This window comes from Pseudophryne corroboree, chromosome 5, assembly GCF_028390025.1.
Source record: "Pseudophryne corroboree isolate aPseCor3 chromosome 5, aPseCor3.hap2, whole genome shotgun sequence".
Lineage (NCBI taxonomy): Eukaryota > Metazoa > Chordata > Amphibia > Anura > Myobatrachidae > Pseudophryne > Pseudophryne corroboree.
This window is the reverse complement of record NC_086448.1, coordinates 531,068,731-531,547,824: the sequence shown is the minus strand read 5'-3', so window position 1 is coordinate 531,547,824 and position 479,094 is coordinate 531,068,731. Positions and strand designations below refer to the sequence as shown.

The 479,094-nt window shown below is 46.8% G+C and overlaps 2 protein-coding genes and 1 pseudogene across 2 annotated transcripts in view; 2 read left to right on the top strand and 1 right to left on the bottom strand.

The window, feature by feature from the left end:
• The window catches only part of SMIM13 (small integral membrane protein 13), a 4,943-nt gene extending 4,455 nt beyond the window's left edge, over positions 1 to 488 (bottom strand). Inside the window, exon 1 of the mRNA XM_063923161.1 lies at positions 352 to 488. The gene's annotated coding sequence lies outside the window, so the exon portion shown is untranslated. The remainder of the gene's footprint in view (positions 1 to 351) is intronic.
• A 160,283-nt stretch (positions 489 to 160,771) lies between these two features.
• ELOVL2 (ELOVL fatty acid elongase 2) lies at positions 160,772 to 478,430 on the top strand. The gene is made up of 8 exons (XM_063923159.1): positions 160,772 to 160,978; positions 375,767 to 375,830; positions 383,713 to 383,900; positions 416,945 to 417,022; positions 417,685 to 417,856; positions 419,329 to 419,453; positions 433,401 to 433,535; positions 477,102 to 478,430. Exons 1-8 carry the CDS (start codon positions 160,976 to 160,978, stop codon positions 477,225 to 477,227), a joined length of 891 nt encoding a protein of 296 aa, XP_063779229.1. The 5' UTR covers positions 160,772 to 160,975; the 3' UTR covers positions 477,228 to 478,430.
• On the top strand, positions 381,664 to 381,782 carry LOC134930148 (5S ribosomal RNA; annotated as a pseudogene).
• Positions 478,431 to 479,094: the final 664 nt, after the last annotated feature.

Here is a 479,094-nt window from a genome sequence, read left to right as displayed (position 1 = left end):
TGATTACTGAGTCTCATTGTTTACTGCAGACTGAATCATACAGCAGCTGGGGGAAGCAGGATGTGTTTATACTAATTCCAGCTACTCAGGAAGCAGAATGACCTTATCCCTGCACTGTGTGCTGCTTTATAGCATAATCTGACGGCACCACTATCACTGAGAGTGACATAACTAGCCCAGACATCTGTGCAGCCCACATACACCGGCATGCAGTCTATAGCAATGCCCTTGGAAGTCAATCTGTTCCAGTCACTGACACGGGTCTCTGTATAGCAGCAGCTGCACACTGCCAGCAGCTGAGGCCCCAGTGAGCGCCTGGTGCGGCGGTGCCCGGTAGAACGTGCGAGTTACCTGTGCTCCTGCTGTCCCAGGTAGAGTAGCAGCAGACAATGCAAATAGACCTGTCCAGGGCCGCTCACTGCACGGTCACCGCATAGCCCCTCCTCCACACGCACACATTGGTGCCGAAGTCAACGCTGGCCAATCAGGCATCCCTGACGCTATAAGACACGCCCACTGTTCGTATTCTCACGGCAGAAGTGAGTGTAGCAGTTAAGTACTGCGGCAGCTGCACTGGGAAGCGCCTGCGTGCTGTACGTACAGCAAGTGGCCAGCTGGTGGCGCTGTGTAGTGTGTGGCAGGCTGGGTGCTGGTACACTATGTACCACTCTCTACAGTACTGTACATACACGGACAGCAGCAGAGGCAGGCACAGAGCGGTGTCTGTTTTGTCAGTGTGGTGATAGGCAGAAGTTCTCAGCGCTACGGAAACACAAATAGGACATATTAGACTCTGCCACTTAGCTATTTCTTTCTCCACTCTTGGCAGCCATGCTTGATAAACCCAAGCATCTTATCCCCTAGAGAACTAATGTCTTGGCAAAATCTAAGTACTATTGGGAAGCGTGCTAATCTGGGGCTATAATAATTTCTTGCAGATATCCTGCTTTTCAGGGGAAAGTACATTTTCTCTTACGTCCTAGAGGATGCTGTGGTCCACATTAGTACCATGGGGTATAGACGGGTCCACCCGAAGCCATTGGCACTTTAAGAGTTTAATAGTGTGGGCTGGCTCCTCCCACTATGCCCCTCCCACCAGACTCTGTTTAGAAAATGTGCCCGGAGGAGCAGGTCACAGCTAGGGGAGCTCCATAGGTGTTTTTCTAGTTTTATTATTTTTCTTAGAGTTAGGCACAGGGAGGCTGCTGGTAACAACCTCCCTGCTTCGTGGGACTTAGGGGGGGAGTAGTATCCAACCCTCTGAGGTTAATGGCCACTATCTCCGCTGACAGGACACTGAGCTCCTGAGGGTGATGATCGTTAGCTGCCCGAGGCTACTGCTCACTCCCGCAGCATGCCGCCACCCCCTAACAGAGCCAGAAGATTCCAGTGGTGAGTGAGTCACCGGCGACCCGACAAGCGGGGAGCTGGTGCGAATGGCGGCAACAGGGTAGGAGCGCAGTACTAACTGCACTCCGGAGAGCTCAGCGGTACACAGTGCGGCGCTATGAGGGGCGCCCTGAGCCAGCGCAAATACCCTACACTGGTCACTCAAGGCTATCAGGGACCTCGGTAACACTGCTAGCAAAATCCTCAGGCCAGTATAAAAATTTGAAAGTGCGAGAAGACGCGCCATGCCCAGGGGGCGGAGCTTCTCCTCAGAGTGGACCCAGCAGCGTTCAGCACCATTTTCTCCCTGCAGATACAGCTACAGAGACGATGAAAGGGAGTGCTGTCCCTCCACACGACTCCAGCTATCCTGTACGGTACCAGGGGATTGTAGAAGGGGGGGAGGCTGTGTAATACTGTGTAGTCTATTAAGTATATCTACTCAAATGTATTCCTATGAGTAGCAAAAAAAAGGAATAAAAATCATAAACCGATGTGGCTTAACAAAAAGATTAAGGAACTTATGGGCAAGAAAAGGCGAGCATTTAAAAAATACAAATCTGACGGGGAAGCAGAGTCATTTCAGCACTATAAGGAATGTAACAAAATTTGCAAAAAGGAAATAAGAGCGGCTAAAGTAGAAACTGAAAAACTAGTAGCAAAGGAAAGCAAAGCGAATCCAAAAAAATTATTTAAATACATTAATAGCAAGAGATTAAAGAAGGAGAGTATAGGCCCTTTAAAAGACAAGTTGGGAGTCTTAAGCAAAAATGATAATGACATAGCGGACACACTAAATGAGTTTTTTTCAACAGTATTCACTCGTGAGGACCCAATTCAGGGACTAACGCACAATCTCAATAATGAGAATATCACACTGATAGGTACTTATTTAAGCGAGGTAGTAGTCTGTGACCGATTAAAACATTTAAAGATTAATAAATCTCCAGGGCCCGATGGTATTCATCCAAGGGTTCTAATGGAGCATCACTCTGAACTGGCAAAACCGCTATCTTTGATCTTTAAGGATTCAGTTATATCAGGTATGGTTCCCAAAGACTGGCGTATAGCGGAAATAGTGCCTATATTCAAAAAGGGAAGTAAAGCTGAACCAGGTAATTATAGACCAGTTAGTCTTACATCTATAGTGGGGAAAGTATTGGAAGGTATTCTAAGAGATAGTATTCAGAAGTTCCTTGAAACCAATAAGGTCATTAAAAGGAATCAACATGGGTTTATGAAGGACAGATCCTGTCAAACCAACTTACTTGGCTTTTATGAAACAGTAAGCGCAAACCTAGATCAGGGTAAAGACGTGGATGTAATCTTTTTAGACTTTGCCAAAGCGTTCGATACTGTACCACACATGAGACTTATCTACAAGCTACAAGAATCAGGGCTAGGAATCACAATATGCACTTGGGTCAAAAACTGGTTAGATAATAGGAAGCAGCGCGTTGTGGTTAATGGAACTTTTTCAACTTGGACTGAAGTGCTAAGTGGTGTGCCGCAAGGCTCAGTATTAGGACAGCTATTGTTCAATATTTTCATTAACGACCTAACAGAAGGTCTAGAGAGCATGGTGCCAATTTTTGCAGATGATACCAAATTGTGTAAGGCTATAAATACAGAGGAGGATGCCGAGTATCTTCAGAACGACTTAGTTAAATTAGAAGCATGGGCAGCCAAATGGAGAATGTGCTTCAACACAGACAAGTGTAAGGTAATGCACTGTGGTAACAAGAACATAAATTACGCCTACCTACTAAATGGGGTAAAATTAGGGGATTCTGTACTGGAAAAGGACTTAGGTGTCCTCATAGATAGCAAGCTAAGCAGTAGTACCCAAAGTAGGACTGCAGCAAAGAAGGCTAATAAGATATTAGCATGCATAAAACGGGGTATTGATGCTAGGGACGAGAGTATTATACTCCCGTTATATAAATTACTAGTGAGGCCACACCTTGAATACTGTGTACAATTCTGGGCACCGTACTACAAAAAGGATATCCTGGAGCTTGAAAAGGTACAGAGGAGGGCGACCAAACTAATTAAGGGCATGGAGACGATGGAATACAAGGAAAGGCTTGAAAGACTAGGCATGTTTACATTGGAAAAGCGGAGACTAAGAGGGGATATGATCAACATCTACAAATATATAAGGGGACAATACACAGAGCTTGCGTGGGACCTGTTTTTGGTTAGATCAACACAGAGGACTCGTGGACACTCGCTCAGGTTAGAGGAGAGGAGATTCCGCACAATACGGCGTAAATGCTTTTTCACGGTAAGGACAATACATGTTTGGAATTCCCTGCCCGAGGGAGTTGTAATGGCGGAATCTGTCAACACCTTTAAGAATGGGTTAGATAAATTCCTAATGGATAAGGATATCCAGGGGTATGGTGCATAGTCATGCATTATAGTTACTATAAATAGGGATAAAATGCAACGGCTGACAGCAGCATCAGTCAGAAATTTTAGTCAAATCATCATGCATAGGAGACCACAAATAGGTTGAACTTGATGGACAATTGTCTTTTTTCAACCTCAGATACTATGTTACTATGTTACTATGTAAGGGTACACAGTCAGCGACAGGTTGGTTATACCTACCTAATTGAGCGCTGTGTGTGTGTGCTGGCTCCAAGCTCTGTGTTTCTCTGAAGGTACTTGGGGGGGAAACTGTGTCTGACATTTCCTGTGTGTATGTGGGTGTATGTTTTCTCACATAGCCATGTCCAGGGACTCTGGCCCTCATTCCGAGTTGATCGCTCGCTAGCTGCTTTTAGCAGCAATGCAAACGCTAAGCCGCCGCCCTCTGGGAGTGTATCTTAGCTTAGCAGAAGTGCGAACAAAAGATTAGCAGAACTGCACAGGAAAAATTTCATTCCGTTTCTGAGTAGCTCCAGACCTACTCCTATCTTGCGATGACTGCAGTCTGTTTAGTTCCTGGTTTGACATCACAAGCACGCCCTGCGTTCGGCCAGCCCTTTCCCCCGTTTCTCCAGCCACTCCTGCGTTTTTGCCTGGCACGTCTGTGTTTTTTAGCACACTCCCTGAAAATGCTGAGTTGCCGCCCAGAAACACCCACTTCCTGTCAATCATACTACGAACACTCGAGCGACTGAAAAACATTGTTCGAGCTTGGGTAAAACTGCAAACTTTTGTGTGAAATTACTTAGCGCATGCGCGCTGCGTACCATGCGCATGCGCAGATTTGCCATTTTTTCACTTGATCGCTGCGCTGCGAAAAGCGGCAGCGAGCGAACAACTCGGAATGACCACCTCTGTGTCTTATGCTGCAGAGGACGTTTCTTCGCCAGAGGAATCCATTCCATGTACCCAGGAATGTAATGTCTTATCTCAGATTCCTATTACTGAGCCAGAATGGCTGACTTCTATTAAGGGAATGATCTCTCAGTCTCAGATCTCTACTAGGGTAGCGCATACTGAGACTGAAACTCAGGTTTTAAAGAATCCTATGGCAGTTTGGTCAGGTTCTGTTCCTATTCCTTCTAAATCCCCTAGCATATACCCAAAGAAATGTGCACTTGCCCAGATTATGCAGGCCGACACGGATACCGACTCTGACATGGCAGACGGTGATGGGGATGTGCTGAGGGGGGCGGCATCACTTGCAAAGGGGGTGCAGCTCATGATTGAGGCCATTAGAGATGTGTTAAACATTATTGACACACCACCTGAGCAGGTTGAGGAGGCTTACTTCACAGACAATAAGAAAGCCTCGCTAACCTTTCCTGCGTCTAAGAATTAAACGCTCTATTTGAAAAATCCTGGGAAAACCCGGAGAAAAAATTCCAGATCCCAAAAAGGGTTCTGGTTGCTTTTCCCTTCCATGAGGAGGATAGGAAAAAAATGGGATAAACGCACCCATAGTTGACGCCTCTGTCTCCATAGTTGACGCCTCTGTCTCCAGACTGTCTAAAAAGGTGGTTTTACCTGTCCCTGGATCTACCGCGTTAAAGGAAGCGGCTGATCGTAAAATTGACACTACGCTCAAATCCATATACACTGCTTCAGGAGTGGCATTAAGGCCCACTATTGCTTGTGCATGGATTTCTAAAGCTATAGTAAAGTGGTCAGGCATGTTACTAGAAGACTTAGATACAATGGATAGAAGTGACATTGAACTGTTTTTACGTAACATACAGGATTCTGCGGGTTTCATGGTGGAGTCCATGAAGGACCTGGGTACGCTGAATGCAAGGATATCTTCCATGGCTGTTTCAGCTCGCAGGGGACTGTGGCTACACCAATGGTCTGCAGACGCGGAATCCAGGAGAAGTGTGGAGAACCTACCCTTCACAGGTCAGGCTCTATTTGGGGAAGCGTTGGATGCGTGGATTTCCACGGCAACCGTGGGTGAGTCACCCTTTCTTCCCTCAGCTACTCCTTCTATGAAGAAACCTTTAACTTCACCTACATCGCAGTCCTTTCGGACCGCTAAGACAAAAAAGTCCAAGCCTCTTACCACCTTCTTTAGAGGTGGTCGGGCAAAATCCGAAAAGCCTGCAGCTGCAGGTTCCCAGGACCAGAAGCCTGCTTCTGGTTCCTCAAAATCCTCAGCATGACGGTGGACCGCACAGCCTGGAGAACGGGCTGGTGGGAGCGAGACTCAGACGTTTCAACCACATCTGGGTGTCGTCCGGCCTGGATCCCTGGACACAGGATATTGTGTTCCAGGGGTACAGACTGGAGTTTCAATCGCCTCACCGATTGTTCAAATCAGGCTTGACAGCTTTACTGACAGACAGGGCTATCCTACAGGAAGCCATCCAAAAATTGGAACAGTCAGAGGTCATTGTTCCAGTTCCACCTCATATGCAACACATGGGTTACTATTCAAATCTTTTCGTGGTACCGAAACCGGATGGTTCGGTCAGACCGATTTTGAACTTGAAATCGCTAAACCCTTATCTGAGGGAGTTCAAGTTCAAAATGGAGTCTCTGAGAGGGAGAGTTTCTGGTATCCCTGGATATCAAGGATGCGTACCTCCACATTCCGATTTGGCCACCGCATCAGGCTTATCTCAGATTTGCACTGTTAGACAGTCACTATCAGTTCCAGGCACTGCCATTCGGTCTCTCCACAGCACCGAAGGTGTTCACCAAGGTGATGGCAGAGATGATGGTTCTCCTCCGCAGACGGGGAGTGAACATAAAGGCATTGTGTAGGGAGAAGTTGTTGCAGTCCATTGCTCTCGCGACTCGTCTGCTCAAGGAACATGGTTGGATCCTTAACCTTCCAAGGTCACATTTGGAGCCGACAAGGAGATTGTCTTTCCTGGGGATGATCCTCGACACGGAAGTGCAGAGGGTGTTTCTACCGGTGGAGAAAGCGTTGGTGATACAATCAATGGACTGGTATATCTTGAAGCCTGCCCAGGTATCGGTTCATCAGTGCATTCGCCTTCTGGGGAAGATGATTGCCTCCTACGAGGCTCTACAGTATGGAAGATTTCATGCTCAGCCCTTCCAACTGGATCTTTTAGACAAGTGGTCGGGATCTCATCTACACACCAGAGGATACGTCTGTCGCCGAAAGCAAGGATTTCACTCCTCTGGTGGCTACAAATGCCTCACCTTCTGGAGGGCCACAGGTTCGGGGTTCAGAACTGGATCCTTCTAACCACGGATGCAAGTCTCCAGGGTTGGGGCGCAGTCACTCAAGGGGAAACCTTCCAAGGAAGGTGGTCAAGTCTGGAATCCATTCTTCCAATAAACATTCTGGAACTAAGAGCCGTGTACAACAGCCTTCTCCAAGCGGCACATCTTCTGCGAGATCGGGCCATTCAAGTACAGTCGGACAATGTAACAACGGTGGCCTACATAAACCGACAGGGCGGAACGAAGAGCAGAGCTGCTATGTCGGAGGTAACAAGAATCATCCTCTGGGCAGAAAGGTACGCGTTGGCGCTGTCAGCAATCTTTATTCCGGGAGTGGACAACTGGGAAGCGGACTTCCTCAGCAGACACGATCTCCATCCAGGAGAGTCGGGCCTCCATCCGGAGGTGTTTACGGAGGTGACAAATTTTTGGGGTGTACCTCAAATAGACATGATGGCCTCCCATCTCAGCAAGAAGCTTCGGAGGTACTGTTCTAGGTCAAGAGACTCGCAAGCAGTGGCGGTGGATGCCCTGGTGACTCCGTGGGTGTTCCAGTCAGTGTACGTGTTTCCTCCACTTCCACTCATTCTAAGGATTTTAAAGCTCATAAGGAGAACAAGAGTTCAGGCAATCCTCATTGCTCTGGACTGGCCAAGAAGGGCTTGGTACGCGAATCTTCTGGATCTACTGCTGGAAGATCCGTGGCCTCTTCCTCTTCGGGAGGACCTGTTGCAACAGGGGCTGTTCGCTTATCAAGACTTACCGCAGCTACGTTTGACGGCATGGAGGTTGAACGCCAGATATTAGCTCGGAAGGACATTCCGAACAAGGTTATTCCTACCCTGATACAGGCTAGGAAAGGAGTAACGTCTAAACATTACCATCACATATGTCTTGGTGTGAATCCAAGAAGTTTCCTACGGTAGAGTTTCAACTTGGGCGGTTTCTCCTCTTCCTGCAAGCAGGTGTTGATATGGGCTCCCAGTAGCTCCCGGCCAGCTCGCAAAAGCTGCGCTGGCCGGGAGTTACTCCTGAAGTACAAAGGCATCGCCGCTGTGCGATGCCTTTGCACTTCTGCGAGGGGGGGCCGGACTGACATGCGGGGCGGACTAGCCCCGTGCTGGGCGTCCCCCCGCATGTCAGGAAAGTTGATCGTAGCTGTGCAAAATTTTGCACAGCTACGATCAACTCGGAATGACCCCCATTGGCCCTCGTTCTGAGTTGTTCGTTCACTAGCTGCTTTTAGCAGCATTGCAAACGCTAGGCCGCCGCCCTCTGGGAGTGTATCTTAGCTTAGCAGAATAGCGAACGAAAGGTTAGCAAACTGCTACTAAATAATTCCTTGCAGTTTCTGAGTAGCTCCAGACCTACTCCTAGATTGCGATCAACTCAGTCCGTTTAATTCCTGGTTTGACGTCACAAACACGCCCTGCGTTCGACCAGTCACTCCCCTGTTTCTCCAGCCACTCCTGCGTTTTTACCTGGCACGCCTGCATTTTTTAGCACACTCCCTGAAAACGGCCAGTTTCCGCCCAGAAACACCCACTCCCTGTCAATCACACTATGATCACTCGAGCAATGAAAAAACGTCGCTCGAGCTTGTGCAAATCTCCAAAGTTTTGTGTTAAATTACTGGACGCATGCGCGCTGCGTACCATGTGCATGCGCATTTTCCACCTAATCGCTCCGTTGCGAAAAACAGCAACGAGCGAACAACTCGGAATGACCACCATTGTTCAGCCGTTGCTGAGTTTTCAAGCTGGTTAGCTTGTTTTGCCTTGTGTGTGTGAGCTGGTGTGACTCTCGCCACTATCTGTGTAAAATCCTTCTCTCGAAGTTGTCCGTCTCCTCGGGCACAGTTTCTAGACTGAGTCTGGTGGGAGGGGCATAGAGGGAGGAGCCAGCCCACACTATTAAACTCTTAAAATGCCCATGGCTCCTAGTGGACCCGTCTATACCCCATGGTACTAATGTGGACCCCAGCATCCTCTACGGACTACGAGAAAAGGATTTACCAGTAGGTAATTAAAATCCTATTGTTTCTTCACTTATGAGGCCATTGAAGCTTCATTTCAGAATAAGGGGTACTCAGGAATATATGAGGAGCTGATTTTGAGGGGATGCGGTCATGTGCCCGCCACTCAGGATTCCGGCAGTCACCATGCTGACGTCAGAATCCCGAGCAATCACAGTGCTGACAGTCGACAGGGACTATTCCCACTCCTGGGTATCCACGACACCCATAGAGTGGGAATAGATCCTGTGGCGAGCGCAGTGAGCCCACTGCGTGGCGAGCGAAGTGAGCCCACTGCGTGGCGAGCGAAGTGAGCCCACTGCGTGGCGAGCGCAGCGAGCCCACAAGGTGGCTCTGTGCGCTCACTCCCCCGACAGCATTTTGCTGTTGGGATGGTGACCGCCAGGATCTCCAGCACAGGCATCCCGTTACCAACCCGATTTTGAGTTAGGAGCAGAGGAAAAAAGCAAGTAACTGCACCCTGGCAAAATTGTGGGTAGGTAAAACTAGGGATGGATATTTAATGGTTAACCTTGATGGTGTGAAACCATTTGCAAGGAAATCATTGATGGTCACCCCAGCTTTAGAGTTTAGTGAGTTGCAGACCAATCGGGGCATAGGGATGACCATCGATGGTATCATCGGTGATAACCATCAATGGTATCATCGTTGATAACCATTGATGGTACGTAAGCCGTCTATGGTGAACCATCGATGGTTTTCACCACTCGATTACCACCACTGAAAGATGCTCTCTGGGCCGTGGGCCAATTAAAAAATGGGTGTGGGGATTAGCGGGTGTCGGAGGGGGAAACTATGCTCCATGTCCTGGCACCTTGCAATAAAAAAAAATAATAATATTCATTTAAGCTGTGCCATCGATGGAGGGAAACCATGTGGTTCTCTCCCATCGATGGCAAAAGCATTCAACATTGGTCATAAACCAACAATGATTTGGAATCATCGATGGTCGATGGCCATCCCTACTGGGGCATGGCTTTGCTGGAGTCTGTGTAGCTGGCACTGCTGGGGGGCATGTCATGTGTAGCTGGCACTGCTGCGGGGCATGTCATGTGTAGCTGGCACTGCTGCGGGCATGTCATGTGTAGCTGGCACTATACTGGAGACATTGTGTGTAAGGAACACTACTGTGGCTGTTATGTGTAAGGCTGCTAATTGTGTGCGTAGAGGGGGGGTGAAAATATATTTATAGTTTGATGATATAAAGTTACGAGACCAAGCCCACTTTTCCAGGAGGCCATGCCCACTTTTCCAGGAGCTGGGGGGGGGCATATCACAGTGCAGACATGCCCCCACAGTGCCAGATACATAAATGCCCCCACAGTGCCAGATACATAAATGCCCCCAGTGCCAGATACATAAATGCCCCCACAGTGCCAAATACATAAATGCCCCCACAGTGCCAGATACATAAATGCCCCCACAGTGCAGATATGCCCCCATAGTGCCAGATACATAAATGCCCCCACAGTGCAGATATGCCCCCACAGTGCCAGATACATAAATGCCTCCACAGTGCCAGATACATAAATGCCCCCAGTGCCAGATACATAAATGCCCCCACAGTGCCAAATACATAAATGCCCCCCCAGTGCCAGATACATAAATGCCCCCACAGTGCCAAATACATAAATGCCCCCACAGTGCCAGATACATAAATGCCCCCACAGTGCATATATGCCCCCACAGTGCCAGATAAATAAATGCACCCACATTGTAGATATGCCTCCACAGTGCCAGATACATAAATGCCTCCACAGTGTCAGATACATTAATGCCCCCACAGTGCCAGATACATAAATGCCCCCACAGTGCCAGATACATAAATGTCATGTCATGTGTAGCTGGCACTATACTGGAGACATTGTGTGTAAGGAACACTACTGTGGCTGTTATGTGTAAGGCTGCTAATTGTGTGCGTAGAGGGGGGGTGAAAATATATTTATAGTTTGATGATATAAAGTTACGAGACCAAGCCCACTTTTCCAGGAGGCCATGCCCACTTTTCCAGGAGCTGGGGGGGGGCATATCACAGTGCAGACATGCCCCCACAGTGCCAGATACATAAATGCCCCCACAGTGCCAGATACATAAATGCCCCCAGTGCCAGATACATAAATGCCCCCACAGTGCCAAATACATAAATGCCCCCACAGTGCCAGATACATAAATGCCCCCACAGTGCAGATATGCCCCCATAGTGCCAGATACATAAATGCCCCCACAGTGCAGATATGCCCCCACAGTGCCAGATACATAAATGCCTCCACAGTGCCAGATACATAAATGCCCCCAGTGCCAGATACATAAATGCCCCCACAGTGCCAAATACATAAATGCCCCCCCAGTGCCAGATACATAAATGCCCCCACAGTGCCAAATACATAAATGCCCCCACAGTGCCAGATACATAAATGCCCCCACAGTGCATATATGCCCCCACAGTGCCAGATAAATAAATGCACCCACATTGTAGATATGCCTCCACAGTGCCAGATACATAAATGCCTCCACAGTGTCAGATACATTAATGCCCCCACAGTGCCAGATACATAAATGCCCCCACAGTGCCAGATACATAAATGCCCCCAGTACCAGATACATAAATGCCCCCACAGTGCCAGATACATATATGCCCCACAGTGTCAGATACATAAATGCCTCCACAGTGTCAGATACATAAATGCCATCACAGTGCCAGATACATAAATGCCCACACAGTGCCAGATATGTCCCCACAGTGCCAGATACATAAATGCCCCCACAGTGCCAGATACATAAATGCCCCACACAGTGCCAGATACACATATGCCCCACACAGTGCCAGATATGCCCCTAATGCCAGATACTTTTGTCCCCACAGTGACAGATATGCCCCCAATACCAGATACACATGTCCCATGCCCCCAGTGCCAGATACACATGTCCCATGCCCCCAGTGCCAGATACACATGTCCCATGCCCCCAATGCCAGATACACATGTCCCATGCCCCCAATGCCAGATACACATGTCCCATGCCCCCAGTGCCAGACATGTCCCAGTGCTGCTCACCGCGAGTCTGCTCATGAGGTTGAGGCTGCTGGCCGTGCTGCTTTGTAGCTGAGGGCGGGAGGAGAGCGCAGCTTTCTCCTCTCCTAGCCCTCAATATCCGGCGTCCGCTTCAACTAGGCGCTGGCCCGCAAGCCAATCAAAGCTCATGGTCCGGCAGCCAATCAGCCTCAGCTCCCGGACCGCGAGCTCTGGTTGGCTCACGGGCCGGCGCCGGTTAGCGGGGGCGGGGGAAACAGACAGTGCAGTGCTGCAGGGACGGCTCCAGGCTCCAATATGGCGGCCAGAGCTATCGGCGCCCATAAAGTGCGGCGCCCTGTTCGGCTGCTCTATTGGAACATGCCTGGAGCCGGCCCTGGTCCTGATGCAAAGTTACTTTCTATTTTTTGCCTTGCTCCCAATTCAGAATAAGACCCAAAATAATGTTCTCCAATATCAATACTATTTTGCGCATGCATGGTTAGGGAGTCCGGTTAAATTGTGCTTACACGGTAAAATAAAAATAAAGTTAAAATCTGCAGCATGGCAGTGGACAAGATGCTGTGGATCAGGTAAAAAAATATTGGTGCTGTAGCATTGTGATTTATGGATCAATTCTGTTAATACATCATGGCCCTCATTCCGAGTTGATCGGTCGGTATTTTTCATCGCATCGCAATGAAAATCTGCTTAGTACGCATGCGCAATATTCGCACTGCGACTGCGCCAAGTAATTTAACAATGAAGATAGTATTTTTACTCACGGCTTTTTCATCGCTCCGGCGATCGTAATGTGATTGACAGGAAATGGGTGTTACTGGGCGGAAACACGGCGTTTTAGGGGCGTGTGGATGAAAACGCTACCATTTCCGGAAAAAACGCAGGAGTGGCTGGAGAAACGGAGGAGTGTCTGGGCGAACGCTGGGTGTGTTTGTGACGTCAAACCAGGAACGACAAGCACTGAACTGATCGCACAGGCAGAGTAAGTCTGAAGCTACTCTGAAACTGCTAAGTAGTTTGTAATCGCAATATTGCGAATACATCGGTCGCAATTTTAAGAAGCTAAGATACACTCCCAGTAGGCGTAGGCTTAGCGTGTGTAACTCTGCTAAATTCGCCTTGCGACCGATCAACTCGGAATGAGGGCCCATGTCTCTAGAATCGATCCAAATATCATGAAATATTAGGGAGGAATCCAATTAGGAGCGAGGTTTAGCGAGGTAAAAACCATGCCCACTTCGCGCCCAATTTTGGATTACTGCAGGTTGCGCGCTCCAGATACCCGTGGTATCCAGTAAAAAAATAGTTGCTGGGTTTTCAGAGCTGAAAACCCCAAGACTAAAAAAAACCACCTGTCTGGTGGTCTCCCCTCCATATTCCAACTGGGGAGGGGGCTTCTGGGAGTCGCGAGCATTGTTGGGAGGCACAAGTGCTGCAGCCCCAGAGCCTCCCATACTGGTCTCTACGTTTGACATGATGGAGTTTGCACAGTTCCACTCCAGGACCTTCCAGTTGGAGCTCCTTTCCAAGTGGAACTAGTCACACTCTCAAATTTGGTCCCAGTTCCATTATCTCAGAAGGTACATCACCCCCTACCTGGTAACAAGAGGCTGCAGGCCTCTTATTTGGACAAGGAGGGTCCATTTTTGATTCAGGATTGGACTCTGCTTATAACAGACACAAGCCTCAGCGGCTTCCAAGGATCATGGACAATGCAGGAATCCCTCCTTCCCATAAACATCCTGTAGCCCTGAGCAATTACAGGGCTTGTGCCAGAGCCATCTGGTAAAGGTCCAGTCAGACAACTCAATGACGGTCGCTTACATAAACCATCAAGGCAGCCCAAGGTGCCTTTGGGCAATGTGCAGTGTGCTCAATCCTTCCAAGAGTGGAACGGTTCTTCCCAGCTCTGTTGGCAGTCTACATCCTGGCAGACGAAAACTGGGAGGCAGACTACCTCAATCATCAGGATATCCACCTAGGAGAATGGTCTCTTCATCCCAAGATCTTCCAACAACTAGTGGACCACCGGGGTTGCCGGTCCATACCCATGATGGCATCTCGACAGAACCAGAAGCTGACCAAATACTGCTCCAGGACACAAGATCTAAGTGCTCTGTTGTCTATCCCCTGGATGTTTCCTCTAATATATCTCTTCCCTCCAGTGTCCCTGCTGCCTATGGTCCTGGAGCAAGAAAGGAGAGCCATCCTGGCCAGTACAGATAAGCTGCGCAGAGCATGGTATGTGGATCTCGAAGGGATGTCTATTGCTCCTTCTTAGCATCTTCCACTCAGACCAGACCTTCTCTCTTAGGGTCTGTTCCTGCACTTGGAGCTTTCACGTCTGGCTTTGACAGTCCAGGGGTTTCTGTGATGCCATTATGCATACTCCTGGTGTGATCTCCAGAACGTAGAGCTTAAGGATTTCCACATTTCCAGGATTCTGTCCTTCCTGAAGGTGGGGATGGACACGGGCCTTCGTCTGTCTTCCATTAAGGTACAGGTCTCTACCGTCTTGGTCTATTACCAGTAAAGGATTGCGGTCCTTCCTGCAGTGCAGAACTTCCTCCTGGAGGTGCTCCATGTCCAGCCTCACTCTGTGTCTCCACCTCCCCCAGTTGCCCCCTAACCCGTAGGACCAGAATCAGCATCCTCCTTTAGAGCATTTAGAACTTATGGTCCCAAAATGGCTTACATGGAAAAATGTCTTCCTCCTGTCCTTGCTATATTTCTGCTTGGAGGGATTCAGAACTGAGTGCCTTATCTCACAGGTCACATTTTCTAGTTTTCACTATGACAGATTGGTCCTACAGACCACTCTGGCAGTTCTATCAAATATTGTGTCTCAGTTTCATAGTAACCAGAAAATTGTGGTCCCTCTTCTTCCTGTTGGGGATCAGTGGGATCCTCATTGATCTTTCAGTTCTTTGTACGTCATGCAAGCTCTACATATTTACGTTGACAACGAGGACCAAAGATTTCTGGTACATGAACTCTTTGTTTGAGCTCTGTGACATCAACAAATGGAGTTGGTCCTCCAAGTAGATGATAGACCATTAGATTAAGGTGGTCATCTGTTAGGCCTATATTTTGGTGAACATGCCTTTTCCGGAATAGGTGACGGCCCACTCAACCTGGTCACTTGGTACCTTCTGAGCGGCTCGGTTTGGTGCTTCAAACTTATTAAATTCTACCAATTTGATGCCTTCACCTCCTGGGATGCTAGTTTCTGGCAGAGGGTCCCATGCACACTTCAGCAGTATTACCTCACTGATACCCCTTTCAGACATCCTCCCAAATCCCTGGTTTTTGGTGCATCATCCTGGGATTTTGGCATGTCTGAAAGTTCCCAATCCTGCGTTGCCGACCCTGCAATGACCAGGGTTTTTCCAGGGACTTAAGTACCGGGTAGATGACCCAGCTTAGGTCTGAAAGGTGCGACCCGGGAATTTGCTCTCGACTTGCACCTACGGTACTTGCCTCTGATTGGCGCTGGACCACTGGAAGGGGCAGCTGCTGCAGTCCGTGCTGCAGTGAGTAGTAGAAGCAGGATTAAGCCCTCAACCGGAGACAGGAGGGCCCCCCCGCCAACCACCAGCACACCCCCCCCCCCAGCTGCACGCGCTGCTCGCCTCCCCCGGTCACAGGCAGGGGGAGAAGAGAAGACACCAGGCTGCTGGGGCAGGAGGGATCCACGCTGCGGCTGTGCATGCGGCTTCCTTCCCCCTCCTCTCGGGCAGCACAGTCGGGACTGAGTCAAGCAATCTCCAGCCTCCGCCACCAACAGCATCTCTCCTTGGCAGCAGCGAAGGCTGGAGATTGCTTGACTCAGTCCCTGACCGTGCTGCCTGAGAAGGGGTTCCGACCTATTCAAAGAGGGCAGTTTTTTTCCAACAAGTCGGGAATTCCCGACTTGTTGGAAAACGCGTGGATCGGCAGAATAGGCGCCATTTCACGTGCTTCTGTTGGAATCGGGGCCAAATCCGACAGGTTATGGCCCCCTTTCTGACAATCTCAAACCGACTTTAAAAAAAGTCGGATTGAGCAGGTGTCCCCCCAGCCAGGCTTCTTACTCCCGGCAGCACCTCCCACCTCTGCCTTCGCAGACATTTCCCCCTGCCACCAGCTCCGCCCGCTGATGTCAGCTTCTCCCGCCACCCGCTGCTGTCAGCTCCAGGCAGCCGCTGACAGCAGTAGGGCAGGACACCGGGAACGGCCAAATACGACAGTCGGATTTGGCCGTTCATTGAATAGCCCTTGTCGGATCCATTCCGACAAATGCAAATGCTTGTCGGAATGGATCCAACACTTATTGAATATACCCCTTAAGGGGGGTACACACGGAGAGATCCGTGCTTAAAATCTAAGCAATCTGACAAGATTGCTTAGATTTTAAGCACGGATCTGTTGTGTGTATGTCCACCAGCGATAGCGCATCGCTATCGCTGGTGTTAGATTGTATGCAGGCTCAATCTAGCGGGTCGCTCACTTCAGCGCTGTGTGAAGTGAGCAGACCCCCATCGTCGCCCCCCACCCCTCGCTCAGCACATCGCGCTGTGCTGAGCGGGGGGAGAGATGTGTGCTGAGCGGTCTGTGTTAAGATCGCTCAGCACACATCTCTCTCGTCAGTACTGGCCTTTAGTGTAAAAGGAGTCTCCAACAAAATCCCAGGATTTTTCAGAGATGAAAAACCCGGGACTGAGCAGGGAAATTCCCAGGTCGTACGTCTGAAAGGGTATTACTGTAGTGGACAGCTTTGAAATGTTCCCAGTGTCTCTCCAGTCTCCCTCATGGATAACAGAGAAAATGGGATTTAGGTTCTTTCCTGATAAATCGTTTTCTCTGATTCCGTGGGAGCCAATGGATACCAGCTCCTGGTTTTTGCTTGGATTGTGACATTCTAGGCCCACTGACCCCCTTTCATTGTGTGTGTTGTGTATGCTATGTGTGTTGTCTGTGCTTGGTTCTCATCTTGCTATCCTGCTCTCTGTCATTTGTCTCTGGCCAGGCAGTGGGCTATAAGGAAGGTGGACATGGCTTCTGAGATGGGGGGACGGGGGGAGGATACTTCTTACCCGTGTCCTGGTAGTAGCAACTTTTTGTTCTGAGTACCACCACCTTTTATCAGAGCAAAAAAACAATGGATTTATCTGAACTATAATATACATTTAAATTATTACAAATTATTTAAATCATTAACTGATACATGCCTACTTAATCAACAATTTTAATTTACCATGCATTGTGTCTCTGCACAGAAACCTGATAGCTATCTGCAGGGGATCAATATGCGTGACTGGCGGACGGGATGTTGGTGGTCACAGTGCCTTTCCCAGCATCCCGAAGGTCACGATCCCGACAGGGGCGAAGTAAGTAATCTAACAAATAACCCCCCCCCCCACCACCACCACCACCCACCTAAACCTAACCTTCCCATACCGCCTCCTGACTTTAACCTTCCCCCTTAGGGCCTAACCCTAACTCACCCTTTCTGCAGTCTAACCCTAACCCTCTCCCTTTAGTACCTAAACCTACCCCCCTCGCTGGTGCCTAACGCTAACACCCCCCCCACACACACACACACACACACACACACAGCCTAACCTTAACCACCATTAAAATTATTGAAAGCATTAACTGATATGTGCCTACTTAATAGACAATTTTTATTTAACATGCCACTGCACAGAAGTCTGAGAGCTATCTGCAGACAGGGGCTGTATTGGTACGGTCATTTGTGTGAACACAGATGTGTTACCTTTCTGACTACACATTGACATCTAGTGCAGTTTGGTACAATTGCCTTTATAGCTTGTAACTTCATCCACCAGTTAGTTATCAGTTTAAGAAACTAATCTATTAATATATACATCTTCCTTGTGCAAATATCCGGATAGTGGTGGTGGTAGCTTTTTATTAAAATTGAAAGTTGAATAACTTACAATACATGCTGAGTCTGCCATATCCAAAATACTTAGGGCCAGAATTATTTTGGATTACAGACTTTTACATATTTTGGAATATTTTAATACCATTATGAGATATCTTGGGGATAGGAACCAAGTCTTAGGGGGAAAATTACTGTACTAAACAGAGTTGGAGTGGACCCCATAAATGTATATGACTTGTTACATTATATTGCACAGGACTAAGGTGTATTTTGTATGCATGCACTTGCAGTGTCTACTATATATATTTATCGGGATGCAGTCAATTTACCTACAAACAAAATCCCGATGGTCAAAATACCGTCAACCATTGATCGACGGTCAAAATCCCCGGCAAGGTCAACATCCCGACATGGTCAAAATACCGACATTTAAAATACAGACAAGGTCAAAATACCGACATTTAAAATGTCGACAGGTCAAAAAGTCGACATGAGTTTTTCATGATTTTTTCATTGAAACCGATTTGTTCATACTTTACCATCCAGGTGTCCCGTGCCCGAAGCATGGCAAATGCAGCGAGTCATACGAGGGGATGCGGTACACTTATACAGTGTCCATGTCAACCTATGTCGACATACACAACAAAAACCAATGAAAAACTTGTATTTACTTTTTGACCTGTCAACATTTTAAATGTAGGTATTTTGACCTTGTCGGGATTTTGACCGTCGGTCAATTGTTGTCTGTATTTTGACCGTGGGGATGTGATGGTTAGCCAAGTGTTTAAGAAGGGGCCCCTACCACTGCATCCCCCCCCCCCCCCCCCCCCCGGTGGGCCTTTCATGCCCGTGTCCGACAATGGTACTAAATGTCGGTTTTGTAGTAAATTTCAAATTCAATTTAAATCGACTCATATCAACTTTCTAGTTCACTGTCCAAATCAATTATTTACCAACATTTGATTTTAAAGTCAATTTCAAAAACAAATTTGATGTGAATCGATGTGACTAGTGGGTTTTTTCCGGTTTTGTATGTCCACTTCAAATTCGAACATAAAATCACTTATAAAATGAACTACAAAAGTCAATCAAATCAAATAAAAATCGACAAGCACTTCCTTATCTATTTCCATTGGCCCAAACATACCACATGCACTGTAAGCATCATAAACTCTCCTATTGTTAAAAAAACCTACCCTTGATCCTAAAACTCTCTTCAACTGTCGACCTATCTCTCTCCTACCTTTTGCCTCTAAAGTCCTTGAGCCTATTGTCTACAACCGCCTATCTGCTTTTCTTTCCTCCCACTCCCTGCTTAACCCATTTCAGTCTGGCTTCTGTCCTCTTAACGCTACTGAAACTGCCCTTACAAAAGTCTGCAATGACCTCTATGCTGCCAAATCCAAGGGTCACTACTCTCTCTGTTCTCTATTATTCTTGACCTCTCTGCTGCTTTTGACACTGTGGACCACCCTCTTCTCCTGCAAATCCTTCACTTCATTGGTTTGCATGATACTGCCCTCTCCTGGCTGATCTCCTTCCTCTCTGACCGCTCCTTCTCTGTCTTTTCTCATGACTCCATTATCCCCGCACTTCCCCTAACAGTAGGTGTCCCCCAAGGTTCTGTTCTTGGATCTCTCCCTTTCTCTCTGTATATGTCCTCTTTAGGTGGGCTCATTCATTCTTTTGACTTTCAATATCATCTCTATGCTGATGATTCTCAAATCTACCTTTCCTCCCCTGACCTCTCTCCTCACTCATATCTCCAACTGTTTCTCTTCTATCTCTTCTTGGATGTTGCAGCACTATCTTAAACTTAACATGTCTAAGACTGAGCTGATCATCTTCCCACCATCCTGCGTAACCTCAGTTCCCACAATTTAATTATCTATTGATGGCACACCTATCTCCTGTAGCCCCCAAGTGTGCTGTCTTAGAGTTATCTTTGATGCTTCCCTCTCCTTCAAACCACATTCAGTACCTCTCGCAGTCCTGCCGTTTTTTGTCCCAAAAATATTTCCAAGATCAGACCCTTTCTCACACTAGAGGCCGGATGTAATTTGTACTTTTTTTGAAGGGTCAATCATTTACTAGGCAAAACCATGCCTTGTACATGCTTGCCCCTTTAACACAACATCTGAATTTGGCCAGCAAGGGTCACTACTCTCTCTGTTCTCTATTCTTCTTGACCTCTCTGCTGCTTTTGACACTGTGGACCACGTGCACGTGCAGCTAACTCGGATGCTATTACATCCAGCCCCAGATACTACTAAGACCCTCATCCACTCACTGGACTATTGTGATCTCCTATCTGACCTCCTCTCTCAGCACCAATCTATCCTCAATGATGCAGCCCGGCTCATCTTCCTCTCCAAACGGTCTATATCCAACTCCCATCTCTTACAAGCCCTACACTTGCTCCCATTCCCCTTCCAAATCCAATTCAAGCTTCTTACACTCACAAAGCCCTCACCAATGTACATATCTTATCTCCTTTTACACTCCCACCTACCCTCTTCGCTCCACAAATACATGCATCCTTTCCTGTCTGCTAATTACTTCCTCCCATTCCTGCCTCCAAAGATTTTGTCCGTGGTACCCCCTACCTCTGGAATTCTCTACCTCTCCCTATCAGACTCTCCACCTTTCTATAAAGCTTCAAACATGCTCTCAAGACCCACTTCTTCATCAAAATCAGCCATCTCTTATCCTGACCCACTGCTCCATGGTCACTTGTACCCCATCTGTGTCACCCCTGTCTGTCTGTCTGCCTGTCCCCTTTAGTATGGGGCCTCTCCCCTCATGTGCTTTCCCCTCTCTTACAACAACAGCACTCAACCCTCAAATTCTGCCAACAAGAGGATTATTCCAGTGTCATGTACTCTGACGCAACAATGTTTATATACCATGTACTTGTCCTAGATTAATTTATACTGCAAGTCACTATTTTCCTGTTTAACTCATTTATTTATATACTTTGTTTCAGCATCAGTTGCGGTTTTGCTAAACAAAGCAAAACTGCTATAACATTTTACCTTTTATTATTTACTAAATAAATACTGTATTCTTCATACGTTGGCTCTCTCTTCACAATATTTCTGACATACAGCGCAGCCGTCTCTTCTTTGTTTTATCTCTTTGTTACATCACTACACATAGTTTTTCGGCGAGCGCAGTTTTTCAGAAACCTGTTCTCTAGGAATTACCATTTGTATATTTCAATTCATTATTTTGGTGAGGCGCTTTTTCAGCAGTAATTTTAGTTTTGTTCTGTTAAAGCAAAACTGCACTTGCTATCACTCGCATGGGGGCCGCCCAGCACAGAGCAAGGTTGCCAAGCATGCTAATGGTGTCCTGTGATGCGATCACAATTAAGTGAAGCCCCCCTGCCTCCACAGCTTGGCTGAGAAGGCAGTCAGGCTGCCTTCTGATAGTCGGCCACCCTGAAATTGGCGCTGCCTCTCCCCTGTTTTAGCCGTCCCACCCCCGCAATGCCACATTGCCGCCCCGTGAACGACTCTACCTGTTAAACAGGCAGAGGCGTTCGCATCACTGCAATCACATTGGCCGGCCCACGCTCGAACCTGTGCATAACCATTGGGCATAAAAACGGCAATATGCGATCATATCGCTGAAGCGTCGCATGCTGAATTAGGTACCATGGGTGTCATTCCAAGTTGATCGCTCGCTAGCAATTTTTTGCAGCGCTGCAATCAGATAGTCGCCGCCTATGGGGGAGTGTATTTTCGCTTTGCAAGTGTGCGAACGCTTGTGCAGCCGAGCAGTACAAAAATGTTTTGTGCAGTTTCTGAGTAGGTTTGAACTTACTCAGCCGTTGCGATCACTTCAGCCTGTTCGTGGCCGGAATTGACGTCCATGCACACGCTTGGACACGCCTGCGTTTTTCCAAACACTCCCTGAAAACGGTCAGTTGCCACCCACAAATGCCCTCTTCCTGTCAATCTCCTTGCGATCAGCTGTGCGAATGGATTCTTCATAAAACCCATTGATCAGCAATGATCCGCTTTGTACCCGTACGATGTGCCTGCGCATTGCGGTGCATATGCATGCGCAGCTTTGCCGAGTTTTGACCTGATCGCACCACAGCGAAAAAATCTAGCGTGCGATCAGGTCGGAATGACCCCCTTGTTTAATTTCAAACAGACTGTTTGTTAATCCGGGGATCCTGTAGTCATCTATGTAAAAGTACCGATGTTTGGTTAATATTCGGTTTTGGTCAGGATTCGGTTTTATAGTTGATTTTACAGTCGGTTTTGCCTTTAGTAAATCTTCAATTTACAAAATCAATGAAAATCGACTACAAATGTGAAAACTAGCTGAAAACCCGTGCTTTGCTACGGATTTTCAAGTATTTCCATGTGTATAACTTTAATATTGAAGGACTTTCTGGTAAACTAATAAGACTTACAACAGGACATGCTCCGCCCACTGCTGCCAATCTTTGTCAGTCCGCACCTCCGGGCGGGCTTTCTCCAAATTGATGCTATCAAAGCCTGGCTGCGAGGAGAAAAATCCGCCTCCTTCTCTGCCCCGTCCCGCCTCTGATGCTGCCCTGTCAGTGCTGTAAATGCTGGGATGACAGGCCAAGCTCCGCCCACTGTATGTATAAATATATAAGGTTTGCAGGGATAGGCTGACTCTATTCCAAAGGGCCCTAGGTCTCCTTGCTTAGCTTCTCACTCTCCTTAGGGCTTCTCCTTTGAGGTAAAAAGGTAAAGCTTTTCGCACAACACTTAAGATCACTGGGAGAGCTGTCGGTACCCTTTACACAGCAGAAAAGCAGTTGCTGACTATCAAGCTTTCCTTTAATGCATTTAGGAATCAAAATATCTATCCTTTCCTCCTACTGCTCTCTGAGAGGTTCGGCAATGTTTAATTCAAGTGACAGGTTAACCTCTGATAATTGAGACCCTATCATCTGAATGTAAATAGATTGGTTAAGTACTTATATCTGAAATCTATATATACTGTATAAAAGGCAAATACCACTGACTCATCACAAAATCTCCTGAACCATAAGGCTGCACTTCCTTGCCAGTGGCAGTTTTAGATGCCACGCTTAGTGATGTTTGACAGTGTTTATGGGTGACAATTGATGTAGCTCCCCTATTTGAATAATGGAGTGCTCTGCAACTGCCACTGCAAAGAAGTCCAGGAACAGAGCATTGTGCCCTTGGGTATGGGTCGTTGGGTCGACACAACTTAGGTCGACAGTCATTAGGTCGACCACTGAAGGTCGACATGGGCATTAGGTCGACATGCACTAGGTCGATGTGGGCATTAGGTCGACATGTACTTGGTCGACAGATGAAAAGGCTTCATGAGTTTTTGGACTTTTTTTTGTCGTTTTCTTCATAAAGTCACGGGGAACCCCAATTAGTGCACCGTTCCCCTCCGGCATGGTGCCTTGCTCCGCTACCGCTGTGCTCGGCACAGGTTACCATTCCCAATTGTAGTCCACGTGGCTTGTTAGGCTGTTTTAACTCTCCTCTGTGAGGGGGGATTATCTCACCCCTTTTAACCCCTTTGTGGGTGGAATTTAAAAAAATCCTTTCTTAGTGGGTGCCTACGTCACAAAAGCAAGCTACAGTACTGTCCTATTTTCAAGTTCCTAGTCCTTACGGTTCAGGAGAAATATATATAGACATATATCATTTTATACAATATTTTGAATAATAATTATTGTGGATGACACAAAGTTTGTGTACATTGAACCATCAGAATTCTTAATCTTGCACTGGGCTCCGATAACCCTAGTTACGCCTCTGATCTCAGTTGTGCTCAACAAAGTTTGGATATCAAATGTTTGGATATGGGAGAATCGACTTTTACTAAGAAGCTTTTACCATTTTGTTGCTGGTTGTAAACTACATAAAGTGCCTCGAATCATAAATAGAGCAGGTAATTAAACCAATGTAATTGAGTACTATATATCAAAACAGTATATCACACCTTTTTGCTAATAGAGTGTAAACTGTTCAGGTAAGCTTATTGTTATTACAAAATCAAAGCATATTTGTCACTGGGCGGGTGGGGTTTTTTTTTCACTCCTCCCAAACAGGCAATGCAGCTTTCATTGCCAAATTAGTGATTAAATTATGGGAATTGATCATGTATGTTTATACTATATTGCATATATAAATGGCTTTTTCTAATATAAAACAAGCCTAATAGTTGATTGTAATGACAATTTCTATATAAATGTTACATCCCTTGGTGTATGAAGCACATTTCATTAGTGTGTGCACCCAGGAAAATTTAAAGAGGTACACTGTACCAAGGCTAGGGACGGATTATCCAATATCCACAAGGTGGTAGATGCTGCCGTTTGCACCCTGTGGGCCCTAAGGGACCCGCATGTCAACTAAGGGCAGAATGTGTTAAAAACTATTTTTTTATTTTTCTGTAAATGAACAACTAAATTCTCCTGATGGACAGGCATAGGGGTGGGGGGTGAGATCACTAAAGCACATTATCACGGCAAATAGTGTTTTTTGGGCAGGGCAGGTCCGATGCATATGTGCGGTATGCAGTTGCGTTGAGCGCCGGACTGATGAGGGCCGCTGCTCAGACAGTGACTATCAGTGATACCCCTTTCAGACCGCCTGAGGTGCCCTACTACCACTTGCTGCAACCGGGCATATTGCCAGGTTGGTGACATCAGCGGTGACGCGGCTGAGGTGTCGCTTGGAGATCACATGATCTCCAAGCGTCGCCCTACACAGAGGGTGAACGGGAAACGGGTCGCATCAACCCGGCTCCGTTCACACCGCACGGTGAGCCGGGTTAAAGACGTGTTCAACCCTGCTCATGACCAGGGTTGAAATACTGGTTCACTCGATCCGGTATTTCAACTCTTGCACCTTTCAGACTGCACCTGAACACGGGTTATGCGCGCTCATGTGCCAATAACCTGTGTTCAGAGGTGGTGGTCTGAAAGGGGTATTACTGTCACTCTGTACCCGCCTATTGCAGCCACGCTAGAGCTAGCCTAGGTGCGGCTCTCCTTCCTGGCATTTACCTGCTCTCCCAGTCCCACTGGCAGCAACTCTGTGAAGGTGAGGGTGTCCACAGTGCTCGATCACTGCTGCAGCTTACGAGCAGTTCCCCCTGGAGCAGAGAAAGGCTTCACTTGACCACCCTCTCTGAGCTGCATAGTGTCTTCTTGGTGCTCTAGCACCCTGTATGCTGACACCAAGCACAGCACCACAGAGGCGGCCACAGCTGGTTGCTTTCACCGTGACTCATGATAGTCATGTGTCAGCCATGTCCTGCTGTGGTGGTTGGGTGAGTTGTAGTGTTGTTTCTGACAGATATAATTTGGTACCATAGGTGTATATATCTTTATTTGAGGGAAAGGGTGAGACAGAGGGATGTATATATGCATACTGTATGTGTGGCGGGATGTGCATGTACAGAAGGGTGTATATATGTACAGGTATATTCGGGGTATGTTACAGTATATATAGGAGGCAAGGTGTATCTTGTACAGGAGGCTGTATATTGGGGAGGGGTATGTGTGCATATAGGAGGTATGTGCATGTACAGTAGGGGTGTATCTAAGTTTGGTTCTCCTATGGCGTAACATGTATAAGGGGCTCTACCGCAGCATAATGTGTATGAGGGGCTCTACTGTGGCGTAACATGTATAAGCGGCTCTACTGTGGTTGTATAAGAGGTACTACTGTGCGGTGTAACGTGAATAGTGGACACCACTGTGCAGTGTTATGTGAATAGTGGAAACCACTGTGTGCAGTAATGTGAATAGCGGACACTACTGTGCGGTGTAATGTGAATAACGAACACTACTGCGTAGTGTAATGAGAATCGCGGACACTACTGTGCGGTATAATGGGAATAATGGACACTGCTGTGCGATGTAATGAGAATAGCGGACACTACTGTGCGGTATAATGTGAATAACGGACACTGCTGTGTGGTGTAATGTGAATAACGAACACTACTGTGTAGTGTAATGAGAATCGCGGACACTACTGTGCGGTGTAATGTGAATAACGAACACTACTGTGTAGTGTAATGAGAATCGCGGACACTACTGTGCGGTATAATGTGAATAACGGACACTGCTGTGCGATGTAATGAGAATAGCGGACACTACTGTGTGGTATAATGTGAATAACGGATACTACTGTGCGGTATAATGTGAATAACGGACACTGCTGTGCATGTGCAGTAGACTCTGGCACAGCACCAAAGTGTACTAGAGCACTGCTCACTAATGCTCTGTTGGCTAAAGAGGACACTGCACATGGGTCCCCTCCTCTTTTGCTATGCCCCTGGCTCAGACTGTTGTGTTCATTGACCATCAGAAAGCAAAATACATCCCATGTACTATTACCTTAGTGCTGGAGAAGGTTGCATTTGTAAAAGTGAGTGGCAATATTTTGGCTCCCCCCATAGGTGTGCGCAGCACATTTTATTAGGGGGTGCACCGTTGGAGGGGCGTGTCTAGCACCATCTATTGACGGTCAACGCAATATAAAATATCCACCCTTGTACTAATCCTAATAAAGCAGATACGTTGTCAGATGTTGTGGTGTGCACCAAATAAACACCCCTGATGGCACTCGCTGCAAGTACACTGCTCCTCTTCAGCCTGGTCTGGCTCCCCCTCTCTTTCCCCTGCAAGCTGCAGCAGCTTACTTACAAGGCAGTCACTCACTGACACTGACAGTCGCAGACTAGTACTGCCACTGCTGGAAAAACAAGTGACGTGTCAATGTTGCTCCCGACCGCCTGCCAGTATTGAATTTGTCTTCCTAAGAGGAACGCTGGCTGCATGCTGATCCTCATCAGTAACTGTCGTTGGCATAGCATAGAAGGAGAGAGGTGGGCGTGTGACGGGTGGGCGTGCGAGCAGCATGATGTAATCACGTCACATCACGCTGTTTTTGTAAATGGAGGTGGAGCCGGGAGTTTGAAAGCCGGTGGCAGTGGCACCCTTGATTAACCCAGGCGTCCGGTGAGTAATGCAGTCCTGACAGGGTGCAGCGCAAAGGGGACAGTAATCAGCCTGCTCGGCGATCGCTGCATCAGGCATGTGAGATCGGGGTGTCAGACATTAGGGGGTGCCTGTGCGCACCAGGCACCCACCCTGCGCACACCTATGGCTCCCCCTATTCAACTCTGCATGAACAATGCCGGCAGTCAGAATGCCAACCCACAGGCTCAAAATGCTGGCAGTCGGAATGCCGACCCACAGGCACTAATCCCAGTTGTGGGCATTCATTGTTCTCCCCACCCCCACCCCCCATGCCGGCATTCGGCTGCTGGGATCCCGGGGTTTGTATGCTGACCTCTGGAATCGCAAACGCTGGTCTCCCAGCCCCTTAATAGGCCTCTATGCTGCATGCATGTTGATCTTGTCACTTTGTATTTATAGTGGGGTGGTTAAGTTTTAAAAAGTTAAATATTGTGCACTTTTTAATAAAAGAATGGAATTTGGCAAAGAGCTTCCTTAGTGTTACATACAATTACAAAGATATTGGTGTATGGCTGATTGGACAAGAACATAAATGGTGGCTATTTTTCAAAATGGCACTCATATAGACTGCACAGGTTCAGCATGGCTTACCGGCGGCCGGGATCCCAGTGGTCTGCATCCCGACGCAGTTATCCTGGCCGCAGAATGCCGGAGTGTGAGTGCGCCGAAGCCCCTTTGCAGGCTCGGTGGCGAGCTGTGCTCACCACAGGTTCTGTTCCCACTCTATGGGTTGTGGACACCCACGAGTAGGAATAGTCCCTGCTTGTCGGCATGCCGACTGTCAGGATTCAGAGCAGGCGAAATGTAGGGTCGGTATTGTGACCCGGTCACATAACTACATCCCAACTGCACAATCCAAATATACAGAGTTCTAACATAATGACCCCCTTCAGAAGGCAGATTCCAGATGCCTTATGACCCACCACCTCTTTAACTAGATACACACTATAAGACTATCTGTCCAGTGTTTCTAGTTGGAGCGAAAATCTGGTAATGACAATCAACCATTTGTTCCCAAAAGCTGAAAAATGGACAAACATGGTCATTCAGATAAATTGATTACATCAAATGGATTAAAACCAATTTGTGTGAATGTCCATTTTTGTTTGTTTTACAGTGTTTGAGAGCAAATGGTCACTTGTCATTTGATCCCATGCATTACCAGATTTTGGTTCCAACCAGAAACATTGGACAGATAATGCTATAGTGTATATCCAGCCAGAGGCGTCACCGAGTGTTGTGACACCCGGTGCGCATCCCTGATCTCCTGCCGGATTGGGGAGGAAACCGGAGTACCCGGAGGAAACCCACGCAAGTACGGGGAGGAAATACAAACTCCACACAGTTAGGGCCACGGTGGAAATCGAACCCATGACCTCAGTGCTGTGGGGCAGTAATGCTAACCATTACACCATCCGTACTGCCCTTTGAGTGTCCACTGTGGTGTATGAAAACAATAGGAAACTAGGGGGTTTATTTACTAAAATTCGTATTTTTCAGAATGAGCTTAAAGTTCAAACATGAATGACATCGAATGTGTAAAAGTGCAACTTTTTGAATGGATTCCGACTCATTTACTAAGCTGTCGTATTTGAAATTTTCGTGTTTTCCGATGTCGATGTCATTCGTGTTTTTCAAAGGTAGAATGCGGCCGATTTTGTAGATTTGCGGTCGTGTTATGCGTTTTTTTTACCGACTGCGTCATTTTTCGCTTACGGCAGTGTTTATCCGTTCCCGGCCGCGTTTTTTTTCTAAGTTTTGTTTTTGTGACTAGTCCGTGATTGGTTTGTTTCGTGATGGAGGAGTGTCTGTGCTCATTACTATAAATCCGCCCCAAACCGGCCGCACCTTGTGGGTTTAGTTAGTGGAGAGGTGAGAGGAAGGTGTGTTAGGAGTTGGTGAGTTGTTTGGAGTTTTTGGCGGTTTGGAGGAGGTTGTTTGCGATTGTTGAGTGCTGTACTGTGTGTGTAAGTAGTCTTGTCATACTTGTTGTGTAGTTATTTAAAAGTCTGTCTAGTTTTTTGTCTTTGTTTTTTTTTTTACGTCTATTGTCATTGTTTGTGAGTTAGTGAGTGAGTGAGTGAGTGAGTGAGTGTGTGTGTGTGTGTGTGTGTGTGTGTGTGTGTGTGTGTGTGTGTGTGTGTGTGTGTGTTTGGTGTGTAGTGGTAGTGGAGCAGTGTGTTTACTGTTTTTTTTTCTCAGTGTTATTTGTTGTTTGTCCTGATTATGTCCCAGTCAGAGGTGAGTGTGGTGGAGGAGGTGAGTGAGAGGGAGGAGGTGAGTGAGAGGGAGGAGGTGAGTGAGGTGGAGGAGGTGAGTGAGGTGGAGGAGGTGAGTGAGAGGGAGGAGGTTAGTGAGGCAGAGGAGGAGGGTGAGGTTGCTGCTGCGGCCTCCAGTGAGAGTGAGAATGATGCTGATGGCGCTCCGCAGCCACGCACCACTACGAAGACAGGCAGAAATGTAAAATTTAGTCACGCAGAAAATGTGGCATTGGTGAATGAGTTAATGCGTCATCATCGGCACCTGTTTGGCCCTCAGGCCTCCAAGGTGACATCTCGCAGAAAGGCTGTGCTGTGGGGTCAAGTAGTTTCGGCAGTGAACTGCGAGGGTGTGGTGAGGCGGACTGAGGACACTTGCCGAAAGCGATTTTATGACATAAAGCGCAGGGTAAAGGCAAAGATGGCCAAGGAGGCAAAGTCAGCCCGACAAACTGGGGGTGGCCATCCTTTCATTGCCACATATGCTGAGCCCGTGCGTCGCATTATTCCACACGAAGTTGTCCGTGCCACTCATGTCAGAGATTCTGATCGGCCCAGGCAGGATGGTGAGTATTGTTTTGTTTCTTCTTATCAGTATAATTGTTTTAAAAATGTGTTTTAATGTGGGCAAAACTGTTTTTAGTGTTTGGCATATTTGTTGCATTGAGGATGTGTTGTTTTAATGTGTTTGTGTGTGAGGGATATGTATTATGACATATGAAATGTTTGTGTTTTTTGTATTTTTTGGGATTTTCACCATCATTTACGTTATGTAAAAGGAACGAATATGTGTGCCATATGGGGCTCAGACCATACTGTTTTTTTTTTGCAATTTGTATGTTCCCAGTTTGATAGTTTAATGTTTAAACCTATTAATATTGGCTTACGTTGTCTGGTACAAATTGTTGAAGCAGTGATGTGTGTAAAACGTTGTGTTCCTAGTTGTATCCATTACCTTTATCCATTTATGTTGAATGTGCTTAGCATGGTTTTTTGTTTTCAGTATCAGATGGTATATTTGCTGCAGATGATTTTTGTCAGTTCTACTGTATGTATAAGTTGTAAGCATATGTGGTATCTGAATATAGCATTTGTTATGTAGTGTTTTACTGCACATTCCTTGTTTGTGGAAAACATCTATGTTGTAGTAAGCATAGGTGTTTTTGGTAAAGTAAGCAGGTGTGGTCATGTTGTTGTATTTTTAGATGTATATTATATCTTTACTTGCTGACGACAATATATGGCTGACTATTTTTAATATCAATTTTCAAAACACAGGTATGGTTTTGTTTTTCCTAATGGCTACATGGCTAATGTTGTTTATCATGTTGTAAATGTTTTGGTAAAAATACATACCATAATACTAAATATTTTTCAGTGTCACAAAGAAGAGCAGCCCGTAGTAGCAGGACAAATGTTGCACAGGAGGATGCTGCTGCTACTACAGGTAAAGTATCCTTTATGGGTTTTTTTAGCCAAAATATATTTTAGAAAATACACTAATGTATTGCGTTTTTCCATAGTCCCATCCAGGCCACACCTTAGTCCGCAAATGCGCACAGGACAACCAACATCCAGCCGCAAACACGTGGCGTTGAAAAGACCACGCCCAGATCTCCCGAGGGCCACATCTGCATCTCCCCCTCACAGACGCATCTCTACTGTGTCCTCAAGGCCACCATCACAATTACTGGCACCTTCCCCAACACGGGAAGCAGAATCCCCTCATCTGGCTGGTGAGTCCATAAAATAACACATCTGAACACTTACAAACACAGTGTACTTCTGATAATTATGTCAACGAAACAAACACACAGTAATGCAGCGTCAGTATAATTTTTTTTTCAACTAAAACAAACATTAATGTAAAGGGCTGAACACCTCCTCACTAAAGCAACCAAACTACATGAGTGCACACTTGAGGTATACAGTAATATAATGCTTATTAAAGTGCACACCATATTGGCGTATTTTTTTACGATTCTATCTTGAACACGAACGTAATGGACCTTTCACGGTGAAAAATACAAATACGAATTCTTGGTAAATTACAGAGTTCTACCAAATAACAGGCGTATTTGACCGATGGTGTATTCATTCGTATTTTTTCCCGTTGACTTCTAAAAAAATACGAATGCCCTCATCACTGCCGAGATTTCTGTTTAGTAAATGACCGAGATGACACTTTGAAGAAAAAACACCATCTCGGTCAAAATCGGGAGCTTAGTAAATTTCCCCCTAGGTCTAACATAAATACATTATCTAAAGGTTAAAAGATAACATAACACAATTGCATTAACAAGCAATGGGGACATGTTATGGAGAATGAACAGATGAATTGAATGTATAGGGATATGGGGATAAAAAGTATATATTTGACATGGGAAATGAGGCATAGCTATATTAATTGTCACAAACCTCTCATTTCCTCACACACAGTAATGCCCATTATAACACATTATGCCACACACAATAATGCCCATTATAACACATTTTGTATGCACTGTAATGCCCTTTACACATTATGCCACACACCATAATGCCCCTTACACATTATACCACACACCATAATGCCCCTTACACCTTATGCCTCACAGTAATACCCCTTACTCATTATACCACGCACCATAATTCCACTTACACATTATGCCTCATGTTATATCTCAGTAATGCCCCTTACACATGGCATCCTCATACTTACCAGGATGGAAGGCTGCTTCCTATCCAGGTGCTCTTGGCTGCAGCCACTGCGCTTCCTTGAACTGCTCGCTGTCAGGAGTTTTATATACCCATGACCCTTCTCTTACTGGCACCAATGGCAAAGTAGATACTAGATCCAAGTGGTACCCTTTAAATCTAACCCTTGATCTTTAGTAAATAAACCCAGTGTATTCATACTTTTTAGTGTTTGGATCTGATTAAGTGGACACAGTGGCGATGGCATATGCAAACGGCACAGTCGTTTCCAGGGGCAGATTTCCTGCAAGGCAACACAGGCGCCCGCTTATGGCCCGACGGGTCCCACGAAATCCACCCCATCCATTCTGTAGACAGGAGATTATTTTTCCTGTTACAGCACTCAGCAGCCGTCCCACTGAAGCCCTGCCCACTCCCCCTCCCCTCAAACATGTGGGGCATACAATGTGACACACGCCCACTGGTCATCCAGGACCCGCTTTACCGGTTGGTTCTAAAACGGAGTGGGAAAAGGGACCTTCTGATGTCACTAGGGGAGAAGATACATCACCAGGGGGAGGAGCTACGGCCAAACTGGGTACCCGAAAAGTACGCTCGCCACGCTTCGGGCTCGTTGGCTCGCTTCGCTCATCACCTGATTACTAAAGGTAATAGTTGGTGGTGTGGATAGTAGAGGAACTATCCCGCTGGCCTAGCTCCTCCCCCTTGTGTTGTGTCTCCTCCCCCTGACGTAAAAAGGTCCCTTAGGCCACTTGAATCTAGCATCAACCCCGCTTACCCCTGCACTCAGGTTCAGGTAGCTCCCGCTCCCTCTGTTACCCACCTCTCCCACCAGCATCATCCATTGAGCCCCCCCTTCATTCTCTGTGTCTCCCCTCAGGGCTCCATATGCCCCTCCCCCCATCGCGGTACCACCCGACCCCCCCATCACGGAAACCCTGACTCCCCTTGATCTCGGAAAGCCCTGGCTTCCCCCATCACAGACACCCCCCCCCCCCCCCTCCCATCGTGGGACCCGCGGCCCCCCTCATCATTGGAAACTCCAACACCCTCCATCGCAGGAACCCACGACTCTCCCATCGCAGGAACCCCTGAACTCATCATTGCAGCAAGGTGAAGCCAGGAAGCACTGTGGGCTGCTGAAGAAGAAGTGGGGTGTTCATACAATGGTTGGGACCTGAGCAAAGATGCAGGACACACAGTGCTTTTTTTGGTAGGTGATGGCTTTTGATAATCAAATTACAGTAGAGTGATAGGCTCTTCCCTGGTGGCTGGCTCCTTTATTCATGAAGTGGGATGGGCTGGTGGATCCAGCAGCGGATTTACCGCTATCTCTTAGGGATTTACTGTGGTTGCATAGGGCCCAGCAGGTCCCAGGGGCCCGCTAATAGGGCTTAATCTGTAAGGGGGCACTGCACCATACTACACTGTTCATTCAATCTCAAAATAAACTAAAGCTCCCGACAGCAAGGGCTTATTATGTTTATACGTTAAATAAGGGACTTTGAAATAAATCTTTATGAACATAATTAAAGTTTTATAGATATTTCTGCTGCGGGGTACACTGGGCTCCACAAGGATAGACATAGGGAGTGTAGAGTAGGATCTTGATCTGAGGCACCAACAGGCTCAAAAGCTTTGACTGTTCACAAGATGCATAGCGCCGCCTCCTCTAAAACCCCGCCTCCCTGCACAGGAGCTCAGTTTTGTAGTTGGTGCCGCAGATAGCAGGCACATAACAGAGGGGCTGCTCTGGGCAGCCCTAAGAAGAGCTTTTTTAGAAGAAAGGTGAAGACTTCAAGGGCTGCAGCAGTGTGTATATGTCTGGAGACATTCACTGCTGCAGCTCCAGCTCTCCCCAGCGGCGCGGTACACTCCCGCGCCCTGGTTGCCAGGTAACTACAGCTGGAGGCTCCGGTTTTCTTCTGGTCAGGCACTCACGACTGGGGCTCTCCGGGATCGCGTGGCCACGCTTCGGGAGGTGGTGAGTGGGTCCCGCTCGCGGGACCCGTGCTGTATCGCGATCCGGCGCGGCCGGTGGACACTGTGGCAGTACAGGTGATCCCACTAGATCACCAGGGCATGGGTGCAGGTCAGGTTTTCTCTTAAAACCTTTTTATGTGTAGCCCGTAGTACCAGGTGGTTTTGCCAGCAGAGGGGATAAGGCTTAGACCTGGAGCCCCTCCTCCAGCCCCAGGGCGCCATTTCCAGTAAATGTTCCCGCCCTGGAGCTGCATATCTGTCTCTCCCTCACTCCCTGTCAGTGTTTGGGCACCATTTCTCTCAGCTACACTGTTCCTGGGACTGCTTGGGCAAATCCTCCTTTGTAAAGCCGCCTGGTTGTCAGCGCTGTGACTTTACATGACACTTAAGTATTCTACATGTCAATTAGACAGTGTTAGTTAAGAAAGAGTGCAATTAGTCAGGGTTCTCTGGTACAAGTACCCTGTGATATACATCCAGTTCTTACTGTGCAGTGTTATATCTATTGATTACCGAGCTATATATATCTGAGCTGGTCCAGTGCAGTATTATTGTTGGTAATAACCTCTGCAAAGTATAACTGTGTCTCTCACTCAACTTGCTATCCCTATATTCTATAACCTGAGGGGGCTTGGTGCGTCAGGTTTATAATACTGTAATATAGGATATTCACAAGATATACTCTAATTGTATTTTTCTCTGTGATTTTAGTCACCATATCTCTCCTGTATCCCTGTTTGTGCTGACTACACTGTGCAGGAGTTTGGGCAAGAGATATTGTGCTGCTGACAATTGTACTGTGTTACCTGATATTGCAAGTTATATCATGTCTGCTTCTGAAGGTAACGGTTCTGGGGCTGAACACACTGCCGGTGTTGCTGAAGCCACAGATCCCTATGAGGAGAATATAGCAGCTGCGGGTTCTGGTTCTGGGGGCTCCAGTGGGACTGTAGCAATGGGGGTCCATAATGACCCACCGTGGGCTACTTTCTCCATGCTTCTACACACGCTAGTTACTAAACTAACACCCCTATGGGACCTCCTATGCCGGATGAACCGTATGTGGTCCCCGCGGCTAACCCGCCGTGGGCAGATAACTTGTCTGCTCAATTGAAAAAAATTGAACCAGTCCTTGACTACTAAAAAGTCTGACACTCGCTCGCCTAAGACCACGGGGTCCTCTAAGCGAGCTCTTACCTCCTCACAATCCACTGCTGTCACTGACACCTCGTCTGATGAATATGGCGCTTACACTGACCCCACAGATTCTGACACAGATACTGCTGATGGGGAGGGTAGTTCACATGTGGATGTTCCTGATCTTTTGGAAGGCTATTAAGCTGATTTTACAGATTACGGATGATCCCGAGCCTTCCGTCCCTCCTAAGAAACCAGATAGGTTCAAGCGTCAGAAGGTGGTTAAACAAGTTTTACCTCACTCTGACCACCTATTGGATATACGTCAGGAACCCTGGGTAAACCCAGGAAAGAAGTGTGTGCCTTAAAAGAAGATGCTGGCTCGCTATCCCCTCGCGCCAGAGCTGTCTAAAAATTGGGAAACGCCTCCTCCATCCAGTAGACTTGCATGTGGCTAGGATGGTGGTTTCCTCAGCTCTACCTGTCACTACCGTCACGTCTCTAAAAGAGCCTACGGCTAAACGTGTAGAGGGTTGTCTGAAAGCGATTTACACCCTCACGGGTGCTGCACAAAGGCCCACTATTGCAGCAACATGGGCTGCAGAGGCTATTGAAGCATAGGCCTTAGAGTTGGAAGCTGAAATCTCTTCTGACCATGCTAGACAATGCTTGTCATATATTGTCACAGCTTCTCACTTCCCTCTACTACGTCAGTCCTGGCTCACCAGATATTGTGGCTGAGATCCTGGTCTGTGGATCTGGACTCTAGAAAAACCCTGGAGGTTCTCCCTTTCAAGGGAGATATTCTGTTTGGGGAGGACTTAAATAAGATAGTGGCTGACTTGGCTACTGCCAAAACTGCCTGTCTGCCAAGTACCGCTCCTTCTGTGTCGAAGGCTAAGGGTACTTCCTTTCGCCCCTTTTGTCCTTCAGGTAAAGCAAAAGGTCAGGCGTACCACAAGCAGGCCCGCACTTCCAAACCTGGGAAGCCAAAGCCCAAAAGAGCCTGGGCTGCCCGTCAGCCAGCTTCCAAGACCGATAAGCCTGCCGCATGACGGGGCGGGCCTCCCCCTGGGGGACCCCAGGGTGGGAGGCTGGCTTCTAGGATATACCCAGGAATGGTTGAAGACCACTTCCGATGCCTGGGTACGGGAAGTCGTCACTCGGGGTTATGCCATAGCCTTCAAAAACCGTCCTCCTCATCGATTTTGCCTGACAGACGTCCCTTTGGACCAGACGAAGGCAAAAACTCTACATTCGGTGGTACAGACCCTCCTGGACACAGGAGTGGTAGTACAGGTGCCTCTTGCTCAGAGAGGCTGGGGGTACTATTCTCCGCTGTTTCTAGTCCCGAAACCGAATGGGTCCTCCCGGCCCATTCTCATCCTCAAGGCATTGAACAAGTTTGTGAAAGTCTCCAAGTTCCGTATGGAAACCCTTCGCTCTATAGTTCTGGCCTTGGAACCTGGGTATTATATGGTCTTCCTGGATATACAGGATGCTTACCTGCATATTCCTATAGCAGTGTCGCATCAGCAATACCTGAGGTTTGCGATTGGCAACCTCCATTACCAGTTTTGGGCGTTACCTTTTGGTTTAACTATGGCTCCACGAGTCTTTACCAAAGTTATGGTGGTGATGACGGTGGTACTCCGCCGTCAAGGGGTCAGGATCCTACCGTATCTGGACGACTTGTTGATCCTGGCAAATTCCCCAGAACTTCTCCTGCGTCATCTGGATATGACTGTCCGGTTTCTGCAAGCCCACGGGTGGCTGATCAACTGGAAGAAATCCTCCCTGGACCCTGCTCAGAGCATCGTGCACCTGGGAGTGCTATTGGACACTCACAACCAGCGGTTGTTCTTGTCTCAGGAGAAAGTCCTGAAGCTTCAGGACAGGATTCGTTGCTTCCTTTCTCGTCCGCAAGTGTCGATACAATCGGCGATGCAGGTGCTGGGCCTCATGGTGTCAGCATTCGACATGGTGGAGTATGCTCAGTTCCATTCTCGCCCCCTCCAGAGGCTGATTCTGGCCAAGTGGAACGGCCTGCCTCACCGGATCAGGTCTCACATGATCTCATTGACTCCGGAGGTCCGTCTGTCGCTGCACTGGTGGCTCCAGGGCCAACGATTGTGCAGGTGCCGTCCCTTCTGGATATCCGGCTGGCTCCTGTTGACGACACATGCCAGTCTAAGGGGTTGGGGCGCGGTGCTGGAGCAACACTCCCTTCGGGGTCGGTGGACCAAGAAGGAGTCTCTCCTCTCGATCAACATTCTGGAATTGCGGGCAGTCTTCAACTCGTTGAGCCTGGCCCAGCATTTAATTCAGAACCGTCCTGTTCAAGTACAGTCGGACAACGCCACAACAGTGGCTTACATAAACCATCAAGGCGGCACTCGAAGCCGTTTGGCAATGAAGGAAGTCTCACGGATTCTGCAATGAGCGGAACGCCATCTACCGGCCATATCGGCAATATTCATTCCGGGAGTCCTGAATTGGGAAGCGGACTTTCTCAGTCGTCAGGACGTACACGCCGGAGAGGGACTCTTAGTGGAAAAATGGGGCCTTCCAGACGTGGATCTGATGGCGTCTCGACACAACCACAAGGTTCCGGTCTTCGGAGCAAGGACAAGGGATCCTCAAGTAGCATTCGTGGATGCGCTGGCGGTGCCGTGGAGGTTTCGGCTGCCGTACGTGTTCCCTCCGGTGTCACTTCTGCCCAGGGTAAATCGGAAGTTCAAGCAAGAAAGAGGAATTCTGCTTCTCATAGCTCCAGCGTGGCCCAGACGGCACTGGTTCTCAGACCTGCAGGGCCTATCGTCAGAGCGTCCAATTCTACTTCCACAATGCCCAGACCTCCTCGTTCAGGGCCCCTGTGTCTACCAGGACCTAGCCCGGCTGTCTTTGACGGCGCGGCTCTTGAAGCTTCCGTCTTAAGGGCTAAAGGGTTTTCTGAGGCGGTCATTCAAACTATGTTGCGGGTCCGGAAACCGGCTTCTGCTCGGATTTACCATAGGGTCTATCATTCTTACTTTGTTTGGTGCGCATCTAACCATTATGACGCTTCCAAGTTCAGTACAGCCAAGTTGTTGGCTTTTCTTCTGCAGGGCCTGGACTTAGGCCTGCGTCTGGCCTCCCTCAAGGATCAAATTTCTGCCTTGTCGGTGTGGTTTCAGAGAAAAATTGTGACCTTACCTGATGTGCATACCTTTACTCAGGGTGTGTTGCGTATCCAACCTCCCTATGTCCCGCCTGTGGCTCCTTGGGACTTGTCGGTGGTTTTGGAGGCATTACAAGAGCCTCCGTTTGAACCTCTTGGTTCAGCTGATCTTAAGTGGCTTTCCCTTAAGGTGGTGTTTCTGCTGGCTATTGCCTCAGCTAGAAGAGTGTTGGATTTGGATGCCTTGTCTTGTAGTTCCCCATATCTGATATTTCACCGTGACCAGGCGGTTCTTAGGACTCGTCCCGGATATTTGTTTAATATGGTTTCTTCGTTCCACCTTAATCAGGAGATTGTGGTACCGGCCTTTGTCTCTGCTGATCAGTCTCCCAAAGAGCGGTCTTTGGATGTGGTACGGGCTCTCCGTATCTATGTGAAGAGAACTGCTTCTGTTAGGAAATCTGATTCTCTCTTTATTCTGTTTGGGTTTCACAAACGGGGCTGGCCTGCTCACAAGCAAACTTTGGCCAGATGGATTAGAATGGTGATTGCACATGCTTATGTGAGGGCTGGTCTGTCAGCTCCTGCTTACATTACGGCCCATTCTACTCGGTCTGTTGGACCTTCTTGGGCGACCCTTGAACAGTTGTGCAAGGCGGCTACGTGGTCCTCCGTGAACACGTTCATAAGGTTCTATGCCTTCGATACTGCCGCTTCCCAGGATGCTTCCTTTGGACACCCGATTCTTGTGCCCGCTACAGTGCATCCCCTCCCATAAGGAACTGCTTTAGGACATCCCCTATGTCTATCCTTGTGGAGCCCAGTGTACCCCGCAGCAGAAAATGAGTTTTATGGTAAGAACTTACCTTTGTTAAAACTCTTTCTGAGAGGTACACTGGGCTCCACAAGGCGCCCACCCTGACGCACTTAGCTTCTTTGGGTTGGTATGGCACTAGCCGCTGACACTTCTCCTTTCGTGAGAGTGTGGTGTATGTGGCTACTAACCGTTGTCGTCTCTTTTTCTACTACTGCATTGGGCTGGTTAACTAAAAACTGAGCTCCTGTGCAGGGAGGCGGGGTTATAGTGGAGGCGGCGCTATGCATCTTGGGAACAGTCAAAGCTTTTGAGCCTGTTGGTGCCTCGGATCAAGATCCTACTCTACACCCCCTATGTCTATCCTTGTGGAGCCGGGTGTACCTCGCAGAAAGAGTTTTAATAAAGGTAAGTTCTTACCATAAAACTCGTTATTTGGAAAACCGATTTTTTGGTCCCCTTTCCTCCTGTATATACCATGGGCTTCATAAGAATAAAGAACAATCAAGAGATAAATGTTTAAACCGGAGACTTTTCCTGTAACGTATGCGATAGTTTGCAGCTATTTATTTTAACTATGTTAAGAAAACCTCTATCAAACATTATTTATTATTTTTAAAGACTAATATGTTATAATAAATGACATGCTACCACTTGTTTTTCTGACTGCACCATTCACTGCCCGCTGCAGTGAAGGCTTTTTGTTACACACATGACTTTTAGTGGCATGTGAACTCCGGTAACTCTTCGATACTCTCAGACACAGAGCCGTAGAAGGGCGATAATGCACCCTGGGCAGGCCCCTGCACATGTGAAGTCATGATGTCATGAAAAGATGCCAAGCCACCATCAAGCAGCAAGACAGCGTGGAGAATCAGGAGGATGCCGGGCATTCACATCGCTACAGATTTACCTGATCAGCGCGCATAGGTGGTCATTCCGAGTTGTTTGCTCGCTACCTGCTTTTAGGAGCATTGCACACGCTAGGCCGCCGCCCTCTGGGAGTGTATCTTAGCTTAGCAGAATAGCGAACGAAAGATTAGCAGAACTGCTACTAAATAATTTCCTGCAGTTTCTGAGTAGAATCAGAAAACAAATGGAAAAGCGCTAGAAATCTGTAGTAGATTTATTTTGTTTTTTATTTAAAAATATATTATATCACATATAACAAACTTTTGATACTGGCCAGCACCATTCACACATAAAATATGCTCCATAATCTAAAAATTATTGGATATATAAACGACAAAATTTACCACCACAGGGCAAAATACTGCAAGACTGATCTGCAACAAAGTCTCTTTATCTTGTACTTCTGTGGGACTATGTATCACCTGGAATAAGCTGCAGAATTTATTGTAACAAAGTCTCCTTTGCATAAGTCTCAATAACACTAGGTAGCACCTAAAATGTTTAGTATCGAACACCTGAGAGTTATTAGCAGTTAGAGATGTTAATTATCCTTTAAACGTCCTTCAGCTTTATAATGGTGTTTATGCTTCGCTGATAACTCTCGCTGAGTTAGTACACACAGTTCATGCGTATTCATGCAGTATTAGTAGACATCATGCAAATGTTCATAACAGGTTAGTTTACCATATATGCCAATATGGAAATTGGAATAACCTCAGTTAATCAACGGAGTTGATGGTATCACTCCCGGCTGGAGCTACTCCCGGCAGCCTTATCTGGAGTCCATATGCATTAACTTCGTAGCACTCTGTCCCCCTTCTATTAACTTTATGGGGTCTGCAACACGCTGGCCAGCAGATGTAGTATTTAGAAGCTGTATCCCGTGTGTTTGGGAGACATACAGACGCGTTTCCCTGCCTTCAATAGCTCGGCGGCTTCATCAGTGTGAGTAGCTCCAGACCTACTCCTAGATTGCTATCAGCTCAGTCCGTTTAGTTCCTGGTTTGACGTCACAAACACGCCCTGCGTTCGGCCAGCCACTCCCCCGTTTCCTCAGCCACTCCTGCGTTTTAGCCTGACACGCCGTTTTTTAGCACAGTCCCGGAAAACGCTCAGTTACCACCCAGAAACGCCCCTTTCCTGTCAATCACTCACCGATCAGCAGTGCGACTGAAAAGCGCCGCACGAACAACATCAAAACTGCTAAGTTTTTAGTTAAATAACTAAGCGCATGCGCGCTGTGTCCCATGCGCATGCGCATTTAGCAGCAAATCGCAGCATAGCGAAAATCGGCAACGACCGAACAACTCGGAATGACCACCATACATGCGGGATTGGTAACTTTCACCCCCCCACTCTCTCCTACACATATGGGAATATAACAAGGGATTTACACTCTTTTAACAGTGAAACCACTTGTGCATACTTTGTTGCCTTTGCTGTTTATTCTGACCCAAATCAGTGTTAATCCCTTTCCCTATATTCACATATATTTTTACTTCGGCACATATACCTTTCATATACCTTTCAGGTTGCTTATATATTTATCAAATTTAAACACAAATTATCAGCTGTCTGTTTGATAATTCAATGACATTGTGCATCCAAAAAATATAAAAAACTTTTGTTGCTTTAATACACAAAGGGGCAGATGTATTAACCTGGAGAAGGCATAAGGAAGTGATAAACCAGTGATATGTGCAAGGTGATAAAGGCACCAGCCAATCAGCTCCAATATGTAAATTAACAGTTAGGATCAGATTGGCTGGTGCCTTTATCACCTTGCACATATCACTGGTTTATCACTTCCTTATGCCTTCTCCAGGTTAATACATCTGCCCCAAAATTTCTTAGATGGGATATGCAGAGAATCTCACAAAAGTGCAACAGTAAAACCTCCAGCTCTTGGTGGTCCTCATTTAATATCTTCTATTTCAGGTTAACACGTAATTAACCATCACTGTGCACTAGATGAGATAGGCATAGAATCCCTCTATCTTTTATATGCTGACCTTAATATAGGAATTAATTACAGACAGTGCAACAACAGGTAATTTATGCCATGCCTGTCTGAAACCAGCATATAATATGTTAATTTATATTTTTGATAATTGTTTCTTGAACATAAATTAGATACAGTGACACAGCGGTGGGATATCTGTTATTCTGTTGTTATAGATGCCTTTTTCTAGGTGTGACGCGACATTGATACAGTAGTGAAATATCCATCAATTCAGCAGTGGGATATCTGTCACTTATTGGTATAGATGTTTTTTTTCTCTAGGTGTTATGCAACTTTGATACAGCAGTGAGATATCCATTAATATAATGGTATAGATTTCTCCCTGCTCAACAATTTATTTTAGGATGCAACATTGATACAGCTGTGAGAGATTCATTGATGTTTCGATATGGATGCCTCTTTGCTCAATAATTTACTCTAGGAGTGATACAATACACGTGATTATTTGGATGTTTGTGATACTGGATTAATAGTCTAAATACGGATCTCAGTGTTTTGGCTGAGAGTTTTCTCTTATATATCTGACCAGTATCTGTCATTATTCACTGTTCATATCCATAAATTGTGTCTTGGTCAAATGCATCTAGAGTTTGGCTTTACTCCTGCCAGGTGAGAATATGGATATTGGGATCCTACATTTTATATGTTATATTTTATATTTTGAGATCTGGCAGAACTTGATTCTAATAGTTTGTATTTACAAACAATAACCAATCTGTGGCATTCTATTAATTTAATAGTACCCCCTTTATGCCAGTGTTAGATTATACACCCATGCATAAACAATTTTGGGACCTTGCTTGCACATATCGGAGCATGCGGATTATCCGTACCTGAGCATTTCAGCACAATTATGAATACACGATTTAACTAGAGATGTGCACCGGACATTTTTCGGGTTTTGTGTTTTGGTTTTGGATTCGGTTCCGCGGCCGTGTTTTGGATTCGGGCGCGTTTTGGCAAAACTTCCCTGAAATTTTTTGTCGCATTCGGGTGTGTTTTGGATTCGGGTGTTTTTTTTTTCAAAAACCCCTCAAAAACAGCTTAAATCATAGAATTTGGGGGTAATTTTGATCCTATAGTATTATTAACCTCAATAACCACAATTTCCACTCATTTCCAGTCTATTCTGAACACCTCACAATACTATTTTTAGTCCTAAAATTTGCACCGAGGTCGCTGGATGACTAAGCAAAGCGACCCAAGAGGGCGGCACAAACACCTGGCCCATCTAGGTGTGGTACTGCAGTGTCAGACAGGATGGCACTTAAAAAAATTGGCCCCAAACAGCACATGATGCAAAGAAAAGAGAAAAAATAAGAATTTAATCACCGGTAATTCTATTTCTCGTAGTCCGTAGTGGATGCTGGGAACTCCGTAAGGACCATGGGGAATAGCGGGCTCCGAAGGAGGCTGGGCACTCTAGAAAGATTTAGGACTACCTGTGTGCACTGGCTCCTCCCACTATGACCCTCCTCCAAGCCTCAGTTAGGACACCGTGCCCGGACGAGCAGACATAATAAGGAAGGATTTAGAATCCCGGGTAAGACTCTTACCAGCCACACCAATCACACCGTACAACTCGTGATACAATATCCAGTTTGACAGTATGAAAACAACTGAGCCTCTCAACGGATGGCTCAACAATAACCCTTTTGTTAACAATAACTATTTACAAGTATTGCAGACAATCCGCACTTGGGATGGGCGCCCAGCATCCACTACGGACTACGAGAAATAGAATTACTGGTGAGTAAATTCTTATTTTCTCTAACGTCCTAGTGGATGCTGGGAACTCCGTAAGGACCATGGGGATTATACCAAAGCTCCCAAACGGGCGGGAGAGTGCGGATGACTCTGTAGCACCTAATGACAGAACTCCAGGTCCTCCTCAGCCAGGGTATCAAATTTGTAGAATTTTGCAAACGTATTTGCCCCTGACCAAGTAGCTGCTCGGCAAAGTTGTAAAGCCGAGACCCCTCGGGCAGCCGCCCAAGATGAGCCCACCTTCCTTGTGGAATGGGCCTTTACAGATTTTGGCTGTGGCATGCCTGCCATAGAATGTGCAAGCTGAATTGTACTACAAATCCAGCGAGCAATAGACTGCTTAGAAGCAGGAGCACCCAACTTGTTGGGTGCATACAGGATAAACAGCGAGTCAGATTTTCTGACTCCAGCCGTCCTGGAAACATATATTTTCAAGGCCCTGACAACGTCTAGCAACTTGGAGTCCTCCAATTCACTAGTAGCCGCCGGCACCACAATAGGCTGGTTCAGGTGAAACGCTGACACCACCTTAGGGAGAAATTGGGGACGAGTCCTCAACTCTGCCCTATCCATATGGAAAATCAGATAAGGGCTTTTACATGATAAAGCCGCCAATTCTGACACTCGCCTGGCTGAAGCCAAGGCTAATAACATGACCACTTTCCACGTGAGATATTTCAGATCCACGGTTTTTAGTGGCTCAAACCAATGTGATTTTAAGAAACTCAACATCATGTTGAGATCCCAAGGTGCCACTGGAGGCACAAACGGGGGCTGAATATGCAGCACTCATTTTACAAAAGTCTGAACTTCAGGTACTGAAGCTAGTTCTTTTTGAAAGAAAATCGACAGAGCCGAGATCTGTACTTTAATGGAGCCTAGTTTTAGGCCCATATCCACTCCTGCTTGCAGGAAATGCAGAAATCGACCTAGTTGAAATTCCTCTGTTGGGGCCTTATTGGCCTCGCACCATGCAACATATTTTCGCCATATGCGGTGATAATGCGTTGCCGTAACATCTTTCCTGGCCTTAATAAGCGTAGGAATGACTTCTTCCGGAATACCCTTTTCCTTTAGGATCCGGTGTTCAACCGCCATGCCGTCAAACGCAGCCACGGTAAGTCTTGGAACAGACAGGGCCCCTGCTGTAGCAGGTCCTGTCTGAGCGGTAGAGGCCACGGGTCCTCTGAGAGCATCTCTTGAAGTTCCGGGTACCACGCTCGTCTTGGCCAATCCGGAACCACGAGAATTGTGTTTACTCCTCGCTTTCTTATTATTCTCAATACCTTTGGAATGAGAGGCAGAGGAGGGAACACATAAACCGACTGGTACACCCACGGTGTTACTAGAGCGTCCACAGCTATCGCCTGAGGGTCCCTTGACCTGGCGCAATATTTTTTTAACTTTTTGTTGAGACGGGACGCCATCATGTCCACCTGTGGTTTTTCCCAACGGTTTACCAGCATCTGGAAGACTTCTGGGTGAAGTCCCCACTCCCCCGGGTGGAGGTCGTGTCTGCTGAGGAAGTCTGCTTCCCAGTTGTCCACTCCCGGAATGAACACTGCTGACAGTGCTAGTACATGATTCTCCGCCCATCGGAGAATTTTTGTGGCTTCTGCCATCGCCATCCTGCTTCTTGTGCCGCCCTGTCGATTTACATGGGCGACTGCCGTGATGTTGTCTGACTGGATCAGCACCGGCTGGTGTAGGAGCAGGGATTTTGCTTGACTTAGGGCATTGTAGATGGCCCTTAGTTCCAGAATATTTATGTGAAGGGAAGTCTCCTGACTCGACCATAGTCCTTGGAAGTTTCTTCCCTGTGTGACTGCCCCCCAGCCTCGAAGGCTGGCATCCGTGGTCACCAGGACCCAGTCCTGTATGCCGAACCTGCGGCCCTCTAGAAGATGAGCACTCTGCAGCCACCACAGTAGAGACACCCTGGTTCTTGGAGACAGGGTTATTAAGAGATGCATCTGAAGATGCGATCCGGACCACTGGTCCAACAGGTCCCACTGAAAGATTCTGGCATGGAACCTGCCGAAGGGAATTGCTTCGTAAGAAGCCACCATCTTTCCCAGGACCCGCGTGCAGTGATGCACTGATACCTGTTTTGGTTTCAGGAGGTCTCTGACTAGAGATGACAACTCCCTGGCTTTCTCCTCCGGGAGAAACACTTTTCTCTGGACTGTATCCAGAATCATACCCAGGAACAGTAGCCGTGTCGTCGGAACCAGCTGTGACTTTGGGATATTCAGAATCCAGCCGTGCTGGTGCAGCACTTCCTGAGATAGTGCTACTCCCACCAACAACTGTTCCTTGGACCTCGCTTTTATTAGGAGATCGTCCAAGTACGGGATAATTAAAACTCCCTTTCTTCGAAGGAGTATCATCATTTCCGCCATAACCTTGGTAAATACCCTCGGTGCCGTGGACAGTCCAAACGGCAGCGTCTGAAATTGGTAATGGCAATCCTGTACCACAAATCTGAGGTACTCCTGGTGAGGATGGTAAATGGGGACATGCAAGTAAGCATCCTTGATGTCCAGGGATACCATGTAATCCCCCTCGTCCAGGCTTGCAATAACCGCCCTGAGCGATTCCATCTTGAACTTGAATTTCTTTATGTATGTGTTCAAGGATTTCAAATTTAGAATGGGTCTCACCGAACCGTCCGGTTTCGGTACCACAAATAGTGTGGAATAATAACCCCGGCCTTGTTGAAGTAGGGGTACCTTGATTATCACCTGCTGGGAATACAGCTTGTAAATTGCCGCTAGCACCGCCTCCCTGTCTGAGGGAGCAATCGGCAAGGCAGATTTTAGGAACCGGTGGGGTGGGGACGCCTCGAATTCCAGCTTGTACCCCTGAGATACTATTTGCAGGATCCAGGGATCCACCTGTGAGCGAACCCACTGATCGCTGAAATTTTTGAGGCGACCCCCCACCGTACCTGGCTCCGCCTGTGGAGCCCCACCGTCATGCGGCGGACTTGGAAGAGGAAGCGGGGGAGGACTTTTGCTCCTGGGAACCTGCTGTTTGTTGCAGCCTTTTTCCCCTACCTCTGCCTCTGGACAGAAAAGACCCGCCTTTTCCACGCCTGTTTTTCTGGGTCCGAAAGGACTGAACCTGATAAAACGGCGCCTTCTTAGGCTGTGAGGGGACATGGGGTAAAAATGCTGACTTCCCAGACGTTGCTGTGGAAACTAGGTCCGAGAGACCATCCCCAAATAATTCCTCACCCTTATATGGCAACATTTCCATGTGCTTTTTAGAATCTGCATCTCCTGTCCACTGGCGAGTCCATAAGCCTCTCCTAGCAGAAATGGACAATGCACTTACTTTAGATGCCAGTCGGCAGATTTCCCTCTGTGCATCTCTCATATATAAGACTGAGTCTTTTATATGGTCTATGGTTAACAGGATCGTGTCTCTGTCTAATGTGTCAATATTTTCTGACAGTTTATCTGACCAAGCAGCGGCAGCACTGCACATCCAAGCTGACGCAATAGCTGGCCTAAGTATAATGCCTGTGTGTGTATATACAGACTTCAGGATCGCCTCCTGCTTTCTATCAGCAGGTTCCTTGAGGGCATAGGTGTGTGCAGGGGGGGTGCCTGGTGCGCACAGGCACCCCCTAATGTCTGGCACCCCGATTTCACATGCCTGATGCAGCGATTTTCGAGCAGGCTGATTACTGTCCACTCTGCGCTGCACCCTGTCAGGACTGCATTACTGAGCGGACGCCTGGGTTAATCAAGGGTGCCACTGCCACTGGCTTTCAAACTCCTGCCTCCACTTCCATGTACAAAAACAGCGTGATGTGATTACGTCATGCTGCTCACACACCCACCTCTCTCCTTCTATGCTATGCCAACGCCAGCCACTGATGAGGAGCAGCATGCAGCCAGTGTTCCTCTTAGGAAAACAAATTCAATACTGGCAGGCGGTCGGCAGCAGCATTGACACGTTGCTCGTTTTTCCGGCAGCAGCAGTCACTAGTCTGCGACTGTCAGTGTCAGTGAGTGACTTACTTGTAAGTAAGCTGCTGCAGCTTGCAGGGGAAAGAGAGGAGGAGCCAGGCCAGGCTGAGGAGGAGCAGTGTAATTGCAGTGAGTGCCATCAGGGGTGTTTGTTTGGTGCACACCACAACATCTGACAATGTATCTGCTTTATTAGGATTGGTACAAGGGTGGATATTTTATATTGCGTTGACCATCAATAGATGGTGCTAAACACGCCCAAAAGGTGGTGCTAGACACACCCCTCTGATGGTGCACCCCCTAATAAAATGTGCTGTGCACGCCTATGCTTGAGGGCGGCCGTATCCGGAGACGGTAGTGCCACCTTTTTAGACAAACGTGTGAGCGCTTTATCCACTCTAGGGGGTGTTTCCCAACGTGACCTATCCTCTGGCGGGAAAGGGAACGCCATTAGTACCTTCTTAGGAATTACCAATTTTTTATCAGGGAAAGCCCACGCTTCTTCACACACTTCATTTAATTCATCTGATGGGGGAAAAACTATGGGTAGTTTTTTCTCTCCAAACATAATACCCTTTTTAGTGGTACCAGTAGTTATATCAGAAATGTTTAACACCTCTTTCATTGCCTCAATCATACAGTGAATGGCCTTAGTGGGCATCAGGTTTGACTCATCGTCGTCGACACTGGTGTCAGTATCAGTGTCGACATCTGGGTCTGCTTGAGGTAGCGGGCGTTTTAGAGCCCCTGACGACCCATGCGATGCCTGGGCAGGCACGAGCTGAGAAGTCGGCTGTCCCACATTTGGCATGTCGTCGATTTTCTTATATAAGGAGTCTATACGTGCACTCATTACTTTCCATAAGCCCATCCACTCAGGTGTCTGCACCGCAGGGGGTGACATCCCTTCTAAAGGCATCTGCTCCGCCTCCACATCATTATCCTCATCAAACATGTCGACACAGCCGTACCGACACACCGCACACACACAAGGAATGCTCCGAATGAGGACAGGACCCACAAAAGCCCTTTGGGGGGACAGAGTGAGAGTATGCCAGCACACACCAGAGCGCTATATAATGCAGGGACTAACTGAGTTATGTCCCCTATAGCTGCTTTTTATATTATATATGTATGGCGCCCAAATTTAGTGCCCCCCCTCTCTGTTTTTACCCTGTTCTGAAGTGTAGACTGCAGGGGAGAGCCAGGGAGCTTCCTTCCAGCGGATCTGTGAAGGAGAAATGGCGCCAGTGTGTCTGAGGGAGATAGCTCCGCCCCTTTTCCGCGGCCTATTGTCCCGCTTTTTTCTGGATTCTGGCAGGGGAATTTACCACATATATAGCCTCTAGGGCTATATATTGTGGTATTTTTGCCAGCCAAGGTGTTTTTATTGCAGCTCAGGGCGCCCCCCCCCCCAAGCGCCCTGCACCCTCAGTGACCGGAGTGTGAAGTGTGCATGAGGAGCAATGGCGCACAGCTGCAGTGCTGTGCGCTACCTTGGTGAAGACTGATGTCTTCTGCCGCCGTTTTTCCGGACCTCTTCTTGCTTCTGGCTCTGTAAGGGGGACGGCGGCGCGGCTCCGGGACCGAACACCAAGGACTGGGCCTGCGGTCGATCCCTCTGGAGCTAATGGTGTCCAGTAGCCTAAGAAGCCCAATCCGGCTGCAAGCAGGCGAGTTCGCTTCTTCTCCCCTTAGTCCCTCGCTGCAGTGAGCCTGTTGCCAGCAGGTCTCACTGAAAATAAAAAACCTAAAACTATACTTTCTTTCTAAGGGCTCAGGAGAGCCCCTAGTGTGCATCCAACCTCGGCCGGGCACGAAATCTAACTGAGGCTTGGAGGAGGGTCATAGTGGGAGGAGCCAGTGCACACCAGGTAGTCCTAAATCTTTCTAGAGTGCCCAGCCTCCTTCGGAGCCCGCTATTCCCCATGGTCCTTACGGAGTTCCCAGCATCCACTAGGACGTTAGAGAAAGAGGTGCACTGTGGTCGCTGGACGGCTAAGCTAAGCGACACAAACACCTCAATATCACAGGAATTATTTGTTCTAATCAATGGTATTATTGGTCCAAATCACTGGAAGAAAATGACAAAATCACTGGAATTATTCGTTCTAATCAATGGTATTATTGGTCCAAATCACTGAGAGAAAATGACAAAATCACTGGAATTATTCGTAAACATTTGTAGAAAGTCGCTGCTTTCTGATTACAGAAATGCTCAGATATTCCAGCAAATCCACAATCCCTTCCCAGAGGAAAAAGAAATTGAGAAACCGTTGTTTGAGAACGTTTGTTCTCTTTCCCTTACAAAGGAACAAACCACTTTCCAAGAAGACTGACGTTTTTGGGATTATGGAGACATAATGTTTTTGAATATAAATCCTAAAGCAGGTGGTGTATTAGAGCAAAAGAGTGCAAGAGACCAGCCATGCAGTTTCTGAAATATTATGACAAAATGTTACTGTATTTCATAAGCACTCATTCCTAACTCTGCTAAGTACTGTTTGGTATACTGTGTCTGGCTTCCATGAGGTAGTTGTCCATTATTTCAGCTTCCACTGACCTTTTTGAAAGCGGTAGAAGTTATCGATTCTTTTTTTTTATTTTTTTTCCCCCTATTTTTAATTTTCTCCTGCATAGTCCAGTAAAATGTTGCAATGTTAAGTATTGACTTGTGCCTTCTGGGGGTCCACTTCTTCACCAAACCCAGCCAAATTTCATCCTAACCCTCTGTTCCACGTTCTCTATGTACCCCATCTGTGTCAACCATGTCTGTCTACCCCTCCCCTTTAGATTGTAAGCTCTCACGAGCAGGGCCCTCTTCCCTCATGTGCTTATCCTTTGTCTTACTTTAATAATCTTCAACTGTACCACATCCAGCAGTCTTCTGCCACCTGATACTTATTCCAGTGTCATCTGCTGATGTAACTATGTGTATTTACCCTGTACTTGTCCTATACTGTCATCAACTGTAAGTTGCTGTTTTCCTGTTTGATTATTTATGTACTCTGTAATTGGGCGCTGCAGAACCATTGTGGCACCATATAAATAAAGGATAATAATAATAATAATAATAATAATAATAATAATATAGGGTGTATAATCCCCAGGTGTATCTCACACATCACACAGTACAGTATATAGGGTGTGTAACCCCCAGGTGTATCTCACACATCGCTCAGTACAGATTACAGGATGTATAATCACCAGGTGTATAACACACGTTGCACAGTACAGTATACATACTGGTCACAACAATGCAGCAGATATTGAGCACTGATCAAGATACTAGAAGTGACACAGAGCTGCAAGATACAGCAATGGCCTACTGTACTGTAACTGTACTATATATTTATACTGCTGGTCACCAAAATGCTGCACTGTCCTACTATATACTGCTCACAATAATGCAGCACAGCTATGGAATGGATACTAGCAGTGACACAGAGCTGCAAGATACAGCAATGGCCTACTGTACTGTACAACTATATACTGTTGGTCACCAAAATGCTGCACTGTAATACTATATATACTGCTCACAAAAATGCAGCACAGATATGGAATGGATACTTGCAGTGACACAGAGCTGCAAGATACAGCAATGGCCTACTGTACAACTATATACTGTTGGTCACCAAAATGCTGCACTGTAATACTATATATACTGCCCACAATGATGCAGCACAGATATGGAATGGATACTTGAAGTGACACGGAGCTGCAAGATACAGCAATGGCCTACTGTACTGTACAACTATATACTGTTGGTCACCAAAATGCTGCACTGTAATACTATATATACTGCTCACAAAAATGCAGCACAGATATGGAATGGATACTTGCAGTGACACAGAGCTGCAAGATACAGCAATGGCCTACTGTACTGTACTATATATGTATACTGCTGGTCACCAAAATGCTGCACTGTCCTACTATATACTGCTCACAATAATGCAGCACAGATATGGAATGGATACTTGCAGTGACACAGAGCCGCAAGATACTACAGCAATGGCCTAATGTACTGTACAACTATATACTGTTGGTCACCAAAATGCTGCACTGTCCTACTATATACTGCTCACAATAATGCAGCACAGATATGGAATTGATACTTGCAGTGACACAGAGCTGCAAGATACAGCAATGGCCTACTGTACAACTATATACTGTTGGTCACCAAAATGCTGCACTGTAATACTATATACATATAATCTGAATAAAAAAATGGGTGTGTATGTGTGTATATATATATTTCTCTAACGTCCTAAGTGGATGCTGGGGACTCCGTAAGGACCATGGGAAATAGCAGCTCCGCAGGAGACTGGGCACATCTAAAGAAAGCTTTAGGATTAACTGGTGTGCACTGGCTCCTCCCCCTATGACCCTCCTCCAAGCCTCAGTTAGATTTCTGTGCCCGACGAGAAGGGTGCACACTAGGGGCTCTCCTGAGCTTCTTAGTGAAAGTTTTAGTTTAGGTTTGTTATTTTCAGTGAGACCTGCTGGCAACAGGCTCACTGCATCGAGGGACTAAGGGGAGAAGAAGCGAACTCACCTGCGTGCAGAGTGGATTGGGCTTCTTGGCTACTGGACATTAGCTCCAGAGGGACGATCACAGGTCCAGCCTGGATGGGTCCCGGAGCCGCGCCGCCGGCCCCCTTACAGAGCCAGAAGAGCGAAGAGGTCCGGAAAAATCGGCGGCAGAAGACGTTCCTGTCTTCAATAAGGTAGCGCACAGCACTGCAGCTGTGCGCCATTGCTCTCAGCACACTTCATACTCCGGTCACTGAGGGTGCAGGGCGCTGGGGGGGGGCGCCCTGAGACGCAATAAAACATGACAGAAATACCTTACATGGCAAAAAATACATCACATATAGCTCCTGGGCTATATGGATGCATTTAACCCCTGCCAGAATATACAAAAAACCGGGAGATAAGGCCGCCGAAATGGGGGCGGAGCCTATCTCCTCAGCACACTGGCGCCATTTTCCCTCACAGCTCAGTTGGAGGGAAGCTCCCTGGCTCTTCCCTGCAGTCACTACACTACAGAAAGGGTTAAAAGAAGAGAGGGGGGCACTAATTAGGCGCAGTATTAAAACATACAGCAGCTATAAGGGGAAAAACACTTATATAAGGTTATCCCTGTATATATATAGCGCTCTGGTGTGTGCTGGCATACTCTCCCTCTGTCTCCCCAAAGGGCTAGTGGGGTCCTGTCCTCTATCAGAGCATTCCCTGTGCGTGTGCTGTGTGTCGGTACGTTTGTGTCGACATGTATGAGGAGAAAAATGATGTGGAGACGGAGCAGAGTGTCTGTAACAGTGATGTCACCCCCTAGGGGGTCGACACCTGAGTGGATGTACTGTTGAAAATTACGTGACAGTGTCAGCTCTATATAAAAAAACAGTGGTTGACATGAGACAGCCGGCTACTCAGCTTGTGCCTGTCCAGACGTCTCATAGGCCGTCAGGGGCTCTAAAGCGGCCGTTACCTCAGATGGCAGATACAGACGCCGACACGGATACTGACTCCTGTGTCGACGGTGAAGAGACAACCGTGATTTCCAGTAGGGCCACACGTTACATGATTGAGTCAATGGAAAAATGTTTTTATACATTTCTGATAATACGAGTACCACCAAAAAGGGGTATTATGTTCGGTGAGGGAAAAACTACCTGTAGTTTTCCTGAATCTGAGAAATAAAATGAGGTGTGTGATGATGCGTGGGTTTCCCCCCGATAACAATTGATAATTTCTTAAAAAGTATTGGCTGCATACCCTTTCCCACCAGAGGTTAGGGTGCGTTGGGAAACACCCCCTAGGGGGGATAAGGCGCTCACACGCTTGTAAGAACAAGGGCTCTACCCTCTCATGAGATGGCCGCCCTTAAGGATCCTGCTGATAGAAAGCAGGAGGGTATCCAAAAAGGTATTTACACACATACTGGTGTTATACTGCGACCAGCTATCGCCTCTGCCTGGAGGTGCAGTGCTGGGTTGGCATGGTCGGATTCCCTGACTGGAAATATTGATAGTATATTATTGTCTATAGAGCATTTAAAAGATGCATTTCTATATATGCATGATGCACAGCGGAATAATTGCCGACTGGCATCAAGTATAAGTGCGTTGTCCAATTCTACCAGTAAAATGGTCAGGTGATGCGGATTCCAAACGGCATTTGGAAGTATTGCCTTTGAAAGGGTGGCCACGGCAACAGCTGGGAAATCCACGTTTGTACCCCAGGTCGCTTCTCAAAATAAGACGCCGTATTATCAGGCGCAGTCCTTTGTTGGCAAGCGGACAAAAGATTCCTCTTTTCTGCTCGTGACAGAGGGAGAGGAAAAAGGCTGCAGAGATCAGCCAGTTCCCAGGCAGAAACCCTTTCCCGCCTCTGCCAAGCCCTCAGTATGACGCTAGGGCTTTACAAGCTCAGGCACGGTGGGGGCCCGTTCTCAATGAATTTCAGTGCGCAGTGGGCTCACTCGCAAGTAGACCCCTGGATCCTTCAGGTAATATCTCAGGGGTACATATTGGAATTCGAGACGTCTCCCCCTCGCCGTTTCCAAAAGTCGGCTTTACCGACGTCTCCCTCTGACAGGGAGGCAGTTTTGGAAGCCATTCACAAGCTGTATTCCCAGCAGGTGATAATCAAGGTACCCCTCGTGCAACAGGGAACGGGGTATTATTCCACACTATTGTGGTACCGAAGCCAGACGGCTCGGTGAGACCGATTCTAAATCTAAAATCTTTGAACACTTACATACAGAGGTTCATATTCAAGATTGAGTCACTCAGAGCAGTGATTGCGAACCTGGAAGAAGGGGACTACATGATGTCTCGGGACATCAAGGATGCTTACCTTCATGTCAAAATTTACCCTTCTCACCAAGGGTACCTCAGGTTATGGTACAGAACTGTCACTATCAGTTCAGACGCTGCCGTAGGGATGGTCCACGGCACCCCGGGTCTTTACCAAGGTAATGGACGAAATGATATCCCTTCGAAGGAAGGGAATTTTAGTTATCCCTTACTTGGACGATTCCCTGATAAGGGTAAGATCCAGGGAACAGTTGGAGGTCGGTGTAGCACTATCTCAGGTAGTGTTGCGGCAGCACGATTGGATTCTCAATATTCCAAAATCGCAGCTGGTTCCGACGACTTGTCTTCTGTTTCCTAGGGATGATCCTGGACACAGTCCAGAAAAAAAAAAAAAAAAAGGTGTTTCTCCCGGAAGAGAAAGCCAGGGAGTTATCCGAGCTAATCAGGAACCTCCTAAAACCGAACCAAGTCTCAGTGCATCAATGCACAAGGGTTCTGGGTAAAAATGGTGGCTTCCTACGAAGCAATCCCATTCGTTAGATTCCACGCAAGAACTTTCCAGTGGAACCTACTGGACAAATGGTCCGGGTCGCATTTTCAGATGCATCAGCGGATAACCCTGTCACCAAGGACAAGGGTATCCATCCTGTGGTGGTTGCAGAGTGCTCATCTTCTAGAGGGCCGCAGATTCGGCATTCAGGACTGGGTCCTGGTGACCACGGATGCCAGCCTGCGAGGCTGGGGAGCAGTCACACAGGGAAGGAATATCCAGGGCTTAGGGTCAAGCCTGGATACATCACTTCACATAAATATCCTGAAGCTAAGGGCCATTTACAATGCTCTAAGCTTAGCGAGACCTCTGCTTCAAGGTCAGCCGGTGTTGATCCAGTCGGACAACATCATGGCAGTCACCCACGTAAACAGACAGGGTGGCACAAGAAGCAGGAGGGCAATGGCAGAAGCTGCAAGGATTCTTCGCTGGGCGGAAAATCATGTGATAGCACTGTCAACAGTATTCATTCCGGGAGTGGACAACTGGGAAGCAGACTTCCTCAGCACGACCTCCACCCGGGAGAGTGGGGACTTCACCCAGAAGTCGTCCACATGATTAAAAAACTCGACAGGTATTGCGCCAGGTCAAGAGACCCTCAGGCAATAGTTGTAGATGCTCTGGTAACACCGTGGGTGTACCAGTCAGTGTATGTGTTCCCTCCTCTGCCTCTCATACCCAAGGTACTGAGATTGATAAGATGGAGAGGAGAAAGCACTATATTCGTGGCTCTGGATTGGCCAAGAAGGACTTGGTAACCGGAACTTCAAGAGAGGCTCACGGAGGATCCGTGGCCTCTACCTCTAAGAAGGGACCTGCTCCAGCAAGGACCCTGTCTGTTCCAAGACTTACCGCGGCTGCGTTTGACGGCATGGCGGTTGAACACCGGATCCTGAAGGAAAAAAGGCATTCCGGATGAAGTCATCCCTATCCTGATCAAAAGCCAGGAAGGATGTAACCGCAAAAACATTATCACCGCAATTGGCGAAAATATGTTGCGTAGTGCGAGGCCAGTAAGGCCCGACGGAGGAAATTCAACTGGGTCGATTCCTACATTTCCTGCAAACAGGAGTGTCTATGGGCCTGAAATTGGGGTCCATTAAGGTTCAGATTTCGGCCCTGTCAATTTTCTTCCAAAAAAGAACTAGCTTCAGTCCCTGAAGTTTAGACGTTTGTAAAAGGGGTACTGCATATACAGCCTCCTTTTGTGCCTCCAGTGGCAATTTGGGATCTCAATGTAGTTTGGGTTCCAAAAGTCACATTGGTTTGAACCACTTAAATCTGTGGAGTTAAAATATCTCACATGGAAAGTGGTCATGCTGTTGGCCCTGGCCTGAGCCAGGCGCGTGTCAGAATTGGCGGCTTTATCCTGTAAAAGCCCTTATCTGATTTTCCATTCGGACAGGGCGGAATTGAGGACTCGTCCTCAGTTTCTCCCTAAGGTGGTTCCAGCGTTTTCACCTGAACCAACCTATTGTGGTGCCTGCGGCTACTAGGGACTTGGAGGAATCCAAGTTGCTGGATGTTGTCAGGGCCCTGAAAATATTTCCAGGACGGCTGGAGTCAGGATATCTGACTCGCTGTTTATCCTGTATGCACCCAACAAGCTGGGTGCTCCTGCTTCTAAGCAGACTATTGCTCGTTGGAATTGTAGTACAATTCAGCTTGCACATTCTGTGGCAGGCCTGCCACAGCTAAAATCTGTAAAAGCCCGTTCCACAAGGAAAGTGGGCTCATCTTGGGCGGCTGCCCGAGGGGTCTCGGCTTTACAACTTTGCCGAGCAGCTACTTGGTCAGGGGCAAACACGTTTGCTAAATTCTACAAATTTGATACCCTGGCTGAGGAGGACCTGGAGTTCTCTCATTCGGTGCTGCAGAGTCATCCGCACTCTCCCGCCCGTTTGGGAGCTTTGGTATAATCCCCATGGTCCTAACGGAGTCCCCAGCATCCACTTAGGACGTTAGAGAAAATAAGAATTTACTTACCGATAATTCTATTTCTCATAGTCCGTAGTGGATGCTGGGCGCCCATCCCAAGTGCGGATTGTCTGCAATACTTGTACATAGTTATTGTTACAAAAATCGGGTTATTATTGTTGGGAGCCATCTTTTCAGAGGCTCCTCTGTTATCATACTGTTAACTGGGTTCAGATCACAAGTTATACGGTGTGATTGGTGTGGCTGGTATGAGTCTTACCCGGGATTCAAAATCCTTCCTTATTGTGTACGCTCGTCCGGGCACAGTATCCTAACTGAGGCTTGGAGGAGGGTCATAGGGGGCGGAGCCAGTGCACACCCGTTAATCCTAAAGCTTTCTTTAGATGTGCCCAGTCTCCTGCGGAGCCGCTATTCCCCATGGTCCTTACGGAGTCCCCAGCATCCACTACGGACTATGAGAAATAGAATTATCGGTAAGTAAATTCTTATTATATATATATATATATATATATATATATATATATACACTGCTCAATAAAATAAAGGGAACACTAAAATAACACATCCTAAATCTGAATGAATGAAATATTCTTATTACATACTTTGTTCTTTACATAGTTGAATGTGCTGACAACAAAATCACACAAAAAATATCAATGGAAATAAAATGTATTAATCCATGGAGGTCTGGATTTGGAGTCACACTCAAAATTAAAGTGGAAAAACACACTACAGGCTGATCCAACTTTGATGTAATGTCCTTAAAACAAGGCAAAATGAGGCTCAGTAGTGTGTGTGTGGCCTCCATGTGCCTGTATGACCTCCCTACAAAGCCTGGGCATGCTCCTGATGAGGTGGCGGATGGTCTCCTGAGGGATCTCCTCCCAGACCTGGACTAAAGCATCCGCCAACTCCTGGACAGTCTGTGGTGCAACGTGGCGTTGGTGGATGGAGCGAGACATGATGTCCCAGATGTGCTCAATTGGATTCAGGTCTGGGGAACGGGCGGGCCAGTCCATAGCATCAATGCCTTTGTCTTGCAGGAACTGCTGACACACTCCAGCCACATGAGGTCTAGCATTGTCTTGCATTAGGAGGAACCCAGGGCCAACCGCACCAGCATATGGTCTCACAAGGGGTCTGAGGATCTCATCTCGGTACCTAATGGCAGTCAGGCTACCTCTGGCGAGCACATGAAGGGCTGTGCGGTCCCCCAAAGAAATACCACCCCACACCATTACTGACCCACTGCCAAACCGGTCATGCTGGAGGATGTTGCAGGCAGCAGAACGTTCTCCTTGGCGTCTCCAGACTCTGTCACGTCTGTCACATGTGCTCAGTGAGAACCTGCTTTCATCTGTGAAGAGCACAGGGCGCCAGTGGCGAATTTGCCAATCTTGGTGTTCTCTGGCAAAGCCAAACGTCCTGCACGGTGTTGGGCTGTAAGCACAACCCCCACCTGTGGACGTCGGGCCCTCATACCACCCTCATGGAGTCTGTTTCTGATCGTTTGAGTAGACACATGCACATTTGTGGCTTGCTGGAGGTCATTTTGCAGGGCTCTGGCAGTGCTCCTACTGTTCCTCCTTGCACAAAGGCGAAGGTAGCGGTCCTGCTGCTGGGTTGTTGCCCTCCTACGGCCTCCTCCACGTCTCCTGATGTACTGGCCTGTCTCCTGGTAGCGTCTCCATGCTTTGGACACTACGCTGACAGACACAGCAAACCTTCTTGCCACAGCTCGCATTGATGTGCCATCCTGGATGAGCTGCACTACCTGAGCCATATGTGTGGGTTGTAGGGAGGTCATACAGGCACGTGGAGGCCACACACACTACTGAGCCTCATTTTTACTTGTTTTAAGGACATTACATCAAAGTTGGATCAGCCTGTAGTGTGTTTTTCCTCTTTCATTTTGAGTGTGACTCCAAATCCAGACCTCCATGGGTTAATAAATTTGATTTCCATTGATAATTTTTGTGTGATTTTCTTGTCAGTACTTTAAACTATGTAAAGAACAAAGTATATAATAAGAATATTTCATTCATTCAGATCTAGGATGTGTTATTTTAGTGTTCCCTTAATTTCTCTGACGTCCTAGTGGATGCTGGGTACTCCGTAAGGACCATGGGGAATAGACGGGCTCCGCAGGAGACTGGGCACTCTAAAGAAAGATTTAGGTCTACCTGGTGTGCACTGGCTCCTCCCCCTATGACCCTCCTCCAAGCCTCAGTTAGATTTCTGTGCCCGGCTGAGCTGGATGCACACTAGGGGCTCTCCTGAGCTCCTAGGAAGAAAGTAAATGTTAGGTTTTTCATTTCCAGTGAGACCTGCTGGCAACAGGCTCACTGCACCGAGGGACTAAGGGGAGAAGAAGCGAACCTACCTAAGTGGTGGTAGCTTGGGCTTCTTAGGCTACTGGACACCATTAGCTCCAGAGGGATCGAACACAGGACCCGACCTCGTCGTCCGTTCCCGGAGCCGCGCCGCCGTCCCCCTTACAGAGCCAGAAGCAAGAAGGTGGTCCGGAAAATCGGCGGCTGAAGACTTCTGTCTTCTCCAAGGTAGCGCACAGCACTGCAGCTGTGCGCCATTGCTCCTCATGCACACCACACACTGCGGTCACTGATGGGTGCAGGGCGCTGGGGGGGGGCGCCCTGAGCAGCAATATTAACACCTTGGCTGGCGAACTGACACCATATATAGCCCCAGGGGCTATATAGGTGTTTATTAACCCCTGCCAGAACTTTTACAATAGCGGGAGAAAGCCCGCCGAAAAAGGGGCGGAGCCATCTCCCTCAGCACACTGGCGCCATTTTCCCTCACAGCTCTGCTGGAGGGATCGCTCCCTGGCTCTCCCATGCAGTCCTGCACTACAGAAAAGGGTTAAAAAGAGAGGGGGGGCACAAATTAGGCGCAGTATATATGTATTATGCAGCTATAAGGGAAAACACTCTCTATAGGTGATATCCCTGTGATATATAGCGCTCTGGTGTGTGCTGGCATACTCTCCCTCTGTCTCCCCAAAGGGCTTTGTGGGGTCCTGTCCTCTGTCAGAGCATTCCCTGTGTGTGTGCTGTGTGTCGGTACTGCTGTGTCGACATGTATGATGAGGATAATGATGTGGAGGCGGAGCAAATGCCTGAGAATGGGATGTCACCCCCTGCGGGGTCGACACCGGTGTGGATGGACTTATGGAAGGAATTACGTGACAGTGTCAACTCCTTACATAAAAGGTTTGACGACATAGGACAGCCGGCTGCTCAGCTTGTGCCTGTCCAAGCGTCTCACATGTCATCAGGGGCTCTAAAATGCCCGCTACCTCAGATGGCAGACACAGATGTTGACACGGATACCGACTCCAGTGTCGACGACGATGAGACTAGTGTACCTTCCAATAGGGCCACCCGTTACATGATTGAGGCAATGAAAAATGTATTACACATTTCTCATAATACCCCAGATACCACAAAAAAGGGTATTATGTTTGGTGACAGAAAACTACCAGTAGTTTTCCTGCATCTGAGGAATTGATATGAGGTGTGTGAGGAAGCGTGGACTTCCCCCGATAAGAAATTGATAATTTCTAAGCAGCGTACCCTTTTCCGCCAGAGGATAGGTCACGTTGGAAAATAACCCCTAGGGTAGATAAAGCGGTTACACGCTTATTAAAAAAGGTGGCACTACCGTCACGGATACGGCCGCCCTGAAGGACCTGCTGATAGAAAGCAGAAAACTACCCTTAAAAGCTATATACACACACACGGGAATTATATTGAGACCTGCTATTGCCTCGGCATGGATGTGCAGTGCGGCAGCTGCGTGGTCAGATTCCCTGTCGGATAATATTTATACTATAGATAGGGACAATATTTTGCTGAAAATAGAGCATATAAAAGACGCTGTCTTATACATGCGTGATGCACAGAGGGATATTTGCCGACTGGCATCACTAATAAGCGCTATGTAAAACCATTGCCGCCAGACGGGGGTTATGGACTCGGCAATGGTCGGGCGATGCCGATTCAAAAGCTACCCCACAGCAAAAGTAAGCACTGTATTATCAGGTACAGTCCCTTCGGCCCCAGAAAAGTAGAGGGCTAGAGGCTCATCTTTTCTGCCAAGAGGAAAAGGTAGAGGGAAAAAGCTGCAGCACACAGCTAGTTTCCCGGGAACAGAAGTCCTCCCCTGCGTCCGGTAAGTCCACAGCATGACACTGGGGCTGCTCAGGCGGACCCGGGTACGGTGGGGGCCCGTCTCAGAAATTTCAGCGCACAGTGGGCTCTCTCACAGGTGGATCCCTGGGTTCTTCAAACAGTATCTCAGAGGTACAGGCTGGAATTCGAGACGTCTCCCCCCCCGCCGTTTCCTAAAATCTGCCTTACCGGCAACTCCCTCTGCCAGGGAGGCAGTGTTGGTGGCTGTCTAAAAAAAACTGTATTCACAGCAAGTGATTATCAAGGTACCCCTCCTTCAACAGGAAAAGGGTTACTTTTCCACAATGTTTGTGGTACCGAAACCGGACGGCTCGGTGAGACCCATCTTAAATTTAAAATCCTTGAACACATATAACAAAAGATTCAAGTTCAAGATGGAATCGCTCAGGGCGATTATTGCGATCCTGGACAAGGGGGATTACAGGGTCTCTCTGGACATCAAGGATACTTACCTGCATGTCCCCATTTACCCTCCTCACCAGGAGTACCTCAAGATTGTGGTACCGGACTGTCACTATCAGTTCCAGACGCTGCCGTTTGGATTATCCACGGCACCGAGGGTCTTTACCATGGGTAATGACCGAAATGATGATACTCCTTCGCAAGAAGGGAGTTTTAATTATCCCGTACTTGGACGATCTCCTGATACAGGCGAGGTCCAAGGAACAGTTGGTAAGGGGGTAGCACTTTCTCCGGAAGTGCTGCAACAGCAGGACTGGATTCTCAATTCCAAAGTCACAGCTGGTCCCGACGACACGTCTTCTGTTCCTGGGAATGATTCTGGAAACAGACCAGAAAAAAGTGTTTCTTCCAATGGAAAAAGCCGAGGAGTTGTCATCTCTAGTCAGAGACATCCTAAAACCGGGACAGGTGTCGGTACATCAATGCACACGAGTCCTGGGAAAAATGGTAGCTTCGTACGAGGCGATTCCATTCGGAAGGTTCCAGGCAAGGACTTTCCAGTGGGACCTGTTGGACAAATGGTCCGGGTCCCATCTCCAGATGCAACAGCGAATAACCCTGTCGGCAAGGACCAGGGTGTCGCTGCTGTGGTGGCTGCAGAGGGCTCATCTACTAGAGGGCCGCAGATTCGGAATACAGGACTGGGTCCTGGTGACCACGGATGCCAGCCTTCGGGGCTGGGGTGCAGTCACACAGGGAGGAAATTTCCAAGGACTGTGGTCAAATCAGGAGATTTCGCTTCACATAAATATTCTGGAGCTAAGGGCCATTTACAATGCCCTAAGCCAAGCAAGACCCCTGCTTCAGAACCGGCCAGTACTGATCCAATCAGACAACATCACGGCGGTCGCCCATGTAAACAGACAGGGCGGCACAAGAAGCAGGAGGGCAATGGCAGAAGTCACAAGGATTCTCCGATGGGCAGAGAATCATGTGTTAGCACTGACAGCAGTGTTCATTCCGGGAGTGGACAACTGGGAAGCAGACTTCCTCAGCAGGCACAACCTCCACCCGGGAGAATGGGGACTTCATCCAGAAGTCTTCCAGATGCTGGTAAACCGTTGGGAAAAACCACAGGTGGACATGATGGCGTCCCGCCTCAACAAAAAGCTAAAAAGATATTGCGCCAGGTCAAGGGACCCTCAGGCGATCGCTGTGGACGCTCTAGTGACACCGTGGGTGTACCAGTTGGTTTATGTATTTCCTCCTCTACCTCTCATACCCAAAGTACTGAGAATAATAAGAAAGCGAGGAGTGAGAACTATTCTCGTGGCTCCGGATTGGCCAAGAAGGGCTTGGTACCCGGAGCTTCAAGAGATGCTTGCAGAGGACCCTTGGCCTCTGCCGCTCAGACAAGACCTGCTGCAGCAGGGACCCTGTCTGTTCCAAGACTTACCGCGGCTGCGTTTGACGGCATGGCGGTTGAACGCCGGATCCTAAAGGAAAAAGGCATTCCGGAGGAAGTCATCCCTACCCTGATCAAGGCCAGGAAGGATGTCACCGCAAAACATTATCACCGCATTTGGCGAAAATATGTTGCTTGGTGTGAGGCCAAGAAGGCCCCAACGGAGGAATTTCAACTGGGTCGATTCCTGCATTTCCTGCAAGCAGGTGTGACGTTGGGCCTCAAATTGGGGTCCATTAAGGTCCAGATCTCGGCCCTGTCGATTTTCTTCCAGAAAAAACTGGCTTCACTGCCTGAAGTTCAGACTTTTGTCAAGGGAGTTCTGCATATTCAGCCTCCTTTTGTGCCCCCAGTGGCACCTTGGGATCTCAATGTGGTTTTGGGAGTTTCTGAAATCACATTGGTTTGAGCCACTTAAGATTGTGGATTTAAAATATCTCACGTGGAAAGTGGTTATGTTGTTGGCTCTGGCTTCGGCCAGACGTGTGTCAGAATTGGCGGTTTTGTCCTGTAAAAGCCCCTATCTGATTTTCCATATGGATAGGGCAGAGTTGAGGACTCGTCCTCAGTTTCTCCCGAAGGTGGTATCAGCTTTTCACTTGAACCAACCTATTGTGGTGCCTGCGGCTACTAGGGACTTGGAGGATTCCAAGTTTCTGGACGTAGTCAGGGCCCTGAAATTTTATATTTCCAGGACGGCTGGAGTCAGGAAAACTGACTCGCTGTTTATTTTATATGCACCCAACAAGCTGGGTGCACCTGCTTCTAAGCAGACTATTGCGCGCTGGTTTTGTAGCACTATTCAGCTGGCGCATTCTGCGGTGGGACTACCGCAGCCTAAATCTGTAAAAGCCCATTCCACGAGGAAGGTGGGCTCATCTTGGGCGGCTGCCCGAGAGGTCTCGGCTTTACAACTTTGCCGAGCTGCTACTTGGTCAGGGGCAAACACGTTTGCAAAATTTGGTAAATTTGATACCCTGGCTGAGGAGGACCTGGAGTTCTCTCATTCGGTGCTGCAGAGTCATCCGCACTCTCCCGCCCGTTTGGGAGCTTTGGTATAATCCCCATGGTCCTTACGGAGTACCCAGCATCCACTAGGACGTCAGAGAAAATAAGATTTTACTCACCGGTAAATCTATTTCTCGTAGTCCGTAGTGGATGCTGGGCGCCCATCCCAAGTGCGGATTGTCTGCAATACTTGTAAATAGTTATTGTTACAAAAATCGGGTTGTTATTGCGAGCCATCTGTTCAGAGGCTCCATTGTTATCATACTGTTAACCGGGGTTCCTATCACGAGTTATATGGTGTGATTGGTGTGGCTGGTATGAGTCTTACCCGGGATTCAAAATCCTTCCTTATTGTGTCAGCTCTTCCGGGCACAGTGTCCTAACTGAGGCTTGGAGGAGGGTCATAGGGGGAGGAGCCAGTGCACACCAGGTAGACCTAAATCTTTCTTTAGAGTGCCCAGTCTCCTGCGGAGCCCGTCTATTCCCCATGGTCCTTACGGAGTACCCAGCATCCACTACGGACTACGAGAAATAGATTTACCGGTGAGTAAAATCTTATTTTTTTTGAGCAGTGTATATATATATATATATATATATATATATTGTAACACTGTAGGGGTGCAAGGTGCCTTTTCCTGGGGAATATGGCAGTACGCAGCAGCTGAGGAACAACACAAGTCCAGTTTCTGGTACAACTGACCCCGGCCAGTTTTATTGAAACAGAAAATAAAACAAACCCCAAAATAAAAATACCTTGCCTGTCCGGCACTAACTAAACATAAGATGTTCCTAACTGTCACTAAACAAAACACAGAGTTCTTCAGTACATACTGTATAGCTTACTTGCATCAGAAAGCGTGTCTCTCACACACAGATCCTGCAGCCTTCCCAGGCAGTCTGCCCATACTAATCAGGTTAGAAGCACTATATCACTCTTACACAGCTGAAACCCTGATTAGCCCTCTGTGAGGCCAAAGACCCGAACTGGGCCCAATGTCTAGAACTCGCCTTATCTCTCTCTCAGAGCCTTTACCCAGCTTTTACAGCAAACTGAAAAGGTTCAGACAAAACAAAAAGCATTTTTCCTAGAAGTTAACATTTTCTAAAACATGTAAGACAAGAACCTGGGACAAATATACCTGCCCTCAAACACTATCCCAGTGTTCTTGTCACATATCCCCCTCCCCTGTTTCGACCTAGGGGCCGGAACACTTGTAGCCCCCAAACAGAAGATGCGAGACAATGCATCTGCGTTGGCCAATTGTGTTCCCGGTCTATGTTCGACAGTAAACTTAAAGTCCTGCAACGCTAGAAACCATCTAGTTACACGAGCATTCTTGCCTCTATTTACATACATCCATTTTAAAGGGGCATGGTCTGTCACTAGTCTGAATTGTCTACCCAAGAGGTAATATCTCAAGGTATCTAGTGCCCACTTAATGGCCAAAGCCTCCTTTTCCACAATGGCATACCTTTTTTCATGCTCATTGAGTTTCCTACTCAAATAAATGATAGGGTGTTCGTCCCCATCTCTGGTTTGGGACAGCACAGCACCTATCCCTACCTCTGAGGCATCTGTCTGTACCACAAATTCTTTTGAAAAATCTGGTGTTATCAACACCGGTTGTGAACACAAAGCCACTTTTAACGCTTGGAACGCCTTTTCTGCATCAGGGTTCCATTTCACCACATTTGACTGCTTCCCTTTGGTAAGGTCTGACAACGGCACCGCTGTGGTCGCAAAATTAGGAATAAACCGTCTATAGTACCCAGTAATTCCCAAAAAAGCCCTTACCTGTTTTTTATTCACTGGACGAGGCCAGTTTTGAATAGCATCAACTTTATTCAATTGGGGCCTAATCAGACCTCTGCCTATGGTGAAGCCCAAGTATTTGACCTCCTCCATTGCGAGGCAGCACTTCTTTGGGTTAGCAGTTAACCCTGCCTCTCTGATTGAGTCCAGTACTGCTTGTACTTTAACCAAATGTGACCCCCAGTCTGTACTGTGAATTACCACATCATCCAAATAGGCAGCTGCATATTTTCTATGGGGCCTCAAAATTTTATCCATCGCCCGTTGAAAGGTTGCTGGAGCCCCATGCAACCCAAAGGGTAACATCTTATACTGGTACAGCCCCTCCGGAACCGAAAAGGCTGTTTTTTCTTTGGCGCTATCAGATAAAGGTATTTGCCAGTAACCTTTGGTCAGGTCCAATGTGGTGAGAAACCTGGCTGTTCCCAGCCTTTCCACAAGCTCATCCACACGGGGCATGGGGTATGCGTCAAACTTGGACACCTCATTTAACTTACGAAAGTCATTACAGAAGCGTATGCTACCGTCGGGCTTCGGGATGAGCACTATGGGACTGGACCACTCACTGTTAGACTCCTCTATGACTCCAAGTTCTAACATGGTTTTAACTTCCTTAGAAATAGCTTCTCGCTGAGCTTCAGGAATCCTATATGGCTTTAAATGAACCCTGACCCCTGGTTCTGTGACAATGTCATGTTTTATTATGGTCGTTCGGCCAGGCAGCTCTGAAAATACCTCCCTATTTTGGATGAGAAATTCTTTAACCTGATTGTTCTGATCAGCTGATAATGTCTCTGACACCTTCACTGCGGGAAGCAACCGGGGTGAAGACACCGAAGGGCAAGGCTCCGCTGACAGAGACAACCTATCTTTCCAGGGTTTGATTAAGTTAACATGGTAGATCTGTTCGGGTTTTCTCTTTCCCGGCTGGTATACTTTGTAATTAACCTCATTCACTTTTTCCCTAATCTCAAATGGACCCTGCCATTTAGCTAGGAATTTGCTTTCCACAGTGGGTACCAAAACAAGAACTCTATCTCCAGGAGCAAATTCCCGTATCTTGGCACTCCGGTTATAGACCCTCTGTTGAGCACTTTGGGCCTGTTCCATGTGCTCTCTGACAACAGGTACCACGGCTGCAATCCTATCCTGCATTTGTGTTACATGCTCAATAACGCTTCTATAAGGAGTGGGCTGTCCTTCCCACGTCTCTTTGGCAACATCCAACAGCCCTCTGGGGTGTCTACCATACAACAAATCAAATGGAGAAAACCCCGTAGAGGACTGAGGAACTTCTCTGATGGCCATTAACAAGTAGGGCAACAAACAATCCCAGTTTTTCCCATCTCTCTCAACAACCTTTTTTAACATACTTTTTAATGTTTTATTAAACCTTTCCACCAACCCATCAGTTTGGGGATGGTAGATGGACGTCCTGAGGTGAGTGACCTTAAATAACTTGCACAATTCTTTCATGATCCTTGACATAAATGGAGTACCTTGGTCAGTCAAAATTTCTTTTGGTATTCCCACTCTACTAAATACCTGCACCAGCTCCCTAGCTATCGCCTTGGTTGTGATAGTGCGTAAAGGGACAGCCTCAGGATATCGAGTGGCATAGTCCATAATTACCAGGATATACTGATGGCCCCGAGCAGACTTTAACAAGGGCCCCACGAGATCCATGGCTATTCTGTCAAACGGGACCTCTATAATAGGCATGGGAACTAGTGGGCTCCTGAAATGGGGTCTAGGGGCATGATACTGGCATTCAGGACAGGAAGAACAATATTCAGACACTTCTTTATAAACCCCTGGCCAAAAGAACCTTTGTAAAACTCTTTCAGTGGTTTTTTCTGCCCCTAAATGTCCTGCGGTAACGTGACTATGAGCTAAATCTAGTACCGTTCTCCGATAAGGCTGGGGAACTACCAGCTGTTCCACCACATCCTCACCCCTTTTGACAATGTGGTACAAGAGCTCATTACAGATGGCCATGTGGGGATACGTAACCCTGTCACCTGGTACCACAGGTTCCCCATTAACAATCTTAACATTCTCTCTAGCCTTTATTAAGGTAGGATCCTTTAACTGTTCAGACGCAAACAGATCCTTCTTTACCTCCAGGTCAGGCACGCTTTCAGTTCTAACTACTATGTCTCTGTTCCCGGCAAGAGGGTCCTCACTGGACTCCCCATCTGTCACTTCCCCAGCCAAACTAGCAAAAGGCAAAGGGCCAGAAAGTTCCGAAGACCCACGTACATCCAAAAAATCACCGGTATTATCAACTGGCTTTTTACTTCTCACATCTGTTGATAACCGTGATTCCCACAGTTTCCAAAAATGAGGAAAATCCCTCCCTATTATGGCCTCATGCACCAAGGTAGGGACCAGTCCCACTTTAACCATTGCTGACCCACAACAAGTTTCTATATTCACCTCAGCAGTGGCATAATATTGGGTATCCCCATGTATGCAAGTTACCCCAATAGGTATTTGCTGGACCTTTAAGGGGTTCACTAACCCAGCTTTCACGAGGGTAACTAAACTTCCTGAATCTAGCAAGGCCTCTACCCGGTTACCTTCTAAGAACACATCACACATTTGTTTTTCCAGCTCAGGTGAAGGTACCACAGTACAGGCTAACCTAGCAAAGAAAGACATTCTGCGACATTCAAAGGCAGCATCACATTGCATGGGTTCTTGCGTGACTGGGCAATTGGCAATAACATGACCTGGCATACCACACCTAAAACATTTAACCACACGATTATCAACCCATTTGGGCAGCATAGACCGTTCTAGCCCCATTGGCCTGTTTCCAGGGCCAGTGTTTACAGTCTCTCCAGCCTTGCGTTCTCTTAACCGCCCAGCAACGTTTTCCCACGGAACAGTCTTACCAGTCTTTACTGAAGGGCGCTGTCGAGGATCTATGGGTTGCTGGGTGGTCATCAGTAGTTCCTCTGCTGCCAAATACCTCTCTACCATGTCCACTAATTGGTCAGCAGTACCCGGGTTTCCATGGCTCACCCACTTGCGCAGGACCATGGGCAAAGATCTCAAGTAGCGGTCCATGACGACTCTTTCCACCATCTGGGGACCAGTTAATGTCTCTGGCTGCAGCCATTTTTTTGTTAGCTGAATAAGGTCGTGCATCTGGGAGCGCGGAGGCTTCTCCATGGCGTACAGCCAACGGTGCACCCGTTGCGCTCGTACTGACAGCGTGACTCCCAGGCGGGTCAGGATCTCAGTCTTTAGTTTATCATAGTCCCGAGCCTCAGCAGGGCTTAAATCAAAGTAAGCTTTTTGGGGCTCACCTGACAGGAAAGGTGCCAGCAGACTGGCCCACTGTGCTTTCGGACAGTTCTCACGCTCGGCAGTCCTTTCAAACGTGGTCAGATAGGCCTCCACATCATCAGCCTCTGTCATTTTCTGCAGGAAGTGACTGGCTCGTATAGAACTAGAGCTGGTTGGAGCACTGACGGCCACATCTCCAACCCGAGCTGCAAGTCTCTGCACCACTTCTGCTAAGGCCTCTCTATCCTGACGCTGTAGTCTCCAATTTTCCTCCATTGCCACCTGCTGCTGTCGGTTGGCCTCCTGCTGAGCCGCTGTAGCTTGCAGCAAGGCTTTAAGCAGATCCTCCATGTCAACAGATTTTTCAGGTGGCTTTGCAGCTGCTTTCACCCAGGACATATATCAAACCCTCAGGGGTGAGTCTCAGTAACTTCACACTGGGCTGTATCTGCATAAACCACCGTTTTCTGCAGGCCTCACAAAGCTGCTGCTTTCACTTATGCGCAGAACGGCCTGCTCGCATTCTCCACCAAGTTGTAACACTGTAGGGGTGCAAGGTGCCTTTTCCTGGGGAATATGGCAGTACGCAGCAGCTGAGGAACAACACAAGTCCAGTTTCTGGTACAACTGACCCCGGCCAGTTTTATTGAAACAGAAAATAAAACAAACCCCAAAATAAAAATACCTTGCCTGTCCGGCACTAACTAAACATAAGATGTTCCTAACTGTCACTAAACAAAACACAGAGTTCTTCAGTACATACTGTATAGCTTACTTGCATCAGAAAGCGTGTCTCTCACACACAGATCCTGCAGCCTTCCCAGGCAGTCTGCCCATACTAATCAGGTTAGAAGCACTATATCACTCTTACACAGCTGAAACCCTGATTAGCCCTCTGTGAGGCCAAAGACCCGAACTGGGCCCAATGTCTAGAACTCGCCTTATCTCTCTCTCAGAGCCTTTACCCAGCTTTTACAGCAAACTGAAAAGGTTCAGACAAAACAAAAAGCATTTTTCCTAGAAGTTAACATTTTCTAAAACATGTAAGACAAGAACCTGGGACAAATATACCTGCCCTCAAACACTATCCCAGTGTTCTTGTCACAATATATATATATATTTCTTTGTCACTTATTTTGAATTGCACCTTACTTAGCAGTCGTAACCAGGATTAGAGCCCATGACCTGTTGCACTGAAGGTAGACACCTTACTGATAAAGCTATTTGCTCCTGCATAGCAAGACTGCAGATTCTAACTATATGAAGCTAGAATTTTCCGTTCAAAACCATTGCATCTGTGCAGCCACACACTACATAGATCTGCTCAGTCCCTCTCAGTGCTGATTATTTCTCTAACAATTATTTTAGTCATACCCAGGATGACTGAACCCACAACCTATTACACAGGAAACAGCCCCCCTACAGAGCAGGAGCCCGGTGGCAGCCGACTCCATTGCCTCCCACAGTTACGCCTCTGAAACCATCAGTATTCCATCACTCATCTGGCTGACAGCAGTGCTGATAAGAGTTCAGCTTCTTTCAGCGTACATTTTGCTGTTACAACAGAAAGCAGAAGTGTCTATCTTCCTTCACAAATCTGAGAAAGGACCAGTACCTGTACTATCATAACTCTCAGTGGTCAATTTCCTATTATCTTGCCTCTCTTTTCCAACACTCTCTCATCTGGAAGAGCCCAGGGACCAACAATCTACCCCTTGGTCCCAGGCCCAGTACAGACAGCAGAAGTGGGTTCTCTCTTCCTTCTTGCATCATCTTCAATAACTGCCCACGGTTACATTATCCTTAACCTGCCTGATCCTGATCAATTTCGGAAGCTGATAGGATAGACCTGGTCAGTACTTGGATGGGAGACCACCTAGGAATACTGGGTACTGTGGGCATCACTTGGATGATCACTTTATTCACTCTTACTTGGATCACAGATTGAACATAGAGCGCTCTTGATATAGCATCCTGACACTTAACCCTATATTTTCACCACCTTTCATCTTGAACCCATAAATACTGGTAAATTCAAGATTTTTAAACTTGGACTATATAGTCTTTATTTTAGTATACAGACAGAATAAATGTTATTAAAAAGAAAAGAATATCTCCCAGCGCTAGTGTTGTTAGGTATATAATGATTACTTAGTGGCAATATCAGCTCAAGAAATTGAAAACACTCAAAAATCGATGTTAGTTAAAATATATAAATGTTTTATTAACACAAGAAAAATATCTCTTATATATGGTGGACCCTAATATAGAGACCTGCACTTCTTTCCAAGAATATCTTTTTTCCTAAAGTGATCCTAATACCGGTACACACAAGACAATGACACACTACAATTAACATATAAACATTCCAGTGATACGCTGAGTAGCGGTTTATTCACTAGGTAGGAGTTTATATTCCTCAGATAAGTAAAGGCATATATGAAGTCACCTGGCCGCGGTACATGGGCCCGCATATTTGCGCAAATGTGTGCTAAGAACTTCAATTATACTCCATGTTAATTGTGAGGGTTTATTTAAATTATTTTTATTATCAGTGTTCTTAGTGCTAAGAGTGTGCATCTGCATCTCTCTTCCCCCAGCGTAGTATTAGAAGCCTCAGCATGATAGCACCTCTTGATATCTTTAGTAATAGGATGTGCAATCCAGGTTCCCCCCTTTTTCCACTATATTTGTGTATATATTGTACACTGGAAGGCAAGGCTTCCTTCCTCTGGATTGGCACTCCTCCCATTCACCCTCAGGTGTTTTAATTAGCTGGGTTCCTGCATTTCAGATCACACATTGATAAGGCCCTATTTAGAGGTAAGTCCTGTATAAATTTATACAATGTGATAGTATTAGGGATGTTAGGGACCCATGTGATGAAGTCACCTGGCCGCGGTACATGGGCCCGCATATTTGCGCAAATGTGTGCTAAGAACTTCAATTATACTCCATGTTAATTGTGAGGGTTTATTTAAATTATTTTTATTATCAGTGTTCTTAGTGCTAAGAGTGTGCATCTGCATCTCTCTTCCCCCAGCGTAGTATTAGAAGCCTCAGCATGATAGCACCTCTTGATATCTTTAGTAATAGGATGTGCAATCCAGGTTCCCCCCTTTTTACACTTATGAATTACACAGGTTCTGTGGCTGCCTGACTACAAGCCTGCATTTCACCTGTTTTTAAGCAGCCACAGAACCTGTGTAATTCATGAGTGTCCCAGGTTAAAGGGATAATATGGTCAGCGTACTTTAGTTACAAGTTAACCCTGCTCAGACGATCAGAAGCTGTTGCTATACTGTTAGCTTGATTGATGTGGTCTTTATCTCTCGATTACGGCCATCAGAGTATGGTGTACCAAACCATTGACAAGATGCAGACCCCTGGAAAAAGTATTAACATAAAACATATAAACAGAACATCAATAGTAGGGTGTTAATGAAATATTTATCTAGACAGGATGTCACTATTTAAACGATTAGTCAGTGATTTGTGCAGATTAATGGAATTCCACAAGAGGGTGATAGAGTACAACATAAATGCCTATTTAAACCATTGCAACTGAGTTTATTACTTATTGAGCTGATACAGACTTGCACACAAGTTTGAAATTAGACGGATTCTTGAGTAAGCACATAGCATAGCATAGCAAATCTGTTTCCACACCCCCCAACACAGACTCATTCAAATAGTCTTATGTACAAATGCTCCACTACCACTCAGTTACACTTATTCAGCCGCAAGTACTTGCAATTGGGGTTTAGTATGAAATACCTACAATCAAAATCCCAACGGTCAAAATACTGACAACCATTGGCCTACTGTCAAAATCCCGACAAGGTCAAAGTCCCGACAAGGTCAACATACCAACATTTAAAATACCGACAAGGTCAAAATATCGACATTTACATGTCAACAGGTCAAAAAGTCGACACCTGTCTTAATTATTTTTTGGGGGGTGTCGACATAGGTTGTCATGGACACCGTATACGTGTACTGCGTCCCCTAGAATGGTTTACTGTGCTCATCATGCTTCGGTGCCTCACTGCGCTCAGCACACTATTATATTCCCCTTCTTTCCCCCTCCAGGTCCACTGGGATGGTAAAGTATGAACAAGTCTGTTTCAATGAAAAAATCATGAAAAACTCACTCAAATTTTAAATGTCAGTAATTTGACTTTGTCGGTATTTTAAATGTCGGTATTTTTTACCTTGTCTGGATTTTGATTGTAGGTAAATTGATCATATCCCTGCAATTGATATGCGTACACACAACTCACACACCTGTACATGTGTGGACTCAAAGCATGCGCAGTGTGAAGTGTCACAAGGTCTATACACAAAACACACATGAGAGCTTCAGCCCCCTATGAGCAATCAAGGACAACAAATTACAAGCAAAGCACATTCCTCCCCCCATTCTCTTTAACCATTGTGGATTACTTATTCTTAGGACTGAATTTCCTCTTAGTCCTAATAAGTCTGCAGGCTACTCTCCATTACAGACATTATGATGTTGACACACTTGCATTGCTATTATTATGACCACTTCCTACATTTGACGTTGGCAGCACGTAGCCCATGAAGTACATCACGTGTTGTTCGCTGGTTTGGTGGGTATATAAGGTGTGCGATAGGCTGTCTGCACACATATCACTCGTTGCTGTCATGGGTAAAAGGGACGATTTTATTTTGCCTTTGATGTGAGAGGTGAATGTCGGCTACGTTGGTGCGTTTGGTCCGACCGACACGTTACAGTGGAGCAGCTCACCATCAAAATAGTGTTAATGAAAACTTTAGGCCTGATTCAGAGTTGAAATATTTCATAGATTGGCCGGGGATCTGGGGTTCACCTAGAACTTTAGGAATTTTGATAACATAACATCAATTTTTAAAACTATATATTACATGATATCATGGGCTCTATTTTAAAAGTAAGATCTGGATAAATGTAAATAATATGTTAGTATTAGAGATGTTAGGAACCCATTTAATGAAGTTCACCTGGACGCGGTGGATGGGCCCACATATTTGGCCAAACATGTGCTAAGAACTTCACTTGTACTCCATGTTAATTGAAAGAGAAAATCTAGTGTGCATCAGCATTTTTAATTTTATTTTATATGATATTATGTTATCCAAACTGTGTTCCCTACCTCCCCTGTGTCCATCATCCTCTTCCCAGTGTTGGTGCTAACACTAGGCAGCTTTAGGCAACTGCCTAAGGGTTCCGGTCCCTGGGGGGCGCTTCTAAGTCCTCCTAAAACAAAAATGAAGACTCATCTACATGATGTTGGTGGCTGTGGCAGGGCCTTATGGCCCGGCAGTTCCCAGGGGGCCGTGGTCTCCAGAAATCTGGCCATGACGGGCATCACTTCTTCAGTCACAACCGCAGCTTCACCCTTCTTGAGTTTAGGTAGCAGTGCCTGGTGTCACACTGCATGGAGACCCAGGCTCCTCTCACTCACAGTGCCACTGAGGGTAAGAGCTCTTCCGGCTGCAGCACAACATCTATAGGAGCACCAGGACACCAGGCAAACGGAGGACCAGATACATTGTGGCAAAACATCTCAGCAAACAGTGCAGCTCCATACTCTGGTTGACACCTCTACAGACCCCTCACCAAGCAGCGGCTTTGGAAGAAACACTGGGAGCCTGAAAGAGAGACTCCCCACAAAGGCACACTAATTTTTAGTGATGAGCGGGTTCGGTTCCTCGGAATCCGAACCCGCCCGAACTTCACCCTTTTTTGCACGGGTCCGAGCAGACTCGGATCCTCCCGCTTTGCTCGGTTAACCCGAGTGCGCCCGAACGTCATCATCCCGCTGTCGGATTCTCGCGAGACTCGGATTCTATATAAGGAGCCGCGCGTCGCCGCCATTTTCACACGTGCATTGAGATTGATAGGGAGAGGACGTGGCTGGCGTCCTCTCCGTTATAGTAGAACTTAGTTAGTTATAAATTGTGGGGAGGATTGGGGACGGGGAGCAGCTGTTAGGGAGTACAGTGCAGGGTTTTGAGTTTAATCCGTTGTTTCTCTGCCTGAAAAAAAACGCTCCACCAATCCATATCTGTGCTCACTCAGTGTGCTGCACTGCTGCATGATATATCCGTGCTGAGTGCACTGCTCACACTGCCTAATTGTGGGGACTGGGGAGCAGTTATAGAAGGAGTATAGTCAGTGCACACTGCACAGTTTTGCTGACAGTGACCACCAGTCCAGTATACGTTTGTCTGCCTGAAAAACACTGTGGTGTTTTTTTTTTTTCTTTCTTCATACTAGTTTACCAGTCTGCTGACACTGTCCACCAGGTCCGTTATACAGTATATTATATTTATATATAAGCACTAAGCAGCAGTACAGTAGGCCACGGCTGTACCTACCTCTGTGTCGACTCGTCACTCGTCGTCCATAAGTATAAGTAATACTATCCATCCATCTACATTGTATACCTGTGGTGTTTTTTTTTTTTCTTTCTTCATACTAGTTTAGCAGTCTGCTGCTGACACTGTCCACCAGGTCCGTTATACAGTATATTATATTTATATATAAGCACTTAAGCAGCAGTACGGTAGGCCACGGCTGTACCTACCTCTGTGTCGACTCGTCACTCGTCGTCCATAAGTATAAGTAATACTATCCATCCATCTACATTGTATACCTGTGGTGTTTTTTTTTTCTTTCTTCATACTAGTTTAGCAGTCTGCTGCTGACACTGTCCACCAGGTCCGTTATACAGTATATTATATTTATATATAAGCACTAAGCAGCAGTACGGTAGGCCACGGCTGTACCTACCTCTGTGTCGACTCGTCACTCGTCGTCCATAAGTATAAGTAATACTATCCATCCATCTACATTGTATACCTGTGGTGTTTTTCTTTTCTTTCTTCATACTAGTTTAGCAGTCTGCTGCTGACACTGTCCACCAGGTCCGTTATACAGTATATTATATTTATATATAAGCACTTAAGCAGCAGTACGGTAGGCCACGGCTGTACCTACCTCTGTGTCGACTCATCACTCGTCGTCCATAAGTATAAGTAATACTATCCATCCATCTACATTGTATACCTGTGGTGTTTTTTTTTTCTTTCTTCATACTAGTTTAGCAGTCTGCTGCTGACACTGTCCACCAGGTCCGTTATACAGTATATTATATTTATATATAAGCACTTAAGCAGCAGTACGGTAGGCCACGGCTGTACCTACCTCTGTGTCGACTCGTCACTCGTCGTCCATAAGTATAAGTAATACTATCCATCCATCTACATTGTATACCTGTGGTGTTTTTTTTTTCTTTCTTCATACTAGTTTAGCAGTCTGCTACTGACACTGTCCACCAGGTCCGTTATACAGTATATTATATTTATATATAAGCACTTAAGCAGCAGTACGGTAGGCCACGGCTGTACCTACCTCTGTGTCGACTCGTCACTCGTCGTCCATAAGTATAAGTAATACTATCCATCCATCTACATTGTATACCTGTGGTGTTTTTTTTTTCTTTCTTCATACTAGTTTAGCAGTCTGCTGCTGACACTGTCCACTAGGTCCGTTATACAGTATATTATATTTATATATAAGCACTAAGCAGCAGTACGGTAGGCCACGGCTGTACCTACCTCTGTGTCGTCACTCGTCGTCCATAAGTATAAGTAATACTATACTATCCATCCATCTACATTGTATACCTGTGGTGGCTTTTAGTTGTGCGCAAAATATGGAGAACAAAAATGTGGAGGTTAAAAAAATAGGGAAAGATCAAGATCCACTTCCACCTCGTGCTGAAGCTGCTGCCACTAGTCATGGCTGAGACGATGAAATGCCATCAACGTCGTCTGCCAAGGCCGATGCCCAATGTCATAGTACAGAGCATGTAAAATCCAAAACACAAAAGATAAGTAAAAAAATGACCCAAAAATCAAAATTAAAAGCGTCTGAGGAGAAGCGTAAACTTGCCAATATGCCATTTACGACACGGAGTGGCAAGGAACGGCTGAGGGCCTGGCCTATGTTCATGGCTAGTGGTTCAGCTTCACATGAGGATGGAAGCACTCATCCTCTCGCTAGAAAAAAGAAAAGACTTGCGGCAAAAGCACAGCAAAGAACTGTGCGTTCTTCGAAATCACAAATCCCAAAGGAGAGTCCAATTGTGTCGGTTGCGATGCCTGACCTTCCCAACACTGGGCGGGAAGAGCTTGCGCCTTCCACCATTTGCACGCCCCCTGCAAGTGTTGAAAGGAGCACCCGCAGTCCAGTTCCTGATAGTGAAATTGAAGATGTCAGTGTTGAAGTACACCAGGATGAGGATATGGGTGTTGCTTGGGCTGGGGAGGAAATTGACAAGGAGGATTCTGATGGTGAGGTGGTTTGTTTAAGTCAGGCACCCGGGGAGACACCTGTTGTCCGTGGGAGGAATATGGCCATTGACATGCCTGGTGAAAATACCAAAAAAATCAGCTCTTCAGTGTGGAAGTATTTCAACAGAAATGCGGACAACAGGTGTCAAGCCGTGTGTTGCCTTTGTCAAGCTGTAATAAGTAGGGGTAAGGACGTTAACCACCTCAGAACATCCTCCCTTATACGTCACCTGCAGCGCATTCATAATAAGTCAGTGACAAGTTCAAAAACTTTGGGCGACAGCGGAAGCAGTCCACTGACCAGTAAATCCCTTCCTCTTGTAACCAAGCTCGCGCAAACCACACCACCAACTCCCTCAGTGTCAATTTCCTCCTTACCCAGGAAAGCCAATAGTCCTGCAGGCCATGTCACTGGCAAGTCTGACGAGTCCTCTCCTGCCTGGGATTCCTCCGATGCATCCTTGAGTGTAACGCCTACTGCTGCTGGCGCTGCTGTTGTTGCTGCTGGGAGTCGATCGTCATCCCAGAGGGGAAGTCGGAAAACCACTTGTACTACTTCCAGTAAGCAATTGACTGTCCAACAGTCCTTTGCGAGGAAGATGAAATATCACAGCAGTCATCCTGCTGCAAAGCGGATAACTGAGGCCTTGACAACTATGTTGGTGTTAGACGTGCGTCCGGTATCCGCCGTTAGTTTACAGGGAACTAGACAATTTATTGAGGCAGTGTGCCCCCGTTACCAAATACCATCTAGGTTCCACTTCTCTAGGCAGGCAATACCGAGAATGTACACGGACGTCAGAAAAAGACTCACCAGTGTCCTAAAAAATGCAGTTGTACCCAATGTCCACTTAACCACGGACATGTGGACAAGTGGAGCAGGGCAGACTCAGGACTACATGACTGTGACAGCCCACTGGGTAGATGTATTGCCTCCCGCTGCAAGAACAGCAGCGGCGGCACCAGTAGCAGGATCTCGCAAACGCCAACTCGTTCCTAGGCAGGCTACGCTTTGTATCACCGCTTTCCAGAATACGCACACAGCTGAAAACCTCTTACGGCAACTGAGGAAGATCATCGCAGAATGGCTTACCCCAATTGGACTCTCCTGGGGATTTGTGGCATCGGACAACGCCAGCAATATTGTGCGCGCATTAAATCTGGGCAAATTCCAGCACGTCCCATGTTTTGCACATACCTTGAATTTGGTGGTGCAGAATTATTTAAAAAACGAAAGGGGCATGCAAGAGATGCTGTCGGTGGCCAGAAGAATTGCGGGCCACTTTCGGCGTGCAGGCACCGCGTACAGAAGACTGGAGCACCACCGAAAAAACCTGAACCTGCCCTGCCATCATCTGAAGCAAGAGGTGGTAACGAGGTGGAATTCAACCCTCTATATGCTTCAGAGGATGGAGGAGCAGCAAAAGGCCATTCAAGCCTATACATCTGCCCACGATATAGGCAAAGGAGGGGGAATGCACCTGACTCAAGCGCAGTGGAGTATGATTTCAACGTTGTGCAAGGTTCTGCTGCCCTTTGAACTTGCCACACGTGAAGTCAGTTCAGACACTGCCAGCCTGAGTCAGGTCATTCCCCTCATCAGGCTTTTGCAGAAGAAGCTGGAGGCATTGAAGGAGGAGCTAAAACAGAGCGATTCCGCTAGGCATGTGGGACTTGTGGATGGAGCCCTTCATTTGCTTAACCAGGATTCACGTGTGGTCAATCTGTTGAAATCAGAGCACTACATTTTGGCCATCGTGCTCGATCCTAGATTTAAAACCTACGTTGGATCTCTCTTTCCGGCAGACACAAGTCTGCAGTGGTTCAAAGAACTGCTGGTGAGAAAATTGTCAAGTCAAGCGGAACGCGACCTGTCAACATCTCCTCCTTCACATTCTCCCGCAACTGGGGGTGCGAGGAAAAGGCTACGAATTCTGAGCCCACCCGCTGGCGGTGATGCAGGGCAGTCTGGAGCGACTGCTGATGCTGACATCTGGTCCGGACTGAAGGACCTGCCAACGATTACTGACATGTCGTCTACTGTCACTGCATATGATTCTCTCACCATTGAAATAATGGTGGAGGATTATATGAGTGACCGCATCCAAGTAGGCACGTCAGACAGTCCGTACGTATACTGGCAGGGAAAAGAGGCAATTTGGAGGCCCTTGCACAAACTGGCTTTATTCTACCTAAGTTGCCCTCCCTCCAGTGTGTACTCCGAAAGAGTGTTTAGTGCCGCCGCTCACCTTGTCAGCAATCGGCGTACGAGGTTACTTCCAGAAAATGTGGAGAAGATGATGTTCATTAAAATGAATTATAATCAATTACTCCATGGAGACATTCACCAGCAGCAATTGCCTCCAGAAAGTACACAGGGATCTGAGATGGTGGATTCCAGTGGGGACGAATTAATAATCTGTGAGGAGGGGTTGTACACAGTGAAAGGGGTGATGAATCGGACGATGATGATGAGGTGGACATCTTGCCTCTGTAGAGCCAGTTTGTGCAAGGAGAGATTGCTTCTTTTTTGGTGGGGGCCCAAACCAACCAGTCATTTCAGTCACAGTCGTGTGGCAGACCCTGTCGCTGAAATGATGGGTTGGTTAAAGTGTGCATGTCCTGTTTATACAACATAAGGGTGAGTGGGAGGGCCCAAGGACAATTCCATCTTGCACCTCTTTTTTCTTTTTTTCTTCTTTGCGTCATGTGCTGTTTGGAGAGTATTTTTTGGAAGGGCCATCCTGCCTGACACTGCAGTGCCACTCCTAGATGGGCCAGGTGTTTGTGTCGGCCACTAGGGTCGCTTAGCTTACTCACACAGCTACCTCATTGCGCCTCTTTTTTTCTTTGCGTCATGTGCTGTTTGGGGAGTATTTTTTGGAAGGGCCATCCTGCCTGACACTGCAGTGCCACTCCTAGATGGGCCAGGTGTTTGTGTCGGCCACTAGGGTCGCTTAGCTTACTCACACAGCTACCTCATTGCGCCTCTTTTTTTCTTTGCGTCATGTGCTGTTTGGGGAGTATTTTTTGGAAGGGCCATCCTGCCTGACACTGCAGTGCCACTCCTAGATGGGCCAGGTGTTTGTGTCGGCCACTAGGGTCGCTTAGCTTACTCACACAGCTACCTCATTGCGCCTCTTTTTTTCTTTGCGTCATGTGCTGTTTGGGGAGTATTTTTTGGAAGGGCCATCCTGCCTGACACTGCAGTGCCACTCCTAGATGGGCCAGGTGTTTGTGTCGGCCACTAGGGTCGCTTAGCTTACTCACACAGCTACCTCATTGCGCCTCTTTTTTTCTTTGCGTCATGTGCTGTTTGGGGAGTATTTTTTGGAAGGGACATCCTGCCTGACACTGCAGTGCCACTCCTAGATGGGCCAGGTGTTTGTGTCGGCCACTAGGGTCGCTTAGCTTACTCACACAGCTAACTCATTGCGCCTTTTTTTTTCTTTACGTCATGTGCTGTTTGGGGAGTATTTTTTGGAAGGGCCATCCTGCCTGACACTGCAGTGCCACTCCTAGATGGGCCAGGTGTTTGTGTCGGCCACTTGGGTCGCTTAGCTTAGCCATACAGCGACCTCGGTGCAAATTTTAGGACTAAAAATAATATTGTGAGGTGTGAGGTGTTCAGAATAGACTGAAAATGAGTGGAAATTATGGTTATTGAGGTTAATAATACTATGGGATCAAAATGACCCCCAAATTCTATGATTTAAGCTGTTTTTTAGGGTTTTTTGAAAAAAACACCCGAATCCAAAACACACCCGAATCCGACAAAAAACAATCGGTGAGGTTTTGCCAAAACGCGTTCGAACCCAAAACACGGCCACGGAACCGAACCCAAAACCAAAACACAAAACCCGAAAAATTTCAAGTGCACATCCCTACTAATTATATGGAGTAAGCACTGGAACTTTTTGAAAACATCCAAACCAGACTGCACTATACATGATGTGTGGGGGGTTATGTTGTATAGCGATTTACTGTAATATCTACTCTCCTATATACCTATACACTATAATACCTATACTACTATAAACCTATATACTATATACCTACACTGCTATAAACCTATGTACTGTAATGTAATATATACACTGGTATATGCTTATATATTGTAATACCTACACTGCTATATACCTATGTTGTAATACCTACACTGCTATATGCCTATATACTGTAATATCTATACTGCTATATACCTACAGTATGTACTGTAATACCTACACTGCTATATGCCTATATACTGTAATACCTACACTGCTATATACCTATGTACTGTAATACCTACACTGCTGTATGCCTATATACTGTAATACCTACACTGCTATATACCTATGTACTGTAATACCTACACTGCTGTATGCCTATATACTGTAATACCTACACTGCTATATACCTATGTACTGTAATACCTACACTGCTATATGCCTATATACTGTAATACCTACACTACTATATGCCTATATACTGTAATACCTACACTGCTATATGCCTATATACTGTAATACCTACACTGCTATATACCTATGTACTGTAATACCTACACTGCTATATGCCTATATACTGTAATACCTACTCTGCTATATGCCTATATACTGTAATACCTACACTGCTATATACCTATGTACTGTAATACCTACACTGCTATATGCCTATATACTGTAATACCTACACTGCTATATACCTATGTACTGTAATACCTACACTGCTATATGCCTATATACTGTAACAACTACACTGCTGTATATGGGTTGGGTACAAAATCCAGGCAGTTGAAATCCTGACCGTCAGAATGCCATCACATCCCAGTAACTATACTATTTTTAAGTTCCATCGCACATGCGTCTTGATGATCGGATGATCTGCACCTAGCTTAGGGCTGGAGAAAATTTAAATGGTACGACCAATGGTGGCATCTGAAGATGCACATGGCATAATTGCAGCATCTGTAGACAGTAAAAGTGGGTGTCTGTCCTTGCATATTTGGATGCATAAATGTACACCAGGGAAGTGCATTGTAGCAGCATTAGCATTCACTGCAGCAAAAGACACAAGAAAGGGTGCAACTGCATTTAACTCAGAAACAGGCCCTATGAAGAGTGCTCCCACCCTCTTGGCAGACCACACCCCCTCAACAGACCTAGCCTTATTGGAGCTGCTTTCATAAATTTCCCTAGCTGGTTTTCCATCCCGATCCTACCCCATCTGGTGTTCACTTAAATGCTCTCCATATTGCCTGTTGGTCACAAAAATGCTCTTAGTATTGTGGGGCAGTTACTAAAATGCTGACAGTATTTTATGGAGGTCACAGTAATGCTCTCTGCATTGTCTGGTGTTCACTTAAATGCTATCCGTATTATCCAGCAGTCACCATTATGCTCTCTGAATTGTCTGGTGGTCACTAAAATGCTCTTAGTATTACATGGTGGTCCTGAAGACGGTGTTAATGTTATGGTTATTATTTTTATAGTGTTGCACCTCACACCCTCCTTCCATCTCTTACCCCTGCTCCTCACTCCCTCCATCTGTCACCCCAGCACCTCACTCCCTCTTTCCATCTCTCATTACTGCACCTCACTCAATCCTTCCATCTCTCAACCCTACATCTGACTCCCTCCTTCCATCCCTCACATCTGCTCCTCTCACTCCCTCCTTTCTTCTCTCACCTCACCCCCTCTTTTCTTCTCTCACCTCTGCACCTCACTCCCTCCTTCCATCACTCACCTCTGCACTTCACTCCCTCCTTCCATTTCTCACCGCTGCAGCTCACTCCCTCCTTTCATCTCTCACCTCTGCACACCAATCCCTGCTTTCGTCTCTCACCTCTACACCTCACCCCACCCCCCCTTTTCATCTCTTATCCCTGCACCTCGCTCCCTCCATCTGTCACCCCAGCACCTCACTCCCTCCTTCCTTATCTTTCAAATGCACCACATTCCTTCCTTCCATCTCTCAGCCCTGCTCTTCACTCTCTCCTTCCATCTCTCACCTCTGCACCTCTCACTCACTCATTCCTTCTCTCACCTCGGCACCTCTCACTACCTCATTCCTTATCTCACAAATGCACCTCACTTCCTCATTTCTTCTCTCACCTCTTCACCTCATTCTCTCCTTCCATCTCTCAACCCTGCACCTCACTACCTCTTTCAGGGGCAGATTTATTAAGCTCGGTGAAGTGACAAAGTAGAAGGTGATAAAGGACCAGCCAATCAGATCCTAACTGCCATGTCACAGGCTGGGTTTGAAAAATGTCAGTTAGGAGCTGACTGGCTGGTACTTTATCACCTTCCAATTTACCACTTCACCGAGCTTAATAAATCTGCCCCTCAGTCTCTAACCTCTGCACGTCACTCTCTCCTTCCATCCATCACCCACCTCTGCACCTCACTGTCTCCTTCCATCCTTCACCTCTGCACCTCTCACTCCCTCCTTCCTTCTCTCACTTCTGCACCTCTCACTACCTCCTTCCTTATCTCACAAATGCACCTCACTTCCTCATTTCTTCTCTCACCTCTGCATCTCACTCCCTCCTTCCATCTCTCAACCCTGCACCTCACTGCCTCTTTCAGTCTTTAACCCCTGCACCTCACTTTCTCCCTCCATCCATCACTCACCTCTGCACCTCACTCCCTCCTTCCATCTCTCACCAATGCATCCTCACTTCCACCTTCCATCTTTCACCTCTGCACCTCCCTCCTCCATCTGTCAGCCCTGCACCTCACTCCCTCCATCGGTCACCACTGTACTGCACCCCCAATTTATCTGGGGCTACTTTCTGCAACCAGCACAGGATCATGGCGCATGGCTGAGTCATGGATGCAACATCAAGGGTGCACACTATAAGGGTGCTTGATTTTCTGGAGATCAGGGGAAAGTCATCCATCGTTGCATAAAAATCAAATGTGGGAAACTGAGCAGTACAAAAAACCACACACACAGGATGGCAGCGATTGTACCAGAGGACAAAGCCTAGATCTCCCCCAGGAAAGAAAGTTTAAAACAACAACAGACCACCAGGCGGAAAACTTTGGCGACATATAATAAGACCACTGTCTGTGTTTAAGGCAACAGCCCCCCTCCCCCTGCAAAACTGACCATGTTTTCTGGACACAGACTGGACATGGCCCCAGGCAGGTCCTGGCGGTGATATATATAGTGGTGTGGGGTACTGAATAAATGTTCCCTCAGCCTCATTTTATTGCTAATTGATGTGGTGGGCGTTGAACTTAATAAGATGCATCAGGATATTGCGAATTTAACACAGTTTGGCTACCCAAAAAAATGAGAATTGGATGGATAAACTGAAGGAACAATGGGGGTAATTGCAAGTTGATCGCAGCAGGAAATTTTTTAGCAGTTGGGCAAAACCATGTGCACTGCAGGGGAGGCAGATATAACATTTGCAGAGAGAGTTAGATTTGGGTGGGTTATTTTGTTTCTGTGCAGAGTAAATACTGGCTGCTTTATTTTTACACTGCAAATTAGATTGCAGATTGAACACACCACGCCCAAATCTATCTCTCTCTGCACATGTTATATCTGCCTCCCCTGCAGTGCACATGGGGGGTAATTCCAAGTTGATCGCAGCAGGATTTTTTTTTAGCAGTTGGGCAAAACCATGTGCACTGCAGGGGAGGCAGATATAACATGTGCAGATAGAGTTAGATTTGGGTGGGTTATTTTATTTCTGTGCAGGGTAAATACTGGCTGCTTTATTTTTACACTGCAAATTAGATTGCAGATTGAACACACCACACCCAAATCTAACTCTCTCTGCACATGTTATATCTGCCTCCCCTGCAGTGCACATGGTTTTGCCCAACTGCTAAAAAAAATCCTGCTGCGATCAACTTGGAATTACCCCCATGGTTTTGCCCAATTGCTAACAAACTTGCTGCTGCGATCAACTCAGAATTACCCCCAATAGCTGTATACTGGCGTGATTTGATTGCCTTAAAAAAAAAGTTCTGACTTCAAACAACCAGGTATATAGGTGAAGGAGGACTTTTATGTTAAACATAATCAACCATACACAAAATTTAGAACCCTGCATAACTTTAATATATCTTCTTCCCAATACAATTCCAAAAGTGAGTTTTTTGAAGATAGACCACCTTTTTTAAGGCCAGGTCATGAAGACCACACAGGACCCCTCAAAAAGCTGTGAACCAGATACCCAACAAGGAGGGGCGGTTACAAGAAAAAGAGGCAAGGGAAAGTGGTTTTTAGAGTCACTGTTCAATTTGTCTAGTGCCTCTCTAACTGAATCGGAAATGGAAATACTATCTTCAGTCTCTCTTTTGTCCTAACTGTTAAACATGATCAGTTTGATTGGTCAGAAGACCGTTACAAATTTGGCAGAAAGCTGAGATTTTTGCTGGTGATAATGCCATTTCAGGTGCTACTGTTGATTTTATTATTACTTAGCGCCAGTTCTTTCTCTTACGTCCTAGAGGATGCTGGGGTCCACATTAGTACCATGGGGTATAGACGGGTCCACTAGGAGCCACTGGCACTTTAAGAGTTTGAGAGTGTGAACTGGCTCCTCCCTCTATGCCCCTCCTACCAGACTCAGTTTAGAAAATGTGCCCGGAGGAGCCGGTCACAGCTAGTGGAGCTCCATAGGAGCTCCTCCTGGCAAGCGGGGAGCCGGTGTGAAGATGGCGGCAACAGGGTATGGAGCGCAGTACTAACTGCGCTCCGGGGCTCAGCGGTACATGGTGCAGCGCTGTGAGGGACGCCCTGAGCCAGCGCCTACACCCTACACTGACCAAGGAGCCTGTCAGGGTCCCAGCATCGCTGCCAGCACTTTTCCTCAGGCCAGTATAATCTTCAGAAGAGCGGGAAGCAGCGCCATGAAAGGGGGCGGAGCTTCTCCTCAGAGCGGACTCAGCAGCATTCAGCGCCATTTTCCTGCCTCCAGAAGCGCTGTCAGAGTGAGCTGTCCCTCCATATCATCTCCAGCTATCTTATACGGTACCAGGGGGTTGTAGAAGGGGGGAGGCTGTATATCTTTACTGTTCAACCTATTAAGGTATACAGTAAGCACTGGGTAGGGGTTTCCCTAGGAAACTCTGCGTGTGTGTGTGTGTGTGTGTGTGTGTGTGTGTGTGTGTGTGTGTGTGTGTGTGTGTGTGTGTGTGTGTGTGTGTGTGTGTGGAGTGTTTGTGGGCTCCATTAAGCTATGTCCAGGGACTCTGTGTCATATGCTGCAGAGGATAATTCCTCTCAGTAGAATCCCATTCCATGTAATCAGGATTGCACTGTGTTAGCGCAGGTCCCTGCATGGTTAGCCTCTCTTAAAAGTATGATTTCTCAGATTTCTGCTAGGGTTGCACAAAATGAGTCTGCAACTCAGGTTTTACAGAACTCTATGGCAGTTTGGTCCGGTTCTGTTACCTCAGGGCCCCCTAACGTACGCTCTCAAAAACCTGCTCTTGCCCAGATTATGCAAGATGACACGGATACCGATTCTGACAACGCAGACGGTGATGGGGATGCGCTGCGGGGGGCGGCGTCTCTTGCAAAAGGGGTGCAGTTGATGATAGAGGCCATTAGAGATGTGTTGAATATTGCTGATACCACACCTGAGCAGGTTGAGGAGGGTTACTTCACTGACAATAAGAAAGCCTCGCTAACCTTCCCTGCGTCTAAGGAATTAAATGCTATTTGAGAAATCCGGGGAAAACCCGGAGAAAAAAATTCCAATCCCTAGAAAGGTTCTGGTTGCTTTCCCCTACCCTGAGGAGGATAGGAAAAAATGGGAAAACCCACCCATAGTTGACGCATCTGTATCCAGACTCTCAAAAAAGGTGGTTTTACCTGTTCCAGGATCTACTGCATTAAAAGAACCGGCTGATCGGAAAACTGACACTACGCTCAAATCCATATACACGGCTTCAGGGGCAATACTACGTCCTACTATTGCCTGTGCATGGATTTCCAAAGCTATAGTAAAGTGGTCAGACACGTTACTTGAAGATTTAGATACAATGGATAAAAGTGAATTGTTTTCACGTAACATTCAGGATTCTGCAGGATTTATGGTGGAATCCATGAAAGACCTGGGTACGATGGCTGCAGCGATTTCTTCCATGTCTGTCTCAGCTCGTAGAGGACTTTGGCTGCACCAGTGGTCTACCGATGCGGAATCCAGGAGAGGTGTGGAGAACCTACCCTACACAGGTCAGGCTCTCTTTGGGGAAGCGTTGGATGTGTGTATTTCCACGGCTACCGCAGGTAAGTCACCTTTTCTTCCCTCAGCTGCGCCTGCTACAAAGAAACCTTTTTCTTCAGCTGCATCATAGTCCTTTCGGACTGATAAATCAAGAAAGGCCAAGCCGTCCAACACCTTCTTTAAGGGAGGTCGTCCAAAATCCAAGAAACCTGCTGCTGCGGGTTCCCAGGAACAGAAGCCTGCTTCAGGTAAGTCAAAGTCCTCAGCATGACGGTGGACCGCACGGCCTGGAGGTAGGGCCGGTGGGAAAGAGGCTCAGGCATTTCAGCCACGTCTGGGTGTCACCCTGCCTGGATCCCTGGGTGCAGGATATTGTGTCCCAGGGGTACAGGATGGAGTTTCAAGATCTCCCACCTCACCGATTCTTCAAATCAGGCTTGCCAGCTTTGCTGGCGGACAGGGCTATCCTACAGGAAGCCATCCAAAAGTTGGTGGAGTCACAGGTCATTGTACCAATTCCACCTCATTTGCAAAACAAAGGTTACTATTCGAACCTTTTCGTGGTACCGAAACTGGATGGTTCGGTCAGGACCATTTTGAACTTGAAATCGCTAAACCCCTTTCTGAGGGAGTTCAAGTTCAAAATGGAGTCTCTGAGGCCAGTGATATCAGGTCTGGAGGAGGGGGAATTTCTGGTATCCCTGGATATCAAGGATGCGTACCTCCACATTCCGATTTGGACGACGTATCAGGCTTTTCTCCGATTCGCACTATTAGACAGTCATTTTCAGTTCCAGGCCCTGCCATTCGGCTTCTCCACAGCATCGAGGGTATTCACCAAGGTGATGGCGGAGATGATGGTTCGCCGCAGACAGGGGGTGAACATAATTCCATATCCGGACGATCTGCTGATAAAGGCATCGTCCAAGGAGAAGCTGTTGCAGTCCATTGTTCTCACGACTCATCTACTCAGGGAACACGGTTGAATCCTGAATCTTCCAAAATCACATTTGGAGCCGACCAGGAGGTTGTCCTTTCTGGGAATGATCCTCGATACGGAAGTGCAGAGGGTGTTTCTTCCGGAGGAGAAAGCGTTGGTGATACAAACAATGGTCCGGGATGTCCTGAAGACAGCCCAGGTGTCGGTTCATCAGTGCATTCGCCTTCTGGGGAAGATGGTGGCCTCTTACGAGGCTCTGCAATATGGGAGGTTTCATGCTCGGCCCTTCCAACTGGATCTCCTGGACAAGTGGTCGGGATCTCATCTACACATGTACCAGAGAATACGCCAAAGGCCAGGATTTCACTCCTCTGGTGGCTACAATTACCTCACCTTCTGGAGGGCCGCAGGTTCAGGATTCAGAACTGTATCCTTCTAACCACGGATGCGAGTCTCTGGGGCTGGGGCGCAGTCACTCAGAGGGAAACCTTCCAAGGAAGGTGGTCAAGTCTGGAAGCCAGCCTACCAATAAACATTCTGGAACTAAGAGCCATCTACAACGGTCTTCTCCAAGCAGCCCACATTCTGCGAGATCGGGCCATTCAAGTGCAGTCGGACAATATAACGACAGTAGCTTACATACACCGACAAGGCGGAACGAAGAGCATAGCTGCAATGTCAGAGGTAACAAGAATCATCCTCTGGGCAAAAAGACACGCGTTGGCGTTGTCAGCAATCTTCATTTCGGGAGTAGACAACCAGGAAGCAGACTTCCTCAGCAGACACGATCTCCATCCAGGGGAGTGGGGACTCCATTCGGAGGTGTTCACGGAGGTAACAGACCTTTGGGGAGTACCTCAAATAGTCTCAACAAGAAGCTTCGGCGGTTTTATTCCAAGTCGAGGGACCCGCAAGCAGTGGCGGTGGACGCCCTAGTAACTCCGTGGGTGTTCCAGTCAGTGTACATGTTTCCTCGTCCACTTCCACTCATTCCAAGAGTTCTAAAGCTCATAAGTAGTGATGAGCGGGTTCGGTTTCTCGGAAACCGAACCCCCCCGAACTTCACGCTTTTTACACGGGTCCGAGGCAGACTCGGATCTTCCCGCCTTGCTCGGTTAACCCGAGCGCGCCCGAACGTCATCATCCCGCTGTCGGATTCTCGCGAGGCTCGGATTCTATCGCGAGACTCGGATTCTATATAAGGAGCCGCGCGTCGCCGCCATTTTCACACGTGCATTGAGATTGATAGGGAGAGGACGTGGCTGGCGTCCTCTCCGTTTATAGAGAAGAGAGTAGAGAGTTAGAGACACTATTTACTAATTTTGGGGAGCATATTAGGACTGGAGTACTACTACTTGCTGATAGTGTGACCAGTGACCATTGACCACCAGTTTAAATAATCCGTTCTCTGCCTGAAAAAAAACGATACACAGTGTGACACAGTCACATACCATATCTGTGCTCAGCCTCAGTGTGCTGCATCATCATATGTAATACTGTATATCTGACTGTGCTGAGTGCTCACTGCTCACACAGCTTAATTGTGGGGGAGACTGGGGAGCAGTTAGAGCAGGAGTACATAAATAATATATTTTAAGTACAGTGCACACTTTTGCTGCCAGAGTGCCACACTGCCAGTGTGACTGACCAGTGACCACACTGACCACCAGTATATTGTGATTGTCTGCTTAGGACGGAGTACTACTTGCTGATAGTGTGACCAGTGACCAGTGACCACCACCAGTTTAATTAATCCGTTCTCTGCCTGAAAAAAAACGATACACAGTGTGACACAGTCACATACCATATCTGTGCTCAGCCCAGTGTGCTGCATCATATGTAATACTGTATATCATTATCTGACTGTGCTGAGTGCTCACTGCTCACACAGCTTAATTGTGGGGGAGACTGGGGAGCAGTTTTAGCAGGAGTACATATTTTAAGTACAGTGCACACTTTTGCTGCCAGAGTGCCACTGCCAGTGTGACTGACCAGTGACCACTGACCACCAGTATATTGTGATTGTCTGCTGACCACCAGTATATTGTGATTGTCTGCCTGAAAAAGTTAAACACTCGTCGTGTGGTGTTTTTATAAACGCATTCTGCAGACAGTGTCCAGCAGGTCCGTCATTACATAATATATACCTGTCCGGCTGCAGTACTAGTGTGATATATGTATATATTTTAATTTTATCTCATTATCATCCAGTCTATATTAGCAGCAGCCACAGTACGGTAGTCCACGGCTGTAGCTACCTCTGTGTCGGCAGTCGCTCGTCCATCCATAATTGTATACCACCTACCCGTGGTTTTTTTTTTTTTTTCTATCTTCTTGATACTAGTAGCTTACTTTAGGAGTCTGCAGTGCTGACAGACAGTGTCCAGCAGGTCCGTCATTACATAATATATACCTGTCCGGCTGCAGTACTAGTGTGATATATATATATATTATTTAATTTTATCTCATTATCATCCAGTCTATATTAGCAGCAGACACAGTACGGTAGTCCACGGCAGTAGCTACCTCTGTGTCGGCAGTCGCTCGTCCATCCATAATTGTATACCACCTACCCGTGGTTTTTTTTTTTCTATCTTCTTGATACTAGTAGCTTACTTTAGGAGTCTGCAGTGCTGACAGACAGTGTCCAGCAGGTCCGTCATTACATAATATATACCTGTCCGGCTGCAGTACTAGTGTGATATATATATATATTTTAATTTTATCTCATTATCATCCAGTCTATATTAGCAGCAGACACAGTACGGTAGTCCACGGCTGTAGCTACCTCTGTGTCGGCAGTCGCTCGTCATCCATAAGTATACTAGTATCCATCCATCTCCATTGTTTACCTGAGGTGCCTTTTAGTTGTGCCTATTAAAATATGGAGAACAAAAATGTTGAGGTTCCAAAAATAGGGAAAGATCAAGATCCACTTCCACCTCGTGCTGAAACTGCTGCCACTAGTCGTGGCCGAGACGATGAAATTCTATCAACGTCGTCTGCCAAGGCCGATGCCCAATGTCATAGTACAGAGCATGTAAAATCCAAAACACCAAATATCAGTAAAAAAAGGACTCAAAAATCTAAAATAAAATTGTCGGAGAAGAAGCGTAAACTTGCCAATATGCCATTTACCACATGGAGTGGCAAGGAACGGCTGAGGCCCTGGCCTATGTTCATGGCTAGTGGTTCAGCTTCACATGAGGATGGAAGCACTCAGCCTCTCGCTAGAAAAATGAAAAGACTCAAGCTGGCAAAAGCACAGCAAAGAACTGTGCGTTCTTCGAAATCCCAAATCCACAAGGAGAGTCCAATTGTGTCGGTTGCGATGCCTGACCTTCCCAACACTGGACGTGAAGAGCATGCGCCTTCCACCATTTGCACGCCCCCTGCAAGTGCTGGAAGGAGCACCCGCAGTCCAGTTCTTGATAGTCAGATTGAAGATGTCAGTGTTGAAGTACACCAGGATGAGGAGGATATGGGTGTTGCTGGCGCTGGGGAGGAAATTGACAAGGAGGATTCTGATGGTGAGGTGGTTTGTTTAAGTCAGGCACCCGGGGAGACACCTGTTGTCCGTGGGAGGAATATGGCCATTGACATGCCTGGTGAAAATACCAAAAAAATCAGCTCTTCGGTGTGGAAGTATTTCAACAGAAATGCGGACAACATTTGTCAAGCCGTGTGTTGCCTTTGTCAAGCTGTAATAAGTAGGGGTAAGGACGTTAACCACCTCGGAACATCCTCCCTTATACGTCACCTGCAGCGCATTCATAATAAGTCAGTGACAAGTTCAAAAACTTTGGGCGACAGCGGAAGCAGTCCACTGACCAGTAAATCCCTTCCTCTTGTAACCAAGCTCACGCAAACCACCCCACCAACTCCCTCAGTGTCAATTTCCTCCTTCCCCAGGAATGCCAATAGTCCTGCAGGCCATGTCACTGGCAATTCTGACGAGTCCTCTCCTGCCTGGGATTCCTCCGATGCATCCTTGCGTGTAACGCCTACTGCTGCTGGCGCTGCTGTTGTTGCTGCTGGGAGTCGATGGTCATCCCAGAGGGGAAGTCGTAAGACGACTTTTACTACTTCCACCAAGCAATTGACTGTCCAACAGTCCTTTGCGAGGAAGATGAAATATCACAGCAGTCATCCTGCTGCAAAGCGGATAACTGAGGCCTTGGCATCCTGGGTGGTGAGAAACGTGGTTCCGGTATCCATCATTACTGCAGAGCCAACTAGAGACTTGTTGGAGGTACTGTGTCCCCGGTACCAAATACCATCTAGGTTCCATTTCTCTAGGCAGGCGATACCGAAAATGTACACAGACCTCAGAAAAAGAGTCACCAGTGTCCTAAAAAATGCAGCTGTACCCAATGTCCACTTAACCACGGACATGTGGACAAGTGGAGCAGGGCAGGGTCAGGACTATATGACTGTGACAGCCTACTGGGTAGATGTATGGACTCCCGCCGCAAGAACAGCAGCGGCGGCACCAGTAGCAGCATCTCGCAAACGCCAACTCTTTCCTAGGCAGGCTACGCTTTGTATCACCGGTTTCCAGAATACGCACACAGCTGAAAACCTCTTACGGCAACTGAGGAAGATCATCGCGGAATGGCTTACCCCAATTGGACTCTCCTGTGGATTTGTGGCATCGGACAACGCCAGCAATATTGTGTGTGCATTAAATCTGGGCAAATTCCAGCACGTCCCATGTTTTGCACATACCTTGAATTTGGTGGTGCAGAATTATTTAAAAAACGAGAGGGGCGTGCAAGAGATGCTGTCGGTGGCCAGAAGAATTGCGGGACACTTTCAGCGTACAGGCACCACGTACAGAAGACTGGAGCAACACCAAAAACGCCTGAACCTGCCCTGCCATCATCTGAAGCAAGAAGTGGTAACGAGGTGGAATTCAACCCTCTATATGCTTCAGAGGTTGGAGGAGCAGCAAAAGGCCATTCAAGCCTATACAACTGAGCACGATATAGGAGGTGGAATGCACCTGTCTCAAGCGCAGTGGAGAATGATTTCAACGTTGTGCAAGGTTCTGCAACCTTTTGAACTTGCCACACGTGAAGTCAGTTCAGACACTGCCAGCCTGAGTCAGGTCATTCCCCTCATCAGGCTTTTGCAGAAGAAGCTGGAGACATTGAAGGAGGAGCTAACACAGAGCGATTCCGCTAGGCATGTGGGACTTGTGGATGGAGCCCTTAATTCGCTTAACAAGGATTCACGGGTGGTCAATCTGTTGAAATCAGAGCACTACATTTTGGCCACCGTGCTCGATCCTAGATTTAAAACCTACCTTGGATCTCTCTTTCCGGCAGACACAAGTCTGCTGGGGTTCAAAGACCTGCTGGTGAGAAAATTGTCAAGTCAAGCGGAACGCGACCTGTCAACATCTCCTCCTTCACATTCTCCCGCAACTGGGGGTGCGAGGAAAAGGCTAAGAATTCCGAGCCCACCCGCTGGCAGTGATGCAGGGCAGTCTGGAGCGACTGCTGATGCTGACATCTGGTCCGGACTGAAGGACCTGCCAACGATTACGGACATGTCGTCTACTGGCACTGCATATGATTCTCTCCCCATTGAAAGAATGGTGGAGGATTATATGAGTGACCGCATCCAAGTAGGCACGTAAGACAGTCCGTACTTATACTGGCAGGAAAAAGAGGCAATTTGGAGGCCCTTGCACAAACTGGCTTTATTCTACCTAAGTTGCCCTCCCACAAGTGTGTACTCCGAAAGAGTGTTTAGTGCCGCCGCTCACCTTGTCAGCAATCGGCGTACGAGGTTACTTCCAGAAAATGTGGAGAAGATGATGTTCATTAAAATGAATTATAATCAATTCCTCCGTGGAGACATTGACCAGCAGCAATTGCCTCCACAAAGTACACAGGGAGCTGAGATGGTGGATTCCAGTGGGGACGAATTGATAATCTGTGAGGAGGGGGATGTACACGGTGATATATCGGAGGATGATGATGAGGTGGACATCTTGCCTCTGTAGAGCCAGTTTGTGCAAGGAGAGATTAATTGCTTCTTTTTTGGTGGGGGTCCAAACTAACCCGTCATTTCAGTCACAGTCGTGTGGCAGACCCTGTCACTGAAATGATGGGTTGGTTAAAGTGTGCATGTCCTGTTTATACAACATAAGGGTGGGTGGGAGGGCCCAAGGACAATTCCATCTTGCACCTCTTTTTTCTTTAATTTTTCTTTGCGTCATGTGCTGTTTGGGGAGTATTTTTTTGAAGGGCCATCCTGCGTGACACTGCAGTGCCACTCCTAGATGGGCCAGGTGTTTGTGTCGGCCACTAGGGTCGCTTAGCTTACTCACACAGCTACCTCATTGCGCCTCTTTTTTTCTTTGCGTCATGTGCTGTTTGGGGAGTAGTTTTTTGAAGGGCCAGCCTGCGTGACACTGCAGTGCCACTCCTAGATGGGCCAGGTGTTTGTGTCGGCCACTAGGGTCGCTTAGCTTACTCACACAGCTACCTCATTGCGCCTCTTTTTTTCTTTGCGTCATGTGCTGTTTGGGTGGTGTTTTTTGGAAGGGCCATCCTGCGTGACACTGCAGTGCCACTCCTAGATGGGCCAGGTGTTTGTGTCGGCCACTTGGGTCGTTGAGCTTAGTCACACAGCTACCTCATTGCGCCTCTTTTTTTCTTTGCATCATGTGCTGTTTGGGGAGTGTTTTTTGGAAGGGCCATCCTGCGTGACACTGCAGTGCCACTCCTAGATTGGCCAGGTGTTTGTGTCGGCCACTTGGGTCACTGAGCTTAGTCACACAGCTACCTCATTGCGCCTCTTTTTTTCTTTGCGTCATGTGCTGTTTGGGGAGTGTTTTTTGGAAGGGCCATCCTGCGTGACACTGCAGTGCCACTCCTAGATGGGCCAGGTGTTTGTGTCGGCCACTTGGGTCGTTGAGCTTAGTCACACAGCTACCTCATTGCGCCTCTTTTTTTCTTTGCATCATGTGCTGTTTGGGGAGTGTTTTTTGGAAGGGCCATCCTGCGTGACACTGCAGTGCCACTCCTAGATGGGCCAGGTGTTTGAGTCGGCCACTTGGGTCGCTTAGCTTAGTCATCCAGCGACCTCGGTGCAAATTTTAGGACTAAAAATAATATTGTGAGGTGTGAGGTGTTCAGAATAGACTGAAAATGAGTGTAAATTATGGTTTTTGAGGTTAATAATACTTTGGGATCAAAATGACCCCCAAATTCTATGATTTAAGCTGTTTTTTAGGGTTTTTTGAAAAAAACACCCGAATCCAAAACACACCCGAATCCGACAAAAAAAATTCGGTGAGGTTTTGCCAAAACGCGTTCGAACCCAAAACACGGCCGCGGAACCGAACCCAAAACCAAAACACAAAACCCGAAAAATTTCAAGTGCACATCCCTACTCATAAGGAGAAAAAGAGTTCAAGCATTCCGAACAAGGTTATTCCTACCCTGATACAGGCTATGAAATGTCACAACTGAGGGCTGGTGCTGACTGCGGGAAGCCTCAGTTGTAGGGGCTGAGGAATACTTAAACTTGGGAGGCAAGATAGGATTCCTGAACATGCGTGGAAACTTGCAGTACCAGTGCCCAAAGGCGTGACCATGACAAACAGGGAGTGAGTTCAAGGGTTTTATTAAACACACAGCTCACAGGTATATTGGCAGTTGCAGTATGGAATTCAACAGACAATAAGTCACAGTCCCTTAAAGTGCAGTAGGAAGTCTCTAGGTGTGGTATAAACAGAGAACAGTCTTAAAGGACCTGGAGGTGGTATGTCCTCTACCAACACCAATGCACTGAGTGGTGACTTGGGAACAGAAGCTGGTGACTGTGTGAACTGCCGGGTTTTACCAGATGGGACTAGACCAATGGATGAGCTGTATTAGTAGTGCTGGTGAGCACTATTGTAGCTAGGGAGCAAAGATATATACAGGTGATGCTTGGGAGCATATACAGGTGATGCTTGGGAGTGCAGATTACCAGAGAACAGAGACAGAGCACCACTGGGAGCTGGAATGCTGGAAGCCGGTGTTGGGTAATCTGTCCAACGCAGGATGCAACGCCAGATCTTAGCTCAGAAGGGCATTCCGAACAAAGTTATTCCTACCCTGATACAGGCTAGGAAAGGAGTAAAATCTAAACATTACCATCGCATTTTGAAAAAGTATGTATCTTGGTGTGAATCCAAGAAGTTTCCTACGGTGGAGTTTCAACTGGGACGTTTTCTCCTCTTCCTGCAAGCAGGTGTGGATATGGGCCTGAGGTTGGGATCCGTAAAGGTCCAGATTTCGGCCCTATCCATTTTCTTCCAGAAACAGTTGGCTTCCCTCCCGGAGGTTCAGACTTTTCTGAAAGGGGTTCTGCACAGCCAGCCTCCCTTTGTGCCGCCTACGGCGCCCTGGGATCTTAACGTGGTGTTACAGTTCCTCCAGTCGGATTGGTTCAAACCTCTAACGGAGGTTGAGGTCAAATTTCTCACATGGAAAGCTGTCACTTTGTTGGCCTTAGCTTTTGCTAGACGTGTGTTGGAGTTGGGGGCTTTGTCTTGTAAGAGCCCCTACTTAATATTCCATGAGGATAGAGCTGAGCTCCGGACACGTCAGCAGTTCCTTCCGAAGGTTGTGTCGGCATTTCATATTAACCAACCTATTGTGGTGCCAGTGGCTACTGACTCCTAAATTTCATCAAAGTCTTTGGATGTTGTAAGGGCTCTGAAAATCTATGTGAAGAGGACTGCTTGTCACAGATAATTGAACTCTCTGTTTGTCTTGTATGATCCCAAGAAGCTTGGGTGTCCTGCTTCTAAGCAAACGATATCTCGCTGGATCAGGTTCACTATCGAGCATGCGTATTCTACGGCAGGATTGCCGTGTCCTACGTCTGTTAAGGCCCACTCTACTCGTAAGGTGGGTTCTTCCTGGGTGGCTGCCCGGGGTGTCTCGGCTTTACAGCTTTGCCGAGCGGCTACTTGGTCTGGGTCGAACACGTTTGCGAAGTTTTACAGTTTTGATACTTTGGCCTCTGAGGACCTGAAATTTGGTCAATCAGTTCTGCAGGAGCCTCCACGCTCTCCCTCCCGTTCTGGGAGCTTTGATACATCCCCATGGTACTAATGTGGAACCCAGCATCCTCTAGGACGTAAGAGAAAATAGGATTTTAATTACCTACCGGTAAATCCTTTTATCGTAGTCCGTAGAGGATGCTGGGCACCCGCCCAGTGCTTCGTGATCCTGCAAATGGTTACTTTGTTCAAGACTGCTTAGTTCTTGGTTTAGTACTGCTTTGTTGCTTGGTTAAGTAATATTACTCAGCCGTTGCTGAGGTTTCAAGCTAGTTAGCTTGTTTTGCCTTATGTGTGTGAGCTGGTGTGAATCTCGCCACTATCTGTGTAAAATCCTTCTCTCAAAGTTGTCCGTCTCCTCGGGCACAGTTTCTACACTGAGTCTGTTAGGAGGGGCATAGATGGAGGAGCCAGCCCACACTGTTAAACTCTTAAAGTGCCAATGGTACTAATGTGGACCCCAGCATCCTCTACGGACTATGAGAAAAAGGATTTACCAGTAGGTAATTAAAATCCTATTTTGTTTTCTATGTTTTGTAGCATTAAAATAATAATAATAATAATAATAATAAAATGATTAAATAACTGCTAGGTAATTAAAATCCTATTTTTGTTCCTCAGTCATCAATCACCAGCATTAAAACTTTCATGAGACTCATGGAACAGGAGATGTCTTTATATCATGATACACACTACTCTGATAATTTGACTTGCACACTTCCCCCATTATGAAAACTGACATGGCAGGACGACAAGGGCGTCACTGTAGTTGTCCAGGATTTCCATGCTTAAGACCGTGAAATTCACAGGCAGTTGCCTGATACTGCAACATATATTAGATTATCTTCCAACCCAATGTAGGCTTGTGGATTGTACTATTGACCAGGTGGTTCAACATGGTTGGTTGGACGCTAAATTAGCTTCTTCTTTTTTTTCAAATTGGACTATCCAATTTGTCCAATAATTTACTCACTTTCAAAATATACATAAATCATTGATTTACCTGCCTAGTCGTTCAATCATATCTGCCAAGGGTTCAGTTCTCCAGCCACTATAGTAGCTGTCATTATTGACAGTTTTTTATATAACCATATGTATGTAAGGTGGAGTATTATATCCATAACACCACTGACTTTTTGGATAAGCTTTATGCCCTTGGTGAGATTCCAGAGAATATGTGTCTAGCCTCTGTGGCTGTTAACTCCTTATATACTGTAATTCCGCATGAAGGTTGATTGGATATGTTAAGTCAGGCTCTGATCAGTAGCCCACGTGATGGCCATCCTACAGAATTATTGCTTTATTTGTCTACATTCGTGTTAAGTAAGAATAATTTATCTTATGGCAAAGATTTCTTTATGCAGAACACGGGGATGGCCGTGGGTTCAAACTTTGCACCGTCCTATGCTAATTTGTACATGTACCAGTATGAGAACACCTATTTATTGCTAATGTTTGGGTATAAGATCCTGTACTATAGACGCTTTATTGACGATTTGTTCTTTATTGGCAGTGGCACAGAGGCCGAGTTTGTTGAGATGGTTCAGTAGTATCTCAACACTTTGAATAGCTCAATATGTTTTACATATCAAATTGATCATAATTTAATTTTTTTGGGATGTGAACACCACCAGTTTTCAGAAAGAAACAGAATGCAATATTAGATTGCACACAACAAGTCATCTTCCCAGTATCTTAAAGGAGAGTTTGCAGATCTCCCAATTTCTACAAAAAAATAACACTTCTATTGAGACTACTGAAAGGCAAATTGAGGAGATGCAACACAGATATTCAATTAAGACCATCCAAAGATGTCTTAATAAAGCCAGGCAAAGGTACTCACAGGTATCCAAGGGAAGTGAACAGTCGTTGGCTGATGCCTTGGAAAAATGGCTGCTACAGATGTACTGATTGTACTACCTGCAGATCGATGCTAGTGGGTGTGAGTTTTGCACACCCACATACTGGGAAGAAATTAAATTCCAGCATAAATTGCATTGTACCTTGGATCATGTGGTGTATATACTTATCTGCCTATGTGGTCTTTACTACATGGGCATGACTACATGCAATTTTAGTGACAGGATGGTGAATCATTGTTCCGCAATACATTTTGCTCTCCACATGAAAAGTTCAGATAAACTGGTGGTGAAATATTTTACCCTATTTGGACATTCAGTTTCCAGTCTAAACTGTATGCTTATCAATCATATTCCAAAATCAACACATAAAGGCGATAGGGAAATGTCTACACCAGCGGGAAGCAAAGTGGATTTATGAATTGGGTGGCATGGTTCCATGCAGACTCAACTAGTCAAATCCATACAACCTTTTTCTTTCTTGAAGGCTTTTTGGAGCTATTGGCAGAATCACATTATAACAATTCCTATATATATATAGCATTTTCAATATTTTCTTTCTATGGTTAAATATTTTTTTTTTTTAGATAACACATTTTCTTCCTTTTTAGGTAGATGATTGCATAATAATTTTTTTTTATTTTTTTTAAAGAGTATTTTATTAGGTAATGCAAAATAAGGTTACACCAAGTGGGATAAACAACATAAATAACAGAGAACCTCAAGCAAATCATCGTTGGCAATTGTAAACTGGATATGAGGTCTGGTAGATATCGTCAAAAATCAGTAATGGCGTAACATATCAAAGTATTGAAATAAAGTATAACATTTTGTCTTTTTGAAGAAGAGTACACTGGTTAACAATCTGAACAATGTGTAACAGAATACGAAAGAAAATATAACAGAACTTTAAGGAATATGTAAAGAGAGAAACAAGAGAGTATAAAGAGTATAAAGAGGGAAAGAAAGAGGGGAAGAAAGGGGGGGAGGAAATTATGGAGTCAGAAAGATAGAGATAAGACAGAAGTAGGGGAGGGTAACCAGTCGTCCACAAAGTGAGATCAGATGGTTAACAAGGGAGGTTCGGCGTCATTGTAAGCGGTCCAAGGTGACCAGACGCGAACAAATTGAGTCGGGGTATCATGGATAACTGAGAAGATTCGCTCCAATCTGTATGTTGACCTTATGGCATTAATGGTAGCAGGGAGGGGAGGAGGGGCGGTAGATTTCCAATGTGCTGCAATTTGACATTTAGCGGTATTAAGTATATGATTAATCAGTTTATGTGTGGGTCGTGAAAGATTGAGGATCGGTCTAGCTAAAAGAGAGTAAAAAGGTGAAGAGGGCATTTCAAAGTCAGTGACATTTTTTATTAATTTGTGTATTTCCTTCCAATATTGGTTTATACTAGGGCATGTCCACCAAATGTGTACTAAAGACCCCTCCTGTCCACATTGTCACCAACAGAGATCCGAAGCATTAGGGTAAATGACACGGAGTCGGGTCGGAACTAGGTACCAGCGAGCGTAGAGCTTATAATCATTTTCTTCAATACGCACTGAAATCAAACATTTCGAAATTGCTAGCTTAATTTTGAGACCATTTGTTAGGAGTAAGAACCTCCCCTGTGTCATTTTCCCAGGCCAGTTCATGAGTTTCTTTAGAGGGTTGATTGTAGTATAGTAGAATTTGATAAATTGATGAAATAAGGTCTTTAGATCATAGGTTCTCAAACTCGGTCCTCAGGACCCCACACAGTGCATGTTTTGCAGGTAACCCAGCAGGTGCACAGGTGTATTAATTACTCACTGACACATTTTAAAAGGTCCACTGGTGGAGCTAATTATTTCACTTGTGATTCTGTGAGGAGACCTGCAAAACATGCACTGTGTGGGGTCCTGAGGACCGAGTTTGAGAACCTGTGCTTTAGATAATTGGTGTGAACGACAAAGGGATTCAATAGCTGAAATAGGTGAAAAGGGTGTGTCCGGAATGGGACGGTTAAGTGGTAAAAATGTAGGATTTGTAAAAACCGGTAGAAGACTCTGTGGGGAAGATTAAAGCGAGATTGTATGTTAGCAAAGTCTGGAAAGGTGTGTAGGGGAGCTATGTCCATAGGGAATAAGATATTATGGGCAGTCCACAGTGGGAATTGACAGTGGTCCATACCAGGAATGAAAGCGGGATTGTTCCATAATGGGACCAGAAGGGGGTGAAGCGAGCGAAGCTTATAGGAATGTGTACAGAAATCCCAGGTGGATAGTGTGAACCGTATCGTATGAAGAAGGGATGAAGTCGGTGGACGATGTGTGCGGGAGCACCATAAGAGGGTAGAAGGGGAATAAACCGACAATGCGTGGGCTTCAATATGCATCCAAATATTGTGGTTTGGAGGGGCATGCCAACGAATACAAGGGGCCAGATTGACAGCTTGATAGTATTTAATAAGATCAGGGATGCCCATCCCCCCTGAAGCCTGATATTTTTGCAATATTTGCATCTTAACTCTTGGTTTCTTGGTTGCCCATATAAACTTTGAGATGTCCCACTGTAAGTTCTTAAGAATGGAGGTGGGAATATGAATTGGGAGTGTCTGCCATAGGTATAATAAGCGGGGTAAAACGTTCATTTTAACCGCTGCCGTGCGACCGAACCATGATATATATTGTTTATCCCAAGTTGAGAGATCCGATTTGATATAGGCCAGTAACCTCGGGAAGTTAGCGTATAACCGGGGATATGATTTGGTTAGATACACCCCTAAATATTTGAGTTTTTCGGGGTTGCCGCCGAAAAGGAAATTCAGTTTGAAGCTGTGTCAGATCTGAGTGTGGAACATTGATATCTAAAAATTCAGTTTTATCTGTGTTGATGTTATAGTTTGAGTGGCAGCCGTAAGTGCGAGCTTCAGCAAACAGGGTTGGAAGGGAGATAGTAGGATTGGTTAATGTCAGTATTACATTGTCCGCATATGGGGGGTAATTCCAAGTTGATCGCAGCAGGAAATTTTTTAGCAGTTGGCCAAAACCATGTGCACTGCAGGGGGGGCAGATTTAATATGTGCAGAGAGAGTTAGATTTGGGTGTGGTGTGTTCATTCTGCAATCTAATTTGAAGTGTAAAAATAAAGCAGCCAGTATTTACCCTGCACAGAAATAAAATAACCCACCCAAATCTAACTCTTTCTGCACATGTTAAATCTGCCTCCCCTGCAGTGCACATTGTTTTGCCCAACTGCTAAAAAATTTCCTGCTGCGATCAACTTGGAATTACCCCCATAGTGCTATCTTATGGTCCGAGTGTCCCACCTTGATGCCCGTGATACTGTCATTAAGTCTAATCCGCGCGGCAAGAGGCTCCATAAACGAGAGCAAACAAAAGGGGAGAAAGGGGACAACCTTGTTGGGTACCGTTCTTAATTTGAAAGAGTTTGGTGGCCATTTACCAGTATGGAGGCTGAGGGGTTATGATAGAGAGAGTTAATCCCATTGAGAAAAGCTCCTCGAAATCCCATATGAAATAGGGTTTGAGTTAAAAACGGCCAGGCGACCCTGTCGAAGGCTTTTCAGCATCAAGCGCCACCACCAGGGTCGATAGCAAGCGGGTTGTCACTATATGAATAAGATTGATCAGTCACCTCGTATTGTCGGAAGCTTGCCTGTTGGGGATGAAGCCCACCTGATCCGGATGGAGCAAGGACGTCAGTATAGGGGTTACTCGCATGGCAAGAATCTTAGCGAAGAGTTTTAAATCAACATTTAGGAGAGAGATAGGCCTGTAATTGCCCATCTCTAGAGGGTCTCTCTGTGGTTTAGGGATAATTATAATGTTGGCCCTGGTGGTGGCAATATCAAGCGAACCGCCCTCCAGTAACGAATTGAAAAGGGGGCGAAGCATAGGCAGCAGCAAATCAATAAAAAAAATTATAGTAAAGGGCGGCGAAGCCATCAGGGCCTGGTGCTGCAGAGCGGCATAACGATTTAATAGCTATTCTAATTTCCTCATCAGTGATCGCTGCATTAAGGGTTTGAAGTTGAGTCGCGGATAACGTGGGCAAAGAGCAGGAATCTAGGTAGTGGGTAAGAGAGGTGGAATCTGGGAGCGAGGTGGCGGGGCTATGCGAGAGATTGTAAAGTGATTCAAAGAACTGACGGAATTGCCTAGTCATTACTTGAGGATCGTGAGTGGTAGTGCCGTCGAGACATTTCAGTGTAAGGATACGGTTACAAGTGCGTTTAGCGCGAAGCTTACGAGCTAAGATGGTGTCAGCTTTGTCAGATTTTTAAAAAAAAGTTTGTGGAACCCACAATAGAGTCTGCGCTGCCTTTTTTTTTTTTTTTATTCAATATGTTTTTATTGAGTTATTGATTATTCAGACAAACAGACATAACATAACATACAATAACAACGTATGCAATATGTTTACACATTAATGACTACGACTGTTGTATGCATAAACAGTCAATACTAAATAAATTTGGAAACAGCTACATAGTATACAAAAGGAGTGTTGTGATTTCTTATCATTAATCTATAAGATAGTACTACATGAGGTGACCAGATGTCAGTGCGATGCAGAAACACGAGTACACTGATTGAGTGGAGACGATAACCACTGATAAGGGGTAATGATGAGGGATATACTTTTCCTCTCTTCTATTCCCTCCTTTTCTCTGTCTGATTCTATTGCTTGTATTATATTACTATATTTCATATCTTTGAAGCAAATGTATAATTTTAACCCTTTTAGTGATTTATAATAATCATCACTAATTGTGTACCTTTTAATAACAAACCCGCAGAGGTTGCATCTAGACATATATATCTTTAAATCATTAGGAATATTCTGTTCATGGAAAAATGCACGCCAGTCATATAGAATGTAAATCATAAGAATGTATTTCAACAAACAATTGCTACTCATAGAATTCACTTTTATCATTAAACAGTATTGGTCAAATACAATGCAAGTCACCATATAATAGTTTTACAGGTTCAAACTATATAAGAAACAGGATGAAATAAGTGTGAGAATGTATGTATGTGTATATATATATATATATATATATATACACTGCTCAAAAAAATAAAGGGAACACTAAAATAACATCCTAGATCTGAATGAATGAAATATTCTTATTAAATACTTTGTTCTTTACATAGTTGAATATGCTGACAACAAAATCACACAAAAATTATCAATGGAAATCAAATTTATTAACCCATGGAGGTCTGGATTTGGAGTCACCCTCAAAATTAAAGTGGAAAAACACACTACAGGCTGATCCAACTTTGATGTAATGTCCTTAAAACAAGTCAAAATGAGGCTCAGTAGTGTCTGTGGCCTCCTCGTGCCTGTATGACCTCCCTACAACACCTGGGCATGCATCTGATGAGGTGGCGGATGGTCTCCTGAGGGATCTCCTCCCAGACCTGGACTAAAGCATCCGCCAACTCCTGGACAGTCTGTGGTGCAATGTGGCATTGGTGGATGGAGCGAGACATGATGTCCCAGATGTGCTCAATTGGATTCAGGTCTGGGGAACGGGCGGGCCAGTCCATAGCATCAATGCCTTCGTCTTGCAGGAACTGCTGACACACTCCAGCCACATGAGGTCTAGAATTGTCTTGCATTAGGAGGAACCCAGGGCCAACCGCACCAGCATATGGTCTCACAAGGGGTCTGAGGATCTCATCTCAGTACCTAATGGCAGTCAGGCTACGCCTGGCGAGCACATAGAGGGCTGTGTGGCCCCCCAAAGAAATGCCACCCCACACCATTACTGACCCACTGCCAAACCGGTCATGCTGGAGGATGTTGCAGGCAGCAGAACATTCTCCTTGGTGTCTCCAGACTCTGTGACGTCTGTCACATGTGCTCAGTGAGAACCTGCTTTCATCTGTGAAGAGCACAGGGCGCCAGTGGCGAATTTGCCAATCTTGGTGTTCTCTGGAAAATGCTAAACGTCCTGCACGGTGTTGGGATGTAAGCACAACCCCCACCTGTGGGCGTCGGGCCCTCATAGCACCCTCATGGAGTCTGTTTCTGATCGTTTGAGTAGACACATGCACATTTGTGGCTTGCTGGAGGTCATTTTGCAGGGCTCTGGCAGTGCTCCTCCTGTTCCTCCTTGCACAAAGGCGGAGGTAGCGGTCCTGCTGCTGGGTTGTTGCCCTCCTACGGCCTCCTCCACGTCTCCTGATGTACTGGCCTGTCACCTGGTAGCGCCTTCATGCCCTGGACACTACGCTGACAGACACAGCAAACCTTCTTGCCACAGCTCGCATTGATGTGCCATCCTGGATGAGCTGCACTACCTGAGCCACTTGTGTGGGTTGTAGGGAGGTCATACAGGCACGTGGAGGCCACACACACTACTGAGTCTCATTTTGACTTGTTTTAAGGACATTACATCAAAGTTGGATCAGCCTGTAGTGTGTTTTTCCACTTTAATTTTGAGGGAATCTCCAAATCCAGACCTCCATGGGTTAATAAATTTGATTTCCATTGATAATTTTTGTGTGATTTTGTTGTCAGCACATTCAACTATGTAAAGAACAAAGTATTTAATAAGAATATTTCATTCATTCAGATCTAGTATGTGTTATTTTAGTGTTCCCTTTATTTTTTTGAGCAGTGTATTTATTACTGGGGAGATATCTCTCAAAGCACTCGGCTAAATCCTAGATTTATTGATATATATTGGAAGGATATATATCTTAAAGAAATACTTTAGGGGATTGGGTTTTGGTTTATGTATGTGTGTGTTTGTGTGTGTGGGGGGGGAGAGCAGCATGTGGCTGCATTGTCCACAGACCGCATGGGACAGAAGCTAGACTCCATTTTGGGAAAACTCCAATGATTCCAAAGTCTGTAACATATGGTTCAAAAGGGAATGCCAGCAGCCATTTTAGGTTTGCAAGTCCAAACACATGGCATTCTTTGCTAGACCATAAAGTTACATAGCAGAAGCCATATATAAAAACTACATATCTCTGAAAGACTCCACTATATTCCAGAATGTACAAGCTTCAACATAATGCATATGTGCTGATTTTACAATTCCAAGCCATCTAATTACATTTCACAATTCCAAGCCAACACAGTATCTCAATAACCAGAGCATATTGTTTGCTGGCTATGCTATATAATGTAGCCTGTAATTATATGCCAATCCCAGTCTGTACCACATTATGCTAACTGTTCAGGCCTAAAACCAACTAATTCCAGCCTTCCAATATCATCACCACATATCTCATGCTGTCCATATGAGCCATCACAAGACCAGATCACCAGGTAACCACAAGTATCAGCATGCCATTGCTACAAGCACATGACTACAGTAACAAAAGGAAGTATGTGTTGACTTCTATATTTCAGCAAGATGCACTATATAAAACCACTACAATCTGTTATAAATTGCCATCCACAAATGTATACCAGGAATGCTATGCTACAGATTGTCTAATGTTCCAACTACCACCACAGACCTCACAGAGTATTATCACAATTACATAATTGCACAAGTACCATTAACCTTAAAGTCAAATGTATTTCCAAATTAACTATTCTATGCCAATCGTTTCACAACTACTTTACCACAAACACATATTTAACTATTCTATGCCAATCGTTTCACAACTACTTTACCACAAACACATATTTAACTATTCTATGCCAATCGTTTCACAACTACTTTACCACAAACACATTTAACTATTCTATGTTATTTATCTATGAGATATTGAGAGTATGATACTTAGCCATCCAGGGGAATAACTCCCAAGCTTCCCAGGCGTATCAAGGTCCATGCTTCTGGAGGCTTTGTAGCTGTGTGCAGCTACTGTACATCTGCCTCAGTGGTTTTGGGAGAGTGGGCTCTGATTTCAAGTGTTCAGGTATATTCAACCTGTGGGTGTGTCTTTCACAGCATGTGGGCTAGCTGTTTCAGTGATGAGGCCATGTGAGCTTGGTTATTCAAATGCTAACTACACTGTAGGCCAAGGCTACAGTGTAGAGATGTTAATTACTCTGTAACAACCACCTATCCCATACCTTGTAAAATTTATCCGGGGCTTTCCTGGAAATATAAACAAACTTTTCATGGGACACAACCGAATTCACTAGCGGGATCCATTGATTAATATCAGGGCCCGTAGTTGCCATCCATGAGCATGCTATCAACACTTTGGCCAAAGCGCATAAATTAAGAACATATCTTCTAGAATGTGCATCCAATATCTCCTCATCTATGACTCCAAGGATACATACAAGGGGGGTGAACACGTCAAAGGGGATTCCCATAGAGGTTATTATCCGAATCACCGTTTGCTAGAAGGCCTGTACCATCTGACAAGCCCACAACAGATGCCAGAAGGTACCATCCAGAGAGGCACACTTCGGGCACCTAGAGTCACCCCGTCCTCCTATGCTAGCGAGACGGATGGGGGTAATGTAGACTCGATGAAGTATAAATAAGTGTATCTGTTGAAAGCGAGCCGAGGTGGTAGCTGTACGTAAGGTCCCCAAGGCCTCCTCCCATATGTCTAAGGAAACAGGTTCTAAATCAACTTCCCATTTAGATTTAAGGTGGGAGAGACTGTCAGAGTGATGGGCACCGAGCAGAGCGGAATAGAGAGAAGAGACAGTCCCAGAGCCTAAAGTATCAGCCAAAAGCAGGTGGACCAGTGACTTCCGAAGGAGAGGTGGAGCAGCATTAAACTGAGATGCGCATGCGTGACAAAGCTGGAATTATCTATAATAGTAGGGCGTGGGTATATTAAATTCAATTTGTAGTTGTCCAAAAGATTTAAGTGTACCCGAGGAGTACAAATGATTAAGGGAACAAATATCCCAGCGTCCCCATACTGATCCCATTTGTAAGGGAGTGAAATGAGGAAGAGCACGAGTGTATGTCAGTGGGGTGTCAGGGTCAACAAAGAATGTACCTGCCTCCATACCATAATCACTTGTTTAACAAGCAAGGAGAGTAACATTATCACTTAGTAAGAGCTGCAGAGGTGACAGATTGATTCTAGATACTAATAATACACTGGAGATTAATGAATCCCCAGAGGAGTCGGTGACCCAAGGAATTAGATGGAATAGCTGAGCCGCTAAGTAATAAAATCTAATTTTAGGAACGGCCAGACCACCCAAGTCACGGTGACTAGTTAGAGTATCTAATTTAATCCGAGCTCTACGGTTGAACCAAACCAGTGAGGACAAGAGACCATCTACGATACCAAATAATTTCTGGGGGAGATAGACAGGGAATGTTGGAGGACATACAGCATTTTAGGTAATACAACCATTTTAATGAGGTTGATCCTACCTGTAACAGTAAGTGGCAATTTACTCCACACCCTAATACGAGACCGTAGATAGTCCAGTTATGGACGTATATTCAGTTCGATAAATTGTGAGGACCGGTTGATAATCCATACACCCAGGTATTTAAAAGAGTCCACCCAGTGAAGCGGCAGGTCCCTGGGGGGGGGCAAACAGGACAGGGGCCTCTAAGCGGAAGGACACAGGCTTTGTCCCAGTTAATGGACAAACCAGAGAATCCCCCAAAAGTGTCAATTATTTCCAAGATATGAGGCATAGTGGTAAAATAGTCAGATACAAATAACAGAATATCATCTGCATAAAGAGCAATTTTGTCTGTCCTGCCACCCAATCGGAAGCCCGCCACCCGCGAGGAGGATCTAACAATACAGGCCAAAGGCTCTATGGCCAGAGCAAAAAGGATCGGGGACAATGGACACCCCTGTCTTGTCCCTCTCTGTAGAGAAAAACTGGAGGATATGTGGCCGTAAAAAGAAACCCTAGCCGTGGGAGCAGAATAAAGCAGCTGGACCCACTTTTTAAAATTGGGTCCAATACCAAATCGGTCCAAGGTCCCCCACAAGAAGCCCCACTCCACTGAATCAAATGCCTTAGCAGCATCCAAAGATACCATAACCGAGGAGCAGGAACTCTCGTGAGGGGCCTGGAGGTGCGTATAAAGTCTACGTAGATTAGGTAGAGTGGACCGGCCCGGCATGAACCCTGATTGATCGTCATGAATCAACTGCAGAATCACAGAGCTTAGCCTTGTCGCCAGTATTTTAGCCAGAATTTTAACATCAGTCGTTAATAAGGAAATTGGGCGATAAGATTCAACCCGTGTTGGGTCTTTATCCGGCTTCAGGAGAACTATAATTAGGGCCTCCGCCATAGAGTCAGGCAAATAAACTATTATATATATCAAATAAACTATTATATATATCAAGAAGTTTAGGGCCATAAAAGGGTAAGTGTTTTTTGTAAAGTTCCAGCGGTATCCCATCAAGACCTGTGGTCTTCCCTCCAGGAAAAGAATTGACAGCTGACTCCAACTCAGTCAACGTTAAGGGGGAGTCTAAAAATTCTATAGCGTCCAGGGACAACGTGGGTAGCGGGATATCAGCCAAATACATCTCTATTTCCGTCACAGTGTGGGTTAGCCTAGAACTATACAACCGTCTATAGTAATCTACAAAGTCCCCTACAATATCGGGAGTTTTAAAATGAGTCACATTGTCACTAGTACAGACAGCAGGCACCGTAATGGATGCCCTGTCCGCACCCGCCAATGTTGCCATAAAGCTACCAGGTCTGTCACCCGTTGCATAATACGTGTGTTGGTTGTAAAGTAGACGGTACTTAACTTTATCAGCTAAGTAATCGCGCCATTCAGCCTGCGCAAACAACCACCCCTCCCTCGTGGTGTCAAGACCATTAGCAATATACTGAAGCTCCAGTCTCCTACAGCCTGACTCAAGGTCACGCTCCCCCTGTGCATAACCAGACTTCAAAACAGCTACCGAATTAATCAGGGTACCACGGACATACGCCTTAAAGGCATCCCATAAAACTGTGTCAGATACCGAGCCCTGATTTTCCAGTAAAAAGGCCCTCCACATCTCCACCAACTCCACTCCGGTGCCCATCTGAGTCAGCCAAAAGGAATTAAACCTCCAAAACTGTGCCCCCCTAACGTCTCCCATGTCCAAACATAGAATTATCGGGGAATGATCCGAGATGCCCCTGGTAGCATACTGAACATCAACCAGCCTCGGCAGCAAACCTTTAGAGGTGAGGGCCAGGTTTATTCTGGAAAAGGATAAGTACGAAGGAGAAAAGCAAGAATATTGTCATACGCCAGGGTGGCAGACCCTCCACGCATCGACTAGACCCAGACTTTCCACCAGTATCGCAAAGTCCCTCTTGCGCACCACAGGAGCATCAAGTGATATTCTAGTTTTATCTAAAGCATGGTCAATGACGTTATTAAAGTCGCCAAGACAAACAATAGCAACACTAGGATGTAGTGTGATAAACTCAGCTGCCTTCTTGACAACCTCCGGAGAGTAAGGGGGCGGTATATAGACAGCAAGGACAAGCAAAGACATGGAATATACTTGACATTTTAGCAAAACATACCGGCCCCACTGGTCCAATTGGACCTGATCAAGGACAAACAGGACCGATCTTCGAACTAAAATTGATACACCCCGCGAATGAGATGTATGAGTGGAGTGGTAGGCCCAGCCCACCCATGGTTTCTTAAGAGCTAGGACTTTTGCCCCCACCAGATGGGTCTCCATGAGGCAAATAATGTCCGCACCATATTGTTTAAAGTGACGGAGCACAAGCGAACGTTTAACCTTGTCGTTCAGTCCCCGGACATTCCAGGATAGAATTTTAAGTTGATTAGAGGCCATAAGTCAAGATAAAACAAAATATATGATCAGTCCCGTGTATCCCCGACAGGCCACCAACACTAGCACTAAACATAATTGTAAAAAATTGAAATAACCACAGCGTTTGCAACACAAACAAGAAAAAAAAATTAAAACAAACAACAAAGTACAATCCCTCCCGTCTGTCCCCCCTCCCTGTATACCCACCCAAACTGAGGCATATCTTGTCCCAATAAACTGTTCCTCCTAACAAAGAAAACGAAAACTATACCAACATAAAAAGGCAATGAATAAAATGACCTAAAGACAAAGGCGTAGGTCTCCCACCCACCCATGAGAAAAGTGTGGAGACACCACCCAGAGCCCTATATATAGAAAACAACAAAAATACTGAAACATCAGTGGAGTGAGATGATAAACAGTAACAGAATTAATGTAGCGTCATACGGGTGACATACTGCAACATGGATATCAGTAAGAAACATTAGCATATGTATAAAGAAAAAACAGACATTATGGATCGGCTGCAAGTGCCCATCTAGCCGGGCCCAGCGGTCTATAAACAAAGGCAGAATCATCGTAGCATCCACCGGGTAACATACTGCAACATGAATATCAGCAATAAACATTAGCTTGAGAGAATATAAAGAAATAAACTAACAGACATTATGGATCAGCTGCAAGTGCCCATCTAGCCGGGGCCCAGCGGTCAAGCCACAGGGCAGCGTCCCGAGGCGTAGCAAAGAATTTTATTTCACCGTCTGCTACAACCCTAAGCCTAGAGAGAAAAAGCATTGCATACTGTAGATTAAGTTCCCTGAGACGTCTCTTAATCGGAATAAATTGTGCACGGTCCTTTTGCACCTCCAGCGCAAAGTCAGGAAACACAGAGATCTTGGAACCGTTCCATAGCAAGGGACCCTTGGTGCGCACCAAAGATAGAACAGCGTCCCGGTCTCGGTAATGGAGAAATTTCGCTATCAGTGTACACGGCAGTGCGCCCGGCGGCAGCGGCCTGAAAGGAATCCTGTGGGCCCGCTCAAGCGTGTAGAATGGTGTAAAGGAATCAGCACCAAACAAATTTTTCAGCCAAGTTTCAATAAACTTCTCCGGGTCAGTACCCTCCTCTTTTTCCGGAAGCCCCACAAATCGGACATTATTCCTCCTTAGTCTGCCTTCCATATCCAGCATCTTGCCTTTAATATCGGAGAGCTGACCATCAATGGCGGTGACACGAGAACTAAGCGGTGAGATCTTATCCTCCAACGTAGAGGTGCGGGTTTCGACCTCACCAACCCGTTCTCTGACCTTCTGAATATCGTGATGAATTATAGTCAAGTCAGCCTGTACCTGACTTATCTTGCCAGAGAGACGGGATACGCTAGCTGCCAGGGCTTCCAACACTTTCTGCAGTACATCATCAGAAGCTTCGACAGAAGAGGACGACTGACTAGGGGAGGCCGGAGGAGGGGTATCCCCACTTTCATCCGGCGTCGCCGCATTCCTTCCAGGAGTATGCGAGTATCGCTTGAGCCGGGCCGCAGCAGATTTGTGATAATTCCTCACCATTGTTGGAAGTAGTAAGACAAATCAAGTTGTGTAGCTCAAAGAAGACACGGTAGTAGCAGAATATTGAATATGGGGTAGACAGGGTTTTTAGCTCCAGTAGCAAACACAGTTACATGAGGCAGTGGCTGGTTTTCCCTATAGGTGAGAGAACGGGGCCAGCAATGCAGAAACAGCAGGAATTGTAGGGCATGTAGCAGGGCCCAGTATATTATAATATATTAAATGATCAGGTTGATCAGGATCAGATAAGTCCCTGAATAAAGTGCAAGGCAGCCCACTTTAGTCACTCCCAGCATAGGGAGAATAGAGTCAGTGTCCAGAATTACCCAGGCAGCCCCCTGGCTCCGTTGTACACAGCCAGCCCAGGGGGGGTGAGGATCACACTCACCGCTGCCTGCAGCGGCAATGCTCAGTGCTATGCGGCCACAGGATAAGTACTGGAGAGGCAGGAGCACGTCCCCTCACTCACTCACAGCCCCCGCGCGATGTACTCTGCAGAGAAGCGCCACCGAGCCGGGACCGGAAGTCACCGCGCCATTTTGAGAGAACTGGAGCCAGCAGGGAAAATGTCCAGCAGCCACACAAGCACCACTCCTCAGGCGACCAGCAGCAGTCTTCCGGAGTCACAGCAGCTTCCCCCTCCAGGTGCGTGAAAATGGGCTCGGGGGACCCCTCAGGGTGTTTAATACAGATACCGTAGGTGGAGAGCTCGTGCACTGGGCAGCTACTTCATGTCCCGCTAGGCCACGCCCCATCTGCGCTGCCTTTTTAGACAAAATTTGTGACAATTGTCCCTTAACAGCGAGTATTTTTAAGTAAGTGCGTCTGGTAGGGTGCGTATGGTGAAGATCTGTTAGGAAGGCTAGTGACTTTTCAAGCTCTAATATTCGTGCCATCTCTGCTTTTTTAGATGCAGCTGCTAAACTGATAAGGGTACCCGAAGAGTAGCCTTATAAGCTTCCCATAAGGTGGGTGGGGGGATACCAGGGGTGGCGTTGAAGGTAAAGAAATCCGTGAGGGCTGTGGTAATAGCCTCAATATTGGCTTGTTTCAAGAGGAGGGATTCGTTAAGCTGCCAGTGGCCAGTAGGGCGAGGACCTATATGAGTAGAGATTTCCAGTTCTACAGCTAAATGATCTGACCATGGGATAGGGAGGACCTGAGCGCCGAGAAGAGTTTTGGAAGTAGCACGATCAATAAAAAAATAATCTATGCGAGTGTGCAGGTCATGGGGAGGAGAGTAATGTGTTAATCCTCTCACAGTGGGGTATTGTATTCTCCATGCATCATATAGATCGTGGAGAGCTAGACGTGAAAGAAGCGTCTTGGATGATTTGTCGTGTTTGGGGGAGTATCAGAGGAGCTAGATCTGTCGAGTTTGGAGTCTATGATACTATTGAAATCCCCTGCTATGATGGTAAGTCCCCGGGGTAGCTGGGCAAGTTGATCGAAAAAGGTAGCGTAGAGAGATCCCTGTTGGCCGTTAGGGGCATAACCTGAGGCTAATATGATTGGGGCTTGTTTGTACGTTCCCGTGAGGATAAGAAAGCGGCCCTGTGGATCAGAAACTGAATCGTGTATAGTGATAGGCGTGTTATGATGGATCAGTATCGCAGTGCCTTGGCGTTTAGCGTTCATGGAGGAGTGAAAGACCGTGGGATATTGTTTGGATGTGAGGGAAGGATGGGGAGTTTTAAGATGGGTCTCTTGCAGCATAACAATATTAGATTTACGTCTATGGAAATATTGAATGGCCATAGCTCTTTTGGTGGGGGAGTTGAGGCCGTTTACATTAAGAGTCAGAACAGTCATCTTCATGGTGGATCAGAATAAAATGGGCTTAGCAGTAAACAAGGCCTATACCTCGACTGGCAGGAAGAGCAGGGGAGGAGACCAAGAAGGGGGTTAAAGATAAAGAGAAAGGAAGTAAGAATTAGAGAAGAGAGAAGGCGACCTACTCCTATAGCGGAGACAGGTCCGGGGTGGAAAGAAAGAGTGTCGCTAAGACACATCCATCTTCTGGAGACATGGGTGAATAAGAACAACAAAATTTGCAGCAGATGAAGTATAGTGAACATACTAGGTAATAACAAGAACGAGATGATCTAAGGGAGAAAAAGAGCATGCATTGACACAATAACACATGAAATAAGAACGGGTGAAAACATAAAAAATGTGAATCCAATGTATATATTGACTGGACTGAAAATAATAGACAATATTGAAATAGAGAAGAGCAAGTGTGACAGGTGCAGTTGAGCAGATACTTCCCTATAACAAATAGTAATTAAAGAGAGAATAAGAGCAGGGAGCTGGCGCAGCTTGAATCAATAGAAGAAAAAGAATTACCATTTAGTGTGTGGGTAATAGTGCTCCAGTAGTGGTGCCTAACTTGTATTAAAAAAGCGTCAAAGTTGTCTAAAGAGCTAATATTAAGGAAACATTAAACACAACCTTTCGTAAAAACTGAAAAAGAAGAGCTAATATTCATTGTAGGGTGAAAAGAAAAAATATATAGATTAGAACAGTGCTTCCTATAGAGCAGAAAGATAAGAGTGCTCCAGTAGGGGAGCCAAACATGTGACTACAGAGCGTCAAAAGTGTCTAGAGAGTCAACATTAAGAAAATGTAAAGCATAACTTCCATAACAACAGAACAAGTACAATTAAGCCGTGGACCAATCCCGGGATGGCGCCACAGGTCTATGTGGTGAAACAGACTGTTGTCGGCGTATTTTTGGAACATCATCTAGGAGACCAAACAACTTCAGCAGGTCATAACCTTGGGCTGGAGTCTTAACAGCGTGAGTCGTACCATTTCTGGTAACCAATAATTGAAAGGGGAAGCCCCACTTGTATTTGATAGAGTGGGTTCTCAAAGTCTTGGTGACATTCAGTAGATCTTTCCATTTCTTAAGTGTCGACGGGGCCAAATCCTGAAAAAGTTGGAGTTGAGACCCAGAGTAGGAGACCGTTGAGAGCCCTCTAACAGCGGTAATGATCTGCTCTTTCGCTTTAAAGTAATGAAAGCGGAGGATAACGTCCCGTGGTGGTTGAGTCGAGGGCGGTTTGGGGCGGAGAGCCCCATGGGCCCGGTCAAGATGGAGAAGATCTACAGAAATGTCAGGGACTAGTTGAAGAAAAAGGCCCTCTAAGTAGGCAGGGAGTGAATCGCCAGTTTCCGTTTCCGGGATGTTGCGTATGCGGATATTGTTCCGCCTATTTCGATTTTCAATGTCCTAGAGATGATCTTTGTATGATTCCAAGTCAGCCCGGAGATCCGTAAATTCTTGGTCCATCACGCTCTGATATTGACAGATTTCATCTACCTTCTGTTCGAGAGTGTCCGTTCTGGAACCAAGATCAGCAAGTTCCGATTTAAAATCTGCAAGGGCTGACCTCATCTCTGATTGTATCGTTTTGGTAACTATAGATATCACATCATTAGCCGATAGAGGGGGGTCAGCAGAAGATACGCTGGCCATGGTCAGGGTACTTTCTTCCACAGGCAGTTGTTTTAGGGAGAGAACCGGATTTTCCCACGCCCTAATGATACTGGGTTTGGATGGAGCAGGGGCCTTCCGGCGCTTCTGTGGCATACCGTGCAAAAGACCATACACCAGAGCAAAAAGTCAAAAAATTTGCAGGGTGAGTCAGATATTATGGGGCTTCCCTTAAAAGAATGGTAGGTACGGTCACATGAAAACAATTACAATGGAAGCAGTAGGCATCAGTAACAGAGACGTGCAGTTAGGCCCTTGCTCGGGTCAGGTCATCTTGTGAGTTAAAGGAGAAACATCATCATGCGAGTTGAAGAGAGCACATGAAATGAGGAACTAGCTACTGAAGTATAGGAATGGAGGACATAGGTAAGCAGCACTACACGGAGAAGCACATGGCAGTACCCCTAATCAGCTGCGTCGAATATCTATCGGTAGGTCAGCCAGGGCCTTGATAGCTATTCGATCAGGTGAGACGTCTTCTGCGTGCGCTCCTAATAATATACTGTGGGTGGATTAGGAGCAGGAGCGAGTCTTCAGCCACAAAGGGTGACACAGTAGACCTGGCAGACAGTAGTGGTGCCCTATTGTATAGGCCTGGTGCCACCGGGCAACAGAGCGGTCCTCAGGTGATGTGCCACAGGGTGTATCAGGGGGTATGTGCCAGGCCAGTGTGGGGGAGAGTAGGGAATTGTTGAGGGAGAGAGCGGAGCACAGGGCTCAGGAACAGTCAGCAGTGAGAGGATGGGAGCAAGTCACAACTCACGCTCACTCACCAGCCCAGTGGAGGTTTGTAGTACCCAGGATGCGTCTTGCAGGGTCCACTGAAGGGGAATGCGGCCCTGGGGATGCAGGCAGAGCGGGTACCGCAGTGTGGAGAGGTGAGCCGGGTCAGCCGTCCCCTCCGCGCAGGCAGCGGCGTGTAGCGTGTAGTGAGCACCCGGCACTCTCCAAGATGGCCGCTGGATGAGCCGTACTGTGGATGGTGCGTCCAGCGCCGGCAGGGCGGGTGAGCGGAGGCAGCGGTGGGGGCCGGTGTAACAAGTCCAGCGGGTCCGGCGGTGGTTAGAGCGCACAGTGGCTGGCCAGGTCATTTTACCCGCTGCGTGCAGGGCGCAAGGGAGTCACGCCGGATCCGGCTCAAAATCGAGGCCCCGGTCTGGAGGGAGCGGACAGGCCGCAGTCCGCAGGAGCTCCAATAAGTTGCTCCCCGACTCCGCAGCTGCTGTGCGGGCACCCCACTGGATGGTACAGGGGCGAGACTGTAAGTAGGGGTATTTTATGGGCTGAGGTAGGGAGAATAAGGGTATTTAGTCCTCTGAGAAATGGAGCACAGGACAAACATGTCCTTTCCTCTTAGCAGCCATGCCACGCCCCCTGCATAATAGTTTTTATATAATTTTTATTAGTGATGAGCGGGTTCGGTTCCTCGGAAACCGAACCCCCCCGAACTTCACCCATTTTACACGGGTCCGAGGTATACTCGGATTCTCCCGTATGGCTCGGTTAACCCGAGCGCGCCCGAACGTCATCATCCCGCTGTCGGATTCTCGCGAGATTTGGATTCTATATAAGCAGCCGCGCGTCGCCGCCATTTTCACTCGTGCATTGGAAATGTTAGGGAGAGGACGTGGCTGGCGTCCTCTCCGTTATTGTTGAACTTGATTGTGCATTATTGCTTAATTGTGGGGAGGGCTGGGGAGCAGCTGTATAATATAGGAGGAGTACAGTGCAGAGTTTTGCTGATCAGTGACCACCAGTTATCCGTTCTCTGCCTGAAAAAAACGCTCCATATCTGTGCTCAGTGTGCTGCATATATCTGTGCTCACACTGTTTAATTGTGGGGACTGGGGAGCAGCTGTATTATATAGCAGGAGTACAGTGCAGAGTTTTGCTGACAGTGACCACCAGTATACGTTGTCTGCCTGAAAAACACTCCATATCTGTGCTCAGTGTGCTGCTTTATTGTGGGGACTGGGGACCACCAGTATAATATTATATAGGAGGAGTACAGTGCAGAGTTTTGCTGACCAGTGACCACCAGTATATAATATATAGCATTACGGTACAGTAGGCCACTGCTGTACCTACCTCTGTGTCGTCATTAAGTATACTATCCATCTAGATTCTATACCTGTGGTGCATTTCAGTTGTGCAGTTTGCTGACACAGTGACCACCAGTATATATAGCAGAACGGTACGGAAGGCCACTGCTGTACCTACCTCTGTGTCGTCATTATGTATACTATCCATCTACATTCTATACCTGTGGTGCATTTTAGTTTTGCAGTTTGCTGACACAGTGACCACCAGTATACTATATATAGCAGTACGGTACGGAAGGCCACTGCTGTACCTACCTCTGTGTCGTCATTAAGTATACTATCCATCTACATTCTATACCTGTGGTGCATTTTAGTTTTGCAGTTTGCTGACACAGTGACCACCAGTATACTATATATAGCAGTACGGTACGGAAGGCCACTGCTGTACCTACCTCTGTGTCGTCATTAAGTATACTATCCATCTACATTCTATACCTGTGGTGCATTTTAGTTTTGCAGTTTGCTGACACAGTGACCACCAGTATATATAGCAGTACGGTACGGAAGGCCACTGCTCTACCTACCTCTGTGTCGTCAAGTATACTATCCATCCATACCTGTGGTGCATTTCAGTTGTGCGCAGTATATATAGTAGTAGGCCATTGCTATTGATACTGGCATATAATTCCACACATTAAAAAATGGAGAACAAAAATGTGGAGGTTAAAATAGGGAAAGATCAAGATTCACTTCCACCTCGTGCTGAAGCTGCTGCCACTAGTCATTGCCGAGACGATGAAATGCCATCAACGTCATCTGTCAAGGCCGATGCCCAATGTCATAGTAGAGAGCATGTAAAATCCAAAAAACAAAAGTTCAGTAAAATGACCCAAAAATCAAAATTGAAAGCATCTGATGAGAAGCGTAAACTTGCCAATATGCCATTTACGACACGGAGTGGCAAGGAACGGCTGAGGCCCTGGCCTATGTTCATGGCTAGTGGTTCAGATTCACATGAGGATGGAAGCACTCATCCTCTCGCTAGAAAAATGAAAAGACTTAAGCTGGCAAAAGCACAGCAAAGAACTGTGCGTTCTTCTAAATCACAAATCCCCAAGGAGAGTCCAATTGTGTCGGTTGCGATGCCTGACCTTCCCAACACTGGACGGGAAGAGCTTGCGCCTTCCACCATTTGCACGCCCCCTGCAAGTGCTGGAAGGAGCACCCGCAGTCCAGTTCCTGATAGTCAAATTGAAGATGTCACTGTTGAAGTACACCAGGATGAGGATATGGGTGTTGCTGGCGCTGGGGAGGAAATTGACAAGGAGGATTCTGATGGTGAGGTGGTTTGTTTAAGTCAGGCACCCGGGGAGACACCTGTTGTCCGTGGGACGAATATGGCCATTGACATGCCTGGTCAAAATACAAAAAAAATCAGCTCTTCGGTGTGGAATTATTTCAACACAAATGCGGACAACAGGTGTCAAGCCGTGTGTTGCCTTTGTCAAGCTGTAATAAGTAGGGGTAAGGACGTTAACCACCTCGGAACATCCTCCCTTATACGTCACCTGCAGCGCATTCATCATAAGTCAGTGACAAGTTCAAAAACTTTGGGTGACAGCGGAAGCAGTCCACTGACCACTAAATCCCTTCCTCTTGTAACCAAGCTCCTGCAAACCACACCACCAACTCCCTCAGTGTCAATTTCCTCCTTACCCAGGAAAGCCAATAGTCCTGCAGGCCATGTCACTGTCAAGTCTGACGAGTCCTCTCCTGCCTGGGATTCCTCCGATGCATCCTTGAGTGTAACGCCTACTGCTGCTGGCGCTGCTGTTGTAGCTGCTGGGAGTCGATCGTCATCCCAGAGGGGAAGTCGGAAGACCACTTGTACTACTTCCAGTAAGCAATTGACTGTCCAACAGTCCTTTGCGAGGAAGATGAAATATCACAGCAGTCATCCTGCTGCAAAGCAGATAACTCAGGCCTTGGCAGCCTGGGCGGTGAGAAACGTGGTTCCGGTATCCACCGTTAATTCAGAGGCAACTAGAGACTTGATTGAGGTACTGTGTCCCCAGTATCAAATACCATCTAGGTTCCATTTCTCTAGGCAGGCGATACCGAAAATGTACACAGACCTCAGAAAAAGAGTCACCAGTGTCCTAAAAAATGCAGTTGTACCCAATGTCCACTTAACCACGGACATGTGGACAAGTGGAGCAGGGCAGACTCAGGACTATATGACTGTGACAGCCCACTGGGTAGATGTATTGCCTCCCGCAGCAAGAACAGCAGCGGCGGCACCAGTAGCAGCATCTCGCAAACGCCAACTCGTTCCTAGGCAGGCTACGCTTTGTATCACCGCTTTCCAGAAGAGGCACACAGCTGACAACCTCTTAAGGAAACTGAGGAAGATCATCGCAGAATGGCTTACCCCAATTGGACTCTCCTGGGGATTTGTGACATCGGACAACGCCAGCAATATTGTGCGTGCATTACATCTGGGCAAATTCAAGCACGTCCCATGTTTTGCACATACATTGAATTTGGTGGTGCAGAATTATTTAAAAAACGACAGGGGCGTGCAAGAGATGCTGTCGGTGGCCCGAAGAATTGCGGGCCACTTTCGGCATTCAGCCACCGCGTACAGAAGACTGGAGCACCACCAAACAGTCCTGAACCTGCCCTGCCATCATCTGAAGCAAGAGGTGGTAACGAGGTGGAATTCAACCCTCTATATGCTTCAGAGGATGGAGGAGCAGCAAAAGGCCATTCAAGCCTATACATCTGGCCACGATATAGGCAAAGGAGGGGGAATGCACCTGACTCAAGCGCAGTGGAGAATGATTTCAACATTGTGCAAGTGTTAGGTGCCGCGGTCCATGGCGCCGCTCACGGCCGCCGCACCTCCCTTCCTGCCCGCCCGGCGCCTAGCAACGCCAGGACGCCGTGCGCGCTGAGCCGCCGGGTCCCTGGCAACACCAGGACGCCGTGCGCGCTGAGCCACCGGGTCCTTGGCAACGCTGGGACGCCGTGCGCGCGTAGCCGCCGGACCCTTAGCATCGGGGACGCCACAGACGAACCGCGTTCCCCGTTGCTTCCTATCAATCAGTACACCTGTTGGCTCTGGTCGTGCAGCAGGGCAGCTGTACGACATTACTAATTAAGCTTCGCTGCAGCTATTGGAGGGCTCCCTGTTATATTCTCCCTCACTACCTGGCACAGACGCCGGTGATAGCTTCCTGTATGCTGTTCCTGCCTTGTAACGTCTGTTCCTGGTCAGCTGTATCTGGTCGATCCTGCTCTCTGTGCTCCTGAGTCCTGGAGTTCTGAAGCCGGTCCTGGGAATCCTTCCTGTTCAAGTGAACCTGTTGCAGTCATCTGGGGGTTCTCGTTTGTTAGGGTTCTCTCACGGTTTCGTGAGTAGCGGCTTCTGCTGTTGGTACTTTTTGTATTGGTGGTTTTAGCGGAGGTTTCCGCTTTTCACTGTCCTCCCCGGAACTCGGCGGTGCCGTGTGGGGGAGTGGACAGTGATATCTTTTGTTGTTCTTTTCCTTTGGCGGTGTACCGCACATAAATTTAGTTTTAGGGTAGTTAGTAGCCCCTAGCTTCTGTTTGCTTTAGTTAGAGGTCCCCTTGTTATTATCCTGTCTCGGTTCACGCTTTGTCTCACGCTAAGACCTGGGGGCATCGGAGTTGGGCAGACCTAATCCGCCCTTCAAACGCGGCTGCCGTGGGCCCAAGAAACCATAGTCACTCAGGCGTGAACTGACCACACGGGTAAAACAACGGAGGTAGGGTGCTAGGGGCTATTCCCGTTCCCTCCCTATTTCAGCGTCACGTCCTGGTGCTCTGGACTCACTTCGCAACATCTTTCCAGTTCTGAGCATCAGGAACGTAACATTATCACCGGCCCAAAAACATACAAAAAAAAAAAGTTATTTGTATTTGGTGGGCTTTGAAATTCGGCCTCATGAATACGGTAGTATTAGGACCGAATCCCAGCCAGCTTTTGGCCAACCAGATTCAGGAACTAACTCAGATGGTTCAGGATCTTACTCTTCGGGTGAGATCGCAGGAAGATCTTTTGCGAGCCTCCCCGAGTATGATTCCAGAACCAAAGATGCATCTACCTGACCGTTTTTCGGGTAACCGAAAGGATTTTTTTAATTTCAAGGAAGCTTGTAAGCTTTATTTTCGTTTAAGGCCCCGATCCTCTGGTACTGAGTCTCAACGGGTCGGGATTGTGATGTCATTACTACAAGGCGATCCACAAACCTGGGCTTTTGGGCTAAAAGCCGATGATGTTGCCTTGCTATCTGTAGATGCCTTTTTTAAGTCCTTAGGCCTTTTGTATGATGACCCTGATAGAGAAGCGTCGGCTGAGAGCCGCCTGCGTGCACTTAAGCAAGGGAAAAATCCAGCAGAGGCGTATTGTACAGAGTTTCGCCGTTGGTCGAACGACTGTCGCCTCGGTTTGTCTGAAGTTATTAAAGACAGTCTCCTTCAGTACCCCGCTCCAGAGACTCTAGACAAACTCATGGAGCTTGCTATTAAAATTGATCGTCGTCTCCGGGAGCGGAGGGCTGAAAGAGGAGCTAGTTTCAGGCCTAGTCCATGTGTGTATACTTTCCCTGAGGACGTCGAGGAGCCCATGCAAATGGGTCTCTCCCGGCTGTCCCCAGAGGAAAGAACCAGAAGGCTAAATTCTGGTCTTTGCTTGTATTGTGGTGGCAAGGGACATATCGCACGTAATTGCCCGAATAAGCAGGGAAACGCTCTGACCAAGTGAATAGTGAGGGGGTTCACTTGGGTCTGCAGTTAATCTCCTCTAATGATTCCTTATTAGTTCCTGTAAAAATTTCCTTTGGTAGCCTCAGTTCGTTGGTGTCGGCCTTCGTCGACAGTGGAGCTGCGGGAAATTTCATGGATCTTGGTTGGGCTCAGGCTTTGGGCGTTCCACAGATACCTATGGATAAACGTATCACCATGCACGGCTTAGATGGTGGTCCGCTTTCTAACGGGGTAATCACTCACCGCACACCTCCAGTACAACTGACAGTGGGGGCCCTACATTGAGAGAAAATTGAATTTTACCTTACCCATTGTCCGGCTGTCCCCGTAGTTCTGGGTCACCCCTGGCTTGCCTTTCATAATCCCACTATAGATTGGCAGTCTGGGGAGATTTCCCGATGGGGTCCCTTTTGTGTTAAGGAATGTATTTCCTGTCCAGTCCGGGTTGCGGCAGTCACCCCGGAACTTATTCCTTTGGAATATCAGGACTTTGCCGACGTTTTCTCCAAGGGTAATGCGGATATTCTGCCTCCTCATCGGTCCTATGACTGCGCTATTGACTTAGTTCCCGGTGCCTCTTTACCTAAGGGGAGACTATATGCCCTGTCTGGGCCGGAAACTACGGCAATGAATGATTATGTACAGGAGAGCCTAAAAAAAGGCTTCATTAGGCCCTCGAAATCTCCATTGAGTGCAGGGTTCTTTTTTGTTGAGAAAAAGATGGGTCGCTCAGACCATGTATTGATTTTCGGGCTTTGAATAAAATCTCTGTTAAAAACACCTACCCCTTGCCACTGATTTCAGTACTATTTGATCAGCTCCGGACTGCCGTTATCTTTTCCAAGATCGTTTTCTCCAAGGGTAATGCGGATATTCTGCCTCCTCATCGGTCCTATGACTGCGCTATTGACTTAGTTCCCGGTGCCTCTTTACCTAAGGGGAGACTATATGCCCTGTCTGGGCCGGAAACTACGGCAATGAATGATTATGTACAGGAGAGCCTAAAAAAAGGCTTCATTAGGCCCTCGAAATCTCCATTGAGTGCAGGGTTCTTTTTTGTTGAGAAAAAGATGGGTCGCTCAGACCATGTATTGATTTTCGGGCTTTGAATAAAATCTCTGTTAAAAACACCTACCCCTTGCCACTGATTTCAGTACTATTTGATCAGCTCCGGACTGCCGTTATCTTTTCCAAGATCGATCTTAGAGGGGCTTACAATCTCATCCGAATTAAATCTGGGGATGAGTGGAAGACGGCTTTCAGCACACAGTCGGGACATTATGAATACCTGGTGATGCCGTTTGGGCTGTCAAATGCTCCTACTGTATTTCAAGATCTCATTAACGACGTCCTTCGCGACTTTCTAGGAAAGTTCGTGGTCGTTTATTTAGACGACATTTTGATTTACTCCGAGTCTTTAGAACAACATATTACCCATGTGCGACTGGTCCTTCAGAAGTTACGGGAAAATCATTTATACGCCAAACTGGAGAAATGTGATTTCCACATCACAGAAGTGTCCTTCCTGGGGTATATTATTTCTCCTAAGGGGTTTTTCATGGAACCAAAAAAACTCCAGGCCATCCTAAATTGGGCACAACCCACGAACTTAAAAGCAATTTAGCGCTTTTTAGGGTTTGCAAATTACTATAGGCGTTTTATTCATACCTTCTCTGATTTGGTTGCTCCTATAGTAGCATTGACTAAAAAAGGAGCGGACCCTTCCAATTGGTCGCCTGAAGCCAAGTCTGCCTTTCTGGCCTTAAAGCAGGCCTTTGTCTCAGCTCCAGTGCTCAGACACCCTAACCCGGAGCTCCCCTTTATTGTCGAGGTAGATGCCTCAGAGGTTGGAGTGGGGGCTATCCTTTCTCAGGAAGACCCGGAGTCTCAGGAATTACACCCATGTGCCTTCATGTCCAGGAAATTCTCCTCCGCAGAATCCAACTATGATGTTGGTAATCGAGAATTGTTGGCAGTTAAATGGGCTTTCGAGGAGTGGAGGCATTGGCTGGAAGGAGCTAGGCATACCATTACGGTGTTTACTGACCACAAGAACCTGCAGTATATTGAGTCAGCTAAACGGCTTAATGCTCGACAGGCACGTTGGGCGTTGTTTTTTACTCGTTTCAGGTTTATTATCACCTTCAGGCCCGGTTCCAAGAATACAAAAGCCGATGCCCTGTCACGTTGTTTTCTTCCGGTTCACAACAACCACCCGGCTACTACCCCCATAGTTCCATCGTCTGTCATCCGGGCTGGCCTCACACAGGATTTATTTACACAGCTAGTCCAGCTTCAGCAGCAGGCTCCCAAAGTCACTCCTGCAGATCGTCTCTTCGTCCCTGAATTTCTGAGAGGCACTGTTCTAGCTGAGTTTCATGATAATAAGGTTTCTGGTCATCCGGGTATCACTAAGACCTTGGAGTTAATCTCTCGCTCAGTGTGATGGCCTAATCTTTCTAAAGATGTAAGGGAATTTGTCCGTTCCTGTCAGGTTTGTGCTCAGTACAAGGTATCTCGATCGTTGCCGGTCGGGCAACTCATACCTTTAGCCATTCCTCTCAGGCCGTGGTCACATATATCCATGGATTTCGTGGTGGACCTTCCTCTTTCAGCTGGATTTCGAGTCATTTGGGTGGTAGTAGACCGTTTTAGTAAGATGGCCCACTTCATTGCTCTCCCCCGATTACCCTCTGCTCAAGGGTTGGCAGTTTTATTTCTCCGCCATGTGTTCAGGCTCCATGGTTTACCCAGGGATATTGTCTCTGATCGGGGACCGCAATTCATCGCCCGTTTCTGGAAACGTTTTTGTGCCTCATTAAATATGAAACCCTCTTTAACATCTGGGTACCATCCACAGTCTAACGGACAAACTGAACGTGTTAATCAGTCGTTAAAACAGTATTTACGGCTATATTCGGCCAAACTTCAGAATGATTGGTCTGAATTTCTTCCTTTGGCCGAGTTTGCCTATAATAACTCTTGTCATTCTTCCACCAAGGAGTCCCCATTCTTTTCGGTCTTGGGCTTTCATCCTAGAGCCAATTCTTTTTACCCTCATTTTCCAGTCTCCTCGTTGACCTTAACTTCCCGTCTCAGAATGATTTGGAAAAAGGTGCACCTTGCCCTTAAGAAGGCTGCCTTCCGAGAGAAAAAAATTTCTGATAGGTTCCGACACCCATGCACTTTTAAGGTGGGAGATAAGGTGTGGTTGTCAACCCGCAACATCAAGCTCCGACAACCCTCGGCTAGATTGGGACCCAAATTTATTGGACCGTTCCTTATCATTAAGAAGGTCAACCCAGTTGCTTTTCGGCTATGCTTGCCTAAATCACTCAAAATTGGCAATACTTTTCACTGTTCCCTTCTGAAGCAGTATTTTTCTTCCAGGAGATTCCCTCAGAAGACTTCCCAGGGTAGAACTCCGGTGGATGTTCAGGGGCAACAAGAGTTCTTGGTGGAGAAGGTTTTAGATTCCAAAGTTTCTCGGGGCCGGCTTTATTTTTTGGTTCATTGGAAAGGCTATGGCCCGGAAGAAAGGTCTTGGGTCCTGGATAAGGATCTACATGCCCCTAAATTTAAGAGATTATTCTTTCAGGAATTTCCTCAGAAACCCGGCTTTAGGGGTTCTTTAACACCTCTTCAAGGGGGGGGTACTGTTAGGTGCCGCGGTCCGCGGCGCCGCTCGGTCTGCTGCCGAGCGACGCTCACGGCCGCCGCACCTCCCTTCCTGCCCGCCCGGCACCTAGCAACGCCAGGACGCTGTGCGCACTGAGCCGCCGGGTCCCTGGCAACGCCAGGACTCCGTGCGCGCGTAGCCGCCAAACCCTTAGCAACGGGGACGCCACAGACAAACCGCGTTCCCCGTTGCTTCCTATCAATCAATACACCTGTTGGCTCTGGTCGTGCAGCAGGGCAGCTGCACGACATTACTAATTAAGCTTCGCTGCAGCTATTGGAGGGCTCCCTGTTATATTCTCCCTCACTACCTGGCACAGACGCCGGTGATAGCTTCCTGTATGCTGTTCCTGCCTTGTAACGTCTGTTCCTGGTCAGCTGTATCTGGTCGATCCTGCTCCCTGTGCTCCTGAGTCCTGGAGTTCTGAAGCCGGTCCTGGGAATCCTTCCTGTTCAAGTGAACCTGTTGCAGTCATCTGGGGGTTCTCGTTTGTTGGGGTTCTCTCCCGGTTTCGTGAGTAGCGGCTTCTGCCGCGTGTTGCGGCCTAGGCCGCTTAGTCCTGTTGGTACTTTTTGTATTGGTGGTTTTTGCGGAGGTTTCCGCTTTTCACTGTCCTCCCCGGAACTCGGCGGTGCCGTGTGGGGGAGTGGACAGTGATATCTTTTGTTGTTCTTTTCCTTTGGCGGCGTGCCGCACATAAATTTAGTTTTAGGGTAGTTAGTAGCCCCTAGCTTCTGTTTGCTTTAGTTAGAGGTCCCCTTGTTATTATCCTGTCTCGGTTCACGCTTTGTCTCACGCTAAGACCTGGGGGCATCGGAGTTGGGCAGACCTAATCCGCCCTTCAAACGCGGCTGCCGTGGGCCCAAGAAACCATAGTCACTCAGGCGTGAACTGACCACACGGGTAAAACAACGGAGGTAGGGTGCTAGGGGCTATTCCCGTTCCCTCCCTATTTCAGCGTCACGTCCTGGTGCTCTGGACTCACTTCGCAACATCTTTCCAGTTCTGAGCATCAGGAACGTAACAGCAAGGTTCTGCAACCCTTTGAACTTGCCACACGTGAAGTCAGTTCAGACACTGCCAGCCTGAGTCAGGTCATTCCCCTCATCAGGCTTTTGCAGAAGAAGCTGGAGACATTGAAGGAGGAGCTAAAACAGAGCGATTCCGCTAGGCATGTGGGACTTGTGGATGGAGCCCTTAATTCGCTTAACCAGGATTCACGGGTTGTCAATCTGTTGAAATCAGAGCACTACATTTTGGCCACCGTGCTCGATCCTAGATTTAAAACCTTCGTTGTATCTCTCTTTCTGGCAGACACAAGTCTGCAGAGGTTCAAAGACCTGCTGGTGAGAAAATTGTCAAGTCAAGCGGAACGTGACCCGTCAACATCTCCTCCTTCACATTTTCCCGCAACTGGGGGTGCGAGGAAAAGGCTAAGAATTCCGAGCCCACCCGCTGGCGGTGATGCAGGGCAGTCTGGAGCGAGTGCTGACATCTGGTCCGGACTGAAGGACCTGCCAACGATTACTGACATGTCGTCTACTGTCACTTCATATGATTCTCTCACCATTGAAAGAATGGTGGAGGATTATATGAGTGACCGCATCCAAGTAGGCACGTCAGACAGTCCGTACGTATACTGGCAGGAAAAAGAGGCAATTTGGAGGCCCTTGCACAAACTGGCTTTATTCTACCTAAATTGCCCTCCCTCCAGTGTGTACTCCGAAAGAGTGTTTAGTGCAGCCGCTCACCTTGTCAGCAATCGGCGTACGAGGTTACTTCCAGAAAATGTGGAGAAGATGATGTTCATCAAAATGAATTATAATCAATTCCTCCGTGGAGACATTCACCAGCAGCAATTGCCTCCACAAAGTACACAGGGACCTGAGATGGTGGATTCCAGTGGGGACGAATTAATAATCTGTGAGGAGGGGGATGTACACAGTGAAAGGGGTGAGGAATCGGAGGATGATGATGAGGTGGACATCTTGCCTCTGTAGAGCCAGTTTGTGCAAGGAGAGATTGATTGCTTCTTTTTTTGGTGGGGGCCCAAACCAACCAGTCATTTCAGTCACAGTTGTGTGGCAGACCCTGTCACTGAAATGATGGGTACGTTAAAGTGTGCATGTCCTGTTTATACAACATAAGGGTGGGTGGGAGGGCCCAAGGACAATTCCATCTTGCACCTCTTTTTTCTTTAATTTTTCTTTGCATCATGTGCTGTTTGGGGACAATTTTTTTGAAGTGCCATCCTGCCTGACACTGCAGTGCCACTCCTAGATGGGCCAGGTGTTTGTGTCGGCCACTTGTGTCGCTTAGCTTAGTCACACAGCGACCTTGGTGCGCCTCTTTTTTTCTTTGCATCGTGTGCTGTTTGGGGACAATTTTTTTGAAGTGCCATCCTGCCTGACACTGCAGTGCCACTCCTAGATGGGCCAGGTGTTTGTGTCGGCCACTTGTGTCGCTTAGCTTAGTCACACAGCGACCTTGGTGCGCCTCTTTTTTTCTTTGCATCATGTGCTGTTTGGGGACAATTTTTTTGAAGTGCCATCCTGCCTGACACTGCAGTGCCACTCCTAGATGGGCCAGGTGTTTGTGTCGGCCACTTGTGTCGCTTAGCTTAGTCACACAGCGACCTTGGTGCGCCTCTTTTTTTCTTTGCATCATGTGCTGTTTGGGGACAATTTTTTTGAAGTGCCATCCTGCCTGACACTGCAGTGCCACTCCTAGATGGGCCAGGTGTTTGTGTCGGCCACTTGTGTCGCTTAGCTTAACCATCCAGCGACCTCGGTACAAATTTTAGGACTAAAAATAATATTGTGAGGTGTTCAGAATAGACTGGAAATGAGTGGAAATTATGGTTATTGAGGTTAATAATACTATGGGATCAAAATGACCCCCAAATTCTATGATTTCATCTGTTTTTTAGGTTTTTTTGTAAAAAACACCCGAATCCAAAACACACTCGAATCCGACAAAAAAATTTCGGTGAGGTTTTGCCAAAACGCGTCCGAATCCAAAACACGGCCGCGGAACCGAATCCAAAACCAAAACACAAAACCCGAAAAATGTCCGGTGCACATCACTAATTATGTGATCTTCTGTATGTTATTTTGTTATTTTTATTGCTACATTTTTTGTCATATTTCATTATTGATGTATGTATTATTGTGGTGGAACACCCTTGAGCTGTATAGTTAGTTCTATATCTTATTACATTGGACAGTAGAAGTACTTATATGGAACCGTTATTGGGAGCCTTTGTTGATAGCCACACTATAACCTATTTACCAGTCCGAGGCTGTAGTTCTGGTCTCAAACTGTCAGCCAGGTGATGCTCTCCATTGAGGGGTGTATCATTTCCGTTTCCAGACCTTGGTATTTTGCCCAGGCAGGCAGTTCAGCCTGTTTGCATTATATTATTATTGATTACATACCATGGAACATCCGTGGGGGTGACAAAGCCTTGTGCCTATTACAATGCGTGTCTAATTGGATATTTTGATTGGGGATTCTGGCTCCACACGGTCTCATTGTTTCCTTTAGTAATTTTAATAGTTTTCTGCATATGTGGTGATTGCATCTGTGCTGTACCTGATAGCTTTGATAGGTGTTTAGCTTTCATGACTTCATGATCTCATTAAGATCTGAAACTGTGTTATACCTTCTATGTTCTTAATTAGTGCTGTTCATTAATGTATATTGTATTATTCTATATTAATTATCAAGACATTTATACGTGTATTTTTGTCAGAACTATGAGCCATATGTAATGTTAAATCATTTCTCTGACGTCCTAGTGGATGCTGGGAACTCCGTAAGGACCATGGGGAATAGCGGCTCCGCAGGAGACTGGGCACAAAAGTAAAGCTTTAGGACTACCTGGTGTGCACTGGCTCCTCCCCCCATGACCCTCCTCCAAACCTCAGTTAGATTTTTGTGCCCGGCCGAGAAGGGTGCACACTAGGGGCTCTCCTGAGCTTCTTAGTGAAAGTTTAGTTTTAGGTTTTTTATTTTCAGTGAGACCTGCTGGCAACAGGCTCACTGCATCGAGGGACTAAGGGGAGAAGAAGCGAACTCACCTGCGTGCAGAGTGGATTGGGCTTCTTAGGCTACTGGACACCATTAGCTCCAGAGGGACCGAACACAGGCCCAGCCTCGGAGCTCGGTCCCAGAGCCGCGCCGCCGGCCCCCTTACAGAGCCAGAAGCAAGAAGAGGTCCGGAAAATCGGCGGCAGAAGACATCCTGTCTTCACCAAGGTAGCGCACAGCACTGCAGCTGTGCGCCATTGCTCCTCAGCACACATCACACTTCGGTCACTGAGGGTGCAGGGCGCTAGGGGGGGGCGCCCTGAGCAGCAATAAAAACACCTTGGCTGGCGAAAATACATCACATATAGCCCCCAGGGCTATATGGATGAATTTTAACCCCTGCCAGATTCCACAGAAAAACGGGAGAAAAGGCCGCCGAGAAGGGGGCGGAGCCTATCTCCTCAGCACACTGGCGCCATTTTCTCTCACAGCTCCGTTGGAGGGAAGCTCCCTGGCTCTCCCCTGCAGTTACTACACTACAGAAAGGGGTTAAAAAAGAGAGGGGGGCACTATTTAGGCACAGTATAACAATACAGCAGCTATAAGGGGAAAAACACTTATATAAGGTTATCCCTGTATATATATATAGCGCTCTGGTGTGTGCTGGCATACTCTCCCTCTGTCTCCCCAAAGGGCTAGTGGGGTCCTGTCCTCTATCAGAGCATTCCCTGTGTGTGTGCTGTGTGTCGGTACGTTGTGTCGACATGTATGAGGAGGAAAATGAGGTGGAGGCGGAGCAATTGCCTGTAACAGAGATGTCACCCCCTAGGGAGTCGACATCTGAGTGGATGAGCTTATGGAAGGAATTATGTGAGTCAGCTCTTTACAAAAGATTGATGACATGAGACAGCCGGCGACTCAGCCTGTGCCTGTCCAGGTGTCTCAAAAGCCATCAGGGGCTCTAAAACGCCCGTTACCGCAGATGGCAGATGCAGACGCCGACACGGATACTGACTCCAGTGTCGACGATTAAGAGACGAATGTGACTTCCAGTAGGGCCACACGTTACATGATTGAGGCTATGGAAAATGTTTTTTACACATTTCTGATAATACCAGTACCACTAAAAAGGGTATTATGTTGGGTGAGAAAAAACTGCCTGTAGTTTTTCCTGCATCTGAGAAATTAAATGAAGTGTGTGATGATGCGTGGGTTTCCCCCGATAAAAACTGTTAATTCCTGATAAGTTATTAGCATCATACCCCTTCCCGCCAGAGGATAGGGCACGTTGGGAAACACCCCCTAGGGTGAATAAAGCGCTCACACGCTTGTCTAAACAGGTGGCACTACCGTCCCCGGATACGGCCACCCTTAAGGAACCTGCTGACAGAAAGCAGTAAAATATCCTAAAATGTATATACACTCACACGGGTGTGATACTGCGACCAGCAATCGCCTCAGCCTGGATGTGCAGTGCTGGGGTGGCTTGGTCGGATTCCCTGACTGACAATATTGATACCCTAGATAGGGACAGTATATTACTGACTATAGAGCATTTAAAAGATGCATTTCTATATATGCGTGATGCACAGAGGGATATTTGCCGACTGGCATCAAGAGTAAGTGCGCTGTCCATTTCTGCCAGAAGAGGGTTATGGACAAGACAGTGGTCAGGTGATGCTGATTCCAAAAGGCATATGGAAGTATCGCCTTATAAAAGGGAGAAGTTATTTGGGGTAGGTCTAACAGACCTGGTGGCCACGGCAACGGCTGGAAAATCCACATTTTTACCCCAGGTAGCCTCTCAACATAAGAAGACGCCGTATTATCAGGCGCAGTCCTTTGGGCCCCATAAGGGCAAGCGGGCAAAAGGCTCCTCATTTCTGCCCCGTGGCAGAGGGAGAGGAAAAAGGCTGCAGCAAACAGCCAGTTCCCAGGAACAGAAGCCCTCTCCCGTTTTCTGCCAAGTCCTCAGCATGATGCTGGGGCTTTACAAGCGGACTCAGGCACGGTGGGGGCCCGTCTCAAAAATTTCAGCGTGCAGTGGGCTCACTCACAGGGGACCCCTGGATCCTTCAGGTGGTATCTCAGGGGTACAAATTGGAATTCGAGACGTCTCCCCTTCGCCGTTTTCCTAAAGTCTGCTTTACCGACGTCTCCCTCCGACAGGGAGGCGGTATGGGAAGCCATTCACAAGCTGTATTCCCAGCAGGTGATAATCAAGGTACCCCTCCTACAACAGGGAAAGGGGTATTATTCCACGCTGTTTGTGGTACCGAAGCCGGACGGCTCGGTGAGACCTAATTTAAATCTGAAATCCTTGAACACTTACATACAAAGGTTCAAATTCAAGATGGAGTCACTCAGAGCGGTGATGGCAAACCTGGAAGAAGGGGATTATATGGTGTCTCTGGACATCAAGGATGCTTATCTCCATGTCCCAATTGACCCTTCTCACCAAGGGTACCTCAGGTTTGTGGTACAGAACTGTCACTATCAGTTTCAGACGCTGCCGTTTGGTTTGTCCACGGCACCCCGGGCCTTTACCAAAGTAATGGCCGAAATGATGATACTCCTTCGAAGGAAGGGAGTTTTAATTATCCCTTACTTGGACGATCTCCGGATAAGGGCAAGATCCAGGGAACGGTTGGTAGTCGGGATAGCACTATCTCAAGTAGTGTTTCGGCAGCACGGTTGGATTCTTAATATTCCAAAATCGCAGCTGATCCCGACGACACGTCTTCTATTCCTAAGGATGATCCTGGACACAGTCCAGAAAAAGGTGTTTCTCCAGGAGGAGAAAGCCAGGGAGTTATCCGAACTAGTCAGAAACCTCCTAAAACCAGGCCAAGTGTCAGTGCAGCAGTGCACAAGGGTCCTGGGAAAAATGGTGGCTTCCTACGAAGCAATTCCATTCGGCAGATTCCACGCAAGAACTTTCCAGTGGGACCTGCTGGAAAAGTGGTCCGGATCGCATCTTCAGATGCATCAGCGGATAACCCTGTCACCATATACTCGTGGCTCCAGATTGGCCAAGAAGGACTTGGTACCCGGAACTTCAAGAGATGCTCACGGAGGACCCGTGGCCTCTACCTCTAAGAAGGGACCTGCTCCATCAAGGACCCTATCTATTCCAAGACTTACCGCGGCTGCGTTTGACGACAGGACGGTTGAACGCCGGATCCTGAAGGAAAAAGGCATTCCGGATGAAGTCATCCCTACCCTGATCAAAGCCAGGAAGGATGTAACCGCAAAGCATTATCACCGCATTAGGCGAAAATATGTTGCGTGGTGCAAGGCCAGTAAGGCCCCGATGGAGGAATTTCAACTAGGTCGATTCCTGCATTTCCTGCAAACAGGAGTGTCTATGGGCCTAAAATTGGGGTCCATTAAGGTTCAAATTTCGGCCCTGTCAATTTTCTTCCAGAAAGAACTAGCTTCAGTTCCTGAAGTTCAGACGTTTGTAAAAGGGGTACTGCATATACAGCCTCCTTTTGTGCCTCCAGTGGCACCTTGGGATCTCAATGTAGTTTTGGGGTTCCTAAAGTCACAATGGTTTGAACCACTTGAATCTGTGGAGTTAAAATATCTCACATAAAAAAAGTGGTCATGCTGTTGGCCCTGGTCTAGGCCAGGCGCGTGTCAGAATTGGCGGCTTTATCCTGTAAAAGCCCTTATCTGATCTTCCATTTAGACAGGGCGGAATTGAGGACTCGTCCTCATTTTCTCCCTAAGGTGGTTTCAGCGTTTCATCTGGACCAACCTATTGTGGTACCTGCGGCTACTAGTGACTTGGAGGACTCCAAGTTGTTGGACATAGTCAGGGCCCTGAAAATATATGTTTCCAGGACGGATGGAGTCAGAAAATCTGACTCGCTGTTTATCCTGTATGCACCCAACAAGCTGGGTGCTCCTGCTTCTAAGCAGACTATTGCTCGTTGGATTTGTAATACAATTCAGCTTGCACATTCTGTGGCAGGCCTGCCACAGCCAAAGTCTGTTAAAGCCCATTCCACAAGGAAGGTGGGCTCATCTTGGGCGGCTGCCCGAGGGGTCTCGGCTTTACAACTTTGCCGAGCAGCTATTTAGTCAGGGGCAAATACGTTTGCTAAATTCTACAAATTTGATACCCTGGCTGAGGAGGACCTGGAGTTCTCTCATTCGGTGCTGCAGAGTCATCCGCACTCTCCCGCCCGTTTGGGAGCTTTGGTATAATCCCCATGGTCCTTACGGAGTTCCCAGCATCCACTAGGACGTCAGAGAAAATAAGAATTTACTTACCGATAATTCTATTTCTCGTAGTCCGTAGTGGATGCTGGGCACCCATCCCAAGTGCGGATTGTCTGCAATACTTGTACATAGTTATTGTTAACTAAATCGGGTTATTGTTGTTGTGAGCCATCTATCCAGAGGCTCCTCTGTTATCATGCTGTTAACTGGGTTCAGATCACAGGTTGTACGGTGTGATTGGTGTGGCTGGTATGAGTCTTACCCGGGATTCATAAATCCTTCCTTATTGTGTACGCTCGTCCGGGCACAGTATCCTAACTGAGGCTTGGAGGAGGGTCATGGGGGGAGGAGCCAGTGCACACCAGGTAGTCCTAAAGCTTTACTTTTGTGCCCAGTCTCCTGCGGAGCCGCTATTCCCCATGGTCCTTACGGAGTTCCCAGCATCCACTACGGACTACGAGAAATAGAATTATCGGTAAGTAAATTTTTATTTTTATATACAATGTACCATGCATTTTGATATTATGTATACTTTGATGGTTCTCTGCTGGCCGCAGCGTCACTATGTTGTTGTTGTTTTCTTGTCGCTATGGCACCAGGTACTGGATGACAACATCATCAGTAGGCGTCTTCATACCGGATCCATGCGCCGCAGCACTTGCACGTGGTGATGGTGATGCTTTATAAGGTATGTCTGTTTTGATTATTTGTATCCTGATGATGAAGTGTTATTAAACTTTGAAACGTTGATTAATACACCTGCTGTGTTGAATATGTATCCGTGTGCCGCCATCTCTACATTTGATATATTGGAGCTCTGCATGGGTTTCTTATGAAAGGCACCGGAAAAGGTATGTTATACTGGGAGTGCAGAGAGGGAGGGGGCAGATACTCTTTACCCGGGTCTGCTGGTTCAGGAACCGCCACCCCCTCCCCGTTGCATGCAGCGGCACTTTGGCAGGGACAGAGAAGAAACTACTGCAACAAAAGCCTCACCCCCCCACCAGATCTGCCACCAGCGGCCCCTTGTGCGACAACACATAAACTACAATTTCTTTATCTTTTCTAAGGAGGGGCCCTGGCTACACCTCCCCAAGCTGGCCACACACCATCTCAGTACCTGGGCTCGGTGGAGCTGATGAAAGTGGCTATGTCCACTGAAACAGCTTGAGAACTAATGCTGGGCTAGGATTAAAGATGCCTGTGCCATTGTGCAAGTTGATAAGTACAGTACCATGCTCCTAAGTACTGCTGCTTGTTTCTACACAGTGTTTGCTGCTATGAAATATATTGACGGATGGTGTAATGGTTAGCATTACTGCCTCACAGCACTGAGGTTATGGGGTCAATTCCCACCATGGCCCTAACTGTGTGGAGTTTGTATATTCTCCCCGTACTTGCGTGGGTTTCCTCCGGGTACTCCGGTTTCCTCCCACAATCCAAAAATATACTGGTAGGTTAATTGGATCCCAACAAAATTAACCCTAGTATGAATGTAGACACATACAACAATAACCAGAAACCAGCGCTATTAGGGAGAGAGCAATTTCCCGTTGTTCAAAGGTTCTTTCCTTTATCTCTCATATCAGAAAAACACTTACAGGACAATTCTGTCTCGCTTGCCCGTAAAGGTATCTTTTCCTCATGTAAGGCTTTAACTCAAAGGTATTCCCCAAACAAAAGCTTTAACAGGCTGTTTTCCACAAATATGGTAATTTAATAAAAAGTATTAAAAAATAGTACAAAAAAGCAAGGCTCCATATACTTCACAGAAAACTGGATCTCGATGGCTGATGGAATTGCACACATATCATAACCGGCTGCAGTCAGGTAAGTGTATGGTATTCGAGCATTCGAATCACCGATTATCCAGATCCTGGAACCAGAGTAAATTGTCCTGTAAGTGTTTTTCTGATACGAGAGATAAAGCAAAGACCCTTTGAACAACGGGAAATTGCTATCTCCCTAATAGCGCTGGTTTCTGGTTATTGTTGTATGTGTCTGTATCTATATTTGGAGACCCTGGGTGTTCTCCTTTACCGAGTAACCAGCAGCAGTAATTAGCGCAGGGCTGCTATCAGTTTTCTTTTAGGCCTAGTATGAATGTGTGTGCGTGTACATGTGATAGGGAATATAGATTGTAAGCTCCACTGGGGCAGGGAATTATGTGAATGACCAAACATTCTTTGTAAAGCGCTGCGGAATATGTGTGCACTATATAAATAACTGGTAATAAATAAATAAATAATATTGATCTTTTTTTGCAATGTAACTGCTGGTGTGCTGGTCTCTATGTGGCTGTTCCTAGCTATGCATATGCAATAAACATATGCAATATTTATTTATTTATTATTATTTATTTATTAACAGTTTCTTATATAGCGCAGCATATTCCGTTGCGCTTTACAATTAGAACAACAGTAATAGAACAAAACTGGGTAAAAACAGACAGACATAGAGGTAGGAAGAAAGGAATATTTATGTGATTGCAGCATCCATGCCATGATGCAGTGGTGGATTGGCCATAAGGCTCATAGGGAAGTTTCCTGGTGGGTCGATGTGCATGCGGGGCCTGTTTTGTTTGTTGGGGTGGTGCTGCTGCCGTGGTTACACGGTATACCACTGGTGCTGCCTGTTTTGAGGCCACTTCTACAAAATTTTCCAGGGCCCTTTCAGTTCCCAATCTGCCCCGTCCAACTTTTTGCCTTTATTCAAGTTTGTTAGTAAACCAAACAAGCACACTAATGGGAAAAACCATGTTGCAGTGCAGGTGGGGCAGATGTAACAATTGCAAATGAGATATTTAGATTTGGCTGGGGTGTGTTCAAACTGAAATCTAAATTGCAGTGTAAAAATAAAGCAGCCAGTATGTATTTACCCTGCACAGAAACAATATAACCCACCCAAATCTAACTCTCTCTGCACATGTTATATCTGCCACACCTGCAGTGCACATGGTTTTGCCCACGTTTACTCAAGCATTTCCATAGTGTCCCTTTAGTATCTACATGCTTCTGTAATTTATGAAAAGCTGTACTGTACTTCATTGTTTCTGTACTATATTATGCTATGTATCTGTTAAGCGCATTGAGCCCTATTGGAGAAAGAGCGCTATGTAAATAAAAATAAGAATTTACTTACCGATAATTCAATTTCTCGTAACCCGTAGTGGATGCTGGGGACTCCGTAAGGACCATGGGGAATAGCGGCTCCGCAGGAGACTGGGCACATCTAAAGAAAGCTTTAGGACTATCTGGTGTGCACTGGCTCCTCCCCCTATGACCCTCCTCCAAGCCTCAGTTAGGATACTGTGCCCGGACGAGCGTACACAATAAGGAAGGATTTTGAATCCCGGGTAAGACTCATACCAGCCACACCAATCACACCGTACAACTTGTGATCTGAACCCAGTTAACAGCATGATAACAGAGGAGCCTCTAGAAAAGATGGCTCACTACAGCAATAACCCGATTTTTTGGTAACAATAACTATGTATCAGTATTGCAGACAATCCGCACTTGGGATGGGCGCCCAGCATCCACTACGGACTACGAGAAATAGAATTATCGGTAAGTAAATTCTTATTTTCTCTAACGTCCTAAGTGGATGCTGGGGACTCCGTAAGGACCATGGGGATTATACCAAAGCTCCCAAACGGGCGGGAGAGTGCGGATGACTCTGCAGCACCAATTGAGAGAACTCCAGGTCCTCCTCAGCCAGGGTATCAATTTTGTAGAATTTTACAAACGTATTTGCTCCTGACCAAGTAGCTGCTCGGCAAAGTTGTAAAGCCGAGACCCCTCGGGCAGCCGCCCAAGATGAGCCCACCTTCCTTGTGGAGTGGGCATTTACAGATTTTTGGCTGTGGCAGGCCTGCCACAGAATGTGCAAGCTGAATTGTACTACAAATCCAACGAGCAATAGTCTGCTTAGAAGCAGGAGCACCCAGCTTGTTGGGTGCATACAGGATAAACAGCGAGTCAGATTTTCTGACTCCAGCCGTCCTGGAAACATATATTTTCAGGGCCCTGACAACGTCTAGCAACTTGGAGTCCTCCAAGTCCCTAGTAGCCGCAGGCACCACAATAGGTTGGTTCAGGTGAAACGCTGAAACCACCTTAGTGAGAAACTGAGGACGAGTCCTCAATTCCGCCCTGTCCGAATGGAAAATCAGATAAAGGCTTTTACAGGATAAAGCCGCCAATTCTGATACGCGCCTGGCCCAGGCCAGGGCCAACAGCATGACCACTTTCCATGTGAGATATTTTAACTCCACAGATTTAAGTGGTTCAAACCAATGTGACTTTTGGAACCCAAAAAACTACATTGAGATCCCAAAGTGCCACTGGAGGCACAAAAGGAGGCTGTATATGCAGTACCCCTTTTACAAACGTCTGAACTTCAGGGACTGAAGCTAGTTCTTTTTGGAAGAAAATTGACAGGGCCGAAATTTGAACCTTAATGGACCCCAATTTCAGGCCCATAGACACTCCTGTTTGCAGGAAATGTAGGAATCGACCCAGTTGAATTTCCTCCGTCGGGCCTTACTGGCCTCGCACCACGCAACATATTTTCGCCTAATGCGGTGATAATGTTTTGCGGTTACATCCTTCCTGGCTTTGATCAGGATAGGGATGACTTCATCCGGAATGCCTTTTTTCCTTCAGGATCCGGCGTTCAACCGCCATGCCGTCAAACGCAGCCGCGGTAAGTCTTGGAACAGACAGGGTCCTTGTTGGAGCAGGTCCCTTCTTAGAGGTAGAGGCCACGGATCCTCCGTGAGCATCTCTTGAAGTTCCGGTTACCAAGTCCTTCTTGGCCAATCCGGAGCCACGAATATAGTGCTTACTCCTCTCCATCTTATCAATCTCAGTACCTTGGGTATGAGAGGCAGAGGAGGGAACACATACACTGACTGGTACACCCACGGTGTTACCAGAGCGTCTACAGCTATTGCCTGAGGGTCCCTTGACCTGGCGCAATACCTGTCGAGTTTTTCCCAACGGTTTATAATCATGTGGAAGACTTCTGGGTGAAGTCCCCACTCTCCCGGGTGGAGGTCGTGCTGAGGAAGTCTGCTTCCCAGTTGTCCACTCCCGGAATGAATACTGCTGACAGTGCTATCACATGATTTTCCGCCCAGCGAAGAATCCTTGCAGCTTCTGCCATTGCCCTCCTGCTTCTTGTGCCACCCTGTCTGTTTACGTGGGTGACTGCCGTGATGTTGTCCGACTGGATCAACACCGGCTGACCTTGAAGCAGAGGTCTTGCTAAGCTTAGAGCATTGTAAATGGCCCTTAGCTTCAGGATATTTATGTGAAGTGATGTCTCCAGGCTTGACCATAAGCCCTGGATATTCCTTCCCTGTGTGACTGCTCCCCAGCCTCGCAGGCTGGCATCCGTGGTCACCAGGACCCAGTCCTGAATGCCGAATCTGCGGCCCTCTAGAAGATGAGCACTCTGCAACCACCACAGGAGGGACACCCTTGTCCTTGGTGACAGGGTTATCCGCTGATGCATCTGAAGATGCGACCCGGACCATTTGTCCAGCAGGTCCCACTGGAAAGTTCTTGCGTGGAATCTGCCGAATGGGATTGCTTCGTAGGAAGCCACCATTTTACCCAGAACCCTTGTGCATTGATGCACTGAGACTTGGCTCGGTTTTAGGAGGTTCCTGACTAGCTCGGATAACTCCCTGGCTTTCCCCTCCGGGAGAAACACCTTTTTCTGGACTGTGTCCAGGATCATCCCTAGGAACAGAAGACAAGTCGTCGGAACCAGCTGCGATTTTGGAATATTGAGAATCCAATCGTGCTGCCGCAACACTACCTGAGATAGTGCTACACCGACCTCCAACTGTTCCCTGGATCTTACATTTATCAGGGAATCGTCCAAGTAAGGGATAACTAAAATTCCCTTCCTTCGAAGGAATATCATAATTTCGGCCATTACCTTGGTAAAGACCCGGGGTGCCGTGGACCATCCATACGGCAGCGTCTGAACTGATAGTGACAGTTCTGTACCATAAACCTGAGGTACCCTTGGTGAGAAGGGTAAATTTTGACATGAAGGTAAGCATCCTTGATGTCCCGAGACATCATGTAGTCCCCTTCTTCCAGGTTCGCAATCACTGCTCTGAGTGACTCAATCTTGAATTTGAACCTCTGTATGTAAGTGTTCAAAGATTTTAGATTTAGAATCGGTCTCACCGAGCCGTCCGGCTTCGGTACCACAACAGTGTGGAATAATACCCCGTTCCCTGTTGCAGGAGGGGTACCTTGATTATCACCTGCTGGGAATACAGCTTGTGAATGGCTTCCAAAACTGTCTCCCTGTCAGAAGGAGACATCGGTAAAGCCGACTTTAGGAAAACGGCGAGGGGGAGACGTCTCGAATTCTAATTTGTACCCCTGAGATATCACCTGAAGGATCCAGGGGTCTACTTGCGAGTGAGCCCACTGCGCGCTGAAATTCATTGAGACGGGCCCCCTACCGTGCCTGATTCTGCTTGTAAAGCCCCAGCGTCATACTGAGGGCTTGGCAGAGGCGGGAGAGGGTTTCTGTTCCTGGGAACTTGCTGATTTCTGCAGCCTTTTTCCTCTCCCTCTGTCACGGGGCAGAAATGAGGAACATTTTGCCCGCTTGTCCACGAAAAGACTGCGCCTGATAATATGGCGTCTTCTCATGTTGAGAGGCGATCTGGGGTACAAACGTGGATTTCCCAGCTGTTGCCGTGGCCACCAGGTCTGAAAGACCGACCCCAAATAACTCCTCCCCTTATTAAGGCAATACTTCCAAATGCCGTTTGGAATACGCATCACCTGACCACTGACGTGTCCATAACCCTCTACTGGTAGAAATGGACAACGCACTTAGACTTGATGCCAGTCGGCAAATATTCCGCTGTGCATCACGCATATATAGAAATGCATCTTTTAAATGCTCTATAGGCAAAAATATACTGTCCCTATCTAGGGTATCAATATTTTCAGTCAGGGAATCCGACCACGCCAACCCAGCACTGCACATCCAGGCTGAGGCGATTGCTGGTCGCAGTATAACACCAGTATGTGTGTAAATACATTTTAGGATACCCTCCTGCTTTCTATCAGCAGGATCCTTAAGGGCGGCCATCTCAGGAGAGGGTAGAGCCCTTACAAGCGTGTGAGCGCTTTATCCACCCTAGGGGGTGTTTCCCAACGCACCCTAACCTCTGGCGGGAAAGGATATAATGCCAATAACATTTTAGAAATTATCAGTTGTTATCGGGGGAAAACCACGCATCATCACACACCTCATTTAATTTCTCAGATTCAGGAAAACTACAGGTAGTTTTTCCTCACCGAACATAATACCCCTTTTTGGTGGTACTCGTATTATCAGAAATGTGTAAAACATTTTTTATTGCCTCAATCATGTAACGTGTGGCCCTACTGGAAGTCACATTTGTCTCTTCACCGTCGACACTGGAGTCAGTATCCGTGTCGGCGTCTATATCTGCCATCTGAGGTAACGGGCGCTTTAGAGCCCCTGACGGCCTATGAGACGTCTGGACAGGCACAAGCTGAGTAGCCGGCTGTCTCATGTCAACCACTGTCTTTTATACAGAGCTGACACTGTCACGTAATTCCTTCCAACAGTTCATCCACTCAGGTGTCGACCCCCTAGGGGGTGACATCACTATTACAGGCAATCTGCTCCGTCTCCACATCATTTTTCTCCTCATACATGTCGACACAAACGTACCGACATACAGCACACACACAGGGAATGCTCTGATAGAGGATAGGACCCCACTAGCCCTTTGGGGAGACAGAGGGAGAGTTTGCCAGCACACACCAAAGCGCTATATATATACAGGGATAACCTTATATAAGTGTTTTTCCCCTTATAGCTGCTGTATTGTTAATACTGCGCCTAATTAGTGCCCCCCTCTCTTTTTTAACCCTTTCTGTAGTGTAGTGACTGCAGGGGAGAGCCAGGGGAGCTTCCCTCCAACGGAGCTGTGAGGGAAAATGGCGCCAGTGTGCTGAGGAGATAGGCTCCGCCCCTTTTTCGCGGACTTTTCTCCTGCTTTTTTATGGATTCTGGCAGGGGTTAAAATTCATCCATATAGCCCTGGGGGCTATATGTGATGTATTTTCGCCAGCCAAGGTGTTTTTATTGCTGCTCAGGGCGCCCCCCCCCTAGCGCCCTGCACCCTCAGTGACCGAAGTGTGAAGTGTGCTGAGGAGCAATGGCGCACAGCTGCAGTGCTGTGCGCTACCTTGGTGAAGACAGGATGTCTTCTGCCGACGATTTTCCGGACCTCTTCTGTCTTCTGGCTCTGTAAGGGGGCCGGCGGCGCGGCTCTGGGACCCATCCATGGCTGGGCCTGTGATCGTCCCTCTAGATCTAATGTCCAGTAGCCTAAGAAGCCCAATCCACTCTGCACGCAGGTGAGTTCGCTTCTTCTCCCCTTAGTCCCTCGATGCAGTGAGCCTGTTGCCAGCAGGTCTCACTGAAAATAAAAAACCTAAACTAAAACTTTCACTAAGAAGCTCAGGAGAGCCCCTAGTGTGCACCCTTCTCGTTCGGGCACAAAGATCTAACTGAGGCTTGGAGGAGGGTCATAGGGGGAGGAGCCAGTGCACACCAGATAGTCCTAAAGCTTTCTTTAGATGTGCCCAGTCTCCTGCGGAGCCGCTATTCCCCATGGTCCTTACAGAGTCCCCAGCATCCACTTAGGACGTTAGAGAAATTATTATTATTATTTTTGGTTTGCTAACAAACCTGAATAACCTCCTTTGAAAGAAAATGCAATGGAATATGCTAGTGCGCATGCATGTACCGCAATGGTGCTTGCAGGGCCGTATTATGCCTTTTGGGGGTTTGGGGCACCTAAGACAAGGAGACCCCCCTCCCTCGTGCCAGCACTGCTTCGCTTGCTGTGCCCGCTGTGTGTGTGCCTCCTCAACCTGCACCTTTATGAGTCAGCAGCGCAGGTCCTACTCAGGGCAGACGAGAGCCGGGATGGGCCCAGGTTCTTTTCATGGGGCGTGGCCTAATCAAAGGAGGTGTGATCATGTACTCTTTTAAAAAAAATACTGGAAAAAATTGTATTTTAAGAATTTAAGCACCCCCATGGCCACACTGCAGCCCAGTACACAGCAGCATGTGCTGGGCTGAGGAAAAGAGCTGCAGCTGCTGCTGCTAGGTAAGAAGGAGGGGACCTGGGCCCCTACCGACCCTCACCGGGCCCCTCCATCAGACCTGGGCCCAGGTGATGTGTACCCCCCCTCTTGGCACAACTGTTCCTACTGTACCTGCTCACCCTGATGAGAGTGCTCGGGGTCAATGAATCACAATGGGGGCATGGGGGGGGGGGGGGGGGCGGTGTTGTTTGCCAGAATAGCATTACAAGAGACCTGGCTATGCAGCTGCAGTGTGCCTTCCCTGGTGACGGCAGTGCCACAGACAGCCCACATGGAGCCTGCGCATAGGGCAGCTGACAAGAGTGGGAGATGGGACCTGGGGGCCGCTTGATGCCGGGGCTGCCGCTGCGGTAGCGTGCCGGATAATCAGCAGCCAGAGGAGCAGTACTGCAGGGGGGCTTTGCCAGGTTGCAGCCGTGGTGCTGCCGGTGGTCGGTGCGGTGCGGGGGCCTCTTGCCTGGGTGCTGCTGGGTTTAGGAAGTGATAGCCCCAATCCGTGCAGCCAGGTGCGGGCCGTGGTGGTCGGTGCGGGGGCCTCTCTCCTGGTAGTGAATTGAAGGCTAGACCCCAGGAGAGCCCCAGGCATGTCTGCCCATGTCAGTATCCAATCTGTGGCAGGTGGCCATTTTAGAACGGGGGTCCCAGGGTACTTACCCCCAAGGACCCCCCCCCCCCCCTTACTTAATCTGGCTCTGGATGTTCATACAGTGCTGCGGTACAAAGTCAGATACACGCACCAAGAATTGTATTAGAAATGTGTTGGGCATTCCTATGTGGTTACAGAAGGTTGGCTAATCAGACGCAGAAGTAACGTAGAGTGGGCGTGTTGCTGATAGTGGTTGCATATAGAGATGTTGAATTGCTCTAGAATAGGGCAGGCAAAAGTTTCAATGGTGCGACAAATGGTGGCATCTAAAGATGAACAAAGCATGATTGGAGCATCTGTAGACACTGAAAGTGAGCATCTCAGTCCTTGCGTATTTGGAAGCCTGGGTGTTCACCAGAGTAGGGCATTGTAGCGTCATTAGCATAAAGTCACAGATGCACCTGCAGCAAAAGACGCAAGGAAGACAACAACTGCATAGAACTCAGGATCAGACCCTGTGAGGATAAATCCAGCCCCCTCAACAGACCCCACTACCACAACAGAACCCGTCCTCATTAGAACTGCTTCCATAAATCTCCCAATCTGCCCCTGCCATGATGCACCTATAAATGTGTGCAGTTCTTCTAGTTTATATTGTTTGTTTATATATACAGGGCCGGCTCTAGGCATGTTCGAATAGAGCGGCCGCGCAGGGCGCCACCCTTAATGGGCGCCGCGCGCTGGCACCGCCATATTCGATGCTGGAGCCGGCCCTGTGTGTGCAGCATTGGCCCGTCCCGCCCGTGTGTGCGCTATGCGTGCTGCGCGGCGCCGGTGTCTAACGTCAGACGCCGGCGCCGCGCAACGCGCATAGCGCACACAAGTGGCCGCCCGCCCGCACCCGGACCCAGGCTCACTTTCACTCGCCCGGCCGCCCGCCCGCCAGCACTCCCGCACTCGGACAGGCGGACAGCAGTACTCCTCCCCAGCGCCGCAGGTATTTGGGGGGGATCCGCACTGTGGGGGCATTTATCTGGCACTGTGGGGGCATTTCTGGCACACTGGGGGCATTTTTGGCTCTGTGGGGGGCATTTCTGGCACTGTGGGGGCATTAATCTGGCACTGTGGGGGCATTTCTGGCACACTGGGGGCATTTTTGGCTCTGTGGGGGGCATTTCTGGCACTGTGGGGGCATTTATCTGGCACTGTGGGGGCATTTCTGGCACACTGGGGGCATTTTTGGCTCTGTGGGGGGCATTTCTGGCACTGTGGGGGCATTTATCTGGCATTGTGGGGGCATTTCTGGCACACTGGGGGCATTTTTGGCTCTGTGGGGGGCATTTCTGGCACTGTGGGGGCATTTATCTGGCACTGTGGGGGTATTTCTGGCACACTGGGGGCATTTTTGGCTCTGTGGGGGGCATTTCTGGCACTGTGGGGGCATTTATCTGGCACTGTGGGGGCGTTTCTGGCACACTGGGGGCATTTTTGGCTCTGTGGGGGGCATTTCTGGCACTGTGGGGGCATTTATCTGGCACTGTGGGGGCATTTCTGGCACACTGGGGGCATTTTTGGCTCTGTGGGGGGCATTTCTGGCACACTGGGGGCATTTCTGGCTCTGTGGGGGGCATTTCTGGCACTGTGGGAGCATATATTGCACTATGGGGGCATATATTGCACTGTGGGGGCATATATTGCACTGTGGGGGCATTTATCTTGCACTGTGGGGGCATTTATCTTGCACTGTGGGGGCATTTATCTTGCACTGTGGGGGCATTTCTGGCACACTGGAGGCATTTTTGGCTCTGTGGGGGGCATTTCTGGCACTGTGGGGGCATTTCTGGCACACTGGGGGCATTTCTGGCACTGTGGGTGACATTTCTGGCACTGTGGGGGCATATCTGGCACTGTGGGGGCATATATTGCACTGTGGGGGCATATATTGCACTGTGGGGGCATTTATCTTGCACTGTGAGGGCATTTATCTGGCACTGTGGGGGCATTTATCTGGCTCTGTGGGGGCATTTCTGGCTCTGTGGGGGCATTTCTTCTATGGGGGCATATCTGGCTCTGTGGGGGCATATCTGGCTCTGTGGGGGCATTTCTGGCACCGTGGGGGCATTTCTGGCTCTGTGGGGGGCATTTCTGGCACTGTGGGGGGCATTTCTGGCACTGTGGGGGCATATCTGGCACTGTGGGGACATATCTGGCACCGTGGGGGCATTTATGTATCAGGCACTGTGGGGGCATTTATGTATCAGGCACTGTGGGGGCATTTATGTATCAGGCACTGTGGGGGCATTTATGTATCTGGCACTGTGGGGGCATTTATGTATCAGGCACCGTGGGGGCATTTATGTATCTGGCACCGTGGGGGCATTTATGTATCTGGCACCGCGGGGGGGGGGGGGGGGGGGGCATTTATGTATCTGGCACCGTAGGGGCATTTATGTATCTGGCACTGTGGGGGCATTTATGTATCTGGCACTGTGGTGGGGGCATTTATGTATCTGGCACCGTGGGGGCATTTATGTATCTGGCACTGTGGGGGCATTTATGTATCTGGCACTGTGGGGGCATTTATGTATCTGGCACTATGGGGGCATTTATGTAGCTGGCACTGTGGGGGCATTTCTTGCACTGTGGGGGCATATCTTGCACTGTGAGGGCATTAATGTATCTGGCACTGTGGGGGCATATCTGCGCTGTGGGGGCATTTATCCATCTGGAACTGTGTGGCCATTTATGTAGCTGGCACTGCTGGGGGGCATGTCACGTGTAGCTGGCACTGCTGGGGGGCATGTCATGTGTAGCTGGCACTGCTGGGAGGCATGTCATGTGTAGCTGGCACTGCTGGGGGGCATATCATGTAGTGTTCCCGCTAGGCGTCTGTGGCTGGGCAGTGTGTCTCAGTGCTCTACCTGGCGCAATGTGTCTAACGTGCTCTTATAGGAGGTTCTACCTGGTGCAATATGTATTAGCTGCACTACTGTGTGGTGTAATGTGAATTGCCACTATAATGTGGCTACGCACCTTCCCCACGAAGTAACTCCCCTAAATTTTTGCTGCGTGCCTTCGGCGCGCACTGTCCATGCTTTAGCGTGTCGAAATGGGAACAACAAGCATTACAATATGTACATCATTTTGCCCACCTAACTTAAAAATGTGCCCTCCCTGTGATCAGCAACCTGCCCTAAAAAGTGAACACTATTATGTGTAGCTGGCACTGCTGGGAGTCATGTCACGTGTAGCTGGCACTGCTGGAGGGCATGTCATGTGTAGCTGGCACTGCTGGGGGGCGAGACCACGCCCACTTTTCAGGAGGCCACGCCCACTTTTACAGGAGCGCGAGCGCCTTCGGCGCGGCATGGGGAGGGGCACTTTTAAATTTTCTCGCTCAGGGTGCTAGTAGGCCTGGAGCCGGCCCTGTATATATATATATATATATATATATACACACTATAGAGAGAGAGAGAGAGAGAGAGAGACCCACCCATAAAGATCTTGCATTTGCCACTGCAGGGGGCCTATTAACTAAAGTAAATTTGCAGGATATTCCCCAAAAACACCCATTTTGGGGGGATGTGTGCGAATTGTCAGTATTCCCTGAAAGTATCTAGGAGAGGGAATACAGTGGCTATGAGAGATAGCTGCTGTGCCCCTTGTTTTTGCTGACAGTTTGGTAATTTCATTTTCTGTAGTAAATAATTAAGTATTTCAGCCTGAATTGTAATTAGCATAAGGGATACATTATTCCTCTTCTTGAGTACATAAGCTTTAGGCATTCTCCACTGTGATTGCTCCATTAATAGGCAAGCAGCTAATATGTAGGTACGGAACTGATAAGTTGGGTCTCTGATTCCCATCCTTCCCCCGCCACCCCTCCTAATGGTCCGGCTCCTGTATCCAGCCACTCCTCCTCATAACCAGCTCAGATGTCACAGGCATCAGGGGGTAAAGCACCACATTTATATAGCTGCAGTAGGGATGGCCATCTGTGTATTTGCAATTGATGGTTGACATTGATGGTGATACTGTGAGTGGCCATCAATGGTCACAAACTATGCTATGGGAGACCATCGATGGTTTCACTCATCAATGGTCATCCCTATTATTTCAGTGGATGACCCACGGGCTAATCACAGTTGGGGGGTGGGGTTTCACATGTGTCAAGGGTGGAGCTATGCTCTGAGTCCTGGCACCTTGCAAAAAAAAAACCAATATATATACATTTGTTTGTTTATGATGTGCCATCGATGGAGGGAAACCATCTGGTTCTCTCCCATCAATGGCAAAAGCATTCAACATCGGCCATAAACCATTGATGATTAAGAATCATTGGTAGTCGATAGCCATCCCTAAGTTGCAGTAGGCCCCTACTCCCTAAGGTAGGTGGCATGTCTCTCAGGTACCAGGATCCACCATGGATAAACCCAACAACCTGTGTGGCCAGTCCGACCCTGTGCACATCAAGAATTGATTTTAATGCATTTGCCCCATGAGTATCACATTTTGGAAACCTGTTCTCTTTATTTCTAATTTTAAATGTTAATTTATACCAGTGCGCACTGCTGTAATAAAAACCTATAAGGAATAACTTTCTCCTCTAAACATTGGTAATCATTTTGGAAGAGCACTAGATTATTTAGCTCAAAATGGGAGAGACGTAGCAAACCTCAGAGAGTGATAAAGTTGAGAGGGATAAAGAACCAACCAATCAGCTTATGTCATTCTACAGGCTGTGCTATAAAATGACAGAAGCTACTGTATATACCCTTATTTATCAATGAGTCAGAAATGTCACTGTGAGTGATAAATTGCACCATCCAATCACCTCCTGTCATTTTTCAAACCCAGCTTGGGACATGGAAGTTAGGAGCTGATTGGCTGGTGTAATGTATCACTCACAGTGAAATTTATCACTCATTGAGAAATAAGGGCATCAATGTGAGGATATATATTTCCTCTGGGTATAGAAGGACCCAGTCACAGATCAGTTTTCATCTCTACAACAAATGGATAAAAAAAAAAAAAGCTCCACTTGGATTTCATACATCATGCTCCATTAAACAAAAATGTAGAAAAATTAAAATACGCTGCTCAAAGAAATAAAGGGAACACTAAAATAACACATCCTAGATCTGAATGAATGAAATATTCTTATTAAATACTTTGCTCTTTACATAGTTGAATGTGCTGACAACAAAATCACACAAAAATGATCAATGGAAATCAAATTTATTAACCCATGGAGGTCTGGATTTGGAGTCACACTCAAAATTAAAGTGGAAAAACACACTACAGGCTGATCCAACTTTGATGTAATGTCCTTAAAACAAGTCAAAATGAGGCTCAGTAGTGTGTGTGGCCTCCACGTGCCTGTATGACCTCCCTACAACGCCTGGGCATGCTCCTGATGAGGTGGCGGATGGTCTCCTGAGGGATCTCCTCCCAGACCTGGACTAAAGCATCCGCCAACTCCTGGACAGTCTGTGGTGCAACGTGGCGTTGGTGGATGGAGCGAGACATGATGTCCCAGATGTGCTCAATTGGATTCAGGTCTGCGAAACGGGCGGGCCAGTCCATAGCATCAATGCCTTCGTCTCGCAGGAACTACTGACACACTCCAGCCACATGAGGTCTAGCATTGTCTTGCATTAGGAGGAACCCAGGGCTAACCGCACCAGCATATGGTCTCACAAGGGGTCTGAGGATCTCATCTTGGTACCTAATGGCAGTCAGGCTACCTCTGGCGAGCACATGGAGGGCTGTGCGGCCCCCCAAAGAAATGCCACCCCACACCATTACTGACCCACTGCCAAACCGGTCATGCTGGAGGATGTTGCAGGCAGCACAACGTTCTCCTTGGTGTCTCCAGACTCTGTCACGTCTGTCACATGTGCTCAGTGAGAACCTGCTTTCATCTGTGAAGAGCACAGGGCGCCAGTGGCGAATTTGTCAATCTTGGTGTTCTCTGGCAAATGCCAAACGTCCTGCACAGTGTTGGGCTGTAAGCACAACCCCCACCTGTGGACGTCGGGCCCTCATACCACCCTCATGGAGTCTGTTTCTGATCGTTTGAGTAGACACATGCACATTTGTGGCTTGCTGAAGGTCATTTTGCAGTCATCTGGCAGTGCTCCTCCTGTTCCTCCTTGCACAAAGGCGGAGGTTGCAGTCCTGCTGCTGGGTTGTTGCCCTCCTATGGCCTCCTCCACGTCTCCTGATGTACTGGCCTGTCTCCTGGTAGCGCCTCCATGCTCTGGACACTACGCTGACAGACACAGCAAACCTTCTTGCCACAGCTCGCATTGATGTGCCATCCTGGATGAGCTGCACTACCTGAGCCACTTGTGTGGGTTGTAGACTCCGTCTCATGCTACCACTAGAGTGAAAGCACCGCCAGCTTTCAAAAGTGACCAAAACATTAGCCGGAAAGCATAGGAGCTGAGAAGTGGTCTGTGGTCACCACCTGCAGAACAACTCATTTATCGGGGGTGCCTTGCTAATTGCCTATTTCTCTTACATCCTAGAGGATGCTGGGGACTCCAAAAGGACCATGGGCTATAGACGGATCCGCAGGAGACATGGGCACACTAAAAATACTTTGACTGGGTGTGAACTGGCTCCTCCCTCTATGCCCCTCCCCCAGACCTCAGTTAGACTTTGTGCCCAGGAGTGACTGGACACACACTAGGGGAGCTCTACTGAGTTTCTCTAGAAAGACTTTTGTTAGGTTTTTTATTTTCAGGGAGACCTGCTGGCTACAGGCTCCCTGCATCGTGGGACTGAGGGGAGAGAAGTCAGATCTACTTCTTCTTAGTTAAATGCTCTGCTTCTTAGGCTACTGGACACCATTAGCTCCAGAGGGTTCGATCACTTGGTTCACCTAGCTGCTTGTTCCCGGAGCCGCGCCGTCACCACCCTCACAGAAGCCAGAAGAAAGAAGCCGGGGGAGTATTAGAAGATCCGAAGACTTCAGACGGCAGAAGACTTCAGTAACGGAGGTACAGCGCGGCGGTAGCGCTGCGCTCCATGCTCCCACACACTTCACCAACGGCACTCGCAGGGTGCAGGGCACTGGGGGGGAGCGCCCTGGGCAGCAGTTACTGAGGGTCACTGGACTGGCAGAACGTAGATTCGGTGCCCGGGCACCGAATCCCATACCCCCGCCAGTATAATTTTTTCTTAAATTGAGCGGGACTACAGCGTGCCGGGAAGGGGCGGGGCTTAACTGCACAGCTCACCAGCGCCATTTTCTCTCTCTCCACAGCCGCATGCAGAGACGCTGGCCTGGACCTCCAATCTCCTTCAAGTAACAGGGGTGCAAAACGGGGGGGGGGGGGGGGGGGGCACATGAATTTTGGTGCTTGTTTATAATATATTGCAGCGCTAGACACATATATTATTTTCTTGTAGTATATGGGCGCTGGGGTGTGAGCTGGCATACTCCCTCTGTGTTTCTCTCTACAGGCTTCCCTGTGGGTCTGTCCCCTTGTTTTTGGCCGGTGTGAGTGTGGGTGTGTCGGTACTACGTGTCGACATGTCTGAGGCTGAGTGTTCCTCCCCGGAGGTTGTTACTGGGGGCGTAGAGAGGGATTTGGGAATGACTATGTCGGCACAGCCGACTGCTGATTGGGTAAATATGCTGAGCACACTGAATGCAAATGTGGCTTTATTGTCTAAGAGGCTGGATAAATCTGATTCTCAGACACAAACATGGAGGAAATCCATGGAGGACGCTTTATCTCAGGTACAGACCACCTCAGGGTCACAAAAGCGTTCATTTACCCAGATGGCAGATACAGATACCGACACGGACTCTGATTCCGATGTCGATTTCAATGAGGCTTCCTTACATCCGAGGGTTGTTAGGAGTATTCAGTACATGATTGTAGCTATCAAAGATGTTTTACATATCTCTGAGGAACCGGCTGTTCCTGACACAAGGGTTTGCTTGTTTAAAGGGAAAAGGCCTGAGGTGAAGTTTCCCCCCTCTCATGAAATGAATGTGCTTTGTGAAAAGGCTTAGGAGTCGCCTGACAAAAGGTGGCAGATTCACAAGAGAATTTTGATGGCATATCCTTTCCCCTCTGACGACAGGGACAAATGGGAGTCGTCTCCCAATGTGGACAAGGCTCTCTCACGATTGTCCAAGAAGGTGGCGCTTCCGTCTCCTGACTCGGCTGCTTCCAAGGATCCAGCAGATTGCAAGCTGGAGACGACATTGAAGTCCATTTTCGTTAATACTGGTGCATTGCTCAGACCTGCTGTGGCGTCGGTATGGGTGAGTAGTGCTATTGCTAAGTGGGCTGATAATTTGGCTTCTGATATGGATACCCTTGATAAGGATAACATTCCTTTGACTCTTGGTTATATCAAGGACGCTGCAGATTACCTAAAGGATGCGGCGAGGGATGTTGGCCTCTTGGGATCTAGAGCTAATGCCATGGTGGTCTCGTCCAGGAGGGCGCTGTGGATTCATCAATGGAATGTTGATGCCGACTCCAAGAAGAATATGGAAGCTCTCCCTTTTAAAGGTAGTGTCTTGTTTGGTGACAGCCTTGCTGACCTGGTGTCTACCGCTACTGCGGGTAAGTCATCTTTTCTTCCTTATGTTCCCACACAACAGAAAAAGGCACCCCATCATCAGATGCAGTCCTTGCGGCCTAATAAATACAAAAAAGGAAAGGGCTCGTCCTTCCTCGCTTCAAAGGGTAGAGGAAGGGGAAAGAAGTCACCCGCCGTGTCAGGCTCCCAGGACCAAAAGTCCTCGCCTGCCTCTACCAAGTCTACCGCATGACGCTGGGGCTCCCCTGCGGGAGTCCATGCCGGTGGGGGGCAGTGGCGGATCTAGACTTAACTTTTAGGGGGGGGCGGTTTAAGAATGATGACTCCTCCCCCTAATCATAGCCCCTCCCACTTAGTAATGCCCTTCCCGTTCGCTTCTAAAATTTCCTATTGTTGCCATTACTAATAAAATGTTGCCAGTTAGTGGAGAGAACCCTGCGCACTGGTGATACAGACTGACGAATCGCCATTCCTTCCATCAGGGGTGGTAGAGGATAAGACAGTAGGGCAATTTAAACATGCATGGGATAGACATAAGGATATTCTTACAAAGAAATAAGGATCAGATAAGGTTAGAGATAAAAATAATGTAAAAAAAAAAAAAAAATGGGGCAGACTAGATGGGCCAAGTGGTTCTTATCTGCCGACAAATTCTGTTTCTACAGCACACAGAATGAGCCGAAATTCACATTATAGCACACTGAATGAGCCGACATTCACAGTATAGCACACTGTATGAGCTGAAATTCACATCATAGAACACTGAATGAGCCGAAATTCACATTATAGCACACTGAATGAGCCGAAATTCACATCATAGCACACTGAATGAGCCGAAATTTACATTGTAGCACACTGAATGAGCCGAAATTCACATCATAGCACACTGAATGAGCCGAAATTCACATTATAGCACACTGAATGAGACGAAATTCACATTGTAGCACACTGAATGAGCCGAAATTCACATTATAGCACACTGAATGAGCCGAAATTCACATTGTAGCACACTGAATGAGCCGAAATTCACATGATAGCACGCAGAATGAGGGAAAATTCACGATAGCACGCAGAATGAGGGAAAAATCACATTATAGCACACTGTATGAGGCAAAAATGACGTTATAGCACGCAGAATGAGACGAAATTGACATTATAGCACGCAGAATGAGGCAAAATTCACATGATAGCACGCAGAATGAGGGAAAAATCACATTATAGCACACTGTATGAGGCAAAAATTACATGATAGCACGCAGAATGAGGCAAAATTCACATGATAGCACGCAGAATGAGGGAAAAATCACATTATAGCACACTGTATGAGACAAAAATGACGTTATAGCACGCAGAATGAGCCGAAATTGACATTATAGCACGCAGAATGAGGCAAAATTCACATGATAGCACGCAGAATGAGGGAAAAATCACATTATAGCACACTGTATGAGGCAAAAATTACATGATAGCACGCAGAATGAGGCAAAATTCACATGATAGCATGCAGAATGAGGGAAAAATCACATTATAGCACACTGTATGAGACAAAAATGACGTTATAGCACGCAGAATGAGCCGAAATTGACATTATAGCACGCAGAATGAGGCAAAATTCACATGATAGCACGCAGAATGAGGGAAAAATCACATTATAGCACACTGTATGAGGCAAAAATTACATGATAGCACGCAGAATGAGGCAAAATTCACATGATAGCACGCAGAATGAGGCAAAATTCACATGATAGCACGCAGAATGAGGGAAAAATCACATTATAGCACACTGTGGGCCATATTCAATTAGCAGTGATAACGGACTTTTCACGTGAAAAGTCCGGTTTTCGGGTGAAAAACCGGACTTTTCACGTGAAATGCAATTACAGCCTATTCAATTATCCTGGAAAATTTATCGGTGATCATGTTTTCACTAATTTCACTTCACCTTCTCTGAAGCAGGTGAAAAGTTGGGAAAAGTCACTATTTTAAGGTAAAAATGTTTGGATATGGTACAGAACTCCTGGGACACCCCCCTTTATGACTAATTAGGCACGTTGAAGTTTTTAATTATTTTTAATTGGCCAATAATGACATGTCATTTTTGGGGTGAAAAAGTAAAAAGTGATGGAAATTGGGGTTCAAGGTATGGGACAGGTATATTGGGGTGCTTTATGAGTGGGACAGGTGTTTTTTAGGCTTGCAGATGGGAGTAATCGGTCTGTTTCCACTTTTTTTTAAAGTACCCTAAAATGACCCAAATATATACTTATACCCATTTTCATGTACCCCAAATTTAGTGAGAGCATTTATTTTGCTCAAAAAAACTTGCTTTCTATCATTTTTTTGCATTTTTTTAAAAAATGCATATAACCGCCATTTCACACAATTTAAGTCCCCAAAAACTCTCTAATGTGATCTCTAACACACTTCTCTTCTGTTTTCCTATGTTAGTTTAGCATTTTTTGGGGTACAGGCTGATTTCCCCATTTTCACCTGCACTTTTCACTGCAAGAATTTTCACGTGAAACCCGGTCGGAATTGAATAGGTCGAAAAATGGAGCGTTTTCGCGGCAATTTTCGGCCAATTGCCGCGAAAAATTTTCGGGCGAAAAATTGCCGCGAATTTGCGGATAATTGAATACCCTAGTGTATGAGGCAAAAATGACATAGCACACAGAATCTAGGCAAAATTCAGCCAAATAATGCAGGGAGAAGAGGGGGGGGGAGAGAAATGGGAGACACACACACACACACACACACACACTCACTCACACACACTCACTCACACACACTCACTCACTCACTCACACACACACTCACACACACTCCCACCTCATAGATGGAGGCCGGGCCCGCCAGGATATTGGGAACGGGGTGCAGAGCGGTGCAGCGCTGCGGAGGACGAAGACAGAGAGAGAGCGTCCTGACGCGCGTACAGGAAGGAGGGGGCGTGGTCAGAACAGAGGTCGCTGTACGCGAGTCAGGACGCTCCTCTCTCTCCTCGCCCCCCGCCGCGCTGCACCGCTGTCCACCCCGTTCCCAATACCGCGCCGGGACCCGGCCTCCATCCCGGTGCCGGTATATGTAGGGGGGGCGTTCGCCCTAATCGCCCCCCGCTAAATCCGCCACTGGTGGGGGGCCGTCTCCGATTCTTCAGTCAGGTCTGGTTTCAATCGGCCCTGGATCCTTGGGTCTTAGACATAGTGTCCCAAGGGTACAAACTGGAGTTTCAGGAGATGCTCCCCCCCCCCCCCCCCCCCCCGCCGCTTTTTCGTGTCGGCCTTGCCAGTTTCTCTTCTAGAGAGAGAAGTGGTAAATGCTGCGATACAAAAGCTGTGTCAACAGAGGGTCGTTGTGCCGGTTCCCCCGTCCTAACGGGGGGAAGGGTTCTATTCGAGCCTCTTTGTCGTACCGAAGCCGGACGGCTCGGTCAGACCGATTCTGAACCTGAAATCCCTCAATCCATACTTAAAAGTTTTCAAGTTCAAGATGGAGTCTCTTCGAGCTGTGATCTCCAGCCTCGATGGGGGGGGGGGGATTTTATGGCGTCAGTCGACATAAAGGATGCTTACTTACACGTCCCGATATACCCTCCTCATCAGGCCTTCCTGAAGTTTGCGGTGCAGGACTGTCATTACCAATTTCAGGCGTTGCCGTTTGGGCTTTCCACGGCCCCGAGGGTGTTCACCAAGGTAATGGCGGAAATGATGGTTCTCCTTCGCAAGCAAGGGGTTACAATTATTCTGTACTTGGACGATCTCCTGATAAAGGCGAGGTCAAAGGAACAGTTGTTAAGAAGTGTGGATCTCTCCCTGTCGGTTCTGCGACATCACGGTTGGATCCTAAATTTGCCAAAGTCTCAGTTGATCCCGTCCACTCAGCTGCCCTTCCTGGGCATGATCCTAGACACGGAGCTACAGAGAGTGTTTCTTCCGGAGGACAAAGCTCTGGAAATCCAGACCATGGTCAGGGAGCTTCTGAGGCTGACAAGTGTGTCAATTCATCAATGCACTCGAGTGCTAGGGAAGATGGTTGCGTCTTACGAAGCCATTCCGTTTGGCAGGTTTCATGCCCGGGTGTTTCAGTGGGATCTGCTGAACAAATGGTCCGGGTCTCACCTGCACTGGAAAATAAGTCTATCTTCCAGGGCCAGGATTTCTCTCCTGTGATGGCTGCAAGGTTCTCACCTTCTAGAGTGGCGCCGATTCGGAATCCAGAACTGGGTCCTGCTGACCACAGATGCAAGTCTCCGAGGATGGGGCGCAGTCACGCAAGGAGGAAGTTTCCAGGAAAAGTGGTCAAGCCAGGAATCTTGTCTCCACATAAATGTTCTCGAGTTAAGAGCCATTTACAATGGCCTCCTGCAAGCGAAGAACCTTCTTCAGGGTCTCCCTGTCCTGATCCAGTAGGACAACATAACTGCGGTGGCGTACGTAAACCGCCAAGGCGGAACAAGGAGCAGGGCGGCAATGGCGGAGGCCACAAGAATTCTTCGCTGGGCGGAACAGCACGTGAGCGCTCTGTTAGCAGTCTTCCTCCCGGGCGTGGACAACTGGGAAGCAGACTTCCTCAGCAGACACGATCTCCATCCGGGAGAGTGGGCTCTTCATCAAGAGGTATTTGCAGAAGTGACAAGGCGTTGGGGAATTCCTCTGATAGACATGATGGCGTCTCGCCTCAACAAGAAGCTTCTGAGGTATTTGCCCAGGTCACGGGACCCCCAAGCCAGTGCAGTGGACGCCCTGGTAACTCCGTGGGTGTTTCAGTCGGTGTATGTGTTCCCTCCACTTCCTCTCATTCCAAGGGTGCTGCGGATCGTACGACGAACAAGGGTTCAGGCAATACTCGTCGTTCTAGATTGGCCACGGAGGGCGTGGTATCCGGATCTTCAGGAATTGCTTGTAGAAGATCCTTGGCCGCTTCCTCTAAGAGAGGACCTGTTACTGCAGGGGCCCTGCGTGTTTCCTGACTTACCGTGGCTGCGTTTGACGGCGTGTAAGTTGAGCGCCAGATCCTAGCTCGGAAAGGTATTCCCGGGGAGGTCATCCCCACTCTCCTTAAAGCTAGGAAGGAGGTTTCGGCAAAACATTGTCACCGTATTTGGAGAAAATATGTGTCGTGGTGTGAAACCAAAGCAGCTCCTGCGGAGGAGTTTCACTTAGGTCGTTTCCTCCATTTTTTGCAGGCAGGAGTGGATGCAGGCCTAAAATTGGGTTCCATCAAAGTGCAGATTTCAGCTTTATCTATTTTCTTTCAAAAAGAATTGGCCGTCCTTCCTGAGGTTCAGACTTTCGTGAAGGGAGTGCTGCATATCCATCCTCCATTTGTGCCACCCATGGCGCCGTGGGATCTTGAAGTGGTGTTGCAGTTTCTTATATCTCACTGGTTTGAACCTTTGCGTAAGGTTGAGTTAAAGTTTCTCACTTGGAAAGTGGTCATGCTTTTGGCTTTGGCGTCTGCCAGACGAGTGTCCGAGTTGGCGGCTTTGTCTCACAAGAGCCCATATTTGATTTTTCATGTGGATAGAGCGGAATTGAGGACTCGTCAACAATTTCTGCCGAAGGTGGTTTCTTCGTTTCACATAAACCAACCTATTGTGGTACCGGTGGCTACGGATGCTGTGGCGGTCCCAAAATTTCTTGATGTTGCAAGAGCTTTGAAAATTTATGTCGCCAGAACGGCTCTTACTAGGAAGACAGAGGCTCTGTTTGTCCTGTATGCTACCAACAAGATTGGAAATACCGGCTTCTAAGCAAGCTATTGCACGGTGGATTTGTAATACGATTCAGCAAGCTCATTCTTCGGCTGGGCTGCAGTTGCCGAAGTCGGTACTGGCCCATTCTACCAGGAAGGTGGGCTCATCTTGGGCGGCTGCCCGAGGGGTCTCGGCACTTCAACTTTGCAGAGCAGCTACGTGGTCGGGTTCAAATACTTTTGCTAAGTTCTACAAGTTTGATACCCTGGCTGATGTGGACCTCATGTTTGCTCAATCGGTGCTGGAGAGTCGTCCGCACTCTCCCGCCCGGTCTGGAGCTTTGGTATAGACCCCATGGTCCTTTTGGAGTCGCCAGCATCCTCTAGGATGTAAGAGAAAATAGGATTTTAATACCTACCAGTAAATCCTTTTCTCCTAGTCCGTAGAGGATGCTGGACGCCCATCCCAGTGCGAACTGTTCCTTGCAGTTGTATTGATACCGGTTATTTTTGGTTACACAAGGTTTGTGTATCGGTTATATTCAGCTTGTTGCTGTTGTTGGTTCATACTGTTATCTGGTTTTCTGATACTCCGGTTGTACGGTATGTTTGTGGTGTGGGCTGGTATGTTTCTCGCCCTTAGTTTAACAAAAATCCTTTCCTCGAAATGTCCGTCTCTCCTGGGCACAGTTCCTATAACTGAGGTCTGGGGGAGGGGCATAGTGGTAGGAGCCAGTTAACACCCAGTCAAAGTCTTTTTAGTGTGCCCGTGTCTCCTGCGGATCTGTCTATACCCCATGGTCCTTTTGGAGTCCCCAGCATCCTCTACGGACTAGGAGAAAAGGATTTACCGGTAGGTATTAAAATCCTATTAATTCCCACCTGCTGTCTATTCCATTTGCACAACAGCATGTGAAATTGATTGTCAATCAGTGTTGCTTCCTAAGTGGACAGTTTGATTTCACAGAAGTGTGATTGACTTGGAGTTACATTGTGTTGTTTAAGTGTTCCCTTTATTTTTTTTGAGCAGTGTATATTTTTGTGTCCTCCAAGATCTGTCCTGACCTATTTGGGTCAGACTACATCACATTAGTAATTAAATCTATGAAGGGCTACAAATAAAAAATATGTGAGAATACGGCCACAAGAACGCCCAGACACCACACACCACACCAAAAATAGAATAAAAAGTTCCCTCAGATGCCCTAAAATTACATTTCTTTTTATACCACCACATAGTAAAAATGATAATGACGGGTTTGTAATTGAGAGGTACAGTTGGTAAGGCTGCCAGCGCACAGTATTCATTTTCCCTTAGTGGTAGTGAATGGTTCCACTATGAGAGTACGCTACGAGGCGAGGTTACGGCAGAGTTTGCTGCAGCTTTACAGATCATCTATAGTCACAGTAGCGCCCCCTACTGAACCGCAACAGGTTACACACTACACTACAACTAAAACCAGCAGGGCCACACCCCTCTGAGGACGTCACAAAGCTACAGCCTGAGCCAGCAGTAGCAGCCTGACATCTGACGCTGCTGCCGGCCGTCCTCCTCCTCATCCTACAGGACAAGCGGCGACATCAGGCTCAAGCCCAGAGCGCTGTGCAGCAGCAGCGCCGCTTCGGATACCCTGGACAGCGCTCACCCAATCAGTTGTAATTGCTGCTGCTGCCTGTGCGGCTCTCCTCCTCATTGCCTCCCAGCATGGTAAGTGCACCCACATGAAAGCCGCTAGCCTCATTCATTCTGTAGTCTCTGCACTTTTGTAGCATCATTGTGTGCGGGCTCGTGCTGGGCAGGTATTATGTGCTGTGATTTGAGGCTGGTGACCCGGGGGTGATGATGATGACAGATGCATAGTAGTGTTAGCCGGCATTACTGTTTCTGTTGTAGCAACATCATGCAGTGTGGAGCGTTCTGTCGCTTTTTCATTTGCATGTAAATATCATTCAAAGTAACATTGACTTTAAATAAAGCTTAGCGTTCTGCAAATGCCCCATCTCTAGTGCCTAACGCTGTGCACCTGCTGAACTAGCCTCTGTGCTCTCCGGGGTCCTGGAAGACATTCCTCTACCCCTCCTTCCCCAGCAGACACATTGTGATACAGATTAGCCAGACTGTGTGGAAGTGACATGCTTGTTTGTGATCGGTCGGTCCAATAGACTTCTGCTTTACCATATTGCACAGCAGCTGTACCAGTGTTAATACCAGCTCATGCTACATATTAGCAGATGATGTTTGCAAATTCAGTGTATTCACAGTGCATACGAAAATTAGTAGTTGGCTGAACTGCTGCATATGTCTTGTTGTTAAATGACTCCTATAATCAGCGTATCTGTATTAATGTACTCTAGATAGATAGATAGATAGATAGATAGAAGCTGTGAATTGTCCTTTGTGAATCTGGCTGTAATGTGATGAAAGCATTGTGCTCCCTGTCATTGTCTGGACTCTGAAAGCTCTCAGTCCCACACACAGCATACATTTTAGGATGTTGAGGTGGAATTGCAGGAAAGTAAATCACTGCATCAGTAGCATTTATTCTCTCATCAAGTGCAAACAATGCGATCCGTTACTGGGTCATGAGAACAGGCTAAAACTAACTGTTCTAATCTCAGTCATGTTGGAGTGTAGCCAGCACACCGTGTGGATGAAGGGACTGTAGAGGGGAGGAGAGTATAGTGGTCTGAGGAGAGGGGAGGGGAATGCCTTATTTCATTCTGTGAAGTGGGGGATGTGGAGAATCCAATGGGATGACCTAAAAACACTGCCAAGAACACAGTGCCTGCCATACAGATAATACACCTCTGTCATCTCAGTAATGGAGCCGGATACTAGTGGCTCATCACTACCGGATACTAGATTTCTTGGAGTACTTACTTAGTCTGTGAAGTAAAGTTCTGTTTTATCACTATCCGTCTGCCTTGATAAACAGCTGTCATTAGAAAAGACCTTGGTTCTGAAAGCTAGCTGAAGCGTGTTCCATGCCATATGAGATTCACAAACTAGAGGAATGTTTCCTGATATTCACTATAAAAAAACACATCATTTCTATCACTAATGTCATTGTAGTTGTATAGAAGCAACTTATTCCACAGTGTGGTACTATAACTAATGTGTACATTAGTTCCTGCCCTACATGAATTTATGCATACCTCACAACTGTTCCAGTTCAATCAGGCTGAATGCTGGAAGGCATGACCCATTCCTTCTCTGCGTAGTGCCAGTGGGGAACATATGCCCTGCGCATCTGACAGGAATTAGGGGAAGAGAACTTGACAGATGTTGGTTCAGCACATCAGCTCTAGTCACACCCCTGTGAAGCTTGACCATAACGTGACCATGTCCCCTTCTTGTGCACACTCACTAGTAATGGTTCCGCAACAGGAAAAATTGGGGTGTATGTTATGGTCTAATTTCCTTACTTCAGGCACAAATGCAACCTAATTCCAGTGTAGTCAGAATTTGAATAATGTACTAGTAGTTTACCATTGTGTAACAAGGGGTGCTGGCAGCTGATATGATGCCTTTTTCCATTGTCAGTGCCTTTTTTACACTTGTATGATACATGGGGGCCCATCCAGAATTTTGCTATAGGCCACAGGTGTACAGTATAGTTACACCCCTGCCAGTGCCAGACCCAGCCAACTGTCCTCCTCACCCTATTGTTCATGGACTACCCCTTCTGTGTTACCCTGGTCTGTTAGCCCTTCACCTTTTAGATTGTGTATGCAAGAGCAGGGACTTCTCCCTCATGTGCCCTACCTACTCTTATAATAACTTAATAATCTCAATACTCCCTTTGATGGCACCTAACCTCTGGTTTTCTGTATAGACCTTGCACTTGTCCTATATTGTCTCAAACGGTAAGTTTTTTTTTCTTGTTATGCTCATTTGTTTATGTACTCTGTAATGGGCGCTGCGGATCCCTTGTAGCGCAATATAAATAAAAGATAATAATAGGTCTTTGATATATGTTAGACTTTAAACATATTTTGTTTTAAGAGTTAAGAACATGTGTAATATTAGTAAGAAACAGTATGCTGCAGATGTGTCCTCTTACATCCTTGCTGTAGTCATGCTAAACAGCCATTGAAGTCGCGCCATTCTGTGATGGGATTTGGTAGCACAGAGCGTCTTTTTTTTTTTTTTTTTTGCATATTTTTCCTGCAAACATGAGTCTTAGTCACAAATGTAATAGGATGCACAACCAGATCCTGTTGATTAAAATGATATGCAGCATGCCTATATTTTCTGTATATATTTCTATTTTTCTGCATCTCTTACTTCTGCCCTTGACTCTGTTGCTCCACCAACCACTATTTACCCTCGCAGATCAACACCTCAACCCTGGCACACCAAATGCACCAGATATCTACAAAAATGCTCACGTACTGCCGAGTGACAGTGGAGGAAATCACGCTCTAAAGCAGACTTCCTCCATTTCAAATTCATGCTCTCATCCTTCAGTGCTGCCTTTCCCTCGCTAAACAATCATACTTCAAAATCCTCATCTCTACCCAGTCTTCCAACCCCCGGCACCTCTTTGCCACTGTTAACTCCCTCCTCTGCCCACCACCACCTCCTCTCCCTTCCTCATTGTCTGCTCATGACTTTGCCACTTATTTCACATCCAAGATTGACTCCATACTTCAGGACATCACATCCCACCAGACCAGCAACCAGCCACCACCCATCCCTTGCCACCCCCCCTTCCCTCTTACCAACTTTGACATCTTTCTCCCATGTATCTGGGGAGGAAGTCATAGCCCTCATCCGTTCCTCCCCCGCCACAACCTCCCCACTTGACCCTATCCCCTCCCACCTCCTCCGCTACCGCTCTCTTCTTCTGCCTGTTCCCATCTTGCCCACCTTCTCAATCTCTCCCTCTCATCAGGCACTTTCCCCTCTGCCTTCTCTGTCTCCTCTCATGATGCTACCTCCCCCCCACTTCCACTAACCGTTGGTGTCCCCCAAGGCTCTGTTCTTAGTCCTCTCCTTTTCTCTCTCTATACTTCCTCTTTAGGTGAACTCATTAATTCTTTTAACTTCCAATACCACCTATATGCTGATGACACTCAAATCTACCTCTCCTCCCCTGATCTCTCCACGGCTCTCCTCACTCGTACCTCCAACTGCCTTTCTGCTATCTCTTCCTGGATGTCCCAGCGCTTTCTTAAACTCAACATGTCTAAGACTGGGCTGATCATCTTCCCACCCTCCCGCACAACCTCACCTCCCATAGTCTCATTATCCATTGATGGCACGACTATCTCCTCTAGCCCCCAAGTACGCTGTCTTGGCGTAATCCTTGACTCCTCCCTCTCCTTCAAACCACACATTCAGCACCTCTCACAAACCTGTCATTTTCATCTCAAAAACATTTCCAGGATCAGACCTTTTCTCACCCAAGATGCCACTAAGATCATTATTCACTCACTGATTATGTCCATACTGGACTACTGTAATCTCCTCCTAACTGCCTCCCTGACAATTACCTCTCTCCACTCCAATCTATCCTAAATGCTGCTGCCCGGCTCATCTTCCTCACCAAACGCACTACGTCCACCTCCCCTCTCCTACAAGACCTTCACTGGCTTCCCTTCCCTTTCAGAATCCAATTCAAACTTGTCACACTCACTTACAAAGCACTCACCCACTCCTCTCCCATTTACATCTCTGACCTTATCTCCCTTTACTCTCCCACCCGTCCTTTTCGCTCTGCTAATGCACACCAACTCTCCTGTCTTCTGATTACTTCCTCCCACTCCTATCTCCAAGATTTTTCATGTGCTGCTTCCTTTCTCTGGAATTCTTTAACTCTCCCCCTCAGACTCTCCACCTCTCTACAAAACTTCAAACGGGCTCTTAAGACCCACTTCTTTTCCAAACCCAGCCAAATCTCATCTTAACCCTCTGTTCCACGCTCTCTATGTACCCCATCTGTGTCACCCCTGTCTGTCTACCCCTCCCCTTAGAATGTAAGCTGTCACGAGTAGGGCCCTCTTCCCTCATGTGCTTATCCTTTTCTTACTTTAATAATCCTCAACTGCCCAAATCCCGCAGTTTTTTGGCCACCTTGGAACTTATCTCTATGTCGTTTACTGGTGTAGTTATGCTTAGTTACCCTGTACTTGTCCTGTATTGTCTTTAACTGTAAGTCACTGTTTTCCTGTTTTGATTATGTGCATATGTACTCTGTAATTGGGCGCTGCGGAACCCTTGTGGCGCCATATAAATAAAGGATAATAATAATAATTGCGGCTCTGTCTGCAGCCGAAATGCCACGTTACAGTGTTTTCCAGGAAAACACTGTAGCATAGCATTTTGTATGCAAATACAGTCGCAGTCACACACACAGAATATAGACATGCTGCATATCATTTTAATCAGCAAAAGCTACCCATGCGTCGTGCGTCCTGTTGTGTTACGTTGCGGACAATACGTGAAAAAATACACTTGGCGCTACCTAGTCACAGGGCAGTCACGCATAATGCGTAACACGACTTACAGCGCACGGAGCAAAGATGTACAGTAAGAGGACACATCTGTACATGACCCTCTTAAGCTTCCCTTAGGATTTCGTACTTATACCAAGGCTAAGACACCTTTTTTGTGTTTTTAGCAGAATTTATATACATTTTAATATCCCGTCTTCTATTTCAACTACACACAATAGTCAGTAGTGGGGCTAATATGGAGACAAACACATTTGTACTGTGATCGTGTGCAAAAAAATGTATTTGCATTTATGTGGTAAGATGGACACATCAATGGTGTGTCCAGCTTAAAAACAGTAGCTTTTCCACTATATGTACATTAGGTGTACAAGTGTGTATACCAGAGGCGGAACTACCGCCAGTGCAACCAGTGCGTTGCACTGGGGCCCGCCTCTGTCCAGGGGCCCAAAGCATGTAATGAGTCAAACGGACTCATTACATGCCGCTGTGCGCTGCGGGCAACCGCTGCCCGCAGCGCACAGCCGCCCAGAGAGGAGAGGAGCAGCGGTACGGGGGAGAAGGAGGAGGAGGGAGGTGGAGGAGGGAGCTGCAGCAGCGCTTTGTTACTGGTGGAGGCGCTGCTGCCCCTCTGCTTCACTATAGGCTGTCTTCCGAGAACAGCCTATAGTGAAGCAGAGGGGCAGCAGCAGCAGCGCCTCCACCAATAACACAGCGCTGCTGCGGCTCCCTCCTCCACCTCCCTCCTCCTGCTCTCCTGCCCGGGAATCGTCTGACGCTGCACCGAGGAGCCTGAGCCAGCGGAGAGGGTAAGTATAATTCTTTTCTTTCTTTCTTTCTTTCTTTCTTTCTTTCTTTCTTTCTTTCTTTCTTTCTTTCTTTCTTTCTTTCTTTCTTTCTTTCTCTTTCTTTCTTTCTCTCTCTCTCTCTCTCTCTCTCTCTCTCTTTCTCTCTCTCTTTCTTTCTTCAAAAAAGGGGGACTGTCTGCCGCAATGTGTAAAAAGGGGTAATCTGCTTGCCGCAATGTGTAAAAAGGGGGAATCTGCCTGCCGTAATGTGTAAAAAGGGGGATGCTTTCTGCCGTAATGTGTAACAAGGGCACGCTGTCTGCCGTAATGTGTAACAAGGGGACGCTGTCTGCCATTATGTGTAAAAAGGGCACGCTGTCTGCCGTTACGTGTAAAAAGTGTACGCTGTCTGCCGCTATGTTTAACAAGGGCACGCTGTCTGCCGTTATGTGAAAAAAGTGTACGCTGTCTGCCGCTATGTGTAACAAGGGCACACTGTCTGCCGTTATGTGTAAAAAGGGTACGCTGTCTGCCGCTATGTTTAACAAGGGCACGCTGTCTGCCGCTATGTTTAACAAGGGCACGCTGTCTGCCGTTATTTGTAAAAAGTGTACGCTGTCTGCCACTATGTGTAACCAGGGCACGCTGTCTGCCGTTATGTGTAAAAAGGGGACGCTGTCTGCCGTTATGTGTAAAAAGTGCACGCTGTCTGCCGTTATGTGTAAAAAGTGCACGCTGTCTGCCGTTATGTGTAAAAAGGGCACGCTGTCTGCCATTATGTGTAAAAAAGGGGGACGCTGTCTGCCGTAATGTGTAAATAGGGGGACGCTGTCTGCCGTAATGTGTAAAAAGGGGACACTGTCTGCTGTAATGTGTAAAAAGGGGGAATCTGCTTGCCGTAATGTGTAAAAAGGGGGAATCTGCTTGCCGCAATGTGTAAAAAGGGGGAATCTGCTTGCCGCAATGTGTAAAAAGGGGGAATCTGCCTGCCGTAATGTGTAAAAAGGGGGAATCTGCCTGCCGTAATGTGTAAAAAGGGGGATGCTGTCTGCCGTAATGTGTAACAAGGGCACGCTGTCTGCCGTAATGTGTAAAAAGGGTGAATCTGCCTGCCGTTATGTGTAAAAAGGGCACGCTGTCTGCCGCTATGTGTAAAAAGGGCACGCTGTCTGCCATTATGTGTAAAAAAGGGGGACGCTGTCTGCAGTAATGTGCAAAAAGGGGACGCTGTCTGCCGTAATGTGTAAAAAGGGGACGCTGTCTGCTGTAATGTGTAAAAAGAGGAATCTGTCCGCCGTAAGGTGTAAAAGGGTCTCTACCTGGTGTAGTGGTGCTACTGTGCGGCGTAATTTGAATAATGGAGACTACTGTGCACCGTTTTATGAATTGGTATTATTTTGTGGCCACACCCCTTCCCCACGAAGCCACGCCACTATGTATTTTTGCGCACGCCTACGGCGCACTGCCCCTGTTTTGCATGCAGGGGCGGGGCTCCGATGCCGTTTCTTGCACACAGTGCTAAAATGTCTAGTTACGGCACTGTTGCTAGGTATCCACTTCCCTGAGCAGGTCCCCCTCACCAGATCCTCTCCAGGGGCGGGATGGGATGGGATGGGGGGGAGGGGCCCCAAGCCATTTTGTCGCACATGGGCCCACCGCTCGCTAGTTCCGCCACTGGTGTATACCTAACCCGTGATAGAGTAGAGATGTACTTTGACAGTGTTAGTATTAAAAAGTGAAGTACACAAACCAGAGCGCAAGATGATTGCTACATTTACCAGTGTAAGTGAAATATATCACACAGGAAAATAAATTATCATCAACAAAGTATCTTATATCGTTAGACTGGAGCAGCTTGATATTGATTAACCAAGGCAGTTGCAGATGAAGTAAAACTTCTCAGGCTCAGGTTCAAAGCCAAAATGAATAGATCAGTAACAATAAGTGTTCGAAATAACACAGCATGAAGGAATCAGACAGTGGCAAATCAGCAGGAGGTACTGTAATCCTGGTAGTCCTAGATGTCACCAAGGAAAAGCTAAATTTCAGTTCCGTCTCATGAGAGTAGCCAACCAGCGCCCAAAAGTTCAGCCAAGTTAGAGTCCAAATTCATAGCCACACTTAACATGTTTCAGACACAAATGTCCAGCACATTTGTGTCTGAAACGCGTTAAGCTTGGCTCTGAATCATTTGGACTGTCACTTGCCTGAACTTTTGGGCGCTGGTTGGCTACTCTCATGATCCGGAACTGAGATATAGCTTTTCCTTGGTGTCTTCTAGGACTACCAGGATTCATCTGCAACTGCCTTGGTTAATTAATAACAAGCTGCTCCAGTCTAACAACATAAGATACTTTGTTGGACATAATTTATTTCCCGTGTAATATATTTCACCTACACAGATTAATGTGGTAATCCTCTTGCGCTCTGGTTTGTGTATTTCGATCTTTCACACTATTTTCTGAGTATTTGGGATATATACTCTTATATACTACTTCAGCTGCATTGTGGAGGGCTTATCTGAGACATTTTTGAACTAACTAGTATTATTTACATTCATTTCACAATACCCTGTTGGTACACAATTTAATAAGGTAATGCAGTTTTATATACACAAGAGAGGATAGTGTCTTGAGTTGATCATAAATGCAAAAGTCACATTTCCTATTTTCAATATGTCATTAAATACAAGCTCAAACTACAAATGAAATACAAACATTGGTTGTTTTCCAGTGCGATGAGATTTTGTTTCCTACTATAGTCCAACTGTAAAAGATGTACTGTGAGTAGACAGCAGGCCGTCATATAATGTTGTGTGAATACACCTTTATTGCGGGGACGTGCGTGAGGTATATGGCTCAGGATGCACTGGCTACTACCAGAGCCAGATTAACCCACAATATATGAGCCAAAGGGTACATGTGGACATTACACACAGATGCAGCAGTACATACTGCTGGAAATTTGATGTGTTTTGATCAGAGATGTGTGGAAAAGATAGGCACTGCTTCACCTCCCATAGACTGTTTACTCCAGAGTTTTGACTATAAAAATGATTAGACTAATACAAAGAGGATATTTCTAATATATTCTTTGTATTTTTCATATACTTTATATAGTCAAACCTCTGGCATATACGTTAGTATGACAGGAAAGGCTCTGACTCACCTCACTGCACGTCACTGCTTTATTGTATGTACTTAGCCTATGCTTTCTCTAGGAGCAAGGAGACAGGTCAGCAATATGTAAAAAACTATATAAAGACTTTCTAGTGCAAACTTTTGGGATTTATGCACAGTGTGAATACTTGTATCATCTGCAGTAAAATCGACTGTAAATTATCCATGTCACATTAGGACTCATGCTGTGTTATTGAATACACCTGTTTGCTTAGCATAAAATCTGGAAAATGTGTACTGTGCATTCCCACAAAAAAGGTTGCACCTATACTCAGGTTTGTGCCTTCTCAGGGATGCTGAATGGCAGGAAGGATAATGGGGGTCATTCCGAGTTGTTCGCTCGCAAGCTGCTTTTAGCAGCTTTGCACGCGCTAAGCCGCCGCCTACTGGGAGTGAATCTTAGCATAGTAAAATTGCGAACGAAAGATTCGCAATATTGCGAAAAGACTTCTCTGTGCAGTTTCTGAGTAGCTCGAGACTTACTCTGCCAGTGCGATCAGTTGAGTGCTTGTCGTTCCTGGTTTGACGTCACAAACACACCCAGCGTTCGCCCAGACACTCCTCCGTTTCTCCAGCCACTCCCGCGTTTTTCCCAGAAACGGCAGCATTTTTTCACACACTCCCATAAAACGGCCAGTTTCCGCCCAGAAACACCCACTTCCTGTCAATCACATTACGATCACCAGAACGAAGAAAAAACCTCGTAATGCCGTGAGTAAAATACCTAACTGCATTGCAAATTTACTTGGCGCAGTCGCATTGCGGACATTGCGCATGCGCATTAGCGACTAATCGCTCCGTTGCGAGAAAAAAATAACGAGCGAACAACTCGGAATGACCCCCAATGCATCCAAACACAGACACGTATTTGTGACCTGAGACAGAGCTGTTAGTTTAGTTCCTTAACTGTTCAGATCAGCTCTCTGCTTGGGGCTAGAAATAAGTTGTAATGATATACCCACATGTTTGGTGCTTTATTGTTGTTACTCATACCACTTTCATACAGTCTGAGGCGGGTCGCACCTGGGAGACTGTGACAGGAGCTCCCAGTTTGCGTCCTGCCTCAATACCCCCTTTCACACCACAGACTGCAACCCGGCAATATGCCAGGTTGGTGACGTCGGCGGTGACGCGGCGTGGGCGGTGCTGGGAGATCACATGATCTCCAAGCGCCACCCATCCACAGACTGTGAACGGGAAACCGGTCGCACTGTCCCGGCTCCCGTTCACAACGCACAGCGAGCCGGGTTGAACACGGGTTCAACCCTGCTCGCTAGCAGGGTGGAAATACCGGGACGCTCAACCAGGTATATTGCCTCTGGTATATAGGCGGAGGGTGAATGGCGCTCGTGTGTCTGGATATTTTGTTTGGGCTGCAACCTATGGATGAAGCACCTCCAAGAATACTTCACGTGGGTAATATTGGTAATGGGTTTTCACAGGTGCGCCTGATGTGTGAGGTATGTGCAAAAAGTCATACACTGATTTGATTCCTTAAACAATAAACAGTTTGATAAACTTGACCTAATAAATAAACGTAGTGCTAATAAGGAGAAAAGGAAAAAGAAGAAAAAATGAAGAAAAAAATGATACAATAGACAGTATTGGAATGAAAAAAACTGTATTTATTATAGAAGAAAAATAAAAAAATAAAATATAATAATATAGGTGTGGTGAAAAAAGGGGGGGGAAAAAAGGGGGGAGGAATCGGGGGGATTGGGTATGAGAATGTTATTCTGCTGTCAGAAGCAGCAATGGAATACTTCGTAGACAAGGTAGAAGTTGTTTCTAAAATTGCTGGTCACTCCAGAATGGTGGCGTCCCACCTCTGAGTGAATAATGGAATGTGTGCAAAAACAAAAGTCCAGAGCTTCAAGTGAACTAATAAAAAATATATATAATAATAATAAAGTGTCTTTGGATCCGGAAAAGGGGAAAGAAAAAAGAAAAACACACTGAGAAAAATATTTGGGGTACCCCTGGATTGCCGCTGGCGATGAGGGTCGGGGTGTGGTGAGTGCTATGGTAATTAGGACTCCTGGACAGGCTGTGCCCCTCTACGCCCTGGTCCACCCTGCTGTCGCTCTATGAGCGCAACACGGTGCCCTGGACAGAAGGGGAACAGTCATGAGTCTTGGAGAGGGAGGTAGGGGCTGCTTCTAGCACAGTTGGTGCTGTCCGCCGCGCCTTCTCCTCTCCTACAGGGTCCCTTACCTTGTCGCTCCTGCTCCGTCTCCTCGTCCCTCTGCCAGCGGTCTTCTCCGTCTCGGCCGCGGCCCGGCGATCTCCTGCACTTCCGGGTTGGGTCACGTGACCAGTCTCGGGTGCCTCCGGGTCCCGTCTACCTCTCGTCGTCCTCTTGTTCTCTCTGTCCTCCGTCTTAAGTTTCACGCTCTGTTAGTTGGATGATCGGAAAAGTAATGTAACAAGGCAGTAGTGTGTGTGCTCCAACGCGTATCGGCCGGTATTGGCCTTCGTCAGGGAGTCTGTTTCCGCCATCTTTAGTGTGGGCTTTTTATGCCCACATCCAGCGGGAGTGGTTTTGGATAATTGTTCCATATTGGGTACACACGGAAGGGGGAGGGAGTTTTTGCACACATTCCATATTGCCTCTGGTATTTTTCACACCGCACAGGAACACGGGTTATGCGTGCTCATGTGCCAATAACCCGTGTTCAAAGCTGCTGGTGTGAAAGGGGTATAATTGTGAAAGGAACAGAGGGAATCATTCTGAATATCAAGGGACCTGTTACATACATCAACAGATACTTCCAGATTCTGTGTGCTACAGTATTTGCAGAGTTGTCTTTTGGGTGTTTATTTCATTCATTTTAAAATAATAAATGTACACAAAGTGGATAATTTTTTTCATCTATAATGCTTAGCTGTAGGGTGAACATACACAATGTTCAGTAAACCCATAGTTTGATCAAAAAGTAAAATAGTTGTGTTCCAGATGACGTGACCTATGACAGTCAGTTCTGTAAAATATTAGTCCCCTGGATTTACAACTGCTGTGACTCTGTAACCTAGGCAATACTTTGTCTAGCTTCTGTCATGTATGTAAACAATCATTCACAAGGAATTGTAACAAAAAGGAAAGAAGACATTAGTGTATGTAACCTCTGACACTGCTTTGTGGAAGTTCTGTAACTTAGCGATATTGCTCCCCAACACAACTTCCACCCAGTAAGATTGCAGGTATGTCATTGTGAGACACTTTATTGTTTATTTAAACTGTTAAATAGTGTTCAGTACTTGTACTATGGGGGTAATTCCAAGTTGATTGCAGCAGGAAATTTTTTAGCAGTTGGGCAAAACCATTTGCACTGCAGGGGGGGCAGATATAACATTTGCAGAGAGAGTTAGATTTGGGTGGGTTATTTTGTTTCTGTGCAGGGTAAATACTGGCTGCTTTATTTTTACACTGCAATTTAGATTGCAGATTGAACTCACCACACCCAAATCTAACTCTCTCTGCACATGTACATTTTATCACTCAATGGATAAAAGAGGCTGTCCTGTACACCATAGCCAGATTAAGGGGGGGATGCAGGGCATACTGTACCCCGGGCCCCCCTCTTTTAAGGGCTCCCCAGCCAGAGCACACTGACATCACTAGCTCTCCCTCTTGTGCAGCAGCAGAACCAGGCTACCAGGATGTGAGGACAGTATGCATTGCAGGCAGAGATACAGGAGTATCAGGGCCCTCATTCCGAGTCGTTCGCTCTGTATTTTTCATCGCATCGCAATGAAAATCCGCTTAGTACGCATGCGCAATATTCGCACTGCGACTGCGCCAAGTAATTTAACAATGAAGATAGTATTTTTACTCACGGCTTTTTCATCGCTCCGGCGATCGTAGTGTGATTGACAGGAAATGGGTGTTACTGGGCGGAAACACGGCGTTTTAGGGGCGTGTGGATAAAAACGCTACAGTTTCCGGAAAAAACGCAGGAGTGGCCGGAGAAACGGGGGAGTGTCTGAGCGAACGCTGGGTGTGTTTGTGACGTCAAACCTGGAACGACAAGCACTGAACTGATCGCACAGGCAGAGTAAGTGTGGAGCTACTCTAAAACTGCTAAGTAGTTTGTGATCGCAATATTGCGAATACTTCGTTCGCAATTTTAAGATGCTAAGATACACTCCCAGTAGGCGTAGGCTTAGCGTGTGTAACTCTGCTAAATTCGCCTTGCGACCGATCAACTCGGAATGAGGGCCCAGGTTTCATGAGATGCCAACAGAGCTTCCTGACCAGAGGAGAGATAGCCGAGGGGAGAAAGCTGTAAATGACCCAGGGATTCCAGCTTCTCCTCCTCCTGCTAGGTGTCAGGGTCCTGTATAACCTGTTATCTAATGAGAGCGTTTATGTCTCGAAAGACACACACACAAAGCATCCTCCTGAGTCCTGTCCCAATGTGTTAGTAGTACAGAGGCTGCTGCTATTGCATTTTTGCAAGATAAATTACAGATTTTTTTTTTCTATGTGTATTTTAAGGTTGTTTAACTTGTCTTTGCTCCACTACAGGAAAACATTATAAAATAGTTGTCTCTCTATTAGGTGGAGATATAAACAGTACCTAAACTATTAGTTTAAATCTGATATACACCATTGGTTTATATTTAATATTTACAATCCATACCTCCCTACACGACACATTCCAGGAGGGACAAAATGCTCTCTACCTGGACTTCCCTGTTCATTTATGATTGTAATCATTTTTGTTGAAATACATTTTTTATCAATGAAATTGGTCAACATATGTGATACCAATCATATATTAAAAGGGACGTCCAGGAGGAGAAAAAGTTCTCCCTCCCCGAATGGGTCATGTCAGGAAGTATGCACAATCTAATACACACCCTCCCCCTCCACCAGGGCCCCCCTGTGTTAAGTGCCCCAGGCCCCCCCCAAGGCTTAATCCGGCCCTGCTGTACATGGTAGTGTGAAGGGGTTTTACCTGTCTACTAGCTATGGCCCTCATTCCGAGTTGTTCGCTCTGTATTTTTCATCGCATCGCAGTGAAAATCCGCTTAGTACGCATGCGCAATGTTCGCACTGCGACTGCGCCAAGTAACTTTACTATGATGAAAGTATTTTTACTCACGGCTTTTTCTTCGCTCCGGCGATCGTAATGTGATTGACAGGAAATGGGTGTTACTGGGCGGAAACACGGCGTTTCAGGGGCGTGTGGCTGAAAACGCTACCGTTTCCGGAAAAAACGCAGGAGTGGCCGGGGAAACGGTGGGAGTGCCTGGCCGAACGCTGGGTGTGTTTGTGACGTCAACCAGGAACGACAAGCACTGAAATGATCGCACAGGCAGAGTAAGTCTGGAGCTACTCTGAAACTGCTAAGTAGTTAGTAATCGCAATATTGCGCATACATCGGTCGCAATTTTAAGAAGCTAAGATTCACTCCCAGTAGGCGGCGGCTTAGCGTGTGTAACTCTGCTAAATTCGCCTTGCGACCGATCAACTCGGAATGAGGGCCTATAATCTGATACCTGCCACACACCTGCTCTCTGCATTGTACAGGTCTTTGGAGCAATGGTTTTTGATATATACATTATTTACTAACAAAAATGCAGATGTACACAAATGCAATAACCCTTCGCTACGAATCAGACATTTGCGGCACTAGACAGATGAAAGCTAATGATTCATTGTTATGTTACTGTATATGTGCTCTTTAGGTATTTGTTGTAAAATAGGCCTCCACATTTTTTACTTTTAGTATAATGTTTACTATTTGTGCACATGTTCAAGCAGTAATAACAATAATAATAATAATAATAATAATAATAAACATATTTCATGCAACATAGAGCCTGATTCAGAGTTGTATGCAAACCCAATGTTTATGCAGTTGAGTTATTATTGGCCAGCTGCGCATGCATCAAAGTTGCACTGCACCTGTGCTGCAATGGTTTTGTGATGGCGTTCACAGAAACGATTTTCTCTGACGTCCTAGTGGATGCTGGGAACTCCGTAAGGACCATGGGGAATAGCGGCTCCGCAGGAGACAGGGCACATCTAAAGAAAGCTTTAGGATCACCTGGTGTGCACTGGCTCCTCCCCCTATGACCCTCCTCCAAGCCTCAGATTTTCTGTGCCCGACGAGAAGGGTGCACACTAGGGTCTCTCCTGAGCTCTTTGTGAAAGTTTTAGTTTAGGTTTATTATTTTCAGTGAGACCTGCTGGCAACAGGCTCACTGCATCGAGGGACTAAGGGGAGAAGAAGCGAACTCACCTGCGTGCAGAGTGGATTGGGCTTCTTAGGCTACTGGACATTAGCTCCAGAGGGACGATCACAGGTTCAGCCTGGATGGGTCACCGGAGCCGCGCCGCCGGCCCCCTTACAGAGCCAGAAGAGCGAAGAGGTCCGGAAAAATCGGCGGCAGAAGACTTTCCTGTCTTCAGATAAAGGTAGGCGCACAGCACCGCAGCTGTGCGCCATTGCTCTCAGCACACTTCACACTCCGGTCACTGAGGGTGCAGGGCGCTGGGGGGGCAGCGCCCTGAGACGCAATAAATCGATAGAAAACCTTTTATGGCTAAAATAAATGCATCACATATAACTCCTGGGCTATATGGATGCATTTAACTCCTGCCAAAACATACAAGAAAACGGATGATAAGGACGCCGAGAAAGGGGCGGAGCCTATCTCCTCAGCACACTGGCGCCATTTCCCCTCACAGCTCAGTTGGAGGGAAGCTCCCTGGCTCTCCCCTGCAGTCACTACACTACAGAAAGGGGTTAAAAAAGAGAGGGGGGCACAAATTAGGCGCAGTATAAACAATACAGCAGCTATAAAGGGAAAAACACTTATATAAGGTTATCCCTGTATATATATAGCGCTCTGGTGTGTGCTGGCAAACTCTCCCTCTGTCTCCCCAAAGGGCTAGTGGGGTCCTGTCCTCTATCAGAGCATTCCCTGTGTGTGTGCTGTGTGTCGGTACGTTTGTGTCGACATGTATGAGGAGAAAAATGATGAGGAGACGGAGTAGAGTGTCTGTAATAGTGTTGTCACCCCCTGGGGGGTCGACACCTGAGTGGATGTACTGTTGAAATTGCGTGACAGTGTCAGCTTTGTATAAAAGACAGTGGTTGACATGAGACAGCCGGCTACTCAGCTTGTGCATGTCCAGACGTCTCATACAGGGGCTCTAAAGCGCCCGTTACCTCAGATACAGACGCCGACACGGATACTGACTCCTGTGTCGACGGTGAAGAGACAACAGTGATTTCCAATAGGGCCACACATTGCATGATTGAGGCAATGGAAAAAGTTTACACTCTTCTGATAATATAAATACCACCAAAAAAAGGGGTATTATGTTTGGTGAGGAAAAACTTCCTGTAGTTTTCCTGAATCTGAAAAATAAAATGAGGTGTGTGATGATGCGTGGGTTTCCCCCCGATAACTATTGATAATTTCTAAAAAGTTATTGGCAGTATACCTTTTCCCGCCAGAGGTTAGGGTGCGTTGGGAAACACCCCCTAGGGGGGATAAGGCGCTCACACGCTTGTAAGAACAAGGGCTCTACCCTCTCTGGAGATGGCCGCCCTTAGGGATCCTGCTGATAGAAAGCAGGAGGGTATCCTAAAATGTATTTACACACATACTGGTGTTATACTGCGACCAGCAATCGCCTCAGCCTGGATGTGCAGTGCTGGGTTGGCGTGGTCGGATTCCCTGACTGGAAATTTGATATCCTAGATAAGGACAGTATATTATTGCCTATAGAGCAATTAAAAGATGCATTTCTATATATGCATGATGCACAGCGGAATATTTGCCGACTGGCATCAAGTATAAGTGCGTTGTCAAATTATACCAGTAAAGTGGTCAGGTGATGCGGATTCCAAACGGCATTTGGAAGTATTGCCTTAACAAAAAAGGGGATGTACCCCAGGTCGCCTCTCAAAATAAGACGCCGTATTATCAGGCGCAGTCCTGGTTGGCAAGCGGACAAAAGGGTTCCTCTTTTCTGCTCGTGACAGAGGGAGAGGAAAATGGCTGCAGAGATCAGCCAGTTCCAAGGAACAGAAACTCTTTTCCGCCTCTGCCAAGCCCTCAGTATGACGCTAGGGCTTTACAAGTTCAGGCACGGTGGGGTCCCGTTCTCAATGAATTTCAGTGCGCAGTGGGCTCACTCGCAAGTAGACCCCTGGATCCTTCAGGTAATATTTCAGGGGTACAAATTGGAATTCGAGACGTATCCCCCTCGCCGTTTCCAAAGGTCTGTTTTACCGACGTCTCCCGCTGACAGGGAGGCAGTTTTGGAAACCATTCACAAGCTGTATTCCCAGCAGGTGATAATCAAGATACCCCTCCTGCAACAGGGAACGGGGTATTATTCCACACTATTGTGGTACCGAAGCCAGACGGCTCGGTGAGACCGATTTTAAAATCTAAAATCTAAAATCTTTGAACACTTGCATACAGAGGTTCAAATTCAAAATTGAGTCACTCAGAGCAGTGATTGCAAACCTGGAAGAAGGGGACTACATGATGTCTCGGGACATCAAGGATGCTTACCTTCATGTCAAAATTTACCCTTCTCACCAAGGGTATTTCAGGTTATGGTACAGAACTGTCACTATCAGTTCGGACGCTGCCATAGGGATGGTCCACGGCACCCCGGGTCTTTACCAAGGTAATGGCCGAAATGATATCCCTTCGAAGGAAGGAAATTTTAGTTATCCCTTACTTGGACGATTCCCTGATAAGGGTAAGATCCAGGGAACACTTGGAAGTCGGTGTAGCACTATCTCAGGTAGTGTTGCGGCAGCACGATTGGATTCTCAATATTCCAAAATCGCAGCTGGTTCCGACACTTGTCTTCTGTTCCTAGGGATGATCCTGGACACAGTCCAGAAAGAAGGTGTTTCTCCCGGAGGAGAAAGCCAGGGAGTTATCCGAGCTAGTCAGGAACCTCCTAAAACCGAACCAAGTCTCAGTGCATCAATGCACAAGGGTTCTGGGTAAAAATGGTGGCTTCCTACGAAGCAATCCCATTCGGCAGATTCCACGCAAGACTTTCCAGTGGAACCTACTGGACAAATGGTCCGGGTCGCATCTTCAGATGCTTCAGCGGATAACCCTGTCACCGGGGACAAGGGTATCCCTCCTGTGGTGGTTGCAGAGTGCTCATCTTCTAGAGGGCCGCAGATTCGGCATTCGGGACTGGGTCCTGGTGGCCACGGATGCCAGCCTGCGAGGCTGGGGAGCAGTCACACAGGGAAGGAATTTCCAGGGCTTATGGTCAAGCCTGGAGACATCTCTTCATATAAACATTCTGGAACTAAGGGCCATTTACAATGCCCTAAGTCAAGCGAAACCCCTACTTCAGGGTCAGGCGGTATTGATCCAATCGGACAACATCACGTCAGTCGCCCACGTAAACAGACAGGGCGGCACGGGAAGCAGGGGGGCAATGGCAGAAGCTGCAAGGATTCTTCGCTGGGCGGAAGATCATGTGATAGCACTGTCAGCAGTGTTCATTCCGGGAGTGGACAACTGGGAAGCAGACTTCCTCAGCAGACACGATCTACACCCGGGAGAGTGGGGACTTCATCCAGAAGTCTTCCACATGATTGTGAACCGTTGGGAAAAACCAAAGGTGGATATGATGGCGTCCCGCCTCAACAAAAAACTGGACAGGTATTGCGCCAGGTCAAGAGACCCTCAGGCAATAGCTGTGGACGCTCTGGTAACACCGTGGGTGTTCCAGTCAGTGTATGTGTTCCCTCCTCTGCCTCTCATACCAAAAGTACTGAGAATTATACGGCAAAGGGGAGTAAGAACGATACTCGTGGCTCCGGATTGGCCAAGAAGAACTTGGTATCCGGAACTTCAAGAGATGCTCACGGACGAACCGTGGCCTCTACCTCTAAGAAAGGACCTGCTCCAGCAGGGGCCTTGTTTGTTCCAAGACTTACCGCGGCTGCGTTTGACGGCTTGGTGGTTGAACGCCGGATCCTGAAGGAAAAAGGCATTCCAGATGAAGTCATCCCTACCCTGGTCAAGGCAAGGAAGGACGTAACCGCAAAACATTATCACCGCATTTGGCGAAAATATGTTGCGTGGTGGGAGGCCAAGAAGGCCCCTACAGAGGAATTTCAACTGGGTCGTTTCCTCCATTTCCTGCAAACAGGACTATCTATGGGCCTAAAATTAGGGTCCATTAAGGTTCAATTTTCGGCCCTGTCGATTTTCTTCCAAAAGGAACTGGCTTCAGTGCCTGAAGTTCAGACATTTGTAAAAGGGGTACTGCATATACAGCCTCCTTTTGTGCCTCCAGTGGCACCTTGGGATCTCAATGTTGTGTTGAGTTTCCTAAAGTCACATTGGTTTGAACCACTCACCACTGTGGACTTAAAATATCTCACATGGAAGGTGACGATGCTGTTAGCCCTGGCTTCAGCCAGGCGTGTGTCAGAATTGGCGGCTTTATCATATAAAAGCCCTTATTTAATATTTCATTCTGACAGGGCAGAATTGAGGACTTGTCCTCAATTTCTACCTAAGGTGGTTTCTGCATTTCACATGAAGCAACCTATTGTGGTACCTGCGGCTACTAAGGACTTGGAGGATTCCAAGTTGCTTGACGTGGTCAGGGCCCTGTAAATATATGTTTCCAGGACGGCTGGAGTCAGAAAATCTGACTCGCTGTTTATCCTGTATGCACCCAACAAACTGGGTGCTCCTGCTTCTAAGCAGACGATTGCTCGTTGGATTTGTAGTACAATTCAGCTTGCACATTCTGTGGCAGGCCTGCCACAGCCAAAAATCTTAAAATACCCACTCCACAAGGAAGGTGGGCTCATCTTGGGCAGCTGCCCGAGGGGTCTCGGCTTTACAACTTTGCCGAGCAGTTACTTGGTCAGGAGCAAATACGTTTGTAAAATTCTACAAATTTGATACCCTTGCTGAGGAGGACCTGGAGTTCTCTCATTCGGTGCTGCAGAGTCATCCGCACTCTCCCGCCCGTTTGGGAGCTTTGGTATAATCCCCATGGTCCTTACGGAGTTCCCAGCATCCACTAGGACGTCAGAGAAAATAAGAATTTACTTACCGATAATTCTATTTCTCGTAGTCCGTAGTGGATGCTGGGCGCCCATCCCAAGTGCGGATTGTCTGCAATACTGGTACATAATTATTGTTACCAAAAAATTCGGGTTATTGTTGTAGTGAGCCATCTTTTATAGAGGCTTCTCCATTATCATGCTGTTAACTGGGTTCAGATCACAAGTTGTACAGTGTGATTGGTGTGGCTGGTATGAGTCTTACCCGGGATTCAAAATCCTTCCTTATTGTGTACGCTCGTCCGGGCACAGTATCCTAACTGAGGCTTGGAGGAGGGTCATAGGGGGAGGAGCCAGTGCACACCAGGTGATCCTAAAGCTTTCTTTAGATGTGCCCTGTCTCCTGCGGAGCCGCTATTCCCCATGGTCCTTACGGAGTTCCCAGCATCCACTACGGACTACGAGAAATAGAATTATCGGTAAGTAAATTCTTATTTTTTTTCACAAAGAGATTGACACTCGGCCTGTTTTGGGGCAGTAATGGGGAGTGATGGTAAAAATGCAGTATGTCATGACCAGTTTTGGGGAGTGTCTCAGCCTGCGTCTGTGATCCCGTACGCAGTAACAGCGGCTGTGGCATCTCACTTCCTGTGGCTATGCTGCGCTACTCAGAAATTCAATAACTGACTGATCTTCAACAAGCGTCTTTGTATGCAGCCGCTGGGACTCATAAAACCACCGGTGGGCATTTTCATACTTGTCCAGGCTGCTGCGGTATTTGCATTTTTTCGTACAGTGCATACACATTCGCAGCTATAGCAGCTTTAGCATACATCTCTGAGTCAGGCCCATAGAGCAAAATGACAAGGATGCTGCTCTCTATTTCTCAATATAATACTAAAGATAGCACTGTTGACACTTTAATAAACTTTGAAAAATCAACTGAATATTCTTTTGCTTTGAGCTTGCATGCATCCCCTGGTAGTGCACAACTACACTGTTTAGCCGGTTTGAAAGTGGCTTCGTAGGTTTCTTCTTACCAGTAAGTGGCTATATCCATAGCTCAATGTTCAACTACACAGCCCATTCCAGAACAAGTGACATCCCTGCCATAAGCAGAAAAGAGCAGTATACTCAGTAAACCTCTTAGAGTAAACCTCTTACTAAGCTGCAATATTACCCCTGTCCAACTGCTGTTTGAAGAAACAAATGGGGGTGCATGAGTAGTGCCAAAAGAGCAGAAGCTTACAAATGTCCTGGACATGTATGAAATGCAACTCTCTGGTGGTGACTTGCTGGTACATGTTGGTCTCTTTAGTTTTTTATCCCCCTCACACAATCAGAAACCATACACCAATAGCATGCCTCTGCTAAGTAAAAACATCTTTTTATCCTGGACTTTCTTGCAACTAAGGGGAACCACCCTCCACCAAAATATAACTACTGTAAGGACCTGATTCTGAATCGACCACATGTCCGAATGTAGCCGTATCTATCGTTTTTTTTATTTATTTAACTGTACACATGTTATGGGCTACATATGTATATATAAGACTTTGAAACAGTTTAGTAATGCCCATCTCAGACATTTCTCTGCAGCCACTGAATGGTTTATACTGGGTGTCAATTGGGCGTATGCATGGAAGAAAACCGTTCTGTTGGCATGTAGCCAGAGTTACACACTATTACACACTATTCTGAGTTGTGCGTTTGCAAAGTGGATGACAAATTCCTACAGATCTCCTGCATCTAACATTGGATAGACGTAAGGCTGGGTACACACTGTAAGATGTTGGGATGACTGGACCTCACAAATGATATATCGTAAGTGCATACACACTGTACGATGTAGCGGCGGTGAGCGCATCCACCCACATCCCGGAGCATGCAGGGCTGTCACATAACTTCTGCTCTCAAGTGCAGAACAAAAGATATGTGATGTTGTATACGACCCGCGGGAGAGTGCATCATATACATTATCACCCGTACACACTGTTCGATGTGACCGATACATCGTATGAGCCGGTGGCTCAAACGATATATCGGGTGCACATCAGACAGTGTGTACCCAGCCTAAGTGCCAATGATAGTGATGGTAGGCTGCTTTCATGAACAGAATGTGTGGAGGGGAGGCTACACAAAACATAGATGTTTAAACTCAGACTATGGGCCTATAGTACCATTAGCATGCCATTTGCCATTTGGCCCAGAATTGCATTTGCATTATGTGTGACTCTGAATCAGGTCCTAATAATCTGACAAACAGTATGGATGAATATTTTACACAAATGTCCCCTTCTTTTCACGTATGCGGGACAGTTTATCATTATGTGGCCATGATGGAGATTTTCTATAGCCGCTTACCGCAGCAATAGAAAATATATTATTGCTACAGTTTAACATTATAACATCGCTGGAGCTGCTGAGTAAGTAGTCTCTCTGCTTCTCCTGCCAGTCCAGGATCAATCAGCACATACAAGAACAGTCTTTGCTGGTTAACACATATACATAGTGTTTAAAAAATTTAGGATGGATTACCCAGTAAAAATCAGTGCTTTGTGGTCTTGCTTCAGCATGTGACTTACCGCCTGTACACTGGCGTGCACAGGCTATTTTACCTTCATTTTATCATCCCATGCAGTACCATGGACTTGGGAACATATTTTCACACCCAGGTAATGATCCAGATAAAGGATACTTAAGCTTCTTAATACAAAACATTAACATAGAAACAGCACTTTTATGAAAGTTATAATCAATGACACAAGTACTGTATAGCACAATACCTCTCTCCTTATAGATTGTTGTGCACATTGCTTGATGTTGTAATGAGAACAATCAGAGGACTTAGGGGTCGCTGGAGATAAAGTACCAGTCAATTTGCTCCTAACTGCCATGCCACAGGCTGTGTTTGAAAAATGACAGTTAGGAGCTGATTGGCTGGTACTTTATCTCCGTCTACTTTATCTCCATCCAAGACTTAGTAAATAGACCCCATAGGGGGTATCCAATTAGCAGCGGTAACTTACAGCGGCTAATTACCTCCCCTGGGGCAATCAAATTAGCCCCGATGCCAGCACATATCAGGGATTTTGTTTCACCTGCCTCAGGCAGGCAAAACCAAATCTGCCATAAACAGACTTTTTCTCTTACGTCCTAGAGCACAGGTTCTCAAACTCGGTCCTCAGGACCCCACACAGTGCATGTTTTGCAGGTCTCCTCACAGAATCACAAGTGAAATAATTAGCTCCACCTGTGGACCTTTTAAAATGTGTCAGTGATGAATTAATACACCTGTGCACTTGCTGGGTTATCTGCAAAACATGCACTGTGTGGGGTCCTGAGGACCGAGTTTGAGAACCCCTGTCCTAGAGGATACTAGGGTCCACATTAGTACCATGGGGTATAAACGGGTCCACTAGGAGCCTTGGGCACTTTAAGAAGTTAATAGTGTGGGCTGGCTCCTCCCTCTATGCCCCTCCTACCACACTCAGTCTAGAAACTGCCCGAGGAGACGGACATACTTTGAGAGAAGGATTTAACAGAACAGTGGTGAGATTCGTACCAGCACACACCAAACAAGAGGAAAGCCATGCTAACCAAACTTGAATAGGAATAGCAACGGCTGAACCAATAACAATACTTAACATAAGTAACAGTGCAGGAAACACGAAGCACTGGGCGGGCGCCCAGTTTCCTCTACGTCCTAGAGGATACTGGGGTCCACATTAGTACCATGGGGATGTACCAAAGCTCCGAAATCGGGTGGGAGAGTGCTGAGGATCCTGCAGAATAGATTGACCAAACTGAAGGTCCTCAGAGGCCAAAGTATCGAACTTGTAGAACTTAGCAAACGTGTTCGAACCTGACCAAGTAGCCACTCGGCAGAGCTGTAAAGCCAAGACACCCCGGGCAGCCGCCTAGGAAGAACCCACCGACCGAGTAGAGTGGGCATGAACAGAGTTAGGAACCGGCAAACCTGCTGTTTAAAATAAAATAAACAATATACTGTGGTTTGGAAAAAATACAAATATATTTATTTATACAATCAATATCATATTAAAAATTCATGCATGTAAAATAGAATAAAGTGCTTTTGAGGAATATATATGTTCTAAATGGAAATTTATAAAAGGTGGAATGCTGGCTCCTGACTCTGGAACAATATAGAATTATGGGCCTAATTCTGAGTTGATCGCAGCAGCAAATTTGTTAGCAGTTGGGCAAAACCATGGCCCTCATTCCGAGTTGATCGGTCGCAAGGCGAATTTAGCAGAGTTACACACGCTTAGTCTACGCCTACTGGGAGTGTATCTTAGCATCTTAAAAGTGCGAACGAAGTTTACGCAATATTGCGAACAAAAAAAACTTAGCAGTTTTAGAGTAGCTCCAGACTTACTCTGCCTGTGCGATCAGTTCAGTGCTTGTCGTTCCTGGTTTGACGTCACAAACACTCCCAGCGTTCGCCCAGACACTCCCCCGTTTCTCCGGCCACTCCTGCGTTTTTTCCGGAAACGGTAGCGTTTTCAGCCACACGCCCATAAAACGCCGTGTTTCCGCCCAGTAACACCCATTTCCTGTCAATCACACTACGTTCGCCGGTGCGAACAAAAAGCCGTGAGTAAAAATCCTTTCTTCATAGCAGAATTACTTAGCGCAGTCGCAGTGCGAACATTGCGCATGCGCTCTAAGCTGATTTTCACTGCGATGCGAAAAAAAAGAACGAGCGAACGACTCGGAATGAGGGCCCATGTGCACTGCAGGTGGAGCAGATATAACATGTGCAGAGAGAGTTAGATTTGGGTGGGGTATATTCAAACTGAAATCTAAATTGCAGGGGCGTGGCCTGGCTTGCAGAGTGAGAGGAAGCAATCTTGTGCTGCTCCTGAGGGAACTGATTAAATATAACTCCCTATATATACCTACTCCCTCCCTGAGAGCCCAGGAGAGCCACTGACACACTATTACACCCTCCTGCAGCCACTGAGGGGGACCCGTGGAATCGGGGAGCGCTTTTTAGCCCTCCTGCGGGTTGCGGCCTTCCCCTTGGTGTGGAGCCGGGGCCTAAATTTGAAGCTGTGGCCAAACGGGAGTTCCGGAGCCACACAGCCGACTCCGTGAGACCTCTCTGGGCCCCTGGAAAACGCAGAGCGACCGGACAGACTGCTCCCATATCCCCCCACTTGCCGTACCTGATCCCTGAGACGCTGGATACATAGCGGGTGGCGGGACCTGCCGAGACGAAGACGGAGCGGCGGCCATATTGCTTCCAACCGCGGAGCTCGAAGAGAGACGAAACTCCGGCTGGGTAAGCTGCTGCCCCTCCTCCCCTCGACCGCTACTTCCCTCTACCGCTGAGACGAGCGGTTCTTCGTCCCTGCTGGGCGCCCCGTCGCCGCTGGTCTTTTAACACGGCGCAGGCCCGCAAGCCCCCCCCGCCTCCTACTCAGCGGTGATCAAGGGGGCTTCCAGACCGGGATCCATACCGCGGCCCCCGCTCCCCACTGTGTTGAGAACTTTAAGTGCATACTCCTCCCGCCTCCTGCTCTGCGCTGATCAAGGGGGCTTCCAGACCGGGGAACATACCGCGGCCCCCGCTCCCCACTGTTGGGAACTATAGGTGCCCGCACCTGATTAAACAACGGGGCCTGCTTCAACCGAGAGGAGCAGTGGCTTAGCTCCCCCCCCCCCCCCCCCCCTTCGGGGCTCAGACGACTGGAACAAAGCTGCACTTCACAATACAAAGAAGCAGCTACGCCACACATCACTAAATCCAATCCTAATACGCTGCGGCCGATCACTGGCTGGTCCGTGACCGTGCCAACGTGTTTCCCCCACCTCTCCATTGTCTAGCTGCAGTGACTGTCACTGGCGGGAGCTACTTACCTATCTCACTATGTAACACAGATTGTGTCTCACACCGCATTGCTGTCCACCCTACCGACTACGCTATGAGGATCATGTGATACCTGTCTTACGCTAATTCATTCTGCGACCAGGTTGCGATTAGGAGTCCACTATCAATAATACTTATAAAGCCGCTGGAAACCGACATCAATCCATCTTGCAACTGTGACGTCAGCTTTGCTAAACCGATAATCTCAATAGATACCTGTCTATTTCCTCATCCCACCATGTCGCAGAGGAACTGGAAAACCCCTGCTCAAGCTAAACCTAGTATCCTCCGAGCATGGGAAAAGGCGGGCGCTATGCCGCGTGGCTCCCCCACGGTGGACCCCATGTCCGATGTCGACGATGCGCCTTCTCCGACGACGAGTCTCACGACTCAAGACGTAGTTTCAATCGTCACTAAAACCATTCAAATGGAAATGAGATCAGTCCTAGCTGAATTCAGAACTGAACTCGCTGACTTAGGCACACGCACAGACTCCCTGGAACGTAAAGTAGACGAGGTCTGCCAATACCAGGTGGTGGTCGAACAGGAGTTATCGGAGATCCGCGCAGATATGGCCCAACAAGAGGACCACTTGGAAGATATGGACAACCGGAATCGACGGAATAATGTTCGGATCCGCAACATTCCGGAGGGCGTTTCTATGGAGGCCCTCCCAGCCTTCCTAGAGGGCCTACTACAGACCATGATTCCCGAGGTTTCTAAAGATCTCCTCCTTCTCGATAGAGCACATCGGGCCCTGCGCCCACGTCCACCACCTACCCAACCTCCAAGAGATGTCATCCTACGGTTCCACTATTATAGAACAAAAGAAAAATTCATAATGGCGGCCAGAGAACACCAAACGGTTCTCTACTCCGGAGCCCAACTACAGATTTATCAGGATCTGGCCCCTTCTACACTCCGAAAACGCAAAGACCTTACCGCTATCACCAAAGTCCTCCGGGATAATTCTATTAAGTATAAATGGGGCTTCCCGTTTCAACTACATGTCACAAAAGATGGCTCTCATCACTCGATAAAAACTCCCGCCCAGGGCTACGACCTACTCAGGTATGTCCGAGTCTCTTCCGGATGAAATTCGGAATCAGCCTCCTATAACTCCCTCTAAAAGGCCAGGGGCTCCTACCCCCGATTGGACTACTAAATGAGCGAATGGAAATTCCTCTTCGGATTATTAGATATAAAGGACATTGCATACTGGTCCTTTCACATTTTACTAGCATGGTAGCTTAACGGTATAATATTTTGCATGTCTTATCTTTCAGACTATGCGAACTTAGCAAAGTTAAATATTTCAGCCTGATCCCTATATATATGGCTACATGATAACCCCATTCTAATGATAACTGTCTGTGCTGAGGTGAACCGGCTGTTGGGCCGTTCCACATGGAGGGGTGACGAGGCCTCCTACAACCGGCTTAATTACTCCAAATTTTAGATTCTTAACATGTTACCAATGGTTCCTATAGTTCTCTAAATATGTCCACCCACAATTACCCTCACTATAGAGGAGATGACTACTACATATCTAAATGTTTTCTTAATACCCATACTATGTTGTGTTAGCTTCCTTTTACCTCATTTAAAATGTTTCCCACGCATAGATGTGAAGGCCGAACGGTTAGTACACGATCGGCGCTCCCGGCGTGTTGGCTATGGGCGGTCCCTTTTTTCTAGGCTGATTTAGTGCCTTGAATTGGTAAGGCTAAACTACCACTTGATCATCAAGGGCCGCTCGGACACCGGCTATAGGCGTGCCGATTGAGGCTATCTCTGCTGAGGTGTGCCGCCATAGATTCATCAGCGCAATGTTACAAATTATATCTAGGTTGTATTTAAGATGCCATATCTGAACTATATACAAAACTGCTACTACTGTTACCATTACTACTGATAGCAATGTCTTTCCCTGTCTTCCTATCACTTCTTACTTCCTGGTTTAACTTTCCCACTCCCCTTCACCTGGTTCGCAGAATGTACCTCTCCCGTTTTGCTATACTCTTTTACAAATTCCCCACTCTCATTGTGATGTGCCGTTACTGGCGCGACCCCACACTCCGAAGGGGCGTCCCGCTTGGCGCCCGCCCCTTCATTTCTAGACCCAACCCGTTTTTAGGAAAGGGTCTATCCCTTAAATTCGTTCCTATGACCTTCCCTACCTGCTTCTACTATTTTCTCTGTCCCTTCTTAATGCCCCATGGTCGGTCAAGTCAGAGGCCACCTTCCCAATTGAGCCATGCTATCTTTCAACCCCCATGACTCTAAAAGTCTTATCCATTAATGTCAATGGCCTTAATTCCCCGACCAAGCGCTCCATGGCATTTCAGTTTTTTGCCAGACAAAAAGCGGATATCATATTTTTACAGGAGACCCATTTTAGAGCCCCTCACCCTTCGCTAAGCTCCAAACGCTACCCTCACGCCTTTTACTCCACAATGTCAGCCAAACGCAGAGGCACAGCCATCCTAATCCATCATGACCTGCCCCTGGTCGTCCGGGACACAGTTCTCGATGACCATGGCAGATTTGTAATCCTCTCCGGTTCCATCAATCAAATTCCCATTACCCTAGCGTCGATTTACGCTCCAAACATGCAGCAGGGCTCCTTTTTTAAAACATTCTCCGATTACCTCTCTAAATTTTCAAACCCCTGGGTTATTGTAGCCGGTGATTGTAATGCTACAATGGATCCTCATGTAGACAGATCCCGCCCAGGCGGGGGGCCATCTCCCCACACAAAACTGTCTGGACTCCTCCAGTCCTGCGTCACTGCACACAACTTATATGATGCCTGGAAAACGCTTTACCCATCCGCTAAGGGCTATACACACTATTCCCCTCAACATGACATATACACTCGTATTGACTACGTTTTTGTAGATAGGGACTCCACCCAAACTCTACTGGGCGCCCAGGTGGTTCCAATCACCTGGTCTGACCACTATGCGATAACGCTAGATTTTACCTGCTCTCACAAACCTTTGACTCCCCGTAAATGGCGACTTAATGAGTCCCTATTCCTTAAAACTGCTAATGTATCTCAAGTGGAGGCTGCAATCCATCACTTTCTAACTGACAACATCTCCCCCGACATATCGTCAGCAATACTATGGGAGGCACATAAGGTTACATTGAGGGGTCTTCTCATTAGCCTTTCGTCTACCCAGAGGAAAATTGAGTCTAAACGGATTGCAGACTTAGAGACTGAATTAGCCTCTCTGACTCTACGCCATCAGCGATTCCCTAGACGCAAATTATACCTAAAGATACTCGCCCTGAAGGGACAACTGTCCCAAATTCTTACAAAGAAAACAATCCAGTCGCTCTTGTGGATCCGCCAAAAGTTTTACGAAAAATCGAACAAGGCAGATACCTTATTAGCTCGTCGATTGCGCGAGAAACGCACAATCAATCGAATACTGGCTCTGAGATGCCCTGACGGATCCACAACATGTGACCCTAAGGTGATGGCTTCCCTTTTCCAGGATTATTATGCCTCCCTCTATAACCTCCCCACCGAGGCCGCTACCGATCCGCATCATATATCAACTATTCAACAATATCTCTCCTCTTGTCACTTACCGAAATTAACTATAGCGGACCTGAAGATTCTCAATTAACCCATTACCCACGAGGAAATACTAACCACAATTGGCCAGCTCCGCCGCTCTGCCGCACCGGGGCCAGATGGATATACTGCCATCTACTATAAAAAATTCTCCCAAGCCCTCCTCCCTATGCTACACGCACTATTCAATTCACTGATGGAGGGGAATTCTCTAGATGCAGCTACCACTAGTGCCAATATTATAGTTATTCCTAAGCCCGATCGAGATCCCCTGGAAATGAAAAACTATAGGCCCATCTCATTATTAAACACAGATCTGAAACTATTCGCCAAAATTCTTGCAAATCGACTCGCCCCTTATCTACCCATATTAATTCACCCAGACCAAGTGGGCTTTATTCCCAATCTACAGGCTGCTGATAATACACGCCGTCTTATAGATCTTATTCACCTCTCCCATCGAGACTCCATCCCGACCCTGGTGATGGCTCTAGATGCGGAGAAGGCTTTCGATAGAGTGGCCTGGCCTTTCATGCAGCAAGCATTACAGGCTGTGGGAATCCAAGGCCCATTTTATAATGCCATCACCTCGCTTTATTCTAATCCATCAGCGTCAGTTCTAGTTAATGGTCTTTCCTCCCCGCCATTATCTATTAGAAATGGCACCCGTCAGGGATGTCCACTCTCCCCCCTACTTTTTGCCCTAGTAATGGAGCCACTGGCGGCAAGGGTCCGACTAAACCCCAACATCTCGGGCATACCAGTGGACAACCATGAATACAAAATTGCACTATATGCAGACGATGTCATTTTGACTCTGACCGACCCATACAATTCCCTACAACACCTTTTTGAGGAGATACATACCTATAGCTCCATCTCAAATTATAAACTAAATTCTGACAAAACAGAGGTTTTAGATCTACATATCACTCCACGGGAGCTCAGTCTGTTACGCACCTCCTATCCTTTCAAATGGCAAAACACTAAACTTAAATACTTAGGCGTATATCTAACCAAATCATACTCATCATTGTATACTGCTAACTTCCCACGGTTGATATCCTCACTCAAAGCCGACCTCACTGCCTGGAATAAATTATTCATCTCCTGGTTTGGTCGCATCGCGGCAGTCAAGATGAATCTACTACCACGAATATTATATCTTTGGCAAACCCTACCTATTCACATCTCAGTTAAAATACTGAAGAATCTCCAACGAGATATATCTAGCTTCATCTGGGCTGGGAAAAAACCCAGAGTTAAGATCCGACTGCTCCAACAACACCGCTCGGAGGGCGGGCTTGGAGTTCCAGACCTCATCCGCTACTACCGGGCCACACATCTGGCTTCCTGCGTCCTCTGGCATTCACCCCCAACGCAGAGAATGTGGACCTCACTCGAGGCGCACTCACTCCATATGTTCTCACCCTCAACTCTTCTATGGAGCCCTCCCCGCTCCCGCCCCACCTCTAGTCTCCTCCTGCCGACAATACGCTTTTCCTTGTCGATATGGGATTTTTGTACTCGCTTCTATGAACTCCGTTCCCACAACCCCTATCTAACTCCCCTATGGAATAATACACTATTCCCACCAGGCAATAACCACTCTGCATTTCACCACTGGACCGCGCATAATATTCTCTTTCTAAAAGACGTTGCTCCTCTTTCCTCATTCCCATCTTTTGAAAACCTACAATCCCGCTTCTCGTTCCCCCACTCGGTGTTTTATCAGTTTCTACAAATTAGACATTTCTACGGAACAATCCCCAAACCTACCCATCCTATTGTAGCCACCCCCTTAGAGATATACTGTCGCGGTACACACTCAACGAAGGGACTCCTTTCGCGTATCTACCGAATGTTACTGACACACAATATCCCACCCAAGGAGAGTCATGAACTGGCCTGGGAAAGAGAGGTGGGAGAAATATTGACTGTAGAGGAATGGGAGGAGATTAGACAGGAAATCACCAAAAGCTCTATCTCAGTCCGTATAGCTGAAAACTCATATAAAATATATTACCGCTGGTACCTGGTCCCCACTAGACTACACTCTATTTATCCCACGTGCTCGGATGAGTGCTGGAGATTATGTGTGTACCGGGGGACCTTGCTGCATGTTTGGTGGTCTTGTCCACTGATCCGCCATTATTGGAGACAAATCCACAGATTGATTTTAGAGGTCACGCACCTAGCCGTCCCTAACTCGCCCCTTTACTCACTACTCTCCCGTCCCATTCCTAACACCTCACGCTATCAACGAGCCCTAATTAAACATATACTGAACACGGCTAAGTGCCAAATAGCCTCTAACTGGAAATCCGCGACCCCTCCCACTCTAACCGCTACTGTTAACGCAATTTGGTTCACGTATAGGCTGGAGCGAATCACTGCCTCCATTCGAGACTCCCCAGCAACCTTCACAGAGACATGGACTCCTTGGACTTCACACTTTAATGCTGAACCGCCATTGACAACCATTTAATATTTAATACTTATTGTTTGGTGTCTAGTATTTAATATTAGACTCTGAATACCTATCATTCAATCTAGATTCTACTTACACCACAAACTAACTTTATAGATGGCTCTGACTGGCCGACCTCCCCCCTCCCCCTCTTTCTAAAAAATAAATAAAAAAATAAAAAAAGAAAAAAAAGAAATCTAAATTGCGGTGTAAAAATAAAGCATCCAGTATTTACCCTGCACAGAAACAAAATAACCCACCCAAACTCTCTCTGCAAATGTTATATCTGCCTCCCCTGCAGTGCACATGGTTTTGCCCAATTACTAACAAACTTGCTGCTGTGATCAACTCAGAATTACCCCCAAAGAGTCTTCAATATAGGGAGATCGCAGTTAGTATATGATGTATCCGGTAGATTACCCAGTTTAGGATTGGTGGTTTATATTACCCAATCCGCGTTTGTAGTCCTTCTTATCCTCTGATAGAGGTGCTGTTATATGAACGGACAAGTGATGGGCACTGAAGATGGATGTCTCTCTCTCTCTTATTTAGCCAGTCCGGAAAGGTATAAGATGGTTTCAATTGGTGTCTCCTTTGCATCTCTTTTTTAATTATGTCCAGATAGAGCCAGTGGATCCAAGCATATAGGTCTGTATTGGGGCTCAACGCGTTTCCGTGTGGAAGTGCACCCACACCTTCCTCAGGAGCATAACCAAAATAAAGAACACTAACATTAGGTAATCTATTATAATCTGCCCTTAAATAATAAAGAACAAACTAAATGTAGAAATCTACTATAATCTTCCTCTACCTCTACCTAAAACCAGTGTCTTTTGTTATCAAAATTGCTGTCCATATATTTCTATTTTTTAAAATTTGTCACCACTTATGTAAAGGTATATGACTACGGAATAGATATGAAGAGTATTATACCCCTTTCAGAACGCTGATGCCTATTCGCACCCGGGATTTGTTCACGGGCCCTTCCCGGATGCAGCTCGGCGAGACCCCTTTCACACTGGCGGCCCTACCCTGCAATATGCTGAATTGGTGACATCACCGCTGATGCGTCCCAAGGCGTCACTTAGAGATGAATCTCCTCCTGCTAGCATTGGCGAGGATCTGAGTGCCGCATCTGAGGACAGAGCTACAAATGATGTCGTTCACAGACATATCGCGTTTACCCACCCACTGACCCACTACCGATATATGTTTTGTGTGTACTCAGTCTAAAGGACTATGGGGTATATTTAGTAAAGGTCAGGTTTAAGCAATTTTTATCCATTTCAAGATGCTAAAAATTGATCTCAATTGATGTTGTACTTCAAGGACCAAAACACACATTTACCAACATATAAAAAAATGAATATAAAAATGTGATATTTTAGTAAATTTGTTTCAGCCCCTGAAACCCAACATCGAATGAGATCGATTTCCATCCATTTGAAATAATCAATCAAAATGGACCTTTAGTAAATAAACCTTGTGTGTTTATTTGTACTTTCCTATGTGGCACTGTAGACAGGGCTGGTGCAAAGTTTCAAGGCGCCCTAGGCAAATGTTCACAATGATGTACGCTCCGCCCAGTCCTCCACATCCACTCCAGCTCCATAATAGTACACAGTCGCAAGTCAGGAGGCAGCTGCGAAAAGATGCGTATGTGCACTAAATCAATGCAAGTTGCTGCCAAGAAAGCAGCATATACCATTTTACATCTACGGCCTTTAAAGTTTAAAAGTAATTATAAAACAGACATGTCCATGTTATGTAATAACAAATGCATCTTATCAACAATAAAACATACTTTCATGAACCTATAAAAAAAAAATATATATTTATATACACACACACACACACACACACACACACACACACACACACACACACACACACACACACACACACACACACACAGTACATACTATATATATATATATATATATATATATATACACACACACACACAGTACATACTATATATATCTCTATATATCAATCAATATACCGTGCTCTCATACCTCCCAACATATGGGCTTGGAAAAGAGGGACTCTTTGATTGCACTCAGTGTCGGACTGGAGCATGAAGGGCCCACTGGGGGTATGCAGTGGTAGGGGCCCATGATTAGAGCTGTGGCCAGCCTCCAAAGTGGGTGTGGCCAGCAACCACAGAGGTTTGGCTAACCATTATAGAGTACCTGGTCTGGACTCCTTTATAATTTATATAGTAATTAATGCTAGTGCATGCATGATAATGTGCCAGATTAATGACAGCAATGTACTGTAGAGAATACATCATAATCTTATGCAGTATAAGGTAACATATGTATAATACATAATTCAAGTGCACAGTCTAGAACCTGATCCCTAGAGGAGGAGGGCCCCCCGGGCAGTGGGGCCTACCGGTGGTTTCCCCTGTACCCCTGTGGGCCAGTCCGAGCCTGGGTGCACCAAAGGCTCGTCCCCACTCTGGGTTCATTATTTATTTATTTATTTATTTATTAACAATTTCTCTGACATCCTAGTGGATGCTGGGGACTCCGTAAGGACCATGGGGAATAGACGTGCTCCGCAGGAGACTGGGCACTCTATAAGAAAGATTTAGTACTATCTGGTGTGCACTGGCTCCTCCCTCTATGCCCCTCCTCCAGACCTCAGTTAGATTTCTGTGCCCGGCCGAGCTGGATGCACACTAGGGGCTCTCCTGAGCTCCTAGAAAGAAAGTATATGTTAGGTTTTTTATTTTACAGTGAGACCTGCTGGCAACAGGCTCACTGCAACGAGGGACTAAGGGGAGAAGAAGCGAACCTACCTGCTTGCAGCTAGCTTGGGCTTCTTAGGCTACTGGACACCATTAGCTCCAGAGGGATCGACCGCAGGACCCGTCCTTGGTGTTCGTTCCCGGAGCCGCGCCGCCGTCCCCCTTACAGAGCCAGAAGCAAGAAGATGGTCCGGAAAATCGGCGGCAGAAGACTTCAGTCTTCACCAAGGTAGCGCACAGCACTGCAGCTGTGCGCCATTGCTCCTCATACACACTTCACACTCCGGTCACTGAGGGTGCAGGGCGCTGGGGGGGGGCGCCCTGAGCAGCAATAAAAACACCTTGGCTGGCAAAATAACCACAATATATAGCCCCAGAGGCTATATATGTGGTAATTACCCCTGCCAGAATACAGAAAAAAGCGGGAGAAAAGTCCGCAGAAAAAGGGGCGGAGCCATCTCCCTCAGCACACTGGCGCCATTTCTCCCTCACAGTTCCGCTGGAAGGAAGCTCCCTGACTCTCCCCTGCAGTCTACACTACAGAATGGGTAAAAAAGAGAGGGGGGGGGCACTAAATTTAGGCGCAGTATAACTTATAGCAGCTATAAGGGGACATAATTCAGTTAGTCCCTGCATTATATAGCGCTCTGGTGTGTGCTGGCATACTCTCTCTGTCTCCCCAAAGGGCTTTTGTGGGGTCCTGTCTCCTTTAAGAGCATTCCCTGTGTGTGTGCGGTGTGTCGGTACGGCTGTGTCGACATGTTTGATGAGGAGGCTTATGTGGAGGCGGAGCAGATGCCTATAAATGTGATGTCACCCCCTGCGAGGCAGACACCTGAGTGGATGGATTTATGGAAGGAATTACGTGCACGTGTCGACTCCTTACATAAAAAATTTGACGACATGCCAAATGCGGGACAGCCGGCTTCTCAGCTCGTGCCTGCCCAGACACTTCAAAGGCCATCAGGGGCTCTGAAACGCCCACTACCTCAGATGGCAGACACAGATGTCGACACGGATACTGATACCAGTGTCGACGACGATGAGTCAAATTTAATGTCCACTAGGGCCATTCGTTGCATGATTGAGGCAATGAAAGAGGTATTACACATTTCTGATATAAACCCAGGTACCTAAAAAAAGGGTAATATGTTTGGGGAGAAAAAACTACCAATAGTTTTTCCCCCATCTGAAGAATTAAATGAAGTGTGTGAAGAAGCGTGGGCTTTCCCCGATAAAAAATTGGTGATTTCAAAAAAATTACTAATGGCGTTCCCTTTCTCGCCAGAGGATAGGTCACGTTGGGAAACTCCCCCTAGGGTGGATAAAGCGCTCACACGTTTGTCTAAAAAGGTGGCACTACCGTCTCCGGATACGGCCGCCCTAAAGGAACCTGCTGATAGAAAGCAGGAGGCTATCCTAAAGTCTATATATACACACACTGGTGTTATACTGAGACCAGCTATTGCTTCAGCGTGGATGTGCAGTGCTGCTGCTGCTTGGTCAGATTCCCTGTCGGAAAATATTGACATCCTAGACAGGGACACTATATTGCTAACCGTAGAGCATATAAAAGATAAAAGACTCAGTCTTGTACATGAGAGATGCACAGAGGGAGATCTGCCGGCTGGCATCTAGAATAAGTGCTTTGTCCATTTCTGCTAGGAGAGGCTTATGGACTCGGCAGTGGACAGGGGATGCAGATTCTAAAAGGCACATGGAAGTTTTGCCTTATAAGGGTGAGGAGTTATTCGGGGATGGTCTCTCAGACCTTGTTTCCACAGCAACAGCTGGGAAGTCAGCATTTTTGCCCCATGTCCCCTCACAGCCTAAGAAAGCGCCGTATTATCAGGTACAGTCCTTTCGACCCCAGAAAAACAGGCGGGGAAAAGGCGGGTCCTTTCTGTCTAGAGGCAGAGGAAGGGGAAAAAAGCTGCAACACACAGCAGGTTCCCAGGAACAAAAGTCCTCCCCCCGCTTCTTCCAAATCCGCCGCATGACGGTGGGGCTCCACAGGCGGAGCCAGGTACGGTGGGGGGCCGCCTCAAAAATTTCAGCGATCAGTGGGTTCGCTCACGGGTGGATCCCTGGATCCTTCAAGTAGTATCTCAGGGGTACAAGCTGGAATTCGAGGCGCCTCCCCCCCGCCGTTTTCTCAAATTGGCCTTACCGACAACTCCCTCGGGCAGGGAGGCTGTACTAGAGGCAATTCACAAGCTGTATTCCCAGCAGGTGATAGTCAAGGTACCCCTACTTCAACAAGGACGGGGTTACTATTCCACACTGTTTGTGGTACCGAAACCGGACGGTTCGGTGAGACCCATTTTAAATTTGAAATCCTTGAACACATACATAAAAAGATTCAAGTTCAAGATGGAATCGCTCAGGGCGGTTATTGCAAGCCTGGACGAGGGGGATTACATGGTATCCCTGGACATCAAGGATGCTTACCTGCATGTCCCAATTTACCTTCCTCACCAGGAGTACCTCAGATTTGTGGTACAGGATTGCCATTACCAATTCCAGACACTACCGTTTGGACTGTCCACGGCACCGAGGGTGTTTACCAAGGTAATGGCAGAAATGATGATACTCCTTCGAAAAAAGCGAGTTTTAATTATCCCGTACTTGGACGATCTCCTAATAAAGGCGAGGTCCAGGGAGCAGTTACTGGTCGGAGTAGCACTATCTCGGGAAGTGCTACAACAGCATGGCTGGATTCTAAACATTCCAAAGTCACAACTGGTTCCTTCCACACGCTTACTGTTCCTGGGGATGATTCTGGACACAGAACAGAAAAAAGTGTTTCTCCCGCAGGAGAAAGCCAAGGAGCTGTCATCTCTAATCAGAGACCTCCTAAAACCAAAACGGGTATCGGTGCATCACTGCACACGAGTCCTGGGAAAAATTATGGCTTCATACGAAGCAATTCAATTAGGCAGGTTCCATGCAAGGACCTTCCAGTGGGACCTCTTGGACAAGTGGTCGGGATCGCATCTTCAGATGCATCAACTGATAACCCTGTCTCCAAGGACCAGGGTGTCTCTACTGTGGTGGCTGCAGCGTGCTCATCTTCTAGAGGGCCGCAGATTCGGCATACAGGACTGGGTCCTGGTGACCACGGATGCCAGCCTTCGAGGCTGGGGCGCAGTCGCACAGGGAAGAAATTTCCAGGGACTTTGGTCAAGTCAGGAGTCGTCCCTACACATAAATATTCTGGAACTGAGGGCCATTTACAATGCCCTAAGTCAGGCAAGGCCCCTGCTTCAAAACCAGCCGGTTCTGATCCAATCAGACAACATCACGGCAGTCGCCCATGTAAACCGACAGGGCGGCACAAGAAGCAGGATGGCGATGGCAGAAACCACAAGGATTCTCCGATGGGCGGAAAATCACGTCGTAGCACTGTCAGCAGTGTTCATTCCGGGAGTGGACAACTGGGAAGCAGACTTCCTCAGCAGACACGACCTACACCCGGGAGAGTGGGGACTTCATCCAGAAGTCTTCCTACTGTTGATAAACCGTTGGGAAAGGCCACAGGTGGACATGATGGCGTCCCGCCTCAACAAAAAGCTAAAGAGATATTGCGCCAGGTCAAGGGACCCTCAGGCGATAGCTGTGGACGCTCTAGTGACACCGTGGGTGTACCAGTCGGTTTATGTATTCCCTCCTCTGCCTCTCATACCAAAGGTACTGAGAATAATAAGAAGGCGAGGAGTAAGAACGATACTCGTGGTTCCGGATTGGCCAAGAAGAGCTTGGTACCCAGAACTTCAAGAAATTTTATCAGAGGACCCATGGCCTCTACCGCTCAGACAGGATCTGCTACAGCAGGGGCCCTGTCTGTTCCAAGACTTACCGCGGCTGCGTTTGACGGCATGGCGGTTGAATTCCGGATCCTAAAGGAAAAGGGCATTCCGGAGGAAGTCATTCCTACGCTGATAAAAGCCAGGAAAGAAGTAACCGCAAACCATTATCACCGCATTTGGCGAAAATATGTTGCGTGGTGTGAGGCCAGGAAGGCCTCTACAGAGGAATTTCAGCTGGGTCGTTTTCTGCACTTCCTACAGTCGGGAGTGACTATGGGCCTAAAATTGGGTTCCATTAAGGTCCAGATTTCGGCTCTGTCGATTTTCTTCCAGAAAGAATTGGCTTCACTGCCTGAAGTTCAGACTTTTGTAAAGGGAGTGCTTCATATTCAGCCCCCTTTTGTGCCTCCTGTGGCACCTTGGGATCTCAATGTGGTGTTGAGTTTCCTAAAATCACATTGGTTTGAACCACTTAAAACTGTGGATCTGAAATATCTCACGTGGAAAGTGGTCATGTTATTGGCCTTGGCTTCGGCCAGGCGTGTGTCAGAATTGGCGGCTTTGTCATGTAAAAGCCCTTATCTGATTTTCCATATGGATAGGGCAGAATTGAGGACTCGTTCCCAGTTTCTCCCTAAGGTGGTATCAGCTTTTCACTTGAACCAACCTATTGTGGTGTCTGCGGCTACTAGGGACTTGGAGGATTCCAAGTTACTGGACGTAGTCAGGGCCTTGAAAATTTATGTTTCCAGGACGGCTGGAGTCAGGAAAACTGACTCGCTTTTTATCCTGTATGCACCCAACAAAATAGGTGCTCCTGCTTCTAAGCAGACTATTGCTCGCTGGATTTGTAGCACAATTCAGCTGGCGCATTCTGCGGCTGGATTGCCGCATCCTAAATCAGTGAAAGCCCATTCCACGAGGAAGGTGGGCTCATCTTGGGCGGCTGCCCGAGGGGTCTCGGCTTTACAACTTTGCCGAGCTGCAACTTGGTCAGGGGCAAACACGTTTGCTAAATTCTACAAATTTGATACCCTGGCTGAGGAGGACCTTGAGTTCTCTCATTCGGTGCTGCAGAGTCATCCGCACTCTCCCGCCCGTTTGGGAGCTTTGGTATAATCCCCATGGTCCTTACGGAGTCCCCAGCATCCACTAGGACGTCAGAGAAAATAAGATTTTACTCACCGGTAAATCTATTTCTCGTAGTCCGTAGTGGATGCTGGGCGCCCATCCCAAGTGCGGATTGTCTGCAATACTTGTATATAGTTATTGCCTAACTAAAGGGTTATTGTTGAGCCATCTGTTGAGAGGCTCAGTTATATTTCATACTGTTAACTGGGTATAATATCACGAGTTATACGGTGTGATTGGTGTGGCTGGTATGAGTCTTACCCGGGATTCAAAATCCTTCCTTATTGTGTCAGCTCTTCCGGGCACAGTATCCTAACTGAGGTCTGGAGGAGGGGCATAGAGGGAGGAGCCAGTGCACACCAGATAGTACTAAATCTTTCTTATAGAGTGCCCAGTCTCCTGCGGAGCCCGTCTATTCCCCATGGTCCTTACGGAGTCCCCAGCATCCACTACGGACTACGAGAAATAGATTTACCGGTGAGTAAAATCTTATTTTCTTATATAGCACAGCAAATTCCGTTGCGCTTTACAATTGGAAATAACAATAACAAACTGGGTGATAACAAACAGTCATAGAGGTAGGAAGGCCCTGCTCGCAAGCTTACAATCTATAGGGAACTAGGCATGTATACACAAGGAAAGGTGCTATCTATTGCATAGTTGTACGCCAGATTGCAAAGGTTCTTGGTGGGCTGTATGATATGGTCATACAGCAATGATGAACCGGGTTCGAGAGGAAAGGAAAGTGGAGAATGAGAAGACATGTGAGGATATGTGTGGACTGTAAAGAGTGGATTCAATTTGATAGGAAAGTTTATGAAAGTTATGTGGGCGGTTCTGGAATTTGATATGCTTGCCTAAAGAGGTGAGTTTTCAGGGAACGTGTGTGGCATCCAGTTAGTGCCCAGAGAGTCTTGGGTCAACTCAGTAGCTGCTGGAGTGCTGGACTCACCCCCAAAGCATCCTACAGTAGGTGGAGTGGTCTAGCAGACACAACGTTCCCTCGTTCAATGAATAGACCCCCAAATAATTAAAGGTGCTGCACTCTTGGGTGTTAAATATATCTGACACAGGAACACACAGCACTTGCATACCTCCCAACTGTCCCGATTTTCACGGGATAGTCCCATTTTTTGGGGACTGTCCCGCTGTCTCACTCGCGGGGCTCAGTATCCTGTGATGGTGGGGGGCATTTAGGAGGCTCCTGTCGCTCTGCTGCAGAACAGTGGTGAATAGACACCGTGCGCATGCGCACAACGTCTATTCACAGGAGACAGAAGGACTGAGGGCGTGCCAGCAGGTCACAGAGCGCTGGCCATTTCCCCACTCTGATGAAAACAGGAGGCGTGACAGGCGGTCGCAGTATTGAAACGAAGTTATGCCCCTTTTACAGAGGCCACAACTTCTTTTCCAGCAGAAAGGTCCCACCTGCACCTATTAACACCCACAATTGCAATCAGCATCAGAGACATCCCTCATATTTGTGGTAGGCAGACTCAGTGGCGCCCTCTAATGGCCGTCACCCCTAATGTTAGAGTCTGCCCTGACTGCAGATTCCACTGGGCTCTACATGCTAAGATCGGTACTGTTATGGGCCCTACACACTGGAAGATAACACTGAACGATATGAACGTTCTTGTTCATTAATGAACGAGAACTTGTTTATATCATTCAATGTGTAGGCACCAACGATGAACGATGCGCGGCCGCGCTCGTTCATCGTTGGTGCCCTGTTGCTTATACATGCAGGCCAATATGGACAATTTCATCCATATTAGCGTGCAGTTCTGTGGAGCCAGGTGACGGGGGGAGTGAAGAAACTTCACTGCCCCCATCACCTCCCCGCCGCCGAGTCGCCCGCCGGCTGTATCAGCCATCGGACACCTCGGTGGAACATTGCCGAATGTGTTGGGGCCCTTAAGTGCCAATAATATCTGGCAGCCATAGATAATGATGTTATCTAGAGTTCTACAAGACCCAGCATACCTAAGCAGTCAGTAATTGCCAGGGAGTGCTGATACTAAGTTATAATGCTGTATACACAAAAATTCATTTTTATATATTTCTCTGACGTCCTAGTGGATGCTGGGAACTCCGTAAGGACCATGGGGAATAGACGGGCTCCGCAGGAGACTGGGCACTCTAAAGAAAAGATTAGGTACTATCTGGTGTGCACTGGCTCCTCCCTCTATGCCCCTCCTCCAGACCTCAGTTAGAATCTGTGCCCGGCCAGAGCTGGGTGCTCCTAGTGGGCTCTCCTGAGCTTACTAGTAAAGAAAGTATTTATTAGGTTTTTTATTTTCAGTGAGCTTCTGCTGGCAACAGACTCACTGCTACGTGGGACTAAGGGGAGAGAAGCAAACCTACCTGCTTGCAGCTAGCTTGTGCTTCTTAGGCTACTGGACACCATTAGCTCCAGAGGGTTCGAACACAGGCACCTGTCCTCGATCGTCCGTTCCCGAAGCCGCGCCGCCGTCCCCCTCGCAGAGCCAGAAGAACAGAAGCTTGAAGACGACGAAATCGGCGGCAGAAGACTCCTGTCTTCATTTAAGGTAGCGCACAGCACCGCAGCTGTGCGCCATTGCTCCCAGCACACTTACACACTCCGGTCACTGTAGGGTGCAGGGCGCTGGGGGGGGTGCCCTGGGCAGCAATTGAAGTACCTTTTGGCAATAAAAATACATATATACAGTCTGGCACTGTATATATGTAAAAACCCCCGCCATTTTTTCACACAGAAAGCGGGACAGAAGCCCGCCACTGAGGGGGCGGGGGCTTCTTCCTCAGCACACCAGCGCCATTTTCTCTTCACAGCTCCGCTGGAAGCAGCTCCCCAGGCTCTCCCCTGCAGTATCCAGGTACAAGAAGGGTAAAAAAGAGAGGAGGGGCACATAAATTTAGGCGCAAATAAAACATATAAGGCAGCTATTGGGTAATCACTTATTATAAGTGAAAATCCCTGTGTTATATAGCGCTGTGGTGTGTGCTGGCATACTCTCTCTCTGTCTCCCCAAAGGACTTTGTGGGGTCCTGTCCTCAGTCTGAGCATTCCCTGTGTGTGTGCGGTGTGTCGGTACGGCTGTGTCGACATGTTTGATGAGGAGGGTTATGTGGAGGCAGAGCAAGGGCAGATAAGTGTGGTGTCGCCCCCGTCGGGGCCGACACCTGATTGGATGGATATGTGGAAGGTCTTAAACGACAATGTAAGCTCCTTACATAAAAGGTTTGATGACCCTGCAGCCTTGGGACAGCCGGGGTCTCAGCCCGCGCCTGCCCAGGCGACTCAGAAACCGTCAGGGGCTCATAAACGCCCTCTATCTCAGATGGTTGACACAGATGTCGACACGGAGTCCGACTCAAGTGTCGACGATGATGAGGCACATTTACAGTCTAAAATGACCAAGGCCATCCGATACAAGATTATTGCAATGAAAGATGTATTACACATTTCTGAGATTAACCCTGTTAATACCAAGAGGGTTTATATGTTTGGGGAGAAAAAGCAGCCAGTGACTTTTCCCCCATCTGATGAATTAAATGAATTATGTGAAGAAGCGTGGAATTCCCCTGATAAGAAACTAGTGATTTCTAAGAGGTTACTGATGGCGTACCCTTTCCCGTCAACGGACAGGTTACGTTGGGAAACATCCCCTAGGGTGGACAAGGCGCTGACACGCTTATCTAAAAAGGTGGCCCTGCCGTCTCAGGATACGGCCGCCCTAAAGGAGCCTGCGGATAGAAAGCCGGAAGCTATCCTGAAGTCAGTGTATACACACTCTGGTACTCTACTGAGACCTGCTATTGCTTCAGCCTGGATGTGTAGTGCTGTAGCAGCATGGACAGATACTCTGTCAGACGACATAGATTCCCTCGACAGGGATACTGTTTTGCTAACCATCGAACATATAAAAGACGTCGTCTTATATATGCGGGATGCTCAGAGGGACATTTGCCTGCTGGGCTCTAGAATTAATGCTATGTCCATTTCTGCCAGGAGGGTCTTATGGACTCGGCAATGGACAGGAGATGCTGATTCTAAAAAACACATGGAGGTTTTGCCTTATAAGGGTGAGGAATTGTTTGGGGACGGTCTATCGGACCTCGTGTCCACAGCGACAGCTGGAAAGTCGACTTTCTTGCCTCAGGTTTCCTCACAGCCTAAGAAAGCACTGTATTATCAAATGCAGTACTTTCGTTCTCAGAAAGGCAAGAGGGTCAGGGGCGCATCCTTCCTTGCCAGAGGCAGGGGTAGAGGTAAGAAGCTGCACCATGCAGCCAGTTCCCAGGAACAAAAGTCCTCCCCTGCTTCCACTAAGTCCACCGCATGACGTTGGGGCTCCACAGGCGGAGCCAGGTGCGGTGGGGGCGCGTCTCCGAAACTTCAGCAACCAGTGGGTTCGCTCACAGGTGGATCTCTGGGCTGTACAAATTGTATCTCAGGGATACAAGCTGGAATTCGAAGCGACTCCCCCCCGCCGTTACCTCAAATCAGCCTTGCCAGCTTCCCCCATGGAAAGGGAGGTAGTACTGGTGGCAATTCACAAGCTGTACCTCCAGCAAGTGATTATCAAGGTCCCACTCCTTCAACAGGGAAGGGGTTACTATTCCACAATGTTTGTGGTACCGAAACCGGACGGTTCGGTGAGACCCATTCTGAATTTAAAATCCTTGAACACTTATATAAAGAAATTCAAGTTCAAAATGGAATCGCTCAGAGCGGTTATTGCAAGCCTGGAAGAGGGGGATTTTATGGTGTCGCTGGACATCAAGGATGCTTACTTGCATGTCCCCATTTACCCACTTCACCAGGAGTACCTCAGGTTTGTGGTACAGGACTGTCATTACCAGTTCCAGACGTTGCCGTTTGGCCTGTCCACGGCACCGAGGATATTTACCAAGGTAATGGCCGAAATGATGATACTCCTTCGGAAGAAGGGAGTTATAGTTATCCCGTACTTGGACGATCTCCTCATAAAGGCGCGGTCCAGAGAGCAGTTGTTGATCAGCGTAGCACTCTCTCAGGAAGTGTTGCAACAGCACGGCTGGATTCTGAATGTTCCAAAGTCGCAGCTGATTCCTACGACGCGTCTGCTTTTCCTGGGCATGATTCTGGACACAGAACAGAAGAAGGTGTTTCTCCCGGTGGAGAAGGCCCAGGAATTAGCATCTCTGGTCAGGGACCTCCTGAAACCAAAACAGGTATCGGTGCATCACTGCACGCGAGTCTTGGGAAAGATGGTGGCTTCACACGAAGCCATTCCCTTCGGCAGGTTCCATGCAAGGATCTTTCAGTGGGATCTGTTGGACAAGTGGTCCGGATCGCATCTTCAGATGCATCGGCTGATCATCCTATCCCCAAGGGCCAGTGGGTCTCTTCTGTGGTGGCTGCAGAGTGCTCACCTTCTCGAGGGCCGCAGGTTCGGCATACAGGACTGGGTCCTGGTGTTCACGGATGCAAGCCTCCGAGGATGGGGGGCAGTCACTCAGGGAAGAAACTTCCAAGGGCTGTGGTCAAGTCTGGAGACTTCACTACACATAAATATACTGGAACTAAGGGCCATTTACAACGCCCTGAGTCAAGCAGAGCCCCTGCTTCGAAACCGGCCAGTGCTGATTCAGTCAGATAACATCACGGCGGTCGCCCATGTAAACCGCCAGGGCGGCACAAGAAGCAGGATGGCAATGGCGGAAGCCACAAAGATTCTTCGGTGGGCGGAGAATCACGTGCAAGCACTGTCAGCAGTGTTCATTCCGGGAGTGGACAACTGGGAAGCAGACTTCCTCAGCAGACACGACCTCCACCCGGGAGAGTGGGGACTTCATCAAGAAGTCTTCACACAGATTGCAAAGCGATGGGAACTGCCACAGGTGGACATGATGGCGTCCCGCCTCAACAAAATGGGACCCTCAGGCGATAGCTGTGGACCCCCTAGTGACACCGTGGGTGTACCAGTCGGTATATGTGTTTCCTCCTCTTCCTCTCATACCCAAGGTACTGAGAATAGTAAGAAAGAGAGGAATAAGAACAATACTCATTGTTCCGGATTGGCCAAGAAGGACTTGGTACCCGGAACTGCAAGAAATGCGCACAGAGGACCCATGGCCTCTGCCTCTCAGACAGGACTGCTGCAACAAGGGCCCTGTCTGTTCCAAGACTTACCGCGGCTGCGTTTGACAGCATGGCGGTTGAACGCCGGATCCTAGCGGAAAAAGGCATTCCGGATGAAGTTATTCCTACGCTGATAAAGGCTAGGAAGGACGTGACAGCAAAGCATTATCACCGTTTATGGCGAAAATATGTTGCTTGGTGTGAGGCCAGGACGGCCCCTACAGAGGAATTCCAGCTGGGTCGATTCCTGCACTTCCTACAGTCAGTGGTAACTATGGGCCTAAAATTGGGGTCCATAAAGGTCCAAATTTCGGCCCTATCCATTTTCTTTCAAAAAGAACTGGCTTCACTGCCTGAGGTTCAGACGTTTGTTAAGGGAGTGCTGCATATTCAGCCCCCTTTTGTGCCACCAGTGGCACCCTGGGATCTTAACGTTGTGTTGGATTTCCTGAAATCCCACTGGTTTGAGCCATTTAAGACCGTGGAACTAAAGTATCTCACGTGGAAAGTGGTCATGCTGTTGGCCTTAGCATCAGCTAGGCGTGTGTCGGAATTGGTGGCTTTGTCATGTAAAAGCCCATATCTGATCTTCCATATGGACAGGGCAGAATTGAGGACTCGTCCCCAATTTCTCCCAAAGGTGGTATCATCGTTTCATTTGAACCAACCTATTGTGGTGCCTGTGGCTACTCGGGACTTGGAGGACTCCAAGTTGCTGGACGTAGTCAGGGCTTTAAAAATATATGTTTCCAGAACGGCTGGAGTCAGGAAGACTGACTCGCTGTTTATCCTGCATGCACCCAACAAGCTGGGTGCTCCTGCTTCAAAGCAAACTATTGCTCGCTGGATCTGTAGCACGATTCAGCTGGCTCATTCTGCGGCTGGATTGCCGCATCCAAAATCAGTAAAAGCCCATTCCACAAGGAAGGTGGGCTCTTCTTGGGCGGCTGCCCGAGGGGTCTCGGCTTTACAGCTTTGCCGAGCGGCTACTTGGTCGGGTTCAAACACCTTTGCAAAGTTCTACAAGTTTGATACCCTGGCTGAGGAGGACCTTGTGTTTGCTCATTCGGTGCTGCAGAGTCATCCGCACTCTCCCGCCCGTTTGGGAGCTTTGGTATAATCCCCATGGTCCTTACGGAGTTCCCAGCATCCACTAGGACGTCAGAGAAAATAAGAATTTACTCACCGGTAATTCTATTTCTCGTAGTCCGTAGTGGATGCTGGGCGCCCGTCCCAAGTGCGGACTTTCTGCAATACGTGTATATAGTTATTGCTTAAATAAGGGTTATTGTTATGAGCCATCCGTTGAGTGAGGCTCAGTTGTTGTTCATACTGTTAACTGGGTAAGGTTATCACAAGTTGTACGGTGTGATTGGTGTGGCTGGTATGAGTCTTACCCTGGATTCCAAAAATCCTTTCCTTGAAATGTCAGCTCTTCCGGGCACAGTTTCCCTAACTGAGGTCTGGAGGAGGGGCATAGAGGGAGGAGCCAGTGCACACCAGATAGTACCTAATCTTTTCTTTAAAGTGCCCAGTCTCCTGCGGAGCCCGTCTATTCTCCATGGTCCTTACGGAGTTCCCAGCATCCACTACGGACTACGAGAAATAGAATTACCGGTGAGTAAATTCTTATTTTTACTATTATTACTGTATTTTCCACTGCCTAGGTGATTTGGGTCAATGCCTAAGTGCTATCAGCATGGAGCTGATTTTTTTCCGTGTCTCTGACACGGGATCCGGTCTGAAGATCGACAGTGTCTAGGTCGACAATGTTTAGGTCGACCACTATAGGTCGACAGTCACTAGGTCGACATGGATAGAAGGTCGACAGGGTTTCTATGTCGACATGTGCTAGGTCGACAGGTCTAAAGGTCGACTTGAGTTTTTCAATTTTTTGTTCTTTTTTTGAATTTTTTCATACTTAACGATCCACGTGGACTACGATTGGAACGGTAAAGTGTGCCGAGCGAAGCGGTAGCGGAGCGAAGGCACCATGCCCGAAGCATGGCGAGCGAAGCGAGCCATGCGAGGGGACGCGGTGCACTAATTTGGGATCCCGGTCACTCTACGAAGAAAACGACAAAAAAAAAAAAAAATCCTCATGTCGACCTTTACACCTGTCGACCTAGAAACCCTGTCGACCTTCCATCCATGTCGACCTAGTGACTGTCGACCTATAGTGGTCGACCTAAACATTGTCGACCTAGACACTGTCGATTTGATGAACCACACCCCTCTGACACATGTTTTTTGTGTAGGCTCATTCCCTATTGAACTCAGTGTAACCCAGCATCCTGTATTTGCCTGGTGCTGGTTGTGCACCCCCAAGCTGTATGCAAACTGCATCGCATAATTCTACCCATGGCCACTTTGCATGCCTCACCTATGAAAAGTAGGTACATGGCATTATATCAGCTCACTCCTGGAATACTTTGCTGTGCTGTTCATGATCCCACAACATGATGCCTTTAGGTAAAAAAATGTTTTATTTGGAAATAATCTATACTTTAGTCATCATGATGGTTGGACACAAATGTGAGTTGGTATGTATTGCTGAAAGTTTGTTGCTTTATTTTGGATTTGAATCCGGTTTCATTATTCATTCCCATGTCTTAATTTAGAAACTGATTTAATTAGTACCATTGGCTAAAATAAAATTTCTTCCTGTTCTTTACTATGTTTCATTGTTGTATCATATTTCTTAAAGATTGTAAGCTTGAGAGCAGGGCCTTCCTACCTCCATGACTGTTTGTTATTACCCAGTTTTGTTATATCATTGTTATTTTCATTTGTAAAGTGCAACAGAATTTGCTGCACTATGGGGGTAATTCCAAGTTGATCGCAGCAGGAAATTTTTTAGCAGTTGGGCAAAACCATGTGCACTGCAGGGGGGGCAGATATAACACCTGCAGAGAGAGTTAGATTTGGGTGGGTTATTTTGTTTCTGTGCAGAGTAAATAATGGCTGCTTTATTTTTACACTGCAATTTAGATTGCAGATTGAACTCACCCCACCCAAATCTATCTCTCTCTGCACATGTTATATCTGCCCCCCTGCAGTGCACATGGGCCCTCATTCCGAGTTGTTCGCTCGCAAGCTGCTTTTAGCAGCTTTGCACACGCTAAGCCGCCGCCTACTGGGAGTGAATCTTAGTTTCTTAAAATTGCGAACGAAAGATTCGCAATATTGCGATAAGACATCTCTGTGCAGTTTCTGAGTAACTCGAGACTTACTCGGCATCTGCGATCAGTTCAGTGCTTGTCGTTCCTGGTTTGACGTCACAAACACACCCAGCGTTCGCCCAGACACTCCTCCGTTTCTTCAGCCACTCCCGCGTTTTTCCCAGAAACGGTAGCGTTTTTTCACACACACCCATAAAACGGCCAGTTTCCGCCCAGAAACACCCACTTCCTGTCAATCACATTACGATCACCAGAACGAAGAAAAAAACGTGAGTAAAATTCCTAACTGCATAGCAAATTTACTTGGCGCAGTCGCAGTGCGAACATTGCGCATGCGCACTAAGCGGAAAATCGCTGCGATGCGAAGAAATTTACCGAGCGAACAACTCGGAATGACCCCCATGGTTTTGCCCAACTGCTAAAAAAAATTCCTGCTGTGATCAACTTGGAATTACCCCCCATATAAGAAACTAATAATAATAATAATATTAATAATAATAATAATAATAATAAAGGAGAAATTCACTTTTATTCTTTTTATGTTATACTGTAATAAGATGATTTGCAAACATTGGGGGTAATTCAGACTTGATCGCTGGGCAGCAATTTTTGCACTGCTGCGATCAGATAGTCGCCGCCTACAGGGGGAGTGTGTTTTAGCTGTGCAAGTCTGCGATCTCATGTGTAGCAGAGCTGCACAAACTGATTTTGTGCAGTCTCTGCGCAGCCCAGGACTTACTCAGCCGCTGCGATCACTTCAGCCTGTTCAGGACCGGATTTGACGTCCGACACCCTCCCTTCAAACGCTTGGTCCCCCCTGCATTTTTCCAGAGATTCCCTGAAAATGGTCAGTTGCCACCCACAAACGCCCTCTTCCTGCCAATCTCCTTGCGATCACCCGTGCGAATGGATCCTTCACACAAACCCGTCGCTGACCAGCGATCCCCGTTGCTGCAGACCATTGCGCCTGCGCATTGCGGTGCATATACATGCACAGTACAGACCTGATCGCCTGCTGTGCGAAAACGCACAGCAGCGATCAGGTCTAAATTATCCCCATTGTACTTATTCCTCCTGCCTAGATGCTAGTGCACACAGGCTTTGAAAAACAATGTGCAGCACAGTAGCGGGTGTAGTATGAAAAGCTGACAATAAGAATAATGACAGACTCTGAATTATGACAGTCAGAATGACATTATGTCATGCAGAACAAAGAGCTGGAAGGATTAAAGAGCAGTTGACCACAGAAGGTGAGTACTCGGGGGCACTGTGGGGTGAAGCTTACTGTATACCATACACAGGGCCGGATCTAGACCTTGCGGCGCCCCGGGCGAACAAATAGGAAAATAGGGCGTGGCTTCATGGAGAAAGGGCGCGGTCAGTTATGCCCCCTGTAGCTGTGCCCCCAGTAGTATTGCCCCCTGTAGTGTTGTGCCCCCAGTAGTATTGCACCCAGTATTGTGCCCCCTGTAGAATTGTGTCCCCTAGTTGCGCCATTTACAAAAAAATAAAAAAAATAAAAAATGAATACTTACAATCCCCGCTCTTGCTTCCTGACCGCTGCTGCCCTCCGTCTCTGTCCGCCGGCATCGCTCCTCGGATCTATGAGCGAGACGTCATGACGTCTCTCCCATAGTACCGCATAGACACTAGAGATCAATTATGACCTCTAGCATCTATGTTTCACTCCCACAATGCAGTGCGGTGCATGATGACTTCATCGCGCACCGCACAGCACCGGGCATCTAAACAGCACCGGGCGGCACCAGTAGCGGATCTTGCCACGGCGGCGCCGCCCTCCGGAAGGGCGGCGCCCGGGCAAAAATCCTGCTTGCCCATAGCAAGATCTGCTACTGACCATACAGGGGGGTGGTGTGGCGCATAATGGAGGGACACTTTGTGGCATACATGGGGCGCACTGGTGGTAATATGGGAAGGTGCCAAATATGTTAGGTATACCACCAGGAGGTACTGTGTCTGCTGGCCTGTGAGGGCCATAACTAGGGTAGTGCTGTAGAGAACCTCTGGCTGCACCCGCAGGGTCTTGCCACACTATTGTCCACCCGCACGCTATTGGCACTGTGTTGGTATTGCCTGGAACTATGTTGTCATTTCCTTTTCTTCCCAAACAAACAAAAACAAACAAACAAACAAACAAACAAACATATTTTAGCATGGTTTTTTTCCCACATATGCTTTTATTTTTTTATAGACAAAATCATCTTATTTCTAACCAGGAGAGAGCTTCAGTTTTTCAAACACAGCCTGTAACATGGCTGATTGGCTGGTAGTTATCTCTTTCCACGTTATCACTCTTGAAGGCTTAGTACATTTCCCTCTCTGTGTCCTCTTCTGACAGCACACAGGTTGTATAGTTGGAAGACAGTCTGGTTGCTTGATGCACGTGTATGACAGAACTGATAAAGTGATTGAGCCTGTCAATGGAATCACAGTCTCCCACCAGTGCTACTCTCTTTCATCTTGCTGTTATGTTGGTGTCAAAGTGCTTCTCTCCTTACTACAGTATATTCCTCACCCTCCAAGCATGGGTGGTATTCAGTATGCCGCCTGTTGGGATCCTGGCGCACAGTATACCGGCGCCGGAATCCCGACACCTGGCATACCAACACCTATTCTCCCTCTTGGGGGTCCACGACCCCCCTGGAGGGAGAATAAATAGCATAACGCGCCACCGTGCCCGCAGCGTGGCGAGCCCACAAAGGGCTCATTTGTGCTCGCCTCGCTGACGGCATTCTGGCGGTCGGGATCCTGGCGCCGGTATGCTGGCCACCAGGAACCGGCCGCCGGCAAGTCACACCACACCCCCAAGCATTGTGGTGCTACCATATGAAGAAATTAAACCAGAACCCATATAGTTATGGAAAATCTATGCAACATATTCATTACTGCTTCTAACAGATATGTAGAATAAGAATGGTTACCTGACCTTATTTAATGAGTGCCAGCCTTTGCATCTTATGTGTGAACAAATGCCTTTCAAAGAAGGCACAATCCAATCATTCACAGCAACCCCATTCACACGTGACATTTTTCTGAATAAGAGGATTTTCCAGTTAAGGTGATTAAGTCACTTGGTTGTATGGTTCGCTGACACAAAATGGAATGAGAATGTGCTATGCATATAAAGTACATTGCTACATATTGTCCAATGAAGGGTAATGTGACAAAGAGATCACATGCATTAGCAATTTGCTGTAAGGTTCTTTTATCTTCCAGGCACTAGTGCTGTGTGCTAGACACTTGCAAACATTGCAGTATATTCCGCTATAGAGTTAAATTTAACTATTGACTGTATGTGTTTAGAATGTGCTGCTTGTAATTCTACCCCATCTTCAGTGGGGTCTCTCATGTGTGAGCATTGTTCCTTGTCTCCGCAAGGACCTAGCTCCCAGGCACCTGACTGGTTGGATAGTTTTAAGAGCATGTTTCAAAATGTCAATTCTGAATTAGCTGCAGCTAAAAGGGAGAGACAGGCGTTAAAACCCTCAATTGACTGTGTAGCTAAGGCAGCAGATTCCAGGAAGGCTTCGCAGCCCCCTCTAGTGGCTTCACTTAAATGCTCACTACTGCAGGTTTTACAGTCTGATTCTGATCAGCCAGACGTGGATGATGATGATATGGACGAGGACAGCTCTCTGTCCCCTGTGGTTGAGGCCCTCATTTTTGCCATAAGAGAGGTCCTTCACATACCGTATCTGGAGGCAGACCCAGATGAGGAGTTATACTTTAATGTAAGACCCAAGAGTTCAGCTACACCGGCTAAGGAGTTAAACTCCCTGCCCAGGGAGGCTTGGTTAAACAGTGATAATTTTTTTTTTAATTCCTCAGAGGTTTTTATCTACCTTTCCCTTTCTGGCTGAGGATAGGAAGGTATGGGACCCCCCCCACCCCCACCCCCGTCGGTCGATACATCTGTATCCAGACTGTCAAAAAAATTGGTTTTGCCTGTCCCTGGGGCTGTATCCTTAAAGGAACCTGCTGACCGTAAAATTGAGACAACGCTCAAGGCCATTTATATGGCAGTCGGTGCAGCACAGCACCACACAATAGTTTGCGGGTGGATCTCCAGGGCTGTGGTAAAGTGGTCTCTCAATGTTATTGATGGTTTAGACGGTCTGCCCCGGGATGAAGTAGCTACCCTGCTGCAACATATACAGGATGCTGCAAATTTTATGAGCGAGGCTATAAAGGAATTGTGTAAGATTAATAGCCGCACTACTGCTATGGCAGTCTCAGCGCGCAGAGCTCTGTGGTTATGTCAATGGGCGGCAGACAATGATTCCAAAAAGGGTGTGGAAAATTTTCCCTTTACAGGTGATGCCTTGTTTGGAGATGAATTGAATAAGTGGATCTCCCAGCCAACGGCGGGTAAGTCTACCTACCTGCCGTCAGCTGCACTACCTGCTAGTCGTTCTTACACCGGACCCTCCTTGCAGTCCTTTCATGTGGCAAGGCTCAGAGGCAGTGGCCGAGGGGTCTCCACCACTTCCAGAGGATCTCGTGGTAAGTCCCATAAACCTGCACCTGCTGTCTCCCTGGACCAGACCAGGGAGACAGCAGGTGCAGTAGGGATCCCCTACTGCTAAACCTTCCGCGTGACGGTTGGCTCCAGCGACGAGGTGACTTTCAGGTAGGTGCTCACCTTCAACAGTTCGCCCATGTGTGGGCGGAGTCCTGCCGGGATCCCTGGGTGAGGGACCTCATTTCCCATGGATACCGGCTGGAATTCAAAACTCTACCTCCTCACAGGTTTTTCAAGTCGGGCTCCCCAGCTTTACCCGCAGCAAAAGTTACCTTGCAAGAGGCTATTCAAAAACTCTTGCAGACAGGGGTGGTAGTTACTCTACCTCCTCAGTTACGCAACAGGGGTTTTTACTCCAGTCTTTTTGTCGTTCCCAAAACAGACGGTTTGGTGCGCCCCATCTTGAATCTGAAGTCTCTCAACCCGTATCTGCGGGTGTTCAAATTCAAGATGGAGACCCTGAGGGCGGTGTTGTCCGCTCTGGAGGAGGGGGAGTTCCTGGTGTCTCTGGATGTCAAGGATGCTTACCTACACATTCCGGTGTGGCCTCCTCAGGCTTACCTCAGGTTCGCCATATTGGATGACCATTTCCAATTTCAGGCCTTACCCTTTGGATTATCCACAGCTCCAAGGGTCTTCACCAAGGTCATGATAAAGATGATGCTGCAACTGCGCATGATGGGAGTCAACATAGTCCCCTACTTGGACGATCTCCTACTAAAAGATGTGTCCAGGGAACGTCTGCTACACAGCATCGATCTGACAACTCGCCTTCTCACAGATCATGGGTGGATCCTGAATTTCCAGAAATCTCACCTGGAGCCGACCCAGCATCTTCAGATCTTGGGAATGATACTGGACACAGTATTTCAAATGGTGTTTCTCCCAATGGACAAGGCCTTGGCAGTCCAGGCTATCGTCCGCTCGGTACTCAGTCCTCGCAGTGTGTCTATCCATCTTTGCATCAGGTTACTGGGCAGGATGGTGGCTGCTTACGAGGCAATCCAATATGGCAGGTTTCATGCTCGCCCTTTTCAACTGGATCTGCTGGACAAGTGGTCGGGTACTCACCTGCATATGCATCAGGAAGTGACCCTCTCTTCGAAAGCCCGGATTTCTCTATTATGGTGGCTTCAACTTCCTCACCTACTAGAGTGCAGATGTTTCAATATCCACCCGTGGATTCTACTGACAACGTAAGCCAGTGTCCGGGGTTGGGGAACAGTGACCCAAGGGGCCCAGATCCAAGGGTTGTGGTCAGTTCAGGAGTCGACTTTACCGATAAACATCCTGGAACTCAGGGCAGTTTACAATGCTCTTCTACAAGCCTCCCATCTCCTGAAGGGTCAGATGATTCAGGTTCAATCGGACAATGCCACGGCGGTGGCGTACATGAACCGACAAGGAGGAACAAGAAGCAGAGCGGCGATGCGAGAGGTGTCAAAAATCCTCCTATGGGCTGAGGCGAACCGTCTCAGCCATATTCATTCCAGGAGTTGACAACTAGGAAGCGGACTTCCTCAGCAGGTACGACCTCCATCCAGGGGAATGGGGCCTGCATCCCCAGGTGTTTCAGCAGTTGATCCGCCTGTGGTGTTGTCCGCAGATAGATTTGATGGCTTCTCATCTCAACAAGAAGCTCTGCCGTTACTGCTCCAGGATGAGGGATCCACAGGCCGTAGCAGTGGATGCATTGACGACACCGTGGACAAACCGGTTTGTGTGCCTGTTCCCTCCTGTACCGCGAATCCCGAGGGTGCTACAAAGGCTAAGAATGGAAAACGTTCTGGCATTTCTCATTGCATGGATTGACCTTGACGGGCGTGGTACTTGGACCTCCGGGCCTTGGCTCTGGAGGATCCCTGGCCCCTGCCGCTCCAAGACAATCTTCTTCAGCAAGGTCCGTTCGTCTATCCAGACTTACAGCGGCTACGTTTGACGGCTTGGAAGCTGAGAGTGAGATTCTAGCAAGAAAAGTTCTTCCCTCCCGGGTTATTTCCACATGGTCCAGGCCATGAAGATGGTAACGTCGAAACATTATCATCGTATCTGGAAAAAGTATGTTTCCTGTTGTGAAAGTAGAAAGGTTCCTCCTGTGGAATTTAGAATTGGTCGTTTTCTACTTTTCCTGCAAGCGGGAGTGGATATGGGCCTACACAGATTTCGGCGGTCTCTTTTTTCTTCCAGAAACAGCATGCTATGTTGCCTGAAGTACAGACTTTCCTGAAGGGTGTTCTTCATATGCAACCGCCCTTTGTACCTCCCACAGCTCTGTGGGACCTCAATGTGGTTCTGTCTTTTCTCCAATCGGATTGGTTTTAACCCTTACATAGGGTGGAGTTGAAATTTCTCACTTGGATGACGGTGATGTTATTGGCATTGGCATCATCTAGGCGTGTCTCTGAATTAGGGGCCTTGTCCTGCAAGAGTCCTTATTTGATTTTTCATGAAAACAGGGTGGAACTTAGGACTCGTCCTCAGTTTTTGCCGAAGGTGGTCTCAGCTTTTCATGTGAACCAGCCTATTGTGGTTCCAGTGTTGTCTGATGCTTCTGTGGGCCCTGAGTCCTTGGATGTGGTCAGGGCTCTGAAGATTTATGTCAAAAGGATGGAACGTCATCGGAAATCTGACACGCTGTTTGGCCTTTATGATGTCTCCAAGATTGGTCGGCCAGCTTCTAAGCAATCTATTACTCATTGGCTCAGGTTGACCATTCAACAGGCCTATACTACGGCAGCTCTGCCCTTGCCGACGTCAATTCAGGCCCACTCGACGAGGTCAGTGGGGTCCTCCTGGGCGGCTGCTCGAGGTGTCTCGGCCCTATAATTGTGCCGAGCTGCAACTTGGTCTGGTTCGAACATGTTTGTTAAATTCTATAGGTTCGATACCTTGGCCAAGGATGACCTTTAGTTTGGTCAGGCGGTTTTGCAGGGGTCTCAGCACTCTCCCACCCATTTGGGAGTTTTGGGACTTCCCCATGGTACTAAAATACAATACCCCAGTGTCCACTAGGACGTAAGAGAAAATATGAATTTAATACCTACCAGTAATTCCTTTTCTACTAGTCCATAGTGGATACTGGGCGCCCGCCTCAGTGCTTCGTTCCTGCTTACCTGTGTGAATATTGAGTTGGACCGACGTGGCAGTCCTGTTTTGTTGTTGGTATAGCCGTGCTATCGGGGTTTAGTTGGTGTTGCTATCCTCTGTTCTGGTTAGCGCCCTCCTTTTGTTCATGGTTGTGTGTAGACTTGTTGCCTCACCGCTGTTGTCTTGTTCTTCTCTAATGTTATGTCCCTCTCCTCGGGCACAGTTTTCCTAGACTGAGTCTGGTAGGAGGGGCATAGAGGGGAGGAGCCAGCACACACATACACACAGTAAAAGTTTTAAAGTGCCAGGCTCCAGTGGACCCGATCTATACCCCATGGTACTAAAGTACAAGACCCCAGTATCCACTACGGACTAGGAGAAAAGGAATTACCGGTAGGACATACCTTGCTCCCTAAGCTTTCTTTTACTAAAATAATGTGAAAAAGGGTGTTTTCACACCTGTCACGACCACTGTCCGATTCTCTAGATACACCAATCCGAGAATCGCCATCCGTGACTACTGGATTACTTTAAACCCGAAACTGCCACCAGCAAGAAGGTTTAGCGACTAAACGCAAGGCCGTCTTCGCTTCGGCCTACACACACAATTATTAATACGTCACAAAATAATAGCATGGACCATGAGGCCTTTGGGTATAAGAACACAGACCAGAGCTAAAAATTAGATGTTTAATTTCAAGAATATCCTCAGAGCTTTAGTTACAAAAAAGAGTTACAAAGATTATGAGAAATATTTAAAAGTACACACCGATTAGGATACAATTTCAAATAAAATTTACTCAGCAGCAGGTGAGCCTTCTGTGTGGAGGGATTTCACAATGTCTGATGTATGGTGCATTCCCAGCTCTTGGCTGTTCCCTCAGAAATCAACAAACTAGTGTGGGTGAGAGGGGCAGATATAACCCCCTCACAGCTACGGCCCCCACCGTTTCCTTAACTCTGTCAATGCTGTGTATCTGGGCAGTGAGAAACCAGATTTTCTTTTTCCACTTTCAACAGCTGTCTTTCTTTTTAAGTTTCAAGAGGTCTCTTGACATGTGATGTTCCTCCTACCTTATCTAAGAAGCTATAAACTATAGTTAAGGGCCATAGACTAACCTCTGACTCCCCACTATACATCAGTGTCCTCTGCTCCCATATCTGGGTAGCTAGGAGTTCACTTAGACGACAGGCTGGCAGCCATGTTGTGTCACAGACTCCATTACAATATACACGTAGACATTACATACAAGTCTTATATCGCTGGATGCAAGCAAATGTCCCACCTTGCCACAACACCCTTTTCACATTATTTTATTTTCACTCAAAGGTATTAAAAGGCTTTTGGTGCAATTTTCATGAAAAACTGCCCCAAACCCTTTAATTCGCATTTATTTAGTAATCAGATCGCATTCCCCATACTTATAATGGGAAATGCAATCTGTCCGAATTTATAACAAAAAAAAGTAAAAAAACACAGCAGAGAACCCTGTAATGGTGAAATTACAGGGCAGCACTGATATAAGTACCCCTGTACAGCTTTCTCTGCCCCCTCCCTACCTTCCCCCAGCAGAAAAAGCTGTGCAGGGAGCCAGGAGAGGGATCAGCTATGTTTGTTTGTCCTGGAGCCGGTGATCAGTGCTTTGGTGAGCGCTGCCGTGCATCGGGACCTCCTGCTGACAGCTCACTTTACTGCAACGGGGGTCACAGCACAGCAGCAGGATGCAGCAGCCGACGACAGCCTCCTGGAAGCAGTGGTCACTGGCTCCTGGACAGGTAGGGATAATTCCTTGTCTCATCGCAGCACCGAGATAGTCGTGATAGGGGGGGGGGGGGGGGGGTTACCCGGCGACGGCAGTAGCGATGGACAGTGGTGCATGCAAGGCAAGACATCGGGGTATTTAAAAAATATATATATATATGCGATAATTGACACATCCATGCAATGTACTCAATTATCACATTGCGAATTTGGCCAATTTTATCACCTGTCATCCACATCATCAGATGCAGATGTTTATAAATGAGGCAATAAGTGTAATAATTTATTCACCTCTAATTTGAAATTTAAGTAGGGGGGCCTATGACATTGTAAGACATTGTTCTGTCATTGGTATCCTTATCTGACGTGCTGTTGAAGACTTCTGGCTGTAACAAAAAAACACAGAAAGAAAGGGATATTACCTGAAATTAAGGATTTTCTGTATATCTGTCTGTCTCTTTGTCTTTCCCTCTCTCAAAAGATAGATAGATAGATAGATAGATAGATAGATAGATAGATAGATAGATAGATAGATAGATAGATGCAGACCAGGAAGGGCAAATCACAGCATCAGCTATAAGTTTTGAGCATATCCTGGCTATCACCTGGTGCCCTTCCCACTATGCATGGTGCCCTGGTGGGGGTTGTAATGAAACCAAAGTGTGTGCACAGACGTTTTTGGCTGACTCCCTAAGAGGGCTTGTTACTCAGTGTGTGTGTACGCATCACCATAAAGATCACTGCAGTACAACTAGAAATACTGTATAGGGCTAGATTCAATTCTGCTCGGATTGAATAACGCCAGCAATTAGCTTCCGATGCTATTCAATTCAGCACATTGTCATGTCGGGAACGCCGGTTTTCACGGACTAAACAGTGTTTTGCTGCAAGAACCGTCATTCTCCTTCTAAAGTGCCCGGCGCGATGCTGTTTCCGGCACGCTAAGTGCAAAAATCAACATTGCGCCAGCACTTTTGCCGATTTTCTGCTTGCACCCACTGTATTCAATCCGCACTCAATTCACTCAAGCCTATAGAATTTGACAGCAGATAAGAACCACTTGGCCCATCTAGTTTGTCCATGTACATACACACTAGGGTTCATATTTGTTGGGAGCCAGTTAACCTGGCAGTATATTTTTGGATTGTGGGAGAAAATCGGAGTACCCAGAGGAAACCCACGCAAGCACATGGAGAATATACAAACTCCACACAGTTAGGGCCATGGGGCCTGATTCAGGTTGGATTGCAGATTCTGCTAGGTATACTAGGGGCCGCCCATCCCAGGGCAAGGCTGCCTGCCCCCCCACCTGATGATGTAGAAATTGCGATCGCATCGCAATTTCTGCTTCATTGTAGAAATTAGGGTTGCCTCCTGTCGGTGCAGCTTAGCTGCGCCCTGCAGGAGGCATGCCCCCATCTTTCTGATTGCGGCAGCTGCATATGACGTCACGCAGGCGCTGTGATCACGCCACGCCTCCCATTTGTATAATGCCGCCCCCGTTTCCCTGCCTCCACCCCCGCAACGCTCCATCCCCCCCACCCACCCACCAAACGTCTCTACCGGATTGACAATGCAGGCGCATGTGCAGGACAGGCGCTGCGCATGCACCCGCATACTTTTAGCAATTTGTTCAGTTGGATCGCAATTAGCGATCCAACCTGAATCAGCCCCATGGTGTCAATAGCACCCATAATCTTGAAGTGAGGTAGTAATGCTTACCATTACATACATTGACATACATTGCTACATATGCATGGAGCTACACATTGCATACAGATGGCACTACTTAATATACATATCATCCATAAAATTAATTTATATTAAAAAAGCCAACAGCAATAAATGCTATGTCCATCTGAACCCAACGGGTTTGCAGAAATGTATCCAATATCAATCAATATAAATCGTAGATGTAGCTGATGTTCCCGGTTTCAGCTGGGCAAAGGTTTGCTGGGCGGAACATTTTACTAGAGATGAGCGCCTGAAATTTTTCGGGTTTTGTGTTTTGGTTTTGGGTTCGGTTCCGCGGCCGTGTTTTGGGTTCGAACGCGTTTTGGCAAAACCTCACCGAATTATTTTTGTCGGATTCGGGTGTGTTTTGGATTCGGGTGTTTTTTTCCAAAAACACTAAAAAACAGCTTAAATCATAGAATTTGGGGGTCATTTTGATCCCAAAGTATTATTAACCTCAAAAACCATAATTTACACTCATTTTCAGTCTATTCTGAATACCTCACACCTCACAATATTATTTTTAGTCCTAAAATTTGCACCGAGGTCGCTGTGTGAGTAAGATAAGCGACCCTAGTGGCCGACACAAACACCGGGCCCATCTAGGAGTGGCACTGCAGTGTCACGCAGGATGTCCCTTCCAAAAAACCCTCCCCAAACAGCACATGACGCAAAGAAAAAAAGAGGCGCAATGAGGTAGCTGTGTGAGTAAGATTAGCGACCCTAGTGGCCGACACAAACACCGGGCCCATCTAGGAGTGGCATTTTTGTTCTCCATATTTTAATAGGCACAACTAAAAGGCACCTCAGGTAAACAATGGAGATGGATGGATTGGATACTAGTATACAATTATGGACGGGCTGCCGAGTGCCGACACAGAGGTAGCCACAGCCGTGAACTACCGCACTGTACTGTGTCTGCTGCTAATATATAGACTGGTTGATAAAGAGATAGTATACTCGTAACTAGTATGTATGTATAAAGAAAGAAAAAAAAACCACGGTTAGGTGGTATATACAATTATGGACGGGCTGCCGAGTGCCGACACAGAGGTAGCCACAGCCGTGAACTACCGCACTGTACTGTGTCTGCTGCTAATATATAGACTGGTTGATAAAGAGATAGTATACTCGTAACTAGTATGTATGTATAAAGAAAGAAAAAAAAACCACGGTTAGGTCACTGGTATATACAATTATGGACGGGCTGCCGAGTGCCGACACAGAGGTAGCCACAGCCGTGAACTACCGCACTGTACTGTGTCTGCTGCTAATATATAGACTGGTTGATAAAGAGATAGTATACTCGTAACTAGTATGTATGTATAAAGAAAGAAAAAAAAACCACGGTTAGGTCACTGGTATATACAATTATGGACGGGCTGCCGAGTGCCGACACAGAGGTAGCCACAGCCGTGAACTACCGCACTGTACTGTGTCTGCTGCTAATATATAGACTGGTTGATAAAGAGATAGTATACTCGTAACTAGTATGTATGTATAAAGAAAGAAAAAAAAACCACGGTTAGGTCACTGGTATATACAATTATGGACGGGCTGCCGAGTGCCGACACAGAGGTAGCCACAGCCGTGAACTACCGCACTGTACTGTGTCTGCTGCTAATATATAGACTGGTTGATAAAGAGATAGTATACTCGTAACTAGTATGTATGTATAAAGAAAGAAAAAAAAACCACGGTTAGGTGGTATATACAATTATGGACGGGCTGCCGAGTGCCGACACAGAGGTAGCCACAGCCGTGAACTACCGCACTGTACTGTGTCTGCTGCTAATATATAGACTGGTTGATAAAGAGATAGTATACTCGTAACTAGTATGTATGTATAAAGAAAGAAAAAAAAACCACGGTTAGGTCACTGGTATATACAATTATGGACGGGCTGCCGAGTGCCGACACAGAGGTAGCCACAGCCGTGAACTACCGCACTGTACACTGGTTGATAAAGAGATAGTAGTATACTCGTAACAACTAGTATGACGACGGTATAAAGAATGAAAAAAAAACCACGGTTAGGTGGTATATAATACAATTATGGTTGGACGGACTGCCTGCCGAGTGCCGACACAGAGGTAGCCACAGCCGTGAACTACCGCACTGTACACTGGTTGATAAAGAGATAGTAGTATACTCGTAACAACTAGTATGACACTATGACGGTATAAAGAATGAAAAAAAAACCACGGTTAGGTGGTATATATTATAATAATAATACAATTATGGATGGACGGACTGCCTGCCGACTGCCGACACAGAGGTAGCCACAGCCGTGAACTACCGCACTGTACACTGGTTGATAAAGAGATAGTAGTATACTCGTAACAATTAGGATGACACTATGACGGTATAAAGAATGAAAAAAAAACCACGGTTAGGTGGTAGGTATATAATAATAAATAATACAATTCTGGTCGGACGGACTGCCTGCCGTGTGCCGACACAGAGGTAGCCACAGCCGTGAACTACCGCACTGTACACTGGTTGATAAAGAGATAGTAGTATACTCGTAACAATTAGGATGACACTATGACGGTATAAAGAATGAAAAAAAAACCACGGTTAGGTGGTAGGTATATAATAATAAATAATACAATTCTGGTCGGACGGACTGCCTGCCGTGTGCCGACACAGAGGTAGCCACAGCCGTGAACTACCGCACTGTACACTGGTTGATAAAGAGATAGTAGTATACTCGTAACAATTAGGATGACACTATGACGGTATAAAGAATGAAAAAAAAACCACGGTTAGGTGGTAGGTATATAATAATAAATAATACAATTCTGGTCGGACGGACTGCCTGCCGTGTGCCGACACAGAGGTAGCCACAGCCGTGAACTACCGCACTGTACACTGGTTGATAAAGAGATAGTAGTATACTCGTAACAATTAGGATGACACTATGACGGTATAAAGAATGAAAAAAAAACCACGGTTAGGTGGTAGGTATATAATAATAAATAATACAATTCTGGTCGGACGGACTGCCTGCCGTGTGCCGACACAGAGGTAGCCACAGCCGTGAACTACCGCACTGTACACTGGTTGATAAAGAGATAGTAGTATACTCGTAACAATTAGGATGACACTATGACGGTATAAAGAATGAAAAAAAAACCACGGTTAGGTGGTAGGTATATAATAATAAATAATACAATTCTGGTCGGACGGACTGCCTGCCGTGTGCCGACACAGAGGTAGCCACAGCCGTGAACTACCGCACTGTACACTGGTTGATAAAGAGATAGTAGTATACTCGTAACAATTAGGATGACACTATGACGGTATAAAGAATGAAAAAAAAACCACGGTTAGGTGGTAGGTATATAATAATAAATAATACAATTCTGGTCGGACGGACTGCCTGCCGTGTGCCGACACAGAGGTAGCCACAGCCGTGAACTACCGCACTGTACTGTGTCTGCTGCTAATATAGACTGGTTGATATTTAAAGAGATATTAGTAGTATACAACAATACTATACTGGTGGTCAGGCACTGGTCACCACTCCTGCAGCAAAAGTGTGCACTGTTAATTAATATAATTGTACTCCTGGCTCCTGCTAACAACCTGCAGTGCTCCCCAGTCTCCCCCACAATTAATTATAAGCTTTTAATTTATACATTGATGACTGTGCAGCACACTGGGCTGAGCTGAGTGCACACAGACTGAGTCACACTGTGTGACTGACTGTGCTGTGTATCGTTTTTTTTTTCAGGCAGAGAACGGATATAGCAGAGAGAAGTGAACGGATATATTATATTAAATAAAAGTTAACTAGCAACTGCACTGGTCACTGACTGTGGTAAACTAACTCTGTCTGCGACTCTGCACAATCTCTCTCTATCTAATCTATCTATCTCTATTCTAATGGAGAGGACGCCAGACACGTCCTCTCCCTATCAATCTCAATGCACGAGTGAAAATGGCGGCGACGCGCGGCTCCTTATATAGAATCCGAGTCTCGCGATAGAATCCGAGCCTCGCGAGAATCCGACAGCGTCATGATGACGTTCGGGCGCGCTCGGGTTAACCGAGCAAGGCGGGAAGATCCGAGTCGCTCGGACCCGTGGAAAAAAAAGTGAAGTTCGTGCGGGTTCGGATTCAAAGAAACCGAACCCGCTCATCTCTACATTTTACCCCTTTTCACCCCCTTAGGAGGCGAACTTTGAAAAATCCCTATTTAGTGGGTAGCTGCAAATAACTGTCACAGTTTACAGACCACCCAGCAGGTCACATGTTCCAGGTCACCCAGCAGGTGCACAGGGAGAGTTCATCAACTGTCACATTTTTGAAAGCACAATGGTTATGCACTATAAATGGCAGGCGACGATTTGTCGCATAACTTCAAAATGAAGCAACCAAATACAAAGTCAATATTTTTCTTCACATCTACGGACCAAGACATTCAGGGGTCTATTTACTAAGCCTTGGATAGAGATAAAGTAGCTGGAGATAAAGTACCAGCCAATCAGCTCCTAACTGCTATGCCACAGGCTGCGTTTGAAAAATGACAGTTAGGAGCCGATTGGCTGGTACTTTATCTCCAGCGACTTTATCTTACCCCTAAATTTGGTATATGATGCTCAGACAATGGCATCATAGAAATATGTCACTCATAACAGTTGTATTTCTATTATTAATATATAGATTAACCCCTTTCAGCCTGGCGCTCAGTAGGAAATATTATTTTGGGCTACTTATCTAATTGTCTATAACAAACATAATATCCTAAAAAGGCTGTGAATTGCCTCAGACAAATTAGGACCTTATTAGAATACTACATCCAATAGAGTTAACTGATAAATTGGCCAAAGGATACCGTAAATATCATAAGCTCTAAAAAAAGGATCATATTTTACCAATATGCTGTTCTATAGATCAATTGCATGGCTATTGGTCTACCCCAGTCCCTGTCTTTATTGATTGGATTGCTAGGCATCCATTGATGTGCAGAGCAGCAGATGAGATTGTGCCCTCCCTAAGACCATCCCACCTGTGGTTCATGGGTGAGACAACTGGACAGTGCCTGAAAAGTGGGACTGTGCTACCAAAATCGGGATGGTTGGGAGGTATACCTCTGTCTCCGGTAAATGTAATGTTTTCTGTAGTGTAGAGAGTAGATGCCTGGTATTGACCAGACAAAAACTAGTAAGTGGGCTTATTTTTAGAAAGAGGGTACTCCCTTCAATCTACCAAGGGTGCTCCTGAGTGTGCAAATGTCATTTTGAGGTTATAGTGCAGAGAACCCTGGAAATTTTATATTTTCTGTAGTGCAGAGTAATCACAGGTCATCAACAGAAATAACTACTGTGGGAACCAGAATCTGAAAAGGGGTAGGTGCCAGGTTGGGGAACATAGGAGATGGGGGATAGTCCCGCCACCCCCACCCTTCCTATCCTCTTGCACTTCAGATTTTCCTTTTATCTTGCAGTGTTGCGCCTGCTCCTCATCAGTAGAATAATTACCGTTGGAGCTCTAGGAAGTATAATTGTTACTTACTACAAGCGCTGCAGGGATGTGCACAGTACTCAAGTGGCTTCTAAAATTATGAATAGAAAAAAATACTTATTAGATAAATAATGTTTTTCTTTTTCATCCATTTCCTTAGATAACCCCTCTTTCTGAGACAGATTCCAGCTGTAAGCAAACCTTTGTCAACAAGTAGTTGAACGAAATGGCATTTAATTTAAAAGATATTTGAGATCGCAATGAAAAGCATACATATTTGTGACAGGCGCTGTCATCTTTACTTCAGAGAGCGATTGGTAACTTAGCAACATAAAAAGAAATAGGGTATTCTAAGGCAGCATGCTTACTTCCATTCTTTAAGAGCTGTACTGTGTGATAACAAAACCAAAACATTGCATTTTTCATATTTAAAGTTATATGTTCATTTTTACGCTGATATTTCAGTGCAACTTTGTCAGAGAGTAAAGTGCCCCTGAGTATGTCCTCTCCTTCCATCACAAAAGCTAAAGCCATATTTTAGACCCATTAGATGTCATTGAAATAGGATAAAAAGCTGAGATTTGAAAACATAGCATAGCTATGCAGAGACTTCACCAGTTATACCTAAGTCATTGGGGCCAAAGGGGCAGATGTATTAACCTGGAGAAGGCATAAAGAAGTGATAAACCAGTGATAAGTGCAAGGTGATAAACGCACCAACCAATCAGTTCCAATATGTAAATTAGCAGTTAGGAGCTGATTGGCTGGTGCATTTATCACCTTGTACTTATAACTGGTTTATCACTTCCTTATGCCTTCTCCAGGTTAATACATCTGCCCATCAGAATTTGCTATCCTTACTGAATTAGGCCCTTAATGCATTATTGTTTCACATCATATTCATAATGAGTAACATTTGTTCCGCAGGTCATTGATTTCCCAAAAAGGTTGTAGGTTGCAATAAAAAAAAAAAGCATTTGAAGTCTATAATTTTCATTTATTTGGTGCTAATAACAACATCTGTTAATCAGGAGTGTGACGGTTTCTGCATTTAAATTATATTATAATTATATATATAATATTAAGTTCTGGCAATTTTTATGCTCACATTGGTCCTGTGTGCCTGTGAATAATTTATCTCTGGTCTTTGGAACATGGACCTGACACGTTTATAGGTAAAAATTCTGCCCCCAAAATCTTAGCTTTAAGGTCCATTATTTCATTAATACAGGTTGAGTATCCCTTATCCAAAATGCTTGGGACCAGAGGTATTTTGGATATCGGATTTTTCCGTATTTTGGAATAATTGCATACCATAATGAGATATCATGGTGATGGGACCTAAATCTAAGCACAGAAGGCATTTATGTTACATATACACCTTATACACACAGCCTGAAGGTCATTTTAGCCAATATTTTTTATAACTTTGTGCATTAAACAAAGTGTGTGTACATTCACACAATTCATTTATGTTTCATATACACCTTATACACACAGTCTGGATGTCATTTAATACAATCTTTTTAATAACTTTGTGTATTAAACAAAGTTTGTGTACATTGAGCCATCAAAAAACAAAGGTTTCACTATCTCACTCTCGCTCAAAAAAGTCCGTATTTTGGAATATTCCGTATTTCGGAATATTTGGATATGGGATACTCAACCTGTATTATAATTTTTTTTGGGGTTAATCTTTTTATTTTAATAGCATATCTAATGTTGATGGTTTGAGCATATTTGTCCACTATAGTTATTTATTTAAGATGTTTTTGACTAATTGATACCTTAGTCAAGATACTGACATTAAAGCATCCCAGAAATTAATCTTTCCATTAAGCCTTGGCCGTACTGCTGATATGTTTTGACATATTAAAGAATTACACTGACTGGCTATTGGAATTCCAATAGATGCCACAGTATATCCTGCTAAATTGGTTATTTTGCATATATAGCACATGATATATGGGATTGGGGCTGTAATGCCGCGGTCGTGATCCCGGAGGTCAACATCTTGACCACGGGGTCCCGGCCAGCAGAATGCCGTCATGGGGGGTGGGAGGGGGTTGGCGTGCGCAACGGAGCCCCTTGCGGGTTTGCTGCGCTCACCACGCAGCGGGCTCGGTGGCTTGCTGCGCTCGCCACAGGTTCTATTCCCACTCTGTGGGTGTCATGGACACCCGCGAGTGGGAATAGCCCTTGTTTGCCGGCATTCCGGCTGCCGACATTGTAGTCGGTTGGGATTCCGGTGTCGGTAAAGCAACTACATCCCGATATATGTACTATATTTAAGAATTTTGGCTTGCTAGTGGGCCTCTTTTGTTTACCTTTCACAACTGCCAAGATGCAATCTAATCAGACCTTGGTGAACTACTATTCCCATTATAATGTGATAGCTGATCATTGTTATAATTATTTTGTATAAAGCCCAAAGCATGATTTATGTACTTCTTTTCTTTGTATAGCATCATCATATTATGGGCTGGATGTAATGAAGTCCACGTTGGCCGGAGGTGCGGGTTCCCGGCCGAACTCAGAGGTTTTCTTTAAAGCGGCAATCATCATGCCTTGTAAATGATTGCCGCTTAAAAAAAAAAATCTGAGTTTGGCTGGGAACCCGCACCTCTGGCCAACTCTGACTTTATAGCATCCGGCCCTATATATTTCAAAGTGGGAGATTTATCAAAGTTTGGAGAGAGATAAAGTACAAACAATTCTGTTACTTTACATGTTGTGTTCGAAAAATGACAGGAACAGATTGGTAGGTACTCTATTTCTCTAGTAGTATACCTAGGTATATTCGGGCGCTGTAGACGTGAGGTACTTTGCTAAGTAGCTGTCTTAAACACAGGGGAAGTCACTCCCACAATTTAGAACCAACAGAAAAAAGAAGATTGCGCTAAATAGTAAATTTGTATAGTACAATATGAGAGAACAAATAAATATCTCTAATAAAATAATTTATTACACAATTAATAACACTTTGTAAAAAACATTAATGTCTCATTAAATTAAAAATTGCAAATTCATGCAGTGAATTGATAAATTGTTACCATCCATGTGCGTCTGCAGCAAAGGTTTTACGCTGGAATAGTCCGTTCCTATTAGCACCCCTGTAGCAAATGATAAAGTCCAATGCAATAGTTACCCAGCTTGGGTGGGAGTCCAGTGGAGGAGTACTGTGATTTTGACTGTTAGAGGTTAATTTGCTTCAAATGTCCCTTAATGATGGGCTCCGCAGTACGGTCTGAAGCCTCCTAATCCAAACTGTTACTGGGCTCCTCTTAAGATGCGATGGATATTGATGACCAGGGGTTGGTTCGGGTCCTTTCTCCAGCGCACTTGTAGCTTGGTAACACAGGCACCTGACCGGTTTCGCTGCACTCCACATGGCAGCTTGGTCAAAGGTCAAAATGTCCTTTGATAAAGCTGCCATTTAGAGTGCGGGCAATATCACAGTTCTGTAGTATAAGGGATGAAAGTAGTCCTGGAGAGGTGGTGGAACTCATCTCCCCGACCGCTCTTCCCCCCCCCCCCCCCCCCCACCTCCTCATTAGGTAGAGCCAGGGCTGGTGCTAGGGTGCTCAGCGCCCCCCCCTGCAAACTATTGGTTTGGGCTCTATGTCCCATACATGGTAGAGGATCAATGCAGGGTGTGGTCTCACAAGGAAGGGGCGTGGCCACACAATAGTTCCCCCAATTCAAATTATGCCTCACAGTAGCAGAATCTTAATCACATTGCCCCACATACTAGTGCCTGTTACAAACACAATGCCCACAGTAGTGGTGCCGCTTACACACAATGCCTATAATAGCGCCCCCCCTCCCCCGGCTTTAGGGATTTTGATATATTATAAATGATTTTATACAGAAGAGTGAATAAATGTGCATTGGCATTCTCACACACAACACATTTAATTATTACAAGTTTCTCTATCGTCCTAGTGGATGCTGGGGTTCCTGAAAGGACCATGGGGAATAGCGGCTCCGCAGGAGACAGGGCACAAAAAGTAAAGCTTTTCCAGATCAGGTGGTGTGCACTGGCTCCTCCCCCCATGACCCTCCTCCAGACTCCAGTTAGATTTTTGTGCCCGGCCGAGAAGGGTGCAATCTAGGTGGCTCTCCTAAAGAGCTGCTTAGAAAAAGTTTAGCTAGGTTTTTTATTTTACAGTGATTCCTGCTGGCAACAGGATCACTGCAGCGAGGGACTGAGGGGAGAAGGAGTCAACTCACCTGCGTGCAGGATGGATTGGCTTCTTGGCTACTGGACATCAAGCTCCAGAGGGACGATCACAGGTACAGCCTGGATGGTCACCGGAGCCGCGCCGCCGGCCCCCTTGCAGATGCTGAAGTCAGAAGAGGTCCAGAATCGGCGGCTGAAGACTCCTGCAGTCTTCTAAAGGTAGCGCACAGCACTGCAGCTGTGCGCCATTTTCCTCTCAGCACACTTCACACGCGGTCACTGAGGGTGCAGGGCGCTGGGGGGGGGGCGCCCTGGGAGGCAAATGTAACCTATATAAAGGCTAAAAATACCTCACATATAGCCCCTAGAGGCTATATGGAGATATTTAACCCCTGCCTGATTTCTCTAAATAGCGGGAGACGAGCCCGCCAGAAAAGGGGCGGGGCCTATCTCCTCAGCACACGGCGCCATTTCCTCTCACAGCTCCGCTGGTCAGGACGGCTCCCAAGTCTCTCCCCTGCACTGCACTACAGAAACAGGGTAAAACAGAGAGGGGGGGGCAAATTTATGGCGATATTTTGATATAACAAAGCAGCTATAAGGGAGCACTTATTATAAGGCTATCCCTGATATATATATAGCGCTTTTGGTGTGTGCTGGCAAACTCTCCCTCTGTCTCCCCAAAGGGCTAGTGGGTCCTGTCTTCGTTAGGAGCATTCCCTGTGTGTCTGCTGTGTGTCGGTACGTGTGTGTCGACATGTATGAGGACGATATTGGTGTGGAGGCGGAGCAATTGCCAAATATGAGGATGTCACCCCCTAGGGAGTCGACACCAGAATGGATGCCTTTATTTATGGAACTACGGGATAGTGTCAACACGCTAAAGCAGTCGTTTGACGACATGAGGCGGCCGGACAATCAATTAGTGCCTGTCCAGACGACTCAAACACCGTCAGGGGCTGTGAAACGCCCTTTGCCTCAGTCGGTCGACACAGGCCCAGACACAGGCACTGACTCCAGTGGTGACGGTGACGAATCAACCGTATTTTCCAGTAGGGCCACACGTTATATGATTTTGGCAATGAAGGAGGCGTTACATTTAGCTGATACTACAGGTACCACTAAACAGGGTATTATGTGGGGTGTGAAAAAACTACCTATAGTTTTTCCTGAATCAGAAGAATTAAATGACGTGTGTAATGAAGCGTGGGTTGCCCCTGATAAAAAGCTGATAATTTCAAAGAAATTATTGGCATTATACCCTTTCCCGCCAGAGGTTAGGGAGCGCTGGGAAACACCTCCTAGGGTGGACAAGGCGCTAACACGCTTATCTAAACAAGTGGCGTTACCCTCTCCTGAGACGGCCGCACTTAAAGATCCATCAGATAGGAGGATGGAAAATATCCAAAAAAGTATATACACACATGCAGGTGTTATACTACGACCAGCTGTAGCGACTGCCTGGATGTGCAGTGCTGGGGTAGTTTGGTCAGAGTCCCTGATTGAAAATATTGATACCCTGGACAGGGACAATATTTTACTGTCGTTAGAACAAATAAAGGATGCATTTCTTTATATGCGTGATGCACAGAGGGATATCTGCACACTGGCATCACGGGTAAGTGCTATGTCCATTTCGGCCAGAAGAGCTTTATGGACGCGACAGTGGACAGGCGATGCGGATTCAAAACGGCATATGGAAGTTTTGCCGTATAAAGGGAAGGAGTTATTTGGAGTCGGTCTATCAGATTTGGTGGCCACGGCTACAGCCGGGAAATCCACCTTTCTACCTCAAGTCACTCCCCAACATAAAAAGGCACTGACTTTTCAACCGCAGCCCTTTCGTTCCTTTAAAAATAAGAGAGCAAAGGGCTATTCATATCTGCCACGAGGCAGAGGTCGAGGGAAGAGACAGCAACACGCAGCTCCTTCCCAGGAACAGAAGCCCTCCCCGGCTTCTACAAAAGCCTCAGCATGACGCTGGGGCTTCTCAAGCGGACTCGGGGACGGTGGGCGGTCGTCTCAAAAATTACAGCGCGCAGTGGGCTCACTCGCAGGTAGATCCCTGGATCCTGCAGATAATATCTCAAGGGTACAGGTTGGAATTAGAGACAGATCCACCTCGCCGTTTCCTGAAGTCTGCTTTACCAACGTCCCCCTCCGAAAGGGAGACGGTTTTGGAAGCCATTCACAAGCTGTACTCTCAGCAGGTGATAGTCAAGGTACCTCTTCTACAACAAGGGAAGGGGTATTATTCCACTCTTTTTGTGGTACCGAAGCCGGATGGCTCGGTAAGGCCTATTCTAAATCTGAAGTCCTTGAACCTGTACATAAAGAAGTTCAAGTTCAAGATGGAGTCACTCAGAGCAGTGATAGCGAACCTGGAAGAGGGGGACTTTATGGTATCCTTGGACATCAAGGATGCGTATCTCCACGTTCCAATTTACCCCTCACACCAGGGGTACCTCAGGTTCGTTGTACAAAACTGTCACTATCAGTTTCAGACGCTGCCGTTCGGATTGTCCACGGCACCTCGGATCTTTACAAAGGTAATGGCCGAGATGATGATTCTTCTTCGAAGAAAAGGCATATTAATTATCCCATACTTGGACGATCTCCTAATAAGGGCAAGGTCCAGAGAACAGCTAGAGATGGGATTAGCACTGTCTCAAGAAGTGCTAAAACAGCACGGGTGGATTCTGAATATTCCAAAATCCCAGTTAATGCCGACAACTCGGCTGCTGTTCCTAGGGATGATTCTGGACACGGTTCAGAAAAAGGTTTTTCTCCCGGAGGAAAAAGCCAAGGAGTTATCCGAGCTTGTCAGGAACCTCCTAAAACCAGGAAAGGTGTCTGTACATCAATGCACAAGAGTCCTGGGAAAAATGGTGGCTTCTTACGAAGCAATTCCATTTGGCAGATTCCACGCAAGAATTTTCCAAAGGGATCTGTTGGACAAATGGTCAGGGTCGCATCTTCAGATGCACCTACGGATAACCCTGTCTCCAAGGACAAGGGTGTCTCTTCTGTGGTGGTTGCAGAGTCCTCATCTATTGGAGGGCCGCAGATTCGGCATACAGGATTGGATCCTGGTGACCACGGACGCCAGCCTGAGAGGCTGGGGAGCAGTCACACAAGGAAGAAACTTCCAGGGAGTATGGACGAGTCTGGAAACGTCTCTTCACATAAACATTCTGGAACTAAGAGCAATATACAATGCTCTAAGCCAGGCAGAACCTCTGCTTCAGGGAAAACCGGTGTTGATCCAGTCGGACAACATCACGGCAGTCGCCCATGTGAACAGACAGGGCGGCACAAGAAGCAGGAGTGCAATGGCAGAAGCTGCAAGGATTCTTCGCTGGGCAGAGAATCATGTGATAGCACTGTCAGCAGTGTTCATCCCGGGAGTGGACAACTGGGAAGCAGACTTCCTCAGCAGACACGATCTTCACCCGGGAGAGTGGGGACTTCATCCGGAAGTCTTCCACATGCTGGTAACCCGTTGGGAAAGACCAATGGTGGACATGATGGCGTCTCGCCTCAACAAAAAACTGGACAGGTATTGCGCCAGGTCAAGAGATCCGCAGGCAATAGCTGTGGACGCGCTGGTAACGCCTTGGGTGTACCAGTCGGTGTATGTGTTTCCTCCTCTGCCTCTCATACCAAAAGTATTGAGAATTATACGGCAAAGAGGCGTAAGAACGATACTAGTGGTTCCGGATTGGCCAAGAAGGACTTGGTACCCGGAACTTCAAGAGATGATCACGGAAGATCCGTGGCCTCTACCTCTAAGGAGGGACTTGCTTCAGCAGGGTCCCTGTCTGTTTCAAGACTTACCGCGGCTGCGTTTGACGGCATGGCGGTTGAACGCCGGATCCTAAAGGAAAAAGGCATGCCGGAAGAAGTCATTCCTACTTTGATTAAAGCAAGGAAGGAAGTAACCGTGCAACATTATCACCGAATTTGGCGAAAATATGTTGCGTGGTGCGAAGATCAGAGTGCTCCGACGGAGGAATTTCAACTGGGTCGATTCCTACATTTCCTGCAATCAGGATTGTCTATGGGTCTCAAATTGGGATCTATTAAGGTTCAAATTTCGGCCCTGTCGATTTTCTTTCAAAAAGAATTGGCTTCAGTCCCTGAAGTCCAGACCTTTGTTAAGGGAGTGCTGCATATACAGCCTCCTGTGGTGCCTCCAGTGGCACCGTGGGATCTCAATGTGGTTTTGGACTTTCTAAAATCTCATTGGTTTGAACCACTAAAAAAGGTGGATTTGAAATATCTCACTTGGAAAGTGACCATGCTTCTAGCCCTGGCTTCTGCCAGGAGAGTATCAGAATTGGCAGCTTTATCTTACAAAAGCCCATATCTGATTTTCCATTCGGACAGGGCAGAACTGCGGACTCGTCCGCATTTTCTCCCTAAGGTGGTGTCAGCATTTCATCTGAACCAGCCTATTGTAGTGCCTGCGGCTACAAGTGACTTGGAGGACTCCAAGTTACTGGACGTTGTCAGAGCATTAAAAATATATATTGCAAGGACAGCTGGAGTCAGAAAATCTGACTCGTTGTTTATATTGTATGCACCCAACAAGATGGGTGCTCCTGCGTCTAAGCAGACGATTGCTCGTTGGATCTGTAGCACAATCCAACTTGCACATTCTGTGGCAGGCCTGCCACAGCCTAAATCTGTAAAGGCCCACTCCACAAGGAAGGTGGGCTCATCTTGGGCGGCTGCCCGAGGGGTCTCGGCATTACAACTTTGCCGAGCAGCTACGTGGTCAGGGGAGAACACGTTTGTAAAATTTTACAAATTTGATACTCTGGCTAAGGAGGACCTGGAGTTCTCTCATTCGGTGCTGCAGAGTCATCCGCACTCTCCCGCCCGTTTGGGAGCTTTGGTATAATCCCCATGGTCCTTTCAGGAACCCCAGCATCCACTAGGACGATAGAGAAAATAAGATTTTACTTACCGATAAATCTATTTCTCGGAGTCCGTAGTGGATGCTGGGCGCCCATCCCAAGTGCGGATTATCTGCATAAATTGTACATAGTTATTGTTAACTAATTCGGGTTATTGTTGAAGGAAGCCATCTTTCAGAGGCTCCGCTGTTATCATACTGTTAACTGGGTTTAGATCACAGGTTGTACGGTGTGATTGGTGTGGCTGGTATGAGTCTTACCCGGGATTCAAAATCCTCCCTTATTGTGTACGCTCGTCCGGGCACAGTACCTAACTGGAGTCTGGAGGAGGGTCATGGGGGGAGGAGCCAGTGCACACCACCTGATCTGGAAAAGCTTTACTTTTTGTGCCCTGTCTCCTGCGGAGCCGCTATTCCCCATGGTCCTTTCAGGAACCCCAGCATCCACTACGGACTCCGAGAAATAGATTTATCGGTAAGTAAAATCTTATTTTCTTACTGTTTCACTTGTTTCTCTTAGTATTTTGCAGTATTAGACAATTGTAACGAATCAATAACAGTTAATTTTCATCTTCAGGTGCACCACACCAAGACAAATGCTTTCTTTCTTCTTTGTTACATGTTCATTATTTGTCATGTGGTAGTACACCCTAGGTTATAATAAGTCTATTAGTGTACATTCAAAAACGGGATACAGTCATTAGGTCGACACCACTTAGGTCGACAGTCATTAGGTCGACCACTATTGGTCAACATGCATTAGGTCGACAGGGTCACTAGGACGACATGGTCATTAGGTCGACAGTTCAAAAGGTCGATATGAGTTTTTCACATTTTTTTCCAATTTTTTTTACTTTTCATACTTTACGATCCACATGGACTACAATTGGGAACGGTAACCTGTGCCGAGCGCAGCGAGGCATCTTGCCTGAAGCTCGCTATGCGAGGGCGCACGGTGCACTAATTGGGGTTCCCGTCACTTTACGAAGAAAACGACACCAAAAAAACAGGATTACCTTATTGCACACTTACCTACTTTGCTGCCCCCTCCTCCGGGAGGAGGCAGCGTTGTAGGTGCTTGGGGTCTTGGCCGGCAGCAGGATGGGCGGTCCGGGGCATGGCTGGCAGCAGGATGAGCGGTCCGGGGGCGTGGCCGACAGGGAAGTGGACAGACCGGGGGCGTGGCACATCAGGGTTGCGTCATCGTGGCTCCACCCCCCGCTATGCAGTGCCGAGAAAAGAGGCGCTGTATAGCGGGGGCGGAGCTACAGTGACGAGATTCAGCGCGAATCGCGTCATCGGACCCTCTCGGACCACCCACTTTGTTCTTTGCTGCGGGCGGCTGAGGAGGGTCGTGGAGGGGCTGCAGGGAATTCCGGGAGGGTAGGCAAGTATGCCTTATTGTTTACGAAACTAAACTGCAGCTTTCTTCCTGGTAAGCATACCTCCCAACTGTGCAAATTTTGGCTAGACAGTCCCTCTTTTCAGGCACTGTTCCGTTGCTCCACCCACGACCATAGTGTGCTGCGATGGGAACGAGGAATGTTTGAAGAGCTCCTCTCACCCGCTGCTCACCTATCAGAGCAGCAGGGAATAGATGCACATGTACAAGGCATCTATCCATGGAGAGAGGGACTGGGGGCGTGGCTTGCAAGTGTGACATTTCACACAAGGCCATGCCCCCTTGCCACGAGGCCCACTAAATCACCACACAAAGGTTGGGCGCTATGGGCTTGACTGCTTGACTAACTATTCATCCACATCTATTTTTTTTCTTACTCTTAAAGAACCTCATATCCCCAAAAGTGATGTTTTCAGATATGAACTTCGAAAGCAGTATATATTGGTCAGTGTATACTTTATCTCTGCAGCTTTTTTACAAAGTCAAGTGTCACTCCTCCCACACTTTTAAGTCAATGTCATGGTGTGACTGATGCAAGTCAAAAAGCCAAGGCTGTGTTGCTGTGACATATCTGGCCCTGTTCCTGTATATCAGTCAGCTAAGCACTGCAGTTTATTATACAAAGCAGGTCAGTCTAGCTGTCCGTCAGTGTGTCCTTGTTTGACAAGAGAATAATTACCTTCCTATCATTGCAAAATGTTGCAGAAAAGTGAAAGAGAACATGGAGGACATACGTAGCAAGGCATGTATACTAATAAGCTGAGTAATACACAGCCTTTGATATACAGTGGATATAAAAAGTCTGCACACCCTTATTGAAGTTACATTTTAGGTGAGGTATATCCTGAAATCAAGATTGATTGTGTCAGACCTACAAGCAGACGATGTAACTGTCAAAATGCAATAAAAAAAAGAACATTTTTAGAAGGAAAAAATCCCACATTTCACTGGTTACATAAATGTGCACAGTACACACCCTTGAACTAATACTGTGTGGAAGCAGCTTTTGCTTTTAATATAGCACTGAGTATTTTTGAATAAGTCTCTGTCAACTTTGCTAATTGTGACTTTGGAACTCTGGTCCTCATTCCGAGTTGTTCGCTCGCTAGCTGCTTTTAGCAGCATTGCACACGCTAGGCCGCCACCCCCTGGGAGTGTATCTTAGCTTAGCAGAATAGCGAACGAAAGATTAGCAGAACTGCTAATAAATAATTCTTTGCAGTTTCTAAGTAGCTCCAGACCTACTCCTAGATTGCGATCAGCTCGGTCCGTTTAGTTCATGGTTTGACGTCACAAACACTCCCTGCGTTCGGCCAGCCATTCCCCCGTTTCTCCAGACATTCCCGCGTTTTTCCGTGACACGCCTGCGTTTTTTTGCACACTCCCGGAAAACGCTCAGTTACCTGTCAATCACTCACCGATCAGCAGAGCGACTGAAAAGCGCCGCAGGATCCACAGCAAATCTACTAAGTTTTTAGTTAAATAACTAAGCGCATGCGCCCTGCGTGCCTTGCGCATGCGCATTTTGCAACAAATCGCAGCATAGCGAAAATCAGCAACGAGCGAACAACTCGGAATGACCCCCATTATCCCATTCTTCCCTACAACAAATTGCAAAGGGACTTTTTCAAAGGGATTGTGGTCTGGGCTCTGACAGGGCCATTCCATTCTATGAATCCATTCCTCAATTGATTTGGATGTGTACTTTGGGTCATTATCATGTAGGAATGTGAAATTCCTAGTCAGCTTTCTGACAAAGTCCAGCAGAATTTGTGCTACAATATCTTGCTATCTGGAGCTGTGCTTTCTGCACTCAGTCCTGACTTGACCTCTGTCCTGGCTGGAAAGAAGCATCTCCAAAGTAAGATGTTGCCACTACCACAGTGGTGTTCTTTGAGCTGTGTGCTGTGTTGGCTTTGCAATAGACATCGATCCACCTTAAGGGCCCTACACATTGAGCGATCCGCCGCCGAGCTGCCCGATGGCGGATACGGCCGAAGGGCGACCCAGCGGCGGGGAAGGCAGTGACGAGGGGAGTGAAGTTTCTTCACTCCACCCGGCTCCATAGAAGTGCAGGCAAATATGGACAAGATCGTCCATATTGGCCTGCATGCACAGGCAACGGGGCACCAGCGATGAACGAGCGCGGGTCCGCGCATCGTTCATCGCTGGGGCCTCCTCACTTAAGGACCCTACACATTGAGCGATCCACCACCGAGCCCCCCCCCCCCCCCCCCCCTCCCCCTCCTCCTTCACCCGGCTCCATAGAAGTGCAGGCAAATATGGACGAGATCGTCCATATTGGCCTGCATGCACAGGCGACGGGGGACCAGCGATGAATGAGCGCTGGGCCGCGCATCGTTCATCGCTGGTGCCTCCACACTCAAAGATATGAACGGTATCTCGTTCATTAATGAACGAGACCGTTCATATCTTTGAGTATTATCGCCCAGTGTCTAGGGCCTATTAGCCTCAGACAGTCTACCACATGGTTTCGGATGAATGAATGTATTTTTTGCTAAATATAGATAATATTTTTTGTGAAAACTGGCTTTTGCCTTGCAACCCTACCCCGTAGCCAGACATTTGTAGAATATGGAGCTTGTTCTCATACATAGCGGGAGACCAGTTCCTGCCAGAAATTCCAGCAACGTTTTTCATTTTGCCATAAGAAAACTCCCTGATGAGCTTTCTCCTTGTATTACCATCAAATTAGAAGGGACGACCTGATCTTGACAATGTCCCTATAGTGGAAAGAAAGACACCTGTGTGGAGTATACGTTCTCTAAAAACATGCAAAAATGCACATCTAGTGATTCTTCCTTATTAATATTATAATCATTATTACCATTTATTTATAACGTGACACCAAGGTCTACAGTGCTGCACAGGGGTCAGTAAAATAAAACAATAACACAATGAACAAACTACATCAAATAACATGGTTTGAGATTGGGTTGTACACAGGAACAGAAAAACAACAATCGGGATGATCCAAGGCAGTCTTTCTAATAACTTTCACATCAATGTCCATTTTTGTTTCATACCTCAGAAATTGTTAAACTGCTGTATTGTATGTACACTGTCAGCAGTGGCCCGTCCATAAAAATAAATCAGGCCGGATCTCTCAAAGGTCAGAAAGGCGGCAGATAGCTCTAGATATAGATTTATAGGGTATCCACCATTTTCAAAACAATACATGTTTCACAAATTAGCAGAATAACGACAAAATCTGCTAATAGATTAAACAAAATGGATATAAATCTTCCCTCCATTGCCAGTCACTTTGTAATACCCACAAGTGCATATTCTTAAATGCACAGACTTTGTTTGTTCAGTATCCTTTCTTAAACAGTAATACCCCTTTCACACCGCACAAATAACCCGGTATCGACCCGGCATATTGCCGGTTCGACACAGGTCAGTGTGCGGTGTGAAAGCGCAAGTCCGAATTCCCGGGTCGCCTGACCCAGTAATTCAACCCGGGTTATAAGCAGTGTTATTCCCGGGTTGAATACCGGGACAGTGGCTGCATAAACGGATTCCCGGGTCGATGCGACCCCGGGACCCGTTTACTAGATAGGGAGAGGCGGTGCGGAGATGAGCTCATCTCATCCCCCGCCGCCGGCACCGCCCCCCACCGGATATGGCAACTGATATGGCATATTGCCGGGTCTGGAAGCCAGCGAAAGGGGTAGGAGAGTCTCCAATGCCGGATCCCACCCGGGAAGGACCAGTTTCCAATTTGCGGGTGGGATCCGGCATTGGAGATGTGAAAGGGGTATTCGTGTGTACAGGTTATATGTAAATAAAAAAGGAGAGAAAAAGAAAACTGCTTTGTGGGGCAGTCTTGTTATAGACTAAAGGCCAGTACTCACTGGCCGATGTTGGAGAGATGTGTGCTGAGCGAACCGCTCAGCACACATCTCTCCCGCCGCTCAGTACAGCGCGATGTGTGCTGAGCGTGCGGGGGGAGACGGGGGGCCGCGACCTGCTAGATTGGCCTGCGCATCCCTATCGCTATGAGGGGTACACACGGAGTGATCATGCTTAAAATCTAAGCAATCTAGTCAGATTGCTTAGATTTTAAGCAGCGATCGCTCCGTGAGTACCCCCATTAACAGGCAGATGTTTTAATCCTGGAGAAGTGATAAAGTGGAAGGTGATAACGCACCAGCCAGTCAGCTCCTAACTGCCATTTCTCTAACGTCCTAGTGGATGCTGGGACTCCGTCAGGACCATGGGGAATAGCGGGCTCCGCAGGAGACAGGGCACATCTAAATAAAGCTTTTAGGATCACATGGTGCGTACTGGCTCCTCCCCCTATGACCCTCCTCCAAGCCTCAGTTAGGTTTTTGTGCCCGTCCGAGAAGGGTGCAATCTAGGTGGCTCTCCTAAAGAGCTGCTTAGAAAAAGTTTTTTTAGGTTTAAATCTCAGTGAATCCTGCTGGCAACAGGATCACTGCATCGAGGGACTTAGGGGAGAGATTTCCAACTCACCTGCGTGCAGGATGGATTGGAGTCTTAGGCTACTGGACACTTAGCTCCAGAGGGAGTCGGAACACAGGTCCTCCTGGGGTTCGTCCCGGAGCCGCGCCGCCGATCCCCCTTACAGACGCTGAAGACGGAGGTCCGGAAAGCAGGCGGCAGAAGACTCCTCAGTCTTCATGAAGGTAGCGCACAGCACTGCAGCTGTGCGCCATTGTTGCTACACGTCTCACTGATTCAGTCACGGAGGGTGCAGGGCGCTGCTGGGGGCGCCCTGGGCAGCAATATTAAATACCTTTAGTGGCAAAATAAATACATCACATATAGCCATTAAGGCTATATGTATGTATTTAACCCAGGCCAGTTTTCTTAAAACCCGGGAGAAAAGCCCGCCGAAAAAGGGGCGGAGCTTATTCTCCTCAGCACTCAGCGCCATTTTCCTGCTCAGCTCCGCTGGTGAGGAAGGCTCCCAGGACTCTCCCCTGCACTGCACTACAGAAACAGGGTAACAAAGAGAAGGGGGGCATAATTTGGCGATATTGATATATTAAAAGCGCTTATATCAAAAACAACACCTTCTAGGGTTGTTTATATACATTTATAGCGTTTTTGGTGTGTGCTGGCAAACTCTCCCTCTGTCTCCCCAAAGGGCTAAGAGGGTCCTGTCTTCGATTAGAGCATTCCCTGTGTGGCTGCTGTGTGTCGGTACGTGTGTGTCGACATGTATGAGGACGATGTTGGTGTGGAGGCAGAGCAATTGCCGGTAATGGTGATGTCACCCCCTAGGGAGTCGACACCGGAATGGATGGCTTTAGTTATGGAATTACGTGATAATGTTAGCACATTACAAAAGTCAGTTGACGAAATGAGACGGCCGGAAAACCAGTTAGTACCGGCTCAGGCGTCTCAGACACCGTCAGGGGCTGTAAAACGTCCCTTACCTCAGTCAGTCGACACGGGTACCGACACAGATGAATCTAGTGTCGACGGTGAAGAAACAAACGTATTTTCCAATAGGGCCACACGTTATATGATCACGGCAATGAAGGAGGCTTTGCAGATCTCTGATACTGCTGGTACCTCAAAAAGGGGTATTATGTGGGGGGTGAAAAAACTACCTGTAGCTTTTCCAGAATCAGAGGAATTGAATGACGTGTGTGACGAAGCGTGGGTTAACCCAGATAGAAAACTGCTAATTTCCAAGAAGTTATTGGCATTATACCCTTTCCCACCAGAGGTTAGGGCGCGCTGGGAAACACCCCCTAGGGTGGATAAGGCGCTCACACGTTTATCAAAGCAAGTGGCGTTGCCGTCTCCTGATACGGCCGCCCTCAAGGATCCAGCAGATAGGAGGCTGGAAACTACACTGAAGAGTATATACACACATACTGGTGTTATACTGCGACCGGCAATAGCCTCAGCCTGGATGTGCAGTGCTGGGGTAGTGTGGTTGGATTCTCTGACTGAAAATATTGATACCCTGGATAGGGACAGTATTTTATTGACTCTAGAGCAATTAAAGGATGCTTTTCTTTATATGCGAGATGCTCAGAGGGATATTTGTACTCTAGCATCAAGAGTAAGCGCGATGTCCATATCTGCCAGAAGAAGTTTATGGACGCGACAGTGGTCAGGTGATGCGGATTCCAAAAGGCATATGGAAGTATTGCCATATAAAGGAGAGGAATTATTTGGGGTCGGTCTTTCGGACCTGGTGGCCACGGCAACTGCCGGCAAATCCACTTTTTTACCTCAGACCCCCTCCCAACAGAAAAAGACACCGTCTTTTCAGCCGCAGTCCTTTCGCTCCTATAAAAACAAGCGACCAAAAGGACAGTCTTATCTGCCGCGAGGCAGAGGAAAGGGTAAGAGAGGGCAGCAAGCAGCCCCTGCCCAGGACCAGAAGCCCGCCCCGGGTTCTACAAAGCCATCAGCATGACGCTGGGGCTTTACAAGCGGACTCAGGAGCGGTGGGGGGTCGACTCAAGATTTTCAGCAATCAGTGGGCTCGCTCACAAGTGGACCCGTGGATCCTGCAGATAATATCTCAGGGTTACATGTTGGAGTTCGAAAGGTCTCCCCCTCGCCGGTTCCTAAAGTCTGCTTTACCAACGTCTCCCTCAGAAAGGACGTCGGTTTTGGAAGCCATTCACAAGCTGTATTCTCAGCAGGTGATAGTCAAGGTACCCCTCCTACAACAGGGAAAGGGGTATTATTCCACACTATTTGTGGTACCGAAGCCGGACGGTTCGGTAAGACCTATTCTAAACCTGAAATCCTTGAACCTGTACATACAGAAATTCAAGTTCAAGATGGAGTCACTCAGAGCAGTGATAGCGAATCTGGAAGAAGGGGACTTCATGGTGTCCCTGGACATAAAAGATGCTTATCTGCATGTCCCAATTTACCCCTCACACCAAGGGTATCTCAGGTTCATGATACAAGACTGTCATTATCAGTTTCAAACGCTGCCGTTTGGTTTGTCCACGGCCCCTCGGGTCTTTACCAAGGTAATGACCGAAATGATGGTTCTTCTACGAAGAAAAGGCGTATTAATTATCCCTTACTTGGACGATCTCCTGATAAGGGCAAAGTCCAGAGAACAGCTGGAAGTCGGTGTAGCACTAACCCAGGTAGTGCTTCAGCAACACGGGTGGATTCTGAATCTTCCAAAATCTCAATTGACCCCGACAACTCGTCTGCTGTTCTTGGGAATGATTCTGGACACGGTTCAGAAAAAGGTGTTTCTCCCGGAGGAGAAAGCAAGGGAGTTATCCGAACTTGTCAGGAACCTCCTAAAACCAGGAACTGTGTCAGTACATCAATGCACAAGAGTCCTGGGAAAGATGGTGGCTTCTTACGAAGCGATTCCATTCGGCAGATTCCATGCACGGACATTTCAGTGGGATCTGCTGGACAAATGGTCCGGATCGCATCTGCACATGCATCAGCGGATAACACTGTCACCAAGAATAAGGTTGTCTCTCCTGTGGTGGTTGCAGAGTGCCCATCTGTTAGAGGGCCGCAGATTCGGCATACAGGACTGGGTCCTGGTGACTACGGATGCCAGCCTACGAGGCTGGGGAGCAGTCACACAGGGAAGAAACTTCCAGGGCGTGTGGTCAAACCTGGAGACGTCCCTTCACATAAATATACTGGAGCTAAGAGCGATCTACAATGCTCTAAGCCTGGCAAAATCGCTGCTTCAGGGTCAGCCGGTGTTGATCCAGTCGGACAACATCACGGCAGTCGCCCACGTAAACCGACAAGGCGGCACGAGAAGCAGAAGAGCAATGACAGAAGCTGCAAGGATTCTGCGCTGGGCGGAGAATCATGTCATAGCACTGTCAGCAGTGTTCATCCCGGGAGTGGACAACTGGGAAGCAGACTTCCTCAGCAGACACGACCTTCACCCGGGAGAGTGGGGACTTCATCCAGAAGTCTTCCACATGATTGTGAACCGTTGGGAAAAACCAAAGGTGGACATGATGGCGTCTCGCCTCAACAAAAAATTGGACAGATATTGCGCCAGGTCAAGAGACCCTCAGGCAATAGCTGTGGACGCTCTGGTAACACCGTGGGTGTACCAGTCAGTGTATGTGTTCCCTCCTCTGCCTCTCATACCAAAGGTACTGAGAATTATACGGAAAAGAGGAGTAAGAACAATACTGGTGGCTCCGGACTGGCCAAGAAGAACTTGGTATCCGGAACTTCAAGAGATGCTCACGGAGGATCCGTGGCCTCTACCTCTAAGAAGGGATCTGCTTCAGCAGGGACCTTGTATGTTCCAAGACTTACCGCGTCTGCGTTTGACGGCATGGCGGTTGAACGCCGGATTCTAAAAGAAAAGGGCATTCCAGAGGAAGTTATTCCTACCTTGATTAAGGCTAGAAAGGAAGTGACTGTACAACATTATCACCGCATTTGGCGGAAATATGTTGCGTGGTGTGAGGCCAAGAAGGCTCCAACGGAAGAATTTCAATTGGGTCGATTCTTACATTTCCTGCAAGCAGGATTGTCTATGGGCCTAAAATTGGGGTCCATTAAAGTTCAAATTTCGGCCTTATCAATCTTCTTCCAGAAGGAATTGGCATCAGTGCCTGAAGTACAAACTTTTGTCAAAGGTGTACTACATATACAACCCCCAATAGTGCCTCCAGTGGCACCGTGGGATTTGAACGTAGTTTTGAATTTTCTCAAATCTCATTGGTTTGAGCCTCTAAAATCGGTAGATTTAAAATACCTTACATGGAAGGTAACCATGCTATTGGCCCTGGCTTCAGCCAGGAGAGTTTCAGAGTTGGCGGCTTTATCATACAAAAGCCCATATCTGATTTTCCATTCGGACAGGGCAGAACTGCGGACACGTCCTCATTTTCTCCCTAAGGTGGTTTCGGCTTTTCACTTGAACCAGCCTATTGTGGTGCCTGCGGCTACTAGCGACTTGGAGGACTCCAAGTTACTGGACGTTGTCAGAGCATTAAAAATATATATTTCAAGGACAGCTGGAGTCAGAAAATCTGACTCGTTGTTTATATTGTATGCACCCAACAAGATGGGTGCTCCTGCGTCTAAACAGACGATTGCACGTTGGATCTGTAGCACAATCCAACTTGCACATTCTGTGGCAGGCCTGCCACAGCCTAAATCTGTAAAGGCCCACTCCACAAGGAAAGTGGGCTCATCTTGGGCGGCTGCCCGAGGGGTCTCGGCATTACAACTTTGCCGAGCAGCTACGTGGTCAGGGGAGAACACGTTTGTAAAATTTTACAAATTTGATACTCTGGCTAAGGAGGACCTGGAGTTCTCTCATTCGGTGCTGCAGAGTCATCCGCACTCTCCCGCCCGTTTGGGAGCTTTGGTATAATCCCCATGGTCCTGACGGAGTCCCAGCATCCACTAGGACGTTAGAGAAAATAAGAATTTACTTACCGATAATTCTATTTCTCATAGTCCGTAGTGGATGCTGGGCGCCCATCCCAAGTGCGGATTGTCTGCAATACTTGTACATAGTTATTGTTACAAAGATCGGGTTATTACTATTGTTGTGAGCCATCTTTTCAGAGGCTACTTCGTTTTTTGTTATCATACTGTTAACTGGGTTCAGATCACAAGTTGTACGGTGTGATTGGTGTGGCTGGTATGAGTCTTACCCGGGATTCAAGATCCTTCCTTATTGTGTACGCTCGTCCGGGCACAGTACCTAACTGAGGCTTGGAGGAGGGTCATAGGGGGAGGAGCCAGTACGCACCATGTGATCCTAAAAGCTTTATTTAGATGTGCCCTGTCTCCTGCGGAGCCCGCTATTCCCCATGGTCCTGACGGAGTCCCAGCATCCACTACGGACTATGAGAAATAGAATTATCGGTAAGTAAATTCTTATTTTTTCAAACCCAGCCTGTAACATGACAGTTGGGAGCTGATTGGCTGGTGCGTTATCACCTTTCACTTTATCACTTCTCCAGGTTTTATACATCTGCCCCTAAATATGTAAAACGTTTACTCAATCGTTTTAAACTTTTGAGCAACAAGTATAAACACATATTGGGGGGAACAAAATATGCAGTCTAGAGTATTAACAATATTTCTAATCTAATTTATCCTTAATAAAAAAACGTATTTAACCCAAATTACTCTTAATAAATGTCAATAAATATTTTATAACATGTACTGTGCAGGGTCAATCATCACATTTTCTTTTTGTAGTTACTATATATTGTACAAAGTAATTGTAATTGGTTCCCATATAAAGAAGATAAGGGAAGGAATACTACTGACTTTATATATACATGGACATCTGTGGTTTGATTTCTTTGCATTTGTTGATTGCATGAGTTGTTGCTGACATTTGGTGAAAATTTCATTGCAATAGCCCCATTACAAATATATTTACTGAGAAAAATTATGTGTTCAGTACTTTACCTGCTGTAATACAGGTTTCTATGACAAAACTGTCCACAATCTGTAATAAAAGAGGTGAATTGTGACACTAATTACATAGTTACATAGTTGGTGAGGTTGAAAAAAGACAAGATGTCCATTGAGTTCAACCTGTATTTTAAATTATAAAACACTTAGATGCTGTAGCCTTGGATATTTCTATCAGTTAGGAATTTATCTAATCCATTTTTTTAACTTATTTAGTGAGTCCACCATTACTACCTCCTCTGGTAGGGAATTCCAGATCTTTATTGTTCTTACTGTGAAGAACCCTTTCCTCCGTTGTGTATGACATTTTTTTTTCTTCTAACCTCAGGGGGTGTCCTCGTGTCCTGTGTAGCGTTTTTCTGATAAACAGATCGTCTGATAAGTCCTTGTATTGTCCCTTAATGTATTTATAAATGTTAATAATGTTCCCTCTCAGCCTCCTCTTTTCCAGTGTAAACAAATGTTATAGGCCCTACACACTGGCCGATATTCCTCAAAGATATGAACGATCTCGTTCATTATTGAACGAGATAACGTTCATATCTTTGAGTGTGGAGTCACCGCGCTCGTTCATCGCTGGTGCCCCGTCGGCTGTACATGCAGGCCAATATGGACGATCTCGTCCATATTTGCCTGCACTTCAATGGAGCCGGGTGACGGGGGGAGTGAAGAAACTTCACTCACCCCGTCACTGCCCTCCCAGCCGCCGGTTCGCCTGTTGGCCGTATCCACCGTCGGGCAGCTCGGCGGCGGATCTTTATATGTGTAGGGCCCATAACCTTGTTAGTCTTTCCTCATAGTCCAGTGTCTCTAACCCCTTAACCCAGTGGTTCCCAAACTGTGTGCCGTGGCTCCCTGGGTTGCCTCGGGACACTTGCAGGGGTGCCTTGGATTGGTGATCTAGGACCAATTTAAATTATTTATGATCAATGTAATAGGCAAAACCAGCACTGGTGGCTGCTAATCATAAAATATGTGGACAAACAGAAGCAATTCCTGTCCCACACCACACAATTGAACCTAAGGATGACATATAAAAACAATTTACTTCATTTAATATTTATTCTAAATCTCTCAATAAAAAACTTTTGGCCTAGGGGTGCCGTGAAAAAAATTCTGATACTCTAGGGTGCTGTGATTCAAAAAAGTTTGGCAACCATTGCCTTAACCAGTTTGGTGGCTCTCCTCTGAACCCTTTCGAGTTCCAAGATATTTTTTTTATAGTGAGGTGCCCAGAACTGTACACAATATTCCAGGTGCGGCTGCACCCATGATTTATACAGTGGCAGGATTACACTCTCATCCCTTGTCTCCGTTCCCCCGTTTTATGCATGCTAACACCTTATTTGCTTTTGTTGCTGCATTTTGACACTGCGTACTGCTACTAAGTCTATTAACGATGAGCACATCCAAATCCTTTTCAACTACGGTTATCCCTTTATTTTCCCCATTTAATTTATAGGCTGCCCGATTATTCTTAGTCCCAAAATGCTTAACTTTACATTTTTCTATATTGAAACTCATTCCCTATTTGTCTGCCCAGACCTTCAGTCTGGATAAACCATTCCGCAGAGACTCAACATCCTTATCGGAATTAATTACTCGACACAGTTTAGTGTCGTCTGCGAAAATTGACACTGTGCTTTCTAGGCCCACTCCCAGGTCATTAATGAATATGTTAAACAGCAATGGCCCGAGTACTGAACCCTGCGGTATTCCACTAAGCACTGAGGCCCATTTATCACCACTCGCTGTTTTCTGTTGTACAGCCAATTACTTACCCAAGTACAAATAGTGTTTTTCACCCCAAGCTCTCGCAATTTGAAAATTAGTCTCTTATGTGGCACTGTGTCAAAGGCCTTAGCAAAGTCCAAAAAGACCACATCCACTGCTTTACCCTGAGCAATATTGTCACTCACTTTCTCGTAAAAGCTTATTAAGTTTATTTGGCATGACCTGTCCTTCATAAAACCATATAGCAAATGGAGTGATAGTATCCTGTGCGCAAAGAGCTGCTAGAAGTATTTTCAACCCCTGTGAGGTTTCCTCCAAACCCTCACCCAAAAGTGCACAAATACAAAAAAATGGAGAGTAACACTTAACCAGCGCTCATATATGAATGTTCAGGGTCTGACGTGCAGAAATTCGTCCTCTCAGTGGATCATATAGAGGAAAAAAGGTGTATATAGCATAACATCCTTTTATTTCACAACAATAAACAAATAAAACAATGATAGTAAAATTAGCACAAATCCTGGAGTAGTCAACAGGTGCAGTGGATAATTACCCGATGTTCCAGAACTGCGATCAAACAGTTCTAAATGGGCTTTGGATCAAACTGCAGGGATTCTGGACTTCCCTCAGTATTGGGCCAGATGGTATAGCAACCGTCTCTCCACTCCACTGAAAACCCGCTGTCCAATTAGTGTCCCGGGCCTGCTGGACACTAATTGGACAGAGTTCAAATAAATATTGGGAGCTAGAAGGAGAAGGACACTGCACGATTTGCACCTTGAAAAAGACCCCAGCCCGGGGTGGAAACGCGTTGGTGAGGTCCAGGGAGGCGTCAGCGGGTTTTCAGTGGAGTGGAGAGACGGTTGCTATACCATCTGGCCCAATACTGAGGGAAGTCCAGAATCCCTGCAGTTTGATCCAAAGCCCATTTAGAACTGTTTGATCGCAGTTCTGGAACATCGGGTAATTATCCACTGCACCTGTTGACTACTCCAGGATTTGTGCTAATTTTACTATCATTGTTTTATTTGTTTATTGTTGTGAAATAAAAGGATGTTATGCTATATACTAGAGATGAGCGCCTGAAATTTTTCGGGTTTTGTGTTTTGGTTTTGGGTTCGGTTCCGCGGCCGTGTTTTGGGTTCGACCGCGTTTTGGCAAAACCTCACCGAATTTTTTTTGTCGGATTCGGGTGTGTTTTGGATTCGGGTGGTTTTTTCAAAAAACCCTAAAAAACATCTTAAAACATTGAATTTGGGGGTCATTTTGATCCCATAGTATTATTAACCTCAATAACCATAATTAACACTCATTTTCAGTCTATTCTGAACACCTTACACCTCACAATATTATTTTTAGTCCTAAAATTTGCACCGAGGTCGCTGGATGACTAAGCTCAGCGACCCTAGTGGCCGACACAAACACCGGGCCCATCTAGGAGTGGCACTGCAGTGTCACGCAGGATGTCCCTTCCAAAAAACCCTCCCCAAACAGCACATGACGCAAAGAAAAAAAGAGGCGCAATGAGGTAGCTGTGTGAGTAAGATTAGCGACCCTAGTGGCCGACACAAACACCGGGCCCATCTAGGAGTGGCACTGCAGTGTCACGCAGGATGTCCCTTCCAAAAAACCCTCCCCAAACAGCACATGACGCAAAGAAAAAAAGAGGCGCAATGAGGTAGCTGTGTGAGTAAGATTAGCGACCCTAGTGGCCGACACAAACACCGGGCCCATCTAGGAGTGGCACTGCAGTGTCACGCAGGATGTCCCTTCCAAAAAACCCTCCCCAAACAGCACATGACGCAAAGAAAAAAAGAGGCGCAATGAGGTAGCTGACTGTGTGAGAAAGATAAGCGACCCTAGTGGCCGACACAAACACCGGGCCCATCTAGGAGTGGCACTGCAGTGTCACGCAGGATGTCCCTTCCAAAAAACCCTCCCCAAACAGCACATGACGCAAAGAAAAAAAGAGGCGCAATGAGGTAGCTGACTGTGTGAGAAAGATAAGCGACCCTAGTGGCCGACACAAACACCGGGCCCATCTAGGAGTGGCACTGCAGTGTCACGCAGGATGTCCCTTCCAAAAAACCCTCCCCAAACAGCACATGACGCAAAGAAAAAAAGAGGCGCAATGAGGTAGCTGACTGTGTGAGAAAGATAAGCGACCCTAGTGGCCGACACAAACACCGGGCCCATCTAGGAGTGGCACTGCAGTGTCACGCAGGATGTCCCTTCCAAAAAACCCTCCCCAAACAGCACATGACGCAAAGAAAAATAAAAGAAAAAAGAGGTGCAAGATGGAATTGTCCTTGGGCCCTTCCCACCCACCCTTATGTTGTATAAACAAAACAGGACATGCACACTTTAACCAACCCATCATTTCAGTGACAGGGTCTGCCACACGACTGTGACTGAAATGACGGGTTGGTTTGGACCCCCACCAAAAAAGAAGCAATTAATCTCTCCTTGCACAAACTGGCTCTACAGAGGCAAGATGTCCACCTCATCATCATCCTCCGATATATCACCGTGTACATCCCCCTCCTCACAGATTATCAATTCGTCCCCACTGGAATCCACCATGTCAGCTCCCTGTGTACTTTGTGGAGGCAATTGCTGCTGGTCAATGTCTCCGCGGAGGAATTGATTATAATTCATTTTAATGAACATCATCTTCTCCACATTTTCTGGATGTAACCTCGTACGCCGATTGCTGACAAGGTGAGCGGCGGCACTAAACACTCTTTCGGAGTACACACTTGTGGGAGGGCAACTTAGGTAGAATAAAGCCAGTTTGTGCAAGGGCCTCCAAATTGCCTCTTTTTCCTGCCAGTATAAGTACGGACTGTGTGACGTGCCTACTTGGATGCGGTCACTCATATAATCCTCCACCATTCTATCAATGGTGAGAGAATCATATGCAGTGACAGTAGACGACATGTCCGTAATGGTTGTCAGGTCCTTCAGTCCGGACCAGATGTCAGCATCAGCAGTCGCTCCAGACTGCCCTGCATCACCGCCAGCGGGTGGGCTCGGAATTCGGATTTGGGATTTCGAAGAATGCACAGTTCTTTGCTGTGCTGCTTTTGCCAGCTTGAGTCTTTTCATTTTTCTAGCGAGAGGCTGAGTGCTTCCATCCTCATGTGAAGCTGAACCACTAGCCATGAACATAGGCCAGGGCCTCAGCCGTTCCTTGCCACTCCGTGTGGTAAATGGCATATTGGCAAGTTTACGCTTCTCCTCCGACAATTTTATTTTAGGTTTTGGAGTCCTTTTTTTTCTGATATTTGGTGTTTTGGATTTGACATGCTCTGTACTATGACATTGGGCATCGGCCTTGGCAGACGACGTTGCTGGCATTTCATCGTCTCGGCCATGACTAGTGGCAGCAGCTTCAGCACGAGGTGGAAGTGGATCTTGATCTTTCCCTAATTTTGGAACCTCAACTTTTTTGTTCTCCATATTTTATAGGCAGAACTAAAAGGCACCTCAGGTAAACAATGGAGATGGATGGATTGGATACTAGTATACAATTATGGACGGACTGCCACGGTTAGGTGGTATAAAAAAACCACGGTTAGGTGGTATATAATACAATTATGGATGGACGGACTGCCTGCCGAGTTCCGACACAGAGGTAGCCACAGCCGTGAACTACCGCACTGTACACTGGTTGATAAAGAGATAGTAGTATACTCGTAACAACTAGTATGACACTATGACGACGGTATAAAGAATGAAAAAAAAACCACGGTTAGGTGGTATATATTATAATAATAATACAATTATGGATGGACGGACTGCCTGCCGAGTTCCGACACAGAGGTAGCCACAGCCGTGAACTACCGCACTGTACACTGGTTGATAAAGAGATAGTAGTATACTCGTAACAACTAGTATGACACTATGACGACGGTATAAAGAATGAAAAAAAAACCACGGTTAGGTGGTATATATTATAATAATAATACAATTATGGATGGACGGACTGCCTGCCGACTGCCGACACAGAGGTAGCCACAGCCGTGAACTACCGCACTGTACACTGGTTGATAAAGAGATAGTAGTATACTCGTAACAACTAGTATGACACTATGACGACGGTATAAAGAATGAAAAAAAAACCACGGTTAGGTGGTATATATTATAATAATAATACAATTATGGATGGACGGACTGCCTGCCGACTGCCGACACAGAGGTAGCCACAGCCGTGAACTACCGCACTGTACACTGGTTGATAAAGAGATAGTAGTATACTCGTAACAACTAGTATGACACTATGACGACGGTATAAAGAATGAAAAAAAAACCACGGTTAGGTGGTATATATTATAATAATAATACAATTATGGATGGACGGACTGCCTGCCGACTGCCGACACAGAGGTAGCCACAGCCGTGAACTACCGCACTGTACACCGGTTGATAAAGAGATAGTAGTATACTCGTAACAACTAGTATGACACTATGACGACGGTATAAAGAATGAAAAAAAAACCACGGTTAGGTGGTATATATTATAATAATAATACAATTATGGATGGACGGACTGCCTGCCGACTGCCGACACAGAGGTAGCCACAGCCGTGAACTACCGCACTGTACACTGGTTGATAAAGAGATAGTAGTATACTCGTAACAACTAGTATGACACTATGACGACGGTATAAAGAAAGAAAAAAAAATACCACAGTTAGGTGGTATATATTATAATAATAATACAATTATGGATGGACGGACTGCCTGCCGACTGCCGACACAGAGGTAGCCACAGCCGTGAACTACCGCACTGTACACTGGTTGATAAAGAGATAGTAGTATACTCGTAACAACTAGTATGACACTATGACGGTATAAAGAATGAAAAAAAAACCACGGTTAGGTGGTATATATTATAATAATAATACAATTATGGATGGACGGACTGCCTGCCGACTGCCGACACAGAGGTAGCCACAGCCGTGAACTACCGCACTGTACACTGGTTGATAAAGAGATAGTAGTATACTCGTAACAAGTATGACACTATGACGACGGTATAAAGAAAGAAAAAAAAATACCACGGTTAGGTGGTATATATTGTAATACAATTATGGATGGACGGACTGCCTGCCGAGTTCCGACTGCCGACACAGAGGTAGCCACAGCCGTGAACTACCGCACTGTACTGTGTCTGCTGCTAATATAGACTGGTTGATAAAGAGATAGTATACAATACATACAACAATATACTACTATACTGGTGGTCAGGCACTGGTCACCACTAGTCACACTGGCAGTGGCACTCCTGCAGCAAAAGTGTGCACTGTTTAATTTTAAATTAATATAATATTATGTACTCCTGGGGGCTCCTGCTATAACAACCTGCAGTGCTCCCCAGTCTCCCCCACAATTATTATAAGCTTTGCCTTTTATACATTGATGTGCAGCACACTGGGCTGAGCTGAGTGCACACAGACTGAGTCACACTGTGTGACTGGCTGCTGCTGTGTATCGTTTTTTTTCAGGCAGAGAACGGATATAGCAGAGAACGGATATATTATATTAAAATAAATAAAAGTTAACTAACAACAACTGCACTGGTCACTGTGGTAAACTCTGTCTGACTCTGCACAATCTCTCTCTCTCTTCTAATCTAATTTCTAATGGAGAGGACGCCAGCCACGTCCTCTCCCTATCAATCTCAATGCACGTGTGAAAATGGCGGCGACGCGCGGCTCCTTATATAGAATCCGAGTCTCGCGAGAATCCGACAGCGTCATGATGACGTTCGGGCGCGCTCGGGTTAACCGAGCAAGGCGGGAGGATCCGAGTCTGCTCGGACCCGTGAAAAAAACATGAAGTTCGTGCGGGTTCGGTTTCAGAGAAACCGAACCCGCTCATCTCTACTATATACACCTTTTTTCCTCTATATGATCCACTGAGAGGACGAATTTCTGCACGTCAGACCCTGAACATTCATATATGAGCGCTGGTTAAGTGTTACTCTCCATTTTTTTGTATTTGTGCACTTCATAAAACCATGTTGGTGCCTATTAATAACCTTGGAGGTATCTAAGTACTCTAGTATACTATCCCTTAATATTCCTTCCAGTATTTTCCCCACTATTGATGTCAAATTTACCGGTCTATAGTTGCCGGGATGAGTTTTAATTCCCTTTTTAAATATTGGGACTACCTCTGCTGTACGCCAGTCTTTTGGTATCATTCCTGATGTAATTGACTCACTGAAAATCAAATATAGGGGCCTCGATAGCTCTGAGTTAAGTTCCATAAGAACCCTGGGGTGTAATCCAGGAGATTTATTCATCTTAATTTTACTTAATCTCTTTCGGACCACTTTCTCGTTTAACCAAGTACTTGTCACGATCCAGGTAATTCTTTATCAGTATTTACCTTCCAAATGTCTCCTGAGACTGTCCCAGTGTTCCAAGCCAGGATTCCATCTGCACTGTCTGTGTGCAGGACGCTGCATCTCATTGTCTCTAATCTCCTTACTGTGATTCTGGCAGCATCAGGGTTAAGTTTCACATGCAAGTTACAAACAATCTTTCCCTCCAAAAGCTAACATGGGCGCAGCCATGTTTTCCTAATCACATGATACCTTTCAGCCTATCAGCTGCACTCTGCTCTCAGCCTGATTACCCAGCAGCTGCACTCTGGTCTCTGGTTAATCAGCCAGCCAATCCCTGTTTCCCAGCTGGTATAAATATCTTGTTCCTGGGGTGGAAAGATGTCAGTGCTTCAATTGTCTTCAGTGATTCCAGTGTGCAGTTCTTCCATGGACTTTCTCTGCTGTACAGCCTGACTCTGCAGTGTCTACATTGCTCCCTGTGACTGGCAGTTACCTGAGACCGGCTTCCAGCTTCTAGCTTCCAGCGGTGCTCTGCCCTGCCAGTAACCATCGGTGTTCCGCCATCGATCCCCAGTAACCATCGGTGTTCCGCCATCGATCCCAAGTCTCCATTGGTGTTTCGCCATCGATCCCAAGTCACCATCGGTGTTTCGCCATCGATCCCAAGTCACCATCGGTGTTCCGCCATCGATCCCCAGTCACCATCGGTGTTCCGCCATCGATCCCCAGTTTCCATCGGTGCTCCGCCATCGATCCCAAGTCTCCATCGGTGCTCCGCCATCGATCCCAAGTCTCCATCGGTGCTCCGCCATCGATCCCAAGTCTCCATCGGTGCTCCGCCATCGATCCCAAGTCTCCATCGGTGCTCCGCCATCGATCCCAAGTCTCCATCGGTGCTCCGCCATCGATCCCAAGTATTTCTCTGAACTGTGATTCCTGTTACCTGTACCAAGTCATCCGTATTCCTCTGAACTGTGTTTAATAAACCTTTGAACTTTCCTTCGTTGTCTTGGTCACGCCTTCGGGCATTTGTTCTAAAGGTTCCCTGCTTGTCTAAGAACCCTGTACTGCCTCCCAGGTACACATATACCTCAGCCCCTACAACTGAGGCTTCCCCCTGGTCAGCACCAGCCCTCGGTTGTGACAGTAAGCACTGACCTAATGGATCCGGCCGGAGACCAGGTCCAAGCGACCAGGCCGATGCAAGAACTTGCAGCCTGCCTTGAACGTCAGGAGGCTGCACGGGGCTATGTGATTCGCTGTCTCCAGGACCTCTCCTCTCGGCTGGATGGAATACAAGTAACCCTCCGTGGTTCAGGGGCGTCCAGTGTGCCGACTGCAGTACCTTTGGTGGTATCCCCACCCACCATTCCTGTTTCTGCTCCTTGTCTCCATTTACCGACACCTGCCAAGTTTGATGGTTCCCCAAAAGCCTGTCGGGGTTTCCTAAATCAGTGTGAGATATATTTTGAGTTACAGCCTGGCAGTTTCCCAACTGACCGCACCAAGGTTGCTTACATCATCTCCCTCCTCAGTGGCTCCGCCCTCGATTGGGTATCGCCTCTATGGGAGAAGTCTGATGCCCTGCTCTCTTCATATGCAGATTTCGTGGCAACCTTCAGGCGCATCTTTGATGAACCAGGTCGTGTGACCTCTGCCTCCTCTGATATCCTCAGGCTACGTCAGGGGACACAAACAGTCGGTAAATATCTGGTACAGTACCAGATCCTAGTGTCCGAACTTTCCTCAGCCCAAGGAAGGGCGTCTGTGTCTACAGCCCAAGAAGGGGCGTCTGTGTCTAAAGCCCAAGAAGGGACGTCTGTGTCTACAGCCCAAGAAGGGGCGTTCGTTTCTGCAACCCCAGGAGGGGTATCCAATGTTCAAGCTCTAGTAGGGGCATATGAGTCTTCTCAAAAAGGAGTTTCTGATCTGTCAGCCCCAGGAGGGGTGCTGGAGAAAACAACCCTGAGAGAGGTGTCTGATTCGTCAACCCCAGGAGGGGTCACCAAAGTTTCAGCCCCAAGGGAAGTATCCAGAGCCAAGTTCCCAGATGGAAATTTTTGTGCTACAGATGCAGTTATGAACTCCTGTTTGCCGTCTTCAGAGAGCACCACCCTGTTGGCATCCAGCATGGACCAGGTCCAGGATGGTCTAACTGAACACTCAGATACCACTCATTCCGGTTCTAACCGGATTCTGACTCCTTCAGTTCCAGCTGATTCGAATGTCAATCCAAAGACTCCTCCGGTCCCAGCCGGTTCAAGCTTTTCTGGACCCAATCCGGTTCCATCCGTAGGTCCAAAGACTCCTTCAGTTCCAGCTGATTCAACGGTCTCCAAACTCAATCCTGTCCTATCCGTCGGCCCAAAGTCTCCGCCGGTCTCAGCCGGTTCAAGTTTGTCTGGACGCAATCTGGTCTCGTCCATAGGTCCAGTACAGTCTCATCTGGTTCCAGCCAGTTCAAGTTCATCAGGATTCAATCTAGATCCTTCCGTTTGTTCAGGTAAAGAATTTATAAGAAGTGTCCTGGGGCCACTCCTAAAGGAGGGGGTGCTGTCACGATCCAGGTAATTCTTTATCAGTATTTACCTTCCAAATGTCTCCTGAGACTGTCCCAGTGTTCCAAGCCTGGATTCCATCTGCACTGTCTGTGTGCAGGACGCTGCATCTCATTGTCTCTAATCTCCTTACTGTGATTCTGGCAGCATCAGGGTTAAGTTTCACATGCAAGTTACAAACAATCTTTCCCTCCAAAAGCTAACATGGGCGCAGCCATGTTTTCCTAATCACATGATACCTTTCAGCCTATCAGCTGCACTCTGCTCTCAGCCTGATTACCCAGCAGCTGCACTCTGGTCTCTGGTTAATCAGCCAGCCAATCCCTGTTTCCCAGCTGGTATAAATATCTTGTTCCTGGGGTGGAAAGATGTCAGTGCTTCAATTGTCTTCAGTGATTCCAGTGTGCAGTTCTTCCATGGACTTTCTCTGCTGTACAGCCTGACTCTGCAGTGTCTACATTGCTCCCTGTGACTGGCAGTTACCTGAGACCGGCTTCCAGCTTCTAGCTTCCAGCGGTGCTCTGCCCTGCCAGTAACCATCGGTGTTCCGCCATCGATCCCCAGTAACCATCGGTGTTCCGCCATCGATCCCAAGTCTCCATCGGTGTTTCGCCATCGATACCAAGTCACCATCGGTGTTTCGCCATCGATCCCAAGTCACCATCGGTGTTCCGCCATCGATCCCCAGTCACCATCGGTGTTCTCCCAAGTCTCCATCGGTGCTCCGCCATCGATCCCAAGTCTCCATCGGTGCTCCGCCATCGATCCCAAGTATTTCTCTGAACTGTGATTCCTGTTACCTGTACCAAGTCATCCGTATTCCTCTGAACTGTGTTTAATAAACCTTTGAACTTTCCTTCGTTGTCTTGGTCACGCCTTCGGGCATTTGTTCTAAAGGTTCCCTGCTTGTCTAAGAACCCTGTACTGCCTCCCAGGTACACATATACCTCAGCCCCTACAACTGAGGCTTCCCCCTGGTCAGCACCAGCCCTCGGTTGTGACAGTACTTAGCAAAGGGTCGCTATTAACGCTCATGTTGTGCACTTCTCCCGTCAACCGGTCCTCTCTCGTGAATACTGATGAAAATAATTTATTTAATAAATCTGCTTTTTCCCTATTGTCATTAATCAAGACATCTAGCTCGCCCTTTAGTGGTCCAATATTCTCCTTTTTTAGCCTTTTACCGTTTATATACTTAAAGAACTTTTTGGGGTTTGTTTTGCTCTCCTTTGCTATTTGTTTTTCGTTTTCTATTTTGGCTGCTCTGATTTCTTTTTTTGCATTCTTTGTTACATTCCCTGTAGAACTGGAAAGATTCCACCTTCCTGTCAGACTTAAATGCTTTGAAAGCTCTCCTCTTTTTATCCATTTGTTCCTTGACCTTCTTATTAAGCCACATTGGCTTGAATTTATTACTCCTGTTTTTGTTAACCTTGGGAATGAACAAATGAGTGTACTTATTGAGCTCAGTTGTAAAAACATCCCATATTTCAGCCGTATTCTTACCATGAAACACAATTTCCTAATTTATGTCCTTCATTGCTTGTTTCAGCAAGTCGAAATTAGCTTTTCTAAAGTTTAACGTCTTAGTTAGACCCTTATAGTATTGTTTTTGGAAGCTGATATAGAAAGGGATCATATTATGATCACTATTTCCCAGGGTCTCCCCTACTTTAGTATTTGATATGATCTCCATATTATTAGTTAGTACTAGGTCCAGTAAAGACCTATGTCTAGTTGGTTCCTCAATAATCTGGGACAAGTAATGATCTTTTAGCGTATTTAAGAACCTGTTTCCCCTAGTTGTATTTGCTGTTACGGTGTTCCAATTTATGTCCGGGTAATTAAAGTCCCCTATGATAATGACCTCCCCCATTCCTGCTGCTTTTTCGATTTGCTGCAAGAGTTGTAATTCATCAGACACACTAATATCTAGTGGTTTGTAGCATGTCCCTATTAGAACCTTTTTTTGTATCTTCATCCCCACTCGAAATCTCAACCCATAATGACTCGATATCTCCAGTACCCTCGTAAATGATCTCCTTTACATACGGCTTTAAGAATGGCTTAACATAAAGACAAACGCCCCCTCCTTTTTTATTAGTCCTATCTCTCCTGAATAGGGTGTACCCCTACATGTTTGCTGCCCAGTCGTGAGAATCGTCCCACCATGTCTCTGTAATTCTTATGACATCAAATTGGTCCTTAAGTGCAATTGTTTCTAATTCCCCCATTTTACTTGTTAGGCTTTGTGCATTTGCAAGCATACACTTAAGCTTTTTACTTCCCTTGACTGCAAGTTTAGTTGTAGTCGTTTCCTTACGAAGTTGAGTTTTCCTTACTTTACCATCGCTGACTTTTTTCTCCTTCCCCCCTCTCCACCTCCATTATACTTCATACATCCTTTTTTTCTACTCTCTCTAGTTGTCCCACTAATTCTTTCTTGTCCCTCCACCCTGGCACCTAGTTTAAAATCTCCTCCAACCTTCTAACCATCCTTCCCCCCAGCACCGCTGCCCACAGCTCATTCAGGTGCACGTCAAAAAAGATGGCGCCTGACTGAGAAGTCCGCCCAGTGTTCCAGGAACACAAACCCGTCTTTCCTACACCAGTCTTTAAGCCACACATTAACCTCCCTGATCTCCCTCTGCCTCCCTGAACTAGCGCGTGGCACAGGTAATATATCAGAGAATATTACCCTAGATGTCCTTGCCTTTAGTTTATGGCCTAGGTCCCTATAATCTTTGTTAAGGACATCCCACCTGCCATTAACTTTGTCGTTGATGCCAACGTGCACCAAGCCGGCCGGGTCTTTCCCGGCCCCTCCCAAAAATCTTTCTACCTGGTCCGCGATGTGCCATACCCGAGCACCCGGGAGACAACTGACTGTACGGCGATCACGGTCCCGGTAGCAGATTGCCCTCTCTGTCTTCCTGATAAAAGAATCCCCTACCACCACAACCTGGCTCGGTACCACGCTTACTTTTTTCCCCTTAATACCGGAGGGATCGCTCCTCTGGTTGCTAGAGGGGACGGTATCCTCCAGCTTCGTCATTTCCTCACTGCCATCCCCAGAATCCTCGTCCAGTCGTGCAAATTTATTGGGGTTTGGCAGATCAGAGATGTCCTGTCTCCCCCTCTTCTTCCTTCTAACCGTGACCCAGCTAGCTACCTGGCTATCCTCGTCCTCGTCTACCGGTGCTCCCCTCTGCAACTCCTCCACCATTCTATCTAAGCTTTGCTCGAGATTGTGAATGTCTCTCAGTCACGTAATGGTTTGCTCTAGATCAGTTACCTGGGCTTCCAGGGCAACCGTTCGCACACACCTCGCACAGATGTACTCACACTGGGACGGTTGCTCCAGGTGCGCGTACATCCTGCACGAAATGCACTGAGTGAGATCCTCAATCACGGCCCCACCCATTTGAATGACTAACTCCCTGTTACTTACAGAAAAAGAATGCAAACAGTACAAAAGAATACAACAATACAATTTATGCAATACGATACTGTACTACGGCCTAGCTGTGAAGAAAACAAAGTGCTTGGTAATACAAATGTATAATAATGTATCAAGGCAAAAATAAGAATTTACTCACCGGTAATTCTATTTCTCGTAGTCCGTAGTGGATAATGGGAACTCCGTAAGGACCATGGGGGAATAGACGGGCTCCGCAGGAGACTGGGCACTCTAAAGAAAAGATTAGGTACTATCTGGTGTGCACTGGCTCCTCCCTCTATGCCCCTCCTCCAGACCTCAGTTAGGGAAACTGTGCCCGGAAGAGCTGACATTACAAGGAAAGGAAATTTTGAATCCAGGGTAAGACTCATACCAGCCATACCAATCACACCGTACAACTTGTGATACCTTACCCAGTTAACAGTATGAACAACAACTGAGCCTCACTCAACGGATGGCTCATAACAATAACCCTTAGTTAAGCAATAACTATATACATGTATTGCAGAAAGTCCGCACTTGGGACGGGCGCCCAGCATCCACTACGGACTACGAGAAATAGAATTACCGGTGAGTAAATTCTTATTTTCTCTGACGTCCTAGTGGATGCTGGGAACTCCGTAAGGACCATGGGGATTATACCAAAGCTCCCAAACGGGCGGGAGAGTGCGGATGACTCTGCAGCACCGAATGAGCAAACACAAGGTCCTCCTCAGCCAGGGTATCAAACTTGTAGAACTTTACAAATGTGTTTGAACCCGACCAAGTAGCCGCTCGGCAAAGCTGTAAAGCCGAGACCCCTCGGGCAGCCACCCAAGAAGAGCCCACCTTCCTTGTGGAATGGGCTTTTACTGATTTTGGATGCGGCAATCCAGCCGCAGAATGAACCTGCTGAATCGTGCTACAGATCCAGCGAGCAATAGTTTGCTTTGAAGCAGGAGCACCCAGCTTGTTGGGGGCATGCAAGATAAACAGCGAGTCAGTCTTCCTGACTCCAGCCGTTCTGGAAACATATATTTTCAAAGCCCTGACTACGTCCAGCAACTTGGAGTCCTCCAAGTCCCGAGTAGCCGCAGGCACCACAATAGGTTGGTTCAAATAAAACGAGGACACCACCTTTGGGAGAAATTGGGGACGAGTCCTCAATTCTGCCCTGTCCATATGGAAGATCAGATATGGGCTTTTACATGACAAAGCCGCCAATTCCGACACACGCCTAGCCGATGCTAAGGCCAACAGCATGACCACTTTCCACGTGAGATACTTCAGTTCCACGGTCTTAAGTGGCTCAAACCAGTGGGATTTCAGGAAATCCAACACAACGTTAAGATCCCAGGGTGCCACTGGTGGCACAAAAGGGGGCTGAATATGCAGCACTCCCTTAACAAATGTCTGAACCTCAGGCAGTGAAGGGACGAAATCTGGACCTTTATGGACCCCAATTTTAGGCCCATAGTCACCCCTGACTGTAGGAAGTGCAGGAAACGACCCAGCTGGAATTCCTCTGTAGGGGCCTTCCTGGCCTCACACCAAGCAACATATTTTCGCCACATACGGTGATAATGCTTTGCTGTCACGTCTTTCCTAGCCTTTATCAGCGTAGGAATAACTTCATCCGGAATGCCTTTTTCCGCTAGGATCCGGCGTTCAACCGCCGTGCCGTCAAACGCAGCCGCGGTAAGTCTTGGAACAGACAGGGCCCTTGTTGCAGCAGGTCCTGTCTGAGAGGCAGAGGCCATGGGTCCTCTGTGCGCATTTCTTGCGGTTCCGGGTACCAAGTCCTTCTTGGCCAGTCCGGAACAATGAGTATTGTTCTTATTCCTCTCTTTCTTACTATTCTCAGTACTTTTGGTATGAGAGGAAGAGGAGGAAACACATATACCGACTGGTACACCCACGGTGTCACTAGGGCGTCCACAGCTATCGCCTGAGGGTCCCTTGACCTGGCGCAATATCTTTTTAGCTTTTTGTTGAGGCGGGACGCCATCATGTCCACCTGTGGCAGTTCCCATCGGTTTGCAATCAGTTGGAAGACTTCTTGATGAAGTCCCCACTCTCCCGGGTGGAGGTCGTGTCTGCTGAGGAAGTCTGCTTCCCAGTTGTCCACTCCCGGAATGAACACTGCTGACAGTGCTTGCACGTGATTCTCCGCCCATCGAAGAATCTTTGTGGCTTCCGCCATTGCCATCCTGCTTCTTGTGCCGCCCTGGCGGTTTACATGGGCGACCGCCGTGATGTTGTCTGACTGAATCAGCACTGGCCGGTTTCGAAGCAGGGGCTCTGCTTGACTCAGGGCGTTGTAAATGGCCCTTAATTCCAGTATATTTATGTGTAGAGAAGTCTCCAGACTTGACCACAGCCCTTGGAAGTTTCTTCCCTGAGTGACTGCCCCCCATCCTCGGAGGCTTGCATCCGTGGTCACCAGGACCCAGTCCTGTATGCCGAACCTGCGGCCCTCGAGAAGGTGAGCACTCTGCAGCCACCACAGAAGAGACACCCTGGCCCTTGGGGACAGGGTGATCAGCCGATGCATCTGAAGATGCGATCCGGACCACTTGTCCAACAGATCCCACTGAAAGATCCTCGCATGGAACCTGCCGAAGGGAATGGCTTCGTATGAAGCCACCATCTTTCCCAGGACTCGCGTGCAGTGATGCACCGATACCTGTTTTGGTTTCAGGAGGTCCCTGACCAGAGATGCTAATTCCTGGGCCTTCTCCACCGGGAGAAACACCTTCTTCTGTTCTGTGTCCAGAATCATGCCCAGGAAAAGCAGACGCGTCGTAGGAATCAGCTGCGACTTTGGAACATTCAGAATCCAGCCGTGCTGTTGCAACACTTCCTGAGAGAGTGCTACGCTGATCAACAACTGCTCCCTGGACCTCGCCTTTATGAGGAGATCGTCCAAGTACGGGATAAGTATAACTCCCTTCTGCCGAAGGAGTATCATCATTTCGGCCATTACCTTGGTAAATATTCTCGGTGCCGTGGACAGGCCAAACGGCAACGTCTGGAACTGGTAATGACAGTCCTGTACCACAAATCTGAGGTACTCCTGGTGAGGTGGGTAAATGGGGACATGCAAGTAAGCATCTTTGATATCCAGCGACACCATAAAATCCCCCTCTTCCAGGCTTGCAATAACCGCTCTGAGCGATTCCATTTTGAACTTGAATTTCTTTATATAAGTGTTCAAGGACTTTAAATTCAGAATGGGTCTCACCGAACCGTCCGGTTTCGGTACCACAAACATTGTGGAATAGTAACCCCTTCCCTGTTGAAGGAGGGGGACCCTGACAATCACTTGCTGGAGGTACAGCTTGTGAATTGCCGCCAGCACTACCTCCCTTTCCATGGGGGAAGCTGGCAAGGCTGATTTGAGGTAACGGCGGGGGGGAGTCGCTTCGAATTCCAGCTTGTATCCCTGAGATACAATTTGTATAACCCAGAAATCCACCTGTGAGCGAACCCACTGGCTGCTGAAGTTTCGGAGACGCGCCCCCACCGCACCTGGCTCCGCCTGTGGAGCCCCAACGTCATGCGGTGGACTTAGTTGAAGCAGGGGAGGACTTTTGTTCCTGGGAACTGGCTGCATGGTGCAGCTTCTTACCTCTACTCCTGCCTCTGGCAAGAAAGGATGCACCCCTGACCCTCTTGCCTTTTTGGGAACGAAAGGACTGCATTTGATAATACGGTGCTTTCTTAGGCTGTGAGGAAACCTGAGGCAAGAAAGTGGACTTTCCAGCTGTCGCTGTAGACACGAGGTCCGACAGACCGTCCCCAAACAATTCCTCACCCTTATAAGGCAAAACCTCCATGTGTTTTTTAGAATCAGCATCTCCTGTCCATTGCCGAGTCCATAAGACCCTCCTGGCAGAAATGGACATAGCATTAATTCTAGAGCCCAGCAGGCAAATGTCCCTCTGAGCATCTCGCATATATAAGACGACGTCTTTGATATGGCCCAGGGTTAGCAAAACAGTATCTCTGTCGAGGGAATCTATGTCGTCTAACAGAGTATCTGTCCACGCTGCTACAGCACTACACATCCAGGCTGAAGCAATAGCAGGTCTCAGTAGAGTACCAGAGTATGTATACACTGACTTCAGGATAGCTTCCTGCTTTCTATCCGCAGGCTCCTTTAGGGCGGCCGCATCCTGAGACGGCAGGGCCACCTTTTAAGATAAGCGTGTCAGCGCCTTGTCCACCCTAGGGGATGTTTCCCAACGTAACCTGTCCGTTGGCGGGAAAGGGTACGCCATCAGTAACCTCTTAGAAATCACTAATTTCTTATCAGGGGAACTCCACGCTTCTTCACACAATTCATTTAAGTCATCAGATGGGGGAAAAGTCACTGGCTGCTTTTTCTCCCCAAACATATAAACCCTCTTGGTATTAACCGGGTTACTCTCAGAAATGTGTAATACATCTTTCATTGCAATAATCATGTATCGGATGGCCTTGGTCATTTTAGACTGTAAATGTGCCTCATCATCGTCGACACTGGAGTCGGACTCCGTGTCGACATCTGTGTCAACCATCTGAGCTAGAGGGCGTTTATGAGCCCCTGACGGTTTCTGAGTCGCCTGGGCAGGCGCGGGCTGAGACCCCGGCTGTCCCAAGGCTGCAGCGTCATCAAACCTTTTATGTAAGGAGTTTACATTGTCATTTAAGACCTTCCACATATCCATCCAATCAGGTGTCGGCCCCGACGGGGGCGATACCAAACTTATCTGCCCTTGCTCCGCCTCCACGTAACCTTCCTCATCAAACATGTCGACACAGCCGTACCGACACACCGCACACACACAGGGAATGCTCAGACTGAGGACAGGACCCCACAAAGTCCTTTGGGGAGACAGAGAGAGAGTATGCCAACACACACCACAGCGCTATATAACACAGGGATTTTCACTGCTAATAAGTGATATACCCAATAGCTGCTTTTTTAGTATTCTTTGCGCCTAAATTTATGTGCCCCCCCTCTCTTTTTAACCTGTCTTGTACCTGGATACTGCAGGGGAGAGCCTGGGGAGCTGCTTCCAGCGGAGCTGGGGAGCTGCTTCCAGCGGAGCTGTGAAGAAAAAATGGCGCTGGTGTGCTGAGGAAGAAGGCCCCGCCCCCTCAGTGGCGGGCTTCTGTCCCGCTTTCAGTGTAAAATAATGGCGGGAGTTTTTACATATATACAGTGCTAGACTGTATATATGTATTTTTATGCCAAAGGTACTTCAATTGCAGCCCAGGGCGCCCCCCCCCCCCCCCCATCGCCCTGCACCCTACAGTGACCGGAGTGTGTAAGTGTGCTGGGAGCAATGGCGCACAGCTGCGGTGCTGTGCGCTACCTTAATGAAGACTGGAGTCTTCAGCCGCCGATTTCGTCGCCTTCTAGCTTCTGTTCTTCTGGCTCTGCAAGGGGGACGGCGGCGCGGCTTCGGGAACGGACGATCGAGGACAGGTGCCTGTGTTCGAACCCTCTGGAGCTAATGGTGTCCAGTAGCCTAAGAAGCACAAGCTAGCTGCAAGCAGGTAGGTTTGCTTCTCTCCCCTTAGTCCCACGTAGCAGTGAGTCTGTTGCCAGCAGAAGCTCACTGAAAATAAAAAACCTAATAAATACTTTCTTTACTAGTAAGCTCAGGAGAGCCCACTAGGAGCACCCAGCTCTGGCCGGGCACAGATTCTAACTGAGGTCTGGAGGAGGGGCATAGAGGGAGGAGCCAGTGCACACCAGATAGTACCTAATCTTTTCTTTAGAGTGCCCAGTCTCCTGCGGAGCCCGTCTATTCCCCATGGTCCTTACGGAGTTCCCAGCATCCACTAGGACATCAGAGAAACAGTCAATACAGTATAAAAAAATTATGCTTGCATGTCCGGGGGTGTCAGGAACTCCTGCAGCAGCAGCTACTCTCAGGTACCCTTTCACAGAGCCCTGCTCCCGTCTCCAGCCTCAGTCAGACCCCGGCTCTCCCCTTCACTTTGCGGATCTCCCTGCCACTTTTGTAGATTCCTCCTCGCTCCCCCTCTCCCCTGTCTGGGCTTGCTCCGGTGCTCGGCTTGCCCTGGCCCCAGCGTCCTCCGTCCTCCGTCAGCCCTCCTCCATCCTTGTAGTTGTAACAAGTAATGTCCTTGTAATGTGCCCTACACACTGGCCGATTACACTGAAAGATATGAACGATCTTGTTCATTAATGATCGTAGCAGCAAATTTGTTAGCAGTTGGGCAAAACCGTGGGGATCATTCCAACCTGATTGTAGCTGTGCTAAATTTAGCACAGCTGCGATCACTGACACAGACATGCGGGTCAACGCCCAGCACAGGGCTAGTCCGCCCCGCATGTCTGGCCCGGCCTCACCGCACAAGTACAAAAGCATCGCCCAGCAGTGATGCTTATGTACTTGTAGAGTAACTCCCAGCCAGCACAGCTCCTGCTGCTGGCTGGGAGTTACTTGTCGCTGCCAGGGTCGCAGTGGCTGCGCGTGACATCACGCAGCCGTTGCGGCCCCCCCCACCCCCCCGCATGGTCAGGCCACACCTGCGTTGGCCGGACCGCGCCCTGAAAACAACGCCATGCCACCCGCTCCCGCCTAGCGACCGCCTCTGCCTGTCAATCTGCAGGTGTGGCAGATATAACATTTGTAGAGAGAGTTAGATTTTGGTGGGTTATTTTGTTTCTGCAGGCAGTATTCACTCTGCACAGAAAAAAAAAATAACCCACCCAAAGCTAACTCTCTCTGCCACACCTGCAGTGCATGGTTTTGCCCAACTGCTAACAAATTTGCTGCTACGATCAGGTCTGAATTACCCCCATTGCTGAGAGACATGTTTTAGGGTGAGGGTGAGTGTGAGTGCCATGTGATATAACTTGTATTAATGCTGTTCTTTATATCTACGGCCCAGATTAAGAGTAATGCGCAACTCCTTTGAAGGTTAGCTAACCAGACTTGCAGCCCTTGCAGTGCAGCATGTTGCCCCCCACTGCTGTAGGATATTACAGGGAGATATTAATATTTACAAAATAATTGACAGTAGTGGATCTAATAATTTAGGCTTGAGGTATGGGATAAGAATACTTTTTGAATTTAGTAATTTAGCAGTTATTGAAAACTATTTAATATTCTGCCCAATATTTAGTGAATTAGTTTCTACAAATCGTATACATCAATCTATTTAAATAACAGCAACACAGTTTGAGAAATGTGAGGGCTGCATAATTATTCAGTGCATTGCAGTCCTCCCACTCACTCTCCCCAGGTTCAGAAGTCCTTGTCACTAAACCAGAATGGTGTTGCTGCTGCAAAAATTGATTCGTGTGTCTTTCTGCCATATTAGTGACACACGCATAAATATACACACATGCATGGATGTTGTGCTGGACAGTGCTCTCCAGTTATCATCTTCCTCTAAATCCAGTAAACCCCTTTTATGTGGTTGGCAATGGGATCCTTGCAAGATTAGAGAGACAATGGCAACACAGCAAGGGAAATATTCAGTGCATTGTCCATGGGAACAAATCACTCAGGTTATGATCTTGTCACATTGGGTGGTCTTCAGTATGCCGGCGGTCGGGCTCCCGGCAACCAGCGCCGGGAGCCCGACAGCCGGCATACCGACACTTATTCTCCCTCGTGGGGGTCCACGACCCCCCTTGAGGGAGAATAAAATAGTGTAGCGCGCCACCATGCCCGTAGCGTGGCGAGCGCAGCGAGCCCGCAAGGGGCTCATTTGCGCTCGCCACACTGTCGGTAAGCCGGCGGCCGGCCTCCCGGCGCCGGTATGCTGGTCGCCGGGAGGCCGGCCGCCGGCAGATCGTAGTGAACCTGTCACATTAATAGGTATGGCTAAATAAACCTTCTCATCATTGTATCCTGTAATTCCCCACATGTAGTATCTGCCATAAGCTCCTGTGATTTAGTTACCATTGTGTACCCGCCTACATGTCACACCAGCCATGTGCCTAACATTATATACAGCACAACGTGGTCTTGCTCTAATGCCATTATATCTGGATCAGCCACACTTGTATTCTCAATGCGGACCCCAACCACGTTATATTGCACTGTATGCAATTATAACACAGCATCACAGAACGTTATAAATACCACTTAATATTATTAAAAGTAATCCAGCTGGTGTACCATTGAATGGCTATAATGATAAGTCTACATCTGGTGCTGGTAAGATGGAAAATCATTCTGGAAAGAGGACATAGTACATAAGGGAGGATATGTTCTGGTTACCAGTGTGCATCATAGGTGCCATAGTGATCAGGATTTGCTCAGGCCTGAGCTACAATTATAAATATACCACAATTCTGCTCAATTATATTTATATACCACAATTATATACCATAATTCTACAATTAAAAATATACCACAAGTTTTGTTCAGTACAACATGCCCTGTAGAGTATCAAAAAAAATTGCCCCTCTGCACAGCGGCAGAACTCCCGGAGGCAATGAAAGCATTAGCCCCTGGGCACCAGCTGTCAGAGGGGCACAGATAATCCATCTACAGTATAACAGCTGTCTGCCTCCTGCTGATGACTGTAGTGGTCCAGGCTGCGGTTATAGATTGATCTACCTGTGGGGTCATTTGACAGCAGCTTTCTGGTACAATTAAGGTGTTTTCTCTAACGTCCTAGTGGATGCTGGGAACTCCGAAAGGACCATGGGGAATAGCGGCTCCGCAGGAGACTGGGCACAACTAAAAGAAAGCTTTTAGAATACCTGGTGTGCACTGGCTCCTCCCTCTATGCCCCTCCTCCAGACCTCAGTTAGATTTCTGTGCCCGGCCGAGCTGGATGCACACTAGGGGCTCTCCTGAGCTCCTAGAAAGAAAGTTTATTTTAGGTTTTTTATTTTACAGTGAGACCTGCTGGCAACAGGCTCACTGCATCGAGGGACTAAGGGGAGAAGAAGCGAACCTACCTGCTTGCAGCTAGCTTGGGCTTCATAGGCTACTGGACACCATTAGCTCCAGAGGGATCGACCGCATGGAACTGTCCTTGGTGTTCGTTCCCGGAGCCACGCCGCCGTCCCCCTTACAGAGCCAGAAGCAAGAAGAGGTCCGGAAAATCGGCGGCAGAAGACATCAGTCTTCACCAAGGTAGCGCACAGCACTGCAGCTGTGCGCCATTGCTCCTCATACACACTTCACACTCCGGTCACTGAGGGTGCAGGGCGCTGGGGGGGGGGCGCCCTGAGCAGCAATAAAAACACCTTGGCTGGCAAATATATCACAATATATAGCCCCAGAGGCTATATATGTGATAAATACCCCTGCCAGAATCCATAAAAAAGCGGGAGAAAAGTCCGCGAAAAAGGGGCGGAGCTATCTCCCTCAGCACACTGGCGCCATTTTCTCTTCACAGTGCAGCTGGAAGACAGCTCCCCAGGCTCTCCCCTGTAGTTTGCATGCTCAAAGGGTTAAAAAGAGAGGGGGGGCACTAAATTTAGGCGCAATATTGTATATACAAGCAGCTATTGGGAAAAATTCACTCAATATAGTGTTAATCCCTAAATTATATAGCGCTCTGGTGTGTGCTGGCATACTCTCTCTCTGTCTCCCCAAAGGGCTGTGTGGGGTCCTGTCCTCAGTCAGAGCATTCCCTGTGTGTGTGCGGTGTATCGGTACGGCTGTGTCGACACGTTTGATGAGGAGGCTTATGTGGTGGCAGAGCAGATGCCGATAAATGTGATGTCGCCCCCTGTGGGGCCGACACCAGAGTGGATGGATAGGTGGAAGGTATAAACCGACAGTGTCAACTCCTTACATAAAAGGCTGGATGACGTAACAGCTGTGGGACAGCCGGCTTCTCAGCCCGCGCCTGCCCAGGTGTCTCAAAGGCCATCAGGGGCTCAAAAACGCCCGCTCCCTCAGATGGCAGACACAGATGTCGACACGGAGTCTGACTCCAGTGTCGACGAGGTTGAGACATATACACAATCCAATAGGAACATCCGTTACATGATCCCGGCAATAAAAAATGTGTTACACATTTCTGACATTAACCCAAGTACCACTAAAAAAGGGTTTTATGTTTGGGGAGAAAAAGCAGGCAGTGTTTGGTTCCCCCATCAAATGAGTGAATGAAGTGTGAAAAAGCGTGGGTTCCCCCGATAAGAAACTGGTAATTTCTAAAAAGTTACTGATGGCGTACCCTTTCCCGCCAGAGGATAAGTTACGCTGGGAGATATCCCCTAGGGTGGATAAGGCGCTCACACGTTTGTCAAAAAAGGTGGCACTGCCGTCTTAGGATACGGCCACTTTGAAGGTACCTGCTGATAAAAAGCAGGAGGCTATCCTGAAGTCTGTATTTACACACTCAGGTACTAGACTGAGACCTGCAGATAGTGCTGCTGCAGCGTGGTCTGTGACCCTGTCAAACAGGGATACTATTGCGAACATAAGAGCATATTAAAGACGTCGTCTTATATATGAGGGATGCACAGAGGGATATTTTGCCGGCTGGCATCCAGAATTAATGCAATGTCCATTCTGTCAGGAGGGTATTAGAGACCCGACACTGGACAGGTGATGCTGACTTTAAAAAGGCACATAGAGCCTTATAAGGGTGAGGAATTGTTTAGGGATGGTCTCTGGGACCTCGTATCCACAGCAACAGCTGGGAAGAAAATTTTTTACCTCAGGTTTCCTCACAGCCTAAGAAAGCACTGTATTATCAGGTACAGTCCTTTCGGCTTCACAAAAGCAAGCGGGTCAAAGGCGCTTCCTTTCTGCACAGAGACGAGGGAAGAGGGAAAAAGCTGCACCAGTCAGCCAGTTCCCAGAATCAAAATTCTTCCCCCGCTTCCTCTGAGTCCACCGCATGACGCGGGGGCTCCACAGGCGTAGCCAGGTACGGTGGGGGGCCGCCATAAAAATTTCAGCGATCAGTGGGCTCGCTCACAGGTGGATCCCTGGATCCTTCAAGTAGTATCTCAGGGGTAGAAGCTGGAATTCGAGGCGTCTCCCCCCCCCCGCCGTTTCCTCAAATCTGCCTTGCCGACAACTCCCTCAGGCAGGGAGGCTGTGCTAGAGGCAATTCACAAGCTGTATTCCCAGCAGGTGATAGTCAAGGTGCCCCTACTTCAACAAGGACGGGGTTACTATTCCACACTGTTTGTGGTACCGAAACCGGACGGTTCGGTGAGACCCATTTTAAATTTGAAATCCTTGAACACATACATAAAAAAAATCAAGTTCAAAATGGAATCGCTCAGGGCGGTTATTGCAAGCCTGGAGGAGGGGGATTACATGGTATCCCTGGACATCAAGGATGCTTACCTACATGTCCCCATTTACCATCCTCACCAGGAATACCTCAGATTTGTGGTACAGGATTGCCATTACCAATTCCAAACACTGCCGTTTGGACTGTCCACGGCACCGAGGGTCTTTACCAAGGTAATGGCAGAAATGATGATACTCCTTCGAAAAAAGGGAGTTTTAATTATCCCGTACTTGGACGATCTCCTTATAAAGGCGAGGTCCAAGGAGCAGTTGTTGGTCAGAGTAGCACTATCTCGGGAAGTGCTACAACAGCACGGATGGATTCTATACATTTCAAAGTCACAGCTGGTTCCTACCACACGCCTACTGTTCCTGGGGATGGTTCTGGACACAGAACAGAAAAAAGTGTTTCTCCCGCAGGAGAAAGCCAAGGAGCTGTCATCTCTAGTCAGAGACCTCCTGAAACCAAAACAGGTATCGGTGCATCACTGCACACGAGTCCTGGGAAAAATGGTAGCTTCTTACGAAGCAAAATTCCATTCGGCAGGTTCCATGCAAGAACCTTTCAGTGGGACCTCTTGGACAAGTGGTCGGGATCGCATCTTCAGATGCATCGGCTGATAACCCTGTCTCCAAGGACCAGGGTATCTCTACTGTGGTGGCTGCAGAGTGCTCATCTTCAAGAGGGCCGCAGATTCGGCATACAGGACTGGGTCCTGGTAACCACGGATGCCAGCCTTCGAGGCTGGGGGGCAGTCACACAGGGAAGAAATTTCCAAGGACTTTGGTCAAGTCAGGAGTCGTCCCTACACATAAATATTCTGGAACTGAGGGCCATTTACAATGCCCTAAGTCTGGCAAGGCCTCTGCTTCAAAACCGGCCAGTACTGATCCAATCAGACAACATCACGGCAGTCGCCCATGTAAACCGACAGGGCGGCACAAGAAGCAGGATGGCGATGGCAGAAGCCACAAGGATTCTCCGATGGGCGGAAAATCACGTCTTAGCACTGTCAGCAGTGTTCATTCCGGGAGTGGACAACTGGGAAGCAGACTTCCTCAGCAGACACAACCTACACCCGGGAGAGTGGGGACTTCATCCAGAAGTCTTCCAACTGTTGGTAAACCGTTGGGAAAGGCCACAGGTGGACATGATGGCGTCCCGCCTAAACAAAAAACTAGATATTGCGCCAGGTCAAGGGACCCTCAGGCAATAGCTGTGGACGCTCTAGTGACACCGTGGGTGTACCAGTCGGTTTATGTATTCCCTCCTCTGCCTCTCATACCAAAGGTACTGAGAATAATAAGGAAACGAGGAGTAAGAACGATACTCGTGGTTCCCGATGGGCCAAGAAGAGCTTGGTACCCAGAACTTCAAAAAATGATATCAGAGGACCCATGGCCTCTACCGCTCAGACAGGATCTGCTACAGCAGGGGCCCTGTCTGTTCGAAGACTTACCGCGGCTGCGTTTGACGGCATGGCGGTTGAATTCCGGATCCTAAAGGAAAAGGGCATTCCGGAGGAAGTCATTCCTACGCTGATAAAAGCCAGGAAAGAAGTAACCACAAACCATTATCACCGTATTTGGCGAAAATATGTTGCGTGGTGTGAGGCCAGGAAGGCCCCAACAGAGGAATTTCAGCTGGGTCGTTTTCTGCACTTCCTACAGTCAGGAGTGACTATGGGCCTAAACTTGGGTTCCATTAAGGTCCAGATTTCGGCTCTGTCGATTTTCTTCCAGAAAGAACTGGCTTCACTGCCTGGAGTTCAGACATTTGTATAGGGAGTGCTACATATTCAGCCCCCTTTTGTGCCTCCTGTGGCACCTTGGGATCTCAACGTGGTGTTGAGTTTCCTAAAATCACATTGGTTTGAGCCACTTAAAACTGTGGATTTGAAATATCTCACGTGGAAAGTGGTCATGTTATTGGCCTTGGCTTCGGCCAGGCGTGTGTCAGAATGGGCGGCTTTGTCATGTAAAAGCCCTTATCTGATTTTCCATATGGATAGGGCAGAATTGAGGACTCGTCCCCAGTTTCTCCCTAAGGTGGTATCAGCTTTTCATTTGAACCAACCTATTGTAGTGCCTGCGGCTACTAGGGACTTGGAAGATTCCAAGTTACTGGACGTAGTCAGGGCCTTAAAAATTTATATTTCCAGGACGGCTGGAGTCAGGAAAACTGACTCGCTTTTTATCCTGTAGGCACCCAACAAATTAGGTGCTCCTGCTTCTAAGCAGACTATTGCTCGCTGAATTTGTAGCACAATTCAGCTGGAGCATTCTGCGGCTGGATTGCCGCATCCTAAATCAGTAAAAGCCCATTCCACGAGGAAAGTGGGCTCATCTTGGGCGGCTGCCTGCCGAGCTGCAACTTGGTCAGGGGCAAACACGTTTGCTAAATTCTACAAATTTGATACCCTGGCTGAGGAGGACCTTGAGTTCTCTCATTCGGTGCTGCAGAGTCATCCGCACTCTCCTGCCCGTTTGGGAGCTTTGGTATAATCCCCATGATCCTTTCGGAGTTCCCAGCATCCATTAGGACGTTAGAGAAAATAAGATTTTACTCACCGGTAAATCTATTTCTCGTAGTCCGTAGTGGATGCTGGGCGCCCATCTCAAGTGCGGATTGTCTGCAATACTTGTACATAGTTATTGTTAACTAAAGGGTTATTGTTATGAGCCATCTGTTGAGAGGCTCAGTTATGTTTCATACTGTTAACTGGATATGGTATCACGAGTTATACGGTGTGATTGGTGTGGCTGGTATGAGTCTTACCCGGGATTCAAAATCCTTCCTTATTGTGTCAGCTCTTCCGGGCACAGTATCCTAACTGAGGCTTGGAGGAGGGTCATAGTGGGAGGAGCCAGTGCACACCAGGTAGTCTAAAAGCTTTCTTTTAGTTGTGCCCAGTCTCCTGCGGAGCCGCTATTCCCCATGGTCCTTTCGGAGTTCCCAGCATCCACTACGGACTACGAGAAATAGATTTACCGGTGAGTAAAATCTTATTTATTTTTTTAAATTGAGAAAAGGCATCATAACGCGAGCCGCACTGCTGACAGAGGTGCCGGCTGCAGCGCACAGAGGAGCAGCGGCCGCAGCCAGAAGACACAGAAGACGGTAAGTAAAGCTGTACAGACACTTGGGGGCTTGAGAGACAGACGGAGTCTGGCTGGGGAGACACTGAGTGGCTAGAGGAAAGGGGGCATCTGGTATGAAGTTACGCCTCTGCCTGTACATTCTACCAAACACAGATTGCACTAAAGGGTCCTATTTTAACGGCTGATCAGCCTCTTACCAGTTTAAATCAGCTTCACTGGCTATCACTGTCACAACAGAGTACTGTGGTTTTGATGGAATATAGGCCCTCATTCCGAGTTGATCGCTCGCAAGGCGAATTTAGCAGAGTTGCTCAGGCTAAGCCTACGCCTACTGGGAGTGAATCTTAGCTTCTTAAAATTGCGACCGATGTATTCGCAATATTGCGATTACAAACTACTTAGCAGTTTCAGAGTAGGTTCAGACTTACTCGGCATCTGCGATCAGTTCAGTGCTTGTCGTTCCTGGTTTGACGTCATAAACACACCCAGCGTTCGCCCAGACACTCCCCCGTTTCTCCGGCCACTACTGCGTTTTTTCCGGAAACGGTAGCGTTTTTATCCACACGCCCCGAAAACGCCGTGTTTCCGCCCAGTAACACCCATTTCCTGTCAATCACACTACGATCGCCGGAGCGAAGAAAAAGCCGTGAGTAAAAATACTATCTTCATTGTAAAATTACTTGGCGCAGTCGCAGTGCGATTATTGCGCATGCGTACTAAGCGGAATTTCACTGCGATGCGATGAAAATTACCGAGCGAACGACTCGGAATGAGGGCCCTATTTCTTATTCATTTTTATTTGCAATAATAAATATTTTATCACCAAAATGTATCTATCTCAGGAAGCAAAAAAAGAAACCAATTGTAACAGCGTTTGCTAATCTTGGTATAGTGAGTGCTCTTAAAGACTAAGTAGGCAGTAAATATGGTCTACAGCCAGACTTAAATACAAGGTGTTTAGCTGCACCTACTGTACTTAAGAATCACTGTGATCTTAAACAACACTGCCGCACCCATGAAGTTATTAAATTTTTCACAAAATGATCGTGCTGCTAACTCTGAGTTGGGTGCAAAGCAAAACATCCTGTAAGTTCATTTGCTCATGGACAACCATGCTGCAGTGCAAGGGCTGCAAATACAGTTTTTTTTTGCGTTCAGGGTAAATACAGGCTGTTTTTGCATGTAGCCCACGAATGCTGAACATCTTCATTATTAGGCTTTAATGTCATATCTGGTAGCTCACGGATCTGCCGACCAAGCGGACGATTCTGGTAAGCATATACACTTAGCGATCGGCCGCTCGATATGTCTGGCCATGTATGACAACTGGGTGGGCATTTACATTTTCCCACTCAGTTGTGATGTCAATGGCCCTCATTCCGAGTTGTTCGCTCGGTATTTTTCATCGCATCGCAGTGAAAATCCGCTTAGTACGCATGCGCAATGTTCGCACTGCGACTGCGCCAAGTAACTTTACTATGATGAAAGTATTTTTACTCACGGCTTTTTCTTCGCTCCGGCGATCGTAATGTGATTGACAGGAAATGGGTGTTACTGGGCGGAAACACAGCGTTTCAGGGGCGTGTGGCTGAAAACGCTACCGTTTCCGGAAAAAACGCAGGAGTGGCCGGAGAAACGGTGGGAGTGCCTGGGCGAACGCTGGGTGTGTTTGTGACGTCAACCAGGAACGACAAGCACTGAAATGATCGCACAGGCAGAGTAAGTCTGGAGCTACTCTGAAACTGCTAAGTAGTTAGTAATCGCAATATTGCGAATACATCGTTCGCAATTTTAAGAAGCTAAGATTCACTCCCAGTAGGCGGCGGCTTAGCGTGTGTAACTCTGCTAAATTCGCCTTGCGACCGATCAACTCGGAATGAGGGCCAATGTTGGCAGTTCTTGCAGATGGCATACTGTAGGTCAGACAGCTGTATACACATGCAGAGGTTCCGATATATCTGCTATACTGGTCTGTTTCTAGACAATTTGGCTCCCAGTGCGAACAGTAAAAAATGCGCCCCCCTCGCCCAATGAGGGCGCGCTCTCCCTATGAGGGGGCGTGGCCTCACTAAAAATGGGCATGGCCTTGCAGGAAAAGATGACCTTACACCTCGGTTTTTGACCCTGCACCAGACCTCGGCCACCACAGGAAAAAAAATAAATTCCACCATATTAAGCCCCACACACTAATGTCAATTGCACCATATTATGCCCCCTACATGATCTATATCACAGGGGAGGCTCCCTGATGCTGTGGGACTACAAATCCTGGCATGCACTGCTGACATGTATCTACACAACACCGGGAACTGATACTCACACTGACATAATATATGGCCCCTCCGGCCTCCGTGGCTAGGCTGAGCAGCCAGCGATCCCTACCAGTAACTACCTATTAGGGAAGCCAATCCCGGGCCATTTTTTCAATCCCGATATTGAAAAATGGCCAATCCCGGGATTCCCAGGATACCCGGGATTGGCTTTTTCCTAGTTGGCCACCCCCTCGCCCCACCCCGCCCCGCCCGCCCGCCCCGCACATATAACTCACCATATATCGGGGGGCAGGCGGGAGGGGAACATCTTCTGAACGCTGCTGGCGCCTCTTACCAGCAGCTGACAGCGTAGCGTGACCTCTCACTCTGCGCTGGGGACCCGGAAGCAGGAAGCCAGGCAGCGTTTGAGCATCCTGTGGATGCTCAACGCTGATCCCTCAATCCCCGGGATTGGAGCATCCAATCCCGGGACTGAATCCCGGCCATTTTTGGGCCTAAATCCCGGGATCCCGCCGATCCCGGGATTGGCCACCATACTACCTATTTTACAGAAGATTCCCTAAACACTTAATCACTTCCCAAACACAACGCGGAGTGGACTCACATCAGGGAGACCCAGTATCCCTTCGCACACCGAAGCCAGAGACTGAACTACAACCTTGTCACACCTTCTGGCAGCATCCCACCGGCAGCAGGATGTACGGCACCATATTCCCGACAGTCCCCTCCCTTAATCCAGCTCTGCAGGGACCAGCACACGGGCTGTGCTCGGCTACCCCTCCTGCCTAGTACTCCGTTCAGGGGGCAGAGGGGGTAATTCAGACTTGATTGCTAGGCTGCGTTTTCTCACAGCCTGCGATCAGGGCCGAACTGCGCGGGCGTATGCACCGCACCGGGCTTCGGTGCATAGCGACGGGATGGTGCGAAAAAAGCGATCGCATGGGCATTCGCAAGGAAATTGACAGGAAGAGGGTGTATGTGGGTGGCAACTGACCGTTTTTAGGGAGTGTCTGGAAAAACGCAGGCGTGTCCAAGCATTTGAAGTGAGGGTGTCAATTCCGGTCCTGAACAGCCTGATGTGATCGCAGCTGCTGAGTAAGTCCTGGGCTGCGCAGAGACTGCACAAAATCTGTTTGTACAGCTCTGCTACACATGTGTTCACACACTTACACAGCTAAATTACACTCCCCCAGTAGGCGGCGACTATCTGATCGCAGGACTGCAGGAAGAGGAGGGAGGTGGGGAAGCAGTGAAGGGACAAAGTGCCGCGGAGGGCGTCCCGTGCAGTTGCACTTGCAAGAAACGGCGCTGCTGCTATACATATCAGAATAGGTTATGCTGTAGGGCTGACTCGATATGTATGTTCATCGGCTGATTGACATATCGCATAGTAGTGTGTACCCAGCCTTACACTGCAATGTAGGTTCTGCCCCACATGCAGTGCAGCATGGCTACCAAGGAGCAAAGTTTTTTTCTTTTGATTTGCTCCCAGCTGAGAATCAGCCCCTGAATGTTGAAGAGGGAGGCCCCCAAAATGCAGTATAGATTTGAGTTGTTTAAGGTCGGTCTAAGTCATACTTGCCTCCTTTTGAAAAAACATTTCAGAGAGATTGTGAAAGTAACACCCATCAGTGCTGACTTATATTTCTACATCTGAAAGGCGTGTCATAAAATTGACATCCAAATGTAAATGAGCTCTAAAGTTAGGGTGTGTACACACGGTGAGATATTTTCTTTAGATTTTGACTATATAGTGAAAGTCACCTTTGCGATCCCGATTCGATCCCGATCCGCGGTCCCGCCAGGTCGGCATCGCAAGAAAAGATAGACTGTACAGGCAAGTCAATCCTTGCTAGATCGGTGTACTATCTAGTTCATCTCACATGTCAATGACATCTCACATAAGCCAAAATCTCACATAAGCCAAAATCATAAGCACACATAGTCCAGGTGAGGTTACTTTCGGTCAACCGCTGACCGCAAAGTTCCCACCATTGGCTACAATGGAGCGCATAGGCGCTACATTGTATCACTGCCATGTGCTGCCTGACAGACACTACAGGAGCACACAGCCAATCAGGAGGGTGCCACGACGTGGCGCTCCCTGATTGGCTGAAGGGACCCTCTTTGACAGGAGTCAGGGGGGGTCCTGGCAGTCGGGGAAAGGGGTCCCATGTGTAAACATGGGACCCCTTTCAGTGCGTGGTCGGGTTTGCGTTTTATTTTTTTGCCAAGTACGTGGATTATTCAAAGGCCGGATTCTTCACTGGATTATGTGAGTATAATTTTTTTCACAGGTACCCCTAGGATTCTACATGGAGAAGAGGACCGAGCCTCGTGGGAACATAGGTAAGTATGTGTGTATGTTGGTATGTAATAAAGTTGTACTGTCACGGTGTGTGTGTCCTGTTTTTATTGGGGTATTTTTTTAGTAGTAGTACTACAGGTACCAGTGGGCCCGGTTTTCCACCGCATGCTGGTACTTGTGGTTCTCCAAGTACCAGCTTGCGGGGGAGGCTTGCTGGGACTTGTAGTACTGCTACTAAAAACAATATTCACAATTTTTCACAAGGCTATCAGCCCCCCATCCGCCGCCCTTGGATGGGGTGGACAGCCTCGGGCTTCACCCCTGGCCCTTGGGTGGCTGGAGGGGGGGACCCCTTGATTGAAGGGGACCCCACTCCTCCAGGATACCCCGGCCAGGGGTGACTAGTTGGGTATGTAATGCCAGGGCCGCAGGGACCAGTATAAAAGTGTCCCCGGCTGTGGCATTATGTACCTGGCTAGTGGAGCCCGGTGCTGGTTTTAAAAATACGGGGGACCCCTACGCTTTTTGTCCCCCGTATTTTTGGAACCAGGACCAGGCGCAGAGCCCGGTGCTGGTTGATTAAATATGGGGGAACCCCTGTCATTTCCCCCCCCCCCATATTTTTACAACCAGGACCGGCTCAAAGAGCCCGAGGCTGGTTATGCTTAGGAGGGGGGACCCCACGCAATTTTTTTCAGATTTTTAAAGACTTTAATCAACTTTTTAAGGTACACAATGAAGCCCTGTACGGATCTCACAGATCCGGCCGGGATTCCTTGTGTTTTTTCAGGCAGTGTTTTACTCATCACTCCCGTAAAACACTGCCTGATATTACGAATCACATCGACATCGGAAAAAACGATTGTGCAAAACTCGGCAGCTTAGTGAATGATCGTATCAGGATTCAAAAAGTTGCAGTAAAATGCACCCGATACCATTCGAGTTCAAACACCCTTCAAAACAGCCAAAACACGAATATTAGTAAATATTGCCCCATGTCTCAAGAAAAGTTAGTCAAAATCTGTGCTATCTGGGCTTCGGGGAGTTCAAGGGAAATCGCAAGTGAAAATCAGGCATAGCAAGGATCTCACCGTGTGTACACACCTTTAGTAAGATCTACTTGTTGAAGAAAAGACACTGATATTTCTCAGGATTTGTTTGTGTATTGTGTTTTACTAGAGGTTCATGTAGCCATAGGGATCATTGTGCCTTATAACCAATGCAGGGAAATGGCACTGATGTTCCCATTTGAATGTATGTATCTCTGATTTATTTTTTTCTTCACAACAATGTAACAGCTGCATAATGGGGTTAAGGTGCAGTCAGGGAGAATAATGGACTATTCAGGGAGTCAGGGAGATTGCTGCTATTTCAGGGAGTCTCCTGCAGAATGAGGGAGCGTAGGCAACTATGGTAAGTGGAACTTACTTTATTTTACTAATTAAAGATTTCACTTGATAAATGTGCATGTATTTGTATTGTCTAGCACTCTACATTGAAAAAACATAATGAAAGCAATAAAATTGATTTAAAGTAGGCCAACCAATTTGCATATATACACAACGACAGACACGGGCCTGACAATATTTTGACGCAAACGTGATCAAAAAGTAATATTTAATTTGTGCAATAAGTGACCTATTTCACCTTGATTAAACAAATAATACATTTTTAAACCACTGTTTCCTATACTGTAACCTGTTCAAGCTCTGCTCACTACATCAGATTACATATTGCTAGATGCACACACTAATCATAATTCAGCATTAGTTGCTAATTTACAGAAATCACAGAGGGCCACTTAGTGTGCGCATTGAGCATGCGCAAACTTTCATTTAGCAATGAAAAAATTATGTGATCGCAATCTGACAGGTGGCGGGCGTTCGGGTGCTGCGACATGGCATTGGGGTGGAGGGCGGCAGGAAACGCAGGCGTGTCATGGCCATTTTTCGGGATGGCCTGATGACGTCGCCTGGGTTTCCTGCGATAGGAAACATGGCGATGTTGTGCCTGCATATGCAGCCTGGCTTCCACAATTCTTCCAATTTCTGCAAGGTAAATTGCGATGTGCAGTAATTAGCATGCGATCACAAGCAGTAGCAGTTTTGCTTCTTTAGCAGAACTGCTACTGAAGCTGAATTAGGCCCCTAGCCTGTACAATGAGAGTTAGAAGCTGATTATTAGTACTTTATAGCTATCCACTTTATCTCTCCCCATGCTTTGATAAATAGCCCTCCAAGCAGTGGCGGAACTAGCGAGCGGTGGGCCCAGGTGCGACAAAATGCTTTGCCCCCCCCCCCCCCACATCCCATCCAAGTCCACCCCCTCACCCCTGGAGAGGATCTGGTGAGGGGGACCTGCTCAGGGCCAGAGAAATGGATACCTAGCAACAGTGCCGTAACTAGACATTTTAGCACTGTGTGCAAGAAACGGCATCGGAGCCCCACCCCTGCATGCAAAACAGGGGCAGTGCGCACCGTAGGCGCACGCAAAAATACATAGTGGCGTGGCTTCGTGGGGAAGGGGTGTGGCCACAAAATAATACCAATTCATAAAACGGTGCACAGTAGTCTCCATTCTTCAAATTACGCCGCACAGTAGCACCACTACACCAGGTAGAGACCCTTTTACACCTTACAGCGGACAGATTCCTCTTTTTACACATTACGGCAGACAGCGTCCCCTTTTTACACATTATGGCAGACAGCGTCCCCCTTTTTACACATTACGGCAGACAGCGTCCCCCTTTTTACACATTACGGCAGACAGCATGCACTTTTTACACATAACGGCAGACAGCGTGCCATTGTTGCACATAGCGGCAGACAGCGTACACTTTTTACACATAACGGCAGACAGCGTGCCCTTGTTAAACATAGCGGCAGACAGCGTACACTTTTTACACATAGCGGCAGACAGCGTCCCCCTTTTTACACATTACGGCAGACAGCGTCCCCTTTTTACACATTACGGCAGACAGCGTCCCCCTTTTTACACATTACGGCAGACAGCATGCACTTTTTACACATAACGGCAGACAGCGTCCCCTTTTTACACATAACGGCAGACAGCGTGCCCTTGTTACACATAGCGGCAGACAGCGTACACTTTTTACACATAGCGGCAGACAGCGTGCCATTGTTGCACATAGCGGCAGACAGCGTACACTTTTTACACATAACGGCAGACAGCGTGCCCTTGTTAAACATAGCGGCAGACAGCGTACACTTTTTACACATAGCGGCAGACAGCGTCCCCCTTTTTACACATAACGGCAGACAGCGTCCCCCTTTTTACACATTACGGCAGACAGCATGCACTTTTTACACATAACGGCAGACAGCGTCCCCTTTTTACACATAACGGCAGACAGCGTGCCCTTGTTACACATAGCGGCAGACAGCGTCCCCCTTTTTACACATTACGGCAGACAGCATGCACTTTTTACACATAACGGCAGACAGCGTCCCCTTTTTACACATAACGGCAGACAGCGTCCCCTTTTTACACATAACGGCAGACAGCGTGCCCTTGTTACACATAGCGGCAGACAGCGTACACTTTTTACACATAGCGGCAGACAGCGTCCCCCTTTTTACACATTACGGCAGACAGAGTGCACTTTTTACACATAACGGCAGACAGCGTCCCCTTTTTACACATTACGGCAGACAGCGTGCCCTTGTTACACATTACGGAAGACAGCGTCCCCCTTTTTACACATTACGGCAGGCAGATTCCCCCTTTTTACACATAGCGGCAGGCAGATTCCCCATTTTTACACAAAGCGGCAGGCAGATTCCCCATTTTTACACATTGCGGCAGGCAGATTCCCCCTTTTTACACATTGCGGCAGGCAGTCCCCCGTTTTTACACATTGCGGCAGACAGATTCCCCATTTTTACACATTGCGGCAGGCAGTCCCCCGTTTTTACACATTGCGGCAGGCAGTCTCCCATTTTTACACATTGCGGCAGGCAGATTCCCCCTTTTTACACATTGCAGCAGGCAGATTCCCCCTTTTTACACATTGCGGCAGGCAGTCCTCCATTTTTACACATTGCGGCAGGCAGATTCCCCATTTTTACACATTGCGGCAGGCAGATTCCCCCTTTTTACACATAGCGGCAGGCAGTCCCCCATTTTTACACATAGCGGCAGGCAGTCCCAACAAAGAAAGAAAGAAAGAGACAGAAAGAAAGAGACAGAAAGAAAGAAAGAAGAATTATACTTACCCTCTCCGCTGGCTCAGGCTCCTCGGTGCAGCGTCAGACGATTCCCGGGCTGGAGAGAAGGAGGAGGAGGGAGGTGGAGGAGGGAGCCGCAGCAGCACTGTGTTATTGGTGGAGGCGCTGCTGCTGCTGCCCCTCTGCTTCACTATAGGCTGTTCTCGGAAGGCAGCCTATAGTGAAGCAGAGGGGCAGCAGCAGCAGCGCCTCCACCAGTAGTAAAGCGCTGCTGCGGCTCCCTCCTTCACCTCCCTCCTCCTCCTTCCCCCGTACCGCTGCTCCTCTCCTCTCTCCGGGCGGCTGTGCGCTGCGGGCAGCGGTTGCCCGCAGCGCACAGCGGCATGTAATGAGTCAGTTTGACTCATTACATGCTTTGGGCCCCTGGACAGAGGCGGGCCCCAGTGCAACGCACTGGTTGCACTGGCGGTAGTTCCGCCTCTGCCTCCAAGGGTGGGTACACACTAGAATGATATTGGCCCGATTTGACGTTTCTGGGGAAATCTGAACTATAAATCGATTGTTAAGTGTGTATGCCCGATTTGCGCACTCCTGCGTGTCTCAGGAGGCATCTTCTGGTCAGCCTTGCTACAGGGTCACCCAGAAGATATTGCTAACGATGCCATGCTGCATGTTAGATTGCGCCGTCCTCCCCTGCATTGTGCAAGTGTATATGCACTTGCTGATGCAGGGTCCCGTTGCCCTTTGGATCGGCTGGCTACACATCAGAACACTTTCTGCCAAGCTGCTGTGTTCTGTGTAACAAAGATTATACCTTAGCTGTGCTGCTTTGCTCAGTTACACCTACATGTATACATCTATAATTACCTTCCAAAAGGGACGGATTGGGGCTCTAAACAACCAAGGCAGTGTACTGTATACATGTACAAAAAGGGGGCATCATGGTGACTGCTTAAGGGGTCATGCCACGAGTCAAGGGGCCTGGCCTTGCGGTACACCCGTGTCTCTGTATGAAGGCGGCCGAGGAGAGCACAAAGAGGCTGAGCTGCTCAGCCCGCCCAGGTTTCGCCGTGTCCCTGTAAGTGGGCAACTGAGCAGAGTGGCAGGAGCTTTCTCTGTGTGGCCGGACCAGCCCATCAAGTCATTGGCCCTTCTGGCATTTGCAGATGGGCAGTCCGGCCCTGCTTTCCAGCACCAAACATATTTGCCAGGAGAAATTACTGAGTATCTAGCATTAAAAAGAAAAATAGTTCTAGTAAATATAGTGCATCAAAGCAATATTACATGCATGATTTATCTTTAGCTTACAAAGTAGTTTTTTATTATATTTTACTGTTTATCTCATGTATTATTCATTTTGACTTCCAAAGAGCAGCTGCCAATTTGTTTGATAATATATTAGTTTATCCTTTACTGTGCACTAAAGAAATATGGGCCAGATAATTGCGTGTTCTTCTGGGCAGAATGTGTCCACTCATTTAAATGCTGACTGGCTTAAATTTAACAAGTATAAAAGTCATTGATGTTTGTTATGTTCAAAGTACTGGAGTACGTAGACATGAGGTGATTAAATACTTTGCCCAATCAATACACAATATATACAGCTATGTACTGTAGATGGGGAAAAGGGAAGTGTCAGGTGAGGTGCACAGTTCAGACTTAACAAACAGTGATAAGACAGATAATGTGTGATAACTGCTTAAAAGTACATTATTTCTCTGACGTCCTAGTGGATGCTGGGGACTCCGTAAGGACCATGGGGAATAGACGGCTCCGCAGGAGACTGGGCACATCTAAAGAAAGATTTAGGACTATCTGGTGTGCACTGGCTCCTCCCCCTATGACCCTCCTCCAAGCCTCAGTTAGATTTCTGTGCCCAGCTGAGCTGGATGCACACTAGGGGCTCTCCTGAGCTCCTAGAAGAAAGTATAGTTTAGGTTTTTTATTTTCAGTGAGACCTGCTGGCAACAGGCTCACTGCAACTAGGGACTAAGGGGAGAAGAAGCGAACCTACCTAAGTGGTGGTAGCTTGGGCTTCTTAGGCTACTGGACACCATTAGCTCCAGAGGGATCGAACACAGGACCCGACCTCGTCGTCCGTTCCCGGAGCCGCGCCGCCGTCCCCCTTACAGAGCCAGAAACAAGAAGGTGGTCCGGAAAATCGGCGGCTGAAGACTTCTGTCTTCTCCAAGGTAGCGCACAGCACTGCAGCTGTGCGCCATTGCTCCTCATGCACACCACACACTGCGGTCACTGATGGGTGCAGGGCGCTGGGGGGGGGGGGGGGCGCCCTGAGCAGCAATAGTAACACCTTGGCTGGCAAAACTAACACCATATATAGCCCCAGAGGCTATATAGGTGTATATTAACCCCTGCCAGAAACGATAAAATAGCGGGAGAAAGCCAGCCGAAAAAGGGGCGGAGCCAACTCCCTCAGCACACTGGCGCCATTATTCCCTCACAGCTTCGCTGGAAGGAAGCTCCCTGGCTCTCCCCTGCAGTCCTGCACTACAGAAAGGGTAAAAAAGAGAGGGGGGGCACAATTTAGGCGCAGTATATATATATTATAGGCAGCTATAGGGGAAAACACTCTGTATAGTGATATCCCTGTGTTATATAGCGCCCTGGTGTGTGCTGGCATACTCTCCCTCTGTCTCCCCAAAGGGCTTTGTGGGGTCCTGTCCTCTGTAAGAGCATTCCCTGTGTGTCTGCTGTGTGTCGGTACTGCTGTGTCGACATGTATGATGAGGATAATGATGTGGAGGCGGAGCAAATGCCTGTGAATGTGATGTCACCCCCTGCGGGGTCGACACCAGTGTGGATGGACTTATGGAAGGAATTACGTGACAGTGTCAGCTCCTTACATAAAAGGTTTGACGACATAGGACAGCCGGCTACTCAGCTTGTGCCTGTCCAAGCGTCTCAAATGTCATCAGGGGCTATAAAACGCCCGCTACCTCAGATGACAGATACAGATGTCGACACGGATACCGACTCCAGTGTCGACGATGATGAGACGAGTGTACCCTCCAATAGATCCACCCGTTATATGATTGAGGCTATGAAAAATGTATTACACATTTCTGATGATACCCCAGGTACCACAAAAAAGGGTATTATGTTTGGTGAGAAAAAAACTACCAGTAGTTTTTCCTGCATCTGACGAATTAAATGAGGTGTGTGAGGAAGCGTGGACTTCCCCAGATAAGAAATTGATCATTTCTAAACGGTTAATGGCTGCGTACCCTTTCCCGCCAGAGGATAGGTCACGCTGGGAAACACCCCCTAGGGTAGATAAAGCACTGACACGCTTATCAAAGAAGGTGGCACTACCGTCTCCGGATACGGCCGCCCTAAAAGAACCTGCTGATAGAAAGCAGGAAAGTACCCTAAAAGCTATATACACACACACTGGCATTATATTGAGACCCGCTATTGCATCAGCTTGGATGTGCAGTGCTGCTGCTGCGTGGTCAGACTCCCTGTCGGAAAACATTGATACCATGGATAGGGACAATATTTTGCTAACGGTTGACCATATAAAAGACGCGGTCTTATACATGCGTGATGCACAGAGGGATATTTGCCGGCTGGCATCAAAAATAAGCGCTATGTCCATTGCCGCCAGACGGGGGTTATGGACTAGGCAATGGTCAGGTGATGCCGACTCCAAGCGGCACATGGAAGTTTTACCCTATAAAGGGGTGGAACTTTTTGGGGACGGTCTTTCAGACCTCGTTTCCACAGCTACTGCTGGGAAATCTACTTTTTTGCCACAGGCTACCCCACAGCAAAAGAAAGCACCGTATTATCAGGTACAGTCCTTTCGGCCCCAGAAAAATAAGCGGGCTAGAGGCTCATCCTTTCTGCCGAGGGGCAGAGGAAGGGGGAAAAAGCTGCAGCACACAGCTAGTTCCCAGGAGCAGAAGTCCTCCTCTGCGTCCGGTAAGTCCACAGCATGACGCTGGGGCTGTTCAGGCGGAATCGGGAACGGTGGGGGCACGTCTCAGGTTTTTCAGCACACAGTGGGCTCTCTCACAGGTGGATCCCTGGGTCCTTCAAGTGGTATCTCAGGGGTACAGGCTGGAATTCGAGACGTCTCCCCCCCGCCGTTTCCTAAAATCTGCCTTGCCGGCAACTCCCTCTGCCAGGGAGGCAGTGTTGGTGGCTATTCAAAAACTGTATTCACAGAAAGTGATTGTCAAGGTACCCCTCCTTCAGCAAGGAAAGGGTTACTACTCCACAATGTTTGTGGTACCGAAACCGGACGGTTCGGTGAGACCCATCTTAAATTTAAAAGCCTTGAACACTTATATCAAAAGGTTCAAGTTCAAGATGGAATCGCTCAGGGCGGTTATTGCGAGCCTGGAGGAGGGGGATTACATGGTATCCCTGGACATCAAGGATGCGTACCTGCATGTCCCCATTTACCCTCCGCACCAGGAGTACCTCAGATTTGTGGTACAGGACTGTCACTATCAGTTCCAGACGCTGCCGTTTGGGTTATCCACGGCACCGAGGGTCTTTACCAAGGTAATGGCCGAAATGATGATACTCCTTCGTAAGAAGGGAGTTTTAATTATCCCGTACTTGGACGATCTCCTGATAAAGGCGAGGTTCAAAGAACAGTTGATAGTGGGGTTGGCACTTTCTCAGGAAGTGCTACAACAGCACGGCTGGATTCTAAACATTCCAAAGTCACAGCTGGTCCCGACAACTCGTCTTCTGTTCCTGGGAATGATTCTGGACACAGACCAGAAAAAAGTGTTTCTTCCACTGGAAAAAGCCGAGGAATTGTCATCTCTGGTCAGAGACATCCTAAAACCAGGAAAAGTGTCGGTACATCAATGCACACGAGTCCTGGGAAAAATGGTAGCTTCGTACGAAGCAATTCCATTCGGAAGGTTCCACGCAAGGACGTTCCAGTGGGACCTGTTGGACAAATGGTCCGGGTCCCATCTCCAGATGCAACAGCGGATAACCCTATCGACCAGAACCAGGGTGTCGCTGCTGTGGTGGCTGCAGAGGGCTCATCTACTAGAGGGCCGCAGATTCGGAATACAGGACTGGGTCCTGGTGACCACGGATGCCAGCCTTCGGGGCTGGGGGGCAGTCACAAAGGGAAGAAATTTCCAAGGACTGTGGTCAGACCAGGAGATTTCTCTTCACATAAATATCCTGGAGCTAAGGGCCATTTACAATGCCCTAAGCCAGGCAAGACCCCTGCTTCAAAACCAGCCGGTACTGATCCAGTCAGACAACATCACGGCGGTCGCCCATGTAAACAGACAGGGCGGCACGAGAAGCAGGATGGCGATGGCAGAAGCCACAAGGATTCTCAGATGGGCAGAGAATCATGTGTTAGCACTGACGGCAGTGTTCATTCCGGGAGTGGACAACTGGGAAGCAGACTTCCTCAGCAGGCACGACCTCCACCCGGGAGAATGGGGACTTCATCCAGAAGTCTTCCAAATGCTGGTCAACCAGTGGGAAAAACCACAGGTAGACATGATGGCGTCCCGCCTCAACAAGAAGCTAAAAAGATATTGCGCCCGGTCAAGAGACCCTCAGGCGATAGCGGTGGACGCTCTAGTAACACCATGGGTGTATCAGTCGGTTTATGTGTTTCCTCCTCTATCTCTCATACCCAAGGTACTGAGAATAATAAGAAGGCGAGGAGTGAAAACCATACTCGTGGTTCCGGATTGGCCAAGAAGAGCTTGGTACCCGGAACTTCAAGAGATGCTTACAGAGGACCCTTGGCCTCTGCCGCTCAGACAAGACCTGCTGCAGCAGGGACCCTGTCTGTTCCAAGACTTACCGCGGCTGCGTTTGAAGGCATGGCGGTTGAACACCGGATCCTGAAGGAAAAGGGTATTCCGGAGGAAGTCATCCCTACCCTGATCAAAGCCAGGAAGGATGTCACCGCAAGACATTATCACCGCATTTGGCGAAAATATGTTGCTTGGTGTGAGGCCATGAAGGCCCCGACGGAGGAATTTCAATTGGGTCGATTCCTGCATTTCCTGCAAGCAGGGGTGACGTTGGGCCTCAAATTGGGGTCCATAAAGGTCCAGATTTCGGCTCTGTCGATTTTCTTCCAAAAAGAACTGGCTTCACTGCCTGAAGTTCAGACTTTTGTCAAAGGAGTACTGCATATTCAGCCTCCTTTTGTGCCCCCAGTGGCACCTTGGGATCTCAATGTGGTTTTGGCATTCCTGAAATCACATTGGTTCGAACCACTTAAGACTGTGGATTTAAAATATCTCACGTGGAAAGTGGTCATGCTGTTGGCCCTGGCGTCGGCCAGGAGGGTTTCAGAATTGGCGGCTTTGTCTTGTAAAAGCCCTTATCTGATTTTCCATATGGATAGGGCAGAATTGAGGACTCGTCCTCAGTTTCTCCCAAAGGTGGTCTCAGCTTTTCACTTGAACCAACCTATTGTGGTGCCTGCGGCTACTGGGGACTTGGAGGATTCCAAGTTGCTGGACGTAGTCAGGGCCCTTAAAATTTATATTTCCAGGACGGCTGGAGTCAGAAAGACTGACTCGCTGTTTATCCTGTATGCACCCACCAAGCTGGGTGCTCCTGCTTCTAAGCAGTCTATTGCGCGCTGGATTTGTAGCACTATTCAGCTGGCGCATTCTGCGGTGGGCTTACCGCAGCCTAAATCTGTAAAAGCCCATTCCACACGGAAGGTGGGCTCATCTTGGGTGGCTGCCCGAGGGGTCTCGGCTTTACAACTTTGCCGAGCAGCTACTTGGTCAGGGGCAAACACGTTTGCAAAATTCTACAAATTTGATACCCTGGCTGAGGAGGACCTGGAATTCTCTCATTCGGTGCTGCAGAGTCATCCGCACTCTCCCGCCCGTTTGGGAGCTTTGGTATAATCCCCATGGTCCTTACGGAGTCCCCAGCATCCACTAGGACGTCAGAGAAAATAAGAATTTACTCACCGGTAATTCTATTTCTCGTAGTCCGTAGTGGATGCTGGGCGCCCATCCCAAGTGCGGATTGTCTGCGATACCTGTACATAGTTATTGTTACAAAAATCGGGTTTTGTTGTGAGCCATCTCTTCAGAGGCTCCATTTGTTATCATACTGTTAACCGGGGTTCCTATCACGTGTTATATGGTGTGATTGGTGTGGCTGGTATGAGTCTTACCCGGGATTCAAAAATCCTTCCTTATTGTGTCAGCTCTTCCGGGCACAGTTCTGAGGCTTGGAGGAGGGTCATAGGGGGAGGAGCCAGTGCACACCAGATAGTCCTAAATCTTTCTTTAGATGTGCCCAGTCTCCTGCGGAGCCGTCTATTCCCCATGGTCCTTACGGAGTCCCCAGCATCCACTACGGACTACGAGAAATAGAATTACCGGTGAGTAAATTCTTATTATATCTCACACAGGCACAGACGTTGAATCATGCTCATAAATTGAGGGGTGTGGATCATTGCATCGACAGGTTCTAGGTCGACAATGTTTCAGTCGACCACTATAGGTCGACAGGCACTAGGTCGACAGGGTTGGAAAGTCGACAGGGGTTCTAGGTCGACATGGTGTAGGTCCACAGTTCAAAAGGTCGACAGGAGTTTTTCATGTTTTTTTGGTGTTGATTTCTCCGTACAGTGACCGGGAAGTCGAATTAGTGCACTGTGTCCCCTCGCATGGCTCGCTTCGCTCGCCATGCTTCGGGCAAGGTGCCTCGCTCCGCTACCGCTGCGCTCGGCACAGATTACCATTCCAATCGTAGTCCATGTGGATCGTTAAGTATGAAAAAGTAAAAAAGAAAAGAAAAAATGTTTGAAAAGTCATGTCGACCTTTTGACCTGTCGACCCAGAACATGTCGACCTATGAACCACGTCGACATAGGAACCATGTCGACCTAGTGACTGTCGACCAATAGTGGTCGACCTAAACATTGTCGACCTTCAGACCGGATCACACATTAAAGTTTAATTTCTAATTTCATGCCTAAAGTTTCATCACAGTAAGTGCCTCGTTTGTCTACTTTGCTGCGTTCTTAAACTATTGTTTCTCTAACGTCCTAAGTGGATGCTGGGAACTCCGTAAGGACCATGGGGAATAGCGGCTCCGCAGGAGACTGGGCACAACTAAAGAAAGCTTTAGGACTACCTGGTGTGCACTGGCTCCTCCCTCTATGACCCTCCTCCAGACCTCAGTTAGAATTTTGTGCCCGGCCGAGCTGGATGCACACTAGGGGCTCTCCTAAGCTCTTAGAAAGAAAGTAATATTAGGTTTTTTATTTTCAGTGAGATCTGCTGGCAACAGACTCACTGCTACGAGGGACCTAGGGGAGAGAAGCGAACCTACCTGCTTGCAGCTAGCTTGGGCTTCTAGGCTACTGGACACCATTAGCTCCAGAGGGATCGAACACAGGCCCAGCCTCGGTCGTCCGGTCCCGGAGCCGCGCCGCCGTCCCCCTAGCAGAGCCAGAAGCAAGAAGACGTTCCTGGAAATCGGCGGCAGAAGACTTCGGTCTTCATTAAGGTAGCGCACAGCACTGCAGCTGTGCGCCATTGCTCCCCAGGCACACCACATACTCCGGTCACTGATGGGTGCAGGGCGCTGGGGGGGGGGGGGGGGGGGGGGCGCCCTGGGCTGCAATATAAGTACCTTACTTGGCAAATTAACACATAATATAGCCTTTAAGACTATATATGAGTAAAATCCCCAGCCATAACTGTATAAAAAAAGCGGGAGAAGCCCGCCGTAAAAGGGGCGGGGCTATCTCCCTCAGCACACTGGCGCCATTTTCCCTCACAGCTCCGCTGGAAGGATCGCTCCCCTGACTCTCCCCTGCAGTTCCAGACTACATAGGGTAAGAAAGAGAGGGGGGGGGCACTAAATTTAGGCGCAATCTGTGATATATAAGCAGCTATAAGGGGTAAAATCACTGTGTAGTGTGTATCCCTGTTTTATATAGCGCTCTGGTGTGTGCTGGCATAATCTCTCTCTGTCTCCCCAAAGGGCTTTGTGGGGTCCTGTCCTCAGTCAGAGCATTCCCTGTGTGTGTGCGGTGTGTCGGTACGGCTGTGTCGACATGTTTGATGAGGAGGCCTATGTGGAGGCGGAGCAGGTGCCGATAAATGTGATGTCACCCCCTGCGGGGTCGACACCTGAGTGGATGGATATGTGGAAGGAATTACGCGACAGTGTCAACTCCTTACATAAAAAGTTTGACGACATATCAGATGTGGGACAGCCGGCTTCTCAGCCCGTGCCTGCCCAGACGTCTCAAAAGCCATCAGGGGCTCTAAAACGCCCGCTACCTCAGATGGCAGACACAGATGTCGACACAGATACTGACTCCAGTGTCGACGATGATGAGACTAGTGTACATTCCAATAGAGCCACACGTTACATGATTACGGCAATGAAAAATGTGTTGCACATTTCTGATATTACCCCAGGTACCACAAAAAAGGGTATTATGTTTGGGGAGAAAAAACTACCAGTGGTTTTTCCCCCTTCTGATGAATTAAATGAAGTGTGTGAAGAAGCGTGGGCTTCCCCCGATAAGAAACTAGTAATTTCTAAAAAGTTACTAATGGCGTACCCTTTCCCGCCAGAGGATAGGTCACGTTGGGAGACATCCCCTAGGGTGTATAAACCGCTCACACGCCTGTCAAAGAAGGTGGCACTACCGTCTCCGGACACGGCCGCCCTAAAGGAGCCTGCTGATAGGAAGCAGGAGGCTATCCTGAAGTCTGTTTATACACACTCAGGTATTATACTGAGACCAGCTATTGCTTCAGCATGGATGTGCAGTGCTGCAGCTGCGTGGTCAGATTCCCTGTCAGAAAATATTGATACCTTAGACGCAGTCTTATACATGAGAGATGCACAGAGGGATATTTGCCGGCTGGCATCTAAAATAAGTGCAATGTCCATTTCTGCCAGGAGGGGTTTATGGACTCGGCAGTGGACAGGGGATGCAGATTCTAAAAGGCACATGAAAGTTTTGCCTTACAAGGGTGAGGAGTTGTTTGGGGATGGTCTCTCGGACCTCGTTTCCACAGCGACAGCTGGGAAGTCAGCATTTTTACCCCATGTTCCCTCACAGCCAAAGAAAGCACCGTATTATCAGGTACAGTCCTTTCGGCCCCAGAAAGGCAAGCGGGTTAAAGGCGCGTCCTTTCTACCCAGAGGCAGAGGTAGAGGAAAAAAGCTGCAGCATACAGCCAGTTCCCAGGAACAAAAGCCCTCCCCCGCTTCCTCTAAGTCCACCGCATGACGCTGGGGCTTCACAGGCGGAGCCAGGTACGGTGGGGGCCCGTCTCAAGAACTTCAGCGACCAGTGGGCTCGCTCACGGGTGGATCCCTGGATTCTACAAGTAGTATCTCAGGGGTACAAGCTGGAATTCGAGACGTCTCCCCCTCGCCCGTTCCTCAAATCTGCCTTGCCAACAGCTCCCCCGGACAGGGAGGCAGTGCTGGAGGCAATTCACAAGCTGTATTCGCAGCAGGTGATAGTCAAGGTACCCCTGCTTCAACAAGGAAGGGGTTACTATTCCACAATGTTTGTGGTACCGAAACCGGACGGTTCGGTGAGACCCATTTTAAATTTGAAATCCTTGAACACCTATATAAAAAGGTTCAAGTTCAAGATGGAATCGCTCAGGGCGGTTATTTCAAGCCTGGAGGAAGGGGATTGCATGGTATCATCAAGGATGCTTACCTGCATGTCCCCATTTACCTTCCTCACCAAGAGTACCTCAGATTTGTGGTACAGGACTGTCATTACCAATTCCAGACGTTGCCGTTTGGTCTGTCCACGGCACCGAGGGTATTTACCAAGGTAATGGCCGAAATGATGATACTCCTTCGAAAAAAGGGAGTTTTAATTATCCCATACTTGGACGATCTCTTTATAAAGGCGAGGTCCAGGGAGCAGTTGTTGGTCGGGGTAGCACTATCTCGGGAGGTGCTACAACAGCACGGTTGGATTCTGAATATTCCAAAGTCACAGCTGGTTCCTACGACACATCTACTGTTTCTGGGGATGATTCTGGACACAGACCAGAAAAGGGTGTTTCTCCCAGAGGAGAAAGCCAAGGAGTTGTCGTCTCTAGTCAGAGATCTCCTGAAACCAAAACAGGTCTCGGTGCATCACTGCACGCGAGTCCTGGGAAAAATGGTAGTTTCCTACGAAGCAATTCCATTCGGCAGGTTCCATGCAAGAATCTTTCAGTGGGATCTGTTGGACAAGTGGTCCGGATCCCATCTTCAGATGCATCGGCTGATAACCCTGTCTCCAAGGACCAGGGTGTCTCTGCTGTGGTGGCTGCAGAGTGCTCATCTTCTAGAGGGCCGCAGATTCGGCATACAGGACTGGGTCCTGGTGACCACGGATGCCAGCTTTCGAGGCTGGGGGGCAGTCACACAGGGAAGAAACTTCCAAGGGCTATGGTCAAGCCAGGAGATTTCCCTACACATAAATATTCTGGAACTAAGGGCCATCTACAATGCCCTAAGTCAGGCAAGACCCCTGCTTCAAAACCAGCCGGTACTGATCCAATCAGACAACATCACGGCGGTCGGCCATGTAAACCGACAGGGCGGCACGAGAAGCAGGACGGCGATGGCAGAAGCCACAAGGATTCTCCGATGGGCGGAAAATCACGTGTTAGCACTGTCAGCAGTGTTCATTCCGGGAGTGGACAACTGGGAAGCAGACTTCCTCAGCAGGCATGACCTCCACCCGGGAGAGTGGGGACTTCATCCAGAAGTCTTTCAGCTGATTGTAAATCGCTGGGAACGGCCACAGGTGGACATGATGGCGTCCCGCCTCAACAAAAAGCTAGAAAGATATTGCGCCAGGTCGAGAGACCTTCAGGCAATAGCTGTGGACGCTCTATTGACACCGTGGGTGTACCAGTCGGTTTATGTGTTCCCTCCTCTTCCTCTCATACCCAAGGTACTGAGGATAATAAGACGAAGAGGAGTAAGAACTATACTCATTGTTCCGGATTGGCCAAGAAGAGCTTGGTACCCAGAACTTCAAGAAATGATCTCAGAGGACCCATGGCCTCTGCCGCTCAGACAGGACCTGCTGCAGCAGGGGCCCTGTCTGTTCCAAGACTTACCGCGGCTGCGTTTGACAGCAGTGTTCATTCCGGGAGTGGACAACTAGGAAGCAGACTTCCTCAGCAGGCACGACCTCCACCCGGGAGAATGGGGACTTCATCCAGAAGTCTTCCAAATGCTGGTCAACCGGTGGGAAAAACCACAGGTAGACATGATGGCGTCCCGCCTCAACAAGAAGTTGACAAGATATTGCGCCCGGTCAAGAGAAAGAGATGCTTACAGAGGACCCTTGGCCTCTGCCGCTCAGACAAGACCTGCTGCAGCAGGGGCCCTGTCTGTTCCAAGACTTACCGCGGCTGCGTTTGACGGCATGGCGGTTGAACGCCGGATCCTGAAGGAAAAGGGCATTCCGGAGGAAGTCATCCCTACGCTGATTAAAGCTAGGAAAGAAGTGACCGCAAACCATTATCACCGCATATGGCGAAAATATGTTGCGTGGTGTGAGGCCAGGAAGGCCCCAACGGAGGAATTTCAGCTGGGCCGTTTTCTGCACTTCCTACAGTCAGGGGTGACTATGGGCCTAAAATTGGGTTCCATTAAGGTCCAGATTTCGGCTCTATCGATTTTCTTCCAGAAAGAACTGGCTTCACTACCTGAAGTTCAGACATTTGTTAAGGGAGTGCTGCATATTCAGCCCCCTTTTGTGCCCCCAGTGGCACCTTGGGATCTCAACGTGGTGTTGAATTTCCTAAAGTCACATTGGTTTGAACCACTTAAAACCGTGGATTTAAAATATCTCACGTGGAAAGTGGTCATGCTGTTGGCCTTTGCTTCGGCCAGGCGCGTGTCAGAATTGGCGGCTTTATCATGTAAAAGCCCTTATCTGATTTTCCATATGGATAGGGCGGAATTGAGGACTCGTCCCCAATTTCTCCCAAAGGTGGTTTCAGCTTTTCATTTGAACCAGCCTATTGTGGTGCCTGCGGCTACTCGTGACTTGGAGGATTCCAAGTTGCTGGACGTAGTCCGGGCCCTAAAAATCTATGTTTCCAGGACAGCTGGAGTCAGAAAGACTGACTCGCTATTTATCCTGCATGCACCCAACAAGTTGGGTGCGCCTGCTTCAAAGCAGACTATTGCTCGCTGGATCTGTAGCACGATTCAACTTGCACATTCTGCGGCTGGACTGCCGCATCCTAAATCTGTAAAAGCCCATTCCACGAGGAAGGTGGGCTCTTCTTGGGCGGCTGCCCGAGGGGTCTCGGCTTTACAACTTTGCCGAGCAGCTACTTGGTCGGGGTCAAACACATTTGCTAAATTCTACAAGTTTGATACCCTGGCTGAGGAGGACCTAGAGTTCGCTCATTCGGTGCTGCAGAGTCATCCGCACTCTCCCGCCCGTTTGGGAGCTTTGGTATAATCCCCATGGTCCTTACGGAGTCCCAGCATCCACTTAGGACGTTAGAGAAAATAAGATTTTACTCACCGGTAAATCTATTTCTCGTAGTCCGTAGTGGATGCTGGGCGCCCGTCCCAAGTGCGGATTGTCTGCAATACTTGTATATAGTTATTGGTTAACTAAAGGGTTATTGTTGAGCCATCTGTTGAGAGGCTCAGTTATATTTCATACTGTTAACTGGGTATAGTATCACGAGTTATACGGTGTGATTGGTGTGGCTGGTATGAGTCTTACCCGGGATTCCAAATCCTTTCTTTATTGTGTCAGCTCTTCCGGGCACAGTATCCTAACTGAGGTCTGGAGGAGGGTCATAAAGGGAGGAGCCAGTGCACACCAGGTAGTCCTAAAGCTTTCTTTAGTTGTGCCCAGTCTCCTGCGGAGCCGCTATTCCCCATGGTCCTTACGGAGTTCCCAGCATCCACTACGGACTACGAGAAATAGATTTACCGGTGAGTAAAATCATATTTTTTCTTTACATTTGTAGTGCACTTTGTATAGATTGGATATGTGTGCTGTGGGCCTGATTGAGAGGTGCACTCAGACGTATCATCTGCCTCTTTATGCTAATACCGTGACCAATTCTGAGACGCCCACTGGCAGTGGGGATGTTCCGTCTTGCCTCCGTTTTGGTGCATATTAAGATGCACCATTGGTCACAACATTGAAGATTCCTCCATACCTATGGCAGGTGTCATTTTGCCATCTGAATATGCAATTTTAATCTGCGTCTTTATGGGGTAACCATCGGGATACATGCTTAGACTGAAAACATTGTCTGCTTCTGTGTAACATCACCAATGCTTGTACCTCTGAAACAGGCTTCACATCACCACCCTTTCTCAACCTTGCCTGTGCTCTGTCACATTCATTCAGGTCCTTACTAACATACCCACAAGATTAGCCAGGTCTCTGTCTCCCACAAGATCAGAACTTACATCTCTTGCTGCTCAAGCATTAGATGTTTAATCTTTGCCATGTTCGAAACTTGGTCCATCCAAGTCAAGCAGGATTTGAAAATGAAGAGTCTATGTATTGAGCAGAGAAAAGCTCTTTGTCTGGTGTCTTCACCGGAGAAAAGGTTTTGTCACATTTTTGCCTTTTATTGCAAAGCTAGCATCAGAGAAATCAATCAATTCATCAAGTTGTGATAGGATTACTCTGTTCTGACTGGGGCTGTGAAAGAAGTTTCGGATTGGTAAATTGCAGTATTATCAAATTCAGTATTTCCAATGAAAAGTGGCTATACAGATTTGTAGTTAGCACCGCTTATTAATAATACCTCTCTTATACTTCCTGAGGCGGTCCGCCTCCGAGAGCCTGACACGGGTGTTTCCCAGCTGCGACCCGCCTCAGGCCCCTTGACAGCGCTGTTTACAACCCGGCATTTTGCCGGGTTGGTGATGTCAGCGGTGACATGGCGGGGGCTGCGCTTGGAGATCACAAGATCTCCAAGCGCCGCCCATCCACACAGAGTGAACGGGAAATGGGTCGCATCAACCCTGCAAGCTACCCGAGTTGGAATACTGAGTCACTCGACCTGGATTATTCCAACTGGGCACATTTTCACCGCACTGCAACACGGGTTATGCACGCTCATGTGCAATAACCCGTGTTCAAAGCTGGCGGTGTAAAAGGAGTTTAAATAAACCTTTATGTGTAGTAGTGTGCTTGGACTGTAGTCACATGCACCTTAGAAGGGGTTACTAGTTTTGAATTAGAGACTATGGACCCTAAAGAAGAATCTGCAATCGTTTTTATTGCATGCTGGGCACCGCCCAGAGCAGGGCAAGGCCACCTCGCATGCTACCCGCCACCCAGCTGCTGCGACGGCAATCTAATTATGATCGCACCACAATTACATTACGGTCGCAGTAAATGTGGATGCCTCCTGCTGTCACAGCCCAGCTGGTTTTTGGTTTTTAGATATAGTCAGATCTCCAAATCTATTTAAGGCAAATCCGCCTCCAGGCAAGATCTATATAACATGAAATTCAAACGTTGGACCTCACTAAAAATGTTTTCACTTGTTTAGGATGCTTGATTAGCTCAAAACCAGTGACATGAAAAAAAACAAGAGTATCTTTCATGTACGTACATGCACTTAAATAAATGGTCACTTTCATTTTAATGGGCTAGTTGACATTTCTACACTCCTCTAGAGTTGTCCAATGAATTCCAAATGACCCTGCTTTTATGTCGTCGTCCCCCCCCCCTCCCCGTGTCTCCCTCATTGTTTTCCCCTACATCAGTAGGCATCCTGTAGTTCTTTTATGTGGTAAATGTATTTTTTAGCACTTTGATTATGCTCAATTTTGAAAGCTTGCTCTGATTTCAGTAATAGAGTTACAATAGAAGCTTTCTATATTCAGCATAATCACTCATTATGGTGAAGATGTACCTTCAAGAGTGATATAGTGGAGAGAGATAAAGTACCAATCAGCTCCTAATTGCCATGTTACAGTCTGTTCTTGAAAAATTAGTTAGGAGCTGATTGGTTTCCACTTCATCACTCTCCCAGGCTTAGTACATCTGCCCCTATTAGCAAGAGTTAACCACTCAATTTTAAGACTTTCAAATCTCTTAATGCGACAGAAAGCCAATTGCTGCTCATGGGGACTCAGGGCATAAGAGGGCAGTGGGTGTAAAGCAGGATCATTTAAAATATACACTACACCAACAGCATGTATAGAAAAGTCAGACTACTCTATAATGTTGGTTTTTGTTTGTCCCCCCCCCCCCAATAAATTAATAGTTTTTCCCGTTCATACAATGGAGTTTCTACATAGCACCATGAAATTAAAAAAAGCTGCAGTAACAACAATTATCTCCAGAGCTTTTCTGTTCAATTATATATTTAGTGTACATTTATTTGTATATTTTGTTTAATAAAATGATTCTATGCAGTGGTTCTCAAACCACCCTGGGGTGCTTCGGGGTACTTGCAAGTGTGCCTTGGGTTGGTGGTCCAGGACCAATTCAAATTATTTATGGTCAATGTAATAGGCAAAACCAGTGCTGATGGCTGCCAGTCATAAAATATGTGGACAATCAAAAGCGAATCCTGTCCCTCACCACACAACTGAAGTGACAAATAAACACAATTTATTTAATTTCATATTTATTTCTAAATCTCTCAATAAGAAACTTTTGGCCTAGGGGTGCCGTGAAAAAATTGTGATACTCTAGGGCGCCATTATTCAAAAAAGTTTGGGAACCACTGTTCCAATGTATACATCTGGAGAATTTAGCCATCTCCACTCCCAACCCTATATGGATTAAGGGGTATATGCAATTGTGGTCGAATTCCCGAAATTGTCGAATTTCGGGTCATTTTCGACCAAAAAAAAAAATTCCCCTATGCAATCCAGTGCTTTCCGACCAAAAAACGGACTTTCAAAATTCGACTTTTTGAAATTCGAATTTTTGCAAATTCGACTTTTCTGCAATGATACAAGTGCTGCAATTCGACCAAAGCATATTCAATTCAAGTTTTGAAATTCGACAGCAGTGCTTTTAGACAGCAAATTCGTCATTTTCAATCCGCCACACTTTGGAGGGTGAAAACAAATAAAAAAATTTTAAACATGTTTTTTTTGGTGTTTTTTTTTTGGGAATAGCAGATCTATTTATATTAGAAGGGATTAGGTACTTTTTTTTTTTTTTGGGAGGCACAAATATTATTTATATATTTTTTAAAATATTATTTTTTTTTTTTTTTTTTTTTTTTATGCTGGAAGGGTAAAATCATAAAAAAAAATGGCGTGGGGTCCCCCCTCCAAAGCATAACCAGCCTCGGGCTCATTGAGCTGGTCCTGGTTCTAAAAATGCGGGGGGAAAATTGACAGGGGATCCCCCGTATTTTTAAAACCAGCACCGGGCTCTGCGCCTGGTGCTGGTGCCAAAAATACGGGGGACAAAAAGAGTAGGGGTCCCCCGTATTTTTAACACCAGCATCGGGCTCCACTAGCTGGACAGATAATGCCACAGCCGGGGGTCACTTTTATGCCGTGCCCTGCGGCCGTGGCATTAAATATCCAACTAGTCACCCCTGGCCGGGGTACCCTGGGGGAGTGGGGACCCCTTCAATCAAGGGGTCCCCCCCCCCAGCCACCCAAGGGCCAGGGGTGAAGCCCGAGGCTGTCCCCCCCCATCCAATGGGCTGCGGATGGGGGGGCTGATAGCCTTTGTGATAATAAAAAGATATTGTTTTTTCCAATAGTACTACAAGTCCCAGCAAGCCTCCCCCGCAAGCTGGTACTTGGAGAACCACAAGTACCAGCATGCGGGAGAAAAACGGGCCCGCTGGTACCTGTAGTACTACTGGGAAAAAAATACCCAAATAAAAACAGGACACACACACCGTCGACAGTAAAACTTTATTTCATACGTCGACACACACATACTTACCTATGTTCACACGCCGACATCGGTCCTCTTCTCCATGTAGAATCCACGGATACCTGTAAAGAAAAGTTCAAAATACTCACCTCAACCATGGTCCAGAGATAAATCCACGGACTTGGCAAAATAAGAAAACGCAAATACCCGCACCAAAAACGGACTGAAAGGGGTCCCATGCTGACACATGGGACACCTTTCCACGAATGAGACCTGTCAGTGACAGCTGTCACTGACAGGTCTCTAAGCCAATCAGGAAGCGCAACTTCGTTGCGCTCACCTGATTGGCTGAGCGCTGTCTGCACTGTGACAGCGCATCGCACAGCTCCCTCCATTATATTCAATGGTGGGAACTTAGCGGCTAGCGGTGAGGTCACCCGCCGGTCAGCGGCTGACCGGCGGGTGACCCCACCGCTACCCGCAAAGTTCCCACCATTGAAAGTAATGGAGCGGCTTTGCGATGCGCTGTCACAGTACAGACAGCGGACAGCCAATCAGGTGAGCGCCACGGAAGTAGCGCTTCCTGATTGGCTGAAGGGACGTCAGTGACAGGAGTCACGTGATGTCCCGGCATTCGGGAGAAAGGGGTCTTATGTGAAAACATTGGACCCCTTTCTAGTCCGGTATGGATCGGTGTTCGGTTTGTTTTTTTGCCAAGAACGTGGATTTACCTCTGGACGTGGATGTACCTCTGGACGCTGGAAGGTGAGTATAATTTTTTCACAGGTACCCTCGGATCGTCGGCGACCGTGGCAGTCGGCGTGTCAACATAGGTAAGTATGTGTGTGTCGGCAGTATGTAATAAAGTTGTACAAGTCACGGTGTCTGTGTCCTGTTTTTATTTGGGTATTTTTTTTCCAGTAGTACTACAGGTACCAGCGGGCCCGTTTTTCTCCCGCATGCTGGTACTTGTGGTTCTCCAAGTACCAGCTTGCGGGGGAGGCTTGCTGGGACTTGTAGTACTAATGGAAAAAACAATATCTTTTTATTATCACAAAGGCTATCAGCCCCCCATCCGCAGCCCATTGGATGGGGGGGGACAGCCTCGGGCTTCACCCCTGGCCCTTGGGTGGCTGGGGGGGGGGACCCCTTGATTGAAGGGGTCCCCACTCCCCCAGGGTACCCCGGCCAGGGGTGACTAGTTGGATATTTGATGCCACGGCCGCAGGGCACGGCATAAAAGTGACCCCCGGCTGTGGCATTATCTGTCCAGCTAGTGGAGCCCGATGCTGGTGTTAAAAATACGGGGGACCCCTACTCTTTTTGTCCCCCGTATTTTTGGCACCAGCATCAGGCGCAGAGCCCGGTGCTGGTTTTAAAAATACGGGGGATCCCTGGCCAATTTTTCCCCTGCATTTTTAGAACCAGGACCAGCTCAAAGAGCCCGAGGCTGGTTATGCTTTGGAGGGGGGACCCCACGCCATTTTTTTTTCGGGTTTTTCACGTTTTTTCCCCGTTTTTTAAAATCGTGGCAAAATCCGCCAAATCGGCCGATTTTCGCCCGCGATTCTGGCGAATCCGTTTTTCATTGAATATGGTGAATCCCGGCAGGCACCTGCCGGGATTCACCTGGCGAATTTGGTCGAATTAAAAAACGGCGATAATTGCCGCGAATTCGACCGCAATTGCATATACCCCTAAAGCATCAAAATGATGATAAATCATAAAATCTGATAAAAAAAATATATGGTAGACTATGAAAATGACCAATTTATTCTATCCCTTTGAAATTGAAAGCTTCACCCAAATGTAGATGATTCTGACACCAATAATTACTATAAGGACTTAATTTCACAAAATTCTCAGTTTACCCAATTGTGAGCATAATGCTAACTGGCATATTCATAGAGATCATCCAGTGAACGTTCAGTATACTCAGGGGTTAATGTACATTTTATACATCACTATTCACCATCCATGATTTGTTATGTCATGCATTATTGTATTCTCTTTTTTTATGTGACTGTTCTTTTGTGGTCATACTGTACCACCAATTTTGTCTGAAGCTGCTATTATGTTTGTTTCTGTGTAATTTCTACCAATATAAACTTAAATGGTTGGGGGAAGAAAAAAGATGGATGGACCATAGCCGATATTGGTGAGATCTGCTGCAGGATCCCCCTATTAAATATCCATGGTATTAAAAACTGTATCAATCCTCCGAAGACTGTGCAATTTGTGTATGCGCTAAACTGCAATGAAACTCTTTACAGAAAAGGAAAGGAAGACTAACGTACCCACTTGTTCTCTACTTTGTATTTTTCATGCTGTGCAGAGTCACGTAATCTGCTGTAAGAACCAGGCTGGCATTGTACTCTGGGAAAGAGAATGCAATATGTTTGCACTTGCTTACAGAAGTCTGCACCATGTATGGCGTACAAACCTTTTAAGCAGGAGTAAACCTCTGTAAAGCCATTGAAAACATGTCTCCAGGCTCCACACTTGCTATTTTCATAGAACAAGATATTATTTGTATTATTGTATTATTTCAACTGTTTGTAGTGCTCTGATTGACAGACTTGCCTTAGGCCTCAGCAATTCACAGATGCTGTTGTGGAGACCTGCAAAAAACAACAACTATTTCCTGGATATGAAAACTCATGGTGCTAAAGCTGAAACTATTTTTAATACCTATAGATGTACTGTGGACATTTAAACAAAGAAAAGCTTTTAGTTTGAAAAATGACAGGAGCTGATTGATTGGTTGATTTATTTTATTAATTTATTAACAGTTGATACTTTATCTCTCTCCACATTTGTCCACACTCTTGCAGGCTTAGTACTTCTCCCCCATTGTGTTGATGTTCCTGCAATGTATAGCTTTTTGCCAGATCGCTAAAGCATAGGACAGATGTACTAAGCCTTGGAGAGTGATAAAGTGGCAAGAGATAAACTAGCAACCAATCACCTCCTAATTGTCAATTTTCAAACACATGGCTATTGCTTTATTTCTCTCCACTTTATCATTCATTCTCCAAGGCTATTATACCCCTTTTCCACTAGCTCAAAAAACACGGGTAAATGCACGGGGGCGCGCTTTTACCCGTGTTTTTTGCAAGTGGAAAAGGGTCAACCCGGATCAAGTGACCCGTGAATCCTACCCGGCTATCTACCTGGGTAGGACACGGGAATGATCCGGGTAGGGTTGTAGTGTAAACGGGAGCCGTGTCGATGCGACACGGCTCCCGTTTACACTGTATGGAAGGGCGGCGCTGGGAGATCATGTGATCTCCCTGCGCCGCCCCTGCCGCGTCACTAGAAGCGTCACCAACCCGGCATATGCCGGGTTGTGACTGCTGATGGGAAAGGGACCGAGCACGGGTCGCAGCAGGGGGCAGCTCCCGTGTGAGGCACCCGGCTGCGACCCGTGCTCGTAGGTGGAAAAGGGGTATTAGTACATCTTCCTCATAGTTGCTTATACAGGTTATTCATCTTCAAATTACTTTCAATTTATTGGTGTGTATCTGCAACTTTTGATAATGCAATTATATCCAAAGAGCAGCTTTGCATTGCACCCCAGAGACACAAACATAAGAAACATACCTGATGATATAAATACACGGCTGAAGTCACAGATAAGAGCTATAAAGAAGAAGGAAGAGATCTGTTAAAAATAAAAGTTTGTATACGGCAAACCTATATAAGCTATATGAAGGCTGAAAGCATGTTTCAATTAAATAGATTGTGAAAGTGTATTACGGAGGCCAATCCCGGGCCTTTTTTTCAATCCCGGGTATCGGGATTAAAAAACTAAATCCTGGGATTCCCGAGATACCTGGGATTGGGTTGAAGATTTTCAAATTAAAATTGCCCTCACCCCCTTTCCGGACCCGCCTAGCCCACAGAACTACACACCATCCTCTGGGAGTGCGGTCAGGTTCACTTGCTGCATGCGGTGGGCGGTTAAATGCAATCCGGGCAGCGCAGGCGGCTAGCGGCAGACTGTGCAGTGTGACCTCTGACTTCACGTCACGCTGCACAGTGCGCACAGCTGGGGGCAGGGGGAGCCTGGGAGGAGGGAGTTGGGCTGCGTCTGAGCCTCCTGAAGAAGCTCAATGCTGCCTAGCATTGAAAAAACAAGGTGATTTTTCTAATCCCGAAATCCCTGGGATTGGAAGCTCCAATCCCGGACAATTTTAGGCCTAAATCCCGGGATCCCACCAATCCTGATCCCGGGATCGGCCACCCTAGTATGATTCTCCAGAATATGTGAGCCGAAGTCTAATTACTGTATATTTCATTAAGAGCAAAATCTTAAATCTGTGCTATAAAGCTGTCGTGGCCAATATGATTTTACTCCTATAATACCTATACAGTGCACTCCAGCTGTGCAAGAACAATGCATCTATTTTCCAAGAAGTTCTCAGGCTGGAAACATTCAGGAAAAATCTACTTAATATTTTTCCCAGAAGTATAGAAAGAATTTTACATTTTTGCTAATCAGAAATATTATCTAGTTTAGGACCTCTGAGCTATGCTTGAATATTTACAATTGACTAAAATAAGTGCAAAAAATGGTAAAAGATAAATTAGGGACTTATTTAGAGATGTACACAGTTCCAGTGGCGTAACTACTGCCCCCGCAGTCCTCGCGGTGGCTTGGGGGCGAGGGGCTGCGGGGGCGCCACTGACTTTGCACAGATTGACATGCGGACGCTGCTGTAAGGAGGGACACGGAGCGCACATCGCGCGCCTCTCCTGTGTCCCTCCCTGGCTCTCCCCCGGCCTGTCTAATAAAGGAAGTGCCGTTCGTGAGCTCTGATTGGCTCACAAACCGGCACTTCCTTTATTAGACCGGCAGGAGAGCCAGGAGGGACACAGGAGAGGCGCGCGCTGTGCCCTCCGTGTCCCTCCAACACAAAGGAGCGGGGGGTGGGAGCAGGCACTGTGGGGGAAGATCTGGCACTGGGGGCATATACCTGGCACTGTGGGGGAAGATCTGGCACTGGGGGCATATACCTGGCACTGTGGGGGAAGATCTGGCACTGGGGGCATATACCTGGCACTGTGGGGGAAGATCTGGCACTGGGGGCATATACCTGGCACTGTGGGGGAAGATCTGGCACTGGGGGCATATACCTGGCACTGGGGGCATATACCTGGCACTGTGGGGGAAGATCTGGCACTGGGGGCATATACCTGGCACTGTGGGGGAATATTTGGCACTGGGGGGAGCAGGCACTGAGGGGGCATATGTGGCACTGTGGGGGAATATCTAGCACTGGGGGCATATACCTGGCACTGTGGGGGAATATCTGGCACTGGGGGGAGCAGGCACTGAGGGGGCATATGTGGCACTGTGGGGGAATATTTGGCACTGGGGGGAGCAGGCACTGAGGGGGCATATGTGGCACTGGGGGGGGGGGTATATGTGGCACTGGGGGCATGTACCTGGCACTGTGGGAGAATATCTGGCACTGGGGGCATATACCTGGCACTGTGGGGGAATATCTGGCACTGGGGGCATATGTGGCACTGGGAGCATGGCTCTAGCAACAAGCACTACCCCCTAGCAACGAGCATGACACCCAGTGCATGAAACCCCTGGCAACAAGCATGACACCCAGTGCATGAAACCCCTGGCAACGAGCATGACACCCAGTGCATGAAACCCGTGGCAACGAGCATGACACCCTGAGCATGAAAACCCCTGGCACCGTGCATGGAACCAAGAGTATGAAACCGCTGGCAACGAGCATGACACCCAGTGCATGAAACCCCTGGCAACGAGCATGACACCCTGAGCATGAAAACCCCTGGCACCGTGCATGGAACCAAGAGTATGAAACCGCTGGCAACGAGCATGACACCCAGTGCATGAAACCTCTGGCAATGAGCATGACACCCTGAGCATGAAAACCCCTGGCACCGTGCATTGAACCAAGAGCATGAAACCCCTGGCAACGAGCAGGTAATTTAAAAGTAATTAGAAGCCTTACTGTAGAACTTAATGTGTAATGGGCATTACGGTGTGTGGCATTAAGTATCACGGACATTGCGGTGTGTGTCATAATGTGTCAGGCATTACGGTGTGTTGTATACTATATCACGGGCATTGTGGTATGTGGTATAATGTCTCAGGATCATTGTGGTGTGTGTCATACTGTGTCACAGACATTGTATGTGCTATAATGTATCAGGGGCATTGCAGTGTGTAGCATAATGTATAACGGGCATTGCGATTCCTGTCATAATGTGTCACAGGCATTACGGTGTGTGGCATAATGTGTCGGGGGCATTACAGTGTGTGCATATTGTGTCATGTGCATTATTGTGTGTGGCATAATGGCTAAGGCCATTGCAGTATGTGGAATAATGTATACTGGGCATTACTATAAGGAGGAAAAATGACAAATAATGTAAGGGGCATGAATCAGGATTATTTTTCTTTCCTGTGGTGGCTAACGTCTGGGCGTGCAGGTTGCAAAACTGGGGTATAAGGTAGTCTTTTCCTGCAAAGTCTTTTCCTGCCCCTTTACGCGAAGCCACACCCATTTCAACGAAGCCACACACCCTTTTTGGCGGCGTGCGCCTACGGCGCCCGCATATTTGTCCCTTTACTAGTGCCAATCATGGGGTGTATGGGGGGGGGCGCCGAAGGATTTTTTGGCTTGGGGGAGAAAAATTTCTAGTTACGCCACTGCACAGTTCATACATATGCTACTGCCGCAGGAGGTACCCTATGTTACTAGCTACCTCCTGCTGGCTACTCTGATCCAGTGCTGCGTCCAAAGACGCACCAACGGATCTTCTGCGTGAACATTGGCTATCTGAGTAACCCTCCTATTACTCAGGATGGTCGGAATAATCACGCAGCAAAGACCAGGAAGACTCTGAACCTGGCTTTGGCACGCCTGCAAAACGTAAAAGCCCGCCCGCAAACATTTACATTCTGTGGCTTATGTGACCATCGTTGCATCCACTGATCTGCACTTGCACAGACCTATTACCATCGGAGATGTACGCAATACATTAGGTTTATGTACATCTCTGAATGAGGCTGTTAAGTCCCGAACACACTAGGCGATATTGTAAACAAGTTCACTCATTTTTATCCTCCTAAGCGATATTGTTTACAATATCGCCCAATGTGTATGCTGCGGACGATGAACAATGCTTGGTCCAAAAGCTGCATGTACAGTCCAGCCGCGACATGAGGTCCGCACAGTGTGTATGCATGCACACTGTCGGCGGCCTGGGCCGGGAGGGGAAAAACTAGGCAATAATGCTCCTGGAGCGAGTTTACTAGTGTGTATGGGCCTTTAGTGAGGTAATATTATTTCTCTGATGTCCTAAGTGGATGCTGGGACTCCGTAAGGACCATGGGGAATAGCGGCTCCGCAGGAGACTGGGCACAACTAAAGAAAGCTTTAGGACTACCTGGTGTGCACTGGCTCCTCCCACTATGACCCTCCTCCAGACCTCAGTTAGAATCTTGTGCCCGGCTGAGCTGGATGCACACTAGGGGCTCTCCTGAGCTCCTAGAAAGAAAGTATATTTTAGGTTTTTTATTTTACAGTGAGATCTGCTGGCAACAGACTCACTGCAGCGAGGGACTAAGGGGAGAAGAAGCGAACCTACCTGACTGGAGATAGTTTGGGCTTCTTAGGCTACTGGACACCATTAGCTCCAGAGGGATCGAACACAGGACCCGACCTCGATCGTTCGGCCCCGGAGCCGCGCCGCCGTCCCCCTTACAGAGCCAGAAGCAAGAAGTGGTCCGGAAAATCGTCGGCAGAAGACCTCGGTCTTCAACAAGGTAGCGCACAGCACTGCAGCTGTGCGCCATTGCTCCTCATGCACACCTCACACTCCGGTCGCTGATGGGTGCAGGGCGCTGGGGGGGGGGGGGCGCCCTGAGCAGCAATATAAACACCTTGGCTGGCAAATCATCACAATATATAGTCCCAGGGCTATATATGTGATAAATTACCCCTGCCAGAATTCCTGAAAAAAGCGGGAGAAAAGTCCGCCGAAAAAGGGGCGGGGCTAACTCCCTCAGCACACTGGCGCCATTTTTTCTTCACAGTGCAGCTGGAAGACAGCTCCCCAGGCTCTCCTCTGTAGTTTTCAGGCTCAAAGGGTTAAAAAGAGAGGGGGGGCACTAAATTTAGGCGCAATATGTGTATACAAGCAGCTATTGGGGGAAAAATCACTCAGTTATAGTGTTAATCCCTGCATTATATAGCGCTCTGGTGTGTGCTGGCATACTCTCTCTCTGTCTCCCCAAAGGACTTTGTGGGGTCCTGTCCTCAGTCAGAGCATTCCCTGTGTATGTGCGGTGTGTCGGTACGGCTGTGTCGACATGTTGGATGAGGAAGGTTACGTGGAGGCGGAGCAGAGGCCGATAAATGGGATGTCGCCCCCTGTGGGGCCGACATCAGAGTGGATGGATAGGTGGAAGGTATTAACCGACAATGTCAACTCCTTACATAAAAGGCTGGATGACGTAACAGCTGTGGGACAGCCGGCTTCTCAGCCCGCGCCTGCCCAGGCGTCTCAAAGGCCATCAGGGGCTCAAAAAACGCCCATTACCTCAGATGGCAGACACAGATGTCGACACGGAGTTTGACTCCAGTGTCGACGAGATTGAGACATATACACAATCCACTAGGAACATCCATTGCATGATCTTGGCAATGAAAAATGTGTTACACATTTCTGACATGAACCCAAGTACCACATAAAAGGGGTTTTATGTTTGGGGAGAAAAAGCAGCCAGTGTTTTGTTCCCCCATCAGATGAGTGAATGAAGTGTGTAAAGAAGCGTGGGTTCCCCCGATAAGAAACTGGTAATTTCTAAAAAGTTACTGATGGCGTACCCTTTCCCGCCAGAGGATAGGTCATGTTGGGAGATATCCCCTAGGGTGGATAAGGCGCTCACACGTTTGTCAAAAAAGGTGGCACTGCTGTCTTAGGATACGGCCACTTTGAAGGAGCCTGCTGATAAAAAGCAGGAGGCTATCCTGAAGTCTGTATATACACACTCAGGTACTATACTGAGACCTGCAATTGCCTCAGCATGAATAGTGCTGCTGCAGCGTGGTCTGATACCCTGTCAATATTAATACCCTAGACAGAGATAATATTTTGCTAACATAGAGCATATTAAAGACGTTGTCTTATATATGAGGGATGCACAGAGGGATATTTGCTGGCTGGCATCCAGAATTAAGGCAATGTCCATTCTGCCAGGAGGGTATTAGAGACCCGGCAGTGGACAGGTGATGCTGACTTTAAAAGGCACATGGAGATTCTGCCTTATAAGGGTGAGGAATTGTTTGGGGATGGTCTCTGGGACCTCGTATCCACAGCAACAGCTGGGAAGAAATTTTTTTACCTCAGGTTTCCTCACAGCCTAAGAAAGCATCGTATTTTCAGGTACAGTCCTTTCGGCTTCAGAAAAGCAAGCGGGTCAAAGGCGCTTCCTTTCTGCACAGAGACAAGGGAAGAAGGAAAAAGCTGCACCAGACAGCCAGTTCCCAGGATCAAAAATCTTCCCCGCTTCCTCTGAGTCCACCGCATGACGCTGGGGCTCCACAGGTGGAGACAGGTGCGGTGGGGGCGCGTCTCGGGAACTTCAGGGACCAGTGGGCTTGCCCACAGGTGGATCCCTAGGTTCTGCAAGTAGTATCACAGGGATACAAGCTGGAGTTCGAGGCGACTCCCCCTCGCCGTTACCTCACATCAGCCTTGCCTGCTGCCCTCGGAGAAAGGGAGGTAGTACTGGCGGCAATTCACAAGCTGTACTTCCAGCAGGTGAAATCAAGGTACCCCTCCTTCAACAAGGCCGGGGTTACTATTCCAAAATGTTTGTGGTACCGAAACCAGACGGTTCGGTGAGACCCATTCTAAAATTGAACTCCTTGAACACTTATATACGAAGGTTCAAGTTCAAAATGGAATCGCTCAGGGCGATTATTGCAAGCCTGGAGAATTTCATGGTATCACTGGACATCAAGGATGCTTACCTGCATGTCCCTATTTACCCTCCTCACCAGGAGTACCTCAAAATTGTGGTACAGGTTTGTCATTACCAATTCCAGACGTTGCCGTTGGTCTGTCCCCGGCACCGAGGGTATTTACCAAGGTAATGGCCGAAATAATTATCCCGTACTTGGACGATCTCCTTATAAAGGCGAGGTCAAGGGAGCAGTTGTTCGTCGGAGTAGCACTATCTCGGGAAGTGCTACAACAGCACGGCTGGATTCTGAATATTCCAAAGTCGCAGCTGGTACCTACGACGCGTCTACTGTTCCTGGGTATGGTTCTGGACACAGAACAAGAAAAAAGGGTTTCTCCCGGAGGAGAAGTCCAAGGAGTTGTCGTCTCTAGACAGAGACCTCCTAATACAAATACAGGTGTCGGTGCATCAATGCACGCAAGCCCTGGGAAAGATGGTAGCTTCTTACGAAGAAATTCCATTCGGCAGGTTCCATGCAAGGATCTTCCAGTGGGATCTGTTGGACAAGTGGTCCGGGTCGCATCTTCAGATGCATCGGCGGATAACCCTGTCTCCAAGGGCCAGGGTGTCGCTGTTGTGGTGGCTGCAGAGTGCTCATCTTCTAGAGGGCCGCAGATTCGGCATACAGGACTGGGTCCTGGTGACCACGGATGCCAGCCTTCGAGGCTGGGGGGCAGTCACACAGGGAAGAAACTTCCAAGGACTATGGACAAGTCAGGAGACTTCCCTACACATAAATATTCTGGAACTAAGGGCCATTTACAATGCCCTAAGTCAGGCTAGACCCCTGCTTCAACACCGGCCGGTGCTGATCCAGTCAGACAACATCACGGCGGTCGCTCATGTAAACCGACAGGGCGGCACAAGAAGCAGGATGGCGATGGCAGAAGCCACAAGGATTCTCCGATGGGCGGAAAATCATGTGTTAGCACTGTCAGCAGTGTTCATTCCCGGAGTGGACAACTGAGAAGCAGACTTTCTCAGCAGACACGACCTCCACCCGGGAGAGTGGGGACTTCATCCAAAAGTCTTCCAAATGATTGTACACCGTTGGGAAAGGCCACAGGTGGACATGATGGCATCCCGCCTCAACAAAAAGCTAAAAAGATATTGCGCCAGGTCAAGGGACCCTCAGGCGATAGCTGTGGACGCTTTGGTAACACCGTGGGTGTACCAGTCGGTGTATGTGTTCCCTTCTCTGCCTCTCATACCCAGGGTAATGAGAATAATAAGAAGGAGAGGAGTAAGAACTATACTCATTGTTCCGGATTGGCCAAGAAGAGCTTGGTACCCAGAACTCCAAGAAATGATCTCAGAGGACCCATGGCCTCTGCCGCTCAGACAGGACCTGCTGCAGCAGGGGGCCTGTCTGTTCCAAGACGTACAGCGGCTGCGTTTGACGGCATGGCGGTTGAACGCCGGATCCTGAAGGAAAAGGGCATTCCGGAGGAAGTTATCCCTACGCTAATTAAAGCTAGGAAAGAAGTGAGCGCAAACCATTATCACCGCATATGGCGGAAATATGTTGCGTGCTGTGAGGCCAGGAAGGCCCCAACGGAGAAATTTCAGCTAGGTCGATTTCTGCACTTCCTACAGTCAGGGGTGACTATGGGCCTAAAATTGGGTTCCATTAAGGTCCAGATTTCGGCTCTATCGATTTTCTTCCAAAATAGAACTGGCTTCACTGCCTGAAGTTCAGACTTTTGTTAAGGGAGTGCTGCATAGTCAGCCCCCGTTTGTGCCTCCAGTGGCACCGTGGGATCTCAACGTGGTGTTGGATTTCCTGAAGTCGCATTGGGTTGAGCCACTTAAATCCGTGGAGCTAAAATACCTCACGTGGAAAGTGGTCATGCTGTTGGCCTTGGCGTCGGCCAGGCGTGTATCAGAATTGGCGGCTTTATCATGCAAAAGCCCTTATCTGATTTTTTAATATGGATAGGGCGGAATTGAGGACTCGTTCCCAATTCCTTCCTAAGGTGGTATCAGTGTTTCATGTGAACCAACCTATTGTGGTGCCTGCGGCTACTTGGGACTTGGAGGATTCCAAGTTACTGGACGTAGTCAGGGCCCTGAAAAATATATGTTTCCAGGCGGCTGAGTCAGGAAAACTGATTCGCTATTTATCCTATATGCACCCAACAAGCTGGGTGCTCCTGCTTCTAAGCAGACTATTGCTCGCTGGATCTGTAGCACGATTCAACTTGCACATTCTGCGGCTGGACTGCCGCACCCTAAATCTGTAAAAGCCCATTCCACGAGGAAAGGGGCTCTTCTTGGGCGGCTGCCCGAGGGGTCTCGGCTTTACAATTTTGCCGAGCTGTTACTTGGTCGGGTTCAAACACTTTTGCAAGAGTCTACAAGTTTGATACCCTGGCTGAGGAGGACCTAGAGTTTGCTCATTCGGTGCTGCAGAGTCATCCGCACTCTCCCGCCCGTTTGGGAGCTTTGGTATAATCCCCATGGTCCTTACGGAGTCCCAGCATCCACTTAGGACGTCAGAGAAAATAAGATTTTACTCACCGGTAAATCTATTTCTCGTAGTCCGTAGTGGATGCTGGGCGCCCATCCCAAGTGCGGATTGTCTGCAATACTTGTATATAGTTATTGCCTAACTAAAGGGTTATTGTTGAGCCATCTGTTGAGAGGCTCAGTTATATTTCATACTGTTAACTGGGTATAGTATCACGAGTTATACGGTGTGATTGGTGTGGCTGGTATGAGTCTTACCCGGGATTCAAAATCCTTCCTTATTGTGTCAGCTCTTCCAGGCACAGTATCCTAACTGAGGTCTGGAGGAGGGTCATAGTGGGAGGAGCCAGTGCACACCAGGTAGTCCTAAAGCTTTCTTTAGTTGTGCCCAGTCTCCTGCGGAGCCGCTATTCCCCATGGTCCTTACTGAGTCCCAGCATCCACTACGGACTACGAGAAATAGATTTACCGGTGAGTAAAATCTTATTTTCTCTGACGTCCTAGTGGATGCTGGGTACTCCGTAAGGACCATGGGGATAGACGGGCTCCGCAGGAGACTGGGCACTCTATAAGAAAGATTAGGTACTATCTGGTGTGCACTGTCTCCTCCCTCTATGCCCCTCCTCCAGACCTCAGTTAGAATCTGTGCCCGGCTCGAGCTGGTTGCACACTAGGGGCTCTCCTGAGCTTCTAGTAAAGAAAGTATTTGTTAGGTTTTTTATTTTCAGTGAGATCTGCTGGCAACAGACTCACTGCTACGAGGGACTTAGTGGAGAGAAGCGAACCTACCTGCTTGCAGCTAGCTTGGGCTTCTAGGCTACTGGACACCATTAGCTCCAGAGGGATCGAACACAGGCCCAGCCTCGGTCGTCCGGTCCCGGAGCCGCGCCGCCGTCCCCCTTGCAGAGCCAGAAGCAAGAAGAACATCCTGGAAATCGGCGGCTGAAGACTCCGGTCTTCATTAAGGTGCGCCATTGCTCCCTATGCACACCACATACTCCGGTCACTGATGGGTGCAGGGCGCTGGGGGCCCTGGGCGCCCTGGGCTGCAATTAGAGTACCTTACATTGGCAAACAGCACATAATATAGTCTAAAAAACTATATATGTGCAAAAATCCCCTGCCATAATATTAATATAAGAGCGGGAGAAGTCCGCCGTGAAGTTGGCGGGGCTATCTCCCTCAGCACACTGGCGCCATTTTCTCTTCACAGCTCCGCTGGAAGACAGCTCCCCAGGCTCTCCCCTGCAGTTTCCAGGCTCAAAGGGTTAAAAAGAGAGGGGGGCACTAAATTTAGGCGCAAACTGTACATGTAAAGCAGCTATAGGGAAAAATCACTTTGTGTTAGTGTAAATCCCTGATTATATAGCGCTGTGGTGTGTGCTGGCATACTCACTCTCTGTCTCCCCAAAGGACTTTGTGGGGTCCTGTCCTCAGTCAGAGCATTCCCTGTGTGTGTGCAGTGTGTCGGTACGGCTGTGTCGACATGTTTGATGAGGAGGCTTATGTGGAGGCGGAGCATATGCCGATAAGTGTGATGTCACCCCCTGCGGGGTCAACACCTGAGTGGATGGATATGTGGAAGGTATTAACCGACAGTGTCAACTCCTTACATAAAAGGTTCGATGACGCAGCTTTGGGACAGCCGGCATCTCAGCCCGCGCCTGCCCAGGCATCTCAGAGGCCGTCAGGTGCTCAAAAACGCCCGCTACCTCAGATGGCTGACACAGATGTAGACACGGAGTCTGACTCCAGTGTCGACGAGGATGAGTCAAATATACAATCCACTAGGGCCATCCGATGTATGATTACGGCAATGAAAAATGTGTTGCACATTTCTGACATTAACCCGGTTACCACAAAAAAGGGTATTATGTTTGGGGAGAAAAAGCAGCCAGTGACTTTTCCCCCATCTGATGAGTTAAACGAATTGTGTGAAGAAGCGTGGGGTTCCCCAGATAAGAAACTAGTAATTTCTAAGCGGTTACTAATGGCGTACCCTTTCCCGCCAACGGATAGGTTACGCTGGGAGACATCCCCTAAGGTGGACAAAGCGCTCACACGCTTATCAAAAAAGGTGGCACTGCCGTCTCAGGATACGGCCGCCTTAAAGGAGCCTGCAGATAGAAAGCAGGAGGCTATCCTGAAGTCTGTGTATACACACTCAGGTACTATACTGAGACCTGCTATTGCTTCAGCATGGATGTGTAGTGCTGCAGCAGCATGGTCTGATTCCCTGTCAGATAACATTGATTCCCTTGACAGGGACACTATTTTGCTAACTATAGAGCATATTAAAGACGTAGTCTTATATATGAGAGATGCACAGAGGGACATTTGCCGGCTGGCATCTAGAATTAATGCAATGTCCATTTCTGCCAGAAGAGTATTATGGACTCCGCAGTGGACAGGTGATGCTGATTCTAAAAGGCACATGGAAGTTTTGCCTTATAAGGGTGAGGAATTGTTTGGGGACGGTCTCTCGGACCTCGTGTCCACAGCAACAGCTGGGAAGTCGACCTTTTTACCTCAGGTCCCCTCACAGCCTAAGAAAGCACCGTATTATCAAGTACAGTCCTTTCGGCCTCAGAAAGGCAAGCGGGTCAGAGGCGCGTCCTTTCTGCCCAGAGGCAGGGGTAGAGGGAAAAAGCTGCACCAGACAGCCAGTTCCCAGGAACAAATATCCTCCCCTGCTTCCACTAAGTCCACCGCATGACGCTGGGGCTCCACAGGTGGAGCCAGGTGCGGTGGGGGCCCGTCTCCGGAACTTCAGCGACCAGTGGGTTCGCTCACGGGTGGATCTCTGGGTTCTAGAGGTATCTCGGGGATACAAGCTGGAGTTCGAGACGTCTCCCCCTCGCCGTTACCTCAAATCAGCCTTGCCTGCTACTCCCAAGGAAAGGGAGGTAGTACTGGCGGCAATTCACAAGCTGTACCTCCAGCAGGTGATAATCAAAGTTCCTCTCCTTCAACAGGGACGAGGTTACTATTCCACAATGTGTGTGATACCGAAACCAGACGGTTCGGTGAGACCCATTCTAAATTTGAAATCCTTGAACACTTATATAAGGAAGTTCAAGTTCAAAATAGAATCGCTCAGGGCGGTTATTGCAAGCCTGGAAGAGGGGGATATTATGGTGTCACTGGACATCATGGATGCTTACATACATCTCCCCATTTACCCACCTCACCAGGAGTACCTCAAGGTTGTGGTACAGAACTGCCATTACCAATTCCAGACGTTGCCGTTTGGTCTGTCCACGGCACCGAGGGTGTGTTCCAAGGTAATGGCCAAAATGAAGATACTCCTTCGAAAGAAGGGAGTTATAATTATCCCGTACTTGGACGATCTCCTTATAAAGGCGAGGTCCAAGGAGCAGTCGTTGATCGGAGTAGCACTATCTCAGGAAGTGCTACAACAGCACGGCTGGATTCTGAATATCCCAAAGTCGCAGCTGGTTACTACGACGCGTCTGCTGATATTGGGCATGTTTCTGGACACAGAACAGTAGAAGGTGTTTCTCCCGGAGGAGAAGGCCAAGGAGTTGTCATCTCTGGTCAGAGACCTCCTGCAACCAAAACAGGTGTCGGTGCATCATTGCACGCGAATCCTGGAAAAGATGGTAGCTTCTTTCGAAGCAATTCCCTTCGGCAGGTTCCTTGCAAGGAACTTTCAGTGGGACCTGTTAGACAAGTGAGGATCGCATCTTCAGATGCATCGGCTGATCACCCTGTCCCCGGGGGCCAGGGAGTCTCTGCTGTGGTGGCTGCAGAGTGCTCATCTTCTCGAGGGCCGCAGATTCGGCATTCAGGACTGGGTCCTGGTGACCACGGATGCAAGCCTCCGAGGTTGGGGAGCAGTCACTCAGGGAATAAACTTTCAAGGACAATGGTCGAGTCAGGAGACTTCCCTACACATAAATATTCTGGACCTAAGGGCCATTTACAATGCCCTAAGGCAAGCAGAACCCCTGCTTCAACACCGGCCGGTGCTGATTCAGTCAGACAACATCACGGCGGTCGCCCATGTAAACCGACAAGGTGGCACAAGAAGCAGGATGGCGTTGGCAGAAGCCACAAGGATTCTCCGATGGGCGGAGTATCACGTGCTAACACTGTCAGCAGTGTTCATTCCGGGTGTGGAAAACTAGGAAGCAGACTTCCTCAGCAGGCACGACCTCCACCCGGGAGAGTGGGGACTTCATCCAGAAGTCTTCACGCAGATTGTGAACCGTTGGGAACGGCCACAGGTGGACATGATGGCGTCCCGCCTCAACAAAAGCTAAAAAAGTATTGCGCCAGGTCAAGAGACCCTCAGGCTATAGCTGTGGACACACTAGTGACACCGTGGGTGTACCAGTCGGTTTATGTGTTCCCTCCTCTTCCTCTCATACCCAAGGTACTGAGGATAGTAAGTAAGAGAGGAGTAAGAACTATACTCGTAGTTCCGGATTGGCCAAGAAGAACTTGGTACCCGGAACTACAAGAAATGATCTTGGAGGACCCATGGCCTCTGTCTCTCAGACAGGACCTGTTACTGCAGGGGCCCTGTCTGTTCCAAGACTTACCGCGGCTGCGTTTGAAGGCTTGGCGGTTGAACGCCTGACCCTACCGGAAAAGGGCGTTCCAGATGAAGTGATTCCTACGCTGTTCAAGGCTAGGAAAGACGCTGCCTGAAGTTCAGACGTTGTTAAGGGAGTGCTGCATATTCAGCCCCTTTTTTGTGCCTCCAGTGGCACTTTGGGATCTCAACGTAGTGTTGGATTTCCTAAAATCACATTGTTTTGAGCCACTTCAGAACGTGGAGTTGAAGTATCTCACGTGGAAAGTGTTCATATATATATTTGGCCTTGGCTTCGGCTAGGCGTGTGTCAGAATTGGCGGCTTTGTCATGTAAAAGCCCTTATCTGATCTTCCATAGGGACAGGGCAGAATTGAGGACTCGTCCCCAATTTCTCCCTAAGGTGGTATCAGCATTTCATTTGAACCAACCTATTGTGGTGCCTGCGGCTACTCGGGACTTGGTGGCTTCCAAGTTGCTGGATGTAGTCCGGGCCCTGAAAATCTATGTTTCCAGGACGGCTAGAGTCAGAAAATACTGACTGGCTGTTCTCCTGCATGCACCCAACAAGCTGGGTGCTCCTGCTTCTAAGCAGACTATTGCTCGCTGGATCTGTAGCACGATTCACCTTGCACATTCTGTGGCTGGACTGCCGCATCCTAAATCAGTAAAAGCCCATTCCACGAGGAAGGGGGCTCTTCTTGGGCGGCTGCCCAAGGGGTCTCGGCATTACAACGTTGCCGAGCTGCTACCTGGTCGGGGTCAAACACGTTTGCAAAATTCTACAAGTTTGATACCCTGGCTGAGGAGGACCTTGAGTTTGCTCATTCGGTGCTGCAGAGTCATCCGCACTCTCCCGCCCGTTTGGGAGCTTTGGTATAATCCCCATGGTCCTTACGGAGTACCCAGCATCCACTAGGACGTCAGAGAAAATAAGAATTTACTCACCGGTAATTCTATTTCTCATAGTCCGTAGTGGATGCTGGGAGCCCGTCCCAAGTGCGGATTGTCTGCAATACTTGTATATAGTTATTGCTTAACTAAAGGGTTATTGTTATGAGCCATCTGTTCAGTGAGGCTCAGTTGTTATTCATACTGTTAACTGGGTATGGTTATCACAAGTTGTACAGTGTGATTGGTGTGGCTGGTATGAGTCTTACCCTGGATTCCAAATCCTTTCCTTGTAGTGTCAGCTCTTCCGGGCACAGTTTCCCTAACTGAGGTCTGGAGGAGGGGCATAGAGGGAGGAGCCAGTGCACACCAGATAGTACCTAATCTTCCTTTTAGAGTGCCCAGTCTCCTGCGGAGCCCGTCTATCCCCATGGTCCTTACGGAGTACCCAGCATCCACTACGGACTACGAGAAATAGAATTACCGGTGAGTAAATTCTTATTTTATAACACTGTGCTATCTTTAGTTAAAAACGCAAAAATCAATAGTTAGCTATATTATGATCTGTTTCTCTTCACCAGCAGTATAAAATTAATTATGGCTTTAATTCATTGTTTTAATCCATTGCTTTATATTTCTGACTTGGGTGGTCATTCCGAGTTGTTCTCTCGCTGCCGCTTTTAGCAGAATTGCGATCAGGCTAAAATCCGGCAATTCTGCGCATGCGTATGGGCCACGGGGCGCACGCGCTAAGTACTTTCACACAAAACTATGCAATTTTACACAGGGCCGAGCGACGCTTTTCAGTCGCTCTGCTGATCGGTGAGTGATTGACAGGAAGTGGGTGTTTCTTGTTGGAAACTGAGCGTTTTCCGGGAGTGTGCTAAAAAACGCAGGCGTGTCAGGTAAAAACGCAGGCGTGCCTGGGGAAACGGGGGAGTGGCTGGCCGAACGCAGGGCGTGTATGTGACGTCAAACCAGGAAACAAACAGTCTGCAGTGATCGCAATCTAGGAGTAGGTCTGGAGCTTCTCAGAAACTGCAGGGAAATATTTAATAGCAGAACTGCTAATCTTTCGTTCGCAATTCTGCTAAGCTAAGATACACTCCCAGAGGGCGGCGGCCTAGCGTGTGCATTGCTGCTAAAAGCAGCTAGCGAGCTATCAACTCGGAATGAGGGCCTTAATTCTGTGCCTTTCAGTCATGTGTTTAAATAATCAGAAGTAGTTGCTTGCTTCCATTGTCCTGGGCTATGACAGTCCATAGCAATGCTCACTGTTTTGGATATACAGGTTGAGAATCCCATATCCAAATATACCGAAATACAGATTTTTTTGAGTGAGACTGAGATAGTGAAAACTTTGTTTTCTGATGGCACAGTGTACACAAACTTTGTTTAATACACAAAATTATTCTAAATATTGTATTAAATGACCTTCAGGCTGTGTGTATAAGGTGTATATGAAACATAAATGGATTGTGTGTATGTACACAAACTTTGTTTAATGCACTAAGTTATTAAACATATTGGCTAAATGACCTTCAGGCTGTGTGTATAAGGTGTATATGAAACATAAATGCATTCTGTGCTTAGACCTGGGTCCCATCGCCATGATTTCTCATTATGGTATGCAATTATTCCAAAATACGGAAAAATTCGATATCCAAAATACTTCTGGTCCCAAGCATTTTAGATATGGGATACTCAACCTGTAGTTGCAAAGTATACAGAGTAGCAAAAACAATAACCTGCTTCTCGTATAAAGACATAGCTAAAAATCACAGACAAAAACCCAAAGGACAAAGCAATATATTGAGTCAAAACAACCACCCCTATTCAACATACTCATTATAAATTAACATAAATAAAACCATGCCAGTGATGATTATACAGCAATGTATGTAAACGATAAATGAAAGTCATCTAAAGTTGGTTTGATAAGGAGTACTAATTTAAGTACTGTATTGGATAGAGACAAAAGTGACAATTTGCCCTTGTGGTAGCATCACTTACTGGTCGTATGTTAATCCGCTATCCCCTGATGCATGTAATATAATCAGCACGTACTGCAAAGAAGGGCAGAGATTTAAAATACCAGCACACCAAGAGGTCAAAATAGCAGCACTTTGATAAGTCCATAATGAACAGCAGTTCTTATAAATAATGCTTCAAAAGACCAAAAGGAATTTTGGCACCAGAAAGAGGTGATAAAATCCCTGACACTAGTACTTTCAGTGCATTAGAACCAATTTTATAACTGCTCATTCTAACATTCTCACACATTAATCATGCTTGCCTACCTGACCCTCTCCATGAGGGAGAAAATGCTCTGTTCCTGGACTTTCCTGGTAATGTATGATTGCCATCACCTGTGGTGAGCTAGTTAATTGATAAGAAAGGTGTATCACCACAGGTGATGGCAATCATACATTACCAGGAAAGTCCAGGAACAGAGCATTTTCTCCCTCATGGAGAGGGTCAGGTTGGCAAGTATGACATTAATACATAATACCAGTGTCACAAAGGACCATGAGCAGTTACATTTATGAATTTCCTTTGAGGAGTAATTACTAATAAAGGGCCTAATTCAAGCTGGATTGCAATAAGCCATAGGTCTGCAAACTCGGTCCTCATTACCCCCACACAGTGCATGTTTTGCAGGTAACCCGGCAGGTGCACAGGTGTATGAATTACTCACAGACACATTTTAAAAGGTCCGCAGGTGGAGTAAATTATTTCACTTGCGAGTCTGTGAGGAGACCTGCAAAACATGCACTGTGTGGGGTAATGAGGACCGAGTTTGCAGACCTATGCAATCAGCGATCCAACTGCAATTTCTGATAAAAAGATGCGGGCGCATGCCGTGGGGGCGGAGACGGCTGAATGGGGGCATGTCAGAGAGCGATCACGGCGGCTGCGTGACGTCACATGCAGCCGCTGCGATCAGGAAGGTGGCGGGGAGTCTTGTGCGGCCGCAGCTAAACTGTGCCGGCAGGAGGCTTCCACAGTTTCTGCTAACAAGCAGAAATTACAAACGCTTCGCAATTTCTACTTGTTCAATGGGGGAGGCTCTGGTCAGCATGCTGGGCGGCCTTGCCCAGCGATGGGCGTTCCCCAGCATGCGCTCCAAAGGATAGCAAATTCTGCTAATTAGCAGAATTTGCTATCCTTACTGAATTAGGCCCAACATTCAAAAGTGCAGTTACCAACAACCAATCAGTTTGCTTCTATCAAAGTTAATTTACTAAAATGCAGAAATATGGGCCCATCATGCAGATACTTTGTGATGCCATGCAGCTATCCTTGTAAACATACCCTGTTTGTATGGTAATAATGTGAATTGGCAAATCAAGATTGCAATGTGTGCAGGGAGTGTGGAAAATTGCATCATGTGATACATGCTTGCCTATTATTCAGGAATGTCTGGGAGTGTTCCACGTTTGTGTTCTTCCCCCGGACATCAAGGAGAGTAGGGCAGTCTCCCGCATGCCGCTCGCTGTTCTGGGAGGCTTGGTGACGGGATTTGCATTGAATCGCGTTATTGCAGTTCCACACCAGGCTTTACAGTGCTGGTGTTATGAACCACAGGTAGTGGTTCATTCCTGTTTTCCGTTTATGTATTTTATGTTATAGTTCTCTTGCAGGCCAGGATTTCCCTTTGCTCTGGTTTAGAAGACTCTTGTTTGCTGCCGGTGGTGAGTCTGTGTAATTGCAGCCTGTTTCCATGTGTTTGGCCTCACCTGTCTGTTAATTGCATCTAGTCAGGTTGGAGTCGTGCAACAGGGCAGCTGCACGACATAATTATTTAGGGCTCCCTGTTATATTCTGGCTCAGTGCATTACACAGACGCCGGTGATAGTTTCTGAGCTTCTGTCTAGCTGCTTCCAGCCTTGATCCAGTGTCTGATCCAGTGTCTGATCCAGCTTCTTGCCTTGAAGAGTTCCTGTCCTGAAGTCCAGTGGCTTTGTCTGTTCATGATCCTGATCCCGTATCCTGTTCCTTGGTGTCCACTGCTCAGTCGTTGGAACTCTGCCTGTCCTCCGGTCCTGAGAGCCTGTGTCAGCTACATTGGGGGTTCTTGTCCGTTTGCCAGTATTCGTACCGGTTTCATGAGTAGCGGCTTTGCCGCGTCCGTCGGACAAGGCCGCTGTATTCTTTAGTTATATTAGTTACTGGTGTTTTGCAGAGGGTTCTGCATATGGTGTCACCGCCGGTACACAACAGTATTGTGTCGGCGTGTGGACAGCATTTCCTTGGTTGTTGTTTATCCTGGCGGCTGTGCCGCATATACGTTTAGTTTTAGGTCTCTTTGTAGCCCCTAGCTCTCAGTTTGGTTTAGTTAGAGGTCCCCTTGTTATCATCCCGTCTCGGTTCACACCTTGTCTCACATTTAGACCTGGGGGCATCGGAGTTGGGCAGACCTAATCTGCCCTTCAAACGCGGCTGCCGGAGGCCCAAGAAACCATAGTCTCGCAGGCGTAAACTGACCACGCGGGTGAAACAATGGAGGTAGGTTGCTAGGGGTTACCATCACGCCTGGCCATTACTTCAGCGTCACGTTCTGGTGCTTTGGAGTTGCTACACTACACCTCTTTGTTCAGAGCACCAAGAACGTAACAGCTGGGAGTTGCGGCACCACACCACCTGGAGGGTCAGCTTAAATGTAGGCAAAAATTACATGATGGTAAGAGCTGCAGGATATTAGCATTCCTTGCTAAATGCAGTTTTGGGACTGAAAGCCCAAGAAGAGCTTTACTGTGCATGCGCCAGCCCCCATACATTCATGGAGTGGTAGAATGAGGATCTAGATGTACCAACATCACTGGGACATATTCATGTCTGGACCCCATAGCCACAGCTGTTGCAAATTGCATAGAGATAATGGTTGTGTGCCCTTTCAGTTGCTTTACTTTGTACTTTACAGGTAATGCCTCATATTGCTCAGTTCTTCCTATCGGCTAGTGCAAGCTAATATGTGAATGCTGCCATCTTGCTCTGTAGTGTAGAAGTATGTTTGGGGGGTTTAAGAAACAGCTGCCGGCCAATAAAGGTCTAGTGACTACATCATCCGGTGGAATAACTCCTTTCATCTGTATAGATATTGGGCACTGGCTATGGCATTGCATTGCATATCAGACCTGGCACTAGATATGGCTCTGCATTTTACAGTTGGCAGAGATTACTTTTATTACTGCGGAAGCATGGTTGCATCCAGACATCACCAAGAAGGTACATTTTGGCTTAGACCAAACACCAGATGGGGGAAGAAATGCGATCTATGTGACTTTACCTCAGCACTTCATAAACTGCTTTGTAGAGCATTTTGTAAAGTTTACAGAGAATTATGTGCAAAACTAAAACACCACATCAGTTCTGTGGGCGTAAAATGCCTTGAAATGAAATATCACAGGAGAATGGCCAGGATGGTTTAAGCTGACATAAAGGCATGAGAAACTGAAATAACCAGGCATTACAACAGTCCTGTACAGAAGATTATATCTGAACACACAGCACTTTGAACCTTGAAGGGGATGGGTTACAGCGGCTGGTTTCCACACCAGGTTCCACTCCTCTCAGAACAAAAAGCTGAGGAAACATGGGCGCACCAAAACAGGACAGTTAAAAACTGGAAAAATGTTGCCTGCTCTGACAATTCTCAATTTCTGTAGAGACATACAGATTGTAAAGGCAGAATTTTGCTACCTAATACCAACTGAGCATTGTTTATATGCCATATTATACCTAAATTAGTTTGCTATCCCTGTGTATCCCTTTATGGCCCAGGCTATCTATCTTCTAGTGGCTACTTCCAGCAGAAATCACACCATGTCATAAAACACACATTTATTACATTTTGGAGAGAGATAATGTAGAGAGTGATAGTCCCAATCAGCTTCTGTCATTTTACATGCTGTACAAGGAAAATGACAGTTAAAAGCTGATTAGTTGGTACTTTATCTCTTTCCATTTTATCTCTCTCCACAGCTTGACTCAAGATAATTCTATGAACATGACAGTGCCCTCCTTTTGGGATGTAAAACAAGAGATTTGAAGCATGAATATGCAGGTGACAAATCCACACGTTTACATGGACCTTAATGATCTCAAAGTAATGTGTTAACTTGTTGAAGTAATTGCACAAAGAATTCAGGCTGTGTTGGGGAAAAGGGGGCAGGGGTGTTGAGATGGGGGAGTGAGCAGGTACTACTTACTTGGGCTCGGGCTGGCTGGAGGAACCCGGTGGGACCTTAAAACAGTAGCACATCAGGCAGGAAGAAAGAGGAGATTGTGTGTACTGGATTATGGAGTGTCCAGGGAGGCAGTCTCCTCTCTCTCTCCCCTGCAAGTGTTATGGGGGGTGGGTCATTACCCCCCCCCCCCCCCATACACACACACACACACACACACACACACACACACACACACACACACACACACACACACACTGCCCCTCTTCGTGATCTGCCACCTGACTGAGGGGGGCAAATCCCTCCCCCCTTTCTGACTCTGCAGCACTGCATATAATACTGTTTTTTAAAAGAATAGGTGGGGGGAGGTGACACCTCCCCGATTTGGCCATGCCATCAAAACACCCAGGCCCGTCACTGCTTCTATAGCCCTAAAAGTTGGGTCCAGCCCAAAATGGACACCACAATCATTTTACTCACTAAAAAATTGTAGCCTGGGCCAGGTTTATCTAACACCGACTTAGGACAGGTATTTTGTTTTGTCAGAAAATACGGCATTAAGGTTTATGGAAAGAGAATTAGACTAACACTTTATAAAATCATGAGAGTTTTGCTTTTATTTTTATTCACAGACTGATGGGGCCTAGTAAGCATTAGATGCAAACAGTGAGAAGACATTTCCCTGCTGTGTCTTCATTTCAGTTCAGTCAGCAAAACAAAGATCGTTTACTTATAACAAATATATTGGCAGGTCTGCATCACTCAGCTAAGAGCTGACTTAATATATACTCTAATTGTTAGGTTCGGGATTTGTTGTGGGCTAGCCACGGGGCAAGTCTGCTCAGAATTGGAGTGAGTGAATAGGTGAAGGAGTGACATTTCTCCACAATCAGTTCTACCTTCTATATATGGAACAGGAAAGTCTGATGGTTTACTAGACTGAGGATGATGTATGCTACCTGACTGCGGTAGCAATACTACTGATGCCTAGAACGTTGGTATAAATGAAATGCCACCGAGTACAAGACTGATGGCATTTGTAACTGGCTTGTTTTGGAATAACGCTGAGCATGGGATCAGTAGTGCAGAATGGAAGGCACACTTGTAGGGTGTAACATGTACTGCGGGCTGGTAACGATGTACACCTTGTAGGCTATAGCTTTGACTGCTTCGAAGTAGGAGATGTACTCTGGTGTAACAGAGAACAGAGAAGCTCTGAGCTGGGTCATCTTAATGTATAGGCACATTGGGTAGCTGCCCAGGGTCCCACAATTCTAAGGGCCTTCAAGTAGAGGTGGGTGGTGGACTGGTGGGCACACAACCATAGCGGCGAGGCAGCATTTTATACTTGCCTCCCAGCTTGCAGCCAGACAGTGAATGGCTGTCAGCATGTTGATTGGTGGATGACTTGAGATATTCACCAATCATAGTGCTGACAGCCATTGACTGTATGGAAGCATGTAGAGAGAAGGCGTGAAACCGCAGGAAGAGCAAGTTATGATTTTTTATTGGTTCCCGTAAATGGGCGTGTAGAGGCACACAAAATAAATGGTTAAAAGGGCAGAAGTGGTATGTGTCTGTGACATGTGCCTGGTGTAAACTATGTAATTTAGGGACGACATAACATTGTCTTGTGCAAATACCAAATTGTTGCTTTCTACAAATTGTGTGATATCACATTTTGAAAGCGTTCTATGATTTAAAATATAAACAAATGAAATGTAGGCAAAACACCAATGTACAGACTGCCTTTAATACTTAATTTGTAATCCCTCCTAAATGGGATTTCAGATGCTTAAAGTATTTAATCCAGAATTACTAGTAAAACGCATAGAGGAGCTAATACTCAGCTCTTCTGGAAATTCTTCTTTCTTGTTGATATATAGGCCTGAAAATCTGTATTTTCAGGCCTATTTAACAGATTCTTAGACTCCTGTTAATGGATGTGTATAATGTATTTTTGTCAAATGATGTGTGTAACTCACTTATGTGTATGCATCCTGTTAATTTTTTGTTGGCTTCGGAGAGGTTTGTACCACATATCTCTTCTATCAGTGACTAACACATTTACACCACTGCAGTCATGTGTAGCAGGTATATATGCTTTGGGGGTTAGGTGTTCTGCGCAACCCTGCTATCCTGACCTGTTGCTGCTGGAGCTGCTGGTGGCAATGGGCTGTCTGGACCCTGTGCATGCTAGCTTATAATAGGTTTGTGTGCTACCTGCGCTCTCCTTGGGGATGGTGTGATTGGGTATCTGTGAGCAAATTACATATCTGAATGTTTTCACATGCAAAGTTTGTTTTTATTGAGTCACAGTGCTCAAAAGCGAACAGAGTATGTGATAAGGTTGCAAACAGCGTGAAGGAAAATTCAGAGTCTATAAAGGATACAATATTGTAAGTACAGAAACAAGTGAGGTATATGCAATGTTTCAAATGCATGAAATACAATATGGAAACAACAAGGTACAATACAGCTTGTTGTGCACAATGGGGTTAATTCCGAGTTGATCGCAGCAGCAAATTTGTTAGCAGTTGGGCAAAACCATTTGCACTGCAGGTGTGGCAGATATAACATGTGCAGAGAGAGATAGATTTGGGTGGGGTGTGTTCAAACTGAAATCTGAATTGCAGTGTGAAAACAAAGCAGCCAGTATTTACCATGCACAGAAACAAAATAACCCACCCAAATCTAATTCTCTCTGCAAATGTTATATCTGCCACACCTGCAGTGCACATGGTTTTACCCAACTGCTAACAAATTTGATGCTGCGATCAACTCGGAATTACCCCCAATGTGGAGTATAGAGTAAGTCCATTTTACATCCTTATGTGGATGGATGTAGTATTCTGCTTATTAAAGTCCAGAGAAGTCCTGATTCCCTGATGCAGGGGTTGGGTTAGTCTGTCTCCAATTTCGCTTATGTTCTTTACTTTTGTCTGCAGCAGTGCGGGGTGTTCTATGTGTGCGGTTTCTTTAAAGGCTCGCTGTATGAGTATAGGGTCATATTTCTTTTCAAGAAATTGTTGTCCCATCTCTTCTTCCTGTGTAATGTAGTCCTCTAATTGTGAACAATTTCTCCTGATACATGTAAATTGTCCCTTTGGGATGTTTCTGAGCCAAGTATTGTGATGACCGCTTGTGGCGAGTATGTAGCTGTTTACATCAACGTCTTTCCTGAGTGTTTTTGTCTGTATCTGGTTATCTTTGATGAAAATCTAAAAATTCTACTCTGCTTTTACTGGTGTTGTTGGTGAAGGTTAGGTTCTGGTTGTTATTGTTTATATGTTCTGTGAATTGGTGTAGTGACTCCTGTGATCCCTTCCATATGAATATGACGTTGTGTATTTACCTCTGCCATAGGATCAAATTGGCGCCGAAGGTATGCCCACTCCAGATTTTGTCCTCCTCCCACTTTCCCATGAAGAGGTTGGCATAACTTGGCGCCACTTTTGATCCCATGGCGGTGCCCTTGGTCTGTAGGTAGAATCTTACACCAGCGGCACATTTCGGTCTGACGAGCAGCACCCGGCGGGTCCTCACAGCAGCCAGCAGAACATCCACTCCAGCGCCGCCGAGGACAGTGGGACAGGGGAGCCATCACTAACACCACCCTCAAGAGGAGATAGAGAGAAATAAGACTGCACAGCAACACAAAGACCTCAGGAAGGGTAAGTTGTTTGCTAGTGGTTGATCGGGACACCGGCCCCCCATGACACAACCTCCTCATCCCCACAACGCTTTAACCTGCAATTGGAGACAAACTAACTCAATGCCCGCATCGGGGAATCAGGACTTCTCTGGACTTTAATAAGCAGAATACTACATCCATCCACATAAGGATGTAAAACGGACTCTCTCTATACTCCACATTGTGCACAACAAGCTGTATGGTACCTTGTTCTTTCCATGTTGTATTTCATGTGTTTGAAACATTGCATATACCTCACTTATTTCTGTACTTACAATATTGTGTCCTTATCCAATCTGCATTTTCCTACACACTGTTTGTAACATTATCACATACTCTGTTCGCTTTTGAGCACTGTGACTCAATAAAGACAAACTTTGCATGTGAAAACATTCAGATATATCATTTGTTCAGATACCCACTCACACCATCCCCCAGGTGAGCGCAGGTAGCACACAAACCTATTATAAGGTATATATGCTAAATAGGGTTAACATCTGATTATCATTATACAATATTATTCAATTTAAATGATAGCTCCACTAACAGGAAAGATGGATTGCAGCCAGATTATAATATAACATCAAGATGAAAACATTGAAGTACATTTATTATATTTATGGTAAAAGTTCTTCCTATGCAATGCACAAGGTATCTATTATTGATTGATTTTTTTATTTTATTACGCTTGGTATCAAGTTTTTTACTGTTTAAATGTGCACTTTATTTTAGTGACTGATGTGCGCTATGTGTTTGTGGGATGCAGTTATGTGACCGATGGTCACAATAACTCCCCCTGCATCCCTAAGCCTCAAAATACCAACAGTCGGCATGCCGACTAGAAGGGACTATTCCCACTCGTGTGTGTCCACGACACCCATAGAGTGGCAATGGAACCTGTGGCAAGCGCAGCGAGCCCACAAGGCACTTTGTCCCGCTCCCCCCCCCCCATCATTATGCGGCTGGGATCCCGGCATCGGGATGCTGACTGCCAGGAACGCGTCCGCCGGTAACGCAGCCCCAATAAATAAGCCCTCTACAGTTTTAGTGGATATTTGGGTTAAAATGAGAGAACAGTCATGTAATGAAAAGAACAAAGTAAATTAAAAAAATGTGTTCAACAATGAAACAGTTACCAGCACCAGTGCTTGTAGATTTGTCAGGTTACTACTGATGTTAGGGGAACAAAGAGGTGATTCGGTCCTCAGGTCGACAGTCATTAGGTCAACCACTATTGGTCGACATACATTAGGTCGACATGGTCACTAGGTCGACATGGTCATTATGTCGACTTGGACAAGGTCGACATGGAAAAAGGTCAACATGATTTTTTAAATAAAAAAATTATATTTTTTTGAACTTTTTAATACTTTACAATCCACGTGGACTACGATTGGGAATACTAACCTGTGCTGAGTGCAGCGAGGCACCTTGCCCGAAGCATGGCGATTGAAGCGTGCCATGCGAGTGGACACAATGCACTAATTTGGGTTCCCTGACACATTACGAAGAAAACGACACAAAACCCCCCTTTTATGTCGACCTTGTTCATGTCGACCCAATGACCATGTTGGCCAAATGACCATGTCGACCTACTGCACGTCGATCAATAGTGGTCAACCTAATGACTGTCAACCTAATGACCCATACCAACAGAGAGTGGTGTCCACTGTAAAAACTTTAACCAGCACAAGACTATGCTAGACAAGGTTGGCCACTCAATAGCAGGAAGACCTGCAGAGTGAGGTTTCCCTCATCATAAGTTGCTCAGGGCTAGATAGCAAGGGACAGCATTTCCTAGGGGAATAAGGAGCAGATGTATTAAGCCTGGAGAAGTGATAAGCAGTTATAAAGACGTAATAAGTGGAAGGTGATAACTCACTAGCCAATCAGCTCCTAACTGTCATTTTTCAAACCCATAATTATTGGCTGGTGTGTTATCACGTTCCACTTATCACTGCATTATCACTACTCCAGAATTAATACATCTGTCCATATAACTATTAAGCCATCTAAATGTAATGTAATGCAAGCAAATTAAGCTTTTGCCAAATACATTAATTGTGCAAGGTACAATTATACACATAAATGTCATGAGAAGGCAAGACAGAGATCTACAGAGTGAATGACCATTACTCAAGGTTACTCAGAGTATCCTGGCATATGTAACAGTGATAGTTGTAATATTATGGCCGGGTTGTAATGGGAGCCGAGTTTGAGCATTGTAAAATGTCCGATTATGACGCAAAAGTTCGACATTTTGCAAACTCAACCAATGTAATAGTGTCCGAGTTCATGAAAAGTCGGGTGTTTTCTACTCTGAACATGAGCGCCCGGTAAAAAGTTGGATCCAGATGTTTTCCCCATGTTAAACATATATCTCGGCCGATGCAATAAAGTCTGAGTTTGAAATGTTCACACAAAACAGCTCTACAAAGTCAGACATAAACAGCTGTTTTTCTTTTTTTTTAATTGGGGAGGGGGGGAGGGTTAGTTGCATTTGTCAGTGTTGAATATCAATTACAAGTACATAATTGCAGCAAATTTACAAAAAAAAAAAAATATTTTTTAAATTATTTCTGATTTTAATAAGCACAGAAAAATACTTTGATATCTCAAAATAGTCTGTGTACTGTACATGTCATTTTTGCACATTTCCTTCCGGTGTGCAATTGGACGCACAAGCAGCTCCTGATGATTAAAATGATACGTGGCATAGCTAGATTCTGTGTGTAATTGTGGCCGTATCTGCATATGAAAAGTTATGCTACAGTGTTCTATTGCCAAACAATGTAACATAATTTGGTATGCCGATACAGCCGCAATTACACACACAATATAGCTATACCATATATCATTTTATTTAGCAGGATGTGTTTGTGGGTCCTGGAGGACTGGGGTTTATAAAGGTGTGTGTTGCTTCAATTATGGGACTTTTGGGTGCCAATGGGTGACGTTCTTCCACATTGTGCAACTGTTACACTAAAAGACGCTTTCTGGTTGGTCTGAAAGAATAGGACACTTCCTGTTCTAAAAATCCTGTGAGAATTCGGATCTGATTTGCATTAGGAGTGTAAAAGTTGCATGCCATTACATTGTCCGAGTTCAGGGAAAAAGTTGCACACTGTAATGACCGAGTTTGTGCGACTGTTTCCCGGAAGCAAATCTTGGCTCCCATTACTTCCCGGCCCGGGATGCAGTCAATTTACTTACAATCAAAATCCAGACAGACAATTGACCGATGGTCAATATACCGACAAGGTCAAGATACCGACATGGTCAAAATACTGACATTAACAAAGTCGACACTCAAAACATGAGTTTTTCGTGATTTTTTTTTAATTGAAACCGACTTGTTCATACTTTACCATACCTGTGGGCGTGGAGGAGGAATGTAATAGTGTGCCCGAAGCCATGCGCGAGCCATGCGAGGGGGGACGCTGTACACTTATACGGTGTCTATTTTGACCTATGGCAACATACGCATACAATAATTTTGAAAAACTCGTGTCAATTTTGACCTGTCGTCATTTTAAAGGTCGGTATTTTGACCGTGTCGGCATTTTAAATGTCAGTATTTTGACCATCGGCCAAATGTTGTCGGTATTTTGACCGTCTGGATTTTGATTGTAAGTAAATCATACTGATCCCCCTGGACCATACGTTCAAGCACTAGTGTTGGAACATTACTGTTTACTTTCCATACTGTACTTAATTGAAAATAAACAATTGTGGACCTCTATATATAGCATTAAAGGACTGTTTAAAGGCCCATACACATTAGACGATGTCGCTCTGTGAGCGACGTCGTCTAATGTTTCCCCTCCCGAGCCGGCCGGTCGGCGGCCGCCTGTATGCACTGAGCGATATGACCGCTCATATCGCTCAGTGATGTCACGCCCCCGCCAGCCCTGCATGAAGGTCGTGGACGACAGTCCACATCCTTCATGCATGCCCTACCGACAGCGACGATCGTTGCCGACCCGCGACGTCGCTCAAGGAGGGGGAAAATGAGCGACGTCACTCATTTTATCGTTAAGTGTGTATGGACCTTTAGAATTAGCACTTTTTGCAAAGGGAAAGGTTGAGCAGGACACTGATGATGAGCATCAGGAATAGTGCAAATGGAAATATATGCCCCTTACTATGCCTTTCTTCAGCTTCAACCACTTGCCTTATCCCTTTGACTTTTCATTTATACCTTTGTAAAACAGGAAAACAAAACAACAACAAGACGGCATCATTTACAACTCTCTGAGGGTTGGTTTACAAATTGACTGAATACCAGCACCACTACATCTAAACCCGTAATGTGTCGGTTGATAATTAGACATGTAGCGATAATAATATTTTTTCCTTAATTGCATACTGGCCTACAGAACTGCAGGGTAAAACATACTTTACCTACATGACATTTCTCCCGGAGAAGAGACACTGCAGGGAACTTCCGGGGGCGGGGCCAGACTCTGACATCATCTAGCCCGCCCCTACCTCAGGAAAACGCAGCAAATCTGTGGTATGAAGTAATGTAACCAAAAATGAGCTTAAAAAATATTCTTTCAGATATTGGCCCTCATTCCGACTTAATTGCTAGCTGCCGTTGTTCGCAGCACAGCGATCAGGCTAAAAATCGGCATTTCTGCGCATGCGTATGGGCCGCAGTACGCACGCGCAAAGTACTTTCACACAAAACTATGCAGTTTTACACAAGGGTGAGCAACGCTTTTCTGTCATTCTGTTGATCGGTTGACAGGAAATGGGTGTTTCTGAGTGGTAACTGGCCGTTTTCCAGGAGTGTGCTAAAAAACGCAGGCGTGCCAGGTAAAAACGCAGGTGTGCCTGGGGAAACAGGAGCGTGGCTGGCCGAACGCAGGGCGTGTTTGTGACGTCAAAGCAGGAACTAAACTGACTGAAGTGATCGCAAGGTAGGAGTAGGTCTGCAGCTACTCTGAAACTGCTTGAAAATTTTCACGAGCAGTTCTGCTAACCTTTCGTTCGCACTTCTGCTAAGCTAAGATACACTCCCAGAGGGCGGCTGCCTAGCGGGTGCACTGCTGCTAAAAGCAGCTAGCGAGCGATCAACTTGGAATGAGGGCCATTGTTCTTTCAAATCTGAGTACGTCATAGTAATTTTTTTACTACAGATAATATATGCTTTCCTAAGTATACTTTACAAGAGCATTTTCCATTTTAAAGCACACAAGTAATTTGCCAGATGTGTACCTCTATAAAAAGCACATACAGGATAGGTGATTGGTGGTAGTATGTGGCTGAGTTGAAGAAGCATGTACAGTAAGATGTTAGTGCAATGTAAAAAAAAAAGAGGCAGAAATGCAATTATTGTTGGGGGAAAAAGTTTATAGTGTTAAGATATTTAGTTGAGTAATCCAATATACCCTCATACAAGCAAGTGAAGACAAGCATACATAATTTAACTGGGCCACAGTAGAAACTGATAATGGCCACAGTCTATTTACTAGTGAAACATAGATGTGAAAATAATTAATGAACAGATCATATAGGAGAACATGGGACAGTCTTCTGTTTCACTATTCTGCTTTTTACTTCTCTGGTTTTTTTTTTTGTATTTTGTTTATTTACGTTTGTAATGAAAAATGGTGAAATATATATTACTGTATATGTTGACATCAAGTACTGGAAATAGTTGAAATTACGTAATTTTTTATATTTTAGAATAGGAGAAAGTACTGAACCCCATCTCAGTATTGTACAGAGAACATAACTATCCCCCCAAAATACTGTGTAGATATATCTTTAAATCTCTCTCTCTCTCTCTCTCTCTCTCTCTCTCTCATACCCCTTTCACACTGAAGCCCTGGGTCTATCCAGGGGTACTGAACACAGTTTCAACCCGTGTTATAGCTCTTCACACTGCACCTTGGACCCATGTTTCACACTGAACCCGTGTCTGCCCTGCAAAATGTTTGAGCCATTAGAAGTGGACTTTTTTTTTGGCACACAAAGATGAGGTAATGAAACTGGGTGGTGACTGTCATCTGCCAGCATCCCTGATAAGCCAACCAGCTCCTTATAGCATGAACTGGGTCAAATGACCGCGTTGCACCTTTTACACTGCAGCCTACCGGGGTCATTCCTGGTAATAAGCCTGGTCACGGTCTGGGACACACAACCAGGGATGTTTTAAGAGAGGAGGAGAGCCGAGTGCAGTCTCCGCTGTTTGTGCCCCCTCCTCTCTAGGCGTAGAGTCTGAGCTCTAGGGGCTGGGAAAATGGCCGCCATGCTGTGATTATTTGTGCTGTTGCTGATGCCGATTGGGGGACTCTGGAGAGGTGAGTATTAAAAAAATGGGTGCTGCGTGTGAGATGCGGGCCCCCCTGGACTCCAGGGCCCGCATGCACTGCACACACTGAACCCATTATAAATATGCCAGTGCACACAACCCAGGTTGTGCCTTTCACAATGAGACAGGACCCGAGTTGCTCCAGCAATATCTCAGGTCAGAGACTCTGTGAAAGGGTTATTATATACACCAATTAACCAAAATTACCATTACACAAACTTGCCTAATGTTGTGCAGGTCACACTTGTGCCAACAAAACAGCTCTGACCCATTGAGAAATGGACTCCACAAGGCCTCTGAAGATGTCCTGTGGTATCTAACGCCAAGACGATAGCAGCAAATCCTTTAAGTAGTGTAAGGAGCCAGGTTGGGCCTCCATGACTCAGATCTGGGGAATAAAACTCTTTGTTATGTTCCTCAAACCATTCCTGAACAATGGGCCTTATTCAGGTTGGATCATAATTGCAAAGCTGCTTTTAGCAGTTTTGCATTACGACCCTTAGCAATACAAATGCAGGAGGAGGTTCATACTACCTTCTTCCTGCATTTGTTAAAAACTGTGATGCTATCGCAATTTCGGTATGAATATCACGACCATCAGTTGCGATATTCATCTGTGATTTCAGTCTGAATAATTCTGACCTTGCAGTCGCAGAGAGCGCACTCCCGTGCTGCCGCCGTTTTCCCCAACTCCAACCCTTCCCACCTCACGAACGCCTCTCCCTTCCACTCATAATGATGCGATCGCAGGGCCCGTTCTACACATGTGCATTATCAGGAAACTGCGTGTTGGATCACTGATGGGATTCAACCTGAAAAAGGCCCAATAGTTGCAGTGTGGCGGGCGCATTATCCTGTGCCATCAGAAAATACCATTTCCTTGAAGCGGTGTACTTGGTCTGCAGCAGTGTTTAGGTAGGTAGTACGTGTCAGTGTAACATTCACATGAATGGCAGGACCCAAGGTGTCCCAGCAAAATATTGCCAAGAGCGTCACACAGCCTCGGCCGGCAAACCTTCTTCCCATAGTGCATTCTGGACCCATCTCTTCCCCAGATAAATGATGCACACGTACCCGGACATCCACATAATGTGTAAGAAGACTTGATTCATCAGATCAGCCCATCTTTTTCCATTGCTCTATGGTCCGGTTCTAGCACTCATGGGTTCATTGGGATCCGGTCTGAAGATCGACAGTGTCTAGGTCGTCAATGTTTAGGTCGACTACTATAGGTCGACAGTCACTAGGTCGACATGGATGGAAGGTCGACAGGGTTTCTAGGTCGACAGGTCTAAAGGTCGACATGAGTTTTTTTAAAAAAAATTTGGGGGGGATTTTTTCATACTTAACGATCCACGTGGACTACGATTGGAACGGTAAAGTGTGCCGAGCGAAGCGGTAGCGGAGCGAAGGCACCATGCCCGAAGCATGGCGAGCGAAGCGAGCCATGCGAGGGGACGCGGTGCACTAATTTGGGATCCCGGTCACTTTACGAAGAAAACGACACCAAAAAAAAAAAAAATCCTCATGTCGACCTTTAGACCTGTCGACCTAGCACATGTCGACCTAGAAACCCTGTCGACCTTCCATCCATGTCGACCTAGTGACTGTCGACCTATAGTGGTCGACCTAAACATTGTCGACCTAGACACTGTCGATAAAACGAACCACACCCGGTTCATTTTAGGTGCTTTCAACAGTGGGCACTCTGACCGGTCTGCAGCTACGCAGCAAGCTGCAATGCACTGTGTGTTCTGACACCTTTCTATCATGGGTGGTAATTCCAAGTTGATCGCAGCAGGAATTCTGTTAGCAATTGGGCAAAACCATGTGCAATGCAGGGGAGGCAGATATCACATGTGCAGAGAGAGCTAGATTTGGGTGGGGTGTGTTCAATCTGCAATCTAATTTGCAGTGTAAAAATAAAACAGCCAGTATTTACCCTGCACAGAAATAAAATAACCCACCCAAATCTAACTCTCTCTGCAAATGTTATATCTGCCACACCTGCAGTGCACATGGTTTTGCCCAACTGCTAAAAAATTTCCTGCTGCGATCAACTTGGAATTACCCCCATAGTTTGGTATTCTGTTTATCCAGATTTACCCTTGCCACTGTTTTCCAGCAAAATTATAATTGTTTAAATGAAACAAGTTTATGTGTAGTGTTAGTACAAAATATTGTGCTTCAGTTCATGAAGACTAACTTCTCTCACCATCTACTAATCAGTGTGACTAGTGTCAGTCAAAATTGAAACTACTATATAATTTTGTAACTTATTTGAAATCAAATATGGCGGGCTACCCAGAATAAATGTACAGTAGTTATGTACAGTGGTGGGGAAAAAGAATGATCACAGCCCTGATGTTACCTCCTTGTAGCATGTTTGCTGGAGGTGGCTTTTGCCCCATTTCTCATACATCCTAGAGGATGCTGGGGACTCCATAAGGACCATGGGGTATAGACGGGATCCGCAGGAGACATGGGCACACTATAAGACTTTGAATGAATGTGAACTGGCTCCTCCCTCTATGCCCCTTCTCCAGACCTCAGTTAGATTCTGTGCCCAGGAGTGACTGGACACACACTAGGGGAGCTCTACTGAGTTTCTCTAAAATACTTTATTGTTAGGTTTTTTATTTTCAGGGAGACCTGCTGGCTACAGGCTCTCTGCTACGTGGGACTGAGGGGAGAGAAGTCAGACCTACTTCTGTGAGTTAAAGGCTCTGCTTCTTAGGCTACTGGACACCATCAGCTCCAGAGGGTTCGATCACTTGGTGCGCCTAGCTGCTTGTTCCTGGAGCCGCGCCGTCACCCCCCTCACAGAAGCCAGAAGAAAGAAGCCGGGTGAGTATATAGAAGAACAGAAGACTTCAGTGACGGCAGAAGACTTCAGTGACAGCAGAAGACTTCAGTGACGGAGGTACAGCGCAGCGGTCGCGCTGCGCTTCCATGCTCCCACACACCAACGGCACGTGCAGGGTGCTGGGGGGGAGCGCCCTGGGCAGCAAGTTACTGAGGGTCTAGAAAATACCGCTGGCATGAGATGCATATTCGGTTCCCGGGCACCGTGTACTTTACCCCCACCAGTGTAAAGCAGCGGTCACGCTGCACGCCATTGCTCCCACACACCAACGGCTTTACAAGGGTGCAGGGCGCAGGGGAGGGCGCCCTGGGCAGCAATATATACCTCATTGAGTGTGGCAAGACAGGTATACAGTGTGTAGACACTGTATACGGACCCCCGCCAGCATTATAAGCTATCTTAATAGCGGGGCTGAAGCGTGCCGAGAAGGGGTGGGGCTTAGCCCTCACAACAGGATTCAGCGCCATTTTCTCCATGTCCCCGCCAAAAGCAATATACAGTGCAAACGAGGGGGGGGGGGGGGGGCACAGTGTTTTAGGGCTATATAGAGAAAGATATAGCACTATATTTAGATAATGGGCATGTAATCATTGTTGTGCATATATCTCTGTGTGTTCCCTGTCAGATATACCCACTATAGTTTTTTTAGTCCACATATGTCGACATGCATGAGTGCTCTGTCACAAACACCTGTGGGGTACACTGTCTGCATCGCCGACGCCTGTTGGTACTTCATTCAGTAGATGCAGTGTCAGCAGGTCGGTAGTAGTATGTTTGTAAAAAGTAAACACTGTATGGGAGTCACAGTAGTGTGTGGGTGACCCTGTCGGCACCAATTGTTATTACTGGGTGTAAATTAACATCCTGTAACTGCCTTATACCTGTATATATATTTATATGTATATGTATGGTATGGTTCCATGGGCCTGTAGCTTGAACACAGACATGGTAGTATATGTGGGGGAGTGCTATTAAAAATTATATATTTATACTTCCCGTGGACTCCTCGGGGTTGCTAGAGTGTTATTTTGCCTGGTTATTACTCCCTGCTGTTGACGAATACTGGGTTTTCTGTCGACCATAATGTTTCCTGGTAGATCCACAACTGGGGCATTCAGTACATAGTCATACACATTCAAAACACATTATTGTCACTAGGGACCCGACGGTTCCGGACAATCCGCTTATATGTATGTTATATATATATATATATATATATATATATATATTTATTTATTTAGGATCTGTGTGTAATTGTGTATTACATTATGTATAGTCATATTATGATTTATGATGAATGCTGAAGTAAAAGTATTCCTTCTCATGTGCTGGTCGCTCTGTTGATAAAGCTCTAGGTCGGCCGTGTCGAGTTGGTCTCAGATCCTCTCAAGGAGTCCGAATGTTTATTCTTTTCCCGCTGCATATAGAGTACTGTGAAAGTCAACTCCTGGTCGACGAGGGGCCCTGTCACAACGGATCGTGCACAGGAAGCTAAGTGATATTTTATTTCTATGCTTTGGAGTTATTTGCATTACATGCACATGGGGAAGTGGTTATATTCGGAAAGGCATCCGATAGAATTACCCTAAAGAGAGAGGGGATGTTCCTTATGTCGTTCTTCTCTATAACATTGCGGCAGGCTGCCGTGCGTATACAGGAGGTGTGGCCGGGGGAATGCTGAGGATAACTCCGAGAGATACTGGAGTTTTTTCCTGGGACGGTGTACCGCTGTTTGGGGATGCCTCAGTTCAGTCAATCTCGGCGGATACCACTGGTAAGCCTAACTTTGTGAGTTAGATTCCCTCGCAAGGGTTGGTGACGCATTCTGTTATGGGATGCAGTCATTTTAACCGGTTCGATACCGTTCTTTTTTCCCTTTCGGTGCAGATAGTGGAAGGTGAAAAGGTAAGAGTTCTGCAGCCTTGTTGGGTTCGCAGAAGTGGATGTCGTTTCTGTTTCTACCACATCCACCGCATGTCGCTGGGTCTGCCTGGCTGGAGTCCACTCCGGTGGGACTCGTCTAATACTCTTCAGTCAGTCCGGGAATGGACTTGGACCTGTGAGTAAATTATGGAATCCAAAGGGGGACATTCTGGCATTTACAGATGTCTCCCCTCACTGATTTTTTAACATAGATCTTGCCATTCCCCTCTGGAAGGGGAGGTAGTATGCGACGCCATACCGGTGTTGCGTCAGGTTCAGGGCATTGTCCTGCTGTCCCTGTTAAAAAAACAAAAACAAAAAAAAAGAATAACAAAGATTTCTCCTTACGAAGTTGATACCTGGGTTGATATCCAGGATTGTCTTTGCTATTTCCCCGGAGTGATGACAGTAGGATGGTATTCTTTCAATAGTAAGAGCCATTGTTATTCTGTACTGGAACACTCTCATGATTAAGGTGAAGTCAAGACACAAGTGGTGCAAATCGTTGTTTTCTATCTGACTGTTCTTCAACACAGGGGAAGGCTGTTGTTCCCAATGACGCAGACGTCGGTGGTGGGTATCACAGTATATACGGAACGGTTGAAGTTCTGTGTGTTCCTGTGGAAAGAGGTCTGAGGATCCGGAGTCGGATCAGATTTGCAGTGACAATCCATCAATATGTCTGTTGATGATGAGGACCTAAGGTCTTTTCGGTGAGCAGGTCAAATGCCAGAGTGGTTTTCACGGGGCCAGTTGGAAATGTGGTCCGGGTCTCACCTGCACATGAGCCGGAATATAATCCTAAAGGCCAGGATATCGCTCCTGTTGTGTCTGCTCAGTTCTCACCTCCTAGAGGGGCGAAGGTTCGGAATCCAAGATGAGATCCTAGTGTCCATGCATGCAGATCTCCGAGACTGGGGAGCAGTCCTTGCAAGGGAAGTATTTCCAGAGGAAAAGGTCAAGCGGGGAAACTTGTCTGCAATACGCTTTCTTGGATTAATAGTTATTTTCAATTAACATGCTTCGTGATCTGCCCGTGTTAATTATGTCGGACGACTTGACAGCAGTGGTGGTAGTAAGCCGCTACGGCGGAACAAGGAGCAAAGCGGCAATGGCAGAAGCCGAAAAAGGTTTGCCGCTGGGTAGAAAGACTGGTAAACGCTATATTAGCAGTCTTCGTTCCGGATGTGAACGACGGCAAAATAAATTCCTCTGCAGACAAGATCTCCATCCGGGAGAAATACAGTCGTCATCGAGAAGTTTTCACTGAAGTGACAAGTCTTTGAGGAGTACCTCAAGTGGACATGTTGGTGTCTCGCCTCAACGAGAGATCTTAGGGATATTGTTCCGCGTCAGGGGACACTCAAGCTATAGCAGTGGACGTCCTCGGGGCACCTTGGGTGTTTTCAGTTGGTATATGTGTCCCCTCCGCTTTCACTCTTCGGAAGGTGATAAACGTAAGAAGAACAAAGGCTCAGGCGATCCTCATTGTTCCGGTCTAACCAAGGAGGCCTTGGTATGCAGTTCTTCAAGAGTTACTCATAGAAGATCCCTTGCCTCTTCCTCTACATCAGGATGTAGGTTACAGCAAGATCCGGGCATGTATCAAGACTTACCGCGGCTGCGTTTGACGACGTGGCAGTTGTACGCTCCTATCCAGAAAGGGTATTCCCAGTGAAGTCATTTCCACACTTCTTATGGCTAGAAAAGAAGTAACGGCAAAGCCTTACCACCGTGCTTGGAGAAAATGTGTGTCTTGGTGGGAATCCAAGAGGGCTATTACGGAAGACTTTCAGCTGGGTCGTTCTTCTCCATTTTTTTGCAAGTGTAGGCCTAAAGTTAGGCTCCATTAAGTGCGGTTTTGGATTTATAAATTGTCTTTCAAGAAATAATTGGCAACCTTTCCGGAAGTTTGGACCTTCTTGAAAGGAATACTGCACATCCTACCTCCATTGGTGCCCATTTGACACCGTGGGACCTTGACGTGGTGTTGTGTTTTCTTGTGTCACACTGATTGGAACCTTTGTGAAAGGTTGTGTTAAAATTTCTCTCTTGGAAAGTCGTCATGCTATTGGCTTTGGCGTTCGCAAGGCGGGTGTCGGAAGTACCGGCTTTGTCTCACAAGAGCCCTGTTTGATCTTCCATGTGGATAGAGAGGAATTGAGAACTCGGATAATAGTTCTGCTAAAAGTGGTTTCTGGGTTTCGCAGAAATCAACCAATTTTGATACCGGTCGTTACTTAGGCATTATCTGATTCAAAGTCTCTCGATGTAGTTGGGGCTTTGAATTTTTAGGTCGCCAACTTGGCTCAGATTCGGGAAACAGAGACTCTGTGTGTCCGGTATGCTCCCAGCATGATTGGGGCGCCTGCGTATATGCACTCTGTTACACGCTGATCTGTGATACGATTTGATGTGCTTGTTCTACGGCTGAATTGCTGTTGCCGAAGTCGGTGGAGACCCATTCTACTAGGAAGATGGGCTCTTCTTGGACGGATGCCGAGGAGTCTCGGCAGTTCGACTTTGCCGAGCAGCTACTTGGTCGGGTTCAAACACTTTTGCTATGCTCTACAAGTTTGATACCCTGGCTGATGGGGACCTTTTGTTTTCTCAATCGGTGCTGCAGAGTCGTCCGCACTCTCCCGCCCAGTCTGGAGCTTTGGTATAAACCCCATGGTCCTTACGGAGTCCCCAGCATCCTCTAGGACGTATGAGAAAATAGGATTTTAATACCGACCGGTAAATCCTTTTCTCTTAGTCCGTAGAGGATGCTGGGCGCCCGTCCCAGTGCGTACTGTGGCTGCAGTTATTGGTTATGGTTACACTCTTGTGGTGTTTCTTTTCTGTCAGGCTGTTGCTGACGTTGTTTCATGCCATGGAATGCGGTGTCTTATTGTTGGTTGTGTTGACACACAGGTTGTGTTACATATTCTTTCAGCATGTGGCTGTGTATTGTTCATACCGTTGGCTGGTATTCTATTGAATGCCGCGGTCTGCGGTGTGTTCGTGGTGTGAGCTGGTACGACAATCACCGTGTTTACACAATAAATTCTTTCCTGGAAATGTCCGTCCCCCTGGGCACAGTTTTCTAACTGAGGTCTGGAGGAGGGGCATAGAGCCAGTTCACACCCATTCAAAGTCTTATAGAGTGCCCATGTCTCCTGCGGATCCCTTCTATACCCCATGGTCCTTACGGAGTCCCCAGCATCCTCTACAGACTAAGAGAAAAGGATTTACCGGTAGGTATTAAAATCCTATTTTCTCCTCTATGGCAGCCCTAGGCAGCAGCAGCTTGGTGATCAGTAGTTTGCATAGAAACAATTCAAAGTGATACCTGCGCATTTATCAGGTATCTTATAAATACTGTTACTGCACAGGGAAGATACAAACCGTGTTTCTAGCTACTCATACAGGTTTTTCGTAGTCTTGAAATGTAATTTTTTTTTCACAATTTTCATATTAAACTGTGTACATTCTGTTTTGTAGATTTTTACTTCTGGATTTGACAGTTTAGTATTGCTGAGTGTCTGCCTATTACCTTATGTCTTAAATCGTGCATACAACTGAGATTTTGTCAGATAATCAAACAAACGGTTTAACAGTCTGAGCGATTGAAATGATTGAGAAATTTATTGTCATGATCTAAATAATTTTACCAGCGATTGGTAGTGAGAAATCGCTTATCTCCATACATTCAGGGAGAAAATTGGTAATATGTAAACATTATCTGACAGATCGAACAAGTTTAAAAATCAAATCAAAAGATCACAATCTCTTTTTTTGTGCCTTTGTGATTTGAGGGTTTGCCAATTTTAGTTCATGTAAATACACTGAAAGATAACCATTCCGAACAATTGTAATTTGGCTGAATTGGCTGGCTTATCTTCCAATGTACAACTGTTTTAAGGGATTCAGGAACCCGACAGGGGCATCCCACCAGCTGCAATACCGGCAGCAAGCGTAGCGAGACCCCTTGTGGGCTCGCGGTGCTTGCCACGCTTCGGGCCCAGCTTGCCACGGGTTCTATTCTCCTTCAGGTGGTGGCATGGAGCAGGCTGGGGATGAGTGCCATGGCAAGGGGTTTGCTGCCTGTAGCTCCTGGAAGATTAGTGTCAGGTTCCTCTGGCACTCTCCTCTGTCAGGGCTAGTCCAGACTGAAGTGGTCTTGGGCAATTTCTCCATTATTTTAACCTTATTGCAATTTGTAAGCATACCTTACAACCGGATGTGGATAATTAGATCTACACTAAAAAGGTCTACAGTAATTGGGCTGACCACAAATGGTCAACATGCATAAGGTCAACAGGGTCAAAATGTCAACAGAATCAAAAGGTCGACAAGGAAATGGTAGACACAAAAAGACACAATTTATTTTTATAGTTTTTTTTTAGCACTTATCTGCCACAAAATACCCCCATTAGTGTACCGTGTCCCCTCGCATGGCGAGCGAGCTGCGCGTTCGGTACAGGTTACTCTTCCCAGTTGTAGTCTACGTGGATGGTAAAGTATGCAAAAGTAAAAAAAAAAAAAAACTTTTGTGGACCATATGTGTGTTGACTATTGTTAACCGTTTCAACCTGTCAACTTTTTGTACTGTCTACCATTTACATGTCGACCTAATGCATGTTGACCATTAGTGGTCAACCTATTGACTAACGCCCTTTTGACTGTTGACCTATAGGGGGTAATTCCAAGTTGATCGCAGCAGGACATTTTTTAGCAGTTTGGGCAAAACCATGTGCACTGCAAGGGGGCAGATATAACATGTGCAGAGATAATTAGATTTGGGTGGGTTATTTTGTTTCTGTGCAGGGTAAATACTGGCTGCTTTATTTTTACATTGCAATTTAGATTGCAGATTGAACACATCGCACCCAAATCTAACTCTCTCTGCACATGTTATATCTGTCCCCCCTGCAGTGCACATGGGCCCTCATTCCGAGTTGTTCGCTCGGTAAAAATCTTCGCATCGCAGCGATTTTCCGCTTAATGCGCATGCGCAATGTTCGCACTGCGACTGCGCCAAGTAAATTTTCTATGCACTTAGTAATTTTACTCACGGCTTTTTCATCGTTCTGGCGATCGTAATGTGATTGACAGGAAATGGGTGTTACTGGGCGGAAACAGGCCGTTTTATGGGCGTGTGGGAAAAAACGCTACCGTTTCCGGAAAAAACGCAGGAGTGGCCGGAGAAACGGGGGAGTGTCTGGGCGAACGCTGGGTGTGTTTGTGACGTCAAACCAGGAACGACAAGCACTGAAATGATCGCAGATGCCGAGTAAGTCTGAAGCTACTCAGAAACTGCTACGAGGTGTGTAATCGCAATATTGCGAATACATCGTTCGCAATTTTAAGATGCTAAGATTCACTCCCAGTAGGCGGCGGCTTAGCGTGTGCAAATCTGCTAAAATCCGCTTGCGAGCGAACAACTCGGAATGACCTCCCTGGTTTTGCCCAACTGCTAACAAAATTCCTGCTGCGATCAACTCAGAATTACCCCCATAGTCCGGATACCCTTCCAACCTAACCCACAACTTCCCTGTTACTAGAAACCAATTTTATACATGGCTGTAAAGTTTTATTGTAGATCTGGCTGTTAATGGCTGATAAAAAGGAGGTGACTTATCAAATCTTGGAGAGAGGTAAAATGGAGAGAAATAAAACCCCTATCATTTTACAGGCTGTGTTTAAAAATGACAGGAGCTGATTGGTTGGTGCTTTATCTCTCTTTATTTTATCTCTCTCCAAGCTTTGATCTAGTCATAGTTTCTAGTCAGCAAATTCTTCACAGTACTGTAGATGCCTCTTAAATCTTGATTAAAAAAAAAAAAAGTACATTTTTGTGTTCTGTTATACTAGACTTAATAGAGCCTGGGTAATTCTTCAGTGTTGTGTAATATAGACTGAAAGTATCTCATGGTAAATCTAGCTTTCAAAGGGGATTAATACTGTTTGTGCAATTGGTAAGCATTTAGAGCCATCAGCTGAGCGCTATAATATGAAATCATCTGTTAAAGCTGATGTATCATTCGTTAAGTCAGCATTTCAGCAGAGTGATCATACGTTTCAAATATCACTGTCTAGGTCTACACTTACTCACTAGCAACATGAGAAATGTGTGCATAATCCAGCACACTGCTGTGAAACAAGGTCAGGCAATGTTATGCTATACCACACTGAAGCCTAGGCAGCATGTGTTAGAAAATCTCCTGTGATCCCCTCTAGCTGTAACACAGGCATTCCCAACCTCAGTCCTTAAAGCACACTAAGGGGTAAATTTACTAAGATTCGTATTTTCCCGTTTCAGGTCAAAGTTCAATCACGAATGACATCGAAAGTGTAAAACTGCAACTTTTTGAATTGATTACGACTAATTTACTAAGCTGTCGTATTCGGGTTTTTCTTTTGTTCCGATGTCGATGTCATTCGTGGTTTTTTTTCTATTTTTACGGCAGTGATTAGCAAAACACTGCCGACTTTTTTACAATGAATCTCGGCCGGATCTGTGTGATCCGTGCTGGGGTTCATTTTTTTTGTTTTTTTTAAATTAAACACTGTCAAATATTTAAAAAAAAATTGCGTGGGGTCCCCCCTCCTAAGCATAACCAGCCTCGGGCTCTTTGAGCCGATCCTGGTTGACGAAATATGGGAAAAAAAATGACAGGGGTTCCCCCATATTTAAGCAACCAGCATCGGGCTCTGCGCCTGGTCCTGGTTCCAAAAATACGGGGGACAAAAAGAGTAGGGGTCCCCCGTATTTTTAAAACCAGCACCGGGCTCCACTAGCTGGACAGATAATGCCACAGCCGGGGGTCACTTTTATATAGTGCCCTGCGGCCATGGCATCAAAAATCCAACTAGTCACCCCTGGCCGGGGTACCCTGGGGGAGTGGGGACCCCTTCAATCAAGGGGTCCCCCCCCCCCCAGCCACCCAAGGGCCAGGGGTGAAGCCCGAGGCTGTCCCCCCCCCATCCAATGGGCTGCGGATGGGGGGGCTGATAGCCTTTGTTGTAAAAGAAAAGATATTGTTTTTAGTAGCAGTACTACAAGTCCCAGCAAGCCTCCCCCGCATGCTGGTACTTGGAGAACCACAAGTACCAGCATGCGGCGGAAAAACGGGCCCGCTGGTACCTGTAGTACTACTACTAAAAAAATACCCAAAAAAACACAAGACACACACACCGTGAAAGTATAATTTTATTACATACATACATACACACATACATACATACATACTTACCTTATGTTCCCACGCAGGTCGGTCCTCTTCTCCAGTAGAATCCAAGGGGTACCTGTTGAAGAAATTATACTCACGAGATCCAGGGGTCCAGGGTCCTCGGGGAATCCAGGTGTAATCCACGTACTTGAAAAAAATAACAAAACGGACACCCGAGCCACGCACTAAAAGGGGACCCATGTTTGCACATGGATCCCCTTTTCCCGACTGCCAGAAACCCACTCTGACTGATGTCTAAGTGGGTTTCTTCAGCCAATCAGGGAGTGCCACGTTGTAGCACTCTCCTGATCGGCTGTGTGCTCCTGTACTGAGTGACAGGCGGCACACGGCAGTGTTACAATGTAGCGCCTATGCGCTCCATTGTAACCAATGCTGGGAACTTTCTGCCCTGCGGTTGACCTAAAGTGACGTCACCGCTGAGCAGAAAGTTCCCACCATTGGTTACAATAAAGCGCATAGGCGCTACATTGTAACACTGCCGTGTGCCGCCTGTCATACAGTACAGGAGCACACAGCCGATCAGGAGAGTGCTACAACGTGGCACTCCCTGATTGGCTGAAGAAACCCACTTAGACATCAGTCAGAGTGGGTTTCTGGCAGTCGGGAAAAGGGGATCCATGTGCAAACATGGGTCCCCTTTTAGTGCGTGGCTCGGGTGTCCGTTTTGTTATTTTTTTCAAGTACGTGGATTACACCTGGATTCCCCGAGGACCCTGGACCCCTGGATCTCGTGAGTATAATTTCTTCAACAGGTACCCCTTGGATTCTACTGGAGAAGAGGACCGACCTGCGTGGGAACATAAGGTAAGTATGTATGTATGTATGTGTGTATGTATGTAATAAAATTATACTTTCACGGTGTGTGTGTCTTGTGTTTTTTTGGGTATTTTTTTAGTAGTAGTACTACAGGTACCAGCGGGCCCGTTTTTCCGCCGCATGCTGGTACTTGTGGTTCTCCAAGTACCAGCATGCGGGGGAGGCTTGCTGGGACTTGTAGTACTGCTACTAAAAACAATATCTTTTCTTTTACAACAAAGGCTATCAGCCCCCCCATCCGCAGCCCATTGGATGGGGGGGGACAGCCTCGGGCTTCACCCCTGGCCCTTGGGTGGCTGGGGGGGGGGGGACCCCTTGATTGAAGGGGTCCCCACTCCCCCAGGGTACCCCGGCCAGGGGTGACTAGTTGGATTTTTGATGCCACGGCCGCAGGGCACTATATAAAAGTGACCCCCGGCTGTGGCATTATCTGTCCAGCTAGTGGAGCCCGGTGCTGGTTTTAAAAATACGGGGGACCCCTACTCTTTTTGTCCCCCGTATTTTTGGAACCAGGACCAGGCGCAGAGCCCGATGCTGGTTGCTTAAATATGGGGGAACCCCTGTCAATTTTTTCCCCATATTTCTGCAACCAGGATCGGCTCAAAGAGCCCGAGGCTGGTTATGCTTAGGAGGGGGGACCCCACGCAATTTTTTTTAATAAAATAACAACTTTCCCACCCCTTCCCACTGATATACATGCACGGATCTCATGGATCCCTGCATGCCTATCCAATCACGGAAAAAAAAAGCAGGTCTGTTTTTTTTTTAGCACTTTTTTACGAGTTGTAATTTTTCACGGCAGTGTTTGTTTTTTTTTTGCTTTGCACTTCTTAGTAAATTACCGAGATTCATACTTAAACAGCCACGTTTTGACCGATGGTGTATTCATTCGTAATTTTTTTCTTGGACTTGCAAAAAATTACGAATGCCCTCATCACTGCCGTGATTATTGCTTAGTAAATTACCGAGATGACACTTTGATGAAAAAACGGCATCTCGGTCAAAATCGGGAGCTTAGTAAATTTACCCCTAACAGTGCAGGTTTTACTGATATCCGGGCTTCAGCACAGATGGTTAAATCAAAATAACTGATGTACTAATTAATCCCCCTTTCAGACCGCCTGAGGCGGGTCACACCTGGGAACCTGACACGGGAACTACCAGGCTGCGACCCGCCTCAGACGCCCACTGCCGTTGGGGACGTCAGCGGTGACACGGCGGCGCTTGGAGATCACATGACACACAGTAAACGGGAAAAGGGTCGCATCGACCCGGCTCCCGTTCACACCGCACAGCAGGCTGAGTTGAACTGCTCGCTACCAGGGTTGAAATAGGTATTTTTTCCCTGGCACCTTTCAGACCGCACATGAACATGGATTATGCGCGCTCATGTGCCAATAACCCGTGTTCATAGCTGGCGGTCTGAAAGGGGTATTAGTTTCCTGTGTTCAAGCATGGATATCACTAAAACCTGGACTGTTATTGTGCCTTCAGGACCGAGGTTGGGAATGCCCGCTGTAACAGGACTGGCTATCTACTGTACTTTATAGGAGTTCTGGGGATGCAGTATTACTTTCCTGACTCACACTGGCAAACTTGAATATAAAGTTCATTTTGTTTCTGGAGTTACATTAGCACAGACATTTAAAGCTTTTTATGTTTAATGATTATTTTTTTTTTTTCTTTTTAATTATACAAGGGGTATACAGTATTCCCTTGTTATAGGTAAGATAGATTTAGAAACATTGTAAAGATAAAAACATTTTTGTGTTGTTGATAAATGATAATACTGTACCTTATTACATACCAGTACACACACCTATGCAGTTTACAGGAATTTTTGAATGAAATATAATAAATAATATGGTGATTAACCTTTTTTGTCACTGTGCATGCATCTAGTCGTGATGGTCTTGTAAGGATTTATTGACAGGAAGCATTTGTGGAGGGGGGCCACTAAAAAGCAGGTGTGTCGCATCCATTTATATATTGTATATCTATGTATAGGGAACTGAAGGTGTGGCACTCAGGGCTTGTAGAAACACACAGCTGCAACAGCTGTACAAGCGCTGAGTGCCACACATTCAGGGGCAGATGTATTAACCTGGAGAAGGCATAAGGAAGTGATAAACCAGTGATATGTGCAAGGTGATAAAGGCACCAGCCAATCAGATCCTAACTGTTAATTTACATATTGGAGCTGATTGGCTGGTGCCTTTATCACCTTGCACATATCACTGGTTTATCACTTCCTTATGCCTTCTCCAGGTTAATACATCTGCCCCTCAGTTCTCTGTTCTATGCAAGTATTTATCTATCTACATACCTCCCAATTGTCCTCCCAGCGGTACAGTCTATATACCTCCCAACTGTACCTTCCAGCAGTACAGTCCCGTTTTTCTGGGACTGTCTCCCTGTTCCATCCTTGGGTCCCAGTGTCCCAGAGGGGGGTAAAGTTTGAGTAGTGCGGTCACCGCTGCCCCTGCATAGCAGAGCAGCAGGTGGATAGATGCAGTGAGCATGCTCACCACACCTATTCACAGTGCTTGGGACTGAGCTTGAGGTCAGCCCAGCATCTTGGAGAGTGCTGGGCATGTCCTCCACAGTGATTCAAATATGGGGTGCTATGAGGCCACCATTTTGTCTCTCCAGCTCCCCAGTGTATCTTCAGCTCCACACCCCACTGTCTCTCCAGCTCCCCAGTGAATCTCCAGCCCCTTCTGTCTCTCCAGCCATCCAGTACGTCATCGGCTCCAGACCTCCAGTGTCTATCCAGCTCCAGCCCCCTACATACTCCAGCTCAAGCTCACACTCAAAATTATGCTCTATGCAAGCAATATAAAGAGATAATCAGGCGCAACTAATAACTAATAAAACAGTTTGGTACTCTGGATAAGGACTGATAATTTAGACAAAGCTGCTCCCAATGAATAGTCTGCAACTATTTCGATGTAATAAAAAAAACAACAACATATGTATATAGGGAGATATATACAGGGAGCGCTCCCTGTATATATCTCCCTATATACATATGGTTTTTTCAAGCTCACACTCACTTACCTCTGGTTCATCCTCTGCTGCGGATCCTCTACTTCTCAGTGGTGCCGCATTATGTCATGGCGTCACTCCGCAATACACAAATAAAACCTTTGTTGCACCAACCAGAAGGGAAAGACTAACAGGGCTCAACAGACATACCTGCGCCCTGCTGATCAGTGGAACGGTGCAGGCAGAGGTTTATAGGGGGATCCGGGGGAAGTGGTGGCATGTCATACCACACACACACACACACACACACACACACACACACACACACGCACACGCACACACACACGCACGCACGCTCAGTTGGTGCTTGGCCTGATCCTGAAATGTTCTACTCTTTTTGGCAAAGTTATAGGGACTATTCACCTATTGGAAAACTATTTTTTTTTTTGGGTTTATTAATTATTGTTTTATTGTGAACATTTGACTGTGCACAACTTGTAAGTCCTACCTATATTGATTGGATGTGCTGTTTTCCATACCTTTATAGCATCCTTCAAATCATTATGGACACCAGATACTCTAAACAAATGTTTTTAGGGATTAACTAATACAAATTCTTACCCTTAAGTCACAGCACACACTAGCAGCAGCACGCACACCAGAACAGATAAGAAAACACTGTGATCATGGCCTGCTATCTTTCCTGGCTGGGGTTCCACAAGGGGGGGGATAATGAGAGCTGACTCCTGAACAGCACTGGTCTTGCAAAGAAACGCCTGAGTAGTATCCCTGGGAGTTGAATTGTAGTGAAAAAAAGGGGAGATTTGATATACAATGCCGGGTAGCAGGAGATTAATCACTGAAATGGGAGCATCATGCAGAATGTGGCAGGGTAGGCAGCTATGTGTAACTGACTTCCTTAATGGTGCACTCTGATAGTACTCCACCCACCCCCACTGTTGTCCATGACAGGCAGCACAGTCCAACTCTTCTCACCCCTGCCCTTGACTTCTGAGATGGTGCAGCAGCAATAAGGAGGAGTGGAGACAGCTACTGCTGTTATTTTAGTAGGCCCACTAACATTCGGGCTCCACGTCTCCCCACAATATTGGGCAGGGCTCTAAATCAGTGATCAGCCAATTGCATTTTCACCAAACACACCCTTCACCCATTTCCCTTGCGGTCAGGAAGAAAACCTAGTATTCCCCTAGGTGGGCGTCTGCAGCGCCTTGTCAATAATCCAACCCCACCACTTACTGTATACTACTTATACAAGTGCACCAACACTACTGCCCCAATTTCCATGCTTGTTGGCAATCTACAATGTTTCAGTTTAGGACCTTTTTATCAATCTATCTGGCATGTTGAGTTTTTCAGAGAAACTTAACTTGAAACGTCTTTAACCACAATCTGTCACTGATTGAATTCTGCTCCAGATATTTGTATTATTATTTAAAATACTTCACGCTATTATGAAGATAAAGGTATCAAAAGTTACTTATACAATCACAAAAATACAGGTGTGTATAAATGAAGCTTCTACTTAAGGATTGCCGCTCTAAGCCAGGCGCCATACAGTCCTGAGGATCCCTTAGGGTGTATTTAATTTCTGGCTTCATGAGCTGTTAAAGTATCATCAGATTGAATTGCAAGCAGTACTTCTCCTGAGATCTCATTGAGTATCATCAGATTGCAAGTTCTGTAAACAGTGGAATGTGAATTCCCAGTACACCGGTTAGTGTCTTTTATAACAAATCTGTGCTTTCTTATAGAGTGCAAAGGAAAAATAAATGACTGATACACTGTACATCTTCCCATGGATTACATTTACTTGTACATGAGCTCTGTTTCTACATTTTATGTTATGGATTGTACAGCATTGGATCCTCAAGGCTTCACTGTTACTCATTAAACTAGACCCGTCATTGACATTGGGGGCAGCCATTTTGTGAGATGAACCAAAATGTGGTCTGTTAATGTAATGGGGCCTGGGTACATTACTGAGGCATGAGGCACAAATGGTTTATTTAAATACTCCAAGAGAAAAACCTTATATTTAACTTCATGTCTGGTTGAATATGAATGTTGTCTTACATTAAAGAATACATGTAAATTCATACTTGCCTACTCTCCTCGGTGTCACGATCCGGGTATCTGGACGCCATTTCTTACCCATCAGATGCCTCCTAAGGCTGGCTCAGCGCTCCAGGACCGGATCCCATCTGTTATCCTGATGTTTACATTCGAGCTTCTGCATGCAGAGTGTCTGAGTGGCGATTACGTCAGCCGCGGCCTCCGCTGTGTCCGCGTGGTTGGATGTGCACCTGTCAGCTTGGCGCCTCCTGTCTCCGGTGGCCGGCGCCGCCATTACTGTTTTCATTACCACATGGATTACAAACCAAACTTCCCTCCAAGTGTCTGCATGGGCGCAGCCATCTTGGATTCTGTCAGCTGATCATTTCCACCAATCTGTTCTCAGTATTGATAATCTGCATAATTGCCTAGCCAATCCCTTCCTTGCTGCAGGTATAAATACACTGTGCCTGAGCAAGGAAGGCGTCAGTGCTTTGGTTGTCAAACCTAGTTCCTGTTTGTCTCTCTCCTGTGATTGTCTTCCAGGTTCCAGCTCCTGTCTCAAGACTTCCACCATAGAGACCCGCACCAGCATTCCACCTGCGGTGTAGCCTGACTCTCCGATCCATTGTGGATTCATCTGTTTCCAGCTACAACATTACCTGCTTCCAGCCCAGCTTCCAGCAGAGTACAGCTTCTCTTAAAGGGCCGGTGTCCTTTCTACAGTTTACCACTCTCCACCGGTATTATTATTTCTCCGCTCTCAAACTCTACATTTCATTCATATTGCATCGCTCTCAAGCTTCATTTATTATTTAGCTGGTTCCAGCCAGTATCCACTCCGTGCCAACATCTGTCTGGTTCCAACCAGAACCCACAGCAGCTATTTTATTTACAGCAGTCCAGCTCTCCCTGGAACACCAGCTGGTACGATCCTGGGCTTTCTTCATTGCTACAGTCAGGCCTGGTAAGGACTTTCCAACTCGCAGATAATATGAACTGTCTCATGCTACCAGAGCTCTGTGGCCCCTGCCACCCTGTAGTACCCAGGAACTGTATTATTTCTCTGCTGATTTTATGTTTCTTTTACTGCTACTGTGATGCATGGAGTTTGTCATAAATAAACATCATTGACTTTTATTCAAGTTGTCGTGGTCACGCCTTCGGGCGGTTCTTCTTCATGTTACTTACATGTCCAGGGGTCTGATACAACCTCCCAGGTTCCGGTACATCTCAGCCCCTACAACTGAGGCTGCCTCCCGTCAGCTCAGGCCCTCAGTTGTGACAGTAAGCACTGACCAGATGAATCCAGCCGGAGACCAGGATCAAGCGGCCAGGCCGATGCAAGAACTGGCAGCCCGACTAGAACATCAGGAGGCTGCACAGGGCCACATCATCCGCTGTCTCCAGGATCTCTCTACTCGGCTGGATGGGATTCAGACAACTCTCCGTGGATCAGGCGCGTCTGGTGCGTCAACCACAGTGACTCCAGCTTTAACCCCACCCACCTTACCCATTTCTGCTCCACGTCTTCATCTTCCAACGCCAGCAAAATTTGACGGATCTCCAAGATTCTGCAGGGGATTTCTCAACCAGTGTGAGATTCAGTTTGAGCTACAACCTGGCAATTTTCCCAGTGACCGTACAAAAATTGCCTACATTATTTCTCTTCTCAGTGGCTCAGCCCTTGATTGGGCATCACCGTTATGGGAGAGGTCCGACACCCTGCTATCTTCTTACGCTGCATTCGTGTCAACATTCAGGCGCATCTTCGACGAGCCAGGCCGGGTAACCTCAGCTTCATCCGAGATTCTCCGTTTACGCCAGGGGTCACGTACTGTAGGACAATATCTGATACAGTTCCAGATCCTGGCATCCGAACTGGCATGGAACGACGAGGCCCTGTATGCTGCATTCTGGCATGGCTTATCTGAGCGTATTAAAGATGAGTTAGCTACCAGAGACTTACCCTCTAAGTTAGATGAGCTAATCTCACTCTGCGCGAAAGTTGATTTACGTTTCAGAGAGAGAGCAACTGAGCGTGGAAGATCATCTGCTCCAAAATCTTCTGCTCCTCCTCCTCGCCAACTGTCACCAACTAAAGATGAGCCCATGCAAATTGGCCGTTCCCGTTTAACTCCTGCTGAGCGCCGAAGACGTCTCTCCGAGTCTCTCTGTCTTTATTGTGCAGCTCCGTCTCACACCATTAATGCCTGTCCCAAACGTCCGGGAAACTCCAAATCCTAGCTCGCCAAGGAGAGGGCCGGCTAGGAGTAATGATCTCCTCTCCATCTCCTCAAGATTGTAATCTCCCAGTCTCGCTTCAGGTTGCTCAACGTTATCGGAACGTCATTGCCCTCCTTGATTCCGGAGCAGCTGGGAACTTTATTACCGAAGCCTATGTTAAACGGTGGTCCCTACCCACCGAGAGACTTCCTTCGTCCATTTCTTTAACTGCCGTGGATGGCAGCAAAATTTTTGATGCAGTTATTTCTTTAAGGACTCTACCAGTTCGTCTGAGAGTGGGAGTTCTTCATTCCGAACTTATTTCTTTTTTAGTGATTCCAAGAGCCACACATCCTGTGGTCCTGGGCCTTCCATGGCTCCGTCTTCACAATCCTACAATTGATTGGACGACTACGCAAATCCTGGCATGGGGTTCCTCCTGTGCTGAGACATGTTTGTTTAAAGTATTGCCTGTCTGTTCTTCCTCCCCCAGATCGTCTGATGTTCCACCTCCTCCATATCAAGATTTCACGGATGTGTTCAGTAAAGCTTCTGCTGATATCCTTCCTCCTCATAGAGAATGGGACTGCCCGATTGATCTCGTTCCAGGGAAGGTTCCACCTCGAGGCCGAACTTATCCGTTGTCTCTGCCTGAGACGCATTCTATGGAGGAATACATTAAAGAGAACCTAGCAAAGGGGTTCATTCGACCTTCTTCTTCCCCAGCCGGCGCAGGCTTCTTTTTTGTAAAAAAGAAAGATGGTGGTCTGCGGCCGTGCATCGACTACAGAGGTTTGAACGACATTACCATCAAGAACCGTTATCCTTTACCCCTGATTACTGAGCTCTTTGACAGAGTTAGCGGAGCTACCATCTTTACAAAGCTTGACTTGAGAGGTGCATACAATCTCATCCGGATCCGTGAGGGTGACGAGTGGAAGACCGCCTTTAACACCCGTGACGGACATTATGAGTACCTCGTCATGCCCTTCGGATTGAGCAATGCTCCAGCTGTCTTCCAGCATTTTGTCAATGAGATCTTCAGAGACATTCTATACCGTCATGTCGTGGTCTATCTAGACGATATCCTCATTTTTGCCAACGATTTAGAGGAACATCGTTTTTGGGTTAAAGAGGTTCTGTCCCATCTCCGTGTCAATCATCTCTATTGCAAATTAGAGAAATGCGTCTTTGAAGTCAAGTCCATTCCGTTTCTAGGATACATTGTGTCCGGTTCCGGACTAGAGATGGATCCTGAGAAACTACAAGCAATCCAAAATTGGCCGGTACCCTTAACCCTCAAAGGGGTCCAGAGGTTCTTAGGATTCGCCAACTATTACCGAAAGTTTATACGAGACTTTTCCACCATTGTGGCGCCTATTACTGCTTTCACTAAGAAGGGTGCTAACCCGTCCAAGTGGTCTGAAGAAGCCATGCAAGCATTTCATCTTTTAAAACAAAGGTTCATCTCTGCGCCTGTTCTGAAACAGCCTGACATCGACTCTCCTTTCATCTTAGAGGTGGATGCCTCCTCCGTTGGAGTAGGAGCGGTGTTATCTCAGAGGGCTAAAGATGGCCATTTACACCCTTGCAGTTTCTTCTCCCGGAAGTTCTCCCCAGCTGAGCGCAACTATGCCATTGGCGACCAGGAGTTGCTAGCCATCAAGCTCGCTCTAGAAGAGTGGAGGTATCTGTTGGAGGGAGCTTCTCATTCAATCACCATACTTACAGACCACAAGAACCTTTTATATCTGAAAGGCGCACAATGTCTCAACCCTCGTCAGGCCAGATGGGCACTTTTCTTTTCCAGGTTCGACTTTAAACTCCAGTTCTGTCCGGGCTCTCAGAATCGCAAGGCCGATGCCCTTTCCCGCTCATGGGAGCAAGAAAATGAGTCAGAGTCTTCAGACAAGCATCCTATTATAAATCCGTTGGCATTCTCCACGGTAGGGATGGACTCTACGCCCCCATCAGGGAAAAGTTTTGTGAAACCGATGCTAAGGAAGAAGCTCATGCATTGGGCCCATGCTTCCCGTTTTGCCGGACATACAGGTATCCAAAAAACCCTGGAGTTTATCTCTAGGTCCTATTGGTGGCCAACTCTGAAAAAGGACGTCTTGGAGTTTATTGCATCTTGCCCAAAGTGTGCTCAACATAAGGTATCCCGCCAGTCGCCTGCGGGGCAACTGGTTCCACTATCTGTTCCCCGTCGACCTTGGACCCATTTGTCGATGGATTTTATTACAGATTTACCCATGTGCAACAAGTTCAATACCATCTGGGTGGTAGTTGACCGGTTCACCAAGATGGCACACTTCATTCCTCTCACCGGTCTTCCGTCAGCTTCCAAGTTGGCTCAAGTATTCATACAAGAGATCTTCCGACTCCACGGTCTTCCTGAAGAAATTATCTCAGATCGAGGAGTTCAATTCACAGCCAAATTCTGGCGAAGTTTATGTCAAGTCCTCCAAGTCAAGCTAAAGTTTTCTACGGCTTACCATCCTCAGACCAATGGTCAAACCGAGAGGGTGAATCAGGACTTGGAGGCCTTCCTCCGCATCTATGTGTCCTCCTCTCAAGATGACTGGGTTCAATTACTTCCCTGGGCCGAGTTCTGTCATAACAACCAGTATCATTCTTCATCTGCTTCAACACCATTCTTCACTAACTTTGGATTCCACCCTAAAGTCCCTGAGTTCCAACCGCTTCCAGCAACTTCTGTTCCCGCAGTGGATATCACCTTGCATCAGTTTACCAATATCTGGAAGAGCGTACGATCAGCTCTGCTCAAGGCATCGTTCAGGTACAAGAAGTTTGCGGATAAGAAGCGTCGAGCAGTTCCTGCTCTCAAGGTGGGTGATCGGGTATGGTTATCCACTAAGAATTTGAGGTTAAGAGTTCCCAGTATGAAGTTTGCACCTCGCTATATCGGTCCTTTCAAGATTGAACAAGTCATCAATCCTGTTGCTTACAGACTTCAGTTGCCTCCCTTCTTAAAAATACCCAGGACATTCCATGTTTCCCTGTTGAAACCGCTGATCTTGAATCGGTTTCATTCCTCACTTCCTCCAACTCCGAAAGTCCAAACTCAACGAGGCGTTGAGTATGAAGTAGCCAAGATCCTGGACTCACGTCACCGTTACGGTCAACTACAATATCTTATTGACTGGAAGGGTTATGGCCCTGAGGAACGTTCATGGACCAATGCTTCTGATGTCCATGCTCCTGCCTTGGTCCGGAGATTCCATTCCAAGTTTCCTCAAAAGCCAAAGAAGTGTCCTGGGGCCACTCCTAAAGGCGGGGGTGCTGTCACGATCCGGGTATCTGGACGCCATTTCTTACCCATCAGATGCCTCCTAAGGCTGGCTCAGCGCTCCAGGACCGGATCCCATCTGTTATCCTGATGTTTACATTCCTGTATCCTCTCCTGTCACTCTGAGACGCTGTCACAGTAAACGCCATATTACACCTGGCATGGCGTCTCCCGCGGCCTCCCCCGCCGTCCCTGAGCTTCTGCATGCAGAGTGTCTGAGTGGCGATTACGTCAGCCGCGGCCTCCGCTGTGTCCGCGTGGTTGGATGTGCACCTGTCAGCTTGGCGCCTCCTGTCTCCGGTGGCCGGCGCCGCCATTACTGTTTTCATTACCACATGGATTTCAAACCAAACTTCCCTCCAAGTGTCTGCATGGGCGCAGCCATCTTGGATTCTGTCAGCTGATCATTTCCACCAATCTGTTCTCAGTATTGATAATCTGCATAATTGCCTAGCCAATCCCTTCCTTGCTGCAGGTATAAATACACTGTGCCTGAGCAAGGAAGGCGTCAGTGCTTTGGTTGTCAAACCTAGTTCCTGTTTGTCTCTCTCCTGTGATTGTCTTCCAGGTTCCAGCTCCTGTCTCAAGACTTCCACCATAGAGACCCGCACCAGCATTCCACCTGCGGTGTAGCCTGACTCTCCGATCCATTGTGGATTCATCTGTTTCCAGCTACAACATTACCTGCTTCCAGCCCAGCTTCCAGCAGAGTACAGCTTCTCTTAAAGGGCCGGTGTCCTTTCTACAGTTTACCACTCTCCACCGGTATTATTATTTCTCCGCTCTCAAACTCTACATTTCATTCATATTGCATCGCTCTCAAGCTTCATTTATTATTTAACTGGTTCCAGCCAGTATCCACTCCGTGCCAACATCTGTCTGGTTCCAACCAGAACCCACAGCAGCTATTTTATTTACAGCAGTCCAGCTCTCCCTGGAACACCAGCTGGTACGATCCTGGGCTTTCTTCATTGCTACAGTCAGGCCTGGTAAGGACTTTCCAACTCGCAGATAATAAGAACTGTCTCATGCTACCAGAGCTCTGTGGCCCCTGCCACCCTGTAGTACCCAGGAACTGTATTATTTCTCTGCTGATTTTATGTTTCTTTTACTGCTACTGTGATGCATGGCGTTTGTCATAAATAAACATCATTGACTTTTATTCAAGTTGTCGTGGTCACGCCTTCGGGCGGTTCTTCTTCATGTTACTTACATGTCCAGGGGTCTGATACAACCTCCCAGGTTCCGGTACATCTCAGCCCCTACAACTGAGGCTGCCTCCCGTCAGCTCAGGCCCTCAGTTGTGACACTCGGAAGCTGTGGGAGACTCATGATTTTTTGAATACCTCTGGAAGAGTAGGCCGCTCTCCCACATGCCACCTGCTTACTAGTGAAGTGTGTACCCCTGTTTTGCTACTAGTCATCATCAGCATCTACCCTACACTAAGTGCAAAAGATATGCCTTCAAACAGGCATATTTTCTCTTATGCCTATCTCTGCATTGCCCAGAGTTGCTATAACATGCCTTGTATGAACTTTGGCTGTGTGAGAATTCCCTGATTTGCCTCTGCAGAGGTATAGATGCCGTCAAAATGCATATGACTCTGCATTGCCCATGCTTGCATGCACACAGTTCCATAATATACGCAGTGCGATTACATGCATGATATGCACTGCAAACAGGTGGACACTGAACTCTGCATCAGACTCCGTTGATTGTAATGGTATATGGTGTAGCTTTTCAGCTATAAATGATATGTCCTCTGTAGCATTAATAAGAGAAGATGATCTATTACTATAATATACAATTAGTCATACTTCTAAACATACCACTGTATCTATCCACTTTGAAGGTGTGGTTCCACTGGTGCACAAGCAGGCAGTGTGCAGTTCAGCCGGACCAGGCTGGGGCTGTGTGTCAAAGTCAATATTTCAGTAGCGACGTCCGACTCTGGTAGGTGGGCTAGATAGTGTTGCTGCTGCGGCGGTGTAAGCTCTCCTTAACACCAAGGACGTCCATGTCTGTGCCTCTTGGAGGTACTTGCGATGCAGTGTAGTACTGCCACCTTTCAACCAGAGAAGGGTGTGGATGCTGGCATGGTAGGACATGTGTTTGGTAATTGTCATCGATGCATTTTAGCACTCTGGAAGGAATCCTCCTGAATTTAGCTTGAGAGCACTGTCTCTCACTTGTCATAATTGAACCTCAGAGATGGGAGTTGTTCCCCACAGGGCCGGTGCTAGGGTGTTCGGCGCCCCCCTGCAAACTATAAATTTGCGCCTTCCCTCCCATACTTCACGACACAAAAAAAGGGTGAGGTCTCACAAGAAAGGGGCGTGGCCACAAATTAGTACCACCAATTAAAATTATGCCACACAGTAGTGCCCCTTTGTCACATTACACCACACAGTAGTGGCCCTTATTCACGTTACAGCACACCTTGTTGCCCCTTATTCTTGTTACGCCACATTATAGTGCCCCTTATTCACATTACACCACACAATAATGCCCCTTATTCATGTTATTATTCTGGGACAGAAGATGGGGGGGGGGGGGGGTGCGAGGCAATAGCTGGGACAAAACACAGAGGGGGGGTTGTGACACAGTGACAAGTCATGGGGGGGTGACAGAGTGACAGGACACGGGGGGGGGGGGGTTGTGACACAGTGATAGGACACCAGGGGGTGACACAGACAGAACACGTGAGGGGAATGTCACAGTGGCAGGACACGGGGAGGGGGGGGGGCGGTAACACAGTGACAGGACACGGGGGGTGACAGAGTGACGGTACACTTGGGTGACAGAGTGACGGGACACTGGGGGGAGTGACAGAGTGACTGGACACTGGGAGGGGTGACAGAGTGACGGGACACTGGGAGGAGTGACAGAGTGACGGGACAGTGGGAGGAGGGGTGACAGAGTGACGGGACACTGGGAGGGGGGGTGACAGAGTGACGGGACACGGGAGGGGGGGTGACACAGTGATGGGACACGGGAGGGGGGGTGACACAGTGACTTTGTCAGAAAACTGGGAGGCAAGAGAGACACAAGGCTGGAACAGAATACAGAGAGGAAAGGGGGGGTGACACAGTAAGAAGAGGGCCAGGGATCCACACCCCTCACGATTATCAATGAGTCCCTTGTTGTGTCCTTACCTCCCTGTAACCAAATAACTCCGCTGCTATTGCCTCATATTATGGTGCTTGCTGGAGGACACAGATGCCGCCGACTGGAGCGGTAACAGCCGGGTACCGCAAGACTTCTGGAGTGTTGCCCACATTCTCACCCACTGCCCAGAGACCTGACCTGCTGTGCAGCGGCAGCACTCAGAGCCACGACCGCCCGCTCGGGATGCCGTGTATCTGGCTCCTGTCTGTGCGCACGGCAGCCAGGAGAACGCGTTTCCTGTAGTGCGCTGACAAGGATTCTGGGGGGTGGGGGGGCTGACACAATGGCTGGGACTGAACATGGGGCGGGTGACACAATGTCTGGGACTGAACAGGAGGGGATGGAATAGTACGGAACATGGGGTGGGTTTCTACATAATGGCTAGGACAGAATACTTGGGGTGGGGGTGGGGGGGGTTGAAACAGTGACAGAACATAAAGACCACAGACGAGAGTCTCAGTGGTTATGCTAATCCTTGCGCTCCCGTGCCCAGAGCTCAGAGCTGCGTCCACGCACTGAGGATGCTGACTTACTGGCTCCAGTGCTGCTGTGACTGGGGTCCAGGAGAGCACGCTTCTTCTTAATATGCGCTGCTGGGGGCTGTGCTGCTGACAAGGGAGTGGGACTGTGGGGGCAAGGCGGGTCGCAACAGCAGTATGACGCGCTGCAGGGCATAAGGGGCAGAGCTTATCGGCGTACCACGCGCTACGGGGGAGGGGGGGGGGGGGTTGCTGCCTCCTGGATCACTCCATTGTAGTGCCAAAGAGGGGCCGCACTTTAATCCACAGTTTCTACACAGCTGCCGGCGCCGCTGCCTGTAATACAGTATGACAGGCGCTACGGCAGCCGGCAGCATAAGTCGTACTCGCACAGCAGCACGGATGCAGAGCAGGTAGAGCAGCTCTCCTGCCTGTGCCTACCTGCACTGCATTCCTTTGCTGAGCAGGTACCGCCAGGCCTGGTTCCCCACTTACATATTTACAATTTACCGACATCCAAACATACAACACACATTTAGGTGCAGTGCTCATAATACCGGCCATAAAATTGCATTATACCCCAGAGATTGGACACCTTTAGTGTCAGCAGCTCCAAACACCCCAGTGCCGTGACTCCAGTGTGCACATCTCAAACCCTTTCACTTACTGGTAATCAAATAGCAGCTTATTATATTTAGGCATCTCTAGGTTTTGAAACAAATCATGGAACACTTGTATGACAAAGTTTGCTCAGCCTATAACACTGAACGCACTCACAAATAAAACATTGATTCCTTACAAAGTGTCTCAATTCCAGATTTTTTTTTTTTTAATTAAATATGATTTACAAAAGAAATAAATGACCTGAGAAGTCTGGCATATACAGTATTGAATCATAGGTCATGTATATTCAGGCACTTTCAGAATGCTGTTTAGTACAGTACATCATAGTACATAAGGAAGTCAAACAATGCAGAATGGGGCAGTGCAATATTCTCACATTGTATTACTGCCAAAGCAGGATTACATTATATTCAGACTTAACATTAGAGTTTTTAGCAGCCGTGCAAACGCATAGTCGCCGCCCACGGGGGAGTGTATTTTCGCTTTGCAGGAGTCCGACCGCCTGTGCAGCAGAGCGCCTGCAAACACATTTTGTGCAAAACAAGACCAGCCCTGTAGTTACTTATCCTGTGCGATGATTGCTGCGACGAGTGACACGGTAATGACGTCAGATACCCACCCAGCAAACGCCCGGCCACGCCTGCATTTTTCCAAACACTCCCGGAAAACGGTTAGTTGCCACCCAGAAACTCCCACTTCCTGTCAATATCCTTGCGTTCGGCTGTGCGATTGGAATCGTCGCTAGAACCAGTGCATACCAGGGACGTGCGGTGAGCTAAGTGGCTCAGGAGGCACTGGCAAGCCCCAGAGACAGATTTACATACAATATAGGAGCCAAAGCGTACATCTGGGCATTATGCACAGGTGCAGCTGTATAAACTCCTGGAAATTTGGTGAGTTTTGATCAGAGATGTTCAGAAAAGATAGACAGGTGAGGCACTGCCTCACCTGCCATAGACTTTTTACTCCAGAGTTTGGGCTATAAAAATCATTACAATAATGCAAAGAAGATATTTCAAACAAATTATTTGTATTTTTCATATACTTTATAGAGTCAAAACACTGGCACAAACGATAGTATGACAGGAAAGGCTCTGCCTCACCTGCCTCACCCCACCGCACGTCACTGGTGCATACGCATGTGCAGATTAGCAGTTTTTCTCTGACGTCCTAGTGGATGCTGGGAACTCCGTAAGGACCATGGGGAATAGCGGCTCCGCAGGAGACTGGGCACAAAAAGTAAAAGCTTTAGACTAGCTGGTGTGCACTGGCTCCTCCCCCTATGACCCTCCTCCAAGCCTCAGTTAGATTTTTGTGCCCGAACGAGAAGGGTGCAAGCTAGGTGGCTCTCCTGAGCTGCTTAGAAGTAAAAGTTTAAATAGGTTTTTTATTTTCAGTGAGTCCTGCTGGCAACAGGCTCACTGCATCGTGGGACTAAGGGGAGAAGAAGCGAACTCACCTGACTGCAGAGTGGATTGGGCTTCTTGGCTACTGGACATTAGCTCCAGAGGGACGATCACAGGTTCAGCCTGAAAAGGGTCCCGGAGCCGCGCCGCCGGCCCCCTTACAGAGCCAGAAGAGCGAAGAGGTCCGGAGAAAGCGGCGGCAGAAGACGTTCCTGTCTTCAAATAAGGTAGCGCACAGCACTGCAGCTGTGCGCCATTGCTCTCAGCACACTTCACACTCCAGTCACTGAGGGTGCAGGGCGCTGGGGGGGAGCGCCCTGAGACGCAATAAAAACAATATAAAAACCTTATATGGCTAAAAAAAAAATGCATCACATATAGCTCCTGGGCTATATGGATGCATTTATCCCCTGCCAGTTTCCTGAAAAAAGCGGGAGAAAAGGCCGCCGTGAAGGGGGCGGAGCCTTTCTCCTCAGCACACAAGCGCCATTTTCTTTCACAGCTCCGCTGGAAGGACGGCTCCCTGACTCTCCCCTGCAGTCCTGCACTACAGAAACAGGGTAAAACAGAGAGGGGGGCACTATTGGCAGCTAATATATAAATACAGCAGCTATAACAGGGAGTAACACTTATATAAGGTTATCCCTGTATATATATAGCGCTCTGGTGTGTGCTGGCAAACTCTCCCTCTGTCTCCCCAAAGGGCTAGTGGGGTCCTGTCCTCTATCAGAGCATTCCCTGTGTGTGTGCTGGGTGTCGGTACGATTGTGTCGACATGTATGAGGAGGAAAATGATGTGGAAGCAGAGCAATTGCCTGTGTTAGTGATGTCACCCCCTAGGGAGTCGACACCTGACTGGATGGTAGTAATTAAAGAATTACGTGACAATGTCAGCACTTTGCAAAAAAACTGTTGACGACATGAGACAGCCGACAAATCAATTAGTGCCTGTTCAGGCGTCTCAGACACCGTCAGGGGCGCTAAAACGCCCGTTACCTCAGATGGTCGACACAGACCCTGACACGGATACGGAATCCAGTGTCGACGGTGACGAGACAAACGTAATGTCCAGTAGGGCCACACGTTACATGATCACGGCAATGAAGGAGGCATTGAACATTTCTGACACTACAAGTACCACAAAAAAGGGTATTATGTGGGGTGTGAAAAAACTACCAGTGGTTTTTCCTGAGTCAGATGAATTAAATGAGGTGTGTGATAAAGCGTGGGTTTCCCCCGATAAAAAACTGCTGATTTCTAATAAATTATTGGCACTATACCCTTTCCCGCCAGAGGTTAGGGCACGTTGGGAAACACCCCCTAGGGTAGATAAGGCGCTCACACGCTTATCAAAACAAGTGGCATTACCGTCTCCTGATACGGCCGCTCTCAAGGAACCAGCTGATAGAAGGCTGGAAAATATCTTAAAAGGTATATACACACATACCGGTGTTATACTGCGACCAGCGATCGCCTCAGCCTGGATGTGCAGCGCTGGAGTGGCTTGGTCGGATTCCCTGACTGAAAATATTGATACCCTGGATAGGGACAGTATATTATTAACTATAGAGCATTTAAAGGATGCATTACTATATATGCGAGATGCACAGAGGGATATTTGCACCCTGGCATCTAGAGTAAGTGCGATGTCCATTTCTGCCAGAAGAACGTTATGGACGCGACAGTGGTCAGGTGATGCGGATTCCAAACGACATATGGAAGTATTGCCGTATAAAGGGGAGGAGTTATTTGGGGTCGGTCTATCGGACCTGGTGGCCACAGCAACGGCGGGAAAATCCACCTTTTTACCCCAGGTCACCTCTCAGCAGAAAAAGACACCGTCTTTTCAAACCCAGTCCTTTCGTCCCTATAAGGGCAAGAGGGAAAAAGGCCGCTCGTTCCTGCCCCGGGGCAGAGGAAGGGGAAAAAGACTGCACCATGCAGCCTCTTCCCAGGAGCAGAAGCCCTCCCCCGCTTCTGCCAAGTCCTCAGCATGACGCTGGGGCTCTGCAAGCAGACTCGGGCACGGTGGGGGGCCGTCTCAAGAATTTCAGCGCGCAGTGGGCTCACTCGCAAGTGGACCCCTGGATCCTGCAGGTAGTATCACAGGGGTACAAATTGGAATTCGAGACGTCTCCCCCTCGCCGGTTCCTGAAGTCTGCTCTACCAACGTCTCCCTCCGACAGGGAGGCAGTATTGGAAGCTATTCACAAGCTGTATTCCCAGCAGGTGATAATCAAGGTACCCCTCCTACAACAGGGAAAGGGGTATTATTCCACGCTGTTTGTGGTACCGAAGCCGGACGGCTCGGTGAGACCAATTTTAAATCTAAAATCTTTGAACACTTACATAAAAAGGTTCAAATTCAAGATGGAGTCACTCAGAGCAGTGATCGCGAACCTGGAAGAAGGGGACTATATGGTATCTCTAGACATCAAGGATGCTTATCTCCATGTCCCAATCTACCCTTCTCACCAAGGGTACCTCAGGTTTGTGATACAAAACTGTCATTATCAGTTTCAGACGCTGCCGTTTGGATTGTCCACGGCACCACGGGTCTTTACCAAGGTAATGGCCGAAATGATGATTCTTCTTCGAAGAAAAGGCGTATTAATTATCCCTTACTTGGACGATCTCCTGATAAGGGCAAGGTCCAGGGAACAGTTAGAGGTCGGAGTAGCACTATCTCAGGTAGTGCTACGTCAGCACGGGTGGATTCTAAATATCCCAAAATCACAGCTGATTCCAACAACACGTCTACTGTTCCTAGGGATGATTCTGGACACAGTCCAGAAAAAGGTGTTTCTCCCGGAGGAGAAGGCCAGGGAGTTATCCGAGCTAGTCAGGAACCTCCTAAAACCAGGACAAGTGTCAGTGCATCAGTGCACGAGAGTCCTGGGAAAAATGGTGGCTTCTTACGAAGCGATTCCATTCGGAAGATTCCATGCAAGAACTTTTCAGTGGGATCTGCTGGACAAATGGTCCGGATCGCATCTTCAGATGCATCAGCGGATAACCCTATCTCCAAGGACAAGGGTATCTCTCCTGTGGTGGTTACAGAAGGCTCATCTTCTAGAGGGCCGCAGATTCGGCATTCAGGATTGGATGCTGGTAACCACGGATGCCAGCCTGAGAGGCTGGGGAGCAGTCACACAGGGAAGAAATTTCCAGGGCTTGTGGTCAAGCATGGAAACGTCTCTTCACATAAATATCCTAGAGCTAAGGGCCATTTACAATGCCCTAAGTCAAGCAAGGCCTCTGCTTCAGGGTCAACCGGTATTGATCCAGTCGGACAACATCACGGCTGTCGCCCACGTAAACAGACAGGGCGGCACAAGAAGCAGGAGGGCAATGGCAGAAGCTGCAAGGATTCTCCGCTGGGCGGAAAATCATGTGATAGCACTGTCAGCAGTGTTCATTCCGGGAGTGGACAACTGGGAAGCAGACTTCCTCAGCAGACACGACCTCCACCCGGGGGAGTGGGGACTTCATCCAGAAGTCTTCCAAGTGATTGTAAACCGTTGGGAAAAACCAAAGGTGGACATGATGGCGTCCCGTCTCAACAAGAAACTGGACAGATATTGCGCCAGGTCAAGGGACCCTCAGGCAATAGCGGTGGACGCTCTGGTAACTCCGTGGGTGTTCCAGTCGGTATATGTGTTCCCTCCTCTTCCTCTCATACCAAAAGTACTGAGAATCATAAGAAGGAGAGGAGTAAGAACGATACTCGTGGCTCCGGATTGGCCAAGAAGAACTTGGTACCCGGAGCTGCAAGAGATGCTCACGGAGGACCCGTGGCCTCTACCTCTAAGGAAGGACCTGCTCCAGCAGGGACCTTGTCTGTTCCAAGACTTACCGCGGCTGCGTTTGACGGCATGGCGGTTGAACGCCGGATCCTGAAGGAAAAAGGCATTCCAGATGAAGTCATCCCTACCCTGATCAAGGCCAGGAAGGATGTAACTGCAAAACATTATCATCGCATTTGGCGAAAATATGTTGCGTGGTGTGAGGCCAAGAAGGCCCCTACGGAGGAATTTCAACTGGGTCGTTTCCTACACTTCCTGCAAGCAGGATTGTCTATGGGCCTAAAATTAGGATCCATTAAGGTTCAAATTTCGGCCCTGTCGATCTTCTTCCAGAAAGAACTGGCTTCAGTGCCTGAAGTTCAGACGTTTGTCAAAGGGGTACTGCATATACAGCCTCCTTTTGTGCCTCCAGTGGCACCTTGGGATCTCAATGTAGTTTTAGGGTTCCTAAAATCACATTGGTTTGAACCACTTGCCACAGTGGATTTGAAATATCTCACATGGAAAGTGGTAATGCTGTTGGCCCTGGCTTCAGCCAGGCGCGTATCAGAATTGGCGGCTTTATCCTATAAAAGCCCTTACCTGATATTTCATTCGGATAGGGCGGAATTGAGGACTCGTCCTCAATTTCTCCCTAAGGTGGTTTCAGCGTTTCACATGAATCAACCTATTGTGGTACCTGTGGCTACTAGGGACTTGGAGGACTCCAAGTTGCTGGACGTAGTCAGGGCCCTGAAAATATATGTTTCCAGGACGGCTGGAGTCAGAAAATCTGACTCGCTGTTTATACTGTATGCACCCAATAAGCTGGGTGCTCCTGCTTCTAAGCAGACGATTGCTCGTTGGATTTGTAGTACAATTCAACTTGCACATTCTGTGGCAGGCCTGCCACAGCCAAAATCTGTAAAAGCCCATTCCACAAGGAAGGTGGGCTCATCTTGGGCGGCTGCCCGAGGGGTCTCGGCTTTACAACTTTGCCGAGCAGCTACTTGGTCAGGGGCAAACACGTTTGCTAAATTCTACAAATTTGATACCCTGGCTGAGGAGGACCTGGAGTTCTCTCATTCGGTGCTGCAGAGTCATCCGCACTCTCCCGCCCGTTTGGGAGCTTTGGTATAATCCCCATGGTCCTTACGGAGTTCCCAGCATCCACTAGGACGTCAGAGAAAATAAGAATTTACTTACCGATAATTCTATTTCTCATAGTCCGTAGTGGATGCTGGGCGCACATCCCAAGTGCGGATTGTCTGCAATACTTGTATATAGTTATTGTTACAAACAAATCGGGTTGTTTATTGTTGGAAGCCATCTTTTCAGAGGCTCCTACGGTTATCATACTGTTAACTGGGTTCAGATCACGAGTTGTACGGTGTGATTGGTGTGGCTGGTATGAGTCTTACCCGGGATTCAAGATCCTTCCTTATTATGTACGCTCGTCCGGGCACAGTATCTTAACTGAGGCTTGGAGGAGGGTCATAGGGGGAGGAGCCAGTGCACACCAGCTAGTCTAAAGCTTTTACTTTTTGTGCCCAGTCTCCTGCGGAGCCGCTATTCCCCATGGTCCTTACGGAGTTCCCAGCATCCACTACGGACTATGAGAAATAGAATTATCGGTAAGTAAATTCTTATTTTTTCACTGATCGCTACGCAGCGAACAACGGCAGCTAGCGATCAACTCGGAATGACCCCCTATATTGACTGATGGCCTGGGTAATTGCATAGGTGTGTATGAGAGCGCATATAAAAGGTTGGATTGGGAGGATGCTTCTTATGAGCTCCTAAAAATGAGATGCCCGACCTTCCGATCCCAGTGAAGACAGTACACACTAAGCTAATGCATGCAGGGTGCACACTGCTCAAATCATCGTTTTGAGGATTGAAGCGTTTATCTGATCGGCATAGTGTGTACCAGGCTTAAGCATCAACCTTGGCTTTCCATATTGTAAGTATTTTGGAAAATGTTAAATATAATTTTTTTGATACTTCTACCACGCGTATAAATATTTAAAACACTGTCTACCACTTCAGTCTGTTCTGATTTAAACCTTCCTAATCCTGTATGGAGTGCTGCTTGATGCTGGGATAAGGCAGGAACGAGTTCAGCAGGATTACTTATAAAAGGATTGCATTGATCTGCTGCGTAAGCAGAACTGTTCTGTAGGTAAAGTGAATACTGTAGTACAGAAAGACATTAGATTATGAAAAGAGAGCAGTGTTTTGCATTTTTATATTGTATAAATGATTAATTTTCCTTTATAAATGATTCATTTGCCTTTTGTTGTTACTATTTGGCCCCTTCCACTTGATATAAAATACTCTGCTGTGAAATTTAATATTACAGTTAAATTAGAGCTGAAATCACTCTTCTCCTAAACCCTGATTACTGTAATACATGTATATGCTGGAAGTTTTTGAGAGAGCATTTTGTAACAGGTGAAGGTGTTACTGTAAGTTAGACAGTCTGGACCTAGAGTTGTCACTGATACCGCTTTTATACTAAAATGACTGTGTCGCACCCGGGAGCCTGACACGGGGGCTTCCTGGGTGTAATCCGTCAAGAGACCCCTTTTAGACAGCAGCCCGACCCAATAAAAACAAGCAGCCAAAATGCACAGCAGCGATCAGGAATGAATCCGGCCCATGGAGAGGTCAGTAGTGTAGTGTAGGGTATAGTGGGGCCAGTAGTGTAGTGCAGGGCATAAGGAGCTCAGTAGTGTAGTGCAAGGCATAAGGGGCTCAGTAGTGTAGTGCAGGGCATAAGGGGCTCAGTAGTGTAGTGGAGGGTGTAGAGAGGTCAGTAAAATAGTGTAAGGTACAGTATAGTGGGTTTAATAGTGTAGTGTAGGGTACGGTATAGTGGGGCAGTAGTGTAGTGCAGGGTATAGAGTGGTCAGTAGTGTAGTGGTGTGTATAGTGGGGCCAGTAGTGTAGTTTAGGGTATAGAGGGGGCAGTAGCGTAGTGGCAGGTATAGATGGGTCAGTAGCATAGTGTAGGGTAGGGTATAGTGGGGCAGTAGTGTAGTGCAGGGTATAAAGTGGTCAGTAGTGTAGTGGTGTGTGGGGCCAGTAGTGTAGTTTAGGGTATAGAGGGGTCAGTAGTGTAGTGGCAGGTATAGATGGGTCAGTAGTGTAGGGTATAGTGGGGTCAGTAGTGTAGTGGTGGGTATAGAGGGGTCAGTAGTGTAGTGGTGGATACAGTGGGAGAGATGCATCAAGCCTTGGAGATTGATAAAGTGGAGCAGTTTTCCAAAGCAAGAAATAGACGTCTGTAATTTCAAAGACTGTGTTGGATAAATAAAAGGTAGAAACTGGTTGGTTGCTTTGGGCATCTTCTCCTCTTTATCTCTCCCCATCTGCAGCTCTCTGCCCTCTCTACTGCTTGTCTCCCCTCCCCATGTGTACCTTTGCCCACACTCTCAGTGTAGGGGTGGTGCCAACTCTATCTTGCCAATAGAGATAAAGTTATGCCTCTGGGCATAGCACTGTATGGTTACCAGTGTTGAAATGGAAGGATACCAGGTCATGTTTTTTAGGTAGATAATCCAACCTTACTTTCCATCATAGGCAGTAGCTTCCCATGGCATTAGAGTTAACGCTTTCCACAGCGTCACTGGCCTCTATTCCACACTAAAAAAAAGTCTCTCTTCGAAGTGAGGAACACATGCATCAGCAGACTGAACACACGAGCTAAAGGTTACAATCAAATTGGCATTATCTAAATTAAATAAAATGCTTCCTTTTTGTAGTAATTTTAAATTCTTGGAATTTGTGATACCCATCAAGGATCTTACACCTAACACGTTGAGGGCATTACAGAATTATTTCTGTGGTTGGCTGACAAAGAGCCAATAAGAAGTAGAAGAGATTATGATGGAGGAGTCCAGAAGACCCGTATTGGGTATGTTTTATATTGGAGATAAGTCAAAGCCACCAAGTTTATTAAAGGGAGAATTTGGCAATTCTACTTAGAACCAAGGCTGCAATTTGATCAGTGTAGCCTGCATCCTCAAATCTCTTGGCTTCCTAGGCCACGTTCCATTCACTAGCCATTTTTCCTTTTGCACTGAGGCCTAGCAGAACCTGTTCAAGCAGAATATTGTGGCGCTATCCTGCACCGTTTCATGTGAATCATGTTCCTTAAGTGAATCTCCTTACAGCCAGCTATCTTTGCAATTCCCAACCTCCATTAAACACACATTAAGTTTTTGTTTTCTGATGTTATTTCAAGTGCATTTTTCTTTGCCAATTAAAGCAACGTTGGCTTATGCCTTGTGCAAGGGAAGCCACCTCACGCCCTCTGCAATTCTAGACTTAGGGGGATATCTAATTATCCACGGTAAAACATCGGGTCCGAAAAACAGCCGAAAACGGAAGTTTTTCTGACTTTTTTCCGATGTTTCACCGATTTTTTTTTTTACAGGCTATCCAGATTGATCGCCTGTCAAAAAAACCCAAAACCCTTTCTCCCGAAAACACACAGGTTCAGTGAAACCTGTGTATTTTTGGGTGAAATGGCCCCGTTGTTGGATGAAAAACGGGGCTGTTTCCGGGGATTCTGCTTCGCCTGCCGGAGGCAGGTGAAACAAAATCTCTGATAAGCCGTGACACGCGCCGGCTTATTGGGGCTAATTAGATAGCCCCCGGCGGGACAATAATAATAATAATTGTATATTCCCCTTAGGCTGGTTACACACTTGATGATGTGCATAAGATGCAACATCGTCAAGTGTAACAATATCGGACATACGCACTGACCGATATAGTCAATGACGGCATGCACCCACATCCCGGTGCATGCAGTCTTGTGCAATATCTATAGATTTCAAGGCTGGAACTAAAGATATTGGACTTCGTTAATGACCCGTGAGAGCGTGCATCATTAACGATATAGTGTGTACACACTGGACGATATATCGTCTGACCTGCCGGCACGGATGATATATTGGGTGCATATCATCAAGTGTTTACCCAGCCTAAGAATTCAGCAGGCCCTAGTTTGGAAGCATTCTCTCGGAGTCATTGGATAACTTTACCATGTAAACTACCTCCTGTAGAAACCTAATCTCAATAAAGATAATGGACGATGCTTACTAACAAAGCGAAATGTACTTAAGACAGACTACTTTATATTCAAGTATAATTGGAATAGGTTACTAAGATTGTTTTACTTCCATATGTCTCACAGCTTCACTGTATGCTTCATCTATCTTGCCACTTTTCTAAAATGAGAACAAAAATATTTGTCTACTATATAAGGGTGACTAAATATTGGCTGGTACCTGAGTTTAGGTAATTTACATCAGCGTGCAAGGAGCAAATTTTATTTCTATGATGATGTCATTCAAGCAGAAAGATGACAGTGGGCGACTGACAGCTTGTGCACCTTTGGGATTCATTTTCTTACACATGCTTGTCTTAATACTGATAGTTCATTATAAGTGTAATAGGAATAATGCAGGTTGTCCAGCATTTTCTATAATGGCTATAAACGAAAAATGTTGGAAACCGTAATCCATTAGCATTTAAGAACTAAGACACAGGATGTTGTGGCTAGTACATCCTGGCACTTGTTAGCTTATTGATATAGTAATAATCTTGATGTTGCTGTATGTTGACTGGTTGAGGATTTGTAGATGGTCTGGATAAAAAATAAAAATCTAATTAGGAAATTCCCTCAGGGTGGATCTGATTTTAAATTTGTAGGCTAATTAGTCTTATATTGTTGTCATTTTTTTGTTTTAATATACACCAAATGTACACAAATGATTTATATTATCTAATGGTTTTATATTATATACATTAATATATATATATATATTTTTTTAATATTCAAGTCTTTATAGTTTGTCTTAATATTTCCAATGGTATTTCCCCTCTTAGCACAGTCAATATATTTTTACATAAAGTATTTTTTTTAGCTTTGACTAGTTATAGACCAAGCCATTTTTTTTATTTGATAAATAGATACAGTATGCATACATTGAGTTTTGCCAGTCTGAGCAATCAAACTGTTTTATACAGTAATTCTATAGTCAGCGATCTCAACTTATGAACTAATAAAATGGACAAGTATTGTAAATTGCTACATTTTACTCCTTATGAAACAAACGATCACACTTTAACCAGTCTTGCAATAACAACCGTGGCTACTTCCAGTGGTGGTACCTACGATGATTCAGTTGGAAACGTCCTATATTCATGGGTGGTGTAACATAAAACTCCCAGATTATAAATTAGTGGAGGGAGGGTTCTGCTCGGTGCGCCTCAGTTATCCACCAAAACAAAACACTCTATATTCTTTACTATATGTTTGATGAATAAACTAATTTGATTAATAATTTTAAAGTTTAACCATATTTCTTACTAGTGTATACTGTATTATATAGTATATGACATTGAGTGTAAATTAATACTTAATGGTTATTAATGTGCTGTTTTTTTCAGGAACACATACAGACGCTAGACCAAGAAGTAAATGAATTTGTGGATTATTTGTTTGGGCCGAGAGGTTAGTTGATTTTACTTTGGGATACTTTATTGAGAAATTTTGTGGAAAATCTGATGAAATAATAATAATTTAAAATAAAAAAATCTTAATAACTCAAGAGGATACCTGTTTTAATATTTTGCAGGGTGAAATATTTCTAAGCTTATATGATGGAGCAATATATTTTATTAGTCGACCACCTTGCTCAAAATAAAACAAAATAATAATAATAATAATAATAATAATAATAATAATAATTATTATTATTATGTGTTCTACAATGTGTTCATCTAAAGCAGTGGTTCCCAAACTCGGCCCTCAAGGATCTCCAACAGTTCCATGATTTCCAGGTCTCCTCACAGAATCACAAGTGTAATAATTAGCTCCACCTGTGGATCTTTTAAAATGTGTTAGTAAGTAATGAATACACCTGTGCACCTCTGGGTGACCTGGAAAATATGAACTGTTGGGGGTCCTTGAGGACCAAGTTTGGGAACCACCGAGTTAAAGTTTACTGTATCCTAACAGTTTACTGAAGAATTCAGTATATCAACTGAATTTAGGGTAGAAAAAACTGGCAAGTGCTTTGCTGCAATCTACAACCCAAAGGAAAAACACTCCATGCTTTTTCTATTGAAAAATAATCACGACTTTAACACATTATTCCTCAAAAACCTGACCACAACATTCTGCGACTTTATTGCACATCTACATCAGACACCCTAACAAATAACACCTGGACCATCAAAATTGGTGTTGTCATTGCAGTGTAGTTGCTCTCACAAAACAAATGCTTAAATGATTAAATATAAAGAGGTTTGTTTTGCACAAGGGCAAACAACTGTTGACTTCCTCTTTCAACTCTTGCTCATCCATGTGTACCCATTTTTTGTAAGTGGGCAGGGCTTGAGCAACCTTTAGCTAATCACATCAGCAAATCTAGGTTGTGGAAGGAGCAGAGTCCCCTAACAGAAAGTAATTGTGCCCACATTGCGTACATAAAACTACATCCGTACATTCGCCCGATGCAGAGTTTAATGTACTTAGCCTACATAAATATAGCCTGATACAACCTTTTCATGCCCCTGGCCCCATCAGTTGCATGTGGACATACATTTGGTTTGCATATGACTCTGCATTTCTTATGACTCTGCATTTCCTCTATGCTTGATAAAAGTACACAGAATACACTCTGTAAATAACTTGTGTCCAAATCTGCATCAGCCCAAATGTGATCTAACACATTTGGCCACATTATTTATTATTTAGTAACAGTTTCTTATATAGCGCAGCAAATGCCGTTGCGCTTTACAATTTGAAATAACAATAACAAACTGGGTGATAACAAACAGTCATAGAGGTAGGAAGGCCCTGCTCGCAAGCTTACAATCTATAGGATTGTAATGGGATGCGATTTAACAAAAAAAATGTACGTTCAGTGCTAAACTTACACGCTTTGCTGATCTCACAAATGTAATAGGGTGCGAGAACATGCAAACTCGCATAGTTCCTGCAGTTCCAAAACTCGCAATGGCAATACTCGCATCCACATGTTTTGCCGTTGCACACATACAACTCGACAATGTAATAGGATGCGAGTTTACAACATAGATACCCTTTCCCGAAAGGCGGACCTCCATATGATATGTCACTTGGGGACCGCCAGATAATCAAAGAGCATCATGCTTCAATGGGAAAAAATTCCCATTAAAGTCCATGGTTGGAATTGGCAGTCTGTGCTAAGCCACAAGGTTAATTGAAGTCAGTCTTGTGGTTGACCTCAAATAACCTTGTGACTTACCGCAGACCGCCACACTGTGGTTTGATGCAAAGATGAAAAACAGTTAAGCAGGAATAAATCTTAAGTCATGCTGATTGGATCAAAGGAAAGTTTTGTTGCTGCTAACAGCAGGGCCGTTGAGAGCCATGCTGGGCCCAGGTACTGGCATGGGAGTGTGACCTAAAAGGGGCATATCCATGTCCCATAAAAATGTAGGATATTGAAACAAATATTAATTGCGGGGTCGTGCACTCCACGGGGGTACCATTCAAATCCAGAGGAGGGGGGGGGGGTCAAAGGGGAGGGCAGCTGCTTCCTACTGTACTTGCTTCAGGAAGTGGGTCCTCCCTCCTTGGCCAGCACCATCTTCTCAGTGATATTTGGGAAGATGGCGTACGTGCACTAGAAAGTCTGGTTTCCATTTGCAGAGAAAGCAGACCTGAATGTCTATCCTAGATAACCCATTCAAAGCTATAAACTTGATGTATATCATTTCAGGTAGTGCCAATGGGAGATTATTTAGGGTTAGAATGATATTAGGATGATTTGCCGCATTGGAATGACAGATTGCATACAACATCTTGTGTGTATGCACAATTGCGTGCTCCTACGTGTCACAAGTGACATCACCTGGTTGGCCATGCTGCACAGTCAATCAGACGATATTGTATGCCCGGCCGTTCAGTGTAATGAAAAATGGGATGAGGTATTGTTCCATCATTCATTACATTGTGTAGTGTGTACGGCCATTCTCTCATGGTCCGGGCTGAAGGAATGCGCAAAACACTTGAATTCCCCCTATAAAGGTGAGGAGTAGCGTTAGCCTTTTATTATGTAGGAGATTATATATATATATATATATACACACACACACACACACACACACACACACACACACACACACACACACACACACACATACACATATATAGAGAGAGAGAGGTAAGGAGTAACATTAGCTTTTTATTATACAGGAGATATATATATTTACAGTATATATCTCTTACATGTAAGCGGCACTCATAGTACTTGAAATGCTTAGTAAAGAAAGGCGCCTCACGCCATCTGCTGGTTATATACAGTATATATATATATATATATATATATATGGTGGAGGGGGGGGATGAGGTATTTCAAGCGACCAAGGTGTCTAGTCAATAATTGAGAAAAGCAGGTACTATAAAAAATTGAAATTTTAATATTGGGAGTACACTAAAAAAAGGGGGGGTAACATGCAATAAAATGTAATAAAAATATAGCTAGGTTAGTGTAAAAAAGAACTAGGTTTAGACTAAAAAATACAGTAGGGGTAAATTTGTCAAAAAATCATAAAAGTACATAATAACACTAAAAAAAAAAAAAAAAAAAATTTAAAAAGCAAAAAATGCATAGGATAAAATACAGAACAGGTGAGGAGAAGTAGCTTATCTTATCAAAGTTTGAGATGAGATCAGAATGTCACCCAACGCGTTTCGTCCCTCATGGACTTCATCAAAGGGTACTGTAATGCTAGAGACAGAACCTATTTATGCCTTGAGACTGGGGAAGTAATGCTGACCTCACTTCCTGGGGAGGTAGGAGGGTCAAGACTGTACAAAAAACGAAATCTAGTCTAGAACAACCCACACCTAAGGGCATCTTCAATTTGTCTAGCCATAATTTGACAAATCATGAGACTACACTGCTTAACAAAGGCCTTTCATTCGCACCTACAAAGGGTATGAATAAGTTCGAGGTTTTCATCGATTTGAATAAATTCATAAGGAAAATTACCCTTAAACGACATTTTCTGAAAAAAGAAGATGCGGTGATACAAAACTATGAACAATCAAAATCAGGCTTGAAACCCACATCTAAATTCTACCCATTGGAATCAAAAGGTCATAATGTGGGTCTTTTTTACGAGCTGGTAAAGAAGGATCTGTGTGAGGCCAACATTCCATCTATAAAGGAGAAGAACCTCTCCAACAGGGAGACGGAAGCTATAAAACAGTTACAAGATAATCACAACATAGTTATAAAATCTGCTGACAAAGGGGGGGGGTTGGTCATTATGGACAGAGAAGCATACGTTACCGAAGCACTCAGATTGTTAGGGGATCAGACATCATATGTGCCACTGCCCTGTGATCCGAAAGAACAGTTTGTGGAAGACCTGAGGGTAATGCTTCTAAAAGCCTTCAGAAAGGAGATACTTACGAAGGATGAATACCAGTACCTCCTCAATTCCAACCCCACTACCCCCATATTTTATTTTCTCCCGAAAATACACAAGTCTATGGACAAACCTCCTGGTAGACCAATTGTGGCTGGTATTGACTCTTTGACTTCACACCTGTCGGAATACGTGGATATATTCCTGAGGAAGTATGTAATGGAATTACCGGCCTTCCTGAAAGATACCACATCTGTCTTGAACCTTTTGGAAACATTACAATGGAAAGACACATACAGGTGGGCCACAATAGACGTACAATCCCTTTACACCTGTATAGAGCATGATAAGGGAATTGAGGCATGTAATAATGTCCTTTCTTCGGATCCTGAAATTACAGAAGACCATAGACTGTTTTTATGTGAGCTCATGAATTTTATACTTAAACACAATTATTTTACCTTTTTAGATGTGTTTTATCTTCAAATATGCGGAACCGCCATGGGCACGATTTTTGCACCTAGTTTTGCTAATTTGTTCATGGGGCAGTGGGAAAAGGAATTCATTTTTAACAATCACCCGTACCAACGAAACATCATTTTCTACAAACGCTACATAGATGACATCATTATAATATGGGAAGGTGACCAGTTATGTTTTAACGAATTTTTAACGTATATTTCGTCTAATACCATGAACCTTAAGTTCACTGCCAATGTAGATACAGAACGGATTGAATTCCTGGATCTGATTTTAACACACTCAGGAGAGGAAATTATCACAAGTAACTTCATAAAGAAGGTAGACATGAACAGCTACGTCCACTACAAGAGCAATCACCGCAAACAATGGAAAGACAATACTCCCCTATCCCAATTCACAAGAATAACACGGAACTGTAAGAAGACCGAGGACAGAGATCAACAACTTGAAGTGTATAAAGGAAGATTCAAAGACAAGGGGTACCCGAACCGACTTTTGGAAGAAGCCACCTTCAAGGCCAAAGCTGCAGAAAGAACGGATCTTCTCAAGTACAAAACAAAGAACGCCAAGGAAGAAACAGTGAAATTCGTCACAACATACAGTAGACACGAGAATCTCATTAAGAAGGTCCTCAAGAAACATTGGAATATACTCCTTATGGACCCCATATTGAAGAATTACCTCACCAAAGAGCCAAAAATGGTCTTCCGCAAGTCTCGTAGTCTCAAAGACACACTAGCCCCTAGCATGTTGAAGAATCCACCAGCCAAAAGCACAATGCCAAAATGCAAAGGAAGCTTCAAATGCGGGAGATGCAACATATGTAGATACCTCCATCCTAACAGAAAGTTCTTCCAAAATACTCAAACCCAAAAAGAGTATCAGATCAAACAATTCATTAATTGCAACACCATGTCAGTAATCTACCTTCTGGAGTGTCCATGTAAATTGAAGTATATAGGAAAAACTAAAAGACCCCTTAAAATACGTATCCAGGAACATGTTAGGAATATCAAGAATAAAGTCCTCACCCATGCAGTTTCCAAACATTTCCACCTTTTCCATAACTCGGATCCAGAGACATTAACGTACAAAGGCATTGAACTAGTAGCACTGGGAGCCCGAGGTGGAGACCTTTCAAATCTCCTTTCTAGGAGAGAGATGTATTGGATATACGAACTCAACACTCTCCATCCGGATGGTTTCAACGAAGGGTACGAGATAGCACCTTTTTTGTAATTTAAGCTACTCCCACCCTTAAGCTTATTTCCACTTACCACCATTTGTTAAAAATTCACCTTATTTACTCTACACCCCTACATCTCTCATCCCACTTTGCTAATTCCTGTATTCTATTCCTCCATATTTCTTTAAGTACTGGACAAATATCATCATTATATGAAATGAGAGGAATATGTTTCCAACCTAGCCATAAATATTACAACCATACCTCCTTGGGGACGCCCAACAACGTCCGATCTTGGAAGCTAAGCAAGGATGGGCCCGGTCAGTACAAGGATGGGAGACCTCCTTGGGATACCGGGTGTTGTAATCACTTAGGCAAAAGAGGGGAAACTTCGGACAAACTCTCAGTGGACTACGTACATATATGATTGTATTTCATCTATAGTACTTATGGACCTCGTCTCGATAGCCACATCCTCATCTTTCTAACGTTACCACCCGTTCACCTACTTGGTTCACCTACTTGGTTCCCAAAACAATTTTCGTTTCCTTGCCTTTCCCCCCCCCTCCCCCCCCCCCCCCTTCCCTAATGCCTTCCCTTCACTCAGATCCTCATTCCGTTTACTCGTGGACACTCCACTTGCGCATCAAGCATTTACTATTTATATACATCTTCTTTTCCTTTTGTATATATATTTTTCATTTTTTTATATATTTTAATATTTTTTTATATTTTATATTTATTCCTGCCCCCTTACAAATGTTTGTATATTGTTCCATTCATTAGTATTCATATGTATATCATATATATATCTGATCGTTCCTAATTTCAGTTCTTTAAATATGCTTCAATTTTTTCTCCTCTATATATAACTTATTTCTTTGCATTGTCCTCCGTTTTTATTGCCATCTGAATTAAGCAATTTTCTTTTCCTTCTATATACCCGCTGGGGAGCCACACCGCATTAATGGATGCATTCACGTTTTTTGAATATCACTTTCACGGAAGCACTGTGACATTTTTTCATGTAACCAACCAACAAGATGGCCGCCGCTCCAAGTAAGAAGCACTGTGACGTATTTCATATTACCAACCAAAAAGATGGCCGCCGCTCCGAGTAAAAAGCAAAGGAAACAGTTGAGTTCATCACGCCTGTGCCCACCAGGCGCATGCGCAGAAGCGTTTCAATGCCGCCGGAAGCGGGGCGGAAGTGTGGCAGACTTGGGGCGGATGTTATCAGCAACAGACTCCGGACCGGAAGTGACTTATTACACATGTTTCTGACGTTTTAAACCCTAATCATGACTCGTTTTAATTAGAAAATATACTAGCTATGGTCTCCATCTTATCCTCTTTAAATTCACCCGCACAGAATTGCATTTTTATTATAGACATGCTGCTATCAATTAACTCAACAGGAAGTGAGGTCAGCATTACTTCCCCAGTCTCAAGGCATAAATAGGTTCTGTCTCTAGCATTACAGTACCCTTTGATGAAGTCCATGAGGGACGAAACGCGTTGGGTGACATTCTGATCTCATCTCAAACTTTGATAAGATAAGCTACTTCTCCTCACCTGTTCTGTATTTTATCCTATGCATTTTTTGCTTTTTAAAATTTTTTTTTTTTTTTTTAGTGTTATTATGTACTTTTATGATTTTTTGACAAATTTACCCCTACTGTATTTTTTAGTCTAAACCTAGTTCTTTTTTACACTAACCTAGCTATATTTTTATTACATTTTATTGCATGTTACCCCCCCTTTTTTTAGTGTACTCCCAATATTAAAATTTCAATTTTTTATAGTACCTGCTTTTCTCAATTATTGACTAGACACCTTGGTCGCTTGAAATACCTCATCCCCCCCCTCCACCATTTTTAGGAACTAGTAGGCATACATACCAGTGCTTACAATTTCTTTGAGGTACCCAAGCTGACGCCCTAAATTGCATAAGGGAGTGTCCAACAGGTGTTGTTCTGATACTTATTACAGAGCATATATATTATTCCTATACTGTTGTTTATTAACATAGATACTGTATTTTTGGCGCTGCTAGCTTCTTCTGTACACATATATATATATATATACATACAGACACAAACACACACGTTGTTGTGTAACTCTTCTTTTAATGAACCATTTCTAATTGCATTGTGCCTATTCACTCCAGGTGAGTGTTTTACATGATAAGGATTAAATACACTTATTAGAGCCCGTACTTACCAGGCTTGTGATTAATATGTTTTTTTTTCCTTTTTCTTTTATATGTTGGGTTCTCATGACTTTTTCATTTTTCCAGATCCAAGAGTTAGAGGATGGTTCCTGTTGGACTCATACCTTCCCACCTTTTCATTGACTATCCTATATTTAATTTCCATATGGCTGGGGACTAACTATATGAAGAACAGGCCAGCATTCTCTCTTAAAAACCATTTAATTATTTATAATCTCGGAGTCACTTTACTTTCCTTGTACATGTTGATAGAGGTAAGTGATTCATGAATCTCTTTTTCTTTGTGTCACTAACAATTCCCATATTGTTAAAACCATCTTAAGAAGTGGTGAAGAAACAAATAAAAATTAGCATTTTGCTAATTGTCATTCAAATATCAACTCTTGTCTCCTGATTTTGGACTGAATTTGTGAAAATACATAAATCTAACTGAAGCCAAACTCAACCTCCCCCCCCTTTCCCACCCCAGGAAAAATCCGCCACAGTGCTGCCACCCCCAGTGAGGTCTTGAGTCAGGTCTGGTTCCCAGCTCTTGGCCCGGCCCCCCTCTGACACTTGTCTTCACCCCGACTCTCGGCTCTGCCCCTCGGTGAGTATGATCAGGCAGGTAGCAAGAGACAGGGTTGGCTGTGGAGTGGCTTTCAGTTGGAAGCTCTTCCTACTCATCTCACACAGGGCTGCCAGTCCAGAATGTGATTAGCAGTAGGAACTTCCAGCAAGAAGCCCATGCTATGCTAAATCGCTACCCATAGTGTACTATTAGGGGCTTCAGGCTGTACAGCCCTAAAAGCTGTCTTATATATAAATTACTAGTTGAATACTCGTGCTTCGCTACGGAATTTCAAGTATAATGCCAATCTTTGTCAGGCCATACCTCCGTGCAGGCCTTCCCTGGATTGATGCTGTCAAAAGGCTGGCGCTGAGGAGAATAATCCGCCTCCTTCTCTGCCCCATCCTGCCTCTGATCCTTCCCTGCTCAGTGCTGTAAATGCTGGGACTACCGGTCAAGCTCCACCCGCTGTATGTTAAATATGTAAGGTTTGCAGGGATAGGCTGACTCTATTACAATGGGCCCTAAGCCCTTGCTTAGCTTCTCACTCTCCTTAGGGCTCCTCCTTTGACGTAAAAAAGGTAAAGATTTTCGCACAACATTTAAGGTCACTTGGAGAGCTGTCGGTACCCTTTACACAACAGATAAGCATTTGCTGACTATCAAGCTTTCCTTTAATGCATTTAACAGTCAAAATATCTCTCTCTCCTTTCCTCCTATTACTCTCTGAGAGGTTTGGCAATGTTTAGTTCAAGTGACAGGTTACCATCTGATAATTGAGACACTATCCTCTCCTGACTGGAAATAGGTTGGTTAAGTACTTAAAAGGCAAATATGACTGGCTCATCACAAAATCTCATGAACCATAAGGCTGGAGTTCCTTGCCAGTGGCAGTTTTAGAGCAGTTCATTATTCAGATAGGGGAGCCACACCCAGTATCACCCCTTTTAACCCCTTTGTGGGTGGAGTTTTGAAAAAAATCCCTTCTTAGTGGGTGCCTACGTCACAAAAGCAAGCTACTGTCCAAATGTCAAGTTCCTAGTCCTAATGGTTCAGGAGATTTTGTGATAGGTCAGTGGTATTTGCCTTTTATATATATATATATATATATATAGATTCTTTTAAAAATACATTGATTTTTTTATAATAGAATTTTCCTTACTAATGTGATAGGTGAAAAATGAATCCTATAATATTACTGAGGACAATTATTTTAGAGCAAATAGTGGTCTATGTACTAAGCCTTGGAGAGAGATAAAGTTGAGAGATAAAGTGCCAAGCAACCAGCTTCTAACTGCCATGTTACCCACTGTGATTGAAAAATGTCAGGATCTGGTTGGTTGCTACTTTATCACTCTCCAAGGCTTAGTACATAGACCCCTAAGCCACTATCATAAAATATATATATATATTTCTCTCTATATATACACATATATATATATATATATATATATAGAGAGAGAGAGAGAGAGAGAGAGAGAAAAAGAATGAAGGACATGTGCCACATAATGCAATAAATAAATGTACAATTAATGATTTAATTCAGAGGTTTCAAACGTGGTCCTCAAGGCACCCCAACGGTCCAGGTTTTAAGTTTATCCATGTTTGACCACAGGTGACTTAATTAGCATCACAGTCAATTTGATTTACCATCTCTGCCGAGCCATGGATCTACCTAAAACTTGCACCATTGGGGTGCCTTGAGGATTGTGTTTGAGAATTTCTATAATGATATATACAATGCATTTTGTCCCTTTCCTAGGACTACCTCAGATACCCCCTGAGGAAATCCTAGGAAAAGGGTAAAATGTGTTGGAACATTGGGCTTAATTCCGGCCTGATTGCTATCAGGCGATTTTTGCACTGTTACGAAGAGCTAGTCGCCGCCTACAGGGGGAGTGTGTTTTAGCTGTGCAAGTGTGCGAACGCATGTGTAACAGAGATGTACACACAGATCTTGTGCAGTCTTTGCACAGCCCAGGACTTACTCAGCAGCTGCGATCACTTCAGCCTGTCCGGCACCGGAATTGACGTCAGGAACCCTCCCTGCAAACGCATGGACACGCCTGCATTTTTGCAACCACTCCCAGAAAACGGTCAGTTGCCGCCCACAAACGCCTTCTCCCTGTCAATCTCCTTGCAAATGGATCCTTCGCACAAACCCATCGCTGACTGCGATTCGCTTTGTACCCGTGCGATGCGCCTGCGCATTGCGGTGCATACGCATGCGCAGTTTAGACCTGATCGCCCGCTGTACGAAAATGTAGCCTAGCGATCAGGTCTGAATTACCCCCATTGTGCTACAAGAATAACAACCCATCTTGGTATTTACCCTGGAACTCAAGGAGTTACCGAAAGATTGGACTGGAATCTGCGTGGACTCTTTATCTCAGCAACCACCAGCATATAACTGCTCCAGATAAGCTCACCACTTTTATATCTTTGATAAGAAACTAGAGGAATACATTTATCTTTCATTTAACTAAGCCAACAAGCCTTAAAGAAGGTCATTCTGACACTGCACCATCTAGGAAAAACCCATGGGGCAACAATCTGGCAGCTGAATCACCTCTGGAGGATCACCTAGTTTACACAACCCAAAGATAAGCATATATTCATGTACTCTTGGTATGTGGCCTAATATTACCACGAGTATGTAGCTTTAATTGCACTATGAGACAAATTTCTTGTCCTCCAGCTGCTGTGGAACTACACATCCCAGCATGCCTGGTCACAGTTTTGCTATTAAGGTATGCTAAAACTGAGGCAGGACATACTAGGATGTGTAGCTCCACAGCAGATACCATACTGATGGAGCTATTTACTCCTGTATGGGAAGCATGAGAATTCTAACTATATGAAATTACTTCTCTGACAATTACAAGGAACTTTATATAGTTAGAATTCTCATGTTTCCTATACAGTAGCAAATAGCTCTGTCAGTAAGGAGCCTGCTTCCAGTGTAATAGATTTTGGGTTCTAATCCTGGGTATGACACTTGTAAAATAATTGTCAGATAAATAATCAGCTTTGTGAATGACTGAGCATGCTCACACTACATAAATCTGCCTAGTTACAATGGTTTTGAACTGACAATTCTAATTAGTAGCTTCATATTGTTAGAATCTGCAGGCTTGCTATGCAGGAACAAATATAAAATAAATGACAATGAAATATGTATATATACTTTTTTTTTTCAGAACACTACACACACCCGTATATATATATATATATATATATATATATATATATATATATTTACGCCACTGTACCCATTTCCGTAGCACAAAACATATTGGGCCTGATTCGGACTTGACCGCAATGCCCGTTCTCTTGCAAAGGGTTGATATTTTGCAACTGCGTATGTGTCTAGTCTAAGTCATTAATAAGTTGTCCTTGCCATGTTTCTGACAGTGGCCCTCATTCCGAGTTGTTCGCTCGCAAGCTGCTTTCAGCAGCTTTGCACACACTGAGCCGCCGCCTACTGGGAGTGAATCTTAGCTTATCAAAATAGCGAACGAAAGATTCGCAATATTGCGAAAAGACTTCTCTGTGCAGTTTCTGAGTAGCTCGAGACTTACTCTGCCAGTGCGATCAGTTCAGTGCTTGTCGTTCCTGGTTTGACGTCACAAACACACCCAGCGTTCGCCCAGACACTCCTCCGTTTCTCCAGCCACTCCCGCGTTTTTCCCAGAAACGGCAGCGTTTTTTCACACACTCCCATAAAACGGCCTGTTTCCGCCCAGAAACACCCACTTCCTGTCAATCACATTACGATCACCAGAACGAAGAAAAAACCTCGTAATTCCGTGAGTAACATACCTAACTGCATAGCAAATTTACTTGGCGCAGTCGCACTGCGGACATTGCGCATTAGCGACTAATCGCTCCGTTGCGAGAAAAAAATAACGAGCGAACAACTCGGAATGACCCCCAGTGTGTGTACACAGAGGCGCAGTAGCAATTGAGACACACAGTCCCAGAAATATATTGGAAATGTATTGTGGTGTTCCTTGCCAGTGTCGCTGTATGCCATAGCTTAAGGTAGGTTATGTGTATGTGGTGTACCATGTACAACCAGCAGAAGCTGGGCAATTGCAGCCCATCTTAAGTCTAAAGGTAGGAGCCACCCACTGCAAGTGAATAAAAATAAGATTTTACTTACCGGTAAATCTATTTCTCGTAGTCCGTAGTGGATGCTGGGGACTCCGTATGGACCATGGGGAATAGACGGGCTCCGCAGGAGACATGGGCACTTTAAGAAAGAATTTAGATTCTGGTGTGCTCTGGCTCCTCCCTCTATGTCCCTCCTCCAGACCTCAGTTAGAGAAACTGTGCCCGGAAGAGCTGACAGTACAAGGAAAGGATTTTGGTAATCCAGGGCAAGATACATACCAGCCACACCAATCACACCGTATAACTTGTGATAAACTTACCCAGTCAACAGTATGAACAACAACAGAGCATCAGTTCAACCCTGATGCAACTATAACATAACCCTTAGTGCAGCAATAACTATATACAAGTATTGTAGAAGAAGTCCGCACTTGGGACATGCGCCCAGCATCCACTACGGACTACGAGAAATAGATTTACCGGTAAGTAAAATCTTATTTTCTCTAACGTCCTAGTGGATGCTGGGGACTCCGTAAGGACCATGGGGATTATACCAAAGCTCCCAAACGGGCGGGAGAGTGCAGATGACTCTGCAGCACCGATTGAGCAAACACAAGGTCCTCCTCAGCCAGGGTATCAAACTTATAGAACTTTGCAAAAGTGTTTGAACCTGACCAAGTAGCCGCTCGGCACAGCTGTAATGCCGAGACCCCTCGGGCAGCCGCCCAAGAAGAGCCCACCTTCCTAGTGGAATGGGCCTTAACTGATTTTGGTAGTGGCAATCCAGCCGCAGAATGAGCCTGCTGAAATCGTGTTACAGATCCAGCGAGCAATAGTTTGCTTTGAAGCAGGCGCCCCAAGCTTGTTGGAAGCATACAGGATAAACAAAGATTCTGTTTTCCTGACCCTAGCCGTTCTGGCTACATAAACCTTCAAAGCCCTGACCACATCAAGTAACTCAGAATCCTCCAAGTCAGTAGTAGCCACAGGCACCACAGTAGGTTGGTTTATATGAAAGGATGAAACCACTTTCAGCAGAAATTGTGGGCGGGTCCGCAATTCTGCTCTATCCGCATGGAAAACTAGATAGGGGCTTTTATGTGACAAAGCCGCCAATTCTGACACGCCTAGCCGAAGCCAAGGCTAGTAGCATGACTACCTTCCACGTGAGATATTTCAATTCCACCGTTTTGAGTGGTTCAAACCAGTGTGATTTCAGGAAACTCAACACCACGTTAAGATCCCAAGGTGCCACTGGAGGCACAAAAGGAGGCTGAATATGCAGCACTCCCTTTACAAACGTCTGCACTTCAGGTAGAGAAGACAGTTCTTTTTGAAAGAAAATGGATAGGGCCGAAATCTGGACCTTAATGGAACCCAATTTTAGGCCCACAGTCACTCCCGACTGTAGGAAGTGAAGGAAACGGCCAGCTGGAATTCCTCCGTAGGGGCATTCCTGGCCTCACATCAAGCAACGTATTTTCGCCATATACGGTGATAATGTTGAGCCGTCACGTCCTTCCTAGCCTTTATCAGCGTAGGAATGACCTCATCCGGAATGCCTTTTTCTGCTAGGATACGGCGTTCAACCGCCATGCTGTCAAACGCAGCCGCGGTAAGTCTTGGAACAGACAGGGCCCCTGTTGCAACCAGTCCTGTCTTAGAGGCAGAGGCCACGGGTCCTCTGTGAGCATTTCTTGCAGATCTGGATACCAATTCCTTCTTGGCCAATCCGGAACAATGAGTATTGTTCTCACTCCTCATTTTCTTATGATTCTCAGCACCTTGGGTATGAGAGGAAGAGGAGGAAATACATAGACCGACTGGAACACCCACGGTGTCACCAGTGCGTCCACAGCTATCGCCTGAGGGTCTCTTGACCTGGCGCAATACCTCTGTAGCTTTTTGTTGAGGCGGGATGCCATCATGTCGACCTGTGGCAGTTCCCACCGACTTGCAATCTGCGTGAAGACTTCTTGATGAAGTCCCCACTCTCCCGGGTGGAGGTCGTGCCTGCTGAGGAAGTCTGCTTCCCAGTTGTCCACTCCCGGGATGAATACTGCTGACAGTGCGTTTACGTGATTCTCCGCCCAGCGAAGAATTCTGGTGGCTTCCACCATCGCCACCCTGCTCCTTGTGCCGCCTTGTCGGTTTACATGAGCCACAGCGGTGATGTTGTCTGACTGAATCAGAACCGGTTGGTCGCGAAGCAGGGTCTCCGCTTGACGTAGGGCGTTGTATATGGCCCTTAGTTCCAGGATGTTGATGTGAAGGCAAGTCTCCAGACTTGACCACAGACCTTGGAAATTTCTTCCCTGTGTGACTGCTCCCCACCCTCGGAGGCTTGCATCCGTGGTCACCAGGACCCAGTCCTGAATGCCGAATCTGCGGCCCTCGAGAAGGTGAGCACTCTGCAGCCACCACAGGAGAGACACCCTGGCCCTGGGGGATATGGTGATTAACCGATGCATCTGAAGATGTGATCCGGACCATTTGTCCAGTAAGTTCCATTGAAAGGTCCTCGTATGGAACCTGCCGAAGGGAATGGCCTCTATGATGCCACCATCTTTCCCAGGACTCGAGTGCAGTGATGCACTGACACCTGTTTTGGTTTTAATAAGTTTCTGACCAGTGTCATGAGTTCCTGAGCTTTCTCTATCGGGAGATGATCCCTTTTCTGGTCTGTGTTCAGAATCATGCCCTGGCAAGACAGACGAGTCGTAGGAATCAACTGCGACTTTGGAATATTTAGAATCCAGCCGTGTTGCCGTAACACTTCCAGAGAACGTGCTACGCTGATCAGCAACTGCTCTCTTGACCTCGCTTTTATGAGGAGATCGTCCAAGTATGGGATAATTGTGACCCCTTGCTTCCGCAGGAGTACCATCATTTCCGCCATTACCTTGGTAAATATTCTCGGTGCCGTGGAGAGGCCAAACGGCAACGTCTGAAATTGGTAATGACAATCCTGTACCACAAATCTGAGGTACGCCTGATGAGGTGGATAAATGGGGACATGCAGGTATGCATCCTTTATGTCCAGAGACACCATAAAATCCCCCCCTTCCAGGCTTGCGATGACCGCTCTGAGCGATTCCATCTTGAACTTGAACCTTTTCAGGTATATGTTCAGGGATTTTAAATTCAATATGGGTCTGACCGAACCGTCCGGTTTCGGTACTACAAACATGGTCGAATAATAACCCCTTCCTTGTTGAAGGAGGGGAACCTTGACCACCACCTGTTGAAAATACAATTTGTGAATTGCAGTTAACACTATTTCCCTCTCGAGGGGGGAAGCTGGCAGGGCCGATTTGAGGTATCGGTGAGGGGGCATCTCTTCGAATTCCAGCTTGTATCCCTGAGACACAATCTCTATTGCCCAGGGATCCAACTGGGAGTGAACCCACTTGTGGCTGAAATTTCGGAGACGCGCCCCCACCGGGCCTAGCTCCGCCTGTGGAGCCCCAGTGTCATGCGGTGGATTTTGTGGAAGCCGGGGAGGACTTCTGTTCCTGGGAACTAGCTGTGTTGTGCAGCTTCTTTCTTCTGCCCCTGCCCCTGGCAAGAAAGGACGCACCTCGGACTTTCTTGCTTTTCTGTGATCGAAAGGACTGCATTTGGTAATACGGTGCTTTCTTAGGTTGTGAGGAAACATATGGCAAAAAATTTGACTTTCCAGCATTAGCTGTGGAGACCAGGTCCGAGAGACCCTCCCCAAACAATTCCTCACCCTTGTAAGGTAAAACCTCCATGTGCCTTTTTGAGTCGGCATCACCTCTCCATTGCCGAGTCCACAGGACCCTTCTGGCAGAAATCGACATAGCATTTATTCTAGAACCCAGTAGACTAATGTCTCTTTGAGCATCTCTCATATATAGGACAGCGTCTTTTATATGCCCCAGGGTCATCAATATAGTATCCTTGTCTAAGGTATCAAGCTCCTCAGACAGGGTGTCCGTCCATGCTGCTACAGCACTACACACCCAGGCCGACGCGATCGCTGGCCTCAGTAAGGTACCTGAATGTGTATAAATGGACTTCAGGGTACCCTCTTGCTTTCTATCCGCAGCATCTTTGAGGGTAGCCATATCCTGTGACGGCAGGGCTACCCTCTTGGATAAGCGTGTTAAAGCTTTGTCCACCCTAGGGGAGGATTCCCAGCGTAACCTGTCCGTTGGCGGGAAAGGATATGCCATAAGAATCCGTTTGGAAATCTGCAGTTTTTTATCTGGAGATTCCCAAGCCTTTTCACATAACTCATTTAGCTCGTGTGAAGGGGGAAAGGTCACCTCCTGCCTCTTTTCCCCATACATATGAACCCTCTTGTCAGGGACTGGGGTTTCCTCTGTGATGTGCAACACATCCTTAATTGCTATAATCATATCACGGATGGATTTGGCCAATTTTGGCTGTAACTTTGCATCATCGTAATCGACACTGGAATCAGAATCCATGTCGGTATCTGTGTCAACAATTTTGGATAGTGGGCGCTTCTGAGACCCTGACGGCCTCTGCGACATAGGATCAGGCATGGGCTGAGACCCTGACTGTCCTAAGGCTTCAGCTTTTTCCAACCTTTTATGCAAGGAATTAACATTATCATTTAAAATCTTCCACATATCCATCCAATCAGGTGTCGGCGCCGTCGGCGGAGTATGTGAGGTGTGTGTGGGAGCAATGGCGCACAGCTGCAGTGCTGTGCGCTACCTCAGTGAAGACCGGAGTCTTCTGCCGCCGATTTCGAAGTCTTCTTGCTTCTCATGCTCACCCAGCTTCTGTCTTCCGGCTCTGCGAGGGGGACGGCGGCGCGGCTCTGGGATCGGACGACGAGGGTGAGATCCTGTGTACGATCCCTCTGGAGCTAATGGTGTCCAGTAGCCTAAGAAGCAGGACCTATCTTCAGAGAGTAGGGCTGCTTCTCTCCCCTTAGTCCCACGATGCAGGGAGTCTGTTGCCAGCAGAGCTCCCTGAAAAAAAAAAACCCTAACAAAATACTTTCTTACAGCAAGCTCAGGAGAGCTCACTGAACAGCACCCAGCTCATCCGGGCACAGATTCAAACTGAGGTCTGGAGGAGGGACATAGAGGGAGGAGCCAGAGCACACCAGAATCTAAATTCTTTCTTAAAGTGCCCATGTCTCCTGTGGAGCCCGTCTATTCCCCATGGTCCTTACGGAGTCCCCAGCATCCACTAGGACGTTGGAGAAATAGATTTATCTATTTTTTATTATTATTTCAAATATGGTAACTTAAACTTTATGTGCTGTAAACTTTAACATTGACCTTTAACACTGTTTTCTCTTACGTCCTAGAGGATGCTGGGGTCCACATTAGTACCATGGGGTATAGATGGGTCCACTAGGAGCCACTGGCACTTTAAGATTTTAATAGTGTGGGCTGGCTCCTCCCTCTATGCCCCTCCTACCAGACTCAGTTTAGAAAATGTGCCCGGAGGAGCCGGTCACAGCTAGGGGAGCTCCTAGAGCTTCTTTAGTTTTATTTTTTTTCCTGAGAGTAATTTAGGCACAGGGAGGCTGCTTCGTGGGACAAAGGGGGGGGAGGGGAGGAGTAGTGTCCGCCCTGAGGGGTCTGAACCACTATCTCCGCTGACAGGAAACTGAGCTCCTGAGGGTGCTGATCGTTAGCCACTCCAGGCGACTGCTCACTCCCGCAGCATGCCGCCACCCCCGTATAGAGCCAGAAGACTTCGGTGTTGAGTGAGTCACCGCCCCCCCTGGCAAGCGGGGAGCCGGTGTGAAGATGGCGGCAACAGGGTAAGGAGCGCAGTACTAACTGCGCTCCAGGGCTCAGGGGTACATAGTGCGGCGCTGTGAGGGGCGCCCTGAGCCAGCGCCTGTACCCTACATTGGCCAGCAAGCCTTTCAGGGTCCCCGGATCACTGCCAGCAGACATCCCCGGGCCAGTATAATAAAATGAAAAGTGGGAAGCAGCGCCATGTTCGGGGGGCGGAGCATCTCCTCAGAGCGGACCCAGCAGCGTTCAGCGCCATTTTCCTGCCTGCAGTTCCTGTACACAGATGCTGTCAGGGAGAGCTGTCCTTCTAAGCAACTCCAGCTATCCTGTGCGGTACCAGGGGGTTGTAGAAAGGGGGGGGGGGGGGAGGCTGTGTAAAGTCTGTGTAGTCTAAGGTACACAGATAGTGCTGGTAGTTTTATTAGTTCTAACACAGAAAGCGCTGTGTGTGGGTTGGCTCCAATCTCTGTGTCTCTCTGTGGCATACTTGGGGGGAAACTGTGCCTGACATTTCCGTGTGTATGTGCGTGTGGGTGTTTAATATCTTCCATAGCGATGTCATATGCTGCAGAAGATGTTTCCTCTCAGGAGGGATCCATTCCATGTACACAGGCTTGTAATGCTTTGTCTCAGATCCCTATTGTTGAGCTTGAGTGGTTAAATTCTATCAAAGGAATGATATCTCAGATCTCTACTAGGGTAGCTAATACTGAGACTGAAACTCAGGTGTTGAAGAAGTGTATGGCAGTTTGGTCAGGCTCTGTTCCTATTCCTGCAAAATCCCCTAGCATGTTCCCACAGAAACGTGCACTTGCCCAGATTATGCAAGATGACAATGATACCGACTCTGATACTGCAGACTGTGATTGGGACGTGCTAAGGGGGACGGCGTCCCTTGCAAAGGGGGTGCAGCTCATGATTGAGGCCACTAGAGATGTGTTAAACATTACTGACCCGCCACCTGAGCAGGAAAGCCTCGCTGACCTACCCTGCGTCTAAAGAATTAAACGCTATATTTGAAAAATCCTGGGAAAACCCAAAGAAAAAATTCCAGATCCCCAAAAGGGTTCTGGTTGCTTTTCCCTGAGGAGGATAGAAAAAAATGGGAAAACCCACCCATAGTTGACGCATCAGTCTCCAGACTGTCAAAAAAGGTGGTTTTACTTGTCCCTGGATCTACTGTGTTAAAAGAACCGGCTGATCGTAAGATTGACACTATGCTCAAATCCATATACACTGCTTCAGGGGTGGCGTTAAGGCCCACTATTGGCTGTGCATGGATTTCTAAAGTAATAGTAAAGTGGTCATGCACACTACTAGAGGATTTGGATACAATGGATAGACATTGAATTGTTTTTACATAACATACAGGATTCTGCGGGGTTCATGGTGGAATCCATGAAGGACCTGGGTACGCTGACTGCACGGATATCTTCCATGTCGGTCGCAGCTCGCAGGGGACTCTGGCTATGCCAATGGTCTGCAGACGCGGAATCCAGGAGAAGTGTTGAGAACCTACCCTACACAAGCCAGGCTCTATTTGGGGAAGCGTTGAATGTGTGGATTTCCACTGCAACCGCGGGTAAGAATCCTTTCCTTCCCTCTGCTACACCTTACATGAAGAAACCATTTTCTTCAACTACGTTGCAGTCCTTTCGGACCGCTAAGACAAAAAAGTCCAAGCCTACTATCACCTTCTTTAGAGGTGGTTGTGCAAAATCCAAAAAGCCTGCACTCGCAGGCTCCCAGGACCAGAAACCCGCTTCTTGTTCCTCAAAATCCTCAGCATGACGGTGGACCACACAGCCTGAAAGAAGGCCTGGTGGGTGCGAGACTCGGACGTTTCAGCCACGTCTGGGTGTCTTCTGGCCTGGATCCCTGGGTACATGATATTGTGTCCCAGGGGTACAGACTCGAGTTTCAAGAAATTCCACCTCACCGTTTCTTCAAATCAGGCTTGCCAGCTTTGCTGACAGACAGGGCTATCCTACAGGAAACCATCCTAAAATTGGAAAAGTCATTGTCCCAGTTCCACCTTATATGCAAAACAAGGGTTATTGGTGATCATTCCAAGTTGTTCGTTCACTAGCAGTTTTTTGCAGCCGTGAAAATACTATGCCGCCTCCCACTGGGAGTGTATTTTAGCTTAGCAGAATTGCGAACGAAAGGATCGCAGAGCGGCTACAAAATAATTTTGTGCAGTTTCAGAGTAGCTTCAGACCTACTCAGCGCTTGCGATCACGTCAGACTGTTCAGTTCCTGTTTTGACGTCACAAACATGACCTGCGTTCACCCAGCCACGCCTGTGTTTTTCCTGGCACGCCTGCGTTTTTTCGATCACTCCCTGAAAACGGTCAGTTGACACCCAGAAACGCCCACTTCATGTCAATCACTGCGACTGAAAAGCTTCGCTAGACCCTGTGTGAAACTACATCGGCCGTTGTAAAAAGTACTTCGTGTGTGCACACCGCGCCGCATACACATTTGCAGAAGTGCAGATTTTTTGCCTGATCGCTGCGCAGCGACCAAAAGCAGCTAGCGATCAACTCGGAATGACCCCCATTATTCAAACCTTTTCGTGGTACCGAAACCGGATGGTTCGGTCAGATCGATTTTGAACTTGAAATCGTTAAACTCTTACCTAAGGGAGTTCAAATTCAAAATAGAGTCTCTCAGAGCAGTGATTTCAGGTCTGGAGGAGAGAGAGTTTCTGGTATCCCTGGATATCATTCCGATTTGGCTGCCACACCAGGCTTATCTCAGATTTGCACTGTTAGACAGTCACTATCAATTTCAGGCACTGCCATTCGGCCTCTCCAGAGCACCGAGGGTGTTCACCAAGGTGATGGCCGAGATGATGGTTCTCCTCCGCAGGCAGGGGGTGAATATAATCTCATATCTGGACGATCTGCTGGTAAAGGCATTGTCCAGGGAGATGCTGTTACAGTCCATTGTTCTCACGACTCATCTACTCAGGGAACACGGTTGGATCCTGTACCTTCCAAAGTCCCATTTGGAGCAGACAAGGATATTGTCCTTTCTGGGTATGATCCTCGACACGGAAGTGCAGAGGGTGTTTCTGCCACAGGAGAAAGCGTTGGTGATTCAAACAATGGTCCGGGATGTCCTGAAGCCATCCCGGGTATCGGTTCATCAGTGCATTCGCCTTCTGGGGAAGATGGTTGCCTCCTACATGGCTCTACAGTATGGAAGGTTCCATGCTCGGTCCTTTCAACTGGATCTCCTAGACAAATGGTCGGGATCTCACCTACACATGCACCAGAGGATACGTCTGTCCTCGAAAGTCAGGATTTCACTTCTCTGGTGGCTGCAAATGTTTCACCTTCTGGAGGGTCGCAGGTTCGGGATTCAGGACTGGATCCTTCTAACCATGGATGCAAGTCTCCGGGGCTGGGGCGCAGTCACTCAAGGGGAAACCTTCCAAGGAAGGTGGTCAAGCCTAGAATCCGGTCTTCCAATAAACATTCTGGAACTAAGAGCCGTCTACAACGGTCTTCTCCAAGCGACTCATCTTCTGCGAGATTGAGCCATTCAAGTGCAGTCGGACAATGTAACGATGGTGGCCTACATAAACTGACAGGCGGAACGAAGAACAGAGCTGCAATGTCAAAGGTAACAAGAATCATCCTCGGGGCAGAAAAACACGCGTTGGCGCTATCAGCAATATTCATTCCGGGAGTGGACAATTGGGAAGCGGACTTCCTCAGCAGACACGATCTCCATCCAGGAGAGTGTGGCTTCCATCCGGAGGTGTTCAAGGAGGTGACAGATCTTTGGGGTGTACCTCAAATAGACATGATGGCCTCCCATCTCAACAAGAAGCTTTGGAGGTATTGTTCCAGGTCGAGGGACCCGCAAGCCATGGCGGTGGATGCCCTGGTGGCTCCGTGGGTGTTCCAGTCAGTATACGTGTTTCCTCCACTTCTACTCATTCCAAGAGTTCTAAAACTCATAAGGAGAACAAGAGTTCAGGCTATCCTCATTGCTCCGGACTGGACAAGGAGAGCTTGGTACGCGGATCTTCTGCTGGAAGATCCGAGGCCTCTTCCTCTTCGGGAGGACCTGCTGTAGCAGGGGCCGTTCGCTTATCAAGACTTACCATGGCTACGTTTGACGGCATGGAAGTTGAACGCCAGATATTAGCTCAGAAGGGCATTCCAAGCAAGGTTATTCCTACCTTAATACAGGCTAGGAAAGGAATAATGTCTAAACATTACCATCGCATTTGGAAAAAGTATGTATCTTGGTGTGAATCCAAGAAGTTTCCTACGGTGGTGTTTCAACTGGGACGTTTTCTCCTCTTCCTGCAAGCAGGTATAGATATGGGCCTGAGGTTGGGATCCGTAAAGGTCCAGATTTCGGCCCTATCCATTTTCTTCCAGAAACAGTTGGCTTCACTGCCAGAGGTTCAGACTTTTTTGAAAGGGGTTCTGCACATGCAGCCTCCCTATGTGCAGCCTACGGCACCCTGGGATCTTAACGTGGTGCTGCAGTTTCTCCAATCGGATTGGTCCGAACCTCTGTAGGAGGTTGAGGTCAAGTTTCTCACGTGGAAGGCTGTCACTTTGTTGGCCTTAGCTTCTGCTAGACGTGTGTTGGACCCGGGGGCTTTGTCTTGTAAGAGCCCCTACTTGATCTTCCATGAAGATAGAGCTGAGCTCCGGACACGTCAGCAGTTCCTTCCGAAGGTTGTGTCGGCATTTCATATCAACCAACCTATTGTGGTGCCAGTTGCTACTGACTACTCAATTTTAGCAAAGTCCTTGGATGTTGTAAGGGCTCTGAAAATCTATGTGAAGAGGACTGCTCATCACAGAAAATCGGACTCTCTGATTGTCCTGTATGATCCCAAGAAACTTGGATGTCCTGCTTCTAAGCAGTCGATTTCTCGCTGGATCAGGTTCACTATCCGGCATGCTTATTCAACTGCAGGATTGCCGTGTCCAAGATCTGTTAAGGCCCACTCTACTCGTAAGGTGGTTTCTTCCTTGGAGGCTGCCCGGGGTGTCTCGGCTTTACAGCTTTGCCGAGTGGCTACTTGGTCTGGGTCAAACACGTTTGCTAAGTTTTACAAGTTCGATACTTTGACCAAACTTCAGGTTCTCAGCGGTCAATCAGTTCTGCAGGATCCTCCGCGCTCTCCCTCCCGTTCTGGGAGCTTTGGCACATCCCCATGGTACTAATGTGGACGCCAGCATCCTCTAAGACGTAAGAGAAAATAGGATCTTAATTACCTACCGGTAAATCCTTTTCTCGTAGTCCGTAGAGGATGCTGGGCGCCCGCCCAGCACTTCGTGATCCTGCAGTGGTTACTTGGTTCAGTACTGCTTAGTTCTTGGTTAAGTACTGTTTTGTTACTTGGTTAAGTAATCTTGTTCAGCCGTTGCTGAGTTTGCAAGCTGGTTAGCTTGGTTTGCCTTGTTTGTGTGAGCTGGTGTGAATCTCACCACTATCTGTGTAAAATCCTTCTCTCGAAGTTGTCCGTCTCCTCGTGCACAGTTTCTAGACTGAGTCTGGTAGGAGGGGCATAGAGGGAGGAGCCAGCCCACACTATTAAACTCTTAATGGTACTAATGTGGACCCCAGCGTCCTCTATGGACTACGAGAAAAGGATTTACCGGTAGGTAATTAAAATCCTATTTTTAAACTGATATTTAAAACTATTTTGTTTAAATGCTTCATGTTTCTCTTTGTAAATTAGCCTTTATACTACTGGAGAACATTAGGGGCCTGATTCAGAACTGGCACGGCTTTGTCTGTTGGTGGTCGCCCAGCTGCGACTGTAAGCAAATGACGCTACAAAGTTCTGCTTATGAATGTGCATGGACTGAGAGCTCACACACTATAATACCGCATGATGCGTCTGCAGCAGCCACCATCGGTCACACCATCAGAACTTGCACCAGATCTAGGGAAGGTGCATGTTTTCCTTCTGAGTTGGCCTCCTCTGTCTGAGTGTCTGAATACACAAACATTTCAGTGACACATTCCCAGTACTTCTATAACATGCCCATAAGATGAACCATCTCTGAGCGCCTGTTTAACTGCTGCCCTGTCACTTTCAGGAACACCCAATACGTTTCTCAAAATACTTCCGTGTGTGTGCGTGTGAAGTCGCAAGCTTTAGACGCATGAGCAGCAGCAAAACATTGCTGTACTCTGTCACCATTGACATTATTATCATTATTTACATTCAGGAGGTTTGTGTTCATACAGTACTTGTATATCACACACACACACACACACACACACACACACACACACACACACACACACACACACACACACACACACACACACACACACACACACACTCTTATATCATGAAACTTATCCTTAATGTCTTACGCATGACCCAGATTGTAAACTCCTCGGGGGTTTGTGTGCTGTGCTACATTCATTATCTACTGTATTTCATACTCTTGCAAGTCCTTCTGTTGTGACACTTGTGTAATGCTCACAGCACATTATTGGGTAGACTGAATACAGTGTTATGTAGTGCATTTTCTCCATGCCGCCATGTATACTATCATTTTGCTCAAACAAACTCATTCCACCTATTTATACAAATGCGGTCATGTAAGTTTATTAGGGAATTTATCATTGGTAAGATAGAAATGTACAAGTGTCAGCATTATTAGAAGCTACACATGGGAATTTCACATTTACCATTTCAGTTAATCAGATCCAAAGTCTAGATTTACAGAAGTGACTGGAGATTAATTTTGGAGCACATAATGTTAGTTTGCGTCCAGTAAATTCTCGAAACACGTAAACTGATAAATTAATGTCTTTCTCTCCCTTTGATTTGAAGTTACATTTTACTTCTCATTTTTGCCTGTTGTTTAACTGTTCCATTTGTCAACTTCACACTTAAGCTGGGCATACACTATACAATTATCTGGCAGTTCATCTGCCCCATTCTGGCTGGTTGGATTAGAGTATACAAGGGGAAAAAAAGTTGCAGGTGCACTATCTTACACTAGCTCAACCTGTAATAACCAAAGGCATTTAGCATAATCCTGGCCAGAGCTATGAGTTTACCCACCGCGCCAAGGTTGCCTCTCATTGGGTAAGTCCCTAACACTAACTATAGGGGTTCAGGTCCGGGGGGGGGGGGGGGGCAGGACACCCCAGAGCCACCCAGCCAGACAACCCCAGGGCATCGCAAGAGTGATACAAATAAAGAGTTAAAGAGGTAGGAGCAGCTACTGCCGCATGTGTGAGTGATGTGGAGTTAAAGAAAATGTGAAAGTGTTACATATATATATAAAACAAACTATAAGTGCCATAGTGTATTGAAATAGTGTTAGATTGCGATGCCCCAGGCACGTCCAGCCACGGCAGGTACAGGGATCCCCACACCCCAGAGAATCCCTCCAATTTTGAATATCATAGTAAGCAAATGTAGGAGTCTTACCTCGGTGTGCTCACTCCACATATGTAAGTCAGAGTGCTGAGCTATCTAATTCAAATCAGTGAGGGGTGGGTGGGGCAGGGTGCTAAACTAGGCCGAAGGTGTCTCATGCCTTCAGATATATGTATAAATACATAGAGAATCAGTTACGAAAGGAGGGGGGCACTAGTTTGCACACCATAATTAAGTAATGAGGTGCTACTCTGCTTGAGACTTGATTGGTTGGATGAGAGCAAATGACAATCAACCATTTGCTTCTAGAAACCGGAGAAAAACTGTTGTTCACACAAATTGATTAAATCTGTGATTTAACTAGTTTGTCTGAAAGATCTGCCAGATAATTGTACAGTGTATGTCCCGCTCTACTGTTACTATTCTTTTGGTGTGCTCTATGAAAAATAAACAAATTCGTCAACAAAAAAATAAATAACAAACACCATTAAACACCAAAACGTTCATGCAAATTATACATATTAAAATAATGCAACTGTTGCAGTTAAAAAATCCCAATCTCATACAGATTTGAAGGACCTATGAAACAGCTTTATTTTGAGCTGTGTGAATCAAACATTGGATATTTTGTAGCTCTTGAAGCTGAGTTCTAATTTTACAGAGTACTCTGTGTGTGGCTGAGTTATGCAGGGATGACATTTCCAAAGATCTTACTGTGCCTTTGTAACAAACACGACTGGAACAGGGCACAGGACAAAATGGCTCAATGTGTTCCATTTCTGTGTGGCATAAAAAGCTTTCCATTTAAAATGCATCTATTGGCTGAACATTTGTCTCACAATGAAGTGACCTCTGGGTCTGTTTTTAATTCAATATTCTTTTGTCCAGTAACACTTAGAACAGTCTATACATTTTTTCTATGATGGGAAAATAAGTCAAATGAAGTGGAGAGAAAATATATAAGCACAGTGTTCCACTTGTAGAGTAGTCAGATAATCTTTTAATATCAAGCACTCAATGTAACCTGTCAGATCAAGTTGAAATGTAAAGTCATCTAGAAAATCTGTAATTAATATTATGCAAATCAGTTTATGGGAATTGTTTGGTACGTGGGTATGTCAGTAATATAAGGTTGATGCATACTTGCCTACTCTCCCGGAATGGGCGGGAGTCTCCAGAAAATCGGGTGAACCTCCCGGCCCCCCGGAAGAGCAGGCAAGTCTCCTGATTTCTGTGGTCCCCGCTGCCTGGGCACCCACTAAGCAAGTAAAGTGGGCGGTCCGAGCAGTCGATGACGCGATTCTTGTTGAATTGCATCATCGTAGCCACGGCCCCTGCAGTATAATGCCGGTAAAAATAAGATTTTACTCACCGGTAAATCTATTTCTCGTAGTCCGTAGTGGATGCTGGGGACTCCGTAAGGACCATGGGGAATAGACGGGCTCCGCAGGAGACTGGGCACTCTAAGAAAGATTTAGTACTACCTGGTGTGCACTGGCTCCTCCCTCTATGCCCCTCCTCCAGACCTCAGTTAAGGAAACTGTGCCCGGAAGAGCTGACATTACAAGGAAAGGATTTTGGAATCCAGGGTAAGACTCATACCAGCCACACCAATCACACCATATAACTCGTGATAAACTTACCCAGTTAACAGTATGAACAACAAACAAGCATCACTCAACTGATGCCACATAACATAACCCTTTAGTAAGCAATAACTATATACACGTATTGCAGAAAGTCCGCACTTGGGACGGGCGCCCAGCATCCACTACGGACTACGAGAAATAGATTTACCGGTGAGTAAAATCTTATTTTCTCTAACGTCCTAGTGGATGCTGGGGACTCCGTAAGGACCATGGGGATTATACCAAAGCTCCCAAACGGGAGGGAGAGTGCGGATGACTCTGCAGCACCGAATGGGCAAACTCAAGGTCCTCCTCAGCCAGGGTATCAAACTTGTAGAACTTTGCAAATGTGTTTGAACCCGACCAAGTAGCAGCTCGGCAAAGCTGTAATGCTGAGACCCCTCGGGCAGCCGCCCAAGAAGAGCCCACCTGTCTCGTGGAATGGGCTTTCACTGATTTTGGATGCGGCAACCCAGCCGCAGAATGAGCCTGCTGAATCGTGCCACAGATCCAGCGAGCAATAGTTTGCTTTGAAGCAGGAGCACCCAGCTTGTTGGATGCATACAGGACAAACAGCGAGTCAGTCTTCCTGACTCCAGCCGTTCTGGTCACATAAATCTTCAAAGCCCGGACTACGTCAAGCAACTTGGAATCCTCCAAGTCACCAGTAGCCGCAGGCACCACAATAGGTTGGTTCAAATTAAAGGATGACACCTTTTGGCAGAAATTGCGGACGAGTCCGCAATTCTGCCCTATCCATATGGAAAACCAGATAGGGGCTTTTACATGACAAAGCCGCCAATTCTGACACACGCCTAGCTGAAGCTAAGGCCAACAGCATGACCACTTTCCACGTGAGATACTTTAGCTCCACGGTCTTAAGTGACTCACACCAGTGGGATTTCAGGAAACTCAACACCACGTTAAGATCCCAAGGTGCCACTGGTGGCACAAAAGGGGGCTGAATATGCAGCACTCCCTTAACAAACGTCTGAACCTCAGGCAGTGAAGCCAGTTCTTTTTGGAAGAAAATGGATAGGGCCGAAATCTGGACCTTTAAGGACCCTAATTTCAGGCCCATAGTCACTCCTGACTGTAGGAAGTGCAGGAATCGACCCAGCTGGAATTCCTCTGTAGGGGCCTTCCTGGCCTCACACCAAGCAACATATTTTCGCCATATACGGTGATAATGCTTTGCTGTCACATCCTTCCTAGCCTTTATCAGCGTAGGAATAACTTCATCCGGAATGCCTTTTTCCGCTAGGATCCGGCGTTCAACCGCCATGCCGTCAAACGCAGCCGTGGTAAGTCTTGGAACAGACAGGGCCCTTGTTGTAACAGGTCCTGTCTGAGAGGCAGAGGCCACAGGTCCTCTGTGAGCATTTCTTGCAATTCCGGGTACCAAGTCCTTCTTGGCCAATCCGGAACAATGAGTATTGTTCTCACTCCTCTTTTTCTTACAATTCTCAGCCCCTTTGGTATGAGAGGAAGAGGAGGAAACACATAGACTGACTGGAACACCCACGGTGTTACTAGTGCGTCCACAGCTATCGCCTGAGGGTCCCTTGACCTGGCGCAATATCTTTTTAGCTTTTTGTTGAGACGGGACGCCATCATGTCCACCTGTGGCAGTTCCCATCGATTTGCAATCTGCGTGAAGACTTCTTGATGAAGTCCCCACTCTCCCGGGTGGAGGTCGTGCCTGCTGAGGAAGTCTGCTTCCCAGTTGTCCACTCCCGGAATGAACACTGCTGACAGTGCTAGTACGTGATTCTCCGCCCAACGAAGAATCCTGGTGGCTTCTGCCATTGCCACCCTGCTTCTTGTGCCGCCCTGGCTGTTTACATGGGCCACTGCCGTGATGTTGTCTGACTGAATCAGCACTGGTTGGTTTCGAAGCAGAGGCTCCGCTTGACTCAGGGCGTTGTATACGGCCCTTAGTTCCAGGATATTGATGTGCAGACAAGTCTCCTGACTTGACCACAGTCCCTGGAAGTTTCTGCCTTGAGTGACTGCCCCCCATCCTCGGAGGCTTGCATCCGTGGTCACCAGGACCCAGTCCTGTATGCCGAACCTGCGGCCCTCGAGGAGGTGAGCACTTTGCAGCCACCACAGAAGAGACAGGGTGTCCCTGGGGGACAGGGTGATCAGCCGATGCATCTGAAGATGCGATCCGGACCACTTGTCCAACAGATCCCACTGAAAGATCCTCGCATGGAACCTGCCGAAGGGAATGGCTTCGTATGACGCCACCATCTTTCCCAGGACACGCGTGCAGTGATGCACCGATACCTGTCTTGGTTTTAGGAGGCCTCTGAACAGAGTCACGAGCTCCTGAGCCTTCTCCTCCGGGAGAAATACCCTTTTCTGGTTTGTGTCCAGAATCATGCCCAGGAAGGGTAGACGCGTCGTAGGAATCAGCTGCGACTTTGGAATATTCAGAATCCAGCCGTGCTGTTGCAACACTTCCTGAGAGAGTGCTACGCTGATCAGCAACCGCTCCCTGGACCTCGCCTTTATGAGGAGATCGTCCAAGTATGGGATAATCGTAACCCCTTGCTTCCGAAGGAGCACCATCATTTCCGCCATCACCTTGGTAAATATTCTCGGTGCCGTCGACAGGCCAAACGGCAACGTCTGGAATTGGTAATGACAGTCCTGTACCACAAACCTGAGGTACTCCTGATGAGGTGGATAAATGGGGACATGCAAGTACGCATCCTTGATGTCCAGAGACACCATAAAATCCCCCTCATCCAGGCTTGCAATGACCGCTCTGAGCGATTCCATTTTGAACTTGAATCTTTTCAGATAAATGTTCAGGGATTTTAAATTCAATATGGGTCTGACCGAACCGTCCGGTTTTGGTACCACAAACATTGTGGAATAGTATCCTCTTCCTTGTTGAAGGAGGGGAACCTTTACCACCACCTGCTGGAGATATAACTTGTGAATTGCCGCTAACACTACTTCCCTTTCTATGGGGGAAGCTGGCAGGGCCGTTTTGAGGTAACGGTGAGGGGGCATCACTTCGAATTCCAGCTTGTATCCTTGAGACACAATCTGTATAGCCCAGGGATCGACCTGTGAGCGAACCCACTGGTGGCTGAAATTTCGGAGACGCGCCCCCACCACTCCTGGCTCCTGTGGAGCCCCAGCGTCATGCGGTGGATTTAGTGGAAGCCGGGGAGGACTTCTGTTCCTGGGAACTAGCTGTGTTGTGCAGCTTCTTTCCTTTACCCCTGCCTCTGGCCAGAAAGGACGCACCTCTGACCTTCTTGCTTCTCTGTGATCGAAAGGACTGCATTTGGTAATACGGTGCTTTCTTAGGCTGTGAGGGAATATATGGCAAAAAGTTTGACTTCCCAGCCGTAGCTGTGGAAACTAGGTCCGAGAGAACGTCCCCAAACAATTCCTCACCCTTGTAAGGTAACACCTCCATGTGCTTTTTGGAGTCGGTATCACCTGTCCATTGCCGAGTCCACATGACCCTTCTGGCAGAAATTTACATTGCATTTATTCTAGAGCCCAGTAGGCAAATGTCCCTCTGGGCATCCCTCATATATAGGACAGCGTCTTTTATATGCCCCAGGGTCAGTAAAATGGTATCCTTGTCTAAGATATCCATTTCCTCAGACAGATTATCTGTCCATGCTGCTACAGCACTACACATCCAGGCCGACGCAATAGCCGGCCTCAGTATAGTACCTGAGTGTGCATAAACAGACTTCAGGATACTTTCCTGTTTCCTATCTGCAGGATCCTTTAGGGCGGCCGTATCCTGTGACGGCAGGGCCACCTTTTTAGATAAGCGTGTCAGAGCTTTATCTACCCTAGGGGAGGATTCCCAGCGCATCCTGTCCGTTGGCGGGAAAGGGTACGCCATAAGTAACCTTTTGGAAATCAGCACTTTCTTATTAAGGGAATCCCATGCTTTTTCACATAATTCATTTAACTCATGTGAAGGGGGAAAAGTCACCTCTTGCTTTTTCTCCCCATACATATATACCCTTTTGTCAGGGACAGGGTTTTCCTCCGGTATGTGCAAAACATCCTTCATTGCTATAATCATGTATCGGATGGCTTTAGTCATTTTAGGCTGCAACTCTGCCTCATCGTCATTGACACTGGAGTCAGAATCCGTGTCGACATCTGTGTCAACCAACTGGGATAGTGGGCGCTTTTGAGACCCTGACGGCCTCTGAGCTGCAGAATCAGACACGGGTTGAGACCCTGACTGATTATCCAACCTTTTATGCAAGGAGCTTACATTATCATTTAACACCTTCCACATATCCATCCAATCAGGTGTCGGCGCCGTCGGCGGCGACACCACATTCACTTGCACTTGTTCTGCCTCCACGTAACCGTCCTCGTGAAACATGTCGTCACAAACGTACCGACACACCGCACACACACAGGGAATGCTCTAATTGAGGACAGGACCGCACAAGGCCTTTTGGGGAGACAGAGAGAGAGTATGCCAGCACACACCCCAGCGCTATATAACCCAGGGATTACACAGTAACTTAGTGTTTACCCAGTAGCTGCTGTTTATGATATTTTGCGCCTAAATTTATGTGCCCCCCCTCTCTTTTTACCCTTTTTCTACCTTGATACTGCAGGGGAGAGCCTGGGGAGCTTCCTCTCAGCGGAGCTGTGAAGAGAAAATGGCGCTGGTTAGTGCTGAGGAAGAAGGCCCCGCCCCCTCAGCGGCGGGCTTCAGTCCCGGGTCTGTGTAATAAAATGGCGGGGGCTCGTACATATATACAGTGCCCAGCTGTATATATGTGTCTTTTTGCCAAGAGGTATCCTAATTGCTGCCCAGGGCGCCCCCCCCTGCGCCCTGCACCCTACAGTGACCAGAGTGTGTGGGTAGTGTGGGCGCAATGGCGCACAGCTGCAGTGCTGTGCGCTACCTCATGTGAAGACAGGAGTCTTCTGCCGCCGATTTCGATGTCTTCTTGCTTCTGCCGGCTTCTGACTTCTGGCTCTGCGAGGGGGGCGGCGGCGCGGCTCCGGGAACGGATGACAAGGTCAGGTCCTGTGTTCGATCCCTCTGGAGCTAATGGTGTCCAGTAGCCTAAGAAGCGCAACCTAGCCGCAGTTAGTAGGTTTGCTTCTCTCCCCTCAGTCCCACGTAGCAGAGAGTCTGTTGCCAGCAGAAGCTCTCTGAAAATAAAAAAACCTAGCTAAAATACTTTCTTATTAGCAAGCTCAGGAGAGCTCACTAAAAGCACCCAGCTCTGGCCGGGCACAGATTCTAACTGAGGTCTGGAGGAGGGGCATAGAGGGAGGAGCCAGTGCACACCAGGTAGTACTAAATCTTTCTTTAGAGTGCCCAGTCTCCTGCGGAGCCCGTCTATTCCCCATGGTCCTTACGGAGTCCCCAGCATCCACTAGGACGTTAGAGAAAGTGGCATTACACAGCGGGGGGGCGTGACTTAAATGACGCGATACATCAGCCAAGCCCCCACCCTCGCGTCACCCCCATTCCGCCTCTGCCCCACCCCTTCTGCTTGTCTCTACCCTGGCCCGCCCCCTGCTGAGCCCACCTGGTTGCTCTCTCCCGGAGAGAGCAGCCATAAAGTTGGTAAGTATGGGTTGATGTCAGTGACTGCAAGACCATTGGGAGAGCATATATAATCTGCTGGGTACACACCTGAAGGATGGATCGGCTGGCTACCTGATCCAATAATTAGGCAAGTGTTATGCACAAAGGATATATGCATACACACCGACCAATCCACCGCCTGACATGCCTGGCCACAGGAACCGTTTGTGGCTTCATTGTCAGCAGTTCCACTGGCCTGCATATGGGTTGGTTGGTAGCTCATACACACAGGCAGATGTAACAATAGATCTGGAAGATACATCTGCAGTGCATCTACTGTGGTGTACAGTCAACATGATATGTCTGTGGACGATATCCTTCTCAGACATATCGGGTGTACATGAGCTGACAGGTGGTTCGACATATCGTTTGTCAGCTGTACAAATAATATATCACATAATGTGTACCCAGCCTTATTCAACCTCATCTGTTAGCTGGGAGCCCACTGATAATATTCCCAGAAATGAAAGCCCAAGCACAGGAGCGTGGCATCCCTCGGTGGCACAGACCATAAATACATGCCCTGCTGCACAGCACGGTGGTGGCAGTGTAGCAGGACGATATTGCTCTACTGCAGTGGTAGGCAGCCTGTGGCACTACACATCCCAACATGCCCTGCTGCACAGCAAGGTGGTGGCAGTGTAGCCGGACGATATTGCTTTACTACAGGGGTCCGCAGCCTGTGGCACTCAAGCGTCTGTGTAACAACACCCCCCCGCATGCCCTGCCACAGTTTTATCATGTCCTAACAGCAAAATGGCATGCTGAGATATGTAGTTCTGTAGCAGCCAGAATGCCAGGTTGACTCCTGCTGTACTGTATTTGCAATCAGTTCCTTTTTATTTCCTAACTATTATATATAGCTCCTCATTTATCACTACTGAGCTTTCTAAGAACCAGCTACTGTTTAATAGGCTAAAGGTCAATGTAACTCTGCGACCTCAGTTCTACTTCAGTGCAGAGAAAAATACATTGCCCTGTCATTATTTGCCGAGCTAAGTACATGGTTCATCTCACTGTAAGTTTTGTGCCATGCTGGCAGTCCTCCTAGCACTACGACCGCCAGCTCGTTACAAAGGTATAAGAGCTGGGCGAGCTGCCATGGGTAGTATTCATTTTCTCATGCTTCAGTTATTTGTGGAAAAAAACCCAGTCACATTCAAGGACGTGTCAGTCCGGCAGTGATCAGATGAGCTGTAATAATGGGGATTCCTAACAGGAAGGCGGTTGTAGAGGTGACGCTGTCAGTGCTACGTACAAGGACATTTCATGCTGCAGTGAAGAGAATTCCTTTTTAAACACATTTCAGCTCACTAATGAAAATCAATAAAATCTTGGTTTTCACTGATAAAGCAGGAACCTTCATTAATGACATTTCAGTCACGTCTCTATCCTCCAGATCACCAGTGTGAGCAGACTGTAGAAAGTAATATTATTATTATGACATTTTATTTATAAGGCGCCACATGTGTTTCGCAGCGCCGTACAAAGGACAGTACAGGGAGACAAAACATAGCATTACAGTAAATAAATAACAGAAAGAGTACAGGTAACATAGAGCACCACACGTTCTCAAGACATAATACAGCTACGATGTAAGTATTGATGGAGTGATCATCGTACTACTAGAGGCTGGTGGCCATAGATGGAGATGAGCCTTTACTAGCAGGATAAAGTTGGTCGTTGAGTAGGGGAGAGCTGCGAGTGAAATGTGTCGAGACGAGGGCTTAGATAACAAGAGGAATGAGGGCCCTGCTCTGAAGAGCTAACAATCTAGTGGGGAGGGGTGACAGACAGATGACAAGAGATGCAGGCAAGTGGTAGGTAGCCTGATGGCAGTATGCAAGCAAAGCTGAGATGTTCACGGCATGAGGCAGGGGGGTGGAGGCGTGGCTTCAGCACTGGGTTATGCATCGGGAGGGTATGCTTTGATGAATAGGTGAGTTTTTAGTGCCCGTTTGAAGCTTTGCAAGGTCGGGGAGAGTCTAATATCAGAAGTTTACTTTGTTATATTTTTTTTTTAAACCTATAGCTCTTCAAGATTTTTAATTAGGGGTCTGTTCCCTAACCCCATAAAAAGCATACCTAATAAGGGAGGAGGGACAAAAAGAACAAGTTACAAATATACTCTGCATCACTCTTTTATACGGTCACTATTCCACAATAAAGACAAGCCAATCAGCAAAGGCAAAAAATGTGGCACCAATACTCTACATGTATTTATATTCCACTGTATGCCATGTGTTGGTACACATCACTTTCATAGTACACACTCCAGCCCTTTATCTGTTGTAATATGTAGCGTGTGCACGACTGAAGCCCTGCCTCCGACCCGGAATACTGAACATGGGTCGGAGACGGGGTTTTAGCTGTACTCATCCCTTTCACACTGGCACCAGGACCCAGTGTGATAAACAGGATGCTTGGAGATTTACATCATCTCCCAGCGCTCCTGAGCCAGCCAGTAGGCAGCATTTTAGGCATGACCTGAGAATTACTCTGGTCACGACCCGGGTCGACCATTACACCCCAAGCTTGGACCCAGGTCACGCTGGCTTACCCTGGCAATAACCTGGGTTCTCGAGTCTGTGTGAAAGGGGTATTATTAGATTACCATGAATCTAGCCAGTTGACTTCACCTCTTTAGGTTCCACAGGGTTTAGACGATGGCAGGACCCACATTAGGAATTTGTCCCTGGGAATGCTGAGCGCTCAGGGCTGGAGGTGCTGTACATATCCAGAAAATGTTTCAGGGACTTGTAAAACCATTACCTAATTCAAATGCTGTAACTTCTATCCAATCAGGTGGTGTGGCTCATAGGCTCGACCACACTTAGGTCGACAGTGCCTAGGTCGACCATAGTAGGTCGACATGTACAAGGTCGACATGACAGAAAGTCGACATGGGGTTTTTAATTTTTTTGGTGTTGTTTTCTCTGTAGAGTGACCGGGAACCCCAATTAGTGCACCATGTCCACTCGCCATGCTTCGGGCAAGGTTACCGTTCCCAGTTGTAGTCCACGTGGATCGTAAAGCATGAAAAAGTTAAAAAAATAAAATAAATAAAAAGTGAAAAACTCATGTTGCCCCTCTGTCATGTCGACCTAGAAACAAAGTCGACCTACTTACTGTCGACTTAGACATTGTCGACCTAGAGACCGGATACCCCAATCAGGTACTTGTTTCCAATACATTTCCCTTCCTATTTCCCTTTTTAATTTTAACACCTGTGAAAATGCAGGACAAGTTCACTCCACCAGCAAACAGGACATCTAACAGATTTCTGTTCAAACCTCCTCAGACTTGAACAGAAATCCACATTAACTGTAGTCTGTTCAATGTAAGACTAAAAGGACTGGAGGCTTCAGGAAAAAATAAAAAGTGCTGAAGGAAAATTTATTGGAAGCAGGTACCTGATTGGATAGGAGTTAAAGCAATTGAATTAGGTGATGGCTATACAACTCCCTGAAACATATTCTGGATATTTACAGCACCTCCAGCCCTGAGCCCTCAGCATTCTCTAGGGAAAAGTCCTTATGTGGGTGCTGCCATCGTCTGAGCCCTTCGGAACCTAAAGAGGTTAAGTCACCTGGCTAGATACATGGTAATATAATAATACCACTTTCACACATACCCGAGAACCCAGGTTATTGCCAGGGCAAGCCAGCATGACCTGGGTCCCAGCTCCAGGCTATAATTGAATAGCCCCAACCTATCAATTAGCCCACGGTGAGTAACCATGGCTAATTGAATCCTAGACCACAACTTTAAAAGTAAAAAAGTTTGTAGACTCCCACCAGCATTAAAAAAAAAATCTGGAGTTTAATGTGTGTCTTATTGACGGCAAATGGGGCCCTGGTGATTGGACCTGGTTTGTGCTAGGTTGAGAGAAGGTGGAAAAGCCATAATGATTTAAATAGAATCAGAATCAATTTTATTGGCCAGGTATACACATGTACAGTATACTAGGAATTTGTTTTCGGTTTCCAGAGCATCAGCCAGGTATTCACATAGAAAGGGTAAACACATATGCCATACATAAAGTACACAATGCAGTAAAATACAGTAATACTGTAAACGACAATTCCTAATATGAAAGACTACAATACCATAAAATGGGAGTGTCTACCATCCAGCAGCAATACAGTGCAATATTACATTAAAAGGAGATTTAATTAGAGCCTCCTAGAAGTTGTTCAACAGTTGGATTGCTTGCGGGAAGAAACTTTTTAAACTTCTAGCTAACTTTATAGGTAACGCCCTATATCGCCTGCCTGATGGTAACAATTTGAGCAAGTCGTGGCCAGGATGTTACTGATCCCCTGCAATTTTCCCTGCATGCTTCTCAGCTTTGGACAGGTACAATTCTTGAACAGAGGGAAGGTCAGTCCCAACTATCTTTTCTGCCATCCTCACCACCCTTTGTAGCCTGCATCTGTCACTCTCATTGGCAGAACTGTACCCGACTATGATCGAAGAACATAGTACAGACTCAACAATGGCTGAATAAATTAATGAATGATGTATACAGTATTTTAAATAAGTCAAAGTGTTGAGATACTGTACTAAACTAGTTTTTAGAGTGTGGTTGCATAGTGGATGAGATTCTTAAGCATATCTTATTTACCTCACTTAAGCATTGGTTCAGTGCCCTGACTTCTTCTCATAGACAATAGTAGCCCTTGGTGCTTACATGCAAAGCATGAAGAAGTGCAGCTCCGTATTAATAGTCTAGATGTATCTACCAGTAATGCAATGTGTGCCAAAGGTCGTCAACCAGCAAATACAATGACAAATGCCAGCTACATTCAGGTCATACACTTTTTATTCCCGGAATAAATGTCTTTTTCCCCACATAGTACACAAACAAAGCTACTTTTTTTTTTAACATGCTAATTTTATTTTTGTACTCAGAACATGTTTCAGTGTTAGGGATTCCTGTGTGCTAGAAAATGTAAGATCCACATATACTTAGGTTCACATACACCCACTGAATTCATGGGCCACCTGCAACTCATATGTGCCAAATAATTTAGAGGGTGTCCCGTGCCAGAGCCCCACAGTTCCAGAGAATTTACCTGCAAAAGGTATTTAAATAGTTATTTTCTCAGCCTTGGCAGCCTGGGAGACTGAGTTCTAAACATCACCGCATTCCTTCCTAACACAAGCACTGCTAGGAGCAAGAATGGCACTGTGCAGTCACTGTCTCTGTTAGAATAGCCCGACAGCACCAGTGGTGGAAGAATCCCTGCAAAGGGACCAGCTTCTTCTAGTAGTTTCTAGTAGGGTGGAAATAGTAAAATGTAATCCCCCCCCCCCCCCCCACGAAAACAGACAACAAACAAACAAAAAAGAACCATTATATCTAACAGAATGAATAATATTTTGGCTATGCCTGCTAAATGTGTGTTTAGAGAGAACCGTTGTTACCTCCTTCTGTAATCGCTGCACACTTATACCCCTTTCACCCCAAAAATGCAGGGTCTTACCCAGGAATACGGTCTTGGGATCATGCAGGGACATTCCCGAGTAAGACGCCTTGCATACCGCAGTCAGCAGCCCTGCATATTGCGCTAGAGATCACATGATCTCCAAGCGCTGCCTGTACATAGAGTGTGAACGGGAGCCGGGGCGCATTGACCCGGCTCCCGTTCACACCGCACAGTGAGCCGGATTGAACGCGGGTTCAACCCTGGTCAAGAGCAGGGTTGAAATACCGGGTCACTGGACCCGGTATTTCAATCCGGTACCCTTTCATACTGCACATGAACACGGGTTATGCGCGTTCATGTGCCAATAACCTGTGTTCAGAGGTGCTGGTGTGAAACGGGTGTTAGTAATGGTGCAGTGTGCAGTCACTGCTGTTATTCAAAGTCCTGAGCTTAATATCCCTTAGTACACTTATCAGTATAATGCGAAAGAAGTCATGTAGGACCAACCCAGCCCCAGCCTTTCACTCCCTGAAGCATGTATACATGGATATTTGATATTTACAGTATAAGTACTGTTGCATTGGTGAGTTATTCAGAGATTATTGCTCAACAATAATGATGGGTAACTAATTTTTTCTTTAAATTGGTAAATACCTAATTAGATAACCTCCTACTGTACTTCTTTGGGGACCGGAGCACAAGCACAATTCCCATTCTGTCTTTAATGCATCTTAGATAATACAAACTTATGTAAATGTAAAACACGGAATATATTAAATGCATACACCAATGACTCACAGTAAATATTTGAAATCATGTTATGTCATGGAAAACTGCATTCGTAAGGAGTACTGGGATATACAGTGCCTTGCTAAAGTATTCACCCCCCTTTGCATTTTTCGGGGTATATTCAATTAGGGTCGGATCCATTCCGACATGCATTTGTCGGAATGGATCCGACAACCCCTATTCAATCTCATCTCAATTCGACTTTTACAAAGTCGAATTGAGATGAGGGACCCAGAGGAGGAGAGGGGGAGGGAGCCACGGGGAGACCCGCGGACAGACGGAGGAGAGCAGCGTTACAGTAGCGCTGCAGAAGGACGTCTCACAGCCGCCCGACCTCACGGCAGTGTCCACCCGGCTCCAGCAAGCGTGACCTCACTTGCTGGAGCTGGGTGGACGCTGCCGTGAGCGGCGCGGCTGTGAGACATCCTGCTGTAGCGCTGCTCTCCCCTGTATGCCCTGCGGCTGTCCCCCTTCTCCCCGCGGCTCTTCCCCCTCTCCTCCTCTGGGTCCCACATCTCAGTCCGACATTTTTTTTATGTCGGACTGAGATGGTCGGAAACGGGGCCAAATCCTGTAGAATTTGGCCCCCTTTCACTCAAAAGTACGTGAATCGGCAGCTATACCGCGATTCACGTAATATTCGACAAGTCAAATTCTACTACTTGTCGAATAAAAACTGATGGGACTGAATAGGTCGAATCACTATTCGACCTTAAAAAGTCGAAAACTGCAGTCTTTTCAACAGACAGCAGTTTTCGACCCTAATTGAATATACCCCTTCATGTTTTGTTGTTTCACAACCTGGAATTAAATTAGATTGTTTGAAGGTTTGCATCATTTCATTCACAGAACATGGCTACAACTTTGAAGATTTTTTTTTTTTATTGTGAAGCAGACATCAAATAGGACAAAATAACAGAAAACGTCAGCGTGCATAACTATTCACCCCCCTAAACTCAGTACTTTGTAGAGTCACCTTTTGCGACAATTACAGCTACAAGTCGCTTTGGATAAGTCTCTATGAGCTTTCCACATCCCCACAGCATGATGCTGCCACCACCATGTTTCACTTTGGGGAAGGTATTCTTGGAGTGATGAGATGTGTTGGGTTTGCGCCAGACATAGTATTTTCCTTGGTGGACAAAAAATCAATTTTAGTCTCATCTAACCAGAGCACCTTCCTCCATACATTTGGGGAGTCGTCTACATGCCTTTTGGCAAACTCAAAACGTGCCGTCTTATTTTTAACACTAAGTAATGGCTTTTTTTCTGGAAACTCTTCCATAAAGCCCAGCTCTATGTAGTGTATGGCTTATTGTGGTCACATGCGCAGATACACCAGTCTCTGCTGTGGAACTCTGCAGCTCCTTCATGGTTACCTTTGATCTTTGTGCTGCCTCTCTGATTAATGCCCTCCTTGCCCGGTCTGTGAGTTTTGGTGGCTGGCCCTCTCTTGGCAGGTTTGTTGTGGTACCATGTTCTTTCCATTTGAATATGATGGATTTGATGGTGCTCCGGGGGATCATCAAAGATTTAGATATTTTTTTTTATAACCCATCCCTGACTTGTACTTCTCAACTACTTTGTCCCTGACTTGTTTGGAGAGCTTCTTGGTCTTTATGGTGTGATGCCTCTTGTTTAGTGGTGTTGCAGCCTCTGGGGCCTTTCAGAAAAGGTGTGTTTATACCGACAGATCATGTGACACTTAGACTGCACACAGGTGGACTTCATTTCACTAATTATGTGACTTCTGAAGGTAATTGGTTGCACCAGAACTTTTGAGGGGCTTCATAGAAAAGGGAATGAATACATATTTTTTTATATATACATTTTTCTCATTTCACTGCACCAACTTAGACTATTTTACTATTTGTGCATCTCCATCACATAAAATTCAGATAAAAAAAAATTAAATTACAGGTTGTAATGTAACAAAATAGGTAAAAAGCCAAGGGGGGTGAATACTTTAGCAAGGAACTGAATATTACATAGAATGAATATAATCTGAGTTTCTCTCTCATAGCTCATCCTTTCAACTTGGGAAGGAGCCTATAACTTACAATGCCAGAACCTGAGTAGTGCTGGAGAAGCAGATTTGCGGGTAAGAAATAGTATTATTAAGCAACTGCAATTAAAGGCATTTAAATAATTTTTGGGACAAGAGAAAACAAACAACTGTGATTAGCTGCAGGAAGTGACATCATCATATTTGCCACAGCAAAGTGCGGCAGCTGTAACAGAGCATTGTTGTTACTCATTTGGAGGGTGGAAAGATTCAAGTACCAACATCTTGTCAGTCCTCACTAGTAGTGTAGCTATAAGGGTGACAGTTGTAGGAAACACACCACCACAATATTGCATAGTTTTGCATCCTTATGACAACTTATAGACCAGCAGTTATAGCAATGACGCTACTACTCTGTAGTCTCATGAGAATGAAACACTCATATACACTAACATTCTACACAGATATTTTCAGTAGTGAGACAGCAATTATATACAAGGGTACAAAGTACAACAGACAGGAGACATGGGTGGGCATCATGAAGGTTCAGACAGAAGAGGAGACTTGAGAGCGCAGGCATGTTTGGTAACAGATTAGAGGCAGATTTTGGAGAGCAAAAGATAGGCAGTAAAGTTAACATGCAAATAAGGTACAGTATTTGTGATGTGTGGTGGCTTATTTTACTTTCCTCATTGGCCAAATGCATTACTATGTAGCACTGATCTGCCTTATCACTTTTCTGTAATTTTGCTTTACAGGTGGCCAAAGTTCTTTGGTGGTATTATTTTTCCAAAGCAATTGAATTCATGGACACAATGTTTTTTGTTTTGCGGAAAAAAAACAGCCAAATCACATTCCTCCATGTTTACCACCATGCCACGATGTTCAATATATGGTGGTGTGTACTGAACTGGATTCCTTGCGGACAGAGTAAGTCTTTATCAGTTGTGTAGTAGTAGGAATGGCAGTGGTAGCAACCAAAGCACAGGGCTGCTGGGTCTTCTCTTTCTTTCACCATCATACCTTGGTTAGAGGGTGTAGTGGATCCAGTTGGGAAACCTGACTCATGACATCACTGCACAGTACTCCTGCAAGATTTTAGATGTACAAACTCACCAGTATCCTAAATGCCATGCTGGTGGTTCCATATATCTATAGATGTGTCCGTGTACACCTTTGCTCAGATTGTACCAAATAGTCCCGTTTGGTGCACCATAAACTTTGTACCAAGCATCCCACCAGAGATTTGTTTAGTAAAATATGCATCATTAATGCTATAAAAGCATAATGCAAAGGTACACTGAATAATGACGCTGGCATTCCATATACTTCCATGTCTTTAAACTGGGTAAAATACAAAAGACATGGTTCCTATTCTAGTGACCCACACCATGCCTTGCACTACGTATCATTATGGTTAATTTAGGACTTCATGCCAACTTTCAAATAGTTTTTTAACTAAAAAAATCCACCCTATCCCATCATAGAAGTTATACCTGAAAGATGAGTTCAGTCTTGTGGGCTGATCAATACAGTTTTTTCCACTTTGGTGTATAATTGGGAAACTGATGAAGGCGTTTAAGGTACCAGTATCTGAAGTTTAGAATGTCTTAGTGAAGATAGAATGATGATAGGGGAGCATTCATGTAACCTCCTTGAATTACAGTAGCATCACTACGTACAGGGCAGATAGTCCGAAGCATCATACCACATTTCATCAATTAGATCTGTCTATCAAGTATAAGCCTGGTTCATAAGTCCATGAGAAGGTCAAAATTGCCAAAGCTTGCATGACAAACCAGATTATTGTGTTTAGCACACCAACTATGAGGAAGTGCAGTAAATGATAAGTAATGCAAGAGTCACACACAAGTGCCACATATCAATTTAATCAGAGCAGTCTGTTGGTGCTACTTATTTGAGGTGCACTGTGACTAACACGCATTTCCGGCAAACACAGAAGCCTGACATTAGTAGAGTAGCATGGGACATCACTGGGTGGTGTATTGAGGCTAGGGGTATGAGGACACACCTGTAAGTGTAGGGTTTGGTGACGTATGCAATACCACATACTACAAGATCCAGCTGTCCTGCCATTATGGCAGAGTATTCATGTGACATGGGCCAATTGTGGACATCTATTGATCTCACTTGCCACCTCTCCACTAATGATCCTTTCAGTTCTATAAGAAATGATCCCATGGCTCAGTTTGCTTTCAGCCAATACACTGTATATATTGGGAAATAGTGTGGGAACTTTCAGCAGTCTTGGTTTACTATGACATTTGGAACAATTTCTAAAAATAGAAGATGAAAGCATACAGTACTCCTGTATAACATTGTTCTGTTGCAGTGTTGGCATAGAATGTATTGTTACAGCTTAATCTTGATACTAATTACAGGTTTCTTTGGACCTACGCTAAACAGTTTTATCCACGTTCTCATGTACTCCTACTATGGTCTGTCCGTTATTCCATCCATGCACAAATACCTCTGGTGGAAGAAGTACCTCACTCAGGCACAGCTGGTAGGTGAACAACTTACAGTTGCCAAATATATCATTTATATAATAAGAATAACTCTTGACTTTTTATAATTGAATTTTTGAAAAAAAAAAAAAAGAATCACCTAATGTAGATATTAGATCTGAATCAATAAATATAAACCATGACGACAAATTTATTATATTTTAAATCAAATAGGATCAATAGAGATCCCTAGCATCAGGATTTTATTTAGTACAAAAAAACAAATCCACACCTTGGGCCTGATTCAGAGTCTTACGCTAATGTGTGCCCACAGATACTGTGCTAAAATATGAAAATGCTGCAGCTGCCTGGATTCATACTGAGACGCCCACTGGCGGCTCAGCGAGTACCGGTGGCTGCATACAAAGATGCAACGCCAGGTACAGATCAGTGATTATGGAACATACAAGTAGCACTATGGTCGCGCAGCATGTACGCAGGTAGTGCCAAAGCCGCTGCTACCATGTACATGATCGCAGACATGCGAAAAGTGACATGCAAACGTTTTTGCCGCCACCACTCCTCCTTACCTTCCCCAAATGGGTCAATCACATTACGAATATATCCTCACTGTGACACTGACGCACATGTGCACTTAGAATCATGCATAGTCAGACGATAATCTTTCATCTGCGAGCATATCAGATTTGCATACAACTGTGCATCAGGACCATAGTTGGTATTTATGTGCGTACTGACATGAACAATGGTGAAAATGTGCAGTAAATGCAGATCACCATACAGTGCATCTGGAAAGTATTCAGTCTTATACCATAATGACAACGTGAAAAAAGTTTTTTTGTGTGATTTTTGCAAATTTATTACAAATAAAAAAACAAGAAATCACATGTACATAAGTATTCACAGCCTTTGCTATGAAGCTCAAAATCGAGCTCATGTGCATCCTGTTTCCACTGGTCATCCTTGAGATGTTCCTACAGCTTAATTGAAGTCCACCTGTGGTAAATTCAGTTCAGACATGATTTGGAAAGGCACACACCTGTCTATATAAGGTCCCAGACTTGACAGTGCATGTTTGAGCACAAACCAAGCATGAAGTCAAAGCAACTGTCTGCAGACCTCCGAGACAGGATTGTCTTGACGCACAAATCTGGGGAAGGGTGCAGAAAAATATCTGCTGTTTTGAAGGTCCCAATGAGCACAGTGGCCTCCATCATCCGTAAACGGAAGAAGTTTGGAACCACCAGGACTATTCCTAGAGCTGGCCGGCTGTCTAAAGTGAGCGATCGGGGGAGAAGGGCCGTAGTCAGGGTGGTGACCAAGAACCCGATGTTCACGTTGTCAAAACTACAGCATTCTATCTGTGGAGAGAGGAGAACCTTCCAGAAGGACAACCATCTCTGCAACAATCCACCAATCAGGCCTGTGTGGTAGAGTGGCAAAACGGAAGCCACTCCTTAGTAAAAAGCAGATGGCAGCCCACCTGGAGTTTGCCAAAATGCACCTGAAGGACTCTCAGACCATGAGAAACAAAATTCTCTGGTCTGATGAGACAAAGATTGAACTCTTTGGCGTGAATGCCAAGTGTCATGTTTGGAGGAAACCAGGCACCGCTCATCACCAGGCCAATACCATCCCTACAGTGAAGCATGGTGGTGGCAGCATCATGCTGTAGGGATGTTTTTCAGTGGCAGGAACTGGGAGACTAGTCAGGATAGAGGGAAAGATGAATGCAGCAATGTACATCCTAGATAAAACCTGCTCCAGAGCGCTCTTGACCTCAGACTGCTGCGCCAGTTCATCTTTCAGCACAACAGCGTCACTAATCACACAGCCAAGATATCAAAGGAGTGGCTTCAGGACAACTCTTGAATCCGATTGAACAGCTCTGGAGAGATCTGAAAATGACTGTGCATCGACGCTTCCCATCCAACCTGATGGAGCTTGAGAGGTGTTGCAAAGAGGAATGGGCGAAACTGACCAAAGATAGGTGTGCCAAGCTTGTGGCATCATATTCAAAAAGACTTGAGGCTGTAATTGCTGCCAAAGGTGCATCAACAAAGTATTGAGCAAAGGCTGTGAATACACATGTACATGTGATTTCTTAGTTTTTTATTTTTAATAAATTTGCAAAAGTATATATGTAAAAAATGTTTTTCATGTCATTATGGGGTATTGTGTAGAATTTTGAGGGAAAAAAATAATTTATTCCATTTTGGAATAAGGCTATAACATAACAAAATGTGGAAAAAGCGAAGCGCTGTGAATACTTTCCGGATGCACTCTATGTTGGGAGAAAGTTTTCAAGAGTAGGCTAATGAGGAGAAATGGTCTAAATCAGAGGTTCTTAAACTCGGTCTCCAGGCCCTAAGTATGTATCCATGTTATCTAGGTATAAGCAACACTGAAATGTTTGATTCTGCAACTGCGTTGTGTTCATATATTGAAGAAAATAAGTTGGTTACATTTCTGGCAACTTTCTATGGGAACTCTGTTATTTCCCTACTGTATGTTTATATAAAACCTATAAAATTTAATACATATACACTGTACTGTATGTTTAAATAAGCAGAAAAAAAACCATGAAAACCCCCCATAAAGTTGGGTACACAGCAACTAAATCTGTATATATAGCAAAATGGAACTTGGTGTGGAAAAAACCTGCTGCATAATAGCATTTCATATACAAATTCAAAACTCAGTCGCACACAGATATACAGTACATGTGTAATATGTCAGATAAATCAACACAGTCTCATTGTGTGCTTGTCGCATTACATTGTGACTAAGACACATTTTTGCGTTAAAAAGGCACGAGAGAGCAACAGTGTATGAGCACACATCTGTGGGTCCGCTGAAGGTGTTTGGTATGGGTGACCGAGTCACCATACAGACGCCAGGATCCCGGGGTTTAGAAAGCCCTTTGCCGGCTTACTGCATTTGCTGAGCTGCTGGTTCAGTGACGAGCTGAGCACGCCACAGTTTATATTCCCACTCTATGGGTGTCGTGGACACCCACGAGTGGGAATAGTCCCTGTTAGTCGGCATGCTGACTGTCAGGATTTCGAGGGGTCGGGATGCAGCCATCAGTATTGTGACCGGCGGGGTCGCATAACCACATCCACGCTGAAGAAACGTTTCTATACTATCAGGTATCTTTTTCAAAGTATAGTGAGTAACTGACCTAAGGCAGGTATTTATACCCACTTCATTTACAATTAATCAATTACCTGGAAAAAACTATTACCAGACATAGACTTACTATCCACTAAACAGTCAATCCATAGCCATTATTAAAATCCATCCCTGGTAATCCAGTCCAGGACATTAATCCCTGCATTTAGATTATTCCATGCAGGCAGCTGTAGCTTCTGTGGTATTCAGTGCACTTCCGGTTTCAGGAAAAAGTGTGCTGAACACCACAGAAGCCACAGCTGCCTGCATGGAATAATCTAAATGCAGGGATTAATGTCCTGGACTGGATTATCAGGGATGGACTTTAATAACGGCTATGGATTGACTATTTACTGCAGGCATGTCCAAACTGCGGCCCTCCAGCTGTTGAGAAACTATACATCCCAGCATGCCCTGACACAGCTTTAGCATTCTCTGACAGCAAAACTGTGTCAGGGCATACTGGGATATGTAGTTTCACAACAGCTAGAGGGCCGCAGTTTGGACATGCTTGATTTAGTGGATAGAAAGTCTAACCTCCTACCCATGCGATCTTTGTCTACCTCACTAGTAGACATTTTGTTCTGGTACGAGACTCATTTGCACACACTGTCTAAGCACATACAATCACATAGAGTGTTTGCAATATTACACTATTGTTTCCCCTGTTTTTCTTTTCATATTTGTGGAGACACATGGTTCTAAAATAAAAAAGACGGACAGTATATTTCCATTGAGGACTTTCTACTCATGGTGAACCTAGCAGCGCCTGTTGACTTAGTGGTAGCCTTACCTATTCGATAGTGATGTTGTTGACAGTGGGAGTGGAGGAGACTTTAGATGGAGGGAAGACTACGATGACTTCAGTTTTTGACATGTTGAGTTTGAGAAAGTGCTCAGACTTCCAGGAGAAGATGGTGGAGAGGTAACTGGATACTCGAAAGAGGAGGGAAAAGAAGAGAGATCAGTAGAGTAGAGGTAGAGCTGAATGTTTTCTGCATGTAGGTGATACTGGAGGCCAAAAGAACTGATGATTTCCGCCGCCAGATGCTTAATTGCCCTCCACTGGAAGCAGAGGGAGGCCCCCCCCTCTTAGTCGGGTCATTGATAAAGTATGGTACTTAGCAAGCATGGAAAAATCACTGCATACCTCCATAACAGGTCATTCCAGTTTCTACAGATATGGGACATGTGGTTCAAATCTCTAACCCCCACACTCAGTACACGCTCCTCTAGGAGTTCTCTAGCACTCCTCCTGTGACTTTTGTAAGCCCCTAACCAATTACGCAGCCCTGAAACCCTTCTTTACATTACCATATTGTGTATTTCAGCTAATGTTTCCAATCTAGCATTAGACTCATGAGTTGTATGCGTTGTGTAAGGGGACGCAACAGTGGGCCCTCCACCCCTTTCTCCTTCCCTCTTCTCTTTACCTTTCCCCTCTTTCTTCTTCTTCTCTTACCTCTCCTTGTTTCTTCTGTCCACTACTTGTGCGATTACTAGTCTATTATTTGGTTCCTCTGTATATGACATGCTTTGGCTTTTCACTGGGTCTATTTCTTCCAGTGTAACGTTTTCTACTCTGTGTTCACTATTAATGCTATACTTTTGATCTATATGTTACGTAGTTTTACGAATATATTCTCTCTTCATTGTTGGGAGACAACTGATGATTTCAACCAGGCAGGAGGTGTACAGAAAAAAGAGCAAACACCAATGACAGAACGCTGGGGAACGTGGAGTTAGAGGTATAAACAGAGGAGCTGTTGGCGGGGTAGCAGGTCAATCAAGAAAGGACGGTATCAGAGAGGACAATGTGTGCAGGAGATGGTGATCCATGGTGTGAAAGGTCGCATATAGCGTATGTGCCTAATGCAAGTACATGAAAATTACCAATAAAATGTATCAGTAAGCACAAACTGTATATAATTTGCAGTACCTTTAGATGCCTCCCACTGTACCAAACCGATATCAAGGATAGTTGTAATGATATAAAAAAATGGGCATAAGCAGAAAATAATACTAAAAGTGCTGTGTACAGACATATATGCACACAGAACAATGATATCAAGGACTAACTATCCTTTATATTGATTTGGTTACAGTGGGAGGAGTTTAAATGTATTTTTTGCAGAATAAACATTACACAGACATAGTGAGGATTGCTGCAAACTATATATATTTGGTGCTTATTGATGATTTTTTGGCAATTCTCCTGTACTTGCATTAAGTGCATATGCTATATTTACACTGTGACTGCCAAAAGCCATTTAGCTGAGTCATTGTACTCTGAAGTTATTTATTCCTTTCTAGATTTTCAATGAGAGGTTAATATAAACTTTTCTCTATCATTACCCAATATGATCTTTCCCATTTTGGGGATTTTTACTCTAGGATGTTGATTTTATTTTTAATGTATACCTAATAAAAGTAAAATTTTAGACATAGGCTGAATGCCCCAACTAAGAGAGTTTATTTCTCCTCTTTTTTACTTTCTGAGCACACCCCCTGATATTTGTTCACACACTACCATGGTGGTATAAATTTCATATTGATGTGGATTGACCTATGTCATTACTTTATGATAGACTCTTCTATCAGGAACTCCAGTGCTCGTTGACTGTTCTTCCCTGGTTATTATGTCATTTAGAACATGCTGGAAACCGACGTCAATTGACAGCTGTTTTCATTAAAATCAGGGGCGGATCTAGACTTTTCATTTAGGATGAGTGGTTTAAGGATTAATCCTGACTTCTCTTTCTCTATCCATTACTTTTCCCAATTCCAGTCCCGTCTCTTTTGGGCCATGGTGTCAGATGACTGATTTTTGTACTTTTTATAAATGGTGGAGATATCTGCTGCAGTTAATATAGATTGCAAAATCCATTTGGGCATGAACTGATGTGAAGGACTTAAATAGTTGTTTGGACCATTTTTTCGGTGTTTATGCAAAGCACTCGTGCCTATACACAAGAATGAAAAAGGTCGATCGTCCCGATTTATTGGCAAATCAGTTACCTAGCTTAAGCCACAAGTAGAGATGCAGTTGAGGTGTAAATGACTGTAAACTGCCCATAGTTGGTCAACATTACATTTATACTGTAGGCGCAGCTGCTAGAAATTGTGGGATTGGTCCGCAGAGCAGAGATGCATGCAACTCAAGAGTCTGCCCCAACAAGGGCAGGATCCTGCATTTGTCTCTCAGCAGCACCGGGCATAAGTACAGTGTGCACACACCTCTGTGGTCACCCTTGCTGGGTCTGAGAGAGATACAGTAGATACTGCCCCCAGCACGTTGTTAGAGGCATGTGCTCTTCGAACTTCATATGCCAGTCTGCCGCTCTCCTCTCCTCACCAGTTGTCTGCACCTATATCTTTCCTTGCCAACCATGGCTGGGTGCCAGAGAACACAGGGCCTGTTGTGCCTCACCAGCTATGGGATGGGGCTGCCGCTGGTGCCGGGGTACTGTGGGTGCAGATGGATGCTGGGATCTGGGGCAGGACTGCTATTGCTGCACACCCAGAACTCCTCCCTGTAACAGGTGCGCCGTGATCAGCTACCCCACTCACTCACTGTAGCGTCCTAGGAAGTGGCCGCCATTCCCCACCCCGCTATTGGTGCCTGTCACAGCTGCCCTGCACACTACTGGCTGCCACCCGCTGGCTCCTGTCAGGGTAGTAGTTCCATCGAGCTCCCTTGTCCCTGGCACTTGGGCTCATTGTTTGGAATGTTACCCGCGGTGTGCTGCTGGACTACCTGGTACTGCAACAAGATCAGTATGTGGGCATGGCTGTTCCAGCATGTTATGGATGGCACAGGTAAGTCAGCCTGGATGTAAGCCTATGAGATAGTCATGCGAAGCCATCTAGCCAGGGTCTGCTTGTTAGCTGGCCAGCCCCTCTTGTGGAACCCATATAGGACAAAGAGGGAATCCTTTTTCCTGATGGAGCTGGTATGATCTGCGTAAATCTGAAGAGCACGGACCACATCCAAGAAGGCTTCCCCTACTAAAACGTCCAGGAATTGGAAGGCCGCAACCACAATTTATTTGTTAAGATGGAATTTGGATACCACCTTGGGGAGGTAGCAGGTCCGGGTACGTAGAACAGCCCTGTCCGGATGAAAGATCAGAAAGGGGGAGTAACAGGAGAGTGCCCCTAAATCCAAAACCCTCCGGGCAGAGGCAATGGGCAGAAGGAAGAGTTTTCTTCTTCAGCCACTTGAGGTCCACTGAATCCAGAGGTTTAAATAGAGGTGTCAGTAGAGACTGGAGAACCAAAGACAAATCTCACAGAGCCACTGGAGGGACAAAAGGTGGTTGAATGTGAAGGACTCCATGAAGGAAAGTTCGAACATCCAGCAGGGGAGCGATTCTTTTTCTGGAACCAGACTGACAGAGCAGAGACATGCACTTTAAGGGATGCCAGGCGTAGGCCGAGATCTAACCCAGTCTGGAGAAAGGCAAGCACCCTGTAAACTCGAAAAACCAGAGGGTTATATCATCTTCTAGAACACCACTAGAAGTAAGTGTGCCAAACACTAATAGATGCAGGGCTGAGGCAGGGTTCCTTGCCTTGAGCTTAATTTGAATCACATAGCGGGAGCACCCCTTCGATCTTAGGAGGGATGACTTAAGAGCCATGCAGTCAAAAACTAACAAGCTGGGTCCGGGTGCAGACAGGGACCCTGAGATTTACAGGTCTAGCCGCAGAGGAAGGGGAAGATAATGTTGTCCATTCCAACTGGAGAGGATCAGGTTTTGAAGGGGCATGGAGTGGAATTGAATGTATTTCACCATGTTGGAGGTGGAGACCATGGACCCAAAGACCTGCATTGCTGAGTGGATGGACACTCTGTGACTGTGTAACTTGCGTACTCACGTTTGCAGTGCAATAATTTTGTCTGTTGGCAGGAAAATCCTCTGTACCTGAAAATCCAGGAGAGCTCCCTGATGCAACATCTTTTGAGAAGGAGCCAGGGAGGACTTCTTTCAGTTGATGAAACCTGGGCACACTAATGAACTTGTTCAGTGAGATTGAGAATAGGTCGATGAGACCCATTGGGTTTCTGAACCAAGAGGGTAAAGTAAATAAACCCTCCCTAGCTGTTCTGAAAAGACAGGTTTACAACCCCTGAATGCAAAAGAGACTGAATGGCTTTCTGGAGAGCTATGGCTTTGATCGGGTCTGTTGGAGGACCTGTAAAAAAAAAAAACTGCTGGGAGGGTGCCTCAGGAATGTGAGTATACCCGTGAAAGACCACTTCTCGTACCCAGGCATCTGTGGTGGTCTGACGCCAGGACTCTGCGAACCGAATAAATCAGACTCCCACCCTGGGATCCCCCAGGAGGACACTCACCCCAGCAGGCAAAGGGTTTGCCGTCAGACTTGGTGGCTGGACGTCTGGCAGTCCAAGTCTGTTTAGCACTGGGCTTGGAGGCCTTGATGGAGGTAGACTGCCGAGGAAAAGATTGTCCTTTTGCTTTACCCTGGGGACAAATGAACTGAAAGAATATATCTCCAAGGCTTTGGGGTAGTTGCGGAGGGCAAAAAAGCAGATTTAGAAGTTGCCAGAGTAGCTGCTATCTTGTTCAGTTCTGCGCCAAACAGAATGTCCCCAGCAAAGGGCAAGGATTCGAGGGCTTTCTAGGAGTCAGTATTCACTTTCCATGAGCGTAGCCAGAGGACGGCGGACAACAGAGGTAGCAGACGCCTTTGAAACAAGGAGACCAGTATCCAATGCAGCTTCACCTAGATAAGAGGCTGCTTCCTTGTTACCTTTGCCCTCAGAAGACATAGTAACAGTAATACAGCACACAATAAGTGTACAGCTAGCAATGACATGTGATACCCTTCACAGACACAAGAAAATGTGACGTACTGAGGACCCCTATACGGTACACCTGTATTTAGGGTTAGAAAAACAGAAGGACTAGATATAACGGACAGGAGAAAGGCAGAAACCAGAGCTATCACAAGTCACATACAATACATATTTATACAGTGGGCACTTAAATCAATTACTCAGACCACTGTGGCTGGTAGGATCAGTGCTGTATAACCTGGACCTTGGGAGAGGTATGCAGGGAGACTGGACCCAGCTATCCCGGAGACCAACAGCTTCAGCACGCTGCAGAAAATGGCTGCTGAGCGTCTCCAAGTGGGAGGAGGGTGAGCTGGAGCAGCTCAAAGGTGGGAAGCTGCTGTGGAATAGTGCTCTGAGCTGAATAAGGGGGCCACCCAGGGGAGAGCTTACCTCTTGCTGACATTAACCTTCGGGGCCACTGGCCTCTATAATGTTCCCCAGTGCCAGTATAACGTGCCCTGGTGGACTAGTGGGGTTGCAGATGGACCAGACACTCACATCAGTCTTCACAACTTTTCCTCCTTGTTCTCCGACTGCAGCCTGGGTACCCAGGAAGCGTGCTAGCTGGGCTCCGTAGCACCTGCCATAATCACTGGACCACTCACCAGCGTTGTGGCGCTGGCGGTTGGAGGAGCAGCAGCGCTGGCGTCCTCTAGGACTGCCTAGTGCTGCTTGCTTTGAGTAGACAAAAGAAAAGAAAAGCTTGGAGCTGCTTAAAAGCAGCCCCACTATTAAAAGGTGCATGCGGCTCCTGCCTGCACCAAAGCAAAACTGGCTAGCCTTAACTGGGGGCAAAGTATAGGAGAGGAGGGACCAGAGCATCCTGGGACTTTAAAAGCTTTAACTGTTTAGAGCCCGCTCCTCTCCAGCTACCTACACCTCAATGTCTTCTCTGTGGATCCCTATGGACCCCGAAGAAGAAAACAAATTCTTGTTCTGCAGGCACCTAAATACCCCTGCTTATACATGTTGGGTATGATATGACGGCTGCCGGGATCCCGTCGGTCAGCATACTGACACCAGGATCCCGGAAGCAGAATGCCAGCAGGGGTGTGTGTGTGTGTGTGCGCGCAACAAAGCACCTTGCGGGCTCGCTGCGCTCGACACAAAGGTTTTATTCCCACTCTATGGGTGTCGTGGACACCCACGAGTGGGAATAGACACTGTGGGTCGGCATTCCGACTGCCAGCATTTTTTGCATCGGCATGCTGACCGCCGGGATCCTGAGCGCCAGTAACCTAACCACATCCCGGCTTATACGAAGGATTGATGATTGGAAGCTTCCTGGTAAGGGGACTGTAGCCGAGGGTATACTGTTGCTCACCACTGCTGCTGGAGCAATTCACTATCTCCATGCATCTTTGATACCACTACCAGAGCTCTCTCTGTCCGTGTGCCGCAACCAGAAACTAACTGCTATTTGTGCAAGAGCACCTCATACCTTCACCCTACAGCTTGAGTGGCTTATGCACAAGGAACAGCATTGAGGCGGTTGGATTGGGTGGCAAACACTGCATGAACCGGACATAGTAGTGTGTATGGATTGCTATCAGTGGGTTAACCATTGATGATCATCATTGATAGTTGAGTATGGGTCGACATTCATTAGGTCGACCACTGAAGGTCGACATAGGCATTAGGTCGACAGGTGAAAAGGTCGTCATGAGTTTTTTACTTTTTTTGGTGTTGTTTTCTTCGTAAAGTGATGGGGAACCCCAATTAGTGCACCGTGTCCCCTCGCATGGCTCGTTATGCTTCGGGCAAGGTGCCTTGCTCCACTACCGCTTCGCTCGGCACAGGTTACCATTCCAATCGTAGTCCACGTGGATCGTCAAGTATGGAAAAATTCAAAAAATGAGAAAAATAAATAATGTGAAAAACTCATATTGACCTGTCGACCTAGTACATGTCGACCTTCAGTGGTCGACCTAAGCTTTTTCGACCTAACGACCGTACCCCTTATAGTTAACCTCAATGGTATAAAACCATCTGCAAGGGCATCAACAATAGTTTCACCCACCGATGGTCATCCCTGCTTCACTATTAACTTGGGCTGCAGTCCCATCAAAGTCATGGGGTGGGGGGTGGAGCTCTGCTCCATGTCTTGGCACCTTGAAATCCCCACCCCAAAGCTTTGGGTGGTTCTGTACCATCAGATGTGCTGTCTTTATTGGCAACAACATCATGATATACTACACTGCTGAGCATTTGTTTGTCGATGATATTAATTGTATCTTAGACGTTCTAGACAACTTCTAAGATACAAGTAATATCATAGACAAAGTTTCCTGATTTTGGGGGTTATTCAGAGATGGACGCAGATCTACAGTAGCTTCCTGCAGCAAGATCGGTGTCCATCTGCTTACATGCGGGGGCTGCCCAGCACGTGTGTGGCTCCGCCCCGGTATGTGTTCGCAACTTAATTGTGAACGCATTGATTAGAGGTTGACCCCTGTCTGCACAGCCCAGCTGCACTGGCAGGCGGTTTGGCATCATGTGTTTTCTCGGAAGCGTCTGCATGTGACGTCATGCAGCCTCCCCGAAAAAGGCTCCCACCACACCCCCGTTTTGCCTGCCATGGCCGCGAAACACCTGGTCGACGCCACGACTTATGGTGAAGGCCCGAGCACATGCACTGCAGCCAGTGTGCCTGCGCAGACCTGATTGTCGACCATGAAATTGTCGCCACAAGGGTGTTTTGTGTGCCATTTTTTATGTTTTACTGGATGGTAAATTCTGAAAAAGTTACAAAGAAAAAAAAAGGAAAAAAAAAAAACTTGTGTCGACCATTGTCATGTTGACCATTTGAACCTGTCAATCTATTAAATCTGCTGACCTTAAGCAATGTCGACCTAATGCATGTTAACCTATCATCCGGAACCCATCTGTAGGGGTACATTTGTATCAAGGCACTGTTGTGCTAAAGTATTGTACGATAACTATTCATAAAAACATAAAATTTTATGGCAGATAAGAACAACTTGATCCATCTAGTCTACCCCTTTTTTTCTACCTGTGTCGGTTTGTTATTACCCAGTTTTGTTTTATCGCTGTTGTTTCCAATGGTAAAGCACAATGGAATTTGCTGCGCTATATAAGAAACTGTTAATAAATAACACACAAACCCTTTTTGATCCTTACTTCTTTGCACTAAATTGAATTCACATAGGGGCCAATTCAATTGTTTTGTAGGTTCCTTCTGGCACTATTCAATTGTTGGCCCAGGAGGGCTTGCATGCCCTATATGCGCACCCATTACTACCGGGTTTAGCTGCGCAGCTAAATTTGTCTAAAGTACAGGTTAGGGCGCGTACAATGGGAGTTTGAGCGTCCATACCCACATTTCAGCTTGCACTGCAAGAGGCTGTGAGCTGAAATGTGTTTCCTCCCAGTGCATGTGTTCCCCAAATGGAGCAACAATTGAATTGGCCCCATAGATTCAATTGCCGTCTAACTTTAATGTATTTTACATTGGCGTTCTTTCTAAGTGTAATTTTCATGCTGGCTCTCATAATAGTATAACTACTTATTTTATAGTAACTTATTTTGGTATCAATCTCCTGTGACCATTAGCGCTTTCATAAATATTTATTTTGGTTTAGAATATAGATTTTTGGGATTGTCAATTTTTTCTAATTTAGGTGCTGCTGTGACCCAATACTGACTTGTGCTGGCCATACACTGGGGTAAATGTATAATAGCGGCACGGAATATTACTGAGGCGAAGAAAGAAGGCACATCGACAAGATGTATTAACATGTTGTATGCCTAAACGGGGGAGTGATAACTCCCCCTATGGCGATGCCCCCCCTGAGCACACAGCGCATTAACTCATTGCAGATGTGCTGTGTCCCCCTGCTCGGAGCCCGCCACAGCCAGCTCTGTCCCTGCTGTGGAGATAGGGCATCGCCGCCTGCAGATGTCAAAATCGACAGCTGCAGGTGTCAGAGTGGTTAGTGATGCTGACCGTCCGTATCATTTAGATAGCAGCGTTGATATGGACACGGGCGCTATTGGCCCTGTCACTGATCCCCCATTGCTGCTGTAATATATGGGGGAGAAGCGGTATCAGTGCACATAACGTGCGCTGATACTGCTTCTCCCCCATAACGGCAGATCATACATTTACCCAACTGTGAGATCAAACATAAAGAGCAATTATCTGACTTTACCGTACACTGGGCCCGATTCATTTTTGTAAGCAAACCAAAAAAGCAAGCAACCGGGCAAAAGCATGCTGCACTGCAGGTAGGGTATATGTAACATGTAAATCTAAATTGCAGTGTAAAAATAAATCTGTTTAACAGCTACATGCAAAAGCAGCCAGTATTTACCCTGCACAGAAACAATATAAATAAATTTGCTCCCTTTGCATGGCAACATGGTTTATTCCAGCAACAAAGTAACTTTCTTTTTTTTGCTTTTCTTACAAAAATGAATCAGGCCCACTGTCATATTATTAGTCTCTGTCTGATGGCAAGTATATCCAGGGTTAGATCAAAGCAGCAGTTATCACATTTGTGGAGTACGCAGAAAGATTCCTTATGCCTGACAAAGTGATAATTGCTGCTCAGTCTCAGCCATAAACTGCAATTATCGGCTAGTATATATAGAAAAGCCCTATCTCTGGCAATACATCGTTTTTTCTCCCTTTACTAAATACTGTAGGTCTGCTAGTGTCTCCCAGCCTTGGTGTTAAATGGGCTGTAGTCCCTCTTATTCTTTATAGTTTCTTCTGTAAATTCCAAATTTTATTTTGAAATGACAATTGTGGTCACCACTGCTGAGAATTGGTCTAAGGGGAGATGCTGAAGGTTGCCTGGCCCAATGCCCATGGTGGCCCTTGTAAGACTTGCATGTAAATTAATCGACCCTTAAATTTGAAAGATTTTTAATATAACATAAAGTACATAATGAAATAATGACTGTTTCTTTGCTGTTCCAGATCCAGTTCCTGCTCACAATCTCGCACACTCTCAGCGCAGCAGTTAAGCCCTGTGGGTTTCCTCTAGGCTGTCTGATATTTCAGTCCTCGTATATGACTACATTGGTCATATTATTTGTAAACTTTTATCTAAAGGTAAGTTATCCTAATGGCTAAAACTTAAATTACTCTCTGTATAGGAACATTAAAGCAATGTGTGCAGTATGAGGGCACTGTGAATATGGGGGTGTTGTATATACTAGGGGTTATATGGGGGTGCTGTATGTACCGAGGAATACCATGGTGGGCGCTCTTGGTGATGAAGCTGCTGGAAAGTGTTTATGCCGCAGGGTGCCGGGTCGCTCCTTTGCCAGTGCTTGGGGGTGACATTATCTCCAAGCACAGGTGATCCTGCTCTTTACTACTTTTAGCGTGACCCAGGTCGCGCTTTCACACTGAAGACTGCTTCTGTCGGTCCCTTGTTTGACCCAGGGCGTCAAACCCTGGCAGTCACATTTACACCAAGTAAACCCCCGGTTGCCCTGCCAATATCCCAGGTTGGAGGCTCACTGTGAAAAGGGTATAAAGCAGAGGTTCTCACACTAGGTCCTCAAGGCATCCCAACATTCCAGGTTTTAAATATATCCATGGCTCAGCACAGATGGTTAAATCAGATTGACTGAGGTGCTAATTAAGTCACCTGTGGCCAAGCATGGATAAACTTAAAACCTGGATCGTTGGGGTGCCTTGAGGACCGCGTTTGAGAACCACTGTTATAAGGAATATATACATTACAGTGACTGACAGTTGGTCTGAACTCTGATCCCTGCTATCAACTGTCCGTTGTGTCAGTCATTATACACACACACACATATATATATATATATATATATATATATATATATTTGTTTGGATTTGGTAAAAGATGACACACATTTAGGGGCTTTTAGGGACAGCGAAAGGAGTAAATATTTTAAAAGCAGTTTTTACTTCACACCTTCTTCCACTACACATTGAGAAGGGGTGGGATATTCTACACCCAATAACCTCTTTATATTACTCATAATGAAGATTGCTTCATCTAAACTAAAATGATGAGATCAGTAACAATCAACAATTTTGCACATTAACGTCAGATATTTACTCATTTTGATGTATCATTTTCACTCAGTAGTGCATCCATCCGTGATGTTATCCATAATAACAATGTATATTGGGGTCATCAGTGTAGTTACAGATTTTCAGTTCTTATCTGCAGATTACTTTGCTCTTGCTCGGCCAGTGCATTATTGAGTTGTCTGCGTGGCAGTGTGAAAGGCAGTATCATTAAAATGAGGAGTCAGGGGAAGTGTAAAACTTCTACAGAGGAACAAACTTGTAAGAAATGAACTTCGCACAACATACTTCTTCATCTGCCAATAGGGTATTTCACCTTTCTTAAGACACTTCAGCCCAAGACAGCGTTCTGCTTAGTATGCAAATCACCGAAAAGGAGAACTTCCCGGAAATGTATTATAAATAATAGTTCACCCATTGCACTATCATTGCTATCCCTCATTGTATAATCCCAGTGATGTCACTCATTGTGATCCCTTCGCACACGATATTGGTAGTTTGTATGATGTCATTAGTGTTAATACAATATCTATTTTCACCCCTGTTGTAACAGAAATGTATAATTCATGTCATTCATTGTAACATCATAAACTTCTGCCAGGTATATAGGACATTCCATTGTCCTTAAGTGTAATATCATTACTTATGTCACACAATATGATTTCTCATACGTCCTAGAGGATGCTGGGGACTCCAAAAGGACCATGGCGTATAGACGGGATCCGCAGGAGACATGGGCACACTATATGACTTTGAATGGGTGTGAATTGGCTCCTCCCTCTATGCCCCTCCTCCAGACTTCAGTTAGAAAACTGTGCCCAGGGAGACGGACATTTCGACGAAAGAATTTATTGTTTAAACACGGTGAGCGTCATACCAGCTCACACCTCGAACATGCCGCAGAACGTGGCATTCAATAGAACACCAGCTGACAGAGAGACCGGACACACACTAGGGGAGCTCTCCTGAGTTTCTCTGAAAAGACTATGGGGTATATGCAATTGGCCGCAAATGTCGAAAAACGGGGCATTTTCGACACAAAAAAATGATGAGACAATGCAATACAGTACTTTTCGACAAAAAAAATGTCCGTTTCAAATTCGACTTTTTGCAATTCGACAGTTGTCAAATTCGACATGTCTGCAATGGTAAAAATGCGGCTTTTCGACAAAAGTATATTCAATTGAAGAATAATGTCGATTCGACAACAGTGCTTTTCGACAGTCATTTCGTCAATTTCAGTCCGCCTCATTTTGCTGGCGGAATCTAATAAAAATTTTTAAAAACGTTTTTTTTTGTGTTTTTTTTTATTGCTAATAGCATATCTATTTATATTCAATGGTGGGAACTTTGCGGTCAGCGGTTGACCGCGAGTAACCTCACCGCTGACCGCAAAGTTCCCACCATTGAAGATAATGGAGCGGCATAGTGCTATGCGCCGTCTGACAGCTCAGACGCGCACAGCCAATCAGGAGAGTGCCACGACGTGGCGCTCCCTGATTGGCTGAAGGGACCCTTTGTGACAGGAGTCACGGGGGATCCCGGCATTCGGGGAAAGGGGTCCCATGTGTAAACATGGGACCCCTTTCAGTGCGTGGTCCGGGTTTTGCGTTTTATTTTTTTGCCAAGTACGTGGATTACAAAAAATAAGAGGACAGCTCTACACTGGATTTTGGTGAGTATAATTTTATTTTCAGGTATCCCGTGGATTCTACTTGGAGAAGTGGACCGAGTCGGCGTGTGAACGTAGGTAAGTATGTGTGTGTCGGCGTGCATGTATGTAATAAAGTTTTACTATCACGGGTGTCTGTGTACTGTTTTTAGTTGGGTATTTTTTTTGCAGTAGAACTACAGGTACCAGCGGGCCCGTTTCCCCCCGCATGCTGGTACTTGTGGTTCTCCAAGTACCAGCTTGCGGGGGAGGCTTGCTGGGACTTGTAGTTCTGCTACAAAAAATAATACTCTTTATTTTGTCACTTGGCTATCAGCCTCCCATCCGCAGCCCTTGGATGGGGGGGGACCCCTTGATTTAAGGGGTCCCCACTCCTCCAGGGTACCCCGGCCAGGGATGACTAGTTGGGGATTTAATGCCACGGCCGCAGGGACCGATATAAAAGTGTCCCCCGGCTGTGGCATTCTCTCTCCAGCTAGTGGAGCCCGGTGCTGGTGTGAAAAAATAAGATTTTAAACCTACCGGTAAATCTTTTTCTCCTAGTCGTAGAGGATGCTGGGGACTCCGTAAGGACCATGTGGGGTATAGACGGGCTCCGCTGGAGACATGGGCACTCCAAAGACTTTAGATGGGTGTGCACTGGCTCCTCCCTCTATGCCCCTCCTCCAGACCTCAGTTAAAGAACTATGCCCAGAGGAGACGGACAGTACGAGGAAAGGATTTTTTTTTATCTAAGAGCAAGATACATACCAGCCCACACCATCCACACCGTACAACTTGGAACATACGAACCAGTTAACAGTATGAAACAAAACAGCATCAGCCAGAGACTGATCAAAACTGTAACATAACCCTTATGTAAGCAATAACTATATACAAGTCTTGCAGAATTTAGTCCGCACTGGGACGGGCGCCCAGCATCCTCTACGGACTAGGAGAAAAAGATTTACCGGTAGGTTTAAAATCTTATTTTCTCTTACGTCCTAGAGGATGCTGGGGACTTCGTAAGGACCATGGGGATTATACCAAAGCTCCAGACCGGGCGGGAGAGTGCGGATGATTCTGCAGCACTGATTGAGCAAACATGAGGTCCTCCTCAGCCAAGGTATCAAACTTGTAGAATTTAGCAAAAGTGTTTGAACCCGACCAAGTAGCCGCTCGGCAAAGTTGCAATGCCGAGACACCTCGGGCAGCCGCCCAAGAAAAGCCCACCTTCCTAGTGGAATGGGCCTTTACCGAATTTGGTACCGGCAATCCAGCCGTAGAATGAGCCTGCTGAATCGTGTTACAGATCCAGTGGGCAATAGTCTGCTTAGAAGCAGGGGCGCCAACCTTGTTGGCTGCATACAGGACAAACAGTGCCTCTGTTTTCCTAACCCGAGCCGTCCTGGCTACATAAACCTTTAAGGCCCTGACTACATCAAGAGACCTGGAATCCTCCAAGTCCCCCGTAGCCACAGGCACCACAATAGGCTGGTTCATATGAAACAATGAAACCACCTTAGGCAGAAATTGAGGACGAGTCCTCAACTCCGCTCTATCCACATGGAAAATCAGATAGGGGCTTTTGTGAGACAAAGCCGCCAATTCAGACACCCGCCTCACAGATGCCAAGGCTAACACAACATGACCACTTTCCAAGTGAGAAATTTCAACTCAACTGTTTGAAGAGGTTCAAACCAGTGTGACTTAAGGAACTGTAACACCACGTTAAGGTCCCATGGTGCCACTGAGGGCACAAAAGGAGGCTGGATGTGCAGCACTCCCTTTACAAAAGTCTGGACTTCTGGGAGAGAAGCCAATTCCTTCTGAAAGAATATTGACAGGGCCGAAATCTGTACCTTAATAGAGCCTAACTTTAGGCCCATATCCACTCCTGTCTGCAGAAAGTGGAGAAAACGGCCCAGGTGAAAATCTTCCGTAGGAGCATTCTTGGCTTCACACCAAGATACATATTTCCTCCAGATACGGTGATAGTGTTTCGCCGTCACCTCCTTCCTAGCTTTTATCAGAGTAGGGATGACCTCCCCCGGAATACCTTTCCTAGCTAGGATTTGGCGTTCAACCACCATGCCATCAAATGTAACCGCGGTAAGTCTTGGAACACGCAGGGCCCCTGCTGCAACAGGTCCTCCCTGGAAGGAAGAGGCCACGGATCTTCTGTGAGCATTTCCTGAAGATCTGAATACCAGGCCCTCCAAGGCCAATCCGGAACAATGAGTATTGTCTGGACTCTTTTTCGTCTTATGATTCTCAGTATTTTTGAGATGAGTGGAAGAGGAGGGAAGACATAGACTGACGGAAACACCCATGGTGTCACCAGGGCCTCTATGGCTACCGCCTGAGGGTCCCTTGACCTGGAACAATACCTCCGAAGTTTCTTGTTGAGGCGTGACGCCATCATGTCTATTTGAGGAAGCCCCCAACGACTTGTTATCTCTGCAAAAACTTCTTGGTGAAGACCCCACTCTCCTGGATGGAGGTCGTGTCTGCTGAGGAAGTCTGCTTCCCAGTTGTCCACTCCCGGAATGAAGACTGCTGACAGCGCGCTTACGTGATTTTCCGCCCAGCGAAGAATCCTGGTGGCTTCCACCATTGCCACTCTGCTCCTTGTCCCGCCTTGGCGGTTTACATGAGCCACTGCTGTGACGTTGTCTGATTGAATCAGAACAGGTAGGTCGCGAAGAAGAGTCTCCGCTTGTCGTAGGCCGTTGTATATGGCCCTTATTTCCAGCACGTTGAGGTGTAGACAAGCCTCCTGGCTCGACCACAGTCCCTGAAAATGTCTTCCTTGTGTGACTGCTCCCCATCCTCGGAGGCTCGCGTCCGTGGTCACCAGAACCCAGTCTTGAATGCCAAACCTGCGACCCTCTAGAAGGTGAGCACTCTGCAGCCACCACAGGAGAGACACCCTGGCCCTGGGGGACAGGCTTATTTTCTGATGTATTTGTAGATGGGACCCCGACCATTTGTCCAGAAGGTCCCACTGAAATGTCCTCGCATGTAACCTGCCGAAGGGTATGGCCTCGTAGGCCGCCACCATTTTTCCCAGTACTCGAGTGCATTGATAAACTGACACTCTTTTTGGCTTTAACAGGTCTCTGACCATGCTCTGGAGTTCCTGGGCTTTTTCCATTGGGAGAAAAACCCTCTTCTTTTCCGTGTCCAGAATCATGCCTAAAAATGATAGCCGAGTCGTTGGAATCAACTGCGATTTTGGCAGATTAAGGATCCAGCCGTGTTGCTGCAGCACTCTCAGGGAGAGTGACACGCTTTTCAGCAACTGATCTCTCGATCTTGCTTTTATCAAGAGATCGTCCAATATGGGATAATTGTGACTCCTTGCCTACGTATGAGCACCATCATTTCCGCCATTACCTTGGTGAAAATCCTCGGGGCCGTGGACAGCCCAAACGGCAACGTCTGAAACTGGTAATGACAGTCCTGTACAGCGAATCTCAGGTACGCTTTTATGTCTAGTGACACCATAAAATCCCCCCCTTCCAGGCTGGAGATCACTGGCCGGAGAGATTCCATCTTGAATTTGAAATTTTTTAGATACAGGTTTAGGGATTTTAGATTTAGAATGGGTCTGACCGAGCCATCCGGTTTCAGGACCACAAATAGAGTTGAATAGTACCAATTCCCCTGTTGCACTAGGGGAACCTTGATAATCACTTGCTGTTGACACAGCTTTTGTATCGCAGCTAAAACTATTTCCCTCTCTTGGGGAGAGGCTGGCAAAGCCGACTTGAAAAATCGGCGGAGGCGGCACTTCTTCGAATTCCAGTTTGTAGCCTTGGGATACAATTTCTATCGCCCAGGGATCCGAATCTGACAGAACCCAGATCTGGCTGAAGAGTCGAAGACGTGCCCCCACCGGCGCGGACTCCCGCAGTGGAGCCCTAATGTCATGCGGTGGATTTTGTAGAAGCCGGGGAGGACTTCTGTTCCTGGGAATGAGCCGTAGCAGGCATTCTTTTCCCTCTACCCTTACCTCTGGCGAGGAAGGAAGAGCCCCGGCCCCTTCTGGATTTATGCGACCGAAAGGGCTGCATCTGATATTGTGGTGTTTTCTTTTGCTGTGGGGGAACACAAGGCAAAAAAGATTTACCCGCGGTAGATGTGGAAACCAGGTCCACGAGGCCCTCCTCAAATAAAACCTCACCTGTGTAAGGCAAAGTTTCCATATGTCTCTTTGAATCGGCATCACCCGTCCATTGGCGGGTCCACAGGGCTCGCCTAGCAGAAGTTGCCATGGCATTGGCTCTTGAACCCAACAGCCCAACGTCTCTCATATATAACGCTGCGTCTTTTATATGACCCAAGGTCAATAAAATGCTATCCTTATCTAGGGTGTCAATGTCAGATGACAAGTTATCTGTCCATGCTGCTATTGCGCTACATACCCATGCCGACGCTACTGCCGGTCTGAGCAAGGCCCCCGTATGTGTATAAATTGATTTTAAGGTAGTCTCCTGTCTGCGATCAGCAGGATCCTTGAGGGCTGCCATGTCTGGAGACGGTAGCGCCACCTTTTTGGACAAGCGCGTCAAAGCCTTGTCCACCCTGGGCGAGGATTCCCACCGTAACCTGTCCTGTGCAGGGAAAGGATACGCCATAAGAATTCTCTTGGGAATCTGCAGTTTCTTGTCTGGAGTTTCCCAAGCTTTTTCAAATAACTCATTCAGCTCATTAGATGGGGGAAAGGTAACCTCAGGTCTATTTTCCTTATACATGTGCACCCGCGTGTCAGGGACAGGGGGGAGGACCCTCTGCAGTGATATGCAAAACATCTTTTATTGCAATAATCATATAACGAATACTTTTGGCCACCCTTGGGTGTAACCTCGCATCATCGTAGTCGACACTGGAGTCAGAATCCGTGTCGGTGTCAGTGTCTGCTACATGGGACAGGGGACGTTTATGAGACCCTGAAGGGCCTTGTGACACAGTCAAAGCCATGGATTGACTCCCTGCTTTTTCTCTGGACTCTGCTTTATCTATCTATATATATATATATATATATATATATATATATATATATATGTAATGGATACTCTGCACTCACTATCAAGAAGAAACAGCTTGCCTGGTGCCATCCATAGTGAAACTCCACAGCATACACAGACAGAAATTGGCGGCACTCCCGGACTTTTCAAAAGCTAAAGGACCACAGAAGCCTTCTAGCGCTAGAAGGCTTCTGTGGTCCTTTAGCTTTTGAAAAGTCCGGGAGTGCCGCCAATTTCTGTCTGTATATATATATATATATATATGGAGACAGTCCCCCAATAAGGCACTTTGGAGAGACAGAGAGAGAATATGCCAGCACACACCCAGCGCCACTGGGACAAAATCCCAGTCTGTACAGCGCTTTTATATATCAATAATACACTCACTGCGCCAAATAAATGTGCCCCCCCCTCCTTTTTGCCCTCTGTACTTGTGTTCAGCAGGGGAGAGTCCGGGGAGCAGCTTCTCTGCAGTGTGCTGTGGAGAAAATGGCGCTGGTTAGTGCTGGAGGATCAAGCTCCGCCCCCTCAATGGCGGGCTTCGGTCCCGCTCAAATTCTTTATACTGGCAGAGGTTTATTTAATATACTGCCTCCGCAGTATATATATGTCAGCCAGTGTCCCTTGAGGTTTATTATTGCTGCCCAGGGCGACCCCCTGCGCCATGCACCCATACAGTGCCGTCAGTGTGTGTGAATGTGGGAGCAATGGCTGCGCGGTACCTCAGTGAAGATATGAAGTCTTCTGCCGCCTTTGAAGTCTTCTTTCTTCTTATACTCACCCGGCTTCTATCTTCCGGCTCTGTGAGGAGGACGGCGGTGCGGCTTCGGGATGAACAGCGAGGATGAGACCTGCGTTCCAACCCTCTGGAGCTAATGGTGTCCAGTAGCCTAAGAAGCAGAGCCTATCATTTAAGTAGGTCTGCTTCTCTCCCCTCAGTCCCACGATGCATGGAGCCTGTTGCCAGCAGTGCTCCCTGAAAATAAAAAACCTAACAAGTCTTTCTCGGACGTCCTAGTGGATTCTGGGAACTCCGTAAGGACCATGGGGAATAGCGGGCTCCGAAGGAGACTGGGCACTCTTAGAAAGAATTAGGACTACCTGGTGTGCACTGGCTCCTCCCTCTATGCCCCTCCTCCAGACCTCAGTTAGAATCTGTGCCCGGCTCGAGCTGGATGCACACTAGGGGCTCTTCTGAGCTTCTAGAAAAGAAAGTATATTTAGGTTTTTTATTTTCAGTGAGATCTGCTGGCAACAGACTCACTGCTACGAGGGACTTAGGGGAGAGAAGCGAACCTACCTGCTTGCAGCTAGCTTGGGCTTCTAGGCTACTGGACACCATTAGCTCCAGAGGGATCGAACACAGGCCCAGCCTCGGTAGTCCGGTCCCGGAGCCGCGCCGCTGTCCCCCTTGCAGAGCCAGAAGCAAGAAGAACGTCCAGGAAATCGGCGGCTGAATACTCCGGTCTTCATTAAGGTAGCGCACAGCACTGCAGCTGTGCGCCATTGCTCCCCATGCACACCTCACACTCCGGTCACTGATGGGTGCAGGGCGCTGGGGGGCGCCCTGGGCTGCAATATGATTACCTTACATTGGCAAAAAATACACATAATATAGTCATTAAGACTATATATGTGTAAAATCCCCTGCCATATATCCATAAAAAAAGCAGGAGAAGTCCGCCGTGAAGGGGGCGGGGCTATCTCCCTCAGCACACTGGCGCCATTTCCTCTCACAGCTCCGCTGGAAGGACGCTCCCCAGGCTCTCCCCTGCAGTTTCCAGGCTCAATAGGGTAAAAAAGAGAGGGGGGGCACTAAATTTAGGCGCAAATACTATATATATATATATATATATATATATATATAGCTGCTATAGGGTAAAATCACTCATTATAGTGTACATCCCTGTGATTTATAGCGCTGTGGTGTGTGCTGGCATACTCTCTCTCTGTCTCCCCAAAGGACTTTGTGGGGTCCTGTCCTCAGTCAGAGCATTCCCTGTGTGTGTGCAGAGTGTCGGTACGGCTGTGTCGACATGTTTGATGAGGAGGCTTATGTGGAGGCGGAGCAGGTGCCGATAAATGTGATGTCACCCCCTGCGGGGTCGACACCTGAGTGGATGGATATGTGGAAGGAATTACGTGACAGTGTCAACTCATTACATAAGAGGTTTGATGACATAGCAGATGTGGGACAGCCGGCTTCTCAGTCCGTGCCTGCCCATGCGTCTCAAAAGCCATCAGGGGCGCAAAAACGCCCGCTACCTCAGATGGCAGACACAGATGTCGACACGGATACTGACTCCAGTGTCGACGACGATGAGACTAGTGTACATTCCAATAGGGCCATCCGTTACATGATTACGGCAATGAAAAATGTGTTGCACATTTCTGACATTAACCCTGGTACCACAAAAAAGGGTATTATGTTTGGGGAGAAAAAGCAACCTGTGGTTTTTCCCCCTTCTGAAGAGTTAAATGAAGTGTGTGATGAAGCGTGGGTTTCCCCCGATAAGAAACTGGTAATTTCCAAAAAGTTACTAAGGGCGTACCCTTTCCCGCCAGAGGATAGGATACATTGGGAGACATCCCCTAGGGTGGATAAAGCGCTCACACGCTTGTCAAAGAAGGTGGCACTACCGTCTCCGGATACGGCCGCACTAAAGGAGCCTGCGGATAGAAAGCAGGAGGCTATCCTGAAGTCTGTATATACACACTCAGGTATTATACTGAGACCGGCTATTGCTTCAGCATGGATGTGCAGTGCTGCAACTGCGTGGTCAGATTCCCTGTCTGATAACATTGATACCCTTGACAGGGACACTATATTGCTAACTGTAGAGCATATTAAAGACGTAGTCTTATACATGAGAGATGCACAGAGGGATATTTGCCAACTGGCATCTAGAATAAATGCAATGTCCATTTCTGCCAGGAGAGTATTATGAACTCGGCAGTGGACAGGTGATGCGGATTCTAAAAGGCACAAGGAGGTTTTGCCTTAGAAGGGTGAGGAATTGTTTGGGGATGGTCTCTCGGACCTCGTTTCCACAGCGACGGCTGGGAAGTCGACATTTTTACCCCATGTTCCTTCACAGCCAAAGAAAGCACCGTATTATCAGGTACAGTCCTTTCGGCCCCAGAAAGGCAAGCGGGTTAAAGGCGCGTCATTTCTGCCCAGAGGCAGAGGTAGGGGGAAAAAGCTGCACCAAACAGCAAGTTCCCAGGAACAAAAGTCCTCTCCCGCTTCCTCCAAGTCCACCGCATGACGCTGGGGCTCCACAGGTGGAGCCAGATGCGGTGGGGGCCCGTCTCCGGAACTTCAGCGACCAGTGGGTTCGCTCATGGGTGGATCCCTGGATTCTACAAGTGGTATCTCAGGGGTACAAGCTGGAATTCGAGACGTCTCCCCCTCGCCGTTTCCTCAAATCAGCCTTGCCAACTACTCCCCCAGACAGGGAGGCGGTGCTGGAGGCGATTCACAAGCTGTACTCCCAGCAGGTGATAACCAAAGTACCCCTCCTTCAACAGGGACGGGGTTACTATTCCACAATGTTTGTGGTACCGAAACCGGACGGTTCGGTGAGACCCATTTTAAATTTGAAATCCTTGAACACTTATATAAGAAGGTTCAAGTTCAAAATTGAATCGCTCAGGGCGGTTATTGCAAGCCTGGACGAAGGGGATTACAAGGTATCACTGGACATCAAGGATGCTTACCTGCATGTCCCCATTTACCCTCCTCACCAGGAGTACCTCAGATTTGTGGTACAGGACTGTCATTACCAATTCCAGACGTTGCCGTTTGGTCTGTCCACGGCACCGAGGGTATTTACCAAGGTAATGGCCGAATCCCGTACTTGGACGATCTCCTTATAAAGGCGAGGTCCAGGGAACAGTTGTTGATCGGAGTAGCACTAGCTCGGGAAGTGCTACAACAGCACGTCTGGATCCTGAATATTCCAAAGTCGCAGCTGGTTCCTACAACGCGTCTACTGTTCCTGGGGATGGTTCTGGACACAGAACAGAAAAAGGTGTTTCTCCCGGAGGAGAAGACCAAGGAGTTGTCATCTCTAGTCAGAGACCTCCTAAAACCAAAACAGGTGTCGGTGCACCACTGCACGCGAGTCCTGGGAAAGATGGTAGCTTCTTACGAAGCAATTCCATTCGGAAGGTTCCATGCAAGGATCTTTCAGTGGGATCTGTTGGACAAGTGGTCCGGATCGCATCTTCAGATGCATCGGCTGATAACCCTGTCTCCAAGGACCAGGGTGTCGCTGTTGTGGTGGCTGCAGAGTGCTCATCTTCTAGAGGGCCGCAGATTCGGCATACAGGACTGGGTCCTGGTGACCACGGATGCCAGCCTTCGAGGTTGGGGGGCAGTCACACAGGGAAGAAACTTCCAAGGACTATGGACGAGTCAGGAGACTTCCCTACACACACATAAATATTCTGGAACTAAGGGCCATTTAAAATGCCTTAAGTCTGGCAAGACCCCTGCTTCAACACCAGCCGGTGCTGATCCAGTCAGACAACATCACGGCGGTCGCCCATGTAAACCGTCAGGGCGGCACAAGAAGCAGGATGGCGATGGCAGAAGCCACAAGGATTCTCCGATGGGCGGAAAATCATGTGTTAGCACTGTCAGCAGTGTTCATTCCGGGAGTGGACAACTGGGAAGCAGACTTCCTCAGCAGGCACGACCTCCACCCGGGAGAGTGGGGGCTTCATCCAGAAGTCTTCCAAATGATTGTACACCGTTGGGAAAGGCCACAGGTGGACATGATGGCGTCCCGCCTCAACAAAAAGCTAAAAAGATATTGCGCCAGGTCAAGAGACCCTCAGGCGATAGCTGTGTACGCTCTAGTGACACCGTGGGTGTACCAGTTGGTTTATGTGTTCCCTCCTCTGCCTCTCATACCCAAGGTACTGAGAATAATAAGAAGGAGAGGAGTAAGAACTATACTTGTGGTTCCGGATTGGCCAAGAAGAGCTTGGTACCCAGAACTTCAAGAAATGATCTCAGAGGACCCATGGCCTCTGCCGCTCAGACAGGACCTGCTGCAGCAGGGGCCCTGTCTGTTCCAAGACTTACCGCGGCTGCGTTTGACGGCATGGCGGTTGAACACCGGATCCTAAAAGAAAAGGGCATTCCGTAGGAAGTCATTCCTACGCTGATTAAAGCTAGGAAAGATGTGACCGTAAGACATTATCACCGCATATGGCGAAAATATGTTGCTTGGTGTGAGGCCAGGAAGGCCCAACGGAGGAATTTCAGCTCGGTCGATTTCTGCACTTCCTACAGTTAGGAGTGACTATGGGCCTAAAATTGGGTTCCATTAAGGTCCAGATCTCAAGCAATGGTGAGGTCAGCGCACTTGTGGGAGAGAAGGAATGTGAGAGAGAGGGTGAAGATGGAAAGGGATGGAGTAAGAAAGGATGAAAGAAAATGGGAAGAAAGTAATGTGACAATTTGATGTATGATAGTGTTCACAAATGACCATATGTCGTAATTAATTATGTTTATTAGGGTGGTATGTTCCCACTGTCAGGTGTGTCATGCAGACCACCATTTTCAGTGTACCCTCCTGAATGGTACACTTCTGCTCAAAACTTCTAGAATTAATAATAAGAGTGGTGGGTAAAAGTATGTGCCTCTCCGTAAATCTGGCACAATGTCTGTGTCAGTGTTATGTCCTTAGGAGTCCTAATGTTCAGAGGTCCCTTGCGGGATGAATGTCAGGTATGCCCAAGGGTGCACCTTTACCATAGGTATGGTATCACCTATGTGGCTCTGAAACTAGGTAAGTATCAGTCGTGGTGGGGTGTGTGACAGTTTGCGGCGTCCCGTCTGTCAGACCTCCCTGTGTGCACCAAATGAGGCCGCAAACTCTCACACACCCCACCACGACTGATACTTACCTAGTTTCAGAGCCACATAGGTGATACCATACCTATGGTAAAGGTGCACCCTTGGGCATACCTGACATTCATCCCGCAAGGGACCTCTGAACATTAGGACTCCTAAGGACATAACCTGACATTCATCCCGCAAGGGACCTCTGAACATTAGGACTCCTAAGGACATAACACTGACACAGACATTGTGCCAGATTTACGGAGAGGCACATACTTTTACCCACCACTCTTATTATTAATTCTAGAAGTTTTGAGCAGAAGTGTACCATTCAGGAGGGTACACTGAAAAGGGTGGTCTGCATGACACACCTGACAGTGGGAACATACCACCCTAATAAACATCATTATATTACGACATATGGTCATTTGTGAACACTATCATACATCAAATTGTCGCATTACTTTCTTCCCATTTTCTTTCATCCTTTCTTACTCCATTCCTTTCCATCTTCACCCTCTCTCTCACATTCCTTCTCTCCCACAAGTGCGCTGACCTCACCATTGCTTAACATTAGTACGGAGGTAGGACACCTCTAGGCCTAGCAGCACTAACCCCCCATCCCAGTGAGCGCAGTCTCTCTCCAATTATCTAAGGTCCAGATCTCGGCTCTGTCGATTTTCTTCCAAAAAGAACTGGCTTCACTGCCTGAAGTTCAGACTTTTGTTAAAGGAGTACTGCATATTCAGCCCCCTTTTGTGCCTCCAGTGGCACCGTGGGATCTCAACGTGGTGTTGGATTTCCTAAAGTCGCATTGGTTTGAGCCACTTAAAACCATGGAGCTAAAATACCTCACGTGGAAAGTGGTCATGCTGTTGGCCTTGGCCAGGCGTGTATCAGAATTGGCGGCTTTGTCATGTAAAAGCCCTTATCTGATTTTTCATATGGATAGGGCGGAATTGAGGACTCGTTCCCAATTCCTTCCTAAGGTGGTTTCAGCTTTTCATGTGAACCAACCTATTGTGGTGCCTGCGGCTACTCGGGACTTGGAGGATTCCAAGTTACTGGACGTAGTCAGGGCCTTGAAAATATATGTTTCCAGGACGGCTGGAGTCAGGAAAACTGACTCGCTATTTATCCTGTATGCACCCAACAAGCTGGGTGCTCCTGCTTCTAAGCAGACTATTGCTTGCTGGATCTGTAGCACGATTCAACTTGCACATTCTGCGGCTGGACTGCCGCATCCTAAATCTGTAAAAGCCCATTGCACGAGGAAAGTGGGCTCTTCTTGGGCGGCTGCCCGAGGGGTCTCGGCTTTACAACTTTGCCGAGCTGCTACTTGGTCGGGTTCAAACACATTTGCAAAATTCTACAAGTTTGATACCCTGGATGAGGAGGACCTTGAGTTTGCTCATTCGGTGCTGCAGAGTCATCCGCACTCTCCCGCCCGTTTGGGAGCTTTGGTATAATCCCCATCGTCCTTACGGAGTTCCCAGCATCCACTAGGAGGTCAGAGAAAATAAGAATTTACTCACCGGTAATTCTATTTCTCGTAGTCCGTAGTGGATGCTGGGCGCCCATCCCAAGTGCGGATTGTCTGCAATACTTGTATATAGTTATTGCCTAACTAAAGGGTTATTGTTCTGAGCCATCTGTTCGTGAGGCTCAGTTGTTGTTCATACTGTTAACTGGATATAGTATCACGAGTTGTACGGTGTGATTGGTGTGGCTGGTATGAGTCTTACCCGGGATTCCAAATCCCTTCCTTATTGTGTCAGCTCTTCCGGGCACAGTTTCCCTAACTGAGGTCTGGAGGAGGGGCATAGAGGGAGGAGCCAGTGCACACCAGGTAGTCCTAATTCTTTCTTAGAGTGCCCAGTCTCCTTCGGAGCCCGCTATTCCCCATGGTCCTTACAGAGTTCCCAGCATCCACTACGGACTACGAGAAATAGAATTACCGGTGAGTAAATTCTTATTTTTTCAGAGAAACTCAGTAGAGCTCCCCTGCAGTGCATCCAGTCTCCTCTGGGCACAGGATCTAACTGAGGTCTGGAGGAGGGTCATAGAGGGAGGAGCCAGTGCACACCCATCTAAAGTCTTTGGAGTGCCCATGTCTCCTGCGGAGCCCGTCTATACCCCATGGTCCTTACAGAGTCCCCAGCATCCTCTAGGACGTAAGAGAAATACGGGGGACCCCTACGTCTTTTGTCCCAGTATTGTTTGCACCAGGACCGGACGCAGAGCCCGGTGCTGGTTGTGAAATTACGGGGATCCCCTGTCATTTCCCCCCCACGTATTTTTACAACCAGGACCGGCTCAAAGAACCCAAGGCTGGTTATGCTTAGGAGGGGGGACCCCACGCATTTTTTTCACGATTTTTTACACAGTTTTGTGCCGTCCATGAAGTCGAATCCAGGACGCACACTATCGTCAATTGGTCCGTTTTTCGTCAGCGGGACTATCGAATCCGTTTTTTATTGAATATGTCGAATTCGGGTCCCGGCGGGAGGGTATGTGACTGTCGAATTGTGTCGAATTTAAAAACGGTCGAATTCCCGACCGCAATTGCATATACCCCTTTATGTTAGGTTTATTATTTTCAGGGAGACCTGTTGGCTACAGGCTCCCTGCATCGTGGGAGTGAGGGGAGAGAAGCAGACCTACTTCTTCTGAGTTTAAGGGCTCTGCTTCTTAGGCTACTGGACGCCATTAGCTACAGAGGGTCTGATCACTTGGTTCGCCTAGCTGCTAGTTCCCCCCCCTCACAAAGCCAGAAGAAATAAGCCGGGTGAGTATTAGAAAAACAGAAGACTTCAGGATCTCTGAGGTACCGCGCAGCGCCCCATTGCTCCCACACACAAGCGGCACTACAAGGGTGCAGGGGGCGCCCTGGGCAGAAATATACCTCTTAGATATGATCTGGTAAAGTGATATACAGCGCATAGGCACTGTATACTGACCCCCGCCAGTATAAAAATATGCAAAAATAACAGGACTGAAGCGTGCAGAGAAAGGGGCGTGGCTTAGCCCTCACAACTGTATACAGCGCCATTTCTCCTCACAGAGATGCTAGGCCCGCCAAAACACTGTTAAACAGCTAACAGTGTAAAATGAGGGGGGGCACAGTTATTTATTGCAATATGGGTTCAAGCATGAAGCACTATATATATTTATATATAATGAGCGTGTGTAAAAGGAGTTGGTTAAAGTTTCTGTGTTTTCCCCGTCAGAAATCTGGCCATTTTAGCAATGTTTGTGGGCGTTTAGTACACGTGTCGACATGTGTAAGTGCTCTACCACAAACATATGGGAATCCCTCTGTCGGCATTGCCGACTCCAGATGGTACTTGATTCATGAGACTGTCAGCAGGTCAGTAGTTGTAAGCTTTTTCAACGTAAACACTGTTTGGGAGACACAGACGTAAGTGGGTGACCCTGTCGGCACCAACTATTATGACTGGGTGTAAAAAACCTATACCTGTATGTATATATATGTATGGTACGTTTGCATTGAGCTGTAGCTCGAGCACAGAAGTGATAGTATTTGTGGGGGCGTCCTAGTGAAATTAGGTATATGTTTCCCTCAGACCCCTCGGGGTCACATAAATATTATTTTGCCCAGTTACTACTCCCTGTTGTTGACACGAATACTATGTTCTATGTCGGCCATAATGTTTCCTGATTAGATCCACAACATTGGCATTCAGTACATGTTCACACACATTCAGAACACATTAATGTCACTAGGGACTCTGATGTTCCTGACAGATTATATATATATATATATATATATATATATATATGAAATGTATATATATATATATAGATATATGTGTATTTAAATGTGTACATTTATATTACAATTTATTATGAATGCTGAAGTAAAGTTATTCCTTCTCATGTGTTGGTCGCTCTGTTGATGAAGCTCTAGGTCAGCCGTGACAAGATGGTCTTGAATCCTCACGAGGAGTCTGAGTGTTTATTCTTCTCCCGCCGTGGATAGAATAAAGTGAATGTCAACCCCTGGTCTGCACGGGGCCCTGTCACAAAGGATCGTATACAGGAAGCGAAGTGATATTTTAATTATATGCTTTGATGATATTTGCATTACATACGCATGGGGGAGTGCTTGTATTCAGAAATGGTCGGTTACCTTGTTATCTGATATGATTACCCTGGGGAGAAATGGGATATTTCTTGGGTCTTATCTAGAACATTGCAGCTTGCTGCCGTGCGACTACAAGAGGTATGCACTGACTCCGAGAAATACTGGAGTATCTTCCCTATGAAGGGATAATATGGTTTGTGGATGACTTGGTTATGTTGATCTCGGCAGATACCACTGGTAAGTCTACCTTCTTGTGCTATGTTCCATCACAATGGTTGGTGACGCATTTTTTGTTGGATGCAGTCATTTTGACCGGTTGGATACCGTTTTTATTCCCCTTTTTTGTAGGTAGAGGGAGGTGAAAAGGTAAGAGGTCTGCAGCCTTTTCAACTTAAAAAAGAAAGAAAAAGCTTTTTCGTGCTTCTGAGCCCGGAGAGCTCGGTCAGAACAATCCCAAATAAGATTTCTACTCAAGAAATTGGACTACAAGAGGGAATCTCTCAGGGCAGGGATCTCCAACCTGTTAAAGAAGAAAGAGGGTTTAAATGCGGTGTCATCCGCATTAAGCTTACATGGTTTTGCTATTCAGGATTGTCATTGCCATTTCTCCAGAGTGATGGCAGTATGATGGTGTTCCTTCTATAGTAAGAGCCATTATTATTCTGTACTGGGACGCTCTCCTGACTACGGCGAGGTCAAGAAACAAGTGGTACAATTCGTTGTTTCTCTCTGACAGTTCTTCAACACAAAGAATCGCTGTTGATCCCAACGACGCAGAGGTCGGAGTTGGGAATAAGATTAGATACTAATCTGTTAAGAGTTTGTTTTTTCCTGTGGAAAGAGATCTGATGATCCAGAGTCGGATCAGATTTGCAACAGTGTAAACCTGTCAATACGTTTTCGTTGATGCAGAAGATGGTTGCGGCCTAGGAGGCCATTCGGTGAGCAGGTCAAATGCCAGAGTTGTTTTTGCGGGACCAGTTGGACATGTGGTCCGGGTCTTACCTGCACATGCACCGGAAAATAATCCTATTTTCCAGGACCAGGATATATCTCCTGTGGTGGCTTCACAGTTCTCACCTCCTAGAGGAACAAAAGTTCGGGTTCCAGGATTAGATCCTTGGGTCTATGGATACAAGTCTCCAAGGCTGGGGAGTAGTTTTTCCAGGGGAAGAATTTCCAGGGGGAAAGGTCAAGCCAGGAAGCTTGTCTGCAATAAGCTTTCTTGAATTAAGAGCTATTTACAACGGAAAATCTTCTTCGTGTTCTGCCCGTCTTAATTCTGTTGAATGACTAAACAGCAGTGGCGTAAGTAAGCCACTGTGGCGGAACGAGGAGCAAAGCGGAAATGGTAGAAGCCGCAAAAGTTTCCGATGAGCGGAAAGGCATGTACACGCTCTATTAGAGGTCGTTGTTCCGGGTGAAGACAACGGAGAAATAGACTTCCTCAGCAGACACGATCTCCATCCAGGAGAGTGGGATCTTCATCAAGAAGTTTTCACAGAAGTGACAAGTCTTTGGGGAATTCCTCGATTAGACTCGCCTCAACAAGAAACTTCAGGGATATTGTTCCAGGTCAAGGGACACTCAAGCTATAGCAGTGGACGCCCTGGTGACACCGTGGGTGTTTCAGTCGGTCTATGTGTTCCCTCCACTTTCACTCTTTCCGAAGGTGATAAACTTAAGAAAAACAAAGGCTCAGGCGATCCTCATTATTCCGGTCTAGCCAAGGAGGGCTTGGTATCCAGATCTTCAAGACTTACTCATAGAAGATCCCTGGCCTCTTCCTCTACGAGAGGAACTGTTACAGTAAGGACCGGGCGTGTATCTAGACTTACCGGGGCTGCGTTTGACGACTTGGCGGTTGAACGCCATATCCTAGCCCGAAAGGGTATTGCCGGTGAAGTCATTCCCACATTGCTTCAGGCTAGGAAAGAAGTAACGGCGAAGCTTTACCATCGTATTTGGAGAAAGTATGTGTCTTGGTGTGAATCCAAGAAGGCTCCTACGAAGGAATTTCAGCTGGGTCATTTTTTTGCAAGCAGGTGTGGAGGCAGGCCTAAAGTTAGGCTCCATTAAAGTGCAGATTTCGGCCTTATCAATTTTCTTTCGAAAAAAATTGGCCACCTTTCCAGAAGTTCAAACTTTCGTGAAAGGAGTGCTGCACATCCAACCTCCATTTGTGCCCCCAGTGGCACCATGGGACCTTAACGGGGTGTTGCAGTTTCTTATGTCACACTGGTTGGAATCTTTACGAAAGGTTGGGTAAAAATTTCTCACTTGGAAAGTGGTCATGCTATTGGCCTTGGAGTCCGCAAGGCGGGTGTCGGAATTGGCGGCTTTGTCTCACAAGAGCCCCTATTTGATCTTCCATGTGGATAGAGCGGAATTGGGAACTCTGCAACAATTTCTGCCAAAAGTGGTTTCTGCGTTTCACAGGAACCAGCCTATTTGGTGTCTGGGGCTGCTTAAGCCTTGGCTGATTCGAATCTCTCGATGTAGTCAGAGCTTTGAATATTTATGTCGCCAGAACGGCTCAGATGGGGGAAACAGACGCTCTGTTTATCCTGTATGCTCCCAACAATAGTGGGGCCCCTGCTTCTAAGCAGACTGTTACACGCTGGATCTATGATACGATTCGGCATGCTCATTCTACGGCTGGATTGCCGGTACCGAAGTCGGTGAAGGCCCATTCTACCAGGAAGGTGGGCTCTTCTTGGGGCAGATGCCCAAAGAGTCTCGGCGGTTCAACTTTGCCGAGCAGCTACTTGGTCGGGTTCAAACACTTTTGCTAAGTTCTACAAGTTTGATACCCTGGCTGATGAGGACCTCATGTTTGCTCAATCGGTGCTGCAGAGTCATCCGCACTCTCCCGCCCGGTCTGGAGCTTTGGTATAAACCCCATGGTCCTTTTGGAGTCCCCAGCATCCTCTAGGACGTATGAGAAAATAGGATTTTAATACCTACCAGTAAATCCTTTTCTCTTAGTCCGTAGAGGATGCTGGGCGCCCATCCCAGTGCGTACTGGATCTGCAGCTCTTGGTTGTCGTTACACTCATGTGGTGTTTCTTTTCAGTCAAGTCTGTTGCTGCTGTTATTCATACCATGGCATGCGGTATGTGATTATTGGTCGTGTTTACACACAGGTTGTGTTACATTTTCGGTCAGCATATTGCTGTATGTTTTTTCCATGCTGTCAGCTGGTCTTCTATTGAATGCCACGTTCTGCGGCATGTTCGAGGTGTGAGCTGGTATGACACTCACCGTGTTTAAACAATAAATTCTTTCCTCGAAATGTCCGTCTCCCTGGGCACAGTTTTCTAACTGAAGTCTGGAGAAGGGGCATAGAGGGAGGAGCCAGTTCACACCCATTCAAAGTCTTATAGTGTGCCCATGTCTCCTGCGGATCCCGTCTATACCCCATGGTCCTTTTGGAGTCCCCAGCATCCTCTACGGACTAAGAGAAAAGGATTTACCGGTAGGTATTAAATTCCTATTTTCTCTTGGTGAAATCAATAATGAGGTCACCTATATTTTAGGGACTTTTTCATCAGTGATGTCCTCAATACTTATTCAGCAATTAAGATTGTTTTCATAAAAGGATAGATTTTCAAAACCAGTTCTAAAATACATTTAACAAATAAATAAAAAAATTATAGGAGGGTAATCCAGTGAATAAAGACAGTTTGCGCTTTCCAGCCTAACAGGTCATCCACCCTACCCAATTCATGGTCAAGCAATCTCCCAAACATGTTTTTTTCTCTTATGTCCTAGAGGATACTGGGGTCCACATTAGTACCATGGGGTATAGATGGGTCCACTAGGAGTCATGGGCACTTTAAGAAATTGAGAGTGTGGGCTGGCTCCCCCCTCTATGCCTCTCCTACCAGACTCAGTTTAGAAAATGTGCCCGGAGGAGACGGTCACGCTGAAGGAAGCTCCTGAAGAGTTTTCTGCATTTATTTTCTTTTTTATTGTTTTCAGGCAGGTCTGGCTGACACCAGACTGTCTGCTTCATGGGACTATGGGGGACGACGACGACAGCCCAACCTCCCTAGGGTTAAGGTCCCGTTCCCCGCTGACAGGACACTGAGCTCCTGAGGGTCCTATTCGCAAGGCACACCACGGCGAGCGCACAGACCCGAAGCACGCCGCCACCCCTAACAGAGCCAGAAGTAAGAAGAGTGAGTAGGTGGCCGGCGTCCCAGTTAGAAGGTCGCCGGCTGTAATGGCGGCACAAGGGATAGGAGCGCAGAGCTGATAAGCAGGCTGCGGCTCCAGAGGCATGCAGGGTGCTGTGTGTCCCGCTGTGAGGGGCGGGCTGAGGCCACAACAAACATATCCCCACACTGGCTGGACTTCTACAGGGGTTTTAACCAACTGTAGAACAGAAATTACCACAGCCAGTATAAAAAAACGTGACGACCACACGCCATTAAGGGGGCGGGGCTTCACTATGAGCGGATCCAGCAGCTCACCAGCACCATTTTCACTCTGCAGCTATACATAGACAAACTGGCAGGGAAGTGCAGCTCCTCCACAAGGATCCCAGAGCACCTCAGCGGTACCTATTAAGGGTACTTGGTTTGCGACCCAGTTGAACTTGCACTTTAGCTATAGGGGCGCTGTGTGGCTGGCTCCATTATACTCTGTCTCCCTAGAGGGCTCTGTGTGGGTAACTGTCTTTTACCCCATTTCCCTGTGTGTGTGTTTTCTTTCACATTATGTCAAAAGGAGTGTGTATCATGCACAGCAGTGTGTTTTTCTCAATCTGGGGGATCACGGCCATGTATTCAGGATAGTACATATTCTCAGGCTAGTGGATCTGAACCAGTATGGTTAGATTCATTAAAAGGGATGATTTCAAATATTTAGAATGAATTATCCCAAAATGACAAAGACACTCAATACTTAAGGCAATCTGTTGATGACCTGATGAATAGAGATTCAGTGGTTATTCCAGCGTCTCAGACCCCTTCCATTTGTCCACAGAAACCTACTCTGGCCCAAATCATGCAGGCTGATGATACTGATGATCATGATGTATCAGACCCAGAGGAGGGTGAGGCGGACTCGGAAGGTGGGGATGCAGCTCTGGCACAGGGAATTCAGGCCCTGATAGAAGCTATTAGAGATGTCCTGCACATCCCTGACAAAGTGACAGAGGAAGATGAGGAATCTTATTTTAACGTAAAAAAGAAATCCTCAGTTACATTCCCTGAATCTAAGGAGTTAAATTCCATATTTGAAGCAACTTGGGTAAATCCTGACAAGAAGTTTCAGATCCCAAAACGGTTACTCACATCCTTCAAGTTTCCTCAGGATGATAGGAAAAAAAAAAGGATTTTAATTACCTACTGGTAAATCCTTTTCTCGTAGTCCGTAGAGGATGCTGGGGTCCACATTAGTACCATGGAGTATAGAAGGGTCCCTTGGGAGCCATGGGCACTTTAAGAGTTTAATAGTGTCGGCTGGCTCCTCCCTTTATGCCCCTCCTACCAGACTAAGTCTAAAAACTGCCAGAGGATACGGACATACTTTGAGAGAAGGAAATACACAGATAGTGGTGAGAGTCACACCAGCTCACACAAAACAGAAAACCAAGCTAACCAACTTGAAACAATTCAGCAACGGCTGAAACAACAGTACATAACCAAGTAACAATGCAGTACTTAACGAAGTAACAAATGCAGGAAAACAAAGCGCTGGGCGGGCGCCCAGCATCCTCTACGGATTACGAAAAAAGGATTTACCGGTAGGTAATTAAAATCCTATTTTCTCTTCGTCCTAGAGGATGCTGGGGTCCACATTAGTACCATGGGGATGTACCAGAGCTCCCAGTACGGGAGGGAGAACGCGGAGGCTCCTGCTGAACCGATTGACCAAACTGTAGGTCCTCAGAGGCCAAAGTATCGAACTTGTAGAACTTAGCAAACGTGTTCGATCCTGACCAAGTAGCTGCTCTGCAAACTTGTAAAGTCGAGACACCCCGGGCAGCCGCCCAGGAAGAACCCACTTTACGAGTAGAGTGGGCCTCAACAGATTTCGGACACGGCAAGCCTGCCGTAGAATAAGCATGCTGGATAGTACACCTGATCCAGCGAGAAATCATCTGCTTAGAAGCAGGCCACCCAACCTTGTTGGGATCATAAAGGACAAACAGAGCGTCCGACTTTCTGTGATGAGAAGTTGTCTTCACAAATCTCCAAAGCCCTTAAAACATCAAAAGGATTTTGAAGTAATTGAGGAGTCCGTAGCCACTGGCACCACAATAGGTTGGTTGATATGAAAAGCCGACACAACCTTCGGAAGAAGGAAAATCAAGTAGGGGCTCTTGCAGGACAATGCCTCCAATTCCGACACACGTCTAGCAGATGCCGATGCCAATAGTGTGACCACCTTCCAAGTAAGGAACTTGACATCAACCTCCTGTAAAGGTTCGAACCAATCCGACTGCAGGAACCAAGGTGCCGTAGGAGGCACAAAGGGAGGCTGGATGTGCAGAACCCCTTTTAAGAAAGTCTGAACCTCAGGGAGGACAGCCAATTGTTTCTGGAAGAAAATGGACAAGGCCGAAACCTGGACTTTTATGGAGCCCAACCGCAGGCCCACATCCACACCTGCTTGCAGAAAAAGGAGAAACCACCCTATTTGAAACTCCATCATAGGAAACTTCTTGGATTCACACCAAGACACGTACTTTTTCCAAATTCGATGGTAATGTTTAGACGTTATTCCTTTCCTAGCCTGTATCAAGGTAAAAATAACCTTGTTTGGAATGCCCGAGCTAAGCGTTCAAATTCCATGCCGTCAAATGTAGCCATGGTAAGTCTTTATAAGTGAACGGTTCCTGTTGTAGAAGGTCCTCTCGAAGAGGAAGAGGCCTCGGATCTTCCAGCAGTAACTCCAGAAGATCTGCGTACCAAGCCCTTCTTGGCCAGTCTGGAGCAATGAGGATCACCTGAACTCTTGTTCTTTTTATTAGTTTGAGAATCCTTGGGATGAGTGGAAGTGGAGGGAACACATACACTGACTTGAACACCCAAGGAGTTAACAGGGCGTCCACCGCCACTGTCTGTGGGTCGCTTGACCTGGAACAGTACCTCAGAAGCTTCTTGTTAAGGCGGGAGGCCATCATGTCTATTTGAGGTATGCCCCAAAGACTCGTCACCTCTATGAACGCCTCTGGGTGGAGGCCCCACTCTCCTGGATGGCGATCGTATCTGGTGAGGAAGTCCGCTTCCAAGTTGTCCACTCCCAGAATGAAGATTGCTGACAATGCCACGTGTTTTTCTGCCCAGAGGATGATTCTTGTTACCTCTGACATTGCAGCTCTGCTTTTCGTTCCGCCTTGTCGGTCTATGTAGGCCACTGTCATTACATTGTCCGACTCAACCTGAATGGCTTGATCTTTCAGAAGATGTGCCGCTTGTAGAAGACCGTTGTACACGGCCTTTAGTTCCAGAATGTTTATCGGAAGGATGGATTCCAGACTTTGGAAGTTTTCCCCTTGGGTGACTGCTCCCCAACCTGAGACTTGCATCCGTGTTTAGGAGGATCCAATTCTGAATCCCGAACCTGCGGCCCTCTAGTAGGTGAGAAGTTTGCAGCCACCAGAGGAACTGGTTTTTCTGGCTTTCGGTGACAGACTGATTCTCTGGTGCATGTGAAGATGAGATCCCGACCATTTGTCCAGGAGATCCAGTTGGAAAGACTGTGCATGAAATCTTCCGTACTGTAGAGCCTCGTAGGGGGCCACCATCTACCCCAGAAGGCAAATGCACTGATGAACTGATACCCGGGCTGGCTTCAGGACATCCCGAACCATTATTTGTATCACCAATGCATTCTCCTCTGGCAGAAACACCCTCTGTACTTCAGTGTCGAGGATCATCCACAGGAAGGACAGTCTTTTAGTCGGCTCCATATGCGACTTTGGAAGATTCAGGATCCATCCATGATCCTGGAGTAGTTGAGTTGAGAAAGCAATGCTATGCAACCGCTTCTCACTGGAAGACGCTTTTATCAGCAGATCGCCCAGATAAGGAATTACGTTCACACCCTGATTGCGGAGTAGCATCATCTCCGCCATGACGTTGGTGAACACCCTCTGTGCCGTGGAGAGGCCAAACGGCAGTGCCTGGAACTAATAGTGACTGTTCAGCAGCGCAAATCTGAGCTAAGCCTGGTGAGGCAGCCAGATCGGAATGTGAAGGTACGTATCCTTGATATCTAGGGATACTAGAAATTTCCCCTCCTCCAGACCTGAGATCACCGCTATCAGGGACTCCATCTTGAATTCCCTCAAATAAGGGTTCAACGACTTTAGGTTCAATATTGGTCTGACCGAACCATCCGGTTTTGGTACTGCAAAACAGGTTTGAGTAATAACCCTTGTTTGCTAGGTGAGGTGGAACTGGAACAATGACATTTGACTTCAGCAATATTTTAAATGGCTTCCTGTAGGATAGCACTTTCTGTCAGCAAAGCTGGTAAGCCTGATTTGAAGAATGTGGGAGGTGGCAGTTCTTAAAACTCCAGTCTGTACCCCTGGGTAACAATATCTTGTACCCAGGTGTCTATGGCTGATGACGCCCAGTCATGACTGAAATTTGTTAATCTTGCTCCCACCTGCCCGATCTCCAGGCTGGGAGGTCCACCGTCATGCCGAGGGTTTTGAGGAAGCAGAACCAGGTTTCTGTTCCTGGGAACCAGTTGGTGCAGGTTTGCTGGATTTCCCCCGACCTCTTCTAAAGAAAGTGGAAGGGGGTTTGGACTTTTTAACTTTCGCGGTCCGAAAGGACTGCATTGTAGATGTAGGATACGATTTCCTAGTAGGCAGTGCTGCTGAGGGAAGAAATGTGGACTTACCCGCAGTAAGCGGGTCGCCAGCGTCATACTCACCACTCCATCTTCTGGCTCTGTTAGGGGGTGGTGGCCGTGCTGCAGGAGTGAGCGGTCGCCTTGGCTGCTTGCAATCATCACCCTCAGGAGCTCTGTCCTGTCAGCAGAGATAGAGAACCATTATCCTCTAGGGTTGGTTCCTAAGTCCCACGAAGCAGAGAGGCTGTTGCAAGCAGCCTTCCTGCACCTAAACTCCTTTAAAAAAAACAATAATATTAGGATTAGGATTTCCTAGGATTCTAGGAAAGGCGTGGAAAACCTACCTTTCACAGGTGAAGCCCTTTTTGGAGATGAACTGGATAGGTGGATATCCAAGGCTACGGCGGGTAAGTCTACATATCTTCCTTCCGCAGCTCCCCTGACTAGAAAATCCTACACTGCTCCAACTCTGCAGTCCTTTCGGACAGCGAAATTTAAAAACAAAATGTTCTTCTATGGCTTTCAGAGGTGAACCCAGAAAACCAGCAACTGCAGGTTCACAGGAACAGAACCCCAGTTCTGCTTCCTCTAAGCCTTCAGCATGATAATGGTCCACACTGCCTGGAATACAGGCAGGTGGGAGCCCGTTTGAGATTCTTCAGTCACATATGGGTAATGTCATGCCAGAATCACTGGGTCAAAGATCTTATAGCCCAGGGCTATAGACTAGAGTTTCAGGAACTCCCACCTCAGATTCTTCAAATCAGGCTTACCAGCTTCTCAAGAAGCAAGTATGACTTTACAGGAAGCAATTTTGAAACTGGTACAGGCTCAGGTCATTGTTCCAGTTCCACTTCAGCTGCCAAACCAGGGTTATTATTCCAACCTGTTTGTAGTTCCGAAACCGGAAGGTTCGGTAAGGCCCATTTTAATCCTCAATTCGTTGAACCCATACTTTCGGTGTTCAAGTTCAAGATGGAGTCTCTGAGAGCGGTGATCTCAGGTCTGGAGGAGGGTGAATTCTTGATGTTTCTGGATATCTAGGATGCGTACCTTCATATTCAGATTTGGCCGCTGCATCAGGCTTATCTAAGGTTTGCATTACAGGACTGTCACTACCAGTTCCAGGCCCTGCCATTTGGCCTCTCTACGGCACCGAGGGTGTTCACCAAGGTAATGGCAGAAATTATATTTCTCCTCCGCAAACAGGGAGTGAACATAATACCGTACCTGGACGATCTGCTGATAAAGGCGGAGAGGTTGTTAGTCAACATTGCCCTCTCAACCCAGTTACTCCAGTATCACGGGTGGATTTTGAACCTACCAAAATCTCAGCTGGAACCAACACGGAGGTATTCCTTCCGTTGGAAAAGGCATTGGTGATCCAGTCAGTGGTGCGGGATGTTCTAAGACAAACCCTGACTTCGGTGCATCTATGCATTCGCCTTCTGGGGAAGATGGTAGCCGCTTACGAGGTGCTGCAGTACGGAAGGTTTCACGCAGGACCCTTCCAGCTGGATATGTTGGACAAATGGTCCGGATCACATCTCCACATGCACCAGAGGATCCGTCTGTCACCAAAAGCCAGGATTTCTTTTCTGTGGTGGCTTCAGACTTCTCACCTGACCGAGGGCCAACGGTTCGGGATTCAAGATTGGATTCTGCTAACCACAGACGCAAGCCTTAGAGGTTGGGGAGCAGTCACCCAAGGGGAACAGTTCCAAGGAAAATGGTCAAGTCAGGAAGCCATTCTTCCAATCAACATTCTGTAACTACGGGCCATATACAACGCCCTTCTACAGGCATCGCATCTTCTTCAAGATCAAGCCATTCAGGTTCAGTCGGACAATGTGACGGCAGTAACGTACATAAACTGACAAGGCGGAACAAAGAGCAGCGCAGCAATGGCAGAGATAACAAGGATTCTCCTCTGGGCAGAAAGACACGCTGTGGCATTCTCCACGATCTTCATTCCGGGAGTAAACAACTAGGAAGCAGACTTCCTCAGCAGACACGACCTCCACCAAGGAGAGTGGAGCCTTCACCTGGAGGTATTCGGGTGCTTGACACATCGGTGGGGAATGCCACAAATCGACATGATGGCCTCTCGTCTCAACAAGAAGCTCAAGAGGTATTGTTCCAGGTCGAGGGACCCGCAAGCAGTGTCGGTGGACACTCTGGTGACTCCATGGGTGTACCAGATGGTGTATGTTTTTCCACCACTCCCATTGATCCCAAAGATTGTCAAAAGAATATAAAGGGAAAAGCTTCAAGCAATTCTCATTGCTACGGACTGGCCAAGAAAGGCCTGGTATGCGGATTTAATGGAGATGCTCCTAGAGGACCTGTGACCTCTACCTCTTTGCGAGGACCTTCTCCAACAGGGGCCGTTCATCTATCAAGACTTAAGGTCATTAAAAGGAACCAACATGGATTTGTGAATGACAGATCATGTCAAACCAACTTACTTGGCTTTTATGAAACAGTAAGTGTGAACCTTGATCAGGGTAAGGAGGTGGATGTAATCTTTTTAGACTTTGCCAAAGCTTTCGACACTGTACCACACATGCGACTTATCTATAAGCTACAAGAAATAGGGCTAGGGAGCACAATATGCACTTGGGTCAGTAATTGGTTAGATAATAGGGAGCAGTGCGTTGTGGTCAATGGATCATTTTCAAATTGGACTACAGTACTAAGTGTTGTGCCACAACGGGCTGTACTTGGACCACTTTTGTTCAACATTTTCATCAACGACCTAACAGTAGGTATAGAGAACATGGTGTCAATTTTCGCTGACGATACCAAATTGTGTAAGGTTATAAATACGGAGGGGGATGCGGAGTCTCTTCAGAACGACTTAACTAAACTGGAAGCATGGGCAGCAAAATGTAGAATGAGATTCAACACAGACAAGTGTAAGGTAATGCACTGTGGGGGCAAGACAAAAAATTACACCTACATACTAAATGGGGTAATACTAGGATTCCGTACTGGAAAAAGACTTAGGGGTTCACATAGATAAATTAAGCAGCAGTACCCAAAGTAGGAGTGCAGCAAAGCAGGCTAATAAGATATTAGCATACATAAAACGGGGAATTGATGCAAGGGATGAGAGTATTATACTTCCATTATATAAATCACTAGTGAGGCCACATCTTGAATACTGTGTGCAATTTTGGGCACCATATTACAAAAAGGATATCCTGGAGCTAGAAAAGGTTCAGAGGCAGGCGACCAAACTAATCAAGGGCATGGAGACGCTGGAATACGAGAAAAGGCTTGCAAGGCTAGGCATGTTTACATTAGAAAAGAGGAGACTAAGAGGGGACATGATCAACATCTACAAATACATAAGGGGTCAATACACAGAGCTCGGGAGGGACCTGTTTTCCATAAGATCAGCACAGAGGACACGTGGTCACTCGCTTAGGTTAGAGGAGTTTTCGCACATTGAGGCAAAAAAGGTTTTTTCACAGTAAGGACAATACGTGTTTGGAATTCCCTGCCTGAGAGAGTAGTAACAGCGGACTCAGTCAACACCTTTAAGTATGGGTTAGATAAATTTTTATTGTATAAAGATATTCAGGGTTATGGTGCGTAGGCACGCATTATAGTTAATATAATTAGTCCTAACATAAAAATAACTAGTCCTATAATAAGACTGCATAGGAGACCACAAATAGGTTGAACTCAATGGACAATTGTCTTTTTTCAACCTTAGTTACCATGCATGTTACTTACCACGCCTACGTTTGACGGCATGGAGGTTGAGCGTCAAATTAGCACGGCAAGGGATCCCAAATATGGTTATTCCAACCCTGATCCAAGCCAGAAAGGAGGTAACGTCTAAACATTACTACCATATTTGGAAAAAATATGTCTCTTGGTGTGAGAACTGGAAATTTCCTGCGGTGGAATTAATTTCAATTGGGACGTTTTCTCCTTTTTCTGCAGTCAGGTGTGGAGGTGGGCCTACGTTTGGGATTCATTAAAGTCCAGATTTCAGCCTTATCCATTTTTTTCCAGAAACAATTGGCTTCTCTCCCTGAGCTTCAGACATTTTTGAAGGGGGTTCTGCACATCCAACCTACCTTTGTGCCTCCTCCGGCACCTTGGGATCTCAATGTGGTGTTGCAGTTCCTGCAATCGGATTGGTTTGAGCCTTTACAGGACGTTGACGTCAAGTTTCTTACGTGGAAGGCCGTCACACTGTTGGCCTTGGCTTCTGCGGGGCATGTGTTGGAGCTGGGGGCGTTGTCTCACAAAAGCCCATATTTGATTTTTCATGAAGATAGGGCTGAAGTCAGAACTCATCAGCAATTTCTTCCAAAGTTTGCGTTTCATATCAACCAACATATTGTGGTTCTGGTGGTTGCCGACACCTCTGCTATTTCAAAGTCCTTTGATGTTGTGAGGGCTTTCAAGATCTCTGTGATGCGGACAGCTCGTCCCAGAAAATCTGACTCGCCGTTTGTTCCTATGATCCCCCAAAAATTGGGTGTTCTGCTTCAAAGCAGACTATTGCACGCTGGATCAGGCTTACTATCCAGCATGATTATTCCACGGCAGGTTTGCCATGTCCAAAATCTGTACAGACCCACTCTACTAGGTCGGTGGGTTCTTCCTGGGCAGCTGCCCGGGGAGCTTTACAGCTCTGCCGAGCAGCTATTTGGTCAGGTTCGAACACGATTGCTATGTTCTACAAGTTTGATACTTTGGCCTCTGAGGACCTTCAGTTCGGTCAATCTGTTCTGCAGGGACCTCAGCACTCTCCCACCCGGTTTGGGAGCTTTGGTACATCCTCATGGTACAAATGTGGACCCCAGTTTCCTCTAGGACGTAAGAGAAAATAGTTTTTTAAGTACCTACCGGTAAATCCTTTTCTCGTAGTCTGTAGAGGATACTGGGCGCTCGCCCAGTGCTTCGTTTCTTCCTGTACTGTTACTTGGTTAAGTATTGTTGGTTCAGCGGTTGCTGTTCCTGGTTTTATGTTTGGTTAGCTTGGCTTTCCTCTAGTTTGTGTGTCCTGGTTCGGAATCTCACCACTATCCTGTATATCCATCTCCCAAAGTATGTCCGTCTCCTCGGGCACAGTTTCCTAGACTGAGTCTGGTAGGAGGGGCATAGAGGGAGGAGCCAGCCCACACTATCAATTTCTTAAAGTGCCCATGGCTCCTAGTGGACCCATCTATACCCCATGGTACTAATGTGAACCCTAGTATCCTCTACGGACTACGAGAAAAGGATTTACTGGTAATTAAAATCCTTTTAGTGCTCTGGGAGTGGCATGCTGTAATAGTTATTTGGAGATACACAATGTGTGTCAGAATCTTAAATGCGCAGAAATGGAGACCTGCAGAAATGTATCATCAATTAAAGCACATGTATAGTGATGTGAGAAAGTAGTGTGAAATTATTTAATAGATGAATAAACATGCCGAAGATTGACAGGGGAGCCCATCACTTGTCGCAGTTTTGGGTGGGATTTTGATCATCCACCCTATAGTTCGAACCTTGCTCCAAGCTATTTTTACCTATTCACTTAGGTTAGAGTTCCTCGGCAGAAAAGGTTTTGAAAGTGAGGAATTGAAGCTTGCAGACAGCAATTGGTTCCATGGACTGGAGGCAACAAGTACAAGGGGAATCTGAAGCTTGTAGACAGATATAAATGCTTAAATGAAGGAGCTGATTATGTTTAAGACAACAAAATTATATATATATATATATATATTTACACACACACACACACACACACACACACACACACACACACACACATACAGTTGAGCTCATAAGTTTACATACCCTAGCAGAATTTGTGATTTTCTGGCCATTTGTCAGAGAATATGAATGATAACTCACAAACTTTTCTTTAACTCATGGTTAGTGGTTGGGTGAAGCCATTTATTGTCAAACAACTGTGTTTACTCTTTTTAAATCATAATGACAACAGAAACTACCCAAATGACCCTGATCAAAAGTTTACATACCCTGGAGATTTTGGCCTGATTACATGCACACAAGTTGACACAAACGGGTTTGAATGGCTACTAAAGGTAACCATCCTCACCTGTGATCTGTTTGCTTGTAATCAGTGTGTGTGTATAAAAGGTCAGGGAGTTTCTGGACTCCTGAAAGACCCTTGCATCTTTCATCCAGTGCTGCACTGACGTGTCTGGATTCTGAGTCATGGGGAAAGCAAAAGAATTGTCAAAGGATCTGCGGGAAAAGGTAATTGAACTGTATAAAACAGGAAAGGGATATAAAAAGATATCCAAGCAATTGAGAATGCCAATCAGCAGTGTTCAAACTCTAATTAAGAAGTGGAAAATTAGGGATTCTGTGGAAACCAAATCACGGTCAGGTAGACCGACAAAAATTTCAGCCACAACCGCCAGGAAAATTGTTCGGGATGCAAAGAAAAATCCACAAATAACTTCAGCTGAAATACAGGACTGTCTGAAAAAAAGTGGTGTGGTTGTTTCAAGATGCACAATAAGGAGGCATTTGAAGAAAAATGGGCTGCATGGTCGAGTCGCCAGAAGAAAGCCATTACTACGCTAATGCCACAAAGCATCCCGCTTACAATACTCCAAACAGCACAGAGACAAGCCTCAAAACTTCTGGAACAAAGTCATTTGGAGTGATGAGACCAAAATTGAACTTTTTGGCCACAACCATAAACGTTACATTTGGAGAGGAGTCAACAAGGCCTATGATGAAAGGTACACCATTCCTACTGTGAAACACGGAGGTGGATCGCTGATGTTTTGGGGATGTGTGAGCTACAAATGCACTGTAAACTTGGTCAAAATTGACGGCAAGATAAATGCAGCATGTTATCAGAAAATACTGGAGGAAAATTTGCACTCATCAGCCCGGAAGCTGCGGATGGGACGTACTTGGATGTTCCAACATGGCAATGATCCAAAACACAAGCTTAGTCGACCTGTCATTGGCTACAGCAGAATAAAGTGAAGGTTCTGGAGTGACCATCTCAGTCTCCTGACCTCAATATCATTGAGCCACTCTGGGGAGATCTCAAACATGCAGTTCATGCAAGGCAGCCCAAGAATTTACAGGAACTGGAGGCTTTTTGCCAAGAAGAATGGGCAGCTTTACCATCTGAGAAAATAAAGAGCCTGATCCACAACTACCACAAAAGACTTCAAGCTGTCATTGATGTTAAAGGGGGCAATACACGGTATTAAGAACTGGGGTATATAAACTTTTGATCAGGGTCATTTGGGTAGTTTCTGTTGTCATTATGATTTAAAAAGAGTAAACACAGCTGTTTGACAAGAAATGGTTTCACTCAACCACTATCCATGAGTTAAAGAAAAGTTTGTGAGTTATTATTCATATTCTCTGACAAATGGCCAGAAAATCACAGATTCTGCTAGGGTATGTAAACTTATGAGCACAACTGTATGTATGTATATATATATATATATATATATCTATATATACATATATATGCACACGTATATACAGGTTGAGTATCCCTTATCCAAAATGCTTGGGACCAGAGGTATTTTGGATATGGGATTTTTCCTTATTTTGGAATAATTGCATACCATAATGAGATATCATGGTGATGGGACCCAAGTCTAAGCACAGAATGTATTTATGTTTCATATACACCTTATACACACAGCCTGAAGGTCATTTTAGCCAATATTTTTTATAACTTTGTGCATTAAACAAAGTGTGTGTACATTCACACAATTCATTTATGTTTCTTATACACCTTATACACACAGCCTGAAGGTCATTTAATACAATATTTTTAATAACTTTGTGTATTAAACAAGGTTTGTGTACATTGAGCCATCAAAAAACAAAAGTTTCACTATCTCCCTCCAAAAAGTCCGTATTTCGGAATATTCCGTATTTCGGATATTTGGATATGGGATACTCAACCTGCATATATATATTTTTTGTACAACCAAATAAAAAATAAGAATTTACTTACCGATAATTCTATTTCTCATAGTCCGTAGTGGATGCTGGGGACTCCGAAAGGACCATGGGGAATAGCGGCTCCGCAGGAGACTGGGCACAAAGTAAAAGCTTTAGGACTAGCTGGTGTGCACTGGCTCCTCTCCCTATGACCCTCCTCCAAGCCTCAGTTAGGATACTGTGCCCGGACGAGCGTACACAATAAGGAAGGATTTTGAATCCCGGGTAAGACTCATACCAGCAACACCAATCACACCGTACAACTTGTGATCTGAACCCAGTTAACAGCATGATAACAGAAGGAGCCTCTGAAAAGATGGCTCACAACAACAATAACCCGATTTTTGTAACAATAACTATGTACAAGTAATGCAGACAATCCGCACTTGGGATGGGCGCCCAGCATCCACTACGGACTATGAGAAATAGAATTATCGGTAAGTAAATTCTTATTTTCTCTAACGTCCTAGTGGATGCTGGGGACTCCGAAAGGACCATGGGGATTATACCAAAGCTCCCAAACGGGCGGGAGAGTGCGGATGACTCTGCAGCACCGAATGAGAGAACTCCAGGTCCTCCTCAGCCAGGGTATCAAATTTGTAGAATTTAGCAAACGTGTTTGCCCCTGACCAAGTAGCTGCTCGGCAAAGTTGTAAAGCCGAGACCCCTCGGGCAGTCGCCCAAGATGAGCCCACTTTCCGTGTGGAATGGGCTTTTACAGATTTTGGCTGTGGCAGGCCTGCCACAGAATGTGCAAGCTGAATTGTACTACAAATCCAACGAGCAATCGTCTGCTTAGAAGCAGGAGCACCCAGCTTGTTGGGTGCATACAGGATAAACAGCGAGTCAGATTTTCTGACTCCAGCCGTCCTGGAAACATATATTTTCAGGGCCCTGACTACGTCCAGCAACTTGGAATCCTCCAAGTCCCTAGTAGCCGCAGGCACCACAATAGGTTGGTTTAAGTGAAATGCTGAAACCACCTTAGGGAGAAATTGAGGACGAGTCCTCAATTCTGCCCTGTCCGTATGAAAAATTAGGTAAGGGCTTTTATAGGATAAAGCCGCCAATTCTGATACACGCCTGGCTGAAGCCAGGGCTAACAGCATTACCACTTTCCATGTGAGATATTTCAAGTCCACAGTGGTGAGTGGTTCAAACCAATGTGATTTTAGGAATCCCAACACTACATTGAGATCCCAAGGTGCCACTGGAGGCACAAAAGGAGGCTGTATATGCAGTACTCCCTTGACAAACGTCTGAACTTCAGGAACAGAAGCTAGTTCTTTTTGGAAGAATATCGACAGGGCCGAAATTTGAACCTTAATGGACCCTAATTTGAGGCCCATAGAGAGTCCTGTTTGCAGGAAATGCAGGAATCGACCCAGTTGAAATTCCTCCGTAGGGGCCTTCCTGGCCTCGCACCACGCAACATATTTACGCCAAATACGGTGATAATGTTGTACGGTTACATCCTTCCTGGCTTTGATCAGGGTAGGGATGACTTCATCCGGAATGCCTTTTTCCTTCAGGATCCGGCGTTCAACCGCCATGCCGTCAAACGCAGCCGCGGTAAGTCTTGGAACAGACATGGTCCCTGCTGGAGCAGGTCCTGTCTTAGAGGTAGGGGCCACGGGTCTTCCGTGAGCATCTCTTGAATTTCCGGGTACCAAGTCCTTCTTGGCCAATCCGGAGCCACGAGTATAGTCTTTACTCCTCTCCTTCTTATGATTCTCAGTACTTTTGGTATGAGAGGAAGAGGAGGGAACACATACACTGACCGGTACACCCACGGTGTTACCAGAGCGTCCACAGCTATTGCCTGAGGGTCCCTTGACCTGGAGCAATATCTGTCCAGTTTTTTGTTGAGGCGAGACGCCATCATGTCCACCTTTGGTTTTTCCCAACGGTTTACAATCATGTGGAAGACCCCCACTCCCCCGGGTGAAGATCGTGTCTGCTGAGGAAGTCTGCTTCCCAGTTGTCCACTCCCGGAATGAACACTGCTGACAGTGCTATCACATGATTTTCCGCCCAGCGAAGAATCCTTGCCACTTCCGTCATTGCCCTCCTGCTTCTTGTGCCGCCCTGTCTGTTTACGTGGGCGACTGCCGTGATGTTGTCCGACTGGATCAATACTGGCTGACCCTGAAGCAGAGGCCTTGCCTGACTTAGGGCATTGTAAATGGCCCTTAGTTCCAGGATATTTATGTGAAGTGACGTTTCCATGCTTGACCACAAGCCCTGGAAATTTTTTCCCTGTGTGACTGCTCCCCAGCCTCTCAGGCTGGCATCCGTGGTCACCAGGACCCAATCCTGAATGCCGAATCTGCGGCCCTCTAGGAGATGAGCACTCTGTAACCACCACAGGAGAGACACCCTTGTCCTTGGAGACAGGGTTATCCGCTGATGCATTTGAAGATGCGATCCGGACCATTTGTCTAGCAGATCCAACTGAAAAGTTCTTGCGTGGAATCTGCCGAATGGAATCGCTTCGTAAGAAGCCACCATCTTTCCCAGGACCCTTGTGCACTGATGCACTGACACCTGGCCTTAGGAGTTTCCTGACTAGGTCGGATAACTCCCTGGCTTTCTCTTCCGGGAGAAACACCTTTTTCTGTACTGTGTCCAGAATCATCCCTAGGAACAGCAGACGTGTCGTCGGAATCAGCTGCGATTTTGGAATATTTAGAATCCATCCGTGCTGTCGTAGTACTATTTGAGATAGTGCTACTCCGACCTCCAACTGTTCTCTGGACCGTGCCCTTATCAGGAGATCGTCCAAGTAAGGGATAATTAAGACGCCTTTTCTTCGAAGAAGAATCATCATTTCGGCCATTACCTTGGTAAAAACCCGGGGTGCCGTGGACAATCCAAACGGCAGCGTCTGAAACTGATAGTGACAGTTCTGTACCACAAACCTGAGGTACCCTTGGTGAGAAGGGCAAATTGGGACATGGAGGTAAGCATCCTTGATGTCCAGAGACACCATGTAGTCCCCTTCTTCCAGGTTCGCTATCACTGCTCTGAGTGACTCCATCTTGAACTTGAACCTTTTTTTGTAAGTGTTCAAGGCTTTCAGATTTAAAATGGGTCTCACCGAGCCGTCCGGCTTCGGTACCACAAACAGCGTGGAGTAATACCCCTTTCCCTGTTGTAGGAGGGGTACCTTGATTATCACTTGCTGGGAATACAGCTTGTGAATGGCTTCCAATACCGCCTCCCTGTCGGGGGTAGACGTTGGTAAAGCAGACTTGAACCGGCGAGGGGGAGACGTCTCGAATTCCAATTTGTACCCCTGAGATACTACCTGCAGGATCCAGGGGTCTACTTGCGAGTGAGACGGGCCCCCACCGTGCCTGAGTCCGCTTGTAAGGCCCCAGCGTCATGCTGAGGACTTGGCAGAAGCGGGGAAGGGCTTCTGTTCGTGGGAAGAAGCTGTCTGTTGCAGTCTTTTTCCCCTTCCTCTGCCCCGGGGCAGATATGAGTGGCCTTTTGCCCGCTTGCCCTTATGGGGACGAAAGGACTGAGCCTGAAAAGACGGTATCTTTTTCTGCTGCGAGGTGACTTGGGGTAAAAAGGTGGATTTCCCAGCCGTTGCCGTGGCCACCAGGTCCGATAGACCGCCCCCAAATAACTCCTCCCCTTTATACGGCAATACTTCCATATGCCGTTTGGAATCCGCATCCCCTGACCACTGTCGCGTCCATAATCCTCTTCTGGCAGAAATGGACATCGCACTTACTCTTGATGCCAGAGTGCAAATGTCTCTCTGTGCATCTCGCATATATAGGAATGCATCCTTTAAATGCTCTATAGTCAATAATATATTGTCCCTGTCCAGGGTATCAATATTTTCAGTCAGGGAATCCGACCAAGCCACCCCAGCACTGCACATCCAGGCTGAGGCGATTGCTGGTCGCAGTATAACACCAGTATGAGTGTATATACTTTTAAGGATATTTTCCAGCCTCCTATCTGCTGGCTCCTTAAGGGCGGCCGTTTCTGGAGACGGTAACGCCACTTGTTTTGATAAGCGTGTGAGCGCCTTATCCACCCTAGGGGGTGTTTCCCAACGAGCCCTAACCTCTGGTGGGAAGGGATATAGTGCCAATAATTTTTTAGAAATTAGCAGTTTTTTGTCGGGGGTAACCCACGCTTCATCACACACTTCATTCAATTCATCTGATTCAGGAAAAACTACGGGTAGTTTTTTCACACCCCACATAATACCCCTTTTTGTGGTACTTGCAGTATCAGAGATGTGCAAAACCTCCTTCATTGCCGTGATCATGTAATGTGTGGCCCTACTGGAAAATACGTTTGTTTCTTCACCGTCGACACTGGAGTCAGTGTCTGTGTCCGTGTCGGCCCACTGAGGTAACGGGCGTTTAATAGCCCCTGACGGTGTTTGAGACGCCTGGACAGGCACTAACTGAGCTGCCGGCTGTCTCATGTCGTCAACAGTTTTCTGTAACGTGCCGACACTGTCACGTAATTCCTTAATTACGGCCATCCATTCAGGTGTCGACTCCCTAGGGGGTGACATCACCATTACAGGCAATTGCTCCGCCTCCACATCATTTTCCTCCTCATACATGTCGACACACACGTACCGACACCCAGCACACACACAGGGAATGCTCTGATAGAGGACAGGACCCACTTAGCCCCTTGGGGAGACAGAGGGAGAGTTTGCCAGCACACACCAGAGCGCTATATATGTATAGGGACAACCTTACAATAAGTGTCTATCCCTTATAGCTGCTTATATCTGTTATTTTGCCAAATAAGTGCCCCCCTCTCTTTTTTACCCTGTTTCTGTAGTTGCAGGATGCAGGGGAGATTCTGGGAGCCTTCCTACCAGCGGAGCTGTGTGGGAAAAATGGCGCTGTGTGCTGAGGAGATAGGCCCCGCCCCCTTCACGGCGGGCTCTTCTCCCGCTTTTTTCTGGAAAACTGGCAGGGGTTAAATACATCCATATAGCCCAGGAGCTATATGTGATGTATTTTTTGCCAAATAAGGTAAATTCATTGCTTCCCAGGGCGCCCCCCCCCAGCGCCCTGCACCCTCAGTGACCGAAGTGTGAAGTGTGCTGAGAGCAATGGCGCACAGCTGCAGTGCTGTGCGCTACCTTATGAAGACAGGAAAGTCTTCTGCCGCGGATTTATGGACCTCTTCTTGCTTCAGCATCTGTAAGGGGGCCGGCGGCGCGGCTCCGGGACCCATCCATGGCTGGGCCTGTGATCGTCCCTCTGGAGCTAATGTCCAGTAGCCTAAGAAGCCCAATCCACTCTGCACGCAGGTGAGTTCGCTTCTTCTCCCCTTAGTCCCTCGATGCAGTGAGCCTGTTGCCAGCAGGTCTCACTGAAAATAAAAAACCTATTTAAACTTTTACTCTAAGCAGCTCAGGAGAGCCACCTAGATTGCACCCTTCTCGTTCGGGCACAAAATCTTAACTGAGGCTTGGAGGAGGGTCATAGGGGGAGGAGCCAGTGCACACCAGCTAGTCCTAAAGCTTTTACTTTGTGCCCAGTCTCCTGCGGAGCCGCTATTCCCCATGGTCCTTTCGGAGTCCCCAGCATCCACTAGGACGTTAGAGAAATAGAGACTTCAATAGGCATTATATGAGGTTACATAAACACAGAAGGGAGTCAGTCAATCCCACCAAAATGGATATAATTTTCCCTCAGATGTCTCTTTGGGTAATACAAACAGTCCCCAGGATTCTTGGTTCTTTTACTCCTTCCAGATAGATTCCCTTTGGCTTTATTTGGTGGTACTGCTTTGGAAGATTACCCAATAGAGATCCATCTTCAGAAGAGGGACAGAATTATTCTTATCCTGGAAATTACTCACTATTGAGTGAGATACATGCCTTTACCCATTTTCTGAAATGTAAGTGCAATTTTACACCATCCCTATATTACCAAACCATACAGGATTACACTATTATTGTCTCTTTCCTTTTTGGGTATATTCCGAATAACTGCCAAAGGGAATCTATCTGGAAGGAGTAAAAGAACCAAGAATCCTGGGGACTGTTTGTACTACCCAAAGAGACATCTGAGGGAAAATTATATCCATTTTGGTGGGATTGACTGACTCCCTTCTGTGTTTATGTAACCTCATATAACGCCTATTGAAGTCTCTATTTTTGTTCTTTCCACATTTGCTTGAAGTTAGGTGTTACTTCTGAGAGGCTTTTTGTGCTGTTTGTGTGGGGTGTAGTGCGCCTATTCATATATCATTAGCCACTGTTTCTATTGTACAACCAAATAGTCTTTACCTACTGGATTACCCTTGTACATGGTATTTGGCACTTAGGCAGGTGATATGATCTTAGAACAGCAACATACATACAATAAAAAAATGCATACACACATAAAAGCAATACAATAATGACCAAAACTGCAAACTTCCAAGTCCTCTAATAATTCAGAGAACATCTAAGATCACATTCTTCATTCTGTTCCTTTGTGTATAATACACCTAATTAATTGATCCAGAACACTTCTCTGGTGAGTAACTGCATCAGGGTTTCCTCTTCCAGTGCCAATTTCAGTTCTGCCTATACTCATAACACTTGGCTACAGTACTTCAGCTACAAATGAAGAGTTCTATTAGATTTATGTTCATTAAGTCTCACCTTACTAGTCCTTGAGGTTTGGCCAATGTAGCCAAGGATACATTGACAGTGCACACAGTAAATTACTTCTTGGTGTGTTGCCTGACTCACACGTGGTGTCCCTGTACTCCCACCATTTTACTTGGTCACTTAATCATGAAAAAAGCTAAGTTACAGTAAGCAAGAAAATGGCCCTGCAGTGTGACTGCTTCCTTCTGTTATGTGTAATACTGTCAGTCCCCATCTGAGAGCACAGCGCACATAGAACATATGGCACAGCTCCTCCACTTTGCATCTGAGCACAGTTACAGGAAACTGGGCCATCAAACTGCACACTGGTTGTAACTGGTCAGTTGTAAAAGAACACAGGACTGTATACCCAGGACAGTGCAACTGATTTGGCAAGTTCTGTAGCCATCTTCAAACTATACAGTGTATCCGTAAGTATTTCACTTTTTCCACATTTTGTTATGTTACAGCCTTATTCTGAAATGAAATAAATAAAATTTCCCCTCAAAATTCAACACACAATACCCCATAATGATAACGTGATTTAAAAAAAAATATTTTTGCAAATTTGTTAAAAATAAAAAAACTAAGAAATCACATGTACATAAGTATTCACAGCGTTTGCTCAATACTTTGTTAATGCACCTTTGGCAGCAATTACAGCCTCAAAGTCTTTTTGAATATGATGCTACAAGCTTGGCACACCTATCTTTGGGCAGTTTCACCCATTCCCCTTTGCAGCACCTGTCAAGCTTCATCAGGTTGGATGGGAAGAGTCAGTGAACAGCCATTATCAGATCTCTGTAGAGATGTTCAATCAGATTCAAGTCTGGGTTCTGGCTGGACCACTCAAGGACATTCACAGAGGTGTCCTGAAGCCACTCCTTTGATATCTTGGGTGTGTGCTTAGGGTCGTTGTCCTGCTGAAAGATGAACCGTCACCCCAGTCTGAGGTCAAGAGTGCTCTGGAGCAGGTTTTCATCTAGGATGTCCTGTACATTGCTGCATTCATCTTTCCCTCTATCCTGACTAGTCTCCCAGTTCCTGTCGCTGAAAAACATCCCCACAGCATGATGCTGCCACCAACATGCTTCACTGTTGGCATGGTATTGGCCTGGTGATGAGCGGTGCCTGATTCCTCCAAACATGACGCCTGGCATTCACGCCAAAGAGTTCAAGCTTTGTCTCATCAGACCAGAGAATTTGGTTTCTCATGGTCTGAGAGTCCTTTAGGTGCATTTTGGCAAACTCCAGCTGGGCTGTCATGTGCTTTTTACTAAGGAGTGGCTTCCGTCTGGCCACTCTACCATAAAGACCTGAATGGTCGTCCTTCTGGAAGGTTCTCCTCTCTCCACAGAGGAATGCTGTAGCTCTGACAGAGTGACCATCGGGTTCTTGGTCACCTCCCTGACTACGGCCCTTCTCCCCCGATCGCTCAGTTTAGACGGCCGGCCAGCTCTAGTAAGAGTCCTGGTGGTTCCAAACTTCTTCCATTTACGGATGATGGAGGCCACTGTGCTCATTGGGACCTTCAAAGCAGCAGATATTTTTCTGTACCCTTCCCCAGATTTATGCCTCAAAACAATCCTGTCTCGGAAGACTACAGACAGTTCCTTTGACTTCATGCTTGGTTTGTGCTCAGACATGCACTGTCAAGTGTGGGACCTTACATAGATAGGTGTGTGCCTTTCCAAATCATGTCCAATCAACTGAATTTACCACAGGTGGACGCCAATTCAGCTGTAGGAACATCTCAAGGATGATCAGTGGAAACATGATGCACCCGAGCTCAATTTTGAGCCTCATGGCAAAGGCTGTGAATACTCATGTACATGTGATTTTTTTTTTTTAGAAATGTGCAAAAATCTAAAAAAAAAAAAGCAACTTTTTTTTTACATTGTCATTATGGGGTATTGTGTGTAGAATTTTGAGGAAAAAAATAAATGTATTCCATTTTGGAATAAGGCTGTAACATAACAAAATGTGGAAAAAGTGGAGCACTGTGAATACTTTCCGGATGCACTGTATACTATCCCCTTTAAATCTGACCTGTCTCCTCATGCAGAGTAGGGCATCCATTTTTCAGGCTGAACCAGAAGGAAAGCTTATAAACTTACTAGGATCCAATGACATCACTGAGAACTGCCTTACTAATATTTTGGACCATTCACAGATGAATAATGTACTTCTTTCTAATAAAATTACATGCTCCATTCCAAATACTAGATATTTAGTCCAAATATTGGATGCCATCACTCTGTGTAGGGGACCGGTCCTCGAACACAAAAGTCAGACTTGCATTGTCAAAAACGCTCACTGTAAGATAGAATAAAATAAACTGATCTGTTGGTCAGAAGTGTTTACTTTACGTTAGGAGCCTACCTTTCATTTCTCTGTCCACTGAGAGCATTGGGGGGATTTCTGTAAGAGGTGACGGCTTCTGAGGACTCTCAGGAAAATAAAAATGATGTGAGATATAAATGATGAACCAATAAGTATAAAACACAGGCTTCTTTTTATTGTTGTCTCTAGACTTACAAGACCAGAACATCAAAATCCGGTCCAAATGGAACTAAAGCCAGTGTAGAACTGAAGAATGGATTTCATAAAGACTTGATCAACGTGAGCAACGGCGTCATGCACGAGAAACAGAACTAGATTGTGGATTATTAATATGCAGCCTCTGTTTAAAATGATATTTAAACACGCGTGTAGGCTTCCTCCTAACCACTGACCAAATTCTTCAAAGCATTTTAAAAACAAACAAAACCATAATACTACTACTAATAGATACTCCAATTTCTTCTAATCTTTTGCTATGTATGTTATGACAAAAGTATGGCATCAGAAGCTTTTTTTTTTACCAAGATGTCATAACAATAATACAGATGGAAATATTTTTTAATTGTAGTCCACAAAATGCCTTATAACATCCCACTTGACATTTTACATGTTTTAACAATGTTTAATTTAATGTAGGCCTCTATAAACACTAATGTTTAAATTCTGTGAAAGATCAGGAGACTTGCTGTATGTTACTTTCAACAAATCAGGTATTGGAGATTGAGTTTTATTCTTTCATACAGTACTAGAATACCAGCCCACTCCCAGATTCGAGTATGACACAAACAGATATCAATACATAAAAGCACTTTCTACTGACTGCAGTTGCAATGTCCTCTGACAATGTATTGTTTGATGTTAAACTGGACTGACTTGTAAAGCTACGCGATATATTGGGGTGGTGAGATCATCTTGAATGATGCCTCTAGACTTGTGTAGACTTTAAGAGGTAACAATATGATGTAAATTCCAGTTAAATCGTTGGATACAATATCATGCCACATACCCCCATCCCCAAATTACTTACCTGTGCTCAGGGATATTAAGGTTAAGAAAGACCTCCTATGTCTTGCATGCATCTGCTGCCACTCGCTTTTATGGTCTTGCAGGCTGTATAACATCCCCCACCCCACAGACTGTAGGTTAGGCACCAATACTGTAAAGTCTGTGGGAGCGTGTGGGAGAGCGCAGTAGCCAGGACCTGCATAACCCCCTTACCGCCAGATTCTAGGGAAGTAAAGTGGTGATGGAGGAGAACGTGTGATATTCCAACTAGTGCTGAAAGTTTACATTTTAGGCAAATTTATTAAAAAGCTTATTGCAGTCTTACGGTATACACATATTAGGTGCTTCTGAAAGAGAACTCACAACCCCAAAAGTGAAGAATGGTCTTCAGCAGTACTTGAGCATTCATATTTGCATGTGGTTAATATTCTACCTGAAATGTATCTTTTAACAATTCCAGATAATATTTTAATTTATTTTGTTTTAGTAAATTACTTTCTGGATTTAAATAGACAGTGGCCGAGAGATCACATTATTTGAGTGTCTTCATTACGCACAAAAATATTAAGCATATTTTTCCCTTGTAGGTACTGTATGGGTTCAGCATAACATCATAACATTTTCACTGCTTAGCAAACTGTATTCTGCACTGCTCTAGCCAGAGCCTAATCCATGTCACACTGAATTACAGCACTAGAGTTGGGCACAGTAATGGACATTGGGGCCCCATACACCAGTACGATTTTACACAATTTCATACAATTCCGATATATCCGTCTGATATAGTGTATGAAATTGTGTACAATCGTATGTGTTTTAGATTGTAAACAATCTGATGCGCGTCCCCGTGGCTGTCGGATAGGATCCCCTAGGTCGTTGGTGCTGCACTAATGATATATCGGAATTGGATGGAATTGGATGAAAAAAAAGTGTGTTTTTTGTGCATGTGATATATTGCATGCGATGTATCACAGGGAAGTTTGACTGGCATTCTCAGGACACTCCAGCCCCCGTAGCCCTCTATCCAGCCCATCAGATATATCTTATGGTACAATTGTATGCCGTACGATATATTGCATACGACGTATAGAGGCTTCATCAATCGCATGCGATATATCTTATGCAAAAATAGCACAAAAGTACCAAATCGTATGGACTCACTCCCGGGAAGCTCCCA

Bases quoted from the DNA above. Each gene is read 5' to 3' on its own strand.
- ELOVL2 (XM_063923159.1), top strand. The intron at 375,831-383,712 runs GTTAGTTGATTT...TCATTTTTCCAG, and splicing joins TTATTTGTTTGGGCCGAGAG to ATCCAAGAGTTAGAGGATGG. The intron at 419,454-433,400 runs GTAGGTGAACAA...TTGCTGTTCCAG, and splicing joins ACCTCACTCAGGCACAGCTG to ATCCAGTTCCTGCTCACAAT.